The sequence below is a fragment of the Lissotriton helveticus genome, chromosome 5_1 (genome assembly GCF_964261635.1).
Source record: "Lissotriton helveticus chromosome 5_1, aLisHel1.1, whole genome shotgun sequence".
NCBI classification, from domain to species: Eukaryota; Metazoa; Chordata; class Amphibia; order Caudata; family Salamandridae; genus Lissotriton; species Lissotriton helveticus.
The window spans coordinates 1,251,837,336-1,252,410,088 of NC_136065.1; the positions used below are offsets into that span (position 1 = coordinate 1,251,837,336).

Consider the following 572,753-nt stretch of genomic DNA (forward strand, 5'->3'; position numbering starts at 1 on the left):
CCCCTCTTTCTGATAAATGACCATCCAGCCGAAGAGCAAGATTGATCATGTCAACACAAGTCTTGGGCTGGGGGTCCACTTGAGCCACCACATCTTTTAACTCATCTTTTAACCCCTGATAAAAAAGGGACATTCTCTTTTCCTCAGGCCATTCGGCCTCTGCCACTAATCTGTTAAACGAAGTCAGATAAGTAACCAATTCATTCCTTCCTTGTCTCAACTCCATGAGTTCCCTATCTACTGTGAACGAGGCGGCCCTACGATCAAATACCTTCTCAAACTCGGCTCTAAAAGCCGCCCAATCAGACAAAAGGGGATCATTATTCTTTACCAGTGGGACCGCCCAATTAGCTGCATCACCCGCTAAATAGGAAATGGCAAAAGCCACCCTAGAATGGTTAGTAGGAAAAGACGCGGGTTTACAAGAAAAATGTAACAAGATCTGAGTCAAAAAGACTTGTGTCTTCCTAGGATCTCCTGTATACCTATCTGGGGTGGCCAAAGGAATAGGTGGGGGTACTGTCACCTGCACGTTCGAAGCAGGAGAGGAGGCGTTGAAAGGATTCCTAGACAACTGCTCTACCTTTTCTCTTAAAGCTGCTGTCTCCGCCTTTGATGAGGCCAGCTCTTGCTGGACCAATACCAATGCATGCAGCACGTCCTCCATGGATGCCATTATTGCTACCAACGAACCGGGCAGAGTGTAATTCTTGGGCTAGTGATTCTGTCAGGATCAGCACTCTGCAGGATTCGTTCGCAGCAATAAGCTCCACCTCCGGACCTCCCAAACACCCTGACCGAAATGCACAGGGTGTTCGGGTGATACGGTGAGGGAAAAACCCCGTAAACGGGGAAAACCCAAGGAAGGAAAGGAGGGGGCAGCAGGGAAAGGAAGCTGTAAAACAAAAGAACAGGTTAGCACATTTCCTTATGACTACTCTCATTAAAGTCTCGCTAGAAGAACTAATCACCTGTCTCAAACATGAATCATTCTCCGCTCGACGACCTTCATCCCTTTCCTCCAATCCCTATGCAACACAAGGAACACAGTTAACATATACAGGATGAGCACACCAGGTACATTATCAATTAATGGTATGTTAATTCCACACACCCTCAGAGTGGTAACACTCTTCCTCAATAAATGTCTAACACCAAGAAAGATCTGCACGATCATCCGTTCCTGCTATCCAGCAGATCAAGTTATGCAAGCTACTAGGGGTTATACTGCAGAGGCCTGTTTCCATAAAGTGCGATATCAATTACTTCATTGAAATCCTTGCTTTGAACATGTGACCTCCCTTTAAGCAGACCCAACCAAACACGGTGAAGTGTAGCTAAACGCCACTGCTTTGCGCTTTGGGAATTGAAATCCAAATACGAGGTTTAAACACACCTCAGGAATTCATGACGGCAATGAGGAGAAATCTCCCCCCTTCATTCCGCCACTTGACGCACTGTAGTCAAGAAAGAAACAAAGAATGCAAAAGAAACACGCCGTTTCCACAGGCGTTGTGACAGCATCAGCTCTAAGAGTTGCAGAGCCTGTCCGAGGTAAAGTTCGACTCACTTACGATTCGAGGAGCCAGCAAACAAAGGAACGAAAATCTAGAACGAATACCTAGCCAGGAAAAGTCTTCCGCGCTGAACACACAAACGCAGACCTCGCTCCTGGAACGAAGCACCGAAACGGAGAGCAGCCGCTCCCGCTGGGGAATCCAGAATCACTAGCACTGAGCAAGCCGCTCGGCAACGCTATATCGCGAGGGCCGCAAAGGATCATGGGAAGTGTAGTTCTTGGCCCGCAATCCCTGGGAAATGTAGTTCGCAATGCAGGCGCGAAGGCTAGGACCTGACACAATCCAACGCAGGTGGGAAACACGCGGGAAATGCGACTGGAAGCGACAAGACGACATCAGACCGCTCTGGACAGAAGGCGACTGTGGTCCAGTTGACAGAGGAGGCCTTGGCTGCGCACGATGACAGAGGCACGACTGATCTGGACAGCACTTCAGGCACGCACACGGAGGTGTCCGGCTCTGCGGATAGCTTGCAGCTTTTCCCCAAGATCACAGCACAAATGGCAGAAGATCTCTGACTGTACCCTTTGCAGACTCCGGGTGGTAATGTATGAAGCTCACACACAGGAACGCAATGGGGTGGGTGGGACACGGGGGCACACCAGCTATGGGCACGCTGTAGCCCCACTGACAGTTGCCTGACAGGTGTACGTGGACTACACCCCCCATCATATAGAAATGTTCTGGATTGACTTTTGCCCACGTTGGGCAACATGGTTTGGACCTCAGGTTTTTCTGCTTGGGGACCTTAATGTTAGGGAGTTACACGTTTCAAGGGCACTCAAATCCTCGCATATTGTACACATGACCTACCTGCCTGGATGCCGGCTGGGCATGCACACTACGATCAGACATGGGGACCCTTAATACCTACAAACAATGCACCTGGAATGTGAGAGGCATGGGGTCCATCCACAAGAGGCACAGACTATTGGCACAGCTCAATCGGAGAGGTATCATGTTGGCCTGCCTCCAGGAGACTCATTTGAACAGTGCGGAAAGCGCAAAGCTGCTCAAGAAATGGAAGGGACAACTGTTTGCCACCTCTTACTCTGTATTCTCAAGGGGGGCGGCCATATGGCTCAGGAACTCACTACCTTTTAAGATGGTGGAACAGAGAGTAGATAATGAGGGCAGATATGTCTTTGTGCGTGGTCTGCTGGATGGCTCCCCTGTTGTGCTTGGCAGTGTGTATGCACCAAACTCCGGCCAATCAGACTTTCTGGCAAGCATAGGTGGGGTGTTGGATGACTGGGCAGAATACAGGTGGATCATAGGCGGGGACTTTAACGCTGTGTTGGATACCTTACTAGACAGGTCACATCCACCTCTGCACGCCACTGAGAGTAGAAGGCAGGCGGATGCACTGGCGCGGTGGGCAGAGGGGTGGGATCTGGCAGACATGTGGCGCAGCAAACACTTGTTGAACAGAGAGTACACATTTTACTCCCCGCCTCACAGACTGCACACTAGAATAGACCGAGTTTTTTGCACCAAGCCCCTATTGGAGGCGGTCCTCGTGGCAGAACATATGGGTAAGACCCTCTCAGACCATAACCCGGTGGAAATAACACTGCAATGGGGCAGGGTCATGACACCGATACCGACATGGCGCCTAAACGCGGAACTGCTGGAGGATACTGTCTTTAAGGCGTCGCTGGCAGATACCATTACAACTTACTTTACTATCAACACAGGATCTGCTAGTTCCAGGCAAATGGAATGGGACGCATTTAAAGTGTCCGTCAGAGGGGAGGCAATGGCCACACGGGTGGGTATGAGACGTGTGGTAATTGACAGCCTTAAGGAAATAGAGGGTAAACTAGCCATGTTGGAAAGTGAGGCTGCTGGCACGAACCTGCCCTTCACACCACTGCAGGAGGTACACATCCGTCATGCTGAATTGCTAGAGGAGCTAAGATTGTTAGACGACAGGGAATACACCTGCAGACAACACACACATGCAGACAGGTCGGGCCCCTGTTGGCCCGCATTATACGTGATACCCCTGCACACCTGCCCATACTAGAGGTTGCTGACCAGGGGGGTCCACTGCCACGACACAGTTAGATATCAACACTGCCTTTCAGGATTACTATGCCACATTGTACGGCCCACACCGACAGCTTTCACACGCAGCATTTGAGGAGTTTATGGAGGGGCTAGACCTGCCGCAACTTGATAACCGACAGAGGGAGGACCTGAAACGCCCTATAACGGTTGCAGAGGTTTGGCAGGCCATAGGTGCGCTGCCGAGGAATAAAACCCCAGGGACAGACGGCCTCCCGGCAGAGTTTTACGAGGCCTATATTGACCTCCTTGCCCCGCGCCTACAAGTGGTATATCAAGAAGCACTGCGAACTCAATCGCTCCCACAGTCGACCCTGCAGGCGATGATAGTCTCCCTTCTGAAGCCCGGCAGAGACGGAATGCAACCGGCTAATTACAGGCCTTTATCGTTACTAAACACAGATTATAAAATACTGAGTAAGATCCTGGCGACGAGACTAGCTCCATATGTACCGCGACTAATACATACTGACCAGTGCGGGTTCGTCCCTGGCAGAAGTACGGCTATGAACCTACGGAGGTTAAGCCAACTCATGCTATGCGAGCAGGCAAGAGAGGGAACGGAGGGATGTATTTCCCTAGACCTAAAGCAGGCGTTTGATTTCCTTAGATGGGATTTTATGTTTGCAACGTTTGAAAGATTTGGGATGCCGCCCGAATATGTTGCCTGGATCAGGCTGTTGTACACACATCCAACAGCACGGTTACGCACGAACAGGTGCATATCGGCGACTCTGGCTGTTGCAAGGGGTACCAGACAGGGTTGCCCGCTGTCCCCGCTCCTGTTTATTTTAGCACTTGAGCCACTGCTCTGTAAACTTCGGACACTGGCATCTCACAGGGGCATAGAAAGAACCGAGACAGTCCACGTGGTGTCTGCATATGCAGATGATATCTTTCTGTATCTGCGAGATCTGAGGGGTGCCCCAGACCCCATACCCGGGATCTTTGAGGAATTCCGTACGTTGTCGGGCCTCACCATTAGTGAGCCTAAGTCCTACGGATATTGTTTCGGCGCCACTGGTGCGACCACCCCTCTGTTCTTTGCGCCACATACTTTCCAGGTGGCGGAAACTACCTTTCGATACCTAGGGATACAGGTATACAGAGAAGCTGGAGACATGATCGATGGCAACCTGGGGAGGTCGATAGCAGCGCTGAAATCACAGACACAATTCTGGACGGCGCTGCCACTGTCCGTGGCGGGCAGAGTGGCCATTTCCAAGATGGTTGTGCTTCCCCGCCTGATCTACTACTTCACGAGCCTCCCATTCATGATCCCAGCTGCATTATTTAAGACGCTGGATACGATCCTAACGGAACTGGTGTGGGGCTCGGGACGGAGGCGCATCGGCCTGGCCAAACTACAGCTCGCCACGGAATCCGGTGGTATGGGAGTGCCGGACTTTCGGGCATACAACTATGCCTGCCAACTACAATGGCTTGCCTACTGGCTGGCATGACGAAATTTACATGAAATTTACATTTCGGAGGCGGACTGGTCAAGGGGGAAAGTCCATACACTGCTACTGCCCCGTTCAGAGATCCCAGCGGCGACTCCTCCGCTGCTCCGGCTTGCGATAAACTATTGGAGGAAGGCGGTGAAATACACATCACCGGCGACCTCATACGCCCCCACAATACCACTCGTGGGTATCCCGATGGGGACGGGACTGTTGTCGAACCACACACTCACTGCGTGGCATGATGCGGGAGTAACGCAAGTGGGGGATCTATTTGCAGACGGCCGTATGATGTCCTTTGAGGACTTCCGTACTGTACATCACACCCCAGGAGGACTGTTTCTTCTGTACGCCGGAGTGCGTCGGTATATAGTGAAGACGTGGGCACCGAATGGGGATGAACCAATTACAAACCCACTGTTAACGACGCAATATCTTCTGGGAACGGGCAGCCACCTAACCAAATGGATTACAAATAGCATTAGAACAGGAAAGGCGACATCATTGCAACCTCTAAGAACAAGATGGGAGGGGGACATTGGCAGACCGGTTAGGGACAAGGAATGGGAACGTATCCTAAAGTTTCCAAAGAAGGTGTCCAGGAACCCGAAATTTAAGTTCATACAACTGATGGTCTTGCATAGGGCATACCTTACACCTCACCGCATACACACTATGTTTCCTAACACAGCTGATAGCTGCGCCCGATGTGGAGCGGAAGACGCAAGGTTACTACACATGATGTGGGACTGTCCAAAATTAGCATACTACTGGACCACAATACACGAGGCGCTGATTAAACTGGCTCCTTCTAAACCGATTGACAGAATAGAATATGCCATACTAGGCCTGGGGCCGGTGGAATGCCGTAGAAGTGTCACTACTCGATTCACTGACATGGCTTTGCTCCTTGCAAAACGCACGATAACGATGCGGTGGAAGTCGGCTAGGCCACCTGACCCGGAGGTATGGAGGGCGGAGGTGATGCGCTGGGGTAGGGCAGAGGGTGCGGCGTTGCAACGTGAAGAGCGCAAGGGCCTCAGGAAAAACCCAATTTCATTAGATTGGTATACTACACTAGGGACATTTGAAACAGAAGGGGACAGTGAACCCGCCCCATCACCCACTGACGGTTAGGATGAGGGTGGTCTACACAAGCTGTATGTAGACTGTTATATAGATGGAGCTGCCATGCATACTGATGGAAGTTTGCGAATCTAGGTGCAATGCACAAAAACACTACACAAATGTTGTATATGTAGTCCCTGTATGATCTGTGTTGAACCCGACGGAAATATAGGCTGTGTCGGGTAGAGTCTTGTATCAAAAAGTTTGAATGCAATCGCTACGAGTGCCGGGGGAGGGAGGGGGGGACGGGGGATGTTCTTTCTTAGGGTACTGTTTAGATGAAAATGAAAATGAAAATATCTAATTGCTGAAACTGTTACTGGAAATATATGTACGTCTCAGCTTCATGGACTAATAACTGTGTTGTGTTGCATACGTGCGTACTTTCTATCCTGATAATAAAAAGATTTTTTTTTAAAACCATGAGGCCACACTGACAGAACGTGCAGTGCACATGCCTGGGGACAGGGCGCGCAATGTCTCGTTGCATGAGGCCACACTGACAGAGCGTGCAGTGCCCATGCCCAGGGACAGGGCGTGCAATGTCTCGTTACATGAGGCCACACTGGCAGAGCGTGCAGTACCCATGCCCAGGGACAGGGTGTGTAATGTCTCGTTACATGAGGCCAGACTGACAGAGCGTGCAGTGCCCATGCCCAGGGACAGGGCGTGCAATGTCTCGTTACATGAGGCCCCACTGACAGAGCGTGCAGTGCCCATGCCCAGGGGACAGGGCGCACAATGTCTCGTTACATGAGGCCCCACTGACAGAGCGTGCAGTGCCCATGCCCAGGGGACAGGGCGCACAATGTCTCGTTACATGAGGCCCCCCTGACAGAGCGTGCCGTGCCCAGGGACAGGTTGTGTAATGTCTCGTTACATGAGGCCAGACTGACAGAGCGTGCAGTGCCCATGCCCAGGGGCAGGGCGTGCAATGTCTCGTTACATGAGCGCACACTGACAGAGCGTGCAGTGCACATGCCCGGGGACAGGGAGCGCAATGTCTCGTTACATGAGGCCACACAGACAGAGCGTGCAGTGCCCATGCCCAGGGACAGGGCGTGCAATGTCTCGTTACATGAGGCCACACTGACAGAGCGTGCAGTACCCATGCCCAGGGACAGGGTGTGTAATGTCTCGTTACATGAGGCCAGACTGACAGAGCGTGCAGTGCCCATGCCCAGGGACAGGGCGTGCAATGTCTCGTTACATGAGGCCACACTGACAGAGCGTGCAGTGCCCATGCCCAGTGACAGGGCGTGCAATGTCTCGTTACACGAGGCCACACTGACAGAGCGTGCAGTGCCCATGCCCAGGGGACAGGGCGCACAATGTCTCGTTACATGAGGCCCCACTGACAGAGCGTGCAGTGCCCATGCCCAGGGGACAGGGCGCACAATGTCTCGTTACATGAGGCCCCCCTGACAGAGCGTGCCGTGCCCATGCCCAGGGACAGGTTGTGTAATGTCTCGTTACATGAGGCCAGACTGACAGAGCGTGCAGTGCCCATGCCCAGGGGCAGGGTGTGCAATGTCTCGTTACATGAGCGCACGCTGACAGAGCGTGCAGTGCACATGCCCGGGGACAGGGCGCGCAATGTCTCGTTACATGAGGCCACACTGACAAAGCGTGCAGTGTCCATGCCCAGGGACAGGGCGTGCAATGTCTCGTTACATGAGGCCACACTGACAGAGCGTGCAGTACCCATGCCCAGGGACAGGGTGTGTAACGTCTTGTTACATGAGGCCAGACTGACAGAGCGTGCAGTGCCCATGCCCAGGGACAGGGCGTGCAATGTCTCGTTACATGAGGCCACACTGACAGAGCGTGCAGTGCCCATGCCCAGTGACAGGGCGTGCAATGTCTCGTTACACGAGGCCACACTGACAGAGCGTGCAGTGCCCATGCCCGGGGACAGGGCGTGCAATGTCTCGTTACATGAAGCCACACTGACAGAGCGTGCAGTGCCCATGCCCAGGGACAGGGCGTGCAATGTCTCTTTACATGAGGCCACACTGACAGAGCGTGCAGTGCCCATGCCCAGGGACAGGGTGTGTAATGTCTCGTTACATGAGGCCAGACTGACAGAGCGTGCAGTGCCCATGCCCAGGGGCAGGGCGTGCAATGTCTCGTGTTACATGAGGCCAGACTGGCAGAGCGTGTAGTGCCCATGCCCAGGGACAGGGCGTACAATGTCTCATGTTACATGAGGCCACACTGACAGAACGTGCAGTGGCCATGCCCGGGGACAGGGCGCACAATGTCTTGTTACATGAGGCCACACTGACAGAGCGTGCAGTACCCATGCCCAGGGAGAGGGTGTGTAATGTCTCGTTACATGAGGCCACACTGACAGAGCGTGCAGTGCACATGCCCGGGGACAGGGCGCGCAATTTCTCGTTACATGAGGCCACACTGACAGAGTGTGCAGTGCCCATGCCCGGGGACAGGGCGTGCAATGTCTCGTTACATGAGGCCACACTGACAGAGCGTGCAGTGCCCATGCCCGGGGACAGGGCGTCCAATGTCTAGTTACATGAGGCCACACTGACAGAGCGTGCAGTGCCCATGCCCGGGGACAGGGCGTGCAATGTCTCGTTACATGAGGCCACACTGACAGAGCGTGCAGTGCCCATGCCCGGGGACAGGGCGTGCAATGTCTCGTTACATGGAGCCACACTGACAGAGCCTGCAGTGCCTATGCTCATGTAAGAAAGAAAAATTTCTTTCTAGAGTCCCCTCACTCACCGGGGTTGCCCCACGGTGACATGCTTCACAGTGCTCCAGCGTAGTCGCCTTGTCGCAGCACGCCCCTTTTCGTAGAGAACTGGGATGGCCCCAATGATGAAGCATGTCACCGTGGGGCAACCCCGGTGAGTGAGGGGACTCTAGAAAGAAATTTTTCTTTCTTACATGATTTGGTACACACTGACTTAGTAAGCAGTAACCACACAATACCTACCAGGTCTCCGGACCCTTCACATAGGGTTCCTGTATTGCATATAATGTCTCATGTCACCACCCCTTGTTGTAAATCATTTTGTCCACCCTAAGCGTGGAAGGGTATACTCAGACATGAGTCCCTTGCACATTGCACCATCAGGATTCAAGCAAGCCGGGCCGAAGACGGCTGTAATGCCAGAAACCGGTCCCCGGAAGCTTGTTTCCTTCCCAGTGTAAGAATTGGCTTTTGTAGTTTGGTTTGCCCTGTTCCCATCATGCACTGGGACAGGAACAGACTAATTTGCATACAGCCAGGTTCTGAAACTGGGATGGTGCAATGAGCTAAAAAACGGTGTTGGATCTAGCCCAGATCTCTTGACTGGGTGAGAGTATTCTGCTTAATTCAGAGACTCTGTACCTCACCACCCCTTGTTGTAAATTATTTTGTCCACCCTAAGCGTGGAAGGGTATACTCAGACATGAGTCCCTTGCTCATTGCACCATCAGGATTCAAGCAAGCCGGGCCGAAGACGGCTGTAATGCCAGAAACCGGTCCCCGGAAGCTTGTTTCCTTCCCAGTGTAAGAATTGGCTTTTGTAGTTTGGTTTGCCCTGTTCCCATCATGCACTGGGACAGGAACAGACTAATTTGCATACAGCCAGGTTCTGAAACTGGGATGGTGCAATGAGCTAAAAAACGGTGTTGGATCTAGCCCAGATCTCTTGACTGGGTGAGAGTATTCTGCTTAATTCAGAGACTCTGACCCTCACCACCCCTTGTTGTAAATAATTTTGTCCACCCTAAGCGTGGAAGGGTATACTCAGACATGAGTCCCTTGCTCATTGCACCATCAGGATTCAAGCAAGCCGGGCCGAAGACGGCTGTAATGCCAGAAACCGGTCCCCGGAAGCTTGTTTCCTTCCCAGTGTAAGAATTGGCTTTTGTAGTTTGGTTTGCCCTGTTCCCATCATGCACTGGGACAGGAACAGACTAATTTGCATACAGCCAGGTTCTGAAACTGGGATGGTGCAATGAGCTAAAAAACGGTGTTGGATCTAGCCCAGATCTCTTGACTGGGTGAGAGTATTCTGCTTAATTCAGAGACTCTGTCCCTCACCACCCCTTGTTGTAAATAATTTTGTCCACCCTAAGCGTGGAAGGGTATACTCAGACATGAGTCCCTTGCTCATTGCACCATCAGGATTCAAGCAAGCCGGGCCGAAGACGGCTGTAATGCCAGAAACCGGTCCCCGGAAGCTTGTTTCCTTCCCAGTGTAAGAATTGGCTTTTGTAGTTTGGTTTGCCCTGTTCCCATCATGCACTGGGACAGGAACAGGCTAATTTGCATACAGCCAGGTTCTGAAACTGGGATGGTGCAATGAGCTAAAAAACGGTGTTGGATCTAGCCCAGATCTCTTGACTGGGTGAGAGTATTCTGCTTAATTCAGAGACTCTGTCCCTCACCACCCCTTGTTGTAAATAATTTTGTCCACCCTAAGCGTGGAAGGGTATACTCAGACATGAGTCCCTTGCTCATTGCACCATCAGGATTCAAGCAAGCCGGGCCGAAGACGGCTGTAATGCCAGAAACCGGTCCCCGGAAGCTTGTTTCCTTCCCAGTGTAAGAATTGGCTTTTGTAGTTTGGTTTGCCCTGTTCCCATCATGCACTGGGACAGGAACAGACTAATTTGCATACAGCCAGGTTCTGAAACTGGGATGGTGCAATGAGCTAAAAAACGGTGTTGGATCTAGCCCAGATCTCTTGACTGGGTGAGAGTATTCTGCTTAATTCAGAGACTCTGTCCCTCACCACCCCTTGTTGTAAATAATCATGTTACATGAGGCCACACTGGCAAAGCGTGCTGTGCCCATGCCCGGGGACAGGGCGTACAAGGTCTCATGTTACATGAGGCCACACTGACAAAGCGTGCAGTACCCATGCCCATGGACAGGGCATGCAATTTCTAATGTTACAGGAGGCGACACTGACAGAGCGTGCAGTGTCCAAGCCCATGGACAGGGTGTGTAATGTCTCGTTACATGAGGCCACACTGACAGAGCGTGCAGTGCACATGCCCATGGACAGGGCGTGCAATGTCTCGTTACATGGAGCCACACTGACGGAGCGTGCAGTGCCCATGCCCTTGGAGAGGGTGTGTAATGTCTCCTGTTACATGAGGCCACACTGACAATAGCGTGCAGCGCCCGTGCCTGGGGACAGGGCGTGCAATGTCTCGTTACATGGAGCCACACTGACAGAGCGTGCAGTGCCCATGCCCATGGAGAGGGTGTGTAATGTCTCCTGTTACATGAGGCCACACTGACAAGAGCGTGCAGCGCCCGTGCCTGGGGACAGGGAGTGCAATGTCTCAAGTTACATGGAGCCACACTGACAGAGCGTGCAGTGCCCATGCTCATGGACAGGGTGTGTAATGTCTCGTTACATGAGGCCACACTGACAGAGGGTGCAGTGCCCATGCCCAGGGACAGGGCGTGCAATGTCTCATGTTGCATGGAGCCACACTGACAGAGCGTGCAGTGCCCATGCCCATCGACAGGGCGTGCAATGTCTCATGTTACATGGAGCCACACTGACAGCGTGTGTATTATCCATACCCGGTGACAAGTCGTGCAAACCTCATGGCACATGAAGCTGCGCGGCTAGTGCATGCAGTGTCCACATGGATAGTTTCTATACCTAGTTATATAGTGTCCAATATCTTGTTACGCAGAGCCACACTGTCAGTTGATGCACCGAGCAAACGCAGTGATGAGGTTTGCAGTGCTGCTTGTTACACGGAGCCACACTGTTCAGGCATTCAGTGTCCACACTTATAGTGCACGGTGTTTATACCAGTGATAGTGTGCAATGTCTCTTCTTACATGGGGACACTGTCAGTGCATGCAGAGTATGCAGCGTTTCTTGTTACACAGAGCCACAAGTAATAGTGTGTGCTATGTCTCATGTTATACGAAAACACACTGAGGGGCTTCTTTATGAGAGCCCTGCGTCACTTAAGCACCACCTTGCAAAGCACCTTAAGGCACTGCCTTACGGCAAAGTGAAAGGGCAGAAATGCAACGTATTTATGAAACACGGTGCATTCCTGTCCTTTCTCCCTGAGCTGGGGCCGTTTCGGCAGCGTAGCGTTAACATAGGCACCCTTGCACCATGGTGCAAGGGTGCGTGCATTAGAGGCTTGATTGTTTTTGTGCAGGAAGGGGCACCTTCCTGCACAAAAACAATCCTAAGAGGTGTTTTCTCCTCTATGTATGCTGCAGAATGCAGCACACATACAAAGAGGAAAACATAAGGAGAAATATAGATATTTCTCCTAATTACGCCGTACCTCGGGAGGCGGGAGGATTTGGGGCTTACCCAGGTTTACATGATTTTGTAAATCTGGCCAGTGTCAAATTTCATGGGTATTGTGTGGAAAAACCCACCACAATGCCCATTAACACCTCATGGGCGCAAAGTAAGGCGACGCAGTGATTTGTGCTGCATCGCCTTATTCATGATTTATGAGGCAACTCAAAGCCATGCAGGGTGGCTTTCATGGTTTCGTAAATCTGATACCGAGCCCTGCGTCACGCATGTACCACTTAACATGGTGAAAAAGTGAGGCAGGGCTCTCTTACATAAGCTCCTGAGAGTGTGTGCAACATCCATCTCATACCCCACCCCAGTGACAGCATATTATATTGAATTGCAGAATGAATGCAGTATTTCATAACTCATTTTAAGGCCGAAAAGGACGTTTTTTTTTTTGCAGACTTTTATATAGCGCGAACTAGACCCGAACCGAATCGGGTATCAGAGCGCTTTACATAGCACCAGTTACGTTACATGAGGACACAAAGAACTTTCAAGTGTATGTTTGGAAGAGCGTTACTGTACCAAACATGTAACTGTGCTTATGAATAAGGTGGTGCGAGAAACAGTGTGGTCGAACAAGTGGGTACATATGGTTTTATTAGGCTTGGTGGGTATAGTAGGCATTTTATACTAGAAAGTAGCTGTTTTAGTGCTCTCCAAAATGTAAGGTACTTGTAAAATACTCGTATTGTGGCTGGAATCAAGTGCTGGGGTGTGAATGAAACTCTCCCTTGCACAAAATGTTCTAAAGAAGAGATTCAGCAGTGGCACCATTCTAAAATGTTTTGCGGTAACTGCAGAGTTTATGTGGAAGGAACACTGGTTCTTTAAAGGGCTCTTTCGATGCACAATGCACATTGATTTACAAATGACACTGCTAGCCACAGAAAGCAGGTGTAGACAGTTGGAGGGCAGGTGAGGTGAGTTATCTGCCTTCGACATTCTGGATTCTCTAGAACTGGAAAAGTATATGGAGAAGGACTCTTAGATGAAGACCGCTGGCATAGCAAAGCACCAAGTAGACGGCTGCCTGTACTATTCTAAGGAAGCCTAGGTAAATGCAGAGTCAGCATGGGAATCGCATGGTGAAGATGATCATTTTGTATCTTCATTTACTTTTGGAGTTGGAGCCCATAATCAATCTACTTTGCTTACCAAGTTTGGGAGAACTGGAGGAGGACTGAACTTGTGAGGCCAGATGGTGGAGCCCAGACTAGTGATATTTAGTCCATGTTCCCTGTGTGGATCTCTGTTTTAGATCCTTTTAGCTTGAGGTTGACTAGCTTTCAGTTGCTGACCTTTTGGAAGTTTTTGGGCGCTCACACAGGAGAAGGTTGAGGGCACTATCAGAGGCAGTGGTAATGACGTCATCCCAGGTGGCAATCGAGGTAGCTTCAATGCCACAACTAGGACAGGAGACTCTCTCCTTGAGTGCACAAAGTAGTCTGCGTGGGTCTATAATTGAGTCATGTTTTACTGCTTCTTGTACGAGTTCTTTAGAACATGTTTAGAACAGTGCATGTGGAGTTCTCATACACAGTCAGCTGTAATGTGTGCCATATATCTCAGACGCAGGCCCACAATGATAGTGTAGGCATTGCTTTTGGTATGCACAGAGAGTGGGCCGTGTATGTCTCATACACAGAGACCATGAGAATATGTGCAGTGTCTGCCTCCTACACAGATCCACAGACAGTTGTACAGGGCCTGTCTCTTACAGAACTCACAGTGATAGCGTAGGTAGTGTCTCGCTTTAAACAGACCCTCACTGATATTGCATGCAGTGTCTCGAGGAGCTAGCCACTGTGATGTCATAAACGCTCCATGGGCTTGTATGGGTGCTTGCACTTACTCATTGCAAACTGTGGATGTCTTGTGAATCCTGAACTCCTCCCGCCAATTGTTTTAAATGCCGTTTTCCTTTAATTTATTTTTTAATGTGCGAGAGACTATTAGGGACATTTTGAAGAGAATTGCTGTGTTTATGTTTCATGTAACCACCATAAAAATGTTTCTTTTAGATCAAAACAGGTCCTCCTACATGATAAATGGGAGGGCGTCATAGAGATTATTTGCAGTAATATTAGTGAGTAGCTGCTGTGTAGAATATTGAAAACACAAGTCACTATCCCAAAATATTAGATGTAAACACATTTAAAATGTGGACAAGTGTGCCTGTCAGTGACCTGGCTAGAAAGGACATGAAAAAACTGAAATTGGATCATAAATGCAAAGCTGTTTTGAACAGAAGCCCCCCAAATCTTTAAGATGTCACTGCTTGGGGGATTTTTGTTCTTCTCTGGGAAGGGAGGCGGGGGAGGGAGTTGGCAAGAAGGTAGAGGTCTTTTCATTTCAGCTGGGTACACCTTTTACTGCTCCCCCATGCCCAAGCTTGCGGGTAGGCAGACACAGTAGCTGCTCGCAGCTCCTCTGAAGAGTCCAGGCTCAGTGTCTGCAGGCCCTGAATTAGCAGGTCAGAGTTTATGGGCCCAGAAACACTGGGAAGCTTGTAGTTGCCCAAGAGCAGCATCACCTCTGGGAATACCACTCCAGGCAGCGTGTAATGATGGCCTTAAAGTCATATGTTGAGTTACGGTATAGAGATGTGTATGGTGCATAGTCTGCCACTGGTATTGCCTGTGTGTGGTGGAGTTCGAGTGTACTCATGCCGTGGTATTTTAGTATTCTAACCCGACTCTGATTTCTGGTTCAGTTGAACAATCTGTAGTGTGGATGTAAGTAATATTCTGCTTTCACGTGTTTCGGTTGTGTATTATAGTGGTCAGTACTGTTTGTTGAGGATCCTCCACCCAGACCGACCAGAAGCCCCCCTCCCTCAGAGCCTTGAGACCCTCAGGAGTGAGTAGCCGCGCTTTACAAGCCCCTGATTGATTGATTGAATGATAGGCGGAGATCTTTACCAATTTAGATACATGCCATCTCGGAAGACTGACTAAGGCATTGCTCAGATTGAAGTTTGTGTCTGAGGTTATTGAAAGTATGGTGTATATTTAGGGTCCACAACACCTTTTAACCACTTCCCTGCGCATGACGGAACCACGCCGTCATGAGCCACGGGTGGCGTGTGCTCATGACGGCGTGGTTCCGTCATGCTGCGGCCGCTCTGCCCACGCACTGATTCCCCGCCTGTGCGGGCGAATTAGTGAGTGGGCGGGGTCATGATAGAACCATGTCGTCATGAGCACAGATCGCCCGTGACTCATGACGGCGTGGTTCCGTCACGAGCATGGCGGCGCCGCGCTCAACCCGCACCCCCCCCCAGCGCCGCAGCGGAATTAGCGCCGCGGCCAAGGGGTTAAACCAAACTTAGAGGCCTATTACGATGGAGGATTTTCCGCATCCTCCGGGCCGGCGGAAGCCACCGCCGGCTGGAGGATGCGGAAAATCCTCTGCGGACCCACCAAAGACCCACCGCCACATTAGGATGGCTGGTGGGTTCTGGTTTCCGTCCGCCACTTTTCCGCCGCGGTTGGCTTACAACCGAGGCGGAAAAGCTCTAATATGGTGACGGTGTCTCTCAGACACCGTCAGCCATATTAGGATGGCCTGTGAAAAATGCTTTTCCGCGGCGGGTTTTCCGCCGTGGAAAAGCATGTGTAACTTCACTGCGGGGGTCCGTTGCGGGCCCCCTGGGTGAAGGGGGGTGGGGGGTGCACATGGGGGGTACCTATGGTACCCCACTGCATTTGTATGCAGAAATCGGCAGGCACCGCACGGTGCCGGCCGCTTTCTGCATACAAATGCAATGTATGCATTTTTACCATTGCGGCGGATGCAGCTTGAAGCCGCACTCGCCGCAATGGTAAAAATAGAGAATGTGACCGCCAGGGTGGCGGTCACATCCTAATTGCACAGGAGGGAACTCCGCAGGCCATGCGGAGGTTCCCATCTACTCTATGGTGGCGGACGGACTCAGGTCCGTCCGCCATCATAATCGGCCCCTAACTGTGGGGATCTGGGTGGGTGTTGGTTTAGTGACTTATGTGCTGTTGTTGAGTGGTATATTGTTTGTGAAGAGGGGGAGTGCTGTTGTGAGTTTGGTTATGTCCAAATAAGATATCTGTATAAGCAGTGTTCTATCTCGTATGTTCTGTTGGGGGCTGCGGTTTCTGTTTCTTATGGTTATCACTATTGTGAACTTAGTGATAAACAACCACATGGAATATCTAGTGTATTGTTTCCTTGTGGGTGGTCCTGTGCACAGCACCATCCGAATACTTTTCATGCCTGCCTTGCGTCACAGTGGTCAATGTTAATGTTAATTAGACTTATTAAGCGCACTAATACCCGACAGTCCCATCTAGTGCGCTCTTTTGTGTGTATTTTTTAATATTATGTGCACTGTTGTGATGTTGTCCATTGTTTAATTACCTTCGTGATAGATTCCTTAACAATTTCTTAAAACCCTCACTAGGTATGTGTGATTAAAAGAAAATCATTTTTCTATTGCCAGTATGTTCCCATTTGAATATTTTAACCGGCCTCCTTTTATACATTATTTTAAAATCCTACGGTTTTTATTGCATAAAAGGCATGGATTATCAATTAGAAGAATTACATGAATGTAATAATATTAATGATAATAAAAGACACGTCTTTCATAAAAAGGTTTACTGTGGCAGCAAAGATGTATACACATACTCACATAAATAACAGTACAGATGGTTTTGTACATAGTAGTCTTTTGAAGATGGTGATTGGTTCTTGTAGACAGTGGACAGCTGGGTAGATGGCATTGGATAGAGTTAAAACTCAGTCTCCCTGTAACTGAGCCTCAACTTACAGTTCAGTGCAGTGTAAATAGTATTAGCCCCCCTTTGTTCCACTGTAAAGAGATCCAAGTACCCTTTCTAGACACAGTGCTTTCCTGTGAAGAAAATGGCCACTATTGTAGATAGAGATTATTGCCTCTTCATAGAGATGGTGTAGGTATGACTCTACCCCTGTAAGCAGAACCTACTTCTGTGGAAATATACCTTGGCGCGTTGCACATAAAGCTTGTACCCTTGTGGACAGAGCTTGGACACCCCTAAAGGAAGAACCCTTCACAGTGGGTATTTCATTATCCTCTAGAGATGGAGTTGTTTTCTTTTAATTCTCTTGGTGATCCCCAAACATATAAATCTACTTCCTGTAGATAAAACGTGAACCTTCTGTGGATCAATCATGGACGCTACAGTAGAGACAAGAAGTCCCACCAGTAAATGTTATCCTGTGTAGCTAAAGGTTGTTCCATTGTAGCTAGAGGTTAGTTCACCTGTACATAGAGCTTAGATACCCATACATAAAGCTTGGTCTGCCTTGCAAATAGAGTTCATGCCCCGTATCTATAGTGGTTGATTCTGTGTCGACAGAACGGTGTACTTGGTATTCAGACCCTGGTCCTGTGTACGTGGATTTTTGTCCTTTGTGGACAGAGCGTTGTTCTCCTTGCAGATAGATGGTGATCCTCTGCTGTGCTGTGTGGATAGAGCTTGGCAGTCAGTAGATACAGCTCCTTCCTCCAAGTTAATAGAGCTCAGCCACAACCTAGAGAAGTATTTATTGGTTTGATTTATAATGCTCAGTATGGCACGAAAGCCGCTCTGCAGTCTATTCAAAGAAGGACAGCACAACAACGGTCTGTAAGAGCATAGATTAACAGTCAAGAAGGAGGTCGAAAAGAGTCTGCTTACGGCTTGTATGTTTCTATGAGAAGGTTTGTCTTCACTATTTTTTAAAGGTTGGTAAGTTGTGTAGGTTTTGCAAAAGAGGGTCCACAACACTCCACATGGGGGTACCCTGAACTCTAACAGTCTTCCCCCTTATGCTTGTTTCTTCTGGATTTGGGAGAATCCATCGGACTAGTGCTGCAAGATCTGAAGAGGTGACATGGTCTTTAGATAGCACTCTGTCTCCACCTGATGTGCAAATATCACGGCCCGCTCTTTTCGCCATTTGTTGACAAAGTTTGTCCTTTGCAGCTGAACGTTAGCCCCTATCTTGTCTGCAACCTCCTCGTGATAGCCCTACCCCAGTAGCACCAACCTTTGACACCACTTCCTTGCTTTGATTTCATCTTTGTCATAGTTCACTCACATGTAACGTCTTTTACAACACTCCCTCCTCCTACACTGCATCCCCTTAACCAAGTGGCATAAATTAACTTTGTACCATACCCTTATTATATATTTTCTTTGAGGCTGGCTTGCTTCTGTGACATTAGTTCCTCTCCATTGTCTCTGAGACACCACTTCTTCTGTATTGACTGTATTTAACGCATCTTTTTCTTTCCTGTACCGTTCTAGTGACCTAACTCTGCCCTGCATCCATTTTGAGACAGTTTCTTCTCCTGCATCTTGTTTGTGACATCACTTCCTTTCATATATTAGATTTTGTTTACGTTGTCTTTTTCTTCACTTTCTTTGAAATCGCACATCCTCTTAAATGTTTGCACCCGAATATTCTCTTTAGCATTGTCTATGGCATAATTTTCTCTTGCTTTATTCTATTGAGAGCACTTCCTCTAGTATTGGTCATGTGATACTTCCTCTCTTGCATTGTCTATGTGACACCCCATCGTTCCTGCATTTTTTCGCCAACAATGCTTCACCTTTTGTATTGTGTTAATGAGCCTGCCTCCTCCTGTACACGCACAGGCCTGATGACAGCACAGTTGTTCTCATGTTGTTTGCCAGATGCTCTGGCCCAGCTGTTGTAGTCTCATTTGGAGCTGCTCATTCCTGGTCGCTACCAATGACTGCTGTAAAATGGCGTCAGGTACCCAGGGTTCAGAAAGGTGTGGAAGGCACCCCTTGCATGTATCAGCGGGAGAGAGGCTCTAGGTTGGAAAAGGGCGCTGTTGCAGCCTGACGAGTAGGTGGGAAATGTCTGACAGTGTGTGGGCGGAGCACCACAGGCAGTCCCTGGAGGGCTCGGACTGCCACTGCTCTCAGACGTAAGCTGAGGGCTGCAGCTTGACACATTGCTGTCCGCCCCTGGGTGTTGCTTCTTCCACTTGGTCCGGCGATTCTGGAACCAGATCTTGACCTGTGTCTCCGTGAGGCCGAGGGCCAAGGCCAAATTTAGCCGTTCACAGACGGAAAGATAGCGGCTGCTGCGGAACCTGCTCTCTAAGGTCAGCAGCTGCTCGTAGCTGAAAGCAGTGCGCGCGCGCCGGGGTCTGGCACGTGCTAGGGCTGCCGTGTGCGCGTGCTCCTGAGGGCCCAGGTCCTGCTCGTCAGCCTCCTCTTCGTCCACAGCTTCGTCCTGCGGGCTCACGTCATCCCACAAGCCTTGCTGGGGGCTCCTACTCTGCTCAGACACATGGCGGGTCTCCTCACAGCTCAATGAGGTCCCGAGGAAGGAAACCGTGATGTCGTCACTGCAGGCTACACCTGTGAAGAGAAAAAAACATCCGTTTAAGAAAACGAGTTCAGTGAAGGGCCTTAGGAAGAGAAGGATATAAGGAACCGGAGGGTCTCTGGTTATATTGACATTCTTTGTTACTCGGTTTTATAGAAAAGCGTTACATCACCCCTCTTATTTTGCATTACTTTTCCCATGGGAAGCAGGGTCGGCTCTGATTTACATAAGCTGAGCTTATGTTTAGAAGGGCACAGTGGGCAAAAACAACGGGTTGAACTGTTATCCAGAGCAATTGCCAGTGGTTTCGACTATTTTTAACTATTCCTTCCCTTACATTTTGTGTGTGTAATCTTCCCACACGTCCTTTCCATTCTACACTTGTGTCAAGACTTAATGACAATAGGCCACTTGATTGCTTCTTTCCCTCATAGCACCCACCATGGCTGACGCACTGACTGATTCAGGGCAGACGGTTTGCAAAAGAATGAACAGGGCATGAAGGCCAGGTACCAGTCTAGCCCTCTGACAAGCGCATCTGGCATGGCATGTGGCTCTGTAGAACCAGTTCTGTGTGGATAACGCTTCTTGCTCTCCCTACCTACATGTATATGGCAAACCATTAAACTGACATCAGAGGGCGTTCAGCCAATAATTGCCTTTCAATGGATGAACGCTGGCTTTGCTGGTGCTTGTTTCCGGTCCAGGGAAGACATGGCTTGGCAGTTCGGGCTGGACTGTTCCCATGAGGCACAGGGTCAGACTGATTTGCATATGGCCATGTCTGAACTGGGGTGGCAGAGTGGGCTAAAGAACGGTGATGGATCAAACCCAGATCTTTTGACTGGGTGTGAGTGTTTGATTGATTCAGATGCTCCGTCCATCACCACCCCCTTTTGTACCGCTTTAGCTGGTGACAGTGCCAAAGAGCAGTGGCGGCTGGTCCATAGGGGCAACGGGGCAGCGCCCTACAAAAGAAACGGCTCACTGCAGTTTGGGCAACAGGAATGTAAGCAGACGAATTTGTCTGTTTACATTTCCGACCGGCCTGTGAGTCACGGCTGAAATTGCGCATGTGTCAAGGCACAGCACACGCAGGCGAGGAGTCCAGAAGATGGTCCGTCTGCGCATGTGAGTGAGGAGCGTCGCCCCTCACTCACATTCACAAACCATTAGGCTGCGCATGCCTAATGTGGTGCAAGCGTCTGGAGATAGGATCCGGCCGGGGCGGTGACGCGTTTTTTGCAAAGTCACCCCGTGCCCTATCAAGTGGCAGGATATAGAGTAAGTAAACAAGGGTTAGCCGACACCCTGCGCATCCAGTCTCCTGATTTGGCAGTTAGCATTGCAAAAGAAAAGAGCAGGCAGAAGTTAGTGCGACGCGGGACTGGAGGAGAATGGAGATGCCTGGTTAATTTATTTTTTTGTTGTATTCATTAAATTAATCCCCACACCGCCTCCCCCCCCCCCCCCCCGCGAACCCAGTATCCACGAGTCATGCAGGCCGCGAGGAGAGGCATCTTTCGCCAGACGATTCCACACTGAACGAGATCGTACATCTGAGTGAGGGGTAAGCAGGTGGGGCGACAAAGCAAGCTCGAGGCCAAGGTGGTTGAATGGGCTAATGCTGCACCACGCAGAGCAGAGGTGCAGGTGCATACTAAAAGTCGTAAACAAGATCTTGCAGATATCAGAGCGCTTTACATTCAATCAAGATGGGTATACAAACTAATTTTTAAAAAACACGGATCAACAATTATATTTTGTGTCTGGTTCACTATCATTGGCTCTGGCTCAGCACGCAGAAAAATCTACACGGTATGAGTGTTCCAATGATGGATGCAGGATGGATGGGTGGATGCATGAATGAATGATGGATGCAGGATGGATGGATGGATAGATGGGTGAATGGATGAATGGATGCATGAATGAATGATGTATGGATGCAGGATGGGTGGGTGGATGGATGGGTGCATGAATGAATGATGGATGCAGGATGGATGGATGAATGGATGGATGGGTGAATGGATGAATGGATGCAGGAATGGATGCAGGATGGATGATGGATGGGTGGATGGATGGGTGGATGAATGAATGATGGATGCAGGATGGATGGATGGATGGGTGGATGGGTGAATGGATGAATGGATGCAGGATGGATGATGGATGGATGGGTGGATGAATGAATGATGGATGCAGGATGGGTGGATGGATGGGTGGATGCATGAATGAATGATGTATGGATGCAGGGTGGGTGGGTGGATGGATGGATGGGTGCATGAATGAATGATGGATGCAGGATGGATGGATGGATGAATGGATGGGTGAATGGATGAATGGATGCAGGAATGGATGCAGGATGGATGATGGATGGGTGGATGGATGGATGGGTGGATGAATGAATGATGGATGGATGCAGGATGGATGGGTGGGTGGATGCATGAATGAATGATGGATGCAGGATGGATGGGTGGATGGATGGATGGGTGGATGCATGAATGAATGATGTATGGATGCAGGATGGGTGGATGGATGGATGGGTGGATGCATGAATGATGTATGGATGGATGCAAGGTGGTTCGGGCTCGCTCGCTGCGCTCGCTGCGGTGCAATATGCAAATTAGTTTACGCCTCACCACTTTCAAATGTCACCAGCCACCCCTGCCAAAGAGATGCTCGCGCGGCTAAGTCGGATGCCAGGAGCCCTGGGTCCTGATCTTGGCTGCCCTCTTCTGGTTAGAAATAGTCTTAGCAGCACCACAAAGGGCTGAATAACATAAGCAGACCCTCCAGGATATCGCGATTTCGCGATTTCGCGATTTGCTGCGAAATCGGCACTTTAGTAAAAATGCCGCGATTTTTACAGAAGTGCCCGCGAAATCGGCACTTTTGTAGGAATCGCGGTATTTTTACAAAAGCCGCCTATATCCTGAGGGGGCCTGACTTACGTTGTTTATTGGGGCGGGCGGGAAGGACACAGAAGCACGAAAGAATAACTTTCAGGGCTTAATGGGGCATTAGCAGCTCACTGCGACGGGCTTTGAAGTGCCCATCCCGCATCTGGCTCCCCGCTGGAGACCCTCCTGGTGACTGGGGTGAGGCCCCGCCCTCTCCCCTGGAGCCGAGGGTCGAAAGAAAGGGCGATTTCCAATTTAGTTAATGTCCCTCTGCTCAGCACATCTCTTGAGATGGGTGTTATTTATACTCTGAAAGGGGGGGAGGAGTAACTCACAGACTCGGCCTTTCACCCGTGCAATGTTAGTAAACATTCCGTAATAGGGGTGGTTATTTTCAGTGCCTGGGAACAGCAGGAGTGCGAAATGAGCATCTTGGTACAAAAAAAGAAGATTACGTATTGTGAACTCTTATTAATCCATTCCATAAAGGCTGGCCCCACGCTCTCGGCACATCTGGTCTGGGGCTTTGCTTTGCGCGGAGCCTGGGAGCATATCCTGGGCCGTGCGCTGTGTGAGAATGGGCAGAGAGTGTGCCCACCCTGGAGGCGAGTCTTGGCCTCTGCCCTAGAGAGGCCAGAGCCCGCGTGATGCTCGGGTGCACTGCTCACGAGAAACTGCGAGGGCAAACGTGGCTCCATGTTTCCAGGCAAGCCAAAACACGGAAAACTCCGAATTTCATCGGAAACGGACCAGAAGGAAAGTTATGACACCCGAGCCCATCCGTAGATATCTTAAGAAAACGTGCTTCAAAAATAGAGTGCAAACGTATTTTTGTTTCTGTATTTCCTATAAGGAGTTAGACCTTTCATTGTAAATTATAGTTTGAGGCATTTCTCTCCGAATTTGCAAAAGCTTACTGGACATTGGGATAGGAGCCCATTTCTGTTGGCTGTTCACTCACTAAATTGTTGTCCTTCACAAGATGTACAGACAGATTTTGAACCTGTTTCTATCAGAAAGATATTTTATGTTCGAATCATTATTATTAAGCCACACATTACATAAACTACAGGCAAAATATCCATTGATTAACACACAACCTGCAATGGCAGTTCCAAAGTAAATGCACAACATTTTAGGTTTCCAATTCTTTAATAAGATGTGCGACGTGTCGCGGCCATAAAGTATTTTTGCTTTGTAGCACCTCGAGTACTGTACTCCAAGGCGCCCGGTTTGACGAGCGCGGGCACGTGAGGGTGGGTACCTATATTTAAATATTGATGACATGCCCATGTAGAAGGGGGCACTCGAGCCTTATGCGAGCCTCAAGCTGTAGGAAAAGGGAATTACTTAAACCCACAATCAAGAGTGTTTCTATGGAGGAATGCTTACATTAGTATACATACATAGCTTCATGTTGTTAAATAACTAAAAAAACGAAGATATCTGTGTTTGTTGTAGGAAAAATGGCTAAATAAAATGCCGCAAAATTGCCGCTAAATTTCCATATTTGTGCCGCTAAATTTCCATTTTTGTGCCGCTAAATTTGCTAATCCATGCCGCTATATCCTGGGGGGTCTGCATAAGACCCGCCCTATTGAGCCTGGAAGTGACTCAGTGCGCGCTGCTGCTCTGCAGATCAAGTCTCACTCGCTCACACTGCAGTGAAGGCCTGGGTCCCCTGTACTACACCCTGGTGCCGCTGCCTCTGGAGGGAGTGATCACACCTCCTAACATCGCCTCTCTTTCTGTGGGCTGTTACCTTGTGACGTCACTTCACCGCAGAGTGGGTTGTGTGATGCGATCAGATCTCTCCCCTATCCTTCTGTTTGTCCTCCCTCAGTACTCAGTTCCCTTCCTGTGACAGATCCTGAGCAATGCCCCCCTTACTCTTTGAAGTATTTAGTGCTCATCCATTGGACTCCCCTTCCCTATGTGGCGCATTGGTACAACCCTAAACTCCCACCTCTCCTCCAAGGGGTGCGCGATGGCCCCTTGATCTTTCCCTTCTTTTGTCGCGGTTCTAGCTGTGGTACTCTGGCCCCTGAGCGCACATTTCTATTTGGGGGGGGGGGGGGCGTTAGGGAGGGAGGGGGGGGCTTTTTCGTAGCGCCTAATCTCACTTCTTCTGGCTGTGGGAAGGGTGGGGGGGGGGCGCACCCCCAGGTCTGACAGGTCTCGCTGCAGTCCTGGCCCTCTAGTGACCGCCTATTAAGTGCTCAGGTCTTTCCTATGCGGTGACATCTGCCAGGACACGGGCCTCGGGGTATTAGCGATGATGAGGGACAGATTACAGTCGGAGTGACGGGCACTTCTCCGATTAATTAGAGACTTTATCGCCGTCACTCAGGGGCAGGTCGTGGCGCGCCGGCGCGTGTTCCCCTAGTAGAGTCCCAGGCGCGCGGCGGATCGATAGCCGTCATCTTGGTGGGGACTTCAGCCGAAGGACACGCGGATCAGTCAGAGACGAGCCCCACGCCAGGGGCCTGCTCAGATGAGATACGCCCGGCCCAGTAATGGGATATTGATCAATGACAGGTCGTGCATTGAAGGTATGAGGAGTAGAGATTAGATTACAGGGCATGCCTATAGGACCCCGGGACCCACACAGACCCCCAGGTTGCAGGCTGTAAGGGGGCCACTGAAAGAGATAACGACCCTGCTACACTTCTCCATCTGGGCTCTCGAAGGAATATCGAGCAAAGGCTACTCAACCTTGAAGGCTAAGGAAGAGGATTGTGGAATCGTAGGCAGAGTTCACTGGACAGGATCACAGACCTGGCACAGACACCCAGGTATACGTGTCACAGTTCTACTAACAGAACTCTGCTGTTCCAATGGCTAAGTTAAAGACTTCCGATCCCATCATCCCCACATGACCCGCCAAATCGTGTTATCTTGTGTAAATCACTTTCGCTACAAGTGTCTCGAGACACTGATGTGCCAAAAATTGAGAGCAGCCAGGGGTGACTGCCTCAGTAGTGTGCACCCTACAAGAAGACGTGTTCATTCTTTCAAGGCACACCAGCTCCCTTTCAAGACACTTTTACGGATGCCCCACGAAAGTCATGGAGGAAGAAGTCCCTGACACCACTGCTGGCACACCCTCTGAGAAGGAACATGCCACTCTGACTGAGCCTTTCACTTTTTTATGACCCTTTGGCTGAGATACAGGGCGACCTCTTGGATATTAATGGTGGGCGCTGGTGATGTGCCGGTTCAGCCTCCCAAACCAGTTACAAGTACCACAGTGGTGAAGATCTTGAGTCTGTGTTTTTTTTGGGGTACTAGGGTATGCAGATAATGCAAGGCCTGCTGCAGTCTCACGCAGAGCGCCCCACTGGTAATGAAGTCCAAGGAGGCACAATGTTCCCCGCCTGGGCTGCACTGATCCGCAGTGTCTATGAGCACTGTGTGGCACTGAGTGTAGGAAAGTGTGGGCGACAAAGGGAGCCCACCTCACCCCGCCCCACGTGCTTTGTTTTGAGATGGGTGGCTCTGGCTGCAGTAGGGTGGATAGATGCTTGGATACCCACCTCCACCCATCCACCTGTCTAGTCATCATCCTCTTACTCTGTATGTGCCAGTCTGTGTGCTAGCTGTGTGCGTGTTGTGTGGCATCGTGTGCCCGTCTATGTGCTAGCTGTGTGCTTGTAGTGGCATCGCGCTTGTTGTCTGTATCAGGCACGGCGTGTGAGTTGTGGGCATGACTAACTGTGGTATCCTGGCATCCAACAGTCTATTCTAGCCAGGCCACCATTCTTCACACACTGTATGAGCCTCCTTGATTCACACTTCCTGCCATCTCGCGCTCCTTCCTTCCCTCTCTGACATCCTATTTTTCAGCTCTGTTTTCTGGTCACCATCCAGACACTAAGGACTGGCTACAGATTTTACTGCTCCATTTTGGGAAAATTCACTCCATTCCCAAAGTCCCGTCTACATTCCTGGTCTCCCCTCTTTCCAAACCACTCTCATACAGCACTTTGGGATTGTATTGTGCTTGCATTTTTATAGCGCTTACTATCCGACGAGGCATAGAAGCTCTACACCAGGTAGCACGCTGCTTCGGAACTCCAATTAGTGGTTTAGCCAGGGTTGGGTTGGGATTTAAAATCGGCCCGGGCAGGCTAAAAAAAAGTGGCCCGGATTTGCATATTGCCTTGCAAAACACTGCTACAGCGAATTTTTATTTTAAAAAGGGGGAAGGTTTAGAAAAAAATGCACGGACTAGGTTACAGTGTTGAAACACCTGAAAACAAGTGAGGCCACTTTAGCTCAGGCCCCCTGCCTGCCCCGCTCAATATGCACACATTATTTGGCCGGACTAGCGAGAGAAAGTGAGTGACACCTCTGCTGTTAATAAGAGGGAAGTGATGGACGCCCATTTACTTCCAGAAAGGCCCCTCAGACACCCACTGGGCCACTGATGGCATTGAACAATACAGAAACAGCACAAATCGGCTCCCCAGGCTGCTCAAAAAAGCAGCCCACACCTGGAACTGGACACTGGCTCCTCGGGCATTGCCCGATTGCCCTCGTACCAATCCGACACTGGGTTTAGCTAGTGGTTTTTAGCTGTGACTTTAGAGCAGCAAAAAGCAGCATAAACAATAAGCATAGTGGATGTCTTTGGTGTGTGGGTAAGAGTGGGTGTGTCAGGCGGTCCCTGCAGATGGTTGACTTGTGTCTGTAAATCTGTGCAAATGGGGGCCTTTGTGTGCGTGGATCTCTGAAGCTATGTTGCTCTTCCCGCATAGTTGCATGGAGGTCATCAATATCAACATGTGTGAAGACATATATGTGCAAGCACTACACAAAAGTGTAACCTACTGTCTTAGTCATCATCACCAATAAACTTTATTCGTTTTTATGTGTAAAACCATGAAAGTCAAACAAACATGATTAAAACGAGTTCCACGATACAGGTTAACAACTGTTGATACATCAAATTACACTGGGTTTATAATTAAAATAGATAGATTACAGTGCAGACATTAATGACAACTTGACCTGAGTCTTAGGGCAGCCTTTAAAAAATGAAGAGTGTACAAAACAGTATCTGTACAAAGGAGTTGTAAAAAGATAAAAGCTGGTCTTACCCTCCTGAAACCAGCCTTTTTCAAGATAGGGATAATAAATAATTTTCTAGGAAGATCATAAAAGCTGCAGAACATTAAAAAGTGCATCACGACCTGAGGAGACTCTCCGTCCTAGCCACAGGGCATGAAACACTAACCTCTGTGGGAGCCAGACGGTTGAGCCAAGAGATGGTCTTAGTCAATGCATGCTTAAAGCTGGGTCCATGTGACCAGCTTTCCTCTAAATCACAAAACACCCCATTTGTAAGGCCCTTTGAAGTGGCTTACTTGTGACACTGCAGGGAGGCTATGAAGTAACAAGGGCGTACAGGCAGGCAGCAGGGAGTGGCGCGCGCACTGCTTTCAAATGCATATGTGCTACTACACAGCGCCTCCTGCTGGCTACACACGTCTAGTGCCAGGTGGAATGTCTCACCTGATTTCAAAGAGCAGCGCTTTGTTACACTTTTTAGATAGCAAAGGACCTAGTGAGCAGTGTAACCTCATACCTGTTCTCACTTCAGAGAGAGCAGGATTCAGGGGCAGGGGAAAACATTAGTTGCAGCAGTTAGGTATAAGAATGCACATGATCACAAACATACTGGTACTGCAACAGGTGCTGGCAATGTTTTAAAAGCCTTTTATCTCGAATTGTTTGCTTTCAATCTGAGCGGTGACAGCGATTGTTCTGTGTAATTGTGTGAAACAGCCACATCATAGATCCCGGTGAGCGTGTGTGGGAGGAGGGGGTGGGGGCAGAGAAGAGGGGGGGGGGGGTTGCAGTGCACCATTATCTGAGCATTAGCTCAGGGAGTGCGAAGTTGAACATCACCAATTCGAGATCACGTTTTTTAAACACCAGCAGCATTATAAGGTGCTCAATTATACATCTGGGAAAAAATCAGCCAAAAACCCTTTTGCAGGATATGTCGCCAACAACGGAGTTGACAAACGATGAAACTTCATGAAATTATATATATATTCCTCAAGAAATGAGGCACTGATCGGATGCCCATCCTCTCGAGCAGGGCCTGTTCTGGGGGCGCCGCCGCATCATATATCGAAAAGACACACATACTGCCTTCAGTGTGCAACCAGGCCCTCCATCAGGTTTGGTTGAAAAAGGCTTTTATTCATCAACATGTCCACTTAGCACAGCATAACGCGTTTCAACCTCAATGCAGGTCTTAATCATATACAAATTCGGAACGGTTAGTTGTTTTAGTTTTTAAACACTAATCATCAAGAGCGGGGAAGAGCTTCATGTGGTTTGCCATTTTTGGCCCCAGGGACCCCATCCCACAGGGTCCAGCCTCAACGTTCTGGACTGCGGGGGGAGCCCCAATACCCCCACGGTCCCTGCTGGCTCCCCACCTCCTGCGGGAGCTGGCATTGCTTTTAGGCAAAGGGAGCTGTTGACTTGCAGCTCAGTTTGCCCAAAATCAATCTGCTTTGCTTCATGGAAGTGAGAGCAGGAAACCCTTCTGCGAAGCAAAGCAGAGTTTGCTATGACAGGGTGAGCGCCGTGCTCCCGCCCTGTCATATCATGTCCCAGGGGTGAGCACCCTGGGACATTGCTGGAGCTGGCGCTGGGGGGTGGCGGTCCCCAGGGCCACTGAAGGCTCCAGGAGGGGGGTCGTGCGGCCCCCCACCCAACTGTTTTAAAGACCCACGGAGGTGGTGGTCCTGGGGCCAGGGGTCTGCAACGGAGCCCCGTATTCAAATAAAGTGTGCCCCAGGTAGGTGGTGGTCCCCGGGGCAGCTCGAGCCACCCAACACAAAGTTTAAAAAAGTAACCCCGGGGAGGTGGCTGTGACCTGGGCTTGGAGGAGGGCCTGTGAGGTCCCCCCGCCCTTTATAATTTAAAACCCTGGGGAGGTGGTGGTCCCCAGAGCAGGGTGGGAGGAGGAGCCCCCCATGCATTTCTATAATAAATTCCTGGGGAGTTGGTGGTCACCAGGGTTGTGGGGGGCCGCATGCTCTCACACATTAGCGGCAGAGCCCCAGTGATTTGGCAGACCCCGGGTCTGCGGGGGCCCGCGTGCCCCTGCTACATAAATCTGCATTGCCCCTGGGACCTGACCTACCCAAGAGCTTTAAAAAAATGAAGCGCGGGAGACCACGCTTCATTTTTTATAAACTTTTCTACTGGATTCGCGCACCTGACGCGACTCCGGACCAACATTAAAAATAAAAGGCTTTTTTTTGGCCCTGGGGGTCCCTGTGCGACCACCTGACCAGGGAGAAAATGACAGCATCACACACGGAACCTGCTAGGAGTGACTATAACTCTCCTAGGAATCTCACTCTTAGGCAACCTAGAGACCACACTATTCTTAGTTGACAAACGTTTCTACCCCATTTCATCCTTCTCACAATCAAAACCCGGACTAACTCTCACCTTTACAACTCAGGCAAGATTCCACCAATGCCCCCTTCAACTTGAACCATATTACTATCAATCTTCACCACTCTGGTCGGCTCACCATACTTGTTTTTCCCTTTTTAGGTTTTGCCTAGCGAAAGCTGCGCTCTGCGCAGCTTTTCGCGCAGGCGAAATCCTGTTGAGAACTGTAGGGTGCTTTGGGTCGGCCCTCGTCATTGATTGGCTGGCTCCGTAAACGGAGCCTTGCCATTGGACGAGGGGCCTGTCCGTCAATGCCGGACCAGACACGGGGGCGTTCCTGACATTCTTTCCCTTTTGCCGACGTCACGCGACGCCGGGAACGCCCCCGAGTCTGGTCCGGCATTGCCGGCACTTCTGCGTCTCTCCACCCCCCTTTCCCGCCCCCTCCCGCTTGTTGCCTGATGCTGGCCTCGCGGCCGCGGAGAAGCCGAGGGAACAACTGCCGACGTCACCCGGGAGCCGCGCTGCCATTGCTTCAGGCTGCGGGAGGCTCGCCGGGCGACCTGCGCGGTGATTGGCTGCCTTTTTCCCCTCGGTTTGCGGTTTGTTGTAAGCTGGGCCAGGACGAGGCCGCCAAGAAGCTGCTGGGCAAAAGGTGTGCGGCCGCAGCGCTGGGAGAGGAGCCCACGGAGGAGGAGGAGGAGGCAGCTTCCCGGGACCCCCAGGAGGGAACGGAAAGAGGCAGACCTAGGGGACTGTGTGCACCGAGGTATGCCTAGGGGAGTGTGAGCGCCAAGGAGGAGGGGACGGGGGAGACAAACAAGCACGTGAGAAGCACAGGAGCGTGAACAGGTGCTTAGCAGCTAGGCTTAGCCGTCCGGGTGTGTCGCCTCGCGCTCCCCTCACTGCCTGTGGGATGTGCAAGCAGCTGGGCTGGAACTGGGACCCCTCCTTGGTGTTGGGGATTCAGCTGGAGGAGACGAGGGGTGCTGAGCAAAGGGGCGCTGCCGAACAGCCGTCTTCGTGCGCCTCTTCGAGGGTGAGACGACTTCCTCATTGTGTGTGCAGTTGCCACATAGCACCGAACCGTTAAGGTTCTCATCTCTATGTTTTCTCTCAGGGCTTCTCTTCTGTGATCTTCGGTGTCTTATGTGATATGGAACTAAAGGTGAAGTTCATAGGGACAGGCATCCCTCCCGTGATATTTTGTGACCTCCCGTTGAGTGGTCTCTTTGAGTTCTGTCTGAGCCGCCTCGTATGTGACTAAGAGGACTCCTATATGACGGCCATGGTGTGCTTTTTTTCCTTCATTACCGATGAGCTGTTTCTCGGCTCTCGCTGCTATCGATAATTCAGGTGTTTAAGTCCCGCTGTGGGACGGAGTGCAGGGAGCTTGGCCAAGTGATTCTTCTATGGTGGTGAAATCCCTCAGGCTGACTGGCCTGTTTTTTTCTCTCTCCGGTACAGAGAGATCTGAAGTTATGATCAGGAACTGAATCTCTGGCAACAGCCTTTTAACTTGGAGGGTGCTTTTCGATTTCTGCCCATGGGCTGCTTTTCTCGAGTGAGAACTTTCTTCTGAGAAGTTTATTCTCCGGATAAATATTTTGCTCATAGGCTGCTGCTCCAGCTTTAGGGACAGTCACGCAGGTGCTACATGGCTGGAGAGTAGTGCTTGCTGACGGAGGTCGCGTCTTTCGGTGGTGCGATCATATTACTAGATTCATCTCGATACAAGGAGAGGGCACACATTCCTTACCATATTTCTGTCTAGGTAAACATTCAGGTCAGTTTTAAGACTCGTTACATTTCATACTCGCCATATTTAGCAAAAGAGAAAAATATGCTGTCAAGTTGAAGGGTCCTTTCTCTTTGCACATTTAAGTTTTTTAATGCTGCTATGATGCTTCTTCATCGAAGATAACCTTCCAAATACAGGATCTGAAATCCAGCATGATCTGGAGCTCATTATTCCAATGCTTTTTCGTTAGTCTGCACAACTCAAACTGCAAATGGTCTCTATGCAAAAGACACTTTGCAGGAAACACTGATTTTGAGCCAACTTTAATTTTTTTAATGTGAAATGTTTATCCACTATTGCAGTTAAGCTTCGGACACTCTTCTGGCTCAGTTCTGTTGGGGATTATAATACCAAAGTAGGTGTCAACTAACACATGGCCTAATGTTGTTCAGTGGACTAGCAGTAGTCAATCAATCAAATCCTTTATTCGATCTTACACAGATCATAAAAGTATCATAAAAATATTTACAGTCACATTTTAGAAAAAAGACGTTATAAAAGATAGCTTAAATCCTGAGTCTTAAGAGTGCTACCATATAGATTAAGTTAAAAATCATTTAATCTATATACATAATACAGTAAAAATGTAAGTCAATTTTAAGTCGTCTTATGTGCCAACCTGCTTCCTCTTTTTAATACATGCCCATAGAAATTATGCTATCGAAAAGCACACAAACAAATTTTGCAAGGATTCCTGTTGCCTGCTTGTGCCTCCGTGTGCCCCTGTCGCCTGCTTGTGCCTCCGTGTGCCCCTGTCGCCTGCTTGTGCCTCCGTGTGCCCCTGTCGCCTGCTTGTGCCTCCGTTTTCGTGCCCCTGTCGCCTGCTTGTGCCTCCGTGTGCCCCTGTTGCCTGCTTCTGCCTCCGTGTGCCCCTGTTGCCTGCTTGTGCCTCCGTGTGCCACTGTTGCCTGCTTGTGCCTCCGTGTGCCCCTGTTGCCTGCTTGTGCCTCCGTGTGCCCCTGTTGTCTGCTTGTGCCTCCGTGTGCCCCTGTTGCTTGCTTGTGCCTCCGTGTGCCCCTGTTGCTTGCTTGTGCCTCCGTGTGCCCCTGTTGCCTGCTTGTGCCTCCGTGTGCCCCTGTTGCCTGCTTGTGCCTCCGTTTTCGTGCCCCTATTGCTTGCTTGTGCCTCTGTGTGCCCCTGTTGCCTGCTTGTGCCTCTGTGTGCCCCTGTTGCCTGCTTGTGCCTCTGTGTGCCCCTGTTGCCTGCTTGTGCCTCTGTGTGCCCCTGTTGCCTGCTTGTGCCTCCGTGTGCCCCTGTTGCCTGCTTGTGCCTCCGTGTGCCCCTGTTGCCTGCTTGTGCTGTGTAAATGTGTGTAGAGTGCTCTGTGGGTGTGTGTGGGGTGCTTTGTGTGGCTGTGTGTGTGGGGGGCTTTGTGTGGCTGTGTGTGTGGGGGGCTCTGTGTGGCTGTGTGTGTGGGGGGCTCTGTGTGGCTGTGTGTGTGGGGGGGCTCTGTGTGGCTGTGTGTGTGGGGCGCTCTGTGTGGGTGTGTGTGTGGAAGGGCTCTGTGTGTGTGTTTGTGGGTGTCATTTGCGAGAGATAAAGCTAGTGGCATTGTAAATGACAATGCCATTTATTTATGTTAAAAAAACATAAATAAAAATAATGTCAAGAGCAATGCCAATAGCTCTAACTTTAACAAAGGCAAAACCATTGCATTGTAAATGCTTGTTTTTACATGTACAGGATACTTTATCTAGACCTTGTCCCCCATCACAAGAGGAACCATTTTAGCACCTCTTTTAGTATCATACCAAAGTTTCTGTTTTACCTGTGTCTGGGTCATTTTCTCTTTCACCATAGCCATGAGTTTCATTACGTCAGAGTCTGATTTGAGCCACTTGCTTATCCATCCGGGTTTAAAACTATTGTTTGCTTTTCTTCCTCTCAAACGCTTGAAAGGCGAAACTTTGGTAGAAGAATGTGGTGTAGTTCTCAAAAACCATAACATGCTGCTCAAGGATTTGGTAATGTCACGGTTCCCAGATATGGCCCACTTAATACACTCCCCCACCACACAGTTTATTCTTTCCATAGGATTGTTTGTTTGTGGGGGGTATAAAGAGCTCCTCAAATGCTTTGTTTCACATGAAGCAAGGAAAAAGTGTAATTCTTTTACTTCAATTTCAAAAATCTTTATTCGATTGTAAAACTTACAATCATAAAAGTACAATTCATAAGTACACATTTTAAAAACAATTCCAGACAATACGTTTCATGTGGCAAGTAAAGGACACAGTATACAGTACAAGAAAAAGAAGGTACAGCGGGCACTATAAGCATGAGCAATATAAGGTTAAAAAACATAAATTACTATATTGATTAAAAAACACCTAAAACATTCACAGCATAATTATCCGTCCATACTTTTCCTAAAACAAATGGCTTTTTTAAAAAAGTTACAGACAAATAAGGTACAGTCACATTTCAGTAGTTGTAGGTAGTAAAGTGCGGGCTTGATTTGAAAAAAATTCAGTTTTTTAAGGCACGGTTTAAGGTATAATTTCCGTGGGATAGAATAATAAGGGCAAATAAAAAGAAAGTGTGCCAAGTCTTGAGGAGACTTACCGTCGCAGCCACAAGCTGGCAACACTTCACCCCGTTGAGCCCCACTTGGTACCGCCAGTAGAAGATGATATAGATCAAAGCGGAACCTTATTAACAAAAACCGTTCATAACTAGTCATAGGCCATGTCAAATAAGGCTCCGTTTGTGGACAGGTTTTAAGTAATAAGCGTTTCCTAACACTATCCTTCTGTATCTCAACCTCTTCTCTGTCAGTACATCTTACCAATAAAATGGCGTTTTTTACCGAAACGACATCAGGTTTTGTGATCAGGTTGGGAGCATAAAACAAGTCAGAACGGCCAATTGCCGACAAACAATCCTTTATATATTTTACCCACGGAATTTTAAACCTACCGTCTAACAATAAGGCCTCTTTCAATAAGGCATGTGTGAGTGGAATGTCGGTATTAAGCCAACAATTCAGCCAACACAAAACCGGGTTTACTGCTATTCTGTCACTTAGATATGGGACCCCCAACTCCTCGTGTACAGAGAAATTCCCAGTACCCCTTGGCAGCCTCAGTATCTTTTTCAGGACGTTATTTTCTGCAACCTCTAGGTCTTTTATCCTACGATAGCCCCAGAGCTCGCTACCATAACAGGCAACAGCGACACTTTTTGCCTGATAAAGTTTGAGCAGTGCGGCCGTAGGGCAGTTGCCAATTTTTTTCCCAAAGCCAAGAATGGCCGCATTTACCCTTGTTATTTCGCCCTTCTTTTTGGACTTTAGGTATGAGAAAGAGTTAGTTAAAGGGATTTTCTCCCCGTTTATGCTAAAGGAGTCAGTTTTCCGGGAACCCTTTCCTGTTTTCATGACGTAGGACTTGGAATTATTTATGCTAAGGCCACGTGACTCCATAAACTTAAAGAAGGAATTTAGTAATTTTTGGAGACCGATTGCTGTCCTAGATATAAGAACCGCATCGTCTGCGTAGAGTAGCACAGGCACCCCCTTGCGTTCAACAAGGGGGTAGTCTGCTTCTGTATTTAAAAGAAATTCCTCCAATTCGTTTATATACAGGTTAAAGAGAAATGGGGCCAAAATGCAGCCTTGTCGAACTCCCTGATTTATTCTAAATTCGTCCGTTACTTTAAGGTCTTGGGTGTAACGGACGTTAGCTTTAGTATCCGAGTGCAAGTCGGCTAGGAAGTTGACAAGATTCCTCTCTACACCCATTCTCAACAAGGTAGCCCATAATAAGCTTCTGTCCACACAATGTAAAGCGGACGACAGGTCCATAAATGCCATGTAGACAGTTCCTTGTCTAGCCAGGGTATATTTACTTAGAATCAAATATAGGTTCAGACATTGTGTAATGGTCGAATGGCCAGGTCTGAACCCATATTGTATAGGTGACAGAATATTATTGTCTTTAGCCCATGTAGATAGCCTATTAAGAATTACCCCCCCTACCACTTTAACTACTGTATTTATTAAAGATATCGGCCTGTAACATAATGGACTGCTGCGATCGCCCTTTTTAAAAACGGGGACTATGGTCGATAGACCCCACGTTTTTGGGCACCCCGTTATAACAGCTGCATTTATTACCGCCGTGAGGACGGAAGCCCAAAAGGGGATACTAGACTTAAACAGGTCCGGTGGTAAACCATCCGGGCCCGGGGCCTTGTTGCTAGTTAGACCCTGAATCCCCCTTACAACCTCATTTACTGTAAAGCGTAATGGGTTTACAGATGGTGTTAAAAAGGCATTTTCTACCTTATGCTTGTTACTCTTAAAAATTGTGCTGAAGTGAGACACCCACTCCCCTTCTGAAATGCTTGTACCTAGGACTGTGTCATTTGGGTTATCAAACAATGGTTTGTTGATAATTTGCCAGAACTTGCTGCTGTTCCCCAACACTGTAGGATCAAGAAGGGATTCTATCGTATTAGCCTTAATTTCCTTTTTTCTTACGGCTAATGCTTTCCTATAAGACACACGAAGACTTTTTATCAAGTCAGGGTCTCTAGGTTTAATTTTTAAGGCGTTCTTCAAGTCTCTGCTTGCCTTTGAGCAGTTGTGGTCAAACCATTTAACATGTTTTCTACTTTGCCCCTTTATTGGTGCTGTTAGCATGGCGCCAATTTTAGAAGCCAGTCCCGCAAACCCAATCAAAATATTCATGGAGGATGAATCAAAAGATGAGCATGCTAACAGCTCCTCCTCACATGCACTATTTATTTTAGAATATAAACTGTCTTGGTTTATCATTGTCCATTTAATACGGCGTCTGCCATTTATGCAACTCAGCGTGCCTCGGTCAATGCGAGACGGTCGTTTGGTGAGTAAAAACCCACCCAAGCTAATAGCTAGGGGGTTATGATCACTATATACACTGAGGAGAATGGTAAATTGCAAAACCCGTTGTACAAGATCTGAAGATAGAAATATATGATCTATAAAGGATCCCTGACCGTGTCCTTTGAAAGTTGGAATGTCAAAGATTTTAGTATCAGGAACCATGGACATAGCTACTGTTAAGTTATTATCATTCACTAAGTCATTTAGGTTCTTACCACCCCTGGTATGAGAAAAGTGAAAACCTTCAACACTGTTACATCCCAGGGAGCCCATTGGGGTAGAGCCTGGATTACCACATGGGTGAACATTAAAGTCACCTACTATCAACAGGTTCCGGGATGAAGTGTGTACGTTTTTTCTCAATAATTCTGTTAGGGATATAATGTTACAACCACCATTACTGTTATTAGCATTATAAAAGTTGACCAGAGTCAAAGCGTTCTTGCCATTTTTTAAATCAAGCATCTAAATGTTCAAGTTATCATTATGACATATGCTGATTTTACAGAGCAAGCCCAGGTTTATAAAGGTGGCCAGGCCCCCCTTTGCTCTGCCCCTAATCGAGGCAACCGCTGGAGTGATAAAGCTTAAAAACCCTTCTATATGGACGTTTTTGTCCTCCAACCACGTCTCTTGAAGGCACACAATGGAAATTTTTTAAATAAATGATAACCAGGCTGGGTCACATAACTTGTCGGCCAAGCCAGCTATGTTCCACGAGATTAAGTTCACACAATCGGCTAATGCTGGACATATAAGACTTTCACTGATAATTGGTGCGGGAGTTGGGGTTGGTATCTCAATATGTGTGATCCCCGTATCCACAATACTTGCTGCAACCGGTTCTAATAGCTCCCGGATAGGAGCATGAACCCCATACAAGACAGGAGAGTTGGTGACTATGGGTGGAAGGTCCAAAGATACAAATGACGTACTAGGAAGATCTTCATGGCAACCTATCGTACATACACCCTTATCAACATCACTTACAGAGACACTATTATTAGACAATATAGCAGGTAAAGATGGTAAAGACACCTCGTTAATCCTAAAAGGCATTGTGGATAGGACAGCGGGTGAACTACTATTCATATCAGCATATGTTACAGCAATATGTGTTTCTGTTTCATAGCAGCAAATACCCTTCTCTTCCTGTAACCTTGTAATACAGGGAACATTTTCACCCTCCCCAACACCCTCTACACACCTTAAACATCAGTCACATTCCTCTAGGCCGCTAAAGGCCTCAAACCTATTATAAAGCTCTAGAGGAGTAAATGGCATCAGATGTGACATACTACCCTTTGCTTCTATTTTGTGGGTTAATGGTATAGTATTCCACCCCTGCATTGCAGGTGTCGGAGCTAAATAAGGCATATATGCAGGATTCAGTGCAGACTCCATGATTAGGGACTGGGGGGTAAAATAGGTGCTATTAGTTGGGTATTGTGGGGGAAATACAGCAGATCTGGGGTAAAAGTACGTCAAAGGACGTGGTACAATACAACTATTTTCATTGGCAAAAGGCCAATTCAATATGTGTTGTACTGCTTTTCTATCCCTAAAATATATAACCACAACGTCTCCCCCTATATCCTTCGCTCTGCCCCCCAACCAAGACATGCGCCGGACATGAACTATTTCGCCATTTACCAGGTTGGGTTTAGGTCTATACAAAGAGAGCCAGTGCGTTATTTTATTTTTCAATTGGAAGTATCCCTCTCTTTTTCCATTAGTCAGTTCTGGGACCCCAGTGAGTACAACCACATACGGTAATGCTTCTGGTGGAAGTTCCGTAGGCGGTATCCTAGTCTGATCCCCTCTCCCCCGGGTAATCACATTCCCATCGGGTCTAAGGTGTCTATCCGGAAGGGTACTAGGTTCCCTGATCAGGGTATTGACTGTAGTGGCAGCATTACTGTCTGAGGTTGCAGCAGTTGATCTTCCCTGAGCTGTTATTAATTCTGTTGACAGAGATTTATTTGAACTGTTGCCGTCAGGTATTATCACAACCGCATGCGAACGGTTAAGGGCAGCTGGAATTGCTACTGCTGCCTGACTGTTGCCAATAGAGGATACAGGGGGTGTAGGGACGACAACATTTTTTGAGGGAGGGTGCGTTTTTGCAATAACTTTTTGTTGTTGCACTTTTGAAGGCCCTTCTGACCGAACAAAATTCCCTAACTTAGTCAGGTCCCCCTCTATTTTACCCAACCTTGACTCCAACCCTTTAAATCTTTCTGCCATTGCAAGCGTATAAGTACGTACAATCAACTCAATATTGTCCAAAAGAGACTTAAAGGAAGCCGGTTGTAAATCTTTTTCCATTTGAGTATAGGCAATGTCTGGCTCTGTAGTTGCTTGAGATAAAGTTTTTGGGGTAGGAGAAACAGGTACTATTACTTGTTTAGTGACGGGGCCTCCCAATGAAGTTCTAACGTCAATATTCGCCTTTTTGCCAAACTCTGAGTGGCTTAATTTGGACTTATTTGCAGTTATTGTTTTCCGTCTCCTTTTAGGCGGTGGGGGCCCATTCATTTTAAGTGGCGGTGGCCTCAAACTTTTTCCTCTTACAACTTTGCCGGGTCTAATTGTAGGTGAGATCAAAATCTTGGAAGTGTTATTGGGGGCATTCGACACAGTTAATGAGTCTTGTTGACTTTGGGTAGGTGACACTGCTGGGGCTAAACATTCTTGAAGGAGCAAGGGCACGCTGGCTGTTAGTAACGAATTGTCTGCTGAAGTAATAATCAGATCATCGTCCAGTGTAACAGACATTATGGGTTCAGAAAAAGTTCTGTTTTTTATACGTTCTATTGAGCGGCGGCGATCTGCCCTCCTCTCTGCTAGCAGCAGCTCCTTGTTACCCTCGGGAGCTGGTTTCAAAAAGTAATCGTCCAGGGTTCGATTTAACAAGCCCACATTTTTGTCTACTCCCGCAATGGCAGGGCTAGTAGCAGCTGTTGCCATCATACGTGGAAAAGTGGAAGCAGGATCAATAAAGAAATGGAACACAACTTACGGGAGTCAGGGACCAGGACCTCCGGCCCAGCCCAGCCTCTTCTGGCCGATGAGGGCCGTAGAGGGCCCGCCCTTTGCCCGGGCTTCACCCGGCGCCCTCCCGCGCGCTCCCGCACAGCGGGACCCTTCGACTGCTATTGAGCTATTCGAGCTAAGGGGGGAGGAGCCGGCAGGGAGAGCGCCCCAGCTGGTCTCAATTTGGGGAGGTTGCTGGCGCTCCTGGGACAGGTAGTCCTGCGCCAGCAACAGCTCGCAGCCCTGCTTCTCTCTCTTTCCCTCGTGAGGCTGTGAGTCCGCCTTCCTCGAAGCGGGACCCGCGGAGCGGGTACCGCAAGAAGTGGGTTGAAGGAAATTAAAACAAAAGGCTCTGCAAGATGTAGCAACAGCGTCCAAGGCAAAGAGGAATCCACCGGTGAATTGAGGGTGAAAGGCTTTTCAGCGCGGCTAATGCGAGGGAGGAGCCGGCAGGGAGAGCGCCCCAGCTGGTCTCAATTTGGGGAGGTTGCTGGCGCTCCTGGGACAGGTAGTCCTGCGCCAGCAACAGCTCGCAGCCCTGCTTCTCTCTCTTTCCCTCGTGAGGCTGTGAGTCCGCCTTCCTCGAAGTGGGACCCGCGGAGCGGGTACCGCAAGAAGTGGGTTGAAGGAAATTAAAACAAAAGGCTCTGCAAGATGTAGCAACAGCGTCCAAGGCAAAGAGGAATCCACCGGTGAGTTGAGGGTGAAAGGCTTTTCAGCGCGGCTAATGCGAGGGAGGAGCCGGCAGGGAGAGCGCCCCAGCTGGTCTCAATTTGGGGAGGTTGCTGGAGCTCCTGGGACAGGTAGTCCTGCGCCAGCAACAGCTCGCAGCCCTGCTTCTCTCTCTTTCCCTCGTGAGGCTGTGAGTCCACCTTCCTCGAAGCGGGACCCGCGGAGCGGGTACCACAAGAAGTGGGTTGAAGGAAATTAAAACAAAAGGCTCTGCAAGATGTAGCAACAGCGTCCAAGGCAAAGAGGAATCCACCGGTGAGTTGAGGGTGAAAGGCTTTTCAGCGCGGCTAATGCGAGGGAGGAGCCGGCAGGGAGAGCGCCCCAGCTGGTCTCAATTTGGGGAGGTTGCTGGAGCTCCTGGGACAGGTAGTCCTGTGCCAGCAACAGCTCGCAGCCCTGCTTCTCTCTCTTTCCCTCGTGAGGCTGTGAGTCCACCTTCCTCGAAGCGGGACCCGCGGAGCGGGTACCGCAAGAAGTGGGTTGAAGGAAATTAAAACAAAAGGCTCTGCAAGATGTAGCAACAGCGTCCAAGGCAAAGAGGAATCCACCGGTGAGTTGAGGGTGAAAGGCTTTTCAGCGCGGCTAATGCGAGGGAGGAGCCGGCAGGGAGAGCGCCCCAGCTGGTCTCAATTTGGGGAGGTTGCTGGCGCTCCTGGGACAGGTAGTCCTGCGCCAGCAACAGCTCGCAGCCCTGCTTCTCTCTCTTTCCCTCGTGAGGCTGTGAGTCCGCCTTCCTCGAAGCGGGACCCGCGGAGCGGGTACCGCAAGAAGTGGGTTGAAGGAAATTAAAACAAAAGGCTCTGCAAGATGTAGCAACAGCGTCCAAGGCAAAGAGGAATCCCTTACTTAAAAACTGAGTTCCATTGTCTGAGACAAGAATCTCTGGGAACCCCTCATTCAAACTTCCCTCAAAAACTTCACCAGGCTTGGGGCCAGATTTAAAACAGCTTTTTGCGGTCACAAACAAGAAATTGGCCCATTTGCGACCGCAAAATAGGTATGCCCTATGTACAAACCCTATTTTGCGAGTCGGTAACCTATTACTGACTCTCAAAATAGGGTTTGCGACTCGCTATTAGGAAGTGGCGTGCCAAGGGCGTCTCTTCCTAATAGCGAATCATACTTCAATGTATGATTGTTTTGAGGCCACAAAAAACTCACAGTTTACCACGCATTTCAAAAAGGTGGTAAGCAACTTGCAAATGGGAAGGGGTACCTAGGGGACCCCTTCCCCTTTGTGACTGACAGGAAAAATATTTTTTAAGGAAAACAGGCTGCATTTAGAAAAAAACTGCTTTATTTAAAAGCAGTCACAGACATGATGGTCTCCTGACCCCAGCAGGCCACCATCCCTGGGAGTACTAACCATTCCCAATGGTCACAATTTGCGACCTGCCTCATGAATTATAATGAGGCAGGCAGGTTGTGACCCAATTAGGTATCGCAAACAGTGTCTGAGACACTATTGAAAATTCTATTTTGCGATGAGTAAAACAACGCAATTTGCGAGTCGCAAAATGGAAGGGTCGTACATCTGGCCCTGGATACATTAGGTTCCCTGACCATCTTAATTTCTGGCCATTCTGACGCATAGTACATAAGTATTAAAATGTACCTGAATCCACCTGGCAATGAATCATAGCTTATGTCCCTATAGTGAGACATTCTTTCTAATCCTGTAGTTATAGTGCCTGTGGGTGAGCTTGGCTGAAAGAATGTTACCATGAGGATAAGACATTGTTTAGGGACTCCAATCAATTAGATAAGCTTAGTTTTTCTTGCATTATCTTGATATGGATTGCCCTTTCTTATCCCTAGAGCGTGGCCTCCCTTACTCTGAGCTTGGTCCAGGTGAGGTGAGGTATTTTCCCCTGTCAAGAAGGGTGAGTAAGGAACTACTATGCTCCTTTTCTAAACAGACTTATATTGTTATATATCCTATGCATTTATACCACTTTGCACTCTTGTTTTAGGTGATTGACACACCAGCTGACATGGAGGAATAGGAACATATATCCTTTAAAGATGTCACTGTATTTGATTTCTTTATAATTTTGTGTGTTTTGCACTAGCAGTAGCAAAAGTCTTTAAGAACAGAGGCCCTGAGGAAAGCCAAGGGAGTAGTTCCCCTATTTGGCAGAAACATGTCGGCCCCTAAGCAGTCATTTGTTCATACTGCGTTTTTGCGCTGTTCTGGTTTTTAAATTGAAAGAGGCTTACAGTTATTAAAGTTCCCATACTGTGAGTTCTCTATTCTTTTTTAACTTCACTTTTCTCTACACTTTCACCCTTTGCACTGCATTTTGTTCCATTTGGTGATCCCACACATGGTCAACTAGTGATTGGGGTTTGACCCCAGTCCTGTCAGGCGGTTCTGGAAGTAGTCTCACTGATCTAGAGACACTCCAGCTCAGCACTGTGGATGGCCAGATGAGAAAATAAGATCACCAACAAGATTTTGCTAGTAATCCATCTCTGGATCTTGGGTCTCACCTTTTTTTGCTGGTGGTTACATGCGTTGGATTATTATACGTTATAAAAAGACCATTCTGTTATTTCAACTAGTACTCTGTTGACTTCATATTTATGTATGGTCCTTGAAACACACTTGTTTCTTGTTAGACCCCCAGGTTTTTGTGTATTTATATATAATGAATCATAGGGCCCCATGACAAAAATGCCCATTTGACCCACGGACCAGAGGGGACTTGATGGTATGAGAGGAGGTGTTACCACCTTGACGCTCTTATCGAATGCTCCTCACACACAACAATTTCCCACCTCTTCATCAATCTCCACATCCATGCTTTGCCACTGAAAAGTTTCTCGAATACAACGCCTGTTGAGAGACACTCCCTGTCCGTCATGGACCTTTCTGATGGTGACATGCCTGACCCAATGGGGAGGAATGAACTTATCAGAATGTAAGATCATACCATCTTCAATAGAGATTTCACTATCAACCTTACAGTACGGTTTTAATAAAGGGGCTAAAACCTTTTCTCTGGGCTAGCCTTTCCTAACAGTTCTCACACCTGCTGAAACAGCGGTCATTCCTCAAGGCACCCATCCAGCCCTCTTCAGAACATATGTTCAATTAGGTATTTCCAAACCCTGCTACCAGGCAATTCTCACAATCCTCATCAAACAGCTCATTAAATTCAAAATGTTCATGAGCCACATCAAATTAGTACTGTAATATCGTTGTGACCATCCTCAAAATCCTGGGAGTACAACATTTGCTAATACAACTACTTAGAATGGTGACTAAAGGCTTGTGATCCATCTGTAGCTTGAAACGCTTTCCCTATACGTATGATCGAAATTTCTAGATGGCCCACAAGCATGCCAACAATTCCTTCATACTAACTGAGTATTGGAGGTCAGCATCCCTCAACACTCTGGTCACAAATGCCACATTGTCTTTCTCCAGCTCCAACACTTTGCATCAAAATAGCTCCTAGCCCCACCTGGTTTGTGTCAACCGTAATACAGCATGTAAAACCTGGATCAAAAGGTTTGAGAGCCCTGCTCTTTCCCAATATAGACTTGACTTGATCAAAGGCAGAAACAAAAACCTTACACAAAACCCTTCTTAAGTAAATTGCTAACAGGGAGCACCATGGTGGCAATATCTTGAATGAACCAAGAGTAATACTCACATAAGCCCAGCAAAGACTTAGCCCCAGTCTTAGCACTGGGGGGAGTGGCATTCACAATGGCTTCCACAAGACCGGGTCTAGGTCTAGTCCCCTCCTGTGAGATCATGTGACCTAGGTATTCCACTGACTTGCAGACAAACTTACATTTCTCAGTATTGAAGACTACCCCCTGTTTCTGAAAGACATTAAGTACTCTTGTGTTAACTCCACAAGCAACAGGAATACAAACAACAGTACATTTTGAAACATATCATTCTCAGAACTAGCATTATGTGGGCACACATAGCAACCTAAAAACATTGGCAGAGAATATTCACCTATAATTCAACACTCAGTGAAGCAGCTAGGAGGCAAGCAAAGAGAATCATTGTCTTCCAGTACTATACACTCACAAATGGCCAAGAATGTAGCTTTACTATTAATGGTGGCCGTGGTAATGGAAATACTAATGATGGTGGTAATGGAGGAGATGGTACTGGTGGTGGGGAATTGCATTGTCAGGATCTCAAAAGGTGGCAAAGTGACAGTGTATAATCTTTTGATAAATATTACCATACGGGCTGGCTGCAGGACCAGCCGCGGTGCGTCCATTGGGGCGTAGGGGCGTAGCCCCACTAAGCCACATGAACGCACCGTGGTATTTTTGGCAATAATTACCTCTCTGTATCATTAGCGCTACCGGCCGGGAATCCGCCGGGAGTGGGACACACCCGACTCAATCGGGAGTGCGCAGGGGGTGGGGCTGGCTGGGCTGCTGCAGCTTGAGTGACAGTCCACACTCAGCTGCAGCAGTACTACGCATGACAAGTTGAGGTGCCACCTTGCCCGAGCATGCGCGCTAGACTTTCCCCATAGAGAGGGGCCAAGGGGGTGCTGCTTCTTACAGCAGCGCCGCCGCTGAAAACAGGTTGAAAAAGGGCGAGTACTAAATGTGCCTCCCTAGCCAATCCTGGCACTGCATGCAGCGCCAGGATTGGCTAGTCCACCGCTCGGAAGGTGTCAGGAGTAAAGGCGGGCATTTACTCGCTTCCCCCGAAGGCAGCCTGACAGCTTCCCTCTTTCTCTCCTGCAGGGTCGGTCGGCGCGCGGACAATGGGGTCGAGGTAGGACTCTAACAATGATGATAATGCTCTAGGTACTAATAATATGTGCATAGCTCTTGCTATCCGGATTTCGCAGCGCTATACAAATACCAGGATAGTATTAGGTTATTCTAATATGGGATTCCGTTTGAAGATGGAAGTAAACCCTTCTATTGGCAAGAAGTTAATGTTTACACTCCAGCTCTAAAACACACCTTTCCAGTCTTGTACACTCGAGGGGGAGCCCGCTAGGCAAGTACTTGGTACATTGGGTAATATTCTGTGCACATACTTTCTTATACGCATCAATACCACTAGGCATGTTTGGCGGCAGATTTCAGCAGCTCCTATTAAGAAGACCCTATTATAGTCGGGCTTAAAACTGTTACATGTTCATTACGAACTCAAACTAATCTCGAAGTGAACAATTGTGCTCATTTCCTCGGTCGTGAAAGTCTAACATGATGAGTTGCCCCTGATATATACAGCTCCATTTTCCACGAATGGCTTTAAGGAGCTTCATAGTTTGCTGCGTGATATAAGTGACTCATTATAAATGTGATATTGATTTGAATTGTCTCGGGGGTGGGGGGTCAAATCATTATTACTACACCCAGTAAGAACCATGGGGATTTTCGGAGATTGTTTAAATAAAAGCTTTTAAAAACTCTCAGAAATTTAAAAGATTAGGTTCTGCACGAATCTCGAGAAGAGAGGTAAATTGTTCCAGGCTTTCAAGCAACCTGAAAATAGCACAAAGAGCTCCACAACAGGTGCTTTAACCCACAGCGCTTTCTTACTGGCACTGGATCCTGTCACTCGCAGGGTCTCACACACGCCCTAATTTGAGAAAGTGTAATAAACTGCTGTGATATCTTACTGGGACTGAAACCCGAGGGCCAAACTCAAGCTCACAGCCACGCTACCCCCTATGCAGAAAATGCATATATCAACGGAGCTATTTTACTGTGATTAGAATGCATGGCCTGCTGGGTAACATATCCCGATAAAAGGTGCATTATTTTGCTAAACTCTCGAACAGGATTAAGAACATATGGTCCGCATTGTTGTACTAGGATTCCACAGGTGTGGTTTTAACACATGATCAATTAAATTGACAAAAGCTTTATTGTACAACCTTAATCTATAGACACGTCCCAGTGCTAGCAGTATGTAGACACTGGGTGTGATATGTCATGTGTGCCACATGTCGCTGTCCTGATGAATAACACAGACACACTAATGTGTGGCCTTGTCACCAGGACTGAGGGCACACCCGATCTGTTTTTCTCCAGCTGTCCGATTCGACGTGACACGCGTTCCGTTTACTAACATGAACTGTTGCTCAATAGGAATAGGGAACTTGGTGCCTGGGGGTCTGTTGGTCTGTGTGCCTGGGGGTCTGTTTTTCTGTGTGCCTGGGGGTCTGTTGTTCTGTGTGCCTGGGGGTCTGTTATTCTGTCGGGCTGGGGGTCTGTTGTTCTGTGTGTATGGGGGTGTGTTGTTCTGCGTGTGGGGGGTCTGTTGTTCTGTGTGTGGGGGGTCTGTTCTGTGTTCCTGGGGGTCTCTTGTTCTGTGTTCCTGAGGGTCTCTTGTTCTGTGTGCCTGGGGCGGTCTGTTGTTCTGTGTGCCTGGGGGCCGGTTGTTCTGTGTGCCTGGGGTGGTCTGTTGTTCTGTGTGCCTGGGGGCCGGTTGTTCTGTGTGCCTGGGGTGGTCTGTTGTTCTGTGTGCCAGGGGGCCTGTTGTTCTGTGTGCCAGGGGGCCGGTTGTTCTGTGTCCCTGGGGTGGTCTGTTGTTCTGTGTGCATGGGGGTCTGTTGTTCTGTGTGCATGGGGGTCTGTTGTTCTGTGTGCCTGGGGGTCTGTTGTTCTGTGTGCCTGGGGGTCTGTTGTTCTGTGTGCCTGGGGGTCTGTTGTTCTGTGTGCCTGGGGGGGTCTGTTGTTCTGTGTGCATGGGGGTCTGTTGTTCTGTGTGTGGGGGTCTCTTGTTCTGTTTGCCTGGGGTCTGTTGTTCTGTCGGCATGGGGGTCTGCCCGATGGTATGTATGCATGTGGTACTGTAGGTGTGTTAGTCTGAGAGTGCAAGGATGTTTACATGCATGTATCATCTATGTCGAGTCAACATGTGCTTGGATGGTGTGTATCTGTATTTACTATAAAAGTCAAACACATTCGCTTTGCCAATATTTGGATTTCATCTCACTTCAAAAGCAAATTTAAAGTCTAATTTTACGCCCACTTTACCTCTCAGCCTGGGTCATGGTTCCTCTAGAGAGATAACGGATGCAGAAATCTGACATTAATAGAAACAGAGTGGCTGGCTTTATCTGGTATAAATGCTATCCCCAAGGCCTGTAAGTATGAGTTTTTATGAAATTGCATTTCTGCATGTTGCCTAGCTGCAGGGAGGAGGTTAATATTGTTGTGTAGATATCTCAGTGCACAGGAGGCTGTGGCAAATTACTCAGGACATAAATACAGTGGGGAGTTCATTGCATTGATTGTACTTCTTTTCCCAAACACATGTAAACTCAAACATACTCACACATGCAAACAGCCAAAAACACCAGCACATGTAAACGCAAACCTGCTCACACATGCACACAGCCACAAACACCAGAGACCAACAAGCAGACAACCACATCCACTCACTTATTCTGATAATGGGAAGTTCCAGGCTCAAGCATGCATACCTGAGGACCCTAGAACAGGTGAGGTGCCAAAGATATAAAGACAACACTCCTAGCATTACAGAGTAAAGCTCATTCTCTTTCCGGTTTTTCAAAGCTGTTCCGCTTAGAAAAGGGTCAGTTCCTCTTTAGCATTCCACAAGAGTGACTCGCAAAGTAGCTACAGCAAGAGTCACGTGCTGCTTCCTGGGTGTATAGGCCTATGGGGAAGGCATATGAGTCATCAGTCATTGCTTCATAGGTTCCTCGCAGTGACCGTGTGTAGGACCTGTATAATTTGATCATTGAATAGTCATATTGTATGGCTAAGCAGACCTTGAAGTTCAGATTTTTTCTTTTTTGAGTTTTATATAGCGCGAACTAGACCTGAGACATCGGGTATCAGAGCGCTTTACATGAGCACCAGTTTCGTTATAGATGAACACCTTCATTTTTTTATTGGTAGGCACGGGGAGATTAAGTGATTTGCCCTGAATCACAGGATGTAGAGTGTTGTTGCTGAAACTCTAACGTCTAACCAGGTTACCCAGCTTCGAAGCCGACCGCTCTAGCCGTAAGGCTACATCCTCTCCCCTTGATTGTTGATTGTAGTCAATTGGTCACAATTATGCAGCTCTCCTGTCTGGATCGCTCATAGTGTTCTATTTACTTAATAAAAAATGTGTGGGGAAAACAACAAAAATGTTTGCCCATATAACGTTATTTTGTATTGCACGTTCTTTAAATGCCATTGTCGACATCCGCCATGCCGCTGTGCTTTTTCCTTGAAGCACAAGTCTTTTCAATGCCATCCGAAATTCCTGCAGAGATTGGATGGGCCACATATTGGGTGATGTGGAGTTTCAGTGTAGAAGGACAGAGATGTAAAAGTCCCAGAACTAGGAGGCAAACATGGTGGCTTTGGTGTTGTTTGAAGGTTGTGATTGGTGGATCTAAGGTTCTGATCTGGTGTGTAGTATGGTAGAGTGTCAGAGAGGGTGTTGGGAGCCGTGTCATTTGCTGATTTGAAAGTTGTGATTGGTGAATCTAAAGTTCCGAGTTGGTGTGTAGCATGGTAGGGTGTCAGAGAGTAGTTTGAATGCCATGTCATTTGCTGATTTGAATACGGTCCTGTTCTTGAAAGTGAGCCAGTTGGCCTGGTGACAGGATTCAGTCTGAGCATAATAGGACGGAATGTATGAAGCTCTGTGGTTATACTGAATAAGCAGCTACCTATGTTATGCCATCTATTAATGTAATAACTGCACTTTCACAATTGCTTTATTAACCTTCCTGCTTTCTCAAATTTGCTTGAAAATGCACGATTTTTCTTCTTTTTTTTCAAAATTTTCTTGGGGGGGTTATCCCCCCGAACTCCCCTTTTGGGGTTCGGGCTCGCTCGCTGCGCTCGCTCGCTGTGGTGCTGTATGCAAATCACTTTGCGTCCCACCACTTTCAAATGTCACCCACCGCCCCTGTGCAGGACACTCTACATACCAAATGAGTGTCCCGGCCAGTTCATAAGAAGAGCTGCCAGGAACCCAACATTGACAAGAATCGAGTGACCTAGCATGCACTGGTGGAAGTGAACCTAGGCGTGAGTGGGGCAGAGCAGAAGCCAGAAGGATGTGAGCCACAATAAGTTGCTCACAAGGAGGGTTGGTAGAGCAGAGGTCAGGCCCATCAGGAGCACACAGTAACAAGGAGGGTGGAGCTGAACAGGATGTGGGATCTCTGAACCACAGTGAATTGGTAACAAGGGAGGCGCTTAATTCCAAAAGCCTGGCCCGTCATGAGTCACAGTAACAAGAATGGTAGAGTAAAGTAGGAGCGGAGATCTCTGAGCTGTTTAACTGCTGATTTTGTTTTTCTACAGACTTTTTTGTTGTTGCAGAGAATGCTAACAAAAGGAATTCGTGGATCGGATATAATATCCACCTAATGAATAATTCTTTGTTTTGCTTTAAAGTTAAGTAAAGTAAGGCCCACATCTAAAAACATTACCTAACCTCTTTCACATGCATATGTTTCAATTAACAAATATTGTTTATCTATTGCGTAACCTATTTTAACCAGGTACACAATACAACAAGCAATGGCAAAGTCAATAGGTCTCGCCCATGCAAGAGCTATTGGCTTTGCCAATATGTTTTAGCCATTTTGTACACCATAGTGGCTTCTGTTCAGCATGACTAAACGTCAGTGGGGTAGAGGAGAGTGGTGTAGAGTGGAGTGTCATAATGTGTAGTAGCCTGGAGTGTTATGGAGTGGTGTGGAGTGCGGTATATTAGAGGTGAGTGGTGTAGAGAGGGGTGAAGTGTCATGGCATAGCATACAGTATTATGGTTTGTCATGAAGGGAGTGGAGTGCCGTAGAGTGGAAGGGCGTAGAGTTGAGTGGCATAGAGTGAAGTACAGTGTCAGAGTTGATTAGAGTGTTGTTAAGTGGAGTGGCATAGAATGCTGTGGAGTGGTGTAGAACAGAGTGGAGTGGCATAGAGGGTGTTGCGTAGAATGGAGTAGAGCGTTGTAGAGTAGAGTGGCGTAGAGCGAAGTAAAATGTCATAGAGTGGAGAGGCATGGAGTGGAGTAGTGTGTCACAGAATAGAGTGGAGTAAAGTGGCATGGAGTGACATAGAGGGAGGTGCAAAGACTGGAGTAGTGTCATAGAATGGCATAGCGTGGAGTAGAGTGCAGTAGAGTGGAGTTGCGTAGAGTGGAGTAGAGTGTCAGTGGAACAGAGTTTAATGGAGTGGAGCATCATACAGTGGAGTATCGTGGAGTGTAGTGTTGCATAGTAGAGTGGCCTAGAGTGAAATGGCATAAGCTACATTGGTGTAGAGTTCATTGGCGTGGAGTGCAGTGACATAGAGTAGCGTAGAGTGCAGTGGGAGCGTAGAGCAGTGTGGAGTAGAATGTAGTAGCATAGAGTGCAATGGCATAGAATGGAATGGTGCAGAGCGGTGTAGAGTGCTGTAGAGTGAAGTGGGATAGAGTGGAGTGGTGCAGGGTAGAGTGCAGAGGCGTACAGTAGAGTGAAGTGGCATACAGTGGAGTGGTGCAGGGTAGAGTGCAGAGGTGTAGACTGGTGTAGAGTGAAGTTGCATAGAGTGGAGTCATGCAGGGTAGAGTGGAGTAGTGCAGGTAGAGAGCAGAGGAGTAGAATGCAGTGACGTGGAGTGCAGTGGTGTAGAGTTGAGAGGTGCAGTGGCATAGAGTGCAGTCATACAGAGTAGAGTGTGGGAGTGCAGTCATGCAGAGTAGAGTATCAGAGTGCAGGGTCGTAGATCGGTGCAGGATTATAAAGTAGTGCAGGGGCGTAGAGTAGTGCAGAATCATAGAGTAGTGCAGGATCGTAGCGTGGTGCAGAGTAGAATGTTGTAGAATGCTGTATAATGCATGCAGTGGTGTACAGTAGAGTGGCAAAGAGTGCATAGGTGTAGAGTGCAGTGGCGTAGAGTGGGACAGAGTAAAGTGACAGAGTACAAAGTTGTAGAGGGGCATAGAGTGGGGTGGAGTAGAGTATAGTGGCGTACAGTGCAGTGGTGCAGAGTAGATTGGCATAGAGTGTCTAGTGAGTGGCATAGAGTGCAATGGTGAGGAATGGAGTGGCGCGGGGTGGAATAGAGTGGAGTAGACTGCAGTGGCATAGAGTAAAGGGAAATGACGTAGAGTGAGTGGTATAGAGTAGAGTGTGGTAAAGTGCAGTAGTGCAGAGCAGACTAGAATGGAGTGGCATACAGTGCAGTGCTGTAGAGTGCAGTGGTGTAGAGTGGGGCGATGCCGAGTTCGGTGGTATAGAGTTCAGTGGCAGAGAGTGCAGTGTTGTAAAGTATACTGCCGTAGAGTACAGTGGTGTATCGTAGAGTGGCGTGGAGAGCATTGGTATAGAGTGCAGCGGCGCAGAGTAGAGTGGCATAAAGAGCAGTGGTGTAGAGTACAGTGGTGCAGAGAAGAAGAGAGTGGCATAGAGTGCAGGGACGCAGAGTAGAATAGAGTGGCGTAGAGCAGTGGCGTTACGTATAGTGGCGTAGAGGGCAGTGGTGCAGAGTACAATGGTGGAGTTCATTAGTTTTGTGTAAAATGGTGCACTGCATAGAGTGCAGTGTGGTAGAGTGCTGCAGTGTAGAGTGTAGTGGAGTTGAGTGCAGTGGCGTCGACTGAGATGTCGTAGAGTAGATTGTTTCAGAGTAGAGTGCTGGTGTGCAGAGTAGATTAGAGTGGCATAGAGGGGATTTGCATACAGCGCACTGTTCTACAGTGGAGAGGCATAGTGTGGAGTTGTATGGAGTAGAGTGCAGTGGCGTGGAGTGGTCCAGAGTAAAGTGGAGTGGGGAAACGTGGAGTATTCATGGTATGGTAGCGTATTGCCCCTACAGATAGCACATCTTCAATTGAAATGGCCATTACATTTGCACTCACATATAGTTTTACTGATAAAAGTATACATCACACAAACGATACTGTGCGGAAATGGCATCACCCAATGTATTGATTTAATCATCAGCATAGTTCATTTAGAGACATTTGATTTGTATTGTGTGCTAGAAAAAAAATAACATTGTACAGAATCCTCAGGCAGACCCCAGTAGCCAGCATGATTGTTACATAAATCCTCTCACTTTGAAGTCAGAGAAATTAAACGAAACACCAAGCTCCCTGAAAGACACAGTCTGATATTGTACCTCTGTCTTTGAATGCACAGCAAATGTGACAAGATAAAAATAAGATTTAAAGGCCTGTTTACAGAAAGCGAGATCATTAAAGAATACAGTAAACAAGGTTTGGGCAATGGGAGGGACAAACTCAAACTGGACAGCCAAAAGCAGATAAACCCAGCTAATAGAAAGTCAGAAAATGTGAGCTACAAGCCACAAAGGCAGTTGTAAGCAATGGGCATAATGTATTCCTAGGTCAACTTCCTGAATGTCCCCAAAATGTCTTTAGCAAACCAGACAGTTGTGCTGTCTGGTAGCTGCAACCTAACATTATCATGTTGCATTAATATTCACTGCTGAAATATAGAGATATTTTGGACAAGTACTGCAAATGGACCATTTTGGAACTGACATGTTTTCACAGAATGTGAAAATAAAAACAGATTGCTAACAAATGAAAACCCAGCAGATTCTCTCTTTCCATCTAATATCCTGTTAATTGTATCTATATTTCTAACTGGTGCATCACATAGAGGGTTAGCATCAGAGGCATCTTGAACCCCCTGCTTTAGCAGCTACATCGGGGTGGAGTTCTTGATGGTCCTCTTCTATCTCCAACCTGACAGACAAACGCTCATAATCAATGTGAAAGGGGAAGGTGGGTTGAGAAAATGGATGGATGGATGAAAGGGTGGATGGATGATGAGAGAAAGGGTGGATGGATGAGTGATGGGTGGATGAATGGGTGGATGGCTGAGTGGAAGGGTGGATGAATGGATTAGTGAAAGGGTGAATATTTGGATGAAGTGGAAGGGTGGATTTATGGATGGAATAAAAGGGTGGATGGATGGGTAAAATGATGGATGGAAGAATGGATAGAAGAGTGAAAGGGAGGGTGGATGGATGGATGAAACGGTGGATGAATTAAATGGTGGATAGATGATGAGAGAAATTATGGATTGATTGATGAGTGAGGGAAAGGACTGATGGATGAATGAAAGGGTAAATGGATGGATGAGTGAAAGGATAGATATATCAATGGATGGATGGAAAGGGTGGATGATGGAGTGAAAGAGTATATGAGAAAAAAGATGGATGGATAGATAGATAGATGGATGAGTGAAAGGATGGGTGGATGGATTGATGGATGAATGGGTGGATGAATGACTAGGTTTGGAGATGGATGGATAGGTTTGGAGATGGATGGGCAGCAAATAGAAGGACAGACTGAATGGGGAAAGATAGAATGGTAGATTAAAGCACAGGCATTTTAAGACATGTGCAAAGTGGTCTCCGGCCAAGGGTCCCAGCCTTCGATGGAGCCACCTGATAGAGCCAGCTCTGTTCTGCAGAGTCTTGTCCTGATTGCCTTGAATAATTCTTAAGCAGATTGTTTTAAATACTGTTTTTCTTCAATTTATTTTTTATGTGGGTGATGTGTGAGGATCTATTACAGACATTTTGCAGAAAACTATTGTGTTTAGGTTTCATGCAACATCCATTACAAAATTTATTTTAGATCAAAACAGGACCTCACATGTAAGAAATGGGAGGGTGTCACAGAGATAATCTGCAGTACTATTAGTGAGCTAACACAAGACACTATCCCTGAATATTAGATGAAAACACATTTAGATTTTGGCCAGAGTGCGTGTGCACTGTAAATGACCTGGAATTGGATCATAAATCCAAAGCTGTTCTGAACAGGGAGCCTCAAAATATGTTTGGCCCAGGGCCCCCGAATCCCTTAAGATGTCCCTGGATGAAAGAATGGATAACAGAATGTAAATGTGAAATAGTAGAAGTCAACGGATTGATGGAAGGATGAAAGGGTGCATGGAAAGATGCCTTGGATGGAAGTGGCAAGAGAGCTCTTCTGAGAAGGGTCACAATAACTTGCTTCACTGAATTGGTGCTATAGGAGATTTGGATCAAACCCGGGGGTATTTTAATTTTATGGCTACTTCCTTGGTTGACATTAGTGGTACCCTGAGATGTTTACTTGTGGTAATTTATGAGTAGAAGTTGTTTAACTGCAAAGTTATGTTCTTTGGAGGAGATCTTGGTTTTAATGCCAATTGCAGCAATTTATCAAAGTGTGACATTCAGAACACTTTTTGTGTCTTGTGGCTCAGTTTCCTTCCTTGCCAAAATGTTATGAGTACTTAGAAGTGATTCCTGTTGAGTGTGTGTGAACCAGACAAGAAAAACTATTACTTCATACTGGCTCAATGAGGTGGTCTTAATTACTCACATCCAATGTTGTGGCTTGGATGTTCTATGACGCAAATAAACACCACTGTATTTTATTGAGAATGGTGACTACCTTTGATTTACTCTGGAGGTGTATTTTCTAGGAGTTGGTGTGCAGGTAATTCTATGTAGCGTAACCACTTAAGAGTTATCACAAAATACCACAAGATGAGTAATTCTGCATTTACCGCTATTTTCTTAGTGCAAAAATGCCCCTTCGCTTCCAAATTGGATGTGAGGATGAATTTTGCCCTACGAAATAGCGTTAAATGCAACAGAAAATGAATAGCAGCACAAGCAGAAGCTCATGCACGCTAAATGTGCTCTCACAGTAGGATTTTCCCCAAAAATTATGCAAGGAATTGCAATTGTATTAGTATAGGTAAGTGGGTATCAAAGAGTAACACAGAATTACTGAAATTACTCGGATTACTTCCGCGTAAAGGAAACTTCACATTTATTACTTTGACACAGTTTAAAAGAATACTATTTGTATCAAACAGATGAAGTAGCATCGCACTGTGCTCCCAATACCTTCTCCGATGAACTACTGGCATAGCCCTGTTCATACAATGTCCACAGGTTCATCCACAGGTCTGTTCTCCCAGCCGTTCTGTGCTGGCTCCACTAGTGTTCTCACAACTGCACCCTAGGGTGCTTAGATTGTGGACTTTTAGGTGGGGGGTTCTAGTCATCAGAACTCAGGTGCTCCCGAGATGACCCATGACAAGTGATGGACATTATTCCCCAGTTGTGGATTCATACAAGGTAAGACAGCAGGGAATATGGAAAGCACCAAAAGGCCTGCATGTTTCCCAATAAGCCGACCTGCAAGCACCAATCATGGTGCTCTGACACATGACCAGCAGCAAAGGCTATGTGTGGTGAAAGTGCTCTTTATGAAAGAATTTTATATAAAGCAACACATAACATTATATAGCAAAGGAAAGCCAAACATCATTTCATTTTCCGCTTCACATCACCATACGCATCACATTAACCTCCTCATCATTATCCCATCACCTCGCATTCACAACTCCTCACCTTCCCCATCACAGTATCATCCCAATTATACTTCCATCCTCATCACATTCCTATTTACATTACCTCACCAACTTTATTCCATTAAAATCTACCTCACCATCCACATCCATTGCCAAGCACTTCACCTCACCATCCTTATCATGTTAAAATCCACATCATGATCCCCGTGACCTCAACGTCTTCATCACATTCCCACCAATATCACTATCCCATCTCACTGTCCTCACTACATTTCCAACCTTGTGACAATACCATCTACATCATCTCATTTCCTTCAACAACTTACAATCCACATCTTGTCCCTATCACCTCACCGTCTTCCTCACATTACTTCCTACATCGCTACCACATCACCTCACCATCCACAAGACGACACCTTCTTCAGCACATCATCACTTACATTCCTATCACCACCTAATGGCCATCGTTATCACCTCAGCATCCTGATCACCTCACCTTCCTTGTCAGATTTCTATCCTATCACGCCATCCTCATTACTATACCATCACCATCTGCTTTCCTTCACCAAACACATCACTACACTCATCACATGACCATCCATTTCCACCATCCACGACACCTCACCATCCTCATCACCTGAATACCTACATGGCCTCACTATCTTCATCACTGCCCACATCACCCTCTTCTTCTACATCATCACACTATTGCCAAAATCACACTATCAACATCACAATCCGCTCTGTATCACATCATGATGCATGTTGTCAGGTACCTCAGTTCACCATCCACCCCACATAACCATACACAGGCATCACCTCACCACCACGATCCACCTCTTATCACCATTGTGGTACTGCCATAAAGTGAAAACCACTACACTAAACTTATCTGCAGCCCATAACCGTGTGCTTAGCATTTTCTCTAAATAAGAATTCCGGCATGATTTATGTCGCCTACTTGCACAGGTTACCCTTCACGGCCAACCATCCATCCCCTCACTACAGGCTGCACCTTTCGATCTGGGATTGAAGTTGGTCTCCCTGGGTCGCCATCTTTGGGTCTGTTTTCAAATGTTGGCCCGCCCTCTCTGGTTCCAGTCACTTTAGACATCTCTCCGCCCACCAGCACCGTATTTTCAAGCACCTGCAGGTGGCTTTGCTTCTCCTGGCCTTAAAGCCATGAAAGCCTTGGGAATGAATACTCTGGGAGAATTTCACGGCTTCAGACTGCAAAGGAGAACTGTTTCCCAGCATTGTGGAATATAATCTGGAGGTATATATATTTATGTGCTAAGAAACAAATGAAACACCGTTGGGGAAAAGATTTACTGACTGGCAGTAAAATGTACCACTAGGTGTTAAAAAGGCAGCAGAAACACAAATGTGTTTTTTCAAGACAGGTGTAGGTACCTGGTAGGCAATGGTCAAATGTTTAACCACAAAGCAGGTACAGCGGAATCTGCCATTTTTTCTAGTCTACCTCCAGATGCGATTCTACTTTTTAAAATCTCCAAAATGCGTTGTACATGTGGACTAAAAATGAAGGGCAGATCCTGTACTTGAACACTGAAAACTGCTTGCAGTCTGGCTGTCTGCACCAGTGCCAATGGCAAAATGCACACAGCTTTTCTAAATACGGGAACCTAGTCAGATTGGTGGAACTCTGGACAACTGAAAAGCTGTCCCTGTTTAGGCTGTTCTGATTGGCAACAGAGGGAATGGCTCAGCATCAAGCAGTGAGTGCCTGGAAGTGTTGGTCTGTAGCTCCTGCAAGGTCTACTGCAGCAAAGGATCAGGATAGACAATGACTGGTCTCCCACTGAACCCACAAGAAGGATCTGTGCACAGCAACAACACATCCCATCACCCAGGCTGTGCAGCACATGGAGGCAACCCTGAGGACATTCATGGGAAAGTGACATTCCCCATTTTGATTCTCAAAGAAACTCTTCAATACAGAAAAAACGGTTGAATGGAATTACCCCACATTTGGCACCAAGGTCATGGGCTGCCGGTGTTGGTATTGGCCGTCCTTGGAGAGTTGGTCGCAGGGGCTGGCCCATGGTCAGGACCTACAGCCAAACCCCGCTGCCATTGGCCAAAGGAAGAAGGTAGCAACAGATTATTGACTACTGCTAATTACCTTTACTTAATGGAACATCTCAGCCTGATATCAAGAAATATTTGAAAAATAAACATGCATTCTAAAAAGATATATCTCAAAAAATACTTGGCTGACCATTTTTCCTACATTTGTGATCTCTAGGGCCTCATCAATGTTGTACCGATTTTTGTTCCTTTTGACATCCCCACTATTCAATAGCGAAGGATACTACTAGAATAACAGAACAATATTTCTGTACTAAACATCATGACCTAATTATCAACCACCATAATATCGTGGTGGCAAGAAAATATATTCAAGTATGAATTCACTGCATATAAGTTCACAATTATGTCCCTTGACAGTATATATAGCTTCAGGGTATGCAGATGGTACATAGATGTGAAGGTAAGAATAGTAAATCTGTACTTATCTATATATACCGACCTTCCCGATATTTTGGTAGTTGATTTTTAGGTCACAATATTTTTGTAGTTTGATATTTGTTCTGCTAATGGGTTGCAACTTCCTCTTTATTCCTCCTTAGTCCTTATCCCAAACTGCATTTTACTTTTACCAGGGCTGGACGTAAACAGTGGCATCACTAGACTTGAATAACCAACAGGTGCCTTCTTCACGCTCTCAGCAGCCACACAGACACGCTCCAATTGAGCACCCTGTATGGGGAGCGGCAGAAAGCAAGAAGAAACTGCAGTGACAAAGAAGGGTTCCAAGAAGAAGAAAAAAACATGCTAACAAGATTCAGGGAAAGAGGGTACCGAGATTGGGTTCTCAATAGGCCGATTTCTAAAGTGAAGGAAATGGCCAAAGGAAGAAGGTAGCTACAGATTATTGACTAATGCTAATAACGTAATCCTGCCACTAGGCCAATCACAACACTTGGCCTCTTGCCACTCAGGCCGGCGGAAATGCAAAACTGAAAAGTCTAGCACACTGTTTCATTACCGCCTGTGACATCCCACCTATCATTTGTATTACTTTTATTGAGATGTTTTGGTTCTTACCACTTTGATCCTAAGGATTTTATTGGACTCTGCCTTTCATCCTCCCGAGGTCGATAAATAAGCACTATGAGGATGGAGAACCAAAACACCTATTAACAACGCCACTAAAACACTTTGACGAGAATTACCTTTTAGCACACGGTGCGATGATATATTCATGAGTCAGCTGGGGCACTTGATTAGTGTGATGAGAGTATCAGCATTGTGGTGAAAAAAGTGGGAAAAAGGGTGTGGGATTAAGGTCACAAGAATGAGGAGTATTTAGGGATCATGAAGTGTATTTAAAAACCAGATGTGAGGGGTGAGGCGCGGTGGCCGGATCTGCAGGGACTCATCGGGGTCACAAGTCACTCACCTCCTTGCAGCCTCTCCTCTGCTCCTTGCAGCCTCTTCTCTGCTCCTCTTTCCTCGGGTCCATGCAGCCTCTCCTCTGCTCCTCTTTCCTCGGGTCCATGCAGCCTCTCCTCTGCTCCTCTCTCCTCGGGTCCATGCAGTCTCTCCTCTGCTCCTCTCTCCTCGGGTCCATGCAGTCTCTCCTCTGCTCCTCTCTCCTCGGGTCCATGCAGCCTCTCCTGTGCACTTTGGAGCCTCTCTCCGCCTCCTTGTACTCTCCCCCTTCCTTCTTGCGCACCTTGTAGTCTTTCGCCTCCGACTTGTAGCTTTGCCCCGACTCCTTGTAACCCCTCCCCGCCTTCTTGTAGTCGCTCCTCTGCCTCGGGCATCCTCTGTCCCCCGCCGTGGAGCTTTGGGGTACCCTCCAGCCTCTGCTCGCATCCTTGCATTCCGCCCTCCGCGCCCTGCTGCCCCCTCTCCTCCTGCCCCGGGGTCTCCCGGGCCGCCTCCGGTCTTCTCGGGGCTCTGGCCCCCGGCCTGTCCTGTCTTGGAGGGTATTTCTTGGGGTCCAGTATATCCAGGATGGAGAAAGGGATCTGGGGGTGTCTAGGGCTCTTGCCTCCCCCGAGGTCCAACATCTTCCTCGGGTTCAGGGGGTCCCCAAAACCTTATCTGCCCCTTGACGGGCCCCGGGCCCAGACTCCGCTGCTCCGGGATAGTTACCGCTCTGGTCGGGGGAAGAGAGATGCTCCGCGAACTCTTGTCCAGGGGAGGGGGCGTCTCTGTTCCTGGATAGGGGAAGACTTCCCGCTAGCTCCGAGTCTGGTCCAGGGGAGGGAATGTGCTGGCGAGCTCTAATCCAGGGCAGAGATTTCCCGCTAAATCTGGTGAGATATCCGGGGTTCTGCCTCGTCTGGTGGAGACTGAGGTGCCGAGTTAGCGCTGTCCAGAGCAGGGAGAGGTCTCTGGTTATCTCTGGTCGGGGCTGAGAGAAACCCCGCGTTGACTCTGGTCCAGGGGGGCAGGTATCTGGGATTAGTTCTAGGCTAGAGCGATTTCCCTAGCTCTGGCCCCTGGAAGGGAGCTATCCAGAAGAAGACCTGGTTTACAGAATAGACATGTTGTGGAGTGAGAGATGTCTCGGGTCACCGGTGGTCCAGACTGGGGTGAGATGCCCCCGTCTGCGCTGGTCCGGAGGAGGGAGAGCTCTTGGGGTCAGCGCTAGCCCAGGCACTGGAGGGCGTTGGGGGCTGGTCTCTCAGGCTCTCACAGTTCCGCGGGATAAAGATGTCCCGCGTCAGCTCTGGTCCAGGGGATGCCGGTGCCCCGCGTCAGCTCTGGTCCAGGGATGCGCGGGTGCCGGTGCCCCGTATCAGCTCTGGTCCAGGAGATGCCGGTGCCCCGCGCCAGCTGTGGTCCAGGGATGCCGGTGCCCCGCGTCAGTTCTGGTCCAGGGATGCCGGTGCCCCGCGTCAGTTCTGGTCCAGGGGATGCCGGTGTCCCGCGTCAGCTCTGGTCCAGGGATGCGCGGGTGCCGGTGCCCCGTATCAGCTCTGGTCAAGGAGATGCCGGTGCCCCGCGCAAGCTGTGGTCCAGGGATGCCGGTGCCCCGCGCCAGCTGTGGTCCAGGGATGCCAGGGATGCAGGTGTATCGCGTCAGCTCTGGTCCAGGGGATGCCGGTGCCCCGCGTCAGCTCTGGTCCACGGGATGGGATGTCCCGCGCCAGCTGTGGTCCAGGGGATGCAGGTGCCCCGCGTCAGCTCTGGTCCAGGAATGCCGGTGTCCCGCGTCACCTCTGGTCCACGGGATGCGGTGTCCCGCGCGCCCTGCTCCCTTCTGCCTGGCTCGCGCGGTGTCCTCGGCACCTGCTGCTGCCCTCGGGTGTCCCCGGGAGAGGGGCGGGGCTTGAGTTCTGGGGCTTTGATGCTTGAAGTGACTGGTGGGGGGCGATGATCAATTGTGCTGAATGGGGGTGTTACAGTATTCATAGGGGTCGGTGTCAGAGGTGGGCTCTGATTACTTTATTACTACCTAACTAAGAAGGGGCGGGGGAGGGGCAGCAGCATCTGTGAGACTTGTGCATGAGAAAAGGTCTGGCGGAGGATGAAAGAGATGGAGATGTAGGGGGCAGGGGGCACGTGCAGAGAGAGAGAGAGAGTGAGATTCAGGACCCAGAAGAAAGAGGAACACGAAAACGCCAGAAGCTTTTCTTTGGCTGGGGGTCACCGTCGGCGGGAAGGGGAGGTCCCTGGACAAACGAAACTACTGAAGCGGACCTTTGTGCAACTTTTGAAACACGTGCCCCCGAGTCCAAATGAGTACTGAGCCTGTGGAGTCTTGGTAGCAGCTCAGAGGGTTAATGCTCCGGAGATTCCCTGCTTCTCAGAGCGCAACATGCACATCAGAAATTCCCTGCCGCGTAGACTGTTCAGCAATGAAGCTCTTTAGTGATCAGATGGTTAGGGCACCTGGGCGCTTCATTACATCTCAATAATGCACACGGGGCCTTCACTCCAGGTGACTGGGTTATTGTAGCGGAGAATTTCTTTGCAAGTAGTCCATAGGACCATAGGGTTGGTGCTCCAGATAAACCCAGTGTAGTTCAGAAAGAACCTACTGCACAATATGTATCGCGAGGTAATCAGGCACAGCAATCCATGATACGTAGAAGGCCATTTATTAGGACAGGACTGCATACATTTAAACACTTCAACATTTTATCATAATATCAAAACATCTTTAAAAGTAAACCCTTTTGCCCACCATTCTCTCTTCAACCCCAGCTTTCACCTCAGCACCCCATCTTGCTTCACTCTTCCTTTCCCCTTTCTCTCAATAACCTCCTTCCATTCCCAGTCTCTTTCTCTCTTTTTGCCCAAGCATCCTCCAATGAAGCCCCCTTTTCCTGTCCCAGGCATTCCGCACACCGTCTTCCTTCGCATATGCTCCCTTCCTCCCCACCCAGAGGGGGGGAGGGGGGATACGCTCGCATGGACTCTCCACCCCCTAACTACCACCTCCGCCCTTGCAACCTGTCCTACCATGGCAACCCTTCAGCACCCAATCAAACCAGGCCCCATACCCCAATAACACTTGTAGGGTGAGTGGGTGCCCAAACCTTTTGCCCCCCTGTAGTGCGAGGAGTCAGAAAGAGGCTGACACCCCTCTCCCGGCTCCTTGTATTTAGAACCGCCAAACTCCACCCCCAACCACGAACCACCTATCCTGTCCTGCCCTGTCATCAACCCCCACGAAGTCTCCTGGGGAAAGACTAGGCTGCGCCTTTGCGTTCCCCAGGTCATCAGAGACAGATAACAGGGTATAGGATCCGACTCAGAGATGCCGCCAGGCACATGTTATTATAATACCGTGGCCAGAGTCTATGAGAGGCACATAAATAAGGACAGAGTAGCCCCCAACTACACCACATAATGTGATTCTTGGCGCTTAAATAAAGTACACATACTGATAAAATGGCCCCTTAACACAGGTTGCATGCCTACAGCTAATGCAGTGTGTACAGTTACAGTTGTGTTGTTTAAGGACACTGTTTGGAGAGAAACCTCAATAAAGTGTTATCATTAAGTTAGAAAGAAGCAGCGAGTGAATGTTTGGTGATAAACTGTCTTCAATGAAAATAAATCTCTTCAAACGTAAATTAAACTCCATTAATAACAAATAAAGTAGTTGATATTATACATGAAACGAAAGTGAATTTTATAGGAAGGTGGATACCTGACTATGGTTGCCCCCAACTTTTTGCCTAGTGTTTTGCTGGTTTCTGACTTAGTTGGCCTGGGATCTTGCTATCCAGGACCCCAGGCTTCCTGCTCTCTCTGTTAAAATGGACTCCATGTACCCTAGGTACATATCTAATTGGATACTGAGTCACCTAATCAGTCCCTGTATAGTATGCCTTAGGTATCCAGGGCATAGGTGTACCCAGGGCCTACCAGGGGCTGAAGCATGTATTATGCCACCCCTGGCTGGCCATCCAAAACTGACACAACTGGCTGCAAGACAGCTGGGGCAAGGTGGTGTAATCACCCTTTGCTTTAGATATAGTATACCTATATATAACCCTAAAATGGACACATATATTCCTATCAGTCACTCCTATGGCAGGCCTTATCAATCCTGAAGGCAGAGTGCTTGGAATTATGTGAGATGGTGCTCTGGCATGAGCTGAGCCCGTTTGCAGCTTGCGGAACCAAGTCCAAATAGCTGTTCCATGATAACGCTATACCATATACTCTTAAGTGCATTATAATCCTCGCGGTTAAATGCTAACTTTGGTATAGCATTATCAAAACATGTCGAGTAAGGTGTCATACGAATTGGAATACTAACCCCTCGCCAATTCTGGTGACGGGGTTAGCATTCCACCCTTCTAGAGGGACACGACATGTATGTAACTGTGAACCCCGGTTAAAGTCAGTCATAGCCTCAGCTCCACAAAATGGATGCTGCCACCGAGACACAAGTCTGCCCTCCTGCTGCTGGGAGTCCTTCCAGCAACAGAGGCCTGGACAAAGGGTTTCCTGTCAGGGGCGGTGCTAGCACCATCCCAGACAGGATTTTGTGTATCCCAGGTAGGCAGGGCTGAAAGGAAGGTGACTGCAAGTGGCACCCCGGTGCTCACTGTGCATATGCCGGCTCAAACCAGTTCCTGGGGCACACCAGCCCCTGAGCTGGGGAGAGACCGGACAAAGGAGAGGGGTGTAACCACCCCCCTCCTGGTCCCACCCCTAGGGCAGGACCTAGTCGCGTGCCAGCCCCTTTTCTTAGGATAAAGGTAGGAGCAGGCCCCCTTCCCAAATTAGATCATTCTGAATCTTGAAACTACTTTCCACGAAAGGAACTCTTGACTCTTCTGAAGACTCTCCCTTGTGGCTAAGGAGTAGCCACCCTGCACCAGCAGGCACCATCGAAGCTCTTGCGATTTGCTGTAAGTCCATCCTCCGGATCAAGACTGCCCAGCTCGACGAGACCCGGATTCCCTGCCATCTCTGACCTCTACCTACATCATCCAGCACAGCTGAGATTCGTGGGTGCGACGAGACCCGTGGGACCGGCCATCTTCAAGATCTGCACGACGCTTCTCCAGCACGACCCCGGAGAGACCCTCGAGTAAGTGCACTGGGGTTTGAGAAGCCCTAACCCTAAGCAGCTCCAGCACCGAAGTCCAGCCTCCCAGCATCCACGAGATCTGCGTGGGGCCCTTCTGCTTCTTTGCTGCTTGCCACGTTGTCCGGTCACTTGCCCATTGGCTAGTGACCCTCTTGACGACGTACCACGACGATTTCACCGCTGGTCTGGTTGCTCCAGACTGGCCCTTGCTCCCTTCCAAGAGAGGAGCACCCCGGACCCTCCTGGTCCACTCCAGACGCCATCTTGACTCCACCGCGTGGGCTTTTTTTCCCAAGGTTTGTTGCTCAAATCCTGAGTCCAGCATCGCCGACAGCCGACAGCCTTGTGGGACAGCTCGCACCTCCAGCCTGGACGCCGACAACGCCTCCTAGCCTGTGGGACTGCAGAGTCCAGCGTCGCCCACTCACCTGGTCGAGGTGACTTCATCCGGTGCCATCCTGGTGCCCACATAATCACTGGCAAGTGATTAAGAACTAAGTCCCCTCTGCTTTCAGGTCGTCTCCTTCACTGATCCAGCCTTGGATCACACCGAACATCTTCACTGGTCGCCTGCCAGCAACTTCTTCTTTCAGGCTCCATAGACTTCAACGAGGATTCCCGACGTCTTTTGAACCCTATGCAGCCGCGGCCCCTGGGCTAGGTAACTCGAGTATTTCGGTACTCCAGCACAGGTTCACTCTCCAAGTGTCCAGATCCTTTTTCGTTTTCAGTCTATCTAGTCGGATTCGTCCGGAAACAGTACCTTTAGAAACGCTAGCATCCATAGACTTCTTCCCGCATCCCGCGTGAGAGTGCACACTCTGCACCCGATCTCCCTAGGCCTCCTGCTCCTAACCTTAGGGTTCAGTAGTGTAGTCCTACCGATCCTGAAGCCTCTGGATCTTGTTACTTACCTGCTAGTATTTCGCATTCCACTTTTTGTGTATATGGTTTTTCGTGCCCCTCGGGCATTTGTGTAAATTGTGCAACTTAAGGTATTTTCGTAAGAGTTTTGTATTGTGCTTAGCTCCCTGACTCATAAAGAGTTCAGGGTAGAACTGTTATTAATAAATATCCTATATTTTTATAACAACGTGTGTGGTGTCCTTTCACTTGGTGTTCAAGGGGTATATGTGATGGTAAAACAGCTGGCTTAACACGCCGTCTAGAGTTTAGCCTGAAGACTGCTCGTGTCCATGCTACTAGGATAGCTGGTCTAAAAGGTTGACTTACAACCAATCATCAATAAGGGTTGTTTGGTATGATACAAAGTGATCACTAGAATAGTGAGCACTATATATCAGGCCAACTTCTCACAAATTTGGATACATTTTATTATATTTGTTAGTTTGGGGTTTTTTGGTGGACCTGTTGTGCAAATATGCCTCTTGGATCAGTTCTTGTTTCGTGGACCAGTCAGTGAAATTGAGATCATGTCTGGATGAGTCATTTTGTTTTTTTGTGTTCAGACCAACAAATGTGGACCAACAGCACCTGTAGTTGTGGCCACTAGTTTGGTGCTCCCATTAACCATCATCACTTATTGCCATGGTCCATCGGTAGTGGAGCAGGCCACCGAAGGCCATATAGTGACTCTGGTACAGTTCATTTTGAGTGCAGTGATCCAGCAATTATTAGCTATGATTGTGTCACATCACTGGTTGACCGGCACACATCACTGGCCTCTATTATAGATTGACATGCAACCCACCCTGATTCCCAGATGTTGGGGAGGACGAGAGCTACAGCAATGTACAGATGGAAGAAACCAAGCCATATCGACGTTGGGAAGATGATCTTTGCATATCTTAAAAAATCATCACTATGTATGTATAAATTACCTTTACTTAATGGAACATCTCAGCCTGATATCAAGAAATATTTGAAAAATAAACATGCATACTAAAAAGATATATCGAAAAAAATACTTGGCTGACCATTTTTCCTACATTTGTGATCTCTAGGGCCTCATCAATGTTGTACCGATTTTGTTCCTATTGACATCACCCCTATTCAATAGTGAAGGATACTACTAGAATAACAGAACAATATTTCTGTACTACACATAATGACCTAATTATCAACCACCATAATATCGTGGAGGCAAGAAAATATATTCAAGTATGAATTCACTGCATATAAGTTCACAATTATGTCCCTTGACAGTATATATAGCTTCAGGGTATGCAGATGGTACATAGATGTGAAGGTAAGAATAGTAAATCTGTACTTATCTATGTATACCGACCTTCCCGATATTTTGGTAGTTGATTTTTAGGTCACAATATTTTTGTAGTTTGATATTTGTTCTGCTAATGGGTTGCAGCTTCCTCTTTATTCCTCCTTAGTCCTTATCCCAAACTGCATTTTACTTTTACCAGGGCTGGACGTAAACAGTGGCATCACTAGACTTGAATAACCAACAGGTGCCTTCTTCACGCTCTCAGCAGCCACACAGACACGCTCCAATTGAGCACCCTGTATGGGGAGCGGCTGAAAGCAAGAAGAAACTGCAGTGACAAAGAAGGGTTCCAAGAAGAAGAAAAAAACATGCTAACAAGATTCAGGGAAAGAGGGTACCGAGATTGGGTTCTCAATAGGCCGGTTTCTAAAGTGAAGGAAATGACAAGAGAGAAAACATTAGAAGTAAAAACAAAAGAAAACCCCATGGAGACTTCAAATACTAGAGTGATTCCGACCTTCAATAGGGATTGCCATAAAATACAGAAGATCCTAAACGATAATTGGAATATCCTTAAAAGTGATTCGATCATAGGCTCCTCTATCAGTGATAGACCGAGAATCACATACCGTAAGAGCAGAAGTCTCAGAGATAGACTAGTGCATGGTGACATTACTGAACGTACTGAGCATAGCCATCACAATCTTAAAGGTTTTTATCCATGCGGCCATTGCAAGGCATGTAAGAATAGTAGGATGGTACAAGAATTCAGCATACCCTACAACAAGAGTAAAAGAACAATTACTCAGTTCCTCATGTGCAGCACAACATACGTCATTTACATCTTGGAGTGTCCGTGCAACAAAATGTATGTGGGCAGTACAACCTTGATGGCGAAAAAGAGAGTTCTTGAACATCTCAGAGCTATCACTAACAAAGATCCCCACTATTCTGTAGCACAACATTTTGCTGTGTTTCACCTATCTAACAGCAGCGTATAAAAGTATTTTGCTGTAGAACAGGTACATGTGGGTCAGAGGGGAGGCAACAGAGAACTAACCATCAGAAAGAAAGAATCAAAATGGATTCTCGATCTTAAAACTAAGTACCCTAAGGGACACAATCAGGATGAGGAGTTAGCGACACATTTAATCGAAGAATAACCAGATAAATGAGGCTTTTTTCATTGCATGTGTTCATATCCATGATGCTTAAGAATGTAATGTATTTGTATTAACCTGTGTTTTAATCTTAATTAGGGTATATTTATGCTCTATTTTAATCCAATTGCTCATCTTATCTTTTTCGTAGGAGGAAAGGAAGGGGTCCACGGTATTTCCACAGGCACGTCACAGGCCGCCTACCCTTTTCTTCACCGCTACAGGGCAAGCACCCTAGGAAGAGTAGATATGAACTTTTTCACTAATTGTCACTATATTACTCACTTTTTCACGAGGTACTTTGGCATTATATTTAGAGTACCTTTATTGCCACTTGGCGAGAGCACATATATTTCTGAATGTACCTCATGCTACTGCGATTTGAAACATGGGCACATTGACATGCTCGGACCAGGAATAAGATAACTGTCACTTTGCACGCTTAAAAGGAACGCCTGTAAGATACTATTTACAGACAGCCTGGGGGTTCTGTAAGTAATATGTTCCCCCCGACTAGAGCAGTGTAGGCCACTTGGCACAAGTATTGGATGCCACAGGGTAGTAGATTCATCTAGATAGTAGGTAATGGGTAAAGTTTTTTAATTACTATCGCTAGTGCCTTGTGATGACCCGTGTTAATTGGAACACAGAGTAGGCTCTAATACTGGGAGGTCGGTATCCTAAATTTACCCATGAGCTAGAATTCATTTTCTTTCTTTTCTTCCTTTACCTTTGTGTTACAACCACTTTGGTTATTATTGAGAGTGCCAAATAAATGATTATTTGACAGTGTTATGTAACAGTGATATGTGAGGATAACATTGCTGTACTGTACATTTGAACATGTTCAAATATGGCCACCATTGTGGTGCGAGAGACTTTGAATGCAAGTCCTCTTTCTATGCTAAGTACCGGCATGTATGTATAGCACCTGGTCACGAACGCCCAATGTGTGATCAAGATCTTCAAATGCGTAACATTGGAAAAAAAATCTTCTGCTGTTCAAACTGCATCCGAGGGCACGCTTTAATTTTGGAATCTACAATAAAAAAAAAAATATATATATATATATATATATATATTCACTGTAAAAAACATAGGTTTCACACATGTTATAGTTAGATGGACATTTCACTCATACAAAAACTTTGAAATTCCCCCGTTATAGTTAGTTCAGCTAACTATAACTCGCGCGACCGCAATGCACTGCTGATGACGTCACATATTACATCACTCATGACATGGTCAGTGACATCACTCATGACATCACTGATGACATCTCAAATGACATCACTGATGACATCACTGATGACAACATCCTTCTGAAAGAGTGGCAGACCTCCTCTCACCCTAATATAACCTTTGATACACACATTCAAAAATGGAAACTACAATTTAAAAAAAAATGGAGATACCAATACCAATTACAACAACCTATTAGGTAATTCCAACATCTACATACACATCCACTCATTCAACAACAGTTCTATATAGTCACTCATACATGTGCTCACTCATCATATGTACTCATACACCTATACATCCTGTTACACACTAATACTCATCCATATAGTTACTCACACACATATTCACACATGGAAATAAACTATCAAAAATCCATTTACTTGATTATACTGCTGTATACAAACCACTACACTTACTTCTACAGAAACATACACATATTTACTCTCTTAAACAATCAATTATAAAAACAAATACTTATTTATACAGGTACTCTTCCAAACTCTCACTCTCACATATACTCAATTATATACATCAATACTCACATATACTAGTTTAAAACATATGTAGTTACACATGAATACACCATTGAGACAATCATTCACTCACTGACCCACCCATACAAACAATCATCCACCCATACAGCCTTGCACACATGCTGTCTTCAAAACACATACAAACAGCGAGTCACTCATTCATGCATCTGTGCGCTAAGTAATATCCCCCACCGAACCATACAGACACTCATATTGATACTCAAAAAACAACTTATAACCCATATACACACTCATGTAGCTACTCACCAACCCATGCAGCCACTTATACACACAGTGAGACACAGATACAGATATTTAAGTATTTAAACATTACTCGCTAATATATGTATTCACTAAAATACACTTAATAAGTCAGTTAACCAATCAATTTTAGAAAAAAAACATCCATTTAGACACTTATTTACACATTTATTCCTCCATCGACCTTTAGATATACATATATAAAACATATTTATTTTTCAGAAAGACACACATTCACAGGATGATGTCATCAGTGATGTCATTTGAGATGTCATGAGTGATGTCACTGACCATGTCATGAGTGATGTAATATGTGACGTCATCCGCAGTGCATTGTGGTAGCGCGAGTTATAGTTAGCTGAACTAACTATAACGGGGGAATTTCAAAGGTTTTGTATGAGTGAAATGTCCATCTAACTATAACATGTGTGAAACCTATGGTTTTTTCAGTGAATTTGCAACGTTTTTTAAATGCTAATTCCTAACTATAACGTGTGTGAAACCTGTGTTTTTTTCAGTGAATATGCAAGGTTTTTTAAATGCTAATTCCTAACTATGACGTGTGTGAAACCTATGGTTTTTCAGTGAATTTCTAAGGGTTTTCAATGCTAATTCCTAACTATAACGTGTGTGAAATCTATTTTTTTTTGTGATTTTACAATGTTTTTTAAATGCTAATTCCTAACTATAACGTGTGTGAAACCTATGATTTTTTCAGTGAATTTCTAAGGTTTTTTCAATACCAATTCCTAACTTTAACGTGTGTGAAACCTACGGTTTTTTAAGTGAATTTCAAAGGTTTTTAAAATGCTAATTTCTGTATCAATTTTTATACGTTTTATATATTTATTTTTCCACAAACTGCCTTTGTATATTGTAATACATTGACTGTATCCTGTAATATGCAACAGCACAGCTAGTTTTTATGATTTGGATAAAGTTGAACAGTATAGTCTACATCTTCAATCAGCATATAAACACTCAAACTTGGTATTTCACTTTTTTGTTTTTTTACTAACATGCGCGCACCTCGCGATTTAAAAAAAATTAAAAAACATTTGCCCTTCTGGGTCCTTCAGGGACCCCCTGAGAAGCCCTAGGGGGTCAGGGAGTCTCTACCCTGCCCCCTTTTCACGTTCTCCACTTTTGTTTTTGACTCACTTCTGCCTTGAGGGTGTGTGCAACGTGCGCGCACCTCGTGATTTTTTTTCCCCAAAAACAGGTTTATTTGCCCTTCGGGGTCCTTCAGGGACCCCCTGAGAAGGCCTAGGGGGTCAAGGAGTCTCTACCCTGCCCCCTTTTCACATTCTCCACTTTTGTTTTTGACTCACTTCTGCCTCGGGGGTGCGTGCAACGTGCGCGCACCTCGCCATTTAAAAAAAAATGTTTTCTCAGGAACTACTGGATGGATTTTGTCATGCCCCGAGGTCCCACTCGAGCGGTAGCTCTAATTGCAAGGGCACTATAAAAGACGCATTACACCAACGGAACGCCGCTTTGCGTTCTAGCGTCTAGCCCTTACTTCCGAGTATTCTGTCCCTGTTAGTTTTGCCTGACTTCCGGTTTCCGTGGATGTTTGTTTCCTGTTTGGCTTCCTGCCTCCTCCGTGAGGGTGTTTCGTTCGGCTGTTATCCTGGGGCCGTACTTTTGGATTACGCTTTCGTACTGACATTCTTTACCTTGGTGTCAGCATAATCTGTGTTTTGTAAAGACCTCACTAACACGTTATATTCATTCCGTGTTTGTTTTCTCTTCCAATACCCCATTTCCAGTGCTCCGCCCGGCGGCCGGTTCTTCCCCGCCATCCCGCCGGGCACAGCCAGTCCATTCTCCCCTTCTCCTTGTGCTCCGCCCGGCGGCCGGGTCTTTCCCCGCCATCCGGCCGGGCACAGCCAGTTTATTCTCCCCTTCTCCTGGTGCTCCGCCCGGCGGCCGGGTCTTTCCCCGCCATCCGGCCGGGCACTGCTTAGTGCACCAGTATTTTGTTCTATGACCGGAGCTGTCTCCCGTTGTGTGAATCACCCTACTATCCTTCCCTTTGGCATTGGTGTATTTTTATTTGGGGCACTTGCGTGGACCAGAGTGTGGTGTGTTTTCGAGGCTCAGCTACAAAGAATCACGGTAACAGCGCCTTGCGCTGCCTTTCTTACATATGTTGGGGGTTATAGGAGTGGATGACTAATTGTGAATATTATATGGCAGATAACCTTGTGCATACTTCAAGATAGAGGCTCGCACACACGTATCCAGCCTTGAAGAAGAATTGGATATTCTTTCAGTTTTCTCCAGAGAATAGCAGAGTGAGATTTACATATCATATACTTTCACATGCTAGCGTAGAGTGGGATAGTGTTCTTATTATCTTTTTTTCTTGTTGCGTACAGAAAATGAACACCTTATTCTACCCACCAGCAATGTCCCAAGGTCCAGGCGATTAGTTGTGGTATGTGATGTTCGTATGTATATAATAGGCATTGTGTATATACATTGTGTTGTTATCAAGTATAGACAGTAATATATTCCTTCCCTTACAGCCTGCCTTTTTTCACCACTTGTCCACTCCGAAGTCCACTGCCAAGACCTGTTGTTTTCCCCAACCTTTCCTTGTTTTGTTTCCCTGTTTTCCCCTGGCGAGCCATTCGATACTCTAGAGTCTGATGAGTCGAAAGGCCGTAGGGGAAGGCTGAGGATTATTCTCCGGATTCCTGACGCTCCTGCGGAACCAGCCTGGAACTCATTACAGATTTACACCATTTGAGCAAAAGCGTGATCTGCGAATCAGGCTCTACCATTTTGCCAAATTTCTTGTCATTCCGTTCAGCCGTTCTAGCAGTAGCCGTGTCTAATCGTCCTATGGAAAATAACATGGGTAAAACACGTTATGGGACCCCCCTTTTTTCTCAGCCCCCACTTGACGAATGCCTCCAAAACTTTCAGGGAAGGAGCGGAGCGGGCCATCTTCTTTGAGAAATTCGCGAAGATTCATCAACCGGCGCCAACGTTATTCCCAATAGAATGTTGCGGATTTCCTATGGAAACTAGGGCCTAACTATAACTACCTACTGGCGACCGCCAGTATATATATATATATATATATATATATATATATATATATATATATATATATATATGCAATAATAACACACTTGGCAAATACATACAAATAAAAACAAGCAGATAATAATAAAATGAAACACAAGCAGAATTTGTTGGACGTCCTGCAAGAAATCAGAAAGATATATTCAGTAAATACATCAGATGATTAACTTGAATGTGCACACAGACACTCACACATCACAAAGTCAATACTCAAAGAAAACACCTCAGATAATCATAGCCACTGGAAACTGAATGTGCACACAGACACTCACACATCACCATGACTGTTATAGCCACTGGAAACTGAATGTGCACACAGATAGTCACGCATCACAATGTCAATAATCAAAAATAAAACACATCATGAGGTGCAAACTTCACCCTGGTCCACTCCAGACTGGGGGATTCACAGCCGGGGTCAGGAGACTCAGCAACCAGATTTCTGCACTGAAGACACGTCTGCCATTCAGGCTCAAATCCAGGTTTTTAAATCAACACCCCCAGCTTTATAGTCTCAAACTACACTAGAAGGTTCCGAGAGGCCTTCCCTCTGCACCAAGGAAACTTACTGGAATTGGCCACTTTCCATGCAATCGTTCCAAAGGCAAAGAAGTTCTCAAATTCCTTCTGCATTCTCATGTGTTCCAGTCTTTATCTTAACAAAGCTTACGAAAGTCTCTGGCTGTACATTCAACAATCTCCAAAAACAAAACATTCAACAATCTCCAAAAACAAAGCAACCTTGAACGTGAATAACCTAAACAACTTGAGTAATCTGGGGGCCAGCTTGTGTGCAAAAAAGCACAAGCAAGACAGAGTCAGAATTCAAGATGAAATGAGGGCATGTCAAAGCCAATGGTAAGAACTTCATAATACTTCCCAATGTACAACAAAATGCCCATTTGTGTACCACACTCTATAACATCACTCACTTCATCTCCCAATGTAAAACAAAATGCACATTTGATCACCACTGCTTATAACACTGCACTTCAAGACCAAGAAGTCCATTCCACCCCCCCTCTCTCTCTCTCTCTCTCTCTCTCTCTCTCTCTCTCATGCTTACAAATGTACATCCCACACATTCAGTTCCTGGCAAGCCTGTTCTACTTTATGACAGCTCCCACTCTGCTAAAACTACAAAGAGAAATGTAAGAAATCTTCAAGGGAAACATGCACATGCAGGGACATTTTCAATGTTTTATTCCAAACTCCCAGGATTGGTTTGATGCTCAAGCGGGTCCACCTCTCAATCGCCCCACCCTCTGAAGCTATAATAGCACAGATGGTTGTAATTATTAAGCGACGGAAGGAAAGGATGGGGACTGCGGGGAGGGAGACCTATAACACAATAAACACAAAATAACCAACATTAAAAGAATGTTCTACAACCCTTTGGTTACTTCACTATACCAAATATCTGTACATAAGTCTATAACTACCTGTAAAGGAAAATCAAGATGACCTGTATAGCACTCCTATTTGAGGATACCTTTCATCACCTGAAGGTCCTCTAAAAGTAAGAAACATCAGTTACAATAAAGTGAGTGTATAATTGAAAGATACCACACACGCACTTCCACACCAGTCTTTTACCCATCACAATGCATATACGATCTTGCATCTGAGGGGGTTGGTGGGAGGGGGGTTGGGTAAAGACTCACACCTCAATCCCCTGCTAAGAAAAGAAACAAAATGAAATGTTATACTGTAAGGATCATCACGTTTACTATTCTCCTCATTATAATAGGCATTCATAGTTCACGCCCATTGCAGCATTTTGCGATGCATGGTGCACTACGAAATTCGTTTTATTTATTAAATTGTTTACTTACCTGCAATTATCCATATTCCGTTGTTTACCACTGTCCACCCTGCCCCTCCCCCGCACCGCCTCCCTGCCCCACCGAACTCCCTCCACGGGCCGCGGCTGCAGTGCAGTATGGTAAGGAAAAGCAGAACCTAACTGTTACTTCACAGCCAGATAATCCACGTAGTACTCCAGTGTTATGTGATTCAAGTCTTGTAATTGCAATAGAGCCTCACAATGAATGTCAGAGAAATAATGTCACACTTAAAGGATTCAATAATGTGTAGTAGGGAATTCTGGGCACCCCCACACAACTCTCAACTTTGAAGTTCCCTCACACTGCTTGGAGATTTCCTATCCAGTACTGCCTTAATCTTCTTGGTATCCATGGAAATTCCTGATGGTGTAAGCACAAACCCAAGGAATTCTAACTCTTTCACACTGAAGGCGCATTTTTCCAACTTAACATACAAACTATTCTCCTTTAGCTTTTGTAGGATTTTCTTCACATGTTCTGGCTGTTCTTCTTCTGTTTTTGAGTAAATCAAGATATCGTCTATATAGACTATAGCACATTGATCCAAGTACTCACTCAAAACACTATTAATAAAATGTTGGGAGGCTGCCGGCGCATTGCATAGCCCATAGGGCATCACCTGGTATTCACACAAACCTAGGTTTGTCCAAAATGCCATCTTCCATTCATCTCCTTCACGTACTCAGACCAAATGGTATGCGCCCCGGAGATCTAGTTTTGTGTATACTTTAGCTTCTTTCACTTGATCTAAGAGTACAGAGATGAGAGGAAGAGGATACCGGTTCATGATGGTGACTTTGTTTATAGCTCGGTAGTCAATACATGTCCTCTACTTGCCTTCCTTCTTAGGTACGAAGAACAAGGGCTAGGAGACAGGGGACTGGGACGGGCGGATAAAGCAGTTGGCCAAATACTTCCTAATATACTCCTTCAGATGCTCATTTTCCTTTTCAGTCAAGGCGTATACCCTACTACACGGCAAATGGACTCCTGGCTCTAATTCAATTCTGCAATCGAATGGTCGATGCGGTGGTAATTTCTCAGCCTCGATCTCTTCAAAAACATCTTCAAACTCTTTGTATTCTGATGAAAACCTCCCCTCTGGGAATCACCAGTGCACTACTAGAAAATTAGTGCTCTGAATGTCTCCCAACGAGGGGGTAGGGGGAGTGGATAAAATAACAAAGAGAGAGAAGACACTGCCAATGGTTATCTGCTTCTGTTCCAATCTTCCTTCTGCTAGTCTTGCCTCTGTAGGAACGTTCAGTGAGCTAAATAATAACAGCGTTGATTATTTCTATTCTCCTAAAATATCTCTCAGTTAGACTTCTTTAGTATGAATAGCTATGAATACCCACCAGTATAAACTTCAGCATAAGCCCCTCTCCTATGTTACTGTCTGTGCATTCGTATTCTTGTTCTGACTTCTTTCTGTCACAAAATTAACATAATATGTTAGATGTTGAACTACATCCCTCTAACTACTAAATTATCAGAAGCATATTTCTTACTAACCTTGTGTGTCTTTTCTCTAGTCCTTAAACTGAATTAACCTTGAATGTATTTTCGTTTCCTTTTAGGGTGCAGTTACAGAAGAGAACCCTTCTCAGGTGAGTTAAATATGTTTTGCTATAATGACCCAAATAGATTATAATAGTCACTTAGCTTAAAACTGATTGCAGTTCTGTCTCTAGGTTCTTTTCTTTCTTCTTCCACTGCGCCCCATTTCTTCTCTCAGAAACTCCTCACATGTAGGCTGTAGACAAGGCAGCCGGTCGCGCAGCTTTCTCTCGGCTATACTCCGGTAGAGAGAGAGAGAGTGCGCATGAGCCGAGCATAGACACTATGACCAAGGGAGATCGGTCTAGGCAGTCGCGCAGCTCTCTCTCTGCTTCTACTCCACTTGAGAGGAACTGCGCATGAGTCAATCACTGACGTATTTGAGCAAGGGAAAGCCGCTACAAAACTTCTCCAAAAAACGGAACTGGAAAGGAGAATGTACTGCCGAACTTCGACTCAGGTAAACACTACGGGAAATAACTAAGGAGAAAAGTGAAAAGCCCTATCTAACACACTAACTCGGACAGGTAAGGGAAAACACTGCCGGACGGTCCACGAACTCAGGTGAAGTGCACCAACATTCTAAGTTGAGCGCTTCACCAGAGTTCCAATGCAGGCTCAAAAACACTAGAACGATACTTCGTCCCAAGCATCGGCCATCTCGGAGTTCTTACTTCTCCTGGCCATGGTCCAGGTCGAAGCTCTTCTGATTCCTTTAGTAGATAGAGGTCCTTTGGAACTTATGGTGCAAAGTAAAGGTCCTTTGTTTAGTATAGTCCTGACAAGTCCGTCGCTTTAAAGTGTTGGGATCGCCATGCATCAGTATGTTGATAGGTGTCTATAATGTCCTGGAGGACACATAAGGCACAGGATTTGTTGCTGACACTCAAACCAGTAGTATCCAAGACAGGATTGTATGCCATATTAAGGTCACCTCCCAGCAAGACCAAGTTAGCCCCGATCCCCCCACTGTCGTGGAGTGGTCTTGGTAAAAGAGGGGGAGTCTATGTTAGTAGCAAAGACATTGACCAGAAGGACATTCCTACCTGCTAATATGTCAGAGACAATGACATTTCTCCTTTCCTGGTCTATGAAGCGGTTATGACATGTGAATGGGATACTTTTATGTATCAGGTTGCAAACCCCACAAGAGTATGAGCTATAGAATTCAAAACAGCAGGTATCTCCCTACGTGGAAGCAAATGTGCGATTATCCCTGGGTGAGAGATATATTTCTTGAAGAAATGCCAGTTTGACACCATACCCTGTCAGATATGAGAGTACTTGCTTACCCCTCCAGGGATTATTAAGGCTCTGGATGTTCCAAGTTAGACATGTCAGGTCCTACCCCCTTAGTTCCCTAGGTTGGAGTACCAGGGGCTAAGGTAGTATGGGAAAGTGGTCGCTTAGAGTGCAGCGATGATGGCAAGTCATAGCATAAGAATATGTAACCAGTCGAACATAAAGCAAACTCAACAAAATCAACCCATTCCACCTCCCACACCAGATCAAGTAACATATGGTGGATCCCATTTCAGTAAAGATGCAACATAATTGCAAACAGTGAGGTGTACACCTTGGAGGGGTGGCAACACTACAGTGGCTGCTACCCTTCTGTAACATGGTACAGTAGTAGAGTGTCAGGTGTTCATGGATCTGGAATTGTGCAGCTCCAAATATGACACAAAGAGGAGAGTGTAGAGGGTGAATCATCACTAGCGACAGATCAGCATAGTGGCAGTGTGTCGAGACCCAAGGAGTTACTGTTCAACCAAGTATGTCATGGGTGGCATCTGCAGTGGCAGGAGATCGATTGCAAGTAGTATGGTGGGAGGAGCTATTTTCCTTGCCTCTGGCCTTACAGGTCAGGGCAACATCTACAGGTGTAGCAAAATTCCAATGCTGTCCATTGATCTCTATTCAAAGAAGGGCCAAATAGAGAATGCTGTACTTGAGCCCTTGTTTCTGTAAAGCGTTTAACATCCATAATTTTCTGTCTCGCATTCTGTACAGCAAGAGTGAAGTTTGGAAACAGAGGTATAGTCAAGCCTTGATATTGGAGTGAACCTCGTTCTCGGCCTCATTCTTATCCATTGTTGATTTACGCAACCGTTCCACTTTTTCTAAATGTTTTGTAACATTTGAGGGATTGTCTTCCATTTCGGAGATTCATTGTTCCGCTCCATCCAGCAGGACAGCATGGCATGGCAGTTTGCTAATATTCCTGTGGGACTCCCAAAGTGTTTTTTTCAAGCAACTGCGTCAAATACTCCTCCGATTGATATGGGGTATGCCCGGCCTAGAATTCAATGGGACGTTGTAATGAGGCGGCCCTTACATTAGGGTGGCCTTGCAGTCCCAGACTTTTACACATACTACCTAGTTGTATGGGCCCATTATTTGCATTACTGGATGCCGGTCACTCGCTCTGAAGTCGATGTTAGAGTGGAAAGGACAATCGCTAGACCACATGATATGTTACTACACTGTCTGTTAAACTGCATGCCGCAAGGAAAGTTGGGGATGGCATTGCATCTACAAGCCAAGTTTGGTGGCAACTAGCAAGGCAAAATTGTCTTGATGCCCCATTCGTTCCGCTCCTTCCCTTACTGGACAGCCCGCTGCTCCCCCCAACATTTGAGGGTTCTATAAAACCCTTGCTGCAGAAAGCTAATTTAAATGTGCTATGTGATCTTTTTGATGCCACTTTTTTGACACGGACCATTTTTGAAACAGAAGTGCACATTTCCCACTTGCAATTCTTGCCTATCTATAACTTCACTTTGCATCTAAAGCTGGCTTCCCAACCTATCCAGCAGAGTCTGTAGAAATGTAGCTCCTTGCCACATACATACAGTGGGTGGATGGCGGCTGTTCCATTTCCTTTGTGTACTCCTCTGTTATGGCGTCTAGGGCTGACCCACATGTGGAGGCTTGGTAGCGATGGGAGACAACTCTGGGATATAAGCTTTCTGTTAGAACATGGGCATATTGCTGTGCACAGGTGCAGGACACCCCACTCAATTATAGACATACACTGATACATTTTAAGTTCCTTCACCAATATTATTACACACCAGCATGAGTTGTCTGGTTTAGGGAGTGGACCATATTGGGTGTAAGAGGTGTGGGCTGGAGCAGGCAGATTTTGGGGCTATCTAAAGGTATTACAATATTGGCATGATGCATTCTGAGTGCTGAGAGACATATCTGAAGTAGCAATAGAGCCTTCCCACCCAGTTTGCATTGTTGGGAGATACATGTGTTATTCCCCCTGCATTTAGGCACCTTGCATCCATATAGCTGGTGTTAGCTAAGAGACATGTGGAAGTGGCCTGGATGCACAGTGGATGGCCCACTTATTCAGTGGCTCCAAGATGTTGCCTGCTGTGGAGACATTGCGGAGTAGCATGCAGAGGAACTGTCCCTCATAACATGTCCCAAGGACAAACAACAGCCCTACAGAACATATCCTAGGCGTTCAGGCAATAATCTTTCTACATCAAGTGCCTCGCTCCAGCCGAAACGTAGATAGCACATACCATGCCCCTCCTCCCCCTAGATTTGTTTTTGTTATGCACGCAGTGTCAAATGATTGACTATTGGTTTCTTGTGGCACCTGTCAAATGTATTGCTCAATGTTTTACATGCTGTATTTCTGTGGAAAATGTTTGGTTTCTGGTTGGAAAAGGTAAAACTGATAAATAAAAGTATTTAAAAAATATATATTGTGCCAATTGATGTTTCAGAGATGAGCCCCTAAGGCAAAGCTCCCATGGACCATTATGAAAACAATGCCCCATTAGGTGTTTCCATTATTATGTTCAGTCAAAACCCTAATAAGCCTGAACTCTTAGGAACTATTGATATGTCCATAAATGTAAACAGCCGTTACTGTTGGTTATACTCTTCAAGTGCAACTGTTGGACCTTCCTCTTGCTTCTGCATGCTTGTGAATTTTTCACACACAGGAACTAAGGGATTTTCCAAGTGACCTGTTGATAGAACACATGATATAACGGGTTGACCAAGAACAGGTTCATATGTTTTCCAAAAATCAATGGTATTTAGTTTCTCAACTTAAACACAAATAAGAGTGTGAGTGGTAGTAGTAAGGTTTTCATATATCCTCACATGAAGTACAACTAATCACACCAAAAAAATGCGAAAGCCTGAGGATTTGTTCCTGACTACATTTCGTGCCACATCCTACAGCAGAGGTTTTCAAACTGGGGCGCGCCCCCCTGGGGGGGCGTGAATGTGTGCCCAGGGGGGCGCCAATATGTTTGTGTCCTTGACTCCATGATTAAATTAGGTGACAAACATTTCTAGTCATCAAGAAGGAAGGGTTTCAATTCTAGGAAGGACAGATGGGAGGATTGCTCTGTCTTTCTTCACCTTAATGAGAATAGCTGTCATTTCCCAGGTCATTTATTTAATGGTTAAAATGATAGTTCTCAAGAACACAAGTGTATTTAATTACAATAAAATATGTAGTCCGCCAGTCATGGCAATCAGTTCCTCACATTATCCTCAGTCTAATCTTCATTTTCCTCTTTCTTCATGCGAACAAGCTCTGTCCTCTCCTCTCACTGACCATTCTTCTGCTCCAAACCTAATAAGGCAACACAAACCTGTTAGGTTATCCAGTTCAATAGTAACCTCGTTATATATCAGCACATCATACCCTTTATCACTAGCTGTCAGCAGTGCACCCCAAAACAGTTTGGCTTTTCCTTATTATTTTAGATACTTTCAATGTTTTCAAATCCTCTACCTTCTGCCCCTCAGACCACGTGGGATACACAACTTTCATAATTGCAGTGACTCTGCTTTGGTTGGTCTATCAAATATGTGCCAGGAATGGACGAGAGGAGCATATTACTAGTGTGCAACTGTTTTTTATGTCTTTCCACTCTACTGTGCCTGTTCCCCGCGATTCTGTGTTTGTTGATTGTTTGCATGCTAAGCTATAACTGTGATGCACTCATTTATCATCTGTTATGTGAAACCTAGCAGAGCTATTATACTAATTGATGTCTTTCTGCTTTTCTTAAATGTCAATAAACATACGTTTAAAAAAAATCAATACATCATGTGAACTTATGAATAATAGTTTCATCAAGTATAAGGATACACATTCAGTTACATCCTTTACTCTGAAAAAACGAACTCTGAATTACATCATTCACAAGGAGGGAGAATCTTCATTATAAGGTTGTTGGGTAGGATAATCCTCATCTCCATGTATTTAATAGAACTGAAACTTTCCCTCTTGATAGGAAATGTTATATTCTATGTCAAAACTGGAGGTATGAACAATGCATGTTCAATGCCTAATTGTCAACAATGAGACTTGGCTGCAATTTGTGCGCCAACGCAGAGTGAAAGGACAGGAATGCACCACATTTCTTAAAGAAGGTGCATTCCTGCCCTTTCACATTTGCGTAGGGCAACGCAATAAGAAGACTTGCGGCACTGCCCTACGCGAGTGCCTCATAAATGAGGCATGTTGTTTTAACCACGCCCCCCACGCTAACGGACCTTTGGTTTGCTAAACATTGTTTAATTTATTTACTTACAGAACTTGGTCCTCTTTAACATTGGCACCTATACAGCGGCGGCCGGCTCACGTACGTGCAGTGAGGCTGTGGGGCGGGACAGGCGGGGAAGTCACAGACGACGAATTGGTATAATTAAATAATACCTAGTTTGTCGGCTTCCCCCCAGCCACGCCCACCGCACTTACCTGAGCGGGCCACCACTGGATAGTGGGAAATGATGAGGAGGACCAGGTTCTATACATTTTTGTCAGGAGTCGGTCCTTATGCCTAAAAAAGTTTGATAGGGGGGTCTCGGCATCAAAAAGTTTGAAGACCTTTGTCCTACAGGAATATTAAAAATATTAAGAACAAACATACTACCGTTTTATTCTCACCCTGATAGAACAGCACCACTGGGGTGAGCTTAACTGTTTTTGGGAGCGCTTAGCTCTTTATTTTTTCTGGACATTCCCAGAGGTCCAGTCAAAATAAAATATGTTACAGATTTACCCAAATAACTTTATTCAGTGTACCCCATACTATGATTAAAAACTAAGATACGGATGACAATCAAGAGTCCAATGGTTCTGGCATCCCTAGTATGCCAACATGTTTCAGCCGATTTAAATATGCCTAAAAGGTCACTTAGCCTTCTTCAGGGCACCTAGACTCCCCTACCTGCCCTCATCTAATTCTAGAATAGTGAATGTGACGAGGCATAAGGCTCAACTTCCTGTATATATTCATGAGCCTGTATGACACCAGAAACAAAAAAAATGTTATGAAACATAAATAGTCGCTCTGGTGGGTACAGCACAGCCACTCCTGCTTATATAAAAAACATGAACACTCTTGTGACTAATGGAGGCCCAACTCCAGTCTAACAGCACACATCATGCCAAGGTGGCCACTCCTTACTCATATATATACACAGCCCTACAGGAACCACTCATAGGATAGGGATGGGAAATGTAGTTTTGAATGTGCATGGGTTTTACTCTATCTTACCCAAGTAAGGTTCTTAAGCAAGCCCCATCAGGCCAGAGGAAGTATATGATTCACTGTAGTAACAATCTTGGAAGTATACATAATTAACCATGACGTTGTCTGTATATACCCACCCTATTCTGATCTAGGAAGAATATAAGTGCATAAAGGTAATCCTTATATTTACTAAAAAGAGCTGCCCTTACCAACAGGAAATATGTTTCTACCATTGGGGACATTTGTGATCACACCGTCTGGATTCCTGCCTGAGACCATAGGGTTAACCACTTGTTCTTGTAGAGGATGCATTACACTACTGAGCCCCAGAACCAGCTAACAGCTCCATTTATATTCTATAACTGAATTCATGAACCTGGCCCTGCTACCACGCTTTTATTGATTTCTAATACTTTCGTTTCTAGTCAGGCCACTTATGCTGGGCCAGTCGCCAGTGGCTGGTGCATCAGCTCTTTAACTTGCTATTTCTGATGCATTCAAAAGCAAATCTTAACCTCAGTGGGAGGATAATAAACACATAAACCATAGACCAGTCTGAAAGAAAAAAAAATGTCTTGTGCATTTGTACACCAGTGCCTATTTAACTCCATTTTCCTAAAAGTGAGTAAAACTCAAATCTGAACACACACCAGCGGTACCGCTCCATTAGAGCGGAGGAGCACCGCCCCACCACCACCACTACAAGCAAATAAAACGATATTAAAGCGGGCTTTAAACCCGTTTTATTAGGTTTCGCCTGGCGTCCACTGCGCAGCAGTGTTCGCGCAGGCGAAATCTTATGTTTTGCAGTAAGGGGCTTTGTCCCGCCTGTCTCTTCCATTGGCTAGCTCCATAAATGGAGGCTAGCCATTGGAAGAGAGATGCGTCAGTCATTGTGGGAGCAGATTCGTGGGCGTTCGGTGATTTTTTCGCTCTCCGTCTCTTTTTGTGCGTCATGCGGCGGTGGGCGGTTGTTGTTTTTTTTTGTCTCGGCATGTTTTGGTCATATCCAACGTGTGCTTTGCAGGGGTGGGCTGCGCGATTTTACTTTCCTTGATTTGGTAGCAGGTGAGCAGCATTTTATCCCGTTCCCGCCCCCCTCCCGCTGTCCGTGTGCCCGTTCCCGCCCCCCCTCCCGCTGTCCGTGTGCTCGTTCGACTCTGTGGCCCGTCTCTCGCTAGACTTTCACCCAAAGTGTCTCCATGGCTGCAGCAGGCAGGGGTGAAGGGACTCCAGGCAAGGTACATGCAGGAGTGTTTTGGAATAACTGGCAGGGGCGTAGCTTGGTAAGTAAGATTAGGGTGATGGGGGTGGGTTTCAGATTTTCAAAGCAGAGGGAGAGTGTGCTTTTATGTTTTTGTAACAATTCCTTGTAAAAGCCGACATTCACCTAAGCATACCAGACTGAAAGCCCCCCTCCCGCTGCCCGTGTGCCTGTTCCCGCCCCCCTCCCGCTTTCCATGTGCCCGTTAACCTACCCCCCTCCCACTGTCCGTGTGGCCGTTCCCGCCCCCCTCCCGCTGTCCGTGTGCCCGTTCCAACCCCCCACCCGCTGTCCGTGTGCCCGTTTGACTCCGTGGCCCGTCTCTCGCTAGACTTTCACCCAAAGTGTCTCCATGGCTGCAGCAGGCAGGGGTGAAGGGACTCCAGGCAAAGTACACGCATGAGTGTTTTGGAATAACTGGCAGGGGCGTAGCTTGATAAGTAAGATTAGGGTGATGGGGGTGGGTTTCAGATTTTCAAAGCAGAGGGAGAGTGTGCTTTTGTGTTTTTGTAACAATTCCTTGTAAAAGCCGACATTCACCTAAGCATACCAGACTGAAAACCTCTGTTCCCAACAATTTTCAAGAAAATGTATTTATTAGGGGTGTAACTCTCCCAACTCCCTGAAGCTACACCCCTGCTAACTGGCGACGTTAACATAAGAGATAAAGTTTTGAAGAAGAATATGTTAATACACAAGTGAACGTAAATGACCATCATCAAGGCTTGTTTTGTTAGGATGTAACTCTGTTCGCTGTGCCACTTTTGCAGGTGTAGGAGTGACCAGCACCTTTGTGAGGAGATAATGGGGCAGCACTTACAAAACATATCTTAAGCATGAACAACATCGAGGCCACGGGTGGAAACACACTCACTCACTCTCACACACACTCACTTGCTTCCCTGCCACCTGGCTGCGCTTGCTTCCCTGCCCCCTGGCTGCGCTTGCTTCCCTGCCCCCTGGCTGCGCTTGCTTCCCTGCTCCCTGGCTTCACTTGCTTCCCTGCCCCCTTGCTGCACTTGCTTCCCTTCCCCCTCGCTGCGCTTGCTTCCCTGCCCCCTCGCTGCGCTTGCTTCCCTGCCCCCTCACTGTGCTTGCTTCCCTGCCCCCTCGCTGTGCTTGCATCTTAAGCGTGAACAACATCGAGGCCACGGGTGGAAACACACTCACTCACTCTCACACACAAACTCTCACACACACTCACTTGTTTTTGCAGTGAGATTGCTGACGTTTCTTTTATTTGCAATGTCAAGATTAGGGAGAGCTCCCCCAGGGCCTGGGCGCATGACGACTTCTCCACGAATTGTTCTTTGGAAGAAACACACGGGGCGCTGTGCTTGCTTCCCTGCCCCATGGCTGTGCTTGCTTCCCTGCCCCATGGCTGTGCTTGCTTCCCTGCCCCCTGGCTGTGCTTGCTTCCCTGCCCCCTGGCTGTGCTTGTTTCCCTACCCTCTGGCTGTGCTTGCTTCCCTGCCCCCTGGCTGTGCTTGCTTCCCTGCCCCCTGGATGTGCTTGCTTCCCTGCCCCCTGGCTGCGCTTGCTTCCCTGCCCCCTGGCTGCGCTTGCTTCCCTGCCCCCTGGCTGCGCTTGCTTCCCTGCCCCCTGGCTGTGCTTGCTTCCTTGCCCCCTGGCTGCGCTTGCTTCCCTGCCCCCTGGCTGCGCTTGCTTTCCTGCACCCTCGCTGCACTAGCTTCCCTGCCCCCTCGCTGCGCTTGCTTCCCTGCCCCCTCGCTGTGCTTGCTTCCCTGCCCCCTCGCTGCGCTTGCTTCCCTGCCCCCTCGCTGCGCTTGCTTCCCTGCCCCCTCGCTGCGCTTGCTTCCCTGCCCCCTGGCTGCACTTGCTTCCCTGCCCCCTCGCTGCGCTTGCTTCCCTGCCCCCTCGCTGCGCTTGCTTCCCTGCCCCCTCGCTGCACTTGCTTCCCTGCCCCCTGGCTGCGCTTGCTTCCCTGCCCCCTGGCTGCGCTTGCTTCCCTGCCCCCTCGCTATGCTTGCTTCCCTGCCCCCTCGCTGTGCTTGCTTCCCTGCCCCCTCGCTGTGCTTGCTCTCCTAGGTGTGTGTGTGTGGCTCTGGGTGTGTGGGTGTGTGTGGCTCTGGGTGTGTGGGTGTGTGTGGCTCTGGGTGTGTGGGTGTGTGTGGCTCTGGGTGTGTGTGTGTGTGTGTGTGGCTCTGGGTGTGTGGGTGTGTGTGTGGCTCTGGGTGTGTGGGTGTGTGTGTGTGTGTGTGGCTCTGGGTATGTGGCTCTGGGTGTGTGTGTGTGGCTCTGGGTGTGTGTGTGGCTCTGGGTGTGTGTGTGTGTGTGTGTGTGTGGCTGGCTCTGGGTGTGTGTGTGTGGTAGTAATTGCTGTCTGCTGAGCTCGTCTTACATTTGCGAGAGATTAAGCTGTTGGCAATGTAAATTACAATGCCATTTATTTATCTGTTTTCAAAACCAACACATAAATAAAATTTTTGTCATTTACAATGCCAATAGCTCTAACTTTTACAAAGGCGAAACCGTTGCATTGTAAATGCTTGTTAAAGTTTTAGCTTAATCCCCTGGACCCGCCCCCGGACTCAGATAAGTCTTGGGGGTGGTTCCTCACACTGCTGGTCGGGGAATGGTGGGAAATCCTTTCACTGAGGGTCTGGCCGGCCATCTCAGACCGACAAAACCCTCACACGCAGTGAAGCTGTCGCCAGCACCAGCTGCGGTGCTGGGGCTGGAGAAGGCAGGGCACAGGCTCCCAGTCTGCCTGGGAGCGCAAGTTGCCGGCTCTCAGGCCAATCCTGATGCTGCATTGGCTGCAGTGCAGTCTGGGAGCCCGTGCCAAGGTGCAGGAAGAGTGCAATTCGGCAGGAGGCGGCAGCGTTAAGGTACGTTGTTTTCTTTATTTTTGTCCCCAGATCCATCCCTCCTCTCTCCTCCCACCCGGCCCTCCCCACTACTGTGGCAGGGGACAGGCTGCTACTGACACACACCGTTCCACTTCATGTGACTTCCTAAGCCCACAATCTTGGCTCTACTTGTCTGGCTACCATAGAACCAGCGCATCTAAAGAAGCATCAGGGTTTTGTGTTTAGGGAGGCGTTCCAAGCAAAAATAGAAGGTTAGCTGGATTGTGCTCCGAGCAGATAAGCTAGCACCTATTTTGTATAGTATTCCTTCCTAATGTATTTCTTAATATGTGGGCAGTTATATTGGTCAACTTAGAACCTACCGCATAGGCCATACAACTGATTTGTACTGTGTCCTATGCTCACCTACATACTTTTACACTACCTGACATTCTGAATCTAGAACTATAGAGTAACATAGCGACACCATGTGCAACAATAGAAACGGAAATTAAAATCAGGTCTACTGCATGACTAAATTTTAATATAGTGTAATTAAGACCCACACACATTGCAGAAACACACACTAAAATATTACCTTAAAATATTAGCTGAAACTTATATAGTGTTTAAAGACCCACACACATTACAGAAACACACACGTAAAATCTTACCTTAAAATTTTAGCTGAAATTTACAAGAAAGTCAGATGCTTTTGATTTAATCTGACTGCGCAAGCTATGAGAAAGTCCAAGTGTCCATTAAGATAATGGTGCTTTCGCAGAATCCTTAGACCCGTCACCCTAAGGCCAATAAAAATTTATTTTTCTCACCTTGCTGTTGCTGCATGGGGCAGGCATAGTCAGCATAGTCAGCATGATAAGCATGCAGCAAGGTCCACCTGCTTTGTTATGTGCTATGTGGTCGGTCTATACAGCCATTTCTAATGCTTTTACATGCGATCAACAGCATCAGCCATCAGGACTGAATAATAGGCGGTCCCTGGGCAGAGCAACTATGGAGATGTGAGGCGTGCACTTTCAATGTTCGTCTAGGCAGTAACCTTGACTTTAAATGACGCAGGTGCAGCAGGCCAATCAGCCAGCATCGCATGCGTACTTTCGAATTCACCCTCCAGGCAACTTCGAGGTCAGTGCCCTAGTACCCACAGGTGTTGTCAAGGTGTGGGAATTCCACGCCCCCTCCTACCCCTCCCTGGATAGAATATTACATTCAAGACTTTTGCAGAGTGTAGGTGCGCGTGTCACAGGTCAAACCAGCGAACAGCATGAAATGTTAACTCTTCAAGGCGCAGTGCAGTGCCCGCTATTACTTTGTGGGTCCTTCAATTTTTGCCACTGGCATTGCGATATTGGAGGCCAGTGGTCGCAAAGGTAGTGCCAGGAGTAGCAAGGAGCATGCATGGGGTCGCAACTGCGACCCTTGGCGACCACTAAATGACTTTCATGATAGTTTGTCAGCTGAAGAGAAAGGAAGAAGAGGAAGCCCCATGTGAGCAGAATGGGCAGGGCACCGAGACAGCTGTGAGGGCTCAGAGGGACAAATAACAGGCCAGTGGGAGCAAAAACAGTAGTGTGGAAGCAGAGCATGGACGTCATTTAGGGTCACCAACGCGACCTCTGGCACTGCCCATGCAACCCCCTGGCTTCAAACGGGGAAAGGTAGCACCAAAAACAGAGCAACAGGGACAGTTTGCTGTGAGAAATGCTCCCAAGTTGCAGAAACAAGGTGCTGCTGGTGTCTGCACCATTACAGCTTGCAACTGTTACTGATCAGCCAAGGTATGTCCCAGCAACAGTCACTATTAGAGCATTCCTGGCCCTGGGCAGCCTCTAGCATACATATGTTTGCTTTCACATGAAGGCTTTCAGTATTGTTGATGGTATTCCCCTCTCTGCTCCACAGGAGAAAAGATTGCGTCATTAGGTGTTCTACTGCTGCCCAAACACTTATTTTTCTTGTGGGCAACTTGCCGGAATGACACACTCACAGTGAGTCATTATTTACTAACATTTTGCACCAGCTTTGCATTTCAAAAGTGACGCACGCAAATCAGTGCAAAATGGTTTTTCAGAATGCACTTTCCAGCGCAAAACTGAAAAGTTGCCTGAAAGTAACGTAAAGCATTTTACGAGGCAAGACCCACGACTATTATACCACTGCAATTCTTCATTTATATTAACAATTGAGTCACTTGACCTGTGCCCCACTATATATTTTGTGCATCTGATTCCCCATGTACTTGTGCCTGCTCTCAGCCACGGCGTTTGTGAGCTCTTTGAATGGTGACCTCTAGCTTTTTATTTACTTATTGCCACATAGGAGTCTAGGGGTTCTGGTTACCCTCCGGAGTACTTCATTGCCTGCACCATTTTGCCTGTGAAGCCAGTACTGAAAACCAAGATTCCAACAAGGTGTCTGTCTAGTGGTAGTCCAGCCATTGAATCACTAATTATAATACCCTGTCTCCTAGAGGGGACTTGAAACTTGGCTCAAGAGATCTTCATTGACCACCACGCTTACTCCCCCAAATCCTATTGCCAGAAGCATAGGGATTGAGCCCCACTAAGCTGAACATCCATGAAAACTTGAAATCAAGTCTTCAAGAGCAGGCACACTTCTTACATTCACTTGAACTTTCACTGCAGGCATTCCTCCATTCTCTGAACTGCAGGCATGGTTCATCCATGTTTCAACCACAGTACATCTGATGACTCCTTTTCTTCCTAGGAAAAATAAAATGCTCCTCCTCATTTCCTGTGGGAAACAAGGCTCTGCAGTGCATTACACAAACATGTTCAAACACGACACCAAGGCACACATTGTGAGCGACCTGGTTAATTGCAATATGTGTGGTAGGTGTGCTACTTTTACATTGCAGTCATTACATTGCAGGTAAGTAAATCAGAGTTTTTACATCACAGGTAAGAGCATAAAGGGTTGTTTTTAGTACCTTTACGTCGCTGTACTTACATCACATGTAAACCATGTTTTAGGATTGAAGTGACAAGGTGCTTGGCCAATGTTTATATTTACATATATGTATGTATGTATAGCATAGATACCCTTCTACTACTGCTTGTAAAAGAATTCCAGCCCCACCAACACGCTCGTATTTTAAACAAATGTTGATTTATTTGGCAAGCGATAAAGACGCTTTTCAACCTCTCTCGGTCTTGGTCACATGACCTTGAAATCAAAGTGTCACTATTAATGCAAATTAACACCAAGAGTGCATGTAAAACATAAAAGAAATACTTTAGAGGAAGGTTCATGTCACCTTTCTTCTTATTCAAAGTAAGTAAACTTTATGCATATCTTCAATGTGACAATGGTTAAAGAGGGTAACTAGTCATAATATCGACTCCAAAATATCGAATGGACAAAATATCGAGTTAAAAATATCGAGTATAGGAAAATATCGTAAAAAAGAATATCGAAGTAGAAAATATCGTATCATTTAATGTGAAAATAATATCGAGTACAAAAATATCGAGTCAAAAATATCGAGTAATATTAATATCGATATGTAGTAATAGTAAAAAATATCTAAAAAGTACAGATAAAATGTTAATAAAATATTATTAATATATTTAAAAAATAATATTTATATATTTATATAAATATATAAATGTATGTTAGTGTTTAGGAGCGGGATGTTGGGTTAATAGGGGATAAGGGTGGGGAGTAATTTAAAAATATGTTATAAAAAGTGTAAAAATCGATAAAATATTTGTATATTTTTTAATAATTAATTTAATAAAAATTTTTATAAAAAAAAATATTTTTGTATTTAAAAAAAAAAAAATCTACTCAAAAATTGGAAATAGGGAGGAGGAGCTTGGCGGGCATCCGTGATGGCCGCGTGAGCACAGCGCTCTCCGGACCCCCGCCACTCCCGACATAATATCCTGAACATATCCTGATTCTTCACGAGGATTTGTGTAGTGGACACTGGGCTGATCTTTCTATGGTTTTTGGATTTTGATTCGGACCGGTGGCACCGAAGATACGACGACTCGAACTTTCGGGGTCCGCCCTGGAGGTGCGCCCGGGTCTGGGTGAGGCACTGTGGCCGTGTCTGAGTTGAACAACAGCGGCTGGGGGATTCGACTTGTGGGTCCCCCTCTTAAGTTTCGGTTTCGATTCTGCCTCGGACTGCGACGTCTGGCAGAGGAGTCTGGCCCTTGCTGGGTCCAGCGGCACGAGACTGCTGTTGTGCCTTTGGCTTGCTTATTGTCCTTCCGGGCTGGCTCACGCCTAGAGGTACCCTCGCCGCTGCTTTTTGGCTACAACGCCTTCCCCTCCTGTGGCCATTTTCACCTGCTCGAGTGAGTCCCCTGGGACGCGGTCTCCAACATGGCGGGCAGAGGGGACCGAGAGACTCGGAAGACCAAAACGCCCCTTCGCGGGGGCCCGGTCCAGTCTAACGTCATGGACCGGTACACCCATTCGAAGGGGTCCCCTGGAACCGCCTTGCCTGGCCCGAGTGCAGTTGACCACACTGTGGAAGCGTTGACGGAGCCGTCCTTGCAGGACATCATGGGCGCCATTTCTGGCATGAAGGAAACAATAGGCCAACAGTATGAAGCTTTGGCCCACAAAATCGACACCGTGGCCATTGATGTGAACTTGATTCGGGCCGACCTATCTAAAACCAATGAGAAGGTGAAGTCATTGGATCTCAAATCATCCAGCCTCACGACCGACGTCTCGGAGATACAGACGGAGATTGGCAATCTCCGAAGGGTGAACGATTTCATGACCCGGCGCTTGGAGGACTTTGAAAACAGAGCACGTCGTTGTAACGTGCGTGTGGTTGGCGTTCCGGAAAATCCGGACCCGCATTCTGTCGATCTCCTGGTCGAGGACCTGATACAGAACTACCTCTCTCCGTCTGGGTTGAGTAAATTCTTCGCAGTGGAACGTGCCCATCGTGTTCCGGGAGGCCAGGGCAAGCCGGGCGCCCCGCCGAGGCCTATTGTTGCGAAACTCTTTCACTATAGAGACCGGGACGCTATCCTGCAGGCATCGCGAGTGAAGGGCCCGGTGGCTTTTGAGAATGCCACGGTGAACTTCTACCCGGACTTTTCTCAACTGGTGCAGAAACAGCGTATGGGCTTCCGTGGAGTCAAGAAGCGTCTCCGGGACTTGGGACTGCGCTACGCTATGCTTTTTCCAACCAGGCTGCGAGTTGAATACAATGAACGGACCCTTTTCTTTGATCGGCCTGATTCCGTGAATGACTGACTGGACTCTCTGCCGGACCGACCTCCTGAGACTGAGCCCGCCGAACACCTGGGTGGTGCCGAGGGTGGTATAGAGAGCTGAACTTATTGTCTATGCCCCGGTCTCCGTGCTACATAACTTCTTCAGGGATTTTATGCCTAAGTGCCTCTATTTTCTGTGTGTTTTCCTCCTTCTTTATCTTGATAGGGGTGGCGGGTGGGACAGGGCCTTTCCTCCTCCGGGGTCTTTTTGTAGAATGGGGGTTCTTGGGCGACAGGCACACTGCATGTTGGGGTGGCTTTTTAGCTTCTTGCAGGGGTGCAGGGTGGGGGGTGTTTTCTTGGTAGTTGGGGGGTGGGTTGATGGGAAGTTTGATGTTTGTGTTTTGTTTTTTCAAGGCGATTCTATCTTGCTAATGGTGTTTTCGATGTCATGCTCATTGGGGGAGGGTTCCGGCATCACTGTGTGGGATGGGGGGTAGCGGGTTGAGGTTTATTTCGTGGAATGTCAATGGTCTGGGGGATCGTATAAAACGGGGTGTGGTGTTGCGATGTCTACGACGTTTGTCTCCTGATATTGTCTTTCTGCAGGAGACTCATCTAGTGGGCAATACTTGTCGTGCAATGAACAGGTGGGGCTATCGCCTCGTCGCACATTCGGGGTTTACCACGGGTTCCAGGGGGGTGGGTATCTTTGTCCGGGCTTCCCTCCCCCTGGCAATTGATGATGTGATTCTTGATGATCGGGGGCGTTACGCCGTCCTCGTGGGACGCTATGAGGGTCGGACCCTTTCCCTGTTTACCGTTTATGTGCCCCCCGGTCTACAGACCTCTACCTTTTCCGATTTGGGCCGAGTGTTGTTGAGCCTCCCAGATAGTACTCTTTTCATTGCAGGTGACTTTAACTCTGTGTTCTCCGGTCTACATGATCGTCACCCCCCTAGGGACACTCCTTCGGCCCAACAATGGCTGGGTGGGTTCCTGGATACTTTTGGTTTAGTGGATTGTTGGAGACTTATGCACCCTACTCAGCTTCAATACACTTTCCATTCCGGGGCCCATGGGAGTCTGTCTAGACTGGATTATTTCCTGATGCCGCGCAGTCGTCTGCTGTTCGGGAGATTAGACACCTCCCCCGGGGCATCTCCGACCATTCTCCGCTTTGGCTTTGTTTTGAGGTGGGGGTGGAGGCGGCGGGCCGGGTGGCTCCCATCAACCCATGGTATCTGACCTCCCCCGAGACCCGTGGTCTCTTGATCAAGTCGTTGGACAATTATTTTTTAGACAACGAGGGGTCCGTCTCCTCTGCGGTATCCCTATGGGAGGCCTTTAAGACGGTGATCCGCGGGCAGGCCCTTTCCCTTATTGCTGAATCCAAAAAGGCGAGAAATCGGGAGGTGGTGGAACTCGAGAGGGAAATTGTTGGGATAGAGGCTGACTTGGAATCGGCTGTAACTCCTGATAAACTCCACGCCTTGGGTCTGAAACAATTTGCGTATAGGTCTCTGGTTATGGATGCGGCTAAAATGATGTTTCGGGAGCAACAGGGTCGTTTGTATGATGTGGGGGACAAGGCGGGTAAATTGCTGGCATGGTTGGACAAGAAGGAGAGGGCGAATCGTGTGGTGCCGGTGATTCAGACCCTGAATGGTGTGAGAGTGACTGACCTGGTGGGAATAGTGGACTGTTTTGCGGACTATTTACGTGTGGTTTATTCCCCTGTGTCTGACCGGGATGTGGATGACTCTCGCCTCTTGTTGCGTGATATAGCTCTGCCCTGTGTCTCCGATTTAGACCGAGTCTCTTTGGACTCCCCTTTTTCCACGGACGAGATAGCGACTGCCATTCGCTCACTCCGTTCGGGCAAGGCTTTGGGCCCGAATGGATTGCCGATTGAGTTGTACAAGCTAAGTCCTGACAGGGTAGCGCCCTTTCTTCGTACCATGTTTTTGGAGTCCCGGGAGCGGGGTATTCTCCCATATGATCAGCGTCTGGCTACGATCGTTGTTATTCCTAAAGAAGGTAAACCCCGGGACCTTTGTTCGTCTTATAGGCCCATTTCCCTGTTGAATGTTGAGCCCAAGGTTCTGGCTAAGCTCCTGGCTACCCGCCTCCTGACGGTTATTAGCAGTTTGATTCATCCAGACCAATCCGGATTTATCCCGCATCGTAACACGGCTCTTAATCTGCGTCGTCTCCACAGCGCCATTGCGAGGGCGGGGCTTCTGACGGAGCCGGCCATTTTGGCTTCGCTAGATGCCTCGATGGCCTTTGATACGATAGAGTGGCCCTATCTTTGGGCGGCTCTTGAGAAATTTGGTTTCGGTCCTGGGTTTATTGGTTGGGTGAAGTTGTTATACGCCGAACCCTTGGCGCAGGTTGTGGTTAACGGTCGAGTTTCTGTTCCCTTTGGCCTTGGTAGGGGGACCAGACAGGGGTGCCCCTTGTCTCCTCTACTTTTTGCTCTTGCTTTGGAGCCGTTAGCTGCGTGGCTTCGATGGGAGCCTTCACTCAAAGGGATCCGTTGGTCACCAGATTTTGAGGATCGCGTCTCGCTTTACGCGGATGACATTCTTCTTTACCTTACTTCCCCGCGCAAATCTTTAAATGTCCTATTTGACGTTCTCACTTCGTTTGGCGCTAACTCTGGTCTGGTTATTAATTGGGCTAAGTCCTGTGTGTATGTTCTTTCGGGTGTTCTGCCACCGTTGCCGGATAGATTTCCTATCCAGGTTGTCCAGTCCGGCTTCAAATATTTGGGGATCTTTATTACGCTGGACTCCTCACTCCGGTTTGAATGTAATCTCCTCCCCCCGCTTCTTAGACTGCGGCTGGATGTGGCCCGCTGGCGTAAGTTACCCCTGTCTCCTCTGGGCAGGGCTGCCCTTTTCAAAATGATGTCTTTGCCACGATTCCTATACGCACTTCAGAATTCCTATGATGACGTTCCCGCTACCTATTTCCGAGAGATTGAGAGTCTCCAAAGGCAATTGATTTGGGACGGGCGTCCACGTATCGCCCTTGCGAAACTTACCATCCCTTGGTATGACGGGGGCATGGCGCTCCCTGATATCAAAAGATATTATTGGGCTACCCAACTGTCTGCCATTAACCACGCAATGTATTCCCCGGGTCGGGATCCGGCCTTTGAAATGGATAGACTCCAGCTACCGGGAGGGGATTTTAATAGAGCGCTTTATTCCAAGTCGGCTGGGCGCCATCTTACGGGCCCGTCCAGGATTGCAGTCAGTGTGTGGCGCGCCGCGAATGTGAGTCTGGGATGGGAGAATCGGCTGACACTGGCGACTCCGCTTTATGCTTCTGAGCGTTTGGGATGTCTCTGGTCTACTAAGGGCTTTGACCGCTGGGATATGATTGGAATATGTAGAGTGGGAGATGTCTGTGTGAACGGTAGAGTGAAGTCCTTCGAGGCCCTTCGGACCGAATATGATTTGAGTGATAGGGAATTTTTTCGGTATCTGCAGGTTCGCCATGCCCTGGCCTCTGTTCTGACTCCTGGTGTGGCCCTCCCCAAGTCCTCCCCTCTCGAGGATCGCATTCTGGATGGCCACCTTCCTGATAGCACTATCTCCCTGATTTACAAGAAGCTGATTAATAATCGCGCCGACTTACTTGTCCGACTTAGGGAGGTTTGGGTCGGCGACGGGCTGGAGTTAGATGACGAGGATTGGCAGTCGGCACTCTCTTCTCCGAAAGAGGTCGCCATCCCTGCCCGTCTCCGTTTGGTTCAGCTTAGGATCCTCCACCGGGTGTATGTTACGGGTCCGCGTCTGGTTGTGATGGGTTTTTCCCCGGACGGTCTATGCAAACGCGGATGTGGGATGAGTGCTACATTTCTGCATATTTTTTGGGAGTGCCCGGGGGTGGCGGCCTACTGGACTGATGTGCTTGCGGTGATGACTGTTGTGACTGGGATTGCCCTACTGCCTGAGGTCCGACGATGCCTGTTGAATGTGTGGGAACCCACCGACTATTCTGTGGCCCAGACCAGATGGGCGACCTTGGGATACATGGTTGCAAAGCGGGACATTGCGCAACTCTGGGGCGCATCTAGACCTCCTGATGTCTCGGCATGGGAGGACAACATGGACTGGTCCATGTTCCGCGAGAAGACAGTCTATGTAGCTAGGGGCAGACCCAGGGCGTGGACGAAGATTTGGGGTCAGTGGAACGAATATCGTGGGAATATTTGTACTCCTCCCCTGGTTGACGCACCCGATGTTACCCTGTCTCCCTAGACTGGTGTTCCCGAAATTTCTCATGCTGTTCTATGATTTGCCTATCCTCCCCGCTGTCCCCCCTTCCCACCTTGCCGAGTCCCATTGATTTGATATCGTTTCTCTGATTAGTGAGTTTCCCCTCCGCCTTCTGGGCTGACTTTGATTAGTATGCATTCGCCTTTTTGTAGTTCGTTGGTTTTTGTATGTATATAACAGAAAATGGTTGTGTCCTGTTCATCTTTCGAGTAACATTTGGTATCTGATTTATGCCTGACCACGGGAGTGATCGTATGTTTTTTACATTGTGCCTTGATTTTAGCGGCCGGCCCGTGTGGTTGTAGGCCCATCCTTGTGACCCTTATTTGATTACTCAATAAAAGTTTTTAACCGGAAAAAAAAAAAAATTGGAAATAATGTAAAAAATATATAAATAATTATTTTTAAAAATCTTATATATATTTATATAAATATAGAAAATAATGTTAATGTTTAGGAGCGGGATGTTGGGTTAATAGGGGATAAGGGTGGGGAGTAATTTAAAAATATGTAATAAAAAGTGTAAAAATCGATAAATGTATTATAAAATAAAATTAAAATAAGTTTATAAATATAATTTTTTTACATAAAATATTTTTTAAAAATACATTTTTTTATATAAAAATATTTAAAATTATAGGAAAAATAAAATTTTGGGATAATATATGTTAAATAACTAATTAAAAATGAAAAATATTTTTTTTTAAATTGTAATATTTTTAAAATTGTATTAATATTTTCAAAATAATATTAATACTTTTATCAAATACTATAAAATATTTTAATATTTATAAATATGTATTAATATTTTTAACAATTACTATAAAATATTTTAACATTTATAAATATTTATTAATTTTTTTATCAAATATTATAAAATAAATGTATTAATTAATTTGTATTATTTATAAATTTATCAAATATTAATTTCTACTAATTTTTGCTCATAAAATAAGAAAATATAATTCATAATTAATATCATAAAATATGTAAGAAATACTTAACTATTTAATTTTAGAACAATATACTGATACTTTAAAAAAAAGATTATAAAATATTTATACGGATAAAAATACACATAAAATATATCTGAAAATAACATAAATATTCTTTTATAACACAATATATATAATTTAATATGTGGAAAAAAATTATCAAAATATGTTATAAAATATAATCTTTTGCACAGAAATTTTAAACATTTAGAATAAAATTATTAATTACAAGTAATATTTTTACAATAATTCATTATCAAAAATAAAAATTTGTATAATAAAAATACTAAATGATCAAATATATTATATATAGTGTAAATCACAAATAATCTGTGGACAAATTTATTTAGAATCAGTGTCCAACACCTACTCTGATATATGCCTGACTGGAGTTGGAATAGTAAATTATAATTGGTCCGTGTCCAGCATCTTCCCTGATATTTGTCTGACTGGAGTTTGATTAGTTAATTATAATGGGAAACAAGCTTTACAACGCAACTTTTACAACGTACTACCATTACAACAAAAATTTTACTACACAAAAACAATTACAACGCATGTATTTACAACGCATGTTTTTACTACGTAGGTACCTTTACAACGCATAACATTACAACTTAAGTATTGGTAAGTATATAATTCTATTTTAAATGTAATATGTTTGGGTTTTTTAAGGGGTATTTTTAGGGTTCTGGGTCAGTTTGGGGTTTTTTGGTAAAGGGGTATTTTTAGGGTTCAGGGTTAGTTTTTAGTTTTTGGGTAAAGGGGTATTTTTTGGGTTCAGGGTCAGTTTTCAGTTTTTGGGTAAAGGGGTATTTTTAGAGTTCAGGGTCAGTTTTTAGTTTTTGGGTAAAGGGGTTATTTTTAGGTTTCAGTGTCAGTTTGTAGTTTTTGGGGAAAGGGGTATTTTTAGTGTTCAGGGTCAGTTTTCTGTTTTTGGCTAAAGGGGTATTTTTAGGGTTCAGGGTCAGTTTTTAGTTTTTGGGTAAAGGGGTATTTTTAGGGTTCAGTGTCAGTTTTCAGTTTTTGGGTAAAGGAGTATTTTTAGGGTTCTGGGTCAGTTTTTAGTTTTTGGGTAAAGGGGTATTTTTAGAGTTCAGGGTCAGTTTTCAGTTTTTGGGTAAAGGGATTTTTAGGGTTCAGGGTCAGTTTTCAGTTTTTGGGTAAAGGGGTATTTTTAGGGGTCAGGGTCAGTTTTCAGTTTTTGGGTAAAGGGATATTTTTAGGGTTCAGGGTCAGTTTTCAGTTTTTGGGTAAAGGGGTATTTTTAGGGGTCAGGGTCAGTTTTTAGTTTTTGGGTAAAGGGGTATTTTTAGGGGTCAGGGTCAGTTTTCAGTTTTTGGGTAAAGTGATATTTTTAGGGTTCTGGGTCAGTTTTCAGTTTTTGGGTAAAGGGGTATTTGTAGGGTTCAGGGTCAGTTTTTAGTTTTTGGGTAAAGGGCTATTTTTAGGGTTCAGGGTCAGTTTTTTGTTTTTGGCTAAAGGGGTATTTTAAGGGTTCAGGGTCAGTTTTGGGTTTTTGGCTAAAGGGGTATTTTTAGGGTTCAGGCCAGGTTAGTTTTGGGTTTTTGGGTTACGGGAACAGGGTAAAAATTACATTAAATTACATCTAAATTATATTAAATAATTTTGATTAAATTTAATTCCATTACATTAAATTAAATTATATTAATTTCAATTACATGCGTTGTAATGGTTTTTGTCTTCGAAATATTTTGTTGTAAAGGTATGCGTTGTAAAAGTATGCGTTGTAACGTAATACATCTATTATATTTGGTCAGTGTCCAGCACCTTCCCTGATATTTGTCTGACTGGAGTTGGAATAGTAAATTATAATTGGTCAGTGTTCAGCACCCTCACAGAAAAATTTGCATGACTGTGTTATAATATTAGGACAATAAGTACACATGGATGTTTTTAATAATTTTATTGTCAATTTGTTTTTATAACATGTACAGTACAATAGTCAAAACAATTAATATTCTATATAAGTAGTTAGGAAAAAAGGATGTGTTCATTTACATTTATTGTAATTTATAAATGTACATTTTTTATACATATCTTTTGTACTGTATTTATACAAAACATAATAATTTGTAACATATTTATATTTGGGTGACAAATTGTAATATTGAGAACAAATTATAATCATTTTTATTCACAGACTGTTTATTATTAATTTAATAATGTTAATATATTATATATTAATATTATTAAATATACATGTTTGATATATAGATTATTATAAAAAAAATACAATAGTCAATATATGTTTTAAAGATATTATACAAAAAACATTGTAAAATACTTTGATAGATATTACATACAATGTTTTTAATAAACAATAAACATTTTTTAATTCTTGTTATATATATATACAAATATTTAGGAGAAAAACATTATTACCAATACTATATGAAATATTAAAACAATGACTTAGTTGGATATAATGTTTAAAAATAAATGTTTTTAATTTACATACATTGTTGGGATAATTAATAATAATAATTAATATATTATATTAATTATTAAAATTAATTTACAATTTTACAATAATTATAACATTTGTTACAAAATAAATATATACATTCTGAAAATAGTAATTCAATTTTAGAGTTGTCATAGTATTTATTTCCAATGATGTCTTTAAATTATATTATTAATATAAATAAATAACAATAATTATTTATTTATACTATTAATTTACAAATGAAATAAATTGCTACATTTAGTTTAATAAAGGTTTTTTTTTAATAATAAATATCATTTAACATTAAACATTTAAAAGATATGTATTATAAAGTTTATATATTTTAAGTAATATTAATATTAAATAATATTCTATAAATATTATTTAATATTAATTAAAAACGGATATCTAAACTAAATAAATGGTCATTAGTGTTACACATTTTTATTAGAAATTATAAGTTTGTGTATGTATTTTATTTCTTATTAGAACATTGTATTTATTATTTTTACCTTTCTAATATACTTTAAGGGGACTACTTTTTGACCGCGTAAGGGTATTTTGCTTCATTCAGGACTGGAGAAGAGCGCGGTTGGAAGCTGCTTCGCGTTGAGAAAGGTAAGGGAAATTTAAATAATATTTCGTAGAGAGTAGTAGTGTTTGAGACTATATTCGACGTTTTTAGAGTTATTGTATGTATGTAGTCGTCGTTTTGGTATGTTTTAGGTGAAACTTCGTATTTACCGAGGCGTCGTGTATGTTAGAGGCCTAGGGCCCCATTAGGATGGCCGGCGGGCTTTGCCCGCCCGCCATCCTATCGGAAATCGGGACCGCCCGCCCTAAGGGCGGGGGTCCCGCACACACCATTAGGATGTGCCCGCCACTGTGGCGGGCACATCCTGTATTTTTAGTATTGTGGCGGGCGGAGCTCTGTGCTCCGCCCGCCACAATACTAAAAATGCTTTGCAGCATTTACATACTCAAAGCGGCAGGCACCGCGCGGTGCCTACCGCTTTGATTATGTAAATGCAGGGGGGTACCACAGGTACCCCCCCGTGTGCCACCCCCCTTTGGCCTTCACTCTGGGGGCCCACAGGGGGCCCCCGAAGTGAACACCGCATGCCTTGCCGCCACGGAAAGGCATTGAAAAATGCCCATTGTAATATTGCGGGCGGTGTCTGATAGACACCGCCTGCATGTAACTCGTTTCCCGCCCTGGCCGCAAGGCGACCGGGGCGGAAAAGTGGCGGGCGGTGTTTGGCTCCGCTGCGGTCCCCCCCGCCATTGTAATGTGGCGGGGGGGAAAAGGGTGGCGGCCGGGCATTTCTGTCGGGCGGATCGCCACCGCCACCATGGCGGTGGCGATCCGCCCGACATCATAATGGAGCCCTTAGTGTTTTTTTATGCTTAGGATATGTGTTTGAACATGTTTTACATAAATTTTAATGTGTATTTTGGAATCTTTGGGTGTTTGTGTGGGTGGGTTACTTAATGTATGTTTTTTACAGGTACCGGAACTTCGCAGTATTATTCCATGGAAGGATGCGTTTTTTTTTTTGGGAGATAAGATTGTATTACAAATTAATGTAATATTTTAACATCTATCTCCTTTTTTCGTGATTTCCTGGAGCGATTTTTAATCTTTTACACGATTTTTCGGGTTTTTATGGTTGTTGATTTGGAATGGATTACGATAACATAGTGCTTTTTTTTTTTAACTAAGTGTGTGTATGTTCATTTTTTATGATTTTTACACACTTTGTTTACTCCACGTTTACTGGAGCGATTTTTTTAATCTTTTACTAATTTTCGGGATATTTGTAGGGTGTCGCATTGCATTGGGAGAAGAATATGCGTAAGTTAATTTTTACAAGGTGTGTGTATATCACTTTAAATAATAAAGTGCCCACACTTGTATTATCGGGATTTCCTGGAGCGTTTTTCACAAATTTTTTATTTTTTTCGGGTTTTTTCGGGTTTCCGGAATTGGATTTGTACTGGATTGTAAGGTATTGTATGGATTATACGTGGCTGGATGACCTCTTCTTCTGCTACATAAATTGTAAGTTTTTCACATTTATTTTATTTGGGTGCGAAATGTCGATTTAAATGTCATTGCAATGTTTAATATTATAAATATTGCATATTTGTTAAATAAATCTTTTTTATAATTTAACAAATGTATTTAATAAATGTGTATTATTTATGATTAAATGAAAATTGTTATTGATTGCACAATTTATGAAATTATCAGAAGTTTTTGTTAGTTTTGGTATGATACATTATAGTAGGCTTTTAGCTATCAGTGATAGGTATTCTAAACCTCTGGTTGAAGGATATAGAGTCACTTGGCTTTGCAGGAGTCTGAACATTTGTTTTGTTAGTTTAGGGCCAATTTGTGTAACAGATTGTTCTATCCTTAGTTCTTGGTAGCTTTGTTCTTTTTTTAAAGATTGTATTAGATTTAGGAAGGTGGGTTTGGCTCTGTTAGTGGTAGCTTGGAATGCATTGTGCCATCCTTCCACATTGTTATTTGTTTTTGCCTCTTGGTTTAATGTACTTAGATATACATTCCACCAAGGTATGTGGAATTTAGGTTGGCGTCGGTGCCCAGATCTATGTAACCTTCCCACCCAAGTATCCTCAAAATAGTCCAGTAGTGGGGCTAGTTTGTCTTCATACTTTTTGTAGTATGTGCTGTTAATAAGTAAGTCATAGTGTTCCGCTACATCAGTAACTGGAACATAGGCTAGTGCTATTAATTTTTTAACTTGATATGCAAAGTTGCTATCAGTTGAGTATTGAATGCTTAACATTGATTTTTGGAGATGTCTCCATATACTTTGGTTAAAGTGATAGTAGCAACCTTGGATAGCTGTGTGGGGAAATGTTTTCAAAATGCTATTGATCATAGCAATTTCGAAATCAATAATTATTTTTTGGGGAAAATAATTATTGATTTCATTTTTGATAACATTTAATATTTCTATATATGTATTTTGTTGTTTGTTAGGTAACAAACAGTAAATGAAAGGGATATTGTAGTGATGATATAATCCATGAATGGTATATAGTTGATAAAATGGTTTGGGACATGGTTTAAAAGTCCCATCCATCATCCATTGGTCGCATTGTTGGATTTTTCTTAAATTTGTTGCTGTTGCAAACATGATAATTCTGTTGGTGGGGCTTTCATTGTCAAAAAGTAAAAAATTATCATTACTGTGTGTTACGCTCATTTCTGGGGAAATTATTATTTCTTTTATAATCAAGGAGATTCTATCGAAAAAGTGAAAAAGTGAAATATTTTTAATTTTTAAGATACTATTTTTCTAGTGAACGTGCTAGGCTCTCTCTTAAAGGTGGAAAGATCAGAGCGCAATGTGCTTTTTAAAATACCCCTCACACACTAAAAAAATCCAATAGTGTCATGCTTCATCATAGGGGTCTTCCCGCCCCTATAACGGGACGGGGCGTGCTACGACCAAACGAATACGCGGGAGCACTTATATTGTGACAGTGACTATGTGTGAGTGCACAGGTGTCAGTGAAAGTGTAGGGACCTCAAAAAGTGATTTATAAAAAAGTTAAAAATTCCCTGGAGTAGTAGAAAAAAATACTTTATTCGCTTCTCTAGCTGGGAACGTTAAGAAGGGGTTGTGAGGTACCCTTCTCTAGCTGGGAACGTTAAGAAGGGGTTGTGAGGTACCTCACAACCCCTTCTTAACGTTCCCAGCTAGAGAAGCGAATAAAGTATTTTTTTCTACTACGCCAGGGAATTTTTAACTTTTTTATAAATCACTTTTTGAGGTCCCTACACTTTCACTGACACCTGTGCACTCACACATAGTCACTGTCACAATATAAGTGCTCCCGCGTATTCGTTTGGTCGTAGCACGCCCCGTCCCGTTATAGGGGCGGGAAGACCCCTATGATGAAGCATGACACTATTGGATTTTTTTAGTGTGTGAGGGGTATTTTAAAAAGCACATTGCGCTCTGATCTTTCCACCTTTAAGAGAGAGCCTAGCACGTTCACTAGAAAAATAGTATCTTAAAAATTAAAAATATTTCACTTTTTCACTTTTTCGATAGAATCTCCTTGATTATAAAAGTTCCGTTTGGAGGGTGATTCTATCAGTACCTCTACGCTCCCCTTTTGTTTTGAAATTATTATTTCTTCAAAAGATGTAGGGTTAGGTTGAGTAGTAGTAGTTAATCTTTTAGTGCGTGCTATTGTGCGTTTAAGGGAGTCAATTGAGGGTAGCTGCCCTGAAGCATGGGCAGGAATTTTTTTTTTTCACAACAAGTTTATTGACAAAGATGAGCATATGTAATAAGATGGACCCCCACAATCGGGAAGGCACCATCAGACATTCCGATACAATCAAGTAAATAGAATTGAGTATTCAGTCAAAAATCATTGCAGCACAAGGTCATAAGAAACGATCATCTCTGTTTTTTAACACTAAATTATCCACTCATCCCCAACTCCCGGATCCCTCCCCTGGATCCCACCCTAACCCTATGCATGTGTGCATGGACGGTGTCGATGAAAATTCTCAAAGTGGTAAGTGTGTGTGTGGGGGGGGGGGAACGGGGCCGTCCGGCCACAGGGAGTTAAAGATCCTCTTCTGGTTCCACTGGGGGGTCCAGCAACAGGTCCCTGTAGTCCGCCCATCTCTTCCATACCTTAAAGTGCTTACGGGGGCACCCTCGGGCCTCAAAGATCGGTCGTTCCAGACCCATGCAGAAGTCCATGCCAGCCTTCCACGCACACAGGGGGGGGGGTCTCACATCCTTCCATACACGGGCTAGGTCTCTTTTGGCCACCACCAGCCCCAGGAGGAGCAGGTGTCTCTTGTACACATTGCCACCAACCCCCTCTAGAATATGTAGCAGCCCCAGACGGTGGGTACGAGGGAGGGTCCATCCCAACACTTCCGACAAGCAGTCCCATACACCTCTCCAGAAGCCAACCAATCTAGGACACGACCACAACGTGTGGATCAACGTACCCCTCTCCAGCCCGCATCTCAGACAGTCCGGGGACTCTATCAGTCCCGCCTTCCACAAACGCTCGCGGGTATAGTAGGCTCTGTGCAGGATTTTGAATTGGATTAAACGGAATCGGACGGCAATGGCCGCACCCCTCGGGGATTCCAAGGCCTCACGCCAATCATCCTCATCCAGCTGACCCACGTCCACCTCCCAGGCCGCCTTCAGTGGAAGGAGGGTGGAGGAACAATGGATGACCATTGTCTGGTAAATGCGTGAAACTTTTTTGTCTCCCAGATCGCCCATGAATACCTTAGCTTCAATCGGGCTGAAGTCAGGAAGGGAGTCAATGCCGGTGAGACTGGGCAGCAGCGCATGCCGGAATTGCAAATATCGAAAAAATTGAGATTGGGGCATGTCAAACTCGGCGCTAAGGGCCTGAAAGGATTTGAGGGCTGTGCCAGACATCACTTGGCCTAATTGTGAAATACCAATTGCGTCCCAGCCATCAAAACCTGATAGTTTAGACAGTTCCGGTAACAAGCCGTTACGCCACAAGGGCGTCTCCGCGGTCAGTCTGCCCCACCAGCCCATGCGTCGCAGGGCCTGCCGCCACACCGCAAAGACAAGTTGTGTAACCCTCGGTAGAGAACGACGCAACCGGGGTGAATAGAGGATGGTGTGGAGCGAGTTGTCGCCCATCAAGGCACGTTCCAGGGCGTAGGCCGGGTCTTCGCCATTGCTATACCACCAGTCGTTTAGGATGAGGAGGTGTGCGGCTTGATAGTAGGACTGCAGATCCGACGTGGCCAAGCCCCCACCGTAGGTGGACAAAAAGCACGTACGTAGCGCAACCCTGGCGGCCCCTCCGGCCCACAGGAAGCGGCCCAGCAGAGAATTGACCTGTCGAAACCACTGAGGTGGGACGGGATATGGGTGGTTCTGCAGCTGATACAAGAGGCGTGGTAGCGCCACCATCTTAAAAATGGCAGAGCGGCCAAAGATGGACAGGGGCATCCGAGACCAAGTCTTAACGTCCGACTGTACCTTCTCCCAGACTGGTATGAGATTATGATCCCAAGCAGTGGCCGCCGAGGCCGATAGAAATACGCCGAGATATTTCAGCCCGGTCGTAGCCACCCGCAGCCCTGAGGCCCAGGGGTCCGCCAAGGCGCCCCCTCCGAGCACCCACAACGTGGATTTATGAAGGTTCAGATAGAGGCCCGAGGCCTCCCCAAATTGTTGCATCACCTCCAGGACAGGCGGGCCCGAGCGCTGCAAGTTGGTAAGAAAAAAGAGGACGTCATCCGCATACAGGGCTATTTTGTCAGACAGAGTGGCAGTCCATTGAAAGCCCTGTATCAGCGCATCCTGGCGCACTCTGGCAGCTAGGGGCTCCATGGCCAGTGCGAACAGGTAGGGGGAAAGAGGGCAACCCTGTCTGGTCCCGCGGCCAATATGGAACGATTCGGACACAGCCCCGGCGACCCGCACCGAGGCTGTGATGTCGGTGTAGAGGAGCCGGACGTATGACAGAAAGACCGGGCCCAAGTTAAGGCCGCGCAGCAAGGCAAACAGGTACGACCAGCTGACAGAGTCAAAGGCCTTGTTAATGTCGGCCAGCAACAGCGCCGCCCGGTCCCCCAGAGTCTCAGCCGCATCAATCGCCGCCTGAGCGCGACGGATGTTATGTCGCGTCGCCCTGTGTGGCATGAAACCTGCCTGATCAGGATGGACCAGGTCGGTGATAAGAGGAGCTAGGCGGTTCGCCAGGGCCTTGGCCAAAATCTTGGCCTCCACATTAATCAAAGAGATGGGCCTATATGAGTCATGACTGTCTGGGGGTCTGCCCGGCTTCAGGAAGACCACTATTTCGGCATGCCGCCAATCTGGGGGCAACACCCCTCCGGTACGCGCCGCTTCCAGCGCCCGGCGATAATAAGATCCAAGCTGAACATGGAATTTCTTGAAAAATTCGCTAGGATAGCCATTTGGGCCGGGGGCCTTGCCAGTGTTAAGTTGCCCTAAAGCATCTCCCAACTCCTCAGCCGTGAGGGGAGCATCCAGGGCCGTCTTAGTCTCATCAGATATCGGCACGGGCGGCAGCTCCTCAAGGAATCGGGCCAAGTCGCCATCCGACAACCGGTCACGCGGGGCATACTGGGTGGAGTAGTACACGGCAAAACTCGTAGCCAATTCATGTGGATCGGTTATAACCTCCCCACCATCATTCGTGAGACCGGGCAGTAGGAGGGGTTGAAAGTGTTGTTGGCACAATCTATGCAGCATGGAGCAGGACTTGTCCCCCCATTGATATATCCTACTTCTGGTGGCCAGCCACGCCTGCTTGGCCTCATCCATCAGGAGGGACCCGTAGGTTTGCTGTGCTTGTATCAGCAGGCGTAGCCCGATGGCATCACCACCCTCACGACTGTTTCGCTCCAGAGCCGTTACCCGTACAGCCGCCTCTGCAACCTGCTCTCGACGCTTCCGACGGGCCGCCGAGCACCATGCAATATCTGCTCCCCGTATGGTAGGCTTCATGGCCTCCCACACCATCCCCACATCAGCGCCCTCCACTAGATTTTCCCGCCAGAAATGGTCAATCGTTTCACGTAAATGATTAGCATATGGCGGCTGAAGGAGATGCCACGAGGACATCCTCCATCGAAACGGCTGTCTTTTCCGAAGGAGTTCCAGGCCAATCGAGACAGGGGAATGGTCGGACAGGCCCCTCGGTAAGATGTCTGCGCCCTTCACCCTGCTCAAATAGTCCCGGGGCACAAACACACAGTCGAGCCTCGAAAAGGAGCCATGTACAGCCGAGACATAAGTATAGTCCCGGGCCGTGGGGTGCATATGTCGCCACACATCAACCCAGCCCAACCCCTCACTCATTGCACACAGTCTGGAGGGCGAAGGGGAGGGGGGCGGGAGCTCAGATCCCCCCAGACGCCTCTGGCGATCCACGCTTACATTCAGCACATCATTCCAATCTCCCCCAATCACTGCTAAGGGTCCCGAGATGTCCTCCCATACAGCAAACAGTCTCTCGGCTAAGGCCCACTGGAGTGGGGGGGGGGCGTAAACACTGCCAAACACCACCGACTCCGCACCCACCTTGCCCTTAATAAACAGGTAACGACCCTGAGGATCTACCCACTGCTTCTCGTGGATATAAGCCACCCTGCGGTGAAGCAATATGGCGACTCCCCTGGACCCCCTGGAGAACCCGGCATGGAAGACCTGTTGATATCCAAATCTCTGTAGGCCCAGAGCCTTTGTACCCATCATGTGTGTTTCTTGAAGTAAAAGGACATCTGCAGCTTCATTCTTCCCCCAGCGTAACACAGCCCCACGTTTAATTTTATCCAAAAGCCCCCTGACATTCCACGTAATCACTCGTATAGTATCTACAGGAAGTCTACGAACCGGTTCAGCCATGGTCCAGTAAGATCCAACACCCGAGCCCTCCACTCCCGCGCCACCCACCACACATCATTTGGAACATCGTAGCAACCCACACATGCATAGCCCTGTCGACCCCAAGGACAACGGTCCCCAACCCCACGATCCCGCAACCCCAAACAGTCCCCGTCCCCAACTCAGCGGCCCTAACCCCGACCGCCCTCATCCCGCCACCCCCAACCCTATACCTCAAAGAACCTTGAAGTACCTGTCGCGGCATGGGTGGTCCCGAGACCAGAACATAGGGCCCGGGCCCACCCATACCAATGGATCCCAACATTCCCAACCGGAACAAGAAGCTTACTCCCCCTCCCACAGAGTCTCTCTCTCTAGAGGGAGAGTGGTAGCCACCATCACGTAGTCCCCGACCCCCCACCCCACAGCCCCATTCTCAATTAGTGGACAGACAAAGTACTGCCCCATGGCGGCAACAGTGCCGGGCAGTCATCAAGGCCCAGACGACTCGAAGAGTCCAATCAGAAGTCACAGCCGTGACAGTAGAGATGGAAAGGCAGGGCCTTGGAATGTTTTAGTGGTCTGTCCCAGATTGTTCGGAGTCTTTGGTCCTGCCACTGGTCTGTGTGCCATCAACCGAGGCCGCACGTCTGCGCGATTTGGATCGCTTGGTTCGGCCCCTTCTCCTCGACGTCCGGTCTTGCTGAGCCCGTGGTGAGCCCTCTGGAGAGCCCGGATTGAGCCCCGGTTGCGAGTTTGGCCTAACCCGCACCGTTTCATCCGTCCATTTGAAGAGGTCTTCCGGCGTATCAAAAAACAATGTCCGCGATTGAAAAATCACCCTCAGGCGTGCCGGATACAACAGGGAATATTGGAGCTTAAGACCCCTCAATTTCGCCTTGGCGGCCATGAAGGAATGACGCTGCTGTTGCACCATTTTGGTATAGTCAGGGAAAATCATTATCTTATGATTTTCATAGAGGAGGGCGTCCCTGATTCTAGCTTCTTTCAACACAGCATCTCTGTCATGGTAATTTAGTAGTCTGGCGATCACCGCCCTAGGCCGCTCGCCCTCAGGTGGCCTTTGCGTCAGGGCGCGATGAGCTCTCTCGATGACGAAGCAAGTGGACAGCGTCCCTGGGGGCATCCACGATTCCAGCCACTGTGTGAGGAAGAGCTCCATGTTGCCCTTCTCACAGCGCTCCGGAAAGCCAACAAAGCGGAGGTTGTTGCGGCGCGCCCGCCCTTCGGCATCTTCCACCCGGAGCGCCGTGATTCGCTGCGCTGATTCCATCGCCGCCATTCTCTTTTTAAGGGTAGTTACATCTTCCTCCACCACTGTTACCCTGGATTCGGTTTCTGTGATGCGCGCCACTGCGTTCCTCAGGTCTTGGCGTAATAGGGTGACATCTGCGCCCACTGCCCCGATCTTGGCGTCTAGCATGTCCCTCGAGTGAGTTATGGCCGCCATAAGGGCTGCATTGTCTGGCCCCCCTCCAGGCGGAGCACCCCCGGATGAGCCAGCGCCCCCACTGGGCCCGGTGAATTTGTCGATAGTCACTTGCTTGGCGGGGCCACCACCTCCCCTGGTCATGGCTGCGGAGGGCCAAAAAGCAAAAAGCAAAAGGAAAACTCACGATGGAAGGAGGCGCCGAGCCACGACCGCTCCCGCCAAGGTCTATGGCGGGCAAGGGAGGACAACGTCCGGCCCCGGGGCAGGTCTCGGCGGATCCGTCTCAAAGCGGCCCAATGACTCGGTCAGGACGCGGCCGGCGCCAGTGACCGCCAAGGAGCAGGGTCGCCTCCGAGCCGCAGCCCCCCCCAGAAGGGTGGACAATTATGGAGGGCAAGGGAGGACAGTGTCCGGCCCCGAGGCAGGTCCCGGTTGGTCTGTCTCAAGGCAACCCAACGACCCGGTCAGGACGCGGCCGGTCCCAGCGTCCGCCAAGGAGCAGGGTCACCTCTGAGCAGCAGCCCCCCCCAGAAGGGTGGATAGTTATTGTTTACGTCGCACCAGAGCGCTGGCGTCTCCCTCGGCCTGGGGGGGGGGGGGGGGGGGCACTACTCACGGCTGCTGCTAGCTTCTCCACTGTCTGCCCACGTCGAGGGTCAAGCACCGCCGTCCAGGAGTATCAGGGCGCCCGACCTCCGCCTCGTCTGCAGGACCCGGCCAGTACTGGGCCGCGAAAATCGGGCCCCCGGCTGCGCCTGGGCCACCAGGCCTCTCCAGCTGATCTCGGTCGACCGCTGCCCCGGCTCCTCCTCCGTGTAGGTCTGGGCCTCGGCAGAGGGAGCACAGAGACTCTCCCGCGTTCCCAGCCCCTCGGGTCTCCGGGCGTCGCGGCCGTCACCAGGCCCGGCGATGCACCGCTCCCCGGCCGGGGAGCGCCAAAATCGAGGTCCCGGCTGCACCTCCGCCCACCAGGCCGCACCTCGCACCTCGGGGCTCCGTCCCGTTCCGGGACGCCGGACCTCCGCTGGGCACACCGGAGGAGTCCAGGTGTTCTCGGCAATCACCGCCCTGTTGTGGCTGTGGGTTCTGGGGTCGGGGACCAGGATATCAGGAAGGATTAATGGCGGGCCGGCGGGAGCTCTAACAAGCTGCGACCGCCATCTCCGCTAGCGTAGCCACGCCCCCATGGGCAGGAATTTTTAACAGTTCTTCTTTTAGGATTTGTGTGGTAGGTTTGTCACTCCCTGTGCTAGCTGTTTTTATAGTTTCTAAAGCATCCCTTATCTCTATCTCTGTGACATTGGGGGGGGGGGTGATTATGTTCTCTGGTAGATAATACATTTGTGTCTTCAGTAGTAGCCCTACCATAGCATTTGTTAGAATAGTATTTGGTACATTTCCAGAATAGTTTTCTTCCTGTTTGTCTTTCTTGATTATAAACATACCCCATATAACATAACAACAATTTAATTTTTTTGTGACATAACAAATTCTGCACCTTCAGACATTTTGTATTAATTGTTCTATGAAAGATTAGAAAGAAACATGTTTAAATGTAAAATATTATTGGTAGTGTTTTACACATTTATATTTCACTGTTTATACTTACAGTTAGTAAATCTGGGGTTGAAAAATTCTGAAACTGTTATGTTCAATTTATTTCTAGTATGTTCTTCTTGTTTTCCTGTTGGTAGGCAAAGTAAAAAATTATAAGCCATTTTTTAAAAATGTTTCTATTTTTTTTGGGAGAAAGCAGTATTATATTTAGCATTTTAGGCAATTTTAGGACATTATTAGAGATACTTACTTTTTAAAATTGATCACTGTTTGTCTTTGGTGGAGTAGATGAAGGATGTAATGTAATTATCTGTAGAGAAGATATAATAGACAAGAAATGATTATTAGTACATAGATTTATAAGTTTTGGGACTTTGAGGAAGTTAATAAATATACTTACTTGTTTTAATTCTGTAGTGTTAGCTTAAGGTAGAGGAGATGTCGGATGTTTTCTGAATATCTGTAGAGAAGATAGAAGAAAAAACAAATGGTGTTTAGAATATAGCTTTAACTTTTTAGGGCCTTTGAGGAATTTTACACATATACTTACTTTTTAAAATTGTGTAGTCTTTGCCTTTAGTCTAGTAGATGTAGGATGTGTTTAGAATATCTGTAAGGAAGATAGAATAAACAAGAAATGGTTTTTAGAAAATAGTTTTAGTATTTTTGTGCCTTTTAGAACTGTACACATATACTTACTTGTTTAAATTGTGTAGTCTTTATATTTCGTTGAGTAGAATGCGGATGTTATCAGAAATTCTGTTTAGAAGATAGAATAAATAAAGAAAGGATATTAGAAAATAGTTAATAAGAACAGCAGTTGGTGTATTAGACAACATTTACATATACTTACAAATAGTATTTAGTGGTAAATCACTAGGAGCACATATTTTGATGTGTTTAGGAGATGTCTATAAATCAAATGTTAAAAGAGAAAAATAAATGTAATTTAAACTGTTAGGAGAAATACATACAATTTTAGCCTAGTACTTGTGTATTATAATAATTAATTTTCACTTACTTGATTAATTTTGTAGCAATCTTGAATAGTAATCTCTATTTATCAGGAACTAGTTGATCAAAGAGTTGCCTTCTGTTTTCTATAGCTTGTGCAGCAACAAATGGTAGTAGGCATGTACTCCTTTTATAGTGTGTATTTTTTGTGTTCTCTAATGTCATTGGATGTTTTAAGAAAGAGAGCATTTTATTGGGTACTTTGAATTTTTTCACAATTAATTGATTTGTTTGTTGAAGTGGAAATGGTCGTTTGTGAAGAGTTTTGCATTAAAGCAGGTTAGTTAATTAAATCTTTTTAAATATATGTACTAATAATGTGATAATATATGTTGAAAAAATTCGAAAAATGTATATATTATTTTCTAACTATTCATGATATGTAGGAAAAATGTTTTCACATTTAAATGTGTTATAAAAATGTATTTTAATATATAATATATAATTAGGATTGTGTAATGTATTTTACAAGAAGACTTATGTATCATTTTACATATATAATGTGTATAATCTTAAGTCGATAAATCACAAAAAACGATATTTTTGTAGTCTATATATTGGTAGACGATATTTTTGTAGTGTTAGGGTTATTTAGGTTACAAACGATATATTTGTATTCGATATATTTCTTGTCTATATTATTGAAGTCGATATTTTATAGACTCGATATTATTTACTCGATATTTTTGTAGTTACTTAAATAAGTATATAAACTCGATATTTTTGTAGTCGATAATTAGTCAACGATATTTTGGCAACTCGATATTTTGGCCGTCGATAATATTTCAGTGATCCGTTAAAGAGTATATAAATTCAAAATAAACACAACTTTGTGCATCTCAAATAATACAGGTGGTCACAGTTGTTGCAGGGTGATTTTTTCACCCTATAAATGTGCTATCTAAAAACAATAAGACACTTGTGGGAAACGTAGGAACTGAGTCAGAGTGGCACATTGATTTTAAGAACAAGTTCAAACAAGAAAATGTCAAAGGCACAGTATCAATCAACAAATAACTCCGTGCAATCTTTAGCAGATAATGAAGTTTCTGAGAGACACATCTCAAATAATGAGCTAAACCATGCAATATTATAAGCTTGAAGATCACGTCAATGCAAGGAAAAGGGAGGGGATGAGAGACCGAGAGAGAGAGAGAGACAAAGATTTTTAATCTATTATGAACACCGCAACCTCAAATAGGCTATGCCCAAAATAGAGAGGACGACCAGGAACACCAACGTGTGCTGGTCACTGCATGAGCTGTGGAGCACATCTTTTAATTTTTGTTTAATGCGGAACTAATAACTGCAGGATCAAAACACTAACAGGTGCTTTTGACCGCACCCCTTCAGTTACTTCGTCAAAATATTAAAAATACAGAAGTAACACCATGGTGCAAAAGGTGTTATCGGAGGGTCAACTGATGCTTGACCGTAGATCATGATGAAATTAGACATTTATCAAAAACGATTTGCATCACTTCTTGGAAACTTTTAAGAAAGCAGAACTTTTACAAAGGTTAAAGGTCATGTTCTCATGGCAAGTTGCTGTCGTAGTTCCAAAGCTAAACAACAGTTGATGGACAGAATGCAGAACAATGTCATACATTCACCCCAGTACAGAGATCTGGGCCTAAATCCAACGTTTTTTTGCACTCCACACCACCCCAGTTCAGACATGGCCATATGCAAATCAGCCTTGACTCCAGTGGTGTGGAGAGCATGGGACTCACGTCTGAGCATACCCATCCCACTCGGGGTGAAAAATGCAAAACAACAGTTGATGGACAGTGTTGGAACTGGGGTCACCAGCTCCCAGAGGGTAGCATGGCACGAGCGGGTAGGCATCCGAAAGCTTATGTGTAAAGCGACCATACAGCACACGCAACCACTGAGACAGTAAAAATGGGCACGCAATGAGTGACGCCACTCCAGTTAGTTTGTATAAAAATTAGATAACTTTTATAAAGAGCAGAGTCAGGGTAATCAAAAATTACAGTATTATTACCTTATTAGCTTTCCTTTCAAATACATGTATTTCAACACTTGGCAATAAATACTTAGAGGAATAAATATTAAATATTAAGTAATAAATAACCACAGGCCTGACCTCCGCCTTGCTTCTTATCAGAACCTGTAAGGAATACATCACAAAGACAACCAAATGACATTGCATCATATTAGTTCTGTAGGCATATTAGCCACTTCTCACCAAGCAAGGGTGAGCGTTTTACAGCAGTAAACATGTAAATAAATAACTGTAGGCTTCCAGTAAATGCGACACTAAAGGGGGGAAAAACATTTCATTAAGAATAAACATCCCCTTGTGCAGGATTAATCATTTTAAGAATCACTCCCAGCAGGAATGAGCATTAAGCAGTTCCATAGTAGAAATAGAACTTTTCATTAGTTATGCACCAACATTTCATCCAGGAAGTAACCACTTCTCTGAGCAGAAGTAAACATTTAATAACAGGTGAACCATACATAAGGCCTAGGCTGAACAGAACACTAGGCGAAATATGGATAATCCCAAGGTTTGGGCCCAGCCCTCGCTAATACTCTTCATCCTGGTACTGTAGGCGTTCTATTACATCCTCTAATCAGGGGTTATCCTTTTATGAATTGAGGCCTATAAACTGTGGGCCTTGGGACTTCTAATACAGACCAATACCAGGGTAAACACCCCTTAATCCAGTAGGGACCTTTCATTAGGAATTATTCTGTTCGCAGGTGAGAACAACATTTCATGTAGAGCCATTCATATTCTCAATAGCAATAACTTATAAAGGTAAAAACATTCAATTAGCAGAAGTAACCATTTCCTTAATCAGGAATAAACAGGTCATTAGAACGCAGGCCCCATTAGCAATTTTGCGCAGCAAGCTCCTCAAATCGGCAGGGCCTGTAATAAGGTTTACCTAGCTCCTGCAGCTTAAAAATAACAGCCCCTTATGTAGGACTAAACATTTCATTTACCCAGAATAACATTCTCCTCAAGCAGGGATCAACCTTCCATTAATTATATCTAAACCCTGTGCCTAAGAACCAGTAAGACAATGGCATATGAGCAGGAATTCTCAGGTTGGAACAAAACCTTTCATTAGACAGGCACAATTAACCAATTCCTTGCTCTGCAGTTCTTGACGCAGGGATAAACCATTTCAGTATTCAAGAGTGTCCCTGTTGGTAGGTAGAAGTTAGAACACTGGGGCAGGAGTATAAAACATTCCATTAGGTAAGTACCCCATAAAAAGGCTCAACATTTCATGAGAGAATAAACGCTGCATTACTCAGCCATAAACATGCATAGGGCTACACTAACTGGCATGCAACTGTACCCCAGGCAGGGATTAACTTTTATTAGCTGAGGCCCCCACGGTGTCTTTTGGGGGGGCCCTGGCCCAGTTCCAGTACTTGAAGGGCCAATGGGCCTATTCCCCAGTTCAGGGAGCCTTCTGACACAGCGCCAGGCAGCAAATTCAGGTCCTGGGCACACAGCGCCTCGCTGATGCAGCGCTTGAAGTTAATGACAGATGCTGGATGTACAGCGCTTCACAGTACCTCAAGGGTCCCCAGGCAGCAGCCGAGCTCTCAGGTTCACAACGCTTCGCAGTAACAGCGCTGGTAATGGCTTTCTGGTGTCAGTTGTAGGGGAAGGGAATAGGGCAGTCCTGGAGATAGCGCTTTTCTGGTACAGTGCTTCGCAGGGGACACAGCAGTTCTGGGAGCTAGCGCTCAGACAGCAGTAGCGCTTGGGCAGTTTCCACAATAGCGCTCCTGGCAGCCACAGATCCTCAAATGACAGCGCTGGGCACTCAGGGTTAGTTACAGCCCCAGCGCTTCGCAGGCACAGCGCTTCTCTTGGGCCATTCCCATATATAAGGCAGTTCAGGTAGCGCCAGCAGGACAGGTAGTCCAGGGTGCTAGCGCTAGGGAATAGGAGCGCTTAGCCAGCAGGCAGTTTATTTTAGTTGGAAGCAAACCAGCAGATCAGATAGGACAGGCCACATGACAGTGGCAGGTTAGCGCAGGGACTCAGGTGGCGCCAGGGAGCGCAGGAGGGTGACACAGCTCCAATACCTGGTTGTTTTCTCAATAGTCCTGTGGTGATTTGGTTTCTTCTCGGCGCTTTATGTTTCTTGTGCCCTTGTAAATAGCAGTCTCTGGGTTCCTTGAAGGGGGGGGGTTGGAGTTGATGGCTGGTATCAAATCTCCTCAGCCGGTCTCCTCAGGTGGACTCTGGGTTCCCCTCCCGCTGGGCCAGATCAGGGGGTAAGTTCAGGATTCCTCAACACTTGGTAGGCAGCACCTAGGCCCTGTCACTCCCAGTGTCATAGGTCCCTGTCTAGGCCCCACTGCCTAAAACTCCTGCGTAGGTTCTTCCCCAGGTCTGTGTTCCCTCAGTCTGACAGGAAAGTTTCCCTCCCTTTCCTTATTTAGTGCCAGTTGACAGTTGGCAGTGGCAGTTGGTGTCACCTCACCTGTTCCAGAAGGTTCCAGGAGGTTCTAGGTGGTTCCACCATTATGGCTATGGCCAGGCTGACAGGCTAGTATGGATACATTGTTTGAGGGTTCCAGCCAGCCCCTGGCCACTAGAATGCTCCCACAAAGACCGCGCTGCAGTAGCAGGGGTCAGTGGCAGCCATGTTAGGGGAAGAAAGCACCTGCACCTTAACATTAGTTTGACATACACAGAGCTTTCTTCACTACACAAGGCCTACACCCTTTTGTTACAATAGGGGGCACCCTAAACTAAGGGAATAAAAAGCAAAAAAATTCTGGGGAAAGGGCCAAGTCCTACAGACAGAATGCAGAACAATGTCATACATTCACCCATGAGGCACAGGGTCAAGGCTGATTTGCATATGGCCATGTCTGAACTGGGGTGGTGTGGAGTGCAAAAAAACTATGGATTTAGGCCCAGATCTTTCTACTGGGGTGAATGTATGACATTGTTCTGCATTCTGTCCATCAACTGTTGGTTTTGCAGTAGTTCCAAAGCTAGCAGAAAAACAACAATTAGATATGAAGCAATGAAATGTACCAGTTGGCCTCCATCCAAGTCTTGCTCCATGTTGTTCCTCTAACTAAGGGATGTTTGGTGTCTGTGCTGGCTCACTGCGATGTGTACAACAAAAATGCACATTTGAGACCAATGGGGCCTCAGTAACTTTGTTTATCAAGATGACAGTGAGCTGAGGCCTATAATTTATTTGCAAGAGAGACGTGTATGTTCCTAGGTGTGCATGGGGCCTTTCCTATCTAGTGAATGTTTTAGATAGAATGGTCAAGTTAACAAATTCCTATACTCTGGCTGGTGGGGACTATGTGAGGGTCTCAAGTTGCGGGTGTAGGGCAGGAATGGCTTAAGCCATTTATATGGTAAAACTGGACCCTGCTTCACAGTACATCCCATCATTTTTCGACATTAAGCTGTATTGTTGGCAAATTAAGGTATAGTACCTTTATCAATTTTAGCATTCCTGTGAGAATCATTTGAGTCACAATCCGTGTCAGTTACGTGCCTATACACCAAGAGATGGATAATCACTACGATTGCTTAGGAGGGTGTTCCTAGTATGCTACTGATGTTAATCGCTGGTGAACTGCAATACGCCAAAGCAAAGGATCGACACATAGTGATCCAATCAAGTGATTGATATAATCTTAGTCCAGTGACCTAAAATTGACGGGATTTCTGCATGGGGATAGCCTACTCATGCATTTAAATCCCTATCTGTGATGGGCACCGGCAGACTGTTCCGGAGTAAATTCCTTTCTTTCTGCAGGAAAAAGAGGAACCACGCAAACAGCATTAATGACTATTTTTAGTAATCCTTACTCTAAATGAAAGACATGAATTAACATCTGGTACTGAGCGAACATACTATCGTATAACATGCACATTAAAAAGAAATCAGTGGTTTAAAATGTAGCTCCAATAGGAACTATAGAAGTTCTAGATTTCAGGGTTTGTTGGGAAGCAGCCTACTTTCCTAAATGAGTGTGCATTTCTTCATCGCTGTTCATGCCGAAGAGAAAAAGGCATCCAGCTTGTACAATGTACCTGGATTCTAGTCTGCGTAACACAGATACCCTATCACTGCCTCTGGGTGTTTGGGTATGGCATTAATTCCAAAAAATGTAGCTTTGGTCCAATCCCCTTCGTGATGTTCTTTGAAGTGTTTGGCTATATTATAAGTCAAATCAGCATTAGTGATCGCCCTCCAGTGTTCTGAGATTCTTTTCTGTACAAGGAAGGTCGTTGAACCTATGTACCACATGTCACATGGACATGTGATGCCATAGATCACGAAATCTGTCTTACGTGTGATCAGTTTGGTTATGTGTACGTTCTTCCTTACTCCTTTAGAAAAATTTCCGAGACATTGGAGCTGTATTTGCAGGCTTTACAATGTCCACATTTCCTGAAACCTTTGCTTTGCTATAGCCATGTGGGACCCCTGAGTGCCAGATGGCTAAGGACCAACATATCTCTTATAGAGAGATTACGTTGGAAAGTGATGTTGGGTTTAGTGCCTATTTTGGCCCTCAGAGTGGTGTCTTGTTTTTTAATTTTTTATTTGAGCCTGAAAAAAACACAGCACATTACTTAAAGCATACAAATTTACAAACTCTCCAATCTCATATTATAAATAGACAATAAGTAAAACGAGGTTCATAGTCCATGTGTACATGATAAATGTGGTATGCAAAATATACAAAAAAAAGGTTTCAAAAACCTATTCAATATTGAGTCGCATATTTAAAATGCACAGTAATAAAAAGCGCAAATTCATAACCCCTTTTAGATGGTGTGCAGTAACAGCATTCTAAAGAGCAGCTCAGTGATAACCTGTGTTCCCTACCTTGATACCCTAAGTGATTACAGACTTTCCATTGGAAAAGTGGTACTGCATGATCAATTTAATTCTACCTCCTGAGCTCTCTCCTGGGAACTATCCTCCTTTTAACTATTACAGTACCATTCCGAGGTCAGTTACTGCTAGAATTAAAATGTATACAAAAGATCAAAGTAAATTACACAGTATCATTTGTATGCGTGGTGGCAGCAAAGCCCTCCCATGTCCCATGTGTCTTGTGTCAGGATGACCCATCTATTCTTCAAGATTTTCCTTAGTGTGGTTGCCTGGTTGGAGAACTTGGTAATGAACCTGCGCTAGTGTCTCCTTTCTTGTTTTTTGGCCTGCCCTTGAAATGGCTTTGTTAAGGGCTTTTCTGGGATAGTTTCTCGCCTCTAAGCGTCTGATCATCTTGTTCTTGGTACGGTTGTAGCTGACGTTTGTGCTGTTATTTCGTTTAGCTCTAAGTAAGTAGGGAATACTTCAGAGAAAACTAGGAGGATAGCAACTGTCAGCATGTAAAATCGAGTTGCTTGCTGTGTCTTTTCTGAATAGCTCTGTGTGCAGGGTGCCTTCACAGAGGGTTAGCCTGATATCAGGAAGTCTATTTTTTCCTCACTGTGCTATTGGGTAAACTTTAAATTGAGATTATTGTTGTTAAGTTTGTCAAGTAGGATCAATAGATCCCTCTCACTCCCCTCTCAAACAAAAAAAGACATTGTCTATGTATCGTAACCAGACGCTGATCTTGTTGGTCCATTTACTCAGGTCATTGCCCCAGAGGACATGCTCCTCCCACCACCCCACCAGCAAATTGGCATACCTTGGGGCAAAACAGGTCCCCATGGCAGTTCCTTGTACCTGTCTGTAGAGGGTATTCTCAAATATAAAGATCTTGGGCCCGATGTAGGTGGCAAATACCAGTCGGAAACGGACGAATTCGGCCGTTTCCGACCGGTATTTGGCATCTTGAGATGTAGGGGGCCAGATTTTACAGATTCTGTAAATTTACCTAATTGGTAAATTTACAGAATCTGTAAAATACCGAATCGGTATTTTTACCGATTCGGTACCTTCCAGATGTAGGTGGGACTCTTCAGAGTCCCTAAGGCCTTACAGAATCGGTATTTTACCACCCAATCCAATTGGGTGGTAAAATACCGATTCCAGGTGTGCATGCACATGTGTGCATGCACACCTAGCCATGTGACATACAGACATGCCCTTAGGGCATGTCTGTGTGCCACATGGCACACATGCCTGTATTTGGGGTGCTAGAGGGTGTCAAAGTGACACCCCCTGCACCCTTGCTAAAATCGGTATTTACCGATTCTGTAATTACAGAATCGGTATTGCCCATTGATTCCTATGGGCTTCAAGGCCCATAGGAATCAATGGGCAATACCGATTCGGTATTTACAGAATCGGTAAATACCGAATCTTAAAGATTCGGTATTTACAGATTCTGTAATACCTACATCTCCCCCCTTCATATTTACCGACTCTTAAATACCGAATTGGTAAAATTCGGTATTTAAGAGTCGGTAAATATCAATTACCTACATCTGGCCCCGAATCTTTAAGGCAAGTCTCCATCATCTCTATTAGCATTTGTGAATGTTCAAGGATAGTGACATTTCTTGTCCTCAGAAAGTGGATGTAGCCTTACCGCTAGAGAGGTTGACCTCGGCGCTGGGGAACCGGGTTCGAGTCTCAGCAACGACGCTCAATATCCTGGGATTCTGAGCAAATCACTTAATCTCCCCATGCCTCACAAAAAATGAATGTGTCCATCTGTAATGAAACTGGTGCTCATGTAAAACGCTCGGCTACCCGATGTCTCTGGTCTAGTTCACACTATATAAAACTCTAAAATAAAAAAAGTATTTGCAAGCGATAATGCCATCCTCGTGTCTTATACTTGTGTAAAGACTCTCAATGTCTAAATATACCAACCAGCACTCACCTTTCCAACATAAACTGTAAGTTTTCTGAATAAAATCTTTAGTGTCCCGAATGTAGGAATTTAAGTTTCGTACAAATGGTGTAAGGAAGTGGCAATGTATACTGTTGTATTTTCGAAGATACTGTTTTTCAACAAGACAATAAAGCGTCCAGGTGGATTGCTGGAGTCCTTAGGTATCTTTGGAAGTAAGTACAGTGTAGGGCTGGTCGGAGTGTCGTTTTTAAGGAACTGGAACTCGTCCCAATTCAAAAGGTGGTGGTCATGCCATATGCGCAATTTGTCACTGTAAATCGAGTGTACAATTCTCAAGTACTCTCTGTCTGTCCTGATGTAGCATGCAGTGTTCCTAAGCTGTCTCAAATGTTCCCTTACATAGTCTTCTCTGTCCATAAGTACTATGTTTCCTCTCTTGTCTAGGGGTTTGATGATGATGGTTTGATCATTTTGTAGGTATTTGAGCAATTCCCTTTGTGTTTTTCTAAGATTTTGCTGTGGAGATGTTTTTCAACATAGTGTGAGAATGTCATTTGCCACCACTTCTGTAAAGACATTGATATCGTCTCTCGGGAGCTGTGGCAAATATCTGGATGGAGCTCTGAAGTCTGTTTCTTCATTATCCCCGGTTTCAATACCAAATCTTGATCTGATAATCGTCACGTAGTTGGGGTCAAAAATATCTATTGGTTTACCCTGAGTAGGGACTCCTTGATCTTCAGGCATACATAGAGAGTCTAATACTTGTAGTGTGTCTATAGTCAAGTTATTGACTGGAGGGTGCAGAGTGACCATTACTCTACGTGAGTCTGTCAGATCTTAGACGGTGTGTTTTGTATAGTTTTAATTTTCTAGCAAATTTCTATACGTCTATTCGTACCTGTGCATAGTCTGGATTAACATCAGGACAAAATGAGAGTCCAAGTTTTAAAGTGTCACATTCTTCAATTGTCAGTTTTTTTCGATAAGTTCATTACCGTCAGTTGGTTGGGATTTGCTGCCATTATTTCTTCAGTTGTGCTCGGCCCCTGGTTCCCACGCTGGTGTTCTCCTCTTTGTCGGCGTTCTCGTCGCCCTTTGCTTTTGCACCTCATACCTTTGGTTTTCTTCTTAGTGAGTGTTCGTGTTCCTTTTGTATCATTCTGAGTTTCTTGGGAAAAAAAAAGCTTGGTTGTGGTGTTCTTGCTGATATCATCAACTGAACCCATGTCCGAGCTCAGATCAGTGCTGGATTCTGATCTTCCTTTATCTAATGCGCCCATGGTTCTGCCTGTCATAATTTTTTGCCTGGCTTTATCAAACTTCTTTGCAAAAGTAAGGATTCTTCCAGCCGCATAATCTTGTTGATCTCTATGGAATTTATGCTGTTTCCTTTGAATCACTTCTTTTTCATGTAGTTTCACTCTCTCCTCCGCTGTTTTTAACATTTTCTTCACTGTTTCCTGATCTGCTTCTTTTTCCAATTCCTCCTCCGTCACTCTGATTTGTGCAGTGAGGTCGGCGTGTTCTTCCCAGGTATGTTTTATCAGTATCCTTAGGATAGTTTTGGAGCAGGCGTTGGTGTTATCGATCCAGTCCTTTAGCAGTTCCGGTTTGGGTTTGGTAAAGGTGGGGGTGATGACAATCCTTTACCTCTGGGGATTCTGTCAACATCTATATAATTCTGTAACGAGGGGGCCTCCCACCATCTGCTTACTTCTTTCTTTTTGAGTCTCTCAAGTGTATTTATTTTTTGTCTCATATTCAGGCTTGTTCCATTTGTTTTGGTATTGTCACTGCGGGCCGACTCAGTATCAAATTCTTGGGTTTAAATATTTGTAGGGCTGATGCTTCCCGTTCTCTCAGCATTTAACTTGCCATTATTTTATAGAGTATATGATGCCTGTAGCGTTGAACCTTGTGTTCATGAACCCCGGTTATTTTTGTTGGAAAGAGTTCCACTTGTTAGAAAAAACACGTATTGGCTCAAGCTTTCTTCAGATGAGCTGCGGTGCGGTCTGTTTGGAAAACATGTTTCCGGATTCTGGGATTAGATACAATGTATCTGGGATTAGATACAATGTATTGTGTGTATTCGCTGTTTGTTGCAGAGTTCCTGTGTAACGTTTTTGGTTCCCCGAAAGAGGGGGACTGTCGAGAGCCGATTCGCAGTCCCAGGCTCGTTGGTTGGCGCGAGATACTCCCTGGACTTTTCCTGCAGTTATGCAGTCTCTACGGCAGTCCGCATATATATGTATGTATATATATAGATGTATAGATAGATAGAATTTTTTCAAGTGTGTGTGTGTGTGTCGGCACGTGTAGTTATATTTGGGACCATGTTTAAATAAGAAAAACATTTATCATTTTGTTTATAACGTTGACACCGTTTGATGAACCGGCACAAAACTTTTTAAAAGAAAAATCTCATCTACCTCAGCTCCTTCCTGGAAATTTCTGGGTGACCCATTAAGCAAGGCAGAGAAAAGAGGGAAGGTCCCAAAACATGTTTTCCACATTCAGGTAAGTTATTTATCATCTTGATTCATTAAAATCATCAACAATACAAAGATTGTGTTTTCCACATTCATTTTTCTATAGGAAAATTAGATACAGCTATAGCCAAAACGGTTGAACGGACCTACACACCACAGAACATCTGTGGAGCTGACTGATCTAGAGATAAGATCTGGTTGGCTGTCAACACATCTTCAAACATGTAATGGGTTTAGGTCTCGGCGACACAGTCCCTTGTCTTGAAGAAAAAAAAATCATATAAAGGGCTGGGTTGGGCTACTCTGTCCCCTAGGTCTGGTGGGGGTCCACAGGGCACACAAAATGTTTTTGTTAAAATATTATTGCAAATTCACTGAGGATCACTACTGGGTGGGCCAAGACCCATGGGAATTAGGACAATCTATTTTACAGGGGAAAGGCGGCATGGGTTTCCCCTGCCTGAGCCTCAATAAGGCCCTGGGTACTCCATCACCCAAAGCCGATTTAACTAGAGGTGGGGGCACAAGGCCCCCCTCTCAAATTCTTTATCAGACCCCGGTAATCCCATCCTCTGAGGACATTTAATTACGCGTGTCTGTCTCCCTCCCTGAGCCATTGTATGGCACGAGGACCCCATCCCCTGGGGCTGGCTCGATGATGGTGTCTCAGGGACCCCATCCGCCGGGACACTGTTGTTCTCCTGTACACCTGACTTTCTTGGTGTCCTGACATCCTTCCCTAACATATTTTGCAGTCAACCCTGTCTTTGCTGAATTTGTTTTGTTGGCATTAGGACTCCGTGCACTGTGCTCTCTCCCTAAAACATGGTAAAATTGGCCTACACCATATTAGTACACTTACATTTCTTATAAGTCCATGGTACTGCGTGTACCTAGAGCCTGTAAATTAAATGCTACTAGTGGGCTGCAGCACTCACAGAGCCACCTACTAAAGTATCACTGTAAAACATGCCTCAGACCTGCCACTGCAGCCTGTAGTGCAATTCTAAACTGTCATTTTGAACTCGCAAAATAAACCTTTTGTCAGGCATATACTTTCTTTTTTAATGCTTACAAGTCACCTCTAAGGTAGGCCATAAAGGCTCATGGGGCAGAGTGCAAGGTATTTTGAAAGATAGGACATGTGTACTTAAGGTTTACATGTTCTGCAGGGTAAAACTCTTGGAGTTGTTTTACACTGCTGTACGGCAATCTCTCCAAAAACTAGCACGGGGATAGCTTATAACACTTAATAAGTAATATCTCAGTTTGGGAACAGAACGGGAAATATGCCTTCCACTCAAATGAATTGCAATTTGAAATCCTCTTTATTGGTAAAGTTGCATTTTAAGATACTGTTCTGAAAATGCCACTTTAAAAAGTTGGCATGCTTCTATCAAAACCAAATTTGCATTCTGCCATAGTCTGGTTCACAGGGCTGTGAATGGCTCTCCTGCGGTGTTTTGTGTATTCCTGGAAGACATGGGGACAAAAGAGCCTTGGATGTGGGGCAGGGTTTGCTCTCACAAGCAGAATGTCCTGGGTGGTTGTACTCAGCCTTCCAGCACTTCAAAGCGTTGCCTAGGGGTTTGCCAACCCCCTTCCTGACCTCTAAGAGTTGCATAACCTGTCGCTGACAAATGCAGCTCACGCCTAGGCCTATCTGCCCTTTGTTACCCTAGAGGGTTTGTAGCCAAGTCCAAGAAAAGGGGAAGATAAGACAAAAGCATCATTCTCTACCCACAGGCTGGCACTGGAGATAAAAGTAGCACCCTCAGATGCTCTCACTCTTGGACCAGTGGAAGATTCTGAAGAAGGAATTACCTGCTGTCTGAAGAAGGAAGACAAGATCTGTTTCCATTTAACCCAGGCTCCCCAGAAGTGACTCCAAGGGTCAGTTGGCTGACCTGCTGTTTGAGCTACAATGACAAAACTAACTTACAGAGGCCCCCCTGCAACTGTCCAGCTGAACAGCACCAACTGGACCTGTCTGAGGCCTGCTGCTGGCCTCTGCTGGTGTAATTCCTGATCCCCAAGAGGTCCTGGACCCTTGGCTGGCATCATAGTGTACTCCTGCTGAACCCCAGATGAAAAATACATACGTTTGAGCTCCTTGTGATCGCGATATGGACTCTTCACGCTGAACAATGACCATTCACGACAACCACCAATATGCTTTGTGGTAACAGCAGTGACCCCAAACTTGAGGTTCCAACAAGAACTGCACTGCATGCTGACAGCCCAAGCCGACTGCCATCGCGATCCTCCAGCGATGGCCAACTCTTCATGTCATAACAGTGACCATCTGTGATGCCCCGGCCTGCTCCTCTCAATGAAAAAATAATAGCAACTTAAATTTATCTGTGGGAAAACCATTTTTCTAATAGGACAACTCGTTTGGTTAATGCAATCCCTTCACATGTCCAGGTGTAACCTGATGGTCACCGATTTGAATCCGGATTATTGCACTGGGCAAATATAGCAGTATATTTGTTGTGCTATGTGTTCCAAAAGCGGTACAAAAGGGGGTGGTGATGGACGGAGCAGCAGAACCAATCAAACACTCACACCCAGTCAAAAGATCTGGGTTTGATCCATCACCGTTCTTTAGCCCACTTTGCCACCCCAGTTCAGACATGGCTATATGCAAATCAGTCTGACCCTGTGCCTCATGGGAACAGTCCAAAGCCTGCAACAGAAAGCATTGTGAATAAGTAGGTCATTAGTGTCCACTCAGTGTAATACATCTTTTAAACTAATGACCTACTTATTCACAGTGCTTTCTGTTGCAGGCTTGGACCTCATAGCACTAAAAAGTATACTTTTATATTTTCCCAGTGCACCAATCAGGAAATGCTTTCCCCACAGATATATTTAAGTTGCTTTTATTTTTTCAGTTAAGGTGTGCATTAGATTGTGCATGCAGGCCCCTGTAGGTGAAAGGCCAAAAAAAGTTACAGAATATTTGTTCTTTTTACTCGCATCTCTGGTCCTGCCCACACACTCCCCATGCCCCCATTTTACTAAGGATCACAGTTCTCATATTTTGCTTTATTCACTTGGACTGCGGTCTTACACTGATCCTCACTTACAGCTTTCTCACTGTGTTACACATACCCCAATACACCTGCCTCCCTGTAGTGTGTTACATGGATCCTCACCTCCTTCTTGCCAACTCATTCACCTGCCCTGTCCTGCTGCAGCCAGATTACCCCCCAAGGAGCAAGAGGACAGGGGATCACATGTCATTGATGAGGGTGGGCAGCAGTGAGGCCACAGAGGGGACAATAATTATAACCTGAAAGTAAGGTTCAGTTCCGTTGAGAAATTCAGAAGATCTGATGCTGTATAGCTTAACCTCATGGGTGCAATGGGTGTGACCTCCACATCAATAGAGCTCACAATTGGGCACTGTGGACTTGGAGGTCACATTAAAGTTCTCAGAATAGGAAACTCCTCTGGCACAGGGAACAGAGGGATTCCTATTTTGTTTTTTCAAGTGGAGCAGTTAGGGGGGATCCTCCCCAGCAACCCTTCGGAATGACAATCAGCATGCATTGCGTGGAGACGTCATTACAGAAAAAGTTAAAGTAAAGTTTACTTTCACTTGCTTTCGACCTTGGTGGTAAATCAGGCCCTAGAACACAGATTTAGATGGGGGAGGTATCGATGGCAATAGGATCCCTGCTTTGGAAGCTTTGCAGGAGGGATATGCCAAAGCACGGATCCATCCTGTAGACACTAGGGAAGGGTACTTTCTGAAGGTGTAAGCAAAGCCCAGGAAAAGGGTTAGTGCTATCCTCTGCCCGGGGCACCGCAGTCGTTCAGCTCCCACTTGGTGGCAGATAGGAGGATCCATCCATTGTTATTTTGCTCACCATGCCACCCCAGTTCAGACATGGCCACATGCAAATCAGCCTTGACCCTGTGCCTCATGGGAACAGTCCAGCCCAAACTGCCAAGCCATGTCTTTCCTGGGCCGGAACCAAGCATCCTAGGACCGGTTTCTGGCTATCAGCCGTCATCAGCCAGGATATCTTGACTCCAGTGGCGTAGTGAGCACAGGACCCACGTCTGGGCATACCCTTCCCATATAGGGTGAACAGCAAAACACACAAGATGATGGACGGAATGTTGCACAATAGCAAAACATTCATCCCCAGTCACAGATCTGGGTAAAATCCATTGTTATTTTGCTCACCACGCCAACCCAGTTCAGACATGGCCATTTGCAAATCAGCCTTGACCCTGTGCCTCATGGGAGCAGTCCAGCCCGAACTACCAAGCCATGTCTTCCCTGGACCGGAACCAAGCATCCTAGGACCGGTTTCTGGCTATCAGCCATCATCAGCCAGGATAGCTTGACTCCCGTGGCATAGTGAGCACGGGACCCACGTCTGGGCATACCCTTCCCACATAGGGCGAACAGCAAAACACACAAGATGATGGACGGAAGTTGCACAATGGCAAAACATTCACCCCCAGTCACAGATCTGGCCCGATGTAAAAAATATGCACAAATAAATCAAACTTTCTTCTTGCTTTCTATGGGAATGGGGATGCTTTAGGTTCATGGGGGAGCAGAAAACTTGCTGAAGCTTTAGGAGTGTGACCTGATGTCAGGATTGGTCTGACCCCACCTAGTTATTTAAAAACAAAAAAATAATAATTCCTAGCATCAAGTGAGCTTGTCGTCCTTCCCCCCGCCACAGAGTCAAAGTGTAGCAACCCCCTATTCCTGCCCTCAGGGTGGGGGTGCAGAAATACTGGGTGGTCCCTTTTAGGTTGGTGTCTGGTCTACTGCGAGGGTGGGACTCCTGCATCAATTTCTTACCTAATTGTAAAATCCCTGGTGTCTAGTAGGCTTTCCACCCCTACCTGGGACAGATTAGGGACCATTACCTCCAATCCGGGCACACATATATGCCCCCCAGGGTGTGCCGACCCCATTCTTTTATTTGAGTTGGCGGAATTTCAACATCCCTGGTGTACAATAGGCTTTTTGTCTACAGGAGCAAATTTGAGGAAACCCACCCCTTTTCCCCCTTGGTGGGCAGAACGATTTTACTGCCCCTTTTTGACTGGGGGCATAGCTCAATGCCATGTTGGAACACTCCCACAGCTTTTTTGGCTCAAATGTAAAATACCTGGTGTCTAGTGAGCCTTCTACCGCACCTGAAGCTAGATTCAGGGCACACCGGCCAATCGAGACAGATCTCACATCTTCCTCCAGGGTTAATCACCCCCAGGGTGGTAGAAAGAACACAGACTGCTTGGTCTTTTATGGGGTGGGTGCTTTGCCTGATGTTTGGATGGGCTGACCATCACGTTTTTGATCTACCATCTAAATAAGAAAATTCCTTGAGGTCTAATGACTTTGTGTCCACCTTTGGGGAGTGCCAATCGGCGAAAATGGCCAAATAAGACAAATAAGCACTAAAATCTTTGTGCTACTCTCTAAAGAATCTAAATTGGGTGGTAATTATCACACCTGATAAAGTCCAACTCAGGGGAGAATTATTTTATCAGGTGCAATAAATACGACATCAATACCGGGTGACTCATAATGAGGGCCATGGGCTTCATATGCACTGTGTAATACTGGTATGGAAGAGATCCCTACACCATGCTGTAGTGATCAAGAGCATGCAGGAGCATTACCGGCTTGATTGTCCACAGGCCAAATGTGACGGCTTTCCTGTTTCCTGTGGCTGGAAGCTTTACTCTTTCATTCAACAAAATAGAACCCCAGGACGCTGTTGTCAGAGGAGCAGGGAGGCCGTTTTATCAAATCCAGAGATTGAAAGCACTAAAATTAGCTGACGAGGCACATCAGGCACGCGGCTACAGCGATTATCCAAGCTCTTCCCTGCTTTTGTGAACATATCGGTGGCCCCTCTGACACAGTGTGGAACTGACACATTGGAGAGTAAGACAACATTACCTACAACTATACCCTAATTGATGAATCGGGTTATTTTTTTGTCTAGAGTGCGGACCATAAACAGGATACTCCCATCTAGGCTCTTGCACAAATCGTATTTCAGAATGAATATCTGAAAATCATTTTATATATACTATATGAGAATACTGTCCTGAAGAAGGTTTTTACCCGAAACGCCGCATCGACCTGTGTTCTCCTGAACATTTTTAACCTATTGTGTAATATTTTTATGTATTGTGTAATAACATGATGGATCTATCAAATGTATGAAAATTGCTTTTTTATCTCATAAATAGTGTAATAAATTTATGCTCAGACTCTTGTGTTAACCTTTTTTTATTGCTTTGACCTGTCACAAAAATTGTATTTGAAAAATCAACACATCTGCATGCTGTGTTTCAGTCTTGGATTTCTATTTCTGAATTAGTGTGACTTATATATGTTTCCCTGCATTGGGTGGTTGTGTCTGATATTCATACGATATGCAATGAGTATTAAATCCCAGGTGAATATCACCACGTCTTTTGATCTCTTGACTCCAGGGACATTGTAACTTTCTTAAGCTTTACTCTAGAGGCCACCCAAAGTCACTGAGAAATATATAAAGCCATTTGGATGTTTATGTTCGTACCTTTTACAGAATCTTTATATCATTCACAAAGACCATTGACAAGTGGCAAGTGCAGGACCAAGAAGCCAATAAATGCCAGCCATGCTAGGGCCTAAACAAATGCATCCTTATGTTAAATTATTTTTATACCCGCTTAAAGTAGTACAGAAGCCATTGCATTAGAGCACATTAACAAGCATTTTAAGCATAGTGCCATCTCGTATTCCAGTGTGGTAAACTGCACATTTAGCCTGGCTGTTCGAGTAAGCATTGTCTTGTTTTGAAGTTGGCATAGACAAGCAAGAACAACATGTTTAGTGAAATCAGCTTTCTACCGTACCCCAGTGTATCAAGTCTCCAAGGTCTCCGACACTGATCTCCCCTAGAATAGTCAGTATGTTATAGTTTCGTTTAGGGCATCCCAGGCGGTCAGCCACTAGACATCTACATATAGGACACACACGAGGGATAGACCGCTCCACTGGCGTCTTTAAATCTGTACAAAGCGCCATGGCCCGGCTTTTTCTGAACACACGGACAGGTCGTCAGACAAGTTCAGCTTGTTCACTAGTAGAGTACTGTGGCAAAGATTGGAGACCAGGGCCTACACGCTTCATTTCAGTAATATAAACTGGGATTCAGGGATAGGTGGGAACACGTCGGGCTGTCATAAGGAAGCTGTGAAATGAAGATCATTGGATACGTATGTTGGCAATATGTGTGCTGTACTTTTCCATTGAAATGACAATAAAAATGTTTTTTTGTTTTTTTAAGTCTTCAAGGTCTCATCACATTACTCCTATGAGAAGAGTAGGCACTTGCTCGTTAAGTGCTGTCTAGAGTTTCACATAAAATAACATGCTCCCACCCCAGCTTGCTACATTAGGGAAATTGTAAAAAAGAAATGTGCATTTGAAGTGAATTTAGCATTACGTGCTCCAATGGCTAAGATGGTGAAGCTCTGGATTGTTTGGTTTTTTTTCACAACAAATGATATTGGTTTTTTTTTAATATCCAGGCCATTATGGCCTACATCCCGAAATGAGAAATTATAAAGCAAATTCCCATGAACAATGAAAACACTACAACCTGCAAAGTTGGTCCCGGACCATCCCCCACATCCCACAGTTCAGCAATAAAATCAGCGTTCAAAGACAGCCCCGAAACCCGTCTGCCATCCTTCAAGTGCCCATGGGGCACAGGGTCAAGACTGATTTGCATACGGCCATGTCTGAACTGGGGTGGTCTGGTGAGCGAAATAACGATGGATTAAACCCAGATCTGTGACTGGGGGTGAATGTTCTGCCATTGTGCAACATTCCGTCCATCAATTGTTGTTTTTGCATTTGTCACCCCGAGTGGGACGGGTATGCTCAGACGTGAGTCCCGTGCTCTCCAGGCCACTGGAATCAAGCTATCCTGGCTGATGACGGCTGATAGCCAGAAACCGGTCCTAGGATGCTTGGTTCCGGCCCAGGAAAGACATGGCTTAGTAGTTCGGGCTGGACTGTTCCCATGAGGCACAGGGTCAAGACTGATTTACATATGGCCATGTCTGAACTGGGGTGGTCAGGTGAGCAAAATAACGATGGATTAAACCCAGATCTGTGACTGGGGGTGAATGTTCTGCCATTGTGCAACATTCTGTCCATCAATTGTTGTTTTTGCATTTGTCACCCCAAGTGGGACGGGTATGCTCAGATGTGAATCCAGTGCTCTCCAGGCCACTGGAATCAAGCTATCCTGGCTGATGACAGCTGATAGCCAGAAACCGGTCCTAGGATGCTTGGTTCCGGCCCAGGAAAGACATGGCTTGGTAGTTCGGGCTGGACTGTTCCCATGAGGCACAGGGTCAAGACTGATTTGCATATGGCCATGTCTGAACTGGGGTGGTCTGGTGAGCAAAATAACAATGGATTAAACCCAGATCTGTGACTGGGGGTGAATGTTCTGCCATTGTGCAACATTCTGTCCATCAATTGTTGTTTTTGCATTTGTCACCCAGAGTGGGACGGGTATGCTCAGACGTGAGTCCCGTGCTCTCCAGGCCACTGGAATCAAGCTATCCTGGCTGATGACGGCTGATAGCCAGAAACCGGTCCTAGGATGCTTGGTTCCGGCCCAGGAAAAACATGGCTTGGTAGTTCGGGCTGGACTGTTCCCATGAGGCCCTGGGTCAAGACTGATTTGCATATGGCCATGTCTGAACTGGGGTGGTCTGGTGAGCAAAATAACGATGGATTAAACCCAGCTCTGTGACTGGGGATGAATGTTCTGCCATTGTGCAACATTCCGTCCATCAATTGTTGTTTTTGCATCCTTCAAGTCCCGGCACCAAAATGTATTTCAGCTTCAAGTTGGGACTCAATAGTGTGAAACGGGGTTAGGGGTATGCCTCTGTGATCCGCCCAATGCTGCCATTTGTTTGAGTGCTTTTGCGGGCATCTCGGGCTTGAAACACTGAAGCCTCTAGACCCATACTATGATCTATCCCTTTCTTTCAGGCCCCCCACTAAGGGTGATGTGGTGGCTTTCCACAGCCTGGTGATATCTCTTTTCACTAACGTAAGGTCCAGAAATAATAAATGTATTTTATATCAGTTACCTCCTATTCCCTCAGTGCTATGAAGCAAAAGTAATTTTGGGTCTAGTGGGACTTCCCACTGGTTTGTTAATTTGTGGATTTAGAATATTTTATTTCTAGATGAATGTTTGCTACTTAAGATCTATAAGATTCGAGCGATACTTCTCAGGAGATCAACAGTAGCAGCAACGCACCAGTGAAACCAAAGGTATGATGTAACTAGGGATACAGGGAACACATGTGAAGTTTTGGGGACTTAATAATGTATATACAATGTCTATCTGAAGAATGTTACATGTTCAATAAACAGATTTTTTTTCTTTTTTAATCTATAAGATTCAGTAGGCCTCTCAAAGTTGTGTTTTCTTCCACCCTTACCAGGAGCTTTGAGAAATTTGCGTGAAACAATATGCCCTCTGTGCAGGTGCCTGCACTTGCAAGAGCTTACAGCTTTGGGCACTCTCCTCTATCCATTTGAGAGTACTGCGCCCTATTACTGTCTCTACCCAGAGACAAGGCACTTTACTTGCAGATTGCAACCTTGTGTTTTTTTTGTTGTCCTCTTATCACTAGTGTTTGCAATGCCAAGCCTGGTACCCAACCTGTTCCGCCTTCAGGCTACTTACAATTAAACATCCAGCCCTGCTGATCCAGTATATCCTGTTTCCTGGTTACTGTTTTCCTGCAGGTATAATCATAGGGCGTCACCATTAGGTCCTTGCTGTACCATACCAACTCAAGTAATCGTCCCAAATAATACTACCCCAGCTACCCTCGACTCCAGTGTCCATTTTACATATAGTACTAACCGCCTGGAGCCAGTCAAAACCCTGAGGGGGGAGAGGATCTGTCCATAGCTTAGAAATCGCTCTCCTGGCATGGAGCATCACATAAAAAAGGAGATCCCTCCTATTTGCCAAGAGGGGCTGAGTAGGATGATCCTCCAACCCCATGAATGTCAATGTTGGACTCATTGTTTATGGACCTGAAAAATATGATTGACAACGTTCTCAACAGTTTGCCAATAATCCCGTAATTTTGGACACTCAAAAAACATATTCAGATCATTGGCGCTTAACATGCTGCAGCTATGACATCTTGGGGTTCGGACTAATACAAACTTTGCAGGTTTCTGGGGGGTCCAGTAGAACCTGATGATTGTAAAGAATTTGTTCCTTTTCAAGTTAGCGGGTTTAACCACCTTGTAAAGTAAATATAAAGAAAGTTGCCAAGTTTTTGTGGCTCCGTCATCTGAATTGCTCCTTCTCAGATCTCATATGGGGCTTTTAGCTTCTTTTCTTTTTTTTTAAACACTTTTTATTAATAGACATCAACATCGTTTATAAAATAGATCACATTACAGTCAGGTGGGCAATTCACTTGAGCACATACAGATTGGCAATGATATATCACTGTACACACAGTGGGATAATTCAAGGCGAGAGTGTGTCGTCATGGGCTGGGTGCAGCGGTGGATCACAAATATCACCCCTGTAGCAGTTCCAGGTCCCCCGTATCCGGTACCACTTCCCAGGACAGCCCCGGGCCACATAGACAGCCTTCTCATACACCAGTCCAGATTGGTCTACCAGTCCCGTAACGTAGGAGGGGCGACTTCCCCCCAGGCCTGGGCGATGTTCCTCTTAGCTAACATAAAACATAACGTGGCCCATTGTGTTTGGTGTGTGTTCAAGTCAGTGGGTTCCCACACATTAAGCAAGCACCTTCGTGCTTCTGGGAGCAGAGGGATTCCCAGGACCGTCCCTATCACTCCATGAATTTCCCTCCAATATGAATGGACGAGTGAGCATTCCCATATTATGTGCAGGTGCGTGACCATCTGGCCACATCGTCTGCGACAATCTCCCGTTGGCACCCTTCCCATCAGTACCAATCTAGGTCCAGTCATGTATATTCTATGCAGGATTTTAAGATGGATCAGGCGCAATCTCGCAGGGATACCCACCACTTTGGGAGATGATACTGCCTTCTGCCAGTCCTCGTCGTCTAGTACAATCCCGTCTGCTAGCCATTTTTGCCGTAGCTGAATGAGGGGGATAGACTTCTGTTAAAACTAAGGTCAATGGACAATCAATATTTGCCCGGCGGTATCGCCTCTTTAACCCACAAAATATAAATCAATGAAGAGGCAGGCGCTGGAGACTGGAAGGCAGGAAACAAGGTTTATTCTCTCCGGAGGAGAACACATCAGTTCAGACAGCCAGTATCGTCACGAGGTGCTCTAACCGCATCTCTGAGGCCTGGCCTCTTATACACAGTTAAATGAATTTTATTGCAGGTAACACAGTCTTGTAATGCTTTGAAGTATGAAAGGACATCCTCTGAATCTCCCCTACAGGCCCGTTCCCACACACATTTACAGTTGAAGTCCCCACCCCGGTCATAACAGGTGATGATTATAGCGCAGCTGGACATTCCGCCGATTCACGGAATGTGGGGGTTTGATCGGATCTCATAGGGTGGGGGCTTTGATCAACTCGGGGGTCCTTTGATGAGGGAAGCTTTCTACTGTACGGGGAGGGGTAATAAACAGTATCGGCAGAGCTAGGTGTCGGCCTGGGAAAGAGGAAGACAAACGGGCACACAGGAAAGGGGGTTTGTATCAAAGGGCCTGGGACCATGAAAGGAATGAGGGGAGGTGTCGCGTCGGGAACAGGATGGGGTTCTGAGGCAGAGTTGCGCTGGAGAGGGGTTTATGACCCGAGGCAGGTGCGGGCGGGGGTTTGCCAGCGTGCGGGCTTTGCGAGGGCGAAGGGCTATGCTGGGGGCCAGTGGCGTGCAGAGGGTGGTTCTGATCGAGGCACCTAAAATGGCGGGTGCACACGACAAAAAGTGTGGCATCCGAGGAAAAAGGCAAGATGGCGCAGATAATGTTTACCAAACCGTACTAATTTTCCACAGTCCTCCCTTTAACATATCCAAGACATCTTGCTGGCCTATTTCCTATCCATGTCTACTGTGGCGGTCATAAGTAAAGAAATGGGAACCCAGGTGAAGGAGCTATAAACATTACATTTAAAATCTTTCGTCTTAGGAGGCGGGTCCATCGATAAACTCGTATGCAGGAGGGTCATAGTAATGCAATATCGGGCAAAACGATTCTGTAGTGTGAGCATTGAGTACATTTCATAGATACTTGTAGTCATTCGGAATGTGAACTGATAGGTTATTACATATGTAAGTTCTGTTCATTTTTAGTTGGAGCATAATCAATACAATGGTGGCTGGGAGAGAAATGAGACGTAGTAAAAACAATAATCAGAGGCGCCATTGTTCGAAGGGGAGGTCCTATTGTCATGGACCGTTATTATTGAGTTCTCAGCATTCTTTGTCGTCTTCTGTTGGCACGGTGGAGCGATGAGTCCAGCTCTCTTCTGAGCTCCGCGTTGCAGGGCATGACCTTTTCCTCGCTTTCCTGGTCAAAAAGGTCCTTTTCGCCCTGTGTCCTTTGGAGTCGATTGTCAAAACGTTCAGGTGGAAGAAGAGTGTGTGTAAGTAGTCCATAGGGTAGGTCGGAGAAAAAAGGGGGGATGGAGCAGGGCCAAATCGGGAACAGACCAGGGGGGCGGAAAATTTCAGGTAGGTGGGCTCATGACCGAATTCAGAGAACGGGGACTTTTCGGCACACGTTGAACATTGAGCAGGGGCATCAGGTCAGCCCTTTCTTCTCATTTTGTCGGGAACAGTGCCTCGTCCTGCAACTCCTTTCTGTCGCGGTCTCGCCTTGGCCAATGTCGCAGATGTTCCACGATCTGTAGTCAGGCCATGTGCTCCCACATCCGGTCTCTCTTTCCTCCGACAGCGGTACCCTTAAATGAGTTTGAAAAGACAGTCTTTAGAGAATTGGCAGAGGAAGGTAATCACATAAGTCTATTTCTCTCCCAGCTCCACGCAAATGAGAAACATCCGTTACATTGGGGTTCACAACCATCATATAAATAATTGATGATGGGCTTGTTGGATTTCCTATAACTTTCCTTCGTAACTATTTCTTTGGTGCTTGTTGGCGTTACATTCATTGTCGTGGTACGAAATCTGGTGCCTATTCATCGTATTTTGTGTATTACAGTTACGTCAGTTCTTCTGACAGAGACCCACCTTCCTAGTACGAGCCTTACAAAGCTATACCGTTCTCCAGGACTTTATATTTTTCAAAAAAAGTGCAACGTGCTATCACCATGGTCTGATGGGTATCTTTCTGAGGGACGAACATAGGCTAAACATTTTTCCATTCTATAAATGCATCCTACCTTTCAGCTAAACATTTTACTTTCAACAGGGTTAATTGCAACGATTTCTTCATTTCGGCCTAATCTTTAACTTCGCAAACATCAGTCTAGTTCCTACATAGCCTCTTACAACCTTATTACTTTATTAAAAAACCGGGGTCTTATGGAAACAACTAGGGACATAGCAAACTGTGGTTAGGGACTATCATCTTGCTTTGTGTCATAAGGGCGTTATTTAGCAGAAGGCCACCGTTCAGTTGGTAAGCGTTCAGTGACATTTCTCGAATTCTAAAATTCCGTAGCTTGCTCATCAACAGATCGTTTCTAGGAACAACGGCTGGCCTGTGTTAGTTGTAAGTCGACTTGTTTCTTACAACAGGGGGTGAGGGACATTTTTAAAACTCTCGTCCGGGGCAGCTGATACAAAACTGAGGAGGTTCTGGGAAGACGGGGATGTTTCGATCACTTTTTACTGTTCGGGGATTGCGACAATTCGGGATGGGGAAGGTCGCATTATCCTGAGGCAAATTTTTTTTTATAGAAGCCACTGACATGTAGTTCCCTTATTACGGGCCAGATTAGGGAACCTTAGTCGTCTTACCTGTCCTTTCCCGTTTGGCCAATTCTAGGTTTCATCAATATTTAGCAGAAAGGAGAGGTAGTGACACGGCATCAGGGTGATTATATTTAAGACAAATTTTGTGCAAATACTTGCGGTATTTGGAGCCAATTGGGGGGTGCACTAGGGGTGGCGGTTTGCCAATTTTGGTGCTAGTCGTTCGGAAGAGTGAGAGTGTGGAGGGGAGAGAGAGAGAGAGAGAGAGAGAGAGAGAGAGAGAGAGAGAGAGAGAGAGAGAGAGAGATGTGCAACAATAGGCTAAATAGTACACGTGCGACATGGGGGGTGGCCGTGTATTAAGATAGGCTATTCAGCGCATTACACAACATAAGACATTACGGGTCCGTGTTAGAATTTCGAAAACATGCAGTTTGGGACGGACGAGCATTAGGCAGGGTAGCGGGGGCCTGCATTGAGTAAAAGACACCATTGTATCGCACTTCTCGCACTCTCGGTCCGCCGACCAGTCAAGTCAGCGCCTCAGTCGCACAAAAACATGTTCTCACAGTTTCAGACATACGTGACACGTGTCCATTCACGCAGCACGGATTAGGGGTGACCGTGTTTTCAGACATATCATACAACTTATCGGCTCTTTCGTTACAAGAGCAGTTTGTGGGTGTCCCTAGGTGCCACCTTGCAGCGTTAGTCCGCTTCATGTATCAGATATGGCGAGGCTTCAGATCTTCGCCATACCTTGGTCGTAATTTCTGGTGTAACCTGTAGAGGGAGGAAAAGAGGGGAAGGGAGGGGGACAACATTCGGGCATATCAAATGCATGGGTATGAAAGTTCTTTACTTACCTCATACTCGTCTTGTCTCCTCGGGATAGAATCCCTGGGGTCTTGGTTTCTGAAGCCAGGGGGGGGCAGTGTGTCCTTATAGGTCGCGTGTAGGGAAACGTTAAAAATCAGAGGCTCTTAGTGTGGGGTATCTAGTTGGTAGATGTATCTGGCTATCGGGGCCCTTAAATCTTTTCCAATGCTGTGATGGTCTAAGGCATATCAGCTCTTCGGCCAACTCTGTTCCCTAGTACCTTTGAGTGTCGTACCTTCATAACGTTCTATTATTTACACCACTTCACGTTACCCGTCCTCAGAAGTCGAGGTCCTTCTCCATGCGTTAGTTCCAGAGCCAGTCGCATACTTGGAGGCAGGGTATCGTGTCTTAGATTCGATCCTCCATCTGGAGCTGAGCAACCATCTTCTAATTAACCTTAAAAAGAGAACAAAGCAGGGTGCACAAAAAAAAAAAAAAAACTTTCCCGCTCACCCCACATTTTTCAAAAAGTATGCAATACCCATTTCATAGTTCGGAAAACCTTTATTTGCACAATCGTTCAGCATGTAGATATGACAGTGCAATCGTATTTGGCCGGGCACGGCAATGGCTAAAGTGCGTACAGTAGGGGGGTTATTTTGCAGTATTGGGAATATTAAGAATATTAAAAAGGCTTATTCATTCATTTGCAGGGAACTAAAATGTCTATCGATAGTTGAGGGATCAAGGGGCATTCATTTCATAGTTGGCAGTACAGTTGGACTAGTTGCAATCAAATTTCCTATATGTATACCGTGTGCGTGTGTCGTAAGCGAGGTTATGTATCGGCTACAATAATGTCATAATGAATTGTACATTGAAAAAACATTTTTCACAGGGCCCTTTTACATGTTTATCGAGTGAACCCTCCCTCTTTTTCGTCAAGTGTACAAAGGATCATATACATATTTCAGAACATCGAGTCTTTTTAGCTAAAAACACCACGAGGCGTTCGCAAGTTCTCATTGATTCCGGCGCCATTTTGGGCGGGGCCGGGCTAGTCCGGAAGTAGCATCAGAGACAAAATGTTTCCCATAACCGGCGGTTGGACCAGAGTCCTCTTCGGCAGTTCAAAAACTCGTGCTAACAGAAGGGGTGGCTATGTCGTGGTTATTTTCGTTAGCGACCAAGGCAGTCGTTCCTCGCCGGGAGCCGGCAGGGGCCGAGGGCTCCTGGGACTTTTGTAGAATCTTCAAGGCTGTGGGGATGCTGTCGGAGGTGGGGGCTCGTGCCCCGGTGGACAAGCGTCCGAGTTACATTGCTGGTCAAAGTTACTCTAGCGGCCTAGACCCGCATTCCAGGGGGCCCAGACGCCATTTTGAGGCCCTGCAGCAGCCGCCCTTCGTCGAGTCTGCAAGAGTGGATGAGACCTTTTGGAGTGAAAGAAAAGGAACTCTGTGTCGTAGGAGCAGGACATTCGGCTAGGGTGCAGCTGTGGCGCCCCCACCTGGGGGGGGGGGCGAGGGAGACTCGTTCGCGCCGTCTCCCTCTCCCGGTGCACCCCACGCTGCTCTCTTTCGTGGGCATGCATGATGGCCACTCCACATCCCGTGTTCCTCAAGTCCCATGTCCAGTGCTGCGGAAGTATGGCCACCTGCGGTGCATGTTCGGTGCTGTGCAAGTATTGGCGCAGCCGTTGTATGTTCGGTGCTGCGCAAGTATTGGCACCGTTGCATGTTCGGTGCTGCGCAAGTATCGGCACCGTTGCATGTTCAGTGCTGCGCTAGTATTGGCGCCGCCCGGCTGGAGGATTTCGGTGCCGGGCCGGGGGCTGGGAAGCCTCCTACCCGTGGAGGTGGGAGAGGCTCGTCCGCGTCGCCTCTCCCTCCCAGCCCAACCTGGACAAATTTCTGCAGAGGTATTTGTGATGGCCGGACTGGGGCTGGGAAGCCTCCTATCCGTGGAGGTGGGAGAGGCTCGTCCGCGTCGCCTCTCCCTCCCAGCCCGACCTCCGAGAAGAAGAGGATGGGACAGCCATTTCGTGCCGGGCCCGTGGTGCCTCTTGGACATCCCACTGGCGATTCGATCGACAGTTGTCAGCAGGCCCCGCCCCACACGTGCTGTGTGGTTCATCTTCCGGATGGGCGTGACCGGTGACCTGCGGCATTTCGGGAACTTCCGGAGTGGGGGTAGGTATTTTGTTTGGACAGGCATGTCTGGGTAATGGGGGGTTGTCTATGCATGCCTGTAATTGCTCCTTTCTTTTTACAGAGTGGGGGGGCAGCAGAAAGTAATCGGTCCCATTGCACTCGAAGTTTGAGTTCATTAATGGAATGTATACTAATCTGTCCGAGACTACTCTGTGTATTGTTTCTATAGGTTCTCCGAAAAGGGTGGCTTTCTTTCCTTTTTTTTTGTTAGGGAACAGTAGTGGTAGTACGGGGTTCGTCGCCGGTTAATTTAGAGCTAGACTGGGTTTCCCGTCTTAGCGTTGTTTGATCTATGAGGACTCGAACATGTCGCTGAAATCGGCCTGGCGAAATCTGTGCCATCGGGCATAATCAAACATGGTGGTTCTATCTGGCCTGTCCATGTCAGTCTGATTCATCTTTGTCTCGCGCCTTTTCCCTTTCTGCCGGCCTGTTATTCCTGTCGGCCCTCTGCTCCTACTCTCGTTCAGTAGAGTCGGACATTGGGCTTTCCAGTGCCCGGCATATTTACAAAAAGCACATTGGTTTTGCCCTAAGTCTGGTCGCCCTGTGCGCAGTGTCGGGGAATTACTTTCAAGTCGTTGTGTCCTGGGGTTGTCCTGTCGATATATTCCTTTACCTGCTCTGTCCTCGTCTCTTTTCTTTCGTTGCATTGCTTCTTTGCGCCACATACCGAGACTGTCGAGCATAATAGGCGTTGTCTTATTATTACGAAGGGCTATTTCTAACGTTTCTATTTTATCAAGATCGAAGGATCCTATCAGTGGCCACTGTTTCTCTTGATTTTCTTTGGTATACCTGTGCCACAGTTTACTATAGGCTATGGTAACTAATCCATAGTTTATGAACATGTCTTTATTAGGGGTGCCTTCCAGCGGAGCTAGATGATCCACCTCTAATAAACGGTCCGGGCTGAACCAACTATCGACCAGTGGGGAGAAGACAGACATGACGGCTCGCGAAGAGGACAAAAAGTCAGCACTGCCTATCTTATCACTGTGTGCAAAGACTAGACAGAATATTTCTATTCTACGTTGTTTGCAGGCAGTGAATACCTCATGAACCAATATCAAAACAATAAATAAACGACCAGTGGGGAGAATAAGTAGATCCGCAAAGGTCTGCGTCCTCTACCCTTTCACTATCTGCAAAGGGGAACCTGTTCTTTCCTGTTTGTAGACAGAGAATCTCCAGAAAACAATCCGCGAACAGTAGCTCGGGGTCAAAAAAACAGTTAATCAGTGTGGGAGAGGGAATCTCCCGAAAACAATTCGTGAATAAATAATCAATCAGTGGGGGAGAAAGATAGGCACGCTGGCTGCGTTACTTATCCTTCACTGTTTGCAAAGAGAAAGAGTCTACTGTTTCTCCGTTTGCAGACAGTGAATCTCCAAATAGGTCAACAAAGAGTAATACTAGTATTTTCTGAACAATTAAACAACTATTTCGCAATTCGTCGTGTCTACACGACCTTACCCGGACCGTATGGACAGTTTCTTATCTTCCGAATCCAGCGCCCGATCGTCCTCCTTTTCTCGTATTCCTCGCGGCACTCCTGATGGTTCCCAGTCAGGACCGTAGATCACTCGAGAGAGGTCTGTTCGGAGCCAGTGAAGTTCGGATGATCGGCTGCCAGACGAGGGTCTATTGGGCAAGAGCTCTCCCGATCGTTGCAGTCGTTCACTCTGTCGTCAGGACCTCTCCCACTGGATCCACGAGTCACTGATGGGCCCCACGCTTGGGACGCCAATTGTTAAAACTAAGGTCAATGGACAATCAATATTTGCCCGGCGGTATCGCCTCTTTAACCCACAAAATATAAATCAATGAAGAGGCAGGCGCTGGAGACTGGAAGGCAGGAAACAAGGTTTATTCTCTCCGGAGGAGAACACATCAGTTCAGACAGCCAGTATCGTCACGAGGTGCTCTAACCGCATCTCTGAGGCCTGGCCTCTTATACACAGTTAAATGAATTTTATTGCAGGTAACACAGTCTTGTAATGCTTTGAAGTATGAAAGGACATCCTCTGAATCTCCCCTACAGGCCCGTTCCCACACACATTTACAGTTGAAGTCCCCACCCCGGTCATAACAGGTGATGATTATAGCGCAGCTGGACATTCCGCCGATTCACGGAATGTGGGGGTTTGATCGGATCTCATAGGGTGGGGGCTTTGATCAACTCGGGGGTCCTTTGATGAGGGAAGCTTTCTACTGTACGGGGAGGGGTAATAAACAGTATCGGCAGAGCTAGGTGTCGGCCTGGGAAAGAGGAAGACAAACGGGCACACAGGAAAGGGGGTTTGTATCAAAGGGCCTGGAACCATGAAAGGAATGAGGGGAGGTGTCGCGTCGGGAACAGGATGGGGTTCTGAGGCAGAATTGCGCTGGAGAGGGGTTTATGACCCGAGGCATGTGCGGGCGGGGGTTTGCCAGCGTGCAGGCTTTGCGAGGGCGAAGGACTATGCTGGGGGCCAGTGGCGTGCAGAGGGTGGTTCTGATCGAGGCACCTAAAATGGCGGGTGCACACAACAAAAAGTGTGGCATCCGGGGAAAAAGGCAAGATGGCGCAGATAATGTTTACCAAACCGTACTAATTTTCCACACTTCTCAGGGAGGTGGCCATCTAGTACTCTACTTTCCAATGGAGAGGACTCGGGGGGAGGTACCCCTGGGAAAGACTGTGCGCAGGGCATGCCATATTTGTCAGTAACGAAAATGTTCTGAGTTGGCAAGGTCGTATTGTGTTTGTAGGGAAGCAAATGTTTTTATGTCCCCCTTCTCCCACATGTCCTAGACACGGGGGATGCCTATCATATCCCACTTGTCGAAACCCTTTGTCTGCCACAGGCTTCCCAACCTCGCAGACTCCCACAGGGGGGTGGCCAGTGTCATTCTACCCTCCCAGCCCAGAGATCTGGTGGCAGTGCGCCAAATGACTATCGAGTGTCCTGTGGGGCCGGTGGAGCGGGTCTAACAGATTTGGAATATAGGGTTCTATCGTAATTCCCACCCGGAAGCAGCCATCTGTCCATTCGGTATCCACGGTCCTCGAGGTTTCCATATGTACAATGGTTAATGGCGGCCAGATGGGCAGCCCAATAGTACTTCTTGATATCGGGAAGGGTGATCCTTCCGTCATACCACTTTAGAGTCAGCTTACTAAGTGCTATTCGTGGTGGTCCGTTCCACAAAAGCTCCCTCTGGAGACGTTCGATTTCTTTGAAAAAGGTGGGGTGAACCGCATCCAATGAGTTTTGAAGGGCATCGAGGAAGCGGGGGAGGGACATCATTTTAAAAAGGGCAGCCCTCCCCAATAGCGACAGTGGGAGAGTCTTCCAACTGGCGATATCTCTCTGTAAACGATGAAGAGGGGGAAAGAGATTATTGCTATACCGAAGTGAAGGATTCAAGGACACAAACATCCCTAAATATTTGAATCCTGATGCACTAATTTGGATTATGCAGTTAGAGGGCAAAGCAGGCACCCCCCCATAGAGTGGATACAGATGGGATTTAGCCCAATTAATTTTGAATCCGGAGTATCTCCCAAATACCGCCAAAATGTCCATTAAGACAGTTAAATATCTCTGAGGGTTGGAGAGTAAGTCATCATCTGCGTAAAGAGATATCCTATCCTCCCAGTTCACTGACCAGCGGAATCCCCGGATCAGCAGATTCTGTCGAATCCAAGCTGCCAGCTGCTCCAGCGCCAGGGCACATAGGAGGGGGGAGAGCGGGCAACCCTGACGCGTGCCCCAGCTCAGGGAGAAAGTGTCAGATTGTTTATTGTTGACAACTACCTTTGCAAGTTACGCAGCATATAGCAGGCAGACCCAGTCGATGATGTTTGGTCCAAACCCCAGTCTCTAGAGCACGGCGAAGAGCTATGGCCATTCTACCCTATCAAACGCCATGGTAGAGTCTAGAGAAATCAGAACTGCAGGTTCGCGTATAGTGTGCGCTCTCCCGAGTACCCCGTGTACACGGCGTAGATTTAATGCCGTGTTCAGGTGTGGGATAAAACCCAATTGATCTGGGTGTATGAAAGTGGGAATGGCCTTAACCAGGTGATTGGCAAGAACCTTCGCTAGGATTTTCGGTTCCGCATTAAGAAGAGAGATAGGCCGATATGAAGCACAGTTAGTTCTTAGCTTGCCGTCTTTGTGGATAACGACAATGTTAGCTATGCGTTGGTCGAGTGGAAGTTCCCCAACCTCCCTACTTTCTTCAAACATGATCTTAAGGTGGGCTAAAATGTTGTCCTGGCAGAGTTTATACAGCTCAATAGGTATCCCGTTAGGGTCCGATGCTTTGCCAGATTGAAGCGATCTAATGGCCAGGGCAATTTCATCAGTGGTAAGGGAGCTATCTAGCAGCTGTTTTCTGTCGAGGTGAGGGTGGGCAGAGTTATGTCTTGTAGTAGTTCGGCGGAGTCTGCTTCAACGTACAGAGTTTCTGCACTGTAAACCGCTCCGAAGTGTGTGGCAGATTGAGATGCTATGTCCTGGGGTTCCACTATGTCCGCCCCAGAAGAGTCCTGGAGGACTGTTACCAGTCTGCTTGCCCATTCTCGCTTATCCAGCCAGGCTATCAATTTTCCCGCCTTGTCACCCAGGTCATATAGTCATCCAAGTTTTTCCTGTCCAAGGGTGTGAGCTGTGTCTGTGACAAGGGCTTTGTATTCGGATTGTTTAAGCTGCAGGAGATGGAGTGACTCCAGAGAGTCTTGTTCTACCAGTTCTTCCTCCCGTCAAAAGATTTCAGTTTCTAGGACCGATACAGCTTTTTGCTGTTCTCGTTTATGGCCAGATATTAAAGACAGAGCTTCCCCCCTGATCACTGTAGGAAAGTAGGGTCTGCTTTCCTATGGTCACCCCACTTTTTGCTTTTTGCTTCACTGGTTTTCGACTTAATGTGGCTGTGGGCCTGCTAATCAGACCCACAGCCCTGCTGTTCTCTCTCTAAATTCAACACCATGTACTTTAGGTACATCACCAATTGGTATCTGGGTCACTCTTGTGAGTCCCTGTACAGTGTGCCATAGGCACCCAGGGCATAAGTGCATCCAAGGCCTACCAGGGGCTGCAGCATATCTTTTGCCACCCCTGGCTGGCCTTCCAATTCGACACAACTGTCTGATCACTCAGCTGGGGCAAGGTGGTGTAATCACCCCTTGCTTAGATATAGTATTCCTATATCTACCTTTACATATAGACACATATGCACCTATAAGTCACTCCTATGGCAGGCCTTAACAATCCTGAAGGCAGAGTGCTTGGTTTTATGTGAGATGGTGCTCTAGCATGAGCTGAGCCTGTCTGCAGCTTTCAGAACCATATCCTTATAGCTGCTCTATGATATTGCCATACCATATACTCTTAAGTGCATTATAATCCTCGCGGTTATTGCTAACTTTGGTTTGGCTTTATCGAAACATGTCATGTAAGGTGTCATACACTTTGGAATACTACCCCCTTGCCAGTTCTGGTGACGGGGGTAGCATTCCACCCTTCTAGAGGGAGAAGACATGGTACTTTCCTTAAACGCGGTTAAAATCAACCAGAGCCCCAGCATCACAAAATGAATGCTGCTGCCACAGACACAAGTCTGACCTCCTGCTGCTGGGAGCCCTTCCAGCACGGGAGGTTTGGACAAAAGGTTTTCTGTCACAGGGAGGTGCTAGCACCACCCCAGACAGGAGATATTGGATTGAGGCAGGGAGGGATGAAAGAAACAAGACATGCCTGGGGCGCACAAGGTGCCCCATGCATAGGCCAGTTCAAACAGATGCTGGGGCACGCCAGCCCCAGCTCTGGCGCGAAACTGGACAAAGGGAAAGGTGTTTAACCACCCCCTTTCCTGGTCCTACCCATAGGAGGGACCTAGCAGGTAATCCAGCCCCTTGATTTGGAATAAAGGTAGGAGCTGCGTCCTAAGACATCAGATTATCCTGATTGAAACTTTGAAACAGAACTCTGGACCTTCTACCATCTACTTTACAAGAAGATACTGAAGAATCTCCCTTGTGGCCAAGGAGTGGCCATCCTGCGCAAGCAGGCACCATCAAGCGCTCAACAACTTGCTTTGTCCGACGCTCCAACTGGAGCCCGACCACAGAGCCCAACAAGACCCAGACTTCTAGACTTCCTTCAGCCCAATCCACAGCCACAGCAAAGCTGAGACCCGTAGAGGCGACGTGTAATATGGGACCGACCATCTTGAAAAGACTGCGAGACGCTTCCTGTGCAGCACCCGAGGCACCCTCGAAGCTGTGCATTGGGTATTGAGAAGCCCCAGCCCCGAGCACCAACTGCACCGAAGATCACCCCTCCACACTCACCGAGTGCTGCGTGGGTCCCTTTTACATTTTCCTGCTCGATGCGTCTGTCCGGTCACTTGCCCGTTAGCAAGTGGCCTCTGTGATGACGAAACCCGAAATCTACACTACTGGTCTGGTTGCTCCAGGCTTGCCCTTGCTTCCCTGCGAAGGAGAAGCTCCTCAGTCCTTGCTGGCCTGAGTAAGAAGCCCTCTTCAGTTCCTGCATGGGTTGCATTTACCAAGGCCTGTTGACTCCAATCCGGAAGCCGACACCGCCGACAGCGAGAGCCTTTGTGGGACAGTCTGTGCCCAGCTCCTGGTCATCGTCGATGCCTCCTGGTCCATGTGGCAGCAGAGACAAGCTTCACGACAACCACCTGATTGCGCCCGACATCGCCTGGTTCCTTCCTGGTTCCACTCTGGTCACTGGCTAGTGACCCAGACTCTGTCCCCTCTGCTTTCAGGTACTCTACATCTTCGATCCACCCTTGGATCCAACCGGACTCTTCTCTCCTGGTCGCCTGCAGCATCTTTTCTCCAAGGCTCCATAGAACTCCATGACGAAACCCGACACACTTTGACACCTATGCACCCGCTTCCTGTGGGTGAGGTAACACGAGTATCACGGTGCTCCTGTAGAGATTTGCATCCCTAGTGTCCTAGTTTTAAGTGGTTAAGTTCTAGTCCAGTCGGAAGACTTCCAAATCTGCAACTTTCTAACTTTTACGCACTATTGACTTCTATTAGTGCACGCGTGTGCATTTAGACACTGCACCCGCATCCTGTGGGCCTCCCCCGACCTAACTGCTGTTAGTCCAGTGTAGCCCCAGCGATTTCCAAGGCCCTAGGCCTTACTATTGTTCGTGACGTGGTTCTTATACCATTATTTTAATATATGGTTTAACGGGCCACCAGGGCCTATCCATAATTGTGCAGCTTATTGTATGTTATTAAGTGCTTTTGTTTAACACTTGTGCTTCTGCCCTCATAAAGAGTACAGAGGATTATTCTAGTAATAAATACAAATATTTTTATAATATATAACTTGTGTGGTGCCCTTTCATTTGGTATTAAAAGGATTGCATATGGTAAAACAGATGGCTTCACATGCCCTCTTGAGTTTAGCCTAAGACTGCTTTTGTCCATGCTACCCCTAGGATAGCTGGTCTATAAGGTTGACTTACAACCAATCACATAAGGGTTGTTTGGACTGGTGCAAGGTGCTCACTAGAATAGTGAACATCATATACCAGGCCAACTTCTCACAATCACCATCTTGGAAGCCTCCCAAAGCGTCTGACTAGAGGATACCATACCCACATTATCCGCGAAATAGCTATCCGTGGTGGCCAAAAGGCCTTTATGTATTTTAGGAAGAGGGAGGTGCCAAGGGGTTATGGGGGCGATTCGACCCACCCGCGTGTGGTCTAGGAGAAAGTGAGCCCATATAGGAGAGTGATCGGAAATCCCTCTAACTAAATGGTGGACCTCCCGGATGAGTGATGATTGAGAGCTAGGTACAAGGATGTAGTCAAGGCGGGAGAAACTGTGGTGAGCTCCAGAGTGGAACGTGTACTGTTTTGTTTCGGGGTTGAAGGTGCGCCATGGCCTCCAAGAGGTCTGGTCACGCACGGGAGGAAGGCCCTAACTCACAAGGGAGATGCCGGTCGAGTGTCCCGGAGCACACAGAGTTAAAGTCGCCCCCATCACCAAAAGTCCCTCCAGTAGTGAGAGAATGGTAGTGCGGAGGTCCTGGAATGTGGTCGCCTGGAGACCAGGCGGGTTATAGACAGAAAACAGTGTAAGGACCTGCCCCTTCCAAGAGCCAGATATACCCACATAGCGACCCCTTTCGTCCGTCCAAGTCGATTCTACACAAAAAGGTAAAGTGTTCCTTATCATTACTCCCACCCCTCTGGAGCCAGTCGTGAATCCTGCATGCGCCACTAATTTATATCCGTACCGGTTCAGCGCCTTACAGGAGTGACCCATGAGGTGGGTCTCCTGAAGGAACACAACATCTGGTCCCTGCTTCCTGATATACTGCAGGACTACACTCTGCTTAATTTTATCTCCCAGCCCATTGACATTCCAGCTTAATATTTTAAAGCTTTACCCCCAATGCGTATGCATTGGAACCAAGGAGAGTCTTTCGTGCCTTCGAGGTGCCCATAGTCATGTGTCGATGGATGCAAATAACGATAAAACAACCCCCCCCCAAGTCCCCCTTCCAACAACCCCCCTCCCCGCTTCCCTGCCCTCTGGACTTAGAACTGGCCATCACAAACTGGCAGAGTGCCTGTAACCCAATACACTAAAACTAGAAAACAACTAAAGGTAGTAGAGAGGAGGAAGGCCTACACTCCATCCGTCCATCCTCCCAACCCGAACTTCACAGGTAAATTGTCCCCATAAGGACATGGAGCGCTTTGCTGAATAGCTATAGTTCAACAAGAGCTTTTGTCCAACTGTGGGGCCCTAGGACCCCTATACCTGGTTGTGCTCATGCAGACCGCCTGTGTATTTGCCAGTTCTCACTCTTGTTCCTGTGATGCTTGATCTTCGCCCGACTTTGTACCCGGGGGGCACTGGCTGGTCGATTGTCCAGCCAATCTGAAGCCACCTGAGGATTGTCGAAAAACCATGCCCTTCCCTCAACCTCGACACAGAGACAAGCTCGAAATATCATGACATATTTAAGTCCTTTGTCTCTGACCTCCTTCTTGACTGCTAGAAAGGTCCTACGCTGTCTGTGTACCATTTGTGTAAAGTAGGGAAAGAAAGAGAGGGTGGCATTCTCGTAGGGCAGAGGGGGTGCTGCTCGGGCGTATTGCAGGATAGCGTCCCTGTCCCTGAAGTTTAGGACCCGTTCAATTAGAGGGCGCGGGGGCGCTCCGGGCTTGGGTCGCCCACCCGGGACCCTGTGTGCACGTTCTATAGTGAAGAATTTCCCCAGTCCCTTGGGTTTGAGGTGATTCAGGATAAGGTCTTCAACAAACAGGTCAGGAGCTGGTCGTTCTGATTTTTCGGGCACCCCCAAAATGCAGATGTTATTGTGTCTAGACTAAGCATGGGCGGATTTAGCGAATCTGGCGTACGCGAACTTGCGTATTTACGGATTCGCAATCCGCAAAATCCGCGAACTCTCGCGAATTTGCGGATTTTTGTGTTTTTTGTGTTCGCAAGGGTTCGCGAGGATTTGTGTACCAGTTCGCAATTGCGAACTTGTCGGCTCGCAACGGCCGCGACTATGTTGTTTCTACGTCTGGTTCATCATCACAGGTTCACAGCACCCTCTGTTTCACCACTGCCACCCTCTGGTACACCCATGCCACCCTCTGGTACATCCTCACTGCCACCCTCTGGTTGGTTTATCACTGTAAATTATGGGGGTGAAAAAAAGCAAGCACACCTGCCCTGCTTCAACTGCCATGAATTAATTTGGGGTTGATTAATGTGTCAGTGATTTTGAAACTTCCAGTCTGGCTGGCACCTGCTTCCTTCCTTATCTGTAATTTGCTTTCTGTTGCAGTGCAATTTATTTTTCACAGGACCTTTATGGTCTACTTGTAGCTATTCTATGAGCCTGCTGTTTGGGTCAGAGCAGGGTCATAGAATAGTTGCAAATAGGCAACTAAACTATGGAGGGGCCCCTCAGGAAGCACTAGAGTGAATGGTTACTAATGTTAAGATTGAACTTTTGCACCTGCTGATTGCTTTCAGTTCTGCAAAAATCGTTTTTCTGCAATTTCGCGCGATTTGTGGGGCGCAAATCCGTGCGAGATCGATTTCGGAAGCAGCGAATTCGTGCGAATACACGATTTGTTTTTTTTGCGGCGTGTATGTTCGCGTGATTTTGTGCGTGTTCGCAAGGCGCTTGTAGCGCTACGTTTGCCAAGTTACCCTAGCGGTCGTACATGGGCGCGGCCATCTTGTTTGCATGACGTAATTCCGTTTCCGGCCGCTATGTGTAATCTCGCAAAGTGTGCGGCTCGCTAGTACAATTTCGCGCGTGATCGCGAGGAAAATCGCGGGCGAACTTACCCACGCGGTGGTGAACGGGCGCGGCCATCTTGTTTCTCTTTCATTGCTATGGTTCTGGGCATGCTCTCTGTTAAGCATGGGCGGATTTTGCGGATCCACGATTCACGAATTTGCGGATTCACGGATCGTGGATCCGCAAAATCCGCGGATTATGCGGATCGGCGGATTTGGGGGCGGGGCTTCCTCGAGTGTGTGGGCGGGGCCCAACGGACGGGGCTTCCATGCGAGCGCACATGCCTCTTGTGTGTATAAAAGGTCAGAGACCGATCAGAGCAGCAGATTAAGAGACAGAAGCTCCTGGTCACAGGAACATCACGGGGATTGCGCTCGTGAAAGTCAAAGATGCAAATGCCTCTGGCCAGCATCACAGCGGATTTTCGATGGTATATTTGGGAAGAAGGCACACCTGCCCAGCCCCCACAACGCTCACGATTGTTTTTGGGCTGATGAATGAGTCACTGAATTTAAGCTTCAACTAGGGCACATGCTTTATTGATATCTGCAAGTGTTTCCTGTTGAGGTTTATTTTTTGTGCCAGGACCGTCGTGCCCGAATGAACCCTGCCCTTCATATTTATTCAAGAAGACACCACCGTTTAAATAATTTACGATGGCGCCGGCAAGCTGCCAGCGCCATCCTGCAAAAGTTACTTAATTAGCTTCAACAGGAAGCTCCAACTGATAAAATAAAGCAGGCGCTCGAGCCCCTGCTGTATCTTATCTATTAGAGCTTCCTGTTGAAGCTAATTAAGTAACTATTTGAGGATGGCGCTGGCAGCTTGCGGGCCCCATCGTAAATTAGGCTCGCTTGAACTTTTGACCGCAAAATCCGCTCCGATCGCGGATTGCGGATTTTCGGTAAATTCGCGAGAGTTCGCGGACCGCAAATTTACCGAAAATCCGCAAAATCCGCGATCGGAGCGGATTTTGCGCTCATGCTTACTCTCTGTATCCTTTCTTAATCTCTGCCATCCTTTGCTTTTTTGAAGTTTTTTTTATCTATTTTACTTATTATCTATCCCTCTATTCTTCTAGCTCTATATTTTTGTGTTTTCTGCTATTTTTTGTTAATTTTGAACTACTTTTTTAAACGCTTTTCTTTTCTTCTTCCCTGTTCTATTTCTTCTTTCTTATTTTGCTTCCTTTCTGCCCAGACCATGGCAAAGGGAGCCGGGAAGAAGCCCGCAAAGGGGAAGGGTCCCGCACCCCGTGCCCGGCTCCCGTGCGGGCGTTTGAGGGGGGAGACAGTGATAGCTCGGGAGATTTTTAGTGCGGAGGAGGTGGCCGCACTAATATTTCACGTCCAGCGCCACCGCCCCAAGACCATCATGGGAGGCGGCAAGATCGCAACCGGCTACGGCATCTGGGAGCGCCGGAAGCGGTGGGAGAAGGTGTGCCGGGCCATGTTTAAACTCTCTGGGGTCCGGCGCACTTATAACTAGGCCACCCACCGCTGGACGGATGTCATGGACCGGGAACGCGACTTGCTGGACGTGCTTGGCGTAGAGATCCCCGGGCTTGGTGAGTAGTAGTAGCTATTTCTAGCTATTTCATCACTACTCTGTTTTATCCGGCTCTGTTATTTGCAAATGTTTGTTTTTTACCAAGAGCAATAATGCTGCCGATTACATTGTAGGTAAATTATATTTCAAAATCTTCTATGCATTTCAGGTGCACTGCTCTCCTTCTCAGTAGCCTTGCTACTATGCTTATTTGTTTTGTATTTTGTGTTCATTTCATTGGCCTGAGAAATTATGTATGAGTGTAGTGTAAAGAACTGCGTAATGCTAGACACTAAGGGTCATATTTTCAATTACCGGCGCATCCCTGCAAAGTAGCAGGGATGCGCCAGTAATTGTGCGCCATGCCACCATCACCCATGGGCCCAAAACGTCACAGAAGCCTTACGCATCTGTGCCGTAAAGACGGCGCATTGCTGGAGTTGCGTGCCAACGATGGCGCAGGTCCAGCAATGCTCTGGGGTGCCCTATCTCCCCAATGCTGCATCAAGCCGTACGTCGGCTTCAAGCAGGCGCAGGGTTTGAGTCACGCATCATTGTCCTAAAAGTGACTGATTGACATCTTGTAGATTTCCCTCAGCCACTTTTAGGATTCGTTCCTGCGCAGGAACGCCCACCCTTGCGCCGGAACGCCCCCTGATGGCGCAGGGCTTTACAACGTTATGCATCTCCCATATGCGTCACTTTGTTAATATACGCCGCACCATGGCGCCTCTTTTGTTCTGCCGCTGCGTCACAAAAGTCACGCAACAATGGAGCAAAAGAGCCGCAAGGGGCTTCAAAATCAGCCCCTACAGACTCAAGCCCAGTCCTTCCTTTAGACACATGGCTATAAGAAGAAATAGTGGTGGTGGTCGGTGGATTTATAGTTTGAGTATTCACTGATCTGCAAGCACGATGGACTTTGTCTGTCACTTCGCGTGCTGCGGACTGCTGCCTGCCAGGCCAAGGTAAACCTTTTTAGTAGTCTGTTTAGTGAGTTACATAGGAACTTTCAAAGTCAACGGTCCGCAAATCAAGCAATACTAATAACGTAGTATACCACATGAGATCGGTCAATTTATCCCGTGGAATAGTTGTCTATCTATTTGCTGTTTCGCCAAAATATTTTGTATTGTTATTTTGAAATGTTTGATTTGGTTGACAAATATCATCCATGTTTTCTGGTCTTTCTTTCTTTCATGTTGTACATCAGCTCCCCCCAGGGGCAAGAGGACACAGGAGGAGGAGGAGGGTGCTGTTCAGGATGCAGGCCAGGATCGGGCAGGCGAGGGCTCCTTTGCTGGCCCCAGTAAGTTTTAATTTTAATATAGAGTACCTATTTTTTCCTAGCGTTCCTCATTCGATTTTTTCTAAATCGTCTTTGATCTTCTTGTAGACTGGATCTAAATTCTTATCCTGCCTCGACTATGACTCCCTGTGGTATTACTAGATTATTCTTATTAGTCTGTCTGTGTAGCTAACTAAGATTGCACATTTGGCAATTCCATTGGATTCCCATTCTAGTCAGCAATAGCTCTATGCACTGAGTGCAGTCCTCTGGGATTGTCCATAATGTCTTTTCAAGTCTTCGAAATGTTTATGCTTTGACAACTGCCAACAATAAAAAGGTGAATGACCACCAAGAAAGAATAAGATACTACTTTACTTTTGGTTTGGATACTAGGACAATCCATTCTACTACTGTTGCAGGGACAAATCTGCACAAACAGAACTATGGACACGAAATAATGCAATAAATTATTACATTGTATTTAGTTTTTTTCACATTTCTTTATTCCTCCTAGACCAAATATTATATAGTAGTGAGTGGTGTATTCTAACATTCTTAAATGTACTTTGTAGGTGGAACATCTGGTGGCGGGGCCAGCGCGGAGGTGGTGGTGTTGGACGAGGACTCTGGGGAGGAGGCTGTGCAAGTGCCGGACGTTCCTGTGAGGGTTCACACGGTGGTGGCGGGAAGAGGTAAGCTATATATTCCTTACTTATTGAGATTGAAGACTGCATAGTGTGTTTTCTGCACGGGTGTATTATAAATCAACCAGGTAGTAGCCTCCTCTAAATGTACTTCGACTTAGCTGTGAAGTTTTTGGCGAGAAGAATCCCAATAAGATCTGAGATGAACTTGATGGATGGGATGAACGAAAAGCGAAAGAAGGGTGTAAGTAAGTGTGGAAGGACGAGAAATTTAATGATGGCTGGCAAAGAAGAATGATATGTGTTTGCTTGGTCCCCGAGGTGGCTGGGAAGGAAAGAAAATGGTATGGTGCATGGCTGGGTGAATGATGAAGCAAGGATGGGTGGAAGGAGAACAGCCTGGGTGGGTGAAACAGAAACTGTATGTGTGCATATACTTTGAATGGATGGATGCCTGGATCATGGTATTATCTGACTCTTAGATAGCATATGTGTATCTAGAGAGAGTAGACGGTCACTGGATGAACTAAGTGTTACCTTGAAGAGCATGTAACACCGCACCCGCACGTCCGTTCCAGTGTAGGAAAGGCAAGGAAAAGAAGTTGTAATTTTGTCCAAATACAACCATGAATAGTAGCAGTAGTTTGTATTGCAACTGCAAGCACAGCATATATCCGGTTCTTACGGTGGACACTCCCTACCTCTCTTAATAACTTTAGTTTAGTAGTAGTACGTCATTCATGTGTGGGTGTATCACTGTTCACTCAATAATAAGCAAAGCACCTAAAGTCATCCCATATGTCATCAAATACATCCCATGTGAAGTGATAGATAATCAAATTATTTAGCTTCTTCATTTTCCTTTTCTAGTACTCATTTGCACTGTAGGGTGAAAGCTAAATTAATTAAGCAGTAGCCCTTGTAACAGAGTATTCTCAGTGCCACCCGTAATAGAAAAGGAAGAGCTTCACCACCTGCATGTACTGGACCGGTACAGTAACGCAAGTCTGTCTCACTCATCATGGTGTGCGTCTGTTTTTCTCGGGTGCAAGTTCACTGCGCTGGCATTATGCCTGCTTGCATAAGATAACGTACCAATTTTCCTAAACAAGAGAGAAGAAGAAGAATAAGACTGGTGGACTGTCATAGTCGACTGTAATGGAAGTCCATAGTGCTCGTAGAATTAGTTCCTTAAACTCCCACTAATGTTAGAGCAAGGATGAAGAAGTGGGAGGTTAGATAGATACTGTCCTCAATAGTTATGTACTGTGCTTTCAATTTGCTACTTGTGCTGTGACACAACTTTGTGCTCAATCACTTTGTGTTATTAATCTTAAGGAGCATTGGTTACAGACTAAGTCTTTCTTTCTTCATATAGTTGCTCCTTCCAAATCAACTAGACCATCATGGAGGGAGCAGGCTCGAGTGGCCCGGCAACGGAGGCTGGATGCCACTGTCGCCGAATATCGGCGGCTGGTGGCCCTGGAGGAGGAGGACACGCAGTCAACCGGTACGACAACAACAACATCTACTGGGACAGCTGCATCCTCCTCCGTGCCCCCACGGGCTGCCAGCCAGCGCAGTGCTCCAGCAGTACGGAGCCGGGCTACCAAAGCTAACCGCCACCGCCGAGCAGCAAAGACACCACCTGCCCCCCACAGGAGTTGCAAGGCACGCCAGCGCCGCTTATCCCTAAGAGTGTCCTACCTGGAGCAGGAGGTCCATACCTACAAGAACTTGGTGGAGGGCCTCCGCTTCGACCATGCCACCCTCCGCAAGGAGTATGATGCCCTGGCCGCTAAAGTCAACAGCACCCTCCCGTAGTGTAGTGTCCCTTGCCCCTTTTTTAGAGACTTTTGTAGGGTGGGAATTGGGAGTTGGGTTGTGGGACTTTTGAAGGACAATCGTTGGGGTTAGGGAGGGTCTTGCGGGAGATTATTTTGTTAGGGCTACTAAAATATACTTTTTGAAACTTTATCTGACCATACCTGTTTTTTACTGCTTTTGAGTCTGGTGGGTGGGGGTTTAAAAGTAAGTTTGTTTTCCTGAGGAGTCCTAGGACTTTAGTAGTACTACCGTCAATCTCTCGTCTATTCCTAATACTCCATTATACTACCTCCCACCAAACGCTTATCTTACCTGTAATTTGTGTTTGAAAGTAGGGCTAGTCCCAGGGCTGGTTCCACAGGAAATGGCGATTAAGGTTGGCAATCCTGGGCGGATGAAATGTCCTCATTGCGGTGGTACTAGTGGTGTGACACAGTGGCAGTTGCATGCATATGGAAAAAAAGAAAATGAAACCTGGTTTGTCCTTACTATAGCATTACAACGGTACGATAGAGAATATAGGAGGTGACAGTTCACTAGAACAGTGCCACACAGAGCCTAACAAATGGTAAAGTAGAAAGTATAACTAGTACTTGTGTTGAATTTCTTTGACATTGGCTACTACTACAAGAAATAGTACTGAAGCTAGCTGAGTAAGTCTAGAATATATCCTCGGATTCCTTCACCAGCCTGTTGCTATGACCTTATCCCCCCCAGCAAGTGTGTGGAATTATTGATGTCATTTAGTCACACATCAAGCAAAACCACACAGCCCGGGGGGAGACGGTTAGGGTTTGGAAAATGGATGGGAATGGGGGTTTCTTTTTGGGTAGGTTTTGTTGAGAGAAAAAACAAAAGCACAGCATTGACAAACAAGAATTGAAGATAAAGAAATCTTTGGGTACATGGCTAAATCTTTTGAACACTAAGTGCCTCTCACAGAGTAAGTGATCCCCCCTTTCCCACCATGGATTTTCTTCAAGTCGCTTGCAACAAAAATTACACATTCCCACGAGTGCTCTAAAACCCCAGAACTCAGTTGCAAAAACCAAGAACACCCCGAAACACATGCAATCCTGCTGCTAGGGCTAACCCTAACGAACCCTAAGTTACAAAAAGTACCAAAACCTTTTTCATCATGGATGTTGTTAAAAGCAGTTTTATCCGGTATTAGACCTTCCCAGCAATGGCCCCAGAGCTGTCAACCCAGGCGAAAACAAGTAGAAGACCTCCAAACAGCCAAAAAGCAAAAGTACAAAAATGTGGACTTAGTCACTTTTGTGAAAATTTGCCAAATCACTCCGCGCGCGCTCTGCAGCTAGGCCCTAACTCCCCTCTGCCTCCATGGATTTCCTTCAAACCTCTTGCTATCTAAACTATCCATACCCAGTAGTGCTCCTAGGCCCCGAAACCCACCCACAAACACCAGGAAGCCCCCCAAACAGACCCCTGAAAACGCTACATTGAGCAAAAAGTCAGAAAAGGCAAAACCTTTTTTCCTCATGAATGTTGTTTAAACCAGTTTTATCCGGTATTAGACCTTCCCAGCAATGGCCCCAGAGCCGTCAACCCAGGCGAAAACAAGTAGAAGACCCCCAAACTGCCAAAAAGCAAAAGTACAAAAATGTGGACTTTGTCACTTTTGTGAAAATTTGCCAAATCACTCCGCGCGCGCTCTGCAGCTAGGCCCTAACTCCCCTCTGCCTCCATGGATTTCCTTCAAACCTCTTGCTATCTAAACTATCCATACCCAGTATTGCTCCCAGGCCCCGACACCCACCCACAAACACCAGGAAGCCCCCCAAACAGACCCCTGAAAACGCTACATTGAGCAAAAAGTCAGAAAAGGCAAAACCTTTTTTCCTCATGAATGTTGTTTAAACCAGTTTTATCCGGTATTAGACCTTCCCAGCAATGGCCCCAGAGCCGTCAACCCAGGCGAAAACAAGTAGAAGACCCCCAAACTGCCAAAAAGCAAAAGTACAAAAATGTGGACTTTGTCACTTTTGTGAAAATTTGCCAAATCACTCCGCGCGCGCTCTGCAGCTAGGCCCTAACTCCCCTCTGCCTCCATGGATTTCCTTCAAACCTCTTGCTATCTAAACTATCCATACCCAGTATTGCTCCCAGGCCCCGACACCCACCCACAAACACCAGGAAGCCCCCCAAACAGACCCCTGAAAACGCTACATTGAGCAAAAAGTCAGAAAAGGCAAAACCTTTTTTCCTCATGAATGTTGTTTAAACCAGTTTTATCCGGTATTAGACCTTCCCAGCAATGGCCCCAGAGCCGTCAACCCAGGCGAAAACAAGTAGAAGACCCCCAAACTGCCAAAAAGCAAAAGTACAAAAATTTGGACTTTGTCACTTTTGTGAAAATTTGCCAAATCACTCCGCGCGCGCTCTGCAGCTAGGCCCTAACTCCCCTCTGCCTCCATGGATTTCCTTCAAACCTCTTGCTATCTAAACTATCCATACCCAGTAGTGCTCCCAGGCCCCGAAACCCACCCACAAACACCAGGAAGCCCCCCAAACAGACCCCTGAAAACGCTACATTGAGCAAAAAGTCAGAAAAGGCAAAACCTTTTTTCCTCATAAATGTTGTTTAAACCAGTTTTATCCGTTATTAGACCTTCCCAGCAATGGCCCCAGACCCGTCAACCCAGGCGAAAACAAGTAGAAGACCCCCCAAACAGCCAAAAAGCAAAAGTACAGGTGATTAAAGTTTTAATTATATTAACTTGTGCAAAACAAAGAAAGACAGAAACACAGGAATAAAAGTCAATAAGTACGAAAAAGAAAATGTCTGAATTCATTGGCTCATTTTCAGGCCTCGGTGTCAGGGAAGAAGAGTTCATCCTCATACTCTGCGAAATCATCAGGCAGGAGTAGGTCAGTGTCACCTAACACAGAAGAAATTCCCTCATCTAAGTTGCTGTCCTCCTCGTCTTCTTCCAACGTGCGATCGGGTACTTTGAAATCTGGTGGTATGAGGTGCTCATTCATCTTGATCATTGTCAATATCTCCACATTTTTGGGCGAGAGGCGGGTCCGTTTGCAAGTTACAATGCCACCAGCAGCACTGAAAACACGTTCAGAAGACACTCTTGCGAGTGGGCAAGACAAGTAATGTATAGCCAGGCGGGAGATCTCTGGCCACAATTCTTTTTTCCCATGCCAATACGCCAATGGGTCAGCATTAACATAGACCTCTGTTGAGTCATTCAGATAGTCCTGCACCATCGACTCAAAGTTCTCCACGTTTCCTCCACTTTGCTGAATTTTCACTCGGACCTTTTCAGAACCATAACCAATCTCAGCTAGCCAATCCTCTTCATCACACGATATTTCTGTTGTGTCTGGTGCAGATGATGCGGTTGCCGGTGTCTTTAACGGCTGAGAGGTCACTTCTGCCACAGCCACAGGTGCAGAAGTGGAGTCTTCTGACTGGGGGTGGACTGCTGATGCTGATGTACGGCCTTTTCCTTCAATTTGCTTCCGTTCTCTTTCAAACCTGATGGCTGACCAGGCAACCCAACGTTTGTACTTTGTAGCATCTTCATCACTAAAAGGAAATAATGCAGAGCCTGCCAGCGCCTTTTTGTAGCGTGGATGCAGAATAGTAGCACAAATGTAATGCTGTTCTGAGTGGATCTTTTGAAGACGTTCATCGCCACGTAGACGCTCTAATAATTTCTCCGCCAAAAGAAAAGCTTGTTGCTTTTCTTCATCGTTTTGAAACTTTGAAGACACCGCCTTCAGTTTGTGCTCCAGCATGCGCAACAATGGGATAGCTTTTCCCAAATTACAGTCCTCCCTGCTGACTGCACGCGTGAAGAACTCAAAAGGACGAAGCATGTCTGTCAGGCTTTTAACTAGCTCCCATTGCGCCGCATTTAACCTCAGGTCCTCCTTCACAGCTGTACCCATTGTTAAGAAATACTGATCGAGTACCGTAAACTGCTCATACAGACGCTCAAGCATGTAGAACGTTGAGTTCCAACGTGTTGGCACCTCCTGGATGAGTGCTTTCACTGGCATTCGACGTTCATGTAGCAGGCTCCTCAGATGCTTCCGGGCCTTAAAAGAATGGCTGAAATGGTTGCACATTTTTCGGCAGGTGACCACTAACTGGCATGCTGGACTTTCTTCCTCCAAGAATTTTTTAACAACCAGGTTTATACAGTGCGCCAAACACGGCACTCTGAAATAGTCACCCAGTTTCATGGCCTTAACTACATTGGCGCCATTATCCGTGGAAACATAACCAATGCCGCGTTTTTTGGGAGACAGCCAGTGAAAGACCTTTGTGTTGAACTCATTCAAAATGTTTTCTGCTGTATGACGTTTCTCCAAGCCAAACATGGCTAGTGTTGCATGTTTCCGAGCAGCTTTAAAAACTTGGTCCAGGTCAGCACCTGCGTTTAGCTTTGCTTTAACCCCTGAAAAAGAGACCCAGTGTGCAGTGATGCACATGTAATCAGTGCCTGCGCCACTGGTCCACATGTCTGTTGTGAGATGTATAGTGTGAACAGCACTCTTCTGCAAAGCTGCCCCAATCACCTCCAGCACATATTCATGTAGTGCTGGAACCGCAACTCGGGCAAAATAGTACCGGCTAGGAACCTTCCATTTAGGGCAGAGCGCTGCCACTAATTCGAGAAAACCAACCCCTTCTACAAAAGAAAAAAGGTAGAAGATCCAGCGCTAGCATTTTAGCCAGCTTAGTGTTATACAGACGCACCATTGGGTGGTTGCGGTCATATGGCGCGTCTGAAAACAACATTGTTTTAATGTTGCCCTGGACCATTTTACGGGATGATGATAATGACTTCTTCGACCCAGTTACGCTCGTTGATGAACTTTTTCGCATTGGTGTCTCACTCTGTCCCACACTCTTAGTGTGGCTCCCAGGGGTACTGGGTGTAAGTGAAGTGTGTGACACTTCTTCTTCCTCGTCATCATCAGATGGAACATCCACGTTTTCTCGACTTGCAATTCGGGCTTCCTTGATCTGCTTTAGGTGCTCCAACCATTGGACAGTGTGCTGTCTCTTAAGATGACCTCTCTGGCCTCCAGTCCCATAGTTGGTACCAAGCTTACCACGACTAACTGCAAGCTTACAAATGCTACAAATGGCTATGTTTTCCCTTTTTGTGGAAACACTAAAGAAGTCCCAAACTGCGGACTTGAAATGTCTGTGGGGGCCGGAGGAGGCGATACTGGTGGTGGCCGTGCTGCTAATGCCAGATGAAGTGGAGGATGTGTATTGCTGAACTTTACTATGTAGTGCACTTTCACCACCACTAATTGAGGTCGAGGTGGATGGAGAACCCTTCTGGCGAGTAAGAAATATGGAAGCGGCACGTTGTGGTGTACTAGTTAACATCAATGATTCTGGTGTTCCCATTGCCTCCTCGTCGACTTCATCATCACGCTCAGCAGCTTGTCGGGCTAGGGTCAAAATGTCTGTTTGCTGCATGCCCGCTGGGGCTTCAGTGACGTTAGTGATGATGACTGCGTCGTCGTCGTGAGAGTCTTCAGCAGCAGGAGTATCCGCCACATCTTGTTGAGCGTCATCACACTCCATAACTTTGAGAGTTTCGACGACCTTCCTTTTACGCTTTGCTACCTTTGTCAGATCATGGTGTGCCTCCTCAACCTCACTCTCAGACGGCAGTGGTGCTGGTTCCCAAGTAAGATCCATATCATCAGAAGGAGGTGGGCTTGAAGAAGATGTAGACACCAACACCCTTGATCTTTTCCTTGCTCAGGATGTGGACGACAATGAATGATCATCAGGAGGAGTGGCTTCCTCGAATGATACCTCGGCTTGATTGTCGATTTCCAGATGTGCCCCTACTTCTGGAGCAACAACTATTGTGGCCACTTGTTGTGCCCCTCCATGCACCTCTGCTTGCTCCTCTCCTTGCGCCACCTCCTCTCCTTCCACATGTACTTGGGCTTGTACTACTTGCACATGTGATTGTTGTTGCGGCTGTGGTTGTTCAACACTCGTCAGATGAGTTACAACAACCTGTGTTGATTCTTGAGGGACATTGCTGCTACTTTCTTGCGATGAGCCAACATCACTGGTCGATGGTGATTGAACAACTATACTGGCTGCCTCTGAAGCACTCAAGGGCTTGGACCTAAGTTGGCGTGGTGGTGGCGGCACTGAGCCCAATGGAGCAGAGGTGCTGCTCCCAGCTTGGTCCCCAGCAGACCCCGCTGCTGCAGCAGGCGTACTTTTTTTTCCCAAAAAATGTGGCGGTCGTCATCACATCAGTCTCCTTGGCAAGTGGCGCCACTTGCTTCTTCTGCTCCTTACTGGCAACTTTCTTGCTAGAGGAGCTACGGGCAACTTTTTTTGGGGCCATCTTCTTCAGATGTAACTCTGAACAGCAGGCCGCAGTTGCACAAGTTGCAGAGTTGTCTGTGGCCACACATGACGTTGTGCTGCACACACCGCAGCAGGACTTCTTCCTGGCACTGGTGGTTCTCTTGTGCATCTACAAGCAATGGAAGACAGAGGAACATCATTTATACACCCCAAAAAGTTGAAAAAACACACAAAAATCAGCACAATCCCAGCCCATCCATGGCCTCAATGGTGTTTAAATTCAAGAAGACAACCCACAGAAAGACTAGGCCCATGCACCACTCACTACCCCTGGCCAAAAGGTCCCACCAGCAGCCCCAAAAAAACGACAAAAAACACAAAATTCAGCACAATCCCAGCCCATCCATGGCTTCAATGGTGTTTAAATCCAAAAAGACACCCCACAGAAAGACTAGGCCCATTCACCACTCACTACCCCTGGGCATAATGGATGAAAGCTAGGCAAAATAAGTGCAGGCCTCAGACACTGCCTCTCTTCAAAATGGCCGCTTGCACCCCAAGCACATGTTGCCTGTACCAGCACTCAAGATGGCCACCACCACCACCCACATGGCCAGTCCAAATCAACAGTAGCACCCCCAAAAAAACGAAAAACACACAAAAATCACCACAATCCAATGCCATCCAGGATGTTTACATTAAAGACAGTGAGACCCCACAGGCAGACTCAGTCCATGCACCACTCACTACCCCTGGGCAAAAGGCCCCAACAGCAGCCCCACAAAATCGACAAAAAACACAATATTCAGCACAATCCCAGCCCATCCATTGCCTCAATGATGTTTAAATTCAACAAAACAGTTGTATAATGCATGCACCCATAACCAACCCTGGTCCTACTGGATACTGTGGCACTGGCTACCCACAATATATTTTATTTAATGTTCTGAAAAAGTTCCAAAATTGTAGTTGCAGCAACTGTAATGCCCCAACAAACTTACTTGTGAAAGTTGATTTCTAATCCAAAAGTGATCCAAAGAAAGTCAAAAAGGCCTCAAATCCAAATATCCAGCAGCACCCACAAAAAGTAATCCTTCCAGGTCAAGGTCCAAATGAAAGTGACCAGCACATGAAGAAAGCACTGGGAGGAGCCTGCTGGACAGGAACACTTCCTTCCTCTCCCCCCCCCCAAAAAAATGGACTCCTTGCAACAAAAAAGTGCAGGCAAATGTCAACCTGAGGAGTGATTCTGATAAAAATCATCATTTTCTGAAGGTTTATGCTGTTTTCTGGTGGATTTCTTGTGCAGAATTGCAAAATCTCTATTTCGAGAGTGCGAGATTGTTCCTGCCCGCCGCACCTACGTGTTCGCAATTGCGAACTCTCGTGATGCGTGCTGTGCAAGGTAAGGTGGCAAGCCGCGATTACGTATTCGCGGGCGCCAAATCCCGTGGGATCCCGCAGCAAGATCCAAAATGGCGCAGCACTCGCAAAATATCGAGAAAAACAACTCGGCAAACGCTGAATGACGGAAAGTGAACGCCGTGCGCCAAGCCGCGCGCCGCAATATTGTATCACCAAGCAAAAAAATCCGCCGCGTGCGAATTGACGGATTTTCGGCAAATTCGCTAGAGTTCGCGGATTGCGAATTTACCGAAAATCCGCAAATTCCGCGAGCGGAACGGATTTTACGCCCATGCTTAGTCTAGACCTCCCTTCGTAGTCGTCAAGTTTGGCCGTCTCACAGAAAGATTTAAGATCATGTACTTCTTGCTGGAGCTGCGACACATCGTCCGTCAGACTGGCCGTCTTGATATCCAGGAATTTGACTTTTTCATTCATTTTAGTTAGGTCAGCCCGGATGAGGTTCCCTTCGATGGAGATAGTGTACATTTTGTGTTCCAGGGATGATTTTACCTCTTCTATGGCAGCCCTGACATCTTGCAGGGTCAGTTCCGGAGGGCTTGCGGAGTCCTCCACTGCTTTAAAGGCGTGACGCGGATCCCTCGGTGAGCCTTTGGGCAGTGTATAACAGTCCAGTTTGTTTGACTGGACCTGCCTCAAACCCTTGGTCACCCTGGTCTGGCTCTTATCCGAGTCTGTTTTACTCGCCATTAGTCCTCCGGGTCCAAGGGCACTCAGGTGGTGTTTGGACAAAGTCCCTTGCTGCGAGCAATTGAAGGGTCAGCAACTATGAGAAGCCCGCCATGCGCGGATTAGTCCAGTGCAGGCGGTCAGCCCGGTCGGGAGCGGGGAGCACAGGAGGCACGCTAGTGATCAACAATTTTGTCTGGTAGGGTTGCTAATAATGATACTGGGCTGTCTGAGAGGTCACAGAGGCGCCACATCTGCCACATCAGCCATGGCGGGCAATGCGTGGTGCGAACCCAAAGGGGATTCCAGGGTGGGAGAAGGGGCCAACCCCAGCACTCGGCAGGCGCCTATTGGTGAGAGGATGAGGGCCAACACACCTGCACTGGCTACAAAACAGCAGCCTCCCTGTATTTGCGATGCCTCAGCCTCTTCCTATACTGGTAGACCGGCTCTGACAGGACCCGGTAAGAGGCCACCTCCGCTGCGCACCCGTACCCCAGGCCAGGGCAAAGCGATCAGCTGTAGGCAGGCCGATGAGATGATGCGGGCAAAGAGGCAGTCCGTTCTCGGTTCCACCCGCACCCCTTCAATAAATGCCGCTGAGGTGGGGGGGAGATAGGATTCAGCTGGCCCCCACCCCGCTGGTAGCTCGTGAAGGCTCTGGCCTCACCAAGTCGCCGCGCCGATCCCGGCAATGCGCTGCTAGAGCCGATGCTTCCACACTCGGTCCAGGAGGACAGGGGGCATTAGTGGGGGAGATTCCCTCCGCCGCCCCAGCTGCAGTCCGTGTGTCACCTCAGAAGGCAAGATTTTGCAAGGTTCAGAAGTCACGCTCTGACCGGCGACTTCCGGTCCGGGCGGCCGACTCCTCCTCGCATCCCGGCTGCCGTCCTCTCACTTCAGTCCCCGGCCTGGGACTAGTGGACAGGCCCAAACGATCGGAGCCGGTATCTCCGGTCCCAGGTGGTGTCATAAAGTCGGGGTTTCAGCAAACAGCACCACTTACTCTCTACTTCTGGTCATAGACCATAAGGGGCAGGATGGATGTCAGGATGTTGGGTTTAGAGGGATGGTAGCGGCGGAGCCATCTTGGTCTGACGCTTGGCTTTTAGCTTCTTATCTTCAGATTCCAACAGAGTCCAATACCAATCAGCAACTTCCTTTTTTCTGAGGACCTCATTCTGTAATTTTGATTCAGTTTCCCATGACCCACTGATCTTCTGTTCATTGGCCTCCACCCAAGATGACAGCTGCAGGTACTTGAATCTTGAGAGGGAATCACCTGTTATTGCTACCAACACTTCCCATGGCACCATACCCTGCAATCTTGTTTTTCATAGAGTTTGTACAGTAGCTGCAGTTTGGGTAGGAAGGCTCTGCTTTTACACTGTTCTCATTAAATAGTCAAAAAGAAAATGGAGGTCCCTTATTAGACTAATCTGGGACAGGGGAAGTACATGAAGCAAAAAAATGTCCCTAACACAGACCCATTGGCTGGGGTTTTAGAAAACACATTTGTTGGGATTTTTTTTATAAAAACACAGAATACGTATGCTGGTGGTCCAGAGAATTGCGGAACACAAGGAACAATTGTTATTACAATGTCGGTAAGTAAATAAATAAAAACAATTGAACAAATTAACAATAACAAGTCATAGTTAAAAAAGGAACACAATTTATTCCATCCCATTTGTGTACAATATTAGATAAAAACATTCATTAAAAGTTTTGGGGAAAAACAGTTGTCGATGCAGCGTTTCGGTATTCAAATAAACACCTTTTTCAGGACAGTTTTTCTAAGTAGAACGAAAGTGATGATATTTTGCCTTTAATCAATCACTTCTGGACAAAATCACATTGTTGAATTTTAAAAACAGAGGAGGTAAATGATCATCTCTTCAAGAATATCTACCTGCTAATGCAAGGTCTTTTCTGTATCTCTGTATACTGGAGCCACAGTCAAGTTCTATGTTCGGTGTGCAAATGTAATCATGAATACAACCATCACTGCTGCCGCGATAGGGTGATTTGGCTTTGGGCTCATGTGCCACTCTGGGGATACACCTGCACTTTTAGTTCAATTTAAGTAGGTCGTCTCCTTTTGGCTTTAAATTTGCCACCTGATATGTTTGTTGCGGTCTCCCGGCTACCAGTATAGAGCTTCCGGGTCAGGTCAAGGAAAAAGATCATTTACCTCCCCTTTTTTAAAAATTCAACAATGTGATTTTGTCCAAAAGTGATTGATTAAAGGCAAAATATCATCACTTTCGTTCTACTTAGAAAAACTGTCCTGAAGAAGATGTTTATTTGAATACCGAAACGCTGCGTCGACAACTGTTTTTCCCAAAAACTTTTAATGAAAATTTGTATCTAATAATGTACACAAATGTATTGGAATAAATTGTGTTCCTTTTTTAACTATGACTTGTTATTGTTAATTTGTTAAAATATTTTGATTTGTTTACTTACGGACATTGTAATAACAATTGTTCTTTGTGTTCCACAATTCTCTGGACCACCAGCATACGTATTCTGTGGGTTTTTTTTAAAAAATCCCAACAAATGTGATTTCTAAAACCCCAGCCAATGGGCCTGTGTTAGGAACATTTTTTTGCCTCATTAAATAGTCAACATGCTTTTACAGAATTCAGTCCCTTAAATTTTTGGGAGAGATCTAGCAGTTCCTTTTGTTTCACTGCTGCAGAGATCTGAAGCTACAAGAGTTCACATGGATCACATTTGATGGCATGGGGTCCGTAATGTTTTATAACTAACATAAGTGAGGCAAAGAGTGAGGCTGCAATCAGATGTGGGAGAGCCTGGCCCAAATGAATATTATTTTTGCGAGAGTCCAACACTTGTAGTTTGAGCACCCACACTTTTAGAAATTAAGCCTGTGAGAAAGTGCCATCTTTCTTGCATTGGTATGCCCCCACTTTTTTCTGAACTGCTGATGTGCTTTGACTGAGTGTGCCTTGGGCTCCTGCCAACCAGGTACCCAGGGCCTGTGGTCCTTCCCTAAAAACTGTGTTGAAACAAAACCCAATTGGCATCTCTGGCCACCTATCAGCCCCTAGTAAATGGCACCCTAGGTACCCAGGGCATGGTGAACAGAGAAGACCCCTAAGGGCTGCAGCACTTATTGTGCCACCCTTAGGGGCCCTTTACCTTGGTACCCACACACTGCCTTTACAGGGTGAGTGCCTAGGTACAGAACTAAACAAAGATTCGACATGGCACACATCCCTGTGTGCCATGCCCACAGACCCACTGCCCTGGCATACATCAGTCACCCCTCTAGCTGGGTGCCCTATGCCAGTGGTGCAGGCACAGGTGCATGAGCTCTGTGCCCCTACAGTACCCAGGGCCATTCCTGGGCACTGTAAGTGCAGTGATGCCATTAAGAGTATATGGTGCTGGGAGGTTGTCATTACGAACTCAACAGCACCATATTGGCTACACTGAAGACTGACAAGTTTGGTACCAAACTCCTCAGCACATTAAACCCACACTGAAGCCAGTGTGAGATTTAAAGTAAAATGCACCAGAGGGTATCTTAGAGATGCCCCCCTGAAAACCTAACCTACAATCCATGTCTGGCTGAGTGGCTGCAGATGCTGCCACACAGCAGCCATGTTGCTGGACCCCTGGGTAGGAGAGCCCCACTCTCCTGGGCCTGCAGCTATGCACATCCTGGGCGCGGTGCTAGGTCTCCTCCCCCAGGATGGGCAGGGGGAAGCTTCAAATGCATACCGCCTCTGTGAGCTTCTCCAGACCATTTGCTGTACCCAGCAACCAGCCCCCAACCGTCCTGACCCCCACTCTGGCGGGAAAAACTACGTCAGGAAGGGGGGGGGTGCCAGCCTGTGCCAACCCCACCCCTCAGGTGGGGGAGGCAAGGTGTAAAACACGACCCCGGGCCCAGGCCATCTTGTAGATGGGGAGCCCTGCCCAATCCCAGCTAGGCTCCTGCCCCCCTGCCACAGGAGAGGAGCAGGCTAGGGGGTGTACTCACCCCAGGACAGGGACCCATTGGTCCCTGTCCTTGCCCTACCTGTAACGCCCCTAAATTTAGTATTTAGGGGCTCCCTGAACCTTCCTTCCTCAGATCCTGATACGATAAGAAGAAAGAAGATCAAGAAGAAGAAGACCAGCCGTGCAGCTGCTAACAACAGGACGACAACAACTGACTTGGCCCTAGCCCTACCGGCCTGTCAATCCTGTAACCTGCTCCTGCTTAATCCCAGCGACTCCTGCGGACAGCTACCTAGGGACACCCGTAGGACCTGCCTGCCTTGACCCTCTTGAAGACTGGGACTCCCATCAGCAAAGGCTCTGCTGCAACAACCCACCTGGTGCCAACCAGGAAGCTCCGGACCAGCACACTCTGCACATGCTGAGCCCGGGCCGGGCCCAACCGAACCAAGACCACGAGGATGTCCCCCCGGCGACTGGGACCCGAAGTCCAGTGCCCAAAGACCCTCCTCGACGAACCAGCCGACGCCTGCAGACTCTGAACCAGGGGCCACCCCAACCGTGACCAGCCGAGGGTAAGCTTTTCCGACACCCAAAGACACCTCTGCACCCGGCACCCTACAGCCCCCTGTGCCTCCCTTTGGGGTACCTACCTGTGCTCCAAGATCACAACTTACCTCTCGAAGTACTGGTCGCCCCTGGAGAGTCTCCGTCCCTGAGCCTGCAGCCTTTGTTCCTTTTTTACCTTTCTCATTGGATAACATTGAGCGCCCGACGGCTCAAAAGCACCCTACACCCAGCCGCCCGAGTGCCGCTCGCTGTGACCCCTGTGTCCTATCCTACTTCCCCCTTGCCCTGAGCAAGTAAACCGGAGCCCAGCTCCCACAGCCGCGTGGCCTGCTAGCCAGCAGCCACCCACCGAAGGCCCCCCTCCCTCATTGCATATCATTGGGCCTACCTACCTCTGCACCCGGCCGCCCCTGTGCCGCTGGGAGTGAACTAACTGTACTTACCTGACCCTGGGGGATCCCTGAGTCTATGCCCAGAACCTTAACTTCACCAACCAAGTACTCACCTGGAAACCGGTAATTTACTTACCTGCCATTGGATAACTTTGACTCATTTTGACTCGAAAATTTTCTGCGTGAAGTCTTGAAATTTGAAAATATTCACATAAAATCAGCCAAAGTCCGAAATCCGAAGTGGAGTAGTGTGGCTCACTGGTTAGAGGCAGCAGGCCTGAGAGCAGAAGTCGGCCCGGGACCAGGGTTCAATTCCCGACGCGGCAGGGTCGTGGACCTTGGTCAGCGGACTCGATAATTCTCGCTTCGGTGCTTACTCTAATCAGGGGTTCCACTCGGCAACTCTGGGCATTAGCTTGCCTAATCTCCACAATGGCCCCACCAATTCCGGGGATGCCTGGCTCCACCTTGGGGACTCCCAGCAAGGGACCATCCCACAGGGAAAGCCAGGACGGGTTCCCCAGAGTTATACAGCGCCAGGAGACCTATGGACGGGTAGCAGTGCGCTTTACAAGGTCAAAAAACAAACAAACATTTACTCACCTGTGATCAGGGGAGAAGCCAGTGCTGTACCTTTCAGCCCAGTACTGAACCGCAAAAGTAATCCCTAGCGGGGTTACTGGTAATCTGTATTTTCTCCATAGGAACCCAGTGTCTGCTTTTCTATGACATTTCTTCTGTCTTCTTTTGAAAACTTGAAATATTCTTTAAAAATCACACGAAATACTGAAACGCAATGACCTACCTGTTTTGATTTAAGACCCCAGTGCTGGCCCTAGGAGACCAGTACTGGATTACAAAAGTAACACGATCGTACTTTACCTGCATCCTGAATTTTCTCCCGTTGAATAACATTGTCAGATTTCCTTTGAAAAGTTTCTAAGTGTGTAATTTTAAAACAGCTTTATATTCATGAAAGTTCACTACAGTAACTAAAACGTTTTTGCTAACCTGGTTTCAGCTTAGATCCCAGGACTGAATCTAAGATCTAGTCCTGGGACTACTAAAGTAATCTATATAGTAATCAACTGTACTTACATGTGGAAAACCCATTGAGCTCAATGCTATAGTGTGTTTTAGGATTGTGTTGCTTACTGTCAATACTGAATTAATTGTGTGCACGAACTTTATTGCTCATTTGCAAAGTATTTACATGAGAGTACTCATAACTTGAAAAGTATATTTTTATAACTGTTGGTTCTAAAAATAAAACAACTATATCTGAGGACAACAATTGGCCTGGAGTTCAGTTCTTGAGTGTGTGAAACCTTTTGCTGACTGAGTGTGTACAACAAATGTTTTACACTGTCCTCTGGTACTGCCTTACTGCTCGACCAAGCTACCACTTTGGAGAGTAAGGTCAGTTCTGACTTTAACCTCTGTTATACCTCTGGGGTTGGTGGACTCTATACATTCTGTACTTCATTCTAGTCCAGTATATACAGAGCCACTTTCTCACAAATTCTAAAAATAAAGGTGGGGAAATGTGACCTAACAGCCAGAACACGCAGCATTGGAACGTAGGGAATCTGTTTCCTGTCCGAGTATCAGCTCCTCAACATCCTGTAATTCTGGCTAAGTCACCTAATCTCCCTGGCCCTAGAGAAAAGAAAATGGGGTCTTGCGGGCAATCGACCATAGGGAGGTCTGCCCCCAGGATAGTTTGGGGAATGGAGCAGTCCAGAGACTGCTGCACTTTTTGGGCTGGTATTGAGCTACAATGTAGCACAGGGGAATATATGCAGCCACTTTCTGCTACCAGCCACCATTTTATAGTGGTGGCTGGTAGCACGCAGTTCTTAGAGAGTTTTTCCCACCCTCCCTCCCTATCCTTGCTTTCTAAGTCTTGTTTAGATGGTATTTAGCTTACTGAGTGGTCTCTAGTTGGAACAGGTGTACAGGAGTGAAGAAAAAGCATGTATGGTTGTCGCTTTGAAGCAGGTGCAGGAGCAGGAGCGGTTGGCCAAGAAGGTGGCATTGGTTACCCAAGTTTATTGTTGTAGACTAAGGCAATCCAGGATGTAAAGGAACAGGTAGACAAGCTCAAGGAGGCAGGACGTTTAAGGTTCATTAGAAAGTTAAAGGTTAAGAGGTGCAGGAAAAATGTATTGGAGGTTTAAGATCTCAATGGCAGAAGATCAGCACAGGAGGAGGAAGAGACTTGAAGGTTAAGTTTTGTGGGGGGAACTTTTAAAGGGTTGTGGGTAGTTTAACATAGATAACATATATGTATAATAAGGTTTTAATTTTGTAAAGTGAAAGGTCCAATAAAAGCGGCCCTTTTCACACAAATCCGCTGTCAGTGGTCTGAGCTCCTTCCTGTAGGAAGGGGGAGTCTCTGGTTGGCGCAGTGCAACACTGGCGACAAGCAGGGCCTCTCTCTTCCTCGTCAGGGCTGAGGGTTACCTTCAAGACAACCTCTGCTTACCCTCTAGGTAGTGTGGCTTAAGCAGTCTTAGGCTAATCTCTGGGGCATGTAGGGTTAAACATTTGCAATATTACACCAACACCACCAACCCACCACACAATGACACCAAACTGTATTTGTAAAAATATATGTTCTTTATATAAATCTCAAGCAGGCTTGTAAATACAGTCTTGGTTACTTCAAATGCAGGTTCCAGTTACTCTTTATGAAAAAGGCACAGTTCTTGAATAAATGCGGTCTTTTGGGCCTTCTGCCCAGCGTTAGAAAGGTTCCAGTGTCTTAGAGCGCTTCAAGGCGCTTCCCGCTGTCTCCGCTCTCGAAATGAGTCACCCTTCGGGGCTCGACTCGGGGAGAGGGGGCCGCAGGCCTCGGAAAGCGTCAGGCGGGGCCTCGGGGGCCAAGAGCAGAGCGCGTCTCTGACTCTGGGGCGGCTCGCGCTGCCAAGCAAACAGCAGCTGCGAGGCTCCCGGGGTGCCTGGGATCAGACCGCGCGGTGCGAGCTCAGATTGCAGGACGCTCGCGCCGCGGAGGGGCAAAGACAGTACCTTTCACTTCTTGTGGTGATCCTCGGAGAGGGCGGCTGAAGGGGGAGCTGTCCCACGTCGCGTTGCTTCCTTGACGGGCGATGCGAGCTGCGGCTCGAGGCAGCAGGTCACGGGTCACCCAGGGCGGCGGTGCTCGATGGGGGCTCAGGTCCTTTTACTCCGTCTTCTCTGTCTTCCTGACGGCGGCGGCTGGGTGTGGCGCAGTGGCAGTACGGTCCCCAAGTGCGGGACGTACCCAGCCAAAGTGCCGGTCGCGGTGATGTCCCTTCGGCGGGGCAACAGGCCAGACGCTGATAGCGAGGGAGATGACAAGGGCGGCAGTCCGTCTTTGCGGGGGAATCTACGGCGCTTGGGCCCAGTAGACTCCGGTGCTTGGACCGGACGGGTCCTCCGTTACTTTGCTCTCGTGGGGTCAGGTGCAGATGCCGTCACGGTGCTCAGGCCAGCGGCGGGCTGGGCTTCACGTTGTTATGGCGATCTGCTCACCCACGGTCACGGTGTGCAGGGGGCTTGATGCTCTCGTCTTCCTCAGACAGCGCTGCAGCGATAAGCAGCACACACAGCAGATGCGTTGGTCAGGGGTTAGCGCTCACTGTTCCTGGAGCGCTGGTCAGGGGGCAAGTTCAGCAGCAAGCCCTTGGAGATCTTTTAGCAGAGTTTGGCACAAAGTTCAAAATAAAGCAAAAGTCTCTTGTAGTCTTTTCTCTTCTCCTCTCCTTTGGCAGCAAGGCACCAGACACAGGCCAGAGTCAGCACTCCTCCTTGTAGTCCTTCCAGGTCCTTCTCTTCGGGCAGAGTTTCTCTTGTAGCACAAACAGGATCTACTTTACAAGGAGCAGGGCTCCTACTTTTATACCCAGTTTCTTTTGTTCTAGCAAGCCAGGGGGGCCTCTGCATAACTGCTCCAGTCTCTGAGTACTTGTTGTGGGTACTTATGACTTCTGCATTCAGTGTGAGGGCAGGCACATCAGCCGCTCCCCAGGGGGGCGGAGCCGGCATTGAGAGGGCAGGAGTGGCCTGAGTACTTTGTTGACAAGCTTCGGTCCTTCCTGGGCCAGGTGCAGGCTGAGTCATCAGTCGCTCCCCAGGAGGGCGGAGCCAGCATTGTGGTGGCAGGGGCACAGCCTGATGCATCATTCAGGGGAAACTCCCACCACCCATTAAGGGGTCCTCCTGCTAATCACTACCTGTCAACTCCCAGCCCTGTCACTCACACACACCAGACAGTCAGATCCACATCCAAGCAGAGGCGGGCTGAAATGGTTAGGCAAGCAAATGCTAACTTTCTAAAAGTAGCATTTGCAAACACAGGATATTAAAATAAACTTTACTAAAAGAAGTATTTTATTATTCTGAGTTCAGGCATACTAAACATGAATTTCTACCATGTTCCCTGAGCCTGCTGGGATTATAGAGTGTAATAATTCCAGCAGCCCATCTGGCCTAGAAGGGAACAGGTAGCCTTACAATAGTGAAAAACGACTTTGGCAGTAATTCACTATTAGAACATGCCACACACATCAGGGCATGTTCTACCTTACACTTACAATGCACCCTGCCCTCTGGCCTACCATAGGGGTGACTAATATGAAGGTTAAGGGAAGGTTTAGGGGCTGGCAAGTGTGTGCACTTGCCCAGCCAGGGTGACAGTACCAGACTGCACGCAGGTTCTGCAATGGCAGACCCTAGACACATTTTAAGGCTGCTTCTGTGGGTGGCGCAACCAGCGCTGCAGGCCCACTAGCAGTATTGGCATTCACAAGCCCTGGCACTCCTGGTGCACTTTACTAGGGACTAACAGCAAATCCAATGAACCAATCATGGACATCAATCACATGTACACTTTACAGTAGGGAGCACTTGCACTGCGGCACGGGTTGGCCGTGGCGCAGTGCCCTGAGTCGCAGACACCAGCAAAACATTTGAGGCACAACAGCAAAAAGTGGAAGGGAAACTCACGCCAAGGTGCCAGGTCTAACACGTGTCCCCTCCAGCTGAAATGTGGGGAGAACTACCCTTCCCCAGGGAGTTCCTCATCACTAAGGCGGAAAAATCTGGACAGACCATCAGCGTTGGCGTGATCTGTGCCAGGGCGGTGTTCCACCGTGAAGTCCATACCCTGTAGGGAGATGGACCACCTCAACAGTTTTGGGTTCTCACCCCTCATTTGCATCAACCATCTGAGGGGCCTGTGGTCCGTCTGAACCCGGAAGTGAGACCCAAACAAGTAGGGTCTTAGCTTCTTCAGCGCCCAGACCACAGCAAATGCTTCTCGCTCTATTGCACTCCACCTACTTTCCCGTGGAAGTAACCTCCTACTGATGAAGGCTACGGGTTGGTCCCAGCCCTCCTCAGTCATCTGTGAGAGAACAGCCCCTACACCATGCTCTGAAGCGTCTGTTTGCACTATGAATTCCTTGGAGAAATCAGGAGCCAGGAGCACGGGCGCCGTGCACATGGCAGTCTTCAGGGTGTCAAAAGCCTTCTGACAGGTGTCAGTCCAAATCACATTCCTGGGCTGCTTCTTAGAAGTCAGTTCTGTCAAGGGGGTCACAATAGTGCCATAGCCCTTGACAAACCTCCTGTAATACCCAGTGAGCCCCAGGAAGGCTTTCACTGCAGTCTGGGTCTTGGGGGGTTCCCAAGCCAGGATGGTCTCAATTTTGGGTTGCAAGGGTGCCACCTTGCCACTCCCCACTTGGTGTCCCAAGTACACCACTGAACCCTGCCCAATCTGGCACTTGCTTGCCTTGATTGTGAGGCCTGCCTTGCGCAGCGCCATCAACACTTCCCAGAGGTGCCGCAGGTGTTCTGGCCAGGTGCCACTGAACACTGCGATGTCATCCAGGTAGGCGGCACTGAACTCATCCAGCCCGACCAACACCTGGTTGACCAACCTCTGAAAGGTGGCAGGGGCATTCTTCATCCCAAATGGCATAACCCGGAACTGGAAATGCCCATCTGGTGTGGAGAATGCTGACCTCTCCTTTGCCCCATCGGTCAAGGCGATCTGCCAGTACCCAGACGTTAAATCAAACGTGCTGAGGAACCGGGCAGCCCCTAGCCGATCAATGAGCTCATCAGCTCTGGGGATAGGGTGCGCGTCAGTCTTGGTGACTGAATTGAGTCCTCTGTAGTCCACACAGAACCGGAGTTCAGGTGTGGCTCCCGGCGCAGCAGCCTTTGGGACCAAGACCACGGGGCTGGACCAAGGACTGCTGGAAGACTCAACCACCCTAAGAGCAAGCATCTTGGAGACCTCCTCCTTGATGCAGGCCCGGACCCTGTCAGTTACCCTGTAAGCCTTATGCTTCACAGGTAAGCTGTCTCCTGTGTCCACATCATGGACGCACCAATCTGTGACACTAGGAACCAGGGAGAACAGGTCTGGAAACTGCCCCAGCAACTGGCGGCAGTCTTCCTGTTGCTCAGGGGTCAGGGTGGGTGAGAGGTTAACTCCATCCACTGACCCATCTTTCTCACAGGCCACTAAGAGGTCAGGAAGAGGCTCAGACTCCTCTTCCATTCCATCATCAGTGGCCAACAGCATGCCCACTTCGGACCTTTTCAAGTGGGGCTTGAGGCGGTTGACATGTAAGACCCTTAAAGGATTCCTGGGCGTCTTCATGTCCACCAAGTATGTCACTGAGCTCTTGCGCTCCACAACCTCAAATGGGCCTGTCCACTTATCCTGAAGTGCACAGGGTTCCACTGGGGCCAAGACATACACCTCCTGTCCAGGCTGAAGCTCTACCAGAGTGGCATTCTGGTCGTACCACCGCTTCATCTCCTCCTGGCTTGCTTCCAGATTTGCCTCAGCAAGTTGTCTGAAGCGCCTGGTTTGGTTTCTGAAGGCCAGCATGTAGCTATATACATTCTGGGGAGGTTTCCTGGGAGATTGCTCCCAGCCTTCCTTTACCAAACTCAGTGGTCCTCTCACGGGGTGGCCATACAGCAGCTCAAAGGGGCTGAACCCTAGAGACTTCTGTGGCACCTCGCGGTATGCAAAGAGCAGGCATGGTAAGAGGACGTCCCACTTACGCCTCATTGGACCTTCCAGGCCCATGATCATGCCCTTCAGGGTTCGGTTGAATCTTTCAACCAACCCATTTCCTTGTGGATGGTAAGGTGTGGTGAACTTGTAGGTTACACCACACTCTTGCCAAAGGGACTTCATATACTTGGATATAAAGTTGGTCCCCCTGTCGCTCACCACCTCTAGAGGGAACCCCACTCTGGAGAAAATTCCCATTAGTGCACGCCCCACCACGGGGGCCGTCACTGTCCTCAGAGGGATGGCTTCAGGGTACCGGGTGGCATGATCCACCAAGACCAGGATGAACCGGTTGCCCATGGCTGTCTTGGGGTCCAGAGGCCCAACAATATCAATACCCACTCGTTGGAATGGCGTACTGACCACAGGGAAGGGTTGGAGGGGAGCCTTGTTCTTCCCTCCGCTCTTCCCACTTGCCTGGCAAGTTGGACAGGTCCTACAATGAGCATCTGAGCTCTTGTGCATTTGGGGCCAGTAGAAGTGGGTGACAAGCCTGTCATAGGTCTTGTCCATCCCCAAATGTCCTGCTAAAGGCACATCATGAGCCAGTCCCAGTAGGAAGGCTCTGAACTTCTGGGGTACCACCAGCACACGGGCTGACCCAGGTTCAGCAGCCTTAGGCTCTGAGTACAGGAGGTCATTCTCCCAGTACACATAATGTGTTTTGGCCTGAACACCATTGGCCTGGTCTGCAGCCTGCTGCCGCATACCCATGAGAGAAGGGCATTCTTTCTGCTCCCTGCAGAATTCCTCCCTGGAGGGGCCTCCTTCTTGCTGCCAATGGGTCAGCTCAGGCAGGTCCCCCAGTTCGGTAATCTGTTCCCCAGTAGGCTCCAGGGCATCCCCCTCAAGGTCTGCTTCCTCCTGGACCGTGGGAACTTCAGGGGCCGGTTTCCCGCGCGCCCTGCGCCTTCTCCCTAAGGCCGGTTCCTGGGCCTCTCCGTCAGGCCCCAGGATCTCTTGATCACCCCTACTGGCTGCCATTGACCGGGTGGTCACGCACGCCCAGTCAGGTAGACCCACCATCTTCAGGTGAGTCGTCTTCTCCACCTTTTCCCAAGGGGAGTCCTCCAAGTCATTCCCTAGCAAACAGTCAACAGGCATGGCTTTCCTCACACAGACCTGCAGAGTACCAGAGACCCCCCCCCACTCGAAGGGAACTTGAGCCATCGGACACTGACTCTCTGAATTGTCAGCGTTGACAACCCTACAGTAGGCATGGGGTACAACCTGCTCCCGAGACACCAGGTGATGCCTCACTGCAGTCACACTGGCTCCTGTGTCTCTAAGAGCCTCAGCTTTCTTACCATTGATGGTAACCACCTGCCCATATTTTTTAGTGTTAGAGGGCAGGTAGCTTGTAGGGACCATCTCACTGTCTCCTAGTGAGACTAGGGTCATCTGAACAGGATCTCCACCCCCCGGGACCATCACTTCTTCTCCTAAGTGAACACTGGTCACTTGTCGGGGCGGAGCACCAGTGGGTGCTGGTTTTCCAAACAGGCGACACTTGGGGTCACTGGCTATGTGCCCCGGGTCACCACATTTGTAACAATTGAAGGGCCCCTTTGGAACAGGTCGACCTGTCGGGGCCCCATTCTGCTTAGGGGGTGGGGGAGGCTGAGAACCTTTCTGCTGGTCCCCTTGGGGATTACTTTGGGGGCCTTTTTGGAACCCTTTCTGTTTTCCCTTGTCCCCCCCACTCTTCTGCTGGGGACCCTGCCCACCCTTGGCGGAGTCTCCCACTGGACCCTTGTGGACCCTGGTGCTGAGCCAGCGGTCCGCCTCCTCAGCAAGTTTCCTCGGGTTGGACAACTTGCTATCAATCAGGTGCTGGCGTAACTCAGGAAAACATTGATCAGACAAGTGCTCCCATGCAATTAAATCAAAGAGACCTTGAAAATCATTCACTTTGTTACCCTTCACCCAACCATCCAGTGCTCTGCAAAAAAAAGTCACAAACTCCACATACGTATTCCCAGGCCGCTTATTACACCCCCTAAACTTCTGCCTATACATTTCAGGGGTAAGCCCATACCTGGTCATTAAAGCTTCTTTCATATGGGGATAGGATCTCTGGTCTTCAGTGGGCAAATCTAGCAGGGTGTCCCTTCCTTCGCTAAGGAACCTTCCCCATAACCCCGCTCCCCAATCCTTCTCAGGGACCCGGTGGGAAAGCATGGCTACCTCATATGCCCTAAACCACTGTCCTATGTCATCCCCCTTAAAGAACTCTTTAACTACATCTTTGGGGATGTGCACTCTTGACTCTACCTGCACCGGCGTTGTGCTGCCACCAGAGGGAGGACGATCCAAGGCTTTCTCTTTTAGACTCATCTCCCTCATTTTCATATCAAACTCAAACTGGAGTTTTCTTTCTTCCAGAGCCATTTTTTTGCTTTCAAGCTCCATTTGGCCCTTCAGATTCAATTCTGCCATCTTGATCTCATGATCCCTGGTTGCCTGTCTGTCTGCCAGCTCCTCTGGCGACAGGCCTCTGCCAAAGCTAAGAACGCTGTCTGGTTTTTCCAGACCCACAGGATCCACAGGTGCATTCTGATCCTCAGGTGCCTTCCTAGATTCAATCCAGGCTCTCATGGCCTTGTAGAACTCAGGTTTGTTTCTGCATCCTGCGTGTGGAACCTTGAGTTTCCTGCAAAAATAACTCAACTGCTTCTTGGTGTAGTCATCCAGCTTTGATGCGTCCCATTCTAGCCCTTGCGCACTAGAGGCTATGGACTCTCCTCCATCAATGCTGTTTGTGCCAGGCATGTTTGCAACACTAGGAATCTTCTTCTTTAGCAAAATTAAAAAATCAACAAGTCTGTGGCTAAGTTACTGGACTGTAATCACTATGCAATGGTCAGTAGCTAAGGTAAAACACTGCAAATGTAAATTCGCGAATCCTCACCGCTGCGTCCAATGTAGGAAGGGGGAGTCTCTGGTTGGCGCAGTGCAACACTGGCGACAAGCAGGGCCTCTCTCTTCCTCGTCAGGGCTGAGGGTTACCTTCAAGACAACCTCTGCTTACCCTCTAGGTAGTGTGGCTTAAGCAGTCTTAGGCTAATCTCTGGGGCATGTAGGGTTAAACATTTGCAATATTACACCAACACCACCAACCCACCACACAATGACACCAAACTGTATTTGTAAAAATATATGTTCTTTATATAAATCTCAAGCAGGCTTGTAAATACAGTCTTGGTTACTTCAAATGCAGGTTCCAGTTACTCTTTATGAAAAAGGCACAGTTCTTGAATAAATGCGGTCTTTTGGGCCTTCTGCCCAGCGTTAGAAAGGTTCCAGTGTCTTAGAGCGCTTCAAGGCGCTTCCCGCTGTCTCCGCTCTCGAAATGAGTCACCCTTCGGGGCTCGACTCGGGGAGAGGGGGCCGCGGGCCTCGGAAAGCGTCAGGCGGGGCCTCGGGGGCCAAGAGCAGAGCGCGCCTCTGACTCTGGGGCGGCTCGCGCTGCCAAGCAAACAGCAGCTGCGAGGCTCCCGGGGTGCCTGGGATCAGACCGCGCGGTGCGAGCTCAGATTGCAGGACGCTCGCGCCGCGGAGGGGCAAAGACAGTACCTTTCACTTCTTGTGGTGATCCTCGGAGAGGGCGGCTGAAGGGGGAGCTGTCCCACGTCGCGTTGCTTCCTTGACGGGCGATGCGAGCTGCGGCTCGAGGCAGCAGGTCACGGGTCACCCAGGGCGGCGGTGCTCGATGGGGGCTCAGGTCCTTTTACTCCGTCTTCTCTGTCTTCCTGACGGCGGCGGCTGGGTGTGGCGCAGTGGCAGTACGGTCCCCAAGTGCGGGACGTACCCAGCCAAAGTGCCGGTCGCGGTGATGTCCCTTCGGCGGGGCAACAGGCCAGACGCTGATAGCGAGGGAGATGACAAGGGCGGCAGTCCGTCTTTGCGGGGGAATCTACGGCGCTTGGGCCCAGTAGACTCCGGTGCTTGGACCGGACGGGTCCTCCGTTACTTTGCTCTCGTGGGGTCAGGTGCAGATGCCGTCACGGTGCTCAGGCCAGCGGCGGGCTGGGCTTCACGTTGTTATGGCGATCTGCTCACCCACGGTCACGGTGTGCAGGGGGCTTGATGCTCTCGTCTTCCTCAGACAGCGCTGCAGCGATAAGCAGCACACACAGCAGATGCGTTGGTCAGGGGTTAGCGCTCACTGTTCCTGGAGCGCTGGTCAGGGGGCAAGTTCAGCAGCAAGCCCTTGGAGATCTTTTAGCAGAGTTTGGCACAAAGTTCAAAATAAAGCAAAAGTCTCTTGTAGTCTTTTCTCTTCTCCTCTCCTTTGGCAGCAAGGCACCAGACACAGGCCAGAGTCAGCACTCCTCCTTGTAGTCCTTCCAGGTCCTTCTCTTCGGGCAGAGTTTCTCTTGTAGCACAAACAGGATCTACTTTACAAGGAGCAGGGCTCCTACTTTTATACCCAGTTTCTTTTGTTCTAGCAAGCCAGGGGGGCCTCTGCATAACTGCTCCAGTCTCTGAGTACTTGTTGTGGGTACTTATGACTTCTGCATTCAGTGTGAGGGCAGGCACATCAGCCGCTCCCCAGGGGGGCGGAGCCGGCATTGAGAGGGCAGGAGTGGCCTGAGTACTTTGTTGACAAGCTTCGGTCCTTCCTGGGCCAGGTGCAGGCTGAGTCATCAGTCGCTCCCCAGGAGGGCGGAGCCAGCATTGTGGTGGCAGGGGCACAGCCTGATGCATCATTCAGGGGAAACTCCCACCACCCATTAAGGGGTCCTCCTGCTAATCACTACCTGTCAACTCCCAGCCCTGTCACTCACACACACCAGACAGTCAGATCCACATCCAAGCAGAGGCGGGCTGAAATGGTTAGGCAAGCAAATGCTAACTTTCTAAAAGTAGCATTTGCAAACACAGGATATTAAAATAAACTTTACTAAAAGAAGTATTTTATTATTCTGAGTTCAGGCATACTAAACATGAATTTCTACCATGTTCCCTGAGCCTGCTGGGATTATAGAGTGTAATAATTCCAGCAGCCCATCTGGCCTAGAAGGGAACAGGTAGCCTTACAATAGTGAAAAACGACTTTGGCAGTAATTCACTATTAGAACATGCCACACACATCAGGGCATGTTCTACCTTACACTTACAATGCACCCTGCCCTCTGGCCTACCATAGGGGTGACTAATATGAAGGTTAAGGGAAGGTTTAGGGGCTGGCAAGTGTGTGCACTTGCCCAGCCAGGGTGACAGTACCAGACTGCACGCAGGTTCTGCAATGGCAGACCCTAGACACATTTTAAGGCTGCTTCTGTGGGTGGCGCAACCAGCGCTGCAGGCCCACTAGCAGTATTGGCATTCACAAGCCCTGGCACTCCTGGTGCACTTTACTAGGGACTAACAGCAAATCCAATGAACCAATCATGGACATCAATCACATGTACACTTTACAGTAGGGAGCACTTGCACTGCGGCACGGGTTGGCCGTGGCGCAGTGCCCTGAGTCGCAGACACCAGCAAAACATTTGAGGCACAACAGCAAAAAGTGGAAGGGAAACTCACGCCAAGGTGCCAGGTCTAACACTTCCCTATTCCCCAATCAGAACTTATTTAAAAATAACCTAGTGCTCATGTAAAAAATCATGCTTCACTTAGAACACGGGTACTCATAGCAGGGGTGTAACACAGGCCCCTGCAGCCCACGCGGTGCGGGGGGGCCCTAGCTCCAAGGGACCCCCTTGGCACTGCATTCTGGCCGGATAGCTCCTGATTGAGCCTGGAGAGGGCCCCCGTAAGTACCGTGCAGGGAGGCCCCCTCACTTTTCGTTACGCCAATGACTCATAGTACGGTCCGTGGGCCGCCAGCGGCCCCACAAGCCTTCCCTGGCGGCCTGCAGACCTTGCAGACATTGTGCCTGTGTTTTAAATTTTTTTTAAATTAAATAGTGTCAGCAAACACCGCCGCAGCAGCGCGGACTCCGAGACACCCTGCTCTCTGGGGGCTGGGCGATTCACAACAAAGACTCATTAGCAAGTAAATGGTCTTTTAAAGACCTGTGAAGTGCTCAGGTGCGGCTGTGTGTGTGCCTAGGAAGCTGGGGTGAGGTGACAGAAGATGACAGACAGAGGGAGATAGGGGGAGGGAGACGGAGGGAGGGAGACAGAGGTAGGAAGACAGAGGGGGGAAGACAGAGGGAGGGAGCCAGAGGGAGGGAGACAGAGGGAGGGAGACAGAGGGAGGGAGACAGAGGGAGGGAGACAGAGGGAGGGAGACAGAGGGAGGGAGACAGAGGGAGGGAGACAGAGGGAGGGAGACAGGGGGAGGCAGGCAGGGGGAGACTGAGGGAGAGAGACAGAGGGCGACAGACAGAGGGAGGGAGACTGAGGGAGGGAGACAGAGGGAGGGAGACAGGGGGAGGCAGGCAGGGGGAGACTGAGGGAGAGAGACAGAGGGCGACAGACAGAGGGAGGGGGCGACAGAGGGATTGCGACAGAGGGAGGGATACAGACAGAATGAGACAGACAGAGAGAGAGGGAAACAGAGGAAGAGAGAGGGAGACAGGGGGATAGAGACAGAGGGAGACAGAGAGGTAGAGAGAGGGAAACAGTGGGAGTCAGAGGGAGGGAGACAGAGAGAGAGAGGGAAACAGAGGGAGACAGAGCGAGGGAGACAGAGAGAGAGTGAGACAGAGGGAGGGAGTCCAGTGGAGACAGAGGGAGGGAGCGGGAAACAGAGGGAGACAGAGAGAGAGAGGGGGACAGAGGGAGGGAGACGGAGAGAGAGGGAGACAGAGAGAGGGGGACAGAGAGAGAGGGAGACAGAGAGAGGGAGACACAGAGGGAGGGAGAAAGAGAGAGAGGGAGACAGAGAGAGAGGGAGAGGGAGAGAGAGAGAGAGACAAAGAGGGAGGGAGACAGAGGGAGGCAGAGGGAGACAGAGGGAGGGAGTCCAGGAGAGAAAGAGGGAGGGAGACAGAGGGAGGCACAGGGAGAGAGAGGGATACAGTCAGAGGGAGGGAGACAGAGGAAGGGAGACAGACAGAGGGAGGGAGACAGACAGAGGGAGGAGGGAAACAGAGCGAGGAAGAGTGAGGGAGGTAGACAGAGGGAGGGAGATAGACAGAGGGAGATACAGGGAGGGAGGGAGACAGAGAAAGAGAGAGAGAGAGACAGACAGAGTGAGTGAGAGAGAGAGGGAGACAGAGAGAGATAGAGAGAGAGAGAGAAAAATGTGTGTATGCCGGGTCTGGTGGGTCAGTGGACGAAGGCGTCTGCTACAGGGGCCTGTGTTCAACCTAATGGTCACAGTTTATTTTTGCTCTAGCCCCCCCCCGCCCCCCGTGCGGCCCTCAGCCACAAACCACACAGTTAAATTGCCCCCCCAGAAAGTTTGAGTATCCATGCCTTAGAAGCTGCCTCCGGAGGTGGGTCTGAAAAAGCAGTGGGCATCTGAGAACGCCCTCTGGGAACTTCAATGGGAAGTGATCTCTTCTAATTCACAACCACACAGTGCTGTATTTACAACTAGGGCTGCGTTTTTACGCTTCGTACTTTTATTTTGAATATGGGGTGTTGTACTTGTACGAATAATGTTTACTAATTTCGGTTGTTTTATTTACACCCGAATTAAGAACAGTATTCAGTCTCCACGCTTCAGTTATGCTTCTTTGTAACCCTCCGAGTAACCCAATTACCTACTCCATTCCAACCATCTCCTCTGTCAGAACGAAGCTTCCACCCAGACACTCCCGTGCACCCCCATATAGGTTTAATATCCCTATCACCCTTCTTTGCCCAAGTGCCCCCGTCACCAAAACAGTCTCGACAGAACTACGCTGCATGCTCCACAACTGCAGATCTGCAATAAAACACAAACTCGAAATCTCTGATACCATCACCCTTCACAATATTGACCTGTTCTTCTTAACCGAGACCTGGTTCAACGATACCTCTCATTCCATGTTTGATCTCCTCCTACCCACTGGCTACTCTATTTTCAGGAATGACAGACCTATCAAAGTTGGGGGAGGTGTTGCAGTTATCTTTAGAAACTCCCTTCAACTCAAGGCTTTTCCCATCAGCGCATTCCGCACTTTTGAATGTCTATCTCTTGAGCTTCAACTACACCACCGCTCACCCCTTAGATTCCATGTCATATACCGCCCACCTGGCAGTGGCCCTTCATTTATGGAGGAACTCACTGACTTCATCAGTGACCAATACGCACAAAGTGACAATCAGACCTTCGTGGGTGACTTCAATCTCCACTGGGGCTCCATGCAAGACTCTTCCGCGAACGGGCTGGCCTCCTTCCTCTCTACAAACGATCTTACCCAACACTGCACAGAATCAACACACTCTAAGGGTTCTATCCTGGACCGTGTTATTTCTAAAGCAGGCATGCTTTCTATCGCTACCCCTATTCACGTAGACTGGTCTGACCACCTCCTCATTCCATTCTCTCTTCTCCTAGCACACTCTATCACTCTTGGCCAACCTAAGAGGGCTACCTCCTGGTTCCGTGATGCTAAAAACATTGACACTGCTTCCCTCTGTGAATCAGCTTTGCTGTCACTTCCAAGGCTAGACCCGAACCTAGATGTTGATGATCTCACTTAACAATGCCTCTCAGTCCTTGCAGTCGAAATCAATAGCTTTGCTCCTCTCCAAAGCAAAAAGAAAAGGCCCATTCCCTCAGCACCCTGGTTCAGCAAATCCCTATATGAAGAAAGGAAACACCTAAGACGCCTGGAGAAACATTGGAGGCAAGCACTCTCCACCGATAACTTGGCCACACTTCGTTCAGCAAGATCCGAGTACCACAAGCACATCTTCCTTGGGAAAGCATCACACTTCAGAACCCTCCTTGACTCAGCCAAAAATAGACCTAAAAAACTATTTGATCTCATCAAGACCTCTAACTACTCTCCCCCAACCTCCAAATTGGAGGATTCTACAAAGAAAGCTGCTGATTTCGCTGTATTCTTTGACGAAAAAGTGAAATCACTTGTGGTTCAGGTCGCTCATCCTACCCCTCCAGAGGAGCGCAAATTACTAGCCATCTGGCAGAACTTCGACCCCATCTCTGAAGATGTCCTCCTCAAGTGCATCCTCGAAACAAAGCCCTCCAACCACTCGCTCGACCCCATCCCCAGTGCCATTGCCATTGCCATTGACTTCTATACCCTTTCTCTTCCCTATTGGACCACTCTGGTCAACCTCTCCCTCTGTCAAGGTTCCCTCCCTGTTCCCTTCAAATCTGGGCAGGTCACCCCTCTGCTTAAAAAACCCACTGCGGATGCGAATGACCTCAACAACTTCCGCCCCATCACTAACCTACCCTTTCTTGCGAAGATCACAGAAAGATGTGTTGCAAAACAACTCTCACGTCATATCAAGGAAAATGATCTTCTTGACAATTTTCAGTCCGGCTTCATCCAAAACTGCAGCACTGAAACTGCCCTGCTGCAAGTGATCGATGACGCGCTGAGAATACTAGACTCGGGGGGGTCTTGTCTTCTAATTCTCTTTGACCTTTCGGCAGCCTTTGACACTGTCAACCACAACACCCTCCTCAACACCCTTCAACAGAGAATGGGCATGGAAGGCACCGTGCTTAAATGGTTTGCTTCTTTCCTTTCTGATAGAGCCCAAATGATCAAAATAGAGGACAGTCTCTCACCTCCTTTGGCGGTGGGTCAAGGTGTTCCCCAAGGCTCTATTCTTGCTCCCACATTGTTCAATCTCTATTTGGAACCTCTGGGAAATCTCCTAAGTAAATCTGGGGTCAAATATCACCTCTACGCTGACGACACTCAAATCTACCTCAAGGTTGCCTCCACGCACGATCTCTCTGTCCTAAGCTCTACCCTCGACTTCATTCATAACTGGATGTCAACACATCAACTGATCCTGAACCCCTCCAAAACTGAGTTCCTCCTCCTCTCCTCCTCACTTTCTCCTCCCCCGGTGCAATCATGGATGGACCAGATGAATCTGCTGAACACTAATCCCATCATTGTCGACAGCGCAAAATCCCTTGGTGTCATACTCGACACAAAACTCAATCTACTTTCCCACATTAATTCAATTGCAAAGTCTGCCCGATACCAACTGCGCCTTCTTTGGGGGATTCGTCGCTTCTTCCCGGTGCATGACCTCAAAACCCTGGTCCAATCGCTGGTCCTCTCCAGACTGGACTACTGCAATTCTCTTCTGACTGGCCTCCCCAAATCCCACCTATCCCCCCTTAAGTCTGTTCTAAATTCAGCAGCTCGTTTCATTTATGGGGCCAAAAGAAGCGACCACATCACTCCCATGTTATCCTCCCTCCGCTGGCTCCCCATCGAGGCTAGAGCTATCTACAAGACTGCCTGCATCACCCATAAAGCCTTGCACTCCTCCTCTCCGCGCTACCTGGCGAATAAACTGAAACTCTCTGGAGGCTCTAGACCATCACGAAATGCGGAAAATCTACTGCTTGAACCTCCCACTTTCAAGAAGGAGAGATCGATGGCCCAATCCTTTTCAGGCAGCGCAGTGAGAATCTGGAACTCACTTCCGCCTCAGCTCCGGACCACCTCTCCTCCCAAGCCTTCAAATCTGACCTCAAAGTTCTCCTTCTTCAAAGACATTTCCAAATGTAATTCATGCCCTCTCTGCTATCTGAAGGAAGCCCTTCAACTACTGAAAAACCTACTTTATTTGACTATGGAAGTGTCTTCCAAGTGTGTTCTTGTGGTTTGATAGTCTGCCTCTTATTGCAGTATTGTCCTTCCTCCTGTGTCTGGGACTCGTGGGTGACTTGCACCCGTCACTCTCTCCGGTAACAGACACACTGTTTTCTACCTCCTACATTTGTTTGTTTTGACACCTGCACAAGTGCCACCAGTGCCTACGTAACGTTTGTTCTTGTGCTGGAGTGTCCTCCATATATTGCAGTATTATACCTCTATATTTATTCTGTACGCTTTTTGTAACCTGCACACGTCACTTTTTCCTCCTGCAATGCACCGTTTGCTACCTCTTGTATTTTGTTGACTCACGAGTGTCACTTTTGTAATGCACCGTTTGCTACCTCTTATACTTTGTTGGCGCACAATTGTAATTTTGCTTCAATTAATGTAACGTTTGCCTTTGTATTTTGCTCACTTGTAATGTTATCATGTATCAGTTCTGTTCCTATTGTGAAGCGCTCTGACACCTTCGGGTAAAGTCCGCGCTATATAAAAATGCATAAATAAATAAATAAATTTGTTTGCAAACAGATAGCGTTTGACTTCGCTGTAGAAAAATGTTCCCCGCTCTCCCGAAATGCAGGTGGTGGTCAAGCAGCAGACCTCGCATGTTTGCCGGGTTCGTACCGGAGTAAATCAGGTCACGTAGTTTTAGGGGAGAGGAGCTGCCGCCGATAAGACCTGACTACTGACAAGCCGTGGTCACCGAAGGGGGTGACAGGTGCGTGTCGACCCAGCAAGCACGGGTGACAGCCGGATGTGGAGATACGAGGGGCGGGCTGGCTGAGTTTGAGTGACACGGGGGAGGACCTGTGGGCGGGTTCAGGGGAGAGGCTGGTTTCGGGCTCTCGCTGTGATGGCGGCTCCGGCTTGGGTGGGGGCGCTGCAGGGTCTCCGGGCGCTGCTGCTGGACGTCAGTGGGGTGCTATATGACAGCGGCGGGGCCGGAGGGGGGCAGCCCATTGAGGGCAGCAAGGAGGCAGTCTGCAGGTGAGGAGAAGGTTGGCTGCACAGGGAAGGCGGGGCTGAGAATGAGGCAGAATTTCAAACTCAGTGGAACTTTATTGGTATGCCAGTGTCGTAAGCATCTTTGCAAAGTTAACAGGCGCTTTGAAGCAAGTAGATAGATGAATTAGCTGGAATTTTGTGCTGCTACTTTGCTGTACGGACAAAAACGTGTACATAAATACATGTCATATCTAAATCACAGATACGCTGTAACAAGGCCAGCTGCTGTTTCAGTCGGCAATCAGTATTCTGTAAGGATAGAGTTCACACATTACCACCATGTTCTGCGTGATTAACTCGCCGTTTCCGGTTTTCTTAATTTTTGGGATATGTACGCCTGCATTTAAAATAAAGAAAACAAAACTACATTTACTAAATTGTAAATAGGAAACCCACGACTTTGTCAGGCTACATACCTTTCCTTTTCCCAGGTCCGTGCGTGAAGTTCATACTTAGTTCAAGGTTTTTTTCTTTTATAGTCTTGTAGTTCTATTTCATTAAGGAATACGCATGACTAGTCCCAGAATTCAAAGAAAAAAAACTGGACTGGAGCAGCACATCACACAAGGACTTGGGAAACTTGTCAAAGCTACTGCAGCTGCTGTCTGAAGGTGAGCAACTTGAAAGCTCTAGGAATGTACAGTTTTGATTTTTCACTTTTTCTCAGTAAGCCTTTGCCCTGTGTTGGGTGGTAAGAGAGTAGGATGCCCACCCCGTGTCATCAAGAACACCATTTCCAGTGCTGGACTTTTAACCTACAAGTCACTAGCAAGTGACCAAGGGAAGCAAACGAGAACTCCCGCATCCAGAATGCATAAGATGGTACATGAAAGCCCAAGACTAGAAACTTTGTCAGTGATGAATGGAGTGAGGTGGACTGGTCATACTTAGCAGAAAACCCTCCAATTTGTCAGCAAAGTGGTAAATGTTTATGAAGCAACCCAATGGCAGACTTTCCCACTTCTCTAGACATACCACGATGAAAGGAATTCTGTCCGTGGATTACCCATTGGATTCGAATTTCTTCCACAAACCACAGAATGTTCCATTGCCACTCAACTCTAAACAAGCGCCTGTATTCCCCCCCCCCCACCCCGTTGTGAGGATGGGGCAATCCTTCAATTTCTGGATGAAATGTTACATTCTTTGTTGGAGAACCAGTGGCTATTCTTTTAGCACGATTTCCTCTGCCGTAACGATACTCTGTTAGAGATAATTGTGCCTTAGTTTTCTTCACCAACAAAGGATTTACAAGTTGTTCCATAAATTGTGGGGTTTATCATTACAACACTTTTAGATCAGACCCATAGGTGTTCTTCGAACAGGTGATTTTGGAGAAGGTGGTATAGAGATCTTTGACCTCCGAGGGTGGTATTGGCAACCTTTTAGCGTATCTATGCACATGCACGTTTGGCCTAAATGTTTCACGTTTTTTAACCACTATTGGGGGGGGGAGAAGATGGGGATCAGGCCGTCTATCCATTGAGAACCCCCATCTCCTCAAAATGTTGAAGGTACCCTTGCACTTGTTTATTGATGCGGAAGGAGAAGTGCTTTGATGCCACTGATTTTGAATTTTGACATTCTTATTCTTGCCATGCCTAATTCCTAAAAACAGTGGCTTACATTATCAATGATGTTATCTAGTGCACAAGCACTGATACCAAGTGCAAACTAAATGATTTTGAATTCTTCAGGGTTATGGCAAGTCATAGGTGTGTCTATTTCTGTTTCAAAAATGAACATTTTGGCAATGGCTTCCACTGTGACTTCTCACAGGTTGCAATAAATACCCACATCTTTGCATGTGGGGTGCGGGTTTGCATGAGCAGAGATCTGGCCCTGGTCTCAGCTTTTTAAACTGGTTTAATAAGCCATCAGGCTTGTCATTGCGCTATCGCATAGTAGAGCCACCACATTCAGCCCCTGAATCTGCACTTTGGTGTGTTCAGCATTTCATAGGCCCACTGCTCATTAGCACGATTATGCCTATCCTTCATAATAATCTTTATTTGGCCATTTTGCAAGTTCCTTTTCCTTTTGAATGTTTTTTCTTATGGGAGTAATACCTAATTACAGTTGCCTCTTGTACACTGTTCTGCAGATCTATGCAAAGTGGTTCGCTTTCCACTTTTGTAGAACTTCCCGCCATGGGCATGGCGTTCACATTCAAGTGGGGTGTTTCCATCATAGTGGATTTGTGCTGCACCAAGTTTGTTAGCTTGCTGCTTGGTTCCTCAGTTAACTTGATCATGGTCAACTCCTCCTCCCTGTGCACAGCCTTTGCACAGGACAATTGCAAGGAATGCAATACTCCAGGATCTGTAGGGACAGACTTTGCTCACGTAGAATGAGCTGCCACTGCTCAGATTAGAAGTATGTTTGTATTATTTTCACTTTATCTTCATTGTATGGTATTGTAATTGCATTTATATAGCACTTACTACCCCTGACGAGGCGTCAAAGCGATTTTTTTTGCGAGTAGCATGCTTTTCCGGAACCCATAAAGGATTAGTGTTGAATTAGTATAGTGAAATATTAAAGTAATTTGAGTGGTGGATAGGTTAGTCAGGTATTTGGATTCAGAAGGATAGCAGAGGGATGGAGGAGGGAAAAAGGTTTGCAATTATGTAGCGCTTGTTATCCCTGATGGGGTGTTGAAGCGCTTTTTTCGGCAAGTAGCACACTACTCTGAAACCCATAAAGGATTAGTGGTGAATTAGTATAGTGAAATATGAAAGTAATGTAAGTGGTGGATATTTGTTAGTTATTTGGAGTGAGAATGCTAGCGGAGGGATAGAAGAGGGAAAAAGGTTTTGCTTTTATATAGTGCTTGTTACCCCCGATGGGGTGTTGGAGCGCTTTTTTGACGAGTAGCACTCTACTCTGGAACACATAAAGGATTAGTGGTGAATTAGTATAGTGAAATATGAAATTTGAGAAGTGGACATGTTAGTCTGTTATTTTGGTTGAAAGGGGTAGTGGAGGGATAGAAGAGTAAAGGAATTCGACTTTATTTTTTTTGGGAGGTCATAGCAGTAGTGGGAGGCTTGGGATGAGTGAAAAGGAATGTGGAGGGAAAGAGCCAGAGGGAAGAGTTTAGAAAGGCTTGTTTTGGGAGATAATATAGTAAAAGAGGTGTTATGCCTGCATCAGCAACTCCTTCATGGTGACCGCACCTCCGAGGCATGCATGGAACATGTTATTAATTTCACCTTGCTTGTGTGCTTAGTAAGAAGTATCCTAGTCGGTGTTTGGATCATCCTAAGTACCACTGCCGTGGAGTATGGGGACTTACATGGATCATTTTCTCTCAGTCTAGTGCAGCAAAAAAGTTATTTGAATAACGGGCTTGACATCGGCTGTGCGTACTCATTACCATCATGAAAACACACCACCACCACTTGAGAGACCCAGAAGAGGGACAGAAGCTGTTGCTCACAAGGACAGGAGTTGAGAACTATGGCGTCCCTATTTTTTAAGCAGTACACAGTGCACAGTCACTGTGGGGCTATTGCATGCATGTTATGTCACGATAAACACCAAAGGCCGAGATATCATAAGGCATTTGGAACTCCACAAGGTCAGGAATACTGGTATTGTGAGTGTGTGCTGGTAATGTTCCACAGATAAGGGATCCTCCTTAAAGGGATTCACCCTTCGTCAAAAAGAAATTCCTGGACGTTGGCGAAACGCAATATAGCACAACACTGGGGTCCAGGAACAACTCCGACTCATCAACAATGTTGCTGTCATATGGATATTGCAAAAAACACAGTTGATGGACAGAATGTAGAACAATGTCATACATTCACCCCAGTACAAGGATCTGGGCCTAAATCCATCGTTTTTTTGCACTCCACACCACCCTGGGTTAGACACTGGCTATATGCAAATCAGCTCTGACCCTGTGCCTTATGGGAACAGTCCAGTCCGAACTACCAAGCCATGTCTTTCCCAGACCGGAATCAAGCATCCAAGGACCGGTTTCTGGCTATCAGCCTTCATCAGCCTGGATAGCTTGACTCCAGTGGTGTGGAGAGCCTGGGACTCACGTCTGAGCATACCCAGCCCACTCGGGGTGAAAATTGCAAAAAACACAGTTGATGGACAGAATGTAGAACAATGTCATACATTCACCCCAGTACAAGGATCTGGGCCTAAATCCATCGTTTTTTTAAACTCCACACCACCCTGGGTTAGACACTGGCTATATGCAAATCAGCTCTGACCCTGTGCCTTATGGGAACAGTCCAGTCCGAACTACCAAGCCATGTCTTTCCCAGACCGGAATCAAGCATCCAAGGACCGGTTTCTGGCTATCAGCCTTCATCAGCCTGGATAGCTTGACTCCAGTGGTGTGGAGAGCCTGGGACTCACGTCTGAGCATACCCAGCCCACTCGGGGTGAAAATTGCAAAAAACACAGTTGATGGACAGAATGTAGAACAATGTCATACATTCACCCCAGTACAAGGATCTGGGCCTAAATCCATCGTTTTTTTGCACTCCACACCACCCTGGGTTAGACACTGGCTATATGCAAATCAGCTCTGACCCTGTGCCTTATGGGAACAGTCCAGTCCGAACTACCAAGCCATGTCTTTCCCAGACCGGAATCAAGCATCCAAGGACCGGTTTCTGGCTATCAGCCTTCATCAGCCTGGATAGCTTGACTCCAGTGGTGTGGAGAGCCTGGGACTCACGTCTGAGCATACCCAGCCCACTCGGGGTGAAAATTGCAAAAAACACAGTTGATGGACAGAATGTAGAACAATGTCATACATTCACCCCAGTACAAGGATCTGGGCCTAAATCCATCGTTTTTTTGCACTCCACACCACCCTGGGTTAGACACTGGCTATATGCAAATCAGCTCTGACCCTGTGCCTTATGGGAACAGTCCAGTCCGAACTACCAAGCCATGTCTTTCCCAGACCGGAATCAAGCATCCAAGGACCGGTTTCTGGCTATCAGCCTTCATCAGCCTGGATAGCTTGACTCCAGTGGTGTGGAGAGCCTGGGACTCACGTCTGAGCATACCCAGCCCACTCGGGGTGAAAATTGCAAAAAACACAGTTGATGGACAGAATGTAGAACAATGTCATACATTCACCCCAGTACAAGGATCTGGGCCTAAATCCATCGTTTTTTTGCACTCCACACCACCCTGGGTTAGACACTGGCTATATGCAAATCAGCTCTGACCCTGTGCCTTATGGGAACAGTCCAGTCCGAACTACCAAGCCATGTCTTTCCCAGACCGGAATCAAGCATCCAAGGACCGGTTTCTGGCTATCAGCCTTCATCAGCCTGGATAGCTTGACTCCAGTGGTGTGGAGAGCCTGGGACGCACGTCTGAGCATACCCAGCCCACTCGGGGTGAAAATTGCAAAAAACACAGTTGATGGACAGAATGTAGAACAATGTCATACATTCACCCCAGTACAAGGATCTGGGCCTAAATCCATCGTTTTTTTGCACTCCACACCACCCTGGGTTAGACACTGGCTATATGCAAATCTACTCTGACCCTGTGCCTTATGGGAACAGTCCAGTCCGAACTACCAAGCCATGTCTTTCCCAGATCGGAATCAAGCATCCAAGGACCGGTTTCTGGCTATCAGCCTTCATCAGCCTGGATAGCTTGACTCCAGTGGTGTGGAGAGCCTGGGACTCACGTCTGAGCATACCCAGCCCACTCGGGGTGAAAATTGCAAAAAACACAGTTGATGGACAGAATGTAGAACAATGTCATACATTCACCCCAGTACAAGGATCTGGGCCTAAATCCATCGTTTTTTGCACTCCACACCACCCTGGGTTAGACACTGGCTATATGCAAATCAGCTCTGACCCTGTGCCTTATGGGAACAGTCCAGTCCGAACTACCAAGCCATGTCTTTCCCAGACCGGAATCAAGCATCCAAGGACCGGTTTCTGGCAATCAGCCTTCATCAGCCTGGATAGCTTGACTCCAGTGGTGTGGAGAGCCTGGGACTCACGTCTGAGCATACCCAGCCCACTCGGGGTGAAAATTGCAAAAAACACAGTTGATGGACAGAATGTAGAACAATGTCATACATTCACCCCAGTACAAGGATCTGGGCCTAAATCCATCGTTTTTTTGCACTCCACACCACCCTGGGTTAGACACTGGCTATATGCAAATCAGCTCTGACCCTGTGCCTTATGGGAACAGTCCAGTCCGAACTACCAAGCCATGTCTTTCCCAGACCGGAATCAAGCATCCAAGGACCGGTTTCTGGCTATCAGCCTTCATCAGCCTGGATAGCTTGACTCCAGTGGTGTGGAGAGCCTGGGACTCACGTCTGAGCATACCCAGCCCACTCTGGGTGAAAATTGCAAAAAACACAGTTGATGGACAGAATGTAGAACAATGTCATACATTCACCCCAGTACAAGGATCTGGGCCTAAATCCATCGTTTTTTTGCACTCCACACCACCCTGGGTTAGACACTGGCTATATGCAAATCAGCTCTGACCCTGCATTTGTCACCCCGAGTGGGATGGGTATGCTCAGACGTGAGTCCCATGATCTCCACACCACTGGAGTCAAGCTATCCAGGCTGATGACGGCTGATAGCCAGAAACCGGTCCTTGGATGCTTGATTCCGGTCCAGGAAAGACATGGCTTGGCAGTTCGGGCTGGACTGTTCCCATGAGGCACAGGGTCAAGGCTGATTTGCATATGGCCATGTCTGACCTGGGGTGGTGTGGAGTGCAAAAAAACGATGGATTTAGGCCCAGATCTCTGTACTGGGGTGAATGTATGACATTGTTCTGCATTCTGTCCATCAATTGTTGTTTTTTGCATTTGTCACCCCGAGTGGGATGGGTATGCTCAGACGTGAGTCCCATGCTCTCCACACCACTGGAGTCAAGCTATCCAGGCTGATGACGGCTGATAGCCAGAAACCGGTCCTTGGATGCTTGATTCCGGTCCAGGAAAGACATGGCTTGGCAGTTCGGGCTGGACTGTTCCCATGAGGCACAGGGTCAAGGCTGATTTGCATATGGCCATGTCTGACCTGGGGTGGTGTGGAGTGCAAAAAAACGATGGATTTAGGCCCAGATCTCTGTACTGGGGTGAATGTATGACATTGTTCTGCATTCTGTCCATCAATTGTTGTTTTTTGCAATTTTCACCCCGAGTGGGATGGGTATGCTCAGACGTGAGTCCCATGCTCTCCACACCACTGGAGTCAAGCTATCCAGGCTGATGACGGCTGATAGCCAGAAACCGGTTCCTTGGAGGCTTGATTCCGGTCCAGGAAAGACATGGCTTGGCAGTTCGGGCTGGACTGTTCCCATGAGGCACAGGGTCAAGGCTGATTTGCATATGGCCATGTCTGACCTGGGGTGGTGTGGAGTGCAAAAAAACGATGAATTTAGGCCCAGATCTCTGTACTGGGGTGAATGTATGACATTGTTCTGCATTCTGTCCATCAATTGTTGTTTTTTGCATTTGTCACCCCGAGTGGGATGGGTATGCTCAGACGTGAGTCCCATGCTCTCCACACCACTGGAGTCAAGCTATCCAGGCTGATGACGGCTGATAGCCAGAAACCGGTCCTTGGATGCTTGATTCCGGTCCAGGAAAGACATGGCTTGGCAGTTCGGGCTGGACTGTTCCCATGAGGCACAGGGTCAAGGCTGATTTGCATATGGCCATGTCTGACCTGGGGTGGTGTGGAGTGCAAAAAAACGATGGATTTAGGCCCAGATCTCTGTACTGGGGTGAATGTATGACATTGTTCTGCATTCTGTCCATCAATTGTTGTTTTTTGCATTTGTCACCCCGAGTGGGATGGGTATGCTCAGACGTGAGTCCCATGCTCTCCACACCACTGGAGTCAAGCTATCCAGGCTGATGACGGCTGATAGCCAGAAACCGGTCCTTGGATGCTTGATTCCGGTCCAGGAAAGACATGGCTTGGCAGTTCGGGCTGGACTGTTCCCATGAGGCACAGGGTCAAGGCTGATTTGCAAATGGCCATGTCTGACCTGGTGTGGTGTGGAGTGCAAAAAAACGATGGATTTAGGCCCAGATCTCTGTACTGGGGTGAATGTATGACATTGTTCTGCATTCTGTCCATCAATTGTTGTTTTTTGCAGCTGTGATATGGATGGCACTGGTAACCGAGAAGTCTGTTTATGTTCATCGGGAATATATCCCAAAAAATGGGCCTGGATGTGGGGAAGGTGGAACACATTCCGTGGTACTATTTGCAAACCTCCTCAGGAAGGGCAGACGTCCCCTGGCCCTGTGGCTTACACTTTAGATAAGATTACTAAATTAACAACTGTTTTTCAGGAGAATATCACCACTATCGAGAAGGATGCAAAGGCACTGTTTGCTATACTACCACTTAAGGAGATGGTCATGTGTGCTATTCCTTCATGGACAGCCTCCAATGTAGTAAAGTTATCTTCTTGTCTATATTTAAATCCGTCATACTCACTTTTTTGTTCCAGCATTTGTGCGTAAGATGGGCTTGCCTCATTATCTTGATAGATTTTATACTGTCTTAAAAGCTTCTCTTAAGTAGGGAAAATAACCCACTAGTTTAAAGATTTACTAGGTTACACTTTTACCAAATATAATTTGGATATCCAGAATTTTGCAAACTATTGTCCTTTCTCTGAGCTTCCTCTTCTGAAGACATTTGTCTTAGCAGCTACAGCTGCACATTGACTATCACACTTTGACTGTCAAAGTCCCCTGCAATCATGTTCTTCTGGCTTTTAGTTCAATGTGTGTTGAAATGGCCATACTTCAAGCAAGGGATAACACCTATCTATTATGATGATGGTGGGAGTGCATGTGTTCTTGTGTTTTTGTAGCTCTCTGTAGCTTTGAATACCGTGGACCATGGAGCACTGTCATCTATTTTCGTCACATGCGATTGCCCTGAAATAGTTCTCATATTTTCGCAGGAGAACCCTGTTTGTTCAGTCTGTGGATTTCAGGTGTTTGATGTGTGTAGTTGTGGTTATAGTGATATAGTGGTGGTTATAGTGGTGATGGTGGCCGCAGTGGCTGCTGTGATAGTCGTTACAGTGGTATTTGGTATGGTAATAGTTGCAGATGTGGTGATAGTACTGCTGATAATGGTGGTAATAGTAGTCGAAATGGTAGTAGTAATGCTGATTATGTTGATAGTGGTTGTGGTGGCAGTAAGTTTGGTGCCAATGACGGAGGTGGTAGAGGAAATCATGTTGGTAATGGTGTAAATCATTTATCAGTCCCAAATAGTTAAAAAGTAGAATACACCACAGTAAAATTCCCAGTCCAATTTATAAAAATAGAGTACATTTACATAAACAAATATACACCAAAAATGAAAACAAATTATACATAGGGAACCGGAGATATGATTTCTCAAAATGTTAGATGTGTTTAGCGCCATAAAGTACAAAGCCCCAACCACAGACTAGACCAGGTCAAAGTCAAAAGTTAAGGCCAAACATGATAGAGCTTTGGAGGTGTTAGCATCAGTATGCTCTTCTCTGTAATATATGCGGTGCAACAGGTGAGGGAAAACACACTAGAACCCCCAAAAAATGCTCGACCCTAGGGACCGTCAAGTATTTAATTTATTATCCTATGCACACGCTCAAATGTTCAATGAAAGTTCTTCATATAGTTGGAGCACAAGAACGAAAGCAAGTAATGTCTTTTTTGGTCTTTTCTTTGTCTTTTATTCAACAACGCCCAGCCAACACGTATTTTGTCGTATGAGGATTACCCCTCGACTTCTTCCGGGCTGTCTGGCTCTGTATGTTCTATATTCAATCATCTCTCTGCCGGTTGTAATTCCGACCCGGCTCGTCATTAAATCCTCTAACCAATTTAAAATTCAAAAGATAGTATCCAGTGGTTATCTTTAACACCTCATGTCAAAGACTGATTATTTGTCCCGTGCGTTCCAGCTTGTCAAAAGCTACCAGTGTGTGTGGTGAGTCGCAATAAGCTCGAAATCTGTGGGCATAACGGAATTGTCTTTAGTGAGTATTCTGTCGTCCGAATCTGATCGCCGAGTACGGGTTCTGTACCAGAAGAGACATTACTTGCTTTAATTCCTGTGCTCCAACTGTATGATGGACTTTCATTGAATATTAGAGTGTGTGCATAGGATAAAAAATTAAATGATAGAGCTTTGGTCAGATAGAGGGATCTGGTTTTGTCCAGTGTAAAGTTTTACATTCTGACTTATTCTCCGGAATGGAAGTCCAACATCCTCAGTGAGGCAAGGCAGCAGGAAGTGACCGAGATGGGTTCATTCAGGTCCCAGAAAGCAATTGATGTTTGGCAGGAAAGCTCTGAGTGAGAAAAGTCTGAAATTAACACTCAGGGAAGGTCCATTGCTTGCCGGATACTTTTGTTGCTTTCGCCTAGTGAAGATTTCTACATTTGGACTTGGAAACTTTTTTGGGAGTCAGAATTCTTTCTGTTGGGCAAACCAGCATGTTGAGTCCGACTAGCTGCAGCTCAGCCATGGTCCATTGATAGCCTCTTATTCTTTTGGCAGAAATCCTTGAAAACGTTTCTAAGTCCGCTTTCATGGTTCGGCAGGAGTAGTACGATCTAACACTTATTCTTAGGGACACCACTTGCGGGTCAAAACTCACTTCAGGGGAAGTCATCAGCGGGGTCCGGGGCAAGTCCTGTTGGTACTGGTCATCTGGGCTCTTCAGGAAGTGGGGACTTTTTGTAGCTTTTGTGTCCCTTTTGCTTAACAGGATATTAGACAACTAGCCCTTGGAGTCCACTCTTCTGACCTTCGTTCAATTGGGAGCAGGCCCAGCCCTTGGGGTTTCTTTCCACAGGGTACAGTAGGTGCAGTCCTCTTTCCGAAGCCCAAATGGCATACAGCAGGCGCAGTCCTTCGTCCGTCTTCCTCAGGTCCAGAAGTGTTCGGAAAAAGGTATCCCGGGAAACTACTTTTATGCCTGACACTATTTTGAGTGTGAGGGAAACTCCCTGTCCAATAGGAAAAAGGTTTCCAGGGGCAACCCTACCCACTTTGACATCATTTCCCTGGGGTTTGGCCCTAAACAATCCCACAGTGCCCTGCTCTGCCAAAGACCAGTGTGGCAGAATCTTTTTTCTCTTCACTCAGAGCTCTTGGCACTCCCCTAAAGTTTGTCTAGGGAATTGAGGAACACCTCCTGCAAACCAGTTCTAGACAGGTTTCGTCCCCACTGAGATGGCTGCCATTCTGGCTACTAGGGCAATAGCAGGGGCAGGTTAAAGTGTGAGTTCCATTAGCCTGTGACAGGGGATGCCCCTTTAAAGTTTATGCAGTTGATGCCCAACCCCACCCTGCCATCCTGTCCGGAGGAGGCCGCACGACCTCACAGCTAGGGACCTGTTGTTCCCTTTCCTGTGATCCATCCACACCTCCCAAGGCTCTGCATTTCCAAAATAGTAAATTAAAATCCTAGTAAATATGCCAATCAGAGATTAGCCAATTGTACAGATTTTAGGGATCAGAGCAGATGCACTGGGGCAGGGTTAGCAGTGCTGGAGCGCAACAGAGTAGAAAAACAGCAGCATCACCCCAATAACTGAGGGGGAGGGTGCATAGAAAAAGAGGTCTCTCCTTACAATAGTAATGTAGTTGTAATGGTAGCGGTAATGAACGCAGTGTTAATGCTAATGCTGGTTTTGGAATGGGCAATGCAGGTGATGGCAGTGGTGATGGCAGTGGTGATGGTGGTAGCAATAATGTTAGTAGTAATAGTGATAATGGAAATGTAGCAACTTTGATTTTAATGGTGGGGCTGCTAAATGTGTTGGTGTTGGGGTAATGCTGATAATGACAATGGTGATAATAGCAGTGGTGACTTAAGTAGTAATAGTTGTGGTGGTGACGTTGGTGGTTGTTTTGTAACGTTGGTGATGGAAGTGATACCAGTGGTAGTGTTGGTAAAGGGAAGGGTAATGGTGGATGGTAATGGCATTGGCAGTAATGATGGTGGTGGCCACGGTGGTAGAAACTGTTATTTCTTGTGTCGTTTTTTTTCTTCATTCTTCATGCCACACTGTTATTTAGCCATACAGTTATAACTAAATTAGACATGGGGCCTGATTTAGACCTTGGGGGACGGGTTACACCGTCACAACAGTGACCAATATCCAATTCGCTAAAATATATATCCCATATGATATAATGGAATTTATATTTCGGCGGAGAGATATTTTTCATCGTTGTGATGGAGTAACCCTTCTGCCAAAATCTCCTTGCCCAGGCTCATGATTTCCCTACACGTAATCTGTGTTTTTGATGTGCTTCTTTGTTTTTCAATCTCAATAGTCTGTTGCCAAAAGCGTAACTGCTAAATTGTTTTTCACATTGGCAAATAAATACTAGATGTAACATTTGGCCTCAGACTACAAAAAAAATAATCAGCGTGCACTACTACAGACAAGGCATATTCTGTGTTTACTTAAAGAGATTATGAGGTGGTGCTATGTGTTTTGTTGCAAACCTTCAATAACGTCATGCTGGTGAAATTCACAGTATCAATGTTACTGTGCAGCAGTAAACACATCTTAAACCGAGGATGAATCAGTGACGTGTGGTTTTAGTGTTTGGAGTGCTTGTTTATCTCTAAAGAGATGCCCTCTTCACCTTGCCACAGTTTGACGTGGATTATAGTTTAAACAGGCCACTGAGTTCAGAAGCAGAGTCTCTCTGAGCCTCCACGCTGTACTCCATGAAACATGGAAATGTCCATAAAACTGAACCGTTAAATCGAAGTCGCCTCTTCAGTTCAGCTCTGCTCTCTTACGACAATGTTCATGTTCTTGGACAATAGCAGCCGTGACAGGTGTGTGCCCTACAATTGGGAGACTACTTTAAATGCTACTGAGTTAAAAGTCAAAGCTGCAATAAGAGATTTATGAGAGAAGCTATTCTGCTGTAAACAGTGATATTTTATCAGCTGCAGCAAGACAGTAATACAGCGCAAGCGGTAAAAATATTTTTCATTTTAACTTTCACTTCACTACGTACTCATCTATTTCTCTAACTGCACTGGGCCCCCTACATTTGAATGAATTTAAACCTTACCCTCCCCACGGAGGAGAACGGTCCTCTGTGGGATCTATCTCTGCATTTCGGAGTGGTGGGAATGAGGGTGTCCAAAACATCAACTTTAGTCAGCCAATGAGGACCATTAATTGGTGACTAACTCACAGATTTGAAATAAGGTTCAAATACACTACTGTTAAGACCATACTATAAAAGTAAAGTGCCGCAATGGGGAGACCCAATCTCCTAAAGAAATTAAGTCTAACCAGAATAATATAAACTAGAAGCTCTCCGACTGCGACACAGAATAGAAAAGTAGAATTTGATATTCTGAAAAGATTCACTGATTTTTCCTGAAAACACATTTAAATTGAGAGAGTAATTCAGTATAGTTTCAAATAAACATCAGGACACAATAATAGGCTCAGGAAATTTAGATAGTTATTGTATTAATGTTCAAAATGTCTACAATACGACATTTCTTAAGCATCTCAGTCAAGAATATTAAAACGTGTAGTATTTGACCACACATTTAGTCAGAAATTCAAATCCAAAAGGATAGTTTAAACAAACATCAGATACAAGATTACAGGCTTCTTCCACCATTCGAGGCAGAAGAATAGTTCTTCCAGTCTAAGATTCAAAGCTAAAGGTTAAAGGAATCAATTTAAAGCCCTCCAAGGGCGAGTCCATGAGCATTGGCAAAAAAAAACTATGAAGCAAAAATCAGTTTGTTCGGAAAGAAGAATATTAATTTGACTGCATAACTGTAGCAGCATCAGCAAAAAAGCAGTCCAGTATAGGAAAAATGTGAGCATTGTGTTGCACCAAAGGAAAATACAGTATAGCGTTTTGTTACCAAAGGAAAACAAAGGCATTTGCGAGAGTTAAAGCTATTGGCAATGTAAATGACAATGCCTTTTATTTATCTGTTTTGCTAATTAACTCATAAATAAAAGGCACTGTCATTTACAATGCCAATAGCTTTAACTCTCGCAAATGCGAGACCTGTTGCATTGCAAATGCTTGTTTCTAATTGCTCTCTGTGCGTGTTTTTTTCATAGCAAAATTTGTATTGACTTTCTTGGCACATAATTTGAGCATGCACTTTGCGACCCATTATATGAAACAAGGGAAAAACATCTGCACTTCACCCAATAACCAAATGACACATGTTCCGAGATGTCACCCAATCCCCCTTCAATCCAGTCCGTAATTAGCCCACCATTTACCCCATATATTGGCATGTTTCCTAGGGTACCTATGTGCAGATTATATAGGTTCCTAATGTTTTGCACAGCAATCTATTCCAGCTCTCCATTCTGTAATGGGGGAGGGAGGGGTGCTCCAGCAGGTTTCCAGTGTTTAGCAATCTCTCTTTAGCGATTAGAGTCTCAAACCCATGAGTTTGTGCTCTTCCAGGGGCTCCCAAGATCGTAGAGTATGCCCAAAAGAGCGCTACCTGCAGAGGCTTTACAATGGCTGTGTCAGAGCCTATGATCTGAGCATATTTCTCCCTGGGACTTGCCTCTGGGGTAGGACCAGGCAGTTCCCCTCATAGTGGACCAGGCAGTTCCCCTCATAGTGGCTTTGCAGGCCTCCCACAACATCCCTGGCGATTATCTGTCCTCTGATTAATCTCTAAGAATGCTCTCAAATTACGGAGCATGAATGGGGGAAACTGGACGTCAGATAGGAACCATGACTGGAGGTGCCACATTGGACTCCCGCCTGTCTTCCTGTCATCGAATTGAATAGACAGGAGCTTGGTTGGAAGTACTCCTCAGTGGGATATGGTGGCCATTGTGTGTAGAAAAATGGGGTTCGGAAGCAGCAAGAGATCAATGTGAGAGCGCGACCTGTGTGCTGCCGAAGCACGAATGTAGCCCCAGGTCCCAGGAATTCAGACCTCACAGCACACAGACCCTTCACCCAGTTGGCCAATTGTTTCCCAGTCCTTTACATGGTCCCCGGGGGTCCTGATGGATCCATAATGTAACTTAAGATCTCCTCCACCAATGATCGACTTGCTTTGGGCTAGATGCAGAATGATGTCCTTGAGGGTTGTTTGTGTGATTATCGGTTAGTGCGGGTAGGATGTAAATACTCTAAAGGTTTTAATGGTTCTCTTTCAGAGATCCATCGAGAAGCACATATTTGTATATGTGGGGTGTGAGGAGCTCTTAGAGTTCCTCTTGTGCTGGCTGGGCACTGATTGGATCCCGCCACTGCCATAGGTGGGTTGAGATAGTGCTGTTGCGGGAGTGCAAAGTACTGGAATATCGCTCTGCGCAGAGCGGAACCTGAAAGAAACAAAACCTCGTAACAAACCAAATGAACCCCTGTGCCCCCCAAGTCTCTCGCTTCATACTCCACCCTGAATAGGCCGGAGTCAGAAGATTAATGCTATGAAAAGATATGTTCATAGCCGTTCATATCTGTATTGTATTAATCCGTGTACTTTGTGCAATGTGCACATTCAGATTTTTGTGTCAAAATCAGTCAAGTGTCATGTAATGTGGTTTTGAAATATTTGCTCTATCAACAGTTAGCACAACACTGTGAATTTCTACCTAGTAATATTTAAATAAGACTCCAGCCAGGGCCGACCTTGGGCATGGGCCAGCTGGTCCCATGCCCGGGGCACCAATATTCTTAAGGGCATGGTTGGGAGCTGTCTAATCTAATGTTATGCAAACAGCAACTTATTCATCACACTCTGTCCCAATCGGCTCCCATTGAAGATTTTGTAATCTTCCTGTAATGTCCCTCAGCATAATTGTTAGTGCCCCACCCATCTCCTGCTCTTCTCCTATCTTTCTCAAACTTCCTGCGTCACACCGCAATGATCCCCCGCCACCACAGCATTTTCTTTCCGCCCAGGGTGCTGTTCCGGTCAATCCAATTTAGGGTTGGCCCTACCTCCAGCATGTAAAGCATACCCCTGGCACTCCAACTGTCACTGCAAGGATGTCATTCAAAGGGAGCCTGTGTGACTCTGTTAGCTTTGCCTTCACAGCAAAGCAATCAAAACCAACGACTGACTGGAATGACTGTTGGACGCTTTTGCATACCTAAAAGAGCAGCCCAACAAGTATGTGAGTGGAACTGCCATGCTAAAGCAGCCTAATGCAGGCAGTGCTGTAAAGTAGGGAGATCGCGCTGGATCACTTCTCTGAATCAGGAGGATCCAGGGAAATAGCAGAGTTTAACCTGGTGTCATTTTCAGACACCGGGTCACGATTCAGCAGCACCTGCAAGCTGTTTGTGTTCCGTTCGTTGCAGCAACCTGCAGGCAAGGAGGACGCTTTCTTATTTACACTTCCTGTTGTGCCCAAAAACAAAGGCCTGATTTAATGGGCCATCAGCCCTTCTTTTTTTAAAGTATCAGGGAGGCATGTGGAGCCTAACACCTAGATATCCATGCAAGGGAAGGAAAACAAAGGCACATGGCTTCTCACTTTACAAGTACTTTAGAGAAACTATGACTTGGAGGCAGGTTTCTGACTTTGTTCAAACTCACTATGTAAGAGATGTGCATTCACTGTACGAATTCAAGATTTATCTGTCTGTATGAGTAATTACACTAATAAGCATTTAAATGTCTCCTTCTAATTTCTTTTATTTAGTTTTTATAGTGCTACTTATGCCGGTATAGGATCTCAGAGCTCTTAACATCACACATCCAGATATAATCAATCAAACAAGCTATTGATGGTTATAAGGGGCAGGAGCCACGTACATCCTTGTACACATTATATGTAAAGAGCAAATGGTCGGGAGAAACACATATTCAGGATATAAAATGTAACTCAGTGGAAGGGGTTGTCTGTACTAAAAAGACTTCATTAATTCCCAGAGGAATCCTTCTTTGCAATCTTAGAATAAAAGATTGAGAAAAAAATAAGAATCTAAACCCATGACTTACAGTTTGTATTCAGCACCTTAATGCCGGTAAATAGACCACTCTTCTTTATTAGAAGGATTGCAACTTGTAACATTGAAGTAACAAAATGTTCTCAGTGTCAAATGCAGTAGCTCAGTTACCTGTCTACATGAAAGACTAATATGTGATCTGCATGTTACAAGAGAAGTGTGGCTAAATGGTTAGAGTGGCAGACCCTGATGCAGAGGTCTAGCCCGGGACGAGGGTTCAATTCCCCGCCTCGGCGGGTCTTGAGCTCAAAAATTCAACGGACCTGATAATTCTCGCCTCGGTGCCTATTCCAATCATGGAGTCCCACTCTGCAACTCTGGGCAATAGCTTGCTTAATCTCCACAACGGCCCCCACAACGCTAAGGATGCCTGGCCTCCACCTTGGGGGCGCCCAGGAGTGGACACCTCACAGGGAAAGCCAGGATGGGTTCCACAGCGGTATTCGTACAAGCGCCTTGAGACCCTTGCGGTGAGTAGTGCGCTATACAAGTATCAATTTACATTTTTTTATTTTTACATGATGTGCTTTGCAGCAGGCACATCCATCCTCTGTGCTACTTTATGAGTCAAAATTGTGACTGGACAAAACACGGTACACCCCCAAACGACATTAACCACCAGAGTTATTTTACTGCGATTATAATGCCCTCAAAATTGCTGTGGCACACGAAGGTCTCTGCAGCAGGTCTCTTAACCTCTTTATGATATTTTAAAATGCAACCTCTTTGAGACCAACTACTTAAGCTAGGACAAACTGGCAATCATATTTGTCCTTGTTGCACATTTCTTTGCAGCAGACTTATTTTTAAATAAATGTATAAGTTGACTGTAAGACTCTTCTTTTCAAGCTCTACCTCTGGTAATTCCAACCCCTTTCCCCTGACACACCACGACCCCCAATTTATGGGTTTCTGGAGTAATTGTTTCCCAATTCCAGCACTGCATGCGATTGTGTGTGCGCCCACTCGGATAGAGCCCTGCTTCCCTGTGTAGGGAAGTACCTTCACATTCTTCCCAGTTGTGCAGGTTTGCAAAATCGAGACCTTTGTTAGGTTTCTAAATTTTGCTAATCTGTTGCTTTGTAAGGATCAAAGCAAGATCGGTAATCCTGTTTTTCTCCTTAATGGCTTTACCATAGGCGAATAGGCCAAGTAAAAAACGAGTCTGCGGTTTCGTTTGTGTAACTGGACTAGTTGCTACATTAACTGACCCAACAACCAGCTTCATACATGCTGAGCTTCCAGACCATGTAGAGGAAGGCAGTCTGCTTCTCCGCACATGCAGCATTGCTACTGAGTCTGAGAGAAATCGTTTGGAGTGACATATGCACGAAGTATTTAGTAATGATTTATACGTTTGATCCCATTTCTGTACACTCAGAAAGCAGTGAGGTGCAAAAACCAGTGCAAAAGCGTTGCCCCTGAAGCCAGTGCGGTGCTGGATGCGTTATTTGCGCTTGCAGGGGCGGGTTGGGAAATTGGTTACTTTGCTATACCGAGCCGTCAAAAGACCCATTTGGAAGACATGGAAGCACTGAACGTGAAATGGAAAGTCGATCTGGGTAGCGAGTTTTAAGCTGAAAAATGGAGTTCGGTACTAGGGTATGAATAGATTGCCTCGAAAACCACAGGGTTCAAACTCTGAAAAATTAATTCTACACTCTAGGCCTATTTAACCCGAAAAATGACTACTCAAAATGCTGGCAATGGTCCTACACACCTGTCCGTGATGTGCAGAGGTGACAAAGCCAATTATTCACCTGGTTTGGACTTGCACCCAGTTTTGTACATTTAGGTCAGATATGACTATTCAAATTACGTAGGTAATGGGTAGAAGTCATTTATGTACTCAGGAGATCGGTCTTTTAGTATTGATGCCCTGTGAAAAGTCAAAAGACCTAACTGTAGATTTGTAAATTAGCCATCTTTATAGCACACATGCTCCTAGCAATTTAATGGCATTTACCACGACCTCTCATAGTGGGAACTTGGAAAACCGAATTTTTTAAATGAGCAACGCTGGCGAATAAGGCGCTCTAATTGCCACTAAGACTGGGGCCTAGCGATTGGTCATAAACTGGGACCCGCTGTTAATGGATCTAGTCCAAACTTAGATGAGAATGGCTGTGCCTAATTTATTGAGCTTGAAGTTTGTTACTTCTGTATATTGAGGTGGTGATAATTGTATCTATATCTTACTGTGTAGTTGGGTCCGTGATGTGCCTCATTACCCCCTCATTATATCTTGTGGCATAATACTCCTTGTGTGATCGTGCTATTCTAATCCTCCACTGGGCACTGAATGTGACTATTGTATGTTTGATATTATTTTTTTAATTTAATTACATTTTTTAATTTTATTTATCATGTTTTGTCAAACATCAAAATAAACCACAGAATCTGCAAAATCAGTCTTTGCATGGCACATAAAAACATCAGTAAGAAATTACATGCATGGAAATCCCCATATGCGAACTAGCTTGACGTATACAGGTCTACACATTTCTATGAAGCAACCCACTCCCAACTCCCAGCGCTCAGTCCGTTCGGGGCGCGCAGGTAGTTCTGTTTGAAATGTCCAGTGCCCCACTTGATCCACACGTAGTCCAGCTATACACAATGCTCACATTATAGACCGTCTATACTCCAATTTACTGTGCTAAATCCGGAGGCGCCCTCCTGGGTAACAAGTGGTGGAGTTCCCTGGTCATTTTCATTGTGTTCCCGGAGGTATGATATCAGCGGTTCCCGGATATCCCTGGGACGTGAAGTAGCCGGCAACAGTTCTGCATAGGCTGTTAATTGGCCTTTACCATATATAAAATCATGTAGCTAATCTTTGACTTTGGGAGCCCTCCCTCTGCCCCACCTGCAGGCCACTTTCTGCTTGCCCAGATGCAGGTCCATAGAGGTGAACTTCCTGTTCGCCTTAGGGATGTCTGCTGTATACCCCATCAGCGCAAGTAGAGGGGAGAGTGGGAGGGGCATTGCAATCATCTCAGTTAGTGTGTCCAGCACCTCCCGCCAGTAACCTTTGACCTGGGTGCAGTTATACGCCAGATGTAAGAAATCAGCCCCCTCCTGATGGCATCGCATGCATCGGTCATCTTCTTGTAGCTTGTATTTGTGTAGTAATGTGGGTGTATAATAAGTTCTGTGCAAAAACTTAAAGTGTATAATGCACAGCCTGTTGCTAGCTGTAATTTCTGCAGACTGCACGCGGCAGAAATTCCACTGCATGTCTGTTAGGGGGATTCCAGGTCCCGTTCCCACGCGCCCCTGGCGGCACATGCAGTCTTTCAACAGTGCCACCCTGTAGATCCAAAACACAGCATGTGAGGGGCCAGAAATCTTTAATGTGGTGTGCAGGACCTCCAACGGAGCGGGCTCTTCCGGGAAACACAGTGTATAGGCCCGCATTTCATGTTTGAGCCTTATGTAAAGGAACGTCTCTAAGGGGGTAACTCTCTCCCCGACCAATAGCTCATTTTGATCTTTGAACCGCCCCTCATGATATAGGTCACCCCATGTGTGCAGTCCCCTCCTGCGCAGCATGTCCCGACATACTGCTTCCTGTGTGACTGGGACAAGTGGAAGGTGTGGCAGCGGCACAAGGGGGGAATAGAGTAGGGCCTTACCCATTTCCCTAGTCAAGCGTTTCCAGGCGTTATTGGTGCAGAAGACTGTGTGATACAATACCTTTTCACTGGGACTTGTGCCCCCAGCAGGGAGGTTAGGGGTGTAGGTGACATGTAGCCTTGCTCGATGGCCAGGTGTGGCATGAGGGGTTGCGGGTGGAGCCAGTAAATGGTGTAGTGAGCCTGAGCACTGAGATAGTATAGTTCCATGTCCAGAGCCTCGAAGCCCCCCCTGGAGAATGGCTGTGTCATAAGTTTCCAGCTTAACCGGGGTTGCCTTTCGCCCAAGGCTAGCTTGATGAGCAATAATCGAAGAGTGTTAAAAACAATTGCGCCCTGGGTAGTGAGGTATGTTAAGAAATAAATACCGGAGCTTGGGGAGGATAGTCCTCTTCATCAGGACCACTCTACCTGCCTTGGAAAGCGGAAGAGTAATCCAGCGGTCTAATCATATGTTAATCGTTTCTATCGCGGCCCCATAATTTGATCTCATTGTCTCCTCGGGCTCCTGGTGATGATGACCCCCAGATACTTGATTTCGTTCTTGCACCAGCTCAGCGGGTAATCAGGGGTAAATCTAGGAGTGTTAGGGGTGAGTGGGAAGATTTGCGACTTTCTCCAATTCAGCTTATCCCAGATAGCTGACCAAACCGAATAAATTCTCTCAAGATGGGATTGAGGCTTACACTGGGATCTCGGAGGTATAGGGTGATATCGTCTGCATATGCAGAGCTAGCTAGCCGAAAACCATCTGAAACTAAACACCCACAAAACAGAATTCCTCTTAATCGCTCCCCCAACCAATCGTCCACCACCCTTGATGAACCACCTAACATCACTCAAAGGCCAACCCCTCATTATAGACTCAGCCAAATCATTGGGAGTGACCCTGGAAGGAAATCTAAATATGCAGAAACACATTAGCACCTCTACAAAAGGAGCAAACTTTCAAATGAAAATCTTGAGAAGACTGAAACCCTTCCTGCCAGCAAATGTCTTCAAACAGGCAGTTCAAGCACCAGTTATCTACCTAGATTGGAATATGGGAGTGTCACTCTATGTGGCCTCCCCAGATCGTCGACGGCCCCTCTTAGAGCTTCACTCAATCCAGCTGCTAGACTCATCACAGGCTCCAAAAGAAAAAGTTACATCTCCCCGACCTGCGAGCCCTTAACTGGCTACCTTTCGAAGCAACACACAAGGCATTACATCACATAACTCCTAGTTATCTAGCTCAGAAACTGGTGCTCTCATGTGGTAACATCCAATAGGAGCTCCAATAATCTCCTATTGAAACCACAACAATTCGTAAAGTAGAAAACATACAGCCGCACCTTCTCAGGATTGGCGCCCAGGATTTGGAATGCATTGCCCCCAGAAATGAGACAGAACCCATCTACTGCATTCTTCAAAAAAGAAGTGAAAGCTATTCTCATGGCTAAATTTACTTGATATTCCATATACACCTGTAATATATCTATTTATATAGTATTTGTGAACTTTCTGTATTAGACTCACTTATATCTCTCTATGCTTGTTTTCAATTACTTACATTTTCACTGTAAAGCGCTCTGATACCCGTAAGGGTCTTGTTCGTGCTATACAAAACCTTCAAAATAACATAAATAAATAAAAACAACAATATTGGTATTGGACGGGAGGGGTAGATTATGGCGTACTCTCTATGGTGTTGCCTAATTTTAGCTGCCAGGGGCTCAATGGCCAAGTCAAAAAGTAATGGAGCTAGCGGGCATCCTTGACGAGTGCCTTGCTTAATGGGGATTTGGTCAGAATATAGCCTGTTTATCTGAACCACTGCCTCCGGCTTAGAATAGAGTAAGTGGATCCAGGCCAAAAAAGGACGAGGGAGGCCCATTCGACCCAGGATGGCAAGCATGTAATCCCCCTCCAGGTAATCAAATGCCTTTGTGGCGTCTATAAAAATCCCGGCGATCGAGCTATCGGGGTCGATGTGAAGGAGCGCAAAAACGATGCACAGGTTGTGGGAGGGGGACCTGCCCGGGACAAAGCCTGCCTGGTCTGGCAAGATCAATCCTTCCATGAGCAAGAACAGTCGGTTGGCTATAACTTTAACCAGTAACTTTGTGTCACAGTTAATTAAAGATAGAGGCCTATAGGCCTCGCATTTATCAGCAGTCTAGCCCGGCTTGTTTGACATTTTTTTTAGCTCTTTTTCTGGTGACTCAGAAGGTTTCGTTAGGTCTTTCTTGAGGGCTGTGCTTCCTATTCAGCTCCTCCTACTTATGTTACTTTTCAGCTTGACTGAAAACTTGAATGGTACAAAAATAGGACCTTCCAATATTTTGACTGATGTATTATGGTACATTTAAAAATAAAGATTTATATAAAAAAAACTAGTTTGCCAATGGTTTTTAGCAATGCGTGTTTGAAATCAGATTCAGATACGAATTAACGTTTCCTTTTTTCGTTTCTTTATAATTCAGAGTTTTAGCCATGGCCTGTGATTCTAGATACTGAGGGTTTCTTTACTCCCACTATTGTTACCAAAGCTACTCATTCGAAATGTGGCTTGACGAACAACCTTGAGGATCAATATTGCCGGACGAGAATAGCTGGGCTACAGTACCAACTTTGCCTTCTGTGGTGAATGTGCATTTTCATTACACCGGACAACCGGACGCTTTCCCAACTGTGAGTTGGACATTGGATCTGTTATTCTGAGACTCCGCAAAAGTGAACTGTATCCCCCTCCGGCACAACGTAGTGCAACAAGAAAGTTGCTTGTAGAAGATAGGAAATATGAACATGTAGAAGATAGGAAATATGAACACACTTCTCTCTTTGTACATTCTCTTTAATGACTTCCTTTTGATGCTGCCATTTTTGTCCAACTGGGCTGTTTTGTATATAAAGCATCCTGCCGGCAAAAGCATAAAAAGCTTGTGAACACGTTGTAAGTTGCCAGAACGAAATGAGTGTCACAGGTAGAAATCCCACCATGCGTGAAATGAATGATAAGCAAATCGAGCCTTTATATACATCGCACATTTCTTTTGGAATGACAGACCCTTCACTTGTCTCACCTAAACTTACTTTGGATTTCACAATTAGATAAAGACTTGCAGGTTGATTAAGACCTGGTGGGCAACCCACCTGGACATATCTAGAGAGCCTTCGTGCTTGGCGGGGACCTCCGAACCTTCTGTGCATCTGCCAGTACAGAGTGGGCTCCAAGTTTAACTCACTCTGCATTCTTTTTTTTATTTTCGTAATATAAAAACCCAAAGTGAGTGTTTGTTTTAGAGATACAAAAAAAAACGAACCAGATGCACATAGTTTTCTCACTGAACGCGACATTGTTTTCCCTCCCACATCCATCATGGTGACTTACGCATAGAAAACTAGTGACAGAAGTTCCTCCTCTCTTAAATAGGAGGAGTCTGTTGCCTGTGACCTAGCACCCTTCCCATGGGCGTCAAGTTCTTTGGGGCACCGAGACTCGAGCCCCAACAATATTTATTTATTTATTTTTATTTATTAAAGTTTTGTATAGCGCTGGCTGGACCCGAGGGTATCAGAGCGCTTCACAGCAAATATACATGGGTTAGACCGATAATGCGGACAAAAAGCAGGTCAATGAACAGTACAGTCTATACAATAGCGGCCAGGCGTGAAACAGGGCGGAGAGTCGTAGGCAAGTCAATCAGCTCTGGGGTGAACGAGAACATGAAACTATAAAGTCTGGGTTTAGTTCTAGTTGGTTCCGGAGCGCTCAAGGAAGAGGACTTTGAGTAGCTTCTTGAATTTCGGGAAGGATGCGGTCATTCTGATGTGTGGGGGGATGGAGTTCCAAATCTTGGGAGCATTGCCCGCGAAGGATTTGCTAGATGTCGAGAGTTTCTGGGATTTCAGAGGAATGAGTAGGAGCGTGTTGGAGCTTCTGAGGTTTCTAGACTGCCCGGCCCTTTTGAGCTTGTTGGCCAGGTATTCCGGTTTGCCCGTATGCAGGGCTTTATGTGTGAGGCAAGCTGTGCGGAAGCTAGCTCGTTGGTCAATAGGGAGCCATTTCAGATCCTTCAGAGCTGGGGTGATGTGTTCATATTTCTTTGTTCCCGTGATCATTCTTGCAGCTGCATTTAGGGTAGAGGTCAGAGGACGCAGGTGAGATTTGGCTGTTCCAGTCAGAGTGGCAATGCCGTAGTCAATTCTGGAGAGGACCAGAGCCTGCGTGGCCTGTTTCAGGTCTTTTGCGGGGAGGAATGGTTTTAGTTTGTAGAGCAATTTCAGGTTCAGGAAGGCACTTTTGGCAGTTTTTGAGATATGTTCTTTCATATACAGTTTGGGGTCAAGGGTGATCCATAGGGATTTTATGGAGTTCGATGGAACAAGCGGCACATTTAGGGCGTTTAAGGCTTTGAGCCAATCAAGAATTTGGGGGTTTTCTTCTTTGTTAGAGATGAGGAGCACTTCAGTTTTTTCCTCATTGAGTTTGAGGTGGTTGGAAGAGAGCCAGAGCTGAACTTCCGTAAGTGTGTGGTTCAGTCTGTGGATGTCCGAGATCGATGTGGTTTCCAGATAGAGTTGCGTGTCGTCCGCATAAAGGTGGAAGGGGATGTTAGCTTTCCTTAGAATTAAGGTGAGGGGCTCCATGTAAATGTTGAAGAGTTGAGGAGAGAGTACAGACCCTTGAGGAACTCCTCTGCTGATGGGAAGAATGTCTGATTCGCAAGTTTTAATTTTTATTCTTTGTGTGCGGTTGTTAAGAAAGGAGGAGAACCATTTTAGGACAGTCTTTTCGAGGCCTGCTCTCTCCTTTAGGACCTTGATTAGTAGGGCATGATCGACTGTGTCAAATGCAGCCGATAGGTCTAAGAGGATGAGAAGGCTGCAATGGTTGCAGTCGAGCGACATGTGAAGATAGTCTAGGACGTTAAGTATTGCGGTTTCAGTACTGCAGCCTTTTCTGAACCCTGATTGATGTGGGTCTAGAAGCTTTGTGTTCTCTAAGTGCTGGGAAAGTTGCGACAGCACACATCTTTCCAAGATTTTGGATAGTAGTGGAAGGTTCGAGACTGGTCTGAAGTTATTCATATCCTGTATGTCAAGGCCCGTTTTTTTTAGTAGAGGCGTGACTTGACCTATTTTAAGGCAGTCCGGGATGGAGCCCTCGCTCAGAGAGCTGTTGATGATCTTGGCCCAGATAGGGGCTAGAGTGAGCTTCAAGTCTTTGGTCACTCTCGGGGGAAGCTGATCAAGGGAGTGGGTTGAGTGTTTGGCGGAGGCTAGAGATTACTTATCAATTCAACCTGGATAGGTTGGAAGGAGGACCAGCGGGTGGATGTGATTGTTGGTCTTAAATGGGAAGTTGTCGCGGGGTGGTCTGAGGGCAACGTGCCGAGAGATCGGTCAATTTTCGCGATTTTTTCGTTGAAGAAGCTGGCAAAGTCGTCACATTGGGATTTGGACGCTACCATGTCTCTTGTTACCGGAATGGAGGTTTGGTTCTTGATGATGTTGAAAAGTTCTTTGGGCGGTTTTTGGCATTATCAAGGGCCGCGCAGAAGAAGGACGACTTTTTGTGCTTGATATGGTTGTAGTAGCTTTTGCGGGCTGCCTTGAGCTGGTCCCGGTTGCGTGAGGAGGGGTTGGACCTCCAGGATCTTTCCAAGTATCTTAGGTGTCTTCTTTCATCGTTAATGTCGGTGGAGAACCAGGATCTGGAGGGGATGTTTCTTTGTTTTTTTAGTTTCCTTGGTGCCAGCTGGTCTAAGACGAGCTCCAAGTTGGAATGGTAGAGCGAGGTGAGTTCTGTGGTTGAAAGGGGTTCTGTCGTGGTCGGGAGGAGTGAGCTGAGGCCCTTTTCAAGCTTGTCAAGAGGTACTCTCGATAAGTTTCTGATCCATTTGGGGGATGTTTGCGTGGGAGGGACGGAGAGCGCCGGGTAATTGATATGAAAGAGGATGGCGTGATGGTCTGACCAGTCTACTGGGATGATGTGGTCAATTGAGATTGTCTTTTTATCTGCGATGATAGCATCCAGGGTTGCTCCTCTGTGGTGGGTTTCCTCTGTGCAGTGCTGGGTCATGTCAAGGTCATGAATAAGGGTGTTGAGGGATTGAATGAGCGGGTTTTTTGATACATTCCATCTTAGGTTGAGGTCGCCCAGAATTATACTGAAATATTTTATTTTATTATTAATATTTCATCTGAGGGAGTCCTAAAAGGCAACCCAATCCGGAGCTCTGCTCGGGAACAGATGTGACGGGTGAGGCATTATTTTCAGTTTATACACTTAGACACTTTAAGCCCCTACTGCTTCTGTGCCAGGAGATCAAGAGGAGTGAGGTGGTTGGTGTGTGAAGCTATAGTGCCCACCCCCATATGGGCTGTCATCAGGGTTGGATTGGGATTAGAAATCGGCCCGGGCACGCTATAAAAAAATGGCCCACATTTGCATATTGCCTTTGCAAAACACTGCTTCGGCGAATTTTTATAAAATTAAAAAAGGGGGCGGATAAAAATGCACAGATAAGTTTACACTGGTAAAACACCCCGGAATACAAGTGAGGCCAGTTTTGCTCCGGGCACTACCCCCACTCAATATGCATATGTTAATGGGCCGGCCCCAGCGAGAGAAAGGGAGTGACACCTTTGCCCTTTGATAAAAGGGAGGTAATTGAGGCCCATCTGTCTCCAGAAAAGGCACTCGCTGGCCAGGGCAGTATTGCTACGGACTCCAAGGGCTGATCAGTCAGACATCCATAGCAGTGAGTGTGGCTGGCCCTCTGTGCAGTTGTTAGGGCAATTCAAATTCCAGGTACTTACTACTAACGGGTCTCATGTGTGAGTGGGTTAGCTGCTTTAAAAAAGGAATAAAAAGGAGTAAGCCAGAACACATAGTCTATTAGGAATGAAATCAGGGACCAGATACCTTAACACATGGATTTCGGTGGAGGGCATTCAAGTACCAGGGGTAGTGCATTGCATCTTAGGTCAAAGCGGGTTGGCACTCAGGGGGGGTCTAGGATCGTCCTGGAACACTCTCAGGGGTAGAATGCAAAAGAGCTGCATTTTGCCGCTACCTAGAGTGTGAAAGATGCAACAAATTGATCCCTCCCTAAGCGAACCAAGGTTCTTTTGGCCAGATGCACACATACAACCGCCCACTCCAGCTTCACTGAAGGTAGTCTGTTTGCAGAGGTATGGAACGGGACGTCCTGCGCCAAGGTGCGGTCATTGCACCGGCAATACAGCGGATAGTGTGCTGTCAGACGAGGGTGCGTGCGGGCTAGGAGGCCAGGCAAGATAGCAGAACCAATTCTAAGGACCTCCCTCCCCCACCGGACTGCCTGAGAATGAGTGCAGTGGGCTTTGCAATGTTACAGGCTTTTTTCCACCCATACAGGGGCAGAAGGGTACATTGCGGGTATCAGCATAAACAGAGTGGGGGCAAGACCTATAGACGATGTGCACCGGCAACCGCAAGAGGGTGGTGTTAAGATAAAAAATCTTGCATCGGCTAGTTAGCATCGCTGACAATCCCAGAGCACTCACTGCACCTCGGCCCAGTAGGTAAGGCCACATGCTCACGTGCGGCTTATCATGTGGGAGGCAAGATTTCCTGGAATAATTAAGTACTAGGTAATTAGCTGGTTTGAGCATTAAGCTAGGAGGCCAGGCAATGTAGCAGAAACAATGCTAAGGAACCTCCCCCACTGGACTGCCTGAGAATGTGAGTGCAGTGGGACTTGCAATGTTACAGGTATTTTCCCACCCATGCCGGGGCAGAAGGGTACATTGCAGGAATCTGTATAGAGTGGGGGGCAAGACCTATAGACATCAAGAGTCACAGCTGGTTAGCAGGTATGTTGGTACCGGTGATCAAGCTGATACAAATGAAGGTGAGGCTATATCGATGCCGATAAGGTTCACTTGTCACAGGTTGGAATGGACCTGATCCTCTTGGACAGGCAAGAGAAGACACTGGAAGGAGCCGGTTGCAAGTGAGTTAGGTGCTGTTTGGTTGGTGGGGGGCTCAGTAGGCGACGGGTGCCGCCTCCAGAGCTGTGGCGGAGTTACAGGGCGATCTGGAAGCAGTCTGGGTACAGAAGGATACCTCTGCAAGAGCACAATAAGGGTGCCAGAGCAAAATCCCAGGAGCCTCAGGGGAGGGTCCTGGAACAATGACGTTGGCGCCCCGTTAGTCCTTCGGGCGGTTGTGGGCCTGAATAACCGGGGGCTTGCCTTGCTACGCTCCACCCTGAAAGGGGCGCGAGTAATAAGGGACCAATGTGTCACGTGATCCAATAAGGGGATCACACCTATAAGGGTAGCGCTGATTGGGTTTTCCACAGTCGCGTGATCCAGTAAGGGGATCACCCCTATAAGGGTAGCACTGATTGGGTTTTCCACAGTGCTTGGCTCATCAGGCTGGCAGGGTAGCATAGGTTAGTACGGCTACCTGCCCTTGGATCGCCTGTAAGATAACCCACCATAATTTGCATACTGTTGTATGTAATAAACCTGCAGCCATAATTTTCTCCAAACAAAAAGTTGTGTGGTGTATTTATTTATGTATGCCTTTTCTACTTTGGTGCGGGTGGGGATCATCCTGCGCCGATAATGGAACTATGCTTCTGTCTACATTGCATTGAATTTTTACAAACCTTTTTATTCTAAAAGAAGAACAACAACAATCATTACTGTTAGCTGTTAGTTTATTTATTTAAAGGAAGTTTCTGGTGGGTGAACACTTTGTTATACATTTATGAACATAAAATAAAGCTGCACATCTTATCAGATGTTTGCCCGCCCTCCTCCATCTGGCTGCGCTCCATGCAGTATCAGTAGACCCGCCCCTAACACCAGACACTTCTCCTCAGCCTCTGTTTCAGAGAACCAGGGCTCCTCCGTCGAAATTCATCATTAATTTATCTACAATGGCTGTTCAGTGCTCGGGAAGCTACATTTGTATTTATTTGCCGGACATGCTGTCCGGTTCTGTAACTCTTCGTTTTTTTTTAACTTGAACTTGCTGTTTGAGGAATGGTATGTTTTTGCGCAGCTCTTTTCCTCATCCCTTTCCTTCGCTCCCCCACGCACGCACGTTCACCAATATTTTGGGGAATGCGTGGGTTAAAGTGCAGTGTTTTTGTCTTTCAATCCGGGCCATATTTCATGCACAGTCCTTTAAATAACGTGCTTCAGCCTAAAATGCATGCATTTTCCCCCGAATCAACAGCTCACGGATGTGTGGGAATGAAGTAAACTTTCTATAGCACTTCCGCAGAGAACCATATGTCATCATGCAAAAATGAGGAGCAAAATATGGCTTTTGTTTATTCTTCCCCTTTGCGATGCTTCTATGTGTTGTTAGATGTGGTTAGAAACCAGGATTGTGGATGGTGTGAAAGAAGGGAGTGAGGCATCAGGACAACCGCAAAATGTGGGCGCAACTTTACTTGCTACTGAGTGTACGATGCACACTCCCCCATCCTCTCCCCTTGCTTCAGTCTTTTGTACACATAAATGCCCCATTTATTTTTTTAGCAACTTGTAAAGCGCACAAATACCCGTAGGTGTCTCAGCGCTGTTAGATTTGGGGGTCTCTAGTTGGCAGACGTAGGTACCTTTCACCAAATAGGGACCCTTGCGTCTAGTCAGGGTAAGGGGGTACACTCCTAAAATAACCACTGCTCACCCCCTTGGTAGCTTGGCATGAGCAGACAGGCTTATCTCAGAGGCAGTGTGTAAAGCATTTGTGCACACATAAATAGCCCAGTGACAACACTATAGATGGACACCACACAAGTTGTAGTATAAAAATAAGTATATTTATATAGACTTAACACAAGACCAAAAACAACAAAAATCCACAATATTGTAAAAAAAAAAATGGTAGAAATAGCTTAGTTCTCTTTAGCTGTAAAATGAGACACTTTAAGTTCAATGTACCTTTAGATGCGTAACGCAATACAATGAAAGTGTTGCAGCGAAGGCGGTGCGTCCGTTCCTTACACGCAAGAAAGGTGATGCGTAGGTTCCCTACTGCTGCGTAGGGGATGCATCGGTTCTTCTCCGCGTGGGGAGGTGACTCGTCGGTTTCTTACTGCTCTTCCGTGGCGGTGTGACCAGCAGCGCCGTGATGCGATGAAGATCCGGTGATTTGAAACAAAATGGCGTCTTCTTCTGGATGCGACACGATGCGTGCACGCCAGACGGCCGTGTGGAGACTCAATGATTCTTCTGGCCGTGAAAGGCCCTGCAACACGCTTCTCCGGTGATGCGACGGCCTTTGCTGTGATGGTGACACTCTTCTCCGGTGATGCGAGGCTCTACGGCGATGCGGCAGCGGCGACACCCGGGGACACGCTTCTTTGATGATGCAACGGCGTCTGCTGCGATGGCGACACTCTTTTCCGGTGATGCGAGGCGCTTCTGCGAGGCGAAGTGGCAGTGGCAGCAGCGACACCCTTCTTCAGTGATGCGATGACAGCTGCTGCGGTCGCGTCACGCTTCTTCGTGAGTCATGCTTCCAACTCCTTGCGACACGCAGTCCCTCAGAAAGTCCAGCACAACAGCAGGCACTTCAAAAGAACTCTGGGGAGCTGGTTGGTAAAGTCTGTTGTCCCCGAGACTTCAGCAGGAGGCAAGCTCTATTTCAAGCCCTTGGAGATCCTTTAGAAGTTGATTTGAAAGTAGCACAAAGTCCTTTCTCCTTTCTTTGACAGTCAGGCAACCACTACAGGCCAATCCCCCAAACACACTCAGCTTAAGGATAGTCTCCTCCTCAGTTTCTCTGGTTCCTCTCCTCAGCAAAGGTTCTTCTTGTTTCCCAAAAGTGATCTAAAGTTCTGGGGTCTGGGTCCCCATATTTATACTAGCAAATCCTTTGTCCTCTGAAAGCAGAGGGCCCTGTAGCTAGTCCGAACCGATTCTGTGCAGTCCTGGAGCACTTTGTTGACAAGACTACTTCTTTCCTTTGACAGTGTGGGTCAGGGACATCAGATGCACCACAGGAGGTGGAGCCAGCATTGTGAAAGGGAAGCACAGCTCTATTCAGACCCTGGTGCAACTCCTCCCACCTATCTACATGCAGATAGCTCTATTCAGCCCTGTGCTGACTCACCCTGCCTCCTGGAATCCCCAGCCCCTGTCATTCAACTCCAGACAAGGAATACACAACCTAGCAGAGGCAGGCTTGGACAGTTAGGCAAGAAAATACCTACTTACTAAAAGTGGTATTTTCAAACACCGAATGTTAAAACCAACTTCACTAAAATATGTATTTTATCATTCTGAGTTCAGACATACTACACTCAAATTTCTACCTAGTTCCCTGAGTCAGGTAGGATTATAAGATGTTATAATCAAACTGCCCAATCTGGCCTATGGGGAACAAGTAGCCTTGCAATAGTGAAAAGTAAAAATGGCTGTAATTCACTATCGGGACATGCCACACACATCAGGGCATGTCCTACCTTTTACCTACAATGCACCCTGCCCTTGGGCCTATCATAGGGATGACTAATATGCAGAAAAAGGAAGGTTTAGGGACTGGCAAGTGGGTGCACTTGCCCAGGGAACATGGCTGTACCAGACTGCATACTGGCTCTGCATGGCAGACCTGAGACACACTTTTACAGGCTTCTTCTGAGGTGGCACAACCAGTGCTGCAAGCCCACCTGCGGCATTTGATTTACAAGCCCTGGGCACACTCATTGCACTGTACTAGGGTCTGACAAGTAAACCAAACCAGCCAATCATGGAGTCACTAATCCATACATCAATGTACCATAGGGAGCACTTGCACTGTGGCACTGAATGAAATGAGAATTTATAAAGCGCAAACTGCCACTCCTAACGGAGTCTCCTGGCGCTATCAACAGCCGATCAAGTGAATGACATAAGCCTAAATAAGCTTTTGGCAGCAAGCAACTGTTAGACCAAAGATCCACATATTTAACTGTTTTCTGAACTGCCCCTCATGTTTGATGGCTCTAGGCTCTTTGGGCATGCTGTTCCATGCTTTGGCTCTCAAGACGGTCGCTGATCTTCCGCCTCTGGTGACTAGCCTAAATGCTGGAACACTGAGCAGGTTGGCCGTGGTTGACCTTAGTGTTCTTGTCGTGGTGTACGGCCTAAATCTTGCTGAAAGATATCCTGGGCCTAGATGACGATGGGCTCTAAATGTTGTCAGTAGAAGTTTGAACAGGACCTTCTTACAGACCGGGAGCCAGTGAAGGGTCTTCAGTGCAGCTGAAGCCGACGCCCTGCGTGGTAGTCCTAAGACCAGTCTGGCCGCTGCATTCTGGACTACTTGAAGTCTCCTCACGAAGATTTTATTGGTTCCTGCAAGAAGACTATTGCAGTAGTCCAGTCTGGATGATATGAGGGCCACTGCTACAATCTTTTTGACCACAAGGGGAATCAAATTAAAAAACGTTCTCAAAGTTTTTATGAACCCAAAACAGGTCCCGGTCAGTTTAAAAACATGGGGCTTGAAGGAAAGGGCAGAATCGAACCACACGCCTACGTTTTTGCCCACTTCCACCGTTGATGGCGGAGCTGTGGTGTCGTCTGGCCACCAATCTTTTGGATGAAAGGGATTATCTTTCCCAATTGGTAAGATTTCTGTCTTGCTGGTATTGCAACAGCAATAGCAGTGGCACAGTGCCCAAAGCATCTATAACCAGCAAATCCCACGAGGCAACAGCAAAAAATGGAAGGGACCCCCACGCCCACAGTGCCAGGTCCAACAGGCGCTATATGCTGAAGTGGTATGCAAAAGCTGGTCAGAAAGCCTATTACTTGAAGAGCCAAGTTGTTGCATCCACGGTGATGTGATAGTCCACCCAGATCCCAAAAAAAAACACGAACGTTTGTGTTTTTCTTTGGATCTGGGTGGACTATCACATCACCGTGGATGCCGCATACAAAACAATTTATTCAACTTGGAACTAACGGACGTGGAGGTACATTGTACTAAATATACATTTTGAAACCTAAAATGGACTACTTGAGCCGGACTGGGGGCATTGGATACTGGGTGATGAATCCCAAATGATAAGGATCCCTGTGTAAAAAATGTATACTGGAGGATCATTCATCTATTTGCCAAAACGTGGAATAGAATTCTCCTTGTTAGCCCTGATGAAGCCCGCTGGGGTGAAACGCGTTGGCTGTGTGGATCAAGAATAAAAGAAGATTTTTCTATGAAGACAAGTCTCCACAATAATTTCTGTGATTTGTATGCATATTGTATGCTACTGAATTTGTGCCTCTCTAAGCCAGTGTATTGTTAGTTTAAATTTAGGTCCTGGGGTAGTGGACTTACAGAGGAGGGCATAAACTAGACTGTTTGGTGAGAATACATTTAGTGATAGAATAGCAAGTACGGATGTAATTGTGTTCCCTCACTGCCTTTGCTGTTGTTTAGAAGAGCCGAGTTGTTATTTGTTTTCTAAATGATAGTAGCGTGGGACTAGCCTTAACCTGCACTGGAAGAGAATTCCACAGTTTGACTTTGGAAACTCTGAAGCTTCTGTCACCCCAATTGGATTTCTTGGTTCTAAGGACTACCATAAGTTTACCGTCTGCTGAGCGAAGACATCTAATGGGTGTTTAAGCCAAAAGGCTTTCTTCAAGTATTCCGGTCCTGCATTGTGAATTGCTTTGTAGGCATACAGAGAGCTTTAAATTTCGTTCTGCTTCTTATAGACAGACAATGGAGTTGTTGCACCACCTTATAGATGGACTTAAAGTTGGGGGTACCTGACAGTATCCTAGCGGTTGTGTTCTGAGCCTATTTATTTTATTGCGATAACTGCACCACTAATCGTTTTTGTTCACCAGAGTGAATACCAGCTAGAATAAAATTGTGCATTGAATGCGTTCCTAATGTAATGCATCCAATCTTTTCAACGAGGGCCAAGTGACTATAAAATGCAGATCTTGTTTTTAATTGAAAAAATAAGCGACGACAGTTAAATATTTATTTTCTGTGAAAAAAGCTGCTTTGACCCTCAAAATGAAGGTCATCTGGATTATGATAAATAAATATAAATGAAATGCGATACCTTTATCAACAGTTTGGCATAGAGCATACCGTATGTGTTATCCATTTGTTTTGTTTAAGTATATTTCCCCACTCCTCTTCTCGTAGGTGCGTCTCCTGTAATATAACTATGTCATTGTCAGATAGTTTAATTAGTTCTAGGATCTTCCTCCTTCTTTTATGCACTCTCAACCCATTAAAGTTCCAGGATAATATTCTGAGATTATTAATTTTCTTCTCCCCTTTACCCTCACCTTAGTTCTTTAAAGCCTTCTTTCTGATGTCTATTAGTGTCATGTATGAGGATATTTTTTTTGATTTTCCCCCCAATGCTCCCCACCCAGTGTTCCTATTTACAAGTTAAAATGTGCATTCTTCTCGATGAGGCCCTCCTCCCACCCTAGGGAACCCTCCATTTTACCATTTGGGGTGTCGCATTGCACCCCTTGAAGCTCCGGCATTCCTATCTCTCTTCTTTATTTTAATGTGTACCTTTTTGACTATTTATGAGGTCTATCAGGTTCTCAACCTCTTTGACATCTCTAAAGTTGTGCATTTTATTCTTCCACATGACTTTCAAGGTGGCAGGGAATTTCAATTGCGCTGTTGGTCCTAGTGTCTGAAGGGTTTTGATGTGCTTCTCTAACTCCCATTGCCGATTTAATGTGGTGCTGGCTACGTCTGAACTTATGGAGTAGGACCAATCGTTTTTTTAAAAATATGTTTGCTTTAAGGGCTACTGAAAGCATTGCTTCTTTGATGACAAGTACGAAAGTTTACTAGTATTTTCCTTGGCTGTACTTTTTTTAATCCCGTCTGAAAGGATCCCTATGAGCCCTCTGTATAACTTGTTCCAGATCCCAAGTTTGAAATTCTGGCATAGCCTCTTTGATGATGGTCACCACAAAGTCTTTCACATTCCCCTTTTCTAAGCCTTCTGGAACGTTTAAGAATCTTAAATTGTTCCGTCTGGAATTGTTTTCTAGTGCTTCCAGTTTGTCCTTGATTTCCTTCTTGCTGCTTTTTAATGTTTTACTCTCTCTTTGATTGACCTTTACCTCTTCTTGTAGACCCTCGAAGGCTGTCTCCATTGCTGTCAGTCTTGCTGTTATATCAGCCATTTTAGTTTCTAGATTTGCACAGGATTCTTGGATTTTCATTTGATTAATTTCCGAAATGGAAAATGTATCTTTTATCTCCTTTGAAAGCTGAAATATCATTGAACTTACATCAACAGAGTTTCCCTTTATTTGTCCGTCTACTTGTTTTTCTGGGCATACATTCGTCTTATAAGTGTTTAAAGTACATTCACTTCCTGGAGAGATATGCGACAAATGCTCCCCCAAATGCTCCCCCACGGGCACATCTGGGTCATCTATATCATGTTGTTCCAGCACAGAGTATCTGTTTGAGGTGGTAAGGCTAGTTTCAATCCCTGTCTGTTCACTCCCGGGTATAGTTGCCATAATGCCCCCAACTGATTAATTCCCCATTGGAGTTAATATGTCTGAGGGTGCTGCTTCTTTTAGTTTAAAGTATGACGTCAGGGATGGAGAGACTCTCGGTTTCCCTACATAGATTGTATTTTGTCTTTTAGTTTTCTTCGGCTTATTCGTGCTATCTTGTTGTCGATTTGAAGGTATTTTTGTTGCCAATGGAGGTGAAACTCGAGCCCCACTACCTATACCCTTATCCTTCTCTTTGCCCCCTTCTCCTTCAGTTAGCAACTGTATACATTCCCGTTCCTCAAGGAATATCTGTTTTTTACGGAGCCCATATTTCTATATGTTGCGCCCTCTTTGACGGTGACTTTGAGTGTTGTTCAATATTACAGAGGTCAATTCAACCGTTGTTTTACACGTTTTCCCAGGGAGTGTGCATCCTCCCCCTGTCTTAGCTGTTCTGCCTTGCCCTGACTGACACAGACCCAGGACCTCTCCTCCCCCCCTACCTCAGCAAGTCCATCTCTAGATTTTTTTTTCTTTTTTGAAACCACTCTGCCTCCCTTTTTTGGGGTCATATGGCAGTCCACACAGTGATTCAAGTATTCTCCCTCTATACTTTTCTGGGGGTCAGTAGTTGTTCTCTTATGCTGTTGGCAGTCCTTCCGTCTGCTTGGGCTGACACTCACACACTTCTGCCCTTTCACCTTCTCACTGTTGCTCTGCCTGTGCGGTGCTCCTGTTCGTCCCAGGGATCATGCCTGCCTCTGTTCTGCTCCAACACCGCCTCCTCCTCCACAGATCCCGCCTGCTCCCAATACCCGGAAGCCCAGTCGCACCACCGCGCGCCGGCTCTCACACAACAGCTGAGCTACACGCCACCACGACAGACCGACTATGGTCGTGGCTAAGCACTCCCCTTGCTCCGCTGCCGTGCCACAGTCAGGAGAAGCTGCAGACGCCAACGCCACCATGAGCTGCTCCCAACACCCGGCTCCGCAGACCTACACGATACACCGCGGACCTGCCCCGGCTTCTTGGGAGAAAACCACTCTGCCCACTGCTCGTTTCACCGCAGAAAGCTGGAAGAACTGCCTGTGAGACCTGATAATTCAATTATCTTTTGCCAAATGTTGTGCTGTAACGCCGGAGCTCCTCGACCGTGCCATTAGCCGGCTGCCATGTTCCCCCAATCATGCAATGTTAAGGGAGAAGCTGCATTATTTTAAAAAGTGGCTAATGTCAAAATAGAGGATTGTAAAGTAGATAAAGGGGGTAGATGGGTAATAGCGAACATCAAAATAGACAAACTAGGTCTTTCATTGGCAGGATACTGTGGACCTAACATAGATGACCCTTCCCCTCTTAATGAACTATATAGGCATCTACTAGAATCCAAATATAACATTATTATGGCAGGAGATTTTAATATTTTAATGAACCCTCTACTTGACAGATCGTCATCACAACACATCATAAGCACTCCAAAAATGAGAGAGAGCTTACAACAACTGATAAAGAGTTTAGAGCTAGTTGATATATGGAGACTAATTGTCGGCAATGAAAAAGAATTTACATATCAAAATTAAAAAGTACTCTCACGCCTCAAGAATTGATTTATTCCTGGTGAGTGAGAGATTAAGAGAAAATAACATCAGGGTCACACATCAACCAGAGCACCTGTCTGACCACGCAGCAGTGAGGTTAGAAAATTTTAGAAATGTCTATGAGAGGAAATGTAACAGAAAATAGATGGACATTAGACAGAACTCTTCTAGGGAAACATGAAGTGCTGGATAGATTAAAAGAAGAAGTTGCCGAACTTTTTGACATAAACTCAAACTCAGCATCACCATATATTGTCTGGGACACTTTTAAGGCCTATCTTCGGGGGAGACTGATTAGTCAGGCTGCTTTTTATAAAAAAGAGGGGAAAAAAATTAAGGCATATGAAGACAGTATTAAAATAGCACAGGTAACCCTTACAGATTGCCGAAACAATGCCTCAAGGCTTGGACTACAGAACAAGTTAAATAGGACTACAGAGCAGTTGACAGAATTCTTGGAAGGGAAAATTAATGAACGGTTGGAAGCCATTAGAATGGCCCATTATGAATATGGGGAATGGTGCGGGAAATTCCTCGCGTGGAAGGTAAAACATGATTAGTTGAGAAACGAGATCAAGAAAATACAGGAGAGTGGTTCTCAAATACCATGCGAGGACAACAAAAGTATAGGCAAGGCATTTGGTGACTTCTTTCAAGAGTTATACACTGAAGAGAAGAGAGATTCCCAACTAGAATTAGATCGGTGGCCGGACCAAGATCCCCTGCCTGAGATAAATTCAGACTTAAAAGAAATGCTTAATCAGGAAATCACTATCCATGAGATAGAAAAAGCAATCTCTAGACTAAAGAGGGGAAAGGCGTCTGGACTGGACGGCATCCCTAATGAACTTTATAAAGTCTTAAAGGAGTCTGGGAAAGATGTGACTCATACAGGCCAATTTCATTATTAAACAGTGACTATAAAATCTTTACTCAAATTTTAGCGGTAAGGCTGGGCAGGACATTAGGAAGTATTATACATTCCAGTCAAAAGGGTTTTGTGAAAATAGACAGTTGAAGGATTTAACACATGAGTTAATCACAGCCATAGATATAGCCACTACTACAAAAACACCACTAACTGTCATAATGATAGATGCTGCTAAAGCTTTTGACAGAGTAAGTTGGCCGTTCCTGTACAGAGTTCTAAAACAAAATGATTTGAAGGACAACTTCCTAAACACTATAAAAGCAATTTATGAAACACCAACAGCCAGGATAGTGGTAATTGGTTCACTTTCACGGCCGATTAAGATAGGGCGTGGAACTCGGCAAGGTTGTCCTTTGTCCCCTTTATTATTTAATATGTACATAGAACCTCTGGCCAGGAGAATTAGATCGGAAACTGGGATTATTCCTTTTAGATATCTAGATTGGGAGATAACAACGGCTTTATACGCATATGACTTGATGATATATACACCGAATCCTAGTACGGCTTTACCACGAATAATGGAAATAATGGAAAAATTTGGAACAATATCTGGATACCTTGTGTAACGGTGCGGGTGCCACAGAGGAGTTCTTACCTGGTCCCTCCCCTCTTCTCTGCCCTCTGCAGCAAGACCCGGTCTATACGGACTACGATAATAGCCACTACGACTCGGATGACAACCTGGTTGGGGGCCACTGGCCCTTTAACTCCACAGCTCCTGCCGAATGGGCGGGGCTTGGTGACGGAGACGACGTCGACACGTCAAATGCGGATGCTGGACACTACACGGGGTGCTTGTTTACCCGGAGAGACGGAGGACTGTCGGGAGCGGAGCGGAGTTTGGTGGAGGAGGAGAGAAGCGGTACAGCGGAGGAGAAAAGCGAAGGAAGACAGGAGGGAGTGAGAAGAATCGGCTCGGAGGTGGAGAGGAAGCCAGGAGGCCACCGTCCCTACGATTCGCCCTGCCACACACCCGGGGGAGGTGTGTGGCTGGCCCAGGTACGTGGGAAGGTTGCGGGTTGGTTTGGGAGGAGAGAAACCTCCGAGTAACCTGGATTTACACTTCCTAATTTTCCCGTGGTGTTCCCTTACCCTGAGCACAAACCCTTCACAGACGAGAGTGTGTACAGTCACGGGTTGATCTCCTCACTCCTTTTTCCCTCTACACTCATAATTCTTGGCCGGTACCCTGATACCCTGTTTCCTTCCTTTCCGGTATCCATCGGTAGAAACCACAGAGGTCGACACCAGCCCACCAAGGAGCAACCTCGAGGGTCAGCGCCGGAGCCCATCCACACGAGAGAAGCCGAAGCAGACGAGTCGTAGTCAGTCACCCCGGAGACGTATCCATCACAGAAAAACCTGTACTGACTATTTGTACGACAAAATAAAACCATCCGTTACCAGAACTCGCCTTCTGCCTATTCCTCCCGCCAAGGTTACACCTTGTGAACAAAGATAAAACGAAAACCATGTCGTGGAATGGACCAACAAACTCTCAACTAGAAAAGCCAGAGATTAGATATCTGGGAGTTAGAATAACCAAAGATTTGAATTTTACAGCCCTTATAAATTTTAAGAGAATACAGCTGGAAACAAAGGCCTTATTAGAATCATGGATGCACCTGCCATTGTGTATTCTGCGTAGAGCTAATTTGATCAAAATGATGATTCTACCAAAGTTTACTTTCATCTTCAACGCTTTACTACTACATTTTAAATCAGAATGGTTACAGAAATTGCCATGTGATTTGACTAGCCTTGTGTGAAAAAACAAAGCGGTAAGAATAGCATGGAAAAAAACTACGCAAAAAGAAAGTGAATGGAGGAATTGCCTTGCCGGATTTTAAACTATATCACTGGGCTTTTTTGTTTAAAAATACCAGGCATCTTCTTATGGACAATGTACAAAACACGCCACCCTACTCACGGGTGTTAAAAATGGATCTCCCGGCAGGAAGACATTTTTTCTTATTCAAATATGGTCATCCTAATTTTTTTTTAAAGATCAGGTTCAAGGTATTGCTAGCCGCCTGTGAAGTTTGGGTACAAATTCAACGACTCATGGGTTTACAATATTACAGCAGCAAAGCTCCAATCTAGAATTCTCCAGGTACGTCAGAATGTCTCTTGGATATCCTAGCCCTCCCTTTACTGAGGGCTAGGATTGAATTGAAGGAAACTCTCTTATTGCTTGGAATGCACTTGCCTCAAAAACGAATTACACCTTGGCAAGACTCCAAAATCTCCAATTGTCAAGTTGAGTTCGAAACGAACTGCAGTTGAGCTCGGACTCAGAATGGGAGGGAGAATTCATGAAAGATCAAGCATTAAAAAAGGAAGCATCCAAGTGGTAAAGTTTTGATAATTACCTTCAGAGCATTCCATAAACGAGGCCCAACATACTTGTCCAAAAACTTCAATCGCTATCACCCCGGCCGACAACTGAGATCAGCAACGGCCAACCTGATGGTCATCCCAAAGTTCCGGCACGTCACGAGAGGAGGAAAATCCCTAGCGGTTAGAGGAACCAAAGTATGGAATAAACTCCCTCACCAAATTCGTGAAATCTCTTGTGAGAGTAAATTTAGGAAATCCATTAAAACCTGGATTTACAACTTAACAGATACAACCTGCAAAACCCTTGTTTAGGATTCATACGTCTCTGTGGGTAATATATCTCCCACCACCTGGAATACACAAGCCAAAAGCGCCAAGATGCTCCCCGGAGTGATAATGCGCTATAGAAATTCCTTATCACTATCACTATCACTACTGGATGCTAGTGGAAGCGGAGGACAATAAGCTACCTGCACCAGAGGAGATATGGAGAACGGACATACCAGATGCTGATATCCACACTTTATGGCAAGTATCATATGCAGCACTTTGGTCAAATATCAGACCTGCACCTTTAAGAAGAAATCATCTTTTCACTCTATATAGAGCTTACTGGTCCCCCAAAAAGCTGGTCAAAATGGGAGGAGGCACGAGAAGATACTATCCTATGTGCTGGCTGGAAAATGCTAATGATTTACACATGATATGGCGATGTCCGGTAATCCAGATCTTCTGGTGCGACGTGGGTGAGTTTGCCTTCAAAACACTAGGAATCAAAGTTCAGGTAAGCCTTGAACTTGTTATTTTTGGGATAATGTACTGAGGCAATGAAAATTATTTAGCTAACACATCTCAAGCACACTTATTATTTGCTTTGATAATTATGGCACGTAGAGAAATGTGCATGAAATGGGTGACACAGTCAGCACCATCATTAAGAGAATTGATTTGATATGTTAAAAATACTTGTAGGTTAGATTGTGCCAAAGGCTTATCCAGATGCATTAAAATGTGGAGACCAATTTGGAAGATGCTTTTAGATGAAGTCAAGTAAATTTATAAAGAGGAGACGATATAGTAAAGTCCAATGATTAAGGCATTCTAAACTGGACTAGAAGTTTGGTCAGATCGTATATAGCTCCAGATGCATAGTTTAAGAAGGCCTTGGTTTCCTGGGCAGAGGCGAAGTGCGGGACTCCCCAATCAGTATGCACACAGCCCCAGCCATATGCCGAATGCCATGTATGAGGAGAAAAAAAAACAGTTTGGCATGTAAAACTGTGAAGGTCGATATTAAAAAACAAAAAGCTTCTCATGTAATCTTAGAATGCCACATAGGCTGCACATAAGCGGAAGTAGGATGATGGCTAGTAATAGTAAATAAGAAAACTTTCAAGGATTAAAATATGTCACATTTCCTTCAGACCGTTTTTATTTATTAGAAAAAGATAGTATGGTAAAGTGAAAGTTGCATACATAGAAGGACTTGCTTTTCAGGACATGTACTGGACAGACCGAGTCTACAAAAAATGCTCCTATGTTGTTCTACATCTTGAGAAGATCTTGGTCTGAGATATGGGGCTGTCAGTCTTTTCCCATTGAAGCACATGCCAACTCTCCTTGTTTAGCAGCAGGACAGTTCAGAAAGTTTGCAATTTCTCCACTTGCTTTACATTTGCCTTCCAAAAATATCCTCTTTCCAATGCAAGTCAATGTTTTGTTATGGTAACAAATATTTGCATAGTGCTATATTGTTTGTAATATAGCCTAATAGCAACGCAGAGGCATTCAAATCATTGTTAATGTAACATAATATTGATTTGCATTGCAAAGATCGATTTTTGAAAGACAAAAGTAAAAAACATGGAGAAACCGCAGTATTACGACAAAAACATTCCTATCATGCCCCAAAATTTAACAGCACACGACATAATTGAACTCCACTGCATGTCACTCCCAAATACACAATTCCATTCCTCTTAATTACCCTCTGACACACAATCCAATTTCACATAATTCCAGTACACTCAATACCATGTAATTACTATCCACATTATTCCACTGCACACCATGCCACATAATTCCGGCACATAATTCTACTCCACAACTCCACACCACACAATTCCACAACAAACCATTACAATCCAATCCACATAATTTCACCCTACACCACATACACCCACTCCATAACACATAGCTAAAAGGTGTAATTTACAACGCCAATAGCTCACGTATTGCCAAAACCTATTGGCTTTCTAGAACAAACAAAAAATCTCTTGAAAACTAGAGACCTATTGGCTATGCCAATGCTTGTACTGGAGTGCAAGTGTTTGCCCATTAGCACTGAGATTCGAAGAACTGCATATGGATTGCAGTCTCAGCCCGTTCACCACTGCATTGAATAACTTTCGACTAGTTAAAACAAGCATTTGCAATGCAATAGGGCTCGCATTTGTGAGATTTTGAGCTATTGGCATTGAAAGTGGGAAAGCGTTTTATTTATGTGTTTAAAAAACATGCAATGATAAAAGACATTGTAATTTACAATATCAATAGGTCAAAATTTTGACCTATTGCATTGGCTTGTTCCTGGTGTAATCTGGTGCCAGCTGCGGGGCTGGGCAGGTAGCATGCAATGCGCCGGACCGGGGAAGACTGCTCAGCTAATGATTTTTATAGAGTTTTTATAGGGTTGAGAAAGCTGAAGTCTTTTTGAAATAATACAGCCTGGCTGTGACATATGTGTACCTCATCCTTACTCTCCTGAGGGCTTATATGTTTTCCTCGTCTTCATTGCTTGGTTTTGCTCACGAGAAAGTGTCACTAAGTCATTGGATTGTCACTCAAGAGTACACTGAAATTATGAAAATTGTGGTTCTAGTTTTATACACGTAGCACGCCTGCTTGTTGCCCATGTAACACTGTGCCCGGCAGAGCCTCTACTGCTCTTCGCTGGACCAGCACGCACCCTGCTAAAGGGATCAAAACAATCGGCCCTATTCGAGCCAGAGCTCAGCCAGCAGAATAGTACCCAGCTCTTAATTTGAGCTGGTGGTTAGAGATGTGGCCCACCAACACTTATGTTTGGGCACAGGCACGTATTTTTCTTTATCAGAGAGAAAAAACCAAAAGGGAGAAAGGTGGAGGAAAAGAAAGACAGAAAAAGTGTTACAAAGGGAGAAAGTAGGGGCGAAAAAGAACGTGCAGGAGTGGGTTTAAGGGGCATGGAGTGTCTGGTGATGGATTCAATATGCATGAGGGTAAATCATGACTATGCAGTTTTGATTTACGGCACCACAACTGTCTGCATCGCTGGTAGCAGCATCTGAGCAAAAAGGTCTGGGCCTGGCACTTATTATTTCACAAATTAAGCACCGAATTACTCCCGTAGCAGCTTGCATGCACAGATAAAGCTTTCTACCCATTTAACTTGGAAAAGCGGAGTCTGTGCAGTCTCGCCATGGTCCCATGGCACTCAGTGCAACGCCGAGCCTCTGTAGCCTCCTCCTGTGCCTACGGGCCGGATCCGAAGTTCTCTGCCCATGATGCCATGTTGAGCTTCTACAACCTGCACCTGTTTCACGTTATCAGGGACAGTTCTAAAGCATATGGCCATGTAATGATGTACCCCTACACCACCAGCATCCCTAAAGCGCGTTACCCTTTAAGCCCCAGATCAGACTGAGCCAATGAATGCCCATACTGCTCCTGTGTACACGGTGTCAGCGAATGTTCTGTATCCGCATGCCTCTTGCAAAACTGCATGCCCTAACATCCTGGTGGAAATCGAGACTATGAGGGCAGCTAAAGCCGTGGTTGCCGTACAGTGCACAACTTATGCAGCAAGAGACGGCTGTGTGCCTGAACCATGGCGCACACAACTAATATCACACAGTAGTAAAATAAAAAACCACCAGAGGCCACAATTTATTTTATAGCAGTACATTTGTTGAAAATAGCGGCCATCACGTGATTTCACGGATTTCAAAGGAATATCGTGATTACCCAAATCTCAAAATGCGCTTTCCTAGACAGCGAGCGCCACGAACCTCTGAGTCACGAGAGCCCTAGAGCCCCGCTTCGATCCAGTGCACTTCTCATGCTGTGGCTACACTGCCCACGGCGAGGACAAATCAAATGTGAGCTGCCATGGGAAGGGGACATATCAGGCACTCTAGGAACGTGTGTCTGCTCCTGTGGAGCAGAATGCCGTTCCACTGCTGTGTTTTGCGGGCGTGGGTTTTTTAAAGTTTATTTTTTAACATGACGTTTTGGAGCAGGCAAAAAGAGGGAAGAGGCATCAGACGCTGCGTGTCCACAGGCAGAGCCCGTACCACAAAGCGGTGAAGCGAGGGAGCGCAACTGTAGGACTGAAGCGTGCAGCCCTAAGGTTGCAGACTCCAGGAGCTCACTCTGCATCTACAGGCTGGCTCCAACAGGAGGATGCCTGCGACAACAAAATGGCATCGTTGCCAGGGCGAACAGCGCCCAAACGGCAAAGTGCAGTTTTGCTAGCAGTCCTTATTAATCTTGCAAGCAAGCCGCCATCACACGAATTTAGAAATGAGTTTGTCCGTCTGCTGAAACCAACACACCTTCAAGAGAAGTCAGTGGTGAGGTACTGGGTTTTTAAGAACCGGCACAGAACCGGTTACCCAGCGGTGTCAGGGTACACCCAGAGACCTCGGGTTCTTCCTGATCCAGACCACAGAAACTCAGTCTTCTAGGTGAAGTCAAAGATCGATTTATTGGCTGCAACCAAGGTAACAAGTGTCCTAGAAGTACAACACACGGGGAAGTATATTCTCAGGAGACTGCTGCATTTTACAAAGTCAGGCTTCTCTTCTTATACACAATTTTAGGCTTCAGGCAAAACATTCTTGGTTGTAAAGTAAATCGTTAACATATTTCCAATACAAAGAAAAAGCAGAGTCATGATGACATGTCCATATTTCACTTCGTGCTGCCTACAACAAATCACCCGGCAAGGCCCAACATTTCATCAGATATCGATGGACCCCCAATAAAACAGGCACCTCCCCACCATAAAGTAAGTGAAGTAAAAAGAGTAGAGACAGATGGGAGCAAGATACGGCAGGTGTGCGCGCTGAAATGGTTTTATGGCCTGTTGAGCCCTGATGCTATCTGGTTCGGCCACTGGGAGGGGAACTGACCTAACGAGTTCGGCCTGGGGCAATGGTTCCAACTTGCACAGGTCATAGGAAAGTCGATTAAGGAGTACGTGTCCTTGTGGAATTGAATTCAGCTGGATTAAGGCCTATGTAAAGGGCAACACATGAATGGAGGCGAAGGGTTTCAGAACGCAAATGACGATTTCGAGGTGAAATCGTCACTCGAATGTGCTGTAATTATATGTACATGGTGTGCTCGTCATTCTCGGTCTTTTGATACCAAATTCGTCATGTTTCGAAGAAGTTTTAATTCTCGAGTCCAGAATGATTACATGAGTCCAGAATCTTCAGAACCACAAACCCTCCTTTTGCCCTTACATAGGCAATTAATCTATCCTCATGTTAATCTGAGTCCAGATCTATATTACTAAAGTCATTGAGATGTTGCTGTAACATCATTCTAGTACTTAGTTCATCTCTTGACACAGGCTTCCTTACACATGATGTAACACAGAAGCCACATATTGCAGGAGCACACTGTATGCACAGACAGAACAGGAAAAGAATGGCTAAGACCATCCCAATGACCATCAGAATTTTCCATCCCCAGGCAGATATCAGTTCCCAGAACCATCCCATTAACGACCAATCTCCTTTATCCACATGAATAGATTCGGAAATCTTATGTAGTTTGGAGATGGCCTGGTACACTGTTGGAGCGTTATCAGGGATGAAAATACAGCAACTAGATTGGATCAATCTACATACCCCACCTCGGTCTGCAAGTATGACATCTAAAGCGACCCGGTTCTGAAGGGTCATAAGTCGATCTGACTGGAGCTCAGCAGTCAAGTTACTAAGGGCACCAGTAGTTTCTATCACGGTGGACTCAACTACCCTTGTCAATTGCCTTATGTTCCTGCTGTTAGCCATGGATCCCCAGAACGGCAGAAAACCCTTTGCAAAGTCCCCAAATTCTTGACCTGCAGTGTCTTCTTCACTCAAAACACCTCTAACTATCCTTGTCTTGTGGTAGTCTGCCGCTGCTGTGTAGGTGGGAGGCAACAGGAAGGAAACAAAACATGAGCCCAAAAAGTCAGGGGGCAACCATGTATAGGCTCTATCGTGGCAGATAAAATAAGTACCCTTAGCTGCTAAAAACGCTGGGGAAGTCTGAGATCCAAAAACATACGTTTCAGTACAGACACTCTTCCCCAACTGAGCCCTGGGATTCGTGCCATTACCTTGCAGACATAGATAACCCTGATGGGGTACAATCCAAATCGGGGACGATCTCTTAGCTTGCTGTTTCTCACTCAGAGTAGCTCCATATCCAGTCATGTTCCATCCTATGTATAATAGTGTCTCATCTCTAGGGATAGTCTCATAAGAAATACCTTCCTTAATCATGTCTACTATACCCTTGACTAGAGCACTTTTCCTAGGATTGTCTGTTACAGAACGTAGGGGGTAGATTTTGTGTGCATATATGAACATTGTCCTATATGCCCATACAGAACCATTGTGACTAAATGGCAGGACCAAATAGGGGATACCTTTATCCGTTGTGTGAGGCATAAGACCGCACACCCAACAGTTAGTTGTGTTCATTACTAATTGGTGTTGGTGTAACAACTGAACAAAGGAGTTATTAATGAACTCCAATCTCCTATTTGATTCGTGGTCAGGCAAAGGGTGGAAAGAATGAGAGGAAACAGTGGGAGGAGGTATGGGGGATGCAGTGGGTGCAAATGTTACACGAAAAGAGAATAAAACGTAACTTATTAAAAATATCATTACACTGAATAGCATGGAAATACACAATATTATAAAACTTTTCTTTGTCATCACGTTGCACAACTTGTGCTTAAAATTCGTCAGTTTGGCAGGTCTCTCCACATCGGGAAACTCCATCCTCTCTAAAGTGCTGCCCGCGGTGGGAGGTTGCCTCTGCTAAGGGATGCTTCTGTCAGTCTAGGGCAACTCCCTTGGACCAACCAGAACTACCGACCTAACGTCGTCAGCTGCACCCCGAAGACTTTAATCAACCGCGGCCCTAGCAGCAGAACCCGGATGGCGGTTCGAAAAACAAAAATAAGCAAGTTTCTTAGATGGGAGAGCTGCACTTTTAAAAATAGTACTTGGGAGGGAAAAAAGAAATATCTATTTTATTAGTTCATGGATCTTGGTCTCAAATTGCAAAAAGAAAGTGTTTTATTAGTTTGTTTTCCTCGGTCTCAAATTGTATCGTTGTTTCCCAGGTATTGTCTGATCCTGGAACAAAAGGTCAGGCTCGGTAGTGTTCAATCGATTGGATGGTGGCACAGCCTTGTGCGAAATGTTCTCACTTTCTTGCTCAGAGTCAGTTCTTTTTACCTGCAAGTCATGAAAAGGGACGCCATGTGACACGGTATCAGGTTCTGGGTCAGCGACACCCTTCTGGACCCACTGGTCATAGGGTAGAGGGAAAGGGAGTTTCTTACAATGGATCCCGTGGACCCAGTTGGCCTTCCCCTCCACCCGAATGGCTGACCTTGTAGAAAGAAGGACGAGATGAGGCCCGGTCCACCTGGGCTGGTCGTTCTTCGTCCTTTGGAAGTTGCGGACAAGGACCCAGGAACCGGGGTCAATGCCGTGACCCGGAGTCTCAGAGACTGGAGGCAGGGTGTTGTGGACCTGTTGATGCAAAACACGCAATTTAGCCGTCAATTCATACAGATAGTTAAGCAAAATAGGGTGCTCAAGCTCGCTGAACTTGGTGGGTCTAGGCACTCCCCATATGTTGGCTGGCCGGCCAAAAACTATTTCATATGGACTAAGTTTTACTCGTGAATGTACAGTTATCCTAGTGGACAGGAGTGCTAAGGGTAGAGCGTCAGGCCATTTAAGACCTGTGCTCGCTTGGATTTTGGCCAGTTTGAGTTTTAACGTGCCGTTGTAACATTCTACTAATCCAGCTGATTGGGGGTGATTTGCAGCATGGAACTTCTGCCGGATACCTAGCCCTTCGCACACTCTCTTCATCACACGACCCACAAATTCACTTCCATTATCAGACCAGACCATTCTAGGCATTCCAAACTTGGGGAAGTACTCTTTCACAAGGGCTTTTGCTGTGGACAAGGCAGTATTGTCTTTTAGGGGATAGGCTTCTACCCATCTTGAGAAGGCACAAACAACAACGAGTACGTATTTTAAATTGTTGCACCTCTCCATGTGAATGAAATCCAGCTGCAAAACCTCGAACGGATACGTAGGAGGTGCAAAATGACCAGCTGGAGTTGGGGTTCCCCTACCAGGATTGTGTTTCAAACATACCATGCAATTCTTGACAACATTCTCTGCACACTTGGGAATCCCTGAATTCTTCCATACTGGGGCCAACAACTCGCAAATCCCTTTCACGCTGATATGAGCCATTCCATGAGCCATTGTAACCACTTCAAGCACGTATGCATCGTGTAACAACCATCTCTGATGCTCTGATAATTCGATCCAACACCCATTTGCATCCATTCTACCCGTACTTTCTCTCCACGTACTCAACTCTTTCTCTGTGGCCTCAGCTTGAATGGACTTCACGCTCTCTACTGTGTCTTCACACATTCCAACATCACCAGTCGATCTTGCAGGGCCTGCAACGTACATTCGGCTCATTACATTCTTTGCCGTTTCTTTCGCGATTTCATCAGCAAATGCATTTCCACGACCAACATCATCAGTCACCTTCTTGTGAGCACTACATTTCACAATCTCCATTTGCAGGGGCAAGGTCAGTGATTCAAGAAGCTCATTCACCAACTGACCATGCTGAATCTTAGCTCCATGCGACGTCAGGAACCCACGTTCTCTCCACAATCGCCCAAAACTGTGAGCCACTCCAAACGCATACTGACTATCAGTATAGATAGTCACTTTCATTCCTTTGGACAACACACATGCTCTCGTTAGTGCAATTAACTCTGCTGCCTGAGCTGAATTATGTGGGACACGTGCAGCTTCAACTACTGCGTGCAACGTCGTAACGGCATATGCTGCGGTCGTGTCCCCACTTGGGAGCTTAAAGCATGAACCATCCACCCATAATGTACCATCACATTCAGCAAGAGGAGTATCAAATAAATCTATTCTCCCTTTCGTCTCTTCTTCTGTTCTGAGAAAACAATCGTGCTGTTCTGAAACATCTGATTCCTCTGCAATTGGCAACAACGTAGCTAAGTTCAAGGTACTGCACCTTTTTATGTGCACATGACTCGCTAGTAATGTCAATTCGTAACTGGACAGTCGAGCACTAGTTAAGTGCTGTGTCTTGGTTCTATTTAACAACGTGTCTACTGCATGTGGGACCATCACGACTAGTGTATTATTCGTTACTAGACCAGCAGACTGTCGAATAGAGACAGCTGCTGCTGCTGTGGCTCTTAAACAACTCGGTAATGCTTGTGCTACCAGATCCAAGGTCGACGAAAAATAGGCACATGGACGCTGCCTACCTCCAAACAACTGAGTCAACACTGACAATGCACAGCCCTCTTTCTCGTGGACATATAATGTGAAAGGCTTACTGTAGTCGGGGGTACCTAACACAGGGGCCGAACACAATGCTGTGCGCAATTCGAGAAAACCTTTCTGACACTCTTCAGACCAAGGAATGGGATTGGGTGTGTTTTTGCATGTTAATGCCACCAAGGGTTTGGCTAATAACGAAAAATTTGGAATCCACTGTCTACAGTACGATGTAATGCCCAAGAAAGCACGCACTTCTCTCTGTGTTCTTGGTACATTTAATTTCGCTATTGCCTGAATTCTTTCTGGGGTCAGTTTCCTTCCCTCCTTCGATAAGAGGTGACCTAAGTAGGTCACTTCTTGTCGGCAATACTGCAGTTTGGAAAGTGACACCTTGTGATGAAGATCACACAGATGACGCAATAATGACAGTGTGGCCTTTTTACAAATTTCCTCAGTGTCTGCGGCAATGAGTAAATCATCCACATACTGTACAAGAGTCGCACCTTCAGGTAAAACAATCGTATCAAGCTGTGTTTTTAGAGCTTGACTGTATATTGATGGACTTTCACAGTAGCCCTGAGGAGCGCGTTTAAAGCGGAAGCTGCGACCTCCTAAACTGAAGGAAAAAATATCCCTGCTCTCCTCAGCAATCGGGATGCTGAAGAAGGCATTCTTCAGGTCAATCACCGAAAACTAAGAGGCAGATGCTGGAATCATAGTCAATAACGTGGTAATGTCAGGGACAACTGGGAATTGTGGCACAACTATTTTATTTACCTCTCTCAGATCAATCACGAATCTGTACACAGGTGGCTGAGAAGGGTTAGTTCGTTTTAAAACAGGCAGAACAGGACTATTGCAAACATTTCCTCGTGTTTCTTCAATCACATCCTCTTCAATCAATTCGTAAACGATCGCTAGCAAAGCTTTTTCACCTTCACTCAAGATTTTGTATTGGGGAATTCGTGGCATCTTAACGTTGGCTTTCAATGTTACAACATATATTGGAATTTCTAAGCGACCCACATCATTAGGACCAGTGGCCCAAAGAATATCTGGAAGAAACGACAATTCTGCTGGAAGTTTGTCCCTCGACAAATACATGGGAGAAACCACTTTCTTACCTAGAGTAAGTTGTACTCCTGAAGGAGAACAGTACAAGGTCGCATACAATCTTTTTAACAAATCCAATCCTAGCAAGTTTTCACCACAACCTGTTGTCAGAATGAGGGGTGCTTCGAATTCGCAAGGACCAACAGAAAGAGACAAAGGGTCAGAAATTGGATTTCTAACTGGGGCGCCAGAAAAACCTACAGAAACGTTCATTTCGCCAGACAAAGGTGCGCCAGGGAGTTTGGAGTGCATAATAGAACTCTTTGTAGCACCAGTATCCAACAGAAAAGGCTCTGATACACCTGATGTAATCACCTCAACGTAAGATCCACTCTGATCTACTGGAACTGAAACAACTCCCTCTCTTTGTCTTTGGCTGTCCTAGCAATTGTTACCCTCCAAATACTCATTTTCTGTATAGTAATCATCAACATAGTATTGAGCTGTCCTGTCAGAGTGAATTTGTGAGGGTATTTATAGAGCGCAACGTTCGCTCCGGAAGGAGCATCTTGGCGCTAAATTTCCCGGTAGAGGATTAGATCATATCCTAGAGAGGGAGCAAGTTATATGGCTGCTTTGGTGTAGTCATCATTAAGGCTGTAGATCCAGGTTTTTAGTAGTTTTCTAAATTGTTTTTCATGGGTTTGGAGTCTCAGATTTTTGGGCATGAGGTTCCATGCTTTGGAGGCCAGGTGGTGTAAGGTTTTACCACCTTTTGTCTTCAAGTTGCACCTGGCAGGGAGGATGAGATTATCATGAGAGGAACGCAGAGATCTGGACGGGTTGTAGTGGGGGAAACGTTTGGTAAGGTATAGTGGGCCGGAGCCATTGAAGGCCCGGAAGGCGACAAGCAGCATCTTGAAGAATATTCTTTTGTGAAGTGGGAGCCAATGCAGAGATCTCAAAGCTGCGGAGATGGACGATTTCCTGGGAAACTTTAGAACCAGTCGGGCTGCGGCGTGAAGAACACTTTGGAGTTTGTTGAGCGTTGACTTTTTGGCTCCAGCAAGGAGACCATTACAGTAATCTATACGTGAGATTATTAGGGCCACTGTTACCGTATTCCTAGAATCAAGTGGTAGAAAGTCAAAGAATTTTTTCAGGGACTTAATGATACCGAAACATCTTCCAGCTGCGGTCCTGACGTGATGGTCAAAGGAAAGATCGGTGTCAAACAGGACCCCGAGATTCCTTGCAGTGGTAACGGTCTGGGGAGGGGCGGCAGAGTTTTCTGGCCACCAGAGGGCTGGGCAGAAGGTGGTATTTTTTCCTATGGGGAGAATCTCCGTTTTGCTGGAGTTGCATTTAAGGTGGTTTAAGTCCATCCATTGGAAGACCGCTTTCAGGCATTTTTTGAGGTTAAGCTCGGCCTTGGTGGAATTTTTCTCCAAGGGTACGACAAGTTGAGTGTCATCGGCATACGATGTTACAAGTATGCCGAATGACTCAATGAGGGATATGAGAGGAATGAGGTAGACGTTGAAGAGGAGGGGGCTTAAGATGGAGCCCTGGGGAACCCCTGATGAAACTCTCTTCTCTTTGGAATGAAATGGGCCAAGGGTGATGGTTTGGGATCTGTCGGTTAGAAAGGATTTTATCCAAGATAGGGCCACATCGGAGATCCCTATATGTACCAATCTGCTGATCAGAATAGCGTGAGAGATGGTGTTGAACGCCGCGGTGAGGTCTAGGAGAATGAGGACGACGTTCATTTTTTGGTCTTGAAGCATTTTTATCGAGTCCGTGAGTTCTATCAGTGCCGTTTCAGTGGAGTGATGGGAGCGAAAACCAGATTGTTGTGGGTGAAGTATATTGTGAGCCTCCAGATATTTTTTGAGTTCCTTGTAAACCATTTGTTCTGTAATTTTTCCCAAGGCTGGGAGGAGCGAGATGGGCCGAAGATTGGTAAGATCCGACGGGGGTTTGTTGGCTTTCTTCGTTAGTGGTTTAACTATTCCCTGTTTCCATAGGCAAGGGACGAAGCCCGTGCAAAGGGAAGAATTAACAATGTTGTTGATTATAGGGTTTACCACATCGATGAGTTGGCGGAGAATTTTGGGGGGACAGGGGTCGGAGGGCGATCCGGATTTGCACGCCAGGATAGCTTCTCTGGTTTGGTCTAGGGTAACCGGAGAAAAGTTTTTTAGAGTACACCCCAAGGTTGCTTTTTGAGGCAGATTGCCTGGAATTTGGATGGCTTGGGGAGGGGGAAAATTATTTTGAATAGCGTTGATTTTTTCCTCGAAGTAATCAGCTATTTTGTTGCATAGGTCTTGGGATGGGGGTATTTCCGTTTGTAATGCTTTGGGCTGGGTGAACGATTTCACTATAGAGAACAGTGTTTTTTGTTTCTGGTTGGAGTCATTAATAGCTTTAATGTAAAAAGATTTTTTAGCTGATTTTATGTGGGAGTGGTAGCTTTTCCTGAGTTGAATGTATGATAGTCGGTCAGCCTTATCATACGTTCTACGCCAATTCCGTTCCGCTTTTCTACAGGAGAGATGGGATATGGCTACCTCGGAGGTAAACCAGGGGGCTTTACATTTGGGTTTTTTGTCTGTTCTTCTGGGCCGATTAGGGGGTTCCCGTGCTCTGATTTCTTGAGCAATCCAACTGTGGAATAGATTAGCGTCGCTTTCAACATCTCCTGTGAGAGTGGGGACATGGGTTTGAGAAATAGGGTTGAGTACGAGGGCTTCTTGCAACTTTTTCCAGTTGACGGAATTGTCAGGGTGAGAGCAGGATTTACAGGAAGTGAGTGAGTAGGAGGTTTTAATATGGAATGGGATCAGACTGTGATCCGTCCATATTTGCGGGACCGGGGGTAGGGTTGTGAGAGAGGGGAAGTTGGAGCAAACCCCGTCAAGTGTATGTCCAAGGGAGTGGGTGGGCGAAGTCACATTTTGCTGAAGGGTAAAAATTTCTAGGGTCTGTAGGAAGTTGTTGACCTGTTGGTCGGACTTGGCCTCAAGGTGGAGATTGAAATCACCAAGTAGGGTGAAATGAGGATATCTAAGTAAGAGATGACCCAAAGTGTCGCTCAGTGTGTCAAGGAACCTAGAGGGATTACCGGGTGGGCGGTAGATAAGTCCGCCTGAGAAGGATGAGGATTCGTTCAGTTTGATAGAGAAACCGAGACCTTCCGCGTCTTTTAAGGGGTCTAGGCTAAAGGTATGGCAGGTAAAACTGTCTTTCAGTATCACCGCCACTCCGCCACCTCTCCTCTTCGGTCTGTCCTGTCTGAAGATGGAAAAACCCTGGGGAAGGGCAATAGCTAAGTCCGGATTGCTGTCTTCCGTTAGCCAAGTTTCGGTTATCAAGAGACAATCGAGGTCTGTGTCGAGAATAAGGTCTCTTATGTCTTGGCTATGTTTACACATAGAGCGTGCATTTATCAGTCCTCCTTTAAAGGGCGGTGGGCTAGCCCTGGGGAGGGGAGTGGAGAGGGCTGAATGGGCTGGGGTTATAGTGGGAGACCATCGGCAGATTTTACAGTGGAACGAGCCAGTGAAGTTAGCCAGATCTAGTTGGCAGGAGCAGCTGCTCTTACCGTTTAGTCGGTGAAGGTCGCTGGAGAGATAGCTGATATGTGTGGTGGATTGGGCAGAGTTTCCTGCGCCTGTCGCGGTCTTGGCGCGGACGGGCGCAGACGGGCTTGCCTTAGGCGCGCCTTCGGCGCGCAAACGGCGCTTCCGCTGCGCTCGTCCGCTGCACTTCCTGTGCATGCACATATCTGGCAGAGAGGTGGGCGTGGCCTAAAGGGGGCGTGGTCAGCACGCACGCCTGGGCTGATGGCGGCCGCTGAAATAGATGAAAAACGCAACAGCGTTCAGATCGGGTGTGCGCTGCGAAGGGAGCAGTTCCTAGCAGTAGCGCTTGGTTTAAAAGCGACAAAGTAAGTTACACCACACAATTATTAAAACAGTTTTTTTAGCTTCAATTCAACTAAGAATACACTCGTACCTCCAGCTCCCGGCTTTCCGCCTCAGGACTGGGTAAGGAAATGTAGATGGGCGCTAGTGATTCAGCGATTTTGTAGAGCGATCGGGGGCGTGGCCTAAAGGGGGCGTGTTCAGCGCGCACGCCTGGGCTGATGGCGGCCGCTGAAATGGATGAAAAACGCGACAGCGTTCAGATCGGGTGTGCGCTGCGAAGGGAGCAGTTCCTAGCAGTAGCGCTTGGTTTAAAAGAGACAAAGTAAGTTACACCACACAATTATTAAAACAGTTTTTTTAGCTTCAATTCAACTAAGAATACACTCGTACCTCCAGCTCCCGGCTATCCGCCTCAGGACTGGGTAAGGAAATGTAGATGGGCGCTAGTGATTCAGCGCTTTTGTAGAGCGATTGGGGGGCGTGGCCTAAAGGGGGCGTGTTCAGCGCGCACGCCTGGGCTGATGGCGGCCGCTGAAATGGATGAAAAACGCGACAGCGTTCAGATCGGGTGTGCGCTGCGAAGGGAGCAGTTCCTAGCAGTAGCGCTTGGTTTAAAAGCGACAAAGTAAGTTACACCACACAATTATTAAAACAGTTTTTTTAGCTTCAATTCAACTAAGAATACACTCGTACCTCCAGCTCCCGGCTTTCCGCCTCAGGACTGGGTAAGGAAATGTAGATGGGCGCTAGTGATTCAGCGCTTTTGTAGAGCGATCGGGGGCGTGGCCTAAAGGGAGCGTGTTCAGCGCGCACGCCTGGGCTGATGGCGGCCGCTGAAATGGATGAAAAACGCGACAGCGTTCAGATCGGGTGTGCGCTGCGAAGGGAGCAGTTCCTAGCAGTAGCGCTTGGTTTAAAAGCGACAAAGTAAGTTACACCACACAATTATTAAAACAGTTTTTTTAGCTTCAATTCAACTAAGAATACACTCGTACCTCCAGCTCCCGGCTATCCGCCTCAGGACTGGGTAAGGAAATGTAGATGGGCGCTAGTGATTCAGCGCTTTTGTAGAGCGATCGGGGGGCGTGGCCTAAAGGGGGCGTGGTCAGCGCGCACGCCTGGGCTGATGGCGGCCGCTGAAATGGATGAAAAACGCGACAGCGTTCAGATCGGGTGTGCGCTGCGAAGGGAGCAGTTCCTAGCAGTAGCGCTTGGTTTAAAAGCGACAAAGTAAGTTACACCACACAATTATTAAAACAGTTTTTTTAGCTTCAATTCAACTAAGAATACACTCGTACCTCCAGCTCCCGGCTTTCCGCCTCAGGACTGGGTAAGGAAATGGCGTTGTTCTGCTGGTCGAACCTATTCATAGAATTTTGTGGTGGAAGGGGATGTGCGTTCTGGGGGACGTTTCCACGTCCTCTACCTCTAGGCGCTTGCTGAACACCACGACCTCTTACACCAGAAACACCATTTGCGCGTTGTAACAAAACAGGACAACTATACTTGAAATGACCTTCTTCCTTGCAATACGAACACTGGTTGGGGCCTACAGGGACACGTGGCTGAGTGTATTCGGCTCTTGGCGAGTTCCTCTGATACTGTTGAGGCTGTTGGAAATTACTCTGGTAGTGATTCTGACCATTATTGTTTTGATTACCACCACCACGTGGCGGATAGGCTTGCTGTAGCAAAACCTTCGTTTTCAATTCTTTCGTTTTCTTTTCTACTCTATCTTTCTCGTCTTTGTCTCTATTTTCGTAATATTGGGCAGTAGCTAATATCTGCACTGAAGATGAGACTGCCCAAGAACTTTCCGAATCCTTTAACTTTTTACACAATTCTGGAAGCAGATTGTGCACGAATTTATCGACGAACAACCTCTGACCACCTTCTGTGGTCATATCTTGACCGCTGTGGTCAACAAATGTTTCTTCAAATCTGGTGAAGAAATCTGAGACTGTTTCTTCTTTCTTTTGCTTGCATGCAGACAACTTATCCCAATTTACACGTATCGCAGGCATTATCGTTTTCATGTAATCAACTATTCTACCAGGAAGTTCTGCTATCAAAGGCTCAGGCTTAGCACCACCAACTTGTCGGGCGTCTGCAGCGGCAATATTAGCCCATGAGTCACCTAACTCTTGATCATGATCTGTATGACGAATTTTACCCCATAAAGGCTGTGGAACAACATTCCCAAACAGCTTATCAATATCGGCTAAATTCATTATGCATGACCCAGCAGTCTGTGACAACTCTTTGTAATATCCTGCAGGATTTTTACGCGGATCAGGTAATGTCTGTTTAAGTGCTAAAACTTCAGCTTGCTTCCATGGGACATGTACCCATACACGCTGAAAGTGTGGCAGAATAGGTGGGTTAACAGTTGTGTCGCCCTCTCTCCATTGTGGGGGAACTTCTCTCATCGGGTATTGTCGCGCCTTTTTCCTACTAGATGCACTAGATTGTGACCCAGAACTACTTCCCTTACTCCGATATGATAGCAACATTTCAACTGCTTCCTCCACATCTGGACCTACAATCATGCCCTCTCCAAACTTAAACCGTACACGACACATCTCTTGCGGGATGCATTCCAGATCATTGTCTTCCAAATCCTCGCAAAGGAAAACACACATCTGTTCGAAAACATATCTCTGTGTCGATGCTTCCCATTGATGGAAGACTTCCATGACCGACTCTACATCATATTTTACGGTGTCCATAACCCATTTTCGTGCTAAACGATTCAATGAGTCTCTCTCTTGATAGTCAGGCAGTCGACTTCGCAACTGTCTTCGTTCCATTTTAGGGGTCGTGGTAGGCGACCCAAAAAGAGGTGAGAAAAGGTTAGTAACAGTGCTGGCCATTTTCTGCCGAATGGAAGGTGAAACTGAAGGAAGAACGGGGTAAGATAAGGCAGGAGCAGAGATACCAGCAGAGGAGGCATCAGGAGAAATAGAAGGAGCACTAGGCACAATCGTAGAGGGAGCATTAGGAGAAGTAGATAGTACAGTGGGCAAAATCGTAGAAACAGGTGTGATCGGTGGGCCTTGAGGAGGCTGCACCAAAGGAGTAGGAGCCAGCTGAAGAGTAGCTGGTGGTTGCTGCAGAGGAATAGGAGGCATAACAACCACAGGTTGTGCTACTGTGGGTTGTGGAGGTGCCGTGGGATTTTGCGCATAGGGGGGTGGTGAACTTAATAAATGCGACATTAATGGATCTTTTTCACGCTCTTTTGCTGCCTCTTGCTGAAGAGACGGCAAAACTGGATAACACTTATCTATCGCCATTTTACGTTGCCTGTGCAACTGCTCACTCATCTGTTCTTCTTCATTGTCTTTAAACTGCATAGCAGCTTGCATTACGGAAATTCCTCCTTCTCTCTTATTTTTCTTAGCTAATTTGATTTCCTTTTGTTTGGCCTCCTTACGCCATAGGCGGAAAGAGTCAAACATCGCCGGCCGGGCTTTCTTTTTGAACAGTTTAACTTCAAGGTTATCTAAGATTTCGGTATCAAAGCTACCATATTGGGACCATTTTAAAATACCATCTTTTCTTGTGTATTTGATCCACACTTCATTGTAGGTGATGGGGCCTACCCCATGTTTCACATATTACTCGTAAGTTGGAGTTCCAACTGGAGGAACCGGACATGAGTCCTCCAATCGGGAGTCCCTATTATTACAACCATGACAAAACAAATTTCCAAGTCTAAGACTAGGCATCTTCGCTCTCTAGTCTAGTTCCAAACTTCAAAGAATTATCGATTACGATTTTTATCGTGAAAACATGAGTCCTTCGGTTTTGGTGCTTGCAAGTACCAACAATTATCCCAAAGGATACCCAAGACTAAGACCAACTAAGGACTGGGAGACACTCCACTTATACTTAACTGAAATATCGATGACGTCACCAGAAGACTCGTCTTAGTGTTTCGCTCTTCCAAACTTCAAGGGTCCAAATCAGGGCGATAGCCAGGGCAGCAGTCCTTGTAGCCGTCGGGAAGCGGGGAACCTCGCAGCAAAGATCTTCGGACCACGTCGACATGAAGGGGTCGATGAGGTGGTTGGCCGTCCTCCGGAATTTTCACACGAAGCTCCTCACGAACCTCTGGCTGACTGGTACCACTGGAATCGCCCCAAACGTTGGGCGCCAGCTGAGGTACTGGGTTTTTAAGAACCGGCACAGAACCGGTAACCCAGCGGTGTCAGGGTACACCCAGAGACCTCGGGTTCTTCCTGATCCAGACCACAGAAACTCAGAGTCTTCTAGGTGAAGTCAAAGATCGATTTATTGGCTGCAACCAAGGTAACAAGTGTCCTAGAAGTACAACACACGGGGAAGTATATTCTCAGGAGACTGCTGCATTTTACAAAGTCAGGCTTCTCTTCTTATACACAATTTTGGGCTTCAGGCAAAACATTCTTGGTTGTAAAGTAAATCGTTAACATATTTCCAATACAAAGAAAAAGCAGAGTCATGATGACATGTCCATATTTCACTTCGTGCTGCCTACAACAAATCACCCGGCAAGGCCCAACATTTCATCAGATATCGATGGACCCCCAATAAAACAGGCACCTCCCCACCATAAAGTAAGTGAAGTAAAAAGAGTAGAGACAGATGGGAGCAAGATACGGCAGGTGTGCGCGCTGAAATTGTTTTATGGCCTGTTGAGCCCTGATGCTATCTGGTTCGGCCACTGGGAGGGGAACTGACCTAACGAGTTCGGCCTGGGGCAATGGTTCCAACTTGCACAGGTCATAGGAAAGTCGATTAAGGAGTACGTGTCCTTGTGGAATTGAATTCAGCTGGATTAAGGCCTATGTAAAGGGCAACACATAAATGGAGGCGAAGGGTTTCAGAACGCAAATGACGATTTCGAGGTGAAATCGTCACTCGAATGTGCTGTAATTATATGTACATGGTGTGCTCGTCATTCTCGGTCTTTTGATACCAAATTCGTCATGTTTCGACAAAGTTTTAATTCTCGAGTCCAGAATGATTACATGAGTCCAGAATCTTCAGAAACACAGTGGGAGCCTGTTTATCAGCGCCGCGCACCTCGTGAACAGCGCTGCGCGCCCCTCTGCAGACTCCCCCTGCATTCCAAAGGAACTGTTCACGAGGCGTGCGTCGCGATCCGGCTTTGTCTGCGATGCTGTGTAATGCAAAAGCGCACGAGCGCAACGTTATCCTATGGGAAAACGCTGCGGGCGGCCAGGTCTTGTCTCCACTTTCCACTCGTTGTCGGCTGAGACGACCGCTATAGTGCCATCTGCGAGAGCGCGCTTTCGCGTGCTTTCGCGTGCTTTTCGCAGCGAGCCCTAAAAAAGGGCAAAAATCACAAACAGCCCGCCATGCATGGATTTTCAGAGAAAGTGTTGCATTATGGGACTTATACTTTGTTATTTTTTATTTGTGAGTAAGGGGCGAAAATCGCAACAAGAAAAGGTATTGCTTGCTAAAAACGTAGGAATGCCAGAAGTCGTGCACAGTCAAATACAGTTACTCCTTGTCCTAGATTAAAACCAATTTAAAACCCTGTCCGTATATTTTATGGAAGTGCACCATTTCATTTACAAAATGCATGAAAACAAACATTGACAATCCCATTGGTTTGACATTTGTGTAGTTAATTTTGAAAATGTTTACCATCCATCACTAACACACAAGTCAGACATAGCAGGGACAGCAGCAGCACACGAGTTTCTAATATTACACATTGAACAGTTACAGGTTGTAGGCCTGAGATATTTTTTCCTATTCCGTGGTAAGTGGGTAGTGCAGCAAATCTCTATTTATGTCTGGCACAGATGAAAAATAAGGAGGAAGGCGGCGATCAAACCGAAGAACTGCTCGGTTAACAGGCATTTTGGGTGGATTTGCAATTCACGCGTTTTTCTGTGGATCTGGTTTTGCTGACCTCGGGGAGCCCCACAATATACATAAACCGCCTAAAATCTGGTGTTTCCCGGGTTCAACCTGCAGAGTGGATTTCGGTGGTTTTCAGTGCCTAATTTAGCTCCCTAAGTGGATTTGAAGGATGGGAGTGCATTAAAGAGCATGAAAGTGAATGTATGTGAGACTGAATTATTGTGTGCTATGATTGTAAATATGCATGCGTACATTTGCATACCGGAGATAATTCTTGGCATATGGGGGAGAGCACCCTTAACTCAGAGAGTTTTACCCTTGTTAAAATACAAGCCCAGGCAGACTGGAGGTAATTCATGACAAGAGGGAACCCCGACCAATTTTTTTTTTTAAATCTGGTCAACTCTTACTGACTTGTCAGACCTTAAAGCACTCTATGAAAGTAATGGGACATCTCTTGAATGTCCTTTCAGATCAAATGGCGTTTTTAGAAAATGTATGTGAAAATTGCGCTTTAAAAAAATGCAAAAAAAATATTTTTCTCTCGAGCCCTTTTAGGGTACGCCTGGCACACTTGTTGGAATTTGGCCAAATGTTACGACCCATCACATTTAATGATCAACAGCTGCAACTGATGAGCAGAGAGGGAAAGAAGTACATGCAAACAAGCGGCAGTAGCATACGTTTGGAAAAAAATAAAGGCACTGTCCAATGGTAAAATGGTACAAGACTTTCATACTCCCATACTAACATCAGTTCTTCTCAAAGTTTATAAGGCCTTTTCACAGAGGGGTCAACCGATTAAGATTTCCAAGTGTGGAATCTGCTGAGGCTCCCTAGCCGGAAACCTGGCGGTCCCCCAGAGTGTAACTGAGATCCAGGTGCTGCGAGTTTGCAGGGCGGGAACTATAGCAGTTTATGTCAGGCCTCCAGCTCTGCCAAACACTAAATGGAGACCATACTTTTTAGGTTGAAGCCTACTAGACAGTGCAGCTGTCTGATTGCTAAAGATTTCCTGGGGCCATTTTGAAAGCTGACCTCAAAATGCATTCCGTCTATTGCTTACCATTGCTTCTTAATTCACATTTGCTGGATTTATTTATTTTAGGCTGTCGAGCATGTCTTTGTGCCTCCTGTGGAGCATAGCCTGTTTACCACCTCTCTTGACTCGCTCCTTGTATTCTTCCACGAGTGCAAGCTTTCTGTAAACAGTGTTTTAAATTTTGTTCTTATTTTGTCACATTTGTTGTGCATTCAAAGACAGAGGTCAAATGTCAACCTCTGCCTTCCAGGGAGCTTGGTGTTTACTTTTCATTCTCTGACCTTAAAGTGAGAAGATTTACGTGACAATCTGGGGGGTGGTGAAAAGAAAGGCTTTTTCCTAGCACACAACGAAATTTAAATGTCTGTAAATGAACTGTGCAAATATTAAAAAATATAACAGAATTAGGAAAGCACAAATTAAGCAAATTATTTTGTAATTCTGAAGTGTGGTGGAAACAAATATTTTAATATGATTAAAAACAAATGCACTAGGTGATGCCATTTCCCCACATCATCGTTTGTGTGCTGTATAGTTTTTTTTTCCATAAACCTGTTGTCTGTGCAAATGTAATGGTCATTTCAATTAAAAATGTGTTGTCTGTAATGGCAGTGCGCTAACATACCATGCATACGCCACACTTTGCCACTCTACATCCATCCACTCTACGTCCCTTCACGCCACTCTGCACCACTCCACTCTGCTTTCCACTCGACAACACTCAATGCCACTCTGTGAGGTCTCTGCCACTCCACTCTATGCCTCTGCACCATTTGCCACTCCAATCTATGCGCTCTACTCTAGTCCACTCCACTCTACTGTACGGCACTCCACTTGAAATTCCACAACACAGCCCTCTACAACACTATGCCACTCTATTACACTCAATGCCACTTTTCTCCACTCTGAAACGTTACTACACTCTTTGCTTTGCCACTCCACTCTACAATTCACTCCACGCCTCTCCACTCTACTCTGCCACATTTTACGACACTTTATTCCACTCTAAGGCGCTTTATTCCACTGTACGCTGTGCCACTTTATGCCCATCCACTCTACGTCACTCCACTCTACGCTACTCTACGACACTCTATGCCACTTAACTCTAGGCCACTTTCCTTCACTCTATGCCACTCCACTCTAAAAGTCTACTCCACTGTACGATACTCCACTCTATGGCATGACACTCTATGCCACTGTACGCCACTCAACTTTATGACACTTTAACCCCTTTACTGCGTCGAACTTTCTGCGCTAGTGCGGAACGTTCTATTGCGCGTGCGGGGCCGCGACGGCCAACGGTAGTGCACGCGACGGCCGTCACAAGCAGCAATGAGGTTAATCTACGCTGCACCACTTCACTGTACTATAGTTTACTCCACTCTACGCTATGCCACTCTGAGTCCCTTTGCTCTATGCCCCCCACTCTATGCCACTCTATGCCCCGCCTCTCTTTACCACTCCACTATATACCTCTCCACTCAACGCCCCTCTACTCTGCGACACTGCACTCTACGACACAGTACTCTAACACTCCACTGTACAACACTCTATTCCACTCTACAACACTCTATGCCACTCCACTCTACAACAGTTTACTCCACTCTGTGTCACTTCACTCTAGGCCACTCTACTCCATTCTATGACACTCCATTCCACTACACTTCTCTCCACTCTACGACACCCCTCTCCACTCTACGACACCCGACTCCACTGCACCACACTCCACTCCTCTCTACTGCACGACATGGTACGCTCCTCCACCCTACGATACTCTGCTCAGTTCCACTCCATGACACTTTACCACACTCTACGCAACTCCTTCTACGCCACTCCATGTCACTTTATGCCATTCTACTCTATGCCACCCCACTCACCGACCCTCTATGCTACACCACTCTACGACATTCTGCCCACTTTATGCCACTCCACTCTGACACTCTATGCTACTCTACTCCACGCCACCCCACTCCACGCCACCCCACTCCACTCCACTCCACTCCACTCCACCCCACCTGCACTCCACAATACTCCATGATTCTCTATGCCACTCCACTGTACAGCACTCTACCCGGTATATTTTTGTAAATAGTCGACACCCGACTCCACTGCACCACACTCCACTCCTCTCTACTGCACGACATGGTACGCTCCTCCACCCTACGATACTCTGCTCAGTTCCACTCCATGACACTTTACCACACTCTACGCAACTCCCTCTACGCCACTCCGTGTCACATTATGCCACTCTACTCTATGCCACCCCACTCACCGACCCTCTATGCTACACCACTCTACGACATTCTGCCAACTTTATACCACTCCACTCTATGACACTCTATGCTACTCTACTCCACGCCACCCCACCCCACTCCACTCCACTCCACCCCACCCCACCCCACTCCACTCCACTCCACTCCACCCCACCCCACCTGCACTCCACAACACTCCATGATTCTCTATGCCACTCCACTGTACGGCACTCTACCCGGTATATTTTTGTTGTATTAGATCCTGTAGTGTATTTTTTAATCAATTGTGTGAGTTCTTATTATTATTGCAGAATGTGTTCTCCCTTTAATGATCATTTTGGGTGGTAAAACTCCGTTTTTTTCAGTTTTTCTTATGGGCTGGCCGCCTCTCTTGCTGAATGCCTCGTTGTCCAAAGTTGTCATGTGTTATGTACACCTCGTGCCACTTGTCTCAGTTTCACTCTTGCAGGTTCTTTTTAATCTTTATTTCTGCTTTTGTCACAGTTTAGCTATCTTTCTCTTCCTCCTTTTATTTCTCCTTTTCTACCATCCTCTCTCTCTCTTGCTCTAATAGCCTGGTGTTGAATGAAAATAAATCCCGGCCCGAAAACCGAGCACCAGTGCCGAGCAGCTGCCCCCTTCCCGCCCCCCAGCACAGATTGAGCGCTGGTTTTGTAACCCTCGTCCATGCTTGTTCTGTGTTGAATTGCGCGTTGTTTGGCTGGCATGTGCTGACATTGTTGCGGCCTGTCCTGGCAGCGCCCCTCCCCTTCTTGTTTTATGAGCAGTAACATGAGGTGGGCTATTCAGGCCTCGTGTCCCGGGCAGTGAGGCGTAGGACAGACAGGGGGCTGTTAATGTTCCATTAAGACCTCCCCTGCTCATTCATGGCTGTGTGCAGAGCCTCGCCATTAACATGTACATATGAATGGGGGGCTGGGTGGACATTTACTACATCCTGAAGTTTGAGGGGCCTGCATCTGTTAGCAGCACTCTGGCGGGGGCTTGGAACAAGGGCGGGGGTGGACTGGGGCCCCAGAGCAGCTGGTCAGTCATGTTCGGACAACACCAGCCCTGGCGGGGGGGCTAAGGCCTCCTCTCCAGGGGGGCTGCTATTAGCCACATTCCACCTGCTGCCATGGCAGGACTTGGGGCACGCAGAGCTAGAGGGGGGAGATCGACCTGTTCCCCCAACACACAACATGTATGTGTGGGCAATGGAGTATGCCACTGTCACGAGCATGCACGTAAGGGGCAAGTGGGTTATGTAGGTAGCACCGACAGGGGAGACGGGGTGGGGGCAAGGAGGGACAGGATCAGTAATTCATGAAGCATTTATGCCACAGAATATCACCGGGATCGCAGCAAATGGTCCATATTCAATATAATGGATAATAAAGTCACAATGACAAGGTTGGCCAGACATCTGGCCTCGTTAAGTATGGATGCAGCCCTATCTGCCCACCTCAGTCTTACACCCCCCTGCCAGGAGAGCAACGAAAGACTGATGTACCCGATGTGGAATCCCCCCCCCCCCCCCTCCAAATGGGTTTGTTTGGTGTACGAATTGACATTCCTAAACACAGGCGGGCAACTAGAGCCAAATTTTGTGGGGGCTGAAAAATATTTCGGGGGTGGGGGACTAATTCTTCCAACCATAGACAGAGTGACTGAAAGAAGGGGTGAAAACACAACAAACGCCTAATTTACAAGTAAATGGTCTTTTAAAGACCTGTTAAGTACTCGGGTGCGACTGCAATTAGATGGTCGCCAGCCCGCAAAGCTGTCAGCCCGGGCTGACACTCACGACAGGTGGGGGGGGGAAGCTGAAGCCCCGTGAGCCCAATGGGTGTTGCGCGCCTGCCTAAACATGATATTCCTGAGAATTATAGCATATAAGTCATCTGATTTAGGTGCTCAGTCCGCCATCTTCTTTGACAGCACCTATACCTGGATGGCTTTCTCGGGTCGGCCATTCCAGTGGGATAACATTTCCAGGATGTTGAGGACACTGGATAAATGCGGGTGCTTTCCATCTGTCTCTGCGTCGGCTTCCCATTTCCTGTGCATGTGTTTGCTGATGGTAATTTCTCTATATTGCTCTCACTATTTCTCCGATTTGAGTCTATTTTGCCCTATCAGTAGCTCCTGGTAATCTCATTATTGCCATGGTCTAGTCTGCCATTAGGCTGTGTATTACTAGAGTTCTGTTTTCCCCTGGACCATGCAATGCCCCTGGCATGTTTCCAAGTAGTGGCTTTATTGTTCTAGGTGCATTTTTCGGTTGGCTTGTAGTGATTCATATATATGTGTCAACTAGCTCAATTTTGCACTAGTTGTGTTTTCCAGCAGTCCAGTGTGTTGCCCTAGCAGTGTTTTGCCAAAGGCCCAGGATTGCCCACAGGTGTATTTTCCAGTAGGTCCACTTTTGGCCTAGCTGTGTCGCCCTTTCAGTATGGCCTGTATTTCCCTAGCTCCTTCTCCCAGTAATCCCTGTATTGTTGTCCCATTATATCTTACAATACCCCGGTAGGGCATGTCATTCCCTACATGCACTTCCATAAAGCAGTGTTTTGTCCCCAGACGTGTCTACTAGTAGTCATGGTGTAACCTAGCTTTATCTCCAGGTAGCCCCTTCTATTACTCTAGATTGCCTTCCTGTAAGCTCTCTAGAACCCTAGGTTTGTTTTACAATAGGCCGTGCATTGATCTAGCTGTATATTGGCCTAATTGTGAATCCCAATATGCCCTATATGAGTTTGCCCCATGGCTTTATCTCACTGGCATAGCACTTTTCCAATTATGGCTTACCTTTTCCAAAATCAGTGCTACCAGGTGTACAGTTGTTTCAATTCAACCAACTTGAGCCTTTAACTCCCAGCATGGATAGAGTCTATGAATGATAACTTAGGGCAAGAAAATGACCACCTTATAACATGGGGTGTAACACAACCCCCCACATCCCCTGCGGTGCAGGTGGGGGCAGCTGTAGGTGGGCCCCCTCAGCAGAGTCTTCAGGTCTGAGCGCTCCGGATAAAATTCGGAGCAGGGGCCCCTCTGTGTACATTGTAGCAGGGCCCCTTAAATTTTCGTTATGCCACTGTGGTAATTCTTATGGAATCGGTTGTGTTTTATTGCCTTAGCTGTGTCTTCACATCAGGCCATGTATTACCTTTGCTGTGTCCCAGTAGGGATTTCCCTGGCTGCATGTCACACAGTATGTGTGTTGTCATAGCTGTCACATAAAGAGGGAATGGTCCAGGAGATTCTGTACATGATAAATGGCTTACATGGGTTAGACCTGAAGTGCTGGGCTACAAGCATGTCATGTTTTTGTGTGGTCAGAAAATTCATGCATGGTACTAAGACCTGGTCCTAAGATAAAAAGGTATCCTGTAGAGAAAGAGAAAACATGGCAGCTCCAGCATCTGGCATCATCTAGTGGGATAGCTTTGTTAGCCGCCTCATCGTTAATAAAGAGGGCAGGTTTGCTGCATTGTCAATAACTACATTCTGCTGCCCAAGCAAACCGCCCTGAAAAAGCATGGGGGCCCCTGGAATAATGCCCCCTCTACCACCCCAGATTCTGATGGCCCTGTGGGCTTTAGCCAGGCAACTCCAGGAGGTGGAGTCAGATGCACGTTGGTCTTGCAGCAGGATTCCCAACCTGGAATGTGTTTTTGCCGGAGTATGAAACAGGATCCTGGAAAACCAGAACTTATACAGGTCCTGATCTGCATGTGGTCAGATTCAACCGTGCCAGCCTGGTTTTGGTCCATTTCTGTAGCTCTGAACTGCGCTAGAAAAGAGGTGGAGACGGAAGTCCTCATCCTCGGACCATCTCCCTCCGCGTGGGACGACTCCTGGTGACCCCCTGCCCTGGGCAGCGCACCCAAACCAACGGACCACGCACGCAACCTGGGCTTCATCCTGGACTCCTCCCTCACGATGACCAAGCAAGTGAATGCAGTCTCATCATCCTGCTTCAACACCCTCATGCTCCGAAAGATCTTCCAATGGATCCCCACAGAAACCAGGAAGACGGTCACCCAGGCCCTCGTCACCAGCCGTCTGGACTACGGGAACACCCTCTACACTGGAACCACAGCCAAACTCCAGAAAAGACTCCAGCATTTTCAGAACGCCTCAGCACGACTCATCCTGGACATCCCTCGCCGCAGCCACATCTCTGCCCACCTGAAAGACCTGCACTGGCTCCCCGTCAACAAGAAGATCACGTTCAGACTCCTCACCCACGCACACAAGGCTCTCCACGACACGGGCCCGAGGTACCTCAACAGACGCCTCACATTCTACACACCCACCCACCAGCTCCGATCCGCCAGCCTCGCCCTCGCCTCCGTCCCACGAATTCGGAAATCCACCGTCGGAGGAAGATCTTTCTCCTACCTGGCAGCCAAGACATGGAACTCCCTCCCCACTCACCTTCGGCTGACCCTGGATCACCTCTCCTTCAGGAAACAACTCAAGACATGGCTGTTCGAGCAATAGCGACTACCCCCCCCCCCCCACCCCCCCCTCAGCGCCTTGAGACCCTTACGGGTGAGTAGCGCGCTATACAAATTCTATTGATTGATTGAATTAGCATCTGCAGCTTAGATTGGTCACAAGGCCTCCAGCACAACTAAATGCCCCCCCCGATATGCTACTGGGAATGGGAGTGAGTGTCTGGTAGTGCTGCTGTTTTCTCGGGTGCTGGGTTATGCCTCAGGTGGTCGTCTTTAGGAGGAAATATCAAATGGATCTACTGGGGCCTCGGGTGCAAAACTAATAAATTGGCCCATGCCAGCCAGCAGCACTAAGGATGCTGGGAAATGTGCTTTCTTATTTAGGACTGAGAAGTGATAATACATGACACAGGATAGGAGGAAGAAATCCTAAGACATGGCTAGTTCACAGTGAGGCAGTTGCACTTCCGGGGCAAATACTGTGGTTGAGCTGGAACAAGGTGGCTATGGTGTGGTACTTCAGGGACTGGTCTCATGCTGCGTGCTGTGCATGTTGCATTTCCAACGGGTGCCAGCTTGTGCTGTTGGAGGCGATAGATAGGTGGTTCACTTTGGGTGTCTCAGATGATGCTTTTTCGAATTAGAAGGAAGGACTGTCAATCAAGAGCTAACACTGCGGTTCTGACGTGGTGCTAAAAAGGGTGAATCTTTGGTGGGACTGGTTAGATTATTCTGTGTTATCTATCAGAGGAGAACAGTCGGGTCGCTGATTGTGGTAACGAAGTTTAAAAATGTGTTCGCACAAATGGGAGCGCTGTAAGCCAAGGCCTCAGAGCAGCCATGGCGCAAGCAGGTCCGGGTCGGATTTTGGCGTTTTTTTAAACTTCACAACCTTCTAAGCCAAGCGTTGTATCTCGCAATGAAAGACAAGAGCCTTAGGCAAACTTGTGCCTTAAAGTGTGAGATAAGCCCTCTCTCCACCCACCCCTAGCTATACCTATATACGAGGGTCTTGGAACTGATAACAGGGCCAGGACAAGGTCCCTCTCGCCTTGCACCTGAAGAGCATGCTTTATTATCTCCAGAGTCCAGATAGACAGGCTCGAGGCTCCAACATTGCGTTGCTTCATAGCTCGGTCCATATTGTCGAGACCTTACGTGTCCAACCCTGGGTTTGAGGCCCGGGACTCCAGCATCAGGTTTTTAGGTCTCGTAGAGAGACCTTTTGCCGTCCATCCACAAAGCTGACTTTTTACGATCCGGATTTTCAACAGTTCACGTGAAATCACGTGACCACAAGCTCCTCGTGCACGAGCTTGCATTTCCCTACAGGCTTCCCCCTGCCAGCAGCATTTGCCACATCAAAGTTTTCAGCGGCCCGCCCCCCGCCGTCACTTATTCACGGCCGCAGGCCGTGCCTCGCTTCAGGCTTCCCCCTGCCAGCAGCATTTGCCACATCAAAGGCTTCAGCTGCCCCGCCCCCCGCCGTCACTTATTCACGGCCGCAGGCCGTGCTTCGCTTCTACAAACATGGATTTCCTCACCGCGCCTAGCTCTACAAACACGCACGAAATACTCTCGAGAGGCAACTATTATTGTCCTAAGTGAAACCTGCTTTTCTCGATCAGAGTGCATCTGAGCCCTTCCTGTCCCCGCTTCCTTCAGATCTCTGGGTAATGCACCGCTAATGCCGCCCCCTGAGTGACAGGGTCAACCCTTGGTAGATGTCCCTAAAACAACACCCCCTTCGGGGCGAGTGTGCAGGAACAGGGGCGAGCTTCCGCAGCTGACCCGCCTGACGTTACAAATGTTGTTTCATTACTTAAAAGGTGCTCCGCACATTTGTCAGCCGTGCGCTTCTTGACGTAATTGGCATATCCATGAGTTAGCACTCTCACTTTGCAATACAGAGTGTGACGTTTCATTTATCATTGTTTCTTTGCAGCATTAACGCTCCGACTTGGAAACACTGTCGCATGACCAGCGCAGTTCGCGTTTACCGTTTGACATCGTAATGCGAGTGCCTATGCACCCGTTTCTTTTTAGTTTCACGATTATGCATGCTTGAGCCCCATATTACCACGTGGAAGCACTGCGACACGTTTTTACTTTTCCCACATTTTCGGTTGTTAATGATGGCTTAATGGATGGCACTTTTTGTTTATTGTGACACTGGGTTTTGGTCACATTATTACATACAAGGCCATGTTGAGTTGACTGATTTGATATGGTTCACTGCCATATTGTAGCACTAGGACTGTTGTTGACCGTTTTTATATTGGCACTGATTGTTTTTTAAATTGAAAATTGATTTTTAAACGCACTCACCCCTGTTACCTGTCACACGATTGCTGTGTGCAGGCACTTGTTCCTCCGGCCAAACGAGCGCTGGGAAGGCTAAAATCGGCAAGTTTGTAACGCCATTATCCTCGCCCGGAGCAGGACACGCCCACTCCGAGGCCACGCCCCCTTCTCAGACAGTACTTAAAGCGCGCTGACCTGATAGCACGCTGATAACATTTCCTCCTGAGGCACAGCCGGGAGTTCATTGTTGCGCATTTCTTGATTGTTTTTTAAATTGAAAATTGATTTTTAAGCGCACTCACCCCTGTTACCTGTCACACGATTGCTGTGTGCAGGCACTTGTTCCTCCGGCCAAACGAGCGCTGGGAAGGCTAAAATCGGCAAGTTTGTAACGCCATTATCCTCGCCCGGAGCAGGACACGCCCACTCCGAGGCCACACCCCTCTAGGATCCCCAGCCTATAAAGATGTGCATGCACAGGAAGCGCAGCGGACGAGCGCAGCGGGCGCGTCGATTGCGCGCCAAAGGCGCGCATAAGGCAAGCTCGTCTGCGCTTGTCCGCGCCGAGTCCGGGCCTTGGGCCACCCCTTCTGCATCTCAGCCATCAATGCGCAGATGCTACACCCCGGCAACCCTCCATAGACTAAGGCCCTCCGCCAACACTTGCACTCGGCATACCCTTCAAGCCGTGGACCTACCGCCAATCTGCCCTACCTGCTCCGCACCTCTCAAACCTACACCCTGTTCGACGCCCACACATGAATTCTACATGCTCCTACTAAACTGCCGCTCACTGCCCAAGCATAGCGCCGAAATAGCCCTGTTGATAGAGGAATATACCCCAGACATATTGTTCCTTACGGAAACCTGGCTCACTACTGATTCCGACCCTGTGATAGTAGAGGCCCTCCCCACTGGCTTCCAAATCACACGACAAGATCGGCTTAAAGGGAGAGGAGGAGGCCTGGCCATTATCCATAGGGAACAATATCACTGCCGAGTCTCCTCGGAGACCATCTCGGATTGCGAGAGCATCGGTTTTAACATAGACCTCCCACCCAATATCTGCTTTTCAGGCATCCTCATCTACCGCCCGCCCGGCCCCCCGAAGCAGTTCCCTGAAACATTGCCATCTAGTGTGGCCAATAGAGCCAGCACCCTCTCTAACTTCACCGTGCTAGGTGACTTGAATTTCCATTTTGACTCCCTCTTGGACCACACTGCTACCATCCTATTAGAGGATCTAGCAGCTTTACAACTCACCCAACGTGTCACCTTCCCTACTCATGCAAAAGGCCACTTACTGGACCCAATTTTTACTAACTGTCCTGACATCACAGTGAACTCAGGAATTCCCCTACCCTGGACAGACCACCTTTTGATCCCCTTCAAGTGGACCTCGCTTAAACTCTCACCACCTGGCCCCACCACTAGGCTCAGGCGAGCCTGGTCGCGCCTCGAGGTCGACAACTGGTGCACTAAACTTGCCAGCTTACAACCAGAGATACAGAAGGATCCTGCCCTGGCAAATCAGGCATATATCAACTGGATCACTCACACTCTCGACACCACTCTCCCAATGAGCAAGACCGTACTGAAGCGGCCCTACAAAACTGCACCCTGGTATACGCAGTCTCTTAGGGACAAAAAGCGTCTTTGTAGAAGGGCGGAAAGACGCTGGCGTCTAGATAAATCAACAGACAACAAAACCCGATACCGCGAAACTATTAGCGAGTATAAAACGCAAATAAAAGTAGCTCAGTCCACGTACTTTGCAGATAAAATTTTGAAGGCTAAATCTAAACCCAGAGAGATCTTTCAGATTATTAAAAAGCTAACAAGCCCATCCCCCACGGTGCATGTCGAGAAATCTGTCACCCAGTGCAATAATATTGCCGAATTCTTTTATCAGAAAATCAACAAGATTTACTCAGCGTTTCCTCCCCCAAACATCAACTCATTTAACCAACCTAATGTTCCTCCTAGCCCGTCACATCCCCCTGCTCAACACAGCTTAACCCACTTTCCCCCACTGAATCTTTCCACCCTGGAATCACTATCTCTCAGTGTCAAATCAGGCTCTCCGGACGATCCCGCCCCTCCTGACATCTTAATGGCAGCATCCCGGATCACCCTGCCCGTCATTAGGGAGGTACTAAACACCTCCATCTCCTCCAGCACTGTACCAACTGCCTGGAAACAAGCCATGGTCAGGTCGCTAATCAAGAAACCTAATCTGGACTCGTCTGACCTGATTAACTATCGCCCCATCTCTTTGCTCCCTTGGGTGAGCAAGGTTCTTGAGAAATATATCAACCAACAGCTGGTGAACTTTCTAGAAGACCATCACATACTAGATCCTACTCAGACGGGTTTCAGACCAAAGCACGGGACTGAGACCGCTCTCCTCATGGTTACGGAGGAAACGAGAAAAATCCTGGATCAAGGAGGATCAGTGGCAGTGATCCTCCTTGATCTAAGTGCGGCATTTGACACGGTCAGTCATGACATCTTACTGAACCGTTTGTCCTGTGCGGGGATTAAGGATAAAGCATGGGCATGGTTTAAATCTTTCTTGGAGAATAGATCCTTCAGGGTTTTTGATGGCGAATCCCTATCCTCCAGCAGACCTTTAAAGTGTGGTGTTCCTCAGGGCTCCTCTCTAAGCCCTGCACTTTTCAACCTATACATGAGACCGCTGGCCAATGTCGTCCGCCCATTTGGAGTCAAGATCATTTCATATGCGGACGACACGCAGCTGGTGGTCTCACTGGCGCAGGAGGCAAACCGTACTGCGCCAGGCGGGCTTAGAGAATGCCTGGAGGAAGTGAGGAACTGGATGTCATCATCTTCCCTGAAGCTGAACGGGGACAAAACTGAGCTGATGCTCTTAGGACCTTCAGATCCGGTCCTTCCTCCCTCTCTATGACCCCCATGCCTAGGTCCCCCCCCCCCCCCAACCCCTAAAAATAACATCAAAAGCCTCGGAGTGTGGCTGGACAGTTCCCTATCTTTCAATGTCCAAGCCACAAAACTGTCAGCAACCTGTTTTGGCATTATGAGAGTGCTAAATAAAATATTTCCCCTCCTTCCCATGGAAGCCAAACAGGCAGCCATTCAAGGCCTCATTCATTCACGCCTTGATTTTAACAACGTACTCTACCTTGGTGCCCCAGAATACACCCTACGCAGGCTGCAGATCGTACAGAACTGCACAGTACGCCTTCTGCTCAAAATCCCCCGTAGACACTCAGTGAGGGCCGGACTGACTAGCCTTCACTGGCTACCGGTTCAGCAGAGAGTTTTGTTTAAGGCGCTATGTATAGCCCATCAAGCCTTCTGGGACACGGGACCCAACATCACCCGTGATCTGGTTACCCACTACACTCCAAACCGAAGTCTCCGCTCCAGCCAGACTCTCCTGGCAGTGGTTCCAAGAATAAAAAGATCTAGAGCAGGCGGAAGGACGTTCACATACAACGCGTCCAAGACTTGGAACACTCTGCCACTCCATCTCAGAGCCATCCCGAACCTCACTGTGTTCCGCAAGCAATTAAAGACCTACTTATTTGCATCCGCCTATTAACTGCCGGTCCCTCCCTCTGTTTTCAGTAGGTCATGGTTATCCTAGCGCTTGGACGCCTCCGGGCAACAATTTGCGCTCTATAAATCTGCAAGTTTACAAGTTTACTTCTACAATTTTGTTTCCTGCACATGATGCACATATTGGTTGATTCACTTTTCCGCCACTCATTGTCGAGTGTTAATCAGGAGGTCAGCACATCAGGGTTTGGGAGAAAACACCCTCACACCCCCTCACCCTCCCAACCCTCTCACCCTCACACACCATCACACCCTCGCCCTCACCCCCCCTCCCCCTCACACACCCTCACTCACCCTCACTCACCCTTACTCACTCACCCTCATACACCCTCATCAGCATAGCATAACAAAACATAGCATGGCATAACAAAAAAAGCATAGGATACACAACCTCACAACACTCTCACCCTCACCCTCGCTCTAACACACTCACCCTCACTCACTCACCCACCCACCCTCACCCACCCACCCTCACTCACCCACCCTCACTCACCCACCCTCACTCACCCACCCTCACTCACCCTCACTCACCCTCACCAACATAGCATAACAAAACATAGCATAGCATAACAAAACAAAGCATAGGATAGGAAAACATAGCATAGCATAACAAACATAGCATAACAAAACATAGCAAAACACAACAAACCATAGCATAACAAAACATAGCATACATAACAAAATATAGCATAGCAAAACATAGCATAGCATAGCAAAACACAACATAGCATAGCATAACAAAACACAACACAACATAGCATAACAAAACAAAGCATAGCATAACAAAACACAACATAGCATAACAAAACACAACACAATATAGCATAACAAAACAAAGCTTAGCATAGCATAACAAAACATAGCATAACAAAACATAGCATAGCATAATAAAACACAACGAAACATAGCAGAGCATAACAAAGCATAGCAGAGCAAAACAGCATAGGATAAAAAAACATAGCATAGCAAAACACAACAAACCATAATATAGCATAACAAAACAAAGCATAACAAAACAAAGCATAGCATAGCATAACAAAACATAGCATAGCATAACAAAACATAGCATAACATAACAAAACATAGCATAACAAAACACAATAAAACAGCATAGCATAACAAAACACAAAAAAACAGCATAGCTTAATAAAACACAACAAAACATAGCATGGCTTAACAAAACATAACAAAACATAAAATTGCATAGCAAAACACAGCATAGCATACCAAACACAGCAAAACATAGCATGGCATAACAAAGCATAGCATAGCAAAACAAAGCATAGCATAATAAAACACAACAAAGCATAGCATAGCATAAAAAATAGCATAACAAAGCATAGCAGAGCAAAACATAGCATAGCATAACAAAACATAGCATAGCATAACAAAGCATAGCCTAGCCAAACACAACAAAACATAGCATAGCATAACAAAACACAACAAAACATAGCATAACAAAACAAAGCATAGGATAGCAAAACTAAACATAGCATAGCATAACAAAGCATAGGATAGCAAAACTAAACATAGCATAGCATAACAAAGCATAGGATAGCAAAACAAAACATAGCATAGCATAACAAAACATAGCATAACGTAACAAAACATAGCATAACATAACAAAACATAGCATAACACAACACAACAAAACAGCATAGCTTAACAAAACATAGCATGGCTGAACAAAACATAACAAAACATAATAGCATAGCAAAGCACAGCATAGCATACCAACACAACAAAACATAGCATAGCATAGCAAAACAAAGCATAGCATAATAAAACACAACAAAACAGCATAGCATAACAAAGCAGAGCAAAACATAGCATAGCATAACATAGCATAGCATAGCAAAACATAGCATAGCAAAACAAAACAGCATAGCATAGCATAACAAAACAAAACATAGGATAGCAAAACAAAACATAGAATAGCATACAGCATCACTCAGCACCACCACAGCATCACTCAGTGGCACCACATCACTGAGCTCCACCACAGCATGAATCTGTGCAACCATTCAACAACAACTGGTTCAAATATGTTATCTCAATGTTTTCAAGCTTTATTACAAATGTAACAAAAAGATGGTAATATTTGACGTATGTTCTTGGATTTTCGTCTCAATAAAATACACTGAACATAATCTTCACAAATGTTATTTACAAAAGTTTAAGCTATTGCCATTATAAATTACAATAACTTGTATTTAAGTATTAATTATTAAAAAAAAATAAAAAACATTGTTATTTGTAATATCAATACATGTAAGTTACGTAAATACAACACATATTGCTTTACAAATGCTATAGGTGTCACATTTGCGAGAGTTATAACTATTGGCATTGTAAATGACAAAGCTATTAATTTCGCTATTTTCAAAAACAAAACCTAAATAAAAAATGTGTTATTACAATACCAATAGCTCTAACTTTACTGATACGAGACCTATTGCATTGCAAATGCTTGTTTAGAGGGCTATTACGAGGCCATGGACTCTTAAAAGGCCCGGCCTAAACCTACAGTCTGTCCGAGTCTACCTCGCGCTCTGGGTTCCCTGAAGCAGCCGCCGCCACCGCTACCGCTAGAATCTATATGACTCAAATGCATTGGCTGCGCTCGCCTTCAAAGATATGTTGTCCGAGGCTCCCGCGTGGCCTTGAATCACCATATGACCTCTTCCCGCCCTCACGCAGGGTGTCAGACGAGGCCCTTCGCTTGGCGATACTTGCAGTATATTTACAATGCCGCCGTCTGTGGCTGTTGATCAGTGAACGTCCAGTACGTGTATGATCATTCACTACCCGGAGTAAATATTTAATTGCCCCAGGAGGAGCATTGCCGTGCGCCTAGAACCCGACGTGCTGCCTTGGGGCCCTGTTACTGCCATTCAGCCACCAGGAGCCGCGGCGCAGGTGCTCCAACCTCACGCTCAGAAGCGCCTGTCCTGTTCTGAGACACTCGGGGATCCTTCTGTCAGCCTCGAGGTGCTCAGGCGTTCTGCCACTGCCCCCAGGTGCTATGGGGTCTCCCCCTCGGCCCGCGGTGCTCTGGGGGTTGTCCTCGTCGGGCAGCCCAGCCCAGAGCCGGTCAGAGAGGCTTGTCCTCGATCCTCAGCTTGTACCTGCCCGTAAGCCCTGGAGTCTGTCCCTGTCGTGCTGCTTGCTCCGCCTTGTGCCGTCTCACCTCACCCTCCCATAGCAGTACCCCGCACAGAGGCCTGCTGGTGATCCTGCGCTCCGAGATTCTCTGCGGCTGTCTCTGGTCTCCTGCTGTGTGGAATCCAGGCGCTTTCCCTGCCTCTCTTTTCCTCTGCTGCAAGTAGCCGTGGGTCTGTCATACGTTGAACTCTTAGTTGTCATGGGTTCCCCTCCCGGTTCTGCCAAGAGGTGTCTGGTCATTGAAGGCTAGTGAAGTCTGAAAGTAGTGGGGCGCAAAAACTATTATTTTTTCTGAGCGAAAGTAATAAAGTGGGTGGAGGGGGTCTCGCCAGAGATTTTTGTTTCAATGAAGTAAATGGTGGATTTCCTAGTACAGTTTCTTTAATATAAGCGCAATGGCTTTTACAGGCATTTTTAAAGGTTTGCCGAACAAACCTGACTGCTCCAGACCTACAGGCACCAGGTGAGAGACCTTACCTGGATGTAGAAAAAGTGAGACTTGGTGTCTGCTGCAGCTTCATTGAGACAGCATATATCAGGGTTACCAAATGGCCAAAGGTCCACCTATAAATTGTTACGTTTATTAACATTTAATGGGAACAGGTTAACTACCAGAGGAAGTCAATCTTAAAATATAACTGTTTTGCAGGAAGCAGAAACAAGTTATTTGGAAAACGTCAAATAAAAACAAAAGTGGAAAATGAAGGAATGTCTAAGAATTGAAAACATCAGCGCCATTGTAAATAAAGTAGGGAGAAAGTTTGAAAACCAGCCAAAGGCACGCAACCCCTTTTCAGAGGAAAGTTGAAATGCATAATTTTGGCTTTTTGGGTGTTGTTGAAACCTGTAACCATAGGGCGGCTTAACTTAAGTTATTAATTTCTTCCTTATTCGCATTGCTAAAGGTGCTTTCAGCAGCACATCTTTGGTGATTTTGTCTGCCCCCTCGAGCCATTTAAGTATTGACAAATGCAACTCTACTGTTATGGTCAGACTCTTTGCTGATCACACTGTGGAAGCAGAAGCATACATCTTTAACTTTTAAAAAGGGACGATAGGAGTGCTATACTGAAACAGGTACATTAGGGCAACACAAAAGAGAATAAAAGCAGTAAAAGGGGATTATTCTTATCTATGACTGGGTCGCTTTTCATGTGACTGGCTCCCAAATTTTTCATGTTTAAGCTGAATGGCAAGGCGCTATCTGGGAGTGAGCGGATGAAGACTTGGGACAAATACAAAAGTGTACTGCAGTATCAATCGATCAATCAATCAGAGAATTGTGAAGTGCGCGACTCACCCGTCAGGGTCTCAAGGTGCGGGGGGTGTGGGGGGGGGGGGCAGAGAGCCGAAGAGCCAGGTCTTGAGACTCTTCCTGAAGGTTAGCAGAGTAGGAGTGCCCGTGATGTTGACCGGGAGCTCGTTCCAGGCCTTAGCCGTGACGTAGGAGAAGGCTCCTCCACCCGCTCTGGTTCTGCGGATGCGCAGGGTTTCTGCTAGGGCGAGGTTGGCGTAGCTAAGGTTTTTTTGGGGTACGTGGAAGGAGAGTCTTTCGTTGAGGTATTTGGGTTTGGTGTTGTGAAGAGACTTGTAGGCATGAGTGAGAAGCTTGAAAGCTACTCTCTTCTCGACTGGGAGCCAGTGGAGGTCTTGCAGGTGTTGGGTGATAGGCTCATGTTGTGGGATGCCGAGGACGAGTCTGGCTGCGGTGTTCTGGATGGTCTGGAGTTTGCGTAGCACGGATTTGTTAATTCCAGTGTAGAAGGCGTTTCTGTAGTCCAGTCTGCTTGTTATGAGTGCGTGGGTGATGGTCTTTCTGGCTTCGGAGGGGGGGATCCACTTAAAGGTGTTGCGAAGGAAGCGGAGGGTGTTGAAGCAAGAGGAGGCCACGGCGTTGAACTGACAGGCCACATAATAAGTATCAAGGTCACAAAGTATGGTGTGTCTCTAAAATACTAGCACGTTTGGGGAAGGTGCAGTCTACTGTGATGACAAATCGACTCTACTTACATCTGTGACACACACTCATTTCAACAACAGGAGATAAACCCACAGGGCTAACTGATTCAATCAATCAATCAATCAATCAATCAATCAAATAATTTGTAAAGCGCACTACATACCCGCGAGGGTTTCAAGGCGCTGAAGGGAGGGGAGGTAGGGGGTGCTGTTGCTACTTGTCGAACAGCCAGGTGTTGAGTTGTCTCCTGAAGGATAGAAGGTCTTTGGTTTGTCGTAGGATGAGGGGGAGGGTATTCCAGGTCTTGGCGACGCGTGGGAGAAGGATTTGCCTCCGGCTGTGGTTTTACGAATGCGTGGGACGGTAGCCAGGGAGAGGTCTGCGGAGCGGAGTTTCCTGTTGGGTACGTAGAAGGAGAGTCGGCTGTTGAGATATGCTGGGCCGGTCTTATGGAGTGCCTTGTGTGCATGGATCAGGAGCTTGAAGGAGATTCTTTTGTCGACAGGGAGCCAGTGCAGGTTCCTCAGGTGGGGGGTGATGTGGTCTCGGCGCGGGGCATCGAGGATAAGGCGTGCAGAGGTATTCTGGATTGTTTGCAGCCTGTTCATGAGCTTGGTTGGGGCTCCAACGTAGAGAGCGTTTCCGTAGTCGAGTCTGCTGCTGACTAGGGCCTGGGTGACTGTTTTCCTTGTGTCTGTCGGGATCCATCTGTAGATCTAGCGTAGCATGCGGAGGATGTTGAAACAAGTGGAGGAGACAGCGTTGACTTGTTTGGTCATGGTGAGTTTCGAGTCGAGGATGACTCCCAGATTGCGTGCGTGGGTGGTGGGTGTGGGGGGTGTCCCCAGTGATGCGGATCACCAGGAGTCGCCCCATGCTGATGTGTTGGGCCCGAAGATGAGGATCTCCGTCTTGTCTGCGTTCAGTTTGAGGCGGCTATGCTCCATCCATTCTGCGACGGCCTTCATTCCCTGGTGGAGGTTGGATTAGGCGGTGAGGGAGTCCTTGGTGAGGGAGAGGATCAGTTGCGTGTCGTCGGCGTAGGAGATAATGTTGAGGTCGGGCGATACGTGCGAGAGGCGTCATGTAGGTGTTGAACAGCGTCGGGCTGAGGGAGGATACCTGCGGGACGCCACAGATGAACTTGGAGGCTTCGGATCGGAACGGCGGGAGGCGGACTCTCTGGGTTCTGCCGGACAGGAAGGAGGAGGTCCAGTCCAGGGCCTTGTCTCTGATTCCTGCGCCGTGGAGTCGTGTCGTAGGTGGCGGAGAGGTCTAGAAGGATGAGGGCCGCCGTCTCGCCGTTGCCCAGCTGAATCTTAAGGACTGTAAGCGTGGAAACCAAGAGCTCAACCCTTAACTTAAACCCTGATTCAGTAACAAAAATACATTAGAATATTAGCACCTCTTCAGTGCTGTGTATAGGTAGACATACAAGTTGAGCGCTATATAAAATGATGTACATGTGGAAACTGCTACACAGGTGGACCTGCAACTCATACACTCAGTTGGCAAAGGCTGAGAACTTGGCTTAAAAAAAAATACAAACTCCGATTTTGTTTGCACTACAAAAGAAAGCGTAACGTGACTCCTAAGCTCCCTCCAATCAAACATGAGCACCGTGTATGGCCAGAGCAGACAATTTACGTATCAATTTTACCTATGCCAAACTGCTTTTTCAGTGGCAGAATGTTTTCCCCATAACATACTGCCTCATATGTTTACGTGTAGTTGCTCAGATTAACCTTAGCACCAGAGGTTTAACTTGTTTGTTAGCTGTCTCTATTTGGGGACAAAAAATTAATTGCCACACAGGCGGAAGCTTGCCCAGGAACGGGTATGAGGGAAAGCTTGCTCAGGATCACACAAGGCGGTCAAGTGTGAAATCGGGGAATGGAAAGCGGATTCCTGCCACTCCAAGCAAACATATGCGCTACCCTGCTCCATCTGCAACAATAACATTTTTCCAGTTGAATCTGCTGTAATCACCCCCGTCTCCCCTTCGTAAATCCCAATTTCATCTTTTCACTTGTCTAACCTATGAAGTTTCTCTTTATAACTCTGTTGCTCAGATGACGCACTATGTTCACTTTTATTCTCTGACATTCTTCCTCGGTATCTTTGCATATATTTAAGGTGGTGTAAGATACATAAATCATTAATATAAATCAAATTTAAGAAAGTCTCTTCTTGCCGTACTTTCCTTTCTATTACTGTGTCTGCCTCCTTTCTCTTTGGTGTTTTTTACCTGTCTTGTCAGTGGGCAGCTGCGTGCTCGAAAGGCCTGTTAACAAACCGTGCAGGAACGGTATTTGAAGGTATTTGCATGTTTATTGTTTAGTTAATTGAAACCTTAACAATTTATCACATGAATAAAAGTAATGAATAGCATTTCGTCATTTTAAAACCAAAAAATATTACATACTCAATTAAAATTTTAGTGGGATGCGTGATCTACAATTATCACTTACTAGGTCTCAAGACATCTTCATTCTACAGCTCAATTAAGAGTAGCTTTTCTAACCTAGTATTAAGGTTACTGGCGTTCTCCACTTAAACATCATGAGTAATAATGTTTTTTTAACATATCATAGATTTCTCAGCCTGCTTTATAGCTAGAGTTTCTGTTTTCAGTGCAAGAACATGAGAGTCAATACATTTTATCTGTTGGCATTTCATTTGGGGATCAGAAGGGTCCAGCCCTGCTATTATGGCCGCTCTGCATGTCCTTATTCTTCGGGTATTATACACTTTTCTTAGTAAAGTGACTTGTGCTGTGCAAAGTTTGGGACATGTGCAAATTAGGTGAATACGGTCCTCTTTGTTACTGTCGCAGAGTTGGGATAGTGTCGGCCCTTTATGGAACCAAGCTGGCTGGTCTGCGATCAATGGTAATCTTCCAAGGTGGAGAGCGATCATGTCTTTTCCGGTATGCCAAAAATGCAATACTTGGATAAGGTGCTGGTGCAAGGATCTTATAGTTTTTAATCACCATTCAAGCTTGCATTCTCTCGCTGAAGGTGTATTTATCGATTAGCAAAGAGTGATGTTTTGCATTTTTTTAAATTACTTGTTTGAAGGTTAAATAAGTCAGAGTATTGTTCCAGAGCTCACCCGTGCAAGTTGTTATTAGTGCTTTTTGGACGTATTGGTGGTATGATGATTTTTTGTTGTTGTCTATTTCCGCCCAGAGCGCTTCATTCAGTGTAGAATTAGTTGTATTCTGTTTCAGGCGGTACCAAAGCTTGATAGTTACGTACATCCCCCCTATTGTTTCATTTATTAAGCTAAATTTGAGTCGCACTTGTGCTGGGGAAGCGGACTGGTGTATCTGAAAGACATTGTTTTATATGTTGAGACTTGTATTTTGTTCAGTAGGTCAGAGTCTTTGCCATGTAGCGTGATACTGCCCTATGTTATAGTTGGAAGCATTTTAGCTGATAACACCGCAAGCAAAGGTTTGTGTGTTGGACCCTTCAGTTTTCTTGCCAGGGCCCTGAAGGCGAAAGTGAATGCACTGGATCTCTGTAACATATAGGTTTTCTGCTCTCAGTGGTTTAGTCTATTGTCCATGTAAAACTCCCAGTATTTGTAGTTTACTTCCTCTAGCATATTGCCCTCCAGCCATATGTTCTGTTTGGCTGTTGGGTAATTACGGATAAGCATTGTTTTACTTTTTGATGAACTGATTTCTAGTTTGTTAGTTAATATATATTCTGTCATGCCCGTGAGTGATCTGCAGAGGCCGGTCTTAGTTAGGCTCATTAGGATTATGTTGTTTGCATATGAGAGATGCGATAGAGATAGCGTTCCCAGTTGCAGTGGGTGAGAGTTGATCTTATCAAGCCGATTGGCCCGGTCCGGCGTAAACACACAAATTAACAAGCATTTGCAATGCAATAGGTCTCGCAATAACGCGAGTCTGAACTATTAGCATTGTAAATGATAATGCCCTTTATTTTTGCGTTCTGGTTTTTGGAACATAAATAAAAGGCTTTGTCATTTACAAGGCCTATAGCTTAAATTTGCGTTAAAACGAGACCTATTGCATTGCAATGGTGGTGGTGCTGCTGCGTTTTCTCTGAATCTGCACTCTGAATCTGCACCCACAATCTGCACCCACAATCTGCACCCACAATCTGCACTCTGAATCTGCACCCACAATCTGCACTCTGAATCTGCACCCACAATCTGCACTCTGAATCTGCACCCACAATCTGCACCCACAATCTGCACCCACAATCTGCACCCTGAATCTGCACTCTGAATCTGCACTCTGAATCTGCACTCTGAATCTGCACCCACAATCTGCACCCACAATCTGCACCCACAATCTGCACCCTGAATCTGCACCCACAATCTGCACCCACAATCTGCACCCACAATCTGCACCCACAATCTGCACCCTGAATCTGCACCCTGAATCTGCACCCTGAATCTGCACTCTGAATCTGCACTCTGAATCTGCACTCTGAATCTGCGCCCACAATCTGCGCCCACAATCTGCACCCACAATCTGCACCCACAATCTGCACCCACAATCTGCACCGTGAATCTGCACTCTGAATCTGCACTCTGAATCTGCACCCACAATCTGCACCCACAATCTGCACCCACAATATGCACCCACAATCTGCACTCTGAATCTGCACCCACAATCTGCACCCACAATCTGCACCCACAATGTGTGAGTGGCGTTGCGTGTGTGAGTGGCGTTGCGTGTGTGAGTGGCGTTGCGTGTGTGAGTGGCGTTGCGTGTGTGAGTGGCGTTGCGTGTGTGAGTGGCGTTGCGTGGGTGAGTGGGGTTGCGTGTGTGAGTGGGGTTGCGTGTGTGAGTGGCGTTGCGTGTGTGAGTGGCGTTGCGTGTGTGAGTAGCGTTGCGTGTGTGAGTGGCGTTGCGTGAGTGGCGTTGCGTGTGTGAGTGGCGTTGCGTGTGTGAGTGGCGTTGCGTGTGTGAGTGGCGTTGCGTGTGTGAGTGGCGTTGCATGTGTGAGTGGCGCTTGCATGCTTGATAAACAACTTACACGTCTTCTAATGGACTGAAAGGGCTGCAAGGAGGTATAATAATAATAAAAAGAGCCAGAATGGATCAAGGGAGCAGCAGGGCAGGGGGAGAAAGGAGGGGTTATTTTGCGAGGCTTCTGGCGGGGGGGGCGGCGGGGGGGGCAGCGGGGGGGGAGAAAGGAGGGGCAACGGAATGCGTGCGAGGGGAGGAGAAGTGTGGCAGGCAGATGTGCGGCCTGGTGAGGGGGCGGGAATGCGAGCCTGGTGGGGGCAGGCGGATTACGGAGATGCTCGTGCTTGTGTGGTACTGACTGTGCAGTGCACTATGAAAAAACAAGCGTGGTATCCCTATCGGCGCTCTCTTGCGAGCACCATCTGGGCTCGCTCGGTGCAACATGGGGCTAGCAGAACCTTTTCCAGATCTCCATTTCACTTCCAGTGCAGCTCCACCGCCACTTTATAAGTTAACTTTCCAGACACCTTTTGTTCCCCTGAAGTAGGCAGCAGTTTTCTAGATTTATCCTGGATTTCAAGCAGTTTCCCAACAAACTGCAACGATTTAAAAAATGTTTATTTTAAAAAGTCGGGTAAAGTGTTCAGTGGTGAGTAAGGCATCTCATTTGCACCTAAGGAGAGCGATAACTACAAAAAACCTACCACGAACAGCTGCAAATTGGCCGGCTTCATGATTGTTTTCTAAATAGCACTCTACGAGCTTGCACACTAAAACGAATTCCAAACTGGCTTGTGGTGGCGCTTGAGGCAAGGCGGGTGCGGCGGTGTGTGGAGAGCTAGCAGGCTGCCTTTTAATTTATTTGGTTAAATTCCGAGCCTAGCTGACGGACGGGCAGGAAGAGACGCTGCAGGGACGGCTGACTCGGCCCAAGCAAGAGACCAGCGAGGTGGTGCCAGTAGAAGAGCTTCTGACAAGAGATTCAAAATGAATTAAAGTGAAAGATTACATGCTCAATGACGTATCACGTGTAAACAAATGAGTATATAACGGAAAGTATGCCAATCGTTTTTTAAATGTATATATTTATTTATGAGTTTTGTGCAGTGAGAACATGGGCAAAAGGTGTGAGCGTGTTTAAAAAAGAAGAAACAATTTCAAGAGAAAATTAAGAGACACCAACAATAGCAAGAACATTGTTAAACAAACCTTGCCAATACACGTTGCAGCCGGCCACATAATTAGGGGAGGAGAAGCCGCACAGCACACGCTGGGAGAAGCCCTTTGATGTGCTGTGCGGCCGCGATGCGCGCTCTGTGCTGGGGGAGGGCCATTAGGAACAGGAACAGATGGCCAAATGCGCGTGCCTGTACGTGCACTCGAAGAAAACGCCACGGACAAAAGTGGTGGTTTGACTATCCGATGGAGCACATGAATTCTCCCCCATTTCCCATTGCTTCGCAATGGAAAAGGATGAGACCTAAAAAGGTGCGGAGCCAGCACACATCCTTGTTTAAAACCTTTGTTAGTGATCACCTTCATGGATATTCTTGAGCCATAGACCAGCTTTGCTCTCATCCATGTTTGGGAGTAGAGAAGAAGTATTCCTCTATGACAGGAATATTCCAAGCTTTCAGCTTTTCCCATAAGAAGTTACGGTGCACACTGTCAAATGCAGCTTTAAGATCTATAAAGCAGAGGTGCAGTTGTTATTTTCTCCGCTGGTACTTGTCGGCTTTAAGGGAAAGAGTTAGAATATTCGTGATCGTCCGGATCCCTTTTCTGAAGCCTGTTTGGTTGACGGGGATAAAGGTGAGCTTGTTTGACCAATCAATTAGGTCTTTCATGATCAGAGAGGCGAAGTACTGTGCTTCTACGTCCAGTAATGCGATTAACCTATCATTTGCTGGACATGTTCTTCCCCTCCTTGGTAAATCTGTGCAATTATTGAGCCTTACCAGCTAGGTGGAATTTGATTTAGTGCAGGAACGGAATAAAGCTACAGTGCCTTCAGGCTGCCAGTATTTATTTCTTAACTTAGTAAAGTGCTCTACATAGATCGAGTTGGCAAAAGATCACGCCATGAACAGATCTGTGAAACCCAAATTAAACAGTGCAATAAAAGGTGGTGGAAGGGAGCATCATTGTACCACCTGGAGGGGAAGTTCTGAGCGAGAGTTGAAAAGTGATAAGATAATGAGGTGGATGAACATCAAAACGTCGGATTCAAAGCCGGTGCACAGACAGCACTCTGGCGGCTCTTGGTACAGAGTGTGGAATTTTGGAGAGAGGGGCACAGCACACACCACCGACCACCTGTGTGAAAAAATGTGCTTTATTAAACCAGGTGCAGATAAACCTTTCCCGGGCAATCCGCCTAACAAAACTAAAACCTCAGTATACATCCATTGAACTGTGCAATATCTTACCCCCACCTCTAAGGTCCCGCTCACATACCCCACCCGGCAAGTATCTCATTGTATTGTTGTGCATTTCAACAGTTTGCAACCCTTGCTTTTTCCTACAGCCTATATGACTGTAACCTCTAAACAACCAAGCTTCTATCCTTAACCCTGCGCTTCTTGCCTATCCTCCCCTTCACATGATTCACCAATGGCAACGTCAATCTAACTTCTGTAAACTCATGCAAAACTTAAAGGCTCTCTATGCTGACTTTTTGTGCCCTTCTAAAACCCTAGCCTAACTCTTTATGCCAGTCCTTTATCCTCGGATGTTGAGACCTTGTTATCACCTCTCTGAGTTCCAACAAGTACAGTTCCATTCCTATCCTTGAAAGGTGAACACCATCACTCCTGAAAAAACTCCAAGTTGTCATACTCATTGTCTGCGTGCCTAATGCAACCAATACCAATGTCCCAACAGAACCTACTAATCTCCTTACTCACCTTTCTGCTGGCCCTTTTAGGCCCTGTCCATCGCAGAGGGCTTGCTTGCCCCTCTCCAATCTCTCCGTGGCATAAACTCTGTCCAAAGAACAAAACAACCTGACCACCTTTCCTTAATTTGTAACAAATCCTGTTTCAACGCCCTCAGCATCACTACACCTTGTTTCAACACAAGCTCATTCTCACCCAAATGAAGAACCAAAACCTCTGGGTATCTACCACCCACCAGCATACGATTCAAACACATCATCAATTCATGCCACCGCATACCCCCTTTTCCCCGCCATGGAGTGGCAAATCATTGCCAATCAAAGCCCAAATTAACCTCTGTGTTGCTGACGCTCTGCCCACTTGATACATGAGCGGCCGACTACCCAGAGAACCATGCCTAACGCTGTCGGGCCAGCCATTGAATCTGAAATAGAAAATCACAGTAAATATTCACACACCAAGCCCTGAAATGCTCGCTCCCTCCCCTGAAACACATATAAATCTCCTAAAGCAGTCAGATGATCATCACCTCAATCGCATAATATCCTCCTTTGCCTAGCCGCTATTGCAATCTCCTGTCGCTGCACCAATGCGGAAAGAGTGTGTTCCAGCCACCGCTGGATCTATAGGGGCTGAGGGGCTACGCCCCTCACCTTTTGCTCCTCAAGAATAGTCTGTCAGGTTGAGTGAAGGTCGACCTGACAGACACTTCATTTTCAGGTCACGCACCTAGGAGCAAGACATGCGCTAAATGTGCAGACTCCTGGCTGCCTGAGCTGAACTTCCCTGGGCAGAATATGTCACAGCGCCTGTGGGTGTGACCGCCTCCACTCAGCAATGGTCCTTGAAACCCTCCCTTCAGTGACGAAGGGTAGCGCCACTCATCAGTTTTAAGCTCTGAAGCGCCCAGGGACAAGTGTCAAGCCAATGACACTTCATCACAGAGTGTGGTGGGGTCAGCAGTCCCACTGTCCCCGTCCCACTCTGATGACGTTGTGACGGATGTATGACGTTACAACTCATACTTTTACAACGCATACCATTACAACGAAATTTTTACAACGCAAAAACCATTACAACGCATGTATTTACAACGCATGTTTTTACAACGCAGGTACCTTTACAACGCATACCATTACAACGTAAGTATTGGTAAGTATATATTAATTTTTTTAATTTAATTTAATTAAAAGTAATATTATTTAATTTAATTTAATGTAATTTAATTTAATTTCATTTCATTTAATTTAAATTAATTATATTAAATTATATTAATTAATTATATTAAATTATATGAATTAAATATATTATTTAATTTAATATATATAAATGTTTTTAATTTAAATTAATTAAAATTAATATTATTTAATTTAATGTAATTTAATTTAATTTAATTTAAATTAATTATATTAAATTATATTAATTAAATATATTATTTAATTTAATTTAGTATATATTAATTTTTTTAAATTATTTAAATGTAATTTAGTTTAATTTCATTTCATTTCATTTAACCACTTGGATGCTAAGGTGTTTTATGGCTCCGCATGCACTTTCCATTGAAATCAATGGAAACTCCATGACGAGTTACCCTTGTCATTAGCACTGAAGGGGTTAATTGATTTTATTTAAATTTAATTTATTTAATTATTTAATTTAAATTTAATTTAATTTAATTTTATTTTTACCCTGTATCCATGTACCCCAAAAACCCCAAATTGACCCTGAACTCTAAAAATACCCATGTACCCAAAACCCCAAAACTGACCTTGAACCCTAAAAATACCCAAAAAACTGAAAACTGACCCTGAACCCTAAAAATACCCCTTTACCCAAAAACTGAAAACTGACCCTGAACCATAAAAATACCCCTTTACCCAAAAACTGAAAACTGACTCTGAACCCTAAAAATACCCCTTTACCCAAAAACTGAAAACTGACCCTGAACTCTAAAAATACCCCTTAACCCAAAACCCCTAACTGACCCTGAACCCTAAAAATACCCCTTTACCCAAAAACTGAAAACTGACCCTGAACCCTAAAAATACCCCTTTACCCAAAAACTGAAAACTGACCCTGAACCCTAAAAATACCCCTTTACCCAAAAACTGAAAACTGACCCTGAACTCTAAAAATACCCCTAAAAAAAACCAAACATATAACATTTTAAATATAATTATAAAAATACCCCAAAAAAAAAACCCAAACATATATCATTTTAAATATAATAATATACTTACCAATACTTACGTTGTAATGGTATGCATTGTAAAGGTACCTGCGTTGTAAAAACATGCATTGTAAATACATGCGTTGTAATGGTTTTTGCGTTGTAAAAATTTCGTTGTAATGGTAGTGCGTTGTAAAAGTTGCGTTGTAAAGGTTGTTTCCCCGTTGTGACTGCTGCCTTCCCTGGGAAGGCATCAGTCCCAAGCCTCCAGGGACCTCCGAAGCAAAGCTGCAGGTAAGTGTGATTTAGAATTTTTTTAAATTAATGTTTGGTGCGTCAGAAACAAGCATCCTGGGACCCGTTTCGGGGTTTCACCCCTCATCAGCCAGACCAGTTCGACTCCAGTGGCATGGAGAGCACAGGACCAACGTCTGGGCAGCATACCTGTCCCACTCGGGTGAAGTGCAAAATGATAAATTAATTAACAGTATGTTGAACAATGTCAAACCTTCAACCCAGTACAGAGATTTGGGCCTGAATCCATCAATTGTATGCTCCCCATGACATTCCAGTTTAAACCCAGCCATATGATTCAAGCTAGCCTGGCTGATGAGGGGTGATGCCCCGAAACTGGTCACAGGATGCTTGTTTCTGGTTCCGGGAGGACCTGGCTTGGCAGTTCGGACTGGGCTGTTCCCATGAGGAGCAGGGTCCAGGCTGATTTACTTATGGCTAGGTCCAAACTGGGGTGGCATGGTGAGCAAAAGAACAATGGATTAAACCCAGATCCTTGTAAATGGGGGTGACTGTTTTGCTTTGTTCAGCAATCCATCCATCATTTTTTCCTTTTGCACTTGAACAGTACAGCATAAGTATAGACAGGCATGTTCTGTCACTGTGTTTGATCAGAAACGTCCCAAATACAAAAAAAGAGAGAGAGAGAGAGAGAATGAGAATTTAATCGTGTGTGGTGTGATAAGTATATATTTATTGAACTCCACATACGAATTGAACAACAATAAATGATTACAAAGCAGTGTGTGGTGTTAAACATAAGAGAGAAGGACGCTACCGTACAGTCTCTGAACTGCACATTATGCTGTTTGAAACATAAATCCCAGCTTCCTCACTTGAACAAATTGTGTGATCCACGGCCTATTGCTTTACTCCTCTATGTATAATTTTCCTCAACCATCCAGTTTGAGAGCACCTTGAAGTAATTCAGTACAGGATACACACTCGCATAAAACCTCACTTATATATAGTTAATATAAAATCATCATGGATTGTTGATTTGTTGACACGTAGGTAGAACGTAGGCGCCTACGTGTCAACACATCAACCATCTATATTTAAACACTGGGCATATATGGACTTTATTGTGTTGTTCAACGTTGGTTATTTTGGAGTGCTGTTCTAATTGCATTTAGACTGACCACGTTGTCGGATGAAAACTATATTGTTGCTGTGCTCTGAATTGTATTTAAATTTTTGTTGTATATGTAAAATCGAGTTTCCATATACTGACTAACTCTAATATGATGGCATAGTGTTTTATTCATCTGAGCACGCTATAACCGCTTCCATTGTGTTCTTGCAAACTTAACGGAGGTGCTAACTGTTCGTTATTACCACTGCCATCTAGTATCCTATTTTAAATAATCATGTTTCACATGTAATATCCATATAGACTATAGGAACGGAGAGCATGAGAGGAAATTTGAGTCACTGGTAACGTTGTCAGGGCATTGGAATCTTCTTGAATGTTTCAGGTTTAAAGAGACTATTACTTCCAATAAATGTCACTCAGTCTAGTGATAACATTGTACGTACTTGAGACACTGAAAAAAATATTATTTTTTCATTATAAAGTATTCATTCAACTTTTCAGGGAATTTGTTGCCAGTTTTACATCTTTTGATGACTCGGCCCATTTTTTGGCTCTTAGGCCAAAGCCAGACCTCTGGCTCGGCTCTCCCTAAGGCTGTCCCCGTTCCCCTCCCCAGAAATGTAGTGTCTCCTACGCTTTTTGAATGTGCTTCTAGATGGTGCTGGGAATGCTCTTGGGTAGTGCTGCAGAGTGGTACTGTTGGGAGGAGTGTACTTCCAGTGGTGTTGGGTATTGTAGTGTAGTGCTGGTGAAGGGGAGGTGGCAGTGTACTGGAGTTAGTTGCTACTTCTACCAGGCAGTGTTGCAGATGGGGGGCTGTAATGCCGGAATTACTGCTAGGAGGAAGTGCGGCAGTGTAGTGTTAGAGATGATACTGCTGGATGCGCTGCGATGGTTGTGCTGATGGTGGTGCAGCAGGCTCTGCCCTGGGGGGTTCAGATGTACAGAGCTATGTTCGGATTTGGATTTCATGGGCCCTCCCACCTCTCTCCAACCTCCCAAACCACCAGTGCTAACTCGTTTTGCAGCTGAAACTGGCAAGGATCACTGGCAGACAAAGTCCCTCAGGTGGCGTGTGATGCCCACATGGTGCATTTTCCTATCCATTAATGAAGGCGCTTCTCCTTTCGAGTGTCTGATCCTTCTACATGTAGAGAATTGACAGATGCATGATGCAAATGATTCGTTCTTGTGTTCAACTCCGTAATTACCACGGGTAGGCAAGTCATTTTCACTCGGAGTTGTCATGGCATGCTCAGGGAGTCTCAGTGACGCTTGTCAGGCACAAGTTGTTTTGTTGCAAAGTCAGTTGGGTTCGACATGTTAGGATGCCTTTAGTTCATGGTGACAATCTGGGTCTTTGTTATTTCAGCTCCTTTTCGTGGTACGTTGTCACTCATAGAGGTATTGGCTGGCACACGCTGGTTCTCTGGCTCAGTGTCATTCAGGTTTACTAAGTCCGGCTGATGCTGTGGCACTCATGTTAGTCAAAAGGCACGTACACAAGGGGGTAGCCAGAAAATTAAAATACCTCTCACCTTCAATCAAACCTTTGATGACACCAAGCAAGCAAAGCAAGTGAGCCCAACCATCTCTAGAAAAGTTCTGTTTCTTCCATTCAAGCATCTCACGATTCATTCTTTCACTCTTCCATCCACCTACTGATATCCACCATCTCACCTTTACATTCTGTCATCCATTCATTCTTCCATCCATCATTCAGTCTTTCACCATTCCATCCATCTGTTCACATAACCATCTTTCAGGCATCGATCCATCCAGTCATCCACCCATGCGTCCATCATTTGACTTATCAATCATAAATAAAACCTTTCAACCATCAGTTGATCCATTCATTCACACTCCCAGATTCCCATTTACTCTTCCATCGTTTCACCAGTCCATCCAACTATCCATTAACCCACACACTTATAGCATTAATTATGAGCTTTTGTCTGTCGAGTTGCAGCCAGAAGAGACCCAAAAGGAACTCCATCCCTGCTGTAGCTGCTAAAGTGTAGCGTTCGCAAAGCCCCTGCACATGCATTTTGTCTCTGCTGGAGGTTGTTCAGGTTGGTCATGTCAGGTGGGTTCATAGGTCCTGCTAAAAGAAATCGGCTGGCCTTTTTGGACTGAGAGACTGTGGTAAAAGTTGTAAAGATGGTTTAGCGTTTCCCTTTGGACAGCTAAGCATTTAAATACAGAAGTAAAAGCACCCTAGTTACCATAATGACAGCACCGCTTTAGGGGTGCTGGGAGGCAAACATCAAGAAACACATTCAGTGTCAGGCTGAAAGTTAAAAATGCAGCAAATTGGTCTATTGAAACAGGTATTATTCAGAAGTACTAAATAAAGTCGGAAAGGTGCAGATAATTGGCTTATTCTGTTTCAGTTGGGATTGGCCATGGGATTAGGGAAATGTAAGAAAAAACAGATTGTGCCATTCAGTGCCTTTCCAGCTGAACAGGGACCCCACAGCACAATGGTTCATGAATATTATTTGGTGAGCATAAGCCTTGTTAGGAAGGTAGTGTTCGCAGGTAGTTCTTTTTCTGGAACTCTGGCTGATCCTACCTCTTTGTATGTTCTGCTTTCATCTCAACAGTGTGTGTGCTTGCTGATTGTATCCTCCAGTACCTTTGCTGGTGGAGGGCTACGGCTGGTGCGGCTGTTGGTGCACCCAAGGCTCCTTCTGCTGTCCTGTCTGTAAACCTCTGGATGTGTGAGTGTCGTGGGAGCTCAGAGATAGTAGATGTCAGGCCTCCCATTCCTGCCCGCTTCTCACAGTGGGTCCTAGAGATACCTGACATGACCTACCTGAGCTGTGACTGTCTCACAAGGTTTCACAAAGACCCATACATTGACCAGCAGTAAACGGGTAAGCATTTCTACAATCAACTGAATATGTAGGAGCGGGATGAAGCAGTTAATGAGGCCAAGGCTGTTGCATCTTAGCTCGAGCTGGTCCTTCCGATGAGATGTAAAAAAGTTGAAGTTCTCTGTTTGTAGGACTTATTCCCAGTATCTGGGTCGATGCAACTTTCGGCCCAACAAACGCTTGTTTTAGGAACATTTAAACTTTTGCCACAGTAGCCAGTGAGTAAAATAGGTTTTCTGGCTGTTGGGAGCTCTCCCTCCATGATCCTGAAGTCTCCTCTTTCTCCGGTTTCCTCTGGGGCACTTAGGTTAACATTTCAAGCTACTCTGTGTTTTCAAACCCCAGGATTCAACTCCGCTATCGCGGCACTGTTTGAGGGGATTCAGAGACCATCTTCAAGATCCTTGGAACACATCCCTCAGTAGGAGCAGGTCTTGTAGAGACGCAAGATGGATCATTTTGTCAGGTGGCTCCATGGCTGCGTGTTACTCTTCTTGGGCAGTCCCATCAGGCGGCACTATGGAAGAGACTCTCTGAGGTTTATCTTGTTGGCTCTGTCGTACAAGTTTGCTCAGGATGGTAATGCCAGGCTCCGTGTCATTGAGTAACGTCGTACCAGTTTATCTTTTACAGTGGTTGGTCAAGTCAGGCACATTGTGAGTAAGTAAAGTAACTCTTGGAGAGCTCAGTTCCACTTGAATACATGGTGGCACTGCCCGTAATACTGACAACAGTGCTACTATCGGATTGGATTATTCCAATAAATTCCTTGGCAGTGTTTTTTGAAAAACCCTTTATTATAAATTCAGCAGACCAGCAATAGTCGCAAAATCTGTCCAGCATTGGTCAGAGGTAGATGCTAGGTGCAGCATTAGAAGCAAGCTTGGGTCGCTGGAGTCGCAACACTCAGAGCTGCAAGAGTGTTTTTTCACCAGTTACCAAATATCTTTACTTATGGTTTCTTCCTGAACCGAATGTAGCCACTCATTCTGACGACACAGTAAATGTCAGATCAGGAGCAAGCCAGTGGTTGTTTCGACTTAACATTCTGAACCCCACGCAAATGGACTTGGGTAATACTTGGCAAAATATGCACTGGAAAAAAAGGTCCCGATTTCAATTTCCGCAGTTCGAGACAAAGGAAATCATACAATTTTATCGGATAATAAAACTGAAACGAGTAGTATGTGTTATTCCAGCCTGTGAAACTGGTAATCGAGAGGTAAAGCTTCTTGAGGAAAATCCCCACCGTTCTGTGATGGAAAGACCGAGCCACTTGGAACGAGGGCCTAGTGTTCTAAAATTAACTATGTTCTCAGTTGGAAGCCTGTGTGATTTAATGAGGATAGAAGAAATATGAACAAAAATACAAGCTGCAGTCGAGATGTTTAATAGGGTTTTGAATGATAATGTACTTTACAAATTAAATAGGCATCAATTCCAAATTAGGAGATGTTATCTTAAAGCTGTTTGGCCACAGACCCCTTTCATGGCACATACCTTTCATCAATCAAGTCTCAAATGTCTGCACTCCTGACCTTCGCCTTTCCAGACCGTAACCTTGTGGGAGATGTTAGTCTTTCACTAACCTGTGTCAAAAAAAGGGTTAGACAGGGTCTTACATCAACACTTTCCATGCTCTTCTGCCGCTTTGCTGGCCACTTACTATCTCTGTCAAAGTCAACAAGCATTGGTAATGCATTGGATTCGCCTATGCAAAGAATAAAGAGCTTTTTTCATTAATCATCATACGGGAGAAGGAAAGAGCTCCCTAACAGATAACATAGGAGAGGATGTGGTGCAGCGGCCAGAGCTGCTGAGTCGAGACCTCGGGATCCTGGTTCGAGTCTGGGAGGCAGCAATGCAACATCCTGTGATTTTATACAAATACTCTTAATGTCTCCGGGTGATACGTCTTTATATAAATATGCTGCAAGTGTAAAAGGCAAAATTTTATGAAAATGCAGTTCCACCAAAGTGAATGTTAACAGTAATTCGGCAGCGGGGAAACTGATAAGAGAAGCAGACGAGGAACAAGCACGGGTAAATGCCGGAAAATATGCTACAGCCAATAGAAACAGGGGAATGTAGGAGGCACGCACAGAAACCAATGAAAAGTCAGGAAAAACGGGAGATGGGATGCAAGTCCCTTTTAAGTTTATATTAAAAACAATAGATTCTCAAGCAAGCGCTGTGCAGGCGAAACCTAAAAAGGACTCCTAGGTCACAGTTCTGTCTTTTTGATATTTTTTGAGGTGCTTATGAAGTGTAAACACCCCTAATTTTCCTGCCACTAAATATTTCTGCGAGAGCTGAGAACGAAGCTACCGCCTTTAACCTCTTTAGAAAGACAACAAATGTGCGTTCACTCTTAACTGTGAAAACATCCATGACTGGGCTGCTGCTGCAATAGCTGAAATGGCAACTGTTAATATGAATTATGAATATTTTTGTGTTAAAAAACCTGAAAAGACTGAGTATATCACCTTCCATACTAAACAGGGACATTTAAATATAACTGGCTGGGTCACCCGAAGGAAGAGTAGCTTAGCAAAGAAGACGTGGTCAAACTTGTTCCTCAGCACTGATTTAACTCACTTTCCTAAGGTTAGTTTGTCATCAATAATGACCCCTGGGTTCTTCATCACGAAGACTAGTTTGGTACAAGAGTCCATAGAGAGTGGCTAGAGTTTCTTGCCCTACAAAGTAGAGAATAGTGCTCTAGGATGGACCTCGCTTTTGCAGTCTTGAGCTTTAGAAACTACCGGCCTTCCACCAGCACTTCATTGGCAGGTAGTGGGTTATACGAGACAAGGACGTGGGACCGTTTGAAAGGATTGAGACAGATCGGTAGTTCCCTATCATCAGGGTACATTAAAAAGCATGCTTAATAAAGCTTGCAAAGTAGTGAGGTTGTAAAGCAAGGCCAAACCACTAACATTAACAGGTCATTCAGTATAGAAAAAAAAAGGCCAAACACGGGTCTTTCTATCATCACTGGTTCTGGAGATATAAACCCACATAGTACAATACCCAAAGGAAGCAAATCCAAACTACAAGAAATAATGGGGACCCACCATATCCAAAGTGAGGAGCCTGTTATACAGTTATTTAGCATCCTGATCCTCTGGTCTCCCCCATGTGCTGCTCTATATTTGACTATTGGCACGAGACTCCTAAGCTGGTGAAGGGGAAGACTAGTGGTACTACAAGCCCTTCCCAGAGGAGGGTCGCTCTCATGCTGCTCCACTCACAGTGACCGGTAGGGCAATGCTCAGGGGGAACAAGCTGCAGTAGATGCTCCAAGATGATCTTGCTTCCTCGGTAGTTCCAATCCTGCTACTCACTGCAACTTTGAGTAGAAGATGAGGCATCACACCTCAAAAGCATAGAGCGAGAGAGGGACCCAACCGCTTAACTTCGGGAATGAAGCCACATGCAGGCAAACTACTAAACCAAGTGTGTTCACAGACAGCTCTTGTGGACAAGGGGGGGGTAATAAGTAGTGATCAGATGGCTACACTCTAGTCAGAATTGTGTCAAGAAGGAAGGAATGTCACAACCCTCAGACAAAGTGCCAAATGCCCATCCTGGGGCCAAATCTCCTATCCAGCGTCACCATACTAACAACCTCATTTAGAAATCCTCTCCTATGCAGCAGAAAAAATACACTCATAACAGATGAGCTCTTCATTGAAAACACATTCTTTCTCTTAAAACTTGTAAAATCATGGACTCGATATTATAGTGGCTATGAATTAATAATTTCTTAACCTACATTACAGCTTATTGTGTCAAATTCTAATTGGCTCCAAAGGGGGCTCACTATTGCACAAATGTACTATTGATATAGACAAATGTCCCCCTCATATCGTGTTTGAAGCACGAGCTGATAAATGCAGAATATTTGCATCCCATTTCCTTCTCACTGCTGTCATTTATAGGACATCTCAACATTTTAGAAAGCCTTCCAGACCTCACTGGCTACCTCTAGACGATGGCAAGCAGAATTCTCATACTTGGCAACTAGAACCTTTTGGTAGTACACTGTAACAAGATTCAAAACCAAAAGTTACTATGCTCGTTGGAGCCTCAGGGCTCAAACACACCCTTTTTAATTAAAACTCAAGAAGCAGGATCACACCACTCCATTGATTTAATGCTTACATAGCTAGTGTTTGCCATACACCTACTTCATTCTCCTGGTATGACCCTTCTTTTCTAACCTCCACTGTCCCCTCCTTCTCACCAAATGAAGAATCGCGGTATTGCGGTCACCTTTGGTGTTTTCCTCCAGTTTATATGCAAACTGGAAAAAAAGTCAACCGAAAATTAAATGAAAATCTGTGACCACCTTTCTAAGATGCCTCTGAGTTGGCACAAAAGTGGCATCCTTACCCATAGCATAACGCATTGTGTCCAAGATGCAGTGCCTGTAGTGTCGTTCCTATATTCCCAATAGGCTCTGCGCATTGGAATAATATCTTCAATAGTGTAGACGTAGGACTGAGGTTAACTAGGTCTTTTACTGACGATATTAGACTTAAGTTTTGTGTGCCAGCTAGCTCAGAGTTCACTAGAAACTTTCTCGAATAGGCGAGGAGGAGTTTAACCTCCCTGGATAGACAAGAAGGGATTTAGTTTCTGACAACCATAGAACATGACAACTTTGCTCTCCCTGATCAAGAGTATATCTCTAGAGTCGTGTGAAAACAAAAGACAGCTATTTTACTCAGTCAATACGTGCATACTTAGTTTCACCAGATTGTAGAGAAAAGGAGAGACGGGCGTTTTCAATAAAAGGTGTTATTTATTGATCAGTCTCTTTTCTCATACAAGAGAAATGAATCGCTACAATTGCAATACTTGTGGTTAAGTAAAGTGCATACAGTAAAAGCAGGATTATAAAATAATACTGTAAAAGCATTGATATGGTTTCTTAGCCATATGATACTTTAAAATGGATAAAAGATATACATACATATATACATTGACTAATCGTACTCAACTGGTGCTTCTAACTACGCCTACCCCGGTGTACCTGACCTAAGCCTAATACATGGGAGGGAGTAAGTAAGTAGCAGTTTAAGTTAAGTTTGGTTTGCCAAGAGTCTGACTCAAGAATTCTCTATAAGGGGTTAGTCAGTTCAGTACCTGGGATTTAGAAGGCAGGAGGGCTGGTATCTCTTTCTCAAGACTCGGTATCCCAGTTACCCGCGAGGGCAAGCTGGAAACGCTGGAGGCTGGATTCCTCGGCAAGAGGAAAGGCAGCGTTTTTCTTCAGCGCGTCAAAAGGGAGGGGCAGCGTCCATGGGCTCTTGCATCAGCTGGGCTCTCCGGCAAGTAGTCGCTGCTCCAAGCTCATCACCACCGTGTGTTTACTTAGGGCAGTGTCGGTATATTTATACCTGAGAGGTGCTGGGTTTGACGTAAGGATGGACATAAGACGTCATTAAGAACTGGTCGTTCTTACATTCTTTACAGGAGTTCTCGAACGAAATCAAAACAATAGCAGCGGGGATTTCCCAGGTTTGCTGGAGGCTTGGTTTGTTTAGAGAACTCGGTGTGCTATCTAGGGGGCTGGAGGAATAGTGCTTGCTTAATGTGACAGCATGCGCTATGACTAATTTATGAAACTGGTTTCTGTGCCGTTGTATGGATATTAGTGATTTATAACTGGACAAGGGTCAGAAATTGGAGTATCGATACAGGTCCCTAGATAAATACACTACACCCACTCCACGAATTCATGTCCATATTTACTAACCTAATCAATAGTAAACATTACTAATAGTGCATGTGTATACAGAACCACCCCAAAATACATTTTTTGCATTTGAAAATAGGCATATTCGAAATACACGAAATTGAGTATAGGTACTGTATGCATTCAAGCAGTGTAATCATTCAAAAAGGGATGCACAATTTATATCAGCATGAATGATTTGCGAAAATAACACATGAAATGGCTCTTAATACAGAAGAAAAAGTGCGAGACCACTCCATCACATATAAACACAATTACTTGTAAATACGCTTAGAGGCTGAGGTAATGTATTGTCTCTAGAGTTCCTAAAAATAGAAGCTCTGTTCTCTAAGAATAGTTCTACTTTAAGCAGAAGATAAGTGCCAAAAAGTAAATATTTTGGATTTGGGAAAAAAGTTTTCGTTTTCAGGGGAAGAAGGAAAAATTGTCAGTAGCTTGGTTTTTAAAACCGAAGGCCAAATTGTGTGCTCGATTGCTTAAAGTTATTCTTTCAGTTCGGGGGAAAACATCATGTCAGACAGATTTTAAAAAAAACAGTTTACCGCTTCAGGTGAAAGTTCGACCAAGTTGGAGAATGTCGCTACCATGCAGTCGTGCGCACGTTCGCTTTCAGTGATGTTTCGATCAGCATTGCTTACTGAAGGCAGTACCTGGTTGATGCTGCTTTCATCCTGTACTTCACTACCCTTCAATCGTAGTGGTGAAGTCTCCACGAATGCCATCATCAGGATAGGTAGCCGCTGGGGACAGCACAATGCATGAGCCTTTACTGGACCCAACAAAGTATCTGCATCCAATGGTACTTCTGATTGTAGCGTAAGACATGTGTCCAACACGCATTCCTCGCCGTATAGCATGCATCTCAATACAGGTAAGACACAATTCTGCCATATGGGTCTGAACGAAAGAAACCAGGTCATATTCAGATCTCTTAGCCGGGCTAATCCAAGGACTTTAGTTATGCGGTCCCGATAGCGTATAGCTAGGATCGTTTCTTCCATTGTTGCTGGAGTCTTGTCTGTGACATGGCTTGCCATAACGAAGCAGGAGTAGCAAAAATAAGATGCCTGCTACGAGTCCCAACAGGAGTGGAAGTCCGCCAAAGACAGAATGGACGAAATCGGGAAATATACCCAGGACTGCTTTGAATGGGGTTAACAGTCCCGAAAAAACAGTCTTAAATACACTCGCGATACCATTTGTATCAGAAATATTTAAGATTTCGCTTAGCATTTCTGCGAAGTGTAGGGGGCAATTTGTTGATAACAATGCATGTATCTCTCCCGTTGTCCTTGCAACTTGGAGATCATACGTTTCTTTTGATGACGTCAAGTGAACTGGCGTCTGTAGGAGCACAGTCTTTATTCTGCTTAAAGTATCAATTCGAATAGAAGAGATTTTCAAACTGGGCCAAATTTTTCCCTCCTTGTCTGGAGTGTCATTCGGAAACAATACTCGCTCACAACAAGTGACCATGGAGCTCACGCTTACTAGATAAGGTTTTCCTGGCAGTAAGCCACAACATCTGTGATCTACAATTAGAATGTAACTCCCGTTAGAAAGTCTTCTAAAGAATGGTTCTATTTTTGTTGCAGGTGTGCCGAGCTGGTGACATGAAAGGTTATTTGAAGTCCCTTCACAGGCCCAATGTAAACTTATACCCTGACATAGAAGTATACCACTTAGTGAATTTTCACAATTATTACCACTAAGAAATACACTCTGTCCTGTATTACTATAACATGTGTGTGTATAAGGTAAGTTCCATGTTGACTTAATGTATCCTTTACCCAACCTTTCATACTGGCCTGCCTGTATATATTTCTGGCAGTATCGAAATTGGAAAGTCGTTATCGGAATAGTTATTATTCCATGTATTATCCATTCAATGACAGGTCGTTCTGACATTGTCAATGGTAATCTCTCAAGTTTTTCAATGCTCAGAATTGTATGCTCTGCACCCTTTTGTGCCAAGCTGATTTGTGTATCAGTAAGGTTAAAGATACTGAATAATGACGTTGTGTTGATTAAACGCCAAGGCACGTAGCCTGAACGCAGATTTTGTAACGTCCAGCCAAGCTGTACAATAGAACGCAATTGTGACTGACCGTGTTGTAACATCAGTAAGTCTTGCTCTATTATATCGATTGCAGATGATACAATACTGTCCAGTGAATATATTCTGAAAGACAGAGTCATTAACCCATTGTCCACAACAGAAAGTGATTTTTCCAAATTAACACGGTCAATTTCCCGTATTTTCTCTGCTGTTTCAATTTGAGTTACTTTCCAAGCTTCGTTGTAAGCTGCATATATAGAGGCCGCTATGAAACGTTTTTGACGCTGTTTGCGCGGTCCCATAATGAAATCACGCAAGTCAGCACCTTCTTTAAGTAAAGTCAAGTGTTGCTTAATTTCTGTCAGTGTGGATGTTCGTAGCCATTCGAGGCAGAGTTTTCCTACACTGTATGTAGTTACAATCCCTGGATGTTGTCTCTGGGAGTATCTAGGGTCTGGCCTGGTCAATTTGAACCCCTGTATTTTGTTCAGGAATCTATCTTGACAGTTGTTTGTGTCTGTGGGCCAGATCAACCATTTTTTCCAATCAGGATGTGTTCTGTTTTGGTTTAAAATATGGGATACGTCTATCTCATCATCTGTAGTGTTATTACTGTCAGGTGTTGGTTTTGGAATAGACGGTTTGTTTAAGTCTTTAATTTTGGCTAGGCCAAAACAGGTTGTCTGTTGAATTGTGTCATTCAAGAATAAAATTTGTTCTGGGATCATGCAGGCTCTAAACAATGATTCTATACCCTGCACTTGCCAATCTTTTGTACCCCAGATTGTTTTCGTTTCAATATTATTGTTCCAGAAATCAAACCCGAATGTATTCATTTTGTCAAAAAATTATTCCGAATAGATTAATTTTGTGTTTGTTAGCATGGTTTTCATTCCTGTCTTATTCAACAATTTGAAATAAAACGTTTCTGCATCACTTGTGTTAAACCCTGAGAAGTATGGACATTTTTCATAAAATGTTTTCGAACTGCCTTTTGGTGGAGTTGCACAATGTTCCCATTGGTTATAATTAAAAACATTTCTAGGTTGAGCAGATTTATGCAGATAATGGTTACCATAGTGGTTGTAACAGTACATCTGGTCATAATTAGATGAACCCTGTAAATAATCATGTTCTGTAAATTTAGCTGACATCACTAGATCTGACATCATATCATTAATAATTTCAAAGTATCAATCATCAGCGAATGTGCTTGGTTTTACAAAGTCACTTAATGAAATCTTGAATTGATGAGGATACTTCAGGAGCTCGACAGGGCCATAGATTTCGTAATCAGTTTTGTCCCATGCTACCCCACCAGGTATAGGATTGGCTGTGAAGTTCACTGAAGAAAGTTCTGTTTTCTCGATGTGTGAAGACTTGTGTGGTTTTAGGACCAAGTTGATATTCTGACTTGCTGTGTCCATTTTAACATATTTTCCCTCAATGAAATGTCCCAAGTATAGTACCATGATGAGCCAAAGTATGAGGACAAATACACCTTGCGCCACCCAAAATTCAATCCATGGAGAAATCAGATAGGTTGCTTTGAGTTGATGAAAGAATTATTTTGCTTTGTCTTTAAAAGTCTTTGATGTTGTCGGCTGTTCCTCAGGTTCGCTCGGATCCTCAGAAAAGTCATCGAAGTTGATGAAGTAGCCTGATGCAGTTCTGTCAATTGTTTCAATTGCTTCTGGATTTCTTTTTGCTTTTGGAATTTTCTTTGTTTCATTAGCATAGTCTGTGGTTACATCATTGTAGACTGGTGTTTCTTGATGCATTATTGTGATTTGGGTTTCAAGAGGTTTAAGTACCATGGCTTTGTTGCATAGTCCTTGTTGATTCACTGTAGGTTTATCAAATGTGATTAGTCTCTCAGTCTGAACCTCTGTGTTTGTAGCAAATTTTGGTGTTCTGCTATTTTGGGAGTCCACTTGGCCTACTACTTATTATCGGCCACATGATTGTGGTTTAACCAGGTCGATGGATACAACTCGGTTCTCCTTTTTACCAGCAAGGGGCGGTAGTACAACTGATCTTGTTCCGTTGATGGCCAAGACAGGTACTGCTTTTCTGTAAGAAGGCCCAAATTCCTTCTTTACCGTTATATTCTCTCTGACCAGATCCCCGATTTTTGGAATCCAGACAGGCCTTGCTAGGACAGGTGGTTTCTCTTCAGTGGTTGTTGGCTGTTGTTTAAACTTTATGTTGCTCAGGTCTTTTCTTGTTTCATTTAAGTCCTGTAAAATAGCCAAACGATCTTTGATATCAAAGCATTTTTCTTTAACCACTGAAGTGTGACTATCGAGGTCCTGGATTAACATTCTAGTCCCAAACAATAGTTCGTACGGACTGAGACCTCTCAGAGAATTTCTTGGCAGATTATTAAGACTACGTTGGACACTTATTAAATGTTTGACCAACCCAGCTCCCGAACCTAATACCTTTGCCGTTATAGATTGCTTTATGTCACGGTTTTTTCTTTCCACAATTCCGTTTCCCTCAGGATGAAAGGGACAAGAGTACCGCAATGCAATGCCCATGCTGGTCATGGCCTCCTTATAAGCTCGAGAGCTAAAAGCAGTACCCTGGTCAGAATGTAGCATGCCAATTGCGTATGTGCCGATAAAGACTCGCAAATCTTTTATAACAGTTCTGGCGTCAGCCGAGCGCTGGGGCCACATCCAAATAAATCTCGTACATGAATCCACTGCGACCATGATGTATTTATAGTTGCCATCCCTTTGTAAGGGACCGCAGTGGTCCAGGTAAACACATGCTAATGGTTTATCTGAGATTAGAAGGGGCGTCTGTGCTGGTCGTTTCACGGTTGATACCTTCATCCTTTGGCATATTTCGCATTCTAGAACATAGTTCCTAGTTTGTCTTCTCTTGTGTGGCCACCAGTATCTCTGTTTTAATAGCGATACTGTGGCTCAAACACCAGCATGTACAGAAGCGAGCCCTTCATGTGCCGCTATAATGAGTCCTAACCTATATTCCATGTTTGGAATTGCCCTATCCCCCACTCCAGGGATTCGAGCAAATGGAACGTTATTCGCATCAGTTATGTATGAGTACTTTACTGGAAAGCCTTTCGGGAGTGTTACTATTGCATCTTTTACTGTAGCGCTGACAGCTTGTAATATTTCGCTGTCTATTTTTGTTTTTGGGTGATAGCGGCTACGGAAGCCGTTCGGACAGCTGCCTTCGCTGCTTCATCAGCCAATGAATTCCCTGCAACATGAACGCCATCACGTTGATGACTCAATGTATGTATCACGTGAGTCTTTTGTAGTTTCTTTTGTAAAAGAACTACTTGTTCCCAAAGCGTTTTGTGCTTGATTGTGCCACCTTTTGCGTCTTTGAAACCGTTCTCAACCCAGATCTGCAAATATTCATTATAAGACTGCACGCAATAATATGAATCGCACACTATGAGTGTGGGGAATTCACGATCGGTATTTTCAAGCGCCATCTTAAATGCTAGTAGTTCTGCTCGCTGAGCTGTACAATCTCCTAGAGATTGTGTTTTAGTGACCAGTGGTCTAAATTTTCCTCCGTGCCAGTGACCTTTAACGATCGCGCACGCAGCACTGTAAGCGTGCTTACCACCAACTGCGGGCTGTGCTGATCCGTCTGTATATATTATACAGCCGTAGTGTTCTAGAGGCAGGATTTCAGTCGGCAGAGGACATTCAGATTCATATTGGAGAAATTCTTGTGTTTTTAAATTAGGATCAAATTTGTATACCACGTCTGTTGCAGCAAGAGAATTAACCCACAGTATCCATCTCGGATGTAATGCTTTAGCATTTGGAATGCTTGCCTTTGTTACCGCCTCTAGGGCTGGTATTGGTGTAACGATGATTATTCGTTTACCTTGTGCTAGGGATCTTTCTTTCGCTACAGCAGTCTGTACCGCGGTTAGAATTTTTTCCGTTGGGCTAAATTTTATTTCAGCTTTTGTGTACAAATGTGATTTGTATGCTATTGGTACCGTTTCTCCCTCATTAGAGGTCAGGTATGTGAATCCGCATCTTCCTGGGATGACTCGGATTAAAAGGTTGCGTGTGTTATCGCGTGTTTGCAATTTTGTTTTAGCTAACATGTCTGTTTGCAATGATCTCAAAATCTCTGTGTGTTTTTGAGTCCAATTGATTCCTTTAAAATCTGGTTTTATTAGGTCATAGAGAGGTTTAACTCTCTCTGCATAATTTAGAATGTAAGTTCTTCCGAAATTCAGGAAACCTAGAATTGATTGTAAGTTTTTCAGCGTTCTTGGTGCTTGGATTACAGCGCATTTCTCTAAGAAATTGTCAGCCAGGCTTTTGCCTTCACTTGATAATTCATATCCTAAAAACAGGACAGTCAGATGGGCAATTCTTGACTTCTTGAAGTTGAATTTGTAACCCTCTGCTGCGAACCCAAGTATTATGGTGTTCACTCTTTTCAAGTGAGTATCCAAGTCATCATCTGTTAGATAGATGTCATCGACATAAGATAATGCCTCATCATCATACATTTGTAGTAACTCTGTTACTCTCGCTGAGAATAATCCTGGGCTGTTCTTGAACCCCTGTGGCAAACGACAGAAATTTTTCTGCGAGCCATTTATTGAGAAAGCGGTCAAATATCTGCTTTCAGGTGCTATATTTTGACAAAAGAATCCTTTAGAGATGTCTAATGTTGTTTTGTATTTTTTGCGCACTATGCTATGCATTAGTGCTGCACTGTGGTAGTTTTGTACTGCAAAAGTTTTGCAACATGAGTTTAGGTGTCTGTAGTCCAAAACTAGACGATATGAATCATCTGGTTTGGAGGCAGGAAACAAAGGATTGTTCATTTGTGAGGTGCAAGTTTCAATCACCCCCTGGTATTCAAGTTGATCTAAGATCTCCCTGACCTGCTTTTTAGCTTCTTGCTTAATTGGGTACTGCCTCTGTGCAGTTGGTTGTGATTTTAACTGGATTTTGTGAGGAAAAGAGTCCTCATCCCATCCCACATGGTTTTTATATAATGCAGGAGCTTGGGCTACTGCTCACTTTCTTGCAAGTGTATATTTTTTATGAATTGGAATGTGATTTGAGAAGGCAGGCATAATCATTTCTTCGCCATGAGGGCACTCCCTAACAAACTCTGGTGGCCAGTCTGTTTCAGCTAAAAGGATGTCATAGCCTTTGGAGGGATTATCCCAAAATAGACCCCTTATTTTCCTAGTCTTATCTCCCTCTATACGTAATGTTATTTCGTATATTTTATGAGGTTTGCTAACTCTGGTGTCTGCAGTTTCCACCTGAATGTATTCATTCGTGTCCACTGTCTCCAGATGATTCATCAGGATCTTGCGAGCTATGCTCACTTCTGCTGCGCTGTCTAGCATTGTCTGAGCCCAGTCTCCGTTTTTCAGCTGTGTCCTCAGGATCCTCGGCATGTTTGATTACTTTAATACTGGCTACCTTCTTCTTTGGAAATTGTAACTTTATACTTTGATGAGCAGGTTCCTTGTCTTTGGACTTGAAGTGCTCTTCCCTTTGTTCTGACCGTCCTCTTCTTTCCGATTTCTGCGAGGAAGTCTGAAAAGATCGAGAGGGACGTGTATCAATATCTTGATATCTATCAGGTTTCTTCAAATTATCCCTATTTCTAAGGTTGTATTTTTTCTCAGAGGGCTCCCTCTGGGGAGACTTTTGTCCTTGGTCCGGAGATCTCTCTCTCCGCCGAGGACACCTTCCTCTGGACTGGAATCTTTTTTCTTTGGGAGTGGATTGTTTATTTCCATCCCAGTTCTTTTTTGGAGCTGTTAGATTATTTTTAATAAATACCTTTTCAGGATTTTCAGTTAGTTGGGGTTTCACTGGTTTCCCACCCAAACTATCTCTTCCTAGTTCTTCATAGGATTTTTCTATGATTCTGGCAAGTTCAAATGGTTGTTCTGCTATATCTGTTTCTTTCAACTTCTGGCGGATCGCCACAGATGCTGCTTCTCCTTTTATGTTTGATAACAATAGAGCTGAGACCTGCTTGAAGTCTTTCAGTAATTTCATACCCAGAGTTAAAGCAGGCTCTGGACCGTATTCATTTTGAATCTGTTTTAGTACATCTGGTATTACCGCCATGGACGGAACACCATGTGTTTTTGTGTAAATGGAAGCAAAGACTGTGCCCCAAGTGTCACAGTCCTCCACATGTGGTGCGATCCCCATTGGAAGACAAATAGTCAGAATTCTGTGTTTCTCAGTAGGGGTAGTATCCGGAAATACTGCCTCTATTTGAGTGATTTTTTGTGCTAACCAGAATGGAATTTGTTCCCGTTTTGCGGGTACTTTACCTAGACATGACTGTATGTTCTGTGGTGTGATTTTATTTGTGTTCCCCTGATGAGGGGTCAGCTGTGGAATTTTAATAGCTGGTTGGACTGTTGAAGTCCGCATTACATATTGGACTAATTGTCTATGTATTTTAATCAGTTGTTTTAACTGTGATAAAAGTTCTGGTATTGACATTTTTTCAATGTCGAGATGTGGTGTGTAGCTGGCTAGAACCGGCCACGGTGCTCCTGGTCTACCTAGTGGACCGAGCCTGGTGATATGATTATTATGTTTTAGGGCGCCTTTAAACCAGAGCAGGTGCTCTTGGTATTTTAATGGGATTTCCACCTCCTCGAAAGGAGTGTACTCGTCCGGTGGTTCCTCTATTTTGTAATAGTGGAACTCATGTGTGACAGCGTTTGCTGCTGGAAAGTTTATCCATGAATAGAATACCTCTGTCTGCCGATATTCGTGTGCCTCAATTACGAATATGACTGTACCACCTCTTGATGTTAGTCCATTTTCTATTAGCTTAAGAGTTATAGTTTTTCTTATGCTGACCGGGATGAGTATTGCACCCGGGTCTTGCTGTAGGAGACTTGTGTCATCCGCTAGGAGTTGATCTGCTATTCTAGCTGCTTCCCTTTCTTCTTCATTGTCTGACATTTTACTGACAAGAAGGTTTTTTGTTTTGTTGCAGATCAGGTTTTCAAGGAAACAAAGATTAGGTGCACAATATTTTGGAACACTGTAGCCTTCAACGTTGAATAAACCAAAAACCATACATAGGAGTCTCCTCCTACTAAGTTTGGCGGATTTTTAACCTTTGACCCACTCCAGACGTCTTTGGAGTATTTATGGGAGAAAGGGTCTCTGTGAAAAAGCACGACTGAGTTACTCTAATGCCTTGCGTTAGATTTATCGCCTTACCAAACGTTGGGCGCCATGTAGTGTAGTTCCTATATTCCCAATAGGCTCTGCGCATTGGAATAATATCTTCAATAGTGTATACGTAGGACTGAGGTTAACTAGGTCTTTTACTGACGATATTAGACTTAAGTTTTGTGTGCCAGCTAGCTCAGAGTTCACTAGAAACTTTCTCGAATAGGCGAGGAGGAGTTTAACCTCCCTGGATAGACAAGAAGGGATTTAGTTTCTGACAACCATAGAACATGACAACTTTGCTCTCCCTGATCAAGAGTAGATCTCTAGAGTCGTGTGAAAACAAAAGACAGCTATTTTACTCAGTCAATACGTGCATACTTAGTTTCACCAGATTGTAGAGAAAAGGAGAGACGGGCGTTTTCAATAAAATGTGTTATTTATTGATCAGTCTCTTTTCTCATACAAGAGAAATGAATCGCTACAATTGCAATACTTGTGGTTAAGTAAAGTGCATACAGTAAAGCAGGATTATAAAATAAAACTGTAAAAGCTTTGATATGGTTTCTTAGCCATATGATACTTTAAAATGGATAAAAGATATACATACATATATACATTGACTAATCGTACTCAACTGGTGCTTCTAACTACGCCTACCCCGGTGTACCTGACCTGAGCCTAATACATGGGAGGGAGTAAGTAAGTAGCAGTTTAAGTTAAGTTTGGTTTGCCAAGAGTCTGACTCAAGAATTCTCTATAAGGGGTTAGTCAGTTCAGTACCTGGGATTTAGAAGGCAGGAAGGCTGGTATCTCTTTCTCAGGACTCGGTATCCCAGTTACCCGCGAGGGCAAGCTGGAAACGCTGGAGGCTGGATTCCTCGGCAAGAGGAAAGGCAGCGTTTTTCTTCAGCGCGTCAAAAGGGAGGGGCAGCGTCCGTGGGCTCTTGCATCAGCTGGGCTCTCCGGCAAGTAGTCGCTGCTCCAAGCTCATCACCACCGTGTGTTTACTTAGGGCAGTGTCGGTATATTTATACCTGAGAGGTGCTGGGTTTGACGGTAGGATGGACATAAGACGTCATTAAGATCTGGTCATTCTTACATTCTTTACAGGAGTTCTCGAACAAAATCAAAACAATAGCAGCGGGGATTTCCCAGGTTTTCTGGAGGCTTGGTTTGTTTAGAGAACTCGGTGTGCTTTCTAGGGGGCTGGAGGAATAGTGCTTGCTTAATGTGACAGCATGCGCTATGACTAATTTATGAAACTGGTTTCTGTGCCGTTGTATGGATATTAGTGATTTATAACCGGACAAGGGTCAGAAATTGGAGTATCGATACAGGTCCCTAGATAAATACACTACATGCCACTGCCTCACATTTTCAACCCATGCAGCAAAAACAAGATAAATGACTCCCCTCTCCCCCCCCCCCCCCAGGTGCTAAAACCGTAGATTACACTTAGTAAAGGCGAGAGACGGAAGGCAGTTTCAATTCACAAGGCCTATGAAAACCTTAACCCAGAGGTTCCAACAGTCCTGTGATACTGGAAGCAAGAAACACAGCCAAGCAGCACTTTACCATCTATAAAGCTTTCAACAAATTCTTGGGGCCCGATTCACAAAGAGCCTCCACACTCGTGGCAATGGCCCCGTAGTCGTGGCAGGGGCCGGGCACTCGTGGCCGGATTGCTGCAGTTTCTCATTGCAGAGGTTCGACCACAAGTACGAGCACCCCAGCCTTGACTTTGGGGCCTCCTTCACAAGTGCGAGCTCTCTGCCATGACTGCAGGCCTTCCCCCTCGAGTGCGAGCCCCCCGCCATGACTGTGGGGCCTCCCCCACGAGTGCAAGCCCAACTCCACGACTGTTGGGCCTCCCTCACGAGTGTGAGCCCCCTCGCCACGACTGTGGGCCCTCCCCCTCAAGTGTGAGTCCCCTGCCACGACTGCCCGGCCTCCCCCACGAGTGCAGAGGCCCTGTGTGAATAGGGCCTCCTTGTCTCCTGGTCAGGACACTTGCAACAACATACACCAGTACTTTACTTTTAAAATCAACGTCATTATGAATAATATTCAGAATTACACCACACAACGTGGGCAGATCCCTTCACCGAACTGCTTGAATCTTTATTCAGAGGTCGTGTGTACCCCATTAAATTACATAAACTCCGTGTAGCCCACAAAGACCCCAGCTACTCTCATTAAAACGTAAGCGGTATTCACTCTTGCCTAATTTAACCCACTTCATTAATGTATCATTCTCGCAAGGACTTGCTCCTTCCTTATTCAAAGAAGCAAAACACACTAAATTTCTAAGAAAGTGAAGCAAGATCCTAACTAATTTAACCAGTAGAGACTCATCTCTTCTTCACACCCAAAAGACGAATGCATCTTGCGCCATAACGCTTTGATGCCTTGTCAGGGTTAGTAAGCGCTATATAAATGCAATTAAAATACAATAACAAACAACCCAACACCTCAAATCCACTCAACGTTTGGGCAAACAAATGCTCAGGATTACCATATATCCAAAGCACTTACTATTGCACTTCTAGGGAAAAATATTGCCTCCTAAGCCCTAATCACCATCCTCAACCTCCGTTTAGTCATTTACACTGTCGCCCTCGGAATCCCACTGCAACAATTGCATGATTGTAAGGGGATTAAAGGCAAAATTCTTTACTGGATCAAATCATCCGATCAGATGCATTTCACTCACCTAAGGTCCTTCACAGTTAAAAAGTCTGGCTGTTCAATCAGACTTTTTGTGTCCCCACATGTCAAACCCCTGACGAAATCATCCGTTCATATGATGATTCCTTCCCAGAACACCAAACTGCCTATTATGATCAATAACAATGGTGACCCTACTGCCTGTCTATCCAGATGTTAATCATGTGGTCAACATTGTATGAGTTCTCTTGAAGCATCAAAGCCTGGCATGTTCATATATGTGCAGAGTTGTTCTAGGATGTGCTCTTTTTGTCAATTTTACTAATGGTGGTGGAGAAAGCTGTGAGACCACTAGTAAAAAGAGAGGACCTCAAACCAGCCACGAACACAGAAGTAGATAAAAACCAGAGACATGGGAGGTGTTGTATTACAGCAAACGGAAAGGGACTGCTGGAGGACCTTGATTTGGTGGATAGTTGAATGCGTAAACCCCACCCGCTACAAGACTATTCACATTACGCACAGGCATACAAATCTTACACAGGCGTAGATTATATTTAACTGGACAAGAGTGTGTTTGGGCCTTTGAGAGAAGCTGCACAGGAACTCATGACACTGTATGGACTTGGGCCTATTTCTGTCACACAACAGGGGCTAGTCAGTGACCAGAAGAAGAACTACTGTATGGAAACGTAATGACTGTTTACCAAAAGAGACAGCAATTGTACAGAGTGTCAGGGAAGACCTTCTCTGTAAAAGGACATTGTAGGTATTCATAAGAATGAAGTGGGACACACTAATACAGAGATCAGTAGATATTTCATAAAATCGTGAGCGGGAGTGAACTATCCATGAAACACGAGCTTCTGATGTTGGTGGAACACCACAAAGAACCCACTCACAGAATACTTGGTGCAAGGTCACTGCATTGTAGGGCCAGATGAGAACATGGGAAAAGGCAGAACGTGCTTTTATCCACCTACACTTCATGTTTTCCAACGGATGCAGCAAAGTAGGGGATCTGTTCACTAATCAACCTAAAGTTGCAAAATTACGCAATTGCATCACTGAAATTTGTGCTAGCCAGGGCCACTGGACTACCTCAGAAGAAGAGAATGGACGGTTTAGTTCCAGTTATACAGAAAAGAGGATCTGAGTAGTCGTTAATGGAGCTAGTGTCCCTACCCAAATTATTAGTGGAAAAGGGAGAAACGCTGCAACAGCCAACTGAATAATTCCTACTGTCAGATGCCTCAAAATAGGAAATGCACTGGGGTGCTGTGGAGTCCCAGTGTTGCACCTTAAATGAATACACTTAGCAAGGTCGTCGGTATATGAATGCTTCATTATTACAAGCAATTAGGCAGGAAGAGCGCCGAGCGTCTTAACAGTATCGCGCTCCGACTTTCTCTCTGCGGCGCGAACCGCCGTTCACGCAAGCGCACACCAATCGCGCTCTCGCCCGGGCGTGCTACGTCACATGCACGCTTACGCGGATAGAGCACTTACACTACATATCTCCTCTTTTTATACAACATTTTAATACAGTTTAAAGTCCAATAGTCCTCTCACTCAAAGTCTCTGAGATGTGCAGGCCTGACTATCACTCTTCCAGCTCGCGTGCACCTTACCGGTGTGGAGGCTTCTCGGACACCCTCAGCCGCGGGGCTCCCCGCTTCTTCTCTCCTCTGACCTTGTTCGCTTCTCCTGGGCGTCGCTTCTTTAGTTGCTGGTGTCTCCTTCACACTCGGTCTTTCCAGATCTTCTCTCCATGCACACGTCTTCTCCTCCTTGGCTTTCGCCGTCTGATGTTTTTTCATCTACCTCTCTTCTCTGTCCCTGATCAGGTGGGTCACTTCCTTCCTCCACCGGCCACTGCACAATTTTATTGATCTTCGCCATGCGATCCTGGGACCACACTTTTCCGTCGCTGAGTAGAGCGGCTCTGTTATACACTTCTTCCACTTGTAGGGGTGGGCTGTACTTGCTTTCTCCCTTCCTTTTCAGTACTGCCTGCTTGACGCTCACCCACTCCCCTCTCTCCAGAGTTGATTCTTTTACATTTCTACGCTTGTTGTAATGCTCTGAGTATACTTTCTGGGCCTTCTCCAGATTGTGCTGGACGACAGCCGGAGACTATTTACTGGTGATGGTTTTTTTCTCTCCATACTACATTGTCTTTCGTAAAAGGGTGTCTGCCCTGTAGGATTTGGAAGGGACTATACCCTGTCGAGGTGGGAGTGATCCTGTACGCCCACATCATCCTTTGGATTTCTGCTTCCCAGTCCTTGCCTTGCATGATGGCAGCTTGTATGGACCCCATGAGGACTCGGTTAAATCTCTCCACCTGTCCGTTGCTTGCAGGGTGGTACACTGAGGTGTGTCTGGGTTTGATTCCGTTCCTTTCTGTGTATCGGTACCATTTTTCCGATGTAAATTGCGGGCCATTGTCGGTTAGAATCGTTCTCGGGATACCTTCACTGAGGTGAGGAATTTAATTACCACGTCCGAGTCCATTTCCTCCTGCACCTGAACTTCTGGCCACTTGGAGTATTTGTCTACCAAGACGCACAGATATTTGGCTGTACCTTGGTTGTCTAATATCGGTCCTAGAATGTCAACTGCAACCTCTTCCCAGGGATTGCGGGGCTGGTCGAATCTCCCCAATGCTGGTCTTAACGGTTTGAGTACTTTGTCTGCCCCTTGGCACTGAGCGCAGTCCCTCACGTGCCTCTCCACTTGAATGTCTATTCCTGGCCACCAGTACATCTGTTTCACCCTTGATTTGGTCTTTACTATGCCGAGGTGACCTTCATGTAGTTGGTTCAGCAGGGTTGAGACCAACTTCTCCGGGGGCACTACTTTGTCGCAGCGATACAAGAAGTTCCTGGAGTCACTCATTGATAATTCCTCTCGCACTTCGTACAATTTTCTGAGCATCTCTTTTAGTCTTTTCTTTTCCGGCCATCCTTTGATGAGATATTCCTTGACCTCCTTTATGTTTTCGTCCTCCTCATATGCTTGTGCCCACTCTTGTTTGCTGATAGCTCTTTCCGTGTCCTACATCACCGCTACCATCTCCTCATTCTCTGCTATTGGGGTGGGCGCTCCCTCCATGGCTGAGGCCCTGCTAAGGTAGTCTGCCACTTTGTTGCGCGTCCCTGGGATATACTCCACATCGTAAGTATATTCTAGCAGTTTAAGAGTCATTTTTGCTATACGCTGGGTTGCTGTGGCATGTTCACTCGAGGTGAGCACTTTGACTAAAGGCTTGTGGTCAGTCTGTAAACGAAACCTCGTACCCCAGAGGAACTGCCGGAACTTCCCCATAGCCCACGTGACTGCCAGCATCTGCTTCTCAACCACGCTGAACTTCTTTTCTGTAGGGGATAACGCTCTGGACGCAAAGCTAAGGGTTTCTACGGTGTTGTCTTCTCTTTCTTGTGCGAGGACCGCTCCCAAACCCTTTTCACTGGCATCAGTGGTAAGAATTGTTTTCCCCGAAGGATCATGTCCATGTAAGGGCACAGCATGGCTGATGTTTCCCTTCAATTCCTGAAACTCTCTCTGCGGTTCATCGTCCCACTGGAACGTTGTTTTGTCTCTTATTAGCTGTCTCAATTTGTGGGTTTTTGTGGCAAAGTGCTGGACGAACTTGCTGTAGTACTGGGTCATTCCTAGGAATAAACGCACCTCGTCCTTGTTGGCCGGAGCTCTGGCATTGCAGATTGCCTTCACATTCGCTCTTTTAGGAGTGATCCCTTGTCCACTTATCTCGTGTCCCAGGTAGGTGACAGACGTCATGCCTAACCTGCATTTCTCCCCCTCTGCCGTCAGACCTTTCTCTTGTAGTACGCTCAGAACCTTGTTCAACTTGTTGTCATGGTCCTTACGGTCCTTCCCCATAATTAAGATGTCGTCCTGAAAGTACAGGATGCCTTCAACGTCCTTGAACAGGCGGTGCATGAGCTTTTGGAACACCGCTGCAGCGGACGCTAGCCCGAAGGGCATCCTGCGGAACTGATAGCATCCATACGGCGTTATGAAGGACGTGAGTTTCCTGCTCGATGGGTGCAAGTCAATTTGATGGTATGCTGACGTGAGGTCCACGGTGGAGAACCATTTCACACCTCTCGTTTTGACCAACATTTCTTCGATCCTGGGTAGCGGAAATTTCTCTACTATCAGGCACTTGTTCAACTCGTGCAGGTCCACGCACAAACGTACTTTGCCGTTGGGTTTCCTGGCAACCACCAAGGGAGCCAACCACTCCGAGCTGTCTTTGGGCTCAATTATTCCCTGTTCTTCTAGCCTGCGCAGTTCTCGCTGCTCCGCTTCCCTCACTGCTATGGGCACATTTCGGACTTTGTGGGACACAGGCTGGGAGTTCTCCTTGAATATGATCTTAAGCATGAATTTCTCCAGCTTTCCAACTTTATCTCCAAACACTTTGGGGAAGTCTCTTCTCACACTTTCCAGGTCCGGCCAATTTTTACTGTCCGTTAGCAGCACTTGCTCCATGCCTCCTGGATCCAGCTTGATTCTGAGATCTCCTTGATCCCTCCATCCTAGAACCGAGGTGCCTTTCTCTGCCACATACAATTTGCATGTTGCTGTTCTCCCTCTGAATTCGAATTTCAGGCTCCGGTACCCTACCATGGGGATCGGGTTGTTCGTGTATGATACTGGTCGTATGTCGGGTGGTTCCAACTTGGGACCCAGGCTGGGTTTGAATTCTTCCTCCCATACCGACCTCTGAACTATGGTGTACGGGGATCCTGAATCTATCGCAATTCTGATCTTCACTCCCCCTATCAGCATGTCTGCACGCGGTTTGTCAGAGCGTTTGCTGTCTATGCCTAACACTTGCTCCTCCATACATAGCACTCGGTCTTCTTCATCCGATTCTTCGTCTGCTTCTTCTTCTGGTTGCGGTTGCGCTATGTATTTTACTACCGATTTCTTCTCTTTCCTTCGACATACCTTCTCGTAATGTCCTATCAGTCCGCAGAACATGCATTTTGCGCAGAAAGCCGGGCAGCGTTTGTCTTGGGCTGCGTGGTTTGTGCTTCCACAACTGTAGCACATGGACTTGCTGTACGAGGACTACTTTCCAGACTGTCCTTGTTTTCCCGCCCATTTGTTAGTTCCCTTACTGTCTCCAGGCGCCATCTTGTATCTTCCTGAGGGCTCGGCGTCATCCACCTTGTTGACCATGATCTTTAGCGCGTTTTCTCTTTTTGCTGCTTTGGCACAACGCTTCGAGAGCTCGGCTTTCTTCACCATCACAATTACTTCCTTTAACGTCGCTTCTGGTGTGCATCACGATTTGATCTTTAATAAAGTCTTCTTAAGGCTGCCACATAGTCGTCAATCGATTCTCCTTCCCCTTGCTTCCTCTGTTGAAAGTTGAACCGATCAATGGAGACACACACTGCTGGACAATAGTGAGCTTCTAGGTCTTCTAGAGCATGCTTGAAGACGTCTACATCGGCCGCTTGTCGAGGCGCAGGCACTATGTTCGTGAACACTCTTATCCCTTCGGGGACCAGGTTGTGTAGAAGTATTTGTTTCCTTCTCGCGCTGGTGAATTCATCTCCGGTTTCGTCTTCCAGGGCTTCAAGGTAGTTCTTGAAATACTCCCTCCAGTCTTCCCATTTCATCTGGGGTTCACCTGGTTTGGGTAGAAACGGAATGGGCGCTGTGATTGCGGAGGCTTGGTTGCTCATTCTGGCCTGTCTTTCTGGCTCACCTCCCTGGTTCCTGGGGCTGCCAGGTGCACTGGTGTTTCCTCTCTGGTTCCTGGGGCTACCTGGCGCGCTGGTGTTCTCTTCTTGTGATGTGTTGGGACGGGGTTCTCCTCCTCCCCCTTCAACGCGGTCTCCCCTTTCCGCCAGGGCCTTGGTGGGGGCACTGCCACTTTCCTACTGTGCTTCTGTGCAGGTTGCTGTGTTGCCTGGCTCCTGGCTCCTGGACATGTGGTGTATCTTGTCTTAACTTTTGCGCCTCTGCCGCGCTCTTTCTGTGCGTCCTGCAGTGAGATTCCACCTTCTACTTTCCCTTTTGTAGGCTGGTTGGTGTCCAGTGGTGCGTCCCGGGTTTCTCCTTCTCCTCCACCCTTTCTATATTTTCCAGGGTTTTGTCTGTGGGAAATCCCACTCCTCGTCGCCACTGTGGAGTCCCAGTGTTGCACCTTAAATGAATACACTTGGCAAGGTCGTCGGTATATGAATGCTTTATTATTACAAGCAATTAGGCAGGAAGAGCGCCGAGCGTCTTAACAGTATCGGGCTCCGACTTGCTCTCTGCGGCGCGAACCGCCGTTCACGCAAGCGCACACCAATCGCGCTCTCGCCCGGGCGTGCTACGACACATGCACACTTACGCGGCTAGAGCGCTAACACTACAGGTGCTGATGTAGTTTTCACAAAACGTTTGCTCAACACCTGCAAGGAATCCTTCTAGAACTGTTTCACACTTTCCTGAACACACATTAGATAACGCTAAGCATGATGGACGCCGATGTGGGCCTGTTGTTGAAACCGGAGTTAGACCCCGGAGCCTGCTCTTCCTATCGATGGTAACCATATTAAACAAAGACTTTGAACTATTTACAGGGATCTTCACATCAAGACTAGATAGAAAAAGGACCAAACTAGTGCATACAGATCAAGCCGATTCCATAAAAGGGAGACACACCAGTGGCAATGCCGAAAAGATGTTAACTCTGATTGATACTGTTGAGGAAGAACCAAAACAAATTGTATTCTATCTTTGGACATGGGAGAAGCCTTTGATGGTGTGGAATAGGTGTTCCTGAAGTTAATAATTAGGAAGGCTCAGAGACCCATGTGAGATGGATGCTGTGCAGATTATAAGTGGAGAAGTGTGGCTCAGGGGTTAGAGGCAGCAGACCCGGAAGCTGAGATCGGTCCTGGACCAGGGTTCAATTCCCCGCCTCGGCGGGGTCTTGGGCTAAAAGTTCCACGGACTCGATAATTCTCGCCCCGGTGCCTCCTCGACTCATGGGTTCACACTCTGCGACTCCGGGCAATAGCTTGCTTAATCTCCACAAAGGCCCCTCGTGGTGGGATGCCTGACTTTCACCTTGTGGATATCCTGCTATCTCACAGGGGAATACCAGGAAGGGTTCCCTAAGCAAGCGCCGGGAAACCCACTGCGGGTAGCTGTGCGCTATATAAGCTCAACTACATTTACATTTACATAAGTCATGACAAAACCACCTACATTTGCAATGTTACGACACAGGAGTGCCCCGTCTCCACTCTTTTTACCCTCTATCTCAAACCTTTGGCACAAAAAATCAGGGCTCATTTAAGTATAAAAGGGATATTACTAAGGACAGACACGTTCAGATTAGCATTATTGGAGGTTTTTACAAGATTGGGTTACAAATGCAATATTAAAGGAGCTGGGATCAAGATGACAGTGTTCCCCAAAATACTTTATGTTCCAAGAGCTGCCATTATAGATCAGGAAAACGAATCTTCTCCAATTGCAGAGGCTCATAGATGAATACATATGGGTAGGAGGGAAAACTAAAATAAGGAGGATGCGCAGTGCTCATTGCAACCCAAGGAAGAGGGGTTGGCCATCCTGAATGTCACTACTGTCCACTGCCAAGCGGCCCAACGGAGGTTTTTGGCTGAATTAATGAGGTAGGAGACAGAAACGGATGGTGCACGATGGACTGCACTCTAGCAGAGAGGCCATCATGGGAAGTCCCATGGATGCCAAAGCAACAACTATGAGCAGATCACCTGTACCTTTTATACTAATGAGAGCATGGGTACATGAACCGCCAGATCAACGTTGTCGCCTCCACCAGCTTCAACTGCCTCTGCATCATCCGTAACACCTTCAAATGGATCCCCCCAGACTGCAGAAAGACTGTCACCCATGCACTCATAACCAGCAGACTTGACTACGGCACCGCCCTCTACGCAGGAATCAACAGAACTCTGCTACACAGACTCCAAACCATCCAGAACTCCGTGGCCAGGCTCGTCCTCGGTACTCCGCGGCGAGAGCACGTGACCTCCACTGGCTCCCCGTCGAAAAGAGAGTCACGTTCAAACTCCTCACCCATGCCTTCAAAGCCCTCAACATATCGGACCCAAATACCTCAACAAGAGAGACTCCATCCATGCACCCAAGTGAAACCTTCGCTCCGCCTACCTCGTCCTGGCAGAAGTCTCCCACATCAGCAGGAACAAAACCGGGGGTAGAGCCTCCTCCTACATCGCAGCAAGGACCTGGAACGAGCTCCCAGTGAACATCAGACACTCCGTGACCCTGAACACTTTCAGGAGGGACCTCAAGACCTGGCTCTTTGACTGATCCAGAGCCGCCCCCCCCCCCCCCCCCCCCCCCCCCCAAGCACCTTGAGACCCTCACGGGTGAGTAGCACGCTATATAAACCCCTGATTGATTGATTGATTGATTGATATAAAGCAAAAGGTGGAGTAGGGCTGACTTTCTACCCCTTGCCTTTCACACCCAAGTGGGGGATTTAGGATTTTACCACTTTTATGAGAAAGATCTTTAGGGCATAGAAGGAGGCTTGTTGTTTTGAGTTTTAGGAACGTGTTAATAAGGGGCATTAAAATTAATTTGAGGACCTCAAACAAGACTATGGGCTCCTAAAGGATACACTTTTTAGGTACATACAGATCAAGCTATATGTGCTACAGCCGGAGTTGAGACTTGAAGTGACCAGGAACCTTTCAGCTGGAAAGATGCATCTGTGAACAAGGTGAAACAGCACCACTAGAATCTTTACAGATGGTGGGACCACAAGGCTGGCTTCCAAACTGCTTTGGGAGAGACAAATGGGAATTCAGCTGGATGAGATGAGGGGGAAAGAGAAATTTAACGTATAACAAAGGTGAGACTACACATAATGGTTACAAATGGTCTGAGTACTGCTGGAGAGGGAATAAAGCTAATATATCTCCCATAATTTAGTGTTGCACCAGAACCAATGGCTTTGGGAGGACATACTAAAAGTTGTTGCAGAGGGCAATAAATATTCGCTAGTGAGGTGCCCGGATATTGATCTCTGTTGTGCATATAAAAATTTGCTTAAGCGATATCCCTCAGGATCTTGTTCGCGCTGTATAAAACCTTATTAAATAAATAAATAAATAAATAAATACAAGGGAGCTATAACGTTTTCATGAAGGTCTGAATCCCACTGGTGAGTGAGTTAGGGTGTTGTACATGGCCCTTTTTTCAGGGTCACCCCAAAACCTTTTGCCTTCTTCCATCCTGTTTTTCTAAATTTGTTTTTGCTAGCTTTAGGACTCTGTGCACTTGGTTTACACCCAAATGGCGCATTTAATTTACTGAAAAGTCCCTAGGAAAGTGGTACTACATGTACCCATGGCATGTAAATTAAATGCTGCTAGTGGGCCTGCAGCATTTATCTTGCCACCCCCTTAAGTAGCCTTTTTAAACATGTCTCAAGCCTGCCATTGCAGCCTTTCGGCAGTTTTAAGCTGTCAATTCAACTTAGCTAAATAAACCCCTTGCAAGGCCTAAAACAAAATTTTTCGTACATATAAATCACCCCTAGGGTAAGCCCTAAACACCCCATAGGGCATGGTGAATTGCATTTAAGAAGGTGGCATGTGCTTTTAGCTACATGATGTACATTTCAGTTATCTTAAGAACGGGTGTGTGACATAAATGCAAGCCTCTCTTTTATGGTGCTCAACATAAAACACAGCAAGTTATTAAAGACCATCTCTCTTTCTCCTCTCTCTCTTTCTCTTCTCTTTCTCTTCTCCCCCCTTGTTCCTTCTCTTACCGAAGGCTTTTTTCTCTTTTTGTTTTTCTGAATAAACTCAGACTTTATTTACTTCCAGAAGTGTGATCCTCTGACAACCGATCAAATTAGATGTCCATATACTGACCATGAACTACAGGTTGTACATTAATTAAGGAGTCTTCTCAAATACTTTTCGGCATCCATTTAGTCTGTGTAGTGGGGTGAGAGGGGGACAACCACTTGCACGAAGTTCAACGTACACAGAGCCACGTGCACAGAGAAGGATGGGTCAGTGTAAGCATCAAGTTGCAGCTTCCGCGTCCTATTCACAGACTCTAAGCCATGGCCTGGATAGTTCATCGGTGCTAAAGCTGTCCTAAGTATCGGGTTTCGAGCAGAGTTCTGCTAAATCCATTCTCCAGCTACAGCACGTGTTTCTTTGGGTTGTATGACGGAACAACGCAGGTAAAAACATTGCATGCCGTTACAACACATTTTTTACTTCTAATTTTTTAGCACGCATATGCTTTTACCTCACATGCCATTACCACGCATTATTATTCTAACTAAGGTAAGTAGTAGTAAGGTTCGTTTAAATGAATATATATGTATATTTAATTATTAATTTTCTCGGGGAGGCAATCAAAATCCCCATACTTTTCTTAAATGCGTGGTAAAGGCCTATATGTGGTAAACACCAGTGTGATAATAAATGCATGGTAAAGGCAATGCGGTGTAAAAATCACGTTGTAAAGACTGTTTGCCCTTTCCTTGGCAAATAAAACTGCACCAACTTTTCGTTCCAAATTATATACATCGATGTCTTGGGTGACATTTCTTGTATATCTAGTACTGCAGTGCTGGTATGGTGTATACTGCCAGCTTTTGCACAGTGCAGTGCTGGTATAATTTATATTGCACCACTTGCGCAGTGTACAGTGCCATTATTCCCAGAATGCATCGCTGGTATGGTGTATTTGCCCAGATACCTAGGTTGCAGTGCTAGTCCTGTCTCTATTGGAAATCTTCTTCCAGTGCAGTATATTGCCGATACTCTGAATATTGCCAGCCTCACACTACTCTAATAACACACCAGTCTCATGATGGAGGAAAGGCACTTTAACTCTGCCCTATATTTACTAACTCTCGAGCAAAGCAATGTAATGCAAAAAAAGAAAAAACCTACTTTGCTCCAAAATCAGTGTCCTGCGAAGTGTCAGATCTGCACCATGCTCCTTGGCTAATATGTCAGTGGATCCCATTTTGGTTTGTCAGTATGGGCACAGCACTCACCGGGCCTACTGAGCCATAACCGTGGTGATTTAGGTCGTCTGCTTCGGAATCACAGGCTTTCGTCTTATTATGGCTGGGCACACTGGGACAGGTGCATTTCTTCCACACTTGACCCTCATGGTAGTGAGTGCATGCAGTCAAAGGTTTTACAGGGAAGGAGACTCTTAGAAGGCAAACATCAGACATAATACATCATTGACCAGCCCAGTGCTTGCCTTTTTCGTAGAAGAACATACTTTGAAGAGCTCAGCAGTATGAAATATAAAACCATTAGATTGGAGTACCACTAAAATATTAAACAATCTCGCCTACCGGCTTTTGGCGAAGAGCTACACCCTCTACATTGCCCTCATCTTCACTCTACAGTGCTTCTCGTTGCCTGTGGTGGTTAGGTCGCGTTTTGGCAAGATTAGGCCCAGGTGCAAGTTTCACTAAGTGCTCACCACCTCGGCAACTTGTAGGCGAGTTTTGTCACAGTTCTTAGCCCAAAGAGCATATCGATAATAGCAACTTTCAATTACACCTTATATTTATTCGAGCCTTTCAGTCCTTGTAGCCCAAACCTCATGTTTACTTGCTTAGCAGAGACACAGCTTTGCTGTCATTGGAGGGTGTGTCTCAGTTTACCCCATTGGTGTCTTCTGTGGCATAGCTCTACCTTGGCAACAGTCCTTCTCCTCTCTCTTGTCCTGCGGCAGGTATCAGTGTGGCAGGGTCAAGTGGTGGATGCTTGTCATAGAATTTCTGTGATTAGCACTTTCTCCATCCTTGCTCACTTCTGTGTCTGGGTTTCCACCATTTAGCTTCAGATATGCAAACAATACACTTCCACTGTCTGGGAGAAGCTGTTTCTATCCTCTATACTGCTCCATTCTAAACCAGGGGCCCTCCAAATTGGATATCACTGATCCCAGCAAACACACCCACATTGCACACAATCCCACTGTCATATGTTTGCCATACATACGCTCATGCGCTCAGCACGTGCACTCAGTGTCACTGCAGGAGTCTGGGTGCCACATTCAATCAAAACTTTACTCTGAGTGAGGCTGGTAAAGCTCGCTCCTTTCTGACAGACAAAAATCTGGTTCGGACAATTAATTCACAAAATCTGTACGCTGCCATTGTGGAATTTTAGTTCGTGTAGTGAACATCATCTACGCCATCTTGCAGACTCGCTATGAACACACACGACAGCCATTTTAGGCACCATGGTCTCCCTGTTTACGATCGCCCGTCAGCACATTTCCCTGAACCTTGCAAGCCTTCCCCGCGCACCCTGGCTACCCCCGCGCTCACATGCACAAGTCATGAACCCCCCCTCCCATAGCTCTGTCGCAGGGAATCACACCCCGCGCCTGACCAACACCTCCTTTCCGTCCATGAATACCCCTCCTTTGATGACCCCTTCCTCTGAGCCTGAACGTCAGCACGGACCGCTGGTCATCCTTTAGCCCGAGGTTATAGTTCATTGTCCACTACTGTATGCACTCGCCTCTCCTGAAAGGAGCCACTATTGATCACGACCCTCCACCCCAGAAGATTCGATCAGGCGCACACATTCCAAAGGAATCGGCAGAACACTCAGCTGCGTGATAGCCCCTCCCAATCATATGAGGGGAAAGAGTCTCTACTGTTGTCATGTGTTGGAATGGGCCGGAACTGGGGGGGGGGTGTTACCAGTGATGTCGTTCTCATGCTCTACAATGTCCCTGTTGTAATAAAGGACGCTCACATGTCTTAAACCAGTGTATAAAAGACCAGGTCTCAGAGAGGTTGAGAGAGCACCTCGAGACGATACCTTGTTGTCCGATCTGATGTGTTCCACTCCGTTGGAATAAAACTTGTTTCCTGTCTTCCAGTCTCCAGCGCCTGCCTCTTTATTGAATAACTTCGTATGGTATTAGAGGCGTTTTACGCCGGGCAAATTTAACTTACGAAACAACTACTAAAATCGCCTGACCATTTGAAATTGATCTTTATCAATTGGCGTCCCAAACGCGGGGCCCATCAGCGACACGTGGATCCAGTGGGAGAGGTCCCGACGACAGAGTGAACAACTGCAACGATCGGAAAGAGCTCCTGTCCGATAGACCCTCGTCTGACAGCCGATCATCTGAACTTCACTGATTCCGAGCAGACCTCTCCCGAGTGATCTACGGTCCTGACTGGGAACCACCAGGCGTGCCGCGATAGCAACAGAGAGTAGAGGACGATCGGGCGCTGGAGGCGAAAGACGAGAAACTGTCCATGCGGTCCGGGTAAGGTCGTGATACACGACAAATTGCGAAATTGATTGATTGATTGTTTGATAATACTAGTATTACTTATTTGTCTCTGAGAAATTCTCTATTTTGCAAACAAACACAGAATCGCCATACTCTGTTTAGTCTTTGCAGATAGGGGAGAGTAGGCAACGCAAAACTTTAACACGTCGTGCCTATTCTGTTTTTCTCCCCATTGATTGATTGATTGAATCGAGCATTGAATTGTTCGAAGTTGGTTCTCTTAGGAATCTTCTCTGCCTACAAACGGGGAAGAATAGGAATATTCTCTCTCCCTTTGCAGAAAGTGAAGGGTAGGTAACGCAAACCTTTAACACGTCGTACCTATTACGTTCCTCATTGATTGATTGTTTGACCAAACATTGACTGTTTGGAATTGGGTCTTTCGGGAGGTATTCTCTGTTTGCAAATAGTGTAGAATAGAATATTCTGTCCAGCCTTTGCAAGTAGTGAAAAGATAGGTAGTGCAGGCTTTTGCCCCCCTATGGTAATTCGTCATGCCTATCTTCTCCCCATTGATTCATAGTTGGGTCAACCCGGACCGCTTATTAGAGATGAACCATCCAGCTCCACTGGAGGGCACCCCTAATAAGGACATGTTTACTAAGCAAGGACTAGTCGCTATAGCTTATAGTAAGTTATGGCATAAATATACAAAAAGGGATCCTAAAAACCAATGGCCACTGATAGGTTCTTTTGATGAAAATAAAATAAAAACACTAGAAACAGCTGTAAAAATAAATAAGGCAACGCCCACTATGCTCGATAGTATCGGCATGTGGCGCAAAGAAGCAGAGCATCGCAGGAAAAGAGAGGAAGCAAAAACAGTGAAAGAATTACGAAAAGCAGCTCATCTGGCCGCAAAAGAACTAGATGAAGAAATAAGAAGAAGAGAGGAAGTTAAACAAACACAAGAATCGGGACTGATAGGTCAATGCCCTGTCAGGACCACTCCTACGCTCTACCCGGAGGTGCCCTCTAAACAACGGGCAAATGACGAGTTACTGCTCGGTCCTCCAATGATCTACATGCCTCCTCCTTATGCTCCCTGCCAACCTTTAGCACAACACTCACCAGTCCGGAGTGCAGTCGAGGGTAACCCTAGCGCTAGTGCCCCGGCTCTTACGGCCTTCGCACCAGCCACATCGATAACAACACCAGATGAACTTGAGACTGACAAACAGTTAACAGCCAGACCAAATAGGTTGAGCAAAGATGAGCGAGATGGAATCGGCCGAATAGCAAAAACCCTGGTAGAACGAAAGGAGAGTGAAGAGTATACCATGAATGTGCACAACTCACATGCCGGTAGTCACAGACGGCATTTTATTTTACGGTTCAGCTACCACACCCTGAACGCGTATGAGGATAGGTACCAAACTAAAGGTCCTGCTAAATTGACAGCTCTATATAGAAAGGTTGACGTCGGAGATGGGGCTGAAAGCGATATGACGGACCTCTTCATGCAAATGCTTGAAGTCTTCCGCCACCTCGCGGAACAGAAACCAGAGGTTAAGATCACAGTCCCTGAGACGATTGAACCCTCATTAGGAGCAGCCAACACTATGATGCCTATCAGAGAAGCCGCCCCCTATTGGGTTCCCCCAAGAGGTCAGGGAACAAACGATGATATCAACCATGCAGATGCCAAAGGGAGGGTTGTGTACAACTGGGTTTACCAACCATGGGATCGGCAAGATATTTTAACTTTTAGGCAAACCCTGCCCGATTTAAGAAAGAATCCTACAGCATTCTATACCGAATTAGGCACAGCCTTGGGCTCAACCATAATGACTCTAGCGGACATGGATTTGTTTTTCGGGTTGTGTCTGCCGGCTGATGTGTGGAAGCAAATCCGGAAAACTGACCACGCAGAGCTGTTCGGACACACCTGGACAAAACTCGATGAACTAGATAGACAGCGAGAGCCCGGAAAGAAACCTTTAAAAGACATACTGGAACTCCCCGATAAAATAGTGCAGAAGCTAAAAACGTTGGTCCCAGAAAAGAAGGTAGACTGGTCGATAGTTACGGCCTGTCGCCAGAAACCTCAGGAAGACGTATCAGAATACTTCTCACGATTTGAAACAGTGTTCTCCGACTACAGTGGCCAAGACATGACCACCGCAACCGGACAACACCTATTCGTGCAGAACTACGTAAAGGGGCTATCGCAAGAGATCTCCCAAAAGTTACAGACTAGCGAAAGTAGTTGGGGAGCCTCTAAACCTGCAGCTATCCTTCAGATGGCTCAGTATTACGAACACCAAAAGAACGAGAATGAAAGGGCAACTGAGAAAAAGAAAAAGGACTTAAAGGAACGAGTAATGATTGCACAACTACAGGGAGTGACCACAGGGAGGGAACGGTATAGGGGGAACTACCAGTCGAATGCCCCTAGGAATTCGGCCCCTAGAGACCGCAACCCCACCCCTGGTGCTCCACGAACCGACCTTGATGAAAACCAATGTGCATTTTGTAAAGAATTTGGACATTGGAAGTCTCAATGTCTAGCCCTTCGGGAACTGATTAAAAATAAAGAGACAAAGAACATGACAAATGGCCCCAAAACTGGAGGGCAGGGACAAGGACAGACCCACGACACCACCAATGACCGATCTGGTAGATCTAACACATTTGACCGCCCCCAACAGAATCAGTGCCAACAGTCCGATGGCTACAACGATCACGACTCTGCATAGGACTGCCAGGGGCAAGGGAGGGATCCAGTCGAGCTCTGTGTTGACCAGCAAGGTCCTTATGTCACTGCTAAGGTCCTGGGTACAAAGTCCCCATTTTTGGTAGACACTGGAGCAACACGTAGTGTGTTATCAAAACGACTGATTCCAAGGGCACCCTTGTCTGGCTCACACATTACCTCGATAGGTTTCGATGGGACGCCCTCCACTAACCCCCTGTCTGTACCTATCTCCTTTGACCTAGGAAACAATCCCACTGACACGACGTTTCTGCTCTCCTCCAACTCCCCTGACGCCATTATGGGTATTGACTTACTGAAACATTTCCGGGCTACTATTAGGTGTTCCCCAGATGGAGTCCGAGTCATTCTGTACGATAACCCGAGCATGTCCAGACCCTACCCCGTACGGCATATGTGCTCCGTAACAGATGCCGACCTATCCTTGCTCGATACCCTACCCCCGCACCTATGGGCCAGAAACGACTCAGATGTAGGACGAATGATGATCGATCCTGTACACATAACTGTTCGATCAGATGCGATACTCCCGAAACTCCCACAGTACCGGATATCGCCCGAAGGCGAGAAGGCATTGGTAGCGATTATTCAGTCCTTGGTAGATGCAGGAGTGGTAGAGGAAGTGGTTAGTAATGTCTGCAATAGTCCTATCCTCCCCATTGTTAAGAAGCAAGGTGAGGGGGATGAGAAAGCGTACCGCTTCATCATCGACCTGCGAGAAGTCAACAAAGTGGTGGTACCACAGTACCCCATAGTCTCAGACATCGCCACCATCCTGACTCTCATCCCGTCCACTGCCACCACCTTCACCGTTATTGATCTCAAGAATGCATTCTTCTCTATCCCCATCCATCCAGACAGCCGTTATCTCTTCGGCTTCACTTTAAAAAACCGGTCATACCGATTTTGTAGAGCTCCCCAGGGCTACACTGAAAGTCCCAGCATTTACAGCCAGGCCCTAAAAAGGCAGCTGGACGCCGTCCAGCTACCAGATGGAGTGGTGTTGATCCAATATGTCGATGATATCCTTCTGGCGGCCGACACCACTCCACTCGCAATCACAGCCACTGTCCAACTCTTGCACTTTCTCGCGGAGAATGGCCACAAAGTCTCCAAAAAGAAACTGCAGTTCTGTCAGTCCCAGGTAACATACCTAGGTCATCTCCTGTCCAAAGAAGGGAGAAAACTTACCCCCGACCGAATCCAAACCATCCTAGACACCCCTATTCCAAAAACGCAGAAGCAAGTCCGGTCATTAGTAGGCCTTACTTCTTTCTGCCGACAATGGCTACTTAATTTCAGTCTCATCATAAAACCCCTACTTTCCCTGTTGACCAAAGATGTTCCGTTCCCACTCCCATGGACCCCCGAATGCCAAGCATCCTTTAAGGAGTTGCGAGATGCCCTTTGCTCGGCACCCGTTCTAGGAACACCAGATTACTCCAAGCCCTTCTCCCTCTACACTCACGAAAGGGAGGGATGCGCATTGTCCGTTCTGACTCAGTCCATCGGCGCCAAACAGCGCCCTTGTGCCTACTTCTCTGCCACTCTTGATCCAGTCGCCAGAGCTCTACCAGCCTGCCTTCGAGCAGTAGCCGCTGCTGCTGTCTCTATCCGACAGAGTGAGGGAATTGTACTTTCGAACCCCCTCACAGTATTAGTACCCCATGCAGTTGACACGCTTTTGAACCAGACAAAGACTCAACACCTGACTAGTGCACGACTGACAGGATACGAATTGACTTTGCTTGCGCCCCACATCACTCTGAAGAGCTGCACGACATTGAACCCTGCTACACTGTTACCCTTGCCCGAAAATGACCCCGATGTGCCCCTTACGCACGACTGCGTGACTCTCACAGACGAGCAGACTAGGAGTAGAATTGACCTCCGAGACGTTGCCTTCACAGATCCTGACGGAGAACTATGGGTAGATGGCTCTTGCATCAAACTCCCAGACGGCACCACTTCTGCTGCCTATGCGGTAACGACTGCTCGAACAGTAGTTGAAACAGCTTGCATCGTACAACGATCAGCACAGGCAGCAGAACTAATTGCCCTCACACGAGCATGTATCATAGCAGAGGGAACCACGGCAAACATTTACACGGACAGCCAGTACGCCTTCGGGGTAGTTCATCATTTTGGGCTCCTGTGGAGGGAAAGAGGATTCCTGACGTCCCATGGTACACCCATCCTTCACGGAGATTTAGTCTCCGCCCTGATTGAAGCAGTCCTTCTCCCCACACGATTAGCAGTGATCAAATGTCAGGCACATAAGAAGGTGACAGACTTAGTTGGACAGGGAAACGCACTAGCCGACATCACTGCCCGAACCACCGCTGAGAATAGGGCCACGACACGCATGTATGTGACCAGGTCACAGGCAGAAAAATGGACCGACGCTAGGGAAACGATCAGGGATATCCAATCGACCAGCACACCACACGAACTGACTGAGTGGGCACGGGTGGGTCTAAGGGACGATGAAGGCTGCTGGCGGACAAAGGACACAAACAAATGGTTGCTGCCTGACGCATACTTGATCCCCATACTGACAATGGCACACTCCCCTGCACACATAGGTTCCGCCCCCATGATCGAACTCATTTCCAAGGTCTGGCACAACGGCAAGATCCCCGACTCAGCCAAACGCCTAGTCCAACAGTGCCTTATCTGCTTACAACACAACCCCGGGAAAGGAACTGTGGTACCCCGGGGAGGGTTTGGGATCCCCGACCACCCCTTTGAGGTCCTCCAGATGGATTACATCCAGCTAGAGAGATGTCAAGGCTTGAAGTACGTATTAGTCATTGTATGTGCCTTCAGCAAATGGGTGGAAGCCTATCCGACCCGTGATAACACTGCCATGACTACTGCCAAAGTACTACTGAAGGAGTTTTTCCCCCGCTACGGCCTTTGTCGAATTTTATGGAGCGACAATGGCCCCCACTTCATAGCTGAAGTTATCCAACTTATCCTGAAGGGGTTGGGGGTCAAACAAAGGTTCCATGCGGTTTTCCATCCCCAATCCGCTGGCCTGGTTGAGCGACACAACGCTACACTGGAACTGAAACTGTCAAAAATAGTGGCCACCACAGGACTTAAGTGGCCAGATGCCCTTCCACTGGCATTACTATCGATGCGTTCCACCCCCACTAAGCATCACTTGACCCCCTACGAAGTTGTGTTTGGGCGGCCTATGAACCTCTGGACTGCCCCCAAACCAACATCCATTCATGACGTCCCCGACGTCCTGCTGTCAGATTATTTGTACAAGTTAACTAAGACATTGTCTGTCATTCATCAACAGGTGCAGCAGGCCATCCCCGATACTTCCAGGGGTCCCGGTCACAATATCCAACCGGGAGACTTCATCCTGATCCGGAACTTTCAACGAGCGAAGAGTCTGGAACCCCGGTGGACGGGCCCCTGGCAAGTACTGATCACCACTCGGACAGCTCTTCGAGTGGAGGGGAAAAAGAATTGGCTACATGCGCACCATTGCAAGAAGATTTCCTCAACCCTGGCCACGACAGACAACGTCAGCACCCAAGAAGAGCTCCTGAACAAAGACCGACCATCACTGAACTGTTATCCTGATACTGAGGCACTTGAACTTTCAAAACACTCTGATCCCACTGTGCCATCTCGAGAAGGGTATTTCCTACGTCGAAAGGAGGGAGCTTCGGCTAAGTAGGCCACTGACTAAGTTATAAATCTCAGAACGGTGACCCAAAGCAACCAAGGGTTACCCGGAGAGAAGCTAAACGAAGTCTGTGGTTCTGCCCACTACCGAGCACCTTGAAGATGAAGATGATGGAAGCGCCAGATAAGAAGATGATGGAAGCGCCAGATAAGAAGACATCGAAAGCAACAGGAAATACCCACTACAGGAATCCAAAAACTGACAATTTGCACAAATCAAAGACAATCGCTTTCTTCATTATCTCCCTGTTCTGCCTCCTCCTCATGACTTCCTTCTGGATCCTGGAGGAACGCACGCCCGCTCACCAAATGTTGCCAACCACTGTCCAGCCGACCACCGTGAAAGAGCACCACCTGATCACCCTTTCACCTCAGCTTCGAGAAAGGCGTAGGGAATTCTGGAACAATTCCTTTGTACAACTGTTGCACCAGCACAACCTTGCTGCAAATGCCACAAACTGTTGGATCTGTGGGTTGCTCCCACATGCTACCGGACACTCCATCCCCTTTATTCCTTCACCTTTCTCAGTTCACGGCTCTTGCCTCGCCTGGTTGATCCTCATGCAAGAAAGCCACAAGGACAACGCCGCTTCTGGTCAGACAGTATCACACTTCTACTATGGGTTCTGGCCGAACAACACAGGAAAGCCATTTTGTCCTGCAATTTCAGGTTCAACCTTCCTTACGAAAATCCCTGCCAAAGAAAGGGTCGAAATGCAAGTGCTCCACAATCCAGCCAGGTCCACCTTCTCCCACCTGCGGAAACAAACGGCTGCCACCCTGACTGCGGCCCTGTCCGTCATCAATGTCACGGGACTCGTATGCCTCGAGGGACAAGGAACACAGCTGGTGGGTCACAGTTCTTGCCGCATCACCAAACCATTGGCCTCAGCTGACCCCCCTTCCTTTGTTGCTTCCCCGAATATGTACTTTTTTTGTGGCACCAAAGCTTACACGTGGCTCCCAAAAGGCTGGAAGGGTACATCGCCTTCATTCTTCCTCCCACGTATGTGGCCCCAGCCAACCACCACCGGCAAAAGCGCGCTGAAGATGTTGAACAAGCCGACTCCACTGGAGCACAGTTCCTGGATGCAGCAAAGGGACTTGTTCCTCTGTGGGGACCAATGGCCAATAGCCGCGCAATCCGACATCTAACTCAGGCACTAGAAACAACCATCAACATCACCGCTGGCGTCCTCGCCAACAACTCGGCTGAGCTTCAGGCAGTCCGCCTGGTGGCTCTTCAAAACCGTCTTGTTTTAGATGTGGTTCTGGCCGACCGTGGAGGTGCATGCCGCATCATCGGCTCCAGCTGTTGCACCTACGTGCCAGATAACTCACCTTCAGTCTATAAAGCAATCGAACACCTCCACAGACTGTCCTCGGAGGTTCACCAGGAACAGGAAGGATGGTCGCTTGGAGGCTGGTTCTGGGACACTTTAAAGAACTGGGGATGGAGACTGTTCACGTTTTTATTAATACCAATCACGATACTATGTGGGTGTTGTTTAGGTATTCAATGTTTACCATCTTTATGTGCACTCATTTCCAACTGTATGTGCCCTAAGACTTTGAACTTTGAACCTGAGCACATGAGTCCCCTATACGAGGTAGAGGTGCGTGGTCTCATGGGGATTGATCCAAACTGACAAGCTGGCGAGACATGTTAAAGGGAGGACTGTGGAATTTTAGTTCGTGTAGTGAACATCATCTACGCCATCTTGCAGACTCGCTATGAACACACACGACAGCCATTTTAGGCACCATGGTCTCCCTGTTTACGATCGCCCGTCAGCACATTTCCCTGAACCTTGCAAGCCTTCCCCGCGCACCCTGGCTACCCCTGCGCTCACATGCACAAGTCATGAACCCCCCCTCCCATAGCTCTGTCGCAGGGAATCACACCCCGCGCCTGACCAACACCTCCTTTCCGTCCATGAATACCCCTCCTTTGATGACCCCTTCCTCTGAGCCTGAACGTCAGCACGGACCGCTGGTCATCCTTTAGCCCGAGGTTATAGTTCATTGTCCACTACTGTATGCACTCGCCTCTCCTGAAAGGAGCCACTATTGATCACGACCCTCCACCCCAGAAGATTCGATCAGGCGCACACATTCCAAAGGAATCGGCAGAACACTCAGCTGCGTGATAGCCCCTCCCAATCATATGAGGGGAAAGAGTCTCTACTGTTGTCATGTGTTGGAATGGGCCGGAACTGGGGGGGGGAGGTGTTACCAGTGATGTCGTTCTCATGCTCTACAATGTCCCTGTTGTAATAAAGGACGCTCACATGTCTTAAACCAGTGTATAAAAGACCAGGTCTCAGAGAGGTTGAGAGAGCACCTCGAGACGATACCTTGTTGTCCGATCTGATGTGTTCCACTCCGTCGGAATAAAACTTGTTTCCTGTCTTCCAGTCTCCAGCGCCTGCCTCTTTATTGAATACCTTCGTATGGTATTAGAGGCGTTTTACGCCGGGCAAATTTAACTTACGAAACAACTACTAAAATCGCCTGACCATTTGAAATTGATCTTTATCACCATCAGCACTTCATGTCAACAGTTCAGGACCTGGATACTAGATCCACGTCATCAAAAGATGGCATGCTTGGTATGCCCCTCTAGGTAACAGAGCCATTCCTGGATCTTGGCATTACCAGAGATTGGCATAGACCTCAGTGCGCACTAAATCAGCGTGTTTGCTTTGCCAGTAAAACATCAGGCTAACACTGAGACCACAAATGCACCGATCTGCTTTCACCATCTCTAATACATTGTGAGAACATAAATCAACCTAGGTGCCGTTGCTGATGGAAAGTAAAGATGACATGACTTCTGTTGGCAAATTAGTGCAGACTTTAATATAAAAAGCAAGCGCGCATGCTGATGGCCAGTCGGCTCTGTGGAACTAGAATCTGAGCTTCTACTTCCAATGCGACAGTCAGTTTATTTTATACATGCGTAGTCGTAAATACGTCATGCATAGTAAATGATCATCTGCTAAAGCACAACATTATCATCAAAAGGTTATACTTTCTGCAAAAACAGCTAGTCACATGTTTACGAAATGCATGTTATTGTTAGTTACACTTCCACTCCACCGCTACAGTACCAGTGTCCTTGGCTTGTCTCCTGCTTGCAGCCTAGCACTGCTATACTCCCTACACATCTACTGCTTGCCAAAGCCTATCCTCCCACCTATTCTACACTTTGTGCTACCGTATCCATATATTTTCTCAGATACATATTCTTGGAATGTGGGCCTGTGACCTTCTATTTGTTCTATGCCTAATTATATTTCTCTATTCTGCTGAAGGTCATGTCTTCTACTTCCCTCCCCCAGGATCCTATCTCCATCTGCATTCTCTTTTCTATCCTGCTACTGAAGACCGCTTAGGCCTGTATTTCTCCTTTAATAGGTACATATGAACACGTCTTTCTGATGTTGCTTTAATTGACCTGAGTGGCCCTCTTCATTTTCTACATTCATTATAACAATGCTTTAGCGATTGTTTATACACTGTTTATTGATCAGCTATGATTTACTTTGTAGATCGCCTTAAATATTATAAAGCTTAGCATTATTGTATTTTAGAACATATTTTAAAATGACTGCCAATTTATTATCCCGTGTACATTGTAACACTTTAGCCCAACCTCCTTAGTAAGCTCAGCTTCGTTCTGAAGTTGGCACAATGAAGCAAGGATTGCAGTAATTAGTAAACACGGCCTTTTACTCAAGAAAATTGGATCAGAGTCCCAAGCTGTCCTTGAATTCTTCTCACGAGAATAGCGTGGCACCTGCTCATGAATGTCTACTGTAGGTTTCTCATTGTCACATATTTCTACTTCCATTCATTTTCATTGAGAAAAAGTGTATAAATGCAGCGATAAAATGTATGAACTTTATTTATCATTGCATTTTCCAGCTGGCCAGGGCCACTGCTTATTTTGATGCTTGTTGGCTAATTTTTGCATTAAAGATGTATTCGACTTTTGTGCCCTATCCAACTGTCTGTTTTCTTTTAAAATTTGTTTCACATGCAGTTGAGGTAATTAGGGTAGTGGTGCATGCCTATACACCGTGCATGTCACATGCCTGTCAAACAATTAGTGTCTGCACACATGCACATATGACACTCAGCCTGGTGCCAATCTGAGAGTTATGCAAGACATATAACAGCACAAAACATACAACCCCCCAAGAAACCTACCAGACATATAAGAGGTGTGCCTGCCCAGAGGGACCTCACCTGGGCCACACACACCCCCGCTTCACAGATGAGGCGATAGAAGTCATCAGTGCTGGGTGAACATATATAACAAGCATTGGCATTGCCAATAGGTCTCGCTTGTGGGACCTTAGAAGTATTTAGTTTTGCAGCACAATATCCTTGTTGCATAATCGGATATTGTGCTGCAAAACTAAATACTTATAAGGTCCCACAAGCAAGACCTATTGGCAATGCCAATGCTTGGTTTTTTTTCTGTCCTGCGTGTATCCACGCCTACCAGCACCGCAGCAGTGGCGGGAGTTTACCCTTTAATTTATGGGGTGATGCTTCCCGGGGCCATTGAGAGTGCAGAGCACCCGAGCGCGCGCAATATGTGCCCTTAAATGAGTGACGGCGGCGACTTCCTCTTTGCCCTGCATTTATGTTGCAGAGTCAGTCGCCCGCTGCAGGGCCCTGCGTGCTACAGCACACACACACACACACCTCGCATTCTTCCTGTTCCGCTCTCCCGGCTGTTTGTTTTTTTAAACTCCACTCGCAAAGCTCTAGTTTTGCAACAAATCTTGCCTGACCCCTTCCACTGTCCTTGTGGCTGTTAGAGAAATGTGTTTCTCTTTATGCTCAGATCAGAAATCGGAGATTTCTTGTTTGCGATTACAAGGCCTTGTGATGTTTGCGCTTGCTTAGCCATGGGCCATTAATGTGCGGCAGGAATGCATTGTTTACCAGGGGTAACTGGCGGATGGATGAACACGCAGAGCAGCATGGATTTTTTTTACATGCATCTTTATAATCTGCGTACGTATACTTGATGTTAAGTAGCAGAGCATGCCAGAACCGAGACAAGACTTTAATTCCAATTGTAAAAGTCTGTGTGTTGATTGTGTGTGTGCTAAACTGTAACCCCTACTCTGATCCACGAATGCAGGCTGCTCAGCCTTTCAGAGCAACCTGCAGGGTGAGAGCCATGTCCAATGACGTCACTCGACTTGTTTTAATCGACAAACAGATGATTCCCTGCCCTGGGGTAACAAGCATTAGATTCCCTTCATCGCCGCATGGAAAACTCGACCTAAGGCAAAGTTTACCTACATTTGGTAATATTTGTGATGTGTCTTGGGTTGACACTGCTACATACGAATTGCGGCTTAGCTGTAGCGTTTTTTTTTTTCTTCACATGTTGTTGCTGCGTGGATGTAAAAGAAGGTTCGCGCATTGTGTAAACACCGTATTCTACGCAGAGGCCTGTCTATGCCAGGGCTGAGTGGTGGAAGGAAGTAGTGGTGTGGCCCAGAGGGACGGACGGTTGTTTGGCACGGCCCGGACAATAGATTAATCAGTGAAGTGTGAAGGAGGAGGGGGTGCGAGGGATGAGGGAACACGGCCTGGGGGAAGCTGGCTGGGGAGGGGGAGGAGAAATGCAAGGAAGGCTGTGTGCGGCGTAATTAGGGGAGGAGAAGCCTAGAAGCCGCAGAGCGCACGCTGGGCGAAGCCCTTTGATGTGCTGTGCGGCAAATGGAGGGAGGCTGATGCGCGTTCATGTTTGAACACGTGGTTCACATGAACTGCATGAAAACGCCAGCAAAAAGCTGGTGGTTTCACGAGAATTTTCGCCACTTGAATTCTCGCTCCGCTCGATGCGCATGCGCGCATCGATAGGTCGCGAGACCTAAAAACAAACTATTTGTCAGTTCGAAAGCTGCACTAGCTAAAATGCTGCATTTGGGGTAACATCCTGGTAAAACATCATTGCACTGACGTCCTCTAAAAGGACTGAAGATATGTTAAGTGGGGGCACTGTGGAAAGGCAGGTCAAAATGTTTGGATTTCATAATAACTGTGTGATCCTTTGACAAATCTAAATGGAATTTGGCAGACATTCAGCAGGCTTAGTCCTATGTGGGTATGGCACGTTTGGTGCTGATTCATCAAGGAGCGTGATCAGTTCAAAGGCAGACTGAAAATCTTTCATGGTACTGTTTTATAAATTTGCCTGCAATTAGGAAGGCTGTTAGCACTCTAGGCCAGAGCAGGAATCTCAGGTTTTACGAAGGTCCAAAGGGGACGGGTCAAAGCGAAAGAGGGTAAATGAATGACTTGCTAATAACTTTGTTGTGGGTTCATGGATCTGCACGGCCTTCGGCCTCTGCTTGGCTTACTTCTAATATTTTGAGTTTGATGTAGATCCATCTCTTAGGGGCACGGTTAAAAGGGCTGGGATATAAAATCTGTATTTGCTGATAAGTTGGGCGCGGTTTAATTGTATTGTAGCATTTATGCATGAGCATGTATGATATTTTGTAGGCTGTTAGCTAGTTGATCTCAGTAAAGAGATTACTGGTTCCATGGAAATCAAATAAGTAAAGGGGAGGGCAAAGTTGAGAGTGGTGGGAAAAATATTTATAATAAAATATACATATATTAGTTTGTATATTATATTAATTGTGGCCCTTTTTTCATTTCATAGCTCTGCCGAGATTTCTGCACAAGTTTGGCATGTTTAATAAAAAAATGTGATATTGAGTTTCATGCAGATCTTCCCAAGGGGACATGGCTAGAGGTGGGGCTAAAATGTTAATTTATTGATAAGCTAGGCACCTTTTAACAAACCCACACAAAAGGTGTCAGAAAATAACATATTTAGAAATCTGTTGGCTTGCCAAGTTAAGTCCAGTGCAGGCAACCCAGGTTTCAAGCCGGTTTGACAAGGAAGGGGGCACTATTTTATGGATTGGCTCGAATGTTGAGATGCCTGATTTGGGCTTAACTTGCAAACTGCATGTGCATCTGATGACTAGTCACACTGAATGTTGATTGCTGGCGGCAACCCACTGTTGCACATGACTGAAGGTAACATGCATAGGTGGGATTGTGCCGGGCCAAGTCCTGCAGATAAACCCAGCTGGACCAAGGTGAACGTTGAGAACCCTGGAGGGGTATTCTGCAAAATGATATAGATGGATTATCTTTCAACACCACACCTATCCTACACCCACACATATATCCACATAGACACCAGTAAAACACTTTTCCAACTAAAGAAAAACACACTTGATATGTTCATAACGCCGGTGTGTGAGGTACGGTTTGCACAGCAGGTGGGTGAGCTACGGTTTGCAAAGTTAACCATAACGGGCATTTTAGTGGGAGTTCTGTTTTATTTTGTAACTACAACTACACGTTAACTGTTAGTTTTAAGTACATGCACTCTCACCCACACCCCCTCAAGCTTCCACCAAACTCCCCTCCTTCCCTTCTACATGCAGCACAGTTCCATATGTAGATATCTTGTTTGTCTAGAGTGTGTTTTATTTGCATCCTTGTACTCCTCAGCTTCAATACTTGAAGGTATAAAACATCTGACAGGATGTGGAAAAACCTACATACACCTAGAGCTGAGATCGCACAAAAAGTAAACATATAGCTCTCCGCGTGTGTAAGATGGCAAAGCTACAAATAACACAGTGTAAAGGACCAGTTAGGTGATATGAGACCTAAATCAGTCATGGGTTTGTATTCCTGTTCACATTCAAAAACTTTGTGTATTCTGATGACATAAGCGAGTAGCTTACCCTGTTCATCATAGGCAGTATATCCAATGCCCCTTATGCAGCCTGTCGCAGAATAAGATGCTTTAGCTTTATGGCCGTTTACTGCATCATCCCTGAATCGGTCCTATCTTAACATGCCGTATGTGAGGCGTTGACCGCAACACGGAGCACAAATGTTATGCTATCCGTCAATAGGGTTCAACTTTTTAAATGCGTAGGTAACAGGAAGTATCACAATTGTTATCCTCCTGTGCAACTTGAATCAGTACAACAGACAATGGCACACAACCTACAGAGGACATTGTTAAGCGTGGGCCAGTGGTTGATGCCATTGATGATGACACTCTGAGGTTGTTGTTGAAGAATATATCCCATGAACAACAACCTAGGCTCATAGCAACAAGACCCACAACTCTGTGCAGAGTCTGCCAGTGTTCTCAATTATATAATAATACTTGTGTCAGGAAAGAGCTTCAGGTGATTTTTAAGGGCAGAGGTATCCTGGACATCTCGTGGACTTTGGAGTCTGCAAGAAATTGCGTCAATGATCGCCAGATCATCGGCGTAACAGTGGTCTTGTTTTGATGGCTGCCAGTATCCAGCAGAAGATCATGGGCATCTGCTTACGCAATGTGGTGTCAAGAACACATCCCTGCCTGATGCCCGTCTTGTATATATTCATGAGCTTTTCTTAGTCTGCTGACAACAGAGCCCAATAGTCACTAGAGAGTTTATTTAAAATAGAAACTAAGGAGTACGGGAAAAATAATAAAGATAATATTAACAATTTCCTCCACAGTAATAAACCATGAATATCATTAAACCATGAATGCACAATACAGCGGCACCACACCCTTGTTCAAATACTTATTGGCTAATAATAGCGCAAGTCCTACCGCATTCTGTGCCGTGGACACCCCTTTCTGGAAATCCGTAAAGTGTATCCAGGTTTGTTTTTGTTTCTTCGGGGAATATTATGTCAAGATTGTAGCCAGCGGGCAGAAAATGTCCAGACTACAATTGTCAGGATTCACATCATTTCCTTTTATAAACATTGATACCAGGTGGAAACTACTCTATTCCACTATTGAAGTGCAAGGATGTAAAATTGCTTTCAATACAACTTTAAAATTGTTGGCCATCAGGTGAGATTTAATTTTCGTAATTTGAGTTGACAGCATCTGGTCCCTCAGCAGAAAAACATTTGCTTTTAGCACTGAGAATAGTTAAAACTGCTCTAGATAAAACAACCGAGGGATTGGAATTGATAATTACTGGCTTGTTGCCTATGGCTTGTAATATTAGAGATATAAGTGTGAAAGCATTGTTAGAAACATGTTCCTCTGAACTTACTCAGGACAGAGAGTAGCATAACAGGCAACTAATGACCAGAACATCTTGGCATTATTATCCTTAATTGCTGAGATCAATCATATGACTCCAGTGCTTGCTGATAATGTTTCTAATGTGAACCTTGCTCGTGCTTTGTAGCATAATACAATTAATTAGAAAATGATTTGTCAGTTTTACTCAGAATTCTGTAGAGCTTCTTAATGTATCTTCTCTGCCTGTGCACATTGAAATCACCCCACCGGGGCTTTAAGTGGAATGGGAGAAAAGTAGAGAAGTGGTCTCCAAAAGGGGCGTAGCCTGATGGTAATTTCTTTCAATGCGTTTTTTAATTCCTTAAGTAAACATAAAGTGGTTGTGTGATGCTTGAATTAATTTCCAGTGCATCATTTTTGTTGCCCACCATGCCACATCAGATTAGACTCAGCCATATGCACATCAGCCTTGATCCTGCTCCAATAGGAACAGTCCAGCCCTAACTCTCTCTGAACTGGTACACAAGCATCTCTAGACCGGTTTGGCCCTAGTTGGGTACTCATCTGTTGGTGCAGCTTGGTTCCAGTGGCACAGTGAGCCCGAGACCCAATCTGGGCATACCCGTCGCACTAAGGGTGTACATTGAAGTAAACCAAAAAAGAGATGAATGGAATGCTTGAATTAATATCAGCCACTTGTAATTACTTGTGGCCGCATCATAGTTCATCTGTTATTTCCACCCTACCACCTCAGATTAGACCCAGCCATATGCAGATTAAACCCAGCCTTGAACTAGCTTCAGGTAGGAACAGTCAAGTCCAAACTGCCATGCCAGGCTTTAATAAGTGTCAGGTCTGTAACTTAGAGGTCCATGCATGCCGCCCCAAACATGATATCGGCAATGAGTTATCAAAGGGCGTGGTCAAAGAAGCATAACTAGGAATGCTTAATGGCCCTTGTTATTAAGACAGTGGCCTAAATAATGTGAATTTGAATCCTGCGTTTGACGAGGCATACTGACTACCAAGTATGTGGGTGCCTCTGTCTTTGTTTTGTTGGTGCTTAAAAAAAAGGAATTCAGACATCCCTTTGTGGAATCTGCCATAAGCAGATATGAAACGTATGGTAATTCCTCCTGTTTACGCTGGTTTCATAGTCACTTGCCATGAATACTAAAAACAAGCATTGGCATAGCCAATAGGTCTCGCCTTTGGGACCTTATAAGTGTGCAACTATGCAACAGTTGATGTTGTTGCACTAAGTATATTGTGCTGCATAACTAAATACTTATTAGGTCCCAAAAGCGAGACCTATTGGCTATGCCAATTGCAGATTACTGAAAGTATCAAGATATTTTTATGTAATACGGGTGACTGAGTGATGGGACCTGTATATTACATTATATGTTGCTGTTAGTCTGAGAAGCCTATTTACATTATATCTGTATTTTTAACAGTTGCAAAACAGACGGGACACTGGGGAAAACAGAGATGCTCCCAGGATCACACAGGGAGGCTTAGTATGAAGTGTCTGGTAAATAGCTTCTAAATTTTCAGAACTGAACCAGTTGAGCCCCTATTAACATCCACATTCAAAATCGCCAACAAGCTGTGCACAAATCGACCAGGCATACAAAGTAGGGTTGGATCCAATGAAATACGTCTTGTTTGAATTAACACATAAATGAAGTTACAACAAATGAGCAGACAGTAAAACTGAATTGCATGTATTTAAATGGCTGGAGGGCGGTAGATGAAACCACTGTTATGTCTGTAGGGAGGGTGAAAGGGCCCCCTTTGCAAATGCAATGAACACGTGTGTTATCATGCAGCTGCTAATTGCACTTCCTGGAAAACTGCCATTTTGTAGATGCAATGGGAGAGGAGGAGTGGAGCCGCAGGCAGAAGTGGAGGCTTGAGTGACACAAAGCCTTCTGGCTACCCTGAGCACACTTGATTGCAACACACTCACTCCTCTTTGTGCATGAGTAGTGGGCGCTACAGCTTGAGTCGGACTTCCTGTGAGGGGTATCACTAATCAAAGGCTGTCTGGTAAGCAGCCTGGCCGGCTTTCCCTATCAACAAATGATTGCAAATGTAAGGACAGCACAGTTCAAAAGGAAGTGAGCTACGAAGATAGTCATCTCTGTAAAAAAAATCCACTGTTGGTGTGCTCCTGCTATAAGTGATGTGACTTCCCATGGCGTCTAAGCTACATCATTTTTATTTTAAAGAAAAATATACGTAAACATGGCAGTTTGGGTGATGGATTTCTCCACTATTTTCTGTGCATAGTAGATTCAGATGTGCGGTATAACACACTACATATAAATTAATGAATACAGCAAGGGAGGTCAGCCGTCAATGTGAATTTTAGGTTATGCTGTCAGAGTTACTTCTATACAGTTAATTAACACAGTGTCACAAGCGCGGAATGTGTAAGCTATAATAACAATTTATTTAAAGTTTGAAATTACTTTAATGCTAATTTAGGGACGTCTAATGCAATATCTGACGCCTTAGCGGAAGCAAACAAATTTAAAACAACCCATTTCTAAAACAAAACAAAATAAAACAGAAGCGCTGTAAAACAGTGTATGATAACAGAGGCGCCTGTGCCTACTTTATTTATAATAAGAAATAGAATCTGTCTTTCCCTGCTGCAAAGGCAAACTAATTATCAACAAAGCATTCTTCAAAATAGACTCCACAACATTGTGCTCCTGCTACAAAATAACCTATCCTGGTAACCAAGGCCCCTAAGCTGCTTTGGTTTCTAGTTATGAAAAAAATAATGGGAAAAACATATTTTCGAGGAGCAGTAGGAATCACTAACAAGTTAGAGATGGATGGAGTCATCCCGCCCCCACACCCACTCCCCTCCCTAGTTTTAGAGACGGGATGCCATTTCTGGTAGCCAGAGGCCGAACAAGGTTCAGAACTGTCTCTTTTACTTGAAAACCGTAAAGTGCACACTGGCAGTTCCTGAAGCAGAGATAAACATTTGTTTTGAGAAAAAAGGAGACGGAGAGGGTGGAGCGATTGAGTGGCTGGGACGTGTGGGCGAGGAGAGAGAGGGAGGTGAGCCCGCGAGTGGTGCACGCGCGCATGGGAGAGCATTCTTCACTTTTCAAGCACTGCACTCGTGCTTGTGGCGCGCCGCTGCTCGCTCCTGCAAGGTGGATGCCGCCACAAGCACGAGTGCCGTGCTTGAAAAGTGAAGATCGATGGCCAAAGGCCCTCCTAGAGCAGCACATGCGAGCTGCCAAGGCGAGACCTAAAAAGGTGAAATTAAGGCAGAATGCTCAGCAGCACTGGAATTCCTAGTTCCACTCAGTGAAGGATGCACAGAGCAAGGAATTCTTATACCGTCCACCAATGTAAGTGGTAGCGCATTGTAATTACCTCTATAAACATGCATTAAGTTAATTACAGTGCTGAAAGCTAGTGGGATTCAGTTGGGTTCTGGCAGCTATTTCTGGGCTGGATTTGGGATCCGGTCAACCCAGAGAAACATGCTGAATTTGTATGTGTGTCATTTTCTGACACCGGGACACATTCAGCAGCACTCGCACTGTATGCACTTTGTATGCATTCCTTTGGAGCAGTAACCTGCAGTGAGTGAGGGGGCTCTCTTATTTTCACTTCCAGCCGTACATACACAGAGGCCTGATTTAAAGGGCCACCTGTCTTTTTTCAAGTATCATCCTGGCTCAGAGGCATCTAGAGCCTAACACCGAGATGCCAATGGAATAGAAAGGAAACAAAGGCACACATCCTGTCACTTCACGAATACTTTAGAGAAACTGTGACTTGGAGGCACAACTTTTGACTTGGTTCATCCCTCCATGTAAGCGATGTGCTGCACTTCACTATTTTGAAGCATGGTCTAAAAACAGCCTTATTCTTGCTAATGCTATTGCCAGGGGAGGGCCAAGTCCAGACTCCTGGAAGGGTGCTATTGTGTTACCAATTTTCAAAAAAGGCAATAGGTCCCATCCAGGTAATTATAGGCCTATTAGCCTACTAGACCATATGGAAAAGATATTTAGGCCTATTATTTAAGATCCAGGAATGGATAGATGATAGCAATATTTTAAGTCTTTTTCAGCCTGGGTTTCGGAATAGAGTGTCAACCATTTATCATGTCTCCTACTGTTTGTTAATTTATTGGAAGACAGTTGTAATAGACAGGGGCAACCTTATTTTGCCTTTGTCGAGTTAAAATCCGCCTTTGACTTTGTCTCTCGTTCAAAACTATGGCAAGTGTTTAATGACATGGGTATGCCCTCTGATGTTTTGTCCATTGTAATTTGTTTACATGATATGAATCATGCTAGAATTCGATGGGGTACGCAGAATGAGATGACAGAAAGAGCCCCAGTGTCCAGAGGTGTTTGCCAAGGCTCTGTGCAGGCTCCAACTTTGTTTTCACTGTTTTTAAATAACATAGTACACTGTTTAACTCAACCGCACACTGACTCTTTGACCAATGTGAAAACCCCTATTCTGCTTTTTGCAGATGATACTTTGTTGATTTCCAAGAGAACGAGTTCACTTCAAAGACCCCTGAATCACTTTAGTGAGTTTTGACGCACTCCAGGGTTGGAAATCAACACTGTTAAGACCAAGCTGATGTTTTTTAATCCGTATAGATCATTCAAAGAAAACTTTGTATTTGAGGGAGGGCCTTTAGAGAGGGTGGATTCCTTAGCTTATTTGGGTGTTTCTGTGGCCCCTACCATGTCTTTGTGCCAAATCTCCGTTTTCCTAACATGAGGCATCCAACAGATAGTGGGGGTCATTTCCAAAGAGCACCACACCTCCTTCAGTAAACCGATAGCACAGGCCCTTCAGATTTATGAGGCGAAGGCATTGCGCTCCGCCCTTTACGGGGCGGAGCTGTGGGAATTTTTTGACATTGCCGGGCTAATCCAATCCAAGAATAAATTCCTAAAAACCAGGCCCCATTTGCCATCTAGCACTCCTCTTTATCCTCCGACTTTGGATATGGGTGTAAAAAGGGTAGAGGGCAAATGCAGAATTGCGCCTGTTGATGTTTTGGAGGCTCCTTTGTTCTACTCCTGAGCCAGCCCATTACACCACTGTACTTCAGGATGATCTCTAGGAGAACCCTCTTAGGGACTCTTTCCCATCCCAAGAATCCTTGAAAAATACCTATTGGTCACAAATATTGTCTGACAAAGCCCACAAAGCTGCTAGTGCTACCCTGACTGGTGTATTTCTTGATTTTTTTTGTTGAGTTTCCGTGTGTTTTATTTTTGCTTTAAAATATTATGTTTTTTTACTTTTATTTTTTTATAAAAATGTTATTGCAAATAAACACAACAGCATACAATCGTACACCAATACGCTTCTACATTCCTAAAACTGTGTGCCCCCCAATAACAAACAGTTCACACAGCTTAATGCCAACAACTCAATTTGGGCAGGCAGCGACATGCTACTGACGATAACCATCCCATTTTACACCAACTCCTGCAATACCAATGGCGGACCTCTGTTCATTTGCCCCATATCCCGTCCACCCCCATCTCTAGACCCTTCAGAACTCCCACCCCATCCGGCTGCGCTTACTGCGAGAAGTAGCAGGCCCGCCATGTAACAGTGCACGTTGCCCATTGTCCGACACTCTGCTACCCACATTCTGTCTCACTAGAGCGCATGTCTGCTTCACTTGGCCTCGGCATCTCTGCCACTGCCTTCCCCCCCAAGCCTGTGTGCCGTGTATAGTCCCCAAAAATTCTTTGGGTGGCTGCGAGGGGGGAGTAATTCACTATAACTCTCCGATTGCGTGAAGCAGTACATCATATCATGCGACCATCTCTTAATTGTTGGCACTGGGCCTCTCATCCAGCACAAGCCACTCCCTGTTTAGCGATGAGCAGACCCATATCCACCAACCTGCATATTGCCTTGGGTAGGTTTTTAGAGTATCCCATGAGTGCTACTGCTGGGTCTGGCATCAGCTCCACCTCTACTATTCTTCCCAATTCTCTGAATATGTCCTCTCAGTATGCAAATATTCACAGGTATTGCCAAGCTAAGTGTATGAAATCTGCTGTCTGGGCATGGCACCTCTCACAGGATGCCTCCTCTTGCAGCCTGTACCTGCACAAACGCTCTGGCATGTAGTAGGCTCTGTTGATGTATATGAGTCTGTGCTTGCCATGCAGTGAGATATTGTTATCTGCAGATCTCTTTGGCACGCCAGCCTGGCTGCAGTGTATTGATTCGCCCTGTGTGTCATCGCTATTTTATATATGTTGGTGACTATGTTGCGGGGAGTGTTAGTTTTGATAACATAGGATAGTTCCGGTACATCTGGCGGTTCAGATAAGTCCTCTCCCACCAGTTCCAGCATAGCTCTGCGCACTCTGTAGAACTAAAAACGCTGTAACAAAGTGCCTGCGCCTGCCGTTCCTTCCACTTGTTCCTAAGTTTTTGCTACCCCTTCCTGAAATAGGTCCCCTGCCACTTTGATGTTCAATTTGCGTAGTGCGCTTGTAACTCCCCTGTCCCTGCAAGGGGTTAATCAGAGGGTCCACTCTATCGGCATATCCGGAGAGTACAGCAAAGCTCCCACCTGTTGTTGTAATATACAGTGTGTTGTGGCCGAAACTCCTCAGGATCGTACGTTGCTGAAAATGGTCCACCTCTCAACACCACCATGGTCTGAATTATAATTACACAGACTCCATGGAGTGATTAGGCGGGGGAAGGGAAGGAAGGGAACAGCAGGGAGGGAGACCTGAAAAAAGGAACAAGACAGGTATAACTAATAATGCAACCTATAGCGTCTTCCTTTCCTACCCTCACTCTACAACACAGTAGCTAGAGTACTGAATAGAAATACCTGTAAAGAAAGAAAAAACCTCTTCTTCTATTCTGTAATTCGCATAGGACATGAAGTGGATTTGTAGCTAGATCTGAAGTTGATACAGAACAGGCAGCATTATTCTCAAACAACACAAGAAACATCAAGAACAAGCGTTCCCAGTGCATAATGCAACATACCAATTAGTCAATTCCTTGTGCAGAGACAGGGGTGCGGAAGAGCCATCCTCCTGCTCACTCTCAGTACCCCTGTTTCAGGATATATAAAGAAACACACTTGACTAATTGACCATATTTGAAAAAAAAAACACCCCAAAGAAATCAGGAGTCAAATAATCCTTCCTCTGTTTTAATGATTCTTGAACAGAGGTCTGAGTCTCAATTGTCAATCCTCAATTAGCGCACCACGCTGTCTCACACTCACTCTCAGTTGCTTGTCCTTTTCTGTGTATGAGTTAACATCACTCTTGTATCCCCACAGGAAACAGATTTTACAAGCCCATAGCTCCGGGCAGTGAATCAAGGCTACTAAACTCAGTGAGTACCGCAGACAATGTCGCTCCTTGTGATTTAAGGAAAACAAGGTTGTTTCCCCGCATGAACCGTTTGGTTTGCCAACGCAGGAAAACGATTCTGAACTCATTTGCAAATGCGCCAGGGGGGTACTATTCCCACGAATGTCAAAGAACAACATATCTGGAAGCGTTAGTCTTGGAAAAGGGTGGTGGGATTTGGCGGCTAGGTTGCTCCGCAAGGAACTGGACCTTTGGTTCCGCCAACGGAGCAACTACGGAAACAGCATCAATGCCCCCTCAGTCGCCACCTCTAGAAAAGGAACTCCCCGCTAAGACCCAGAAAGATTTGAAAGGTTAGCGGTGCTGGAAGCACCCTTACCCGACTCTTTATCCTAAACGAGGCTCCTCTGGCAAGGTAATCGGCAGCTTCCTGATGCCAGCGAGCTTCATTGGGGAAACGCCTCAGGCGCGTGCTGACGTCACCGACGTCTGAACCGCCGAGGCTCATGGGCAATATAGTTTTTGTTTAGTCAGGGCGTTCACACAGTAGCACGTCTTGGCAGTGTTCTTTTCCTTCCTTGCAGGTGAAGTGCAACACAGTGCCATGCGTGGCGTGTAGAATTGATGGAGTCTAAAATCCCGGTTCTACGATCCTCAGTCTCAAATATCGTGGCTGGCAGCGGAGTGGTTCTGTAAACAGGTTTTCCATGCGTAGAAACGGGATGTCAGACTCCCCATGTATCCATGTATGCAGTTGGGCAGCCTGTACCACCCGATAATATAATTCAAAGTCTGGCGTTCATAGGCCCCCCCATAGTATATGGCAACGTGAGGACCTGCCATTGTACCCTCGCCTGTTTGCCTGGCCATGCCAGTTTTATCATTGATTGATTGAGTCTATGGAAAAAGTGTGTGGTAATGCTATTGGGATGTTTGTGAACAGGAACAGAAGCCTGGGAAAGATCCCATCTTCATGACGGGGACTCGTCCCATCAGTGACAGCGGGAGCCTGCACCAGGACTCAACATTGTCTTCCAGTTTGTCAATTGAAGTGCCGTAGTTCTCACTAAACACAATCTCTGAATCAGTGTGCAATCGTATAACTAGATATCTGACAGAATCAATGGACCATTGCAACGGGTACTCCATCTCAAATTCTGTTGTGATCGGGGTGAGCGGAACTACTATGGACTTCGCCCAATTTACTCTCAAATCGCATAATGCTCCAAAATTTACGACTTCTCTGAGGACTGCGGACTGGTTACATTCGGGATCACGTACATACGGCAGAGTGTCATCTGCATAGGTTGACACCACTATCCTATATGTCGGGAACCCAATGCCCTCATGACAGTGATATTCTCTGAGGGCGCACGCCAGTGGTTTCGCAACCAAGGCATATAACATTAGAGACAATGGGCAGCCCTGCCTGGTCCCCCTTGAGATGGCAAATGAAGCTGTGACCAAATTGCCCAGGCGAATCCGCGCCATGGGTCTATTATACAAGGTGCCAATTAACTGTAAAAATACCGACCCTAGTCCCATCCTTGTCAATACCTGTCGCATGAAAGCCCACTCCACTGAGTCAAAGGCTTTCTCCATGTCTAGGAAGACCGCTTCTGCTTTAGTGTCTTACTTCACATGCTGCATGATGCCGAACACAGTTCGGATGTTATATGTGAGATTTCTACTAGGGATGAATCCAGCCTGCTCTGGGGCCACCGAAGTGAAGATAGAGGGGCAAGACGGTTAGCTAATATTTTTGTGAATATCTAGGTGTCCACATTTAACAGTGAGAGGGGGCGGTAAGAACCGCACTCCTCCGGGGTTTTCCCCGGCTTGGGGATCGCTACCATTATCGCCTCTCTCATTGACTGCGGCATACTTCCTTGCATTGCTATACCTCTTATATATACTTTAAAGGCCTCCCACACTATCTGGAAGCTATCCACCGATTCGATGTTGATTTCGAAATACGTTTCTATTGCCTCTGCGAATTCCCCCTGAAAAGGGGGTCAAGCAGTGAATAAGTGGGAAAGCGGCATGTAAACGGTAGTAAGGATTTCCTGGGGGTGGCTAGGATCAACAGTGGCGAGTGATCCGAGAGTGTGCGCTGGAGTACCATGCAAGTACGGATCTGATCCATCAATTACGTAGAGGCCAGCCAATAATCTATGCGGGTATGTAAATTGTGGTAAGCCGAATAATGTGTGTAACCTCCCTTGTCGGGACTGCGCACTCTCCACACATCATTGAGGTCCATACAAGTCATTACACTTTCCAACATTCTCGAAGCTGCGACGGGTCTCCTTATCGGTCCCGCTGATCTGTCCCGGTCAGGGTCCCTGACCAGATTGAAATTGCCACCCCATAAAAACTGTGCTGTTTGGTATCTTTTTGTTGCATTCGCTATCATCGTGAAAATCTCGGGGCAGTCACAATTAGGGCCATACACATTCACAGTAATCAAGTCGATCCCCCGACCCTGACATCTTGATATTACATAACGCCCATCGGAGTCAGCAAGTGGCGGCTCAATCTAAAAAGCAGACTTGGGATTTACCCAGGTTAGCACCCACCTGGCATGAGTAGTGAATCCCGCTGAATTAATATTACCCATCAAACCTTTACTGTGTAGCATTGCGGTCAACTGTGGAAGATGCGTCTTTTGCAGCAGGCTACATCAATATTTTGCCTGTTCAAATAGCTCAGCACTTTGCGTAGTTTTCGGAAGTCATTAAGCCCTCTAACATTCCATGTCATTGCTCGTAGGGAGTCTGCCGGTTTCGGTACATTGGTCTCAGTATGGCGCGCCATCAACGATTTCTATGCCCATAGCAGAACCCATCCTTTAGTGTGCATTTTTAGAGTGTACGGTATGCAAAAACCAGAACAATATTCCCAAACAACCTTTATTCAATAACTGCCCCCCTTCTTGTCCCTCCCCCCTCCCACAGCTGACCACCCCCAACTTGGTCACGCAGTGCCCCTGGAACCGCCCACCCACCCCCCTACAACCACCCAATGAATCCCCCCTCCTCAGTATACTACTTGGTGTTAGCACTTGTGGGCAGAGATCGCTCAATCTGCGGTAGTCGTTAAGTAGTAGCGCTGTCTCTAAAGCCCTGTCTCACCATTGTCGTTCTGAACAATTTACAGCATTCTACCCTACACTGTCCTTGCTTGCAGTGCACGTGCCATCGTGCCCACACCGTCTAAGGCCTTCCGTTCTATCTTGGCTCAGCACTCAACCACATCATCGCTGTAGTAGCACCGCGCACTGAGCCTTAAGTGTCTCGTAACCCCCACTGTTTATTTCGCCCATGGAACAGGAACTTTCCTGCAGCCTCCGCCGTGATGGACCAACCCCACCAATCAATCTTATATGTGGTTATGCGTTCAGATGCACATGTACGGTTCCCCTCGAACCTCCGCCCCCGACCCCCCCCCCCCCTACTGTCTTACTCATCTTGCATCCAATGTCCTTCTGTGTCAGTCTTGGTCATCTAACGAACCGCCGGCTGCTTCGCCCAGTAGTTGTCGTTCCGGGCTCTTGCGCTGTTCTTTAGACCACCCTTGTAGCACCTGCTGTAAAGCCTTTGGGTCAGTGGATATGTGGGATCGCCCTTGCCGGTTGACTCGAAGATTTGCAGGGTACAGCATGGCGTAGTCTATGCCCAGATTGCGGAGCTGCCTTTTCAAGGGAACAAAGTGTCTGCGGGCTTCCTGCACCCGCATTGTGAAATCCGGGTATAGCGATTTATCAGAGCCTTCATATCGCAGGTCTTTCTTCTCACGAGCAATAAGAAGTGCTGCGTCCCTGTCGCGGTAGTTGAGTAGCTTTGCATTATTGGACGCGGTGGGGCAGCGGGGGTGGCCGGGGACCCAAAGAGCGATGTGCCCGGTCCACCACAAACATTGTAGAGAAGACTCCATCTCCCAGGAGAGTTATCAGTAACTTCTCGACAAATTGCTCCATATTCCCAGTGGAAGTCATCTCTGGCAGGCCGGTGATTCATAGGTTGCAGCGACACGAACGAGCCTCTAGGTCTTCCATCTTGTCCTGCAGAACATGTAAGACTTTCCCAAGTTGCTTGTGGTCCGAATCCAGAGTTGTATGCGCCTCCTCCACTTCCGTGAGTCTTCTTTCTGACATGTCTAGCCTCTCCGCATGCTTGTCCATTCGTTCCACCAATCTATCCATTCTGTCGGAGAGTGCATTCATTTTCGTGCCCAGTGAGGCGATTCCACTCTGCAGGCTTTTTTTCATGGATAGAAGCATGCTGCGTATGTCCGTGCAAGAATCATTTTCCGCCGGTGCCTGCATTCTCGAGGTCTCAATATTGGTGGCGTCGTGGGATTTAGAGCGTTTCGGTTCGAATGACAACTTAGCCTGTGTTTTGTCCCCTCTTCCCATTGTGACTATGGGTCAGTGCCGCCTGTGTGTGGATCTTCGGCCGCTGCTTTTGGGCTTATTAGGCTGCTTTGGTCCAGGGCCTGCAGCGCACCATCAACGGCTGCCAGACTCGTGTCTCCTCTGGTTGTTTGCTAGCCCAGCTGTGGTGCCAGCCTATCCGGAAGTGATCTCCTCTAGCAACTAGTCTCAGCTACACCAGTTCCTGGGTTACGCGTTCTCGTGGATAGCCCCAGTCTATGGACGCTGTCAGGGCAGTGCAATTTCTCGTCCGGGTGCTATTTCTGCCCTCAGAATGTTCCCAGGTATGCTTCAAGTGTCGGGGCACTCTGCCTAGCCTGTCTTCAAGTTGCACTCGCCTCCCGTTCTTCCTGCCTTAGTGCTGTATTTTTGTGTAGCGGGGTCAGTCTGATATGGGTACTCCAGCGTGCCCAGGCTTCTGGGGTTACTACTCCGCTGTCGCACCCTCCTTGCATCTGCTTTATTTTCAGCTGCAATTACACCAAATTTCCGAGTCCGTATATGTTCAAAGTTAGATCCGCCGAATACTCACACTCTCCGGCAGCTAAATCTTAAGTGTGGGGCCACAAATTATTAGAATGCTGACGGATAAATGCAGGATCGTAGAACGACAAGTCGGAGCTCTGGGCTCAAGCAGCCATCTTGGTCGCGAGCAAGCTCCGTCCCCCCAATAATTTTTTGTTTATGAGTAGTTTTGGGACACTATTACTGTGCCAATGGACAGGAAGCCATACTTTTAGTTTAGAGTGGGCACATTACCTTTAAAATTCTTTACCTCCAAATGGGTGGCTTGGGATGCCTGGTTTGCCCTGTGTGTAACTCTGAAGGAAACTGTTCCCAGTTTCTTTTTTGTTTGCCCCTCGTATGCCCATGCACGTTCCTTTTGGCTTTTGCCTCTATGTAAAGAGTTAGGGACGAAAAGTCACAGCACCGCCTTCCACGTACTTAGAGCTGATGACAGCCATTATTTGCCTGTGCTGTATCTAAATATTTGGGTGCTATGTGGCTGGTCCGTAGGAGGGACCTCTCCTGACATATGAGTTAGTTTTTACTTTTGCCTCTTGTACTATGTTTTCTTCTTGCTGCTAATATTTGTGCCCGTTTTGCATTTTAAAGTGTATCTTTATGCATGCTGTTTTTATATATTTCTATGTCACAATGTGTATTTTATTATTTTAAATTCGATCCATGCTGTATTTTACACGTACTTTTACGGCTTTTGACAGCCGAAATAAAGTTACCTTAAATTCAATTGAATCATGCAACCTGTGTAAATTAATTTATAGAAAATGCTACATAAAACAATGAGGGTTACAAAAGACAGAAATAACATATTGTCCATACTTGCACACATATGTTAAAAGTGAATTGTCAGGAAAAATATAAGGTCTGGATATAAAACATAACGCAGTGATTGTGGGTGTCTATATTAACAAGACTTTATTACTTCCCAAGGGAACCCTTTTTGTATTCTTAAAATAACAACAACGAAAAAAATCAATGAGAATCTAAACCCATGACTTGCAATTTGCATGCAACTCCTTGATGCCGGTATATAGATCACTGTGCTATATTAGAAGGACTGCAAATTATGAACTGTTAAGTAACTAAACGATCTGTGTCAAAGGCAGTAGCCCACCTTCCTCTCTACATAAAATAAAAATCTGATTGTTCTACGATGTGCTTTGCAGTAGTCACATTAACCCTCTCTGCTTCTTTATGAGTCAAAGCTATGACTTGACAAAACGCTGAACTGTCCCAGAACTGTGGTAACCACCAGAGTTATCTTACCGCTATTATAAGCCCCTCCACATTGCTGGTCACACAAAGATCTCTACAGCAAGAGTATTAACCCCGTAAGATATTTAAAATGCAGCCACTTTGTGGCCAATTTAGCAAGCTAGAACAGGTTTTCCTTGCTGTCATTTTCCCTGCAACAGATTATTTTTTAGGTAAATGTTTAAGTTGGCAAACAGACTGTTCTTCAAGCTCTGCCGCCTGTGACTCCACCCCCTTTCCTCTGCCATACCTTGACCCCCAATTTATGGGACCCTGGAGTACATATATTCCAAGTCCAGCACTGGTTAAATACATTGTCCAACTCCTGATAGTGTATCAAAGCACGTTCCCAAGCAGGGGAGCCTGTGCATGGCTACCGGCTCGCAAAGCGCCAGGAGGACCCTGCAAGTAGGCACTCCACGCAGGCTGCTGTGTTTTCATGTTGGTTTCAAGAACACGGTCAGCGGCCCGGACAGTGTTTAATAGACGGTAACTTCACTTCCTGGCTCTTTACAGAACTTTTTTTTCCACCAGCAGATCAGGAGAGCAACCATGTTTCACTCTGTAGGTGGGGAAAAGGGCAAATATTTCATATTTCGAATTTCACTAAAATATTTTGTCCACATCTACATCCAAGTACATCACAAGTTTTACAATGTCACATTTCCCAGTTTTGGTGCATGCTCTTTACATCTATCCAGTTCTCCCGGGAGATCCGCTAAGAAAAGGTTAAAAAGCAATGGCGCTAGGACGCACCCTTGTTTCAGCCCTTTTGTGGTGGATATTCTTTTTTGATATGTGTGTACCAGCGCCTAGCTTTATCCTGACCCTTGTATTAGTATGCAGATTCCTGAGTTGGTCTTAGAAAGAGAGAGGTATCCCCCAGCTGTCCAGTTTTTGCCAGAGATTTATTCGGTCGATGTGGTCGAACGCGGCTGTAAGGTCTACGAAGCAGAGAAACAGGAGGTGTTTTCCCTCTTTCGCTGCGTCCATGAGCAAGGTCAACGCCATAATGATTTTTATTGTACCTTGTCCTTGCCAGAACCCTGTTTGTGTTGGCGGGAATATGCGATTCTCAGAAGCCCAAATGGTTAGGTCGTTTAAGACGAGCCCAGCATAATATGTAGCCTCGATGTCTGAGGGCTATCAAGCTGTAGTTTTTCAGCGCGAACCTCTCACCTTGTTTGTAAATTGGGCTTATGATAGAGCCTCTCCATGGCTCTGGAATTGTGGACGTTCTGGATGCGTGTTGAAAAATTGGTGCTAATGCGTTGATCCAAAATTTCGGGTCATATTTGAACAGTAATGGCGGAATGCCGTTGGGGCCAGGAGCTCCTGCCTGTCTACCCCTTGCTATTTGTTTCTTTATTTGTGGTACTACAGGGCTGTTATGTTCCTCCTTTGTTCCGAATGAGCGGTTTTTGTGCTGATGTTGGTTCCGTCTCCTGTAGATGTTGAATTCGCTCTGCACTGTCCCTCTCCTTTGAAAGGGCCGGGCTATGGTATGCTACTTCCATTGCAGGCCTGCTGGTGCTTTCAATTCCCAAGTGAGCGGGGGGCTACTTTTTGCTCTGCTTCATCAAAATGGTTAAAAAGAAAATCTACCCAGGCTGCTTTGGTAATGTGGGAATTTGTGCCGGGATGGTTTGGCTGGTGAAGTCTGTTAACAGCTGAAACTTGGAGCTATTTTTCTGTTTTGCATCGTAAAGAAGTTTAGCTCAAAGGTCATTGTTCTTAGTTCTTTTACTGTCCCATCTTCTTCGCTTAAAAAGAAACTTTAATTCGCTAAGGGAGTGCTGCAAATGCTGGTTTACCAGTGATTAGTGGAGTTCCCTTAGGGTATGATTTATAGTTTCTTTCAATGTTTTTGAGACTGGGCTCCTTGCCTTCGTCATTGGCAGAATTGTTTCTGTTCCTCTGTATTGGACTGGATTTGTTTGTAATTTTATGACCGAGAGACATGGCCAATTTCTCCCAGATTTCCAGTGGCTGAGTTATATAGTCCTGTGCTTGATTGAGTAGTTCTTCGACTGTAGTTGATACTGCTTCTATATTTGTTGAACTACACCTTAATCGTTTGAGGTTTGTTGTTTCTGCAGAGACAATGGTTTTGTCGGCCTCCAATGATAAAGTTGAATTTGCTTTAAGTTTCAGTTCTGGCAGCATATGATCACTGAATTCATTATTGCCTATTTGGGAAAAAGGCTATTTTATTGAACAAAGTTAGAGTCATAAATGTGAAATCTAAATGAGAGGATATTTTTGCTAAGTGGTATGTTGGTGCTGGAGGATAGTCCCCCTTAAAACTGCTGTTTACTGCTCTCAAGTTTAGATGCTCTACTTCTGAAAGAAGGTAATTCGACCATCTCACTAGTTTAGCTTTTTTTGAGGGACTAAAATCACTGTATGTTTGTTGGACTTAAGGAAAGTGGATGAGTGTAGGTATGTTGGTTTGCATTGCCAGATGTTTTTTGCTTACGTGTGGAGACCATATACAAAAACGTGGCCAACTAGCTTTGCCAGTGCTTGTTTTTCCTGTTTGTCAGCCTTCTGATAAGCCTCCACTCCTGAGCAGTTGAGCCACTCTCTTCCTATATGGTGTTGGACATTGCTATTTTGGTCATTCCAAGGAAGCTAAGTCAGATGTAATTGCCTTACTGGAAGCTCTGCATTCAGCCAAAGATCTGCTTAGCAACGTGTAAATGTAAAGTGTACATTTTAGTGTAGTAAATGCATACCTGTGCTCGTGTCTAGATAAAAAGGTATTTGTTACGTGAAGTGCATTCTAGAAGTTGTAGAGTACATGTCTGTGAGGTAATCCTAATACCTCTTTAATTGTAGAAATCATGTACCACCCACAATCTCATCCCAATTTTCTTAGAGAAATTCCTACAGCTGACACTCCTAGTGGTGGCTAAAATCAACAAAGGTCAGATCATGGGGGACTTCACGTCTGTGGGGTGACACGCCGGCCTCCAAACCTGCTACTACTCTCTGTGAGCCTATCTAGGTCCTTGGCTTCAGTCAGTAGGTGAGTGGCCCAATGCACTCAACTGGCGATATACTCTGTTAGAAATTGGATGAGCCTAAGCCAACCAGAAACCACCACTCTAGTCAGGGCAAGGGAGTTACACTCTGAAGATAACCCCTGCTCACCCCCTTGGTAGCTTGGCACGAGCAGTCAGGCTTATCCCAGAGGCAATATGTAAAGCATCTGCGCAACACACAAACATACAGCAGCAACACCGTAGGCATACTACTAAAGAAACTCCACACAAGATTATATAAAATAGCCTTTGTATTATCCAAAACACATTAGAATCCTAATCACAAAATGTACACTGTGCCAACTGGCACTAGGCAATATTTATAGGGGATTATATACATAATCAAACACGTGTTTCGTTGCCACATTGGGAAAGTAGTCCCGTGACTTTTTCAAGGCTCAATTGTCCCGTCCTGATTTTTTTCAATTGTGGTGAAAATTCCAACCCACAAGGTTCTTAGGCGAAGACATCGGTATAAAAGCTATTTGTTTCCAGTGTTCATTAAAATTCACAACCGACCTTCCTGGTCTATTGTCATGCAAACTGTCGCAACGTCCATATCCACGTTCACGTTTCGGTGCCTCGAGTACATGTGGCGATGAAACACGTGTTGGCTGGCTAAGAACTTGTACAAATAAAAAGGAAAAAAGGAAGAACATTACAGTGTTTTTTGGAATTACGTGTACTTTCGCTTGTTACGGCTGTTATGTCTTTCAAATAGAAAACGTGTGCTGGGGATTGCAATCTTGTTCATTGTTGCCTAGGCCCCAAGCTTTGGGGAGGCCGTGGTTCTCTCCACCCTACAGCACCGTTGAATCAATACAGGCCTATATGTAGATATTCTATGAAATCACACTTGTGGCGCCAGTTTACCTATCACCATACCACCGCCCATTTGTTTTAAAATGTGCCATGCCCACCTTCTGATCTTGCGTTGTTCTAGGTCCCGTAAAACCTGCAGTCATCACCCACTCTTTAAAAAAAATCTGTAGACCCGAAGGCCTCAGACAACTGTGAACCCTTCTCTAATTTTCATTTCTCAGAAGGATAATGAAAAGGAAAGCGATGAGACAGCTACAAGAATAGATGGAACTCAACTACCTTTTCCACAGGGATCTGTCAGGATTCAGACCAACAAGAATAAGCTGTATCAAACTTCAGGGCTAACGGCTAGGGCGGTCGACCTCGAATCTGGGGAACTGGGTTCGAGTCTCGGCAATGACGCTGAACATCCTGTGATTCCAGGCAAATCACTTAATCTCCCTGTGCCTAACAATAAAATGAATGTGTCCTCATGTAATGCAACTGGTGCTCTGTAAAGTGCTCTGATACTCGATTTGGGTCTAGTTCGTGCTATAAAACTCTGTAAAATAAAATTATTTTAAAAAAATTTTTTTTAAATCCTCTCCATGACCAGGAGGAAAAACTGCCTTTTTAATCCTTGAGAAGCACATTTGACTTAAGACACTGTCAATCACACCATTCTACTGAGAAGGCTGGAATGATGGGCAGGAATAACTAGACCCCATCTCTCACGGGTAGAATTATCCCTCACCAACCGCAGTCACAACAGTGCACTTGACAACCCAACCGACCTCGCCTCATTCTGGAATCATGTTGTCATTTGGAACGGTGCCTAGACTGAGATCATAGCCATCATCCTCTCTGAATGTAAGAAATGTTGGCATATTTTTGGCTAAGACCTTTCCTTTGGACCTCAGGTTACTGCAGTAGTTAAGGGTACCTATCACCAGTTCTCACTCTGCAAAATGCTACCACTACTCCAAACCAACCACTGGGTCGAGCCTATGAGCTTTGGACATTGGTCATTTGGAATATTCTACCAACATACATACTGGTCTATCAAAAAACCTTGTCACCAAGCTACAGATTAAACAATGACGTGATGGGTGGAATGCTCACAAAGGTCTTGGCCCCCAGCAACTGCTTAAGACCATGTTTCATTCCATCACTTTTCCCCTGCTGGGTCACCCTAGATGGGGAGCAACTACATCCAAATCAGTCTTAGTCCTGGTTCAGCAGGAACAGTCCGGCCACGTCCTTCAGCACAGCATCAAAGGCAACCACAGAATGGGTTCAGCCGTGTTGTCTCATCAGTGAGGTGCAGTTTGGAGATTCTGGCACTGAGGACATGGGACTTACGTCTTGATATACGATTCGCACTTAGGGGATCAGTTAAAACAACAAAAAGTGATAGATGGATGACTTTCAAAAGTCTACGCCACTAGCATCCTCTCAGGCCGCATTCCAGTCTATCATTTTTGCTCAATACAATTGGGAAGCAATCATGTGTAAATCAGTTCTGTTCCAATGTGAACAGTCCATACTGAGCCATAATTGCACATGCTCTATGAACAGCACCACAGCAACCCCTTTCACCCTATTGGGCCTCATTAGTTAGCAGGAGTTCCACAAAGTCCACAGAACTAGACTGCCTAATCTTCCTCAAGCATAACTTTATCGACACACACCTAAGCTCTACACTTGATTCTGCTTGAAGCCAGCATTAAATTCAAGGTACTTTGCACCATTTACATGTGTATTGTGACTAAGGATGGGGATGCCTGCAGAAGTGAGCATATCATTGTGCACCTTTAAAGATAATCTGTTCCACGACTGATATTCTAATCAATCAATACACCTCCAAAGGGGTGAAACATGGAGGCAGATCATTGGGTGCTCACGCACCACAAATGTGGAATTCCCTCAACCACAAAGTGGGATCTAAACACAGTTCAGAAATAAAGTTCAGGAAAATATTCAAATCTGGACCATTTAGACCTGCCCACATTGAAAAATGCACAGAGGTAGTAAGTGAAGAACATCCACTCAGTAGACGACTTTGCCTCCCACTTCTTCTCTCTCTGTGTATATTCTTGATCAAAGCTAGCATTCTGCAGTCACCCAATGGCTACATCAAGTACTTAACAAAACTCCTTAAAAAGTCAATGAGAGGCACAGTAAAAACCAAAGAGTGTGTTGCCGTGGTTATAGATACCAAAAGAGATGATTATTGCACTTAATTCCACAATTCATATTGAAACACGCTTCCCAACTTACCCTTTGCGAGTGCGGTAAATAGTTCACTGCCCATGCTTAATTGAGAGATGTGACATGTTAACCACGGCCTTCTTAAGGGAGGGCGGAATATACATGTTCTCCTTCGAAAGGCCGGCATCGCCACGCCCTCAGCAAGAGAGGCATATATTCTGGTGGATATGGGCGGTTCGAAGGTGTATGAACTGGTTTATGCTACCAACACCAAATATGAGTCATACTGCGCTGCCATAACCCTGAGGCATGCAATCGCTTGGACCTTTTCCATGTGTGTCACAGAATAAAAAGTGGAAGGTATACGCCAGAGGAGCAGAACAAAGTGGTGAACCAGCTTAGGCAAAGGTAGTTTACGAAACACGGCGCCGGGAAACTCCAAGAGGGAGAAGTTCGTCCGCCAGGACAAGGTACTTTGTTAGTCACGAGCGCACCCGCCCTACAACCACGAAGACCTCTCTCCTCCCGGTCTCTACTCAACCTGCCTAAAACTAAGATGTGTTTATCCACACATTAGATACTTTTGTCCAAATAACGCGATACGTGGTTTTCTGCCCCTACCGTGGTAGATACCCCTAGTGCATAGAAGCCAAATAAACACAATTTTGGTTTTCCTGCCCTGAAGATTCGCATTTGTTCCTTGCGATGAAACACGTGTTGGCTTTTTGAAACGGAACAATAAACAGAAAATGGACACTCTAAATACAGAATATTGATTGACTTACCCGTCTCAATAGATGAATTGTCACTGAATTACGTATCTCCACCAACTGTTTAGATTGATGTGCTATATGTCACTATTACATGTAAACAATCATATACTATTTTGAAGCTGCACACATTTGTGTTAGTGCAGGGGCACAGTTGTTCATACTCATTGTAGACCAGTTTTCTGGCCTTTCTGAGTGGTTGTGAGGTATTACCACTCGCCCTATTGCCTACACGATTTTACTCTTGCTTGCCACCACTTAGCGGTTACCAAGGCGTGCGCCCAGTTTATCTGGAATTCCCAAAAAAGACCTCAGCAGGTGCTTAAAGGTAGTTAACGCAGTAGAGCCAGGCGGGTTGCTCGCTCGGATACTAGTGTAGGCTACAGATGTTATGGCTTCACATTAACAACCTCGTTTACATTCTCACTGGAATCGGGTGTGGAGAGAAGATTGAAGACAGGAAAAGACCAGTTTGGCGCTCGTTCCTGTCATACGTTTAGATTATTCGCGTTCTACTGCCATCTAGTGGATCGTTTCACAATAGTCTTTGTAAAAGCTCAAGAAACAGTTGGTTGGCCCCAGTAAAAGTGCTATGACCTTAACTGGCTTTGATACCTTGGGTAGACTTGATCTGATGATTAGCTAGCTCTTACAGAACTGATCTACCCTTAGCAACAAAAAATTAAAGCAACGTAAAGGGAAGGGAACATAAACAAACCAAAATTAAACCAGCAAGATAAAGGACCAATGGGACATCAGTAACAGGTACCAGCCATCGACATTCATTTTCTGCAGCCAACGTTACGCAAACCCTCAACCACCGTTCAGTGAACTTAGAGATTTCACTAACTTGCACATTGTGATGGAAGGTGTTGGGAAGGAAGGTGCAAACGCAGTGATTACATATCTGCCAAGTTTTCAGTTCGCTTACTGGGACATTTTCATAGTTTGTGTTCTTATGAGTGACATTTAAAAAAAACAAATGTGCGAATCTTAGAGTGACACATTTTTTTGCATGTGAACCCAAGCAATAAATAATAAATAAATATCAGAAATGGCACCTTTTGAGCAACAATCAGTTCTATAAAGATTTTGAAACTGATACAAAGCACTCTTAATTGAAGGCTACTAACCTAGTAGCCCTTTGTAAGCTGATCATACCGTAAATGTAGTGATTGCCGGATGGAGTCACATGAACCTTCATGGTAGGGAGAAATATTTATTCTTTTTGGGTGGTAAAATAAGAGTGTGTTAACACCTGTGTTCTGGAGCGCCTCCTTTTTAATAGATACTTATTAAAAGGGTTTGCATTAGTTACACTCTGATAGAGTAGTACTAACAATATATATTTTCAAACCATTGGATTTATATTAAGCACAATCACTGCACAATCTCTGCATATTTTGTGGCAGCCTATCTTATACTGTGATACTTGCATCTTTACAGAGCTTTCTGTCGAAGTCTGGGGCACCTTAGCACTATAAATGCACAAGTTACTGTTACCCTTCAATCTTTCTTTTCTCTCGGATTACGGACACAGACATCACATCTTAAGTGATTGCATTAGCCAGTGCATTTTCTCACTAGCCCATCTTCATCCAGGTCAGCCGTGCCCTGCAGTTTCATGCACTTTAGTCATGTAGTGAGGAAACAGCCTGCAATTTCTTCCAGGAAAGAATTTGCTTGGACATGATCACAAGTCCTGTTTTGTTTAACCAGGTAGTTTGAATGCTGGGTTTTGTATGCCCATACTGAATGATAGGAAAGAGAAAACTACAAGTCGCATCATGCAAAGTGTTCGGTTAAAAAGTCAGGGCTGGCAATGTTGCAAATCACATGGAGTGCACAACATGCAGCAGCAGATCGCCAACATTACAGCCCTTGGGCTATGTGACACTCAAAGCTACTCTGTGACACTAATGCCACCTTATGACTAATGTTAGGCCTCCTCCCCACTACAATGATATCAAGCTCCATAGCTGGACTGTCACACTACCAACTGGGCTGGCTAGCAAGCGCTCTGCTCTTATAACATCCTCTCTTCCACGCCACAATGATTAGATGCTCTGAGCAGGCCCGGACTCGCCTAAATGCTGCAGAAATGCTGCCCAGTCTGCACCTAAAACAATCCTCTCACCACAAGAATAGGCATCTGAGACCAGGGCTGGACTGCCATAGGCCACATTTTTGGAATCTAGCTTTTACTAATACTGCTCCACTTCACAGCTAGTTTCTGAACTGTCTATTTACCACTGGGAACTGGTGGAGCGGTCAGAGTTGTCTCTAGCAGTGCTGGTTGCTGTGCTCTGTTACATTGTGTCTCCTCTCAACCCTGCTGGTGTTAGCATGGCCGTGCTGTTGCTATAGTAGACAGAGCAGATGCTTTCTAAATCTGTGAGGGGCTTAGTGGTGGTAGTCCATCTGTGTTCAGTGCTGGCAGCTGCAATAGTAAGTAATTGAGTTGTCTGCTCTCTTTCTAAATGTTGTGCTCTCAGTGCTGCAAGTGCTTGCCACTCAAGCGCCATGTTAGGCAGCAAGAGAGGCTCTCTCAGCCCAGGGCTCAGTGGAGTGCACTTACTACTGATACAACACCAGTCTCTTAATGTGTCCCTTTTAAATGAATAACTGGACAAGTGTTCCCCTTATCAAACACACGTGGAGGTCACTTGGGATTCTTGTTTTCAGTTGTCTGCCAGTGCTTGTGGGGGTTGGGCGCCTGAGGTGGGCCAGGGCTGCACTGTAAAATCATCCTGCCTTGCTCTGTTGGTGCCATTCAGTGACTGCACCAGTGGGAATTTCAAAGCGTTGTCACAGTGGGGCAGGCGCTGTGCTGGAAAACAGTCTTTCGGGTACACCCTTAGCTATTGTCTTTTAATTATACCGAACAACCGCTAATAAGTGGGATACCTCAGTTGTCTTAGGTATTTTTAATCTGAGAAGCCTCCAGTTGCAATTTACATCAAAAGTGCTCCCTGGAATACGTTTGAACCTTACTGTTTTTTAGGCTGGGTGCACAGAGGTAGATCTTGAACTTTAAGATGTCGAAGGAATCTATGAATGCAGAAGCAATTTTTTTATTCTATTGCCAAGATTATGTTGCGTTTGCAGTGGCCAGGAGTGGAGTATGGCTATACAACGGGAGTCAAAGATGGCATTCAACGTAAAGGCGAAATTACTGCACGTTAAATCACTGTGTCCAGTTCTCACAACTTTAGACTGAGAACATTTTCAGCATACATTTTTTTACAGAATTCTGGGCCTAAAGTACAAAGCAGTTTTTTGGTACACATGTTTCAATTCGGAGTTAGCGACCCAAAATTCAGCTTTTAGCCATATGCTAAACCCATTTTAGAAGTTGGGACCTTTTCACAGACTCATAAAATGGGTTTAGAAATGGATAAGAAATCGCTATTTGGAAGGGGCCAGCTACGTGGTGAATGCGTTCCCTCTCCTTTCCACCCTCTATATAAATAGCTTGGGCGCCACCTTATCGAGGGAAGGTCAGGACCTACCTTGCATTGGCAAGGTGACAATTGGAGCATTGTTATATGCTGATGATGCTGTTCTTTTATATCGAACACCAATTGGTCTGCAGAAAATTATCTCGAGTTTTTTGTATCCTATATGTCAAGTCTCGACCTTAACGTAAACATTTCCAAAACATTTACCATGAAATGTAGTAAGCTCAATGTTGAGTGTCTTGACACCTTCATAAACAACAGTAAACTTGAATTCGCTAATTATTTTTCATACTTGAGAATTGTCTTTGAAAGAAGGGGTCATGGGTCAAAGCCATTAATTCTAGAAAATTGTTATTTGCCAACGCCATAGGAGCCTTAATAAACGTTGCCAGGAAGCTAGGAAAGCTCCACATTAACGACTTGTTGACTATTTACAAAGCCAAATGCACTTCAATTGCAATGTATGGAGCCGGCATTTGGGGTTTCGCTAATGTAGAGCCCCTACAGCAGGTTGAGAACAAGTTTTTAAAATATCTTTTAGCTGTTCCGAAGAGCACAGCCACATATATTTGTAACGCCGAATTGGGACTGACATACCTGTACGACCTAATTAAAATCCAGCCGATCTTATTATGGCATAAGGTTTGGACTGGTATTGCAACTGGTCTCAATCGGGACCTGATAAATGACTGTCTGAACCTGCAACAGGCACATTGCATTCCTTGGCTTGCATACGTCAACATTTTAGGAATGACTTAGCTCCGAGTACTTTGTTAATCCCGCCAGCCTGATCACGGTCATAAGGATGGAACTAAAGCTATTATGCATTAACCATCTGAAGACGATTAGCCTGTCCTCTAGTATCATGAAACCATCCGTCAGAGCAAACCAATTGCTCTTAACTCAATCGGGGATACAACCCTACCTAATAAAAACATCAGGAACCTACGACAGGCTGCTATTGACTCTCCTTCATCTAGGCAATTTTCACAACATGGTCACATTCACCAAGGTAAATGACTGGACACGCTCTTTATGCCCCTGTCCTTGTCCTCTGCAGACCGATGGAGGAAAGAAAAAAAAACCTTCATCAGCGAGAAAAAAGTATGGGGAAAAAATGTTGTGGAAAGTCCCCAAACCTCAAACATTTTCAAAAGCAGCTATTTATCTTGTGTATTTGAATTGGACCTGAATCCGATGAGTGTTGCTGTGGGCGGTGATCTGAAGAGTTTGGTGTGAAAGTTGTTTATGGACAGTGGATCTGAGGAGTTATTATGTATGAGGAGAGCATATGGTGAGTGCGTAGTCATGGATGGTGGAGCTGATGAGTTTTGTGTCATGAGAAGTGAATCAGGAGAGGTTTTGATATCGGAGGGTTTATTATGAGTGGTGATTCAGAGTGAGTCTATTGTGAGGACTAAATATGGAGATTTTGGTCTTGTTAATAATCGCTCTGGCGAGTTTCTTTTTCATTGGAGATTTATCAGGTGCATGGCTCTGGTGAGTATATTATTTGATATGGTATATCTGGTGAATTTGTTGGTGCGGTTAGTGGAACTGGGGAGCTGTTAAGAGTTTGTGACAGTCATGGACAAAAAAAATGTTAATAAACTCCGATCAGCAAACTGTGTGTCTAGATTCAACTTGCTCTCAAACGTGTTTAAAATGTGAGGGTCTGTGATTTGTTTTTTTCTATAGACCATGTGGAGGAACTCTCATGAAACAAGAACGAATTAAGGGAAAGTTTGCTTAGAAATAGCAGTAGCCAGGTACTTTCACCTGTTGTCGAAAAGAAAATTAGAGACAGTTCTGAAATTAGGAACAGCGGAGCTCGGTGTAGAAACTTCTTGACTGGAAAAAAAGGCACCTGGGAGCGAGATAGCTTGATATGGAGGGATGTGCATATCATACACTACTTCAAATTGGTTTTGGTTTGTCAGAACATGATGCATCTGCAGAAAATGTTATGTGACCCAATATCTTGACCCTTTCTACTTTCTTGCTTCTGCATGCGTACAACACCCAACCATACCATATCACACCACCCCATACTAAACTTTAGTCCGTATTACCTATCATTGTCAGAGACTGCTGCTCAGTTTTCAAAACTCGAACAAGTAACTTTAAGCAAATGTTCGAAGTCGTGGTTGAAAAGACGTGTTCACTGATTACCGCTTATACCGTATGTAGCTTGAGACAATATTATAGTGCATGGCTGGGAAGCGAGGAAAGACCTGATTTTAATTTATTTTTCCTTATTGTATTTAGAAAGCTATCACCATGCCTCCGTTTACACATTTCTATAGGGCCAATTAGTAATGTATGACCTCATGCTTGCGTGGAGCAAATGTGTGTCTGTTCTATGCAGACTTCAGCAGGACGATGCATAGTCCTCTGCGCTCTTGCACCCTGGCAGAGCAGACCGTGCATTTCAATATGATGCTCGTCCGCCACAGTCCTATAAGGCCTTATGTTGGTCGTCCTTTGTCAGGTTCGTCTGCGCCTAAATAGCTGTGTAGTGTACTCATGTAGAGCAGGCTGAGTCAGAAGTGTATTGTACACATCAGTGCTGTGCCACTGAGTCTTACATGGACTTGTACTCCTCCAGGCTAGGTTGCGTGTTGGGGATTCCTACACCTACAAAGTGGTCCCGAAGATCATTCTGTGCAGAAGGAAGGTGTTCAGTGTTTTATATTGTCCACACTGGCCTGCAGTACATTTTGAAGGCAGAGTGTACTTGAATGGGTTGATAGTTGCATTTTGGGAGCGAGTGGTGTATGTCTGTGTTGAACTGTGCTAGCCTGTACCATCATGGCGTGGGTTCTCGGGCCTACATTCACAGGCTCTGATTCTTCTGCAGCCCAGCCCGGCCCTCGGGCAGTCTGCTTCAAAAGGTGTCTTCAATGAAAGGTCGTCGGTCTCTGGGAATGGTTCTGGTGTGGTGGCTTTTGGTGTTGTGTCTGAACTGACAGCTGCCATCTGCCTGCTCAGTGCTTCTGTCCCACCCAGTGCTTACTCTTCTGAGAAGGGCACATCACTGTTCATTAGCAGCAATTATTTCCCGGCTGCTCTCCTGCACCAGCCGACTCACCTTGAGAGTGACTCTCCCACCACTGCTCGTCCCGCGGGACGTGTGTGTGGTGTGCTCGGCGGCCATTAGTCACACAGAATTAACCACCTGCTCAAAGGGGACAACGAGCTCTGAAGGGCGTTTATGCAGTAAATCTAACACTGTAGGGGGACCAGGTTTTCATAGGCAAAAACAGGGAGCGGCCAGACATAGAAATAGGACTAATGGCTGCCAATACTGGATATCTGGCTGGTCCTAGATTTTATGTAGAGGTGGGGTGAGGGTGCTTGTTTGTATGTGTGTTTATTTATTTCTACAGTGATAATGATATATATATATATATTAACTCATCCTGCAAAGCAGAATGCAAAAGCATGTTCTCCTTTCGACAAGCACCTCTAAAATCTGCATTTAACTGGTGTAGTTTCTCTTTTTCTTTCACAGAGCAAAAGAAGGCCAGTTCTAAACGTAGCTATGTATGTGTATATGTATATATATATTTCATCCCAAAGTGCCCTGAAGCAGCGGGAGCGCACACTACGGGGCTCTTTACCCTCCGGTCTTTCGCCTCATGCTGCTTGCCTTCTGACTGCCCTCAAAGTAACAGCAAGCCGACGCGTTTCGAGGCTCTACGCCTCTTCTTCCTTGGCTATGACAAATGCACACTGAGAGCTCACCTCTTTTTCGTTCATATGTATATATATATATATATATATATATATATATACATATATATATATATATATATATATATATATATATATATATATATATATATATATATATATATTACCTACTGGCGGTCGCCAGTAGGTATATATAGTTAGGATTTTTTCTCTATGGGATTTTTGAAAATTCTATGTCTAATAACTTTGGCGTTTGTGGACGGAATTGGCTGAAATTTTCTGGAAAATGGAACATTTTGTTTCTGAGCAGCCCCTGGAAATTTGGGGGGGGTTCGTCAAGGGGGGGCTGAGAAAAAAGGGGGGTCCCAAAACGTGTTTTTAACATTGAGTTTTCCATAGGGCGGTTGGCCTCACTTTTAGCCCGAACGGCTGAATGGATTTGCACGAAACTTGGCAAAATTGTAGGGACTGGTAGCCCGATGTGCCTTTTGTAGGTCTCAATATATGTGCTTCAGTGGATTTTGAGAAATTAACGTTCAAAAAAAGATATATATCTGTAACAGCGGACCGGGAAGCGCTCCGGTTTGCGGACTTTTCGCGCAACGGAGCTTTGTGAAGCGAAGCTGATTGGTTCTCCGGCGTCTGTAAACATTCCAAACAGTCCGTAGCGGCCGCCATCTTGTCTCTCGGTAGGATCGAGAGACAAGAGGAGGCCAAAGCGAAGGGGCAAATGACCATAAGGGGGCATAGTAGATCCTCGCTGACCCCCTAGGTTTGATGTGGAGGTTTTAAAAGGGCCCCGCGGGGCAAAAGAAAAAAATAATAATAATAATCGAACGGCTGAATGGATTTGCACGAAACTTGGTAAAATATTAGGGACTGGTAGCCCGATGTGCCTTTGCTAGGTCTCAATATATGTGCTCCAGTGGATTTTGAGAAATTAACGTTCAAAAAAAGATATATATCTGTAACAGCGCTCCGCTTCGCGTAACGGAGGTTTGCGAAGCTGATTGGTCATTCTGTCACTGGGCTATAGTTGGGCTACATCTGGCTGATATTTGGGCTACATTTGTTTTTTTTGTCTCTGGCGGCCATCTTTGGGCTACATTGGGCTACATTGGGCTTCATTGGGCTACATTGGGCTACATTTGGGCTCCAACATATATATAGGCCAATGTAGCCCAATATATATTTTTCAAAGTTAATTTTCGTAAAAACCACTGGAGCATATATCTTGAGACATAGCAAAGGCACATCGGGCTACCAGTCCCTACAATTTTGCCAAGTTTCGTGGAAATCCATTCAGCCGTTCGAGCTAAAAGTGAGTCCAACCGCCCTATGGAAATGAAGGAAATGAATGGGTAATTTGTAATTAGCAAATAGCTCATCGCAAACTAGGAATGGTAAAGAATCGCTATTTATTCCTTAAAGTTCGCTATTTAGGAAATGCAAAAAACTTTGATGATACATATGGCGGTTCATCTCGAACAAGATAAGAAGCATAGGGATAGATTTATGATGACTGGCGCATCACCAGGGATGTGTTAGTCATTCTGTGCCGCTGTTCCGTCACCTATGGTGTGCTGCATTTACAATGCGGCGCATCATGGGGCAAAAACAGCACAGATGCGTGATGTATCTGTGCCGTAAAGGTGGCGCATTGCTGGAGTTGTATCGCAAGTGTGATGAAGCTCCAGCAAGGGTCGGGGGTGCCCCTGTCGCAGGGTTTCTGTTCTCACACAGAACTGTGGACAGAGGATTGGAACCTCGGCGAATTAGGGTGCCCCAAAACTCACGTTAGTAATCAAAAACCCCTTAGCAAGCTAGGTACAGTGTCACATTGGATATAACAAACTCTCAATGTTTAGACAATCCAGAATATGAACTTATAGTACCTCAGGATACGTGGAACTCATGAACAGTCGGTCGTTATATATTTCTTAGAAACCAGAACATGGAGTTAAGAAGAACACATGTGTATTTGAAATGTTTATTTACTAATGCCGTCTTCTCAGGCGTAGTATCTTAGATAATACAAGTACACATATTATCAGTAGCAAAATTACCAGCATAGTTACTAGTACATAAAAAGCGAATGGTGACAGTATGTTAACATGCTGTAAATGAATAAGAGTTATCAACACTTATAAGCAGCCACGGGCCGTGGAGGGAGTTACGGTGGGGCAGGGAGGCGGGGAGGGGGAGGGGCAGGGTGGAGAGGGCTCCACCCTGCCCCTCCCCGCCTCCCTGCCCCACCGTAACTCCCTCCACGGCCCGCGGCTGCTTATATCTCACCCTCCCTAATACACATATTATATTATTTGCTAAGAAGGTCTGTTTGTGTTGGTTTAGGGCGTGCCCATACTTTAGTGTCTTAGATTTGAAGGAATCACATCAGCATACACCAGCTCTCTCTTCATGTGAACCGCATCAACTGTTGTGTATGTGTGTTCGGTAAAGCAATATAAAACCCGCCTCATGCCCAGAATTGGCAGAAGCTGCACTTATGTTATGAGTATGAAGTCGTGCAGATCAGACCTCATAACAATTCTGTATCGTGTTGTTCTTGAAACTTCAGCACTCGCTGTACAGATATAGTTTAACAAGCAAAGCAGATAGTAGAGCAATAACATATTATTCTCATGTAAACCACGATGAACTACTAGGTTGAAAGCTAAAGCAACAACTAAGTGTCGTGTGCAGAAGTTGCAAAAAAGGAAAAATGGCGTTTAAACCGGTAATGAGCCCATGCTAACTTAACACGGTGTAAAGATATCCAGGACCTAGATGACACCTCCCCATGATCCGGAAACGAACTGAATAAGATAATAGAAGTGCCATCTCATGAGAGCAGATTGCAACTTTATATGTGGACGGTCCGCAAGGTAAAACATTAAAAACTAGGAAAATTTAATGCTAAAGAAAAATAAAACAGCCAAGTACTTTATCGAGTCTTAAGCCAATAGGCAAGCTAAATAATAAAAACTTGACAAATAAGTCAATGAATTGTCAATGAAATGCTAGTACTCAGCATATCAAACATGAAAAAGGTCTATGACATAACTGTGTATGCAAAATAAGCTGCAACAGCCTCCAATAGGAAGTCACCGTCTTCATCCGAAAAGAGTTCAGCCATCCAATTTAAAAGCGGAAAAGAACATACGTGCTCTCCCAGCACCGGATCCTCTATCACCATCAGAGGACAGCTCGGTGGGTTTTCAAGAAAGCTCTGTTCCAAGAAAGACTGTGTTGCCGCCAGTAAATTCCAGGGACCAATTAGTCCATGCATCAATGCCACAGCCATAATCCTTTCGCCAGGACAAACCAACTCGTGAGTAATGATAGGAGTCATCAGCTGATTAAAGTCGACGTCAGGAGAATCCGGTCCGCAGAGACACAAATCAATGGCCCAATCGAAATCACAGGTCAGGCAGTGAAATACAGGCTGGACACAGGTGAAGTAGCAGAATCGAAAAGATAATCCATATGCCGTGCTTAATATCGCCAACGGCATTGTGCCATAATATTCTAGCATGCGATTGCGGAACAGTGTCAGCAGCTGCAGGGCGGGAGCTTGCACAGGAGGGACATCCATATTTAAAAATGTAAAAAAGCACAAGAGCGTCCGCTGGTAATGCAAGTAAAAATGGCAATCCACGAAGCACAGTGGAAAAAATAGAATGAAAGAAAGCAGGGATGACTCCAAAGATTTTCTCAAATGAAGTCACGAGACCACTGGTAACAACTTTAAAAAAGTGCGCCAGGGCCTTTGTGGAGGACGCGTTAAAGATAGTCCGAACCATCTTGCTGAAATGGAAAGGCGAATCACTATTGAAAAGGGTCTGCACCTCTGTACGGGTGTTCGCTATGTGAAGCACGAAAGTTTCACGGGCCGAACTCAAGGCCACCTCTCTCTGAGACAAAAGAGCTCTTATTCTTGCCATGCCGTTGAAATCTGCTCCCAAGGTTGGTATTTGTGGCCAGATTGAAAACTCCCTATGTTCATGTGTGGGAGGAAATAGAACATTTCTGCAGCAAATAACCCGTTCACTTACTGTTACGATAAAAGGAATACTTTTAATTAACCCAGAACAATCTTCATTATTGAGCATCAAATAACTACCATTTTCCAACAACTTGAACGTGGGGATGATAGCAGGAACTGGCGTGCCTTGCAACACGCAAGCCATATTTGGTCGGTGTTTGTTGCATGAACCGTGTAACTGTATGTGCCTACACATTAGTGAATGATCTGGCGTCTCAGTGCATTCCTCTCCATTCAGATAAACTTCTTGATCATCTTTGAAACATCTGTATGTGTATGGAAGCGACCAGACCTCATGAAGAAAAGCACTACCTAAAGGTTCATAACGACCTATTGGTATATATTTCATACAATTTGAAAACTTATATAAAGCAAAAGGCAGCGTTATTAAACCGTGGATAAGGCACGTTGCCAAAAAACCCGCAATCCTCTGCTGATGATGTCACTGAGCATGTCATGAATGATGTAATATGTGACATCATCAGCAGTGGATTACGGGTAATAGTATCTCTAGTTTACTCCCCTATAGCTGTCTTTCTTTTAACATAAGTGTCTGTTTCCTTCCCTTATACTTACTGTTTTTGGTTCGCTTCCGGTTCGCGTACCGGCGAGCGAACTGGGAAGCGTACTACGAGAAATAGAGGTTGGCACAGTTCCAAATATTGTACCAATTTTTTAATAACGGGGAGGTAGTTCTGAAAAGAACTTTTTTTTTTATTGTTTTTGTTGTTTTATATTTTTTTTATTATTTTTCTGAACATTTTTTTACTTTTTTTGAATTTTTCTGAACAGTTTTATATTTTTTGGGTTTTTCTTGCAGGGGGCAATGAAAACGATTCATTGTAAAGGGCTCAACAGGAGCAACAAAACAAAAAAAAAGTATTTATTATTTGGGGCGTTTCGTACAAACTTGCATATGATAGTCAATAGCTCTGTTGATCAGAGTGATGCTTCTTTCTCCGTAGCAAATGAATCCACTGCAATGTACGCAGACGTGTTTTACTTCATGAAATCTCGTTTGAATATTTGGCACCATCTCCCTGCCCTCTGGTCCCGTTACTTCCGGTACAACAGATCTTCTGGCCATAATAGGGAGATTATCTAGGTCGTTACGAAACTGTGCAGCACTGTAGTTGTTAGGATGCCACCTAGTCATATGGCGATGCATTGTGTAGTTTCCGAAACTGTATTTTTTGTCGGTCCCTCTGGACAGTCTATCTTGACATATAAGGCAAGTTACGTATCTTGCATTTACTTTTTTCTGACCTTTGGGAATTTAAAAAAATTGCCAAATGAAGTTTTCTTTCCGGTGAGACGTCCTGGGCTCCTCAGGCAAAAAGTGCCTCTCTTCGTGCTCGTCGTCCTGTTCCTCTTCTTCCTCTTCTTGCTGAATTATAACTTGAGCAGGTGGTCCACTCTTCCTTGGAGGTGGTGGAGGTGGTGGGGAAGCACCAGCTGAAGCTACTAAAGAAGCCATTGCTCACTGGTAACAAAGGGTCTTTCTCTCACAATGATGAAAGTCAGAGTGAGGAAAGAAGGAGGGATTTTCATCATTTGGGAAAAACAATAGTTCTCAACCAATGAAAAGTGTTCATTTTAGATTATATGACCTAGTCTTACATCATTAGGAAACCAAAAGTGAAATGAACCAATGAAAAGTGTTATTACCAAGTCACATGACCTGCTGTGTTTACGTTAAGCGCTTTGCAGGGCCTCCCGCTTTGCTTCCAGAAACCTGTGCTTTGCGACTCGGTAAGCGTACCAGTTCGCTAACGTAGCACGTCATATGACGTATCACGCGACAACGTGAAACGTCATGCGGACGGGAGGCGTCATGATGTTGTTTTCTAACGCGGCAGTTGCGGTAAAGAAACGTTTACCGGCTCGCGGTCTATTTCGCGGCATCAAGGTCAGCTAACGGGAAGCTTCCCGATTCGCGAAGCGGGAACGAAGAAAAAAAAATATTTTAAAAAAAAATTATTAATAAACATATAAAATATATTTTTGGGATTTAAAGAAGAATACATTTTACAGCTACAGATATTAGCTGTTAAAAAACCAATGAAATTCACTGAAAAAACCATAGGTTATAGACCATATATAGTTAGGAATTAGCATTTACAAAACCTTGAAAATTCACTGAAAAAACCATAGGTTATAGACCATATATAGTTAGGAATTAGCATTTAGAAAACCTTATTTTACTCACACAAAACCATTGAAATTCCATATATAGTTAGTTGCACTAACTATATATCGCGCACCCGCAATCCACTGCTGATGATGTCACATATTACATCATTCATGACATGGTCAGTGACATCACTGATGACATCACTGATGACATCTCAAATGACATCACTGATGACATCACTGATGACATCTCAAATGATATCACTGATGACATCATGACACACCAATACCAGTTACTACATACGCACTCACTGATTCCTACGTCTACACACACATTCACTCATTCACCCATACAATCACTCATACATACAGTCACTCATTATTACAACACTATCATATCCACTCATACACCTATGCAGACAGTCACACACTGCCACTCATCCATGGAGTTACTCACACACCAAGTCAGTCCTGTAAAGAATCAATCACACTTCCATTTCTTCATCTATACAGTTAAACACAGAACACCATACTTCAGTGACATCACTGATGACATCACTAATGACATCTGAAATGACATCACTGATGACATCTCAAATGACATCACTGATGACATCATGACACACCAATACCAGTTACTACATACGCACTCACTGATTCGTACGTCTACACACACATTCACTCAATCACCCATACAATTACTCATACATACAGTCAGTTATTATTAGAACACTATCATATGCACTCATACACCTAGTCAGTCCTGTGAAGAATCAATCACACTTCGATTTCCTCATCTATAGTTAAACACAGAACACCATACTTTTCACACATATACTAACACATACTTACTCTCTTATACAATCACTGATACAAGTACACATTAATATGCACAGCGTCACACACCTCCCAGCCAGCCACACACACACTCAGTCTTCCATCCATCCAGTCATTCTTCAATATGTAAAACGTATTTAAACTTTACAAAAACACACAGACACTAGATGATGTCATCAGTGATGTCATTTGAGATGTCATCAGTGATGTCATCAGTGATGTCACTGACCATGTCATGAATGATGTAATATGTGACATCATCAGCAGTGGATTGCGGGTGCGCGATATATAGTTAGTGCAACTAACTATATATGGAATTTCAATGGTTTTGTGTGAGTAAAATAAGGTTTTCTAAATGCTAATTCCTAACTTTATATGGTCTATAACCTATGGTTTTTTCAGTGAATATATATATATATATATATATATATATATATATATATATATATATATATATATATATATATATATATATATATATATATATATATATATATATATATATATATATATATATATATATATATATATTGGCACACACATTGAGAAGGCCACATTTACAAAACATTAGCCATGGCAGGACCTTCCCCTTGAGCCCCCTGCCTCCTCCCCACTTTGCCTCCTTTCTTGTGGGCACATGCAGCTGACCTCCTGTGCTGCCTAGATGTCAAAACATAAATTACATGAGTAATTTCACTCTTCGGAGGCGCGAAACATATGTTGCAATTCTGCTTTGCCGGATGAACCGACAATTGTCCTAAAAACCTGGAAATTGATTTAAAATTAAGTAAACTGTCGGGACACTGAGGCGGTCCTTTGAAAACCGGGACTGTCAGGGAAAATTCGGGACGTCTGGTCACCCTATCTCACTGGCTCTAACCGTCCTGCAGCCAAAATGAAACATCATTTGTAGCCAAGTGACCCTTCTATTAGGGGAAGGGAATGTTCATCGCTCGTCCTGCGCTCTCTTCTATGAATTCAAGACTAGTCACCTAAGCAGGGATTGAAGTGGGGGGAGAAGTAGGTGAACTGTGGGTGGAGAATCAGAGGGTGGGAATAACCTGAGGATTGAATCAGTGGGCGGAGTCAGGTGTGGCCAGAATGCTCAAATCAATTCAATTTTTAGTATTTGTTTGGCATTTCACTGCTTATTAGTTGCTGCTTATGTTACTTAATTCAACCAATGAATATACATGATTATTTACCGTTTAATATGAGTTATTGACATTAAAATACATTCACAGAGTGGGATGTTTCCAATCACAGAATGTCCCAAATATGTTTAAAGGTGAAAGCAGAAGCCATTTGCCATGGAGTTGATCATCAGCACTTCACCTCCTTTTTTCCACAAGAGCAGTTCAAACACGAAAGGCTAAATATCCTAGTTTGCAAATGTTTTCTATATAATACGGCTCTTTCATATTTGCTACGTAATACATCATCTGCTGCATAATCTGACAATTTTAACTAATAAATTGTAGCTCAAACGGTTCAAAGGTTACTCAAACATTTGACTTGTGAGGCTGCGAAGTAGAGGGCCCTTTGCAAAGGATGACTGGTTACCTTTCTCACTGCTGTATTTGCATGTTATACTGGTACTAATAAGGAAAAATCTTTCGTGAGATTGTTAGCATGTGTAAAAGTGTAAAAATAATAAAGTATCAGAAAATATACTGCATTACGCTGCAGCTTTTTTTTTGCTGCATAATTTGGTCAACTCTGCGCCATAGTTATGTCCTCCATTGCATAATTCCATTGACCCCAAAACAGGCAGCACATATTAAAAGTGCTTGTGCATTAAGAAGAGAGACTGTGAACTTAGTTTGGTGTGTGTGCAAATCCTGCATTGCTGATCCCTGGCGAGTAGCAGCAACTACTGCTGAATCAAGGCCAAAGGAGGTACCAAAGGGTGAGGCGGACTGGCCTGAAGAGCAGGGCTGGCTTTAGCTCTGGTGGAGCCCTGTGCAACAATGTTTTCTGGTTCCCCCCAATGACTCCCTCTGCCATGGATTCCCTCACTACCACCCTTTAACAGTGCCCCTCCAGCTTCCATAACCACACTCTTAATCAATCATACATGTGTAAATCACTGTATAGGAAATGTCACATAAGATTAAGGACTAGAAGGTGTAGGAGCCACATGACAGCCATACTAGTAGGCAGTATAGATTAAAAGTGATTGGTCTGGAGAAACAGAAGCTCAGAATTTAAAACGTAAAACCATGGTTGAGAGGCTCTCATAATAATCTGAATTGATTTCTATCCAAAAGAACTCTTTTTGCAACATTCGGATAATTAAAGACTGGGGGGGAAAACGCATAATGCTCTCATTTATACCCTGCAGTTTGCATGTAGCTCTTAGATGACAGTTAATAGCTCACTGTTCTAGGTTACGATTTTTACTTATTTACTGCAAGTAACAAAAGGATCGCTCTGGCAAAAGCAGTAACCCACTGACCTATTTACATTATGTGCACTTTGTGATCTGCATGGTACATGTTCTTTGCAGCAGGCACATTAACCCTCTGCATTACCTTTCCATGAGTAAAAAACTTCCACTAGACAAAACTCTAATCTCTCTCTCTAGGAAGAACATTTATCACCGGAGTTATCATAACATTTTTATTGTAGCTGAAAGTTGCTGGTAGCCAGAAAGGAGGCACCAAGAGCTTTTAGACGCCCCCAGCCAAAGTCAGCGCCAGGTGTGGTTACACCAGTTGCCCCGCCCTAGAGGTGGCCCTTCTCAAGGGTCCTGCGACCTCAGTGACAGAGTCACTGTTGCTCTAGGGTGTGTTGCTTAATAGGCCTGCCCGCGAAACTGGAGGTGAACTTCAGTATGGATTGTAGTGTACAGGCCTTCAAGAGTAACCCACACTTCTCACCTCTAGGGTTCACTAGCTGGTGCTAAGACACCAGGCCTTCTAAGGTCTAGCACGGGAATGTGCTCCACCCGGAAAGTGGTCTGGGGAACTGGTCTTGAAGGCTGAACCGGTCCCCCAGTCAAAAATCCGGCAGCTTTGGCCATAGTGCCACATCCTCTCCCCCACTGAACACCATACTGCCCCACTGAGAGAAACTTGCAGTGCCTTCAACTACAACTCAGTTGTGCCCCCTATAATTACCTGTATTCAACTCAATTCAAACTAGACGAGCAATATGCTGCCTGGTAAAAAAAATAACAACATCCTGGAGAAAGCAAACACTCATAGGGAATGCAAGATTAGGTAAAGCATGTGAAATTTAGGAACGAACAACATGGTTACCTTAACACTTTTACACTCACCATTCAGAAATCAGTGAGTTTTTTTGCCTGAAAAGTTAAGGACAGGACTACAGGGCCCAGAAGGGACCCATTTTAATTCCTATTGCTTTTATCCTTACAAAACGTTAGCAGTTTCGTTTAAAAAGACCACATCTGTGAACACAGAGCAGAGGTACACATTTTGTTTTCCAATCCACCCATAAATCAGACATTGCAGTACCTCCTGAATTTTGTGCACTTCCCCACCTGGGGAATACAATGCTGTTCAAACAGACAAGAAAAAAGTAGCGTTTCACTGGCAAACTCTGTAAAGTGGCACTAATGTGTTTTGGTGTGAATAAAATTAACCTGGATATTTTGCAACCACTCTGCCTTGCATTATTTCAATATTTTTTTATTTTTCATATTTGGAACCTTTTATTCCTGAGGCTGCACTTTGGAATAGAAAAATGTCATAAAAAGATCCATTTCACAGGGAAACAAATAAACGAAAGGAGGAAAGAGAGGGTGAGAACCATTTCTTGGGTTTCTAAGTGAGGAGGAGCGAGACAGAGAGAGGGAATGAGAGTAAGAAAGAGAGAGGGGCAGCTGACAGCGGCAGAGCAAGAGAAGTGGACACTGCCCTTGTCTTCTCTGGGCAAGAAGGAAAAGAGACCGAGTCCTTTTCCTTCTTTGCTCGTCCCACCGGACCTGAACTGCCGGGCCTCATCTATAGGCCTTGGCCGCCATTTCTGCAGTCCTGGGATGCATTTTGAAAATAAAAAAGTAGGGGAACAGAATCTATTGAAATAAAGAAGTTGGGGCACACAGTGCCATGCTGAACCCGCCCACTTCGACCACAGGGCCTAAGTGAGTACATGCAGGTATAATTCTATACGTGCCCTGTTAGACTGCAGGCACAGTGGCCCTGTCAGTGGAAGAGGTGAGTTTTGCAGAGCCTCCCATGCAAGCAGAGGGCCAGTATCCTATATGAGTGCTGGTCTGATGCCCCGTAAGTGCAGTAGCAGTGACCCTGGTAAGTACAGTTATAATGTCCATTTGAATGAAGGCACTGGGTCCATAGTGAGCGCAGGTTTAACGTGTAGTCCCCTTATGAGTGCTGGTACATTGTACTTGTGTTGGCAGATGTAGTACCCTATGTGACTGCAGGCATAGTGCTCCATCAGTGCAGGTACATTGTCCATTTGAGTTCAGATGGATTTTGCTGTGAGTGGAGTTCGTGTCCTTGTGAATGTAGATGCATTGTCCATGTGAATACGAGTCCAGTGGCCCATGGGAGTGCAGGTCTAGTGTACCACGTAACACCCCATAGATTTTTGTTTAGTTTGAGTGACTGTGACACTGCTGCACCGAGGACAACTGTACTGAGTGTCAGTGAGCGTGGGCTCCGTAATGTTTTAGTACTGGGTAAGTTCACGTTGGTGTCACGTGTTGTGGGTCGCTGGGGCCCGTGTTAGCATGTACAGCTCAGCTTGGTATGAGTCAAGTGGTCTCCATGAGGTTGCAGTACTGAACTTTCGTGTCCCTGAGCTGTAGTACAGGGTAGAGCTTAACTTGGTGGCAGGGGGCGGGGAGGCCACTTCTAATTTGATACTTGTGTCCTGGGGATCATTCAGGGTTCAGGTGGTGAGTTTGAGTTTCTGGCACACTACAGTCTCTTGGAACCTCTGATCTTCTATGTTTTCTTTGCTTCCATGTGTTTGGAGACAGAATCAAGAAGTCAGGGCTGAAGCTCCGTTTCTGCACCAATGAGACTCAAGCAACTCGCGGGGAGTTTGTGAAGAAGTTACAACGTCTGGGCTTTGATGTGTCAGAGAATGAAGTCATTGCTCCAGCACCAGCTGCCTTTCGAATTCTGCAGGAGCGCGGGCTTCGTCCACACCTGCTCGTGCACGATGGTGAGTATCCATGCTTGTACAAAATGGTGGGAATTTATCCTGACTTGCTTGTTCACACTGGTGAGTATCCATGCTCTCATGCTTGTCTCATGCTCTCACGCTTGCACACAATGGTGGGAATTCTTCCTTACTTGCTTGTTCACAATTGTGAGTATTCATGCTCTCATGCTTGTCTCATGCTCTCATGCTTGTACACGATGGGGAGTATCCGTGCTCTCATGCTTGTCTCATGCTCTCATGCTTGTACACGATGGTGAGTATCCATGCTTGCACACAATGGTTGGAATTCTTCCTGACTTGCTTGTTCACAATGGTGAGTATTCATGCTCTCATGCTTGTCCAGAATGGTATGTTCTGCATTCCTCCTCGCCTGCTTGTGCACACTGGTGAGTATCCTTCCACTCCTGCTTCTACACAATGTTCAATCCTCACCTGCTGGAACACAGTGGTCAATACCCGTCGTCACCTGCTTGGACATGAGGGTGAAAATGCGCCTCTTTTACTTGAACTTAATGGTGCATACACTTGGAGCTATTCAATGATGTAAAATGGAGGCAGTATATTCGATAATATAGAATAGAAAGTTATTAGGGATCCATCAAAAACTCGATGAGTTACATAATGGAGCGAAGGGCCACGAGGCTTTTAAAATCAGTTCAATGCAGGGAGTGTACACTGGGACTTGAAATATGTTGAAAGAGGACAAAACAAAGCATGGAACACAGATTGAGTGCATGACGGAGAGATTTACCAGGGGAGCGAAGGAAGTAATTTGCTTAGATCTGACAGGACATGCTTCTGTATACCGAGGGCGCCTTGGATAGCCCACACTTCTTGGCTAGACAGAAGCCCTTTGTATACCGATGGCCGGCATTCGACGTGGGATTCGAAGGCTACTCCTCATGTTTTGCAGGTGGAAAGGGGATCATTATTTTGCGTTACACCCAAGTCTATGGACATGGCGCTAGTGTGAGTTCTGCAACAGCTACACAATAATGTGTACTTCTTAGTGACACTTCCAAGTGTTACAAGGGAGGGCTTTATGTGCAGTCTTTTTGGTTTTCCTCATTTTAATATTTTTTTCTGCTTGCAATTTCCACTTAATTGTTCAAGTCACAATGTCAGTAGGCATATACAATTCATAATCAAATACATTTACCAGTTCCTCTCAGGTTCCACTCGCTTGCGTCTTAATATCTTACCCCGTTCACAACTAAGGACACGATCTTCAAAGTGCAGGACGCAAGCCAGTCGCTGTTGTGTGTGTGCACGCCAACTGGAATGTGACCAACCCCTCATTTTGTGATGCAACTGATGTGCTAATCAGTCCATTTGCAAAGTGCATATTCACAAGATGTCACACAACTTCCTGTCTTATTAATATGTCTGAGGCAGGATACATTTTGCAAGCCACCTGCATATGCCTACAAATCAGGGATGGAGTTCTCAAGCTACATCAGGCCTCCATCCCTCAAGCACAGTCCCTGCAAATGACATCCCCTGTCCTTTAAAGGGAAAAATTAAATAGCCCTGCATAGCTTGACATTACGGGTATGTAAATGGTGGTTGCCTGAATTTAACTAAAGGCTGCCTGCGGCCATTCACAAGGTGGATGCTGCCACATGGGGACAACTTCCACTTTGCAATCGATTTATCAACCCATGTTGGGCGAGGTATCTTATCAATGTTTTGCAGTCCTAATGTCGCTCCTAATGAGGTGAGAAGTAAGTACCACTTTCACACCCCATCCTCCTGCAAAATGCACTTGGGAGTTGGAAAACCGTTTTAGGAGGGAGTGGGCGGATGTGACACACTCCCTCACACCCAAGCATTCACACACATGCACACACACAAATCATTCACCGCACTCGTTTCCAAATATTCAAACATACATGCTCACACCAAACATTAACTTAAAAAAAATCACACTTACCTGCAGCTCTGCCTCTGAAGTCCCAGGAGGGTTGGGGACTGCTGCCTTCTCTCATTGGCGAGAAGACAGCAGTCCCAACCTTGTCACAGAGTGGGATGGGGTCAGTGAGACTGCTTACCCCACTCCACTCTGTGACATGTTGTCACTGATTGACACTCAGCCAGGGCACTTCAGGGCTTAAAACTGTAACACCCAGATCTCAGACAATGAGTGACACTCCACCTCATCACAAGAGGGCGGGCCTTGAGGACCTTAGCTGAGCTGAGGAGGTAACGCCCACAGGAGCTGTATTATCCTCAACCCAGCAAAGTTAATCTTACGCAGGCATCAGCCTATGCATTTAGAGCATGTCTAACTCCGGGCTTCCTGACCTTAAAATGAAGAGTGTCTGTCAGGCTGACCTTTGCTCAGCTTGACAGACACACTTCCCGAGGGGCAAAAGGTGAAGGGGGGCGGCCCTCATCCCCTATGGACGGGCGATGGCTTATCAGGTCCTAGTTTTGCCAATGAATTGGAAATTAGAAGGAAGCTAAATTTGAATGTCCCAAACCACTCCAATTTGTGTATAACATATATAGTGCCTGTTAATAGAAGAAATTGCATTGTCTGACCTGTATTAGTCTACAATGGAATTCTAGAGAGATTATGGCGTCCCTCCAGACAATCTGAATTGGAATTTTGGCAGTAAATAGCTGTAAGTGCCCACAGTAAATGCACTCTGAATGATGCTGTGAAGTCTCCAAAGTCATACTTAATTTTCCTTTCCGTCCTTCAGCTCCTCCACGAATGACAGCTGCAGCAGAAGCTACATACACCCTGCTCCCACTAGAAATCATTTTGTCAAATATGTATGTGGTATTTCTATAGCGCAAATCTAGCCACATGTTTACTGAGAGATGAACAGTGCCAAAGACAAGCATAAAGTCAATGAGTCGTAGGAGAGGTAGCCAGGTTATGGACAGGTAACGTGTTGCATTTTCAATTCTTTCCTTTCTTAGTATTAGGTACATTATGGGGTGGTGAATGCTTAGGGGGCAGATGATTTACACGACTTGCTTCTCTCGGTACATACCATGCTACTTCACCCTTCCATGGCTACTGCCATCACTGAATGAGAGTTGAAGAAAGGTTTGCACACGGTTGTGTGCTGTATGTTCTGTAGCTGTCATTCCCTGAGTGCAGCCTCTGAGGAAGGGAGTGGCATTTCTCAAGGGGTTTTGTGATATAATGCTGCCCTGGGCTTCCTACAAAGGCTGGGCCTTTTTTCTCTTGATTACCGTTGTGGCTACTGAAAGAGCGCAACAGCTACAGTAGGCGCGATCAAAAAACGGTGAAAAGTAACTAAAACATATAAAGGATACACCTATGTCTTGATAATTATCTTTCAAACCTCTGTATCAACCAGTGTCGATTTTATCTGTGTTGTACAGGGAGCAAACCTCACCTCTCCTGGAACCTTGCTCAGGATAATATGAGGCCCCGCTCTAAGATACTTATCAAGACATAGGTGTATCCTTTATATGTTTTAGTTACTTTTCACCGTTTTTTGATACGCAGTAGCAAACGTTAAGGACTGTGGCCCTGAAAAAAAAAGCGGGATTTGGTTCCCCTTAGGTTGAAACATGTTGGCCGAATAAATGCAGTTATTTGTTTAGACTGCATCTTTGCACTGTTCTTGTTTTTACTAAGGGAGTGATCAAGTTATATTAAAGCTTTTGTATTGATCTACTATCCTTTTTTAACCTCATTACACTTCATTTACTTTGCACTGTACCAGATTCCATCACGATCCTTCTGCTCAAATGGTCTTCACTGCATCTGGAGATAAGACCCAGACAAATCTAGGTTATGGACTAGTCCCAATGATCATGGGACATACCATTCCTATTTGGATGGCCAAATGAGAATATATGATCTACATCTGACGTTGATGGACATTCTACTTTTCTCTGTATGGGTCTAGTCTATATTTGAAGTGAATCCCACTGCACAGGTCATGGTTATAAACACCCCGTAAACTTTTTGTTACATAGTATTAGCAAACACTCACTGACTTAGTTAGCGGTGTTTTTTTGTCAGTTTGTCGTCTGGAGCGTATTAGGTCCAGCTTTAGACCCCCAGTGTGTGTTCTTTGTTTCTTACATATTACACAGTAAGCCATAACTCAATAAAGTGTGTACAAAAATATGAATGTAAAACAGCAATTTTAAAACAAAAGGGCAGTGTAAAAAATTGGGTTATTGGTTGAGAAGGGTGGGAGCCCAGATCAGGCAACAACAACAACAATCATTGCCAGAGTGAACCACAAAATCCACAAAATTAACCTGTGCTTAACCTTTTTATTGCTTGGCAAAAAGCAGTTGGGCTTAACCTAGAGGCACTGTGTATGCAGCACACAAGCTGCCATTCGGGCGTTGTGGACGGTCGTTGCTGGAGCTTTGAGTTGGTGGTCTCCTCAGGCTTTGCTGTAGCACAAATGCAGATCTCGTGCTGCCGGTCATCGCTGGCAGTTACTGTAGCTCAAAGAGACGGGTTCACCGAAGATTCTCATTGGCAGTTGTAATGTACAGCAGAGTCTCAGTTGAAACGGACCTGTTCAAGTACACAGAGAGCCCAAAACATCAGGATTTTTCTAGAAGAGGAGGAGTTCACTCTGATGTCAACAAAGGCGCAGAATCTGGGGAGGCACCTCTTGGGGATCAGAATCTCAGTTTAGCAAAGGGCAGTAGGGCTTAGTCAGGTTCAGTTGCAGATCCAGGCAGGACCAGTTGCACCAGGTCAGCTGGACAGTTGCAGAGAGTCCTCCGGAGCATGTTGTGTAGCTGTAGCTCAGATATAAGGTCAACCAACTGACCCCTGGAGCCATGTAGGTAGCCTGGGAAAAAGAAAGCAGGTCCTGTCATCCTTCTCTGAGAGCAGAGCAGGCCTCCAGCGGCATAACAGAGCCTCTCGGGTGGGGGGTCAAGACAGTCCTCAAGCAGTAGGGTAGTCCTCTGGGAAACAAGGGGGGGGCTCTAGCAGCAAGGAAGTCCTCTGAGTAAACAAGGCAGTCCTTCTTCTATAATGTACACAGGTCAAGAGTGTCCTGAATAGTGGCTCTAGTGGTTCAATATTTATACCTGGTACCAGCTTTTGAAGTAGGAGGGTGGGGCTCTCTATACTGCCACCACATCTGATCGAGGAAAGTTCTCCCCAAGCCCTGTCATGGCTTCAAGAAGTCTTGGGTGACAAAAAACTGGTGTTGGGTTCCTTTGTGTGTGCAGAAGGCAAAAGTCTTTGAAAGATAAGTGGGGCTGGGTACAGTTTCACCCACAACCATCCTGGCAGGATGGTCCATCTTGTCCACACATAATCCCCTTATGTGTCACTGTCCGAGGCAAGATGGCGGCCGCGAATGTGGCAGAGTGAGAGGTCGTGCATGTGAGGTCCTGCCTGAAGCCCGTTTGTGCCTGCGGTCTGCTGTTGACTGAATGAAGCTGTGAGGACGCGCTGTACAAAGCGGCGGACGGCAGGCGTGCCAAAGGAGGATTTGTGCCGGGAGCGGTGTGGAGCAGCGGGGAGTGACTGGACGCCTTGAGGCAGCCCGAGCTGGAGCGGCTGCGGCTGCAAGCCAGAAACGGAGTCACAATCGGAGCTCACGGAGTCTGTGGAGCTCAGTGGTTTTTGCGGAGCAGAGCAGCCGGTCGAGAGGCAATCTGAGCTGGGGGAAGAGGCACCTCGAGTCCAGCACTATCTGCGGAGCGGAGGACCCGGTGGAGCGGTGCGGCGAATTTGAGCGGGGGAGAACTGGCAGCGCAAGCCCTGCGCTGTATGCGGAGTGCAATAGTCAGCCGGTAGAAAGGGGCAAATCCGTAGCGGAGCAGGCAGGGGGGAGAGGCAGCCGGAGCTCAGTGCTGCCTGTGGAGCACGTCAGAACGGAATTGGAATTTACGGACTCTGGTGCAGTTGGAGAGTAGGAGAATCGAGTGGAATCGAGTGGAGCTGGTTGGAGCCCGAGAAAGGCACAGTGAGTTACAGGTTAATTGCTTCATTTAGGAGACTTTGTTTCCAAGGTATTGATTACGCTTACCTCGGACTGTATAAAGACCCCCTGTGCACTCCCGGCTCCTTATCTGCTCTTGGGTGGCAATGGCTCCAAAGGGAAGCGGGGCAAAGACAAAAGCTACAGGCAATGCCGCCCCGTGGTAGTGACAATGGCATCAACTACCACGTCTGATACTGGGATTGGAACAGCAATATTTAGGACAATGGTAGAAGGGGCAGGTCGACCCGGCAGCCCATATGTTTCGAATGCCGTGAATTGTCCAAGTCTTTCCCAGCTATCTAGTAATAAAAGTGGTGAAGATGGGCTTAACGGCCATACTGGGGATAACGGGCACACTGCTCCTCAATCAGAAACTGCGACGAAAGAGCGCACAGTAGCCGATCTATTCAGAAACAAGACAATATCGTCCACCAAACAGCTCCTACATCGTCATCTGTAAGCAGCAAAGCAGTCATGGGGACAACACCTAAATCTATGTCCATGCCTGGAGGTGTGGGGGAAGACGCTATGGCCAAATTGTGTCAAGCCGTGGGCAAAGTCAGAGTTTCTCCTAAGACTGCTGCAGACAGTACTGAAAACTCTAATGATACAGGAATGGTAGCAGTAAATGATGGAGAGTCAGCTGGTTCTGGAGGGCAATTTTATTCCTTGTCTGATATATCTATCACTTCGGAGAATGAAAACGAGAATGACAGGCGAGTTTCTCGGGCGATTGGTCTGACAATGGTAGTCTATCACTAGAAGATGACATCTTAAGCTCAGACTCTCCAACAAATCATAATGGTCAAGAGACAGTTTGTAGAGTTTTTGAGGCAGCGAAATCATTGGCAAACACTGGACCCAGTATGGTGAACCCACTTCAATGGGATACCTCCCCCGGTATACAGAGTGGCCAAGACAAAGCAAGTGAAGAAGCTGAACCAGAAGGTGAGATCACTCTTATAACTATTTATAAAATCATTATGGCGCATCGAGGGGAGACCAAATCTGAAGGAATGGGGACTCAAGGGGCGGTACGCAAGCTACAAAATACCGTCCGACGTATTGCCAAGTCATGCACAGCGGTAACCAATAGAGCACATGAAGCAGAGGAACGGATCTCGTCAGTTGAGGATCAACTTTCTTTGCAAAAATCCTCAATTACAACTCTACAGAAAAGCGGGCAGGATGTGGATTGGAAACTCACTGACTTGGAGAATCGTGCACGCAGAAATAACCCACGTGTTCTAGGCGTGCCGGAAGGTAGTGAGGGGAAGGATACGTGGCGGTTTGTGGTGGATCTATTCTCAACAGCCTTTCCAGACTTAAAGGATTGGAATTGGGACATGGAAATTATAAGGGCTCATAGATTCCCCTTTGTGCAGAAACGAAATTCAGGGGGAGGGGTGGAGAAACCCAGAGCAATCCTTATATGCCTTCATAATTATTTACTTCGTGAAATTCTCTATGATTTGGCCAGGCCTGTGTGCCCGAGGAAAGGCAATGGCTTCGATTTTTTTTGTTCGCCCGGACTTTTGTCAAGTGACGGTACAACAAAGATGGCGTTTAAGGCAAATGATATCACCTATTCAAACCAAAGGGGGGCAGGCGTTTTTATTAAACCCTGCCAAATTGAAAGTGATTTATAAAGGGAAAACAACATATTTTTTTCCAGAAATTAAGGCACAGGAGTTTGTGGAGATGATGTAATGTGAATTTTGTAATCAATTAGGTCTAGTCCTCCTGTGCTAGCAAAAACAGTTACTAGTTTTCCTCGTTAGTGTATAGTGGCACGGTAACTGAAAGAGATGCACATGAAGAGAGGTAGTTGTAACTTGGGGTGATGGGTTGTAGATTGGATATGGGAGACAGGACACGGGATACGTCGGGATTCACTCATTACGCGATCACTTACCATCACTGAGGACTTGGTCCTTAAGCCTCTACTGGGTGGGGTCACAGAGGGTGGGGGGTGGTCGGGGAGGGGAAGTGGGAGGGGGAGGGGGGCTGTGGGGTGGGTGTGTGGGGCAAGGAAAAACACTGAAAGAATTTTCGGTGCAAATCAAAATCGAAATTGTATTATTTTTCTGTCGTAGCAATCGCTGCTGTTAGCAGCTTTTGCCTTGTTTCTTATGCTACATTTAGATTTGAAGATGGGTGGATTTATAATATGTTCATGGAATATTTGTGGTCTTAATGACAAAAGGAAAAGGGGTATAATGGCTCAAGTATTAAAAACTATGAAAATTGATGTCTTGTGTCTCCAAGAAACCCATATACCCTGGAAGAACAGAAATTGGTTTAAAGATTTAGGATTTGAATTAGTAGGATACACTCGGCAGGGGACTACCACAAGAGGAGTTGCTATATTAAAAAGGTATGGGGTAGTGTCGAGTAAACGGGTTAAAGAAGATCCGTTAGGGCGATGGGTAATTATTGAATTACGGTTGGAGGCCACACTTCTGACTATCTGTTCCATCTATGGCCCCAATTCCGATGATCCGGATATGTTGAATCAACTGAGAATTGAGCTAGCACTGTTGCCGCCCCCCCTACTTTTATGTGGTGATTTTAACCTACACTTGGATGGGAAAGATGACATATCGAGTAACTACATCTATGGGGGTAGGAAGAAAAATGTGTTTAAGGCCACTAAAGGGATCATCGACGAATTTGGGCTGGTAGATGTAGGATATCTAAGGGAAGGGGGTACTTCTGGGAGCACTTTTTATACTGCTCCGCATCAGAAACAGAAACATTTTCGTTTAGGTTACTTTTTTGTTACGGCTGGATACATCAATACTGCCAAAAATATTAGGTTTGAAATTGTGCCTAAATAAATTTCTGATCACAACCCTATCATTCTCGATTTAGATATTAACTTTAGACAACCCTCAAAACCATGGTCTTTTGAACGGAAGCTACTTTTCGATCCCCTTTATATTGAACACATGGGGAAGTGGATTCCCGAGTTTTCTAAATTTAATCAAGGATCAGCATCAATCGAGATTGTGTGGGATGCTTTTAAATCAGGGGTTCGGGGAGAAACGTTAAGCTATTCAATAAACAAACAGAGTGAAATTAGGAAGGCAGATGATATGGAGATGGCTGAATTGCGAGACATCGAAATTCAGTTGATGACAGCATGTAGTAGAGGGACAAGCAGTGAGCAAATCTTAAAAAATGTAGCTGTACAGAAAGCCAGGATCCATCAGAGCTTCGCCACAAAATTGGCTCAACAAGTTGCCACCTTTAGATCAGAGATGTATGAGGTGGGGGAAAATTCTGGCAGACTTTTAGCAAAAAGACTTCGACAGAAGGCGGTATCCGCAAATCTTGATAAAATCATGGATAACTCAGGGCAGTTATATGATAATCCATTGGATATATTGGGGGGTTTTCGTGAATTTTATTGTCAGTTATATACAGAAGAGATTACTAGAGATAGTGAAGGAAGGGTAGCAGATTTCATTGATTCTTTACCCAATGTTACTTTATCATCAGAAGAGTCTGAGCAATTGGATACCCCTATTACTTGGGAGGAAATAGAATTATCCCTAATGTCATTAGCTTCAGGTAAGGCTGTTGGCCCTGATGCTATACCCCTTGAGTTCTTCAGTATTTTCCGAAATATTCTTAAAAAAGAAATGACTATACTCTTAACGGAGGCCCAAAGAGGTAAGGCTCCACCCTCCTGGCAAGGCTCAGTAAGAAAACGAGTTACTTACCTGTAACTACGGTTATCCAGTATTGGTATCTTTCATAGATTCACATGCCTGAATCATTCCCCGTCGTCGAGGCGGGAGTCCCACGGTAAATAATATATATAATAGCAGTGCCTAAAATTTCTTGTAGTAGGCTGGAAAAGCCCAAAGGCCTAACTAGGCCTCAAAACTTAGCAGCCTATCTACATCATTATGTAAAAAGACCTGAAATAGTAGCCTCAGCCAATCAGCTGTCCTCACCCTCTAGAACCTTCCCAGCCCAGGCAGTTCTCCTCAGATTTTCCCAGCACAAGTGAGAATTAGTATCCATAGAAAGAACTGCCCTACCGGGGAGGAGGGTGGGTGCAGGTGAATCTATGAAAGATACCAATACTGGATAACCGTAGTTACAGGTAAGTAACTCGTTTTCTTATCCAGTATTAGGGTATCTTTCATAGATTCACATGCCTGAATCAGAATAGCAAGCAGTAACACCATGTCTGTCGATAGAGGAAGGTGGAAGACAAAGAAAAAACATATATCTATCCCCACTCAACCAGGAAGGTAATAGAGTACAAAACCTGTTTAACATAACATATGCATCAAAACCTTCAAAATATGACTGATAGGACAGCATTATAAATATGTAAACTTTAAAGCAGTATAAGAAAGACTATAAGCTATCCAACCTTAGTGAAGAAGATGCTGCAACACTGCATCACCAACAGCTGTGTCATCCTGAACCGCCGACTGCAGACAGTAATGTTCGGTAAAAGTGTGGACACTTTTCCAAGTAGCAGCTCGGCAAATGTTCTCCAGCGTCACTCCAGCGAAAAAGGCCGTAGATGTCGACACTGTTCTTGTGGAATGAGCTTTGACCTTCCTTGATAAAGGTCTGTTGGCCTTGTCATGACAGAAGGTAATTGTAGAAGACAACCACCTGGCAATAGTTGCTTTTGTGACAGCTTGCCCGAAGGGGGTTCTTCCATAGGCAACAAAAAGTTGTGTAGATTTACGGATGTCTTTTGTTTTCTGCAGATAAAATTTCAAACACCTTTTCACATCCAGAGAATGGAAAACCCTCTCTGCAGGAGTTTTTGGATCCGGGAAAAAGGTTCTGAGTTTGACCGGTTGATTAATGTGGAATTGAGTTGGCACTTTAGGAATGAATTTTGGATTGGTCCTAAGCGTAACAAAGTCCTTAGAGAATTGCAGAAAAGGGTGAGTAATAGTGAATGCCTGTATTTCACTCACTCTGCGAGCAGAAGTAAGAGCCAACAGGATTGCAACTTTCCAAGTCAAAAACTTCAGTTCTGCTTTATGGATCGGTTCAAAAGGCCTTTTCAGAAGTTGGGAAAGAACAACATTAAGATCCCACTCCGGAGGAGGAGGACGAACTGGAGGGAAAGCCCGGAATAGTCCTTTAAGGAATTGTTTGATCAAAGAGGATGAACATAAGGATGGTTTGTTGGAATTCTTCCTGAATCTGGAAATTGCTGCCAGATGCACTTTAATAGAAGAAAAGGCTAGACCTGACTTAGCCAATGACAGTAGGTATGGAAGGATGGCTTCAGGAGGAGCCTGAAGTGGATGAACCTCATTATCTCCACACCATGAACAGATCCTCTTCCACTTGAAACGATATGTTTTGATGGTACTTTGCGCACGTGCTTGTGACAATATCTCCCTGCAGTCCGAGGAGATGTTTAGGTCTTTGAACTCTAGGAAGTCAGGAGCCAAGCGTGCAAGTGCAGCGATTGAGGATCTGGATGATGGATTTGACCTCACTCTCTTGTCAGCATCGACACTGTCGTTCTGAGCCGAAACGGAGGTTGTTGAGATAGTAGGAGAAGCTCCTGAAACCAAAATTGCCTTGGCCAACGTGGAGCAATGAGGATGAGGGTGCAGTGTTCCCTCTTCATCTTTTGCAGCACCCTGGGAATGAGCAGAATCGGAGGATAAGCGTACGCAAACATTCCGGTCCATCTCATCAGGAGGGCGTTTCCTCTTGACCCCCGTCCTGGGAATCTGCTGGCATAAAACAGGCACTTGCTGTTCTGCTGTGTGGCAAATAAATCCAGCGTCGGCTTCCCCCAAAGCCGAAAAATTTTCTCTACTTGATGTTGTTCGAGTTCCCACTCGTGACAGCCCACAAACGTTCTGCTGAGACTGTCTGCTAGAGAGTTGCGAACCCCTTGTACATGCTCTGCCCTGAGGGATATGCCGTGACTTAGGGCCCATTCCCACATCTCCTGAGCTTGCAGTGACAGGGTAAGAGATTTCGTTCCTCCCTGTTTGTTTATGTAGAACATGCTGGTGGTGTTGTCCGTACGCACCAGCACGGACGAATTCACAATCCTTGGTAGAAAAGCTTGTAGGGAAAGAAAAATGGCCCTTAGTTCCAAGATGTTGATGTGCATCTGTTGGTACTGATGAGACCATCTTCCCTGGATCCGAAGGTCCTAAAGGTGACCTCCCCAACCTTCCATGGACGCATCCGTAGTCAGGGTAAACTCCGGAATCTCTTGGAGAAAGGTGAGTCCCGGCGACAAGTTGTGTGCCTTTGACCACCAGAGAAGAGCCTGTTTCATTTTGACAGTGACTTTGATGCGGTCGTCGAATGATCCCTCGACCTGCTTCCACTGACAAAGTAACTCTTCCTGCAACGGTCTCATTCTGAGCCTTGCCATAGGAATGAGGTTGATCGCAGATGAACACATCCCCAGAAGGGAAGCATATATCCGAACTGAAAGTGACTTTTTTGCGGATATCTGTTTTGCTAGTTTTACGAGCTTGTTTTGTCGCTCCTGTGTCAGGTATGCCTTGCACTGGCATGTGTCCAAGACTGCACCCAGAAAAGTCAATTGTTGACGAGGTTGGAGCTGAGATTTCTTTGAATTGAGGGTCAGTCCTAGATTCGAGAAAAGTGAAAGCGTTCTGCTGACCGCTTCCATTGTCGATTTTCTGGTTGGACCTTTTAACAGCCAGTCGTCGAGGTATGGGAACACCTGCATTCCCAGGGACCTCAACATTGCAGCCACTGGAGCCAGGCATTTGGTGAATATTCTGGGGGCCGATTTGAGGCCGAACGGGAGCACTTTGAACTGGAAATGGACGCCGGCCACTTGAAACCTTAGGAATTTGCGGTGGTTCGGGTGAATAGGGATGTGGAAATATGCGTCTTGCATATCCAGAGAAGCCAGAAAGTCCCCTTCGTTGAGACAATTCAGAATGTCCTTCAACGTCACCATGCGGAAACTCTGTTTCTTTAGATATTTGTTGAGTTTGCGCAGATCCAATATCGGACGCCACTCTTCCGAATTTTTCTCCACGAGGAAGAAGCGAGAATAAAACCCCATCCCTTTTTGAGAAGGAGGGACTCGTTCTATCGCATTCTTGCGTTGCATCTGTAAGGCTTCTTTGAAGAGTAAGCGCGGACGAGGGGGAGGGGGACCCCTGGGCGGCGTTGTTGGAGGCTTCTGCAAAAACTCCAAAGTGTGTCCCTTGCTGACCAAATCCAGGACCCACTGATCTGAAGTTATCTTCCGCCATTGGTGGTAAAAGGTGGAAATCTTGGCGCCCACGGGAAGGGAAAGTTGAGTGGCTGACATCCGGCAAAGCTCATTGGCGCTTGTTAGAATCTCGCCCTTGATTGCCTGAGCGTCGTTTCCCTCCTTGCCGAGAGAAAGAACCAGAGGCAGGCTGCCTGTAAGAAGATTGGTAATAGGGCTTGTTGTAGTTGGATTGATACTGTCGATTTTGTTGGTTGGAATAATTGCCTCTTGATGAGTAACCACGCCCTCTTGCTCCTCTAAAGGACCCCCTCTTGTATTGCAGGGTTCCCAGAGATTTAGCTGTATCAGTATCAGTTTTAATAGCCAATAAAGCGTCATCAATGTGCTTTCCAAACAATGACTCACCATCGAATGACATGTCCAAGATTTTGGTTTGGACCTCAGGTCTGAAAGTGGTTGCCTTGAGCCAACCTTGACGTCTAAGCACAATTGCTCCAGCCAATTGTCTAAAGTTGGTATTAGAAATGTCCAGGGCGCAATCAATAATTTCTGATGCCGCCCTTTCGCCTTCTTGCACAATTCTGCGCACCTCCATCTGTTGATCCTCCGGGATCAATTCAAGATATTCCGTGAGCTCAGACCACATTTGTCTATCATAACGAGCCAGGATAGCTAATGAATTAGCAGCCTTAATGGATGCTGCTGCATTTGCTGAAAACTTCTTTCCAATTGCATCAAGCCTTCTTCCCTCTTTGTCAGGTGGCGTTGAAATGGGAGCAGAAGGATTTTTGGACTTCTGCTGCGCAGCCTAAGAAATGACCGAATCCGGTCGAGGATGACCGATTAAACAAGCAGGAGTATCAGATGGTGCTCGATACTTTTTGTCTATCCTTGGCAAGACTGCCGGAATGGAAGCTGGAGTTTTCATTATGTTGAGGCCTTCCTTCCATATATAATCAATAATAGGTATGGCCCTGACCACTCTCCGATATCCCTCTTTAAAGTCATGTAAAAAGCAGTCCGACTGCTCAACTGTGACAACTAACTCAAATCGATTAGCAGCTCTCTGCATAATATTGTGGAAACCTCCAATATCTTCAGGTGGAGAGTCTGAAGGACGGGGAGGAGGTGGAGAAGGCGTAGGGATGATATAATCCTCCCAAGGATCCACCGGAGTGTTATCCGGTAACTCTCCCTCTTCCCTGCTGTCTTCACCATCATTGGAAGAACTGTCTACAACTTGAGGAAGTGGAGCAGTATGTTGTTGTGGCGACAATGGAGCTCTTGGCGACGGAGGTCTTGGCACAGTAACTGGAACAGGTGACCCAGCGGGCGCACCTTCATTGGATGGAAATCTCTGGCGATAATCTGCCAACATAGCCTGCAAATCCTGTATTAAGGAAGTTGGTAAATGTGTCGTGTCCTCAGACCGAGGAGGTCAAGTATGAGGGGACTGATATGGTGTTGAATAAACGTCATGCATATATTGTTCTTGAACTTCCTCTTCATCATCCTCCTGATATTTAATTGAGAAGGGTGACGGGCAATCCCAAAGGGACCATCATCCTCTTCCCCTTCATCCGACTCTTCTTGCATGTATGTCTCCAAAATGTGCGATGGCAAAAGTGGAGAAATATGGGAATAATCCTGCCTTTTATACGTTTTCATTTGAAAATGAGTGAATTGTATCTTTGCTGGAGGGGAACCATGCATTCGATGAGCAGAAGACCCGGTAAACGGATTCTCCGTCGACGGTCCTGTCAATGTAAAAGATCTTGCCGTCGACGAGGCTGTCAATGGTATCGTCGTCGACGAGTCCTTTGTAGTCGGGACCGTCGATAATGTCTTCGTCGACGAGTCCTTCGTCGTCGGAACCGTCGATGATGTCGTCGACGGGTCCCTCGTCGTCGGGACCGTCGATGGTATCTTCGTCGACGAGTCCTTCGTCGTCGGGACCGTCGATGGTGTCTTCGCCGACGAGGCCTTCGTCGTCGGGACCGTCGATGGTGTCTTCGTCGACGAGGCCTTCGTCGACGGGTTCGACGTTGGAGTGTTCGTCGACGAGTTCTTCGTCGACGAGACCGTCGATGATGTCTTCGTGGACGACGAGGCCGTCGATGGTGGCTTCGACGACGAGTCCTTTGGCGTCAATGGTTTCGTCGACGACGGCCTTGTGGTCGTCTACGGAGCAGTAGATTTAGTCGACGGGGCCTTCGTTGAGAAGGATTTCGACGACGGTAACTTGGATTTAGACAGCAATGGTGGTACAGACATCAAAGGTGACGTAATAGCTGAAGTGGTAACCATAGAAGTAGAAGAGGAGGTAGAAGTCCAAGTAGTAGTAGGTACAGACACCAGAGAGATAGTCTTAGCCTGGGTTGTACTCACAGTTGAAGAAGCCGGTGCACTCTTAGAGGGTTCTGAAGCTTTCTGAGAGGTTTTTAACTTTTTCTGTCTCTCAGGAGAAGCATTCTCTGTGGATCTAGCTCTCTTGCTAGAAGTAGAGGCTTTGTCCTCATCATCTGTGGATGAAGACTTCAACCACAAAAGAACCCTTGCCTCCCTATCCCTGATGGTTTTCTGAGGGAAGGTACGGCAAATTCGACAGTCCTTCACCACATGTGAAGGGTGCAGGCAATATATACAGTCCGAGTGCTTGTCATCTACATGGACTCTCTTCTTGAAGCAGGTCCCACAAGGTTTGAAAAGAGCCTTCTTTTCCGACATTTTAAGGTTTGAAGATCACAAAACTGAGTAGGCACTCAGGGAGACTCCCTTACACACGAAGTGCGGTGAAAATCTGAGGAGAACTGCCTGGGCTGGGAAGGTTCTAGAGGGTGAGGACAGCTGATTGGCTGAGGCTACTATTTCAGGTCTTTTTACATAATGATGTAGATAAGCTGCTAAGTTTTGAGGCCTAGTTAGGCCTTTGGGCTTTTCCAGCCTACTACAAGAAATTTTAGGCACTGCTATTATATATATTATTTACCGTGGGACTCCCGCCTCGACGACGGGGAATGATTCAGGCATGTGAATCTATGAAAGATACCCTAATACTGGATAATCACTGTTCTCCAGTATTAGGGGTGTCTTTCATAAATTCACATGCTTGAATATTCCCCGTCCTCGAAGTGGGAGTCCCACGGTACATAAAATAGTAGTAATATATATATATATATATACATATAGAAAAATATATAATTATACATATACATATAAAATGTAATACATATTAAAATATAGAAATAAAGTTAAAAGTACCATAGAACTAAAAAGGCCCATAGAAGCCCGAAAGGGAGAATTCACTTTAGTAACATATCAGAGTCATTATAATAGTCCACATTCCAGCCAATCAGGCAGCAGCACCCTCTAGAATCTTCTCCTCAGAAGCTCAGCCCCTCAGATTTTCTACCGCACGTCATGTGAAGGGAGTCTCCCTGAGCTCTGCTCAGTTTTTTTCTACTTTTATTGCTTACTTCAACTCTTAAGATGTCTTCAACTAAAAAATCTTTATTCAGGCCATGTTCTTCTTGTGGAAAGCTTCGCCTTTTTCATGAAGATCCTCACAGTAAGTGCATTTACTGCCTTTACCCGGATCATGAGGTAAGAACTGCAAGTTCTGCAGGACTTTCTCGTCAAAGACTTTGAAAGACAGAGTGGCCCGTCTCCTTCTGTGGCTACAGAAGTTGAAGACTTCAGAAATCCAGCTTCTGATATGGAGAGCGTGTCTTCATTCCATTCTAAGGCCTCTCTTAAGCGTGGATCAGAGACAGAGATGCCTTCTCCTTTTCTGAAGAGATAAAAGCTTGTCGACGTCTCTAAAACTGTCTCCCCACGGGATCTGCCAGCCTCTACGCCTACGGGATCTGGTTCTCTGGCGTCGCAGTCCCAAGCTGTGCCCTCGTCATCAAAAACGGGCGCCGGCTCGTCGACCGGCTCGTCGACGCGTCCGTCGACGACTACGAGATCCGTCGACGCTGTACCGACCATGACGACGACATGTTCAATGTCAACAAAGACTACGATGACGACGTCTACCTCGTCGACGACGCTTCAAGAGGTGAGACCGATCTCCTCCATTGTTAAAATCTCGTCGACGACCATCAAACCTGTCTCGTCGACGGCTCAGACTAAAAAGCATTCGTCGACAAAGACTTTGTCGGCGCGTTCCAAGTCGACGAAGGTCCCATCTTCGTCGACGGCAACATCATCGTCGACGGTGACCAGCCCGTCGACAGCGACATCCTCGGCGACTGTGCCGTCTACGCCGTCGACGACTGCCTCATCGACGGCTAAACCAATGACGACGGCATCCTCTTCGTCGACGACGCCGTCGACGGCGTGAAATTCTACGTCGACGAAAGATAAGGGGAAAACATTGTCACCGTGGACGGCTCCAAAACCTTCGACAGCGGGTCCCGCTTTGACAATACCATCTACGATCACCTCGTCGACGGGATCGTCGACGACGCACCATTCACTTGCTACTGCAACTACTTTTACAGTGGTAACAGCTTCAGTGGTCAAACGTCTGGCTCCACTACACATGAGTCCTATTACCAGTGGTGCTAGTCTTCCAGCACAGCTATTTGAGTCTGCAGAAGAGAACTCCAATGATGGTTCTTATGTGGATGACGTTTTTCGTCCTGCGTCCAGTCCCTCTGAACTCAATATAAAGTGCCAAGAAGAGGAGGGTGACGATGAGAAGGAGGTGAGTGCTCTCTTTCCCGTCCATGTCGATCAGTTTGATGCACCTCAGGAGGAACCAATGACTCAAATACCGTTCTCCTTGGTGTCCAACCTGTAACATATGCTGGACAATTATAATCGCAGATTCCCTCCGTCTGCGCCCACTACACCTACTCCTCAACCTTCGGCGCCAGCTCCAGTACCTGCTGTAACGCCGAGATCAATGGTTCGTCCACAGCCGGATACAGATAATGATGAGAATGTCCATCAGGACACAGATCAAGATGACGATGATGTCCTCATTGATTGGGATAATTATAGCCGTCGTCTACGTCTACGTCACCGACACCGCCCTTGGCTTCCCCACCAGTGGACATCGGAAGTTTCCACAATCTAATGATACGTGCTGCCAAGCGTTTCCATTTATCCCTGGAGGTGCAATAACAAGATTGCTTCCTCTATGATTTCAAGGACCAGCCTCTAAAGCAGACCCATACCATACCAATTATTGATTTATTTGGCAAGAGGGTCTTAAACTTATGGAGCGGCCAAATTCCATCCCGGCTGTACTGCCACATCTTGATAAGAAATACAAGGCGCCTGCAGACTCACCAGTATGCCTTGTTTCACATCCTAAGGCGGACTCAGTCATCACGCAGGCGGCCCAGAAACGGTCGCGTAATCCTGCCACTCCGCTAACTTCTCCTTGGGACCAGGAAGGGCGCCGATTGGACTCTATCGGAAAGAAATTCACCACCATGGCTGCCACGACGGTCAGAGCGGCCAACTCCCTGGCCATCCTTGGAAGATATGACCGTCAAATGTGGTCAGAAATTGCAGCTTTGGTTACCCAGCTTCCAGATTCCATCCGAGCCGGGGCCCAGACAATTGTCCAAGAAGGAGAGAAGATCTCTTCGGAGATTATTGATTGTGCTGTTGACATTTCTTCCACAGGATTCAGGCAACTTGCTGGAGCTGCTGTTTTAAGGGGCCATGGCTGGCTCAAATCTACAGCTTTTCGCCCTGAAGTACAGGCGAGAGTTCTTGACTTGCCATACGATGGTGATTCCCTTTTTTGGCAAGCATGACGACGATGCCCTGGAATCCATCAAAAAAGACACGGATACTGCTCGTGCCTTAGGAACCCTCCAATACAGGAAGCGGCCTTTTCGGGGAGCACTTGGCTGAGGCAACTCGTCAAATTTTCGTGGCTCCTCCCAGTATCGTTCCTATGGCGACAACAAGCAGAGATATAATTACCAGTCTCAAAATCGCCAATCCGATTCAAGACCTTATCGGAGGAAAAACAACTACAGAGGTGGTACCACCTCTAAAAAGCAGTGACTTCCCCAGGATACAGTGTTCTCCAACTCTGAAAATTGGAGATCGAATCTCTCAAATATTCTACAATTTGTCACATATCACTTCGGATTGTTGGGTCCTAGATGTCATCTTAAAGGGACACGCTCTCGAATTTACAAGATTTCCCCCCACCCGCCAACCCTCTGGCCCACCGCCAGCTCATCTAAAGGAACTATTGGCTCAAGTTAAGAGCATGATACAAAAAGGGTCTGTCGAAGTGGTTCCTCGAGTTCAACAGGGCAAGGGCTTTTATTCCCGCTTCTTTTTAATCAAGAAAAAGTCGGGAGAGTGGCGCCCCATTCTGTACTTACGAGCCCACAATAAGTTCATCAAATCGCAAAAATTTCGGATGTTAACTTTACTGTAAATTCTACGGTACCTCAATCCCAGGGAGTTCCTCTCCACTATCGACCTCCAAGATGGATATTTTCATGTGCCAATACATCACAAACAGAGAAAATATCTTCGCTTCACTGTCGGATCGAAGCACTTCCAGTTCAAGGTGTTGCCATTCTGCCTTCGTTCGGCACCGAGAGTTTTTACAAAGGTCATGGCTCCGGTCGCAGCTTTCCTTCGCCTGCAGGGCATTACATTTTACCCTTATTTGGACGATTGTCTGATAAAGGCTCAGACATATCAAGCAGCAAGGCAACACACTCAGACTTGCCTGTCACTTTTTCGCACCTTGGGCCTTTCTATCAATCAGGAAAAGTTTCATCTTCGCCCATCACGACAGAGAATCTTTCTAGGAGCCTTGATCGATTCTCGTCTGGCACAGGTGTTTGTCTCACAGGAGCGACAAGTTTGCATACTCAAGATGGTCGCTTTTCTAAGATCAAAAAGGTCCGTTTCAGTCCGGATGTTGAAATCCTTTCTGGGCATGGCCTCCTCTTGCATCCATCTGATTCCGCACTGCAAACTTCATATGAGAGTCATACAAGAGGAGTTGGACAAACAATGGAAACAAGTCTCGGGGTCGTTCAATGACAAACTCTACCTGTACCCCCGCATTCAAACAGCATTGGAATGGTGGGCTCACCTTCCAAACATCGCCGCCAGGCTGCCCTTCCAGGATACAGCTCCTACGCTTACCCTCACAACGGACGCATCCCTGGAGGGTTGTGGGGCACACCTCGACGGGATGTCGGTCAAGGGCAAATGGACTGCAGTTCAACGCACATGGCATATAAATCGCCTAGAACTCTTGGCCATCTTCCTCGCCCTAAAATCCTTCCGGAGGCTGATACAAGGCCAATCACTGCTGATGCAGACAGGCAACACCGCCAGCATGCACTATCTCAACAAACAGGGAGGTACGAGGTCTCTTCTGCTTTCCAAGCAGGCGCAAGAAATCTGGGAATGGGCGATTCACCATCAGGTCCACCTGACAGCAGTTCACGTGCCGGGTGTCTCCAACGCCCTTGCCGACTCTCTCAGCAGATCACTTGCAGACAATCACGAGTGGGAACTCCACCAACTAACTCTGGAGTATGTCTTTCGTCAGTGGGGCCAATCACAGATGGATCTGTTTGCGACTCCGACCAACCGCAAATGCCTACGCTTTGCAAGCCGGCATCCCCATGAAGAGTCGAGCGGGAATGCGTTTTCGATCAATTGGTCGAATGAATAAGTTTGCGCTTTTCCTCCGCTCCCTCTAGTTCCGCGCCTGTTGCACAGGATGAGGCTTCAACCCTGTCACATCATACTGATTGCGCCCAGGTGGCCACGTCGCCCATGGTTCACGGATCTCCTCCTATTTTCCCAGTGCAATCCGATTCTTCTTTGCCCTCTGCCTCACCTGCTCACCTTGAACCAGGGACGGATTTGCCATCCGGATCCGGCATATCTCCAACTGCATGCTTGGAACCTGAGCACAATGAGTTCTCACGTTTGAATATTGCTCCGGAGTACAGGGAAGTGCTGGCTCATGCACGCGCTCCTTCCACCATTAAGACGTATCAATTGAAATGGAAGCGGTTTTGTGTCTGGTGTCACAAGGAAGCCCTTGATCCGATGCACGCCAAGCCACAGCAAATCCTGCCTTTTTTCCTATCTCTAAATCAACACCTCCTTGGCCCTAAATCAACACCTCCTTGGCCCTAAATCAACACCTCCTTGGCTCGGCAGAAGGGGAGGAGTCAGCAGCTTTAACCAGAATTTTTTATATTCCCAAACAATCGGAGCCACAGCATGCAAAGAAGAAAGTCCGCCGTAGTCACTTCCTCGAGGATCTAGAACATCACAATCTCTGAGCCTTGAACGGAAGATTCCCAGAAGACTGCCCCCCAGTTGAATCCTTCTACTCCATCTCTGCATGCTCCATCCTGGACTATACTTTTGTCAGTCTCGAGCTGTTCCCTTATATTCTCGGGTTTAGGATGGGGGATAAGGGGGATAGCGATCACCGCCCCCAGGAAATCCAGATAACAGCTATTGTTCCTACTTCAATAAGGCCAGACATACCCCTGGGACCCATGCACACCCAAGATCAAAAAAGAATTAAATGCACATTGCACAATGCCAATCTGCTGTCGGATGCTGCAATAAATCTCCACAACTTGCAAACTTTGAGTTCAGATGACGTAATAGCACACTGGGAGGTCTTCACAGCAACACTGCCACAAAAGCTTGTAGGCACTACTCCCACTAAAGTCAACTCCCAAGGAAAAGGGGGAAGAAACAAAATACAGAAAAAGTACAGAGAAGAGCTCAAGTCACTAAAAAGATCCGTAAACTCAAGCCTGCGTAGGCTGAGAACTTCGCCAGGAAATGTTAATGCACAAGCTTCCCTGCATCAACAGAGGGCAGCCCTAAAAAGATTAAAATGGAACATCAAGAGAGACTACGAGAATGATAGCTGGGCAAAACTCTTATACGACATAAACAGCAATGATAGCGCACGCTTTTGGAAAACTGTGAATGGCATATTGCGTCCAAAATCTGAGGATATTGGGTCACATATCTCAGAAGGAGTCTGGATAGAATATATCACCAGCCACTTTAACAACTGTATGGAAAGTGCAGGAGAACGAACGGCCAATCGAGGGCTCTCAAAGAAATCAGTTGCAGTTTGTATACCTCTAGCAATTCCCCCTCGAGCTAAAGGTGCAGCAATGCCCAGCCACAGGAAGCAGATCGCTGGGAATAATAAACAATTTGCAACCACTCCTAATACAAAAACAGATTGCTAAAGGAAGGAAAGAAGGTGCCCCAGGCCCAAATGGCATACCACCAGCCCTGTTCAAAGCTAAGAGCAAAGAATGGGCAGATATTTTACAACCACTGTTTTTGGAAATTAGATTGCAAAACAGAATACCAGAAGCCTGGAAGGGCTCAACAATAGTTCCAATACATAAAAAAGGAGACAAGGCCGAGCCTAACAACTACCGCCTAGTCGCGCTAATTGACAACGAAGCGAAGTACTTTGCGGGAACTATTCTAGAGGAGCTTACACTTTGGGCAGAGACGATTCATATGATACCACTGAATCAGACTGGTTTCCGTAAAGCAACCAGCACAGCTACAAATATCCTCGCAATTTCTCTAGCAATTGACGCAGCAAAAACTTCCAATTTACCATTACATCTATGTTATATTGATTTTAGTGCTGCTTTTGACAACGTCGAGAGAGGCAGACTTTGGGAGAAATTGACACGATGGGGCATTCCGCAGTCTACTCTAAACATCTTAATGCTCCTACATACGGACACCTGGGTGCAGGTAAAACTAGGTGGAGGGACTCATCTCTCCTCGAAAGTACCAACCACGAGGGGATTGAAGCAAGGTTGTGTGCTTGCTCCAACCTTGTTCAATCTATTCATGGCTGACCTTCCTAATCGGCTGGATGCTTGTAACTCCCACGCCCCCAGGTTGGGAGGGAAAACTATAACCAACCTCATGTACGCTGACGACGTAGTTTTGCTAAGTCATACTCATGTTGGCCTGCAACATCTACTAACTGAAATGCAAAACTACGCAAAAGAAAACAACTTAAAAATAAACTTGTCCAAAACAAAGACAATGTCAATTAACAGCAAAAAAAGCTCACAGAAACACTGGTTCCTTGGTGGCATCAAAATCGAACATGTAAGCGAGTACAAGTACTTAGGGGTTGTATTCGATAAAGAAGGCTCATTCTGGCGCCAAAAAGAGGAAATAAGAAGGAAAGGTCTTCTAACTGCCTTAACGATGAAAAATCTGGCAAACAAACTAATGGGACCGACATTGACCCCACTATTGAAGGCAGTTCAGGCTAAACTTCTTCCCTCGCTAACTTATGGTAGTGAGGCAATGAGGGGTAGAGATGCTAAAGAGCTGGATAGGACGTTGGTCAAAGCCTATCGAACTATGTTTGGTCTTCCGTCTTATACGTCAGCAGCACAAATAAGGCTGGAGTTTGGCCTCCAACAACAAGTCTTGGCTAGATACGGTGCTTACATCATATGCTGGCATAAGATAAGCAAGGCCAATCCAGACACGTTGAACTATCTGCTTTGTCAAGACTTACAACATAGGGAGTTTTCCCAAGCAAGAAACTACCTTAAATCAGCCTTAGATTCCACCAAATTGTCTGGACTATGGGAGGCGCAACTCGGCCAACCTAATTTCAAAAAATTGGTCTGGAAAAGCATAAAACTATCCTCCTTACTTAACGACAAGGCAGCCTTCTCGAAAAGATCCCACGCCTGGATGACTCTCAGCTCGTACAAATCGCTCACCCCACAACCATATTTCAATCAGCCTTACTCGAGGGTGACAAAAATGAATTTCCTAAAGTACAGACTGGGGATGCTTCCATGTACTCAACATTTACCACCATGGTTGAGGACCAAAGGCCAAGCTGCCTGCAGACTGTGTAACAACAAGAATGGTGACATTCTGCACGTAATTTGCCTATGTGAAGAACTGCGTCAAGTACGGTCTCAATTTCTAAAAGATTCATTCAACCAGAAAGGGATCCGCACCAGAAGGCAAGCAGTGCTGGCCTGCTTTAACCCAGCGAACATCCAATTAAATTGCAGACTGGTAAAATATCTAAGGATGGCCGAACAAAAAAATGGGGCTAAAGTCTCTTCTCTGACTGCGTGTGAAACAGCTACCGGAAGTGGACAAGGAGCTATGGCGGGAACTTAACCGAAACAAGCAGAGACAATCTTGCCTTGATATCCAAGCACGCGTGACCCATTGACTGCTCCAAATACCGTAATTTGACCATGTATTATCACAATGCAGTATTTTATTCTAATTCTTAAAATGTTTTAACCACGGATTATGAATTTTATAGTGTAACCTTTTGCAATGGATTTAATTAACCATGCCAATAAACTTACTTACTTACTTACTTACTTACTATCTCTAGCGAAGTCAGGACTTTAACCTCCTACTCTTACAGTCTTTCTGGCAGCGATTTCTCGCTTTCGTCATGATGGTTCCACATCACTGTATACCTCTCAAATCATCCGACAGTTCTTCAGGGACCTCTTTCGAATGTATCCGCCCATACGTCGTCCGCTGCCTGCTTGGCGCCTGAATCTGGTTTTATCTCAGCTCCTCCTACCTCCTTTTGAGCCCATCCATTCAGCGGACTTAAAATTCCCCACGTGGAAGGTTGCTCTCCTACTCGCGCTTACATCCTCCAGGCGAGTAAGTGACATTCAAGCATTCACAATTCAACCTCCATTTCTTCAATTCTCCAAGGGCGCTGTTACTTTGCGTGCAAATCCAAAATTTATCCCCAAGGTTCCTACGGATTTCCATCTTAATGAGCCTGTCATTCTCAAGACTTTCTTCCCAAATCCTCAGTCTCCTAGTGAGCGTTCTCTACATTCCTTGTATTTAAACCGTTGCCTGAAATTCTACATTTAGCGCACCGCTCCTTTTCGAAAATCAGACCAGCTTTTCGTGGCCTATGGCCGAATATGCAAAGGACAACAAGTCACTAAACCATCCATTGCTAGATGGATTTCTTCTGCCATCTCCTTCTGCCATCAACGGGGTGGAAAGCCTCTTTCTGCTCCGGTGCGAGCACACTCAACAAGGGCTGTGGCATCATCTACCGCCCTCTTTGCTGGAGTGCCTCTGCGCTAGATCTGCAGAGCTGCAACGTGGTCGAGCAGACACACGTTTACGAGGCACTACTGTCTGGATTCAGCGGATGCAGCAGATGCTGCGGGACAGGCAGTGCTACGAAATCTTTTCAACTAAGGTGAGCCTCTGTTGCTTCCCGCCTTCTGTCATAAAAGGTTTTGCCATATGTCTAAATGTATGCTAAGTTCATATGTGCACTGACTTTACTTACTTTGGTTTTCACTGCCTTTTATGACTCATGTATTGGTTTACTGCTTTCTATTCTTATTCAAGCATGTGAATCTATGAAAGACACCCCTAATACTGGAGAAGAACATTAGTTACCTGTAAACTGTGGTTCTCCAGTATTGGTGTCTTTCATAGATTCACATGCGACCCACCCTTCCTCCCCTCAGAGGCCCTCTTCTCCTCATGCACTATGGCTCACTTTGGTGCTACGAAAATCTGAGGGCCTGAGCTTCTGAGGAGAAGGTTCTAGAGGGTGCTGCTGCCTGATTGGCTAGAATGTGGACTATTATAATGACTCTGATATGTTACTAAAGTGAATTCTCCATTTAAGGCTTCTATGGGCCTTTTTAGTTCTATGGTAATTTTAACTTTATTTCTATATTTTATATGTATTACATTTTATATGTATATGTATAATTATATATTTTTCTATATGTATGTATATATATATGTATATATATATATATATATATAGATATATATATTACTACTATTTTATGTACCGTGGGACTCCCACTTCGACGACGGGGAATATTCAAGCATGTGAATCTATGAAAGACACCAATACTGGAGAACCACAGTTTACAGGTAAGTAACTAATGTTCTTTTCCTCAAAAAAGATAAACATCCATTACTTCCGCCTTCATTTCGCCCCATCTTATTGATCAATGCGGATAGCAAGGTTTACTCCAAGATCTTAGCCTCACGCATTTCTAGAATTATTACGCCACTTGTCTCAAAATTTCAACACAGGTTTATCCCCGCACGTGATACAGCTGATCATATTCGCCGTCTGATTAAATTTTTGGATTGGGCTCAGGCAACTGGCTCCTCGATTGGGGTAACCCTGTTGGATGCTGAGAAAGCATTCGACAGGGTCGCCTGGGCATATATGTGGGACATCTTAACTAAAAAGGGATTTGGTCCAGGTATTCTAACAGCTTTAAAAACTATGTATCGCTCCCCTTCTGCGTCTATTCGTCTGAATGGTCAAATATCCTCTTCGTTTTCAATCACTCTTGGCATGCGACAAGGTTGTCCGTACTCACCTTTACTTTTCGCTATCTGTATCGATCCTTTTGTAAATCGTTTACATTTTGCAGCGAACATAAAACCAATTCACTTAGCCCATATAGATTATGGAGCCCTAGCCTATGCAGACGATATTGTGGTAGTCACAACAGATATCGAAACTGCGCTTCCAACTATTAATGATTTAGCAGCACAGTTCGGGTCTTTTTCAGGGTATAAGCTGAATCTATCCAAAACTCAGATTTTGTTTGTTGGAGGTACCCTGCCCATTAATATATCAACTGTGCCAGAAGTCACATATCTGGGAATCAAGATCTCACTCCCAGTCTCTAATATCCCAGAGTTAAATATAAATCCGGCAGTGGCTAAAGTTAATGTGACACTAGAAAGATTAGATCACCTTCATTTGTCGTTATATGGCAGAGCGAACGTACTAAAGATGTTGATCTTACCCAAATTTTTATATATGTTCCGTACAATACCCATTGAATTTCCTCTAGCTTGTTTTAAAAAATTAGAGAGGATAGCCTCCAGATTTTTGTGGGGGTACAAACGGCAACGCAGAGCCCATAAAAAGATGATTCTCCCCAAAGAGTATGGTGGGTGGAATATTCCGTACTTTCTATTCTACTATATCGTCTCTACAACCCATTAGTCCACTCATAATTGGGGATAAAGCCCGGATCCCTTTTTGTAATACTCCATCAATCTACGAGTTAGTTTTGGGAGAAGAGATGAAAGGATGTTTTGTGAAGGTAGTCGAACCTAGCCACTTCAAGAAGACCACATTTAAGATTCTAAAAGCCGCGTTTGTAGTGTGGAAAGTAGTTAGGCGACATATGGGCGTATCAAAATTAAATGTATATATGCCTTTTACCGCACCTGATTTATTACCTTATATTTTTCAGGATCAAGTTGCTATTAGGTGGGGAGCCAAAGGAATTTGCTGTTTAGGGGATTTGTTTAAAGAGGGTCACTTAGTTTTGTTTAATGATTTACAAATTCATTTTGCTCTATCAAAAAATGATTTCTTTAAATATCTATAAATTTGCAGCTTTTTACAGAGTGTACGACCATCAATAGAGCATCAAATGAATAAAATCCCTCTTATTGAACATATGGCGAAAAAGACACCTATTGGCCTATTCTACTCTTGTTTGACTCAGGAATTTCCGGATGATCTGGGAAATTGTCAATTAAAGTGGTATCAATAAGCTTGGGATACCAGAAATCAATATTCTTGAATTCATCATGTTGGCCAACCGAGTTCTTATAACGGGGCTGATGAGGTCACAATATTTTATGTCCGTACATGATTTATACTATACCCCTAGGAAGGTTTCTAAATGGAGTATGACAACAGGGACTAAATGTAACAGGTGTGGCCAATTTGCCGCTGATGCGGTTCATATGTTTTTTCAATGCCCTAAACTTTCAGAATTTTTTTTGCACATTGAATATTTTTGGGGTGTAATTTTGGGACGTTCGATTAGTATAACCGCTGAGATGGTATTGATTGGTTGTAGCTCGGGAACAGTGGGTCAACCAAGACCGAAAGCTACGACATGTTTTCTTTTTATTTGTATGGCTGTGGTACGAGCTTGTATCACAAGAGATTGGATTAATCCCGAGCCCCCCTCTTTCTTTAGTTGGCGCGAAAGACTATTGTCAATGTATAATTCTGAAATGGCCATTTATAAAACTAAAGGGATAAAGAGGAGGGATATGGGAGTAAAGATATGGGCACCCATTACGGAATGGATTTAGGAAATTGTAATGTGTAAGGGTCAAGATATATTTTTTATTACTGATTGTTTTTGATGAATTTATGTAACTATTTTGCACTACTGTGAAATACTTGGTTTGTATATGCTGTCTTTTTCCTTGCATAAAATAAAAAAACTTTTATAAAAAATAAATAAAAAAAATGATGTGTCACTGTCCGAGAGGAATACACAAAGTGCCACAGCACAGCCATTCACAGTAGTGTGATAAAGGACACCTGTAGAAGGCATAAGTGGTTAAGACAAGAAAACGCCAATTTTCTAAAAGTGGCATTTTCAGAAGTGTGACTTAATATCCGGTGTTTCCATTAAGGCGTGCTTTCAATTTCATTGTATTTGAGTGTAAACAACATATTTCTATCTGCTCCCAATCCACAGTTATCATTTATTAAATGTAATAAGGTAACCCAGTGATAGTTAATGGGAGAGATCAACCTTTCATGAAATATGATGTTAGGAATTTTTCACTGCTAGGACATGTAACAATTATAAGTGCACATGCCCTACCTTTCAAATACAGTGCACCCTGCCCTATGAGCCATTAGGGTGTTCCTTAAGGGTGACATAACTATTAAAAATGAACATTTAGGCTTGGCAAAGGGTTTATTCTACTAGGTGGAGATGCCAGTTTAAAACTGAAGTACAGACAGCAGTGGCAGGCCTGAGACATATTTTAAAATGCTATTTTAGTGTGTGACAAAATGAGTGCTGCAGACTCACTTGTAGAATTAAATTTACAGTCCCTGCGTACATGTAGTACCATTTACTAGGCACTTGCATATCAGTTGCACATACCAATCAGATATATGCCAATGGTACCATGTTTTAGGTAGAGAGCACAAGACCTTATCACTGGTTAGCAGGGAAAACAATCATAAGGCCAATAACAACGGGTTCAGCAACAGAAAGCAAAAATCTGGGCAAAAAAGGCCAGGTCCAGCAGCCATCATAACCATACCAAAGAGAGCACAAAATGTGATAAAGGAGTCTAAGTAAACTGCACAAAACGTCTAAGAAATCCTACGGCAATCCAAGCATCCAACATTAACCTCCATCTCCAAAGCCATCACTAAGTGCAAAAGCATTCAAGTATGCCCATAATCTACGAATAAGGACAACTCTGTACAATAATGAATCAGTTCCTGGAGAAATTGAATATAATATGTAAATTTAAGACACAAAGTCACATTAACTGGCAAATAAAAGAAACAGAATAAAACATAAATATGCTTAACCCCTTCTACGCTGATGACGAACTGGGCTCATCATGGCGTAGCCTCTTCGCACGCTGATGACGAGCCCAGCTCGTCACGTAACATGCGCTTTAGAAAATCTCAGCGTACGGGCGGAATTCCGCCCGCACGCATGCGGTTAATAAGTGGTTCCAATCAAAATATCTTTGAAAGGCATTAAGACTCTCAAATGTTTTGATTAGATTGTCGAAATTAACCTTTATAACTGACCAAAAAGCCAATACATATATCCCGAAGACTTTAGTCTAGGACATGAACTTTGAAACTCTTTTCTGACAGCTACTTTCTCCTTTGCCGACTCGTAGTGAATTTTAATAGGAGAGTTTTCAGGTAAAAAAATTAGTATTAAGTCTCACTTCTTTTAATATTTGAGAAATGTGCTCTGGCGGCCCACCTTTAGAATATTGTGATAAACTGCATTTCCATTCATTGATAATCATTGAGCAGCTTTTTGCCTTACTAGTAAAATTTAGACAATTTAAGTGCAGAAAACACCCAAATGATTAAACGTCCTCTCCTTCCTGTGGCAACTCGAACATCCAGAGGTTATACTGTTTGTTACTGTTCTTAAAAAAACACAATTTTAAGTCACGCTATATATCAGTATTAATGTAGGCAACATTATTTATTTATTTATATGGATAAATAGGTAACATGCATGCACAATGTAGCCACCTCATTCTGGATGATGAAAATGTTGCCTTAATAGGTCTTATCAACCATATTAAATGTTCCAGTGCTGGAATTTCCAACTTCTCAGGTTTTGATTTTATTGGAGACGAAGAAGATATTTCTTTGTGTCTTATTTTTGCCTCCTGATGAACAATATTAAATTGCAGTGTCTAGCAAATACGAGAAATTCAATGTGTGCAATCCAAGCTTTTTAATTTTCAACCTAAATCCCTGGCCTCTACAGATGTTTCTATTGTTGGGGGTTGCTCACTCACTTTTCTAGTGCAAAGAAGGGATAATCTAGGCGATGTTCTTTTGAGAACTGTGCCTAAATGAAATCTCTCACTCAAGATGAGTCTTAGCTCAGATGTCCCGATTTCTTTTCCCAGTTATTCCTCATCTAGGGCTGTGGTGCTGTATTTTACTGTCCTGGCTGGTCCACATTTTAGGTCTGCCTTTAGCCAAGGCAATTTGATTGTTCTAAAATTGTATAATATACTTATTTGGAAGGGCTTTAAGCCAGCTCTCTTCATCCATTAGTCCATTGTTGTGCCATTCACGTTTGGCTTCAGCCCACTCCAGCATCCAGTGTGGGGAAGTGGATCAGCCACTGACTTGTAGTGTAGTTCCTATTATCCCAATAGGCTCTGCGCATTGGAATAATACCTTCAATAGTATAGGCCTAGACCAGACGTTAACTAGGTCTACTACTGTCGATATTAGACTTAAAGTTTTGGGTTTGCCAGCTAGCTCAGAGTTCACTAGAAACTTTCTCGAATAGGCAAGGAGGAGTTGAACCTCCCTGGATAGACAAGAAGGGATTTAGTTTCTGACAACCATAGAACATGACAACTTTGCTCTCCCCTAATCAAGAGTGTATCTCTAGAGTCGTGTGAAAACAAAAGACGACTTATTTTACTCAGTCAGTACGTGCATTCTTAGTCTCACCAGATTGTAGAGAAAAGGAAGAGACGGGCGTGTTCAATAAAAGATGGTATTTATTGATCAGTCTCTTTTCTCGTACAAGAGAAATGGATCGATATTATCGCAATACTTATGGTTAAGTAAAGTGCATACAATAAAAGCAGAAGTATAAAATAATACTGTAAAAACATTGATATGGTTTCTAAGCCATATGCTGGTTTAAAATGGATAAAATATATATATACATACACATTTGACTAATCGTACTCAACTGGTGTTTCTAACTACGCCTACCCCAGTGTACCTGACCTAAGCCTAATACGTGGGCGGGAATAGAAAGTAACAGTGTAAGTTAAGTTTGTTTTGCCAAGTGACTGACTCAAGAATTCTCTGCGAGGGGTTATTCAGTTCTGTACCTGGAATTTAGGATGAATGAGGGATGGTATCTCTCGTCTCTGGTCTCGATATTCCAAGCTGCCTGCGAGGGCTGCTCGGAAGCGCCGGAGCTGGATTTCTCGGCAGGAGAAAGCAGCGTCTCGTTTTCAGCGCGTCAGGAAGGCGGGGCTGCGCCAGCGGGGTCTGCTCTGCTCTGGGCTTCGGCAAGTCTGGCTGCTCCGATCTCGTCACCACCGCGTGTGTTTGCATAGGGCAATATCGGTAATATTTATACCTTTAAGGTGCCGAGATTGACGTAAGGATGGACATAGATACGTCAATAAGGATGTCATACGACTTAGTCGTTAGCACATTCTTTTGCTGAAGTTCTCGGTGAAATCAAAACAATGGCCGCAGGGTTTTTCCCAGGTTGTCATAGGTTTGATTTGTTTTGAGAACTCCGTATGCCTTATCAGGGGCTGGAGGAATATCGCTTGTCTAATTAGATGGCAAGCGTTATGACCTAATCAGATAACACGTTCCTGTGCCGTAGTGTGGCTTAATCAGATAACGGTTTCTGCATCATGGGGGTTTTCTGCCTCATGGGATGGCTGCTAGTTAACTTGTTAACCAGAATAGGGTCAGGAACAGGGGGATCGATACAGAACCTATAGGAATACATCACAGACTAACTTCACTATGAGGGACTGCATTTTGCTCTTTCACAAGAAACATGCGCATGCAAGATAGTTCCCTTCAGTGGCAGTGTTTTTTAAGATATTATTATTACTTTAGTGTTTCTTTTGTTTTAAAATCCTGATGTAGAAGCAGGACACTTTTGATATGAGCACAGGGCACATTCCAGATGATCAGTTCCTGTCTCCTGCTAAAGCTGTTGAAAATTAATTTTGGAGTGGCCTTGTGGCATCAGACTACTCCAATTTCAGGGCATCCCAGATTCTGTCATTTTGCAACTGTTCTTTATAAACGTATCCTCTGTTTACTATACACTTAATGACTGCATTCCTGTATGTCATGCTGGTATGTATTTTAATTCAGGAATACGGGTATACTTGTATACCAATTTAGCCTGTCTGTCCTGCTTGTATGGCTTTCTAGTTTGCTTTCAGTTCTCTTGTAAGTCATGCCGATGTACGTTTAACTGTGTTAGTACTAAGTGAAGCTGTGCTGTTTATTCCATTTTTCGGATCTATCTATCTATCTAGTTTGCAACCCTATCTGTCTGTCTGTCTTCCTAGCTGTCTGTCTGTCTTCCTAGCTGTCTGTCTGTCTATATATCTACCTACTTCTCAGTCTGCCTGTCACATATCTGTCTATCTGCCGGCTTGTATGTCTGTCAAGCGATCTGTCTGTCTGCCTGTCTACCTACCTCCTTGCAGCCCTATCTATTTTTATTCATCTTGTCAACCATATCTATCCATATCTCTCTGAGCAACTCCATCCATCCATCTATCCATATTTGCAACCTTCTCTGCATATGCAACCCTCTCTATCTAGCTATGTAACAATCCCTTTCTAGGTAACAGTCTATTTGTCTATCTGTGTCTATCCATCTCTATGCCTGACAGTGTAGCTAGCTATACAGCACAATCTAACCGTACAACCTCTCTGTCTTTGCACGTCTTTCTATTTATCCATCTTTTCAACCCTCTTGATCTGTTTGTAATAAAGATTTATAGATAATTCACAAAAAGCTTTAACAAAGGTGTGAGGCTAGTAACCAAAGCCAGATCTATTGGCTTGTGTCTGATGTTAGGCAAGACCTTTAGATTTCACTACAATTATGTGTATAGCATAGTTAGTTGTAGGGGGGTTTTCAGTTATACTTAATTCATTAGTTTGTGGTTGTCATTCCCATTTTTCTTCCACTCTCTCCATCATGCTTCATGGGGCCATGGGTCAGCACCCTTCAGCCATTGGCTTACTTCACTGTAAGTTTCAGCATGCTGCTTTTTCACTAGGAGTACATACACACACAAAGTAGTTCTCTTTGGTGCCAGGTACTACTATAATAATGCGTGCTTCTTGCAGACCAAAAATAATACTTTTTCCTTTATGTTTATTTTTTATTGATTGATTAGGGTCCAGCAGCTTCCCCAATAATAAAGTTTTGCAAAAACCATGACAGAACAAAACAAGAATTGCCAAAGCCAGCTCCAGACCTATTGGCTTTGCCAGTGCTTATTTGTAGTTGCCTTGATCTTGATGTTCAGTTATGTCTATTGATCACATCTAGCAAGCCATTGCTGTAAAAATGCATCTAATTAGATGACAATAGGTGAATGAAGTGAACCATCAAGATGGGGACATAATTAAAAAGGTTACATGGGAAGAGGATTCCAAGTTGCAAATGAAGAGTGGAAGGAAAAAAGAAACATCTGGAAGACTCTTAGGCTGTCTCTAGAGGCAAAGCAATGCTATGGGAGCGTGTTGGGTGCTGGGTTGGGTTATAGGTGGTTGGCTCTGTTAGTTCTGAGGTCTTTGACTTGGGTTCCTGTCTAGGGTTAGAGTATACAGTGTATGAGCACTAAGAATTAGAAAGGTACCCCCACACTTATTTTTTTTTAAACTGCTTAATAAGAGGGCTTGTTCATTGTTTTGTGAGCACAAAGGCTGTTACACATTGATACATTTAAAAAAATACCTTGCAGGCAGAGCCGTAGAGAAATGCCTTTTTGTAGCAGCTGAAACTTAGATTTCCCACCTTTCGAAATTTGTATGGTAGGAAAATAGATTAGAGGATTGATTAAAAAGGGAGGACATGACAGAGAACAGGAGAGCAAATTGAAGCAAAGAGGAACTGCTGGTAATCTGGTAATATATCAAACCAGGGTCCATTCATATTTGTATTTTGCAGGGAGATGTTTCTTTTTAGCACAGTCAGTACAACAGCTTATAACATGGGCTGCGCCTCATCCTGTAGAGCAAGTTACAATCATTTCTTTCACATTCCAAAACTAACAAATTGCTTGCACGACATCAAGTCTATTCATTCTTTAAAAGCACGCCCTTTCAGATGCTGTGACGTCAATGAAATGTGGTTGTGACTTCTCAGAAGTATTTTCTTTAAACAAGAGCCAAGGCTGCTGACTATAAGAATGTCTTTCACAACACTAATAAAATTAACATCTTGTTTGCTAATATATTCTCATATAATGTTGTGATAATAACCACACATATATCCCCTAATGTATGTAGTATTAACTATAGGGCTCAAGGTTGTACATTGAAGATTGTTTATGAGCGTAACCTCGGTTTCAAACCTGGCAAGTAGAAGCAGGAGTTTGTGAGAATAATAAGAAGCAGTATTGTGTGTATAAATGATGTCTTCCTCTCAAAACTGTTCAGCGCTTCCTTGGGGAAAGATCATTCGACCAACACATCAGATACGTTTTCACTGAAAGTAACGGTTATCTGTCACATGAGTAAGCTTCATTGACTTGTTTTGAGAGAAAACCTATATATACTAGTTTGATTGTCTATTAATTTTAGCTGTTTGCTCCTACTGACCTTTTTCCGGTGATACCACTGGCCAATTGAAGTGACAGTTGTCCTTGACATTTTGCTGTGTTGTTTGCTATTTTGCATTAAACGTTAGTTGAACTTCATGCTTCTCGAGTTGTTGTGTTTTATTTTTAGCAAGAGAAAATAATAGCCCAAATCCACAGACACTTACCACCTGCCTAACGCAGGTGGTAAATGTTACGGGGTACTTTTCTTCTTAGCCCAGAAGGGTTGAGGAGACATGAAATGACAGCAGCTCAGGGTTTCTTCTTTTACCTCAGCTAGGGGGGAGCCTTGACTTCTTTTCCCTTGCTGGGGTATGAGGGCAGGAGGGGGTCAGTAGCTGCTCGCATCCCATACAGTTCCTCATAAAGGTCCAGGTCTGATGTGTAATGGCCTGTAATAATCAAGAACTCTCAGTGAAGTCATAAATGATGTCGTAGAACGTGTCATGAGTGATGTAATATGTGAGGTCATAAACAGTGCTTGGCAGGGACTAACTATCACTGGTGAATTTCTTTGTTTTTTTTTTAGTTCAAAACGGTAATGCTGTCACTGACATATTCACCAGTTATAATGTTACTTTAAGTGAATTTCTAGTTTTTTGTTTTTATTTACATAAAGTAATATTTAATTACCATAAGTAAATGCAACCCCCTGCCGCACATGGCCTTAGGCTGTGCACACAGAAGTTTGGCTGCAGGGCCTGGCCTTGGGCAAGGCCCTGTGCCCAACCCCTCACATACACCCAACCTGTGCTGTGCAGTGGGGGCTATGCTACAGGCCAGGCCCAGTTGGCAACCCAGTAAAGGCAGCCAACCCCCACTGCGCACAGCCTCTGGCTGTGTGCGGCGGAGGTGTTAGCCATAGGCCTTGGAATCTTAGGTCCTTTTTTTGAATGAAAGGGGAGTGGGCCACAAGGCCCCCCTTCCCTGAGCCATTATCGGCCAGGGACCCCTTTCCCTTAGGCCACTTATTTCAATAAAGGGGAGAGGTTCATGCAGCCCCCTCCTCAAGCCTTGTTAGGCCCTGGGCACCCCATCCCCCAGGGCTATTTCTGAAAATATAGGAGCCGTACGGCCCGCCTCCCCGAGTCGTTATCGGCCCTGGGGACCTCATCCCACGGGGCCACTTATTTAAATAAAGGGGAAGGGCAACACACGGTCCCCCTTTCTGAGCCGTTATCAGCTCCAGGGACGCCTTCCCCAGGGTGCTCACACTTAAAGGAGGGTGCCCTTGTGCCCAACTAAAGCACCCACCATATAGCCATTGGGGGCTGCAGGGGGAGCTCCAAGGCCTATAAACATAAACTTTAATAAAGAGTCCAAGGGGAAGTGAGATTACCAACCCTCTAGTATCCTATCCCCCAATCCAACTATACTGATAACAAACATGGATACTAGTGGTCTAGTAGTATGAGGCTAAAGAAGAAACTACAGTGGCATGAAATGTGTCTCTTGTGTGTCTCTCTATGATATACAAAAGTGGAGAAAGAGAAACCCATCAGACCACCCAATGGCGGAGCTCCAAGGCCCCCACAGCCCCCGGCCGGCTCCCCGCATGCAGCGGGAGCCGGCATTAATCACGGCCGGAGGTAGCAGCTCCCTCTAGGTGGGAGCAATATTTTGATATGTTTTGCTGCCGGCTTCAGTGCGGGCAGGGAAATGGATGGAAAGTCAGCTCCCAGCAGGTGGGAGCATTTTCAAAGTTGATGCCCCCACTCCGGGACATAGTTACTGAACTGGCCTTAGGGGGTGGGGTCCCCGGGGCATTTAATGGCTTGTTTAGGGGGGCTCCTCTCCCCCTCCCCTTTTTTATGAATTTGGCCCCATAGGTATATAACTAATGAATGCAGCCTAGCCACCATTTTTTATTTTTAACATTTTTGCTGATTTCTTTTTGATGCCATGGGGAGAGAGAGAGTGTGTATGTTAGAACAAACTAATTCAAGTGGATTATTGTTACCAAAATATATTGTTTTGGAACGGGCTATTTTGTGCCTTGACGGTTTGCAGTATTTACATTTTTATAAATGGCAACTTACTAGTGTGAACCTTTTCATATACAGGTTTGGTATCTCTCAGGGTTTGTTTTCTGTTCGACCCTTCTTTTGGAGCATATAAATTATAGGTTTATAATTCTGGGTGACAGGAATGTGCACACTCCTAGAATGAGGAATCCAAATGATCTTAGTGCTCTTTCAGGCCCCCTCCTAGCTTTTTCCAAAGACTCCCTGTTCTGTGATCCCAAAATATTCATTAGTCAACCTTTTCCCCTACACTACAAGATTAGTCATATAGAAAGGTAATCTGCTAATCGAGCATTGCAAGAGGTGAATATGTTGCAGATGCAAAAGCAGCCATCATATTACTCGATCTCAGTGCCGCGTTCGACACGGTCAACCATGCCACATTATTACATCGATTGAATGGCTTGGGCGTGTCGGGTGCGGCCCTGGAATGGCTGACCTCCTTCCTGGATGAGCGATTCTTCCAGGTGTTTGAAGGCGAGGCAGTCTCCCCAAAGCATCCACTTAACTGTGGGGTCCCCCAGGGCTCCTCTCTAAGCCCCACCCTTTTTAATGCTTATATGCGACCTCTAGAAAAGATAGTCCTTCCCTTTGGTGTGCGTATTGTCACCTACGCCGACGACACCCAATTAGTGGTCTCTTTGGACCACTCTGAGGGGACGTCTAACACCTTAGGTCCCTGTCTAGAGGCGGTCGCCAAGTGGATGCAGGCCTCTTGCCTCAAACTCAACGGGAAGAAGACAGAGATTATGTTGCTGGGTAGTCCTTCCCCGACTGCCCTAGCATCTATCTGGCCTACATGTCTCGGTCCTCCTCCCCCTCCCAAACCCCATATAAAGAGCCTTGGAATCTGGCTTGATAAAGCGCTTGACTTTTCAGTCCAAGCCACCAAAACAGCCTCTACTTGTGTTGGGCTAATGAAAATGCTTCGCAAAGTGCTCCCTCTGCTTCCATTCCAGGCGAGGAGGGTCATGGTTCAGGCCCTGATACTCTCCCGCCTGGATTATGGAAATGCCCTATACATGGGAGCCCCGGCAGCTGTGACTAACAGGCTTCAAGTCACGCAAAACTGTGCCGCTCGACTATTGTATAACATTCCCCGCTGGCAGTCAGCTAAGAAAGCTTTGAAAGAACTTCACTGGCTCCCAGTAGCCGCTAGAGCACAGTTCAAGGCCATGTGCATCTTGCACAAATCTTTCCACCGCACAGGCCCTGCTATCCTGTTTCCCTTGGTGGTGCCCTTTGCCCTGTCTAGAGCTTTTCGATCTAGCTCATTACATCTGGCAACCACAACTAAAATTAACAAAGCCCGATGGGGCGGTCGCTCCTTCTCTCATTCCGCTGCCAAACTTTGGAATTCTCTCCCTCTGTCCCTTCGAGAGAACAATAACCGGATGTCCTTCAGAAAGGCTCTGAAAACCCATCTGTTCGCAAAAGCGTGTTGACGAACCCTTTGCCCGCCACAGTAATCAGTTAAAGCGCTGCGAGGCCTCCGGGTAGTTACGCGCTATAGAAGTGCAATTTTTCATTTCATTTCATTTCATGTTACCCATGTCGTGGAAGGTACTTCAAGGTTAAATGCTTTACCTCAGATTATCACTCATAGGAGGCAACGGAGGTCAACGGTCCTCTTTTATATACATGTGTAAATTCCTCTGAAGTCCCAGAATCTTGGCAAGGTTCCGCCTCCCTCCTTGTTCCAATGAAGAATTTGATTCAAATCTGCTACGGAATCTATCGCCTTGTTGTGTGGCTAGTCAGTGAAGAGAAATCATTTGCCAGTATTCTACATGGGGAGCTGGTGGAATGAGCCATAAGAGACAAGCTTTTGACATATCCTCATTCAGTATTTTGCCACAGTTCCACCAGCCACAATATTTTGGCACTCTCAATTTAGGTAGATCATCCCTTTAGCAGTGCAAAGGCCATTCCGTGTGCATATCTTCAACACTATGGAGCAGCCTTCCTCAGTATAGACAGGGTTTAATATGGAAAAAAAATGACAGTGGCATTCCCTACAGCTTGCTTCACTTCATTCACCCTTGGCACACCTATACTTGGGTCTGAGTTAAGTTGTCTGGAAATTCATCCCTCTTGAATGGGATTTATACCAACTAAGGGCCTGATTTAGATCTCGGCAGATGGGTTACTTCATCGCAATGGTAGCAGATAACCCATCCGCTGAAATATAAATCCTATAGGATATAATTGGAATTATATTTTGTCTGACGGGTTATCCGTCACAGTTTTGACGGAGTAACCCATCCACAGAGATATAAATCAGGCCCTATTCTTAAAGTAAGGGTGCATATTCGCTTTTTTAACTTCTAAACAACTGACCATGGCTTAGGGTTATACAAGAGGTGAATTTTTCCCTGAGAACTTGGACCGACACATCTGTTAGTTCTGCAGTACGCCAACAACACTATTTTGTTGAACCGGACAGGTATAGACCTGCAGTGGGCTCTATAGACACTTGAAGAATGCAGATCAGTAAACAAGCTAGTGGTTAAAGGTTTAAAAGCTAAAATATTTGTATTTCATTGCCATCATGCCAAGAAAAATTCATGGTGGTTTAACCAAGTCAAATTGGAAAAGATGGTCTTGCACAACTATTCTGAACTTTGGTGCAAAAAACACAGAGTGCATTTTTCCTCTGTTGAGAGTAAGGCCCCCGCGCAAAGAAACTGCACATTAAATTAGTGAGTCCACCTGCCATTTCCACTCAAAATAATTTTCCTATTGGGTTGGCCGGTCCTAGTTCAGATCATATAAAGGTCTTTTTTTCTCAAATCAAACTACATTTAAACTCCAATCCATTGAGTTTCTCTTCTTAAGAAGATCCTTGGCCAACAGACTTACCTACTGAAATACCTGTTATAGGATTAGAAATGTGACTTTGAATGCTTTGAAAAGCTGTTATGGGAAGAGACATACACCCGAATAACTATAACCAAAACTCCCTGGCAGTGCCTGTTGCTTCTGCTTTGCTTCCTCTAGATCTTTCAGGTGCCAGGCGTGCTCACATCATAGCTCCAGCTCAAAAGTGAGTTAAAATGTGAATTAAAAATGATGTGCTTCAGTGCCAACATTGGTGATGTAGCTACCAAAAAACGTTCTGATTGTTTATTGTAAACACATACTTAGGGGAATCCCAGAGGTACCAAATCTGATTGATCGCTATACTTAATGAACAAACCTCAGTATTGAATGCTCACTCATATCAATAAAAATGTGTTCGTATTTAAATTTTTCAAACAAGTGCTCTGCATAGTACTTATATTATTTTGAGTGGTTGACTGACTGTCTCACTGATACTAATATCTTTTTTAGCATCTGTAAACAAGGGTGCAGTCCGCTCACCGTATGGATTTATGGCGTGTTGCTGTTGTTTGCACTTAACTCCCAGTAAAATAAACGCAATGTGTTGTGCGCCATCAAATTATCAGTAAACTCTCAAAAAAGTCTGCCTGCCTGTTGGTACTTTTTGTGTTGGACTATGTACACAATGAAGCGCGCTCAATGGGGAAACCGGGATTTTACAAAATGTAAACAAAGACAAAAGTAAACTCTAATCAGCTCTGAATTGATACATTGTAGGATTCTGTATGACCCTCCCACCCCCCTCTTTGCTTATTGACTGGCTACATAAAGTGAGCCCTTGGGAAACCGGAGTGTTCACAAAGACTAACGAGGACACACACACACACAAACCCTTTCCCACACGGAAACATTGGTTGCAGGGCCCAAGGGCCTCAGTACTGTAGGAATTTATACATGCAACAATGGTTTTTCTCACCAGATCTCAGCCCCTGAAGGTGATATTGGGACATCTGATTGTATGCTGTTTATTAATTGAATTAACCTGCTTTCCTACCTCTAAATAAAAGGCCTGTTATTTTTCTAAGATGTGCCTGTGACTTAACATTGATTTCACTGAGTGTGATTGCTTTTGGAGTACATCTGGGTTTGTTCAAAGCCACCTACCACCTCCTGGCACAAGACGTGACCTCTCAACTTACTGGCCTTGGATAGTCACTTACATACAGGAAGTAACCTGGTTATCCCGCTGGCGCCCAGTGGTCTCTGGAGCACTGGGACAGCAGTGGTAAACAGCGACCAACCAGTACTAGGAAACACTGACTGCTTTGATCCGCTACTTTTTTGTTCATTCCACGGGGAAGGAGTGTTTTGGATCTCTGTATATTTGATTACCTTTCTTTTCACTTGCTAAGATTGGACATCTTTTTCTCCATTGACTCGCTCTACCGTTGACGCTGTTTAGAGGTTTTTCCCTTTCGTCTCGGATGCAACGAACAGGTATTTTATCTGTAATTGCTGTTCTTGTACCAGCTTCAGTTGACTCTATTTTAGTAGTACCAGTTGGTGTTTTTCAAGTTTTAAAGGCTGTTTTCAATACATCTTCCCTGAGTTCAATTATTTTTTTGGATCATCATTTATAGTGTTCTGGGAGCAGCTTAGTTTTATATTTTATCAGTTGCCATCCCTGTATTTGACTGGACCTGCTTTCGGCTTACTTCAGTGGACTGAAATCACCTCAGGCTGAGGCATCATCTCCTCCACAGTATTTCCGTGGGTCAAGTTTTAACTGATTTGGGATTTGGCTATGCTTTCTCCTTGTAATTGCTACTGGAGATTGGTGAACTCAACTTTTCTTAGACATCTTGATGCTTTCATTTATAGAGTATCTCTCCTACATTCTAATGTCAGAGCTGATTTCACATTTGTCTTGAATCGAGGAGAACATGTTGGGGGAGAGGACTGATATAGTATCTAATGGATTTTGCTTCTAAATATCTGCACTGCCTTAACTCACAACCCAAGAATCCACTTACAGTATACAACAGAGCGCACCCATTGTAAACTCTACGCAGTGCTTAAGGAGTTTCTCATGGTGGACATGTAAAGCAAAGGCAAAACTCGCTCAAGTCCTCTTTGGAGGCTTGTACTATATTTCAATTTCTGTCATTTCTGGCCCTGTTTCCGCAATCCACGAGTAAATGGGACTTCTGTAACTGTTGGTTGAGAATATGTATAACTGTTACACTTAGGATACATTTTCTGTATGTTGGTGAATAAAACATGGGACTAGATTACTGGGTAAAGTTGGTGAAAATCCGAACAGAGCATTTAGTGGGTGGGATATACATACAAGAGCTGTCAGGGGTTCGGAAGGAGTTCAAGGAAGAAAAAAGTGTGTAAAGTAGACGGAGTGCCCGGAGGAAGGAGCAGAGTACCTTCAGAAGTGCAGTGAGAGTAAACAGGAGTGGGTGAGGTACTACAAGGACTGGCATTAGTTCCAGGAAAAGTATGCAGGATTGGAAGAGTGGAGTACCTGTAAGAGTAGGTGGAGTGCCTGAAGGACTGAGCAGAGTATCTGGAGAAGTGTGGGCAGAATATGTGGAGGAGTGGGCGAAATACTACGATGACTGGGCATAGTAGCTGTAAGTGAGGGAGGGTGGAATACCTTAAAGAGTATGTGGAGTAAAGGCAGGAGTAAGCCGAGTATGTGAAAAGGTGTTGAGGCAGAGTACCTTAAGGAGCAAGTGAAGTACAAGGAGAGTTGGAGATGATGTCTGAAAGAGTATGCAGACTGGAAGATAGTGGAGTAAGTAGAAGAGTGGAGGCATTAAATGAAGACAAATGATTGGGGTGGAAGTACTTGCAGTAGTCTGGGTCATTGGCACAATCACCACGCTTTGTATTCCTTTCTTTGCAGATCTCATTCCAGAGTTTGATCGGATTGATAAGACGAACCCAAACTGCGTGGTAATTGGGGATGCTGCAGAGAATTTCACCTATAGTAACATGAACAAAGCTTTCCAGGTTCTGGTGGGATTGCAAAAGCCACTCCTGATCTCCTTGGGAAGAGGGTGAGTGTGCACATCCTGCAGGTAATAGTGCGTGTTCGCGCCCTGCCGACAAAGGTAAGAGCATTCATCCAAAGTCCAGTGGTGAGTGTTCATATCCACTTGCGACCGTGAGAGTTTGCTTCCCAGTCAATTATTAGAATGTACTCCCTACAAGTGGTAATACGTAGTCTATATAATCTGGCAATTGTGAGCAAGTGAACTGCACATCTGCAATGACGGAGTTCAATATTAGTTGGAAAGCTTATGTTAACCGTAGATGACAGCCAGGAAATATATAGACAGAGAACTCATTAAACATTTATCATTAAGGGTTGGACACCACAATACGTTACTAGATAAGAATCCCTTTATAGTGAAAATAGCAGACTCATTCTAGTGTGTACATAAAACTCTTTATAATGACATATCTGTTTAGTTTGTCCAGTTAATATTTCACTTTGAATTTGATAGCATAAAGTATCTTATCATCAGTCCTTATTTTCGGCCGTGTATATAGCATTTTTGTTTACACTCATACTGTGTTGTTTCATCCAATCAGTTCTGCTATTTGCATTCATTAATGCACAGTATGTTCATCACATCAGTCCTTGTTTGTAAGTCAACATACACTTCTTTCTTCAGACTTCTTCAGGGATTCAGTTGTACACATTGATACTGTAATAAATAAAGTGGGTTATTAATTGACGTGGATGTGAGCCCACCACAAGGAATACGGCCACAAACCTGTCAGGGTTCAGTAATTTAAACATAGGCTCAATGCCCTGATAGAGATGGTACAGGGCAGGCCGGCTTGACTTAGGAAAATGTGTAAAGTGTTTAGCAGTAACAAAAGATTTAGAAAGTCAAATCACATTACAATACAAATCCCACAAGCGGTTTCTAAACATAGAGACAAATTTAATGAGCACAATGACACCAAAATGACAAAACTCAAATAATGGGAACCAGATATATGAATTTTTAAAAATGTAAGTAAAAAAGCATTAATTAAAATTGAATTGTCCATTAGAAGTCACTGTTTGCGGTTAACTTGACTTAGGCATAATTTCAGGCTGACTGCAGTGGGGCATTCGTCGGATAACCAAGTGGGTCATCAATGTCCAAGATTTTACTTTGTGACTTAGTTTCGGAAATGAAAAATGAAATCCTCCTGTGGGGCAAGGTTGCAGGATGTATACTATGAAGTCCTCTCGAAGCCAGATAGCCATAAGATGAGGTTCCAGTTAAGCTGTTGGTTTGGCAGGAAAAGCTCAGAGTGGGAAAATTCCAGTTTCGGAACTGCAAAAATCCTCACGTCGGACTGATACTCTTTGCACCTTCACCTGCTCAAGATTTCTGCATTCGGACATACGTCTTTTTTATAGAGCTGAAAATCATCCAGTAAGGCAAGCCTGAAGCTGGATCGGCAAAGACTACCCTCAATAGGACACATTTGGAGCAAGGAAAGTCTCACCTTTGCTTCAAAAGCCTTGGAAGTTCAAACATTTTCCAAGCCCTAACTTTTCAGACTTTGTCGGGTAACTCCTCTTTACCACTTCTAAAGCTCCTAAGACCTCAGTGACATCACTTAGGGCCAGGACTCACACCAGTTGATGCCACCAGTAGGATTCAGTTCAGTTGCTACTGGTCAGCTGGACTCTCCAGGAAAAAGGGCTCCTGTAGCTTGTTATGTCCCCATAGCCATATAAGAAGTCGCCCAACTGACCCTTGGAGTCCACTTTTCAGTCCTGGGCACAAGTGAAGCTGGACCAGCCTTTTAGTTATCCACACAGGTCACAGAGTGTAGGCCCAGTCCTCTTCTGTTCTTTCACAGATTCAGATATGCTCTGATGAACTGTAGGTGAGGTGCCACTTTTATTTTGTTTTATTTTTCTGCCCTTGGAGATGCGGCTGCTGGGCCAGCCAGGGATGTTTTTAGGGAAATGAGTAGTCCCCGGCTCCTCAACTACTCCCAACTTGTTGTGGGACCAGCTCCTCCTCCCACTAGGCTGGTGCCAAGCTGGCTACTGAGAGTATCGTGGAACAAAATGCTTCTCTTCATCCAGGTCTGATTTTACACGTAACTAAGAATTGACAGGCATCACCCTGGTCCCTTTCAAGTAAATGAAGTTCTTGGACCTTCTCCAGCTCTCCTTCCTCAGCTGTTAGGAGTCTCAGATCTCAAACCCACATCTTCCTGTCCATAGGCCTTAGCCATTCTTTCTGGTTTGGGAGTAGTTTTGACACCTCATTAAGGAGAAGCACTCAAATGAGTCAGCTTCTGGCAGACTAATGGTAATTAGCCTACCGGAGGTTCAGGCAGATAAAGTCTAACTTTTTTAAGTCCCTGTTCCTAAATATTCATTACAAATCTGACTTCACCACTGAATTGGATTTATAATAAACATTACACATAGTGTTTGAATTATGCCAGTAGCAGTTCCTGAACCAAAGGTGCATGAATGTAGGTACATGCCAGAACCATTTTTAAATACTAGGTACCCTACTTTGTGTGCTACAAGGTCCACCTAGGGTGTTGTATTTGCTGTCAAAAAAGGGTTATTTTGACAGGTTTGCCTGAATGTTTAAAAGCTGCAGGAGTCAGGCTGCACATGTAGGCTTGAATCCATTCTTTCCTTGTCAATCTAGTGGAAAGCACAACATGTGCTGCAGTCCACAGTTGACATTTTACTTTTTCATGCCATTGATGTATTTTCAGCATCATATTTAAGGTATTCCTGGAAAGCTGAATATGCCAATTAGAAATTAGACACTTTTACCATGTTTAAGGGGCAAGGCAGATTTACTGGGGACTGGGCAGCATTGTCCCAGTGAGTAGAGGTTAAATTAACAGCAGCATCTGTCCATACAAAATGGGGATGACCATGTAAAAAGAGACACTGTCTGAAACCAAATAGGAAAATGTGGGGCACCTGCATACCACTAAAACACGAGCCTCTGCCATCCTAACAGGATTTCTAAACTGATATGTCAAATGACAATAAGTTTAGCATGATTTCATCGGTGTATCTAGATAATAGGTATCCATATAAAACTAGACAATAACGATACCTGCATGGAACAGGTTATTTCGCTCATTTCATCTAAAGAATAGTGTGCCCACTGCAAACGGTGTGAAAAGGCATTGTTGTGAAATAAATGAATGAGGAGAATTTCAAAACCACCTGAGCCGGTATATATATTTTTTAGTTCTTAGATTTAAAGGATCTCTTAATTGCGATATACTGATGGCTCCCCTTTATCGTATTTGTTTGTTAGAAAGTGATTTAATGGCTATGTATCAATGGTATGCAGTTTTAGCCCAGAAGAAGCCTGGAAGATATTTGTACTAACCTGTTGGGATTAGTCTAAAGCAAGTAGAGAGATTATATCTCAAACTCACAGGCTATATACACAGTTTAAATGTCAATTCTGCCTTCATGGAGTTCACTTAGCCACAATAGATAAAACAGAAGAAGATAAAAGTTCCAGGAACTGGAACATTGTGCAATTCGCATATTTGACAGTGATTCACAGTGATTGCGTCATTGAGCTCCATTCTTTGTATCGGATAAATGGAGGCCTCTGCGGTGCATGGACTGGACCTTATTAAGCCATGAAAAAGCTCACATGGTCCGCGACTAGCTGCCGCCTCCCCCCCAATCCGGCACCCAACACCCAGGAACGTGGACACGAGACGTGTTTTACTTTTTGGAAGGCGGGCGCTAGTCGCCCGGCCGTATTTATTAAAGTATGAAATTAAAAAAGGTTTTAATTGCATAATCAACAATGAATACAAAAATCAGCAGGACATTTAATTATACAATTCTTATCAACAAGTTTGAGAGCCTGACCTTAACAAAACTCTAATACATGTTGTTCCTAGCTTAAACTAAACATCCTAAACTTGATTTTTGTACATTTCTGGCCATATGGCAGGGTCACTACCGGTGTCAGGTCCTACAAGCTGCGCCTCCCCCCTAGAAGTGCGCATGCGCAGTGTTACCCCGGGAGTTGCCCGGTCTACGCCCCAAACTCCATTTACCCACTAAAGGAGGGCCCTTACTCTGCGCCGGGTATCGTCATGAGTCCACGCGCGCGGGGTGGCTACCAGCCTAAGGAAAGCGTGAACTACTCCTACCCGCGCTCCTTTGCCTATTACCTTGCCCCTGGAGTTCTGGGAGTGGCCCGCAGGCCCCTCCCCCTGGGCGGGAACCTCCATAGGATGATGCCCGCCCCCTCAGACCTCAAATATGTGCTCACCGATAATGACCTTACCGCCACAGGCCAGCATTGTTAACCGACGATCTGGCCTCCCCCTCTAGCCCCTGCCTAAGGACACCCTCCTCCTTTCAAACCCCTCTAGCCAGGCCCAGATATTGTCAGACCAAAGGACATTACCCTCCTCTGTCAAATGCACCCCGTCCTTCAAGTAATACTTGTGACACCAGATGCACCCATGAGGTATTGACTGTAACAAGGGGGTCCGAAACAACCTATCCAACCGTGTGTTGATCCTCTTTACCGAGTGATTCAACGCCCTGACCGAATGTCCCCCCCGCCACTTTAATCGAGGTATGAGTTGTGACCATACTAGTGTGCACCCGGGGCAGATCCTAGCCATCCAACCCGCCGTTGAGATAATCTCCTCAATCAGAATGCGCCTGCCCAGTGTTGCCAAATCATTCTCCCCAAGGTGAAGTATCACCACTGACGGTGGAGACTGCTGGCGTGCTAACAGCCCTTGGAAGAATCCCCTAAACTCGTGAAGACATAACCCCCCTCTGCCAAAGAACTTGATGTCCAACCCTAGTTGTGCCGCCCTTTTCTTCTTGTCACCTGACAGGAAGACACATTCTGCTCGCTTCACATATGAATGACCAACAATCCAGACAGTGTTCTTCCTTATTTCCTGGTCGCCGCTCCGTGCTGATGAATGTTGCCGGTGCCCGACGACAAATTCCTCCCCTGCGTAACAGGTTTGAGAAACTGTAAGAGAGCGGAAAGAGACCAGGCGTGAGTGACAAGAAATCATAGCATGTCAATCCGAACATAACGTTTATAGCATTCCGAAGACCATCTCCCAATTGTCTTCACTCTTTCCACCGGGAGGCCCCCCGCCACCGCCTCAGTTGCTGCCCCAATCCTGAAGGAATGAGAGCCAAAATCTTTAGGGTCAAGACCTGCTTTCCTAACCACCATCTCCAGCACTTTCCTGAATTGATACCTGGTCAAGGGGGTCCCGTCGGCGTGACAGCGCAATGCCCTGCCCGCTGAACCTACCAATAGTCCGTGGAATAATTCTACGTGCCTCACCAGGCAGCACGGGTTGGCGGGTGCCCGTTGCAGAACTATGGTGTGACCCCTAGCTTCTTGGTCGGTTTTTGATTTTTGGATATTCACCCACATGGTGTCCCCCATTATCGTCACACCAGCCTTTTGCAAGCTGCCTAGTAGGTCTGACTTGGAACCTGTCACCAGTTCGCTAATTCTCAGCGCCCCATAGAATGCCAGGGAAAATGCCGCCTTAAAAAGAAGCACCTCCCACTCCGAGCTACAAACAGTCTCCAGCGTGCCCAGTAAGGCTGTTAGCCGGGCCACTCCAATGGGCTTTCTCTTATCCTGCTGGTGTCCCTGAATACGGCGCCATCCCCTTAAAGCCTTACGTATCATAAAGGTATTAGTGGGATCCCGGAAGCCCCTAGCTTGCGCGAAGAATGACACCGCTGCCCTATGTCTGGTCGCAGCTGCCACCGAGCGCCCCTCCTTATGCATCCATTCTAAATAGGCTGCAAAGCCATCCTCCTCCGCCCAAAGCGCTTCCCACTGTGGCCCCAAGAAAGAACAATAAGACATCAACGCCCCTTCGTAAGCCGTCTTGGTCCTGGGGGCTAGGCTAGCGACCACGAGGTCCTGTAATCTGGGGCACCAATCTGCCAAAGTACTGCTGGGAAGTGTGCTGGCGAGGGGTCTGCTGTGGGAAGATGCTCCCTGAAAACCTGCATTTTGAAGCGAGAAAGGGAGTCAGCCGCATTGTTTAAAATACCAGGGACATGTTTGGCTCTAAAATTAGCATTCAGTTTAAGGCACCGCAGAACAATTTCTTTGATCAGACGAAGTATGAAAGGACACCGCGCCCCCTGCTGGTTGATACATTCCACCACCGTCATGTTATCTGACCAAAACACCACTGATTGGTTACATAGGTGTTCGGGCCAGACCATCAATGCCACCCATATTGGGAAGAGTTCAAGGAAGCCAATGTTGCTGATCAGACCCCATGTCTTCCATTCCTCTGGCCACTGTTGAGCGACCCACCTGTTCCCTAGGATGGCGCCAAAGCCCACACTACCGGCCGCATCAGTCCATAGGCCCAACTCCGCTGATGTTGTGAGCGGGCCGGGCCAGACCACCCTACCGTTAAAATCCTCCAGGAATGCCATCCAAATAAGCATATCCTGGCGAATTTCAGACGATAGGCGCGTGCGGTGGTGCTTTTCCTTCAGCCCCCTCATCGCGTGGGCGATGGAGCGAGAGAAAGGGCGAGCCATGGGGATGATTCTCAGTGCGAAATTCAATTGCCCTACCACCTCCTGTAATTGCTGCAAAGTGACCTTCTCCTTCCGGAGGCATAGCAGTAGCGATGTCTTGAATTTGCACACCTTGTCTTTAGGTAATCTAAAACATCCCTCAATCGAGTCAATCTCGATGCCAAGGAATTCTAAGCAGGTGGTCGGGCCTACAGTCTTCCCGGGCGCAAGAGGAACCCCAAAAGTCCGCATGAGCACGCAAAATTCCTGCAATGCCAGTGCACACTCCTGAGATCCCGTTGTACCCAGGAAGAGGAAATCATCTAAATAATGCATGACCCGCTGATGGCCCGTCAGTTGTCTCATGGCCCATTCAAGAAAGGAGCTAAACATCTCAAAGTAAGCGCAAGATATAGAACAACCCATAGGCATGCATTTGTCCATGTAAAACATATCCCCAAAGGTGAAACCCAAAAGATGTTGATCCGCTGGGTGGACTGGGAGGAGGCGGAAGGCTGATTCTATGTCTGATTTCGCCATCAGCGCCCCGGGTCCCGTGGCCTGTAATAAGTTAACAGCCTGATCAAAAGAGGCGTACTTAACACTACAGATACCCTCGTCAATGGCATCATTCAGTGACGCCCCCCTAGGTGCTGACAGGTTATGAATCAATCTGAATTGCCCCTTCTCTTTTTTGGGGACAACTCCCAGTGGGGAACACACAAAATTGGGTACAGGCACTTCAGTGAAAGGGCCAGCTATCCTGCCTAATAATAGCTCTTTGTCAATTTTGGCGGCCACAACAGCCGGATTGTGCTTAACTGACAATTGATTTCTACAGTGCGCACTGCCTGTGTATCCCCCGGCCGGGATCCTAAAACCCTTAGAAAAACCTTCTTGGAGTAGGGTGGCCGATGTGTGGTCAGGGTATCTGTTCAACCATGGAATCATTGCCACCACATCCACTGGAGTGGGGGGGCCTAACCTGTTTGACTTATAATGGCTTTCCCCTACCCCTCTGACCTGTGTTACCTTGCTTGGACCTACAGGTAGTTTCTGGATGGGAGGGGTGCCCACAGGAGGAACATGCATGTCTAAACTTACACGCGGCCCTTGTGCAGGTGTGCCTATTAAAATCCCAGCACACCCCTTTTTTCTCTGGCCCCCCTGCCCTAAACTTCCCAGGTACCTCACTCGTTTGGGGGGGCCGAAAGGGCTGAAGCGGTCTAGTGAACACCTTGACAGCACCGAACTGCGGGGGAGGTGCAGTATCAGAGAACTGTTTGTGCCATGCCATGGAATCTACCGTGTCCCATGGCAATGATCTATTGAATTCCAAAGCCTTCCTGAAATTGACATCATAACCCTTCCATGCTTCCCCAGAATACTGTTGACTCCACCCCACAATCCTGCTCGAGTAGCATGCTAATGCTGCCTGTAAATCTGGAGGACGCTCAGCTTTAATTGCAGTGAATACAGCCCATGCTTGCATCCAGTTGTTGAGAGTTTCTTCAACCCTAAATCTAGTACACTGCGCCCTCCATTCGCTTGGGAGCATCCACTCTTTTAGTGCTTTTGCCTGCTCCATTTCCCTATTGTCTAACAACAAAGAATAAATGTACACGTATTTATCCGCCCAAATCATCTCTTTCACAGCTAATGACACATGCTGAGCCAGATTTTCGCTCCTGGAAGGTAAAACACCGTCCCCCAAGAGCGGCAATGCCACTTCCTTACCAAGTGCAGGCACCGGGGGCGGCTGCCCTTTAACTCCGTCCGGCTGGGGAACACATGGACCTGCAAGGGGAGAAGATATTGGCAATGCAACACTGTCGGCGACCGGTGCCGATCTGATTTTCTCCACAAACCTTGCCGCTTCTGCCGCATGGTCTGCAGAATTCGGGAAGGCTCCCCCTTTTTGGAGCCATGGCATCATGGCCGTTAACTGAGATAACAATTCGGGTGGCATTGAATCTACATTACCCCCCGGGACAATAGGTACCACTGGGGTTATGCCCAGTGGTCCTGGCACAGCTGGGAGGGCGGGCGCCGGGTGTGGCCCGCCTGTACCCGGGATTGTGGGCACCGGTGCGGGAGCAGACCCAGCGTCTACTGGTTGACCTGCCGGCACCGGCACCACGGGGGCAATGGGTGTAGGCACATGCGGGGGTGGGACACCAGGTAACGGATCTACTGGGCCTGGGGTGGGGGCCGCATCCCTGGGTCTTTTGGACCTAGATTTCCCCTGCGGGGTGACAAATTCCCCCCTTGGCACTGGTGCCACCCTCTTGCGGATCGGCCTCCCGGAAGGGCCCGGGGCATCACCATCTCTCTCATTAAACCGTGCCTCCAGCTCCTTAACCTTCCCTAGCTGTTGCTTAATGTCACTCATCTCCCGCATCATCGCCCGCATCATAGCCTCCATGTTGGACCCCCTCTTTCCACCCCTCGGACCTGGCATGATGCTTACCCCAAAAAACACCCGCTGCCTACTCTCTCAATTTCCCAACAGGCCAACTGTGTGTACCTTTCAGATGGAGGGTCACCAGGGGGCTTTCAGCACCATGCAACGGCGACCGCAACACTAGCGGCTTGTCCGCTTATGTAAGGGGTGAGTAAACCTAATGTAGACCCACCCGGCGGCAACCAGGAGCGATGAATGCTAGCCCCCCGTACCCCTCTTACCGATCAATCCTGCGTCCTCGCTGGCGGTAGGTCAGTGGTCCCCGTCCACACCACGTTGCGTGCTGGATGGCCCTAGATCCTGTCCGCTAGAGAATCGCACCCCAAAAGCTCGTTAAATTGCCTGGAATTGAGACATGTATTAGCACAGTGTAATGAAACAGGGGCAGATTTATGGAAACCAAGTTTAAATCCCAGGAACACAATTGAAACCCCCTGTTGACCTCCCTGATGCTGTGCACTACAAAAACAAGTGATATCAGCACAGTCCACCACAATATCCCTCCTAAAAAACGACCAGGCAAATAATGCAACGTGTAAATGCACAGTACTAAACACTTTGTGTCATGATATAAACGACAGATCACACAATTACTAACCCCCCCCTCTCCTGTACAATTGTACTTTGTTTCTAAACATGAACTTCCATTACCTATTAATAAATCCCCACTCCCTGTGCTACCGTGTTAATCTTATTCTCTGAACACTTGTGCAGTATTTACCTAGGGTCTCCCATCCAGGCGCTGCCCTGGTGGACCCTGCTTAACTTCCCTTAGGCGCGAGAGAAAAATTGCGCGCCCAAACAATCGCCTGTTCGAAAATACCCAGCTGTCTCTCCGCTACACGGAAGACACTGAAAGCGCGTGAATGCCCGCCAAACAATTAGGAGTGCGCGCTCGAGTACCTCGTTATACAGACCCGCCAATCCCGCTTTAAAACACGCAGGGCAACAGAATGCTTCCGCAAGGCGCTTTCACCGGCTTGTGCCGTCCGCGCCTCGTTCCTGGCAACCCCCTGTCCCCACACAATACCTCACAGGCTCCGCAACGGGCCGCACCACGCTTCACCGGCCTGCCGCTTTGATTCCTCGGTGGCTCAACCGCCTCCGCAACCGCAGATGTTCCTCGGCTGAACCGAAAGTGATAAAAGACCCCAACAGCTCGTTCTCCTGTGACGCGGCTGGCTCAACGCGACGGCTCCGGAGGTCGGAGCTCGGATTCCGCTTCGTCTCGGATTCCGCTTCGCTCCACACTATTCTCCCACACCTGAAAAATAAAACGAGAGAAATTATAAAAACAAAGAGGCCCCGAACGCGGGGCACGACGTTCAGCGAGGGAGCGTCCAGGGACAAGGGGGTCTCCTGGGCGCTCCCTACCTCTTATTCCCGAGGGGCCGGTCGGCCCCTCCTATCGCCCGCCCCCCCTGACCCGGACCCACTAAATTGAATCCGGGTCAGGAGGGCCGCCGGCCAATCGGCGGTGGGCCGCACCCCCTCAGGGCACGCCCCCACCGCCGAATGACCTCAAGGAGGAAGGGGGGGCGACGGTCGCCGCGCCGCCATGCGTGCGGGGGGGCCGAGGGCCCCCCCTTTTCATTTGCGATCTTTCTGGGAGCACCTGTGATATATTTGATTTCCTCTGAGCATAATCCCATCTGTACACTTCATTTCATTTAGAACCTCAAGGTCTGGCAATTTTCCGCGTACTGACTTGTATTTTCTGTTTTCAGACGCTATTATAAAGAAACAGACGGATTGAAGCTCGACGTTGGAGTGTACATGAAAGCACTTGAAGTATGTGTTTGTATACATTGCCACTGGAGGTTTGTTACTTTGTGTGTCAGAGTTCATGTAAGACCCTAGATGATTTGCATGCATCGGTTTGCAGAAGAGGACGTGTTATACATGAAAACTGGGTTTGTCATTGTTAATGTGTTTTCAATTCTACAGTATGTACGTGTGTATGAAAGATGTGTTACTCGGTATGTTGGATAACGTAGTAGTTGAAATCAGATTTAGTAATAATTGCTTAATTTCTTCATTCTTCTACGTATGTGTAACAGATAGTCCCTGCTACCCGCCAGCTTTTCCTCTTAGCTAATGCTGCTTTTAAGGGGGTTTGCTCATTAAAATACTCATCTAACTTGAGTAGCATCGTACCGATACTTAGGAACAATTTTTTACAGGAAGCGATCTTGGGTTCTCATTTTCTACAGCAAGGTGACTTTCCCGTGCCTTCTAAGAATCAAGCTAAGTGTCATAATCAGTATTGAAGCTTCTCTGCAAGGTGTTTTTGTCAATACATACACTACCAAGGCCATCCAGGTCTTAATTTTCGGCTTCCAATTAGGTTCAACGTCAGCCATTGCTAAGTAGATGATATGGAGGGTCGATTCTGAGGCTCCTATTTTTGTGAAAGAGTGGATCACTAAAGGCAGGAGATTCTGTAAGAACGAAGCATTTATTCCAGCTGAAAGGACAGCATAAGCTAGCTACGGCTACTGCATGTCTAACAGTTCATCCCGAAGCATTTTCAGATATACCCTCATCAAGCAGTGGACATTTTCAGACCGTGCATACAGTAATAAGCATTTAATAGTAGTATGTAATAGCTCCCATCCTGGTATAGTTGATGAGACTAACAAGAAAGAAGCAATCTTCCCACCATGGATTGAACCTTGAAACACAGCTAGTCTGACAACTGAACACCATAGGCATAATAATTCTCACTGCACAGGAAAGTGACACTCTGAAAAATACAATTTTAGAATTTCTGGTGTTAACCTTGCTGTGTGCTCATGTACCGTAATGGTGCTGGCACATGATCTAAAAAAGATGGAGTCGACTACGTTTCTTTAATATGGCCTAGGTGTTCACATTGTAGCTACAACATTCAACTCCTGCAGGCAAGATACTTCTAGAGCTCAACCTCACTTCAGTCGGGCTTCTAATTTATACTAATCAGGTGTTTTATAATTCATCCATCATTTACTCAACAATATGATTGTGTAGGGGATTCATGTAGACCTAAAAATGCAGCGGTCTGCACTCATCCTTATTATTTTTTTGTACCTCGAGGTTTCTTGGACATCCCTACATATTTCATAATGCTTTCAGTTTGAATAAGGAATTCAAGTCCAAGTTGAGGAACTCAGTCAGGAAGTTGTCTTTCATGAGCCCATATATGGACTCTTAAAGGCCTCACACAGGGATTATTGTGCACAGTATGCCCATAAATATTCTGCTATTCTTTTCACAGCTGTTAGAAATGGGGTTTCTGGTTGGCTAGGCAGAACCCACCACTCTACTCAGGGCAAGTAAGTTACACACCAAAGATAAACCGTGCTCACCCTCTGGTAGCTTGGCGCAGAGAAGTCAGGCTTATCAGAGGAAATGTGTAAAGCATTTGCGCAACACACTCACACAGAAACACAATGAATACACCACAAATGAGACTCCTCAAAGGATTATATAAAAAAATATAGATGGTATATTGTGCATAACATAAAAACAAAACGACAGGTGTCACATTCTGTGCATACAATGCAATTACTTCAGACTGTACTCGTCATCCTGAAAAATGCAAAGCAAAGATTACTTGCATAAGTAACCTCTTCAGGCATGAAAGCAAGAGTAAAGTACGTAAATCACAGTAGAATATTCACTGTTTAATTAATCAAAGCAGTGCTTAAAATACGTGAGCGTTGTGCAGTGATCTTTGGAGGGTCCAGCATGCTTCCTTTAGAGCGTTTAAGGTAATTTATCATTTTCCAAATGCACAAGTTCCTGATCGTGAGCTTCTGTCGAGGACTTACCTGTCCAATTTCAATATGTAAATTATTTACGATAACTGTATCCCAGTCCACGCTTCTCGCCAGTACACTTTAAATGACGTGTTTTTTAACTCGGACGGTACTAAGTAATTGTCGATCTTATTAGCCCTCAAGCCACATTAAATTCTTCATGGTGTTGAGCACATTATAAGATACTTTGGAACAGAGCATTATTCTCTTGAAGTCCAATAATCTACATGGACTCTGGAATTTAGTGCTTGTAGAGTATATGCTAAACCTTGTGTCCTGAAGAGGCCTCTATTTGGGTCTGGAATGTGCTTTTACAAGGCCCTCGTTCCCTGCGTTCGAGTTGGGAGGTGAGTGTGTCATCACAGTGCAGCCTTTGATGGAGGACTTCCTGGAACAATAGTGGAACATGTTACCCCATCAGTTACCCATCAGAGTTTGTTCAAATGGTGAGTCTGTGCACTTCGTCCAGGACCGCCAACTTTGAATACACTGACCCAAACTGGGTCAGCAAGAGGCCAGAGATGCAGGCCCCCTAAACCTTGTATGGCTTCAATATCCTCTTTGTGGACCACCAAGACCTGACAATAGATCCCACTCTAGGACCCCTTACCGCCTTCCTTTCTGGTGTCGCTATGTGTCAAGGTGCTGGTGTAATAGCGATAATTAACTTGTTTGTGCTTATCAGCAGAGGGAATCCATTTACTTGCATGTCAGGGGTGGTCTATATCACACAAGCCATTCCAGGAAGGTCACAGTTGAACCAATCCTGATGTATTTGAGGCAGACAACAGTACCTCACTCTACCCCATACCATGCTGCTAACATGAGTTTTCTTTCTGGGACTTTTAGTTTTATTTTTCGGATTATATATGTTTGATTGAAAACACTAGGATACACCAACAGTCCTTCATTTCTCAGGACACCCCATAAAAGCCCTCTCATCACAGTCCAAGTCCTGAGTAAATCAAGAAGAGTACAGTCTATATGAGATATATGTAATTATGCTCTGTGTACGAATTATACTGTTAGGATTATTATGTTTGATGACATGTGTGGCTGTAGATACACATGCTTGCTTACTCCTTTCATCTAGTGTTGGGTTCAGAGTTGTGCAACTTGTTTTTCTTCAAAGAAGTTGTTTGAGTCACAAGGTAAAGCGACTCCTCTTCTCCGTGATACTGCGCATGGGCATCGAACTCCTTTGTTAGATTGTTTCTCTCTGCTGTCGGGTTCAGACATGTCTGCCTCTCCATGTTCAACTCTGTTCTGTATGACTCTTCGGTCATATCCTGACTTCGAAGGTATAGTTTGTCGCACTTACCCAATTCTGTAACGCTTTAAAACTTCGTCGGTTTAGGCACTGACTGATCACCCTTTGCAAAAGTTGTGTTCCTGATGGAAAGAACACCTTTTGGATTTTGCCCACAGTGTCACTCCAAATATCCGCACACTAATCAGAACCCGGTGTGCAACCTCTGCCTCTCACCCAACCACCACAAAGCCGCCTGCGACGTCTGCACGTCTTTCCATTTCAATAGGACTATCCCTTATTGATGGTCTCGTTGGTTGGAGATGTCTTGTCAGACTGAAGATGACACTTCTGACATTTTTGGAAAGGAGCACACCCAGGAGGAGCCTCCCGAGGAAGAGGAAGAAGGATATTTCTCCCTAGAAAAATTCTCCAGCTCTGACGTGGAGGAGGAATTGAAGTACACCCGAACACCCTGGCAGCGTGTGAGTACTATTGCCCCAGACCCTGTTCCACAACCTAAGCTGACCTTAAAACAATCACCCTTCCCAATACTAGAGGTCACTGGACTGCCACTGCTATCTGGACATGGTCGGATTAAAAAAAAAAAACTTCAGATGCCCAGCCCCTGGGCCCGGCACTGAAAATTTCCACCAAGGCTAAGCCCTCGGTGTCCACCTCCTCGGATCAAGTGCATGCTTCGGTCCCTACCCAATCTTTGGAACCGATTCAGCAACCGACCCCATCCCCATTGGTGCCGAGCAAAAAACATTCATCCATTTCTAAACCCTCGGAGACCAGAACCTCAAAGCCTTCCTCTGGTTCCATGTCTCCTGTCAAGCCTATCCTTGAAACAATGGACATTCGACAACGGAAGATACAAATTCAGGAAGGCACTGGGCGAATAATGGCCTCTCCTCCACCAAAGAGGATGCATTGGACACCTGTTCTTTCCAAAAAGAGAACAAAGGACAAAGCTACCTGTCCTACTCTGCCACCACCACCACCTCCTCCTCCACCTCCCCCACCATCATCACCACCACCTCCGCAATGCCCTCCTCCTTTCCCTACATCTCCACATCACAACACTCTCGATGCTACACCTAGGTCACCAAGCTCAAACACTGGGGGATTGGGAGAGCCATTAGGGGATCTTGACCCATGGGATACATGTGATACAGAGCCCATGACGCCAATTGATCCAGATCTTTATCCAGCCTGCCCCTCCCCTTCCAAAGATGTTAGTTCTTTCCAAACAGGTCATAGACAGAGCAGCTCCTTATCATGGGGTTGTGCGACACAAGCAGTCTTTGGAACAAGACTTCCTATTCGATACCCTCTCATCCACCCACAGAGATATAGATTTTTCCCATGCTTCCTGCCATGTTACGACACGCTGACGACCTCTTCAAAGAGCCAGTCCATGCCAGAGTTATTACCCCTTTGGTAGATAAAAAATACAAACGGCTTCATCAGACTCCATCTTCATACGTAGGTACCACCAGACTCCATAGTTGCCACTACTGCTCATAAAAGAGCCAACAGCCAGGCAACTGGAGATATGCCACCTCCTGAAAAGGAGAATAAGCATATTGACGCAGCAGGGAAAAGAGTAGCAGCACAAGCAGCTAATGACTGGCACATTGCCTATTCCCAGCCGTTCCAGCTTGTCACCAGTCATGGGCTCCAGTCTATATGCTCATAGACATTTGGCCCACCAGTCTCAGGTCATTAGGACAGGAATTCAAGGCTTAGTTGTAATTTAGGTAAACCCAGATGGGACACATGAGGGACTGACCTCAAAGCTGCTCACATGTAGTTTTTAAGACAAAAGTGATACCCTGTAAGCACAGGGTGGGAAACCTGAGCACACCTGTGTGCTTAACTGAGCAAAAGTAATGCGAAACTTAATGTTCCAGAAAAAGTTTTATTCACTTTTCTTTTTCATTGATGTATTCATAGTTCCATTTTACAGTGGTATTATCACTGAAGCTTCAAGTTTATAATTAATTTTTCAACAAATGTGAATACGAGTAAATCCAAAGTATTCAGATTCCATAGGGTGATACAATGCATAACTCCTCTCCCCGATGCATTTCGAGCCTAACGGCTCTTCGTCAGGGGGTACACTGTTAACAAAGTGAAACAAGGTGGTATGAGTAAGGAACGTAATCTGTGTGAGAGCGAGCACAAAAATAAACGTGTAACATTGTAAATAGCACCGATTATCCAAGGTCGTTATGGAACACCAGCGGGTGCACATGCACGTAAAAAAAAGGAGGTGAAACGTTTGGGGTGAACAGGTTTTGAGAAATTAAAGGAATGATGCGGAACAGCTGAACGTGATGGAAAATTACCGTGAAAAATAATAAACGAAGAGCCAAAAAGAACATAAGTGTGGCGTGTGCCCCAAAGTAAACCAAGTGGTGCGCGAAAGGTAATGGTGATTGAGATTCACTTACCGAGGAACGGATAGGTAGAATAACCATGCATCACCGAGAACCGTCTGTGATGTGTAATACTCGGAAAACGCCAACGGACGTGTAAAGTGAAATGCGGGAAGCCGCAGTCGCGTTTGTAAACAGCGAGGCGTGAACATGGAAAACGGGCTACAGGGCCACTCCAGAACCCGTGAACCCAAATGAGGGACTAAACAAAGGTACACGTCAATGAAAACGAAAACGGTGTAGAAATGATATTAAGGGAGCGGGAGTTCAAAAGAATAAAACAAGGTGTAACATAAAGTACGTGAAAACACGTGCGAAGAGGTGCAATCCCAGATAGGAAAAAATTAATGAGAAGTAGAAAAAATTAGTAAGAAGTAAAAAATTAGACAATGAGAGAAAGGGACATGTGCATGTCAATATGTCGGTGACATCAATACATGAAGTATGAGTATGAGCAAAAAGGTTGAGTAACCAGCAGTCAAATACATTTCAAAAGATGGTATATACAATTACAGAAAGCTGCTAAATTCCAGGCGTTCGTTGAGCCCATGTGGCATCGTGGTGCCCAGTTTAAAAATCCAGAATAATTCCCTTTGTAATAGGAATTTTTTGGGGTCAAGGCCCTCCGGTTTATTTACAGTTTCCAGGATCAAAAAACGGATCTGACTGTTCGTATGGTTTTGTTGAGTGAAATGTGCTGATACACAGGACTTCAAGTTTTTGTTCCTAATGTTACTCCTGTGTTCGTTGAGCCGTGTTTTGATCTTGCGTTCCGTTTTGCCTACATATGGTAGGCCACATGGACATTTTAAAAGGTAGACCACGTTGGTAGAGTCACAAGTGGCGTTAGTTCTCAATGGTATCGCTTTGCCCGAACTTGGATGATTGATCATGGTTCCAGGTATGATGTTATGGCAATTTTGGCAATTGTGACATGGAATGGTTCCTTTATATGTCATGGCTTCCTTCTTTCGCGGTTTGATGTATGCCCGTAAGTTTTTAGATCTTTGATAAGCAAATATAGGCAAATCATTGAAAATGCTGTTGAAATCTGTTTCTACTTGTAGCAGTTGCCAATGGTTTTTAATGGTTTTCTTGATGAGATGACTCTTTGTAGAAAACTTAGAAACAAACACGTTAGGTTGTGTGGTTGTTATTGGTCTGATCTTAGGTTGCAACAAGGTAGAACGATCCGTGGATCTAACACGTTGATAAGCAGCATGAATAACACTCTGAGGATAACCTCTTTTGGTGAATTTTGTCATGATGGTAGTGCTGTCCTGAACAAATGCCTCTTCAGTAGAAGCAATCCGCTTTGCTCTAAGAAGCTGTGAATATGGTAGATGAGTTTTGAGACTGGATTGATGGAAGCTGGAGTAATGGAGATAGTTGTTACGATCTGTGGGTTTGATGTGCATTGATGTTTCCAATTTGTGATTTTTGTATGTGATGTTGACATCCAGGAAAGTAATATTTGAGCTGTTGTATTGGTGGGTGAATTGGATTCTTTCATCAATGTGGTTCAATTCTGAGATTGCAAAAAGTAATTGTTCCTCTGTACCTGCCCAAATTAAAAAAATGTCGTCAATGTAGCGATGGTAGGTTAGCAAATGGTTGTGCCAATGTGGGATTGCAAGGATGTGTTCCTTTTCAAAGTCCTGCATGAACAGGTTGGCGTATGCCGGAGCGGCACAATTGCCCATGGCTACTCCGGTCAATTGACTGAAAAACTTGTTGTTGCATCTGAAGTAGCTGTGCATCAAGGTGAATTCCATCAGTTCCATTAAGAAAATTTGCCAATTTTGTGGTTTGTCTGATCTTAGCAATGCTGCTTCTATTGCTTGAATTCCAAGATTGTGGGGGATGCAGGTGTAAAGTGAATTCACATCAATGGTGCATAGCAGGATGGATTTGTCAGGGTTAATGTTGATCTGGTTGAGTTTGGCTAAGAAATCAGTGGTGTCTTGTAAAAAACTGGTCATTGATTTAACAGATGGTTGTAAGTGGCGGTCAATGTAGGTTCCAACGGGTTCATGAATTGAATTAATCGTGCTGACAATGGGTCTGAATGGAGGTTTAGTCAGGTGCTTGTGAACTTTGGGAATCATGTACAAGTAAGGGATACTAGGGTGGTTCTTTATGAGGTAACTGCGGTCTCTGGTGGTGATGGTTCCATTGATCACAGCGTTGTCAACGATAGTCTGGAGAATAGCAGCGTACTCCTTGGTAGGGTCAACTGAAATTTCCATGTAAGTTTTGTGGTCAGCGAGGTGTTGTTGTACACTGTCGTGGTAGAATTGACTGTCCATAATCACTAGGGAGCCTCCCTTGTCTGCAAGTGTAACAATTCACTTTACACCTGCATCCCCCACAATCTTGGAATTCAAGCAATAGAAGCAGCATTGCTAAGATCAGACAAACCACAAAATTGGCAAATTTTCTTAATGGAACTGATGGAATTCACCTTGATGCACAGCTACTTCAGATGCAACAACAAGTTTTTCAGTCAATTGACCGGAGTAGCCATGGGCAATTGTGCCGCTCCGGCATACGCCAACCTGTTCATGCAGGACTTTGAAAAGGAACACATCCTTGCAATCCCACATTGGCACAACCATTTGCTAACCTACCATCGCTACATTGACGACATTTTTTTAATTTGGGCAGGTACAGAGGAACAATTACTTTTTGCAATCTCAGAATTGAACCACATTGATGAAAGAATCCAATTCACCCACCAATACAACAGCTCAAATATTACTTTCCTGGATGTCAACATCACATACAAAAATCACAAATTGGAAACATCAATGCACATCAAACCCACAGATCGTAACAACTATCTCCATTACTCCAGCTTCCATCAATCCAGTCTCAAAACTCATCTACCATATTCACAGCTTCTTAGAGCAAAGCGGATTGCTTCTACTGAAGAGGCATTTGTTCAGGACAGCACTACCATCATGACAAAATTCACCAAAAGAGGTTATCCTCAGAGTGTTATTCATGCTGCTTATCAACGTGTTAGATCCACGGATCGTTCTACCTTGTTGCAACCTAAGATCAGACCAATAACAACCACACAACCTAACGTGTTTGTTTCTAAGTTTTCTACAAAGAGTCATCTCATCAAGAAAACCATTAAAAACCATTGGCAACTGCTACAAGTAGAAACAGATTTCAACAGCATTTTCAATGATTTGCCTATATTTGCTTATCAAAGATCTAAAAACTTACGGGCATACATCAAACCGCGAAAGAAGGAAGCCATGACATATAAAGGAACCATTCCATGTCACAATTGCCAAAATTGCCATAACATCATACCTGGAACCATGATCAATCATCCAAGTTCGGGCAAAGCGATACCATTGAGAACTAACGCCACTTGTGACTCTACCAACGTGGTCTACCTTTTAAAATGTCCATGTGGCCTACCATATGTAGGCAAAACGGAACGCAAGATCAAAACACGGCTCAACGAACACAGGAGTAACATTAGGAACAAAAACTTGAAGTCCTGTGTATCAGCACATTTCACTCAACAAAACCATACGAACAGTCAGATCCGTTTTTTGATCCTGGAAACTGTAAATAAACCGGAGGGCCTTGACCCCAAAAAATTCCTATTACAAAGGGAATTATTCTGGATTTTTAAACTGGGCACCACGATGCCACATGGGCTCAACGAACGCCTGGAATTTAGCAGCTTTCTGTAATTGTATATACCATCTTTTGAAATGTATTTGACTGCTGGTTACTCAACCTTTTTGCTCATACTCATACTTCATGTATTGATGTCACCGACATATTGACATGCACATGTCCCTTTCTCTCATTGTCTAATTTTTTACTTCTTACTAATTTTTTCTACTTCTCATTAATTTTTTCCTATCTGGGATTGCACCTCTTCGCACGTGTTTTCACGTACTTTATGTTACACCTTGTTTTATTCTTTTGAACTCCCGCTCCCTTAATATCATTTCTACACCGTTTTCGTTTTCATTGACGTGTACCTTTGTTTAGTCCCTCATTTGTGTTCACGGGTTCTGGAGTGGCCCTGTAGCCCGTTTTCCATGTTCACGCCTCGCTGTTTACAAACGCGACTGCGGCTTCCCGCATTTCACTTTACACGTCCGTTGGCGTTTTCCGAGTATTACACATCACAGACGGTTCTCGGTGATGCATGGTTATTCTACCTATCCGTTCCTCTGTAAGTGAATCTCAATCACCATTACCTTTCGCGCACCACTTGGTTTACTTTGGGGCACACGCCACACTTATGTTCTTTTTGGCTCTTCGTTTATTATTTTTCACGGTAATTTTCCATCACGTTCAGCTGTTCCGCATCATTCCTTTAATTTCTCAAAACCTGTTCACCCCAAACGTTTCACCTCCTTTTTTTTACGTGCATGTGCACCCGCTGGTGTTCCATAACGACCTTGGATAATCGGTGCTATTTACAATGTTACACGTTTATTTTTGTGCTCGCTCTCACACAGATTACGTTCCTTACTCATACCACCTTGTTTCACTTTGTTAACAGTGTACCCCCTGACGAAGAGCCGTTAGGCTCGAAATGCATCGGGGAGAGGAGTTATGCATTGTATCACCCTATGGAATCTGAATACTTTGGATTTACTCGTATTCACATTTGTTGAAAAATTAATTATAAACTTGAAGCTTCAGTGATAATACCACTGTAAAATGGAACTATGAATACATCAATGAAAAAGAAAAGTGAATAAAACTTTTTCTGGAACATTAAGTTTCGCATTACTTTTGCTCAGTTAAGCACACAGGTGTGCTCAGGTTTCCCACCCTGTGCTTACAGGGTATCACTTTTGTCTTATACGCTTTGGCTTCCTCTGGACGGTTGGAGCATAACCCTGAGCACCCTAAGAGACGTACTTTCTACTTATTGACATTATAAAACTTTGGTTCACCCCACGGAGTGCAGCGGTACACCATTGTTTATTGTTCACATGTAGTTTTTGACACCTCTCTAATATTTGTGCTACCAGCCCTGAGTTGTAGGATGCTTTAAAGTAGGCATCGCAAGAGTGGGGCCGGTGCCCTTGCCCATGATGGAGCCTTGAAGGAGAGCAAGTGTGTGTGTGTTTGCACACATGCTCTCTCACGTCACAAGGACCACCGTGTTTGTTTGTTCCTTGCAAGAGTCTGGATGTTCGCCGACCTTCTGTATGGTCATAGGGTTATTAATGGTTATATTTTTCCCTGCTAGTACATACATGACAATGTGTAAATAAACACCAGAGTATGGCACTCCTATTTTTTGTGTAACTGTGGATATTGTGCCAGTGTGATGCTCACATGGAGTGTTTGTTGGACCCAGTTACCAGGCTGGAGGCACTGCAAATGTTCATTTGTTCGAAGGATATGTGTTGCTGTAATACAATTTGCACACCTGACTTGACCGGGACATGAACCTGCACCTTTATAGGTTGGTGCCATACCAGTCTGCAGTCCAAGGTGCTCCACCCAAGGGGGTTGGAGGTTAGTTATTCCAATAGTAGGGACACTAAGGCTACAATCAGATAGTTAGTATTTCAAACCAGTGGAAGAAATGGCAAAATTGGGGTTCCCAGAATCAGGTCGCCTTTATGGGAAAGTCAGAATTGCAAGACATCAGTCCCCTGGGTCAGTGGAGTGTATATGGCAATGTGAGGCAATAGAAAAAGGATACTTAGACACATTTATGCTCATTTAGGTAGGAGCCGGACGTGCAGTCAAAGCTGCCATGTCTTCAAAACAACCTTGGAATGTTACAACCGGGGATGCTACTGCGTGGGAGTAGAGTCTAAGCGAGGTTAGCTGAATAATGACATCTTAAGGTGAAACTGAAGCGTCAATAGTCAAAACACCCCCCCCCCCCACACACACACATTTTCTTCCTTTCTTAATATAAAGGTTTTATCATGATTGGTGGTCAAATAGCTACATGCTGATGCTCAGCAGGTGTGGCCCCAAAATTGGCTTACAGAATTGTCCCACACTTGCCAGGTCCACCAATGTAGGTTTGGGTACAAAGAGTTCTATACTGTTTGAAACACTGTCTCAACATATGCACAAGCACAAACTCTACCCAGCACGTCCACATGTTTCTGTGGGATTTTGTACCCTTATACCACGTGCACCCTAACCACTGCCATCACACTTGGGGTGGTATTCTAGACAAAGAGGAATATATGGGACGACACCAGTGTGTGCTCTTGAGTAGGTAAAAGATTAGAGAACTGCAGCGGTCAATCTTTTAAAAGCTACAGACCAGACCTGCAGCCTCTTTCTATCCTACCAAACAATTTCTGCTGTGCTTAAGATCTGGGCAAGCACACTCTGCCATTTCATTCCCCTGGTCGTGCAACTTCTGCTGCCATACATCACTCGTGGGCAGAGAGCTGTACTCGGCTCCAAGGTGACCACATTTGAATGCAGGCTGGTTTCCACCAGAACCTCAGTGCCACAGTATGTATACAAAAGGTATTTCCCACATACCACTGTAATTTCTGTGCAGTGCACAACATCACAGATCTATGTTGGTAATGGTTCTCCTCGAGTATTTCCAATGCAGCACAGACGGGCCAGACAATGCAATGCAAATTGTAATATTTCTGAGACTGAGTTTACAGTACCACGGCTGCTGATGTTTTTAATTGGATGAAATGTTTTGGCGCGTGCAGTGTCTTTTTAGGCTTGTAGTACATCATGATAGGCAGGAGACATTGCCCCTTGGTTTGTTTGTTTTTTTCGTTTCTCACGAATGTGGCAGATTGACGATGGGTGAGATATTGATGAACAGATCCTGAATTTGAACAAATCAGTATGTGGGCGATTGGGTGAGATATCTTATCGTTTTCACAAGTACTGTATAAATGCCTGAACTGTCTTGCTGTTTGTTCGTTGGAGTATACTCCTGTTTGAGTTTTCATTGTCGCATTTCTTTTCTATCATTCTATTCCCTCAGTACGCATGTGACATTGAAGCGGAGGTGGTTGGGAAGCCCTCAAGAATGTTTTTCCTCTCTGCATTGGCAGACATGGGAGTGGAGCCTCATCAGGTGAGTTGGGTTGAGAGCATTAATATATGTATAAACTATTTTTCCTACATCCTAGGGTTCTCATCCTGGAGAGCGTGTATGTTTCGTGGATGGTAGAAGACTTAAAATCCTGCAAGACATAGGCGGGTACTGGTTTGATATGGATTGATAGAGATTTGCTGTCTGGAATGCAGTTCTAAGCAACTTTAATGAAAATTACTCTGCTGTACCGATGAGAACGTATGTACTTGTGGTCTCTCAGAACTGTGCAGTCTGGGTGGAGATGGAACGTACACCTGCCAATAGGTGACTCGTAGAGACCACGTTGAATGTTGAAGGTAAACAAATTATGAGCAGCAGTGACTATGGCTATGAGTGCTGGGGGATGAATGGCCTTACCTGAAAGGAAGGAGTGGTCTTTGCCAGGCTGGACCAAGGCAGAGCAGGAAGTAGCTGCGTACAGGTTGGGGCTTTGAGGAACGAAGATCCCCTCATGTAACATTTTCATTTTCGGCAGTTGTGTATGGAACAAAGTGATAATTTTGATATCTGATGATCCATGTATGAGACATAGTAAATAAGTAATTGCCGTACTGGGGACTAATGTGTTGCCATCTGGATGGAGTGAAAACTGACTTTGGGGCTGTTAACGGACTACTGTGTACATTTGAAAACTATGCCTATAATGTTTAGGAATTCTAAATAACGATTGGAAAACATGTAGGGAAGTGTATCCTGTCCTCTTCCAAGCGACCTGGATGGACAGATTAAATGTGGTAGATCAAGAAACAACTACTATGTTTTCAAAACACTCTACAAGTTGACCCCCTTCAAATGAGAAAAGTGGGATATTGAATCTGCCAACTACTACTATGCAAAACTGATCTAACTGAAGGCAATGTGTGACAGAGTCATCAATAGTGGCAAGACCCAAGATAGGAGCAGAAATAAAACAGGCAGTAAACAAAGAGTCCCTCAAAACAAACATTGACATATGCTATGAGCGCACCTTGGGCTTGGGTCCATGAGGAGAAGACACAAACAACTAACCAGCAATCTGGTTGCATATCCCAAAACAGAATAGGGAACTCTGGATGGTTCCAAAGTTTTAGATGGGGAGCAGTTCTTTTATACTAAGTGTTTTACATCAACACTGCTCACCTCAGATATCTGTTTTTATTACGGGTGGGCAAATTTGGCAGAGTACCACTACGCAGAATTCTGTAAACTCCGTGATCTCCGCTCCGTAACTCCGTTCCGTCCCAATTAATAAAACAGAAACTTCACATACCTTTGGTAAAACAAGTAACTCTATCTTTACATGCTAAAATGCATATAGTCGTTTCACAAAAGTGAAACTGAAAATACAGCAAGCAGTGGGGGAGGTGATGATTTTGGGGTCCTCCCTAACCTAGGGAGAGAATGAAGTTGAATCGAAGCCACGATACGGGATTAACCCTGGACCGCGCCCTCTTGACTTTATGAAACAAATAAACATCCGCGCAAGAAATGCTGAAAGCTGATGTGATACGCCTCGCTTGAGACTATATATTTTCTTATGTTGCACAACTACATTATAATAGAAGCCTTGAAAAAGCCCTGGTCGACTTGACCCAGCGGGCAAAACAGGTGTCGGCTGACATCCTTTGTCCAATTAGATTCTGAACTAATTGGATTTTACTTAAAGAAGCTTTATTGAAAATAAACACATTAAGCGGTTTCTAAAAAAGAGGACTCAAATGCTTTCTTTTTGCTTACTTTTCTCAAATACAATGGAGGAGTCCCAACTCCAAAAAACATTTGCAGAGAACCAAGCAGATGCCTTGAACACAAAGAGCACATCATGCTGAACGATTCAGTGGTGGTCCCATCTTCCTAGGACCACCCCAAGCACAGTTATGGGCAAAAATACAATCTCAACCAAAGGCCCTGCAAAGCATTATGGGACGAGATTCTAGAATGCAGTGCACGGTTAGTTTTTATAGCAGAATATTTAAGCACAGAATAAGCTTAATGCCACCCAAGCCAGGCTAGAAAAGTGCCATTTATTGGCAATGTATTTAAGCATAGGAATAGTAAGTGCTATCCATGCCGAACCCAAAAAGATAGTAAATGTATTTTACCACTCCACTCACAGTGCAACAGCTTTGAATTGATAAAATACCGTCCAAGCCAACCTGAAATAAGTAAAAGCAGACTCCTAACACGTGCTGCACTCTTCTTAGTGCTCGTCAGAGAAGCATAGCTTTGTTCAGACACAAGAAAGCACCCAGTATAAATTCAAGCAATGCCCTTTCAGGCTCAGTTACACATAAATTAGGCAAAACCAAGATATGGAACTCTGTGTACTTTCCAAGTTTTACGTGAAAAGCAGCTCCTTTTATATGGAGCTCTCTACAACACCACTAATACTTACTAATGCCCTTTCAGGATCAGTTACACATAAATTAGGCAAAACCTAGATAAGGAACTCTGTGTACTTTCCAAGTTTCACGTGAAAAGCAGCTCCTTTTATATGGAGCTCTCTGCAACACCACCAATTCTTACTACCTGTATCCAGGCATGCAGTCAGTTAAACAAATACACAGAGTAACCCCCAAAACGCTATCTTTTAGGCTCGGGGGAATGGGAATTAGAACACCAATACATCACAAACATTGTGAGTCCAGTGTACAGTTGGGTCAACCTGTATGGGTTCTTCAAGACGGCCCTGTACCATAGCCCTATAACCTCCCCATAGACACATCCCTCCCTTCCTGTTGTTGTCCTGGTCCAGAATCCCTGCTGAGGGTACACTGTGGTAACATCGGGCTGTGACACAGCCCAGCCCCAGCATAAACCGTGTCACTGCCTAATCCCTTTCACACAGGCAATCGTGCATCCATCATCTTTCTCTACTGGCAGTAATAGCCCTCTATCTCTCTGGTATTCGTGTGAATACTGCTAAAGCACAGACTTTATCAAGAGTCAGTTCAGTGATGTACAAAAACACAAGAGAAATAGAATAACACATTCTAATAGGAGGAGGAGATGAGAGCTGATGTCAGAGTCCTTATGGGATGTGAGGAGGTAATTTTTAACTGGGCAAGTTGATTCTGGAGAGTATGTTGGTTGTGGTTACTTTATTCGATAAAAATATTTATCATAAAAGTATGTACATCCTCAGTTCACAAAAAACAATCCATTTACACATACAACCACTGTACAGAAACAATAACATTTTCCAATAAAAAGGATATGTACAAATAAAAACAGAGAGCGCTACTATTTTACAACCTATAAAAACAGTATTCAAGATGAGCCCACTAACGCCTAGCTATTAGTTTTTATTAACAGCTTTGTACGAGTTAGCCAAGCGCTACCCAGATACTTTGCTACCCCGCAAACAATAACAAGGGAAGTAGTATCGGATGTTAAACTACGTTGTGCCATCCTGTGGTTCCTAAAGCCTAGCTCTTTGCAGATGGGTTTATGCCATATTCCTCTCGCAGCCCTATACGCTGTGCATGCAAAAAGGAAGTGGGCAAGTGACTCGGTAGGGGCTGTGCAGCCTGGGCAGGAGACAGATACAGAGTTGTACTGTTTCCAGCCTGCTGTTATTTCATTGAGCGGGAGGGTTCCAAAACTTAGCTTCAGATAGAGCGTCCTGTCTCTAGGATTTTGAATGAAGTCGAGAAAAGGTTCCAACTTCCTGACAGGCTTGTGCTCCAGAAACTGCTTGGTGAGGATCCCCCAATTGGCACTGTGGGACTCCTCCGCCTGCACCCATTCCCAATATGCTTTCTTGATTGTTTGTTTGGGTGGCGGACACTGACTAGCCCATGTTTCCCCCAGACTTATATTTGAAACAAGCTGTCTAAGCGTGCTTATCCACTTAATCTTATTGCTGGTGTTCAGTTTAATTAGTTCATCTAGGGCTGCCGCATAATTAGCCAGTTCGGGGGTCCTCCATAAACGTACCCAGAATAATAAAGGGCAAAGCCGTACAATATCTTTAATGGAACGTTTTCCCAAATCCTGGCAAAGGGGTTTAGATAGGGTAGAAGATGGAAAAGAAACCAGACCTCTAAAGAACTTATTCTCTGATCTAACCAGGTCATTGGTATTCTCGAAACCCCAAAGTTCGGACCCATATAGTGCTGAGGGTAATGCTTTTCTTCATATACCACGAGGGCCGGGGCTATTGGTTTACTAACAGAGGATTGTTGGTCTCTTAAAATTGCCCCTGACACCCGCTTGTGGTTGAGAAGCATTTTGGCCATAAGAGAGTTCCAATTCATCCAATTGTTGACCCGGACTCCCAAGTAATCAAACGACTCAACCACATCTAGTGGAGTGCCATTAAAGGTAATACTATTCCTAAATCGTTTTGACGGCAACATGGTCATTAACTTGGTCTTGGTGGTGTTGATGGATAACCATCTTGCATCACAAAACAGGCTAAACCTGTCCAGCAGTTTTTGCAAACCTGCTGGGCTTTTGGACATCAAGAGGGTATCATCGGCGAAAAGCATGGTGGGTGTTTTCTCTCCCGCCAGGACTGGGGCATCGACTGGGTCCTCTCTCAAATGGTCTACCACCCCATTGACAAAAAGAGAGAACAAAGTCGGGGCCAACACACAGCCCTGGCGTACCCCCATATTCAGCGCCACCCTCTCGGTCAGCTGGCCCTGGTTCCCCCATCTGACTGGCATAATTTCCCTCATGGAGACGTATAATAAAATCGAGAAGTGAAGTGGGAATACCCAGGTCATGCAGCACCTCCCAGAGTTTGGCACGGGGAACCAAGTCAAAAGCGGTCTTCAGGTCTATAAAGGCCAGATATAGACTGCCTTTCCCGATGACCACGATTTTCCAGTGAATCATAAAGAATCTGAACACCTGGTCGATCGTGCCCACCTTCTGTCTGAAGCCTGCCTGAAAGTGCGAAAGGATATTCCCATCTTCCATCCAGGACCCTATCCTCGTAACGATGACCCTGCCAACCACCTTTTGTATTATGTCGATTAAGCTAATCGACCTGTAGTTGGCAGGGTCCTCTCTAGCACCTTTTTCATATATTGTTACCACCTCGGCTCCCTTCCATGAGTCGGGAATGGCATAGCCCCTCGCAATGACATTCATTAAGAGACAGATAAAATTGGCCCACAGCTTTGGATCGTGCAAGAGTAAATATCCGGGGAGGCCGTCGGGACCCTCTGCCTTTCCCGGGGCTATACTCACGATGGCCAGGTATACCTCATTGATCACAAAAAGGTTCTGCTAGTAGAGTTCTCAGATCTAGATAGTAAGGGAGCACTTTGTGGGAACTGAGAGCCTCCTTCCCCACAGTACAGGTTAAGAAAGTGGGCATACCATTGTGGCTTTGTAATTTGGTTTGGGATGACGTCATCTCCCCTTCTATTAGCTTTATTAATTATCTCCCAAAATAAAGTTGAATCTTTCAATTGAGAGGCAGATTTAAGCTACTGCCAATGCTGTTCCTCCCAATCACACTTCGCTAGCTCTATTGCTCTTGAGTACTCCTTCCTCGCCACTCTTACTAATGGGGGTCCTTTTTACGCAGAGCTATGGTTAATACCTTTCTCTTTTCTCTGCAAGTGGCCGTGTACCAGAGGTTATTAGATCTTGGAGGGCCCCTTTTCAACGTTCTAGGCTCCTTGATAATAAAAAACGAGCCCAGCCTCTCTATTGTGTTTGGTAAAGGGAAAATCATGGGTATTTTCATGGGCTACATTAATCGGTCCAGCTCTGCAATCTTCAGGTCTATATGCTCCCTTATACTGAGCAGTTTGTCCTCCTGGTGTACAACCTTGTGCCATTTCAAGCGTTGATTACAATTCGATGGCACAACCTCTTTTGTTAGCATTATCGGAGCCTTGGTTGCCTTTGCGGGAGAAAATGCCCACTTGGTTTTCATGCATAGAGGATTATGATCACTGTCCAGGGTAGGCTTTACCTCCATATCCTGGAGGTCACCCCACAGACGGGTATCCAACAATATATAATCTATCCGTGACGGGCAGCTGATCCTATTATAAGTGTTGGCACCACTCTGATCGGAGCATGTCCTACCATTTAATGCTCTCAAATTATATTCTAGGGTTAGAGCATTAATTTGGATCGCCCTTTGTGTCCACTTCCTAATTGGCGCTAAGGTCAGGGTGGGTATGGCCCACTTCATATCCTCCTCATTAGTTCCCAAGAAATCCTCCCCACTCAGGGGTTCATATGTACAGTTAAAATCCCCTGCCACGATGATATTAGCAAGGGGAGGGATACAAGATAATTCAGACTCTAATTAAGATGGTTGACAATTGTGCCCCAGGAGACCCCCTCGCATACACATTAAATAGCTCCACAATAGTACCATTCGGAAACCCTTTGATTGTCGGATGTAAAATATCCTCTGAGGGTGAATTATGCATGGTAATAGCCCAATTCAATGAGATGTTAACCCATATGTGGAGACCCCCAGATGGGCTGCCTTTTCCTGAGCTCACAGCGGGGGTGAAGAAGGTGGTATACCCTGTCTTGTGTAAGGGGACCATGCTCCAAGTCTCCTGAAACAAGCAGACATCATAATTGCCAATAAATTCGTTCCACTCCGCGATGGACAGTTTTTTCTGGAGGCCCGCTATATTCCAGGAGAGGAGCTGGATCACCCTTGTGTTTGTAACCATGGTCCCAGTAATGCCGTTGTTAGCCAACCCAGTCCATTCAGCATTTGATCTTTCTAACGCTGGCTTGTTTTGACATGGGGCAAACCCTCCACTTTCCCTATTTACTAAATCAATGGGAGGGTACAGTTGCTGGGCCTCACCTAGTCAGTCCACTCTGTTAAGACCGGATCCTCCCCCCCAACCTAACCGGTAACCAGAGCGGTAAGTGTCTAATCTGAATATCAGAATGCTCAGGGGGGGATGTACGATACTCAAGGGCCAGTAGGTTCTCAGCGATTGCTGCATTAGTTAACTGCAGCTCGATGCAGTCCATCATAGAGTTGGCCAAGGAAATCCTCTTTACCCTTACCATGTCGTCCCTAATGATTGACCTGCAGCCCCTTACATGTCGTAACCAGTTAATCGCTTTATTGTGGATCGATTCACTGCTTTTGTAACCATGACTGTTGGTGTATTTATGGACCTTGGTCATGTAGACAATTGACGGAGAGTTCCCTATGGGGATTCTATTACTTAGCATGCCTGGTCCAGCCTCCCTGCTCTGACCTTTCTTTACTGGAGGGGAGCTTCGATAGCCTGCTTTGCTGAACTGTAGACCCGAGGGCTTAGCTCTATCTCCCCAATCTTTGGCAGCCTCAGCATAAGATCTAGTGGTGCCTGAAGGAATAGGTGAACCAAGAGGGCTCTGAGCTAAATTGCCTGACACTGTAAATGACCCCGCACCCTCCCTCGCTCAGATGGGTGGCGATGCCCTAGTTGCTGTGCTTGATTGGGTGGGTGGTAAAGACAGAACACGTATGCCCACGGGATGGTCAACTCTACGGGTTAGCTCCTCAACCTTCAATCTCAAGGAAACCAAATCCCTTTCAAGGACTTCAACTTTCAGCAATAAAACCTTATTTGCATGACCACACTTAGAGCAAGCTGGTACATCATCATTCGGGAGCTCTATGGCCTTGTGTTCACTCACTGGGTCTTCTGTTGTGCCCTCAGTAGTTTGTTCTAATACAACTAACCTATTTGAGCAGGGAAGAGTTCTCTCAATTTGACACACATGTGGGGCCCCTTGGATAGTATAATCCTCTACCTTATTAGGGGATTCAACCATCACAATTTCCTCTGCGGCCCCTACTAACGGGGTGTGAACTTCGCAAATGGGGAGCTTTGGGGCTGGTTTCTTGTTAAAAATGTAGGCAATTACACGATTCTGGGTCTGTGAAAGAACCTCAGCAAGGGGATCTATGTTTTCCACTGAGTTACTAATTTTGTTCGCTCCCAAAACCTCTTCGCATTCATTAACAATAGCTTCAATTCTGGTAAGAACACAATTAGTGGCTGCATGGGATACCTTTTTTGCCTTTTTCCCTTTCTTAGTTGATAAAATTGGGGCTCCACCCTCCATTGACTTTCTTTTCCCCATTTTGGAAATTCACTCAGCAAAATTCAAGGCAGTTCCCAATCAAAGTTTTTTAACAATAGTCTCACAGCCGCGGGCTTGTCAGTAATCGCTTAAATACTCCCTACCATGGCCCACAGTGCCCCACTTGGTGGAAGAACAGTACCTTTAGTCCTTATGCCTCGTATTCCAGATGTAAAGATGTAAAGAGGGGAGGAGGAGCTTGGCGGACATCCGAGATGGCCGCGTGAGCACAGCGCTCTCCGGACCCCCGCCACTCCCGGCATGATATCCTGAACATATCCTGACTTTTCACGAGGATTTGTGTAGAGGACGCTGGGCTGATCGTCCTGGAACTTTCGGAATTTGATTCTGACACGGGGTGCCGGAGTTACGGTGATTCGAACTTTTGGGATCCGCCCTTGAGGTACGCCCGGGACTGGGTGAGGCTCTGTGGCCGTCTTGGAGTTGAACAACAGCGGCAGGGGGATTGGACTTGTGGGTCCCCCTCTTAAGTTTCGGTTTCGATTCTGCCTCAGACTGAGACATCTGGCAGGGGAGTCTGGCCTGGGCTGGGTCCGGGGCACGAGACGGCTATCGGGCCTTTGGCTGGCTTATTCTCCTATCTGATTGGCTCTATCCTGGTGGTACCCTTTTGGCGGCTCTTTGATCCCGAAGCCTTATTTTCCTGTGCTCATTCCATCGAGCCTGGTGAATCTCTTTGTGACGCAGTTTCCAATATGTCAAAGGGAAAAGTTTGGGTCCTGTATCTGTACTGGCTTGGACCACGCAAATCTACTGAACAAAAAAAGGTGCCAGACAGATTTTATTTTTTCATTTTATATTCCCACTCAGTCAAAATGTACTGGAGGGTGATCTATTTTATTTCAGTTTTTTTGATTTTTTGAAAAAACATTCATCGCATTTAAAATATATGTCATTAGAAATAATCATCAAACAGTGAAAGAATTACATAAAAAACTACATAGAAACAACAGATGTGCAATTCTGTGCAATGGTAAACTGTACAAGTGCTCAAACGAGATATGTGTGATTTGATACATACAACACGAAACAATACACAATCAAATACCTAATGATACATTCTCATTAGAAACCAGTCCTTTCTGTTGGATATGGAAGACAAGCGGGCCTCAAATTATAGGTAAAAACTGCCTGTCTTACTAGAGCCTGAGATTAAGGAAACTAATTGCGCCTAAATACGCCTCAAATGTGGCGTATTTCTAAACCAAAGAATGACATTCTTTGGTTTATGGAGATTGGTGAAACAACTACAAGCTGACACCAACTGAGAGACGTCTGGGTTCGCGTGCCGGCCGCCACCGAGCCGGCCGGCTCCAGCCCAGTCTGGTTCCGCCTTATGTCAGGAGACCGCGCATGATTTGCCTCCGCGGTCTACACGCCAGTCTATTGAGAAATCCGCCACATTTGAGACCCCTAATTAGACTGCAACCTCCAACTGAGCTACATCCACCCGAGCGACATTGCAACTATCTACCAGTGACTTATCTAGTCACTTTCAGTTTTGGCATCGGTCCAGTCCATGTCCTGAGGAGAACCCATACTAACGTGGTGGTTCGAAACGCGTTGACATAGAGCCTGAAAAATAACAAGGGTGCCCCTAGGGTTGTTTAAATCCACATTGTGTGTTCCCCAGTTGGGCAACCCCCCAATTAGTTTCCTTAATCTCAGGCTCTAGTAAGACAGGCAGTTTTTACCTATAATTTGAGGCCCGCTTGTCTTCCATATCCAACAGAAAGGACTGGTTTCTAATGAGAATGTATCATTAGGTATTTGATTGTGTATTGTTTCGTGTTGTATGTATCAAATCACACATATCTCGTTTGAGCACTTGTACAGTTTACCATTGCACAGAATTGCACATCTGTTGTTTCTATGTAATTTTTTATGTAATTCTTTCACTGTTTGATGATTATTTCTAATGACATATATTTTAAATGCGATGAATGTTTTTTCAAAAAATCAAAAAAACTGAAATAAAATAGATCACCCTCCAGTACATTTTGACTGAGTGGGAATATAAAATGAAAAAATAAAATCTGTCTGGCACCTTTTTTTGTTCAGCAGTTTCCAATATGGCGGGCAGAGGGGACCGAGAGACACGGAAGACCAAGACACCCCTGCGCGGGGGCCCGGTCCAGTCTAACGTTATGGACCGTTACACCCACTCGAAGGGGTCCCCCGGAGCCGCCCTGCCCGGTCCAAGTGCTGCTGACCACATCGTGGACGCGTCAACGGAGCCGTCCTTGCAGGACATCATGGGCGCCATTTCTGGCATGAGGGAGACGATAGGCCAACAATACGAGGCCTTGGCCCACAAAATCGACACCGTGGCCATTGATGTGAACTTGATTCGAGCCGACCTATCGAAAACCAATGAGAAGGTGAAATCATTGGATCTCAAGTCATCCAGCCTCACGACGGACGTCTCGGAGATACAGACGGAGATTGGTAATCTCCGTAGGGTGAACGATTTCATGACCCGGCGCCTGGAGGACTTTGAGAACAGGGCACGTCGCTGTAATGTGCGCGTGGTTGGCGTTCCGGAGAATCCAGAACCTCACTCTGTTGATCTCCTGGTTGAGGACCTGATCCAAAACTATCTCTCTCCGTCTGGACTGAGTAATTTTTTCGCAGTAGAGCGTGCCCATCGAGTTCCGGGGGGCCAGGGTAAGCCAGGTGCCCCGCCGAGGCCTATTGTTGCGAAACTCTTCCATTATAGGGATCGGGACGCTATCCTGCAAGCATCACGTGTGAAGGGCCCGGTGGCCTTTGAGAACGCCACAGTGAACTTTTATCCGGACTTTTCTCAACAGGTCCAGAAACAGCGTATGGGCTTCCGTGGTGTCAAGAAGCGTCTTCGGGACATGGAGTTACGCTACGCTATGCTGTTTCCGACCAGGCTGCGAGTGGAGTACAATGACCGAACCTTTTTCTTTGATCGGCCAGATTCTGTGAACGACTGGCTGGACTCTCTGCCTGGCCGACCTCCTGTGACTGAGTCCGACGCCCACCCGGGTGGTGCTGAGGGTGGTGTGGAGAGCTGAACACTTCGTCTACTCCTGGGCCCTCGTATAGAGTAAACTCTTCCGGGATTTTATGCCTAAGTGCCTCTACTGTTTGTGTGTTTTCCTCGTCATCTGTCTTGATCGGGGTGGCGGGTGGGCCAGAGCCTTTCCTCCTCCGGGGTCTTTTTGTAGAATGGGGGTTCTTGGGCGACAGGCACACTGCATGTTGGGGTGGCTTTTTAGCATTTTGCAGGGGTGCAGGGTGAGGGGTGTTTTCTTGATTGTTGGGGGGTGGGTGGTTGGGAAGTTCGATGTTTGTGTGTTATGTTTTCAAGGCGACTTTATCTTGCTACTGATGGGTTTTATGTCATGCTCGTGGAGGAGGGGTTTCGGCGTTGCTGTGTGGGATGGGGGGTAGCGGGTTGAGGTTTGTTTCGTGGAATGTTAATGGTCTGGGGGATCGTATTAAGCGGAGTGTGGTGTTGAAATGTTTACGACGTTTATCTCCAGATATTGTTTTTCTGCAGGAGACTCATTTGGTGGGCAATACTTGTCGTGCGATGAATAGGTGGGGCTATCGCCTTGCCGCACATTCGGGGTTTACCACGGGTTCCAGGGGGGTGGGTATCCTTGTTCGGGCTTCCCTCCCCCTAGCTATTGATGATGTGATCCTTGATGATCGGGGGCGATATGCTGTCCTCGTGGGTCGTTATGAGGGTCGTACCCTCTCCTTATTTGCTGTTTATGTCCCCCCCGGCCTGCAGACTTCTACCTTTTCCGATTTGGGCCGTGTTTTGTTGGACCTCCCTAATAGTACTCTCTTCATTGCAGGTGACTTTAATTCTGTGTTCTCCGGTCTACACGATCGCCACCCCCCTAGGGACACCCCTTCGGCCCAACAGTGGCTGGGTGGGTTTCTGGACACGTTTGGTTTGGTGGATTGCTGGAGGCTTATGCATCCTATTCAGCTTCAATACACTTTCCACTCTGGGGCCCATGGGAGTTTGTCTAGACTGGATTATTTCCTGATGCCTGCGGCCCAGTCGCCGGCGGTGCGTGAGATTAGACACCTCCCCCGGGGCATTTCCGATCATTCTCCGCTCTGGCTTTGTTTTGAGATGGGGGTGGAGGCGGCGGGCCGGGTTGCTCCTATCAACCCATGGTACCTTACCTCCCCCGAGACCCGCAACCTTTTGACTAAGTCTTTGGACGCCTATTTTTTGGACAACGAGGGATCCGTTTCCTCTGTGATATCCCTGTGGGAGGCCTTTAAGACAGTGATTCGTGGACAGGCCCTTTCCCTTATTGTTGAATCCAAGAGGGCGAGGGATCGGGAGGTGGTGGACCTCGAGAGGGAGATTGCTGAAAGGGAGGCTGCCTGAGTCGGAAGTCACATCTGATAAACTCCATGCCCTGGGTCTGAAACAATTTGCTTATAAATCTTTGGTCACGGATGCGGCCAAACAGATGTTCCGGGAGCAACAGGGCCGTCTGTATGATGTGGGGGACAAGGCGGGCAAATTATTGGCGTGGTTGGATAAGAAGGAGAGGGCGAATCGTGTGGTGCCCGTGATTCAATCCTCGAGTGGTGTGAGAGTGACGGACCCGATTGGAATAGTTGCATGTTTTGCTGAGTATTTTCGTGTGGTTTATACCCCTGTGTCTGGACGGGATGTTGCTGACTCTCGCCTTCTGTTGCGCGATATAGCTTTGCCCAGTGTCTCCGATTTAGACTGTAAATCATTGGAGTCCCCTTTTACTACTGACGAGATAGCTACTGCCATTCGCTCACTCCGTTCGGGCAAAGCCTTGGGCCCGAACGGGTTGCCAATTGAACTGTACAAGCTACGTCCTGATAAGGTGGCGCCCTATCTTCGCGACATGTTTTTGGAGTCCCGGGAACGGGGTGTTCTCCCGTATGATCAGCGTCTGGCTACGATAGTCGTAATTCCCAAGGACGGTAAACCGCGGGACCTTTGTTCGTCTTATAGGCCCATTTCCTTGTTAAACGTTGAGCCCAAGGTCCTGGCTAAGCTCCTGGCGACCCGCCTCTTGACGGTCATTAGTGACTTGGTTCATCCGGATCAATCCGGATTTATCCCACATCGCAACACAGCTCTTAACCTACGTCGTCTCCACGGTGCTATTGCGAGGGCGGGGCTTCTGACGGAACCGGCCATTTTGGCCTCGTTGGATGCCTCGATGGCTTTTGACACAGTGGAGTGGCCCTATCTTTGGGCTGCTCTTGAAAAATTTGGTTTTGGTCCTGAGTTTATCGGTTGGGTGAAGTTGTTATACGCTGAACCCTTAGCGCAGGTAGTGGTGAACGGTAGAGTTTCTGTCCCCTTCTGCCTTGGTAGGGGGACCCGTCAGGGTTGCCCCTTGTCTCCGTTGCTTTTTGCGCTCGCCCTGGAACCGTTAGCTGCGTGGCTTCGATGGGAGCCTTCACTCAAGGGGATCCGTTGGTCACCGGACTTTGAGGACCGCGTCTCACTTTACGCGGATGACATTCTTTTGTATCTTACTTCCCCGCGTAAATCTCTAAATGTTTTATTTGATGTTCTTACCTCGTTTGGGGCTAACTCGGGCCTAGTTATTAATTGGGCTAAGTCCTGCGTGTATGTTCTTTCGGGTGTTTTGCCCCCATTGCCGGACAGATTTCCTATCCAGGTGGTCCAGTCTGGCTTCCAGTATTTGGGGATCTTTATTACGCTGGACTCCTCACTCCGATTCGAGCGCAATCTCCTCCCCCCGCTTCTTAGACTGCGACTAGATGTGGCCCGTTGGCGTAAGCTGCCCCTGTCTCCTCTGGGCAGGGCAGCCCTTTTTAAAATGATGTCCTTGCCGCGGTTCCTCTACGCACTTCAGAATTCTTATGATGACGTTCCCGCTACCTATTTCCGAGAGATCGAGAGTCTTCAAAGACAACTGATCTGGGACGGGCGTCCACGTATTGCCCTTGCGGAACTCACCATCCCTTGGTATGACGGGGGCATGGCGCTCCCCGACATCAAGAGATATTACTGGGCTGCCCAGCTGTCTGCCATCAACCACGCGATGTATTCACCGGGTCGGGATCCGGCCTTTGAGATGGATAGACTCCAGCTGCCGGGGGGGGACTTTAATAGAGCACTTTATTCTAGATCGGCCGGGCGCCATCTTGTGGGCCCGTCCAGGATCGCAGTCACAGTGTGGCGCGCCGCGCATGTGAGTTTGGGCTGGGAGAATCGACTGACACTGGCGACGCCGCTTTATGCCTCTGAACGTTTGGGGTGTCTCTGGTCTACTAAGGGATTCGACCGCTGGGATATGATTGGGATATGTAAGGTGGGTGATGTCTGGGCGAAAGGTAGCGTGAAGTCATTCCAGACCCTTAAGGCAGAATACGACTTGAGTGATAGAGAGTTTTTTCGGTATCTGCAGGTCCGGCATGCCCTGACCTCAGTTCTAACTCCTGGTGTGACCCTGCCCGAGTCTTCCCCCCTTGAAGATCGTGTATTAGATGGACACCTGCCTGATAGTACTATCTCCCTTATTTATAAAAAATTGATTCATAGTCGCGCCGACCTGTTGGTCCGCCTTAGGGAGCTGTGGGTCGGTGACGGATTGGAATTAGATGACGAGGATTGGCAGTCAGCACTCTCTTCTCCTAAGGAGGTAGCCATTCCCGCCCGTCTTCGTTTGGTGCAACTTAAGATCCTCCACCGCGTGTATGTAACTGGCCCGCGCCTGGTTGTAATGGGTTTTTCCCCGGATGGCTTATGTAAGCGTGGCTGTGGGATGAGTGCTACATTTATGCATATACTTTGGGAATGCCCGTTGGTAGCGGCCTATTGGATTGATGTACTTGATGTGATGACTGTCGTGACTGGTGTTGCCCTGCGGCCTGAGGCCCGACGATGCCTGTTGAACGTGTGGGAACCCACCGATTATTCTGTGGCCCAGACCAGATGGGCAACCTTGGGGTACATGGTCGCGAAGCGGGACATTGCGCAACTCTGGGGCGCATCCAGACCTCCGGATGTTTCGGTGTGGGAGGATAACATGGACTGGTCCATGTTTCGAGAGAAGACCGTCTATGTGGCTAGGGGCAGACCCAGGGCATGGACTAAAATTTGGGGTCAGTGGAATGCATATCGTGGAGACATTTGTACCCCTCCCTTGGTTGACACATCCGATGTTACCCTGTCTCCCTAGGCTGACGTTCCCGAAATCTTTCATTCTCTTTTTAAGATGTTCCTGTCCTCCCTGCTGCCCCCCCCCCCCCCCCCCGGCCTTGCCGAGTCTCATTGATTTACTTTTATCTTCCTGATTAGTGTACTTCCCCTCTGTCATCTGGGCTGACGTGATTGTTACATTCGCCTTGTTTTGGTTTGTTATTTTGATGTTTAAGACAAAAACTGTTGTGTCCTGTCATATGCTTTGTGCAATATTTAATTTGTGATTTGGGCCTGGCCACGGAGATTAATGTTTACTGCATGGTACGTGCTTTGCGAATTAGCGGCCAGCCCGTGTGGTTGTAGGCCCATCTCTGTACTTTTTATCTGATTGCTCAATAAAAGTTTTTAACCCAAAAAAAAAAAAAGATGTAAAGAGGGGGGCCCTGCCCTGCCTCTTCCTGGCGATGACGGGCGAAGACGGGCACGCCCTTGGCCCGGGCTTCGCTCGGCATGCGCGTCCCGCGGGTCGGGAGAAAATGGTTTCTTAAATCCTTCTCGTAACGTAGTGGGCGGGACTGCCGTTAAACGCTGGGCCCCGCTGTTTCCTGGGCCATGTACTCCCGGTGTTCTCGACCCCCTGCACACCAAGTGAAGCGTCTCCCGCGAAGCGGGAGTCGCGAACAGTATTTAATGCATCTGGATCTGAAAAGGGCTGGAGGGAGGGACTGCCATTAAACGCTGGGCCCCGCTGTTTCCTAGGCCATGTAGTCCCGGTGTTCTCGACCCCCTGCACACCAAGTGAAGCGTCTCCCGCGAAGCCAGAGGTGCGAACAGTATTTAAGGCGTCTGGAGCTGAAAAGGGCTGGAGGGAGGGACTGCCGTTAAACGCTGGGCCCCGTTGTTTCTTGGGCCATGTAGTCCCGGTGTTCTCGACCCCTGCACACCAAGTGAAGCGTCTCCCACGAAGCGGGAGGCGCGAACAGTATTTAAGGCGTCTGGTGCTGAAAAGGGCTGGAGGGAGGGACTACCGTTAAACGCTGGGCCCCGCTGTTTCCTGGGCCGTGTAGTCCTGGTGTTCTCGACCCCCTGCACACCAAGTGAAGCGTCTCCCACGAAGCGGGAGGAGCGAACAGTATTTAAGGCGTCTGGAGCAGATGTACGTCGTTACAACGCATGCTTTTACAACGCATGCCTTTACGACGCAAGTTTTACAACGCAATTCGTTACAACGACTTGCATTGGGGGGCGCTGGATAGTGAATAGTTTAATTTACTATTCCAACTCCAGTCCCCGTGGATAGTAGGGAAGGTGTTGGATAGTAAATTAAAACTATTCCCTATCCTAGAGCGCCCCCCAGCGCAAGTTAGTGTAAAAGTTGCGTTGTAATGGTTGCGTCGTAAAGGTACTTCGTTGTAAAAGTTGCGTTGTAAACGCTGTTCCCCTCTGGAACTGAAAAGGGCTGGAGGGAGGGACTGCCGTTAAACGCTGAGCCTCGCTGTTTCCAGGGCCATGTAGTCCCGGTGTTCTCGACCCCCTGCACACCAAGTGAAGCGTCTCCCCCCCCTGGAGAATATGTGAATTAAGAGTTCTAGAGGAGTTGTTCATTAGTATCCTAACTGGTTTGGTTACATCCCAATATAGGATTTCTGTTCCACAACCTGCTCATGCAATGTCCCTTCCAAGTGCTGTGATGACTGTGCACCATTTCCCCCTAGTAAGCGAGTGGAGACAGCCTCAAATTACCCTTCTTGAGGATATAAGGTTCGAATTGTAAGGGTGTTGAGGTCTGTGTTTCCGTTTTCTCTCTCCTACTCAAATAACATCCTTCTTGCTCTTCCATTGATAGGCCCTCATGATTGGTGATGACATTGTTAATGATGTGGGAGGAGCCCAGAAGTGCGGCATGAGAGCGCTGCAGGTGCGCACTGGAAAGTACAGGTGAGTTCTGCCCTCCTCTGCCCAGCAGTTTTAGGCCTAATGTGGTGCTCCCTGCTTCCCAAGCCATCTTTACTCTTCATTTCAGCCCTCCCTCGTTGTCCCAGAAAAATCACATTCATCATGTTGAGGCTGTCAGAGTTTAGTTGAAGACCATCTACCAGACAATGTACGAAGAAAAATACAGTAAAGGGGCGATAATTCGCTGTTAAAGAAGCAATTAAACAATATAGATTTTGTAAATATATTTTTATAATTTTTACAAAAATATTTGATTCTAGATTGTGGGGCTGTATTAGCCCCCTGGTCATGAGACCAGCACCATGACATTGCTGGCTGTACTCGGTACATATTGAACTTCACTTGACATGTTTAGTGTCAACCTTGTGTATGAGCATCTCCTTTGTTCCATTCACTTTTACCAGTCCAAACCTGGTGCAACAACTAGTCAAACGGTGGCTCAACTGCATGATCCTGGACACACCCAACACCATGTTAATGAGGTTCAACCTGGATGCCAACGAGGCCCTTGAGAAACACATCACTAAGAAAAAAAAAGACAGCTGGTCCCAGCTATCCCTACTACAAAAAGTGTAACAATTTCTTACAGAAAATGGATTCTAGAATTGCCCTTCGAGTAGTCGTGCTCTTATGTTGGGTGGTTAGTAGTCGTGCTCTTATATTGGGTGGTTCAGAACCAGGTGCATCTTCTTCAAACATATCACAAGAGTCTGTCACCTATTTGGCCAACAAGCTCACCACTTTGGTGGCTCTCAGGAACACCTGCAGCCGAATCACCATCAATCAGATTGATCGCAAAGAAGTGCAAAAATTACATAACAAGGCAGCAGGCCTTCTCAGGCTGTGCACCAGGATCTGAAACGTCTCCCCTGTATCCACCAGGACCACTACAAATCTTATCCAGTTAGGAAAGTGCTGAACACACACCTCTTCAAAACACATTACATCAATATGCAGTAAGAGCCGACTTCCAGTCCCAAGCCCTCGCTACCCCTCCGTTCACTCATTGGCAGTAGATATGCCTTTGATCCATCACAGCACTTCTCTGCCTTTCAACTAGGTTTGTGATGTTTAAATACCATATTCAGACACAGATACTGTACCACAATTAGCAACACAGCACATTTGTACCGTTCCCACATTGTACAGAACATGTGACCTAGTGTGTAGCACTCCAGCAACATTGAAAAGCGCATGTGAGGAATCCACAAGAAAAGTGACAGACTTCTGACTTACCTCCTACAATGATTATTAAATGACAAATAACATTCGCATGTAAATCACACAATTTACATGTGTGTTCATTGGCTTGTTGAGCTGCACATAACACATATTAATCTGGATCCCATCTGGACCATTAGTCAGCAACCAAGCCCATTGAAAAGAAACTCTGCCGCATAAAGCAATTTAAAAACATATTTTTCCAATTAGTCATTTTTTACACCTTAATAGCTCCATTAATCACAACACCTATTTCCGTTGATTGCAGACTTTTTGATCCAATATCATTAAGCAAAGTAATGTTTTTTGCCCGGTTACAAGATCAGTCAGGCAATTATATTTACAATGTCAATCATCTCCCAAAAATAATACACGGTGGGACTCAAATAGGTATGTGGTGTAGAGCATAGTATACAGCTGCAGCTTTCTAGCAACAATCATTATCATACTTGTTGGAGAATGGCCCTTTCTGCAGGATTACTCCCAAACCTTTTGCCTTCCTCCTCCTACTTTTTGCTGCATTGATTTTTGTTGACCTTAGGACTCTGAGCACTATATCGCTGCTATCCAGTGCTAAAGTGCATGTCCTCTCTCCCTAAAACATGGTAACATTGGCTTAACCCCAACTGGCATATTTAATTTACTTATAAGTCCCTTGTAAAGTGCATTAAATGTGACCAGGGCCTGTAAACTACATGCCTGCAGCACATACTGTGCCACCCACTTAACAAGCCTTTTAACTATGTCCATTGCAGAGCCTGTGTCTGCAGTCACACTGCCATTTTGACCTGGCAAAATAAACCATTTTGCCAGGCTCAAATCATCCTCTTTTATACACATAAGTCACCCCTAAGGTAGGCCCTGGACAACCCAGATGGCAGGGATTCTATGTGTTTAGAAGGTAGGGCTAGTACTTTTTAGTTCTTCATGTCCTGTTAGTGAAAAACTCTCAAATTAATTTTTCACTGCAGCAAGGCCTATCCTTCTAATAGGATAACATTAAGATTACTTTATTGCATTTTAACATTGTAATTCCCAATTAGGAAGAGAGAAACCCTTCAAGTCTGTTGTCTCCGGAATCACAATTTAAAATCCAAACGTATTGCGTAGTCCGATTTTAAATTACAATTCTGAAATATGCCACTATTAGAAAGGTGATGTTTTCTTACTTCAGCAATTTTGTGCCTGCTGCCTTTCTCTGATCACATGTCTGGGGTGGGTGACAGCTGGGCTTTGTTTATTCCCCCCAGACAGTCATACACAGTGGGTGCTTAGATGTGAGTGGATGTGTCCTGTCCTCACACAAATGGCTGTATGCCCTCCTCTAGGAAAGCTGTAGCCAGGGCAGGAAGGGAGGACCTCTGTTAACTTCAAAGGCATGTCTTTGAAGTCTTTCCCACTTTAAAGGCACAACTTGGTATAATTACCGGACCTCAGACACCACCACTTCAGTACATTTCTGAACCTGTGGATACTATGCCAGGGAGAAGGACTGCTGTGCTGCTGAAAGGACTGTCACTCTGCTGAACTGCTACTTTGCTGGACTCCTGCTTTGCTGTGCTGATCTGCTGTCTTCCGCCTTCTTGATTGGGTGAGATCGACTTGACCTGCATCTCTGAGCCCAGAACCTAGAGTGATTCCAGGAGTTAGTTGGCAGGCCTCTTGATTTGAAGCCTCTGGGACATAACAGGCTTCAGCAACTTTGCATCTACAACTGGACTCTGCTACCTGTGCTTCTACCCCACAAAGTGGTGCCACCTCACCCCAGTCCTGGACCCTTGGAGTTGGGCCTAAGGTTCTCACCAGCAGAACCGACGCATCTTCTCTGCTGAGAGGGACATCATAGAGCAGAACCACGCATCACTGTTATTGATTGGATTGGACCCAGCGCAGAATGTCTGCAGCACCCTTCGATCTTCAGAACCACTTCATTGCTGATGGCTTTTCGCATTCCCTACCCAGGTCCTCGCATTCCCTCATTGATGGCGCTTGACAGCAAAGCTGGCCTCCTATTGCAGCCTCACAGCTCAGCAGAACAGACGCGTCACCCTAGCTGTGCGCCGCATCCTCAATGGCCAGACTTCACATCGCAAGCCCCCGTCAACTGGATCCTTAACTATGACGCACAGGCCCTCACAAAGCAATCTTGCACTTCTCAGAACCGATGCATTGCTTCGACTGCGCAACACTCTTGCCTCGGATCCACGTAAACCTCCTCAACAGGATTTAAGGTACTTTGTTCAGCAGGCTTAACCCAGTCTCTGTAGCCGGCCCACACTCCATCGCGGTCAGCTGGAACTTGTGACTTTCCCCCGGTCTGGCACGACCAAATATCCCTTATTGGCGCTTTGTGCTTTTTGATGCTATTTTAACTTAAATCTTTAGAATTCAATATCTCCGGTTTCCCTGATTGGATTTTTGTCTATTTGGTCTTGATTTATGTATTAAAATATACTTTATTTTTCTAACTGGTGTAGCATCTTTTTCTGTAGTGTTTTAATTGCTTCTCCTGTTTGAAGTGTTGCACAAATACTTTACACATTGCCTTCAAGTTAAGCCTGACTGCTCTGTGCCAAGCGGCCAGGGGGTGAGCACAGGTTAATTTGGAAATTGCTGGTGCCTTACCCTGACTAGGATTGTGGTTACTGCCTGACCAGGCCTCACTCCCCAGTCAACCAGGACCCAATTTCTATCAATACAGATGTAAATCATGAATATTTTGCTGAAGAACACTGTGAATTCCACAGAGTTTTTTGCTGTATGAATTTGAGGTTAACGTCTGGGACCGTATAACATAAAGTAATCATGTGGTGCAATTGGGGTGTGGCACCCTGGGGCACTTTGTAATTACAGGAGGGAATGCAGACACCTGCACAGCTCCTTCTGTAATACAGTTAGTGCCGGGGCACATGTATTGCCGGTGCTATCCTAAAGGGGCATTCCTTAATTTGTGTGCGGGTGTGGCACTTTGATAATGAAGGAAAAACACTTTGCCTATATGCCTGGGCCGTATTATGGATATGGGCAAAGAGGCTATCAGGAGGCATACTGGTTGTGTGCCACAAGAGTTGGCAATCAGTCAGTGACCATCCCCCCTCTCCCTCCCAAGGTTAACCTCTGCAAGGGAGGAAAGATGATCCCATGGACACCCAAGACTCCCCCCTGCAGATGGGTGCTCTCCATTACTGCACCTGCAAGAGAGGATCTCTCTTCTTCTTAAGGTGAAGGTCAGGTGCCTCCTGCCCTAGGAACTGCAGTTCAAAAAGCTGCTCTGACATTTACTAACGTCCTGCCCCCTAGGCATCCATGAGTTAGCATCTGCAATGGGGACAGCACATTATCTGTAATAGGGTGCACTGTTCCGGTTTGTTCCCGGCTGACCCTTTCAAAGGTGTGCTATGCCTCAAACTGGGATAGTTTGCCTTTCCATGGCCAGTTTAGGGCGGAACGACCAATGCCATTACATCAAACACCAAGCTTGCGGGGTGCCATTTGTGCTAATAAATCAGCACCGTTCGCATTACCCAAAAGCATGCGGTGAGCACTGTTGTCCCCAAGGCACGAGTCGGGGGTACACGCGGGGTTGACGGCGTCCACCCACTATTTGCCCAGGGTGGACGCCGTCCACACTGCCAAGAAGTTGGGCCGCACTGAAAAATATGCTCAATTGGCTCGGTGTAATGTGAAAACACCCGGACACATTCAGCAGCGCCTGCACGTTGTTGTTTGCTTTCGATCCGCAACAACGTGCAGGGGAGGAGGGTGCTTTCTTCTTTCAGATTCCTGCTGGGCCCATAACAAAGGCCGAATATGAGGGGTCATCAGGCCTCCTTTTGTTCGAGTCTCTGGCCTCCTTTTGTTCGAGTCTCCTGGCTCCTACAACAGCGGAAAAGCCTACATGTATACTTTGTAGACTTCAAAGCTGCATTTGATTCTGTAGATAGAGGTATCTTATGGAACAAATTAAGGCAGTGGGGGCTTCCAACGCACATCCTCTGAGCCATAATGCAGTTCTACACAAACACCTGGATGCAAGTCAAATTAGCAGATGGCTCTAGACTTACCAGGAGAATACACACAGAAAATGGCCTGAAACTAGGTTGCGTTTTAGCCCCTCACCTGTTTAATTTATTTATGGCCAATCTTTCACCCAAGCTGGACCAGGCAAACTTACATCCGCCACTCCTAGGCCTTTTACAATGAACGCATCTGTCTTATGCTGGCGATTATAGTTTTGTTAAGTCAAACGAAAGTAAGGCTTCAAAGAGGGATTGACGTATTGAGCAATTTCGCGAAGGACAATCTACTCGAAATAAACATAGCGAAAACTAAGGTCATGACAATAAGTCACCGTTTGCAGGTACGACAACAATTCAAACTAGGCAAAGTGAACTTGGAGGAAGTCACAAATTATACATACCTCGGCCTAAAGATTGACAGCAGATTTAATTTTAAAACACATAATGATGGTTTAATCAAGAAAGGAATCTGATTGATATATACTTTTTGCTCAGTAGCAAAGTGTTTAAGCGGTCCATCGTTTAAACCATTATAGGCTGTTTTTAAAGCAAAGCTCTTGCCGACTTTAGCTTATGCTACTGAAGTTCAACATGGCAAGGAAGCAGCAGTCTTTGAGAGAATGCAAATCAAGGCATATAGAACAGTTTTTGCTTTACCAAGAAATTCCTCTCCAGCGCAGATTCGTCTAGAATGTGGTTTACTGCAACAACATCTAGCAAGAATGTATGCGACAATAAAACTATGGTACAAAATTCAGTTTAACTGCCAGAATCCGCTTAATAGCGCCATTTGGGAAGCGCAAGAGAATAATTCACGATCAGTTTATCGTAAGTATTAGCAGTTATCAATAAAGTTAACGAAGATGTCGGAATTATGGAACCTGAATTTACCATTCACAACATTTCGACAACTAATAAATAAAGCATCAAAAAGACACACGTTAACGGAGGACAAAACTATATTTAACAAGCGCTCTCAAGCCTGGATGGTACTGCAATCTTATACGATCTTACAACCAGCGGCTTACTTGGACATAATGTACTCCATACATCTAAAAAGGAAATTGCTCGCAATACGTCTTGGAGCACTACCGACTAATGCTGATCAACCCCACTGGAAATATAGTGGTCCGCCGTCATGTACATTATGTGGTGCTCAGAAGCAGGACTTTATTCACCTGATTTGTATATGTCCCGTTTTAAAATTAAATCGTCTTTTAATTAAAAAAAAAATATTTTAAAGATAGGGGCATGCGCACCTGTAGGTCAGCTATACTAAAGTGTCTTGATCCATATGATTCACAACTTAATTGTAGACTGGTAAACATTTTACTTTTATATGAAAAATTAATTTGAACCGGTACTTTAAATGGTATTTTACTATAAAGAGGAAACCTGTGATATACAGTTTAATATTGTTTTATCTACTTGTAACTGGTTCTTCAGCGGAGAACCAATCAGTCTAACATGTATATACATTGGTGCTAATACCGTCTTGATATGATGTTATCAAAAGCTGTACATTTTATTAATGGTAATTAAGATTTTAACATGTCCAGCATATCTGCTTCTGCAGACTGCTTAATTGTGTTGGAACTGTTATGGTTTTAATTAACTTAAACAATAAAGACTATCTATCAGTGATTGAGAGTCTCCTGGCTGGGAGCTGTCAGGAGCCTCACACCTAGAAGCAAATGCAGCAGAGGGGAAACATAGGTTCACACCTTGTTAGCACTTCACACATACTTAAGAGAGGCAGCTTTTCACTTTGTTTAGGCTCAGTTTAGGAGGTGTTGTAATAATTAAACTATCACTATTTGTTCTTGTAAAGCACTATGGGTAGAGGAAGTTTATGCTGACAAAAGGCAACATTGTTTTATGTGTAGCTTACAAAAGTGTGAATCTTTTGCCTAAATTAGGAGGGTTTCCCTGCATACTTGAATTTTGCTCCAATGTACTCATGATAGAGCTGTTAAACATATGCGAGGGCTTTAAGATCTGATGTCACCTCTTATGATGCCACTTCCTGTGATGTCACACGGGGTAATGTCATGCGCCCGTTATATCACTTGCATACTGATTAACTAGGTTAGCCCCCCCCCCCACTTATGTTTTTTAGGACTTGTGCCCTTGTTGTCCCGCTTTAATTTTCACAACTTTGGTCCTCTTTGAAGTAAAAGAGGGACTATGGTGTTGACGCCATCGTGAACGACTAGTCTTATTGACAGCCCCCGCTCCACACTGCCATGCATTCATAGAAAACCTGCCTCATTAGAGACATCCAGGAGACAAAGACAAGCTGTGCTCCTTTCCATTATTAGATAGCACTTGCTCACAAAGCGAGCTCCGCTCTTGGCAGTCCTTTAAATGTGAGTTCCTAGGATGCTTGATTCCGGTCCAGGTAAGACATGGCTTGGCAGTTCGGTCTAGACTGTTCCCATGAGGCACAGGGTCAAGACTGATTTGCATATGGCCATGTCTGAACTGGGGTGGCTTGGTGAGCAAAATAACGATGGATTAAACCCAGATCTGTGACTGGGGGTGAATGTTTTGCCATTGTGCAACATTCCGTCCATCATCTTGTGTGTTTTGCTTAAATGTGAGTTCGGGCATGGTAAATGTCCCATAAAAAAATTGCACTTGAAAGTTAGCTCCAAAAAGCTATATAGAAAATAAAATTTTACTTGGTGCAGTTTACTGCATGCTGTAAAATGTTAAACCTGTGGTTCAAAGTCACATAAAACAGGTAGATTGCAATTCCATAATGGCAACAAAAAAGAAGTTACTTTCTGTTTTGATCAATGGCTGGTAAGGGTGACATCAAGTTTTGCCTCCCTTACTTTAAAAAGCATTTCAATGAAAGTGACCTCCCAATTGCCAATAAAAGTTTGCTTCCTGAAGTGTATTTTTGCTATCCTCATGACAGTAGAATACAAAATGTCCATCATAAAAATTGACAGAAACGATAGATCGTTACTAATGAATATCTAATGCCCTTGACACACTTAAAGTGATATTAATGATATTAACAAACCTCTGAATTAATGAGTGCTGAGTGAGCAGTGTTGCAATCTATGCTGGTTGCCAAAATAAGTGTGACAGGAAGCACTGTGAATATGAAAGTCAGTATTGTAAAAAAAAATTATACACAACATATGATATCCTGCAGCAAAATGTTCAAAAATATTCGGTGTTTAAGAAACAAGTACTTTCAACATATATATTTTAGTATTACATAATCAGACTGCACCTAGTGCAAATATTTGTTCTGTCCTATAAAAGGGGACCCTCAAGTACTCCACTGATAACACCCTTACATTACCTCTTAAAATTAATAACTTGTCTCCTAGAAGCTTCATGTTACTCCATAAGTTAAATCCTATAGTGGTCCCCAAGCAGGCTTAAGATTTGCTGATTAACGAATTGCACACATTTACATTTATTCGGGTCACAGGCACCCAGGCGAGGTTTGCTTTTTCTTATGCGTTGTGTCCCTCCCTTGGATTCACAAGAGACCCGGCGGGGCAAGATGGCGGCCGCTTAGGACGGCTGGGCAGCGGTGAGACCCGGGAGATCCGGGCTTGAGATAGCATGACACTCGGGCTTTGACAGTACATCATCCAGCACATCACATCGCTCAAGGACTAATATGAGCAGAAGGACGGCGGTCTGTAAGAGGACATTAAAAAATTAACAATCCAAAAAAAACGCCGTATGCTTCTTACCTGCCGCCGGCTGCTCAGGCGGCTTCTATGGGAACCTGCACAAGCTGCGGGGAGGCTCACGTCGGGAGGCGTGTCAGCAGCCGGACTGCTCGCAGAGCTGATCGAGCAAGTGCTGCGGAGTTCTCGCAGCAGGCGGAGTTCGCTGGGGGGGAGGCAGCGGAGGCTCTGGAAAACCAAGGCGAGTGTGTCCCAAAAGACGGAGGAGAGCACACGAGGCACCCTGGAGGCGGTGGTGATCGAAGACAAGTCTGGCAGCACAGCGTGCGGTAAGGAGCAGTTGGGAGACAAGGAAAGGAGGAGGGAAATCATGGCCCCCAAACAGAGTGCTAGCTCCAAAGCTGCTGCAAGGAGGAAAGCTGCAGCTGAGCAGGCTGAGTCAGCGGCTGAGAGGGAGGCAGATGGCAACAAGAAAAAAAAGCAAAATTCTCCCGCTAAGAAAATGGTGCAAACACATGGGGCAGCTAAGAGTAATCATGGCACTACTCCGATCTCGGATATCTTTCAAAAACTCAGCAAAGACAAAGATTTTGATGAGGTCAGTGTTGAGGTATCGAAAGGAGGCGGTAACCCTAAAGGAACTGACCTGGCCGCAGAAAATGTAGAGAATACAGAGATTCTGTCGGATATACCTCCACAGCTTGTTGATCTTACAAACAAAGAGGAGGATATTAAAGATAAAGCTGGTTTAGCTGAAGAGACGGAAAATAATATCACCTTGTCTCCGAAACCAGAAGCTGATAAACCCCCTCTGGAGCTGGAAGAGGAGCTGGAAGAAGAGGCTAGCGAAAGCACAGGTGACAAGAAGGAGGCCCCTAGCGAGGCTTTCTTTTCAGTCTCCGAGGGGGGAGAATGGTCGGATGAAGATGATGACAGTCTGGAGCACGAGATTAGCGGTTCAGCCACCGACAGTGAACCAGAGAAGGAAGATCTAAGTCCTCCGACAACGGCAGTAAAACTCGGTATAGGTACAAAAATACACAGAGAGAAGTGTGAGCATTCAACGCATAACTCTGTGTGGGAGAGCCCCGGAGGAGAAACAGCACAGATGTCTCTCCTGGAGGTGATACATCAGGAAATAATCGCTCACAGGGAAGAGGCCCGACAGGAGAGCCGCAAATCACAGGCTGCAGTTAGGAAAATACAAGGAGCAGTAAGGAAACTGGCCAAGGTGTGTGTGAATTTGGGAGAACGAGTCAATAACCTGGAAGAAAGAGTTGTGTCAACGGAAGCAGAGACAGCGGCTGCCTCCAGCAAGGTCGATCTACAGTTGACAGATGTGCAATGGAAACTGGAGGCGCTCGAAAATAGATCTCGGCAGAATAACCTGCGGGTGTTGGGTATACCAGAGGGATCTGAAAATTCGGATATGAGAGCCTTTGTGGTGAAGTTGTTTTAACATGCTTTCGCGGAGCTAAATGGGTGGGATTGGGCAAAGGAGATTCAGAGGGCGCATCGTATCCCCTTTAAAATCAATAAAAATGCTAAGGAGGGAGATAAGCCCAGAGCAATTTTAATATTTCTTGGCAACTACAACCTAAGGCAGGCAATTTCGGATAAGGCAAGACCGGACCGGAAAAAAAATTGTGATGGCTTCTCCTTTTTCGTTTGCCCAGACTTCTGCCATGTCACTGTGGAGAGACGCTGGAGATTAAGGCAGATGATAAAACCATTTCAAGACAAGGGTATGCAGGCATACTTAATCAACCCGGCACAGTTGAAAATAATCAACGGTGGGAGAACCTTCTACTTCTCCTCCGAAGTGAAAGCAAAGGAATATCTGGACACACAAGGGGTTTAGCTTAGTATAATCCACAGATTTGAACAGCAATAATTTCTTGATAGGCATAATTAATTCCTAAATCGGCTGAAATAGGAAACAGTGAGAACAATTGTGCTGTGGTGTGCTGAGTTGGGTAGGGTGATGGGTATAATGGTGGACAATGGTGTCACAGGTATTATTGTGGGTTATTAGAATTCTCCCCGGTTATCACTGCGATCCATCACGTGCACAGACCAGCAGGTCTGAGCGCCTCTGAAAAGGGGGGGTGGCTGGGGGTTCTGGGTGGCGTGTGGGGAGTTGAGGGAGGGGAAAGGGAGGAGGGAGGGGGGAGGTGGGGGGAAGAGAGGGAAGAGAGGGAGCACTGGGGTGGGAAAAAATGGAAAAAAAAATTGAGATGGAAAAGGGTTTGAGGTTGGCACACTGTAGAGTTACGGATAACAGACAGGTCAGATGTAGAAATTTTGTTAATAATGTCAAACATTAAGATATGCACTATAAATGTAGGGGGGTTAAACGATTGGAAGAAACGGCAGAGATTGAGTCACTTCGTCAAATTTAATAACATAGACATACTGTGTATGCAAGAGACCCACTTACCTTGGGTTAAAAGGAAGTTATTGAATATGCACGGATATATCATGCTAGGATGCTCGTCACAATCAACTACAATTAGGGGGGTGGCCATTATGGGGAAATGCAATCTGGGAGGGGTAAGACGCACTAAAAAGAATGGCTCCGGCAGATGGGTTTTGTTGGAATTGAATCTGGGTATCACATTGTGTGTGATTTATGGACCAAATGAAGATGAGCCGGCAGTATTTGATGAGCTGGAGGAAGAGTTAGCTAACTGGGTTACCCCGTTGGTACTGTGTGGAGACATGAATATATCGGCCGATTGGAAGCAGGGAGGTAAATATACAGGTCGCAAACATAAGGTTTATAGGGCTTTAGGCTCCCTACTACAGTTGCATGGCCTGATCGATGTATGGGGGGGAAAGCTACCTACGGATCAAGGTTTTACTTATTTCTCACATCCAGCTCAGAAATACTCTAAGCTGGACTACTTCTTTGTCTCAACGGGGGAGATATGCAAGGTTAAAATCGCTAAACTTCCAAGTATAGTTTCGGATCACAACCCTTTGATTCTGACATACAAAGTACATAACATCCCTAGGAGAGCAACCAAGTGGACATTTGAAAGGAAACTATTAAACGATGACAGGTTTGTTAAACACCTTAAACAGTGGGCGAAGGAGTTTTTCGATATAAATAGATATAGCTCATCCCGGGACGGAGTCTGGGAAGCCTTTAAGGCAGCCTTAAGAGGCGAGACGATCAGCTGCTCTGCCAGGTTAAGGAAGGAAGACAGAGGTAAAGTGGAGACGCTCATTTCTGAGTTGGCAGCTTCAGAGAATCGGCATATAGTGGAAATAGGATCAGGTAAGGATGGTAGTCAAACCGCCAGAACTATGGCTTTGATTAAGGGAGATATCTTAAAAGTGGTCACTCAAAGGGAGACAAGAGAATATCAGTCATCTCGTGCCAAACGATATGAGACAGGGGAACAAGCTGGTAGAGCATTAGCGCTCCGTATAAGACAAGAAACTAACAAAAATAACATGCGTAAGATCAGAGATAATGGGATTGAATATACAGACCCAAAAGAGATAATGGATGTTTTCCAGAAATTTTACCAGAAACTATACAATCAAGAGACGGGCTGGGTACCATCCAGGCAAGGGCCCGGACATGTCTGTCCGGTTCTAGAGGAGAGAGATAGGGAGCAGTTGGAGAAGGATATAACCCCAGATGAGATAAGGACCGCATTACAGGATTTAGCTGCAGGTAAAGCCGCGGGACCAGACGGGATACCCATGGAAGTATATAAGACCTTAGTGGAGGAAATCCTCCCACTGCTCGTAGATCTCTTTAATGGAGTAATTTGCTCTGGGAAAATCCCTGACTCCTGGAAACAGACTAATATTGTAGTGTTCCTTAAAAAGGGTAAACCTGAGGAAAATCCGGGCTCTTATCGGCCAATATCGCTGATAAATGCCGACACCAAACTGTATTCCAAGGTGTGGGCTAAGAGGCTAGGGGGGATCATTGGCCGGCTCGTCTCCCCGTGGCAGCATGGGTTCGTCCCAGGGAGAGGTACCACAGATCACACCGCACGCGCGATCTCGCTATTTGACGCTACTGCCGCCACGGGGGGAGAAATGGCCATGATCCTCCTAGACGCCGAAAAAGCTTTCGACCGTGTGGTCTGGGAATTTATGTGGGAAGTTTTGGTCAGTAGAGGTTTCGGAGAGAAGTGCAGGAAAGCAATAAAGGCTATGTACTCGGATCCGGTAGCCAGAATTGTAACTATGGGCTTACAGTCGGAGGAGGTGGTAATCAGAAGAGGAACCCGTCAGGGATGCCCTTGCTCTCCCTTGCTTTTCTCACTATATATAGATCCCTTGATCAGGGAAATTTTAGCCTCAGATAAAATTTCCCCTGTTATACTAAATGGCCATACCACCAAATTACTGGCCTACGCTGATGATTTGGCAGTTATCACCACCAACCCGCAGACGGCTATAGTAGAATTAAGTCAACTGGCCAACGCATTTGGAACCCGCTCTGGGTATAAGCTAAATGAAGAAAAAACTATAATAATTGGTACTAATAATATCCATAAAATCGACCAGAGGTATGTGGAGTCTGCAGTTTATCTTGGGGTGAGAATCAATGCAAATGTGGAGAAAATTATACAAGAAAATTATGGTCCCTTGATCGCTGCAATAGATAAAGAATTGAGACGAATAGATGTTTTACACTTATCCTTGATTGGTAGGGTGAATGTGTTAAAGATGTCAATGTTTCCGAGAATATTGTATTTATTCCGTGCCATACCTCTGCTAGTAGAAGAAGGCTTGTTGAAAAAAATTGAAGCAGTCTTCTCCCAATTTGTGTGGCAATATGGGAAAATTCGCCGTTCCTTAGCTCGACTATCAGCTCCACTGGAGGGAGGGGGACTGTCTGCACCAAATTTGAGGCTCTATCACTGGGTGTGTCTAATGATGCAAATGAATGTTTTGTTTAAACATGTCAATATCGATGGGTCGATAGGTATGGACAGAACCCCCACAATATATGAACTGTTAGCAGGGGGAAAGCAGTGGGACTTCTAACACGAGAAATAAACCGTAGGTATTTTAAAAGGAGTAAAAGCAGGGTGATGCTTAGCGCTTGGGGCACCTGGAAGTCAATAATGAGGTTCCTGAAGATTCCACAGATTAATAGTATACTGGATTTGTGGCGGTCAAATCCGTTTGTTCATCTCGGACAGAACAGTAATAGTAGGCTATGGAAGGAGCTGGGTATTAGCTGTCTGGGGGATGTTATGATTGAGGATGAACTTCTGGGATTTGACACACTCCAGCAAAAGTTTGGTATACCTGCTGGTCAATGGTTCTTATATAGACAACTGGAGCAAACAGTTAAGGCAATTAGACCTAGGATTTCAATTCAGGAGCCTAACGCATTTTTTAACTATGTAAGAAACGGTGGTAAGAAGATTAAAATCGGGTATAGTTATCTCCTGCAGGGTTTGGGGGATGACATCGGACAAATCGAAACTGATTGGGCAGAAAGAATCGGGGATCCGGATATAGATATAGACTTTGCCTTAGCACTGAATAAGAAAATACTAAGAGCTTCAAATTTAAAGGCACAGCATTACAAGACTATCTTTAATCTATATTATACGCCTGCCAAGCTGTTTAAATGGGGTAAGAGAGAAAACGATAGGTGCCCCAGGTGTAACCAAGGCCCGGCAGATTTACCTCATATGTTTTATAACCGTCAGAATCTTAACCCAGTCCTCAAAGAAATTGAAAGGTTTTTAACAGGGCTGCTAGAGCATCAGATTACTCTATCCCCTACTATGGTCTTGATCGGCAGAGACGAAAATTTAAAATTAGAGCATGAAGCCGAAGCATTTATTTTTCTTTGTATGGCTGTTTTTAGAATTATAATCTCGGCCGGCTGGAAAGATCCTGTAGTTCCTACATTTCAGATGTGGTTAACTAGGCTTCTCAGGACTCATAACATAGAGGAATGCTTGTATGATTTTAAAGGAAAGAGGTCGAAAGAATATGGTAAGAATATTTGGGCCCCTCTTAGGAATTGGAGAGAAATTAGATGAACAAGAGCTTATAGACTTTGGGTGACGCTGAGGGCATTCCAGCATGTGCTATTCTTCGAAAATGTTTTTATCTATCCTACGACTGTATTTATTTACAAGATGTATATTGTATTTTCAAATGTCTGATTTTATCCTATCGATTATCGTATTAATGTATCAATGTATTAATGGATTTTTTTTTCCTCTTGTTTATACCCGGAACCATCTCAATATAATAAAAAAAATAAAAAAATTTAAAAAAATTGATTCACAAGAGACCCTCCTCCTTTCCTTTTTTAGTCGTAGGCATATCAGGGTTGGCATCAACTATCTAGGGGACATTTTCTTTAACATAATGTACGGGAACTGTTTTTGTAAAATTAAAGGAGCATGGTCACATTATTCCCCAAAGATGCTGCCCAGTTCAGCCTCTGTGATAATGCTGCAGTGAGCTCTGCTCTCAGCAGATTGCTTCAGGTAACAGGCTTATTGGTCTTTGGTGCACAGTCTCTGCCTCTGTGTGAATCTCACACCTTCTGCATGGGCTCTCTTAGTGGCTGTGTGTCTCACATCTTGCTACACAGTATCTCTCATTTGGATTGAAGTCCCAGTGTGCATTAGGGGTTAGTGCTTGAAGGTTATCTAGTATTGCTATGTAAAAGGACATGAGACATTATGTTCCATTTTAGTAAAGGACCTGTGAAGCAGGGGTATGTATGTGATATTAAAGCAGCATAAGCCTAGCCAAAAGTTAGCAGCACTGGTCAAAGGTAAGCATAGAGTCAATGCAGGGCTGGCTTTAGGGCAGCGTGACTGGTGCAGCGGCACCTGGTTCTGAGCTCGAAGGCAGGCGTTGCATTTAGAATGAACTTATGGGTTAAAAGCACCTGCTGCAGAGTTCCTTGCGTGTCCAGCAGTTTTCAGGCAACAATAAAAAAGTCGAGATAACTCTGGTAATTAATGTACATTCTAGAAAGATCCATTGGCATTGTTGACTCATCATAAAGTGGCACAGACAGTTCATATGCCTGCTGCAAAGAACGTGTACCATGCAGATCACAGAAATGTATTTTATGTGGATAGCTCAGTGGGTTACTTCTTTTGTTTCAAAGATCCTCTTGTTACTTGCAGTTCATAAGGTACATTCATAATATAGAACAGGGACCTATGGAGTGCCATCAAAGAGCTACACGCAAAATACATAATATAAGTTAGAATGTTATGTTTTGTCCCCGTTCTTTCATTATCCTAACGTTGCTAAAAAAGGGTTTGTTTGGGTAGAATACATTCTTGTTAGTAAAGCCAACCTCAACCATTGTATTGAATTTTAAATCCTGAGTTTTTGCTTTTCCAGACCAAACGCTCTTAAAATATACTGCCTACTAGTGTGGATGACATGATTCCTACACCTTGTAATCCTCATTGTGTAACACAATATTTCCTATAGACTAATTTACACATGTATGATTCATTGTCCCTGTATAATATGTGTGAGATGTAAAGTGCTCTGAAACCCTACACTAGTATGAGTAGTGCTAAAAAACAAAATAAATGTATGTGGCAGTGGGGCTATGGAGAGATGAGGGCCACCATTGGAGAGTGATAGTGAGGGAATCTGTGGAGCAGGGGGGATCACTAGTGGGGGCACACAAAAAAAGACTATTGTACATGGGCGCCACCAGTGCAAAGGCTGTCCCTCTCAATAATACAGCCCTTGGACACACTTTCTTTTATTCACAAACCATTATGTATCCACACGTCAGAATCAAGATTACCTCACTAATTTCCAGTCCCAAATCCAAATAAAGTTTGTCATAGAGAACGTTATCTTGCCTATAGAATACCATGCTCTTGTAAATATCTGCGGCAAAGGGTAAGACGGTTGTCATTTTTTGATGAAGGGAGAACTGATGGAAGGAGAGGATCCTCCAGGCCTGTCGTCTCTCATAAAACAGATGGGCGTTATATTCTTATCATGGCAGTCGGTTCACTTAAATGCCTGCTTTATTCCACATTGAGGATTTTATGTTAAAGTTTCAAACTACTGTTCTTCCAGATTACGTTGTCCACTTACAAACTCAAACCCTAAATACATCACAGGAAAACGTCAGAGAGTAAGTTCAGTGTTCATTATTTGGAAGTGTGTTAGGCTTTTCAAAATAAGGCCTGGTGGTTTCTGTCAATATCAGAGGCTGCAGAACCTTAATATGAAGAATTTTGGGATTAAGTGGGATAATCCCTGAATTTTCTTCCTTTAAAAAAAAAAGGAACCAATTGTGAAGAGGGAAAGACTGGTTTGACTGAGAAAAGTAAGTTGTTTGTTGTTTGAATTTTGGATTTTAGGCTTTGGCGGCTCCTTGGCAAAAGTACAAGCAAGAGCAGAGACAAAAAAGCACACTACACTTGCAGCCGGTTTACCAACAATATCACCTCAGTTTAGTCGCACAGCACTGGTGCAGCGCAGCTCCAAAAATTCTTCATAAACCATCACCTTTACCCACGGAGCTATTCACTATTTTCTCACAAATGGGCCCATAACTTTTACCATTCATTCATTCACACATTTATTCTGCTCCGTGGATTCAGTGAAGACTAAAAGGAGAGCCGCGGTGCTATAGCGGAGTGCCTAAACTTAAAATGTATACATTATTTACATCTGCAGTTTTTAATTCTAATACCATATTTTTTCTGAAAGAAAGATTTAAAACACCTCACTATTCATTTTTGATGGATCCGCTAGTAAAAGTTAACTAAAGGACAACAAGACCTGCCTAATTCTCCATTTATTTAATGTTTATTTAGAGATTAAATCTCCTAGCATGATCTCTACGTTCTATTTGAAAGAATAATTGAGTTATATTAATAATCCTGAAAGAAAAGTTAAATTCAAAAACATTCATTTATTAGCATGACAGTTTAGGAAAATAAGTTGAAGATATATTACCCAAATGTAGAGACGCAGACATCAGCATGAAAACAAAATAGTTCCCAAAGAAACACCTCTCTATCTCTCTCGATGTTCCCTTCTCATTGGATTTCGCACCCATTCAAAAGTAAAAGTTCAGAAAAATGGCAAAGTCCCTGTGCCATAAGAAAAATTGCGCAGACTGACAGCATCTCGAAGTGCAATGATTAGGTCGAAAAGCAAGCTCTCTTCAAAGTCCCAAATGTCCTCTTTTATATCCTTTTTCACTAACTTATCTATCTAAATTTGTAACTCTTATGTCCGTGATTGGTCAATTTAGAGTCAGATGAGCACCACTTCATCGCTTTACTGTTCCATTTATGCAAATTCATCATTATGACTAGAAAAATAGTGGTGCTATTGTTCAAATTTTACTTTCTTCGAAGTGTCTTTTAAATTGTTATTCGGTGTCCCATTCCCACCAGTTAACTTGCTAACTTCAACAAACTTGGCATGTACTCCATGTAGCGGGGCACACTGTCCTTGACCCATACTGCTCAGGCACAGGCAGCTCGCGCTTCCAGTTGGCGCATGCGTACTTAGACCACCACCTCGGAATCACAGTCAGCTTCCATTTTGTTTTGATCACACAGACCTCAATTTAGGAATTATTACAGAAACAAACACAAATAAAGCCTTTCTGTTTACCTCCCCTTCTTATAATCTCCCATTTAGTGATTATCTAGCTTTAAGCAGCACATATGCGTGAATTTACTTCCCAATCTTCATAATTTATGCCACAAATAAACAGACAAAAAGCACATTCATGCAATTTTCAATTAGATTACGACAAATGAGTACACTTTATGACACAATATACGACAAATTAGTAAATTATGGTTGGCAATTTCATGCAAATTAATTTCCCACGTGTATTTGTGTGTGTGCATCCTATTCTATGTTTGTTAATTTCAAAACCACACGTTTAGTACATATTATTGTTACCGAAAGTTAATTTTACAAAGGGTATACAAAAATTTTAATTTCCACCTTGCTCTATCAACTTCCCCCTTTGGTGATTTTATCACCAAATATCTCCCAAAATGTAGAAAATGTTATCTCAACATGTTTCAAATTCTTTTAATTAGTACGTGTTATATTTTTGTTTCTTCTAATTTCTATCTATCTTGATAAAACTTTTCTTTAAATTGTTCCATCTCAATTTCACCTTTTTCCCTTTCCCTGTCTTGTTTTTCTTCAATCTTTTTCTTCAAAGACCTTTTGACATTTCTTCTCTGCCTACATTGACAACTTAATCTCAGAACTAAGGTCACTATTATTATTACAGTTACTGGTATTCGTATTTTCCCTATAATAGATCTACTTATTTCATAAAAACAATTTTTAACTGCTGATAAACTTCTACCAAGTTTCTCAAGAACACTTTCAACTTCCAATGGTTCTATTTCTTTATGCAATTGTGTAATATTTGTAGTATATCTCTCAATGTTCTGACTTTTATCAGCAATGTAGGTACAACAGTGTTGCACCTTTAAAATTTCACAAACTCCTCCTTCTTTTGCCAAAATTATATCCAAAGCAAGTCGATTTTGCATTACCATACTTCTCATAGCAAACATTTCAGTGTTAACCATTAAAAATCCTCCAGCTGTGTCTGTTGACAATCTGTCTACTATTGTTGACAATTTTCTAATTCAGTTTGCATTAAATGATATGCCTACTGCTGGTATTAGTGCTCCAAAAACATCACCTATTATTTCAATTACACTTTCTCTTCTTCTACGGCTTAGTGGGTTACCTATTTAATGAATCCCATGTGTACCTATATCAACATGAAAAATTTAGGAAAGACCAAGCCAAGGTAACACGACCCATATCAGTGATCTGGTAACCTATAATAAGCTTTGTTCCCACACAGAAAGTAGATTACCGGAAAGACTGGGTCATTTCCACCTTTAAATCCCCATCCCCCTTTGATAATATAAGTATCTTCACATTGACTTGCACCCACAAAATAATTGTCATACACAGTGTTATCTCTCTGAATACATAATTTCCCTAACAATGGTGTATCTATATTTATAGCCACATTTACATTATGTCCTTCAATATTATCATCTGAAAATGCCCATTTTGTAGATTTAGTATGTTTCACTTTTTCTCGTTGCTTATATTGTTGTCTCCTTTCCTCAACCATATTCAGAAAAACTTTCTCTTCATTTCTCATTTTACAAGTCAAAATATGTTTAAAGGCATAATCATGTGTCAAATCTTGTGTTTCTAAGAAATATTCGCCAACAACTTTAGCATGCTTAATTTGATTTAGTTCTGCAACAATCTTCAATTTCTCAAATACATCATCTGAGCCAGAATAATAATATTCAAATTTTCCAGTTCTATAAAATAAACTTGTTATTACACTACTACAGGTTACTCCATATGTTAACGGTAAATGGTGGTGCGTCACACCTTCGGAGACAGATGCTGGCAGCTTTACACAGACATAGCAATTGCTGGCATCCATTGTCCTCACATATTCAGACAATAGTCTTGAAAAAGTATTTCTAGAACAATCGCTGATAACTTATCTTGATGAATTCCAGGTCTATATACATGTAATCTTTCATTTTTCAAATCATTATTTCTATCTTTCAAACTCTCATTTACTTTTAGTTTTTCAATATCCAGTCTAAAAGGAATGATAATAGCAATATTAACATTAATATTCCAGTACAAATTAACCACATTCTACACCATTTTCTGAAAATAGAACATTTAGATTTAATCACTTCATTAGTAGCCATTTTTTTTTACACAGCAATTTTCACAATCGTTTTACCCTCAATTGTCTCTTTTTAGCCTTTTTTCACTCACGATGTTCCCTTCAAGTTCAATTACAGCTTCTGTTTGGATATGTATATATCCCTTTCTTTTACACTTAGAAATCCTTTTCCTTTCTTTGTGTTACAGTTTACTCACTTTCTTTTTCAACACCTTGACAATGCAAGTTCTCCTGGCTGCTGTTTATTTCTCTCATTGGAGGCAGCACCATGTAGGTCCACTCAGGTGATTTGTATTTTTGATTTGGTCTCCTCACTCTTTTTGGCCTTTTCACAACCTCTATTTTCTTTCTCAACTACTCCTTTTGACTGGTTATTTAATTTACTTGATCCTCTTGTACTTTTGCTTTGTTAACCAGTTTGATTTTCAGTCCATCAATTTCTTTAGGCCAATTATCTCCTTTTCTCACTCTTTTTATTTCAGGCTCAGTAGTGTTTCGCTCCACTCTCCAAGTTCGTTTTCTTGAACTTCTCCTCAATTGAGTTTCATCATCACTGTCATCTGTCTCTGTTTCAAATCTTTCTATAGTTTCATTTATAATGAATTTTACAGGATCTGATTCTTTTTCGGAATATAAATTCTCTCTGGTCAGTTCTTTCACTCTGTTAGGAACTTCTCCATAGCTGGTACTTGGAAGCTCATCCTCATCGTGAGTTATTTCCTTTTCACCAGTTTCGAGATTTCAGTTCCTGCTTTCAGAGCTTTCAGACTGTCCTTCAATATTTTCCGAATTACCAGTTTTATTTTAACTTAACTCAGTGTCCTTGCTGGTATCAGTTTCTACCAAATCTCGACTCACAGGTCGATCTTCAATATTTGGTATTTCAACAATTTCAATTTCTCCTTCTGAAGCAAAGCTAGTATCTGATATCTACAGATGTCGATAAACAGGTCAAGCTTTAGTATCTGGATCTTTTTCTGGTTCACCCTCAGTGTCTGAATCAGTGGTGCTTTCACTCTCCTCCTGCAGATTTTCAGGCTCTGGCACACGAATAGTGTGACTGGCGTACACCCACCTTTTGATTCCAGCACACTTAACTGCAGTGGTACTAACCAGAATAACTTGTCAAGGTTTTTGCCAGCGAGGCACTAGACAATTTCTTCTCCTGTGAACTTTTATCCGAGCCCAATCTCCAGATCATGAGCTGGATGTTTCTCTATCGTTTGTGACTCAGTTCCCACCTGATGGAAGACAGAAGTTACTACGTCAGACAGATTTTTGCAGTAATCCAGTATGATATCATCATTTATGCTCAACAGTTTATCAACTGGTACAAATGCTTGTCTCATTACTCTTCCCATCAAAATCTCATGGGGACTTAATCCTGTTCTTTTGTCAGGAGTACTCCTCAGGGTCATTAGAACAAGTGGCAGTGCATCGGGCCATTTTAGTCCCATGGCCAAACACATTTTTGCAATTCTGTTTTTTATTGTTCCATTGGCTTGTTCAACCACCCCTGAAGCTTCTGGTCTGAAAGCACAGTGCAACGTTTGACGAATGTCCAGTGCTTCACAAATCATTTGCATTAATTAATTGTGAAAATGAGTTCCACGATCTGTTTCAATAGTTACTGGGAAACCGTGGCGTGGTATTATCTCACGTAACAAGAGTTTGGCAACAGTCACCCCATCATTGCCCCTAGTGGGGAATGCTTCAACCCATTGTGAGAATCAACAAATGATTACAAGTACATACCTAAGTCTGTTACATGGTGGAAGTTCAATGAAATCTAACTGCAATCTTGTGAATGGACCTCCCTCCCGTCCTATGGTTCCCAAACTCACAACAGTTTTCCTTCTTGGGTTCAGTTGCTGACACACTAGGCATCTCTGACAAAGGCTCTTAGCAATCATCCTAAACTTAGGATTCTACCATGTCTGTCTAAACATTCGAATCATGGCGTCTCTTCCGATATGGGCTTGACCATGATACATTCGGGCCATATTTGAGATCATGTTATCAGGCATTGCTGGTCTTTCATTTTTGTAAACCCATATTTCATCCTCTTCTCTTTGTCTACATCCTGCCTTTAACCAGTTATATTTTTCTTTTTCAGTAGCTTCTTCTTGCATTTGTTTTACCTCCTGCCATGTCTCCACTACTGTGGTTAGCATCAAAGGATTTGAAACATGTTCAGTTTGCCTATCCCGATTAATAAATGCAAGATTTTTGGCACAGTATTTTGCAATTGAATCCACATATTTATTACCACGAGTGATATAATCATCTCCTGTTTTATGAGCTGTGCATTTTACAACAGCTATCTTATCTGGCAATTGAATGGCATCAATTAACATTTTCACAAATTCAGCATTTCTAATGGGGGATCCTGCCGAAGTCATATAACCTCTTTGGGACCACAGTTGACCATAATCATGGACAACCCCAAATCCATACTGACTGTCAGTCACTATGGTGATCCTTATTTCTTTTCCCAACTCACATGCTCGAATCAAAGCAATCAATTCTGCAAGTTGAGTTGAACGGATTCCTTTCAGACAAGATGCTTCCAAGACATCTGCTACTGTACAAACAGCATACGCAGCGCTCAGTACACCCTCATCTGTCCTCAGACATGATACATCAACAAACATTACGTAATCAGATTCAGGTAAAGGTACATCTTTGATATCAAGCCTTGGTTTAGTGCAGTATTCTAAAACATCCAGACATTTGTGATCCACTTCATCTCTTACTTCCACATGCATGACATCAGGTAATAATGTAGATGGAGTCACATTTACACATCTTGAAATTGTAACGTTGTCTGCACCTAGAATTGTCTTCTCATATTTTGTTATTCTATTATTGGTGTCTTGGTTCTAGTGAGGAGAATCTCCACCGAATGAGGTACATATACTCTCAAAGGAAATCTCATCACTATACCTTCACTTTGTTCAATACTCATACTTGTAGCAGCTACTGCTTTTAAGCATCCTGGCAACTCCGTTGCAACGGGATCTAAAACAGTAGAAAAGTATGCAATTGGCTTTCTCAGTTTTCCATGCCTCTGTATTAAAACTGACAATGCACATCCTTCCCTCTCACTGCAGTATAGTTCAAACTCTTTTTCATAATCTGGCATTCCCAATGCTGGTGCTTCACATAGACTTGTTTTAGCTGCTCAAAAGCTTTCAGTTCTGCCTTATTCAGTATTATTGGGTCTTTTACATCTGCTTTTGTTAATCTCTGTAAGGGTTTAGCTATTAGTGGAAATCCACTAATCCATTGTCGACAGTATCCAACCATTCCGAGAAACATTCTCACCTGTCTGTGTTTTTGGAAGTTTCATTCCTTGTATCATTTTTATTCTTTCTACGGTGACTTGTCTGATTCCCTTAGCAATTTTGTGGGCCAAATATTGTACTTCTTTCTGACAAACTTTTAACTTTGATGGTGACACTTGATGTCCTTCATCTGCCAGATGATTTAACTATGTAACAGTGTCTGAAACACTTGCATCTTTTGTTTTTGACGCCAGTAACAAATCATCAATGTACTGCACTTGAACTGACTCTCCAGGTAGACTTACATTTTCTAATGATTTCTTTAACAATTGATTAAAGATTGAAGGACTTTCAGTATACCCCTGAAAAATTCTGCACCATGCCAAAATACGGTCTATGAATTGGAATACAAATATTGGTTGGCTTTCAGGGTGTAATGGAACCGTGAAGAACGCATTACATATATCAATGACTGTATACCATTCTGCATCACGTGGAATTTGATATAGAATTACTGCTGGGTTTGGCAAAATTGGACAACATGGAACAACTATCCTATTTACCTTTCGCAGGTCCTGCACTATTCTGAAAGTTCCGCTAGGCTTTTTCAATCCCATTATTGGCGAATTACTAGGACTGCTTTCTATTTCTCTCAAAATCCCTTGCTCAATCATTTTATCTATTACTGGTGTTATTCCTTCAATTGTTTCAGCAGTCATTTTGTACTGAGGAATGTTTGGATAGCTTATTCCTTCTTTCACAGAAACTTTCACAGGATCTACATTTTTCATCAAACCAATATATTCTCCTGTGAAATCCCACACCTGCTCTCTGACTACCTCCTTCAATTCGTCAGGTATTTTCTCTTGATCAAACACAGGAAACATACTATTCTTTTCTGCTTCAATTAGTGTCATTGTCATTTTATACAAACTATCCTCATCTGGAGTTTGAAGCTCAATGCCATCTGGTGAGCAATAAATGTCACCGTTCGTTTTACACAATATATCCCTTCCAAGAAGATTTACAGGACTACTGTCACACACTACAAATCTATGCATATCTTTGAAATTTCCAATCTCTATTTCAATTGGTTTTGTTAAGGACGTTTTAATCTGCTGATTAGCTACACCTACAACTTGAATGTGTTCAACCAGGGGAGGAAGATTTTGAATTTCTACTGATCTAACAGTAGAATGGGTAGCACCTGTGTCCACTAGGAAAGTCACATCTACATCATTCACCGTCCCATTCACATATGGACCAGACTGATCTACCTCTAGAGTAGCACCAAGCACGCACTCTTCTCCCTCTCTCGGGCACCGTCAGAAACTGTCATCCGACTCGCTTCCGTCTTCTTTCAGCCAATACTGCAGACTCACATGCACTCTTTTATTTCTTGTTACCTGATCTCCAGCGCAGAATCCTGTCTCTGTACTGTATCTCTGTAGGTTTACATTGTGAGGAAGTGGAGGTTGTGGCACCTGACACTGTGGATTAACTACCTGTTGCTGTGGGGATGGTTGGTGAATTATCTCATTCTGCACCTGCGGATTCAATGATGTATTTTCCGGATTAACTTTCGGTGGATACTTACACTCTTTCCTCCAATGTCCCATCCTACCGCAATTATGACATGGATATTTCTTCTAGAGTTCTTCTATATTTCCAGTTAATTTTGGCGTACTAAAATTCCATTTTACTCTATTTTGGTTCCCTTCTGCAGTTTTATTTTCTAATTGAGCTACTTGATGCTCTGCAACCTTTACTTGTGCCCACATTGCTTTCTCCTTGAGTTTCCTTTGTTTTACTTCAATTTCATCACTACAGTATTTTGCATGTCTCAGGACCATCCCAGTAAATTATGCTTAATCATATCGCCTATTTCTGGTCCCAATCCAAACACAAAGCGATATACAAAATGACTCATATCTTTTTCATTCAATTCTTCATATCCACTATACTGTTTAAACACTAATAACAGTCTTTCATAAAATGCATGAACCGACTCTTTCGCTTCTTGTATTGTCCTGTCTATTTTTACCCAATCTGTTTCTTTTGGTGGAATTTTATTTTTCAGAAACACTATCACTTGCTCATATTTTCACATTACTTCAGGTCCAGGAGCACCTGTCACTTTGTCTCGTGGATATTCTTCCTTTGGCAAGTCTACTGTAATCTTACATTCTGACCATAGATCGGCTGGTACTACTATGTCCAATAACCCATCTAAGTCCTCCCACAAAACTTTTGTAACTTTCACAAATCGATCTACTTGCCTATACCACTCTACTGGCTTTTCTCTCAATCTGGGAAAGTCATTTGTGAATGATAAAATATCTTGTCTACTCCAAGGTACATGCATATATCCTCCTCCAGATATTTCTCTCATAGGAAATTCTTTTACCACTTCTTCCTTTTCTCTTACTGGAAACGCTAATGTGAATTTGTCACTGCTTTCCTCATTTTTCTTTGCCCAAATCATTTTCCACTTATCAATGTCTCCCCATTTTCTCAATAACACAATTAATTCTTTTATTTGAGTAATTCTCCCTGCTGTGTTCATGTTTACATATCCTTATCAGTAAAATCCACTCTATAAGGTTTCTGCAATATTTTGTATTTTGTAAAATCCACATCCATTTCACTTGCTAAACTTTGAAACCGATCATGCATGCTTTTGGTTTTCCACATAATACTCTTACACATGAATGTGATCTCATCATCCTGATAATTTTTCAATCTATCTGTACCAATTGTTCGAATTATTAGTTCCTTCATATCAACTTTTAGCCTTGCTACATCTAACAATTTTGGTTCCGTTTCTTTCAGTTTTAAGGTTTTGATCCAATCACTTAATTCCTGCTCTGTTGGCCCTACTGGAGTTTGTGTTAAATCAATTCTCTATACACTTTTCTCAGGAGTTATAGAACCAGACTCCGCTCCTGTTGGAAATTTATACGGGAGACTCTGATTAAAAGTCAAAAATGGCGGTGTACGTTTAATTTCTGACAAGTGGGTAAACCTTTTCTTTTACTTCTTGTAAACTCTGATTTAAAGGAATAGTTAGAGATGGCTCTTTTATCTTCTGGTTTTCAAACACTGGGATTACAGGACATATTGTTACTGGAACAGTTACAGCTTATATATTTTTGGTAAGCTCCTGTATCTTTTCAGTTAATTCATTTGTTGAACGTATATATTCAGAAGTACTCTGTTGTGCTTCAACTTGTTGTTCTACTCTATTTCCAATTCTCCCCAATCCATTCTCTTGTTTATGCGTCCCAGTATATCTAGTTCCGATTATTGGAACATCCAAATCATATCTCATTTCTACTCTCTCCGGGAGATCTCTGAAGTTTGAAAATCATTTTGGAGTTTCTGCTAGTCTATCCTCTAACTGTGGAGCACTTGGAGTTGTACCCATAGAATATGCTTGGTATGGCGGTGGTCTCCTATTTAGGATCTCCTCCAACACTGCATCCTCGGACCCACAATCCTCATAACTCCTTTTTCCTGTTTCTACGTTATTCCTTTTTTCTGTACATTTTCGCCCTTTTTCCTCATCTACCAATCTAACCGGATACATTCCATCACACGTTAGCATTTCTCCACCTTCACATTCTAGTCTCATGCGTTTCTCTCCAAAATCCACAACCTCTATTTCTTGGTCCTATGTAATCTCCAAACCTTTCTTGCTTTAAATCATGCATTTCATCTTCCCACTCAGCTAAAGCTTCAAATTTTGTTGGTCTGGGTCTTGGTTCAAGCTTCATCATCTTGTCTCTCAAGTTTCTTAACCCCGCAAGACTGAAAGATCCTTCTTCAGGGAAAGGTAATGCACCATCATTTGTTGTATACCTTGCCCAATTTTCTAACCATATACATGAATGGTAGCCATATTTTGTCATCCTGTATGATGCAGGCGTTTTCAGCGGAGGAATTACTTTTCCCTCTCTAGTTTCAATTATTTTATCCTTTTTGAACGCATTTTTCAATTTTTGAAACCATGAAGATTTCTCTTTCTCTCTTCCGTAATAAAATTCCATTTTGTTATTAATCTCCTGTCTTTTCAAAAGATCGCTCACTCTTCCGTAAACTGTTTCGTAACACCAGCCTATCGTAGCGCGGTTCACACTATCGCACCAATTAGAACAAGATATGTTTAATTAGTGCTCAACCAATTATTTTGCTGCTTTCGCTGATACACCAATCAGCCCTTATTCTGTCTTGGTCACGCGGACCAATCCCAGCGCGATACCTTTGACGTCAGCCCTGCTTCAACTTCTGCAGCTTCGACTGACCCCTCCTTTAAAAAATGTAACGGCACACTGTATTTACACTTTTATTCAGCAAAATCAGTTAGTAACTACATAAAACAACTCCATTGGTCTGTTTCGCTAAAACCAAAAGGATAGCTCTTCAATCACACAAGAATTCTGTATTTCCAGTAGACCGCGCTTACCTCTTCCCTACCACAGAATTTTTACTTTTGCCGATAAAGTAGCACTTCGATCTACCTTACCATTCTCTCTTTATTAGGTTAAACTTTATTACTCTCTCGAGGTAGAGTTTTAAGACAGAGTACGTGATGATCCTTGTACTCAGACCCAAGATTTCACAGGTCGCCCTCGGTATACATTCACCACTTTTACACGTAAATGTCCCTAAACTTGTAACATACGACAATGTCACCACTTTGAAACAGACTATGTGATGTGTGAATTCACTTGCCACACTTCCTTGGCCTGCAGACAGAGTGACCAGCTTCCAACACTTTCCGGAAGCCTTTTCCAGATAACGTAATACGAACTCAACAGATGTTAGTCCAAAAGTTCTGTACATCAAAATTCTATATATTCTACTCTACACATCATATATCCTAGTCAACCTATAGCAACCTATGCTCTGCTCCCAAGTATTACTGGTGCAGAGGCTCCAAATATTCTTCATAAACCATCACCTTAACCCACGGAGCTATTCACTATTTTCTCACAAATGGGCCCGTAACTTTTACCATTCATTCATTCACACATCTATTCTGCTCCGAGGATTCAGTGAAGACTAAAAAGAGAGCCGAGTTGCTATAGCGGAGTGCCTAAACTTAAAATGTATACATTATTTACACCTGCAGTTTTTAATTCTAATACCATGGTTTTTCTGAAAGAAAGATTTAAATACCCCACTATTCATTTTCGATGGATCAGCTAGTAAAAGTTAACTAAAGGACAACAAGACCTGCTTAATTCTCCATTTATTTAATTTTTATTTAGAGATTAAATCTCCTAGCATTATCTCTACGTTGTATTTGAAATAATAATTCAGTTATATATCAATAATCCTGAAAGAAAAGTTAAATTCAAAAACATTCATTTATTAGCATGACAGTTTAGGAAAATAAGTTGAAGATATATTACCCAAATGTAGAGACGCAGACATCAGCATAAAAACAAAATAGTTCCCAAAGAAACACCTCTCTATCTCTCTCGATGTTCCCTTCTCATTGGATTTCGCACCTATTCAAAAGTTAAAGTTCAGAAAAATTTCAAAGTCCCTGCACCATAAGGAAAATTGCACAGACTGATAGCATCTTGGGGTGCAAAGATTAGGTCGAAAAGCAAGCTCTCTTCAAAGTCCCAAATGTCCTCTTTTATACCCTTTTTCACTAACTTATCTTTCTAAATTCGTAACTCTTATGTCCTAGAATGTCCTTGATTGGTCAATTTAGAGTTCGATGAGCATCACCTCATCGCTTTATTATTCCATTCATGCAAAGTCATCATTATGACTAGAAAAATAGTGGTGCTATTGTTCAAATTTTACTTCCTTCGAAGTGTCCTTTAAATTGTTATTCGGTGTCCCATTCCCACAAGTTAACTTGCTAACTTCAACAAACTTTGCATGTACTCCATGTAGCGGGGCACGCTGTCCTTGACCCATACTGCTCAGGCACAGGCAGCTCGCGCTTCCAGTTGGGGCATGCGTACTTAGACCGCCACCTCAGAATCACAGTCCGCTTCCATTTTGGTTTGGTCACACAGGTCTCAATTTAGGAACTATTACAGAAAGAAACAAACATAAATAAACGTAAATTTACGAAAATAAGCCTTTCTGTTTACCTCCCCCTTCTAATAATCTCCCAGTTAGTGATCTCCTAGCTTTAAGCAACACATATGCGTGAATTTACTTCCCAATCTTCATAATTTATGCCACAAATAAACAGACAAAAAGCACTTTCATGCAATTTTCAATTAGATTACGACAAATGTGTACCCTTTATGACACAATATACGACAAATTAGTCAATTATGCTTGGCAATTTCATCAAATTAATATCCCCCGTGTATTTGTGTGTGTGCATTCTATTCTATGTTGGTTAATTTCAAAACCACAAGTTTACAAAAATGTTTGTTTTCACCTTGCTCCATCAGCACTTAGTCTATCCATTAAGGGTCCTAAAATGTTCACAACAAAGATCATAGTACATATTTGGAAGCATATCACTGAGACAGGGTATGAGACAGAGTCACGATTTTTATTATTTGATGTCTGTTGTGCATGCTGCTTGGTCTGTAATCAACCAAGTGGAAAAGTGATGAGAGGCATAAAGGACAGGAAAGCAGTGCAGCATGAAGGAAGCAATGCAACTGGTGGGGCCAGTAGCCTAGTCAGTGTCCTCGGAGTACTGGTTGAGATATATTTAAAATGTTGCATTTCTTCCATAACTGATCCAGTAAACCTGATTACAGCTTTTGTATCATCTATGTGGATTTAAATAATGCCTGCCAAGTTGGCATAGCAGGTGAAACAGGAGCTTTAGGGCACACTTTATACAATGTATCCTAGATTGAACTGGTTGATTTTATGGAGTATACTGTGATGTCATTAATAATAATCTGTGGAGTTAACCCCAAATTGTTAACTGTGTTCATTTTGTCTTTTCAGACCCTCTGATGAGCATCACCCTGAGGTGACAGCAGATGGTTATGTGAATAATCTGGCGGAAGCTGTGGATGTCATTCTTCAGCAGATAAACCAGTGAGAATCTGGCCAAACCAAACGAATCAGATCTGCATTTGAGAAGTCTTTTAACAACATTGAATGCAAAGAAATTCTAATAATTCTGAATTTGAACTCTCTAAGCCTCAACAGATTCATTTAAGGAACATACAATTTTTATGGTGCACCACCGACAGAACCGACCTGTGGTACACGGCAGCACATAAAAAGCTAAACATTCTTACAGAACATCCATAAATCAATACACCTCTGAGAGAAAAAACACACAACGCACGGTCCAGCACAGCTTTCCTTAAATAAACCAACCCATGGCACAGCAAATTACTCACACAAACAACGATTCATCCATCACCTCATGAACTGTTGAAGAACCAGACCTTGAACCATTGCACAAAAACGATCCTTTACCCTTGTAGAACCAAGCATGGGCAGAGCTCCTCTGTAATAGAACTGACTCTAAACCTATCGTATTTCTTACAGCATTAGTCTTCCAACAAGCACACCTCTTCCAGAACAAACCCTGGTTTCAGTACACATCTAACAGAACTCTCCTTTCACCTATTATGCATCTTATGCAACCAACCCTCTACCACGCACACATCTTAGAGACCAACCCTTGTTCCAGCTCATATCTAACAGAGGCTGCCTTTCCCTCATCGTACCTCTTTCAGAGTACCTTTTTCACCACCAACTCAAGTTCCCAGGATACATAAAAAAACAAATTTTCATACAGAAGTAACCTATGGTCAGAAAAATCACATACACCTACAACACCTCGTATATAAATCTGTCACCCTGCAGACCTCTTTCAGAAGCAGCCTTAAACCAGTACTTATCTTAGATAAACAGACCCCAACCTGGGTACCTCTTGATGAAATAACCCTCACCAGGTAGGTCTTAAAGAACTAACATTTTGGCAAGCACACCTTCTTAAGAAACAACTAGAGTACCTCACCCAGAAGCAACTCCTCGTCCTGTGCACCTCTGAGAGTTAGCCCCTGGCCTTATACATCTCTAACAAATTGGCCCATCACCCATTATACATCTTTAAAAAAACGAACTCATTGTCCAGCACTCTCCTTTCAGAACCAAGACTTGGTTTATATGCATCTTATAGACATCTTACAGAACCATATGTTGACCTAGAACACCTCATTCATAGTGAATACCTCATTCAAAAGTGAATACCTGACCTAGCTTAGAGAATACATTATAGACACTTATTACAATGTATTTTTTACAGAACCAATCTACCATCCAGAGAACCTAGTAACACAATTAACCCTCAGTAAGGGACACCTTACAGAACTGATGTAGTGGTGCCTCTGTTTCAGATTTAAAAGAAATATTATTTAACTGTATTACTCAATGATCATTTATCTTTTAGGGTCTGCCCACAACTGGCACATAGATCAATGTGAAAACAAGAAATACGTGTTATTTGCTAACCAAGCCTCTGTTCATAGCAGAAAAAGGTTTCATCAATCTGACAATATCTCACATCTTAGAATTCATTCAGCAAAAAGTAATTGGATTTGTAGTCAATAAATACTTGAATTTTAAAAAAGCACTCAATGTGTCATAAGCTATCAAATGAGGAGTACTGGGTGGTAATTTGATACAGTCTGTGAAGGAACATAGAACACGTATTTAATAAAGTGTTTGAGGTAATTAGGATGTGAATGCAGGAAAATGTGAATAATAAGGTGAATGAATGTTGTGCACTGTGCAGAAGACAGTGGTTGTACATGTATTACCATGTCTGAAGACAGTAGGAAATGGGTTTTGTAAAATGAATGTACATAGCATAGTCTGTGGATTACGTAGTGTGTCAGAAGCATATAATTTGTATTTGCTGCAGTTTTTAAGGACCACACAACATGAGGCATGTGGAATTTGGACATAGTACATGGTGATGACCATGGGGGTGGATTTTGTACAGATTTTGAAGAATGATCATTTGTGCTCTGTATACTGTTATCAGTAAAATTGTATGTCTGTGCAAATGTAATGGTCATTTCAATTGAATATCTGTTGTCTGTAATGGCAGTCCGCTACCACACCATGCTTACTCCACTGTACCCCACTTCACTTTACCCTGCACCACTCCACAGAATGCCAGTCTACTCTACGCCTCTCTACTCTGCACCACTCCATGCCTCTCTACTCTGCCCCATTCTACTCTACCCTCTACCAATGCACTCTACTCTGCACCACTCCAGTCTAGGCCACTCCACTCTTACCCACTTCACTCTATGCCACTCTACAACACTGCACTGTATGTCACTGCACTCTACGCCAATGCTCTCTTCTCTGAACTACTCCACTCTACACCATTCTAATCTACTCTGCACCAATGCTCTCTACTCCACTCTGCGCTTTGCCACTGCACTCCACGTTTCAGCACTCCACTCAAGTGTGCACCACTCCACTCTATGCCACTTTACTCAACTCTGAAACTATCACTCTGCCCCACTCCATTTTATGCCACTCCACTCTGCACCGCCCCCACTCCACTCTATGCGGAACCACAACACTCTACTCTGCACCACTGTAGTCTAGGCTGCTGCACTCTACAATAACCACTGCACTCTACACCACTTTACTCAAAACCAATGCACTGTATGCCAGTCTACTGTGCACCTCTGCACTCTACGCCACTACTGCATTCTGCAACACTCTGTCACCGCTACTCTATTCTACTCTGTACCACTGTATTCTATGCCACTGCTCTCTGTGCCCCTCTACTCTGCACCCCATACTCTGCGTCACTGCACACTACGCCAAAGCACTCTGTGCCACTCTACTATACACCACTGTACTCGATGCCACTACTCTGCATTACTGCACTCTATGCCACTCTACTCTGTGCCACTCTACACCACTGTACTGCACTCTGCGCCAATGCATGATACACCAATACACTCAAAGCCACTCTAATCCACAACACTCTATGACACTTCTCTATGACACTTTCCTCTACTCCGAAACAATCTATTCTAAGCTTCTACACTCTGTGCCACTCTATTCCGCTTTGCGTCCTCCACTATCACCACAGCATTCTACCCTGCCTAACTCCATTCTACTCTGCACCACTCTGCCGTTCTATTCTACAAAGCTGCCATGAATGCCACTGCACTCTATGCCACTGCACTCTATTTCACAAAAAGAGAGAGACCCTTGGAAAGACCTACTGATTATAGCTGAAATTCAAGCACACTTCATTCACACCGGTGTCGAAGATCAGATCAACTGAGACTAGTGGGACAGGATGTTTAGATTCTAATCGGATTAATAATTCATGATATTTTTCTAAATGATTCACTTTTTCTGTCTCTGATGAATAATTTTTAATGATTATGTAGATTGTGTATGCATAGGAACACATATTTACTATATGTTTGTATCAATAAAATTGTACTAGAATTTTTCACATTGAGTGTTCTCCTGTAATAATTTGTATTTGAGTTTGTATATGTATACCCCGGGGCATTCTGATCTTCGACACCGATGTGAATGAAGTGTGCTTGAATTTCAGCTGTCATCAGTAGGTCTTTCCAAGGGCCTCTCTCTTTTTGTGAATTACATTGGTACCCAGACCCTTGGTTGGTGGGTTACTCCGAATACCTTTCGGGCCACTGCACTCTATGCCACTGCACTCTATGCCACTGCACTCTATGCCACTGCACTCTATGCCACTGCACTCTACGCCAATGCACTCTATGCTAATGCACTCTGTACCACTTTACTCGAAACCAAAATGCTCTACACCACTGCACTCTATGCCAATCTACTCTGTAACACTCTACTCTACACCAATGCTCTCTATCCCACGATACCAGTGCACTCTGCGCCACTCTACTCTGCACTCTCTACCTCTGAACTGTATGCCACTCTACTCTGTGCCACTGCATTCTACTCTGCACCACTCTACACCAATGCACTCTGCACCAATGCACTCTACGCCACTCTAATCTACTGGGCACGACTGCACTCTGTTCCTCTCTATTCTACAACACACTACTCTATCCCAGTTCACTCTACCCCAGTGCACTCTACCCCACTCTCCTATGTGCCACTGCACTCTTCACCACTCAAATCTAGGCCACTCTACACTGTACCCCTTCACTCACTCTGCCACTCTACTCTGCAACACTGCACTCTATGCCATTGCACTTCACTCTGTACCACTCCACTCAACGCCAGTGTACTTTGTGCCACTACTCTATGCCACTGCACTCTATGCCACTCTACCCCACTCTGCACCACTGAAATCTAGGCAGTGCCACTCTACACCACTCTACTCTAAACCACTGCACTCTACACTAATGCATTCTACTCCACTTTACTCAAAACCAGTGCACTCTACGCCAAGTACCCTCCACCACTGCGCTCTATGCCACTATACCCTGCTCTGCAACAGTATATCACTGCACTTTACGCACTGCATGCTATGCCACTCTACACCATTGTGCTTTACGTCTCTGCACTTTACGCCACTCTTTTCTACTCTGCACCACTGGGCGCTATGCTCTACTCTCTGCATCACTCTATTCTGCACCACTCTACTCTACGCCATTGCACTCTGACATTCTGCTCTGCAAGCCTGCACTCTCCGCCACTCTACCCTGCATCACTCAACTCCAAGCCAATCTACTGCACTCTACACTATCATACTCTATGCCACTGCACTCTACACCACTTTACATTGCACTCTACAAAACTTTACTCAAAATCATTGTACTCTACGCCAATCTACTCTGCACAACTGTACTGTATGCCACTTCACTCTTGGCCACTCTACTCGAGACTCCACTCTGTGACTCTTTATTCCATTAAACTGTACTCCACTCTGACACGCCACTCTATGACACTCCACAACACTCTACTCAAGCCTGTGCCACTCAACGCCGCTACTCCACTCTACGAAACTTCCTCTATGACACTCCATGCCACTTTACTCAACTCTTTTCTACAACATACTACTGCACTCTACGCCGCTCCACTCTACACCGCTCCCCTCTAAGCCGCTCCACTCTACGCCATTCCACTCTGCTACATTTCTCCACTCTACAACGGTCTACTCCGCTGTACTCCATTCTACGCAATAACCTCTATACAACTCCACTCTACTCTATGCTACTCCACAATACTCTGTGCCACTCCACTCTTCTGACACTCTATTCCACTCTACACCTCTCTACTCCCTCCATGACACTCTACACCACTCTACGCCACTCCACGACTCTCTAAACCTTTCCATAACACTCCACGCCATTCTCCTTCACCCCACTAACTTTTAGCCATGTTGAACAGCAGCCACGTTGGTGTACAACATTGCTAACACATATTGGCAAAGCCAATAACTCTAGCATAGGTGTGACCTATAGGCTTTGCCCATGCTTGTTTTCATTCAGATTATTTTAGGATTATACAGTTTTCCAGATGTGATGCTCATCATAGGTTATTGAGTTATTGAGATGTTTCATTCTGTTCGTAATATTTGCATGCAGATGGATAATAGCTTATGCTGCAGTAAAACAGCGCCTGATTCCCGCTCTGCTCTACGCAGACGATGCTGTCATTCTGGCGCGTACTCCACGTGAATTGCAGAAATCCCTGAATAGGTATACGGATTTCATGGGTGAATTGGACCTATATGTGAACGTTAAAAAAACGTTTGTCATGGTAGCAGGCAGTGGGAAAAAACGAGCAAAGGACATCTATCTCAATAACCAAAAACTTGAGGTAACTGCCCAATACCCGTATTTGGGAATCATGATTGACGAAAGGCTGAAGTGGAGACCAGCAGTAGAGGCAAGGTGCCATCTATTTAAAAGAGCCATAGTGGCTCTGATGAGCTTCTCTCAGAGATTGGGGAGGAGAGCCTCAGTGGAGTTACTAAAAATGTATAGTGCCAAGTGTCAGGCTATTGCACTGTATGGGGCGGGAGTCTGGGGACACGTAGACGTTAGCGCCCTTCAGGTGGCAGAAACACCTTCCTCAGATTCCTCCTAGCAACACCAAGACGTACTTCAATCTACGCATCTCATTTGGAACTTGGAATCCCCTACTTGCAGGACTTGTTAAAGATTCAGCCATTATTGCTTTGGCGGCGCATATGGACCTCTGATAAAAATGCGCTGACACAGGCAATTCTAGTAGACTCAATGGCCCTTGACCAATCTTCAAAAATAACATGGCTTCGGTACATCAGAAACTTCCTCAAAGATCTTGGCTTGGAGAAGTATTATCTTCAACCTGAAGGTATCATTGATCTTCCAAAGAGAGCGTTGAAAGAACTGGTCCTGAGACACTTAGAGTCCTTGAGGTTGACTTCTGACTCGACAAAACCCTCGGTCCTTCATGCCAACTTGATTCAGTTCACATACTCCATCGAGCTGTATTTAACATTACAGACTAGTACCCATGATAGAATGTTACTGACAAGATTCAGATTAGATTTTTTTTATAGATTAGTAGCCTTTCCAGAGAGAAATAGATGGGACCTAACTCTCCCTGTTTGTCCCTGTGATGAGGAATCTGCACAGACTAATTTACACACAATATTGTTTTGCAAATTCCATCATCCACACAGGAAAATTTGGCTACTACCACTATTAAGGCATTGGGCACTTAGACAGTGTCGCCCCGCAATGTTACGCCTCCAACTGCTAGAATCGGAACTTGTTTGTTATCTTGTCCTTAATTTTCTAAAATGCGTTATGAAGCATAGGAAAAATCTGTAAAATTCATGCCGGATCCCGCTTCAGATGACGTAATGAAATAATCTCGATGTTCTGTTTTAAACATATTAATTTGTCTCTGTCTGAATTTTATCCTGTAATATAATCTTTCGTCTAACACAAAATTGTATTATTAAATGTTGCTTTTATGGTTTTCCAAGGTGTAAAGCCGAATAAAGAAAGAATTATTATGATGCTGCAGTATATAGTCTAGATGCAAGGGAGTACATACATTTCACACTGTGGTGTCAGTTTATATTTGATTGAACAGCAAACCGAAATTTAGGAAGAAATATCTGTACGACATGTTAATTCTAACAGGATCTCATTGACAACTGAAATGTGAGGGTCGGTCTGGCTGTAAAATGATGCAATATTCTACCAAGACCTCACTTACGACACGTAGGGTGTAAAAGTATTCAGTAATGATTTCACAATAGTTCCACATCCAGAAATGTGGAATCTTTCTCTAACAACCTAGCCTGTTTCCAACCAAGTACCCACTATTAGTCCAGCCATGAATACTCAAAGAAAGTAAAATATCTATCTACAAATGCACCCAACACCAGTGATGAAAACTAAACAGGAGCCATGTTGTGTTGGTCCTATCAAGTCAATCTCAAATTGTGGCTACTTTTCATGCACACCTCTGCTGCAGCACTTCTCAGCCTAAGTCGCATTATGGACTCTTGCTAATGGGCGCCATTGTGCTGTCGGCAGATGGAACTGAGATCAGTGTATGAACAAGCATTGGAAATGCAATAGGTTTCGCATTTGTTGGAGCTGGAGCTATTGGCATTGTAAATGGCAATTTTTTGTAATTTGCAATAGATCTTGTATTTGTTGGAGCTATTCACATGGTAAATGGCAATGTTTTTTATTTATCCTTGGGGTTTTATATAGCGCAAGCTTAACAGCCTCAGTTGTGAATTTCGATTCATCAAAGTTTTGTGAGCCCTGAAATTTGCACAAGTAAAGTGCTAACAGTATAAATATGGGCACTGTTTAACAAACAAAGCCACTGCATACAAGAGCAAAGGTGACAGAGTGACTGCTTATGGGTTGACGGAGTTGCTTACAGCCACTGCCCGTTAAAGCTAGCGAGCCCGCTAATATAAGTTTATCAAACTTAATGCTATATTTTCCTGTGTTATGTTATGCTGTGCTATGCAATGCTATGTTTTGTTTTGTTATGCTATGTTTTGTTTTGCTATCCTATGTTTTGTTTTACTATCCTATGTTTTATAATGCTATGTTTTGTAATGCTATGTTATATTTTGCTATGCTATGTTTTGTTGTGTTTTGTTATGCTATGCTATTCTATGCTTTATTATGCTATGCTTTGTTGTGTTTTGTTATGCTATACTTTATTTTGTTATGCTATGCTTTGTTGTTTTTTGTTATGCTATGCTATGTTTTGTTATGCTATGCTATTCTATGCTTTGTTATGCTATGCTAAGTTGTGTTGGGTTTTGTTATGCTATGCTATGTTTTGTTGTGCTTTGCTATGCTATGTTTTGTTTTGTTGTGTTATGCTATATTTTGTTATGCTTTGCAATGTTTTGTTTTGTTATGCTGTGCTATGATTTGTTATGTTGTGTTAGACTATGTTATGTTGTGCTAGGCTAGGCTATGTTATGTTAGGCTAGGCTCTGTTGTGTTGTGCTGTGTTTTGTTTTGTTATGTTTTTGTTTTGTTTTGTTATGTTATGGTTTATTATGTTTTGTTATGTTATACTATGTTTTGTTATGCTATGTTATGTTATGTTATGCTGTACTAGGTTATGTTATTCTATACTATGTTATGTTATGCTATACTATGTTATGTTATGTTATGCTATACTATGTTATGTTTTGTTATTCTATGTTATGATTTGTTATATTGTGTTGGCCCCTTAAGTGCGCCCGTCAGTCAACGGCCGGCGCGAGTACTACCTCCGTAGTGCTGCGCACATCCATTGGCTGACGCAGCCGCGCCCGCTGAATAAAACCGCCGCACTGCGGCAGAATTTGCGCTGCAGTTAAGCGGTTACGCTAGGCTATGTTTTGTTATGTTAAGTTTTGTTAAGTTATGTTATTCTATGCAATGGTATGCAATGCTAGGCTATGTTTTATATATGTTATGTAATGGTATGTTATGTTAGGCTATGTTTTGTTCTGTTATGCTGTTATGTTATGTTAGGCGAAGCTATGTTTTGTTATGTTATGTTGTGCTATGTTTTGTTGTATTAAGCTAGGCTTGATTATGTGAAATGCTTTTGTAAAGTATGCCCACACCCACAGGGCCTCAAGGCACCAAACAGCAGAAACTGCTGTGTTCTTGTATTTTAAAAGTACGCACATTGGGTTGATCACTTGAAAATAGCCATTTCTTGAGTTACTTAAGAAATTAATTCTCACTTGTCAGTGGAAGAGTGTTCTAAGGGTTGGGGCAGGAGTCGGCTAAGGCAGAACAGGACCGGTCACCCATCCGAATTGTCTGTTTGTTGGTACTTTGAGAAGGCGAGCATCATAAAGGATGCATGTAGTAGTCGAACAGCCAAAAAGGTGTGCTCTGCATGTAAAGCTTTACCTTTTAACAACATACCGTAAAGTAGACATTTTAATACAAGACAGGCAATTCCCGGATGCTGATACAGACATCCCAAAAGCTTTCTTTAGAATTTGTTTTTTTAATTCTTAGCACAGAAAAATGATCCTCCGATTGGAATCTGCGTGACAGAAAGGCCTCGTGATCCGCATGCTGGTAACAGTGAGCAAACAGAGGTACAATACAGTGAAACAGATGTAGTGATTTACCAGAGATACCCTCGGCTGCCTCTCAAGGGCAGTACATAGAAATGTGAATGCAAAAGCTGCATTTTACTGTGTACACAGCACTACAATACAAATCCTCCTTGTCAATGCAGGTTTTGTAAAATGTGTCGTATCACTTGCATGCAAAAATGTCTACTGGTGCCTAACCGAAATGTAGGTTTTTGTAAGCTCGCACTATTTGTAGAAGATGTATTTTTCTTATCACGTGTTTATGCTACAGAGCAGAAAGGTAAGAGATGTCACGTCACCAAACAATGCTTGCCTGCAACCCGAGCCTATTGTCGCGTTCAGTCCGCATTCGGGTCAATCTGTCCTCCATGTGACCCCGTGCGCCTCTGAGCTCTGTGCCTGCTTCACAGCTGTCGTAAAGACTTTTCTTACCTACTTGTTAAATAAACAAGCAGATAAGAAAAGTCTTCACAACAGCCGTGAAGCAGGGGAGCCAGTTCGGGTGGGCAGGAACAAAAAGCCAAAGGGAGGCAACCCAAAAAGCTCATTGCCAATGGCAGGCCACCGTTTACCATAAACCGTGATGCTAGCCAATAGAAATGAGGGGCGGGGCTTAAAGCCCTTTTCTGAAAATCGTCTCCTACTAAATCTCTCGCAGAGGTGGAGCAGCGCTTTGTGCTGCAACGCACTCGAGACCTAAAAATGAGTTAAGTCAACTCTGTGCTGCAACTCGTGTCCCTTTCCTTCAACATCCACTCATTATACTGCCACAAACTGAATTGAAGTCATTAAATTGTATTTTGATGTGTACCATTCCAGAATGGCACAACAATGTGGAGTGTGGCTGTGTTAAGTTTAACATTTCGGTTTCCAATGCCACCCCCAACACTGAGCCACCCTAAAACTAGGGGTGGGCGGAATTTGCGTAGTCGTGCTACGCAAAGCTCTGTGAAATGGTAGAAAATCCCTGCGAGCACGCAAAAGTTCCACGAACACGCGGAATTGCTTGTTCCGCATGTTCGTGATTCTTTTTCTGTTCGCGAAAGCTGTTTGCGTGCTCGGGGAGAAATATCTTGCAAACGCGCATTTTGAAAACGCGAACAAGCAAAAAATTCCGCGAAGCCGCGGATCGTGGAATTTTTGGCAATTCCGCGTTCTCCGCAGAACGCAAAATTACCCAAACTCCGCGAGCGGAACAGAATTTACCGCCTAGACCTACCTAAAACCTGGAGGGCAGCAAAGCCGAATTTAAAAACTAATTAGCAGCTCATTACTAACGAAGTGGTGTTTGTTTAACACTTTAACCTTGACGTGCTGTCCAAAAATGACAATATTGAGTGTTGGGTTCTGATCAAGGCATATTACAGAATCCAGTATGCAGGAGGGAGGCGAGAATGCATTTAATTTGTTTTAAAGAATTGTTGCAGCAAATGGGAAATTCAATCTTTTACAAAAAAAAATGTTCTTCTGTTTTCTCGTCCCCTATGAAGCAGTTTTGCTTGCCACACCAGACTGCACCTTGCCCTCCATATAATACAGAGTGAACATCTTCGGGTGCGGATTGATCCTCTCTTATTCCTTCTTCTGTACTTGTCCTTAAACACTCTGCCATGGTTTGGCCTCCAGTGCTTCAGCATGCGCGGTTTCCTTCGGTCATCTGAATTAATGCTTCAATGCTGTGACTTCAGATGTTACCACTTAGTTGGTATTTCTAAGTAGTGCCTGTTCCTCCTCACCCCCCTCTGGTGAGAGTCTGTCACAATTTGCCCATGACCCGGTATGCATTGATTTTCCTCTCTCTGGAAGGATGGGTAAATATATGTCCCTGTGCTTCTCCCCTTGGCAGTCTGGCTAAGTCACCACACACCATTCTCCTCATGTGTAGCAGCGCACGATGAACCAGGAAGCTCTCCCTGCACTGCGCAATGTCCAAGTGAGGTTTGGCCTCCCGTGTTTGAGTTGAGGGCAGAGCCTGGCCATAGAACTGAAGTGAGGATGATGGAGACTGGGCTACTTGTAGAAATTTTATTAAGACTCTGTTACTAATGAGCTGCTAATTAGTTCTTCCTGAGAGCTGTCATTTGGTGGATGGTAATGGTGATGACATAGACTGTAGTTTCCGCTTTTCAGGGTGAGGAGATTTCTAGGCCTGTCCTGCCCTACTGCTATAGGAAAGCTAATGATAACCAGGTGCAGAGATCTCACATTTCATTCTATACATGTTTTGAGTATTCCTGAATGGAGCCAACCCCAGAGCCACTGTTATAACTTGATGTTCAGCCAGTAAGAGTGTGCTGTGTGGAATGTTGGTGCAATGTGATACGTTCGAATGTTGGGGTGGTTGAGAAGTGCTGAGTGTCAGTTGGAGTATGGGCTGAGTAGCAGGGAGGTTGGTGGGGCTTACATTAGAGCTTAACTTCCAGCTTATCATTGAAGCTTACTATTGGAACTCTTACTTACCAGCAACTAACACTAATAAACAATCTTCTATGGGGAATGAGGTCCCCTGGATCTATTCAGGCTCGGGAAGGGGGGGTTGCGCGTCCCTACCCCCTTAGCATGTTTTCTAGCCCAGGGGATGGCGCCCCCGGGGCCTCCTGGAGGCTCAGGGAGGGGAGGCATGTGCTCCCTCCCCAAAAGAATGATTTGCGCCTCCTTTCTGGGCATTGGCCCACCCCAGGGTTTATTTTTCATAGTAATGTGGTTTTGTTTTGTGTTTTTTATTTTTGTTTTGTGGTTAATTTGTGGATCCTGCACGAATTTACAGCAACATTTTGTTAAAAAACGTTTTTGGCTTCCAGACCAGACCCACCCCCCCCCCCCCCCCCCCCCCCCCCCAGTCATGAGGGGTCGGGGTATGCCTATCCTGCTCCTTATGCATTTTTCTAACCTTTTTTAAGGACTCTGATTTTAGTCGAGCCCTAAGATGGTTGTCGCCACATTCTTGTTGATGTTGCAGTGAATCAGGTCTCAGCATGAGATCTGTTGGGTCCACAGAGCCCCCACAGCGTGAAATATACAACGTTTTGAGCCTTAATTACTCCAAAACTACTGAACGGATTTACACAAAATCACAAAAAGCAATATTTCTGGACCAAGATCTAGCTTTTTTCCAAATCTGGTGTAAATCTGTTCCGGGGTTTGGGCTGAAGCTCTGTCTAAATTTCCTATGGAAAAATTAATGGGGAAAATGTGTTTTGGGAACCACTTCTTTGTCTCGGAACTCTTGAGGTGGAAGAAATTTTATTTGGGAAAGTCTCCTGAGCATTCATTAAATGGCGCAAAGTTATAAGCAAACTAAAAATGCTTTTCATATGGAAACGTTCTGCTCCTGCCGTGTCTGCACTTTCGCGGGCAGGGACACAACGGTGTCTCAGAGGATGGAGTCCCTGAGACACTGTTACTGAGCCAGCCCTGAGGGATGGTCTCCCTGGTGTCATACCATGGCTTGAGGAGACGGCAGCACACCCATCTTCCCTACATTTTTTGCACAGCTCCTAGAAATGGAGTTCCTGGGGCCTCAATGAGGCTCAGTGAGGGAGGCTGCATGCCCATCTCCCCATAAATCTTAAATCAGGCCCAGGGATGGGGTCCTTGGGTCTGGAAGTGGTCCAGGGAGGGGGCAGCACTCCACCCTCCCCTTTATAAAACAATGACCCCTGGGATGAGGTCTGCTAGACCAAGAAAAGGCTATTAGAGGGAAGGTGCACCCCTCCTCGCCATTCAAAATATTATAGCTCCCCAGGCCATAGACCACCCCAGGTTTTTTTTCTTATTTTAAAGTGGATCGTCCTCAAATTTGCGGTAATTTAGAAAACAAATGTTTTGGTCCAGTTGGGCCTCGTGGATCCCCCACCCCACAAGGTTTCGGGTGACAAGGTTTCGGGTGACAAGGTTTCACTAACCCACCCCCTTATGTGTTTTTTCTAACTTATTCTCAGGACAGAGGACTAAGGGCCCGATGTAGGTCACCAAATACCGGTCGGTAACGGCCAAATTCGGCCGTTACCGACCGGTATTTGGTGATTGAGATGTAGGGGCCAATATTTTGCACAATCGGTAAATTTACCGATTCTTTAAAATACCGAATCGGTAATTTTACCGATTCGGTAAATTCCAGATGTAGGTCGCACTGTTTACAGTGCTACAGGCCTTCAGAATTCGGTATTTTACCACCCAATCCAATTGGGTGGTGAAATACCGAATCCAAGTGTGCATGCACATGGGTGCATGCACACCTATACCATGTGACAGACAGACATGCCCTTAGGGCATGTCTGTGTGCCACATGGCACACATGCCTGTATTTGGGGTGCTAGAGGGTGTCAAAGTGACACCCCCTGCACCCTTGCTGCAATCGGTATTTACCGAATCGGTAAATACCGATTCGGTAATGCCCATTGATTCCTTTGGGCTTCAATGCCCATAGGAATCAATGGGCATTATCGAATCGGTATTTACAGAATCGGTAAATACGGAATCTCAACTATTCGGTATTTACCGATTCTGAAATACCTACATCCCCCCTCCATTGTACCACTTCTTAAATACCGAATCGGTATGATTCGGTATTTAAGAAGTGGTAAAATTAAATTACCTACATCAGGCCCTTAGTCCCGAAGTCATAAAATGGCTGCCATCATATCGTTGTTGAAGTGTTGACAGCCAATCAGATCTCATATCTAGATGTATCGGCACCACCGATCCTCTGCGGAATTGAATATCTATATTTTTAAACATTAATTTCTCTAAATCTACACAATTCCACCAAAATACAAAAAGCATGCTTTACACACTAAGATCTTGCTTTCTGCCAAATTTGGTGTAATTCCGTTTAGCTGTTTCGGCTGTAGCTGTGTCTAATTTTCCTATGGAAAAATAAAAGGGGGCACCTCTTATTTCTCAGCTCTGACAGATCACCCCGAAACATTTCAGAAGAAGCTGAGATGGATAAACATGTTTGCGAAAGTTTCCTGAACTGTGGTAAAGTTATTTTCAAACTAAAAAAAACTTTTGCTATAACTGAGCACACTCTTGACAGCGTGATGGTGCACAATGTGTGACTGAGCTATGTGTACCAAAGAAGTGGCCGCATGTCTGTAATCCCTTCAGTAATGTAGAAGTGCCCCAGGGTGCAAAAAGCAAGGGTAAACGATGGCGATGTTGTATATATATTATAAAATAGAAGGGGGTTCCCCCAATGGGGCTTTAGGATACTTGTAGGAAATAGGGGAAAGAACAGCTGAATAGAAAAAGAGAAGACCCTGCCAGGGTTGATTTCAAGGTCCCACAGGGGGATCCTTACACTCCAACAATAGGTGACAAAAGTTACATATCAGAGCTGACACTTCATCACACAGAGTCCATACACCTGTTTTATGGAAAAATATATGATGTATTTGTCATTAGTTAGGCTAAAGTTTATCTAGAGAATTCCACATAGGTGTTTAGAAAAACATATAAAACGACAATTGATTTTGAGTCTAATATACTGTATGCCATGAAAGGCTTTAGGTAACATGCATTTATTCAAGTCCCACACACTCCCACAGTCATCCACTAAAAATACTCTCACTCACAACCTCAATCAATACAATGTTTATACACTCATACTTAGACAGTTATAAAGGTACATGGCAGCCTGCAGGGAAAAATATCTAATAGCCGCTAGAGCTAAAGTTGTAACATGGAGGCAATACAATGTGGACAAGATGGTAAAACAAGAACTACACTGAGGCCATCCATGTAGGTCACACCAACGCACGTTTCGATGCAGGGCCTATTTAGGCTGCACCTTCATCAGGGCGAGGAGGACCGGGGGGCGGGGACATGTACACTGTGAATGAAGAAAAGTTTTATTTAAAAAAAAAAAATTATATTCATAGATAATAATAATTCTCCAACATGATACTTTCAAATATTCATATGGCATTTCTCATCATGGATCTAACTTCTAGATAACAAATTATATACAATAAGAGTTAAAAAGGGTTTTTCACATTGTTTGTGCAATAAGGTAGCTCAATGTGTGTGTCACAGCTCTGATAGGTTAACGTCCCTCAGTACATATAGGTTTTCCTCTTGGGAAGTGTGTTCACAAGTGTTCACTCAAACATTCATTCAGGTTATTGACTTGATCTCTATGAACAGGGGGCAATTTCATCGCAGTCCCTAAGGGTGAGATGGTGTGGTACTGAAGGGAAGGCTCAGGGAAATATATCGTAGGGGTGCGGGTCTTCCCGCGTTATGATCACATAAGAACTTACCGCTTTTCACACTGTGGGGGGGGGGGGGGTAGCACGATAAAGTCAAGATTCATGGAATCACTGGGTCAGCTTTCTGGGGATAGCGATGCAAATTATAGTAGATCCCCCTACTTGTTTTTTAGGGGGCTTCCGGTTTCCAGGGGCCCGTGTGATAAGGAGTCCTAGGTATAACAGAATAAAGGTACGGGACATAGATCAAACATAGAACAACTCACATCAGGGGAGGGCGTGAGCGGGGTGGCGATGTTGTAATCTGGCCACAAGGCTTTGCTTAACGGGTCTGCGTGCCCATTTCCACGTGTCAGCATTGGTCTAATTAGACAAAACATGTTGCTGTATCTCAGTGCCTCAGATAGATTCACACTGCCATGTCAGGTTAAAACTTTACCCAGTTAGGTGTATTAAACTTTCTCAATCTAACTCCTTATTTGCCTCAATTTGATACCATTTTGCGTGCCACTATCATGTTGTCAAAATTAGGTACATATTTCTATGCCTGCAACACAATGCCCTAGTTAGGTGTTCACATAAGGTCTATATTTCGGCAATCTAATTTTTGGGGTCTACGTTTCTGTAAAAAAAAAAATCAGAAATCGGTTTTCAAACAGAGCCAGGCCATACTACAGGTTTCATATATTGGTTCTGTTCCTAAGCTTTGCCAATAAAGCTTAGACCCCCAAGGAGGAAAATGTACATAATTACCGCACTCTACAGCCTCCTGTCCTATAAGGTTCATTTTTTGATATCGCATATCTGTTTGTTACATGTATATGCCTGAACAAAACTTCAATAAATAAAAAAAAAGGTTCATTTGATTTTCCATTTAACTCAGTCAAAACAATGACTGCCAAAAAGCAATTTTTGCCCAGATGTATTCAACTTTGAACAGAACTGCCTGAAAATCAGCAGCACTGATTGAATAAATGGAAAAAATTTGCAGCGGCATATTAATCAAGTCACGTGCTAATAAGGATCTGCTGTGCTCAGGCTAAAAAAATAGTTTTATAGCACGGTTAGGAAATGTGCCACGGCAACCCTGGGCTACTTTGTGTAAGGTACACTCTTCAGTACAAATTTCAATCTGAAGAGAACTGTCCAAGAGAAATTCATTTAAAATGTGGAATTTCATGATAATTAAACATTTTACACTAGGGAATATCTTGCTAAATTTAATGTACCAATTGTTTGCGTGTGGTTTTATTTGGCATTACGATTTCACACAAAACAAGCTCTTGCTATTTTAGTAGATCTGGCATTTCAGGAGAACTTGTGTGTGTTGGCACTGGTCCCACCAGTTCTGCCCTTTACATACCAAATAAGAGGTTGGAACTCCACAGCGCAAAGGCATTTCGCACTGCACTTCAGTCACTGTTTCCGCCCAAATATATTTTCTTCTGGCACGTTGAGGGGCACTGCCTATTTGATTTTTTTTGTTTTGTTATCCTCATATGACCTCCGTAGATACAACGACCTCTCAATCTGTACCACCCTAGTTGTTTTTTTATCTAAGGGGTATAGACTCAGCTGATGGTATTTATGTGGAACCCAGCCACACCACTCATCGGGATCTGACCAAGAGGTCTAATCATTGGATAGTACAAAGTAAGTTAAACCCCAGCATTGCAATCTAACAAATTCCAAAACAACCCCACATCTGCTCTACCCCTATTCTGATTGACCTTTTGGTCCAAGTCTCTAAAGTATCGTACCACATTCCACCAGGCTCTCCAGGTTGGGGGGAGTGCCTGGCGCCGAAGCTTAAAGATCTCCCTTCTTGCCAAAAGGACAAGATAGAATACCAATTTACTTTCGAGCCCCGGGAGCCCCAACAGCCCGTCAAGCTTCAATATAATACCAAAAATAATAAGAGAGGGGCTTACCTCAACCTCCATGCACAACACATCAGACAAGGTCTTACCCACACTGTCCCAGAAGTCTTGAATCAGGGGGCAAGCCACAAAAATGAGAACATCATCCGCGTTCGGGACTCCACATCTCATGCAGTTGGCCTCTCCACCTCCCCTTATTTTGGCAAGCTTCAAGGGCGACCAGTATATCCTGTGCAGTGTGGGAAAAAAAAATTCCTGAGTGCAGCAGATTTAATCAGTGGATATAAGATTTCCAAAGATACTTGCCATAAGTTTTCCAGATCTTCACTCGGCAAGCACCTCTCCCAAACCAGGTATGGACCCTCCATTTTTTTATCTGCTGCTGCAAGAAGAGGCTGGTACCATCGGCCTACTTCCTTTTTTTAACCGTTGGATCTTGCCACTCATCTTCCATGGAGGTATCCTCAGGGATTAACCTGCTTTGGCTCTTACATCATGAAGAGATTTGGTAACATTTAAATCTAGAAAGTGCTCCACTAGTAAGGCTCCACCAAACTTCCCAAGGATGACAGATGTTCCCATCCATTATATCCTTCCAGTGTAAGACTCCAGCCTCTTTTAATGGCTGAGATAGAGTGTCTGTGAGGCATTCCGGAGTTCCTGGAGAGTCCCACACTGAAGCCCAGTCACTATAATACGGCTATCCTAAACTTGCCCGACACTCAGTCCATAGCTTAGCCGCCATATATAGAGTCTTAAGCCTGATCTTTTTAAAATATTTGGGAGCTCCAAATTTGTACATAAAACCTAGCTCATCCATATCTGAAAGCATGACTTTAAACATATTACCAATCAGGGAGCTACCTGGTTTGAAAAGTAGCATCCTGCAATTTTTTTATTGATATCCCCAACAATACAACTAAAGGTCCGGCAAACCCAAACCTCCCTTAGCCTGATCCCTTTACTTGCCCAAATGAACAAGATCTTACCCTGTATTTTCAGAAGAACAGTTTTGTCAAATTCCAAGGGAATATTATTAAAAAGGTAGTCATATTTGGCAAGAACACACATTTTAATCAAATTAGCTCTCCCGTAATGAGATAACGGTAGAATCTGCCATCTCTTCAGTAGAAGCTCGACCTACCTCAAGACTTTATCTAGGTTTGTTTCATGGATCTTTCCTATATCCTGGGTTACTATCACTCCCAAGTATTTTAGTTCTTTAGAAAGCCTTACCCCCTGTGCTGGGGTGTTCCAAGCCATAATCTCAGTCTTATCACTGTTGACTTGATACCCTGACACTTTCCCAAAAGACTGTACTCCAGCCAATAACTCAGATAACGTAGGATTAACATTAAAGGAAAATAGAATAAGATCGACCGCATATAGTGCTATCTTCCTAGTAAACCCATTGATTTTGAAAGGGGAGATGTTTTCATTCTGCCTTAAACTCTGAACCAGGGGCTCGATGTACAGATCGAAGAGGATGGGTGATAATGGGCACCCTTGCCTTGTACCACACTGTATTGTGACCGCCGCAGAGAGGTTACCATTAACCTAGATCTGGGCCCGGGGAGAATTATATCTTTTTTTAAGGACTTCCCTAAAATTAATTCCAAAACCAAAAGCCTTTAGGGTGTTATTAAGAGAATGGCAATTAACTTGGTCAAAGGCTTTTACAGCATCAACCGTAATAATAGAAAGGGGGGCCCCTAATGTTGTTGCCAGGTCAACCAAACCTATTAAGGAATAAACCAAGTCCAGCATTTGCCTACCCGGTAAAAAAGCCTTTTGGTCTTGATGGATAATTGACCCCACTATCTTGCTACGCCGAGCATTTAATACGCCAGCAAAGATCTTATAATCACAATTGAGTAGTGATATAGGGCGATAGGATTGACACTGAGTTGGGTCCTTGCCTGGCTTCAAGATTAGAGACATAACAGCCTCATTCCAGGAGTCTGGCAAGGGAGAATTCCCGCTGAGGATCTTGTTAAACAATCTCAACCAGATCGGGATAATTTCATCGGATATTAACGTGTAAACCTCTATTGGGATTGCATCGGGACCCACTGCTTTCCCTTTCTTGGTTTTATTTAAAATGACACGTATTTCACCCTCCTCTATATCTTGGGTCAGAATTGCTTGACTCACTGAATCCAGTTTCGGTAGTTGTTTTTCAGACAACCACTGATCAATAACCTCATCCTCAACCAATAGCTCCTCACTATACAAGCCTTAAAAAACCCTCCACAAATGCTTTCTGAATATCCTTTTTTTCCTACCCCACTTAGGCTACTGCCTTGATCTTGTTAATAAAATTACGGGACCTATCAGATCTACTTTTCATAGCAAGTAATTTGCCACAGTTCTCCCCCTGTTCAAAATCGCTCATCTTGCTTGCCTCCCACTTTTGGAGCATAATTGCTTTGGTTTTGAGCCTAAACTTAATCTGTAAATCCTCTACCCTAGCTATGAGGTTTTTTTTCTCCGCATCAGGCATCTACCCCCTTTTTAAGGCTGTCTCTGCCAACGCTAGTTGCTTTTCTAGGTCTTCAGTCTCACTTTTTTCCAATCTAGCCCAGCCGACAACCGCCCCCTTTAAAGTCCCCCTAAGCAGGCCTTAAAGGCGTCCCACACTACGTGTAGAGGGGCCGAATCCAGATTATGTTGGAAAAAGGTAGCTGTCTCTCTCTTTAGTAACTCATGGCTTGAAGGTTGCAAAAGGAATCTTCTATTCAAGGTCCACCTCCTCAAGCTAGGCTCAGAGGGAAGATCTAGTTTTAACACCATAGCACCATGATCCGAGATATGGATTGGTTGATATCTAATTAATCTTACTGACTCTAATTCGGAGAGGTCAATAAATATGTAATCAATTCTTGAGTAGTGGGGGTTCTTTTTGCTATAGAAAGAATACTTTCTCACCTCTCCCATTTTTTTTCTTCAAACATCACAGAGGTTAAAAAATGTTAACATTGTCACTAAATAAGTTTTTACACGGGGCACCGCAATTTGTGTTCCGGGGGAGGATCTATCTAAATTATTATTAAGCAGAACATTGAAATCGACTCCTAAAATTAAGGGGGCTTCAAAATCCACCAAGGCTAAATACAAATTATTCAAAGGATCAATATCATCCTCATTAAGCCATAGTAATTGGCTAAAGTATATTTAATACCATGGTACCTCACCTCCGCTATTACCCACCTTCCTCTATTGTCTGTCTGTGACTTAATAAGCTCCACTTCTGCATTTGATTTAATAATTATAACCACTCCCTTTGAACAACATTGTTGGTCTGAAGCTATTACCTTCCCCACCCATCTTAGCTTCTCAAACACAGCCTTACATTCTGACTGTAGCAGGTGTGTCTCTTGAAGCATAAGAATCTTAGCCGGATTATCAGTAAGATGTTGCAAAACCAAACGCTGCTTTCTCCTGACTCTCAAACCATTCACATTCCAACTTGGAATCTCAAGAGACTCTACCCCGGGTCTATCCCCTTTCATAATGCTTGTTCTTCCCCAGACTATATCTACAGATAAAAATGAAGTCATATGAGGCCATATTTAGGATGTTTTTTGTTGTTTTTTTTGTCCCCCAATGCTCCCTACCCACACACGTGTTGCACCCCCTCCCAACCCGCCCTTGGGAACCCTCACTGACTGTTCCTTGGCAAATACATTTTGCCAATTTGGGCTTGGGCCCACTAACCTCAGAAGAAAAAAAGAAAAATTATCTAAAAAAATGTTTTACTGCTGAGCTCCCTACACTGACCGCATACTTCACTTTCATTTATCTGCTGGTTTCTTAGGTAACAAAAAATTGTCCACCTCTTCTGGCGATCTGCAATTATACATCTTATTATCCAGCATGACTGTCAGGAATGCCGGGAATCTTAATTGAACTTGCGCGCCAAATTCTTTTAGTGAATCTATCCGCTTGCCGAGTTCCCATCTTCTATCCTATGTGATACGACAAATATCAGATCTTATTCTACAAGTTGAACTTTGTAGCTGGACAGATTTGAACTTCAACGCAGCCCCAAGTAGTTGTTCCTTCAGGGACTACAATTGGATATACACCAAGATTTTCCTAGGTTTCTTCCGTCCGTGATTTAGCTTGAATGGGTCCCTATAGACCTGTTGAATCTTGGCCTCCCAGACAGGCACCGAAGCAACCTCGGGGAATGCTTTAGTCAAAATATCAATAACAAAAGTCTTAATATTATCCCCCTCCAGTCCTTCTGCTAAATCTCGAATCCTGATGTTGTTCCTTCTGGAAATGTTTTCAAGTCTCTCCAATCTTTCCGAAAGGTCTCTCTCTCTTTCCTTTAGCCTACTCAAGTCAAGTCAAATTACTTTTCATTTTTGAAAAACATAAAAGCACAGATAAGATTACATTTCCTAGAAATAAATAAGGCAATACGATTTGATTACATTTAGGTCCCGAAGGGAAAAACTACAATCTTACTTAATTTACATCCTAATTGTCTTTCTTAGTCTGATCACACATTTTAAGTAGCTTGCTACAATCCCCACTGTCATTTCATCTTCCATACATTGTAAGTTTAAATATGCAGCTCTACATTGTCTTAACCCAGGCTGCCTTAGAATCGGTAGTAGGAAAAATCTCCTCAGCAGCGTGTAGAACCTACAGAAGAGAGTTACATGCAATGTTGATTGTACCGAAATACCGTCACACGGGCAAGGTACTAAAGTGCGTGACCAGTCATTCATCTCAGGAAATGTGGTAAGCCTGTGCACGATACCTAAGCGAAAGTGAGTCAATAGCATCCGATCAAAGGGTCTTGTCACATATGACAGATATTGCTGTATCCCTGTGCATGTCAGCATAATATGGTTATCCATGACGGAGAGTTTTTGTTTCTCCTTTAACCATCGCTTTTCCTCCAGATGGGACAGGTAATCCTTTTTAAGGGCCTTTCTGGGGATAGTTGTCATGCACTCCGGGATTACAAAGAATTCTGGGTGGCCAATTTCATCTGCCATGTCCTTACTGTGTTGTAGCCATGGGATGCGATGCGCATTATCCACTTTTAAACAGTCCATAATCACATCCTGGTTAAAAACTGCTTCAGGGGTGTTCCATATCTTGTGCCAAAGTAATATGGGGCAAGTCTTTATAATATCAGCAATATGATTGATGCCTACTTCAGAGTGGCAAATGTATGTGGCAGTTGAACTAGGTATTGCTAGTAAGTAACGCAGGAAGATGTTTTCACAATTTTGCACACACTGTGCATTAGTAAACCCCCATATACCTGCGCCATATGCGGCTGTTGAAACACATTTTGATTTATAAATTGCTAGCAATTCTGGGACAGGTCGACAGCCCAATTGTCTTGACAGACTTATAAGTGCCCCAGTAGCTCTTGAGAACATAGTTTTCCGTGGTAATATTGCAGCTGGCCAAGTTCCCTTCTGATCAAAATGTATCCCTAAATAGGCAAATTTTTCCACACACTCAATTTTTTTGCAATAATGAAGATATCGCATTTCTTTGCAGTTCTTTTCCCACACTTCATACTAAATGTTTTGCTTATATTCACTTGAAGCCCCCTCACCTGCAAATAGTTAACAAAATGTGTGACTGTTTTCTGGAGGCCTATTTGAGTCTTTGACATTGAAACCGTGTCATCCGCACATAATAATATTGGGACCGGGTTTTTATTTATTATTGGGTAGTCATAAGGGAGCTCGACCAATCGTTCTCCCAGGCTATTGATATATAATGAGAAAAGGAATGGGGCAAGGACGCATCCCTGCCTCACTCCTTTGCCAATGCCAAATCTGGCCGAACACTCCCCATTTATCCCACATCTCACCCTTGCTCCCGCCCCCCAGTAAAGTTCTCTAATAAATAACAATATGCCTTTTTCTACTCCTAGCTCAGATAAAGGGTCCCATAATTTGTTGTGTATGACACAATCAAATGCGGAAGATAAATCTACAAAGGTTAAAAACAAATTTCCGCTTTTTGCCCTGGTATATTTATCATTTATTAGGCTACGGTACAGGCCATGCTCAATTGTGCCCAGTCCAGTTCTAAAGCCATATTGTAACCGTGATAGCACACCCATTTCCTCCGCCCATAATTGTAATTTGTTTAAAATGACCCTCCCCACCACCTTTAAAAAAGAATCTAACAAAGATATAGGGCGATAGCATTTAGAGTCATCACGGTTTCCCTTTTTAAAAATGGGTATTAAAATAGCATATGACCAGGACTTTATAAAACCAATATGACAGCACCTGTTTAAAGCATTCATTATAAGTGGTGCCCATATGTCGATATTTGACCAATACACGTCAACTGGGACACCGTCCGGCCCTGGGGCCTTACCCGTTGCACTATTTTGTATTGCACAGACTATCTCATCCAGGGTAAAGCTTATATCGAGAGGGTATACAGATATCCCCTCATTCTTCTCAAAAATACCATCCACCTCATTACCTCTTTCTTGGGATATCTCCCTCTCCATCTCATTTTCTACTAGATTCACACCGTTATTGTATAGACCACTTAAATAATGAATCCCTCTCAGAGAGGTACGGGGAATTCACTATCTTCCAAAACTTAATATTGTCTTATACATGCTTCGTGTAAATCTTGCCATACCTCCTCTTGCACTTTTAACCTTCTTTGTTTTTTAGCCTATTTATAGAGCAGTCAGGCGTCCCTTATCTCTTCTCTATTTCTAGGGGTCTTTTTCAGGGATTTTTTAAAGTTTTTGTGTGCTTTACTACATTCATGATCAAACCACCCCCCCAGTCTTTTGCTCATTGTCGACTTCTGTTTGACCGTAAGGATTTCTTTAATTTTAGCTGAAATGTTCAAGAAGGCTTCTATCACGTCTGCATCCTTATTCTCCTCAGCTAAACACACATTAAAATCCTCTTGTGTTTCCTTTACAAGCTGCCCCAGGAAGGCGGTGGGATCAACCTTCTGCCATTTCAATGTATAACCATTTGTACTCAATAAATATATTTCCTGGTTATACAAAAAACCCACTTTTCCCATTCCATTGGGGGTGTAATTCTCAAGTTCAAGGCAGACACTATTGGGGTAATGATCGCTCGCCACATTACAAAATGTCAAAAATGTTAAAATCCTTATAAAAAATTCTTTTTTTTAATAATAAGACAAAATCAATCGTCGTATTACATCCTCTCCCTATATATATGGGCTTAAAATCTACTGGGGAAATACATAATTCATTTGCATAATCTAGATTGAATTCAAACATAATTTCGTTTAACAAATCTCCCAAAGAGGAGTGTGTGAAATCAGGCACAGATTCATGTGTTTCCTCCCCTAGACCACATATACCACTCTGATAGTGCCTACACAAATAACAATTAAAATCCCAACCCCACATGAAGCAAAATTCCCCTTTGGAACTCTCGAAGTTTCCTCGGATCCCTTTGTAGTTGGGTCAGAACACTCAATATCATATCTTTCGGTACATTATTATAAAAATTAATAATTATAAAACAACTGTCTCCTTTCAGCTGTAACTCCACACTCTGGTAAAAATCATTATTTTTAACAAACTATGATTTATCGATGCTTTACAAATTTGAAATCTAAGTACATAGGCCTCCTTTGAGTCTGCCAGAATTACTAGGACTAGCTGGAGTATGGTAGGTCTGGAACCCCGCCATGTACAGCTCACTAATTTGCCAGGTCTCTTGTAAGCAGATTATCAAATGATCATTCCCAACCTTCAACCACGCCGGGTCCTGTATTTTTGCAACCAGCCCAGCAATGTTCCAGAACAATAATTTACATTGTTGTTTCCCTGATAACTGTGGCCTCCCAGATGGCTTTATATTTAAGTTATTTGTGTTAATTTTAGAAATAGTATTTTTAAGTTGTTCCTTTGCAAGGCTCACGATTTCTAGTTCTACTTTTTCTTGTTGATTTTTACTAAATACGGAATGTGGCGGGGGTCAGTCATTATATTACTCTCCAGAGAGTCATTCACACTAATATTCTTACCATGTTGTGATACAGACATATCTGTTACCTTAATGTCTACCCACGTCGCAAGATCAGGGCGCTTAATTAGCATATTATCCTTGCTGCCCCCTCTATGGTCTTGGGGGGTTAGTCAATCAACGTTTCCTAGTGATGATAAAGGTTCAAATCTATTTTGTACTGCCACATTAAAAGGATTCCACCTGGCTCTATAATTAGACCCAGGGTAGGTACACTGTCTTTGAGAATTTGGATAAGCACAGAAAAAACCCAATGGAAGTACACACATTTCTTTCTCCTTAATATGGGTTTTTCCTATCCTTTTCAATATTGCATGAATAAATCTGGGATCTCTAAACGTTAAAACGATACAATCCCCTGCTGCCATTTTCCTTCTATTTCCTACCCAGCTTACACGTCGGGCCATTTTAAAATTTGCAAAAAGAGCATCATCCAAGCCAGTTTTTTTTCCTAACCATGTAAGTGATCTGTTTCGTAGGGTTCCCAAGTTTTATGATCTGCTTCAGGTAGGGGCGGGACATTTGCTATCACAATAACATAGGGTGATGCAGCCGGTGGCAGGTCAAGGTGACTACCGTTATTACTATAAGTCTTAGATGTAACCTTCTCTGCTCTTTGTCACTCCGCTAACCCCTTAGTTGTTTGCGATTCTAGACTCTGGCTCTGTGTAGCTTGCTTGGCCATGATGTTGTTTTTTGGTGTTATCATTCTTTACCGGTGCATCATGCTTTACAGGGCCACTTACACAGGTAATTACGGGAATTAGTGGCTGCGATGGGCTACCACATCAGGATGGATGACTTCTACTGGCATTATACCTATGTGGGTTGTTATTTTTCAGTTGCTTCTTAATCACCTCAACTTTTTCAAAAAGTTTTCCCAGTGAACCTGTTACAAAAGTGTACAGCTTATCCAATATTTTTGTTATATTAACCAATTATTTTATGTATTCATCTAAAGCATAACCAGTTTTGTCAAAGCCATCTCCCACCTGTTTCTTATTCTCTGTAGTCTTTACTGTCTTACTAATGGCTTTCCTTTTTCTGCAGGGTGGTTTTTTTTTTGGCCATGTTTGTATTTATATCTTCTATCATGTGTTGGCTGCCCTTATTTAATAAAGGGTTTTTTGATCTTTTACATGGGGGTTCAATCTCTTGTTCAGAATCGGTCACCTCAATGTGATCTGAGACATCCAATACACACCCATTTGTTGCACCTGTCTTAATTTCCCCTTCGTTGGTAATATCACCTTGTCTGTAATGGACTTCTTCCCCTCTCCTTAATATGGGTTTTTCCTATCCTTTTCAATATTGCATGAATAAATCTGGGATCTCTAAACGTTAAAACGATACAATCCCCTGCTGCCATTTTCCTTCTATTTCCTACCCAGCTTACACGTCGGGCCATTTTAAAATTTGCAAAAAGAGCATCATCCAAGCCAGTTTTTTTTCCTAACCATGTAAGTGATCTGTTTCGTAGGGTTCCCAAGTTTTATGATCTGCTTCAGGTAGGGGCGGGACATTTGCTATCACAATAACATAGGGTGATGCAGCCGGTGGCAGGTCAAGGTGACTACCGTTATTACTATAAGTCTTAGATGTAACCTTCTCTGCTCTTTGTCACTCCGCTAACCCCTTAGTTGTTTGCGATTCTAGACTCTGGCTCTGTGTAGCTTGCTTGGCCATGATGTTGTTTTTTGGTGTTATCATTCTTTACCGGTGCATCATGCTTTACAGGGCCACTTACACAGGTAATTACGGGAATTAGTGGCTGCGATGGGCTACCACATCAGGATGGATGACTTCTACTGGCATTATACCTATGTGGGTTGTTATTTTTCAGTTGCTTCTTAATCACCTCAACTTTTTCAAAAAGTTTTCCCAGTGAACCTGTTACAAAAGTGTACAGCTTATCCAATATTTTTGTTATATTAACCAATTATTTTATGTATTCATCTAAAGCATAACCAGTTTTGTCAAAGCCATCTCCCACCTGTTTCTTATTCTCTGTAGTCTTTACTGTCTTACTAATGGCTTTCCTTTTTCTGCAGGGTGGTTTTTTTTTTGGCCATGTTTGTATTTATATCTTCTATCATGTGTTGGCTGCCCTTATTTAATAAAGGGTTTTTTGATCTTTTACATGGGGGTTCAATCTCTTGTTCAGAATCGGTCACCTCAATGTGATCTGAGACATCCAATACACACCCATTTGTTGCACCTGTCTTAATTTCCCCTTCGTTGGTAATATCACCTTGTCTGTAATGGACTTCTTCCCCTCTACTTGATTCTACAGGTAGGGATAGTCTGCCCTGTGATAATGTCTCTTCAACTGAGATTATTTGTTCCTCGATTGCTCCCATGGCCCCCTTTAAGTATGTCATTAGTGATTGTTGTCCACCTCGGCCTCCTGTGTCTATATTAGTACAGGAAGTGGAAACGTTCTTTCTTTTTCCTATTATGTTGAGCCTGTACTATATCCAACCCCGGTCAACTTAGCAGATACGCCACCTGTGTCGCCCAGATAGTGCAAGTATCAATTCGAGCTACCAGTAGCTCTATTGTCAAAATGTATTGGAAGACCCAGCAGATACAAGCAAATTACTGGCAAGCAACACAATGACTATTACTGCTCGTTGGGAATCAATTATACATCCGATATAAAAGATGCCTGTGCAATAATGACAGCTAGATTTTACAGTGTACAAAATACGCCAGGGTAAAGGGAAAAAGGAAGATAGTGCCAATAATACAGCAACACGGAGCAGGAATATGTGCAAATTACGCTAGATAAAGGGTAGAATGCCAATGTGGCAGCAACAAAATGTGCAAAAAACACTGGGTTATATTAGAGAAAATGTAATCAAGACAGCAATGAAATACCAAATGTGCAAATGTGCAAAATACGCTAAGATTGAAGATTCACTATACGAACTTCAATAAAATAGGGGCTTCAGCTAAAAAAGTACCACGTAATTAAGAAAAGAAAAAATAAATAAATAAATAAACTGGTCTCAGATACTAACTAAAAACAGTATTAAAAATCACGGTTACATGCCAATAGGGCTAAGGTCCACATTAGAGACAACAGAACCAAACCCCCTCATCCGCATGTCCCTATATGCGGAGAGATAGTTTCTGGGCTTTCTTAAAATACCTGGGTCAAATAAATGATGTTCAGTTCTTATACATGTATGAAGACGAAGATTCAAGAGGAATGGCCCAGCCTCTACCGGCCACTGACGGGCAAGAACGGCCAGCCCTTGGCCCGGGCTTTTCCCGCGCGTGTCCCGTGCTGCGGGGCACCGGCTGTGCTTTTCTACAGCCCTGGTGCAGCCTGATGACACCAGTGGCATGCTCCTGTGCTCGGGCTGATGGGAAATGTAGTTTGGCCCTGGTGAAGGTAGGTCGCCAGCCGTTCCCCTCACGGCGCTGTGGAGGGCTTGAATGTCGTGTCCCTCACGACGGGTAGGCAGCAAACACCGCGTCCCCTGCGGCAAATCAGAAGTAGGTTCCAAGGCTCAATAGAAGTACTTCTAGAGTGTTCCCCTTTACATCTAACGTAAGCTCTCCCATTTTATCCTCCAACTCCTCCATACGATACGTTAATTCAGAGATACTTTCCTCTAGATTAGTACATGTGTCTTCAATCTTTCTCTGGTTTACTTCACAGGTAGGAAAACGCTCCTTTATCTCTAGGGACAACTGTGCCAACATCTCCTGAAATGAGTCTGAGCCCTGTGTTGTTACCACCTGACCCCTGTCAGGTGTTTCATTCCTCTTGTCGGTACTGCTCAGATCAATATTTCCCCCAGCTGAAGAGCTGGCCTCAGAAAGGACTCAAACCTATTTGGTGAAAGAATGGCCACTTCTGGTGGCTTGATGTTCTGGGCGGAGGCTGCTCCCTGCTTCTCAACTTCCTTGTTACCCTGCATGTTCAATTTGAAATAAGACCTTAAAGACGGGGTCACCCTAGCTGGGATTAGAGTAGATTTCTTCTTCCTCTCTTTAATAGGAGTCAGTTTGCCGTCCTTACCGGCCTTATCAGGCAGACTCCTGAGTCTTGGTTTGTTAGGGACTCGGCTAGGGGGTATAGTTTGACACTGAGAAACCTCTTTCCCTAAAAAGGTACTTGATCTTAATTTGTATCTTTTCCCTTGAAGAGCCTCACCGGCAGGGGTTAAACTAACCGGCAGACCGAAACTACAATTCTGTTGCCCAAAAAGGCCCTCTTTAAATGGCTGATTCCACCCCCCGCACTGCTGAGGAGATAACTCTATGGACCTAAATCTCCTCCTGTAAACTGGGTCATACCCAAGCTCGTCCTCCTTAACCTCTGTAGGGTGATGGCATATGTCCAGGCAGCGAGGTTTTCAAATAACTAGGGGACCAGCACAATCCTCTGTAGGAGACCAACTTGCTATCCGTACTGATAAACAGCACGCATAATGTGTACAGGCCTCTCATGGAGATATCTGGTAACAAGGAATCGGCTTGGTCGACTCGGAGCAGCGGGACCGAGCTCAGCGAGACTCACAAAGCACTCTAGCAGCCCTGAGACAAGCAGAAGCTGGTCCACCACACATTAGGTACTGGGAGTGTGGGCAAAAGAAGTAAAGGAGTGAAAAGAGGAGGAATCGCAAGGTACAAAAGCTAGTTATATTACCTTTACGTTGTAACCCGCGATGAAACAGCTTATATAAGCTACGTAGGGCACTCCCCCCCCTATTGTACTAGAACTTGAGCTAGGATTTGTCTCCCTCCTACTGCATGTATGTGGGGCGACCTCCTCCAGAAAAAAAACACCCAAAGACTGTCCTTGCTAGTCGTATCAGCATCTGAATTTTCGCCCCCCTTTTCTGAGCGGAGATAAGCAGTAACAATCTGTGGCTTGGACTCAGACTCCGACTCAAACTTACTTTGTTCAAATCATAGCCTTTTTCTTTTTTTCTGTTGTTATAGAAGCAAAACACCCACTGTCCCCGGTCCCAAAGACTCACCCCCAGTCTCGAGATATAGAGATATAGATTCCCTAATGTGTGCCAAAGCCCCTTGTACGCCGACTATCTAGATAAATCAGCAAACCAATTCGTCAAAAACAGTCCAAGCCAGCATGAGTCAATTATAACGCCAGCCCTTTACCTCCCGTCTCCTGACCGCAAGCTTTCTCAGGTTCCATTCTGAAAATCAGCCAGAAAAAAAAAGAACTCCGGGAGACAAGCCTGCAAGCCTGAAAGCCAACGGTGTGTGTGTGTACTACGCTGGACCGCAAAACCGCGAAGCGGCTGACGCGCTGCTCACGTCTTACGTCTGCCGCCGCGATCCTCCTCGAAGACCGCGAGAACAACTGAGCCGAGCTGAGACTTAGGCGGGCAGCAGCTGTGGCGAGAAACGGAAGGAATGCCCCTGAAAACAGCAGAAGAAACACCGACTATCCGGCCGCCATGTTCCCCCTCCACCTAAAATTCATTGTCCGACTTTTTGCATTTTGATTTAAGCACCTTTTTCATGCTAAATAATATTTAAATGAGGTCTTGTATATGCTTTTACACACAGTACCAACACAGCTAAGACTACAGTCAATTTGGAGCTATCTCCATTTCTAAATAGGATAAAGTCGGAATCTCCTTTTAAGGGTCAAAGTTCTTCAGAAATTATTTTCAGAAAACCCTTTGTGGACACCTCATATTTTTCAATCAACCCATACCAAAGAGACAGATGAATGTTTGCCAAGAGCCACATTACTTCCTAAAGTGAGAGAAGTCGAGTTACAGAAGAACAATGTAAAAAAGGAACCGAATTAGCAAAGAAGCTATGTAGATCATGTGGAATCCAGCACTTTTATTTTATTTTATCTTTGGTGACGAGGAAGTCATATCACCAATCGTTGAGTCATACCACTTTGACAGAGTTGAAATGATGGCAGAATTGATCAGCAGAGTTTGATCCAAGGAAAGTTGGAGATGTCTTCAGGATCATCCTCGTGAGGGGCAGGCATGGCAAGTTTAAGAAGAGTCATGTGGTATCCTGTTTCATCAAAAAGACTGCCTACAAATGAGGTTGTCATATGTAATTCTTAAATCCCATCTGATCAAGGTAGCTGACGATGAAGATGAAGACTAGGTCTAGGTGTCTGACCAACCAACTAGAAGTGTGTGATCGTGCTGGATGGTGCCTGTGTGACAAGAAAAGAATGGAGTACGTTGACTTGTGATGCTCCTTACCTTTTCTGATCTGAAGATATGGCTCTTTGCGACCTGTAAATCTTCAGAACTTTCTAGTCACAAGAAGGGCAGCAAGGTAAAGGACAGGACCATTAGCACCCACTTGCACCAGGCAGAAGACATGATTTGTTGTAATACAGCCACATAAGGCAATAAGGAGGAGGTACGTCAACGCACACCCTCCGTAATCATCAAAATAAACACATGAATGTGCATTGACCAAATGTAAAAAGGCAATCCGACTGTTACCAAATTCTACTTGGGAAAAAAAAAGAAGCTCACAGAAAACCCTATTCAGGATTACAATGAACTGTATCAAAATCCTAGAGTGCCAATTCTGTTGGGTGATCAATCTTCACCCACTAATTGTGGCGTTCTTCATCATGGGTGACCTCATCCCACCTTGGTACGATGGTACTACCAGGGCTGACTCAACCTAAAAAGAGGGCGTTCTTAGCAAAGTCTAACTCGGCAAGACAGGAGCCAGATACACTAAAAATAACTGAAGATAAACTCTGGATAACACCTTTAATAATGGGTACCTTACGCACAACTGAAACCCAAAAATTAAGATAGTAACCCAACCATCTTTCTTTATGCCAACATGTTTCTGCCCACAATATTGGCAGTACTGGTCAGGGGCATTCGTCAGGACCAAGGGGTATCGCTTGCTGTACTCCTTACCCTAAGGAAGTGAGTGTACTGTGCGAGTTTTCAAACTGTGAGGCCTACCTTGACAACCTGCCGTACTAACTGCCATCAGAGAAAGAATCTCAACTTTTATGGAAGAGGCAGATAGAGAAATGAACTATCAAAGTAAAGAAGCTCTGGCGCGTAGGTATGGAGAGGGAGATCGCCCAGGTAGGACATTAGCTGGATTACTGCGCAAATTTCATCCTGCCACGTATGTGATGGAATTAAGAAGTGACGACTCACTAATCTCTTCGCCATCACAACTACCAGAAATAATGTCATCTTGATCTATGGGAAAGTCCTAGCAAACCGCTTGTTACCCCTTCTGCCATTGATTGTACGGCCAGACCAGTCGGGCTTCATCCCCTGAAGAGCAACTTCACACAATCTCCTTACCATTTTTGCGATCATGTACCACATACATGCCGATATCCCGGATGGCTTCCCTATTGGACGCCACCAAAGCCTTTGACACATTAGAATGGCACTTTCGTTTTCCCCTACTAGGATGGTTGGAGTGGAGTCATAATTTTATTCTGAAAATTCAACTTCTATGCACCCTTCCCTCAGTTCGTATCAGGCTAAATGGAGGCATCTTGGACACCATAAACATTACCCGAGGTACTAGACAGGGCTGCCCCCTTTCTCCGATCTTATTTGCGATAGCCATGGAGCGGCTAGATTAAGGCAACACCATGTAGAACGAGGTACTGCCTTTACTCGCGGCCTCATCGTATCAATGTACGCCGATGATGTGGCACTATATGTGAGGAACCCGGGAGGTGGTTCGCTATGGCGGATATTCCGGGATCCAGACAAACTAGTCCAAATCGATTCTATTCCCACTGACTGAATCCGCAACACACTAGGCAGGCGAATGTCGGTTGAAATGGGTGGATGAATCAGTCATATATTTAGGCATATGGCTGAGTAAAGACCCTGACAAACTATGGCAAGCAAACTACGGACGTGCTATGAATGGCTGGAGACCCTGGTCCCACTATGGCGACCCGGGTCCCACTATGGATCAAACTTCAGCTTTCACTCACGGTTAGCATGGCCATTACTAAGATGGTGGTGCCATCAATGTTCCTGTACCTCTTTGTGAATATTCCTCTCCCACTCGCTACAATTTTTTTTCAATGATTGCATTCAAACCTGATCACACTCGCATGGGCGAGACAACAAGATAGTGTTATATGTAAAGCTAACACTACTGCCTACACACTACAGATTGGGCACTCGAGACATGCAATTATATGCACTGTGCACCCAGGCACAATTTTTACATCACTGGCTACATCCCACCCCCTTTCAGCTGCTCTAGCTATTGAACATGACCAGGTGCTGCCGTGGCCACTAAAAACTGTGGTGTTCCAAGAATGTAAGTCTCTCAAAGCTGCAATCAGTATGGTGGAATGTGTATGCTGGGCATGGGACGGGTTCCGTGGACAAGAGGGCCTCGCAATGGCATATGCACCCACTGCTTCCTTAGTAGACAGCCCAGCATTCCCTCCTCAGCAAGATAAAGGAACGGCCAGACATGCATGGTATCAAAAAGTTTGCCGGCCTATATCCTCATGGAAACTTTATCCCCAGCTTACTGAACCCCAGCTCAGGAACATCCACACCCTCGGACATGCTGTTATATTATCAAATCAGATTCACTTTCCGCACACTAACAATTCCTTCCCTGCCCCCTCCCATTTTTAAAGCTCTGGAATATGTCTATGCCACTACCTCACAGAATAAACTCATAACGCGGCTTACACACCAACACATACAGCCTCAACAATAGAAACAATGCAATGTGATCCGGCACTCCACTCAATATCCATCAATAATAATAATAATATTAATAATCCACATTTGTAAAGCGCAAACAATCACCCGTAAGGGACTCTAGGCGCTGGGGGCCGTCGGGAAGATTAAGCAAGCTATTGCCCAGAGTCACATGGTGCTGGGCTAATCTGTGCCGGCACCGGGGATCGAACAGTGATCCCCAGATTCCGGAGTCAGTCGCTGATATTCAGTATAACAAAATTCAAAGTCCATTCAGCAGGTCTTGAGTCAATTCTCTTTATTTTCAATCTTCATAAAAAAACGAATGTAGCCAACGTGTTTTGTCCCCTAGTACTTCTGCTGGGCACATATAGTGTGTGGAATCTTTATTTTAATTCATCACAAAAGTACTCAAGATCAGTCACTCCCTCCCAGAATTGTCTCCTTGTATATTTCAAAAGATGTTTGTTCTCAATATCGATATCCCTATGTGTAGGGGATCCAGTTTCCTTCATCACTTTCTGAGAGGATAACTGCGTAAGCCTATTATGATTTCTAAATAATGCGGTGTGCTCCTGTCGCATGGTCTTTTCGTTGTGCCCGTGCCCTATAAACCTATCTGCTAAGATCTACTAGTAAGTTTTTACTACCTGCACCACCAACCATTACACTTAGAAAAATAAAGTATTCATTATAGGACAATCGCCGGTAACAATAGCTTGATAACAGTAAGTATCAAGAATTAAGTCTACTCAAACACCCCATTACAAGATGGCGCCCACGCATCATGTAACACACTCTCCCATTACCATGTAATTAACTCACTGATTGACAACACACCTCCACTATATAAGGGATAGGGGCCAACCTTCCCATTACCGGTGGAGACAAGGAGAGGCATGCAGGGGGATCGGCCCTGCTACTACAGGAGAACTGTGAGTAAAATAGAAAGGGAGAACCCTATCAGTATGTGAGGCAACATCTCTCTGGCTTTATTAGCACCTAGCCTTTAAACAATTGTTTCTTGAAAACGAATCCTCATTAATACATGTACTGTCTTTTTTTGTGTCAAACCTGCTAAAATGCGAGTAAGGTCTGGTTTTATGCATAGTTCACTGGCCCACTCAGAACCTTTTTGACCTGAAGCCGCATACATCTACTCCGAGCACTGTGCCGTTCCCCACAGGCCAAGACCATTAAATCATAACGAAACGTGACAGCTCCGTGCGCTGTGAACTCCCCCTAACTGTACAGGGCAAATTCCTCAAGCATGCGGGGATCATCCCTGGAGTCTGTATAAAAGCTATTAAGTTTTTCTTAGTCTTCAAAACAATGCGGTTTTGTTTCTAAACAAGAAACTTTACTGACAACTACAGCGGGATGCAATGAAACCTTTTACCACTATTTTCTTCTCTCATTTGACAGTTCCTAAGTGCCCTCACTGATAACATGAGGTCCTGACTCTAATATTAAGGGGTGGGAAACATGATGTATTTTGTAAAAAACAAGACACCAGTGTCTAAAGGTTTGCCATCAATGGTGGGGCCTTCCAGCAGTCGCACCAGGGGCACACTCTTTGTGAATAACACGTCCCTCCTGGTACAGACCACACTTCCATGATCACGGCGCATCCAGGCGCAGGCAGGGGGAGGGGGGGGAGGGAGTTGAGGAGTTGGGAAGTTGGGGAGGGAGGAGAGGTTAGGGGAGGGGGAGAGGGTAAAATGGAAAGGCAGATTGTAGATATTCTGGCACAAGGAAACACAGAATTCAGGGGTTGTTGAGAGGTGTATATTGCTGTTTGATGCCGCCCGACCTCCGGGGTGTGGGCCGTTTGGCTGTGTAGTTGGACCGCCTAAACGCACAATACACGAGACTGATAAATATGGAAAGTACTCATCAATGTATGGCATGTGTAAGATTTGGATCTGCAATAAAAATGATGTTAAAAAAAAAAATCAATGGTGGGGTCTACTTTGCGGTATTATCTACCTAGTCAGCTATGGTTAATATACTTACCTTATGAATAAGCCTTTTTATAGTCACATCAACCTGGGTACTTTACCTAGGGGTACTGTATGAACGACAGAGTAAACGTATGGATATAGAACTACACTGGCAAAATCTAATCATTGATCTTATACCTATTTATGTATGTCTGTCACTATACTGAGAAAAATCATTTTAATTATTCATATCACTGTTATTATACATGCACTAATGCCAACCTATAGCGATAATGCTCACACTAAGGGTAATGCGCACCAGGCCCTCAAATGGATGACCCGACAACCTATCATGACAAGATATTAACCATACTATACTTTTGTCCTACACTTTCTCTCTTTTCAGGAACGGTACTCCCTTCTACAAACTTGGTGGCACTGGTTAGTTCAGGCCGCCACTGATACTAAAATTGACCTTCCTTTGGTCCTGAAGAAGCGCTTTGGATCTCCTTCTGAGGCCATATACAGCGCGGAACATGCTGATTGTTATATATGTACATTAGAGACATATACCCAGCTACAGAGGGATAAAAAATCCCCTAGAGCAGCACTAAACACTTTGTTTTAACAATGACAGAGGGATCACCCTAATAAATAGTACCCACTCTCCCTCCAGTCATTTTTTAACACACCACTTTAGACTTAACTGCCACTTACACCCATGCACCCAAACAGCTTCTCCTCAAAAGATCTCCGATAAAGAGACCCTTCGGGGGGCCCGTAGAGCATTGCAGTGCCAGCCCGACGAGGAGCAAAGCTCAAATGATGAAGCATAACATCCTTTGGGGGGTGTGAGGGCATTATGATGAGTACACACTGTCCCCCACAGATAGAGTAGCACACGAAAAAAAGTTTATTCCTCCTTCATCCTCTACAACGAACAGTGACTCCCTTTGTGTACTAGCTACTTTTCGGGAGCAAGGGTCACTGGACCTAATAATCAGCTCCTAGTGTCCCCCCTCTCTATAAATAGGCTCACCAAAATTGGCCCTGCTAGATGTAGTACCCCAATGTTGTGCCATGCAATCTGTCAGGGTATATGCTATTGATACCTTACATGTCAGGACATCTGGAAGTAGGCACCAAGTTCTCCCATATCACGCCCCCTCCCACCATTGAAAGCAAAGCAGTACTGGTGTATGATCGGAAAGAAAGCTTCCCAAATGACCTGCATCCCTCAGGGTGTTGTGCTGGAATCCCACCACCGTTATTCAATCCATGCGGCTATATGTATTGAGTCAAGGAATGGCAATTGTATTCCCATTACTCTGGGTGAAGTGCCCTCCAACTATCCAAAACGCCCAAGATGACATCTGAGAGGGACCTAATTATCAACGGAGTTGTTCCTGCATGAAGTGGATGGTGAGCTCTATGTCCATCTGTGACACAATTAAAATCTGCCGCTCAGAGTATAGGAGAGGCAATGCTGTCTTGGAGCAACTCCTGCATGTTTTCAAAGAAACGCCAATCACCCATATTGAAAGCGTAGGTATTTAAAAGGTTATGGCCTTACCATCTTACTTGGCTAGTATAAATATGTAGCCGAAAATAGTGTCCTCTGTGTATAATCGGGATAGAGATTTTGTGGTTTTCGCTCCAGGCTGCTGTGGGGGCGATCAGCACTCTGTGCAATTTCAATGACCAAACATTTGGAGAGGTCTCCCGGTTTCAGCACATCCCGCACCCATTGCTCGATAAATTGCTCTGTTGATCTTCATTCTAAGAGATCGGGGAAGCCCAAAACTCAAACGTTATTGTGGTAGAATCACCCCTTTGCACCACTGTACTCTACTCCTAAACGATCTACTCGGTGCCACTGCTTTCAGCGCAACTGCACATAACGCTGAACCACTCTACGCCAAAGCACTCTACACTCTACATCACTTTACTTAAAACCAATGTGCTTTATGCCAATCTACACTGCACTCTACGCCATTGAACTTTGTCACTGCACTCTACGCCACTATATTCTACTCTGCATCACTGTGCTCTATGCCACTGCACTCTGTGCCTATACACCCCTGCACTTTATGAAAGAATACTCTGCAACTCTGCACTCTCCCACTTTATGCCACTCTAACTGCACTCTGCCACTGAAGTTAGCATTGCTCCACTCTAATCTACCCTGCACCACTGCACTCTATGCACTTCACTCTACTCTGAAACCATCTACTCTATGCCACTGCAGTCTGTGCCACTCTATTCCACTCTGCCCCTCTCCACACCACTCTCTTCTACACCCCTGCACTATACACCAATGTGCACTACACAACTTTACTCGAAACAATACACACTATGCCAATCTACTCTGCACTACTGCACACCACTATACTCAACTGTGCTCTACTGCACTCTTACGTTACTTCACTCTGTGCCAATCCACTCTGCACCACTCTTCGACACTCTACTCTGCAGCACGGACCATTCTGCCACTCCGCTCCATGCCACTGCACTCTACTCTGCACCACTCCACTCTATGCCAGTGTAATCTACCCCACTCTACTATGCATCACTGCAGTCTAAGCCATTGCAGTCTACGCCGCTCCACAATACTGCAGTCTATGCCAATGCACTCTACTCCATTATTCTCTACAACTCCACGCTACTTCACTCTACTCTGAAACAATCTATGCCACTGCATTCTACAAATCATTGCCATCTATGCCAATTCACTACACACTACTTTACTCAAAACCAAAAAACCCTACACCACTGTACCTACGCCAAATACTTTGCACCACGACACGCCCCTATACTCGACAACATTAATTTATGCCACTGCACGCTATGTCACTCTACACCATTGAGCTCTACATTACTGCACTCTATGCAGTGCTGCACCCCTGTACTCTATATCACCACTGCATGACAGCACTCTACTCTTCATGACTGCACACTTCACCATTCAACTCTATGCCACTCTACCTTGCACCACTCTACTCGACGCCAATGCACTCTATGCCACTGCACACTACCCTGCACCACTTCAATCTACATCACTCAACTCTGTAACACTGCTCTCTCTGCCAATGAACTCTCTCTGCCAATGTACTCTACTCTTCTCTGCCTCGCTCCACGCCACTGTACTCTGCGCCAATCCACTCTAATCTGCACTCTGCAACACTTTACTCTATACTACTGCACTCTATGCCACTTCACCTTGAAACAACCTACTCTATGCCACTGCAGTCTACGCTACTCTATTCCACTCTGCGCCACTCCACTCTATTCTACTCCCCTGCACTCTACACCAATGCTCTCTACTCCACTTTACTCAAAACCCATACACTCTACTCCACTGCACTCTATGCCAGTCTACACTGCACTGTACGCCACTATACTCTACTCTATACCACACTAATGCATTCTGTCACTTTACTCTGCACCACTCTACCCCACTGAACTCCATGCTGCTGTACTCTACTCTGCACTATTCTACGCCACTACACTCTAGACTACTGTGCACCACTGTACTCTACACCTCTCTACTCTATGCCAGTGCACTCTACCCCACTCTACTAAGGACCACTGCACTCTAAACCACTCCAGTCTAGGCCACTCCACTCAGCACCACTTCACTCTGTGCCACTCTACGCTAATGCACTCTATGCCACTACTCTATACCACTCCACTTTTCCCTGCACCAATCGACTCAGAAACACTGTACGCTAAGCCACTGAACTCTATGGCACTGCACTTTACGCCACTCTACTCCACTCTGTGCCACTCCACAGTACTACATTCTACGCCAATGCACTGCACACCACTTCACTCTAAACCACTGCACTCTACCATGCACCACTCCATGCGACCCAGCACCACTCCACTTCACTCTACTCTGAAACAATCTACTCTCCTCCACCCTGTAGCACTGCAATCAACACTGTGCCACTCTACTATACGCCACTACTCTAAGCCACTGCATTCTACCCTGCACCACTCTACTCTGAAACAATCTATTCTAAGCCACTGCACTCGCCAGTTTACTCTACTCAATGCCACTGCACTCTCATGTTGCTCCAGTCTACCATATGCCACTGTACTCTAAAGCACTACACTCTACACCAATTCACTCTACACCACTTTACTCTGAACCAACGCACCCAAGGCCACTACACCTATGCCAACTAGCTTGCACCACTCCACTTCACTGTACTACATTCTACTCTCTGCCACTGCACGATACCACACTCCACACCATTGTGCTCAATGTCACTACACCACTCTATTCTGAACCCCGGTACTCTATGATACTGCTCACTGCACCACTCTACGCCACTGCTCTCTGACACTCTACTCTGCATCACTCAAGTCTATGCCCCTCTACGCCACTGCACACTATGCCACTTCAATCTATGTCACTCTACTCTGCAACACTGCTATCTCTGCCACTGAAACTGCAGGTTTGGTGTCCGTTTGTTATACGAGCAACCCACCACTGTGGTATATTTATTTACAAGATGATCTTCATTTGTTTTATATTTCTGTAACCTATTGACCGTCGTACGTTTTGTATGATCTGTGTATGATGCTACACTGTGCACTAAGACTGTTATATACAGAAATTTCAATTAAAAAAATCTCTGCCACTGAACTCTACACCTCTCTACTCTATGCCACTATAGTCTATGCTACTCTATTCCACTCTACACCACTCTATTCTACACCACTCCCACTGATCTTTTTTCCCTCACGGTGGGGTCCTCAACAAAACACCATCTAGTTGTGGGTAGGCAGGCGGCCAAGCGCGATTGAGCGTGACCACGTTTCAGCCCCCTCCACAGTGCTCCTGTCAGCTGCATTGCACCTATTGTCATCGCCACATTTCATCCTGTCCATGCCCTGGAGCGCGGAGCAGAGTACTGGCAGAGTGCATGAAGAGCTGCAAGTCTCAAGCCTAAGCTGCACCAGTGAACAGTGAGCACTGCATGCCTGCAGATCTGGTCTGGTGCCAGACTGATGGGGGACGCCCCGTCTTCGTGGCAATAAACAGTGACAAGAGGGAGGCCCGGCTGGGTCGTCCCCAAGGCGACTGTGGCGCTAGGAGGCGCGCCCAGTATAGCCTACACAGACGATGCTTTGGAAGGGCACGAGATGACTAAGAAGTAACGCACACCAGATAGACAGAAGACATTGCAAAACCATTGTAATAGCAGCCAGACTGTCTGACAAAACCGAGAGCTTTGCAGCCATCGAGAAAGGCGCATCTGCATCAGAAAACCTCCACTGAGCCTCGCCCGTACGAGGAGAACAAAGAGTCCAGCTAGCGCACTGCTTAATCAACAGGTACTATACCACGACCCAGATGGTTTCTCTGAAACTGGACTACAGACTAACTGCCTGACCTTGTAGCTCCTTTGGCGCACCTGCAATAGTCCGCAGCCAACAGCTCCAACAATGGCTAGAGACCAAGACGCAAAACAAAGGAAGATGGACAAGTGCACAAAGTTGCTTTCAACACAGACAGAACCAGAAGGGGATAATGCAGGACCACCGGACAATGGGGCTATCCTTCAGGCAATCCATGCCTCGCATGAGGACATTAAAGGCAAAATGGGCGAGATATGATCAGATATAACTCTCCTCCGACAGGATGTACGTAACATCGCATGCCGCGTATCTCATGCAGAAACCCGCATCTCGGAAGTGGAATACACGATACACAGATTCCAAGCAGACATCAAGGAGCTTCAAGCATATATAAGAGAGATAATCTGGAAGGTCGATGATGCGGAAATAGAGCTAGGAGAAATAATCTCCCTTTTATTGGTATACCTGAAGGACAGGAGAACACTGACCCAATCACCTTTCTAATGACATGGCTGTGAGAGGCTCTCCCGGGAGCAAAATTCTCCACTGGCTTCCTCATTGAGCGGGCGCACAGAATGCCAAATGTGAGACCTCTGTCAGGGGCCCCTTCACGCCCCTTAATTGCAAAACTCTTGAACTATCAAGATCGATAATACTAAGGGAATCATGGAGAATTGGAGAACTTAAACTAGCCAACACTAAAATCATGATCTTCCCCCAACTATTCCAGGGAGGTACAGAAGAGGCGGAGAACCTTTGATTCAGTAAAAGTTAAATTGAGAGCCATGCAAATTCAATATATGCTTCTTTTCCCGGCCAAACTCAAGGTCATCTTTGAAGGCTCTACTCGGTTTTTTCAAACTCCAGAAGATGCTTGGGCATGGATAGAATGCCCTAGGCCAAGACCTGAGATAAATAGTAACGCAGCACGGTCTTGAGAATCACCATCAAGATGGGAGTCGAGATCGCAGAGAATAAGATTGAAGAGGCGACTCACTGGGAGATATAAGAAGCTATTGGGGGCCGTGCAGTTGGGGACCCCATATCGAAGGCGTAGAGCGGCATCTGAGAAGGAGGCGGCACAGGATCAAGCCACCAGCAGATATTCGAACCAAGGAGACAGTACACATACAGACCACTCTGATAAGGAATTCCTGGCAGATACAGATAGTGAACACCTGCTCCTTAAGGCTATCAACAATACAGAAGAACCGGGTGCAGTGGCGCTGGCAATTGATATTAAACAACAACTGCAGCAAGATAAAGGCAGCAAAGAGACCTGAAATATGGGCATGAGACAAGAGCAGATTGGCATCAGAATACCTGCAAGGAGGTCCCCCTCCTAGGCTTGCTTGGAAATAAGGGAGACAGTGTGATACACTTCTCTCTAGCAAGGACAATATCCTTTACTATTTTACCTAGGGGTAGGGAGGAGGTGAAGGGTGGGATCGACAGACTTCTCAGAAGACACATACGCTTTGTTGTCATGTTGAGAGTTGAGGGGGTAGGCGTTGGGTGCAGGAGAAAGTGGAGTGAGGGATTGGGGGGAGGGGAAGTTCAGAGTTATTAGATTCAACAAGTTTCCAATTTCATTAGCCGCAGGATATTTCAGGATCCAGGGACAGAGAGAGGGGGTTGGCTGAATGGGATCGGTTCCGCACGTGCTTCACATACATCACACACGTAATGCATGACACTCCATATACTGTATTGACGTGGAATGTCAATGGATTAGGCAGCAAGATTAAGAGCGGACTAGTCAATGGATATATTACAGAGCATTAAGCCGGATGTGGTCCTTCTACAGGATACCCATCGCCAGGCCACCCAATGCACATTCATAGGAAGAGGAGCCTACGCCACATTGGCGCACTCTGGATTCTCTCCCGAGGGACGTGGAGTAGCCATCCTCATTAGGAAAACCCAGCCTTTCCATACAACTAAGACCTGGGTGGACCCCAATGGAACTTATGCTGTGGTCCAAGGTACATGGAGACTGCGAGAGATTACTCTGGTTAATGTTTACGCACCGCGACGACTTCAGCCCCAGACGCTGTGCGCAGTCGCCAAGATACTATTAGACTCAGACGCTTTAACCTACATTATAGGAGGAGACTTTAACGATGTTGTAAACCTCAGCTTAGCTAGTTCCCATGCTTCGCCCAACACTCCGGTTCCTACCCCACTTGCTGAATTTGTAGGATCACTGGGACTGACAGACCTCTGGCGCCGACAGCAACCAGAGGTCTGTCAGTCATTAGTTCGCAGCTACTCCTATTTCTCAAGGAAAATTCAGACAATAGAGGAGGTAGGGTACCTAGCTAGAGGCATTTCAGATCACTCGCCGCTGCGGCTAAAAGTGGAGGGAAGAGAACGTGGACAAAGATTCGACTGGAGGCTGAATGCATGGGAGCTCCGTGGTGAAACTGTAACAGAGGTAATTGCCACTGAGACTAAAGTATTTTTCAAAGAGAACGAAGGCTTCGTGTCCTCACAGGCTACCCTGTGGGAGGTCTACAAACCAGTTATCAGAGGTAGATTACAGGATACAATAGCACGGAGACGAATGGGGGAAACACAACAAATAGAAAATCTAGCAGATAAACTTCTAAAATTAGAAAGCAAAATCGTCCCGGACAATGAGTTAGCTACGCTTAGACAAATAGAGGTCACATACAGGGAACTTCGGGCTCTGGTAGACAGAGAAGTCCAAACCCTAATCCAGGCTACGCAACACAGATTATATGAGTCAGGGGATAGAGCATAGAAACTCCTAGCTTGGTTAAACTGGAAGGAAAGGGAGGCAAACTGGGTGAATCCGATAGTGGAGGCGTACATACGACATACAACGGCGAGTGCAATAGCTGAGGCCTTCGCGCATTATTATACCAATCTTTAAGAGGTCAGGCCGATAGTGGATGAAGACAGTATAGGTGACTATCTTGGGGCTATAGATATGCCCATCCAGGAGCAGGATACGTAGGCCCTGGAGACACAGCTCAACTTCGAAGAAGTTCAAACCGACATTGCTAAACAAAAATCGGGAAAACCCCCCAGGCCCAAATGGGCTCCCGGGGAAATTCTTTACACAAAACTCTAGTATGCTGGCCCCGTCTCTTAGATATGTTCTTAGCGGCAAAAGAGGAGGGATCGTTCCCCCCGGATCTCTGTCAGGCCACGGTGGTGGTCATACCAAAACCTGGCAAACCCCCAGAAAATTGTGGCTCCTACCGTCCAATTTCACTCTTAAATATTGAAACCAAGGTATTAGCCTCCATACTTGCTACACGACTATTGACGGTCATCACATCGCTGGAACATAGAGACCAGTTGGGCTTTATGCCCAAACGGGCCACACGCCTTAAACTGCGTAGACTAGTGTACATGCTAGACACGGCAAAAGAGAGAAATACTCCTCAGATACTTCTGTCACTCGACGCCGAAAAGGCCTTTGACACCGTTCATTGGCCTTTTATGAGACAAGTGCTTGCAAAATTGGGTTTTGGGTGCAATTTCCGGATGTGGATTGATATACTATATACAAATCTCAGAGCAAGAGTCAGGGTTAATGGAGTTAAATCAGCTGATTTCCCCATCCAGTGAGGGACTAGATAGAGCTGCCAGCTGTCCCCCCTACTCTTTGCACTCATACTAGAACCATTAGCATGTTTAATTAGAACACATACAAATATAAAGGGATTCCAGGATGCTGATGGTTAGTTGATGGATGAACAAATTTCCCTTTATGCAGATGATATCTTACTTTACATAACTATCCCGACACGTCTCTCCCCATTATATTCAACTTAGTTTAAGAATATGGTAGGCAGGCAAGATATAATATTAACTGGGGGAATCCAACATATACCCCATTGGTGGTCCCATTGACATACATGCTGTCCTAGTGTGTCTCCCCGTTGCGGCAGATGGCTTTAAATACCTTGGGCTGTATATGTCCAACAACATTGCACATTGCCTTACCCATAACATCCAGTGAGTCCTAGCGGAATTCAGGGAGCATGTAGCCAGGTGGCGACACCTTCCTTTGACAGTACTTGAAAGAGCGGCCACATATATAATAATTATGTTACCTAAGTTACTGTATATACTCCAAAATGGTGTGTATCACTTACAACGCAACTTTTACGTCGTAAAGCTGTTACAACGCAGCTATTACAACGCATGATCCATTACAACGCATGGCATTACAACGCATGGCATTACATCGCAGATGCTATTACAACGCATACCATTACATCGTAAGTATTGGTAAGTATATAATTTATTTTAATTTTATTTAATATTATATAAATGATTTAATTAATATTAATTATAAATAAAAATAAATAAAAATATTTATTTATGTTTTTAAATATTATAAATTAAATTTATTAATTTAAGTAATATTTTAAATAAATATGAGTATAGGAGTATATGTATATGTGTACTGAGGTTTTAGGGCAGGGTTTGGGTTTTGGGGTACAGGGGTGTTTTTAGGTTTCAGGGCAGGGTTTGGGTTTTGGGGTACAGGGGTGTTTTTAGGTTTCAGGGTAGGGTTTGGGTTTTGGGGTACAGGGGTGTTTTTAGGTTTCAGGGCAGGGTTTGGGTTTTGGGGTACAGGGGTGTTTTTAGGTTTCAGGGCAGGGTTTGGGTTTTGGGGTACAGGGGTGTTTTTAGGTTTCAGGGCAGGGTTTGGGTTTTGGGGTACAGGGGTGTTTTTAGGTTTCAGGGCAGGGTTTGGGTTTTGGGGTACAGGGGTGTTTTTAGGTTTCAGGGCAGGGTTTGGGTTTTGGGATACAGGGGTGTTTTTAGGTTTCAGGGCAGGGTTTGGGTTTTGGGGTACAGGGGTGTTTTTAATTTAAATAAAATTAATTATATTATATTAATTACATTTTTTAATAAAATAATTAAATTAAATACATTATTTTAAAAAATTTATTTTAATTACAATCAAAAAAATATTTAAATTAATTTAATTATATTAATTAAATTAAATTAATTACATTTTTTATTAAAATTAATTTAAATAAATAATTACTATTATTTTAATTAAAATAATTTAATTAAATTAAAATAATAACATTTTTTTTAAAAAGGTATACTTACCTATACTTACGATGTAATGCCATGCGTTGTAATAGCATCTGCGATGTAATGCCATGCGTTGTAAAGCCATGCGTTGTAATGGATCCTGCGTTGTAAAAATTGCGATGTAACAGTCTGCGTTGTAAAATAACGCGTTGTAACATCATAGATCCCTCCAAAATACATATTAAAAAATACCGGAGGTAATTTTTCGGCCTCTAAACAATGAAGTGCGCACATTACTATGGGACGGAGGTCACCCCCGAGTATCGCTACAAACGCTGCAACGTAGCCAATATAATGGGGGAATTGCGCTGCCAAATACTATAGAGCGGCACATCTCAAAGTAATCAACAAATGGGGACATGCACCCATAGATCATTCTACCTACGCCCTAGAGAGACTACAGTTCCAAAAACACTCCCACCTGCACTACATATACAGGGCCCATGGAGTGCGGAGCCTGCTGCCAGCAACACAGATGGTGATTGAGGCACGGAGGTAAGCGGAGTGTCAGATGAATTGGGATAAAAGATTAACTAGGTCCACAGCCATAAGGGAGGGAAAGTGACTGCCAGAACTAGTGAAAATACAGGGGTTCAAAGGATGGGACACAATCAGGATTAGCACCCTAAGGGACATAATAAGGCAAGGCAACCTGATAAATTTAGCAGAACTCCAAATGCAATGTAATTTATCAAACAAACAGTATTACAAATACATTCAGCTCCGACACACATGGAGAACACAAAAATCCGTCATCATAGATATTCTCGAATATGACCCATTAGAAGGCAGGCTACTACAGGAGGAGATACCAGGGAAAGCAGTCTCTTGGACCTATAAGACCCTGATAAATAACTTACCTGACAATTTACTAACACTTAGAAGCAAATGGGAGGAACTTACAGAGGTATTAGAAGACATAGATTGGGAGACTGCCCTAATGCACCCCAGAAAAGTGGTGATTAAACTTAGATTACGACTGATTCAGTTTAAATAATTACACAGGGTCTACTATGATAGGGCAAGATTACACGCAATGGGCAGAGCAGAGACGTTGGATAGCCTGCGTTGCAAAACAGTGTGGCTCCTATATACACACACTATGGGATTAATGAATTAATGAACTGAATGAATGAATTGATATAAAATTTGTAGAGCGCGGACTTAGCCCAAGGGCATCAAGGCGCTGTATATGGAAGTTGGGGTGCAGACAAAAAGACATGCTCATACTGAGGTCTGAGAAAAAAGCCAGGTCTTCAAGATTTTGCGGAAAAGCAAATGGGACACCTGGCTCGCAAGATCATCTGGGAGGGTGTTCCACAGTTTAGAAGCAACCGTGGCAAAGGCTCTCCCTCCTCATTTGACCTTCTTGAACCTCGGTACTATTAACACATTTTTGTCTGAGGACTGAAGCATCCTACTGGGAATATAATGATGAACAATAGCCTCAATCCCCTCTGAGCCTGCGCCATAATAGGCCTTATGTGTCAGGCACAGGGTCTTAAAGAGGATCATATGGTCCACAGGAAGCCAGTGCAGCAGCTTAATGGAGGCTGTGACTGAGTGAAATTTTTGAAGATTCAGCACCAGCCTGGCGGCCGCATTCTGCACCAACTAAAGACGCCGCACTAGACCCTTATTAATGCCCAAGTAAAGTGCATTACAATAGTCCAATCTGGATGTTACCAGGGCAATAATGACCTGCTTGCATGCCTCAAAGGAGAGGAAATGAGAGATTTTTCGGAGGATCCTAATGATCCCAAAACAGGTGGAGACAGTCCTGCTGACCTGTAAATTGAGACAGAGGGAGCTATCCACAATAACCCCAAGGTCCTTACCATGTTTACTACTGTTAGACCTGGCACCATTGGTGTGGGTCTCCCTTCCATTTTTGTTGTTGCCTCATGTGTTTTTCTGGTGTTAGATGCTTTGGGCACTGTGCCACTGCTGTCCAGTGCCACAGTGCGATAGCTCCCTACTGTAAATTGATGTATTGATTAGTGGTTCCCTGATTGGATATTTGGTTTACTTGTCAGACCCTAGTACAGTGCACTGAGTGTGCCCAGGGCATGTAAATCCAAATGCTGCTAGTGGGCTTGCAGCACTGGTTGTGCCACCCACAGAAGCGGCCTTGTCAAACGTGTCTAAGGTCTGCCATTGCAGAGCCTGCGTGCAGTCTGGTACTGTCATGCTGACTGGGCAAGTGCACCCACGTGCCAGTCCCTAAACCTTCCCTTTTCTTCATATTAGTCACCCCTATGGCACGCCCAAGGGCAGGGTGCATTGTAAGTATAAGGTAATACTGTGTGAGAGTGCTTTACTTTGGATAAGCAAGTTGAGGAGAACGATGCTTCAATCTGCACAGAGATGACGGCGGTGTTGGATACTCTTGCCCCTCTCAAAGTACGTAGCTGTAAGGGAAAAATTTCGGCCCCGTGGTTTAATGACTCGCTGAAAAACTTGAAGCGGGGCTTTAAACAAGAGGAGAGACTCTGGAGACGGGATTATGAGGAACCACATAGGGTGCAGTGGAGGCGCAAAATCCAGGAATACAAGGGTCAGATTAGGAAATTTAAGGCTGACTACTACTCCTCCCTGATCTGTAATGCTACCAACAGCTCTAGGAGCATTTTTAATATATTAAATAATCTCTCCAGCCCGGAGTGTTCTAAGAACTCCATTGTCCCATCCCAGGAACTTTGTGAGAATCTTGCTAACTATTTCAGGGAGAAAATTGAGTTAATCATTGAGGACTTAGTAGACTCCCCTGAGATCGGTACTCCTCTGGTCACTAGTTACGGGTCTTCGGTAGGCAGGACTAATGGGTCAGCTGGGCTACTGGTTGATCCTTTATTAGAGTTTCCATCACTGACGGAAGAAGCATTTAATGGGCTGGTAAGGGGTATCACTTCTGGATCTCCCCTGGACCCCGTACCATATAAGATCTGGAAGGAGTATGAGGAGGAACTATTTCCCATTCTCCGCCTGATCTGTAATCAATCTTTCACCATGGGGACTGTCCCTGCCCAATGGAAGCAGGCGGTGATTTCTCCCGTGTTGAAAAAGCCTTCCTTAGACCCAGAATGCTCCAAGAATTATAGACCTATTTCCCTGCTGCCTTTCCCTACCAAAATTGCTGAGCGGTGGGTTAGTCTAACGCTCTCCAGTTATTTGGAACAGCATCACTTACTAGAGGAAGATCAATTTGGTTTCCGGCCGGCTCATGGGACCGAAACAGCATTGGTCATCGCTGTGGACGAGCTTCAAAGGCGTGCAGACAGGGAACAGGCAGCGGTTCTGATCCTGTTAGACATGTCTGCCGCCTTTGACACGGTTAACCATGAGATCTTGCTGGACCGTTTAAGTGATGCTGGGGTGGGAGGTAGCGCTCTGAGGTGGTTTCGGTCATTCCTGCAGGACCGTCAGCAGGCGGTGTCCCTGCCCCCCTTTCAATCGTCCTTCTCTCATGTCCCTCATGTGGTGCCTCAGGGATCGGCAATCAGCCCCATCCTTTTTTAACCTTTATCTGAGACCTCTGATCTCTCTCATTAAAGCCTACAAAATTAAGATAATCAACTATGCTGACGACACGCAGATGATCCTCTCCTTTGAGGGAGAGGATTCGATATCTGTGGAGGTCCTCCACAACTGTCTGCGGGATACGTCACGCTGGCTAAAGAATAACTTTCTTCAGTTTAATGCTGGGAAGACGGAGGTACTTTTTAGTGCTGGGAATAAGATCTCCCGCCCATTTCCAGAAACTATTTGGCCTCCCGAGACCGCGACTAAAGTGCGACTGGTGGAATCAGTTAGGAACCTAGGGGTCATGCTCGATCAGAAGCTCAGCATGGAGACACACGTAAAAAAGACGACCTCCTGCTGTTTTGCCATTCTGCGGTCTCTACGGAAGATCCTGCCACTACTACCATTTCAGGCGCGTGCCCAAATGGTTAGGTGCACGATCCTTAGTAGGCTGGATTACTGTAATGCCCTACTACTGGAGTCTCCTGGCTTTCTATTGGATAGGCTTCAGAGACTGCAATCATCGGCCGCTAGGCTGGCCTTGGGACTTCCTAGGAGAACTCATGCACCGGCAGCATTGGCGAAGCTGCACTGGCTCCCTGTGAGACTGAGGGTTTAATTTAAGGCCCTTTGCCTAGTTTTTAAGGCCCTACATGGTACTGGTCCTTTATCCTTGCAATCTAAATTTGTGTGGTACACCCCACCCAGGCTGCTCCGCTCTTCAGAGGCCAGGCTGGTGAGAGTGCCTAGGTTTAAGAAGACCAGAGCAGGAGGGAGATCCTTTGAGGTGGCCGCGGCAAAACTCTGGAATCTGCTCCCGTGTGAGATCAGGCAAATCAGGGAACTTCTCCCTTTTAGGAAACAGGTTAAAACCTGACTGTTTCCTAAGTAATTGTAATCCTCTGCCTGTCTTGTCCGGCTGGACACCGGTCTGCCTTTTGAGCCAGTAGCGCCAGGATGCCTGCAAGGTGATAGTGCGCTTTATAAGACTAACAAATAATAGGACTAGCCCTGATGTGTGTGGCATGTCCTAATAGTGAATTACAGCCATTTTCGTTTTTCACTATTGCAAGGCTACCTGTTCTCCATAGGCTAGAATGGGCTGCTGGATTGTTACATGTTTATAATCCTAGCAGACTCAGGGAACATGGTAGAAATTCGAGTTTAGTATGCCTCAGAATAATAAAATACATCTTTTAGTAAAGTTTATTTTAATATTCTGTTTTTGCAAATACCACTTTTAGAAAGTAGGTATTTGCTTGCCTAACCATTTGAGCCCGCCTAGGTTGTGTATTCCTTGTCTGTGTTTGTGTGTGACAGGACTGGGGAATTCCAGGAGACAGGCTGGGGCAGCCCGGTGGTGAATAGGGAGATCTGCAACCAGATGGGGGGGAGGAGTTGCACCTGGGACCTGAATAGGACTGTGCCCGCACCCCACAGTGCTGGGTCCACCCCCTGTGGTGTGTCTGATGTCTCTGCCCTGCACACTGAAAGAAGAGAAGGAAGACTGTCAACAAAGTGCTCCTGGACTGTACTTGCCTTCCACAATGCTGGCTCCACCTCCTGTGGGGCGTCTGATGTGCCTGCCCTGTGCTGTGAAATGGAAGGAGAAGTCTGGTAAACAGAGTGCTTCAGAACTGGCTTGAACTGGGCACAGGCCCCTTTCTCCTCAGAGAACAAAGGATTTTGGGGTATAGGTATTGGGACCCTGATCCCATGAAATTAGATCACTCCTGCAACTGACAAGAAGAAACCTCTGCTGAGGAGAAGGAACCTGAAGAAACTGAGGAGAGACTATTCCCAAGCTGAAGTGCTGCTTGGGGGATTGGCCTGCAGTGGTTGCCTGGTTGCCTATGTGGTAGTAAGCCTCAGCCAGGCCTACTAGTGCAAGGGATTCGCCCTTCTCTACACAGAGTCCTCAGACCAATAGCAAGAAGTTGGCACAGAAACTGGAATAGAAAAGACAGAGTTTATTAAACCTCATGAGGTGGAACTACATTCACACAACACCCTTTGGTATAGTATGAGGTAGCACACTGACTAGAAGGAGCTTGGTCCTTTTATACCCACACAGGGGCTGAAAGGAAGGCGGTACAAGGTACAGAGTACTGGTTTCAGAAACATATAAGGTCATATAGAGAGTGTGCTAGCAACAAGTGGGAAGGACTAACAGTTAGCTAATTTTGGTGGGAACATCTTGACAGTTACAAGTTGGAGACAGCTGCATGCTCTTCTGAGCATGTGCAAAGTAAAGGAGACTAAACATATCTTGTCTCTGGGCAGATTTCAAGAGCAGTTGACAGAAAGGTAGGACAGAGCACTTGGCATACAAAATGGCCGACAGAAATACAAAATGGATTCCGTAAAACGGGCAACATAGTTTCGAAAAACCGAATGTCTTCTGCTAATGCTTCACCTAATTATTGCTAAACTACGACACCTAGGGCCAGATGTAGGTCACCAAATACCGGTCAGTAAAGGCAGATTTCGGCCGTTACCGACTGGTATTTGGTGATTGAGATGTAGGGGGCCTTAAATTTACTGATTTGGTATATTTACAGAATCGGTAAACTTACCGATTCTGTAAATTACCGAATCGGTAAATTTACCGAATCTCAAGTTTGTGATGTAGGTGGCACTGAAAACAGTGACACCGGCCCTTAAGAATTCGTTATTTACCATGACATACTATGTCATGGTAAATAACGGATTCCTGTGTACATGCAGATCTGTGCATGTACACCTGTGCCATGTACATGCCATGTACTGTGCACACAAGCCAGAATCAGGGGTGCAACAGGGTGTTAAAGTGACACCCTGTCCCCCTTGCAAATTCGGTAATTTTACCGAATCGGTATTTACCGATTCGGTAATTGACATTGATTCCTCAAGGCCCATAGGAATCAATGGCAATTACAGAATCGGTAAATACCGATTCATTAATTACCGAATCATAGCAATTCAGTAATTAATTCGGTAATATTACCTACATCCCGATTGTCAGTTGTTAAATACCGAATCGGTATGATTTGGTATTTAAGAATCGGTAATCTGGGATTACCTACATCGGGCCCTTAGAGAGGAGAAAAGACTTTGTGGATTTCACCTTTGCTTTTCAACTTGTGCTAAAAAGATCTCCAAGGGCTTGGAAGAGAGCTTGCCCCCTGACCGAAGTCCCAGGACCAGTGGACTTCACCAGCCTTTGTGAATTGCTACTGTTCCAGTGGCTACAGAGGCAGGGAGCTGTGACCGACTCGCACGACCTGCCCGGTGTCCTGTTGGCACCGCACTGAGCAACGTCTGCCTCGAACAACGCAAGCGCTGCGCTCACCGACTCAGTCTCGACGCCATCAACTAGCCGTAGCCTGTACCGCGACTGTAAGGACACCGCAACGTGCAACGCCTCGCTACACCGAATCGAACTGGTCCGACCGACACGGTCACTGCTGCTGACTTCGAGGCCTGTGACCGCACCGGAGTTGGGCACTGCCTCGCACACTTCGGGACGCACCGCCCAACTCGCACCGCTGTCCGGACTGACCGATGCCAGCTTCCAAACTCCAGCTAGAACGCTGCACCGTAAAGCTAGAAGCACCGCAACGAGCAACGTCCGCCCCGAACAACGCAAGCTCTGAGTTCACCAACGCCATCAACGAACCGTAGCCTGCACCGTGACGGAAGGGACACCGTGATCTGCAACACTTTCTTTTTCTACACCGCGACGAACACCGGAACCGGCTTGCAGATCCGTGCCGGCCGCCTCAAAGAAAAGGTACTGTGTTTGAGTCTGTAGACATTTAAGTGGGCCCGGACCGCCGCGGTCCGCTGGATTTGTTAGACTGTGCTCTTTCAGCACACCGTAGATGGACATGGCTACCGACTCGCGCATAACTTTGATTTACACCTTTTAAACCAGAACTCTTGAAAGTTAATAGTACTGTGGATTCTTTTTGTCGTTTATTGGTCTTGTGATAATTCTATATAAAGTATACTAACTTTTGATATAAAACCTTGTGTGGTGTCCATTTGTAGTGTTGTCACTGGGTTACTGTATGTGGTCACAAATGCTTAACTTACATCGCCTCTGAACTAGCCTTGACTGCTCGCGCCACGCCGCCTAGAGGGTGAGCAGGGGTTATTTTAAGAGGGTAATTCCCTTGCTCTGACTAGAGGAGAGGGTCCCTGCTTGTCACAAGTACCTACCTGTGCCAACCAGAGACCCCCAATTCTAACAACTACCAATTCTCCGTTCAATTTCAGAAAGTTATCCTCCATCCAGGAAGAATCTGCCTGCGTGCAGCTCCTGAAGTTACGAGCAGAATCCCTTATACTATGCAAGATAGACACCATTATTTGGGTGTCGTCCGCATAGGACAGCACCTCTAGCCCAAAGGATCTCACAACCTTAGCGAGTGGAGCAACGTAGATATTAAAGAGTGTTGGGCTCAGGGAAGAGCCCCGAGGAACACCACACAGCAAAGATTTAGGGGCTGAGTAGAATTGGCCGAGCTTCACTGTCTATGCCCGTTCACTAAGGAAGGAAACAAGAAGCGCCAAAGTCGAGCCTCCGATACCTATCTCTCCAAGGCGTTCAACCAACCAGTGAGGAGACAGGGTATCAAAGGCTGCGGTGAGGTCAAGTAGGACAAGCAGGGTAGTATGCCCTGCGTCCACTTGAGTACGGATGTTGTTAAATACAGCCGTCAGTGCTGTCTCCATATTATGGTGGCTTCTGAATCCATGTTGTGAGCCATCAAGTAGGTGGTGATCCTTTAGGTAGGTGCTGAGATGGACATTTAAGTAGGATTCCAGGAGCTTGGCTGGAACAGGAAGCAGAGATTAGCCGATAATTCTTCAGTTCCACCAGATCTAGAGAAGTTTCTTTAAAAGATGCTTCACGGGGGGCGTGGCCAAGATGGCGACCTGAGTGGAAGCTAGATCGTGAGGCTCCCTGCTCCAGTCCCCCCATTGTGGCCCTTTTCTCGGCACCTAAGCCGCTCTCTGGTGAGCATTGGGGCAGGAAGCTCTGATGCGACGAGTGGCTGTCCCCGGGGCGAGAGAAGAGACAAGGCGCCATCCTGTTGCGGAGCGGAGAGCCGAGAAACGGGACCGCAACATGGCGGCCAAGTGAGCGGAGCGGATCACGGCGCTTCCCTGCCACCTACGAACCATCAGAGGGGTGCTCTGCCTGGAGGACGGCTGCCTAGACCGCTTTCGGACGCTGGGGGTGAGACGGTGTTGCCGCGCATTGCCAACGGGAAGTCCCAGGGTGTGAGAAGCCGGCGGTGGAGAGAGGGCCCGGCGGTGGGTGGCGCGAAAATCTAGGCCCGGGCTTTGGGGCCTACAGCGGAAGAGCGCCCATAGGTCTCGCCGGACCAGCACCAAGTGAAGCGCGAGGCCCGCGCAGTGACCCACACATCACGAACTGCGGTCCAGCGGAGCGGGGGGCCTGTCTGCTGGAACTGTTGCGGCTGCCAGAGACCACCTCCGGAGGCCAGGGACGAAGTGGTGCTGCCGCGCATTGCCGACTCGGAACCCAAAGGAGTGAGCCGTCGGCGGCAGCAAGGGTGCCCGGCAGCGAGGGGCGCGAAAATTGAGGCCCGGGCTTGGAGGCCTGCAACTGACTAGCGCCCATCGGCCTTGCCGGGCCGGCACCAGGTGATGCGTGAGGCCTGCACGATAGCCAACACACCACAGACTGCGGTACAGCGGAGAAGGGGGGCTGTCAGCTGGAACTATGGTGGCTGGTGCGCAGCGGAGGAGAGGGGCCTAGCACCGCAGAGTACGACACTGAGGCAGCAAGCGCCTGTGCCCTGGATGGCGGGAATCGAGCGACGAGCCCGCCGGGTGCCTGCTCCTGCCCGGTGAGTGGGCTCCAGTGACTATAAGGTGAGGAGCAGGGAGGGCGGTTAGAACCTCCGTGAGCCTTATGTGATCCACCAGGGGCCTTCGAAGGAGACGACAGATGCCAGTGAGAGGCCCACCAGGAAGCACCGCAGGCCGGGCCTGCGAGGCCCTCGTAGATGCACGGCCCGGTTCGCACCGACCTGGGGACGAGACAGTCTGGGCTCCCCAAAACCGGCTGCGGGTTTCCCCCCCGTGTAGAGCGGAGAGTTCCTTGAGGCTTGGAACCCCTGGGGACCCAGGTGCAACCATCGCAGCACTCACATAAAGGTAGAAAACGGCGCACGGAGGAGGTGAGGGGGTTGCGTGATTGCCCACGCAAAACTGAGACTCTTTGATGGGATGCCCACGCATGCGTCGGGGCACGTTCCCCCCATAAAATCAGGCGTTTGGGGTGCCTCCGAGGTTAGAGCGGCCAGCGCAACATGGCTACCGCAGGGCGTAGAGGCGGGCGCACCACACGGACATTCTGGTTAAGGGCACCCCTAAGGGAGAGTAGAGCCCCACATCCCTACCCTCAGCAACGGCGAGGGAGGCCTCGGGGCAGGGGGAAGGGGAAGTGCCCATCACCAAATCGTTTCTCAAAACTTTATTTAACTGCCTGCGCGAGGACTTTCAGGCGCTAAAGCAGGAAATGGCCGGAGAGCACCGCGAACTGCGTCGAGACGTAGATGGATTGGGTGAACGAGTGGCGGCGGTGGAGGAGGCGGAACAGACCAGAAGCGAGGAAATAGAACACCTTCAGCAAGAAGTCATTCGCCTCAAAGAACAGCAGGTAGACCTTCAGGCGCACGCAGAGGACCTCGAGAACTGCTCTTGGAGAAACAACATTAGGGTCCGAGGCGTTCCATCTAAAGCGGAGGGGGACAATGTCATGAGCTTCCTGCAGGGATTGTTCCGGGAGAACCTGGGAGAGACCGGCGACTTTGCAATCCACATCGACAGGGCGCACAGGGTAGGCCTGGCGTGCTGAGCACCTCCCTCCACCTGACATTCTAGCCTTCCTGCCTGACTTTCCCTTGAAAGAGAGAATCCTTCGGGAGGCGCATCAGAAACAATCTCTCCAATATCAGGGATACCAGGTGGCGTTGTATCAGGACCTCTCGGCCATCACCCTGCAAAAGAGGAAAGCCTTTAAGGTGGCCACAACGTTGCCCCAGGAAGTTTCTCCGTGCTCTTCACAAGAGAAATCACCACGGCCCTCGCGAGATGGGTGGCAGAGAGTGGGCCGCAGGCGCTCACCCTCGGCTATCCAGGAAGTGTCCAAGGACACAGTGACATTGAACTGAGTGGGGGGCATTCTTTGCATTCTGTTCAGACGGGTCCGAAGGGGGGACGGGCGGGGGTCGAACGGGTCGCCACAGCCACACGTTCCTTCACATAACGTCACCACAGGCCAGAGCTGGGTGTTAACTGGCCTGGGACAATGAATTGACACCGGGAGTTCTCTGTTGAGGTTAGGGTGGGGGGCGGGGGAGATCGGGGTGTTGGGGGGGTTAGACGGTTGGTGGGGGGAGGGTGTTTGGGGTGGGGGTCGGGGGTGGGTGGAATCGGTGTGCTGTCTGGGGGAGCGGGTGGCGGAGTATTTGTGCTATATACCATGTCAGTGCCGCGACTGGATTCTTTTCCCTTATGACACTAGTACTGTCACTTAACGTGAAAGGGCTGAACAACCCAATCAAGTGGCGGGCGATCCTGAGCTACCTAGAGAATTCCGGGGCCTCATTTTGCCTATTGCAAGAAACACAACTACTTCCGAGGGATTGGCATAGAATGAGGTTTCGGGCCTTCCCCCAACAATTGTTTTCCTCCATGCCGGACAAAAACGGAGGGGCCGCCATCCTGCTGGCGCGCCACTTTAAGGGGAAGGTAGGGGATAAAGTAGCGGAGGTAAAGGGCAGGCTGTTAGCACACCGCTTTTGGGTCGGGGATAAACCTGTCCTCGGTTCCATTTATGCCTCTAACACTGGTCAGGAGCCGTTTGTCGTCGACGCCATATCGGACATACTCCGTCACCACGATAGGCGGGTCCTCCTGGGTGGGGACTTCAACATAGTCATGGATTCAGATAAGGACAGATTCGGAAGCAGGTACGGGGCTACCGGGGCATTGTCCAAGGTGGGAACTGACTGGCTTCGAGATAGGGGGATGGTGGATGTCTGGAGGGTGGCCCACCCCCATAGCACACAATACTCCTTCTACTCCCATGTCCACCGTACATATGCCGTCTTGATTATTTTATAGGATCCTCCGAACTCAATGCTCTGGTCCGATCGGTTGACATCATTCCCATGGCCCTCTCGGACCATGACGCGATCCAGGCGACAATTGATTGGCGACCGGCACGTCAAATGAGAGGAAAGTGGCAACTACGGGAGTCTCTGCTCCAGCGTCCGGATGCCCGCCGGCGAATACAGAAATGCTTGATGGATTATTTGGCGTCTAATGATTCTGACGACATTTCTCTGTCGGTGTTATGGGGGGCTACTACATAGCTTCCCCCACTTGGAGGAAGACTCCCCGGTGCACAGCACAAAATTGACTGTCGAGTCTGAAGTTTTATATACAGTTCATCCAAAAGTTAAATCCACACGGTAGAGAGGTTCCTCAATTTTTTAATCCATACTCATTGGTTTCATGAGTAGTTCATCAATGCTTAAAGATGCATAAAACAAACATAATCCAAATGAGATATCATCCAATCATCAATAATCCCAATGCATTTCGGGCTGATGTCAAGCCCTTCCTCAGGGGTCAGCTCTACAAACATAAAGGAAAACATCATAATGTCACTAAAATTGTACATATACCAAGTCGTTATTACACCAATACTACAAACTCAATGTTGTGCAATTAGCATCAAATGGTGTTTAGATAGACATAATGCTAAAAAACGTAACCCAGTGTACTGAAATCAAGAAAGTGATACGCTGAGACGAAGAATATTGGTGAATTAATGGAACAGAAAAGGTTGTGTTAACAAAACAAACGAAAACGCGCTAAATCAGATAATGTATGAGACAGCGCTCAACTACACCCAAGTGCTCAAAGATTCCAAGAAAGTGCTATAGTGTGCCAAACACACCCGGGATATACCGCTTCCGCACTCAATACTCACAGGGATGATTACATCCGTGATGCACAGTAGTTACAGCCTGCAAGAGTATAAGATCGCATTAAAAACCACACGCGGTGGATGAGCCTAAGCGTAGCCGCGGTTACAACAGTCCTCAATCGAGGTACTCACAATACATGAAGTCCGTGGACTCCCTCAGTCTGCAACCAGCAGGAAACCTCAAACCATAGAAGTGTCGGTGGGGTTAGTAAACGCGAAGTGTATATAATAACCATAGACAAAGGACTAAATGGTAATGTGTAAACCGGCGCCATCTTGGAAAGGTGTTGGAAAATGTAAAAGCCACAAAACAAACTAATGAAGGGTGTGATAAAGCTTAGACCTGAAACAATAACATACTCAACAAAAAACTAATCCCACACATGAACAACACACAGTATAATGAACAAGTCATCATGCTTAAAAACAGGTTACTAAGGATATGCACACAATGTAGAAGGCACAGGTAAGACAATAATAAGATAAAAGATGTGCAGTTCAAAGGTAACACAGAAATTCCATCCTGTCATTCAATCCGTGTGGCTGCATCGTCGCCATGAAGCGGATCCAAAAGTTCTCTCTTTTTAGCAAAGTGTTTTTATTGTTGTATGTAGGTGTTACTTGCTCCAATATGAGATATTTCAACTGGGCAACAGTATGTTTTTGTTCCGAAAAATGTGCAGCTACTGTGGATTTAATATTGCCAGTTCTTATGTTGCTTTTGTGTTCCAGTAACCACGCTCTTATTTTTCTTTCAGTGTGGCCAACATAGCACTTCCCACAGGGACATTTCAACATATAAATCACATTAGCGGAATTGCAGGTGGCGTTGACTCGTAGTTTGATAGGATGACCCTTCATGGGATGGTTGGTAACATTCCCTTGTATGCAGTTATTACAATTGCTACAATTGTAGCAGGGTCTGAGTCCCTTGAAAGTCACAGATTGATTCTGCTCCCTGGGTTTAGACAAAATCTCTTTTAGGTTGCGTCCCCTGGTATACGCGAACAACGGTGGCTGTATGAAGGCTCCCTGGAAATCAGGTTCCAAACTTAGTAGAGACCAATGGTTGGAGATGATGTTTCTAAACTGATTGCTCATAACAGTGTACTTGGAAACGACTACCATCCGAGAATTCTCAGTTTTGGGTCGGACTTGTAGGAGATCATCACGGTTCATGTTCCCACATCGGGTAACCGCCTTATCCAGTGTCTGTTGGGAGTAGCCACGTGCTTTGAACCTCTCCACCATGTTGGACATTTCTTGTTGGCACAAGTTATCAGATGAAACCATGCGTTTGACACGCATCAGCTGAGAGAGAGGTAAATTCTTTTTCAACCCAGGTCGATGAAAACTCTGGTAATGTAAAATAGAATTACGATCAGTGGGTTTACGAAAAATGGTGGTGGTCACTTTCCCTGCATGTCGTTCAACCTTTACATCCAAGAAGTGAATGCACTCTCTGTCGAAGCTCCACGTGAACTGTACTCGATCATTAATTTCATTCCAAGATTTCAGGAAATCCATAAGAGCATTTTTTGTTCCTGCCCATAAGATGAAAATGTCATCAATAAATCTCAAATAAAGCATCCCACAATTTTGCCATGCTGGTTGGTTCAATATGTGTGATTCTTCAAAGGATTTCATGAATATATTAGCGTACGACGGAGCCGCACAATTTCCCATGGCGGTTCCGCATAACTGATGAAACCATTTGTCAACCACTGTAAAGTAACTGTGGTATAGGGTAAATACCATCAGTTCCAAGAGTAGTACCTGCATGTCAGAATCCAGATCAGAATTGGATAATTCATGTTCCACGGCTGTTATTCCAAGGTCATGTGGTATAGAAGTGTACAGTGAACATACATCCACTGTGCACAATATTAACTCTCTGTCCTACAGCGGTTCAGAAGCTTGTTTTAATTTGATCAGAAAATCAGTGGTATCTGACATGTGATCTCGTGTTAAGAACAAAAGGCTGTAAATATCTATCCAGAAACTTGCCAGTGGTTTCATGAATGCTTCCTTTTGTCGAGACGATAGGTCTCAAAGGTGGTCTCGTCGGGTGCTTATGCACTTTCGGCAACATGTATAACACAGGATGTCTGGGATTGATGGGTGTGAGATAGCGTCTTACTCTGTCATTAATAGTTCCATTGTCAAAGGCCTGACTGATGATTCTAGTGAGGATAGAAGCAAGCTCGTTGGTAGGATCCGTAGATAGAGGAAGTGTTAGGGTCCAGTGTGTGAGCCTGAACTTGTTCACCATAATAAGCGGCATCCATGATCACAAGGGCGCCACCCTTGTCAGCAGTTTGACACACAATCGATGGATCATTGGCAATTTTTTGCAAGCTGTTCTTCTCCTTTTTGGTTAAGTTATCCTGTTTAATCCTGGATTGAAAGGGAAGTCTAGCAATGTTTCTTTTAACTAAGTTTTCGAACATGTCGATGATCTTGTGACTCACAGGAGCCATAAAGGTACTGTGGGGACGAAGTCCTCGTAACATATCTTCCTCCAGCATGGGTGCAGTTACTACATTTTGAAAATAGTGCCTTAGACGAATGTTACGAACAAGCTTAAAGGTACTAACCTCTAGTTCCAAGGTGTTGGTTCTGGTGGTAGGTACAAAAGACTGACCTTTCTGTAAAATGTGTGTCTCTTCATAATCCAATTGTGTGGACGAAATGTTAATCACCAAATTATCCTGACACATTATTTCCGACGATTGCTCCTGGTGGCTTTGAACTTCTCTTTTTCTACCTCTGCGGGTTTTGCCCCCGCCTGGGTCGGTGGGTTGATCTTGACCCTGCTCTAAAAATGAACCGCAGTGTTAGAGGTGGTCGGTTGCTGTTGCTCAGCAGATGGTCTAGTGGATTTCTGTGTCCTGGTGTCACCATCGGACGAGGAAGTTTCATTTTCCGAATAAGGGTTATAAGGGCGATTCGGGCATCGGCGGGCGTACACTTCTGCCCAAGTGTACACCTCGCCGAGCTTGTAATTAATGGTGTCCCTTTTGTATTTGCGGAACTTGCGTTCCTGAGTCTCACGGGTATGTTTTTCCAGTTGGGCATTCACATCCTCCAGCATTTTGACCAGATCTGCAGGATCCATGGCATTGTCCAGCTCAGTGCGTACAGTTTTTATTTCCTGGGCTAAATCTTCAATGGTTTTAGAAAGTTCCTCCACAATGAGAAGAATCAAGTCCAGCGAACATTTGTTGAGGATGGCGAACCATCTCTCAACAAACCTCACATTATTCTTGCACAGCAATGGTTTGAGGGGTACCCGTAGGCCCCTCGGGATCCGCTGGGCTCGGTGATACCGCACGAGAGTGCAAGCATGAAGTTTTTGGTTGGATTCCTTCTTAAGTAGGTAGAGCAATTGTTTGATGTTACTCTCCGCGCTGCGGGTGTTAGCTGCCGTGGCTACTTCCTCCTGGATCATTCCATAGATTTTATCCGCATCCCCCGCCGTAAAGGCGAAAGTGTCGGCCTTGAGTTCAGTCATGTTGGATACCAAATCATAATTCATTATTTAAGCAAAGTAGCGTGCTAAGTCCTAAGGACAGAAAATAGTGGACTAACAAAGAGTTGAGAGAGGACTTGCACAGCTGAGTGAATCCAAGATTAACCAATGTTAAAAGTCTGTGGCATGCTGCCAGAGATGACGCTAAAGTGGGGGAAGCTAGGTAGTAGTCTTCCATTGTTCACGCTGACAGGTACAGACAGCGTCATCTCTGGCAGCACGCCACAGACTTTTAACATTGGTTAATCTTGGATCCACTCAGCTGTGCAAGTCCTCTCTCAACTCTTTGTTAGTCCGGTGTTATGGGGGGCCCTTAAGGCAGTGGTACGAGGGGAGCTTATTGCGCTTTTCAGCAGCTGACAATCGAGTGCGCGGGGAGAAAAGGGCAGAGCTGACGGCCAAGGTGTTGGAGCGAGAGAGGGTCCACAGTAGAACAGGGGCTCCACGTATGTGGTGTCAACTCAAAGCAGCCAGGCCTTGACAGAGCAGAATACGCGGCTCTCCGGCATAAGCACTCCTTCTACGTAGGTGGGGATAGGACCGGGAAGTTACTCGTCAGCAAAATTCAGGGCATGGGCGGAACGCTCTAGAGTGGCGGCAGTTCATACTTCGGAGGATGCACAAATTGCGGAGGCTTTTCGGGCATTTTACGCCACGCTCTACAGCCGCGACCCTTCTGTCGAGGGATCAGGGGATGAAAACCGCAAACAGGCCACGATTACACCTCCCAACGCTTCAGGGACAGCTGCGCTCGACGCGCCTATTCGGGTGGAGGAGGTGATCAGTGCAATATCACGCCTGAAACCCTTAAAGTCTCCAGGCCCGGATGGGTTTGCCGCCGGTTTCTATAAGACTTTCTGCCAGACCTTAGCGCCCGTTTTGACACGCCTATTCAACTCCTTCCAAGGGCCCGGGTCGATTCCGACGGAAATGTTGGAAGCCGATGTCATGGTTAACCCTAAACCTGGGAAAGACACCTCCCAGTGCGCGGCTTATAGGCCGATCTCCCTCCTAAACCTCGACCTGAAATTATTCACAGGGATCCATGTTGGGCCGGCGCCTTCTGGGTATAATTGAACCCAACCAGTCGGGCTTTATACCCCCCAGACAGAGTAGTGACAACACCAAGAGAATCCTACATCTCATAATTAAGGCCCACAGCACAGAACTGGATGCTCTGTTGCTCTCGGTCGATGCTGAGAAAGCATTTGACCGAGTAGATTAGGGGTTCATGGATAAAACGCTGGCCCGATTCGGGGTGGGTGACCGATTCCGAGCATGGGTGACGAGTTGTTACGACCGACCTAGAGCAACGATTCGGGTCAATGGCGTGAGCTGCAAGCCATTTGAGATCCAGAGGGGCACAAGACAGGGGTGTCCATTATCCCCCCTACTCTACGGGCTATATATCGAACCCCTGGCGCAGCGCATCAGAGACCACCCTCATATATTGGGCATCCCCTTTGGAGGGGAACAGCATACAGTCAGCTTGTATGCTGACGATATCTTGGTAACACTAACTGCCCCCCAGCATTCGGTCTCCGCATTTTTGGGAGAGCTCGAAGAGTTTGGCAGGGTTGCTGGGTTTAAGGTAAACTTAGGGAAGTCAATGATATTACCCTTAGGCCTACGTTTCGAGAGCTGGGGGTCTGAGGGTTCAAGGGGAGATATCCTATCTGGGCATATCACTGACTCCTTCCACCAACTCCACTCTCACCAGAAATTATGACGCGCTAACGAACCAGGTATCTTCCGCCTTAAGGCGTTGGAAATCATACCCCTTGTTGCTGCTGGGCAGAGTGGCCGCAGTCAAAATGTCTATCTTACCTAAGATATCATATGTTTTTCGGACCCTGCCGGCTACACCCACCATGCGATACATTCAAGGGCTTCAGTCGGAGATTCAGCAATTTATATGGGGAGGGAGACGCCCGAGGATACGACGGGATTTGGCCTGGTGCCCCAGGGCTGAGGGTGGCCTTGGGATCCCCCACCTTCTAACCTACTAAAAAGCTGCCCAACTCCGACACCTGGTGGAATGGAGTAGGCCAGAATCTCATAAGCCTCTGTGGAGTATTCCCTTCCTGAAGCCGGCAGACCGCCCCACGCATATGCTGAGGTCACCGATTACTCGTTCGGTGCTGAAGGCGTGGGACTCGGTTGCTGTACGGAGGGAACTTACGTCCTTCCCCTCGCCTCTTACTCCTCTCTTTTATAACCCTGACTTCCCTCTGGGCACTGACGCGCGAGCGTTCACCCAGTGGCGCGCATCGCCATGCAGATCAGCCGGTCATCTCTTTGTCCTCCAGGGCTTTCTCTCGTACTCGGACTTACCTGATTGGTATGACATAAAGGACCCCTACTGATTTCAATATTTTCAGTTCCGTCATTGGTTGCTTCATCCTGAGATACGCCCGCATGTAGACTGCAAGCTCACAGTTTTTGAGAAATGGCTCCTGACCAAACATTCTGACTGAGGAATGATCTCCGACCTCTACCCTATGTTGCTTCCTCATCCTCTCAGGAGAGGTCAGCTGGCCAGCGCCGTTGGGAAGCAGAACTAGGCCATAGTCTCTCACTGTAGGAATGGAACCAAATCTACTACAGGGCTCATCACACAGCACAGAATGTCGGGAGCAGGGAGGTAGCGGTAAAAGTAGCGATGTATTGGCACCGGCCACCAGCTCGATTACATCAAATTAGCCCAGATCGCAGTTCCGAGTGCTGGAGAGGGTGCGGGGAGACGGGGACCCTGACCCACCTGCTGTGGGAGTGCAGGGAGGTACAGGGTTTCTGGGATGCAGTCCTTACAGACGTGGACACCTCCTTTGAGACAGAGATTCCTCGCTTCCCTGCATACACCTTGCTAGGGTTGCCTAATGCACTCACCTTTCCACTAAAGTCCTTATGGGGGAGGCAAATAGGGATCGCCCTAGGGGCAGCGGTACACCACATCCAGGGCTCGAAAAATCAAAAAAATGGTACTAGTCCAGCAGGACTAGTACCTTAAAAAATGTCCTCGACCTAACTGCAACCTACTTGACCTCCGGCTCTGAAAGCGGAGCAAATGTGACAAGATAACACGATTTAAAGGCATCTTTATTGCTCATTAACTTTGTCAGCAATAAAAATGCCTTTAAATCTGGTTATCTTATCACATTTGTTCCGTTTTCACAGACAGAGGATAAAAGTTGGTTTGTTTTCCTACTCGCCAGAAAGGGCGAGTAGGATCTAAAAACAGCTCAACCTTGTTAAATTTAGCTCGACTATGCGAGCGGTCGAGTGGAATGTTTGAGCCCTGACATCCTTTCCCTTTGGGGTTCCAAGACCCGGCCCTCGCACACGGGGTCGTTACATAAATTATGGTACGGTATTGGCATGGAGCGCATCCAGGCTACTCTCACAGCCTCTACAGACTCCTTCCGGGAAGTGTGGTGCCCGCTCATCTCCCTCCTGGCAAAGGAATTTAACGAAATAACCTGCCCTAAATACTTACGGCTGCTCAGGCTTACAGAGGCACAGACTCCGGCAGAGACGCCCTCAGACGGGTAGTTTATGGCAATCCTATGACATGAGGCACACCGGTGGGGTGGGGTGGGGGGGGTTGGGCTTGGGATGGGGAGTTTGGTTGGGTGGAGGGGTGGGGTGGGTGCTGGCTACAGCACCACTGGCAACATTCGACCGGGGGCAGGTACCTTGCTTCTGCCCTGGGCAACTGCTGGTAGGATATCGATCATGCACGTTGGAGCTGTACGCTTAGACCCTGGACACTGGAGTTGGTTATAAGGGGCAGAGAGGGTTCGTTTGCCAACTGATGCATTGAACTGTATCCTGTGTCTATTTATACTCAATACAGTTATACAAAAAAAAAAAGATGCTTCACTACAGCCGTCTTCCACAGAGTGGGAAACAATCCCTCAGAAATGGCCGCATTCAGGACCACCGTAAAATGAGGGATAATAATCTCACAGCAGGTTTTTATCACCTCAAGGGGGCAAGGATCTAAAGGGGAGCCCGATTTAATTCAATCAAGGAGCCGGTTAGTTACCTCCAGTGACATGCAGGGAAAGGTGAGCAGCCTAGGAGGCTCCTCCGTAAGTGAGGCCTCCCTCAAAAGAAGAGAAGGTCGACTGGGCTGCCTAGTGTTGGAATTAGATGCTTCCAGCAAAGAGTAGATGTCTCGGATTTTGGTGTGAAAAAGTCAGATATCTTGTCACATAGCTCCTGGGAAAATTCTGATGGGTCAGAGACATGAGGAGGAAAGAGAGTTAATGACCTTAAAAAGGTCCCTAGAAGATTTCATAGATTCCGTGAGATTTGAAAAGTATAGTCTCTTTTCCTCCATGATGGCTAATTTATACTCTTTTAGACACTGTTTATGCAACTCCCTGCTCCGAGGTTCTGAATCTGCACACCACAACCTCTCTTGTTTACGGCAGCCCTGTCTCAGCTTTCTGAGTCTCTCTGTGAACCAAAGAGCAGAGGGTTTTATTCTCGCGGAATAGTGATTGGTGACAGGTGCCAATGAATCCATTGCTGTGGATAGTTTTTGCGATAACTCAGCAGCTGCCAAATTAGCATCCTGGTGCTAGGTAAGGTCAAAGTTATTAAGGAAATTGGAGAGCACCTCCTTACTCAGGCTAAGGTTCCTCGTTTCCTCCAAATTCCTGTTTCCTCAAGGGGGCATAACTAATGCCAGGAAGTGTAAATCAAAAGGAACAGCAAAGTGATCAGACCAACCCAGGGAACAGGGTCCCCCACTGTTATAAGAGGGTCATTAGAAAAGACACCGTCAAGGATGTGCCCCGCGATGTGTGTAGGATTCCTGACCAGCTGTGAGAAACCACAGCTGCTCAAAATTTTCCAAAAGACAGTGGGTATCCTTACATGAGGCATTGTCTAAATGAAAATTGAAGTCCCCCAGGAGAGTAAAATTATATCTCTCAAAGTAGGGCTCTAACAGCCTACTGAAGTCATAAGTAAAAAAGGTCCTGGAACCAGGCTGTCTATAACAAAGAACACTAGAGAAGCTTTCCGTGGGGTGAAGGTTAATGGAAAAATAGAAGGCCTGATAGGGGTCGTGAGGGGCGGTCAAAGCCTGAGTACGGCAGGTTAGGGTTTCTCTATGCAGAATACCCCCCTCCCGTCCAAACCTACCCAATCTGGCAAGAGTATATCCAGAAGGGATGGTATCTACAAGATCAGGACCTGAGGCATCAGTAGCCTAAGTTTCAGTGATGAAAACCCACGTTGGCTTCCTTGTTGAGATAACATCTCTGAAGGCGACCTAATTTTTGATCAAAGATCTAACAGTAATAAGAAAGCCCTGTGCAATCTGTTTTTTAAGAGGGGGTCTGGCTGCCTTATCATCAGACTGGATATTGCAGTCCTGTTTTAATAAAGTGTTGCAACCAGTGCAAAGTACAACTTCTTAACTAACGTCTCTGGGTCCAAGGTGTGATAACAGGGACCCCTTTCAGATCGAAGACCTATCAATACCTCCCTAGTATGACAAGTCCGTACGTAAATGCTGGACACGGATACTACATGAACTGAACAATATACTTGAAACGCAAATTCCTTTAGACCCTAAGTATGTTCTTCTAGGCATCCACACAGACGTAGACATTCCCAGATATAAGCTCTTGCTAAGTAACTTAGTACTCGTAGTGGCAAAGCGAGACATAGCCAGATATTGGGGAAGAGCGGAACTCCCCACCATGAAAGAGTGGCGGGCAGGTATGGACATCTACATGGGGGCAGAAAAAACAGTATACAAAGCCCTAGAAAGTTCTGGAAAGTCTGGCAGCCATGGCTGAGCTATTATAATTTAGAGATGGAGGAAGAGGAAATATACACAATACAATCTACGATACGGCGACACGGTGGTGGCGGGTTTACTACTCCAGAACCCTCGAACACTTGAAAGGCCTAAATCACATTTAGTGGGGGGGGGGAGAGTTAAGGGTGCCGTGAAGGGAATTGCAATGGCGCGAACTCTGTATCCGTACCAATTATGATTGTTACTTATTGTACTACATGGATGATAGCTGAGATACACCTCTTGACTACTCTGTTGTTTTTCGAACAGTAAAAAAACTGTTTTTAAAAAAAGAATACACGCAGCCAGGAGAAATGAGATGAGAAATCCAAGGGGCATAGTTACAGCCAAGGAGCTTTTATACTGAATTCCCACAAGCAACAGATGAGGAACTCACAAGTGACACCATTAAGCACCAGAAGCCCATGATGCTAGAAGGATCCTATACTCAAGATGGCTGCTGGCCTTCCACCACTGTGCCACAACTTCAGCAACCTCTGTAAGTTCCTAGTAAATGGTACCCACTGGTACCTGGGGCATTGGGACTAAAGAGGGTCCACTAGGGCTGAGCACAGATTGTGCCACCCTAGGGACCCCTCAAGACTATGCAGTCTGCTAATGCATGCTGCGTGTCTTGGTGCAGGGAAAACTGAACAGTTGACTTAGCACACATCTCTGGGTGGCATGCCGTCATACACGGCATGAGGAATAGGTCAGGCACCCCTACTGCAGGCCTTACAGTCCTAAGGCAGGGTGCACTATATCTCTTGTGTAGCCATATCTACATAAGCAGATATGACCCTATATTTTCTAAGTCAATACTTGGATATTGTAAGTGCACAGAGAAGCCATAGAGAGTACATGGGCTGGATACTTGTCATCATGTTCCTAGCGCCATGATGGCTTCACTGTACCCTGAGATGTTTGGTACCAAACATCAAGTCTTAATAAATCCTCACTGATGCCAGTGTTGCACACAGGAGACAACTTATAGGATCCCCTGAAATCCTACCAAGCAGTGGTGTCATTTTGGACTAGTCTTAACCAGTCTGCCACCACCAGACATGTTTCTGACCGCATGAGGCGAGAACGAGCGCTCACCGAGACCTGGAACAAAGCCTGCTCTGGACGGAGGTGCTTCACACCTCCCCCAGGCCAGGATGGTCTTCCAGGGTGGGAAGCTTCAAAGGCGATGCCACCTTTGAGATGCACCCCTGACAGCTCCAGTTAGTGGAATATGCCAACCACCCTGTCCTGCTCCACATTTGGAGGAAGGGAAATTAGTTTGTGCCCACATTCAACCAGCACCACCTCTAAGGTGGGGTAGGTGATGCAAGATTGACTTTTCCAATTCCGCCATCTTGGGATGGCAAGAATTAACCTATCAGGGCTAGGGTAAGATGGTGTAGACACCCTAAAGGGAGGTAGCCCATTGATTCCTATCTGTCACCCCCTTTAACGCCCATAAATTTAGTATTTAGGTTGCATGCACAGACCCTGAACTTTAGACTCGAAGGATACAAAGAAGGTATGGACAAAGAGTTGCTGACCCAAGAACAGAAGAGCTGCTGCAGATATTTTGGCACAACCCCCTACCTGCTGCTTTCAGAAATCAGACAATCATGGTGTGATGTCTTGTCCTGCTGCTATGAGGACTTTGAGAACAAGGAGCATCCTCGGCCCTCCCTTGGGGTAGAGGAACTACTCCCCTGAGAACAGCAGGCGCCGAACCCACAGAGTCTGATTCACCGACTTGCTGCTCCCCAGCGACTTCAGCGCAGCATCCCAACAAAAGGAGGAATATCAGCTCTAGAGGGTCGGATCTGTCTCCCCCATCAAGTGTGAAGACCCCCAGGTAGCACCAATATCTGGGGTACTGGACCCCTGCAACCCACATCGAGACGAAGAGTCCATTCCCGACTCCAACTGCCCAGGAAGCACGCCCCCGTTAAGGGACGTCGAGACCCACCCTCCCTGAGTCATCCCTACAACCTGCTTGCCCCTGACTGGAAAGACATCTTGACGCACCCAGTCCGCCCAGCCTGGGTACCAACGAACCAGCTGTGCTCCAGAGGCCCTTGCGACCTGCTCCCTCAAGTGGGACCCCTCAGACTTACCTTTAAATCCCCTTGTGCAGTGTGTTTTTAGGTGGCCCCACTTCTTAGTAGGACACCAACAACCTCAGCACCTTTCTCCAGGCCAAATCTAGGAAGCTCCTGAGAATCCGGCAGTGGAACATTGGACCTGGTCTTGCTACTTACCTAAATCCCATAGGTGAACCTCATACTCCAAATTCATGATTTTATATGCATTATTCTCTTTCTCCCATTGACTTCAACCGTGCGTAATTGCTCACAAAAGTGATTTATTTTGTGGACTTGAAAAATTCTTATCTTGAAAAGTACTTACTGTAGAACGAAGTTCTTGGTCTGAAAAATTATATATAAATCTGTGTTATTTCTGTAAATTAGTCTTGGATTTATTCTTGAGTGTGTATCATTTATTGCCTCTGTGAGTACAACAAATGCTTTGCACTACCCTCTGATAAGCCTAACTGCTCGCCCACACTACCACAAATAGAGCATTAGTATTATCTACTTTTGCCTCTGTGTACTAATCTGGGCTCTCTGCACAGTTTACTTCGATTTAGTGCACTATATAGAGAGCCAGCTTCCTACATTGGAAAAATGTTCTATTGGAAAAGCCAGGAGAAATATATCGAGTCCATGACGTGCGGTGATTACATTCAGATGTGGTAGAACAATATTTTAGTAGCTCCTGTAACTTTTCTTAGAACAGACCATGTTCATGTGTCTATCTTGGAGAACTCTTGAGCAATGTTCTGTTCCCACCTAATATGTTGCTTGGATTGTGGTGCCATGATACCAGCTTAGTTCTGTGTCCTTAGCAGGAGAACCGTGGGGCATATTATCAAGAACAGGCGATGAAATTATCGCCGCTTTATCGGCAGGAAACTGTCGCTAAAGCGGCGATAATGGGCTTGATAATAGGCTCTTGTTAATTCCCATAGCAGCCCAGGTTCTGGTGTTAACCTGGGCTGCTATGGGAATTTACAAGGGCCTACTATCAAGCCCATTATCGCCGTTTTAGCGGCAGTTTCCTGCCGATAAAGCGGCGATAATTGTATCACCTGTTCTTGATAATATGCCCCCATATCTTTTTTTCCTGTATTTCAGATGTAGCATTCCACCAGGAGTCTACAGAGAACTGACAGGGGCCAGATCCTAGAAGGCACTGTTAGGACATATGTCGCATCTCCTGAGGCGAGATACAGACCAAAACCTAGGAAGAACTATTAAGCCACCACAACATTTCATATGGAATCTACTGAGGAGCAATAGGACCCAATCCTGGGAGACACTGCTAAGTCACAAGGAGACATTTGGTGCATACCACAGAGCAAACCAGCGTATTTAATCACCCTGGTTCGGCTAATGATGCCTCTAGGAGAAAGGTGTTTTTATAATAGAAAAGAACTATGCAAAACATGATAATTGTGTTTTGGGTAAGGGTGAGCATTAGGACCAATATCCTAACAGGGAATACACTTTAACGTCTCCGCTTTTTACCTCGATGCCCTGGGAGGGGAGGTTAAGTTGACAGAGGCAGGAAGACGAGGAAGGGGAATCCTAGACTACACTGGAGGAACGACTGTGTAGGCTGGCCAGTGACAGAGGAATGAGAGTAAGAAAGAGACAGCAGTGAGAAAGTGAATAAAGAAAAAGGAAAGGTAAGGAGACGAAGATAAAGTGAGGAGGAAAGAGAAAGTAAAACAGAACACTTGCTAGAAAACAAAAACGGCTTTTAGTAAATGAAAACATGGGTGTAGCTCATCACAGAACATAGAGTCTGTCTCATCTCATAATTGTGAGGGTGAACAATGTCAAATGGTAAAACAAGCGCAAACACAAAATCTGGAACAAAAAGATATAACACGCCCTTACCTTAAATATACTTACCATTGTGGTAAAGGCATTGGTGGTAAAGGTTTAGTTGTAAAGGCATTGCTCTGTAAAAACACTGCTGCAAAGGCTGTCTTCTCCTAGAGAGGTCATGAAGATACTATTATGCACTAGAAATCCATCAACCAAGGCAGTGTATTGTAGTCGGTGGTCCATCTTTTCTTCTTGAGGCACAGACAACAATACAACTCGACTGTAAGTGGGGTCTTGCAGATATGCATGGTTTAGGGGTGGGTACAGGGAGGAAAGGATGTTTTTAGGGTTGGGGTAGGGGAATGGAGTGGGTGGGGTGTTGTTAGGGGTGGGTAAGGCTATATAGCGGTAAGGGTATTTTTAGGCTTCAGTGGTGGTTACTGACTTACGGTGGTAAGGGTGTTTTTAGGGTTTAGGGGTGGGTGAGGGTCTAAAGTAGTAAGAGTAATAAAAAAGAGGGGTGGGTTGGGGGTCCCCCCAAATTAAGAAAAATGTAAAGTTATAAATGTCTTTTTCTTTTTTAAGGCGGTGCGTTTGGGGGGCGCTCGCCTCACTCATCTTTTAATTACATATATATGGATGGGTTTAGCTTACCTTAAATATACTTAACTTGCATTGTAAAGGCATGCGCAGTAAAGGAGTATTTGTGGAAAAGGAACCCGTGGTAAAGGATTTGTAGTAAAGGCATGCTTTTTAACGGCATACAGCCCTCTTTAGGAAGAATACAGGCTATAGGTTGTGCTTTCAACTTCCAGGCAAGTAGACTCAGCCGTCTCGAAATGCATGTATGAAGTACCCTTCCCTCAAGCTGAGGGACAAACTCCTCTCACACCAACCAACAGCACAGTTGCTGATACTCGAGTAGAAGATCGATACAAAGGGCCTCGCTCACAATTTGGGCCAATTAGGATCATATCAGTTTTGTGCAATTTGGTCATGCAAATATCGCTCTGAAAGAGAGAAAGACGAGAGAAGGTATAATGGAATCAAAAAGAGCACTGCATACACATTTAGCCTGGAGAAATGGTACTCAATGGAAAGTCTGGAAACCCCAACATCCGGAAATTCCAATTATGGTTTGGTGACAGAAGACTGCTTCGTGGTCTGCCTACACATTATGAATCCAGACTGGTCACACATGAGCCAGAGCCCACTGCTCCCTCGTTGTTCCCATACAACACTGCTGTTGCGTTTTCCATGGACATGCGTGCCAGTTGATTTTGCAACTATGGATTAAAAGTTGTTCCTACCAGGTGAACCATCCTCAACTCTCTTGCTGAGACCACAGTTCAGTTGTCCTCAACTCCCACAGATAAGCCCCACTAACCCATGAAGAAGGCAGCAGTCAATCGTTATCTAGCGATGTGCCAGGCAGAATGTCTACCCTCTACAGGATGCTGCAAGTCGATCAAGACACAGCTGGATGTACAGCCTGAAGAGTCCAAAATATAGATTTCACTATGACCACAGAGTCTACTGGATGTATAAAATGCATGTATATAGACGGGCTTATGGTACCAGAAAAATACACAAGGCTGTCAAGTCTAGACGTTGAAGAACAGGGTATATGCGTCATTCTCTGAGTCAGCGTTTCAATGTTGATTTCGGTTAGTTTACAAACAAAAAGCCAACAACACTGCAAAAGTGTGCTTGTAAACCGTAGATTCTAGGTGATCAAACCTGTGCAGGATGCTTTCACAAGGCAGTTAAAAATAGTCGTCTCAATAACAGTGGAGAAGAGCTACTGGTCTTGGCACCACCTCAGCAAATGCTCAGGGAGTAGAACTAAATATGAACAGACGAAAACTAGGAATACTTATGCCCAGCCACAAAACTCAGAAATTGCTCCTCTTTCTCACTGGCAATGAGAGATATGTGTGCTGTAAATCCAGTGACACCATCTAGTCACTGGGCTGAAGCGCTTTCAAGACGATTTTGGACTTGTTCAATTTGAGGAACTTGTTGAAAACCAGAATCAAGATCAGATGCAAGCCTCCTTCTATTTTTGGAACAAAGAAATAATAGGAATCAATCCCTATGCTCTGAAAACCCTCCTGATGTCACTTCACTACAGGAGGAATGTAAACTCCTTCATGAAGAGCTCTGGGGGCGGGGGGGTGAAAGAGGGAACAAAAGGAGACGGATGTCCGTCTCATCAGAAATGGAAGTCATAATCACGTTTTATAATTTCTTGGTCAGAGGTTATTGATTCCCATTTCAGCAGGTAGTTTGCAAACTGCCTCCAAATGGAAGGTTGAAGTCCTGGAAAGTGGTTTTAGGGTTTAGGATGTTCAGAACGAGAAAAGGAGTAATGGTTTGGATTGCCTCGGTTTATCCTTTGTCCCTGTACGTGTGAAAAATTGCTGCTGTTGTGGTGGACTACATCCACACAGCCCTTTATATGACAATCTGATTTCCCCTTTGGCAGTCCACACAATCCACTCTGTCCAATCCTGTTTTCATTACTTTTCAAATTTGTCTTCTAGAATTAAGGATCCTCCTGGATGCCGTACGAACAGCATGGTAGTAAGCAGTCAGCATTATTAGCTCTGAGCACTTGACTGCTAAAACTAAAGAACTTCCTAGCATATGCACTTTAGCTTTGTGGATTCTATGGGTGGGAAATCTAGTCTACTAGAAATCTGCACAAGCAGAAAAGCGGCGTTGCTATCTCAATGCAGATTGAGTTAAAAGCAGAGTAGACTACAGGTTTTCAGATGCTACTTAATTGCATGGGAGCACGTATCATTAAATGCAATATGGGCTCCAAAGTTCGTTTGTATCCCTAGTCTTGGATAATTCCACCTCAACAGAGGTGTCCACACCACTACTGTTGTGCTTGAATCAATCTGCATAAGGGAGGAAGTAACAAACCTTCCTCATTCTCATCTCCCTCACTGCCGACATCCTGGGGATATTAACAATATTAAACTTGCGCAAAGAATCAAAAACTGAGCCAACCAGTCATAGAATTGTAAGATAATTTTCTCCCAACCATATCAGGATTTTAGGAATTATCAAATTCTTGGAAGCTATCAGCCAACCTCTTCTGGGCAGTGCTGATCATGAGTTCAATCACAGATGTTGTGAATAGAGCCGACATGGTAAAAGAAGCCATTGCAGGTGTCAGCGTTGTGTAATTTGCAGAGGGGTCATAGGTAGAAGACACAGGCCTAGGCACATTCACTTTCTTAGCCATAGGGGCCAAGACCAAAAGAGGCAAGCACTGCAGTAGAAGCAGAGATCATGGTCATCAAGAAAGAACCCATGACCTTTGGAAATTTGCCAGAGGGCTTCTTTTGAAACGTACCCATCACAGTTATCTCAAGTCTTAATCGATGCTTGGGTGATTCCAGCTGGGTACACCTATCTGATTTGGACAGGCTACAGTAGAGGTACCTCAGAAGTGGAGTCTAAAGTGTGCCCTAAAGTGTGCCTAGATTTTCCTCTGGACCTCCGGCCTTTTTTATTCTCTTTTTGAGAGGAGGAAGTAGCTCATTTGTACTTCCATTTCTTGTGATGTTATTCGCTGGAGCAACTTCTGAATAGGGACTTCAAAGGAGTCTGTGGATTCTTCTTCAGAGAGGCAAGGGTAAGTATGGCCTCCCTCTCACAAGCGGAAATTGGCTGAATTTGGGCACACAAACATTTTTTGCAACAGTTTGAGACACCAGAGACTATAGCTATAATGGTCTGTCAAAATCATTTGCTTTCTGCTTCTGTTGCATGTCTTGAAGCCCGAAGATTTCATTACAGATCTAATGTCTAGGAGATATTATGAAAAAAGACCTCAAATAAGTGTGAGAGAGAGATGACCTGGCTTTTCGAGCAGTAACGGACCCCTCCCCCCAGCGCCTTGAGACCCTACTGGGTGAGCAGTGCGCTATATAAATTATATGATTGATTGATTGATGACTACAGCAACTACTTTGGAGCATTATCTGCACCACCAGTCATTAATTCCTGCAGGAATGGATGGCCCAGTGAAAAACATGGTGCCACCTCACCCTGGTGACAGGGTTTCAGAATATATCCGAAAACAATTACAGATCCTTTCTGGTGTTTTGGAACGTGATTCACATGCGTAATCGGCAGGAGCCAATGTCCACAAGAAGTGCTGAATAACAGTTTTATTTTGGGACACAATGTCTGCTAGTTGTTGGACTTGGCCCTTTTTGCAGGGTCATCCCTGAACTTTTTGCCTTCCACCTAGCCTTTTTTTCTAACATGGTGATGGTGGTTCTAGGACTCTGGGCACTTTAGCACTGCTGTCCAGTGTAAAGCGTGTGTGCTCTCTGTGGTAAATATGGTAAAGATTGGTCTACACCTGTTTGGCATATTTAATTTACCTGTCAGTCCCTTGTAAAGTGGTATCTCAGATACCCGGGTCGGTAAATTAAATGCTACTGGTGGTCTTGCAGCACTGATTGCACCACCCACCGAGGTAGCCTTTCAAACCTGTCTCAGGCCTCTGCCATTGCAGGGCCTGTGCGCGCAGTGTTACTGCCGCTGTGACGTGGCACCTAAAGTGTGTTCCCGTGTCTGTGACCCCCTTTTACTGCATGTCAGTCACCCCTAAGGAAGGCCCTAGCTAGCCCTATGGACAGGGTGCATTGTAGGTGAAAGGGAGGACATGTACCTTAAGTGTGTGACATGTCCTGGTAGTGACAGCCATTTTGGTTTCACACTGCTGTAAAGCTGCCCTCTCATAGGAATTCATTGGGGATTCGCTGATAAGTGTTTCAGTGGTAATTTCTGATATGAGAGGAGCATCGTGGTTAAGTTTGGAATAGTGCTAATAAATGCTACGCACTAGTGTGCGCAGATTTATTATATTTATTTTACAATATTTTAGCTATGTGTCTGCCTGCCTGATGTGGATTGCATGTCTGGCTTTGGAGTGACAGGGGCTGGTGTGTGTGTGGCTCGGGGGAGGGCAGGGCGAGTCAGCGCTAGGCTGGATAGGGAATCTGCATTTGGAGTAGTGGGAGTGGTCCCCTGACCCAGAATAGGTCTGTGCCTGCCTAGGTGAATGCTGGCTCCACCCCCCTGTGGTGTGTCTGAAGACCAGCCCCCACCTGACAAAGGGGAAGAGGAGTCTTGTCAACAAAGTGCTCCAAACCCCCCCCCCAGAACCAGGTCAGGCTGGTTCCACCTCAAGCCCTGTGCCAGGGCAGACAAAGCAAATGTGGTATAAGTACTGGGGCTGTGACCCCATAAAGGTTGTCCTTGTGCTGTTCTTGTGACATGGGGCTTGCTGCTGCTGGGCCCCAGGAGGAACCACCATGAGGGACTGCCTCCGTGCTGGAAGGCCCTGTGTGCTGGCCTGCCTGGGCCCAGCTGTGGCCCTTGAACTGTTAAGGATTCTAGTGCCTTGTGAGCACTATATTCTGATTGCCGTAGGAGCGTGGGTGCCTGCAGCGCTGGGCTGCGACGGGCTGTGAGGGAAATCCCAGCATGTGGGATTCCCCCCTGCCCTGCTTATTGGAGTGGGAGCCCATGTTATGCGTGTTTAACAGCGGGAGCCCGCCCCCCTGTGTTTTTGAGCGAGGAAGTGGGAAGCCACCCTGCACTGCGGTGTTCCAAGAAGAAAGCAGGAGTCTACCCTGCACTGTGGTGCTGCCGGGCCACTGCCAATGCGACCAGGAAGTCAGGCGGCTGTGCCTGGTTGGGGGCGTGGGCGGCAGACCGTTAGGAAGTCACCGGAAGCCATGCAGGTCGTCCCGGGAGGAAGGCGGGGACCCAGTGTGCCAGTGGGAGCCCCGCGCGTCTGACCCAGAAGAGGAGACCCCCAGTAAGTGGGGCCTACTGAGGCACATTGTCGGTGCCTTGCTCTTGCACTGAAGGAGACGGAGCCTTGCGACAGCTTTTCGCCCCGTGCGCACCGCCTAAGAGTGGAGTCAAGAGTAGAAGCTCACCGGAGCCTTGTGGGCCCCCAACACGGATCAGCAGCACTCTCCCCAGCGGCAAAGGAAGGACAGCCCCGGTGAGTGGGGCTGGAATGGAGCCTTGTATTGTTTGTGCCTGGTAGTGGCACCGGACAAGTACTGGTCAATGGGGGCTCACGTTACACTGTTGGTACTGGGCACTACAAGTGCCTATTGGGGGCATAAGTGCTACAAGAGGGGCCCAGGAAGGAGGGGCTCCCAAGGCACTTAGGTGCTGATTTGTTTACCGCTGTAACGGCCAATATAGGGAGCCACAACGAAGGGGAATTGTTGTAGGAGTCCCAGAGTGGGGCTCCAGAGGCACCGTAGTGCCAGTGCTGGTTAATTGCCTCCGCTGCACCGCAGGAGCGCGGGCAGCTGCAACACGGGACATTTTCTTTTTGTGATAAGAAATGAGCGAGCTACACTCCCCTGCCCCCAGTGCATTGTGCACCTTGGCATTGCTGCTTTGGCAGCCAGAGGGCCAGTGAAATGCCCTACATTTACGCCTTGACATTTGAGACAGAGGGCATTTGAGCCCCACAGAAAGCCCAGTTGGCCTGGGGTAATTTCCATGGTGGGTACCTGTGTGTACTGGAAGGGCGCAATACCCTAAGGGATGGCAAAATGTGTTTATGCCCAGTGGTTATGCCTACTATGATTGCCTATGGTATTTATGCAATATGTGGTTTTTTATGCTAAAGTGATGCTATATGCTATACCATGTCATGCTGTGTTGTTAATGCCTAATGTGGTTTCATAAAGTGGTTTATGCCTAATGTGATTTATGCACCATGTGTTGATGCAGACATAATGCGTTTATGTTACAAGTGATAATGCTGAGGTCATTATTGTGCCAGTAGTTAAGGGTTACATTTTATATGTGCTACTAGTACTTTCTAAAGGTTCTGATAATGGCCCGATTGGCCCTGTCCTGTGTGTATAGTCCCCTGTGACTATTGCCTAGTGCCAGTTAGCACCGTGTATATGTGTGATTATGATTTTAATGTGTTTTGGATAATACAAAGGCTATTTTTTATATAACCTTGTGTGGAGTTTCTTTTGTGGTGTGCCTAGTGTGTTGCTGCTGTGTGTGTTGCGTAAACGCTTTACACATTGCCTCTGGGATAAGGCTGACTGCTCTTGCCAAGCTACCAAGGGGTGAGCAGGGGTTATCTTAAGAGTGTAACTCCCTTGCCCTGACTAGAGTGGTGGTTTCTGCCTGGCTTAGGCGCAAGTCCTAGCCAACCAGAAATCCCATTTCTAACTCTAGTCAGGACTTTTATTTTCCATAATATGAGTAGATAAGTAAAATGTTATACCTCCATTCTTCTCTGAATGTTATCCTTGGTCAGTATTCCAAATACTAGAAAGCTCAAGGAGAATTACATATGTTATCTATAATGTACAAGCAACAACCCCAATCATCACAACGCATTCCTCTTCTCCTTGAGGACACATAATAAACCAATAACTGAATCAGATCATTGTATCTGAACCAAATGTTGAAATTATATATCAAGTTGAAGACCTTTAGATATACACATTTCGAACACAGGGTAATTCACAAAGGACCACATGATCTAATGGCAGAAGACAATGCTGGTTTATTTCTATTGTCTCACTGTGCACAGCAGAAGGTGAGACCAAGTTCATATTTTAAGGGCACCGACTCTGCTTTCCCCAATTATCTTGCCCACATGATTGTGTCTCCTTAACTCCAGTGCTAGCTGCCTATTCAGTAGCGTTCAGTATTATTTATTTTCTTAAAAGCTGTTAATATGTGCAATTTTGCTGCCACGTGTTTACTTTTTTATTTAAATCCTAACTGAGCCTGCCAAAGCAGCATCATAAGAAACATGGCAGTTGAAGTGATGATAATTGAGATGTCTATATATTTGTCTATCCAATGATTTATATATATATATATATATAAATATATATATATATATATATATAATTTACTACACAGTGGTGGTCACCACTGTGTACTTATAGTTAGGTCATAGCTTGCACAGGAAGAGTTTTTTCCCCACTAATAACTTTAGTCGTTTGACAAATCTGCACAATGACTTTCCACCAAAAATAGTTCATCCACCTTGGCTCCTCCATGGAATGTTTTATGTCACCCATCAAGTGAGGGCCAAGAAAATAAGTGGGTGGGTGTCACCAAAAAGTTTACATACCAGAAAAATTCCTATTGGACACTTTTCTCCCTGATGCAAAAAAACACATTTTCCAAAAAGTTAGACTTTAAGTGTGGTTTGTCATAAATCTGTTCAATAGTTTTTGAGAAATTAGCATTGAAATAGGGGCTCGGGTTGGGCAAGAAGGGGTTAATGCTCAGAAAAGGTTTGGTTTTCCAAACAGCTGCTGCTGCAGGATTTGAGCACTACAAAGTTTTTTTTTTAAATAGTGCCATGATTGACAGAGGGAACCTTCTCTCCTGTCAGACATTTAAGTCCACAGTACTGGTGTCAGTACAACAGGCCCTAACGGCCTGACTGGCTGGTCATAACTGAACAAAATGTTGTGACCGTTATTGTTTGATATGGGGACTCAGTCCCCTTATCCTGAAAAAGCTTTGTAAACCGGGTAAGGACACCCTGACCCCAGGTAGTTGTAGGATGACTAAAACCCCTGCAAAGGGATGAAAATAAAAAAAAATACAAGCAACCTGCTGTTACTTTGGTACACCTGGGGCCCTCCATGAGGTACAGCAGGAGCCATTGGGCAAATTTCTGCCCCCATTGCACCGTGCTACCATGGGGTGGAAGCTTGTGTAGCAGGTTCAGGAGTAGTACAACAGTCTCCAAAATATACAAAAAAGAAAATGAGGGTTGGGCACTCAAAGGAGATTGGTTGCATGGACCACCTGCTATGCGAAGTAGGTCTGTCTGGCTATCCGCGAGTTAGGGAGGGCGATTGCGGTGTAGGGCATGGCCAGAGGCCTAGACCGGACTGTGTGCGGCTGGGGCATAGGCTGCAGGATGCCCAAGGGTGTTGGACATATGTAAAAGTCACTGAAAAAACACAAACGTTAAAGTGATGATGTAATTAGGTATAGTAATGAGGTCTTCACTTATGCAGAAGAGGAAGGAAAAAAGCTGAAAAAATGGTTCAAGTGACGTTATTAGGAGTAGAACAGAAATAAAAACTAACATTTAAAAACAAAAAAAACAACGGAGTTATAGTTTAAACTGCCCGCCATGCACTGCTTCTCAGCTCTAATATGACATCTCAAATGGCACCACCAAAAACACCAGTCATAAACAGGACAGTTTGTGTGTGTACACTTGCATTGTAGCATTTATATAATGCTTACTACCCCTATGAGGGGCACTGAAGGGCTTGCCTACATGAGTAACATGCTACACCATGTAGAGTGTGTGTGTTGTAAGGATGCTATTTTTGTTTTGATCCTATGTGAGAAGTGTTTCCATGCCATGCATGATGACCACTGAACTGCAGTTATCGTGCTCAGCGAGGAGCACTGTGTTGGCTAATGAAGTGTAAGAGACAGACATGCAATTTTATGGTTTACAGAATGCTTATAGCTTTGAAACTCTGCATGTCCTTCATGGCATTTCAGATGATATGGTCTGCTTCGCTGATTACTGCACCACACTCAGTTGTGCAATCTGAAATGTGCTTACTTGTTGTCCTGAGCTTGCATGGTTGAAGGGAGAGAGAAGAAAGATCTGTTTGGACAAGCATTTTTATTTTCACTCATTGCTGAGTGTCTATGTGAGATGTAAGGATGTGGTCAGATTGTACAGATAACATTCCATGCCTCTTCATATGCTGTCGTTTTTTTGGGCTGTACGGGGCTGGTGATGGGCAACCCTCATAGCTGATCTGTATTATGTGAATTTAAAAGGTAAACGTTGCAATATGTTGCTGACTGGTGCATATTATGGTTTTAGTGTCATTTTAGGCCATAACTGTTATATATGACGTATAAAACATTTGGTGTGTGTATAGCATGACAATTGTACAAGCCCTGGATGCAAGTGTAGCTGTGCAAATTGAAAGATATATATATATATATATACACATATATATATATATATATAAATATATATTTCACCATTTACAAAGTGGAGTTTGGGGTGCAAATATACTCCAAGTAAACAAGGTCATGGCTGAGCACACCCAAGATGAGTTGCAGAGGTCTGTTTTAAAGTAGGTTGAGGCTTATAGCCAAAGCCTAAAATAAACCTGAGAAAACCCAAAGCTTCAGTTGACAGGTTATCCATAGGGTCCCCGGTTTTAAGGTATTTTTTTTTTTTTTTACATTTCCATCTGTATTTATCCATATTTATTTTTTGGCCATTTTATCTGCATTTATCCATATTTATTTTGTATTAAATGAAGTTGTAAAACTGTACGATTCCATATTTTTTAACTGCTAGACAAGCACTCATACTTTGATGCCGGTCGTGTTTTAGCTATTTATGCGGCCAAATATTACATAGCAATGCATCCACTGGTAAATACTAGCATTATATCACAAATGTATATTGACACATGCCGTTATTTAAGGAAATTTGATCCTGTTATTTCATTTCCCAACCTGTCCATCTGCTCAGCTGTTGGGCTATAATTCATGAAAGACCGCACGGAGCCACTTAAATAGAGCACAATTTTCTGTATTTATCCACTTTTAAAAATAAATGGCAACAGAAAACACATTGTTTTTCATCTGTATTTACCTGTAAAAATCCATAAAAAACGGAAAACAGGCAGCCTTAATGATCCACCAGTGGATATCTGGGCATATGCATATGCTAAATAGTTGTACTACAGTGATATGGACAAGCACGATGTAACAAGGATGTTCATTTCTAGAACTTCGCTGAAGATTTTGAGGATTACACACTTTAGAATAATGTAGGGATAGCCAATGTAGTGGTAGTTTATCTCACTCTGAGGTTGTAAGCATTGCTCTAGGTTTGTATGCCACTCTGTCCATCTTAGGAATGTGTGTGATTTATTTTAGCTAACTATGGAGTGCTGGCCATAGGGCCTGGCAGAAGATGTATTTTTATTGGCAATTGCATACCTGCCAACCTCTTCAGAGAAAATTGCTAGTCATGTGAAGTTTTTAAGAGGATCATCACATTAAGGTGAATTGTTATGTTATGACCATTTATTAATGCCACATATCACCCCGAAGGGTCTCGTGGTGCTGTAGCGGGCCGATTAAGGAAGAATCCCAAACACAGGAAAATGGATTAAAATAACCAGGTTTTCAGCTGCTTTTTAAATAATTTGTGATCTGAAATGGCTTGGATATGTGTTAGAAGCTTCTTCCATTGTTGAGGAGCTAGGTGGGAGAAAGATCTACCTCCATTTCTGGCAGTTCAAACCCTAAAGGGGGTCAGAAGGTGTTTTTTTTTCTCCAGACCAAAGATTCCTTTTTGGTAAATACCACTTGTCTTGTACGCATTTGGCTGTAGGTAGTTTATTTGCATCCAATTGGTTATGTTATGTTAATAACATTTTTGTATAGCGCACATACACCCAGGGGCTTCATGGCGCTGACTGAACAGAGTGACCCAGATGGACAGAGGGTAGAGTCTAGGCTGGGGGGAAAAGCCAGGTCTTAAGCTGTTTCCTAAATACTAAAAGATCAGTGCAAGAACGAATCCCCAAAGGGAGGGAATTCCAGAGCTTAGAAGCGAGTACAGCAAACCTGCGTGCACCCTGGCGTTGTAGCTTAAAGGCTGGTGTAGACAGGAGGTGATGGTTGGCAGAACGGAGATTGCGAGAGGGGGTGTACCTAGACAGAAGGGTGTTGATAAATTGAGGGCTGCGGGTGTAGAGTGACTTATGGGCTTAGTTGACTGCCAGCGGGCAGTTGGTGGATCAGTCTGGCAGCTTGGTTCTGGACCAGTTGGAGATGTCTGCCAAGATACAGAGGGAGGCCTAGATAGATGGAGTTGGCGTAATCCAGGTGGGATAGAACTAACGCTCTCACCACCTGGATCAGGGCCAACTGGGTCAACATCCGACTGATTTTCTTTATCCTGCGCAGCTGGTAAAAGCAGGAAGATACCACCATGCCCACCTGAGTTTTCAGTGAAAGATCTCTATCAATGACTACTCCCAGGCTTTTAACCGATGCCGAGGGGAGAGGCGTGAAACCCAATTCCGGGGGCCCCAAAGTATTTGGCTTTTACCATTAAGGATTATTTCCGTTTTTCCAGGGTTCAGTTTTAAATGATTGGTATCCATCCAGTGGCGGATGTGTAACATGGTGTCCTGGAAGTCCCTGATTGAGTTGGAGGAACCATCAATAGTGAAAATGAGCTGTAGGTCGTCAGCATAGTTGAATGTGGCGACTTTAAACTTTCCTAGGGACTGGATCAGAGGGACAAGGTACAGATTAAACAAAAGGGAAGACAGCAATGAGCCCTGAGGGACCCCGCAGGTCGTCTGAATTTTAGGGACAGTAAAAGGGGCCAGGCGAGCCCCTTGAGTGCGGTCACTAAGGAAAGACCTGATCCAATTATAGGCAGAGCTCCGGATACCTGCCTGTTCGACACGGTCCAATAAGCTGGCATGGTCGACCGTGTCGAACACGGCAGATAGATCTAATAGGACCAGAGCCTGGGGAATTCCCTTATCTGCATTGTCATGGAGAGAATCCATGACAGCGGTGATGACAGTCTCGGTCGAGTGGGCGGGCCGAAACCCAGCCTGGTGGGGGTCCAGGTAGTTGGAATCTTCAATAAAAGTAGAAAGGTGGGTGGTAACATAAGCTTCGAGAACTTTGGCCATGTAGGGAAGAAGGGAAATCGGCCTGTAGTTGGAAAGGACTGAGGAATCTGCTCCAGGTTTTTTTTTAGCAAGGGTACGATTACAGCCTCTTTGAAGGCTTTAGGGACCACACCCTGAGAGAGGGAGGCATTGAGGATGGTCAGGATAGGGGCAGAGTGGACCGAGAGGATTTCCTTTAAGATATACGGGGGGCAGCAATCCCTGGGGGAGCCAGATTTCACCCTTGTGATGAGGGTTCGTAATGAGTCTGCATTAAGAGGTGGGAAGTGCTCAAAGACGTGATTACTAGGGGTCAGGGGGGTGGTGTTCAAACTGGGGGCAGTGACTGGAATGCTGGCTTTAATTGTAGAAATTTTATCCCGGAAGTATAAGTTGAGGGAGTTACACAGGTCCTGTGTCACCGTTGGTTTAGGGGTAACTCTCTCCATATTAGATAGTTTATTGACAATGGCGAAGATGTCCCTAGACTTATTTTCAGAATGGATGATTATGTTTGAAAAATAGAGTGACTTGGTCTGGACAATAGCTTGCTTATAAGCAGTGTGAGCAGCTATATAAATAAATTTGGCCTGGGGGTCGTAGTTTCTCCTCCACTTTCATTCCTTTTGGCGAATGTCTAGTTTTTTCGCCTTCAAATCCTCATTAACCACTTCTGGGAGTCCGGACGGCGGCCTATTCTAAACTTCTTCAGAGGAGCGTGTAAGTTGCTTGCAACGAGCAGCCAACAAGAGATGTTCATTTCGGCCTGCTCAAGATCCAGATTGTCGGCAGGGATAGTAGTTGCTAAATTATCTAGGAAGGCTTGTTTGTTAAAAGTGCTCCATTTCCTAACAAGACCTCCGGATATTGCCGGAGATTTACCATCACTTGCCATGGAGATGGTAAACTTTATCAGGGAGTGGTACGACCAGATGCTGGGGTTGGAGATGGTAAGGTTATTGCTCCACACTTGATCAAGGGTATGGCCTTTAACGTGCGTAGCAGAGGTGATGTGGTGACAGAAGTTAAGGCCCGAGAGGAGTTCCATGAGTTCAGTGACCTACGGGCCGCCCAACTCATCGTTACACCAGTAGTTGAAATCACCGAGCAGAAGAACTTTCGAATAATCTCTGACCACAGTAGCTAACTGTTCGCACAGAGAGAGGGGAAGAGTGCTCTGCTTCCTGTCACGTGAGCTCGGTCCCTCCGCTCAAACAGCACAAGCCGCGACAGGACAGGGATGCTGGGTGAGGCAGTAAAAGGGTAAGTGAATTCTAACAGTACCTAGTGGGAAGAAAAGGTCAGGGTATTGGAGGCTAAAATATAGCTAAAAATGCCTTAACATATAAAGTGAGAAAGCACACAGTTGAAACAATATGAAAGACATTCCAAACAAAATACACATAGTGTGGGGTGAAAGAGGAACAGAGTCCTCAACCACCACAACACTAACCTCCTGATTGGATATTCTGCTGCGCGTCAGCGCCCTTTCCTGTCCTAAATAGGCAGGTGCTGGGGCAAGTAGGTGGTGAGGTGGCAACTAGAGCTCTAACCTCCCACCTGTGAGAGTGCTCTGCTTCTGGTCAGCACAAGTCGCGACAGAACATCAACGCTGGGTGAGGCAGGAAAAGGGTAAGTGAATTCTAATAGTACCTGGTGGGTTGTAGATATGTTGAGGGAAAAGGTCAGTGTATCAGAGGCTAAAATATAGCTAAAAATGCCTTGAGATATAAAGTAAGAAATCACACAGTTAAAACAATGTGAGACAGTCCAAATAAAATACCTGTGGTGTGTGGTGAAGGAGGAAGAGTCCTCAACCACCACAACACGAATCTCCTGACTGGAGATTCAGTAAACTCTTTATTGGAGGGTGTTCAAAGTTTAAAAAGTGGGTAATCTTCATTAATGTCTATATAGGTATTTTGTTTGTTAGATGGAAAAATACAGTTAAATAAAAAGATTAACAGCCACCAAATGAGGATGACTTGACAGATATGCTATGTCCAGCATGTGTTTAAGGTTTATGTCCATTATCACATGGCTGGTGATAGAAAACTGTCCACATGTGTGGCACACGTGATTGTTTCAAGTCAATAAACCCTACAGGACGTTGTCACAATGACTGGACGTCACCTGAGAAGCCATCGATTATATCGTTTGAGATGCCATCAATGATGTCATTTATCACTTCACTAGAAATATATGTGTGGTAATAAGCGGTGCATTTGTGTTCATGTTAATTTTCTTTCATTTCAACACCTAACTAAAAGATTACCTTAACCTTTGTATTTTTTCAATGAATTAAAAAAAATGTTACACAGAAGCTAAGATTTTATTACTATACCTAATTATAATGTGTCAGTTTTTTTGGGTGAATATACATCTCTATATATTTTTTTCAATGGAAAAACACTAAGGTTAAAGTGAATATATAATTGGGTATGGTGATAAAAAAACTAGAAATTTACTGACAAAAACCAAAGGTGACGTTTTAGTTTGGTGAAAAAGTCAGCCGTAACGTCACGTATTCAATGAAAAATAAACACTGAAATTCAGCAGTTATACTGAGCTGACTATAATATGCGACCCAGCCATGCACTGCTTAGGACCTCACAAATCATACGACAAAGGCTGTCCGCAGCACGAGCTTGGACACTTGTGTCTGGCTAATTGCCATGTGTTCAGCTATCCACAAAGTACTTGGTTCACCTAAGGAAGGCTGTGTGAGTAAATGGCAATTTATGATTTACATCATTCTGCATCAATTTATACTTAATTTCATATGTAAAATCCTTTACTATCATATACAGAGCGTGGAGGTGGCACAAGGTATTGTTTTCGCCCAGTAAACTGTAACTAGTAAACAATAACGAGTGAATTTTGGTGTTTTTGCAGTTAAAACGTGATGGTATGACTGACATTTTCATCTGAACAAAATGTCACTTAAACCTTTGTGTTTTTTAGTGAAGTTCTGGGCTTTTCAAAATGTAAAGTTAGAAATTATTATTACCATAAAAACTATAACGTCACTTTACCCTTTTTTTATAGCAAATTTCTGAGTTTGCTTTTTTTTTTACATGAAAGTAAGATGTTATTCCCATAAAGAACATCTGCGGGCAGTCAACCTCCCGCTGCCCATGGCAAACAGTCAAGCCCTGCAGGGGTCCCCCACCCCT

General features: G+C 45.6%; 1 protein-coding gene across 1 annotated transcript; it reads left to right on the forward strand.

The window, feature by feature from the left end:
* Window positions 1–188,422: 188,422 nt before the first annotated feature.
* LHPP (phospholysine phosphohistidine inorganic pyrophosphate phosphatase) lies at window positions 188,423–485,872 on the forward strand. Its single transcript, XM_078644023.1, has 7 exons — window positions 188,423–188,606; window positions 369,383–369,570; window positions 412,447–412,600; window positions 423,301–423,364; window positions 436,055–436,147; window positions 453,262–453,353; window positions 484,228–485,872. The coding sequence occupies exons 1-7, from the start codon at window positions 188,473–188,475 to the stop codon at window positions 484,322–484,324; spliced, it is 822 nt and encodes a 273-aa protein (XP_078500149.1). The 5' UTR covers window positions 188,423–188,472; the 3' UTR covers window positions 484,325–485,872.
* Window positions 485,873–572,753: the final 86,881 nt, after the last annotated feature.

Coding starts and splice junctions, on each gene's coding strand:
- LHPP (XM_078644023.1), top strand. CDS start 188,473: ATGGCGGCTCCGGCTTGGGTGGGGGCGCTGCAGGGTCTCCGGGCGCTG. Junction 369,571..412,446: donor ACACCTGCTCGTGCACGATG/GTGAGTATCCAT, acceptor CTTTCTTTGCAG/ATCTCATTCCAGAGTTTGAT. Junction 412,601..423,300: donor CTGATCTCCTTGGGAAGAGG/GTGAGTGTGCAC, acceptor TTCTGTTTTCAG/ACGCTATTATAAAGAAACAG.